The sequence below is a fragment of the Botryllus schlosseri genome, chromosome 16 (assembly GCF_051294905.1).
Source record: "Botryllus schlosseri isolate E-star chromosome 16, Bs_hap1, whole genome shotgun sequence".
Lineage (NCBI taxonomy): Eukaryota > Metazoa > Chordata > Ascidiacea > Stolidobranchia > Styelidae > Botryllus > Botryllus schlosseri.
In genome coordinates this window covers 16,241,160-16,771,948 of record NC_137251.1, presented here as the reverse complement: position 1 = coordinate 16,771,948, position 530,789 = coordinate 16,241,160, and the positions used below count along the sequence as shown (strand labels likewise).

The window sequence follows — 530,789 nt, the reverse complement described above, 5'->3', positions numbered from 1 at the left end:
TATATATAGGATACTGCTATTTTTAAGCCTAAGAGACAATGACTGCCAGTGCCAGTACGTTGATGTGTTATGAATTCATGCAATGTGCTACATACCATATATATATTAAATATCCCAAGCTATTGTATGACTTCTCAGTTAAACAATTCAAAATGTTTAGACCTCTACACCTATATTACAAGTTATTGATCATTTCTGTCATGCTGCCAAGTGCCACTACCCGAAGGAAAATGATCATCAGCTCCAATTATGGGTGAAACAAACTGTCCCGGGGCCTGGATTACTTGATTGATTGCCTGGATTGGATTACTTCACTCTATGGCACAGTGCAAATATCTTGAGTTTCAAGACATATGGCTATACCACATGCATACGGATTAATGATCTGATGGATTATCCCAAGAGAGCCGAAAATAGGCAACTAAGAAATTGATGATGCCCTCGTCAAGAATTCAGCCTGGAGCCAATTATTATCACCACATAAAATTTGGTCATGCGGTGGAAGGCAGCGTGGTTTCATGCCAACAGAAAATGTCAGCAGATGATCTGACCACTGACTAACTGTCCTGAACTTCTTTCCCGATGTTGATGTCTGCTTTGAAAATGATATTTCATTTGTGTACAGCAAGACAAGCGCTCTTCCGTGGATGCTATGAATATGTCTAGACAAGTGGCTATGGAGGTAGAGGAAAATACATAGGCATAACAGTCTCGGCAGTTATTGAACTTGATAAGGTTAACATCCATTTTTCTTCAACTATTTCTTATGCTCTGGGTATCGAATACACAATAATAATAATAAATCGAACTTTTTTCGCAAGTTTATTTGTAAATTCAATGAATCAAAGAATATCATAAGTTCAGAATATTACGGAGTCAATGCGAAAGAAACAATGTTAGTCGTCTTTAGAGGATGTTTCTGAGTTGGTTGAGCCAATACACAGAGGGGGTCAGCAACGAAGTACTATTTTACCTGAGTACTGGCGTCATTATGAGTTTAGGCAACTTCCACTTCTAATTGACACTTTATAGGTAGTAATTTTTTGTCAGGTTTGGGATTTTGTCAACTAGAAAGTAGCTTTGGCGCATGATTGCATCCCCTTCAAGCGTGAGGTTGTCATAACAACTGGGCAAAATAGCCCCAGTACTACGGTAACTAAATTAATTTTTGAAAATTGCACTTATTTGTGGTGTCATCACCCTTTTGCGTTGATCAAGAAGATGCAACATGCAATGTTTACAGTTGTCACATGGCATCAATTTCTAAAACTAAGTGACCCTCAACCAAATCTTCTTCATGTAACGAATTTCTCGACCGCTTTTCAGAAATTCATTTCTACTTCCACTTGAAGTACTTTGGACATGTCCGGGGAGTAATTAGTGCTACTGGTACTGGAGTATAAATTAAGGCATTACTTCTACTCGGTTCCCAACAATGACCACGTCTGGGTATAGGATGACCGATCTTGTCACTGCGTTTGAGCTGCTCTAAGAGTTATATGATAGTTACTTCCCTTAGTTCGCTAAATATCGCACATATGTGACATCAACTATTTATCAAAATCGAGTGTGATTTGCCAAATCCACTTCAATCGCAGTTGCGAAGTAGTGGTAATAAAATTGGCATTGTATAAGGCAACAATAAAGTGCACTGATTTGCTTAGTCTTGACGGCAGGTTCTCCCAAAAGATACTTCCGATGTGTTCAGCGACATTTGTTTTATAGCAGCACGCCAGCACCCAAACCAGCAAACAGTATATCCTGATCCTTGCGGGTCCCGGCTGCTTCAGCCATATCTTCCATCCAAAATCAGGCTCCACAACAGACAAATAGTACTGCTTGAACTAACAAATACTCTTACCAGAATATAAGCCAATCGCTTCACTTCAAATGCATAAATTTAAGTACATATGATCAGAGTTGAGTACCGTAATACTACGTTACCGATGGATTTCTGCGTAATTCTGACGATATCATTCTAAATGCTTTGTACAGGATTGACATCTAGCATAGGTGAATCTCTGATGACTTCTACAACAAATTTCCGAAACGTTTACAACCAGAAATCAACAGTACACTATGCGATATTTAGCACTGAAGCAGGTGCCCGAGAAAGTAGCTTGCTAACCAATTTGTTGTTGCTATGCGTATCTAGTCACGTGATCGAAGTCCTGCAAAAGGCCTATACGGCCGTAAACCAAACTTTACGCTGATTGGCCGAGAGACAATGGCCATGGATACGACGCAGCAACGGAGGACGCTGCATTTACCTAAACTTATAGTCGGCACTACGATGTATTCCTATAGCCGTGTAGACTGTATAAAAACGACAAGATTACAGTCAAATGTTTATTTCTTTATCCATAATAAAATTAGGAAAGGAAATAAAATATTTAATAACATATACTGAAATATAATGCCGAAATACTGCTGTGTTTATGAATGCAGTGCCACCAATGACAATGAACTGGGGAGGAACAGACAGGAAGGCTTGGGAATGCAGAGTATAAGAAGGCAGGACTATTTGTGACATACATTTGGGCCTGAATTTGATGCCAATAAGAGTGGTTTACTTGTAATTATCTAGCAGCAGTCAAATTTAAACTAATTTTCTGTGATTTCTGCTCAAGTTCAAATTTCATGAGCTCATCGCATGTGCTGTTACGAAAGTGATTTGAAAAGAGATGTTGCATATGGAGTAGGCTATCTGCTGTCTTGTTCCCCTCAAAGCACTCCAAAACCCTACCAAAACCCTAAGATTCAGGTGATGGATTTGAAGATTCCATTTCAAGACTACACGATGGCGATTCTAAATCATGATCACCCGATAACAATGTAAGATTTGCATGTGCAGCATCCGCAACATTGGAGGAAGACAGTTGACACGGCATGGAGTTCAGGGTCCGCCTCTTTGCAATGCGCATATCTTCTTCTTCACCACGGAGATTGCGACTGGGAATCGCACCTCTCTTTAGACGTGACTGTATTGGTGTATCTATAATGCACTAGCAGCAGAATCTTCCTTGCAAAAGTGGTGGGAGCAAATTATTATTATTATTATTATTATTATTATTGTACACAACAGTGGTGCTTTTAGTCTGTTTAAGGCTTTGTGCTCCACGACATGACAGTATTTGAACTGATCAATGCATTTATTCTTGTCTTTGACATTCTTTCCACTCTCTCACGCATCGGCTCGCGATTCATCGGGTCGTTAGCTGCCAACTTGTATCTTGGCTCACTGTGATTCTGGACTTTTTAAGTCACTGCAACTGCAGTGAGGTCGGCGATGAGGAACAAATGAAGCTTGTGGAAGTAGGGTTGAAATCCTGCCTTTTTACTCTGCATTCCCAAGCCTTCCTGACCTTTGCGTTGGAAGGAAATGAATGGAAAAATCTGTTCGTCCCCAGTTCATTGCCATTGGTAGCACTGCATTATATACTCAGACGTATTTCGGCATTATATTTTAGTATACGTTACTAAATTTTTAATTTTCTTTCCTAATTTTAATATTGATGACGAAATAAACATTTAACTGTAATCTTGTCGTTTTTATACAGTCTAGACGGCTATAGGAATACATCGTAGTGCCAACTAGGCTTAGGTAAATGCAGCGTCCTCCGTTGCTGCGTCGTATCCATGGCCATTGTCTCTCGACCAATCAGCGTAAAGTTTGGTTTACGGCCGTATTGCTGAGGAGTATTTACCTCCGAGCAAGCAAGCGTGACGACGGGTGTTGCGTATCTATCCGTTGGTTAGTTATCTATACTATAATTTCCGGCAACAAAGCTACACATGGCATTTTTACGATCCACCATATATTTTATTATCGATTACTAATCACGCTAACTGTTTACACCGTATCCAAAACTACTTCTCCGTATTGTTCTTCGACTAAACTACAGTCCTAGGGCGGGCGCCGTACCGTGACATGTCCTAAAACGGGTTGTTCTAGTGAACAGAGGATGAGCAGCGCATTTCCATATCAATACTATCGTTTTCATCCCATGATGCGGACGAATGCTTATGCTATCGAAAATTGGATACCTTCTGGTATGCATCAATATGAATCAAGCTTTGCACCTTTCGCATAGCTCAATTTGCAGCTTCAGTCCGTGCGAACGAGTTACGATCGTTTTCACAACCATACTTTCTTACTTGAGTAGATTTAAAGTCAGTAAATTCTACTCCTACTTCAAGTAATTTTAAGTTGCTTATGAAAGAATTACTTCTACTCGTACTTAAGTAGATTTTCTTGTCGCTACTTCTACTTCTACTTGAGTAGCTTTCTTGACTACTTTGACCACCTCTGTTGAAATCAGACACCAACCTGGTCTAGGACAGACAGACAGACATTTTATTGCTTCGTCAAACATGAAAAGTTGACTGGAGGTGACGATATGGGTCCACGCTGGAGGCGCTTAACAAGGGCCCAAAACGGATTATCTTGATGTTCTTTTGTTTCCTGTTTTCTTTTGCCCTTTTATTTAATTATTTAATTGAAAGTCGATGTATATATACTCGTCACCTCCATGGCAGTGAAGTGATCGAGTGCACTCATCCAAATAAATATAACAGTGGACATTCTGCAACGTAAGAAGAAAATAATAATCACAAATATATAACAAAGACAGTAATCATGGTAACATACTAGGTAAAGCAATATGAAATCAATAAATAGATGTATACTCTCATATCTTATTATAATTTGAAAAAATGTAATCCAGGTATTGGGTTTTGAATTCATGCTGAGGTAGATTTTTGATACTGTGGGGCACGCCATTCCAAATATTCGGGCCCATATATTCAATGGACTGTTGGGTCAGTCTGGAGTTCATGCGGTGAACATAAAGATGACCAGATTCCGATGATCTAGTAGAATACCCATGTACTGTGGAAGATTGCTCAAACAAGCTATTAAAGTAAGGGGAGGTATTTCCGTTAGTAAATTTATGCATCAGCTTGGCTATTTCATAATTATACAAATCAGGTAGCTTAAGTATCCTGAGAGCTAAATAACCAGGAGTAGCAGATGACCTAGAATCTATGGCACATATATTTCTTATGGCTCGATTTTGGATGACACAGATTCTGTTTAAATCCGTCTGATTGGCCTTCCCCCATTACACATAATCCATAAAGCAGATGAGGGTGAAATAATCTGAAATAAATGGTTCTCAAGGTCTGCCCAGGGAGAGAATGTCTCAGTCTCGCTATAATTCCGGCAGTAGCAGATAGCATTTTACATAGATTGAAAATGTGGGTCTTCCATTTAAGATTGGAGTCAATGATAATTCCAAGATATCTTGTATGGGTTGAGGGTGCAATAATGACATCAGATACACTTAGTGAAAAAGTTGAGGTAGCTTTACAATTGAAGACCAGTACCTGAGTCTTAATTGGATTGATGGTTAGTCGGTTGGTTTTCATCCAATCAGTCATCTTACAAATCTCGGAATTAGCTTTGGTTTGTAGAGAGGTCAAGTTTGTAGCAGATATAAGTACACAAGTATCATCAGCAAATAGGACCGAGGTATCTGAGATACATGAAGCAACATCATTGATATAAAGACTGAATAATAGGGGTCCTAAAACGGAGCCCTGTGGTACACCACACAATATGTCACCATTTTCAGAAGGTAGGTGATCCTTACTGTAAACATATTGACATCGATTGGTAAGATAGCTTGTAATCAAATCCAAGGCTACACCTCTGATACCATAACACGAGAGTTTACTTATAAGTATTGAATGATTGACAGTGTCGAAAGCTTTTTATTATATCAAGAAAAACAACACATGAAATCATACCAGAGTTGTGTCTCTGATAAATTTTAGAAGTAAGGGCAAGAATTGCTTGACTTGTGTCAAGATTTTGTCGGAAGCCAAACTGGTTGTCTCGTATGACAGAGTGAGCATCGAGGAAGCTGGTAAGTCGTCGATGTAGTAGCAACGTAGGCGACGTAAAAAAGAAGGCATGCACACTTGCACAGTGCACACTGAACAGCGAAACCAGTAATGAAAAGCAAAATAAGATAATATAGAACAGGGGCGGGCAACTTCTCCAGTCGGCGGTCCGGATATAGGAGAATAAAGAACTTGGTGGGCCGGATGGCGAGGTGGCGCAGTAGTAGCCTATAATCCGCGGCCGCAACACCAATGGGTGCGGGTTCAAGTCCGACCGAGTTCGACTTCCGAATTCCGATACCTAAGTGTTGGAGGTCTACCTAGGCCCCTCCTCGCCACCTCATCCGCGTAAGCGGTGTCTTACAAAAAGTCTAGAGGTGGGCCGTGCTATAAGTCGGCAGTTACGAAAAAAATAAGGAGAATATCGGCCTGGTGTAAATGACCATAGTAGTCGACAAACATCATGAATACCCCAAAAACAAAAACAAAACTTGGTGGGCCGGATGCCTGAATCGATACATTGAACTTGTATTTATCCACCGATACAAGGATTAATATTTGTGTTTCGTGTAAACTTTATGTTTTAAGTATCGAGACCAAAAACAGTATTCAACGAATTTATTAACGTAATGAGCCATCTGTGGTCGGTCACATCTGTGAACAGGTTCTTTGAACTCTGGCTGCATTTCGGACTCAAATAAAACAAAGAACTAAAATATAACTAATAATTAATCATTACCGAAAAAGTAAAAAATAACCTACAGTCACAATTATTTGATTTTGTTTCTTAACCCAAGGTTAGCAAGTAGTGGAGAATTGCGGCAAACTGTGATCGCTGGCCATTAACATGTAAGACCTAAAACTGCCTGCGGGGCACTCAAAATCCCTTTCGCCCTCCTGGTATAACGTATTGTATACGAACGAGGGGTTTGGATGTTTTTCAAATTGATCAAGATATCAATTCAGTTGGGTTGAGTGCATGCGTAAATGCCGGTAATGCGGGCCTTTTCGTGTTGAAATAAGCTAGTGGGGCTAGCCGCTAGCGTAGGTTGGCTTAACATATTTACGTGCAGTAAATTCCGGAAACTCTATAGCGCCCACTAGCGGACTTAAAATGAGGTATGCCACATTGTCTGTCAATATGACGTCACACTAGCAAAACATTGCCCATCAACTGTATACACTATACAGGAATGGAGTGGAACATAGGTCATGAATTGGGCAATCTGTAATGCGAGCTCTGGTGATTGCTGCTTGCTAGGGTCTGCAATAGATTTCTTCACGGGCGGATGAATATCGTCTGGCGGGCCGTGTCTGGCCTGTCGGAATTGTGTTTGATAGCCCTGCCGATGCGGTTATCTGGTTGTATATTTTAACCAGGCCCGAAACAAAATTTGTCAGCCCCCTTCCACCCAAAAAAGCACTGATCTTGGGCCAACCATAGGGTAATCGATGTAACTTCTTGGGCACTTACTATATATTAGGGTTGCCATACGTCCGGAATTTGCGGGACATGTCCGGAATTTCACTGTTCAAACTAGCGTCAGGGAGGAATTTCTAAAATATGCTAAATGTCCGGAATTTCAAAGACTTGACGTAGGTTCATAATTTTTTCTTAAATCAACATAAAAACAACATTTTTAGGAATATTTATGCTGATGCATGATATTTTTCTTCGCGCTACGCGCGATTTCCTATTGCATTTAATGATTTTAATATGGGGACTACCACCCTCGCAAAAACTGCAATACAATATAAATAATAACAACCTTCATTTACTGAAATAAGCCTTTTTGTAATCACAATTATATGAGAACGGTATATTCCTAGAGCTCGTTAAGGACTTACGGCCATTTAAATGCTTTATTCAAAAATAGTGGTTCCAAACGCGGGGGTCGTTTGCCTATATTCTGGGGTTCGCGAATATGTTTAACGTAATCAGCTTCCAAAATAGCCCTTGAGTATGTGTGGGCAAAGGTGCTGACTTCTTTCAAATTTTGATCTGGGCAACGGAACAATTTCAAATTGGAGATGGAGTCGCGACCATAAAAGGTTGGAAACCACAGGATGTGTGGTGATTATAAAGCTCCGTGGTGCGCAACGGCATAAAAGGCTGATAAACAATCTTATCGGTGGGACATGAACATCACTTAACGATGTACAATTACGCTCCCTGTATTTTTGAACTCATCATATCCTCCACCAGCTCTACCGCTAACTCTGATCATGTGGGCGGGGAGTAGTTACAATATGGTAATATATGGAACAACCAATATTATTGACAGAATTCATCCTAAAAATTTAACGACCAGCTGCTCATAGAAATCAGATTCATATAAAAAGCCCCACCCCCGAGAAGTTGCATCGATTACCCTATGGTGGACTCAAAATCATTGTTTATTTGGGAGGGAAGGGGCTGAAAAAATGTGGTCTCGGTCCCGGTTACACAACACATAGCCACATGCTCCTGAACCGGATCGTGACCACCTCTGGTCTATGAGCCAAGCTTTGCTAGTGTGACGTCATAACCCGTTTTGAAATCCAATAATGGGCGCTAAAGAGTGTCCGGAATTTGGGTCACAGAAATATGGTAACCCTACTATATACGCACCTGATTGTTAAATTTTATGAATGAATTTTGTCAATAATATTGATTCTTCCATATATTAGGCTACTATAAAATGAACCAGCAGGTTCCACATCTGGTGATTTTGATTTCCAAACTTTTATGGTCGCGACCTCATCTCCAACTTCAAAATGTTCCGTGGCCCAGCTCAAAACTTGATAAACTGATTACTAAAAATTTCAGCTTGCCCAAACTTACTCACAGCCTATTTTGGAAGCTGATTACGTCCATCCTCTTCGCGATCCCCAGATAATGGCAAACGACCCCAAGATTTGAAACCACTGTATGTGACTGAACCATCCAATCGGCCTTAACCAACTTTAGAAATATACCGTTAGCTTATACTTGCGATTACAATTAGATTTATTTCAGTAAATGATGGTTATTTATATTTATTTTTGATTGTATTTTTTGCGAGGGCGGTGCCTGGTGCACATACTAATATCACATACGTTGCATAACTCGCTCGCAGCACGAAGAAAAATTTCGAATAGCATAAATCTGTATGAACATATAATATTATTTATGCTGATTTAGGAAAAACTTTTGAGCCTACTTCAAGTCTTCAAAATTCCGGACATTTAGGCATATTTTAGAATTTCCTCCTGGACGCAGTTTTTTCAGTGAAATTCCGGACATGTCCTGGAAATTCTGGACGTATGGCAACCCTAGGCTAGCGGGCGACATTATCATTTAAGACCGGAAACTGCCGGCGGGCCGCTCAAAATCACGTCGCAACTTTATGCAAACTTCGATATATATAAATATGTTTTTAATTGTTCATAGGTTGGCGTCGAATGTTGATTTACAAGCAATCTGAACCCCACAAGACATATGTCATCCCGCAGGGAACAATTATTTGCCAGTGAAGTAATAACCTATTTGAAATTGTGTGCGTATTTTAGTTAAGTGCGTTTCGACGATTTCATTATCGTTTGATAACTAACCTACGGATAGATGCGCAATACGTGATTCACGGTCGATGTGATACGACAGTCGGCAGATTTTTTGTCGCTTCATATAGCATGAAACGGCAACGTAATTGCTATCCCAGAGATGACGACCCGAGCGCTCAAATGAAATAGAGTTGATCTTATTTGAAAGCTACAATCGCGCTGATTCTTATAATATACATTAAAATCTGATTAGGGCAATGGAACCCCCTCGAAATACCCCTCAAAGTCTGAAAATCTGCATTGTTCTGAACAATCGCAACCACGCAAATACCTTTGTTATGGTCATTGTGCTGTGTCATTGTGATTGTGCCGATTGTCATACTTTGATGGCTATTTCGGGGTGGTCCCATTCTATATGTCCCTGGTTTCACATAGCAGACAGGATAGGTCACGAAATAACATCATGTAACGAAGTCATTATACCAACTGGTCCATGTGAAGCTGTTTCATTATTATTTACGGCCCCTACATCTTCCAAGACACCCCACTCGTCAGCCCTTCCGGTAAATCGGATTACGTGAGCAGAAAGAGGATGAAATTTTAATAGCTATATAGGCCTACATATGCAATTCCCGATCATATTGACCGATTCAATCATGAATGATGGAAAATTTTCGTGCTTCGCGAGTCTAGACAAGACAAGGTGACTCACTAATCAGTAGCTATAACAGATCTCGCTAAGAAGTAGCGGCATGAAAGTACGGCATCAGGGGGGTCTGGGGGATGGGGGAGCTTGGGTTTATCACCCTATAGGGGCCCAAGCTTTGGAGCCGGAGCCGGAGCAAGGAGCAGGAGCAGGAGCCCCGGAGCCGTGTATTTTCAACGGAGCCGGAGCTCTAAATAAAATTCTGATGGAGCCGGATCCAGAGCTGGAGCCGGTTGTTAGAAAAGTAGCTCCGGCTCCGAGCAATTTTATAAGATGCTCTGCTAACACTTTTGGCTGAACTAACAAAATTTTACCGTAATCGTTCAAAATATTTAGAATTGTTGCCTCGTTGGCGCCACCTTTTTGAAACTAAGCATGTTCAAATACAATACAATACAATAAATTGGGTTACAATTTCCATCTGAACAAGCTACACATACAATGTACAATGCGATAAGACACAATGCAAAGTAGCGAACAGATAGGAGGATGTCGAACGTCATGCATCAGTAGCGATCCTTTACTCAAACATCCACCTCGGCCTAGAGCGCCCGAAGTCACAGTTCTTTTTCGATGTTGATCTTTTTGAAGCTGCGGCCCTTTCTACTAGTTCTTTCCATTCCTTGTGATTGCTTTCTTTCTTCGGGTCTTTTTTTCTGGCTTTTTTTGTCGCTGTAAGAACGGCGACAGCGGGGGAAGAGGAGCCCAAATGAACCTCCGACGGGAATCGAACCGGGTCCGCCTGCTTGATGGGCGCTTATCGTCACCACTACGCTACTCCCCCACAAATTGTTCATAAATAACGAGCTAAACCTGGGTATGCGAGGCATGCCATGCATTACTGTATTCTGGGACGCGGTTATTCGTCATACCAGCAATTTCGTCATTGGCACAACACTGATGCGAGCGGTTCGAAAAATATTGATCACAATATGTATTTCACAAAATAGGACGGGTGTTTATATGAGCTGAGCAAATTATTATAACGAGTAAATAGCCAGTGGTTCTTAAGTGTGGTATGCGTAACACAGTGGTACACGGGAGTGGTGCGAGATGGGAAAAAGTTTGAGAAACACTGAATTAGACGAAGCGACGCCAGAGGATAAACGTGACCTTGATTCACTTGGACATGTCAATTTGGAGTAGTGCGGCGCATGGACCGGAGCCGGATTGGATATCCGGCCGGATTTTTTAAATTTTGGCCGGACCGGATTGGAGCCGGATCTGTATTTTTTCACTACTTTTTTGATATGGCCAGAATCTTAATGGATAAGCATCACTTTTATAACTAAATAACTGGTTGCCCGACATATGAGCATGCGACACAATGGAAAACGACAGTTCAGCATGGAACACATCAGCATGCGTCACTTCAGCATGTGACTGTATAACCCTAAAACATACCCTAACCCAAAACATAGCCTAACCTAACCTAACCTAGCCTAACCTAACCTAAAACCTAACCCTAACCTAACCATAAATCCAACCCTAACCTACCCCTAACCGGTAGTTTAACCCGCATGCTCATGTGTCACATGCCAAATTGTCGCATGCTGAAGTCTCGCATGCTGTAATGTCGCATGCTCATATGTCCACGGACCAAATAACTACCGACCAACCACACACACGTAACCGCCAAGCCAGTGCGAGAATAAACGATGCATATTTATAAATTCACGGAACCCCCATACCGTGTAGGGCCGGATTTCTGGCCGGACTTTTACATTTTTGGCCGGAACCGGATTGGAACCGGATCAGATAATTGAACAACCGGATCGGAGCCGGACCAGAAAATTTGTCGATCCGCTCCGCACTAATTTGGAGGCGCGCACGAAGAGAGAGAGAGAGAGAGAGATGATATTCTTTTTCGCTTGCACCATCGAGATGCTTTGACGACGGAGTGGCGATACGGCCGTGAGGTCATCTAGTCTGCGCCCCCGATTTTTTCTACTCCATGCTATCCGTGTCTATTCGAATCTTTGGCATGACCCGGCCGGGGATCGAACCCACGATCGAGAAGCAGGACGCATAACCATTACACTACCTCGCTCGAAGAGATACCGTACAACGCCGTCTACTGTCTGTCTTCTCTGAATTAAACGAGCAGATGCCCATTCGTACTGCGAAGCTCAACAGTGTGCTATTGTTTGTGCCTGCGAATTGAAATCCAATCCTGCACATGATCGTGTATTGCTGTAAGGATCTGCGAACGTAGGTAAATAGAAACGCAGCGCAAAACGCTGATATAGTCCGCGAACAATTTTTGCCATGCGAGCTTGTCAATTCGATGCCTGAACCCCATAGTGTTGGATATAATAGAGAGAAATTTGTGATTGAATGCGCGCTTTTCCGTATGTAATCATCTGCTTTGTGCATTTATTCATGTCTGCTTGAAACAGTGGTATTCCTGAATTGTCACGCAAATTCGTTACTGACACTGCACTGCGCACAAGAGTCTCAGTGGCACTAGTTCTGCATTTATTCGGTTCCTTCGAAGGAAAACTTTCGATATTCCAGTAAACTTGATCGACATCGGACGAGCGCATCAATATCGAATTTCAAACCATTGGGTATTTGCAGAGATGGTCAGTAGCCTAACCAAGTATCATCATCATCATCATTTGTTTATTAGCAATTTGATCAGTTAAATACACCATAAAAATGTGATACAATGAAAAGACAGGAAGATGTCGAAGCGACTTGGAGTAGTCTATGGAATCTGACACCCATCTTGGCCTAGGCGATGTAAAGAGGAGGCATGCACACTGAATGAAAGTAAAGAAGATCGTATAGAAAAAAAAACTACAAGAAATCGGGCGGCATGCCATGGGAAGCGAGATCGATAGGTCAGTCGTGGTCCGATAATCTTGAGGATGGACTGTATTTGTTTAGTAGTAATTGCTTGTATTTCGACTTTAATGTGGACATGCTCGTCGACTGTCGGATGACCGGCGGGATACTGTTCCACACATCAGGTCCGGCATATTTGATCGAGCGATGATCCTTTCGGTCGATCGTATGATATTTGAACGACGTGGACGCGCGTGTGTTGTACTTGTGCGCTTTTGATTCCGAGGTAAAGAAGTCATTGCAATATTCGGGGCAACGACCGCAGTGGAACTGACACATAAACTTGGCGATTTCTAGTTTCCGCACATCTTCTATGTTTAGGACGCCGAATCTCTTCAGCAGCGACTTGTTGGATGGGCAGCCAGGCCCCTTTGAGGCCCTAGCTATGATTCGGAGTACTTTATGCTGTAGTTTTTGCTGTGGCTTGAGTGCAGTTTTACTGGCAGCCCCCCAACAGAGGATGCCATAATGCAACTTCGATTGGATCAAGGATATAAAGAGTATCAGAAGAGCCCATGCTAGCATGAAGCGCGTAAGGCCGTAGAACAGGCCGCACTTCGGTGATAATGTAGTTTCTAGGGACTGAATATGACTATTCCAGGACATGTTCGAGTCCAGTAAAACCCCGAGATATTTGGCATTATCTGTGTTGGAAACGGGCTGACCAGCGATATTAACGGTTTGTTATTTTTTGAATTTACTGTCAGCAATTGGGATTTCGAGGCGTTGGAACTAGTGAACTATACACCAACATTACCCGTTCATGGTGATCACTTTATTGACTAAGTACTTTTACACGTCACCTTTTTTTCTTTTATAATTCTCTCGAATTGATATTTCATGACTAGCCAGATTTCTCGTTACGAGGTTTCAGTTTTTCCCGTTTACGCCCATTACGTACAATACTTCACTTGATACCATGACTCTGCGTATTTCTAGTTACGAGGTTTCAGTTTTTTTCCGTTTACTCCCATTACGTAAAATACTTCATTAGATACCTATTACATACGATGCCCCGCCGGTTTATTTTTGTACGCCTTATACCTATCGCAATGTTACTTCTAAAATTACCAAATTTATCACACCACACTTCACTTCTTCCATAAAACAAACTATGAAAATCACGTATTTATCTCCAAATCTCAAACACCCATTCTTACCTTCAGATTTAGTCATTCTCCGTTGTGTTACGTATTACTCTTATCGCCATCCATTGACTTGTTCCGTTTCGTCTCCTCGTGTTCCTCATACGACTTAAGGTTCTACGTCGACGACACCTTATACAACCTACCCATAACACAATCAACAGAGCAACCAACCCTGTTCCCACCATTATTACAATCACTGGTTCCATGGTATAGGTATTAGTTTTGCACCCTCCATAATCATCCTATCAATCAAGGATAATCCTCTTACCTTATATTCACCTTCCATCATCACCAGTTCGTGCAGCCATCGAGTATAGTTGTAGTCAACGAAATCTGTGGTTGTCTTCCCCACGGTGGTTCTTGATAGTCGGGAATTCTCAGGAGCGGGTGTTCCCAACCCTAGGTTTTTCTGCCCAGGCAGCGGCGATGCGTCAGCCATCGTTGACTCCAAGGTAGTATTCATTAGTTCGACACTCTTCGAGGACGAGTCATCTTTGTCGTCTCCTGTTGAATACAAAACAGTTGTTTCGGTACTTACCTTGCGGTTGTGGTCTGGGTTTTGGTAGTCCGTTCCGATGTCGGTCCTGCCGTCTTACGTGGAGTTCTGCAGAGCCTTCGCAGTGGTGACCGGATACACTCGCGTCGTTGTAGGTGTTTCACCAACGATTTTCGTCATTCCGTAGGTTTGGTTTCACGCGCGAAGAGTTTGCAACTGTTGCTTCCCATAAGTCGCATCAGTTGGTTTGACAGTTTTATACTCCCCCTTTTTGTTAGCCATCGATTTCGATCGTCTTCCTTGAACCAGCCTCGCTTTCATCCGCCATTGTATTGTTAGGGGTGGCAGATGTTTCAGCGCTGTAGTGCTTGGATCATAGTCTTTCGCCGCTGGAGTTACCCACGTCGGACATTAGTAAGCGATCATGTACACTTCTTGGGATGGGGGTTTACCTCTGACGTCCGTCTTGCTACTATCGAGTGCGACTCGCCTTGTCTTGTAGTCTTTCATTTATTTTCTCATGAACAACAAAAATAGCCAATTTTCATTTGGCAAAACCTTGTTCAATAATACCAAAATCAGGTATTATATTTATTGCTTCCTTTAGTGCTTTCGCCTGACCCTCCCGCGTCAGGTTATAAGGGCCAGAAACGAAAGGCTTAGTCGATGGGTCCTTACGTCCGATGTCGCATTGGTATTTCATGGATTGGGGGGCGCTGAGTTGGCCCCGCAGGCTATCAAGTTCGGAAGCAAATGGATCATAAACGGCTGTCAAGACTCCTTCAGGAATGGCGATATTTTCTAGGCCAGCCAAAAGTCAGGAGGTTTGTATGACAGTTTCGCCAGTGCTACCGATTGTGCACAGAGACTTTCGAGTTCCGTCTTCACGCTGGGACTGGTGTCTTGTCGTAAGGTTACATAGTAATTGGGCCAGCTATTGGCCCAATGCGAATCTCGTGATGAACGGGGTTTTGGTGTTGGTGGAGAGAGGGCGAGGTTTTTCGTTGTCAGCGGGGATTCCCAACCTATTCAATCTGACCTCTGATCTCGGCGCGTGCCCACGCCTACCGTCACGCCGGCGGATTCGGTCGCCGCGCGGGGGCCCGTTTCTGGGGAGACGTGCATCTTAAAATCCCCAGACTCCTTGCCGGACATGACCGGGCGTGTATCCGGTTGACCGACAATAGCTGCTTCGTTTGAACCTTTTGGTAAATTACTCATAACTGTGGCTGTCGTCATGCATCTTTGGGCCGAATTGTTACAGTTATCGGACAAGTGCATCCACGAGAGCTTTCAGGACCAGTTTTCTCGTGCAGGTCCTTATTTACGTCAGCCGGGATTCCGCGCTCGACGTCTTCATTATTGGTGCCGTCAGGGATTCCTGACTCGACACATCTTTAGTTAGTGCCAGCAGTGCTAACTGACCCGACACTTTCTCGACTAGTGCCAGCAGGGGCTACCTGACCCAACACTAGGGATTTCCCATATTTTTTTTGACCTTTTGGGAAAGAAGGTAAGACAGTTGCCGTCGTAAGATCGGCGTATTTATGATTGGTGCCAGCAGGGATTCCTGACTCGACACATTTCGCGCCAGTGGTGATTACCATCTCGACACTTGCGCCAGCGGCAACGGCCTGCGGCGACACAGACAACGTGCCGGCTCGACGCTTATCTGGTTTGCAGCTTCCATCAACCCATCATCGGTTACAGTGTCGCGAAGACTGCTTCCGACTTTGGTTCCGTCCCGTTGATCACACGAGATCCCGTCATGAAGCGTTACTAAAGACAACCCTTCGTTTGCATTAGGCGGAGATTCAAATTCAGTCGCTATGTTTGGTAATTGTTGTACATGATCAATCCATTTTAGACCTACAATATCGAGAGGTCTCCTTTCTCGATCGCAAATGGAGCCGATAGTCCGTTGAAATTGATTATTACTAAGGAGTCAACGTGGGAGGAGTCACCTATATCACGTAGTTTCATGTCTATAGGTTGTCGCTCCTCCCAGCTTGGCGGGTATTAGGTTTCTACGACGTTTTTCAATTTGAGGACGCTTCCCGTGTCGGCGCAGAAAACCCCAGTTGTGATCCTTCGACGATCTTTTCTTTTCATAGATTGGCGTTCGCAGATAGTAAGGAGGTAATCGATGTGTTCGTCTTCAGACTCTCCCCCGTCCACTGAAATTGCCAAGAAATGACGCTGAGCCCCAGAAGACCAGTTGGTGCCTCCATTTGATTATAGTGTAGCTTCATGGCGCTTGCCATACAAGTATTCCACACTTGGTTCGATTTACTTCACAGAGCTCAACCCCATCTCCTGGCTTTTCCACATTTTTCCACACCCCTTATTCAACCCGGTTTTGTCGACGTTGATTGAAGCATTGGTTGTAGATTGATCGAACGAAGCAGTGACCTTGGAAGGTCCAGCGGCTCAAACTATTCATACAATAGACAAGCCCCTTGGCTTAATTCAACCAACATACTCCAATAATTATCATGCAGACAGCAATGAAGTATCTATGCAAAACTCGGTTAAGTTGGCACACGGAACATACGTCAATCACAACACGAGTCAAGATTTAACCTACCCATATTCATGCATGATTAATAACAGTTCAATACTCCAAGGTGTGTTTACACCATGAATTTGACGGTATTTCCTGCCGACAATATACATGCATATAATATACAAGAAATATGCCAATAGATGCCACAAAAAAACAATACCACACAGAGTTCAAGTTGACCAATTTGCCGACCACCTTGTTTATAAGAGTTCCCCAGTCTTCCAGATGCAGATATCAAACTGCAATTAGTCCAGGAACTGACCCCTTGTTTGAGTCGTTACTACTTAGGATCATCAAGTACTTGCGTGTCGATGCGGAGATCGGGCATTACAAGTCCAACAGAACGCTGGGTTTGTTGAGGGTTAGTCGTAACGATATTCCGAATGCAATACCTCTATGTTCTTGGCTCTTTGTATCTTTAGCTCATCGGCTTTATGGAGCGATTCCAGCAAATTTCATCGAGATTCTCCATCTCTGTATACTTTGCGATTTCGGTTAGCAGTCGCTCCCATTTCATCGCACTGCTTTATTTCTGTATACTTTGCAACTGCGGCAAGCAGCCGACCAAATCAATAGCATGTCAACATTTTTCAGAGGGACATCGGAACATCACCCTTAAATCTCAAAAGACGTCAAACCCTTCCGCAATGCCTCCGTCAATGTCCGGTTTTCTGGATATAGTCTGCTACTGGATGCTTCGTTTGGGGCTCTGTTTCAGACTGGTGGATTTACATTGGCATAGAGTCACAAGTTCGCCGAAACTAGCGGACGCACCGATGTCGTCTTTATATGCAATAATTGGATACTGCAACTGAGTGTACAATTCATGTGGACATCATACATGGCATAGATATGCATACCTATGTCAGTCATACTCCGGCTCACTGTAAAAGCTCGCATATACATGAAAAAATGGTGGCGCCATTTTTGGTAAAGCAAACTGATGGTATAGCTAACACTTAACATGCATACGACACAGTCCCAGATAAGCACAAAATGATACCATCTCACTTATAATGGTCATATGTGAACCAATATCCCAATTGTAATCATGCTATATTCCTTAATTTCCAGTATTGGTGTGCTTAAGCTTTTTTATTCATTCGTATATATCGTGCTTCATAGGCAATAGACTACGCTTATCGCGAATTTCGAACTCACATATGCTCCAATGCCTTACCCCGAGAGGTCTTTAAATACCCATGTTTCTATTGTCCTATGGTCCATTACACATCAAATTTTCAAACTTTTGTCTCGTTGGGGTGAAGGGTCCTGACACTAGTATAGGGGCGGGGTCAGTTATGACGCCTTATTAATACCTACAGTTGTAGTACTCGCTATTAAATTACTGCAGTAACAGCCAACTATTCTAATATTAAATGTTCATAACTTATACCTATATCTAAGACATGTTAGCGTCATCTTAAAGCAATATGATGGTAGATGTCAAAGATTAGGTAAATGCAGTACTTGGACAATATAAGAAAGATAGGCGTCACGTTGCAATAATACGTCATAGTAAACCCTCACATGAAAATACCCCTTTGCAGATTGATTTTTGCCAATACAGTAAACTTTCATAGTTCGTACACGTAATGATTGCAATGCGACAAAATGGCGCTCGTCAGGCGCATTCACTTCGTAAAGTGAATACGCGGACAAAGCGGGTTTTAGGCAAGTGTCATTTTCCATCATCGACACATCAGTTTCGAAAAACGAATGTGTGGATAAGTTCAATCATGGGTTACTTTTCTAAGGTCTTCATATTAGCAGTACTGGCCTGAAGTATTCCTAATGTTATAGGCCTAGTAATTCCGGTTACATTATACTTCTTTATTAATCCTAGTAAGTGACCAAGGTATCGATGTATATTAATTACAATAGTAGCCCTAAACTTTGGAATATTAGTCGGTCTTCTCCAGAGTCTACCACAAAGGTACCGATGTAGCAATTTGAAATCCGTTGACATTGTTGTTTGCGATTTGCGATTTTTGCGATAGATAGCCGGCAACTATACTGGCGCTTCAGCGCTAGGACGTAAAATCGACACAAGGCCCCGATATACATCACAACACAAAATGGACACAGTAGCCAACGAACTGGCTCGCTGCTCCGTGACCATTTACAGCGTCTCCACATGGGCATTGACGTCCTGATCAGAATGGTATTGAGTGTATTGACCTTGCCGAAATAGTAGCGCTTGTGACGTTCAGATATAGGTAAATATATTTTCATTTCGAGTCAGACCCAGACAACTAGAAAATTTTCAGCTTTTCCGAATTAGATGAGATTTAGAGCTACACAGCTTTTCCAAATTATGTTAAAATTAGAATTAGAGCTACGCAGCTTTTTTCAAATTAGATTAGAATTATATTACTGGCATTCCGTGAGATTAGACGACTAGAATTATTTAGTTGTCCAAGCCTGGTTCGAGTCGCCTGCTTGCAGTACCAATAATAAATCCAATTTGACTTTGTCCTTGTTATTACTTAATGCGACAAGTGGGTATATTTCTGAAGCTATTTTTGAGTTAGTGCGTTTCATCTTACGTCAGCGAGGTAAATTGTCCTCAAAAACACTAAACAAGAATGCTCTAAAATGCTGACAATCCCATGGAATATCTAGGTACAAAGGCACCCGCCTTATTGTCGGCATGAATATGCACAGCGAACGGCACATATTTATTGACGCACTGCGATACTACACATTTACAACGCCGCAACATACCCTACGGAAACTTTATCGCTGCTAGTGACTATTTTTCATCCTCACTAATTCTTGGTCCAAGTTCGGCCCATGTAAGCTTACACGAAATAATAGAGTGTTTTTCGGCATATTCAAATCTTGACTGGAGTCAGGCTCACTTTCAACTAGACACTTTCGTCTCGCCAAATCTGTCGCAGCCAATTACTACACGCGACAGGATAGTTAGTACGACTGCCCTGGATCGCAGTTTCGTGGTGTTTTGAAATGATGAAAATATTATTAAAACTGATTGACTAAACGCGGCATAAGCACTCGTCATTTCCTGCTTTTATATCTCCAGACATTAGTATCTCTGGACTTTAATTAAACTATACTAACTGTCCTACTCAAATTTTCGCGTAAATGAATTACATACTTTTCGTATTGATTATTCGAGCGGGTTTCTGCAGATATGGATCAATACCGTTAAGCATGATCCGTTTTGAATACTATCGATAAAATGTGTTAATATGGTGTAGCCTTCTTTGTTTCATCCATGGCGACTAGGAATATATACCGCGCATGTTTGAGAACAAACGGCAATATTTGCGAAGGATTTCATATGTCATCACCCATTCGAATTACAACAGAATATGACTGATATCCAGAGGTGGTCAGTCACGAAGTACTTCTACTTTTTGGAAGTACTCAAGTAGTTTTCCTCTACTTCTGGTACTTATTAAAGTAGATCTGATTTTCTCTACTTCTACTTCTACTTCGTAATATTTTGTGATCTACTTACTTACTTTTCGCTATTTTCAGTTTGTCAAGTAGAAGTAGTCTAATTCCCCAATACGAACGATAACTTGGGGAATTCCGCGGCTGTTTTCATGGAGTACCAACATTTAATATTCATAAGAGTCAAGTAAAGCCCAGGAATGTTATTGCGCTTCGCGCATAGTAGTAATGGAGTGACAAATGTGTTTTCATGAAAGTATCAGTGAATGTAATTTAGGTACCGGATTGCTTGGTTCCTCTCACACCGCATTGTCGTCCTTATCAAATATTTCATCACAGTAAATATGGCCCACCACAACGTTTGAAACTACTGTTTCACAATCTAGCAATTGCCTATCATATTGTAATCTAGCAGCCCCTTACGTGTCTTGATACGCAAAGTGATGTAACCGTATCCGATACATTTTCTACGTATTGCTCTTTGCCTAAACTTGTGGCCTTATAATATGGAGTAGGGCGCAATCCCATGATATTCTCTAAAAACGGGGTGTTCCAGTAAACAAAAGATAAGTATCGCATTTTCATATCAGTACTATAATTTGCATCCCATGATGCGAAACAATAGTTATTATGTCGAAAGTTGATACCTCCTGGGATGCATCAATACGAATCAAGCTCCCTGCACGGGCCGCATAGCTCAATTCGCAGCTTTTGACAGTCCATGCGAACGAATTAAGACTGTTTTCAAAACTACTTACTTACTTGAGTAGATATAAAGTCAGTTAATTCTACTTCTACTTCAAGTAGTTTTATGTGGCTTATTGAAGAAGTACTTCTACTTGTACTTGAGTAGATTTTTCCGTCGCTACTCCTACTTCTACTTGAGTAGCTTTCTTGACTACTTTGGTCACCTCTGCTGATATCATCCATAAGTCAGTTTTTCTTTTCTTTAGCAATTGTCATATATTTCGGACCCTCTCTGTCTTTTAGCGTTCCCTTTATTTGAATTCAAAACGACTATCACTTTTTATACAGTTGCACTGTGTTCAAGTATAGCTATAACCATAAACTCTTGAGAACTCAGAACAGTGTGGAGATCAAACCACTACCTTCGAGTCACGAGTCACCTTGAGACATTACACATTTCGACCCGAGCCCAGCCAAGTACCGTCAAGTCATCATTCAAGCCAAATTGAATTTTCGAAGTATGCATGATTGCATGATGATGCAAAGTCACTACACTTTGCCAACTGGGTGTAGGACAAATTAATTGGTCATTTATCTTGAATCAAATACTGAATAAACTTAAATTTACATACGCTCTGATCTTCGATGACGTAACCTCGGTGCAACAATGCCAGCCTCGTCCGTGCGTAGATGCGGTCTGTCTAAGCTTCAATTCCTCCGCTTCGTGTTGGAGTCCGAATTGGACTGGATAGATGGTGATTCGAGGCTGCTTATATGCATTTCTGTTTCAAAAACAAACAAGGACTTCCCTGCCAAGAGCTGGCTATAAGTTTCGGGCCCAGTTCGTGATGAGTTATTTTCTTTTTAATCTTTTTATGAATCACAGTTCGTGCTCCGGCCGCGGCCATTAACTAATTGTTTTCGTCTCTATCAGCTACCAAAATGGCACAGCTTCGTGTGCGAGTTAATCTCCCTCATCATTATAAATGACCCATTATAACGACTTCGTGCCCGAGCAGAAATGACTAAGTGTCACCATTCGGCCTCGGCTCCTTATTTGAATAGAAACATCGGTCGCCTTTTTTGATTTTGTGCCAACCCAATACATTGCAGTACCTCGCTCGCTGCAATCACCTTTCCCCCGCTCAGGGAAATACATTACCTTTGGGTTCTCAGTCCTTTTACAAGCTTACTCAGCAACCCACACACAACAACGTCTAACAACAAGAATTCTTCAATTCGGGTTTTCATGCGAAGCCTAGCTGGAACTCCGGGATCCTAGTATTTTTAGGCGTTAGAGGCATACCCTGTACGACCTTAGCTTGGCTGGCCCATAATTGGTCGAAGCGACGACCTAGCGCATCACAAATAGCCCCCCCTTTTTATTAAAAGGGCGACTTTTGTTCATATATTTCTTTAGGTCGCCAGCGGGCGCTGTTGTTTGATTATGCGCACACGAAATTCATTCGAGGCTCTCCTAAACTGGATTATAGCATAGAGAGTACCGCACGAATAATTTGTATCTTCTTTGTACGGGCGAAACCAGAATACATATATTCTTGCGCGCTGTGTCAAATACATGCGACATCATATGCCAACGATTGCCAGCATACTGCCCTGATCACCGGCGTAAATAACAATCCAAATTGGGTTCAAATTTAGGATCACGTACCATTGTTGGTTTTCATGCCATGAATTTATTGGAATACTTTCCGCAGCAATTCAAAAGGTCATGAATTCCTTGCATTCGCAACGTATCTCCAAGGCTACGCGTAGCTCTCATAGGTCGTGGCTATTTGATACATTCGCATTATAATTATCGTGTAACTCAACGCCTGAACTGTAATCGGCTTAGCAGCGAATCTTGGCCGGCTGGGAATTCAACGTCGAGTTAACTTTATGTTTTCTTTCGGCAAATAGTCACAAATTCGCGGAGTTTAAAAGGGTCCCAAAATTCGACTACAGGTCACATTTCTTCAGTAAATTAACAGTCGGCTGCACGCCTCATATTAACTTTGCTGCAACGAAAGTTTTTCGCATCTCGTTCTAATTACCATATGGCTTCGATTATGAAATTTGACTCCTTATAACTTCCTGAATTTGCATCGCACGCCAACAAGCTTTAACGGATATTCATTCTATCGGGCCAGATTTAAAAATGTTCGCTGATTGTAGCCGCGGCGTCGAGTTCATATTTCGACTCATTCAAAATGGCCGACGAATTATTCTTCGGTCAATTTATGGTTGTTTCTAGCAATTATCCTTGTTACACGTACACTACATTAATACCCTCAAGTTCAGATTACTCTACACCACATTTCCACCATTTTTTCTCGTTTAGACGACAACTTTTGTTTGTGTTAAATTCACCTGTTCCATATGAGTTCAAATAAACTTTAGTAAAATATATGCCTCGTCATAATACACTCCTTTTACAACCATTCTCTCGAATTACATTCAGTGTTCCTCGTGTAACCCAGGGTATTACCTGCAGCTGAACCGAGGCGTTTATGCAAAGGTTGTTCTGGGCCGTCCACTCATGGACTTTAGGCATTTGGTTTGGTCAGGGCATCCAGCTCTGCCGTCGAAGATGCAGAAGAGACGAGGTGAGTATCATCAGCGAACAGTGTGGTGTTCAAAGAGAAGGTTTCAAAAATGTCGTTGACATATAAGGTGAAGAGTACCGGTCCTGGTACTGAGATTTGGGGTACACCACAGGTCACCAGGGGAGGAGAGGACAAGGTGTTTGAGATCGCAACCATTTGTTGGCGTCCAGTGAGGTAACTTTTCATGAGCTCAAGTTGTGGGCCCCGAAGTCCGCAACGCGCCAATTTCGCGATGAGAATTTTATGATCTACGCAGTCAAACGCTTTTTTTAGATCGAGAAAAATGCTACATCCCACATTTCGCTTCTCTGAGATATCATAGTACTGTTCGGCCACTGTTGGGAGAGCATGTGCGGTTTGGTGTTTGTTTCGGAAGCCAAATTGTTGAAGGGAAATGACAGACATTTTGGGGAGGAATGTACTTCTACTTTTTGAAGTACTTGAAGTAGATTTTACCTACTCACACTACTTTTTAAGTAGTTATGATTTTAGACTACTTCTACTTCTACTTCTACTTCTACTTCTACTTCTACTTCTACTTCAGTTTTGTAGACAAAATAAGCGTAGAATACCTACTTACTTATTTACTTGTTAACCACCACTCCTACTTCTACTTGAGTTGAAATTACGGCGATACTTCTACTTCTACTTGAGTAGCGACGGTGACTACTTTGACCACCTCTGGGTATTTGGTGGAATGTTAATTGCTGCTGATATAGTTCGATATGGGCTCATGTTGCGCTTGCTGCAGTTACAATTGAACAATGCCACAATTTCAAGATTACAGTCAACTTTATGGCTTGATATGAGCTGGGGCAGAGCTGGTATTAAAACGTCGCATTCGTGATTTGATGCAGTACGCAGCAATGCCATTGAGCGAGTTCTCGTGCGATGCGAATATGACGTTTTCGACACTCGGAAAAGAGAAATTATGACGTCCCAGGACTGTGCATACCCACAGAAAATACCGGTTCGGCGCGGCGGCCCCCGGCGCAACGATAGTTATTGACTACATGACTGAATCATGAACCACTCGATAGTTTAAGGAGTTGGCGGGGGAGATAGTGTAGTGCAGTGGTTCTTAACCTTGCCTCCAGCGCCCCCCAGGGGGCGCTGGCGATTTTGAAGGGGGGCGGAAACGCTCAGGGGGCGATATGGGGGGCGCTGGGCTCAGGGGGGCGGTATGGGGGGCGCTGGAGAAAAATGGCTTCGCAGTAGATGATGTGGAAGTGGGACATATTCAGAGCGAATTAACACCGAAAACTTAGTTATTTATAGCCTACAAAAGACATATAGGTTTAATTGTCCATAGGCGCCTAAATGACTGGCACCGAATGTTCCTGTCTTGGCAATCTGAACCTCAGAAGACGAATTCCATCTGGCAGGGAAAAATAATATGCCAGTGAAGAAATACCAATTTGAAATCGTGTGCGTCTTTTAGTTTAGTACGATTGGACGACAGGGATATATATAGAACTAGATATCCCCGTTGGGCGATATCCCTGTTGGGCGATTCTATATTTTTTGATATAGCAGACAGGAGGTCACGAAATAACATCATGCTACGAAGTCATATCAACGGGTCCGCCCACCCGGCTATGTTTAATTATTACTTACGGGCCCTACAGTTTCCAAGACACCTCACAATGTTCCCTCTACGTTTTGACGAGTCTGCGCACACTCACAAACTCACTGCGCAGACCCTTGGACAACAGTGCGTAACGACTAAAAAAAGGTCATAACTTCGGATTTGTTGTGCGCAACGTAGATTTTTTGTGCGCAGAGACCGTGCCGTGTCAGCACTGCGCACGTGCGCAGCTTAGATGGAACATTGCACCTCACTCAGCTCTACCGGTAAATCTGGTAACGTGAGCAGAGAGGACAAGAAATTGATAGCAATATATATGCAATTCCCGATCTTATTGACCGATTTTATCGTGAATTATCGAAAATTTTCGCGCTTCGCACTGTCTCGCTTAAACAGTACAGCTGATTTCGTGGCAAAAGCGAATAACGTGATGGGGGGCGGTCGGTTTATCACCCTATGGAAGCCCAAGACCCAAGTTTTTTCGGCGGGCCTGACGAAGTGTCGTTTCGTTCCTGCCAACTGGTATACGCCCTAAGATGTATAATTATTATTGAGGGGTCCTACCATTTCAATCACACGTCATCACTCAGCTCTACCGGTAAATATGTTTACGTGAGCAGAGAAAGGATAAAACTTGATATTAATATATATGCACTTCCCGATCATATTGGGCAATTCAATCAATAATTATTGAAATTTTTCGCGCTTGGCGCGTCTAGGCGAGAATAGCTGGCTCAGTAAATGCACACCCAATGTAGATGACCAGTATCAACAAATAGCGGATAGCTGAAGGAGGCTCTGGGGGCGGAGCCCCCCGGAAGTTTGGTTTATCTCCCTACGGAGAACTCAAGACCAACATTTTTGGGGGGGCTGACGAAGTGCTGTTACGGCCCTGGTAACGAATTAATTGTACCTACGGGCACGCCTGAATATGTTTATTATTAATTATGTGCCGTTTATTTTTCAATACAACAGCTCAGCACTACTGGTAAATCTGATTACGTTGGCGGAGAGGATAAAAAGTTTATATATGTAATTATACCACCTATTCATTTATGCATTATAGAATATTTTGGCACCTAAAGCGACCAGGCCCAGGCCACACAAACTTTGCTGACCATCGAAATCACGCTACGGGGTTCTTGGGGCGAAGCCCTCAGAAGTTTGGTTTATCTGTTCTGTTACGGCCCTCCCTCTTACTCATTGTCTTTGGTACATTCCTTGCAATATGAGGTTGGGGGGCGCTGGAGCCCGATAATCTTTGAAAGGGGGCGCTGGAGGAAAAAAGGTTAAGAACCACTGGTGTAGTGGTTACGATAAGCGCCCACCATTCAGACGGGAATCGGAGGTTTATCTGGACTCCTCTTCCCCCACCGTTTCCGTTCATACGGCGACAAAAAAGCCCAAAAAAAGACCCGACGAAAGAAAGCACTCACAATGAATGGAAAGAAATAGTAGAAAGGGCCGCGGATTCGAAGATGACCAACATCGAAAAGAACTGACGGGCACTCCAGGCCGAGGTGGATGTGAGAGTAAAGGATCGCTACTGATGCGTGTCGTTTGATATCCTCCTGTCTGTTTATGACATCGCATTGTGTCTTATCGCATTTGTACATTGTGTGTGACTTGTTCAGATAAAAAATATAACCTACGGTGTTATGTTATGTTACGGAGCCAGAATAGGACCCACCAGTAGGCCTACTTCCTTTTCCAATATCAGACTCGGCGCTGACTGGACAAGTTGCTTGCCCGTGGTATACAGCAATATACTAAACTACATAGTCTATACAGCGCGCCTTCAATGCATTGACGTCATTCAATTTCGAAACTGAGTGTCATTCTCTCATTTTAGATATATAATGACATTATTAGTATGCATGGTTATTTTTGGCATTACGGTAACCAAATGCCAAAAATACGGCTTTTTGGGAATAATTTTTTATGAAAGTTTTTGATAAAAATGTCAAAAAGAAAATAGAGGCAAGCGTGTGAAGCGACAATCTTTTCGGGGTCCGCAGACTACCTCCCAAGGGGTCCATCGAAATGTGAATGAAAATCTTCGGCTCGAGGCCAAATATCCAGTGATTAAATCGGTATTTACGGCCAATCGATCCGACAATAAGGAACTCGATGATATCCAGCGATTAGGAAGCAGATGACATCCGGCGATAGATGATCTCTGCCAGCAAAAGTGGGGTTCAGGTAATCAGCATATTTCGGAATCTGTGTTACGTTGCCCAACAGCGACACATTTTCATCAATCAACACCAGAGCCCAGCGAGGTGGTCAAAGTAGTCAAGAAAGCTACTCAAGTAGAAGTAAAAGTAGCGACGAAAAAAATCTACTCAAGTACGAGTAGAAGTACTTCTTCTATGAGCAACCTAAAACTACTTGAAGTAGAAGTAGAATTGACTGACTTTAAATCTACTCAAGTAATTAAGTAAGTAGTTGTGAAAATGATCGTAATTCGTTCACATGGAGTGACACAAGGTGCAAATTGAGCTACGCCAAAGGTGCAGATTGATTCTTATATTGACCAGTAGGTATCCAATTTTCGACAGCATAAGCATTCGTCTGCATCATGGGATGTAAATGATAGTATTGATAAGGAAATGCGATACTAATCCTCTGTTTACGCGAACAGTACGTTTTAGAAAATATCATGGTATGGCGCCCTTCCCATATTATAAGGCCTGTAGTTTAGTCGAAGAGCAATACGGAGAATTTGTATAGGATACGGTGTAAACAATTTGCGCGATTAGTAAACATTAATAAAAAATATGGTGGACCGTAAAAAATGCCATACTGTTTATCTTTATTTCCAGAACTTAAAGGTATTACCACACTTGTTTTTATGCATCCACGTGTATGTTATCCAGACAAAAGATTTGATATTAATCAGAACTCAAAGTATATGATACTGGGAATTGAAAGTGAAATAGAATGTAAATACTATACTTCTAAAAGTGGAACATGTATTTCATGGTTTGAGTCCAGAAAGTTTTGAAGGTTGGTATGCTAGAACAGCTCCATAAGTCTGAGAAAAAGTCTGAGTCCACTTTTTCAGATTAGGACACGCCATGGACTGCTAGATTACGATATGATAAGTAAATGCTAGATTGCGAAACATCATGAGTTTCAAACGTTATGATGAGCCATAATATTATATACTGTGTGTGATGAAATATTTGATACTGCGAAGGGCGATATTGTGAAATCATACTGGTCATGCCGTATCCATTGCGCGCGAGGCGCGACGAAAATTCTGGGCTTTACTTGAATTTCATAATTTCTCAGGCTATCTACCCGATCGGAGGATTAAACTACTTCTACTTGACAAACTGAAAATAGCGATAGAAAGTAAGTAGATCACAAAATATTACGAACTAGAAGTAGCGAAAATCAGATCTACTTGGGTAAGTACCAGAAGTAGAGTGAAACTACTCAAGTACTTCGAAAAAGTAGAAGTAGGCCTACTTCTTTACTGATCACCTGTGATGAACATTGAACAGACATGGTGCGAAGGGCCTACCGATCTATACGTACCGGATATGCCTACCATACATAGGCCTACACACATTTAGTCCTTTCCCAGATTCTTTCTTTGGGGTTTTTAGAAAATATCACGGCGTGGCGCCCTACCGCATTATAAGGCCCCTAGTTTAGGCGAAGAGCAATAGGGAGAAGTTGTATCGGATATGGTTTCAACACTATGCGCGATTAGTATACGTTAATAAAAATTACGGTGGATCGTAAAATTGCCATAATTATGATGTAGCTTTATTTTCGGAATATACATTACTGCACTTGATTTTATACTTCCACATGTAGGCCTATATGTTCTCCAGACAGAAGAACTGAAAGTATGATAGTATATTTGGAATTGAAAGATAAATGATGGTCTGCTAAACAGGTGCAACGTTCAAAAAAGCTGGAGTCCACTTTCCCACATTAGGACAAGTCACGGGCTGATAGATTACGTTATGATAGGTAATTGCTGGATTGCGAAACGGTAGTTTCAAACGTTGTGGTGGGCCATATTTACTCTGATGAAATATTTGATATGGGCGACAATGCAGTGTGAGCAAAACCACGCAATCCGGCAGCTATATTATATTCACCGATACTTTCGTGAAAACATATTTGTCACTCAATAACTAGTGCGTGCGAAACGCAAGGAAAATTCTGGGCTTGACTTGACTGTTATGAAAATTAATGTTGGTACTTCGCGAAAACAGCCCCGAAGTTTCTCAGGCTGTCTTTCTTATTGGAGGATTAAACTACTTCTACTGGACAAACTGAAAATAGCAAAAAGTAAGCAATTAGATCACAAAATACTATGAAGTAGAACTAGCGAAAATTAGATTTACTAGAGTAAGCATCAGAAGTAGAGGAAAACTATTTCGGTACTTCTAAAAAGTAGTGCTTCGTTACTGACCACCTCTGTGCATGCAACCTCACAACTGTCTCTTTCATCATGACAAGCACAACTCTAGTGGCAGAATATATCTATCTGCATCTGTACTCAAACGACTGAAATACTTGATGACTTCAATTCGACTCTTAATCGGAAAAATTGGGATGACTTGACTCAAGTCACTTTGAAAATTGCAAGCCTTGAGAAAAATTTTTGAAATGACTTGATCTGAACTAGAGCAGGGTTGTAATGACTCGAGTCACGATTTTCGGATGACTCGGCTGGAGTCATTTTCTCAAAATACGGAAATGACTAGACTCGAGTCAATCTGTGTGTTGGCTCGACTTGGACTCGAGTCATTGCGCATGACTCGAAGCAAGTCATTGACTCGAGATTCAGACGGCCAAGACCGACATTTCATTGTAATTTCGAAGCCAACACACTATTGCGATTTCGTTTGTTGGTACTGGCGCTTGAAAATGGGACCAGAAACTGCTAAAAGTGAGGAAAATTGATATATTATAAATGCGAACCATTCAATATCACCATACCGAGTTATAAAAAGTGGGTTTAGGATGACTTAAACTGGAAAGTGAGCAGTCAACACAATGACTTGGACTCGATCCTCTGTTCGCTCACTTGGACTCGGGGGGAATTGAAAATGACTCGACTTGACTCGAGTCAAAAATATAAGTGAGATTGACTTGTGACTCGGAGCCTTGTGACTTGGTTACAACCCTGAAATAGAGCTACTATATTTTGGAATCGGAAAATCGGTTTTGCAAATTTTGTTGAGTTCACTAAAATGAGGTCACCGCTTGTCCTCCGAGGACATATTCAATTTCCTTAGAAAGGAGGAAACGTATGATAACCCTAATCTGAACACTAGCTTATAATGCAGACACAAAACCACAACATTCAACAATTGTCGGACAAGAAACTATCTTTATTCGGTAGTTATCAAATCGACAATCGACGCCAGAACTTTACTGGAAGCATCATTTTTAGTCAATATCGTAACATCCGGATTCCGGATTTTCCGTTTCAAAATATCGTCCAATGCTTCGCGCAAGTCCTTAACCAATTTCGCAACGTGCGGTTGAGACTTAAAGACAATCCACTTGTCGACAGCGATCACATCTCCCTTCATGTCCGAATCATAGTAGGAAGTGATGCTGCCTCCGAAAAATAGCAAAGGGTAGGCTGTGATCTCAGACGCGTCGAACACATATATCGAACTGGTCTTCATCTTCAAGTAATAACACAGCCACTGCTCAGTAAAGTCTGCACGCCGTGCGTTGTAGTTCACGGACTTCGGATGAAACTCCAACTTTCTTTCTGTTTTCGTTTGCAACTTGACCGGCACTTTTGAATTTCCCGACGGGTTAATTTTACAAATATTCGGATAGAGTCCAGCACACACGATAGCCAGCACGACCTTCCTATTTTCCGACAGTTTATTCATGACCGGATGCTTCGAATCGGCGGAAGGCACGAACCCGATGGTTTGTAGATTCTTTACAAACTGACCTTTCATGTCTTTCAACATAGACAAAGTCGATTTTGATAAAAAGTTTTCCCAACAATATTGTGACTCTTCATGGTAACCATGTCTTTTAGCATCCTCCCATCCGTAAAACGCGTTGAGGTACATGACATGGTCACTGTTATATCCGTCTGCAAGCTCCTTACGCCGTTGATCGGCCTGTCTCTCCTTTCCGAGAGGTACAATGAATGGGTCTTTAAAACTCAAGTTAGCCGCAATAGTCAGGACAGGGTCGAGGCATGAGAATATAGCCGCCATCAGTATCATTTTACCAATCTGTGGTTCAACGGGTAATTTTGACAGATGATACCCTAACGGCGTGAGGTTTTGTTCTAAATCCATTGCACTCAATCCAACCAGTTTACTTAAAGACAGATTCACAGCTTCCAAGCTTGGCGGTTCCATGACTTTCGATAGAAATTCTTCGACCTTGCCCAAGCTCATGACTCTCACTTGAAGACAAAGTTGATCTAATGGCGTACGGAGCATTTCAGGCAAGAAATAGTCGACAAATTTCTGTTCTTGATGCTTCGTGTAAAGGCGGTAGCAGTAACCTTCTTGCACTCTACCGGCGCGTCCTTTCCGTTGCTTAGCATTCGCACGGCTAACCCATTTCGTTTCCAGTGTTCCTAAGTTAGTTTTGTGATCGAATTCAGTCAATTTGATTTTACCGCTGTCAATTACATGGACAACATCATCGATCGTGATGGATGTTTCTGCAATGTTAGTGGCGATGACAATTTTAGTGACTCCCTGAGGTGGTCTATCAAACACCTGCCTTTGGTTAGTAGTCGGCATTAGAGAATGCAGAGGTATGATTAAATATTTCTGCGAAGGGAATAGCCGATCACGCAGAAGCTCGTCATTGACAGCTTTGATTTCCATCCATCCAGGCACAAATACCAGTATAGCACCATCTTTTTTTTGTTCCACAATATATTTAATAGTATCCACGATCAAACGTGAATCTATCTTATTTTGGGAATATGCATGCATGGCAAACAGTCTGTCGATTTCGGGTCTAGATTTCAAACCCTCGAGTTCATTCGAAGCATACTCGTCCCAACTTTCTAAAAAATCAGGTTCGATCACGTTGTTATTCGCAAACTTCAAGGATTTGTGACGCGGCATGCTACCGTTACAAAATCGCCTAACGCTTTCCGCATAATCCCAAGCCTCTCGACAGGGAGAATAGCCTGTCATGTCGAGGATGTCTTCGAGAAATATGCTTTCAACAGGATAGGTGAAGCCCGGAATTTGAAAAGTTGGGCAATTGTTGAAATAACTAGAGAAAAGCTGTGCGTTGAGCGTGGCACTCATCAGGATAATTTTCAGGTCTTTCCTGGATTTTATCAAGTCTTTCATGATAGCTATCAAAAAATCGGATTGGAGATCTCTTTCGTGGATTTCGTCGAGAATCAAATGGCTCACGCTGGCTAGCTCTAAGTCGGATTTTAACCTCTGTATTAAAATACCGGTTGTACAGTACAGAATGCTCGCGTGGGACCGCGGCAACTTAGCGTCCAGTCTAATCTGAAAGCCGCAGCTATTCCGTAAGCCGCACGGCTCTGCTCTTTCGGCAGAAACACGTTCCGCGACTGATATCGCAGATATTCGCCGGGGTTGAGTGCATATCACCCTGCATTGTAGTCCTTTTTTTCGAGAAATCGCATCGTCCAAAATAAATTGAGGCACTTGAGTTGTTTTGCCGCATCCGGTCTCGCCGCTGATGACAACCACTTGTTCTCTGTTGACGAGCTCTAACAATTCGTCTTTGATTTTGAAAGCGGGTAGGTTTTTCCGAGACTTCAACATTTTACGATATCTCTCGTTTTCAGATTTTCTCTCCAGTTCTGCGTATAGTTCTTTATTTAACGGGTTGTTCACGTCTTCAAACAAATCAGGATCGAGCCAAGAACTGCCACACGATACTCCCAGTGTTTCTTGCATTTCAGACAAAGATCCCTCTACTTTGAGATGTTGTTCTGGTACTGCCAACATCGGCGAACGATTAGGCGCTTGATTTCCTTGTTGTGCACCGACCAGTACCTGGTTCATTTCACCGATTTGACTTTCGTCCATGTGTATTGTTTTTCTGCTTTTAATTTCCATGTCTTTTTTCATTTTCTTCCCCCTTTGTGCATAGTACATACCGATTTGACGTCCTCGGAGACCTATGCAAAAGAAAACAAGTGATTACATATTTATAAGAATTCTATGAATAAACCTATTGAACCTTTCATTAACTTAAAACAACTGGAGCCCAACTCATATAATAAATATTTATTAATAAATTGAACTGATATTTGCACTGATAGCCTAGATCAGGGGTCACCAACACGCTGCCCGCGAGGTCATGTTTTGCGGCCCGCGACGTGAGATTTTGGAATAATGTTTGGAAATGCTGAAACTGATCTCAGTTTCGAAATATTGTTGTTGTTCAAAATCAGCTATTGTCCTGTTCTCAACATTGCTACAGTATTCCATCGAGACAGAATCACCTGATATGAATGGGGATATTGCCTTGACGCGCAATGACCCAGACACTGTCAAGACCGAGCCGCTTTGAAAACGACATGGGGCTTTCCGCAAGATCAAGCATTGCGAGATCGTCTTTCAGCTAGTGTCTCACTAGCCCCAACATAGATTCCTTGGTCACGTAAAAGCGGGGTCAGATATCGTGCGCAGCACATAGTTCCAAATAAAAGTGATGATCATGATGCTTTTCGTGGTATTTGTATTTCTTTAATAAAATATTATTTTTTGTTGTTGTATACTATACTAACTATGCCCGTCGCCCATGTTAGAAAGCATGTCGTACTAGGTACTTACGTAAGGTTTTTAAAATCTGGTTGTTAAACGGTGTGGCCTATCTCAATATTGCATTCTTGCGGCCCGCGGCGTCTACGAAATTTGAAAAGTGGCCCGCGTGCCATTTGGAGTTGGCGACCTATGGCCTAGAAGAATTCAGTTGGTATTCATAAGGTATGACATCTGGCTTATGGTGAATGTTCAAAACTTAAGAACATCTATTTGAACAGCTTTACAACCATTACTATGCTTGGTCAAGAAATAAACTGGAAAGGCTGCACCTTGACATCTGCAAGCTATAATAATCCCAATCTAGCAGTCACAGATTATATAGTTATCCACCTCCCTAGTACAATATTGTGACGTCCCGAAAATTGGCAAAATATTTTTGCATATTTCTTACAAAGTGTAATATCGACGAACCGATAATAACGGATCTGCTGCAGTAGCGACAAATACATAAAATATATTCACTAATGTAACAATGAATTCTCGAGTTTTTAAAAAGGTTAATACACAATGGATGAAACTCGCTCGTAAGGAAAGTATGAAAAAGATTGTAAAATTCTCATAGCTTCAGTCTCGGTCTGTAAGCTCAGAAAACATGATTCACAAGAGAATGGTTTTGGATTAGGTAATCTTTGCGATTGCTAAGCAAATCTAATATCTTAGACGGCAGTACCATACAAGACATTTGGTTTCCAATTCAATGGAATCAACAGATTTAGACACTACTGTAAATATTTGACCCATAGAGTGGTGGTCAGTGGGTCAATCTACTTCGAGAATGTCGGCATGTTGCTGTGCACTTACAACATAGCCTACTAACTTGTAACTTACAATAGACTTACCACTTATAATATAGGCCTACTTATACCTTACAATATACTCGACTGACAGTGGTGGAGGACAAGCAGTGTATCACCATGCTATTGTTATGCAGCAGAAGCCACTTTGCTCATAAAAGACCGAAACATACAACCTTTATATTATAGCCTAGTCAGGGACAGTCTTATGCATGTCCTGAAACGGCAGGAAACAGAAACATACAAGCTTTATATCATAGCGAGGGATAGAATCATACAGACTTATAAATTGTTGTCAAATAATATGAAGAAGCAATCAATGTACTGGCGATTATTCCATGTAATTTTTCACTATCTCAATTCTCTTCCATCTCGGGTTTGCTTAGAAGTTTTATAAGTATATCATAAGTTACAATTAGTATATTGCACGGCGACATAGTGATGACATTGCCTACCTATATTGCCGATGTTCACAAAGTAGATGGGCCGTGATCAGCTGCCTACTTGTTATTTTTCAGAATACTCAAGTAGGTTTTGCCTACGGTACTTGCACTGCTTATTCAAGATGTTGTGTTCTCAGACTACTTCCACTTCAACTTATATGTTTTTTTTAGGCTTTTACATCCTTCTCACAGTTGGTCGCGATGAGAATTCAATGACATTCCTGGAAATATTGTAATTGAATAGTATATTTAAGTTCTGTACCTCCACGGAGCTCTTCAAATATTGTAATATATATTACGGTATTCCGTGACATGTCTGGTAATTATTATATAATTATATGAGTAAGGATTTACCCCGAGGATGTCCACGATTTGAGCTGTCGTAACCACCATTGTCGTCGTGTTGCGATCCGCCGGCGTCATTGCGCGGGCGACCACGTCCTCTACCCCTACCCCTGTTACCTCTTCGATGGCCAAATCCACCACGGTCACGGTGGTAACCTCTTCGATGTTCCATACTAAAGCCACAAGACGAGGAGAGTATACAAGAAGATTCACGCGCAATGCTAGCCCCTATTCGTACTCTGATCCTGAACGGCAACAGCAGTCCACTCGACATCGAAGCGTTCAACGTCAGAAAGATTTCCGCGATAGTGGAGTGGTGAATGCTGCTATTGCCACCTATCGGCAGTTGACACTCTACCAGCGAAATGATGGTCACTTCAGTAATGGATCGTCAATCGTCATCAGCATCAGTTTTATTATAGAAAGTAAATCACGGAACAGCAACGACCGATTTTGCAGCTTCATTCCGCTTAGCTGAGGCTGGAGTGGGGAATTGTTTTGCGTAAGCGACTGTAGGATTTCTGGCAATCCAAAAGCTATCTTCCCGAGCGCAGAATTTACTGAATCTGGTCTTCATCGAAAGCTACTGTCGCACTGATTCCGGAAATATAAATAAGATATGATCATAGTGTTCTAAGAAGTGTTCTTAGAACACTATGATATGATCAGGCACTACTCCGCCTAGACTCCGCCCTCCAAGTCTGAAATATCGGCATTGTTCGAACAATCGGAGAGTCCCAACGGGTCATCGTGTCGCGGTTATCCCATAGCCTTTATAAAGGCTATGGTTATCCGATTGTTCCGAACAATGCACATTTCAGATGTTGAGGGTGGTGTTTCGTCAAAGTATAGATAACTAAGGTAAACCGGTTTACCTTAGTTATCTATAGTCAAAGACTGGAGCATGGCCATATTTTTATTCATAGTTTTGGAATCAGTGCGACAATAGCCTTCGATCATGACCAGATTCAGAAATTTCTGCGCTCCGGAAGATAACTTTTGGATTGCCAGAAATTCTGCAGTCGCTTACGCAAAACAATTCTCGACTCCAGCCTCAGCTAGGCGGAACGAAGCTGCAAAATCGGTCGTTGCTGTTCAATGTTTACTTTCTATAGTTTTATCATACTCTCTCATTCACGATAATATATGTTGTTGCTTTTCGGTATTCATAGTCATTGGTCATCTACACCAGGCCGATATTCTTCATGATCTGCCGACTTGTATGTAGCACTGCCCAGTGCACACTTCTAGTCTATCAGCTTGCGGGGATCAGATGGTGAATGTTGAGGAGGACCCAGGACAAACTTCCAACACTGACAACTAATCTCTCTCTCATTTTATTATTCATAATTAGATGTAGGCCTACGGCCTACAACACAAATAACACCGGTCAACAGCCAATTTTAAACGCATATGCGACTAAATGATTCTTGAAGGCTTTCTCCCTGCTTCCGAGTATGCCCGTAGTTTTTGCTAGTAGGATCAGGTTTTTGAGATATTCTCATTTTAAATTTTCACAGTCATGCTCTCTACCTCATAATAGGCAGATTGCGAAGTGCAATGTAATCCAATGATGACGTAATTGAGGAGACATAATATCCGCGTGCCTGACTGGTGTACGCGTATACATTCAACTTTGTCGACTAATGTAATTAACGCTCTCTGGTGTCAAGTAAAAACTGATTCGAGCCTTCGAGGTCATCTAACGTGAAGGTATTTTTGTCTGTGATGTTTTTGCGGAAATTGGAAATAGCACATAACTATCACCACAATTGACTATAGGTCGCATCTAGAACAGATAGGTAGTCAAAGTTGTCGAAAAATCTACTAAAATACGATGAGTAGCAGTAGTACGTTTAAAAACAACCAAAAACTACTTCAAATAGAAGTAGAATTGGCTGGCTTCAAATGTACTGAAGTAATTAACCAAGCAAGTAAGTAGTATAGTTGTGAAAACAGACGTGTTACTCTCGCATGGGCTGGCAAAAGCTGCAAATTGAGCTATAAGCGCGTTACTTGCAGACGATTCATATTGATGCATCCCAGGAGGTAAAAATTTTTGACAGTAAGAATATTCGCTCCGTATTATAAGGCTTAGACCAGTGGTTCGCAAATTGGGGGGCGTGGATGCATTTTCGCAATTCGTAGGCCTATACGTCAGTGTTCCTGAACCGAAATTTTCAGGGCCTATAGGGCTCTCATGTTTGAAAGGTGACGCTAAAACAGACTATATGCGTAGCGATCGAAGTCTGGTCGGCCTTGTCTCGTTTGGACTTTACTGTTGGAAATATTTGGTGCTTGAATAACGACCGACAACAACCGATAACGAAGGTGGGCACAATGGGCCAAAAACGCATCTTTAGTCATAGTTATATGATGAACTTTAGCAAATGAACCGATGAACTTTAGCAACGCGATGGATGAACATAAAACGCATATTTCAAAGGAAAAAATGATTTGGAATGCGAAATAATAGCGAAAGCACAGTCACTTGATAAACGTAGCCTACCTTTTTGTCCCATTGGGGATTGTGCCGCATATAGACGGACCACAATGGGACAAGCGGTGGGGAACATGGGGCAGTATTAAAAAAATTACCACCGCATCAATTAGCAAGAAACTGAGAACTATTGGAGAAAAGGATGGATCAGCAGGTGCCAAAGACCTATTTTAGTTTAGGCCTACATCCCGAAGTTTGGAATCGTAATGAAACTTGCATAAAGCTCGCTGCCGGCTCGTCAATCCACATCCGCATTGATTATAAGGGATGGCAAAATAACCTGAACGTCCTCCATCTCAGTGACGTGCGGTCCAATGAGGCAGGTGATGCGTTGCCTCACCTGTCGTCAGGGCGAGCAGGCCTACGTGAAAATTGTGAAAACCCTCCATGAGTCGATGAATATTGATATTTTACATCGATGTTCATAAATACCTAACTTTGAACATTTTTTTCACACAACATCATCAGTTTGCATAATTAATATTCAAAAATACAGCGCGAAAGGAGAGTCGAGGCACAGGTGAGGCACGGGCGGGTCGTGCATCACCTGCGACAAAGCATTTCATCACAAATAGCTCAGAATTCATAACAACCGGTATCAATCAAATGCTATCGTCACACTGATTCCGAAAATCCAAATATTACCAATGTCACCAGAACCCACCAGAACCCCTCAAAATCGCCAAGGAAGGTGACATTCAGCTTTATTACAGACAATGCCATCGCAGAGAAACGATTAATGGTCAGGTGAGGCACAAACGAATCTGCCTCATGCACTATTCACTAACAATTGGACAATCGCAGCACAGTGAAACGCGCTATCGATTTCGGAATACAACATTCTTGACTGTCTTGTAGGAAATATATGGTAGCGACGACCAATACGTAATGCGGAGCAAATACATTCTGTAAGATCCGTTCTAGCAGGGTGCCAGTATCTTCCCGCGCAACACTGCGCCTAACCTCATTTTCCACGACCTTAATCTCGTATCGATAAAGTAGTCTGCGAAGCACGTGCTTTGAGAGATCGCCACTTCGCCAGTGTAGCGCCGTAGCGGGCGTGCTCGCTTAAGTCACAGAGTCGTATACATAGGCAATTAGATACATCTAACTTTGTTCTTTCTATATTCGTTCATATATTGCAGTATGATTTGAACCTGGTAAATCTACAAGTTTCTGACCACTAATTACTACTATTTGGCTGTTCTGTGCTATGAAAGAAAGCTCCTTCGCAGTGGTGGCCCTACGAACGGGGGGGCCCTGGGCGAGACTTATCGGGGGCCCCCCTATAAGTATCTATCCGTAACTTCTGGGGGGCTCCGCCGCCCAGACCCCCTTCCGCATCGGTTATTATTAGCTATCTTCCACCGCCGCAAAAGGTTTTCCAGGTCCTGGATTCGGCCGTGTCTGTTTTGCATGTGTGCAAGGATAGACTACATCAAAACTAAGTAATTCTACCGCATGCAGAGACGTGATGATTATCGGGATAGGGACTTTTCTAACAAATGCAGTGATTTGATGATGACTGACACATCTGTACGGAATCATATTCTTGCTTGGTACACGGATTTCCATGCTTATTCGTCATTCTCCTTGAAAAAAGTGCAAAATCCAAATAGGGGGGGGGGGGGCGACCGCCCACCTCGCCCACCCCAAAAGCCACCACTGCTCCTTGGATCTGCGTGTGTGATCAGGATTGCCAGAGTACTCAGAGTGGTCATTAGTCAGTCGACTTAGTGCGTATAACGGGAACTGTAGCTGTAGCGTCGACTCCAATCAAGCACTATACCAGCGTGTCTTGCATCAAGTCGTTGCAGCGACCGCTACACATTCACTTACTTATGTAGGTGTTATTTATTTTCCGTAAACTGTGGTATGTGATAGCTACTTTCATAGGCTGCATTGTCGTTGCTTTATGCTTCGAATAATTTATACAGGTACTTGAAGAGATAGTAATTATTATCCGTCTAAACTTGATAATTGAGCACAATAGCGACCTGTCCTACATGTATTGTATAATGTGGAATAGCTTCAGCTATCAGTGTGCAAAGAAAATGCTCTCTATACCCGCTGCTGTTGTTATTCACATTTAAGATCTCTTTATCAGGTAGGCTACCGTACTTTATGTGCGTGCCTGTTTGTGTGTGTGTGTGTGTGTGTGTGTGGGGGGGGGGGTCCGTGCCTCACCAGCCATGAACCTCACCGCACGTCACTGCTCCATCTATTGCGTGATACTACAAGAGATGTTTTTCTAACAGAGTGTTGATGACGATCTTGCTTCTACGCACTCTTCCGTTGAATTTTATGTATTTTGTAAAATTTGCCACTGGATATCAATGGACCATTGTGCCCCAGCCAAATTGGCCCAATGTACCCCACCCATTACTCCGGTGCAAAATCCCAAAAAAACTTTAAAATGGCAATCCTGCACTTAAATTAGCATACAGGGCTAGTAGTAACGGCCTGACTAGTCTACGTACTAATTTCAAGCACAACAAACGAGATATACATACCGAAAACACGATCGAAAGGTATAGCGGTGTAAATTTACGTAGGTTAGCAAAATTAAGACACTCTTCATATTCTCACAAAGACAGCGACCCTGGCGAAATCAAATCACACCAGAGGATTACGGCTGATGTGACACTACGAAATCATCAAAGCGATGTATATTCTGCCTGTCGGGTTTTTAAAATATTCACGTACCCCTGTATCCATGATTCCCCGCCTTCCCCTAACATTTCGGGATTTGTGCGACTACTAGGCTAGCCTACAATGAAAATGTAGTACAGCCTACGCTATATGCAGGCTACACATTGAATGTACTGTGGAAGGAAGCGAAAATACCGCACCCTGTTGTCTAAACATGCATGTCCTCAAAAAAAAAAGTAACCCATACGTACATATGAGGTTGTGGACCACAGCACTAAACAGAATGATTGTTTATGGTCCCGGTACAAGAGGAAAATAGTGAAAACTTCATTTTTCTGCTCTCCAGTACAAGGATATTTAGTTAATCATTTTGGCCAGAAAGCCTCAAGCATTTCTACCGTACAAATTGTTCTCATTTACAAAGTGGGATAGAAAAACGTTTCCAGATTTCGATGCGCAGTGTGTTGGAAATACCTAGTTCGAAATATTTTGTCGGGAAAACCCTTATCTAGCGCATTGGAACTGTGTTAAGGGAGACTGTACAATTTAAAATTACGTGCATGAAACATAAACCCACATTTTACATGAATGGTTATAGCATAGAAACCGCTGCATTTGTGGACATCTTGCATACATCGGCGTATTTCGCGACAAGCGCGACGAAAAAATTGAACATTTGATGAATTTTGTCAAAAGTAAGATTGCAACGAGGTCTCAGGGATACATTGAACTAAAATTCTACTGTATAATTGTTTATCCCTATGGAAACCCCAACACACCATGTATACTGCCACCACATTTTCTTCTTTCCCCATATAGTAGCCTAGGGTTTACCATAATTTGGAATCGGGAAAGGAGGTCACTTTTTCAAGATTTTCAGCTTAGAATACTGGTGTAAAATCCGTAAGAAATGGTAAATTTTTCACGACTTTGTGGTTGGTTGACTAAAAAAATGTCGTCACTTTTGTTCGAACCACGAATTTCCAATTTAGCGTCATTTATGCCTATAGTTTCAGTCGAATCTATCCACTATCTTAGCTCTAAAAGGTGTAAAGGAGAACGAATTCCCAAAAAGGAGGACATTTAGGCGTCATCGGAGGACATTTTCAAAAACCTTAAAAAGGAGAACAAATCCTCCTAAAGAAGGACGTATGATATGATAACCCTACAATATTGCCCCGGAATGTTGTTGCCCTATTGAAATTCCGAATCGCCCCCAGGGGACGCTGGCGACAAGGCTACGAAACACTGGTACGAATGTTAATGAAAGAATATGATGATGGTGATTCGTAAAAATGCCACATGCTGTGCAGTGTGCATCTAATCTTTTTCGGAATATAAAGGCAATAGTAGCCTTGCTTTATAACGTCTACTATTTCTGAAAGCTTCAACGGTGATCTGCTAAATCAAGGTCTATCGCTCAAAAAAGTCAGAGTCCACTTTTTCGGATTAGGACGCAACACGTGCTGCTAGATTACGATATCATAGCTAGATACTAGATTACGAAACGGTAGTTTCAATCGCTTTGATGCGCCATATTTACTGTGATGAAAGATGTCACATGGGCGACAATGCGGAGTGAATGGAGCCACGCAACCCGCTACCTAAATTATATTCACCAATACCCATGAATTCATATTTGTCACTTCATGTCTACCTTGCGTGAAGGGCGACGAAAATTCCGGGCTTTACTTAACATTTATGAAAATTGCAATCTTGTTCAGGGGTGGGCAATTTTTTTCTCTGCGGACCAAATGAGAAGCAGAAAATACGTTGACGGGCCGAGTCAAAAACTTTAGCTGTATTCTACAGCTTGTTGATTTTATTTCTACATCGAAAGAAGTGATATACACTGTTAATAAATGCTGCTCAATGGATGTGTTGGTATTAGGGAATGAGAAAGTGACGGTTAATTACCAAAAATTAATATTTATTTGCTGTCATATTTCGAAACAATGTTACAAATGATACATTTTGAAATCTTTTTAAACCCATATCCCCGTTTTTCTATAAAGATATTGAAATGTATTTGGGTTACTGCAAAGCTTATTGTCTAGGTCGCTGCCTTCAGAGCAGTTGGCGAAATATAGCCTTATTGTTGAGGGAAACTTACAGTTCTTCTGAAATTAGCCCTAGCCCGTCCTTGACCGAGTGTATGTCTTCGTGCTTTTGTCAAAAGACCGACTCGGCTCGGCACTAACAACAAAAAGACGGGTGAAGGCTCGAGTAAATAAATATTTAGTGCTCATAATCTTCTCTGAATTTCAACTTTCGGCTTTTTTGGCATGCCCGTTCATCCTTTATGGGTGATCATGACTCTTAGTAATGACGGACACTGACTTGTTTTACGATTTAGGGATTTGGAACGTATCACGTAAAAATTTGAAGCTCAGATTATGTAATGCGAAATGTGACAATGATAAAAAAGATGGTCTGGTGACTTCTTATGACTTAAGTGTTACGGCATAATTTGCTATATTGACTTTATTTTGAATCCGGATTGCGCGTGCGAGGTACGTAGGCTGCGTAATCGCGATATGTTAACGAACAGGCTTGGAATCAATCGAATTTCCGGTTCAGTTAATACAGCCTATGGTTTTAGTCCACGTTTAGTAACATTAAAAAGTAGGTTTTATGTTTTGAATTCCAAGATACTTTTCGCGGGCCACTCAGAATAGCTCAGCGCGCGTTGCACAGGTCTGTTCTTGTTAGTTAAAACAGCTTCTAAATTCCTTTGACCCTCTCTCTCTCTAATTGAAGGAATACAATACTTCTACTTGACCAACTGAAAATAGCGAAAAGTAAACAAGTAGATTACAAAACATAACGAAGTAGAAGTAGTGGGAATTAGATTTACTTGAGTAAGTACCCGAAGAAGTGAAAAACTATTTGAGTAATTGGAAAAATTAGAAGTACTTCGTTACTGACCATCTCTGATAACCTGCTTGAGTGCTCCAATAGTCAGGGTTGTAATGACTAGAGTCGTGATTTTTCGGTGACTCGACTCGACTTGAGGCAATTTGTATATTGTTCTTGACTCCTAATACTATGCTTCGGACTCGACCCTCCATACCCCGACTTGGACGCGGTTGGAAACATCACCTGCATTGAAATATATCTTAAAATATAATTTTACATCACTACAATAATTTTGCGACAGCTGATCATATGTCCATTTCCCCGCCAATCCGTGGGTCACACTCATTAGCCGACAGCAGGGTGTCCATACTGTCCATTATATCAGAGATAACCAGATTCCATGTAGTTACAATGCGTGTTGTAGGCCGACATATCCTAACGTCGCTCCAAGACAAGCTACATATTCTTGAATTACAGTGATAGTTATGTCAAATAGATATTGCGTGATGATCATCCTCCCAAAGCGCAGAAAACTATTTCCAAGTTCAACAAATTGATAAAAATATTCATGTAACTTTTACATTATCAGAGTCTACGATTTTAAAACTATATTATTTGTTTCCGGAGTGGACGTTACGATAAGCGAAATGCAATTTGTAACGCGACAGCGGTCGAATATCATTCGTTTTTTATGATATTTATATTAGAATAATTATTATTAATATTATTTTCATTCATATGCGCGTTGCGCAACTTTGTTGTCTGCAAATAGATGCCGACCGGGATGGGTGAGTCATGAATCACAATTTGAGAAATTAACATAGACAGTGAGCGATTTTCTGTGGTATGCAATTAATTTGACAAATCGAAAGTAGGATCATTGGCATGGTTCTGGAAAAACTGTCAAAGTATGAAAAAGTATGGATGTATGGAAAAATCGTTCCATACTATACTTATATATTTCTCGACCTTCAATTAAATAAAAGGGCAAAAGAAAACAGGAAACAAAAGAACATCAAGATATTCAGTTTTGGGCCCTTGTTAAGCGCCTCCAGCGTGGGCGGTCGTGTGCGTCTTCGAGCGATAGCCCGCATTGCGCTAGCTCGGTCTCTATTGTCGAGCGCCATGTGGTTCTATTCCAACCCCCTCTGCGTCATGGCTCCATCCATACCATACTTAGGAAAACTCCATACCATTCCATACTTGCGCTTTTCCATATTCCATACCGAAATTTCGTTCCATACCATACCATACCATACCACCAGGACCGTAACTGCCGCACCCAAAACCCCCCAATTGGGGGGGGGCGAGCTCGAAGGGGGCCCAAAATTATTTCGTGAATTAGCATAAATCATAGAGTATTTTTTAAAAATTTATGCAATATTTTCCAAATTTTTTCGCGCTGCGCGCGAATTCAAGATGGCATTTATATTTATTATTGGGTATTGGGCCATTACCGCGCCACGACCCACCAAGACATACAATCAAGTTTTAAGCCATATAACATGCGACTCCAAGAAGTGTGCCAGAACGATCGGCAGCGAGAAAACCTTGGCCGAAAAGGACTATGCCGTTATGCTGACCGTAGACTTCGATATATATGCAAAATACACATAGGTTTAATTGTCTATAGGCGCCCAAATGACTGGCGCCGAATGTTCCTGTATTGGCAATCTGAACCTCACAACGCAAATACCATCCCGCTGAGAAAATTTTACGCCAGTGAAGAAATACCAATTTGAAATCGTGTGCGTCTTTCAGTTTAGTACGTTCATGCGTTTCTATATTTTTTGATTTAGCTGACTGGAAGTCACGAAATAACAACATGGAACGAAGTCATATCAACGGGTCCGCTCGCCCGAAGACGTTTAATTATTATTCACGGGCCCTCCCGTCTTCAAGACACTTCACTCAGCTCTACCGGTAAATTTAATTACGTGAGTAGAGAGGACAAGAAAGTGATAGCAATATATATGCAATTGTTGATCAAATTGATCGATTTTATCAAAAATTATCGAAAATTTTCGCGCTTCGCGCTGCCTCACTATACAGTACAGCTGATTGCGTGACAAACGCGAACAACGTGATGGGGGGGGGGGTCGTTTTATCATCCTATGGGAGCCATAGACCCAAGTTTTTGGGTTCCCTGACGAGGTGCTGTTTCGTTCCTGCCACGGGTATACGCCCGAAGATGTTTAATTATTATTGAGTGGTCCTACCTTTTCGAACACAAGTCACTCAGCTCTACCGGCAAATCTGATTACGTGAGCAGAGAGAAGATAAAAATTGATAACAATATACATGCAATTCCCGATCATACTGACCGATTCAATCATGAATTCCATGAATTTTTCGCGCTTCGCGCGCTTAGGCGACTAAATCTGACTCAATAAACAACCCCCCAATGTAGATGATAAGTAGCGATAAACAGTGTATAGCCTGAGGGGGTCTGGGGGCGAGAAGAGCCGACCCACTAAACGGCCCCCAATGTAGAGGCTAAGTAAGTAGTAGTAATCAGCAAAGTGTGAGGGGGTCTGGGGGGGCGAAGCCCCCCATAAGTTCGGTTTATCACCCTATGGGGGGCCCAAGACTAACGTTTTTTTTTGGGGGGGGGGAGCCTGACGAAGTGCTTTTACGGCCCTGCATACCATAGCATACCATACCACACCACACCATACCATAACATAACATAACATACCATACCATGTCCTGACAGTATATACACCCGAACAGAGCAAGTAGTTTCATGTCCAATGTCCACATTTCTCAGGTTGGCAAACCAGGATTCATTCTGTGACGCATAAAATTTGTCAATACTTCCAGAATAGAATTGTACTTTCAGGGTAGAAACTCTCCGCGGGCCGGTCAAAAATCCCTTCGTGGGCCGTATCCGGGCCCACGGGCCGTATATGTTACCCGTCCCTGGCCAAAGCAGATAGAATATTAAATTTTGTGACATCGCCAGGTATAGCCAATATATGCTGACATCGATGACATCGCTAAATTGGTGATGCACTTCGCAATGTGCATGTGTAGATTGTGTAGCCTATAATAGAGCTGCAAAGCAGTGGCGTCTTTCGGCTCGCAATCGGACCAAAAGGGACGCAATTGCAACTTTTAATTTAATCAAACAGTCTCCATGACCGAGACAAACAGTTGTATTACCAGGGAAGAGTTTTCGGTGATGCCAATACGGAATACCGAAATTCAACGAAACTGAACAATTTGCCTCGTGTCATTAATCGTTTTATTCGTTGGAGCAGTCAGTAAAGTACACTGTGCTGATCCTTTGTTGTCTGTGGCGTTGTCTCTTTTACGATTGATGTGATGCCGTAATAACTAAATGTACTGAGATGTATAATTTGAAGGTAATAAAGTAGCATAGCCAATATTGATAATGATAGTGAAATTGACATAAGCGGTGCTTATCAGCTTTGCAGTCTGGTGTGTCAAGGCTCAACGTAGCGTGGCAAATGGCAACGCAAACTTGCAGCACGTCACGCAACATGACTATCATAACATTATGATCAACACATCCGAATTCGCGGCAAGCCGTACGATAAACATTGGTACGTTATAATAGAAATAACACAATTTTTTACTGCTTTAAGTTTTTGCTGATTGATTATATATATGTGAACTACATAGATGATAAATAATGATCGGGTTATATCGATAACGATGGCATTGACTAGCCGCTAGATAACATGCATTATCGTTTGCGGTAACACATGCAGGACCCGTTGTTTCCATGTGGGTGTACGATTCATCTTTTGTACGAATCATCATGTTCGTGTTCCGTACGAGTGATTATGACTTGCAGCAAAGATAACAAAATGAGCTCCATTGTCTCTGTAAATCTATTTTTGACTGTAGGCTGATCAGCATGCGTCACTGGTTATGACGTTTGCTGTCAATCGGACTTATTAAATGTAGCGTGTCATTTCGTAAGTTGTTGTTCTTGTTGGATAAGATTTTTGGGCGACTTTAATACGATGATGTTGTTCGTATTCGCCCATAAAATGCGACCATGTGTCAAGCATGTCTGAGTTAATGATGTGCTCTATTTCTCGCTTCTCTCGTTTATTTTTTGCGAAAACTCGCAGTATCTAAATGTTTTCTTACACTAGAACAGTGGTTCTCAAATTAGGGGGCGTGAAAGCATCCGAAGGGGTGCGTGAAACCGGTCGAGAGAAAAATGATTTTTCTTGAACTAGGGATTAGTTTAAATAAATTTAAGGTTAATGAATATGATATATCCTTGGATCATATTCTCATAATGTCATGGATTTGAATCGAAGTGACTCACAACAACGTCAGAGTAGCCTCTCCGAATATACTCAATTGGGCAACGTTTTGTAGATTGCCACTACCGTGCCATTCGTTTTTGGTTTAGTTTATGGTTAGTTAAGTTTGAGTTAATATCAAGTGGGATGATAAAAGAGATGCTAAAATCGATAAAATATCTATATCTTACGTGCTACCATCGCACATGATTATTTTTGACAAAATATTCCTTAGTATTATTGCTCTGTGTAAAATTCGAATTTCATATTTGACAAGTCTCTGAACATTCTTATGCGATCAAACTATGCGTTGGGATTGCAAAAATTCAGGTCGTTCTTAAAATTATCACGATAAGGGGCTCGAAATTTTGACACTATCATCAAGACTAAAGACTAAAAAAGTTTGAGAACTACTGCACTAGAAACTATATTCATTATTACGACGGCTCTATTCCGCATGAGTATAGGTTTAATATATGTTCTACTTTTTCAGGAAATCGAAAATGCCCCCGATGACGTCTAAATGTCGTCCTTTTGGAAATTCGTCCTAATTCACTGCTTTGACAGAATGGACAGGGTCGATCAACTGAAAATCGCCATGAATGACGCGAAATACGTAATGCGGACGTTCGCGCGGGTCATTCGGTAGTCCAGTCGGAGTGATGACTTTTTGTATAGTCAACACCAGAGAAGTATCATGAAAAGTGGATAATTCTGGTGTCAAGTCGGAGTGCCAGTAAATATTTCAAAATAAGCTGTTCTCAATTTTGCTAAACAAACTTTTATGATTTGATAAAAGTGTCCTACTTTCCCAAATACAAAATATGGTAACCCTACACATGAAGAAATTTGATTGTAAGCTTATAGTGTCAATGTGTCCCGATCATATCTTCTGTGTATAGCTTTAATTTCATACGCAATTTTAAATCGACAGGTCGCTGGAGTTTGATGTCGCCACGACGAAATTGAGCATGGAATTAAATTTGTGCATATCATTAGAGACCATGCTGTTTTGTTTATACTTGCTACTGAACTATCACCGTCTTGGCTTTATCTCCACAGCTGCACGTAAAGGAGTATAATCAGATTTCCAGCCCTGTTGAGCTGGAAAGAACACTAAACCACGAATCAATCAATGGAATTATATGTTCGTTATTGTGATAATTTTTTATAGTCATTCGGAGGGAAGTGGCAAAGAAAACTAATGATCTGGTGCGCCGTAGTTTGGAATAATACACAAATCGTAAATAATCAGGAAATGGTGGACCCAGTGTATCGCCTTTATCAAGGCTTCCAAAACTAACCGTAAAGACAGCACGGAATAAAATACATGCTAAGACATGTTGCAATGAGAAACATTCCCCCGAAGATGTCGATTCGATACTTGGCAGACCCAGGACTACATCAAGCGACCTGCAAATCAAATTAATTTAAAAGTGTTCGTGTTCTATAGCAGTGGTTCTTAACCAGGGGTCCATCGACCCCTTTGGGATACGAAGCGCCAAAGTAGGAGGTACGAGATGCAGTGTGGAATTATACGCTATTTAATGAACAAAATTATTTTTCAAATCAACATTGAGTAGAATATTATTGTACCTTCTGGAACGGGACTATCACACAACTATATTTCAGCGTCGACCATTAACTCCACCCAGATCACACCAGACCTAAGACGTTCCGGGGCACCTGCATTTTCAAAGAGATCGGCAGTGACAAAAATGTTGTCTCCTGTCTCTGAAATCTACAGAAAGTGTGTTAAACACCTCAGAGGGACCCAAGACCAGAGTTCGGGAGCGGCATCACTAAGTACTGCTTCGATCCTGGATAAGGGGCAGACGAGAAACACTACTTGACAGCTCAAGGGGTATATGCGCGAGCTATAAATGATAAGAAACACTATGTTCCAGAGACAACGCCGAAAAATTCTTCGAAGTGTTTTAGTAAAGCGATGTTCTCTCGAATATACATATTTATGTGAGACATGCTATGCAGATAAACGCGGTAGGGGCATCATCATTCTAAGTTTAAACAAGTTCTCTGTCTCGTATATAGCCATTCGCGTATGGGTGGGAATTGAACTCTGCTTTATTCACCGCATGCAGTGACAACGTTCGCAAAAGAATATAAAAATTGCATCTACTGTATTTGAATAGCGGAATCTGATAGCTTAGGCTAAAGTTCATCACATATTTCTGGCCTGCAACGCTGTTTCCCAACCATTTTCGTCCAATATACCATTTGCCCGAATCTTTTTAATCAGCCATACATACGTTTATTATTGTAGATAAGACATCCGGTAGAGTGAGCTTATCACATTTAAATACTTTTCGGCTCCACCGAAACAGAAATAAGTTCACGGTAGAACACATTTATAATATATCACAAAAATATCCTCCCACACAATACATATTCATAAGCGTTTTATATTCATAGGTTTTATTAGGAATTTCACCATTTCAAAAAACCACAAGACTACGATACAATGAAAAGATAGGGAGATGTCAAAACGACTTGGAGTAGTCTTTGAAATCATAGACAGCCAGCAGTAATAATAGACCATATTAAAGAATCGCTTACAAATCTTCCTGGACCCAGTTACTGTCGTGCAATCCAATGACGACCACAAACTCGGGTATATGGTCACTTGGTCAGTGTTATGGGACGAAGGTCATCCAGGGTAGAATAAATTTCAGCCAAATCAAGTTGCGGCTAACCGAGAAGTAATCACCGACGCGGGTGTCCGGTCAATACCGAGAATGCTATTACCGAGAAGGACAATACCGCGAATGAACAATACAGAGAATGGACATTACCGAGAATGCAATATATGCAATGCAGGCATGTTATGCATATGAGCAGGTCGTGCGTGTGCATGACGGCGTTGCTACATTCGGTATCGATTCTCAGGTATAAATTTCTCGACACCGTCCGTTGCATTAAGCTAGATTCTTGGCATTGGCCATTCTCGGTAATATCAATTCTCGGTAATGTCCGTTCTCGGTAATGTCCATTCTCGGTAATGTTCGTTCTCGGTAATGTCCAGTCTCGGTAATAGCATTCTCGGTAATGTCCATCTCGGTAATAGCATTCTCGGTAACAGTATGGAACCACCGACGCGCCGTGGAAACCCTCACACGAGAGAAGCGAAAAGTCTCCGTCATTGCTGCGGTTGGCGAGAGATATCCAATCGCGAGCTGCTATAGTAAACACTCAACGCTTCGACGCCTTTAATTTCCATTTCCCTTATAATCAGAGTCGGTGGAAGCAGTCAGCGTTGCTGCCCCAGTAAAAGTAGAAGTAGAAGTATCAGAGTAAATTTTTACTCAATTACAAGTGAAGTAGCAAGTTACAAGACATGCTACAATTACTTCAAGCATAGTCGTAGTAAAATTACATAAGTATACGTATAGTCTCGAAAGTAGATTTGGTTCAGGGGTCTCATACTTTTAGCAGTTCAGTTAATATAAGGTGGGTGCTTTAAAATATGCAAGGCATGTCTTCGCGACTAACGCAAAATAACTATTAAAACTACAAATAGATAGAATATTCGAATAGATCTTCAGTTACCTTGATATACAGGGGCTATACTGCATGCGGCTGTTATGGCAATTCCACTCAAAAAAGTGATACAAACTTTATCCCCAAACTACTTTTTTATGTTTCAATATAAAAATTGTAATAAGTAGGTAGTAAAGCCTCAAAATTGTTCCGCAGGTTTGGGAAAATCGAGTTCCTGAGTGATTCGACTATGCATCGAATATTGAGTTTCGAGTCGAGTATTTGAGGATCACTGATGCTAACGTCACAATAGTGTGAATGACGTGGAAAGTTTTATGCGCATCACATTAAAGATTATTTGGTATTTCTGACCATACCTATTTCATTGAACTTTATCCTTGTTTATTGTGAAAATGCTGTGGCTGGTTGCTCACGACTTCACATATATGTCATTTGCACTAATATACGTACCTTTGCACTACATCAGGCTGGCCCGGATCCGGCCCGCGAAGGGATTTTGAGCGGTCCGCAGACAGTTTCTACCTTAAAAGTGAAATTCTGATCTGAAAGTAGTGAGAAGTTATATGCATCACAATTACAACATGAATCCAAGTTTGCCAACCCGACAAAGATGGTCATGAAACTGTACTTGTTCTGTTCGGGTTTACATACGTTTGCGAGCATACTGTAGCAGCCCAAGTGCTGCTGTTAACCTTGTTGTTATTGTGTCTGTGGTCATGAACTGTGCACGTGGTTTCTTGTAATCGTGATATTCCCTCTTTCTGGTTTGGTCGTCGAGCTGGCCGGTCGTGTGACCGACGGCGTAATGCCGTATTGTGTTATGATGTCGATACGTTGCAGTTTGCATGTGAAGCTCCGTAATAAAGCATTTCCAATCCAAAGACCGGGCCGTTACAATACATTTTCGAACATGAATATTAACAAGACAAGGCTGCGTTCCAATCTAACTGATGTCCATGCGCAGTCTTTACTAAAGGTTTCTTTCTACATCCGACACGCAACCAGAGTTCAAAGACCTTGTTGACAACTTTGATCGACCACAGATGTCTGATTGACTTCAACAGCAATTGAGGTTAGGTTAATATACTCATTAAATACTGTTTTTGGTCTGTGGTCCGGCCCGCCACATCAGGCCCGCAGACAGGAAAAGTTACCAGTCCCTGCACTACATGTTCGTATACTGCTATACGCTAGGCTTACCATATTTCGGAAATGAAAAAAGAGGACACGTTTTCAGAAATTTCAGACAAGCAAAACTGGAGAAGAATTCTCAAAAACAGGTAAATTTCACCCGCTTCATGATCGGTTGACTAAAAAAAAAAAAAAAAAAAAAAAAGGTCATCACTTCCGCTCAGAGCTCAAAATCACGTTTTTCACTCCACATTGCCAGGTGGATGACTAAAAAAAAAAAAAAAAAAAGGTCTTCTTTTCGCTCAGAGCTGAAATCACCACTTTTCCCTCCGAAATACCCGCCGGAGCTTCACTTCTGCGCTAATTTGCGGCATATCACTCGCAATTTCCTCTAAATCTGACCTAAATTTTCAAAAAAGAGGACAAGTTCTCAAAAAAGAGGACAAAAGGGCGTCCTCCGAGGACACTTTCAAAAAAGTCAAAAAAGAGGACAAATCCTCTTAAAAGAGGACGCATGGTAAGCCTACTATACGCCCAATCGATGCTTCGTGCTTACAGTCTTCCACAGTGGCACATACAGTATAGAAACTATAATTATCGTTGATAAATTTACTCTTAGGGTGGATTGCGCAGATGCCGATTGAAAAGTAATCGCCTATCGTCTTAGTCGGTGATAATTTAAGCAGCGAGCAAGGACACCTAGTGGCTGTGTTGCATAGATACGGATTCCTCAGTGAGTTATCTTGTGGCGGATTAGCGACGCAAAACGACGCAAATGACGTACGTTGGCAACTACTTTTCATAGAAAGGAAGTAGTCCAAAACTTAACCACTTGAGTATGAAGCTTAAGTAGGCCTCGCCTATACTTGATTACCCCCAAAAAATATAGAAGTACTTCGTTGTTGTTCACCTCTCCCATAACATGTTCAGCGCCAACATTCTCACAAACTACATAACGCTAGGATGCCAAGCAATCAGGCATTGCTCAGTACCGAATGGGGGATTGAAGACCAATTGTTTGGGAACCCCTGGTCTGTATGTTGTAGCCCAGGGCTCTCTCCAACTCAAAATGATTAAAGGGCCACTTTTCAGCTTGGTTCCAACTTCCAACATAAATTAGTTATATGCTGAAGCCAAGGTTCTCCTATCCTCCGTAACTAAGTCACTCAATACATCGTTTCGTTCTATTACTCGTACGCATGTACACAGTAGAATACCCTACTGAAGAAACCAAAGGATTAGAGAAAGAATAAAAATTCGAAATCAGATATTATTATGAACACTTGATTTTTTGTGTGGTCATGCTTATCAGTAGGGCAATACTTTTTGAAATGTCAAAAAAAGTCACAATTAGGTCGGAATTGTAGCGTTAAGTCAAAAATTGTCAAAACTGTTTACAAAGTCAAAATTAATTTGCAAACTGCATTTCGTTTGTATCGTAGATTTAGCACTGTCGGTGAACTTATGATTTGACATTTTACAGCTTGTAGCCTATTTTATAGGCCTACCTTTGTAGACGGCCCATTGTCTGCACATTGTGAATCATACCCGAGAATGTAGGAAAGTATCTTTCGTTTCACTACAACAAATTTTAATTATTTCTACCATAATACGTGATGTATATCTACTGGAATTCCTCATAGGTCTAGATTCCGTTAAAATAAAGTTTTTTTTCATGTAAAAATTAGTCAGTTTTTGAGGCAAAAGAGTTTTCTTTTTCGGGCCAAACTACTTCGTAAGGACAGACAGTTTCTACCAGAAATGAAGTTGAGTAGTACAATTCTAACAAAACACCTAATCTGCATACGTTAGGTCAGATTTGGTCAAGATTAAGTTTTGTAAGGTCAAAAAATGTCAAAATTTTGTGTTTTTAAGGGTCAAAATCTTCCGTTTTTTTGGTCAAAAATAAATCACCCTACTTATCAGCTATCAAAAAGTTCATATTTGGTCAAATCTGTCTTGTGGTATTGTAAGACCGTTTGCAAATGTTCGTCAGGTTGTGGCGAGCGCAAGGTAGATTTATTAGCATTCATTTTGTTACTTCGTTCAGATTCAGGAAAAAGTTGCGTTGCCTAATCAAACATATTCTGCTCTGCGTCTGTTCCTGAGTATTTTGTTGTCTCTCTTTACACAATGATGACAAAGACTGTATACTTCTTTCTAAAGACAGTAATTCCACAGCATATCAGCGATTCTGTTTGGCTACCGCACTCGGAAGCCAAATGTGACATAGGTTTCCGCAAGATAACGACGTTTTCGTCTGCACACTTGCTTTATTTGGAAATTATAATAAATCAACAGTACGGAGACACAGTGTCCTTATTTAAAGCGGGTGTGAGAAGGCTATAGCTGACATCAAAGGTCTTATCGATGACTCCTACGATACCAAATACTGTGTATGCGATTTTCCTCTGTATCATCACCATCAGTTATGCTGTCTTTGTCATGCGTTTCGGGCTGGATAAAGACCCCCCTCTCTCTCTCTCCCTACGGTATTCAATAGCAATACGCAGTGTATATTCAATAATAGCCTACTGAGCATCCGATAGGAGAACATCACACCATTCACACAGCTTTCTTATTGACGACTCGGTCATTGTTTGCGTCTGGTCCATAGTCACGTCACGTGGAGCCAAGACCCATTATATCCAGTCCGTCATCGTGGTCATGTTACTGTTACCGACAAGGTCGTATTATAAAGTGAAGACTGATTGGGATTAATGGTACTAGATGATATCATTGTGTGAAGTGAAATTAACCTATTTTTCCCAAAAAATCTCAAACCAGCCGCGGGCCACAGAGTATGACTTCGCTAGGGTTGGTGACCCGTGTAAGCTAATATGTTTCAGTATAGATAGACGGTTCGAAATTAATGAGCTGTAGAGAACGGTCATCAACTGCTACTCCTATGGGAGAACTGTCTAATCATCACACAACTAGGATCGAGCCACCAAGACTTAGATGCTAAATTTCGCAAATAACATGAAGCGTGTTTCCGCTGAAATACTGGTTGACAGAAGGTTGATTAATTCTCCCTACAAGTGTAATTGTGTTCTCTAACGTTTTTTTTGAAAACATCTATCAGCCTACGGTGGCCCACCATATAATCGGTTATTCTGAGGTATGGCTTTTGTCACTCGATTTTCACGCACATTTAACAACGTAATAATGTTACAATTTCGAGCCTACAATACCCACTCCGAAAACGCATCGACATGCAGTTGAAATATCTATAGCTCGATGATGCTAAAACTAATTGTTGTTTAAAACACTTTGCCTGAAACATGTTTTAAACCAGAGGTATCAAACTCAAATGTACTCGCGGGCCGATTTCCTGGATTGTGATGGCGCCGCTGGCCGCAGCTCCAATAATAGCGGTATTCAATGTATTTGTGAATAGGCGCTGTTTAACGGGACCTTGTAGACTGCCATTTCATGCACATCGTGAAAATGTGATTTACTATTGTGAATTCACGCCTAGCATGAAAGCATTACATTTTTTAATATATGAATAAAATTGTTGTTGTACTAGGCATAGTGTGTCAAAATAATTAGGTATAGACACCGTGTGATCGTATAAATGCATCACGACATCGAAAAATCTGTCGCGTTATAATTTTGCAGCTGGAGGACATTTGACGTGCGACAATATTAGGTAGAATTGTAGGCCTCGGTAGAATATTTTGGAATTGAACAAAGATTGATCTGATATCAGAGCATAGAAGCAGCATAGACTAATCCGGGTTTCCGGCATACTCCCGATATCTGGGCTATTGATCATGTCATTACCAAAGTGAAATCAAATCAGCACTAGATTTACATTCGAATATTGGAACAGGACCTATAGGAATACAAATGTCTAATCGCCGAAAAATTCATTGGTGTTAGAGCTGTGGAGCCACTACCTACTCGCCACCTTTGATTGGCGATCATAACATGGATAAAGAGACCCAAGATGACGCAGGATGTAACTAACTATACAGCAGTGGCAACCGAATGCCAATGGTTGCCATACCCCCCTGCTTAGCTAGCTAAATACGCTACGTAACGCATGCTACAACCTTCTGATATATTTCTATTCCCCATTACAGTCTGATAGTTTGTCACGTTCGTGGTTGTATGCCAAGTCGCTGCGTTCCCAGTCACAAGTCCTTATTTGATTGTAACGTTTGACCCGACTCAACTCAAGTCATTTTAATTTTATCACTCATTCAGTCCGTGTTCGAATAGACTAATTCTACAAAAGGTCATGCCCAAGTCCAAATCACAATTTCTAATCCCAAATCACCAGCAGGTCAAGTTGAAGTTGAGGTCATCATGAACAGGTAATGTGACGTAATAGCTGGTCTCACACTGCAGGCTAACTTTTGAAAGTGATGTGATAGTGACGTTAAATGAGTAGTTTCCGGTTTTTGGAGTGGTTTTAGAGCGAATTTGAAGTTCTCAAAACGAAAAAAAGATATGTGGCGGTTAAATATTTGAATACTTCAAAATCCAAAATGCCGACGCGGGCCGCACAAAATGAACTCGCGGGCCGCGTGTTTGAGACCTCTGTTTTAAACAGTGTATAGTTGTATAATTATGCCATAATTGTGTAAATACATTCCAAAAATATGTTGTATGAGCCTATGGACGACGATTACCTCACGATATAGCCGACTTATACGATATGGGATGGTTGGAACCCTCGAAATAGTTCGTTAAACAGCTATAGTATACGTATATATATATATCACTGGTACGGAATGAATGTTCTGATGATGATCATCGCCGACAGTAAAAATGCTGCAAGACGATGTAGTACAGGTTGCAGATATTTTTGATCCGTATATGACAGGGGTTGGAAGCCTATTTCGTCAAAGGAGCTATATTTACCCTTTAATTTCAATTGTGAATATCAATCTACTATGGCGTCACAACTGAATGTGCATGACGTCATTGCTTGGGTAAAACAAGTTTTAAATTAGTGATTTGTCTTAAACATGTTTGTTGTAAATTGATTTTTGTTTTAAACACAAGCCTAATTGTGACAGTATATTTGGACCTTACTATTCCATTAGATCAGTCACTTAGCACTAGTCACCATCGCTTTATGTTATCCCTTGTTTCTTTTCATCCAGATGCCTCTTCTTTACATCCTAGGCCAAGGTGAGTCTGTGATTTCAAAGACTACTCTCAGTCGCTCCTAATGTTTGCATTGTATCGCGGTCTTGTGTATCGCAGTCTTGAAATGATGAAATTTTTAATAAACTCATACTGGATAATATTTATTTATTTGTTATGACCATCTTCAACATACTTCAACAGTTTTCACGTCAAAATCGCTCTGCCAACTCATATAACGTGCTCTTCGCGTGGTCAATATCCTTGCACGTGGGACATGAGCATTTGGGAATTCGTTCAATACCAAGCAACGGAATCGAGACACAATGCGTCACCTGGCGAAATCTCGACAACTTTAAGAACATCATAACATGCAAACTGCATGATGCGTATAAAGTATAGAATAGAGATGAAAATCAATGCTGTAAACAATTTACATCATCCCCGTTTCTGGATAACAGTCTGACACTGTGGCGGCGAAGTCGTAAAGTCAGCATGGCTTCCGCCCGATAATGTTTATCCAATCTGAAGCATCGATCAAACCGCGACATTATGCTTCGTGCTATACATAACTGACTTAGTGAATCATCAATTAGTTATATATTATAATTCAAGTTACCATAACGTTGATTCACGAATGATATATGGTCGAATTGAAGTTACCAATATCGATGATTCACGAAGTCGATTTGGTGCATTACGGTTATCTCCATTTCACTCCCCACAATTAGTCGACAGCCGTACAATGCAGACACGTCCAATAGGGGAAAACCATCATTCTGCGAATCCCACGAACTCGTTTAATTGTCCGTAAATACAGTCTTGTATACTATGTAATCGTAAATGAAACTTGTTGCCGCAACTTATAAGACATAAATTCAATTATTGAGTATCCATGTAGTTTTTCCGTGGCCACTACGAACTATACGAAGGTATATTACATAATACTTCATCACGAAACACACTACACTTAACTTTCCAGAGTTAATCAGAAACGAAGTACTTCTATTTCTTTCGATTGCAACTATGAGTTTTGATTGTATACTTAGGTTATTTGCTTCGTTAGCTGCAAACTGCAATTTTGCGGCACATACTGACATTCGTAACTCCAAGTCAAAGCAGATTAGATTGCCGGTCTCCTATCTTGTGCATGCAGTTAATCGTAGACGGCTTCATTCGAAATTGCAAGATTAGTCTTCGCCACTGAAACAAAAAGACTAACGACACTATACTAATTGGAGAAATGTTCGAATGTGTATTCAGTTAACGTGATCCAGGAGATTATTCACGTGGTTGTTAGAACAATTTCATTTCTAAAAAAGTGATGCAAACCTTCCCCAAAACTACATTTCATACCAAAGGTGTCAAACTCAAGTTGTCCGCGGGCCGGATTCAAACCTTTTGATCTCGCGCGGGCCGGACCAATCAAATGATGCCAAAATTTTAATTTTTCACTGAAATCCTTTATTATCAAGCCTACAAACAGTACACATTATATTACATATCATCCGGCTACACTTTTATCGGCAAACAGCGGAATTGGCCAAAATTAGATGATTGGCCGATTGAATACAGTTAAAAACCACTAAAAATACATTTAACGAGTACACAAGTTTACATGTTTTATGACCCTTTGCTGTGGCATATGAATAACTGGACATGCTCAACATTTGCTGTATTGGTCGATTAATTACTGGAAAGTATTTTTATTAGAAAATCATAACTTTTGATATAAATGTGCTGGATAATACAAGTTTTGTTTTGTTTGATATTCATGATGTTTCGATTACATTAGTCATTTTACACCGGGCCGACTTTATTTCATACTTCGGAAAAGAAGAAATACACCATTACTGACCGTGGCCGCCTCTGGTATGCATGTATTCCTAAAGTGGAATGGATTTAATATTCTTCAACAGATACTTAAAGCCAAACTACTTTTGCAAGATATAAAGTAGTTTTCGCATAGATTTGCATCGCTTTTACGAGTGAAAGGGTCATTACAACGGAATACATATTAGCGCAATGGAATATCATCGCACCATTTTGTGACTATGCGTCAGTTCAATAGTTAATTTTGCTATAGTCGCCAAGATGCATCGCGCAGTCTTCAAAATAGTCATTGTGGGAAAAGTAGCTGTCCATTCTGCAATGAATTCGTATGACGCATGCAAATGCGGGCTTTACAGCTAGTTATTTACCCTGCATTATAGTCACCAGGATATACCTTGCAATTTTGGAAGCTGTCTTCGGAGATTGGACGCGGTGGGATGGATCTAATTCATATAACACAAGCGAATGCAGTTGCTCGGACTCTATAGTTTAATGGATTACAGGAGTCGAGTGCCCCATATTGTTTTGCTCCAACGATTATTTGACAGTAATTATTATTGAAGCCTACACACAGCCCGCAGAAACTCACTGTTACGTAAATTATCAACACGACGCAAGGAATACTTCCTACACTACACTGTTTTCATAGCAGTATCGGGGAATGCCCATATAGTATGACGTAACCACAAATAATGACACGCGGCATATGAATTAAGAGAGATTGTGTTTATACCATAACAAAGTACGTTGTTGTTGTTGTTGTTTTGGTATTGAATTATGGTGCTCGGCAGCAATGGCCTTGCGCATCAGTTCGATTGTATTTGCATTATTCAATTAAATGTCCCTTCCGGTCAGCAAAACAAATTCGATTGCTGGGGTGATCATGGCGGGATGGGTCAGGATGTTTTCTATGGAAAATGACACGCCATGTTACCTGAACGTGTGTTTTTCGTTGGGGGCGGTGATGTTGTGAAGAAAGTGAAGTCTTGACGCATCAGCTCGAGCGAAGCTTCAACAAAAACTGTAAAATTGAAGGAACCTACCTGAACATTTTATGCTAATTTAAGAAAGAATATTTGGCCCTTTTCGATCGCCGAACTGAGGGGTTCTTTCTCCCATACTCGGACAACTAGAAAATGTTCAGCTTTACCAAACTAGATTAGAATTAGAATGATAGCTACACATTTTTTAAAAAATTACATTATTATTGAAGTTAGTGATTGGCGAAAACTTGCAAAATTGACTTTCATTCCGAATTAGAAAGACACACAACAAAAATAAAGTTCATTTTATGTCAAATCAGAATTAATTATCATAAGCACGAAAATGCCAATGTCTGTACGGCGAGTTTGACTTGTTTCGTACTATTATAGAATGTAAACGTTTACATTCTATAGTACTATGTACACAGTTCTCATGCATGGCTGAATACTCTGTTACGTTTGGTTACTATTCGTCACAATAATAACTATGACTATATACTGGATTTTCCTATACGCGAGGAATATTCCTGTGTAATTTGCTGGAAAACGCCGCGTTCAACGTGGTATATTAAGGAAAACCGGGAATTACATTATAAATAAAATTAGAGCGATGAAACGTTTCGCAAATTCGACAATTGGATTACCAGCATTTTTCTCCAATTAGACAACTAGAATTATTTAGTTTTCCAAGTCTGCTTTCTTCCAAATTCAGTAATTCCGTCATTATCAGTAGCAATTCATTGCAGTCAATAAGTCGCACCCTGACCTAAGGCGTTTCACGTCTGGCTATTAGTCGAAACGAAAAATAGCAATCAGAGCGGTACGGCATTTAAATCGGACACGAATAATTTTGTGATTCCCGAAGAGATTGAAACGCGGCTGATAGCGGTCGGTATGTGTTCATCTCTAATTCGGGTTTTAGCGCAAGTTAACACCAACCGCAACAAAGTTGGTCATGGAGTTCACAGCGGTGTATAACCACTTAACCAGTTTCGTTCGTGATTGTCAGTATCGAGTTAGACGCCAGTCCACAAAGCGCATTTGTTATTATTATTATCATCGAAAACCAAGACAGTTTCAAGGACCTACAGCAGTGGTTCTTAGCCGGTCCTCAAACGAGCTCCAAGGGTTCGCCAAGCCAGTCTCAGAGGTTCGCTGGAGGTGAAGACACACAGCAGTCACATACCCGACTCTATGGTTCGTGATGACACGCCCGATTAAGCCATAGTTGGCTGCTAGGAATTAAGCGCGCGATCAGTGGTCGAATAGGGACTGCGGTAGATGCGTCCGTAGGGGAATGTGGGATTCTAAACTGAACCCCGTCCTTTTGAAATTACGATTCTATCTCCAATATTGATTCGCTCATTTGTAAACAAGAAATTGGTATCACGCTGTCGCGTTTCGTCCGAACAATGTGATGACAGTTTCGCATATCTGAACTAGTCTCTGAAAGAGAGCAGCACATTGATTTATAGTAAATATTTAATATAATATTTTCGTTCTGAGCAATTATATATATCATCATATACATCAATGGTCTTGCGCGAAAATAATGTCCTGTGGTTTTATTCTTTTAACACTGTCGTTGATGATGCACGGTATATCTTGTGGGGCGGCAATCTATAGTCATGTATCAGATGTGTAATGTGGGTGATTTTGTTTTTGTGATGCTGCCAAAATTTAGTGTTTCCCGAAGGATCTCAGATTTAGCGTAAGGGTTCGCCTGGTTAGTAAAGGTTGTGAAACACTGCCCTTCAGAATGCACTGAAATAACGTTCTCAACAGCATGTTCCAAGCCGCGCCAATTGCATTGCTGTGGTTTGACCGTTAAAAATCGTTGTCAAGACAACAATATTTCAATGTCTATCCTGAAAATTTAGCCAACATTTATGAATCTCTAAATATCCACGAACCCGACCCGCATATATTTTCATTTTTCAACAAGACAAGCGCAGACGGATTTTTCAATACCCCAGGCTATCAGTAACCGATGCAATGTTTTGTGATGTGGAAGTGTTACTAAGGTCATTCAACCGGCTGCATCGGGAGGATTAATGAAGCTTGCTGTTGTTACTTTTCTCCGCCCACAAAATAAAATATACTTTGCAAAACACGACTTCAAGACGACATACAATTCAAAGTATAGAAATCTAAATCTACAATCTACATCTCGTATGGCTCTATAGTAGGCTATAGTTACCGAAAATATGATATACTTGAGAAGCATTTCTGATGTCCTGTTTCGCAAAGCATTTTGTGTCTTGTGGACGGAGAAAATGTATGGGCCCACAAAAACCACTCCAATCGATAGCACCGCATTCTTTCGCAGTGTCGTGAATGATGAGCATCATGCCAGAAGTCCACAGGAATTGCGATCGTGAAGGCATATGCCGAAATCCAGGTATACACGGACGATGATGAGACCAAATGCAAAAATTCTTGTTTTATCGAGCCCATAGATATCAAGGGTTGGAACCTGTGATAAGAAGGCCTTCCACGTAAATAACCCCACGAGACAGCAAATATTGAACATGGTCATATATCACATTATAACCGTACCACGGCAATGATGCCTTTGTAACCCAGGAACAATTAGTAACTAACTATAATATAGGGATGGTGTGAACGTGAGGCTCACGTTGGAGTTCTGTGTTTGAACCTCTGGAATTTGAAGGTTCACATTCACAGACGAACCTTATTAGATTCCGCACTCTGAACCTTTTTCGTCTGATACACTTTTCCACGTCATTATAACGTCTTTGGTTAAAATTCATTGCATTTCAACTTCGGGCCAGTCTGCGCATGGCGCTGGCAGCATGAAAAGACATTCAGCACTACACGAGCAATCGAGCATGCACCTTGCCAATTTCAAAAATTGTTTGCTCGCAATATTCAGCTTTCCGATCGTGAATATTTAGTGACTCTCTGCTATTCTGCCATCTGGCGCAAGTATAGAAACCGGTGTTTCGCTTTTAACAAGATATCTGACCGGTCTAGCCGAGTCCTCGTCGAAATTCTTGGCAAAGCGATTTTGTGGAATTAATATAGCATTTGATTGTTCCAGTTGATACATTACTGGACGTTTAAAAATTCCAAACAGCTCATACGAGTCACCGCCAGTCACTACCTTCGAGTCACGAGTCATTTCGAGTCATTGCACATTTTGACTTGAGTGAAGTCAAGTCAATCGATTTTTGAAGGCTAATCGAGTAAAGTCAAGTCGAGTCACTTGTTTTTTTGAGGTGACTCGAGTCAAGTCGAGTCAAGTCAAGTCAAGTCACGAGTCAAGTCACAATTCAAGTCAAATTGAATGATTCAAAGTGATGATTCAAAGTCATAACATTTTACTAGATGTGTGAAAGACAGATGTATTGGTCATATATCTTGAATCAAATAACGAGTATATGTACATGCAATAGGGCGCTCACGCAGACGTAGAGCAGCTAATCAAATGCGTGTGCCAAAATAGAGGATCGAATACGAGACGTCGAGAAGTTGAAACAAATTGATATGATATAATACACTACCCATCTACACATTCGTGAGAAGATAAAAGCATAAACTATATTCGTTCGATTCAAATCGTAGAAGAGGGTTGGTTAAGAGGGGCAATGCGCGATGTAAGCACTGAGCCGTCTAAAAACAGAGATACGTTGCTATCAGATTATGCTACTGCTAGTGCATAAACGTAAGCTGTCATCCGTTCGTTTTCGGTCAATTTATCTGTGATATAACAAGGGGGGATCATTGAAAGGTACAATCAGTGAATGACCGGCTGCTCACACAAGTCACACCGGCGTATCGTGAATAATCCGAACATAAACAAGATACAGAGATTTAATCAACACCGTTTATTTGATGACTTGAAATTGACTGGTAAATTTTGCTCCGAGTCACGAGTCAATCCACATTTCTGAAGCACCGAGTCAAGTCAAGTCAAGTCATTTTAGCAAATAAACTCGAGTCAAGTCAAGTTATACGAAAAAGTTGACTCGAGTCTGACTCGAGTCATCCCAGCACCGGAGCATATAGAGATATGCCAGCTTGTGTGGCCGTCATCCACCGTGTGTTTGTGTTTTATAGCTGCATTCATTCAATCGATCAATCGTTGTATTGGTTCCAATTCCGTTGCTTGCGAATAAGAGTGTTTCTAAAATAGCGTAGGCCTACCTGTTTCCCGTAATTTTATGCATCATTTATAATTTGAAAACAGAGCATCCAACTCAAAAACAATGGTATGGACTTGGAGGTAACATTCTGACATCATGTGACTGGTCCGACCAACAAGCGATCAAAAGGTCTGAATTCAACCCTAAATTTAGTTTAACATCCCTGTTGTATTGTTAGAGAGATATGCATTGCTCATATCCGAGGTAAGTACTCCGTATCGTATATTGAACTTGCGTTTGGGTGGAAGTTGAACGCTAGCTGGTGTTCATGATTTTGCAAAAGAGTAAAAATTGCACTTACAGAGTAATCCTTACCGGGACTCAAATTAATAGTAAACGTGATAAGGAATCTAATAGATTAGGCTAAAAAATATCCCGTGCTTCTGCCCCAGACCGACCATACAGCCTATTTGAAAGAATAGACATAATTTCTTCCATGACATCCATGCTTCTTGCTGAATACCATTACACACTCAGGAGAAAAAAATTTCACAATGTTGTCACGCTTCAAACATCCATTGCGACGTAGTCAGAACGATTAAAATCCCAATAAAGAAGAGAAGGGTCGACTCCTGGCTACACCACTGATATAGACATAATCATATTTAACAGTTGGGCCAGGTCATTTGTTCGGTGTATAAAGGACGTAGGCAGTAAACACCAAAGGTGGTCAGTAGTCAAGAAAGCTACTCAAGTACGAGTAGAAGTACTCCATCCATAAGCCACCTAAAACAACTTGAAGTAGAAGTAGAATTGACTGACTTTAAATCTACTCAAGTAAGTAAGTAGTTTGGAAAACAGTCTTAGATCGTTCACATGGACCGTCAAAAGCTGCAAATTGAGCTATGCAGAAGGTGCAGACAGCTTGATTCGTATTGATGCATCCCAGGAGGTATCAATTTTCGACAGAATAAGCATTCTTTCGCATCATGGGATGCAAGTTATAGTATTGATATGAAAATGCGATACTAACCCTTTGTTTACTAGAAGACCCCGTTTTAGAGAATATCATGGCATGGCGCCCAACCCCATATTATAAGGGCCCAGGTTTAGGCGAAGAGCAATACGGAGAAGTTGTATCGGATACGGTTTCAACACTTTGCGCGAAGTGTATACGATTAGTAACAAATATTGTGGATCGTACAATTTCTATTTAGTGTAGCTTTATTTTCGGAAAATATAGGCATTCGCTTTTATGCTTTAACATGTATGTTCTGCAGACAAAAGAACTGAAAGTAATTAGATCTCAAAGTATGATACTCGGAATTGAAAGAGAAATACAAATACCACTCCTAAAAAGCGGGAAATATGTTTCATGTCTTTTGTCCATAAAGCTTCAAAATCTTCTAAAACAGGTTTAACGTTAAAAAAGTCGGATGTTTCCAGATTAGCAGGACACGTCGTGGGCTGCTAGATTACTATATGATAGGTAATTGCTAGATTGCGAAACGGTAGTTTCAAACGTTATGGTGGCCGCATTTGATATGGGCGACAATGCGGTGTGAGCGGAACCAAGCAATCCGGTACCTAAATTATATTCACTGATACTTCCGTGAAAACAAATTTTTTACTCCATAACTATACTGTGCGCGAAGCGCGACAAAATTTCTGGTCTTTACTTGACTTATATGAATATTAAATGTTGGTACTCCGTGAAAACAGCCCCGAAATTCCTCAGGCTATCGTTCGCATTGGGGGATTAAACTACTTCTACTTGACAAACTGAAAATAGCGAAAAGTAAGTAAGTAGATCACAAAATATTACGAAGCAGAAGTAGAAGTAGAGAAAATCAGATCTACTCGAGTAAGTACCAGAAGTGGATGAAAACTACTTGAGTACTTCCAAAAGGTAGAAGTACTTCGTTACTGACCACCTCTGGTAAACACCCGCCCTGCTACTGTAACGTGGCCAATGTGCTCGGAAAACTCAAATTGTATTGCATGGTGGTACCATGGTACGATCAAGGCAGGCTGTTACGGTATAACATTGAATAGAATAGAGAATTGGAAAGGACATTGTAAATCAGCAACCGCAACGACGGTACAGTACTAAAATATTACGTGGTACCAATTACGATAAACATCCTACCGCACCGTACCAATTAATTCCCTGCTACCGACTTATCGCAATGGTTTTTCAACACATCTTTTAGCCTGCGAGCGAGCCTTGCTCCGTGCAAAAGTTATTGCCCTACAGAGTTTCAGAGCGACGCTTCAATGATCACGCAAGCTGGGTTATTCCCCGCGATCTGAGATGATACGCAGAGCCGGCTGCGTCATTCAGGTACGTGGGCGTCGGTGCGTCTGAAATTCGAGTGAGCATCAGTATCTAAAAGAGAATTTAGGTTTTAATTCTACTTTGCGGATAAAGACAACTGCGGTCTGATTTACATCGTTTTGTCATCATCAAAACCGTCACTTGATTCAGATATCATAACGAAATAACAGTTCAAACTCCGAATTATTGATGAAACTATTGTCCTGCAACGGGTTTTCATGTTCAGGACGCTCTCGGATCATTTTCTCCCATCGCATCCCACAAAATGCACACAGTCCACGATCACGAACCCCTATAATTCATCCGAAACCAAGATTATGCAAGGAAGACACTAACAGATACCTACTTCGCGCGGAATCCGAATTGTGAAGCATGAATCGGGCCGATGATGCACGCTAAGAAAGCGAGATTCATCTTCATCGCAGTGGTAAGAAAATTTACGAATTTCCAACCACGAATTTCGTATAAATAGGCAATAAGCATGTGCACATCTCATCATTCGGGTTTCAGCCCGGTCAGTTGAGTGTGTCAACTTTTTTACATGACGATGTTGAAGATGCTCCCAATATCCATTGCGAACATGTATAATGTATATATGTCGCTAGATTGTGGCTGACAGTGGGTCATCATTTGTGGTACATCGAGGAGTGAGCCTTGATTCAGATAACAAATATAATCCGTGTTTATTTCGTACACATCTCTTTCTCTCTCTCTCTATATATATATACCTTGAGTACGGTCGAACGTGGTGTAATTTCACTTTGGCATTTTATTTGCCGTAATATACTATCCCCGTTCCAAAGTTTGCTATTTTTAAAAAATATGAATTGCGTTGATGAAATTAGATTATTCCGAGTGATGTAGGCGATTTCCATTAATCCGTGCACTAGTATTGACCAACCAGAGGTTCCGGAAAATATCGGGAAAGAAAGCTATAATTAAATGTGGAAATATATTCACATATATATTACAGAATTAATTTCGACGTGCTTTATATGGCATTTATCCCTACAAAATAAGCAACTAACTTACGCAGAAATACTGCTTACAGAAAAGTTACAATGTTTTGCTTCTTTTTAGTATCGTTTCCACCAATAAACTAGAATTTAAAATATTCTTCAGTATCATGAACGTTTTTATTCTGAGCTTATGGTCGCTGCTAGCAATGGCCCACGGACAATCGTAAGTAGTACATGGATTTACCAATTCTTTTTATTTGGTATACGTTATATGGGCTGGCTAGCATGCAGTGCCCGAGCCTGATCACCGTGCTCCCGATTTTGGACTGAATACGACATTGAATGGTATATATTCATATTGAAATGAACCCGAATATTGTCGGTTGACACTCGCCAACGGGTAATCGTCAGCAACTAGCAGAGAATTGAATATACTATTCAATCGTATATTGAAGTTCAGGGCCTAAAAAAAGCAAATTAAATGAAATTGTGCCACTATCTTGTAGATTCCGTTTCCACAACTATAAAACAGCATTCGGAATGCAGCGAAGCATATATCGTATATATTCGTTAATAGTGTATTATGGTCAGAAGCTTTAAACGCATATATTTTAATTTTGTATTTGGTGATTTTCATTAAGATATTTGTTACGAACGCAACAAGTAAACTCCAATTATTTTTTACAGCACTGTTACTCGTTCGCAAGGTATGTTTTCAATATTTTTGGCATTGTTATTATTATTAATATCATCGGATTTTCGAGTGTTGCTAATCGCCCCCACGGGACATTCGCATCGCGGACAATGAGAACATCTTTTCTGGCACGGATCGAAAATCGATTTAGTTTTAATGAGAGAATATATAAGCATAGTTATGTACAACCATAAATATACGTATGAATGTGTTATCATAAGCTGCAGTGTGAACACCATTAATAATATCTACACCGTAGACGAGGCAACCCTTTTCTGGATATTTTGGGCCGTTATCCAGATCCCTAATTGACTACAATCGCAATTCCAGATATTCCGAAAAATGGACTTGTTAAAATATGTAATAAGACAACTAATCCCTCATCGGATTGCTCTCCGCAATGCTACGGATATGACATCGGTGGAGGAAAAATTGTAACGGCAGCTCACTGTGTCTATAGTATTAGAGTAACGGGTGGTGGTTTCCGGAAGCACAAGAAGTAAGCGATGAAGAACACCGAGTCATCTGAATTCGTCTATATAAGAGTACAATGCATTTCTAGGCGCGGACCATTCTTCCTTTCTTACATCCATAAAAATGAGACAAGGCGTATAGCCACTTCACACGTCTTTGGGCACAAGCACTTCAAATTCGTCAGGTTAGTATATGTCATTGCATTACAATATCTACTCATTGACTTCTTTCAGAATGCGTAATAGCAGACTATACCCACATCAGGGATCGCCAACTCAAAACGAATCGCGGGCCACTTTTCAAAATTTGTAGAGGCCGCAGGCCGCATGACTTTTATCGAGATAAAAATAGGCAACGCAATTTAGCAACCACGATTTGATAACTCTACGTCAGTTTAACGCTGTGCTCTCTAATATATGGGTGACGGGCATAGTTACCACAAAAGAAATAAGAAATACAAATACAATGACACTATCATGGTTATCACTCTCATTCTATTTTAAACCATAAGCCGCACACGATACCTGACAACACTCTTCAGCAACTAAAGCTGCGGTGGCCAACCTTTTTACTATTCACGGCCGCATTTCAATTACTTAAGTAGCCTACGGCCGCATTCCAGTACATAGTCGTAATGAACTAACTGCATGGAAGCCAAATACCCACGGTGAACAGTCCATGTCCATTGCCGTTGAACTCCGTACTAATCTATTTACTCATATCGGCTTACTATGTGCACCGAAATCGTGAGTATAGTCATGTTATGAATATAGCCACAGGGATTCGTTCTGTAGTCGCCCGACGCGCGATTTGTTTTATATCAACGAGTAAATTTCGTCATTAATATAGGCTCACATATTACTATCAAATATTTATCCTTTCTCAGCCCATGTGATCAGATTCACCAGTAGAGTTGATGCACGGGGTGTCTTCGAATATTTAGGGAAGTTGTTAATGCTGAGCTGCATCCTTGGGAGGGCGAATTGTCATTAGTCCCCTTTGTTGCATGCTGTTATCTCTTGACCTTCCATCAGAATTGTCAGTATAATGAAAAGATATTGGATTCGCTCAAACGCAGGCCTACCAGAAATGAATAAATTTCCTTCATGAGGAGAAGAACACGATTACAATTTGGTATTTCTTCTGCCCTTCGCATCTGCATGTACTGTGGGGCTCAGCTTACGAAGCTAAGAAATTTTCAATATTAATTCAAACCTCTCATTAATTAGAGAGTCAATTCGCGTAATCACCAACATCAACAATATCTTTAAACTGAAATCGATTTCAGCATTTCAATATACTTCACTAAGCGTTCTTCCTTTCAAATGAAGACGCCGGTCGCAGAATGTGACCTCGCCGGTCGCGTGTTGGTGACCCCTGCCCTAGATGGTTTTGATGCACTTGTGCTATATAATAAGGCTCACCAAATAACATAATAATTTTGTATACATCAGTTATCGTTTTCAATACGACTACGCCATCATGCGATATGCCGGTGATAATCCAAGAACAATCAGCATCAATGGAAAATCATGTCTAAGTGCACACATAAAGGACAAATGCCATATAGTAACAGAACAAGGTAAGCTTGAACAGTATTTCAATTTGATGCTTGGAATTTTCCTAGGTACAAGAATCTTTTAGGCGCAATAAGCGTTAGCACTTATAACCAATTGACGGTAGCAAGGCTTACTTGAATAGATTATTTACGACTAAATTGATTTCTCACTCACTGTTCACATGTGAAACGGGACCACTCATAGTTGATGTCTAGAATATATATACACTCTGGAGGAACGGCTTTGTCTGAATTAAGCGGGAAATCAACAGTTCGTTTCATGTCCATTAGGGCTGTTCAAAAATAACCCTTTTTCCTGAATCTTGCTGGTCACTTGATTAAATCGTTAGGTTGCCTTAAAAAACGACGCACACCAAATTTGAATTCATTCCAACCAATATTCGCGGATTTCGTAGAGTTTGAAAATTTTGAATTTGCCTTAAAATGCAAAAAAAATTATTTTTCAAATTTTCCTTCCAACCTTGTGAAATTGTTGCGCTGTCTTCAAAAACGAAGGAAAGCAAATTTGACTCAATTCCAAGCTGCAGAAGCGGAGTTATTCAAGTTTTTGATGATAATTCTGGGATGATCCACCAATCAAGGATAATCCCAGAATTATCAAAGAAAAACTGAAATAACTCCACTTCAACGGCTTCGAATTGAGTCAAATCTGTTTTGCATCGTTTTTGAAGACAGCGCAACAATTTCGTGGGGTTGGCAGAAAAATTTGAAAAATAATTTTTTTTTGCATTTTTAGGCCAATTCAAAATTTTCAAACTCTACGAAATCCGCGAATATTGGTTGGAATGAATTCAAATTGGGTGTGCGTCGTTTTTTAAGGCAACCTAACGATTTAATCAAGTAACCAGCAAGATTCAGGAAAAAAGGTTATTATTGAACAGCCCTAATGTCCATGGGTAAAGGCGTACTGTACTGTTGAGTCATAAATGATATGCAACTGCACTGCACCGTAGTAATCGGCTCCGTTCGCATAAAACGCACTAGAGTTATACAAGCAGGTTAGCTGTATTGTACAATATTGCGATACCAAAGTACTAAATACATTCTGCATGTACTGTATTACTGTGTAACGCATACAGGTTTTTAAATAGTACCGTAATTCATCAAATACAGTGAGTACGCTAGTCGGGAACTGCTGAATGGGTATTTTCACTTGATAAAATTATACTACAAAGAAATATGAGCAAAAAGCTAACGACGGTGACTGAAGGCTAAATCCCCACAATATAATGCTTCGGCGAGCCCGTATACGCCTTATGGTCTGATTGTCGATTGCTATAGCTTGGATCGTTATTGTTTCACAATTATCACTCATCTTGTGTCAAAAAATAACGAAGTACTGCTAATTTTATCATATAGTAACTAGAGGAATTTCGAGCCTGTGTTCGAATTGAGAGTTTTTTACTAGCCGTTTTTAGTTTTGTTGCGTTCCCGAGCATTTTAGCCGAATAAAGCGACTGTCCGGGTTATCTGATGTCCGCATTAAGCGGGTTCGACTGTATTTGATTAATGATGTACACGCCCAGAGGACATAAATAATTTGTCGATCAGACGTGGACTGAAAAGTTATGTGACATTTGTAGTTTACCATCACAAGTATATACTGAACTATTTTCCGTTTACGCTTGAAAGAGAAGGAAATAATGCTACATAAATGTTTTACAGGACCGGTAGAAGTCACAATGCAGAAGTGCGGTGATTTGAGTGAAAATCTTAATCCAATGGGGAAATGGGGAATGGGATGTCCAACCAACAGAAAAGATAAAGTGTGTGTCAGTTTCGACAACAGCACTTTATTTTTACCAGTAAGTGTATGAGGCAGTGGTTCCCTAACTTTTTCGGCTTGTGGCACGCCAGAAAAATTAGAAATTTGGGCCGAGAAAAGATGCTTTAAAAATATTAATGATTTTTAATACATTACTTCTAGGGGTGGCCAACCTTTTCGGCCAAAGGGCCACATGAGATTTACGAACCATTGCGCGGGCCACTTGAATGTTGATGACCATTTTAGTCGTCCGGTAGGAGCGAATCGAATTAAGTAACGGTCAAGACAAAACTTACCTGACTACGCATCAAGAAAATCGATAACTATTGTGTCATGAAAACTCAGTGCGCAACCATATACGCGCCAAGCGCGCAAATTGTTCAAGTTAATGAATTAATTCGGTCTATGATATCGTTACTTGAATATATCGCGGGTCGCGTCTGTATACAGCTGGGCTCAATTGGCAAGGATATGATTATTCGGCGCTTGGACTTTATCAATCTCGAATATTTCGTCGAACATGCATCTATCATTTTGTGCATAGGTGTCATCGCCGACGATCTTTCTGCGAGTGCAGACGTGTAGTCGCATGTTGGACGACTGAGCTATCATATTGCGAATATACTTAGACTCAATTTTGTAAATTGGGCGTATGTTTAATTTTCACGAGGGATTACCAATACTAAAACCAAGAAATCGAGTGATAATAAATCGCGCGACGTGCTAAGAAAAATTTCAAGTCAAATAAATCTTACACTAATTTCTACATTATGGTCAATGGTCATATTCTCACATACGAAGATCTACGAGAAACACGGGTGCCCCTGGCTACGCCAATGTGTCAAAAACAATATTTCAGTCATCAACATCCCAAATTTCGCGGTCAGGCTAATCAAATTTTTGGTTGGCCTTGCATGTTTCACTCAAATAAGAAAAGTCTTGTCCATTTAGCCATGAAGATGCTAATTTTAACATAATATTGATTGATTTTGCACCAATTATGAAATGGCACTTGCTAGCAGACAGCTAAAAATCATCCAATTTCTTTTGATGGAATAGCTTCAAATTCTAAATGGGCATTTTCGTCAGCTGCCCTTCTGGGATTGCTTGATTTATTATGATGCCATACCTGATTTCATTGTCACTTGTGCTTATTTATCAGCCGCTGAGGAAATTAATACGCCTTCAAGTCGCACATGCTAGTCTTCAGACCTTTTTCAAAATATTTATACAGTTTTTTCCAAAACTTTAAAAATGTTCACGGCACACCTGAAAATCGGTTGGGGCACACTAATTGTACCGCGGCACACAGTTCGGGAATCACTGAAACGAGGCATGGCAAATATGAGGCAGCAAATGTTTTTTTATGATGTAACGTATGGGGGTGGATAATGCCATATGGGAGGGCTAAACAATTTCCTGAAACCAATTGGTGACTGGATTGTCGTTGACCAGCATAACTGAGGCCATATCGTCCTAAATACATTACAAACATTTTGTGCGGTCGATTGAGTTTTTAGAAGCTGGGTCTAACTGAACAATTAATATATTTCGCTTACTGCATTTGCTAATACTGCTTTACCGGATTTGGCATATAGTTATTCCGTATTACATTTGTACGACTGTAAATTATTTCGAATCATAATGGACCTGAGAAAATTTTACACTTTTGCAACTGTCGCTTTGCTAAAACTAATTGGGTAACCCAGCGTTAGCGCATATACTGACCTTTTTGGATAAATTGTATGCTAGCATTCAGTTAGGAATGATAGAAAACGCTCACAAGTACTGGTGAACACATCCATCCAACGGCGGGGTCTTGAAGGGGGAAGCGAAACCAACCTGAAGCTTGGTTTATCTCCCTGCTGGGATCCAGCACCAATGTTTTTTGGGAGGGCGGCTGACGAAATGCTTTTTCGGCCCTGGTTTTGTGGATGGCTGGTATAGCTGCTGTCAGGTGTTTTCGTGCGTCGCATTGTGTTGGTAGTAGCCATTGAGTAGCCTTCGTCTGGTGGTAGTGGGCGATGACTAAAGTAGCCCGACAAAGTGTCCGGTTCGTCTCCTAAACGCTCCTTATCTCGATATTGTCGAAGAGAGGAATATGATTCGAGTTGGAGTGGTCGGTTAAATCCACGGGCTTCGGCGTGAAAGACTATGAAAATCTCGGCGGTAGCATGTTTATCTGGTTGAGGCAATTTACCTTGACTTACCAGACTCACTACCATAAAATCAAATGGATGCCATCATAAACAAGCATATTTAATTACGATCAAATATCACTCTCTCGCATCATAAACTTGCAAAAAAATCTGTTGAATACTTTATACATTTTGGATTGATTTCAACTTTTGAAAGTCCATCGGTCCGCCAAATATTATTTTGAAATTTTACCGGTCCTCCGCGATGTGAAAAATGTTGAGAACCACTGATTTAGATAGTTCCAACCATTCCATATCGTATACGTCGACTATATCTAGTGCAAGTCGCCCCAAGGCTCATTCTACATGTTTTTTTGAAAGTAGCTATACACACGATTATGACACAATTGTACATGTACGTACAACCGTTAATTTTTTTCGAAATAGCATTTGTTTATAACTCTGTTCAAGACATGGTTATAATACAACCTTACATACAACTATCATAGCACTGTTCGGAGTTATCAGATGCATATTCATTTCACAGGGTGACAGCGGCAGTCCCTTATTCTGCAGTCATAAAGGCGAATACCAGCTATTCGGAGTGATATCAGAGATCCATAACATTAAACCAGATGGCCTTATCGTTGCAATCGTCCTTCGCGGTCATACAAATTCCCATACGCTGTATCGGTAGTGAAAATGGCTTATAAAGCTATACTTTCCTGCCCAAATTTCGAGAATATTTACTTCCGCAGTTACTGTGTGTAGATAGGGCTACATATCTTATATTTTACTTGCATAGCTCATATATATTCTACTTTTGTGTGAATGTTTTTGTGTACACCGCCATCGACGCTCTATAGTCCCGGCTGTAGCACGTTCGAAAGTCTGCGAGGTTTATCCGGCCAAACAGCAAAAAAAAGAACGACCGTTTGACGGACAAATACAAGCAACATAAAAGGAAAGAGCGAAGAAGCGAAAAAAGACACCCGAGAGATTACAATCGAGAGCACTGTTAATATATCCGACACTAATATAAGTATTGACTTTAGGCTAAGGAGGATGCTAAATTGAGGGCCTTCACTTGGATTGTTTCGAAGTATAAACAATGATTCAAGTTACTCATTCATTTAATATCGGTATCAAAAATTGCAAATTCAAATTGTCTTTCCAGTATTCGTATTTATGCTCATATATATGCATGTGAAACTAGTAGTGTTTTACAGTAAATTTCAAATTATTTAAACGGGAATAAATATGATTTTAATTGATTCAAATTCTAGGTTAGGCTCAGGTTAGGACTAGCTCGATTTATTTTCCATGACTTTCTATCATAATCCTAGCTATACTGATCATCTCGCTATTGTGATACTCGCTGTTTTAAAGGCTTAGTATCTTTTCAGCACGCAAAATGAGGACATTTCAGTGCCGTAAAGGCAAACAAAAATATAATAGTTACATTTGAGTTTCCTGATGTTTTACATTTCCTCGGAAGTTGCAGGTAAAAGTGACAAAAACAAAACCAAGATAAAATTACAAATGCAGACACAAAACAACAAATCATGAATACTTTGCAGTTCCCTCAACCTTGGCCAATAAGTAATGATCATTTTTAACTGGTTCGTGAAATTGTTTACAGGAAATATCATACAAATTATATACAAGCGTCAGGATTAGCGTTGGGACCCCGGGAAACCCGGGATTAATCCCAATTAAATCCCGGGATTTCTAAACAGCATCTACCAATGCTTATATGTAGCGCCATATCTCTTATTTTGGTAATAAAGCAGTGTCTGAACTCGGCCGATTGTCTAAAACAGTGGTTTCAAACACGCGACCCGCGTCGGCATTTTGAATTTTCAAGTATTCGACAGGAAAATATCGTATTTAGGATTTGAGAGCTTAAAATTCATTCTAATATCATTCCAAAAACTTGAATCGCTATCACAAGTCAAATGTCCGCTAGCTGCGAAATTATAACGCGACAGACTTAACGATGACATGATGCACTTATCGTCTAGCATGCTGTCTAACTGTCTATAACTCATTATTTCCCCAAATTATGCCAAGCACAACATTATTTTTAACAAAATATTTAAAAATATGACCTTTGCGTTGCAAACGTGAATATTACAATAGTGAATCACATTTTCACAATATGTATGGAATGCCAGTCTGCAAGGTTCGTCAAATAAGGCCTACCTGGAGATACAAATTGTAGGCTACCCCTCTTTGATGCTGCGGCCCGCCACGTCATCATAAACTACTAAATTGACCCGCGAGCAAATTTGAGTTTGAGAACCCTGGTCTAAATGATGATACTCGTGATGCTTTCATGTTTATTCGTCAATATTACAAGGAATAAATGCTGTTTGTGTATAGCTTGTCTGTGTATTTTACTACTTTCCTAATCCCGGGAAATACCAGGATCGAGGAGCCAAAATCCCAGGAAATCCCGATCCCGGGGTTACAAATTGGATCCCGAAGTCCCAACCCTAGTCAAGATACTCGATACTGATCCGATTAAAAGTTCTGTTACGTTGGAACTTGTACCAGAGAAATTGCGACAGATCCCATCTTGTACTGTACTGGTTAAAAGCCCCAGATGTTACAGAGAACGTCGAACAATGCTGAAAAGCGCGGGAAGGTGCCTGCGTAGCTCATAGTTCAGAATAAAATGAAGTTTATGATCATGATATTTCTTGTTGTACTTGTACGTCTTTAATAAAATTACTTCTTTTGTGGTAGCCATGACCATATCAGTGAGCAACTGACGTAAAGTTTGAAAAACGTGGTTGCTCAATGCTCAACTGTGTGACCAATTTTAACTCAATGTTGCGTCATTGCGGCCCGCGGCCTCTACGAAATTTGAAAAGTGACCCGCGAAGCAGCAGTCCGTTGTAGTAAATGAGCTCAACAAGCCATATACAACACTACTATACGATCATTCCCAGAGGACCACTCTAAAATTGTTTCTTCGAATTATTCAGGTAGGTCAGTTGAAGTCATTAATATCAAATAACTTTCGATATGGAGAGTGTGCAATTGCCAAGAAGTTATTGGCCAATGGGAGCAGAATGCCGTGCTCCCTTAAGATCATTTCAGTTGTGAAATGAGCAGACTTAATATATTAGAAGTTTAAAACGTTTCAAGATTGCAAGACCGGCCGCGAATAGTTTCGGCTTCCTTTAGAACTTTGGATAGTTACAACAATTCCACCGATTTCGATTTCCACGCCTTGTTTTTCAATGATAATAACCAGTAAGCCTGGTTGCGAAAACGGTGTCCGGTCAATACCGAGAAAACTATTCCCGAGAATGGACACCAACGAGAATTGACATTAAGCTACCGAGAATGGACACCACCAAGAATGGAAATTACCGACAATGCAATGCAGGCATGTTATGCCTATGTACTGTACACTGTTACACAGGACCGTAACTGCAGCACCCCACCCCGACCCCAATTCGAGGGGGTCCGAGCTGGAAGGAGGCCCCAAATTATTTCGTGAATTAGCATAAATTGTATAGTTTATATTTTGGAAAGTTGTGCAACTTTTTCAAAAAATTTTCGCGCTTCGCACGGTTTAAAGTGGTGAAATATATTTATTATTACCCAAAGAAAAAAGACGCATGATTCATCGAAATGGGGATGCGTCGGACATTACCGCGCCACGACGCATCAACAACACATATAAAGTCTTAGGCTTGGTAACATGCGACTCCAAGAAGTGTGCCAGAATGATCGGCAGCTAGAAAACCTTGGCCCTTATGCTGACAGAAAACTTCGATATATATATAATTATACATAGCCGCCTAAATCGTTGACGCCGAATATTCCTGTCCTGGCAATCTGGAAAAATTATTTGCCACTGAAGAACTACCAATTTGAAATAGAGTGCGTCTTTTAGTTTAGTACGTTTGGGCGATTTCAATATCTTTTGACATAGCAGACAGGAGGTCACGAAATAACTTAATGTACCGAAGTCTTTATATCAACGGGTCTGCCAGCCCGTAGATGCTTAATTATTATTTACGATCCCTACAGTTTCCCGGATACCTCACTCAGCTCTACCGGTAAATCTGATTACATGAGCAGTGAGGATAAAAAATTGATAGCAATATCTATGCAATTCCCAATCATCTTGACCGATTCAATCATGAATTATTGAAAAGTTTCGCGCCTCGCTGATAAGCAGCGGCAAAAACGAGCAACCAGATGTGGGGTCTTGGGAGAGGGCGAATCCCCTCTGAAGTTCGGTTTATCACCCTATGTGCGCACCGAAATCGCGAGTGATTCGTCTTTAATATTAATAGTTTCACATATTACTGTCAAACATTTATCCTTTCTCAACTCATGAGATCAGATTCACCGGTAGAGTAGATGGCGGGGTATTTTCGGAAATTTCGGGCAAGATATAAATGATAATGAATCTTCGGGTGGGCCAATTGTTATTAGTCACTGCCTCATGTTGTTATTTCTTGACCTCCCATCATGATTGTAGCTATGGTGGAAATATATTGGAATCGAGCAACCACATCAGAAGCAAATTTCGTTCGAGTGGAGGACAGCACGATCCCAACCTGGTATTTCTATATGGTGCGCATAATTTTCCTCCGCTGTTCACATCTGTAGTGTGGGGCTCGATTTGCAAAGGGCGCTACTATATTAAAATTCAAAATTAAAGTCGCATTGAATCGCGCACAGCGCGAAGAAAACTTCTAGATTAATTATCAACTCCCGAAAATTCGGGAGTCAATTAGTTAATTTAATTTGCATATCGACGGTCACCAACATATACGTGTCGGCGTGTTCTCTCAATATCACGCCAAGGCGCGCCTCGCATGAGTAAGCGGGCGCATCACAAAATAATGCGGTAAATCAGAATCGCCGCCATCGGTATAACTATTATCTCTCGAACGCTATTACCGCATAGCGCCGATCACGGTTTTTCAAAACAGTCGAAAATGCGTAACGCGTAACGACTGTTTGAACTCGCGTAAACTCTCGTAATACGCGACGTAAGCAATCTACGCCTTGTGGTTTCGCTGGTCGGGGAATGGAGAAATGAACTGTGGCCAAGGTCGCGTAAATGATCTGATGCTGTGAGGTCAACGCCTTGCTGTTGAACGTGGTCTGTTTTCTGAGTTCAAGAAACATCATCTCTGTCTGACGGCTTCGCGCCCTTGTTCAGTTACGTTGCCGAACTGCGCGCCAATCGTCGTGTTGAGGCTCGGGAATATTAAGTACATTCCTGTTAAGCCTCCGCGAAAGCGAAGACGAGCGATGCCCCGATCGAAAACTACGTCCACATGTTAATTAGGTCGACTGACCCATGTTCAACTGATATTCATATAGATCAGGGGTGGGCAAACTTTTGAGCTCGCGGGCCGCATTGAACATATATATCCATTGGCGGGCCGCACTATATAAAATTGAGATTACAAACAAAAACGCAATATTGGTATTTGATAATATAGTGAGGACATGGAGAAAATATATGTGGTTATATAAAACAAACAAAACATTGCTTTGATGATATCGTACTCGCGTCAGAAACATAGTGGCGAGATTTCAGCGGCTGGTCGTCCTCAATAACCAATTTGTCAAAACTATAGAGATGAAAGTCGGTTAGAAGCGGATTGAAATTTAAGTCTGTGAGCAGTGATCTGTTCATTGATTTACTAATTCCACTTTTGGTGCGGTTCGAGGACACACAATGCTGACAGTATCATAACCATGTTAGCTTCAAACACACTTCTACTATGTGTAGATAATATATAAATTAGGGTTGCCATACGTCCGGAATTTCCCGGACATCGACCATATTGACGGTCAATGAGTTACACCTCATTTTAAAATCCGCTAGTGGGCGCTAAAAAGTGTCCGGAATTTGCTTCACAAAAATATGGTAACCCTAATATAAATACCCCAACTCTACGCATACCGAGAACGAATATTGTCAATTTCGGTTAGGATTTCTGTGATGTTTACCAGTTGAAAACTTTCAAACTGCGTGGGCCTTGAAATCGAGCTGTCGCGCCAGAAATTAAACATAAAAAATATAATAGGAAGTATTTACCTTAGAACAGTGGTTCGCAAACTTGTTAACCCCCCTACCCTTTATGATGGTGAAACGCAAACAGGATGCAAGCAAACATAACGGATAATTTGATGGCATGGAAGGTTATGACTCTGGAGGAGAGACTTCTAACTATGAAATGAATGCTAAACACTGAGCAATGATTATGAATTGTATCACTATCGCGCGGAGCGCGAAAATTTTTTTAAGTTGAGCTCAGCTTTGCACCCCCTTTAGATGCCTTCACACCCCCAAGGAGGGCGTGTACCCCAGTTTGGGAACCATTGTCTCAAAATTATAATGGTGAAATATACTAAGAAAAAGTTTAATCAAGTCCCTACATTAATTCGATATTTAGTATATATTTTATCAATATTTTTAAAAAGTTTCTTTAGACTCTCGCGGGCCGCACAGAACGGTGTTGCGGGCCGCATGCGGCCCGCGGGCCGTAGTTTGCCCACCCCTGATATAGATAGACCCTTTCTCCACTCCGGCCTTCAAATATCTCATTAGAATATTTGGTACTGCGGCCGCGGTGACTCCTTTGGTTCTCGCAGGCGCCCGGGGCACCACGTTGGTGACCCATTTTATAATCTTCTTTTATTATTAAATAGTATATTCATATTGAAATGAACCCGAATATTTTCGGCTGACACTCGTCAGGGGTAATCGTCAGCAACTAGTAGAGAATAAGTTGTAAATATCATGTTTTCATTGGTTGGTTCTTTGTTGATGCAGTGTTCCGTATGTGCATGTGCACCAGTAATCTGCGTAGTAATGTGTCCTATTTTTGTTTATGAGACTCAGCGCCAAATACCCCCTTCTGTGGTGCTTCGTATCCCCAAGGCGTACGCCGTACATGCACCCTAGTTAGGAACTGCTGCTCTGGGCAGTGAGTAATCCGCAAATATCGATCTTTACGAGTATAGTGACGTTTGTGACGCAAACTATTCACGTTTTCTCTCTTACTTCGTTTTGAAGAGCTTCTTGGAGGTACAGAACTTCAGTGTGCAATTGAATAGTATATTAGTATATTCATATTGAAATGAAACCCGAATATTTCCGGCTGACACTCGTCAGGGGTAATCGTCAGCAACTAGTAGAGAATAAGAAATAACATTGTATATCAACAATCGTATCACAAAATATGACGTCACCAGCATGAAACTTCGAATGAGAGAGCATTCAGTGCACTATTCCCAGAGGTTATACGAACTCCTGTTGACAGAGTTTCGGTTGGTGCATTTTGTACTTCGTTTTGAGGTTTTGAACTCTCGCGAGTCTCGGCGCTCGCGTTTCTCGGTTTCTCTCGAATTGTATAGGTAGGTGAACCGCTGAACCCTGAACGTGAACGCTGATTCTGCAGTACGCTTGTCGCTCTGCAGATTACGAAATAACACCATCGGTAGTCGGTACACAGTACTAGTAGCCTACATAAATAAGTGGTAGGCATCTGTTGACCAGTCATTGATCCTTATACCCAATATTGCCGCAAGACTTAATTGCGACAAAACTAAAAGAGCTTATTGAGCGTGATCTACACAATACGCAGGATGATTCATGGTGCAATTTAGAAATTAAAATAACCTGCCTATGTTTTAAGGAATGTTTGGACAATGAATAACTAAAGTCAAGTGTATGGCAAGTGGTATTCACTACTTATATCTCCTATACAGCATACGAATTACAGAAAGTCAACATACGTATACAGGCATTTTCACTCCAAAAATCACCAAGGTAATTTGCACACCATTTTCATGCTTTATATTCGGTATAGAGAAGTAAAGGCTCACATGAATCATTTGGTTAATACGGGGATTACTCGACTTGTACGCGAGTCATTGCGCAAGTCGTATGACTTGAGAGTAGGACGGCCAAAACGGGCACTTTATTGTAACTTAAAAGAACAGTTAACTCACCACATTATTCGTACTTCGTCTATCAGTACTGGCAATCCAAAAATATGGCCAGAAACTGTTGAAAGTGAGGGAATTAGTATATTAATATTACGATTCATTCACTACCCAATCAGACTTGTAAAAATGTGGGTTGGCCATCACTCGAAAGTAAACAGTGGACTCGGACTCACCCTACGCTAGCCGACTTTGACTCGGACTTGACTCGGTGGTGAATTGAAAATGACTCGACCTGACCAGAACCCAAACAATAAAAGTAAGATTGATATGCGACTCGGAACCTTATAGCATGTGCCGGTACGATATGTCAGATTGTTGCCAGTAATCTTTAGTGCTGACTGGTACTGTATATTTATCATATATAATACTGCTAGGTCGAAACGCAATAGCGTGGGGCAGTGTTTGGATGACTCGAGTTACCTTTTTCGTATGACTTGACTTGACTCGAGTCACTTTGTAAAAATTACTTGACTTGACTTGATTCGACGTTTGAGAAATGTGGAATGACTCGTGAGTCGAAGCCAAATTTACGAGTCAATTTCAAGCCATCAATGTTCCGATTGTTCGCGAAACGCTGGTGCAACCTGTGAGAGCAACCAATTTTTCAATGATTGTGCGTTTTACTGGGCCTCCATCGTTTTATCACAAATAAATTGACCGCAAACGAAGTTATCGGAGCTTAGCCTGCGAATTCGAGCGCGAATTCGAGCACCCATTAATCTATATTATTGGGCATTGGGCCATTACCGCGCCACGACCCATCAAGACATACAATCAAGTTTTAGGCCATATAACATGCGACAATAACAATAACAATATTTGCAATTCTCGATCATACTGACCGATGAAATCATGAATTCTAGAAATTTTCCGCGCTTCGCGCGCTTGGGCGACAAAAGCTGATTCACTAAACCAACTCCCAATGAATATGATGAATAGCGACAAACAGTGTCTCGCCGAAGGGGGGTCTGGGGGGCGAAGCCCCTGCTGATACTATACAGTTACGTATAGCTTAGCAGTATACAGTTAGGTAAAGGTTAGCAGTATACAGTTACGTATAGCTTAGCAGTCTACGTATGTGTGAGCGATGAAAGGACCGTTGGCCAGTACATTCATGACTCGATATTCGTCTTCGATTCAAAAATATCGCAACACTGGCGTAAGGTAATTACGAGTTACGACCCGGGCCACGTTTCATAATGTATTGACTAACTGTATTATAGTAAAGATTTACAAATTCTCGTCCCTATGCCCTCAGCACGTCTGATTGTTTTTTTACCTTTGGTTTCGCATTTAAAACCTTTAATTTGTCACAAGCTTACGGTATTTTTGTATTCTTGGCAGAAACATACGTTCAACTTCGACAGCAAGCCGTTGACCTCACAGCATTACATCATTTACGCGACCTTGGCCACAGTTCATCTCTCTATTCCCCAACAAGCGAAACCACAAGTCGCGAAATACGAGAGTTTACGTGAGTTCAAACCAGTGGTTCCCAACCTGTTTTGATGTCGGAGCCGCATTTCAAATTTCAAAGTACGTATGGAGCTGCGCGAATACACATTAGGTATATCAAAAATTATAAAGCATTAAAGCACGTACCAACGAATAGCAACACTAACAAAAATAATCAATTTAATATCCAACTTTGCATTGGCTCTGAGCTTCAAGAAGTGTGTCAAAGCGATGCGCAATTGCAGAGAATGCAGTACGTAGTAGCTGCTTGAGGTGGTCAGCGGTCAATCGATTGCGATATTGATTTTTGATTCTGACAATTTTGCTAAAAAGTGGTTAACATACATAAGTTGATCACAAAAGAGAATCGTTTTTCTGGGCATTGGTTATCAAGTTTGGATACTTTGCCCCTTCAACTTGACTAAAAAATTCAAGTAAGTCTTCACTTTTAAAGATTGCTTGATCTCGATATCTTACTGTATGTCTTGCAACTAAGTTGAAAATTACTGGAAGCGGGTGGCCACATTATATGCAATAGGATTTGAAAACATTTTCATCATGGTCAAGAAAGCATTCATTCCGTCAATGTGGCGGTTGAACGTTGCACTCATCAATGAAGTTGCTGATAAGCCTGTTGTATGCATCAAATGATCCATTGGTTTGGTGGTAGGATACCGTTGGAAAATGTGTTGTAACACCACCTGCACTTAAGTCTGGTGGTGAGGTGACTTAAATTTGAGTGCCGATCCAAACGCATTGGAGTGTGAGTATTCTGGCGTGAGAACGAAATCGTTGCTCGCTGAGTAGAGAATCGCTACTCGATAGCAGAGGAATTGGTCTCCACCCTTAATTATAAACTCCAGACTCCAAGCCAAGCAAGGGTAATTATTTAATATGAATTTACTTTTTTTTTGTTATGTTCGTGCATTTTACGTTGGTATCGTTTGTTTCTTATTTGTCTAGGATTATTAATTACCGCCAATCATTATTTCCTCGTGTGTCGTGCTTCGTATTTATACCCTGTGTTCTGTTGTCTTCTGGTCTTTCGTTTAACTGAACTCTGGATCGTGTCGCCTGTCTTAAAGTTATTCTGCTGTATAATATACTGATTTCATATTGCAACCTCGTCGTATTCAGTTATTGTTCAAACAAGATCAAGAACATAACATTTTTATTATAAATTGATTTTCTACGTTGGATTTTCAAACGTCAATGGGAGCCGCAAGAAGGCTAGCTGGTAGCCCGCGGTTGGGAATCACTGGTTCAAACAGTCATTGCGCGTGCCGGTCGAAAATTGCTTTGAAAAACCGTGATCGGCGCTATGCGTCAATCGCGTCCGAGTTATACCGATGGCGATAGTTATACCGATGGCGGCGATTCTGGTTTATCGCATTATTTTGTAATGTCGCCCACTTGCTTCTGCGAGGCGCGCCTCGGCATGATATAGGGAGAATACGAAACCGTTGGAATTTTTGTAACTGTCTAAAGTTCTAAGCGAAACCGAATCTATTCGCGACTGGTCTTGCGAACTCGAAGCATTTTAAACTTCAAATGTATAACGTCTGCTCATTTTGCAACTGAAAATGATCACTAGGATACCCTGCGACCATTTACCATGAACTTCTTGGCAATTGCACACTCTCCGTCGAAGGTTATTCGTGAGAAAGGACTTCGACAGATCTACCTGAACAATTCGAAGAAACAATCTTAGAGTGGTCATCTGGGAATGCTCGTAGTAGTGTTGCATATGTCTTGTTGGGCTCACTGCTTTAAAGGACTGCTGCGCCGCGGTCTGTAATTACCGTATATAACAAAATACTTCGACATTAATTTAAAATAAATTGAATATTCGGAACATTGTTGAATATTTAGTATGTTGAATATTAGAATTTGATTCATTTCATGAGTTTCCGCAAAAGTCGGTATGTTCAGCCCATCATCAAGGTGTGCCTGTATTGCGGTCAATAGCACTTCATATCACGGTGACGCGAATGCACTTTCAAGCTCCGACCTTGTTGCACAGCTTTTATAAAATTAGATTATAATTAGAATGCAGCTGCACAGTTTTTTTTTACGAGTTAGATTAGAATTGAAATTACTCAATCAGTACAAGCTTGAAAATTGAAGAAAATTCGTAATAAGATAGAAATACAACAAAAATCAAGTTCAGTTCGTATCAAATCCGGAGTTCGATATCATAAGCATTAGAATGACCAATGTCTGTACACCGAGCTTGGCTCGTTTCGCGTCATTAAGATCCCTTGTATCATTTTGAGTAAATCAGAAATTAGATTAGAATTGGAATTAAAGCGTGGACACATTTCCCAAATTAAATTAGATTTTGATTACCTGCATTTCACTCTAATAAGTTTAATTAGACAGCTGGAAACATTTAGATGTCGAAGTCTGTTGCCTGTATATGCCTGCTGCAATGAGTGCTGCCACATTCTTAGTCCGGGTTCGCGGTCAATGGCGCTTCATTGCTTGGCCTGCGATTGTACTTATTGGTCAAATGATCAGTATATGTATTATAGGCTCTTGAATATCGACTGCAGTAATAGCATTAGCATGAAATAGAGTCCACAGTGAAAGTGCGATGCAACTTGGTTTCGGGTCTTTTCTACGGCAACGACAGCGTAATGGAATCCGTCGGGCCTGATTCTCAGTCAGCACCATTTTATCGTGGCTGAAAGCACGAGCATATGAAGATGCACGGCGAAATCTGATCGTCTGTCATCATTAGCAGCGCTTACGATATGTTCTCTTATTGAAGGATTTACCCTCTTTTCTCAAGAAGAGTGAATGGTCCTCCGACGACGCCCAAATATTCCCAAACGTCATATTTTTTTCGCATTATACTTTCAACAATAATTTTAAGCGATACATTGTATTTATTTCCAGAAAACTACTGTGGCCATGAAACATTTTGAATTGCTTGTTTCAGAAAGGCTTTTCAACATATTGCCACGCCAGCTGTATACCTTCTTCATTTTGATTGCAAGCATTGTTCGTCGTTCACTGTAACGTCTGGGGCTTTTAACCAGTACAATACAAGCGAGGATCTGTCGCAATTTTTCTGGCACACGTTCGAACTTAACAGACCTTTTAGTTGGATCAGTTTCGAGTATCTTGACGCTTGTATGAAACTTCGGTGATATTTCCTGTGAACAATTTCACGTACTAGTTAAAAATGATCATTCCTTTTTGGCATAAATTAAGAGAACCGCAACGTATTCATGATTTGTTGTTTTGTGTCTTGTTTTTATAACTTTATCTTAGTTGGGTTTTATCACTTTTGCCTGCAACTACCAAGGAAATGTAAAACCTCATCAAACTCAAATGTAGCTATTCTGTTTTTGTTTTACTTTACGGCACTGAAGTGGCCTCATTTTGCGTGTCAAAAAGATAGTAAGCCCTCGAAACAGGAAGTATCATAATGGTGAGATGTTCAATATAGCTAGCATTATGAAAGAAAGTCACTGAAAATAACCCGAGCTAGTCAAAACCGCAAGCTAACCTAGGCCTCTACCCTCAAACAAACCATATAATATATTCCTAGAATTTGAGTCATTGAAAATCATATATATTTCCATTTAAATCATTATAAATTCCCTTTAAAAATATCAGTACTTGCATATATAAGAGCATAAAAAGGTATACTGAATTTGCAATTTCTCGATACCGATATCAAAACACGAAGTAACTTGAATCATTGCTTAGAATTCGAAACAACCCAAGTGAAGGACCGCACGCTCCACAGCCTACTGTCGTTACTATAGCATATGAGTGTCCGACATATTAACAGTGCTTTCGATCGTAGTCTCTCGGATGTCTTTTTTCCGTTTCCTCGCTCTTTCTTTTCCCTGTATTTGTCCTTCATCTGGTCATTCTCTTTTTTTGTTCGGTCAGATAAACCACCCACACTTCGAATCGTGCTACAGACGAGACTAGGGTACCGATGGCGATGTACACAAAAATATTCACACAAAAATAGAATATATGTGCGCTATGCAAGTATAATATAAGATATGAACGCCTACACAGTAACTGTGGAAGTAAATATAATCTCAATTTGAACAGGAATGCATAGTTTGTAAGAAAGGCATTTTCACGATAGAAGCATAGCATTGAAAATTTTATCATCGAGATGCTGGACGGTTGCAACGAGAAGACCTGGTATAACTGTATGTCGTGCTGACATCACTCCGACTAGCTTGAATTCGCCTCGAGGCGAGTGTCTGCAGAATAAAGGACTGCCGCTATCGCCCTGTGAAATGAATATGCATCTGATAATTCCGTACAGTACAATGATAGCTATAGGTAGGGTTGTATTTTAAACATGTCTTGGACAGGGTTTTAAACAAATGCCATATCAAATATTTTTTCAAGGGTTGTATAATTATGTTATAATCGTGTGTACCAACTTTCGAAAAACCGTTTAAGAAATTCTCGTCGGTTGAACAGTTATAGGACGTAGTGATGCATAGAAACGGAATATATGTTCTGATGATAATGAACGCCGTCAGTAAAAATGCTGCGTGACGATGTACCCTCGATCAAGGACCAACTTCTATGTGTCGGAGGTTTCTCTGGGCTCCTCATCGCCGACCTCACTGCATAGAGCATATGCAGTGTCGTACGAAAAGCCCAGATGTTGGTGAGCCGCGCCAAAAAAAGTCGGCAGCATAGACGAAGATATACGGGCGCATGAAAATCGAGGGAGAACGATGGTGAAAGAGTGCGAGCGTGAAAAGTCGCCCGGAAGATGACGAAAAATCAAAGACAATGAAATGTTACACATGTTACTGTCGTGGCGCACATAGCCTGAAAAGGCGATAAGTGCCACTGTGTTGTGCAAATAATAATAATAATAATAATAATAACCCTCGATCAAGGATCTTTCTTGGTCCGTTTGAGACAGGGGTCAGGAACTACGTGAATGCACTGTGGCATCACAATTGAACATCCGTGACGTCATGGAAATAAAAAATAAAAAATGAAAAATAAAAAAACTTGTTTTAAACAAGGGACGTGTTTAAACATGCTTGTTTTAAATTGTTTTTTATTTATTTTAAATGCAACCCTACTTGCTGGGCTAAATGTATATTGTATATACATGTTTATCCATACTTGCTCACATACAATCCATCCAACGCGACCAACGGGATCAGTATATGCGCTAACGCTGGGTTACTCAACTAGTTTTAGCGAAGCTACAGTTGCAAAAGTGTAAAATTTGCTTCGGTCCATAATAACTAGAAATATTTTACAGTCAAGCACATATAATACGGTATAACTATATACAAAATCCGGTAAAGCGGTATTAGCAAAAGCAACAAGGGAAATATATTTATTGTTCCGTAAGTCACAGATCCAAACATCTCAATCAACGGCGCAAAATGCTTGCCGTGTATTTAGGACGTTATGGCGTCAGTTACGTTGGTCAACGACAATCCATTCACCAATTCGTTGCTTAAAATTGTTTAGCCCTTCCAGATGGCATTATCCACCCCCATACGTTACATCATAAATAAACATAAGCTGCGCTAGTCGTCCTGCCTCATACTTACTTTTTCGAATGAAGTGCTGTTGTTGTCGTATCCGACACAGACTGTATCTTTGCTGTGCATTCGACATTTTCTAAATCTTACAAATCTCCCAAATGAATTGATCGTTGTATTCAAATCATCGCAATTCATCACGCTGACTCCTACCCATCCTGTAAAACATTTATGTAGCAATATTTACTTCCGTGAACGGAAATGTTTCAGTACTTGTAATGGTAAATTGCAAATGTCACAAAACTTTTCAGTCCACATCTGATCGACAAATTACTTATGTAGTGTGGGCGCGTAAATCAATAGCTAATCAAATACAGTCGAGCCCGCTTAATTCGGACACTGCGATAATCTAGACAGCCGCTTTATTTGGTCAAAATGCTCAGCGACGGAACAAAAGTAAAGATGGCTCGTAAAAATCTCTTAATTCGAACACAGGCTCGAAATTCCTACAGTTACGATATGACAAAAATTAGCAGTACTTCATTTTTTAGCACAAAATAAGTGATAAAGGTGAAACAATAATGATCCAAGTTATAGCAATCGACAATCTGACCATAAGGCGTACGGGCCCACCGAAGCATTGTGTTCGTGGGTTTTAACCTTCAGTTAGCGTTGCTAGCTTTTGACTCATATTTATCTGTGGTGTAATTTTATTAAGAGGAAATACCCTCTCAGCCGTTTGTGACTTGCCTACTGCTGTATTTGATGAATTACTGTACTATTTAAAACCAGGGGTCGCCAACTGAAAGGTCGCGGCCACTTTACCAAATTCGTAGAGGCCGCGAGCCGCATGACTTCAATATCGAGAAAAATAGGCAACGCAGTCCAAGCGTAGGCTTACTAGAAACTATAATTCCTTCGCGATGAGGAGAACACGATTACAAATTGGTGTTTCTTTATGGGGCGCATCACTTTCCTCTTTTGTTCGCATCTATACTGTGGGGCTCAGATTATAGATAACTAACCTACGTAGGTAAGTTATCTATACTCAGATTACAAAAGACACTACTACATTAAAATCGAAAAGCAACTCGCATTGAACCGCGCGTAACGCGAAGAAAATTTCAAGATTCATTCAAACCTCTCGTTAATTAGGGAGTCAATTCGTAAATTCAATTTGCACAAGCACATTGACGGCCGCCAACACATCCCAATCGAATTTAGCGTCGACGGCCGCATAATATTCCCTCTACTGCCGCAGATTGGCCACCCATGGACAAAAGAATCGATATTGGGGTTAGCTAGTCGCGGTATACATGCTGGAAAAATAGCTTCTCTTAAAGCGTGGTCTTTTGGGAGCCCGAAGTCGTTTTCTAAACGTTTCGGACAAGGCAGTGGTGGGCCATTGCACATCAGGACAATATGCCCACGCCCATTCATATCAGCAAATTCTTACTCCATGGAATAATATTACCAGCGCCGAAGCCGTATCAGCTAGTGAGGAATAGTGATATTGGGCACAGGAGGATAGCTTACTTTGAACAACAGCAACAACAACAACAACAACAACAACAACAACAACAAAAATAACAATATGTTTAAACTGAAATCAATTTCAGCATTTTGAAATGCTTTACTATACAGGCATTCTTCCGAAATTTCAAATCAGGTCGCGGGCCGCAAAATGTGACCTAGCGGGCCGTGTGCTGGTGACCGTTTATATCTGCGTTACACCATTGGCTCCCAGCGTTTTTCGAATAATCTCTCCCTTCTCAAGCTCGACACAAATTTTCGTCTTCCCCTCAATATTTACGGATCCAATAAAGAGGACATATAAGCGAGAAATTTATTCACCTAACTCTGAAAACCGGTTTGCGCGTCCATTTTCCGTTTAGTTATGACTTGAGCGATTTTTTGTATCTAGAAAAGGGAAGCTTCTGAACAGAAAAATCATATTTTTGATGTTTTTTTTACTCAAAAACTTAATTTTGACCTCATGTATGTAAATCAGGTGTTTTGACATACAAGGTTAGGATTTTACTAGCTATCTTCCTTCCTGGTTGGGAGTGTCTATCCTCACGAAGTAGATTGGCCTGAAAAAAGTTATTTGACTTACCCACTGGCAAATTTTCACATGAAAAAACTCAATTTTAACGAAATCTGGATGTAAGAAGAATTCCAGTAGGTATATATATATATATATATATATGGTAGAAGTAATTAAGATTTGTTGCAGTACAGCGAAAGACACTTTCCTACATTCTCGGGTAAAAAGTGTCTGTCGTTACCAAGTAGCTTGCCAAGAATGGAGAGAGAACATCAACAGCAGCAGCAGCAGCAGCAGCAACAGCAACAGCAACAGCAGCAGCTGTTGACTGGCAACACTGAAGTTGTGCGTACGGTGCTGGTGAAATAGCGTGTTGCTTCATTCTGACAATGTTGTCCGCATCACAATTTTTGATCATGCGCATCAGTCTTACTTCAGATAGGATATTGCGGTACGTTCAGCACCATGTCTACCTATTTGTTTCATTTGGCTGTTTATGATTCACAATGAGCAGATTATGTGCCGTCTACAACGGTAGGTCTATAAAGTAGACTAAAAGCTTTAAAATGTAGTATGATAAGCTCACCGACAGTGCATACATTTACGATACAAACGAAATGCAGGTGGCCAAAATATTTTGACTTCGCAAACAATTTTTGACCAAAATCAACAATTATGACAAAATTTTAACTAATTTTGGCATGTCAAAAAACGCTCTATTTATGACCTATGTTTAGTTAATCTTTGTGTCATACGTAGAATAAGCCGTCTTCACGTGTATTTTTTGGCCGTGGTAATTAAATATATCTCACAGAAGCATTTTCGCCCCCATCGCCCGCCAGTCGCCCCCTTTGGCATTTTCGCGCCCTTCTTTCTCAAAATCGCCCACGTTGGGAACCACTGCGTTACACAGTGATACATTATGCAGTGTATTCAGTTCTTTGGTGTCGCAATATTGTACGATACAACTAACCTGTCGGTATAACTCTTGTGCGCTCTATGCGAACAGTGCCGATTACTACAGTAGTGCAGTTTAATACCATTTACGACTCAACATGTACAGTACACCTTTTCCCATGGCTAAGAAACAATAAATTGATTTTCCGCTTAATTCGGGCAAGGCTCCCTCCACAATTCGGACGAAGAAGGTGAGCGGAACCAAAATGTTCGAATTAAACGGAGCTGAATGTATTTATATTCTTGACGCCCTGTATGAGTTGGATGATTGGTAATGTAATTGCCCCGTTTCATATGTCAACAATGAGTGTGAAATCAACTTTGTTATAAATAATGTATTCAAGGAAACTTTCGTAACGCGTGGTGGTTATAGGCGATAACGCTGAATGCACCTAAAAGATTCTTGTACCAATGAAAATTCGAAGCACCAAATTGACATACTGTGCAAGCTTACCTCCTTCTCTCGCAATAAAGCATTCGTCGCTCATATTTAGACACCGTCTTCTCTTGATTCTGATTAGTCCTGAAGTATCACCGGCATATCGCATGATGGCGTAGTCGGTAATATAACGACTGATGCATACAAATACTTATGTTACTTGATGAGTCTTATTATAGGGCACACGTGCATCAAAACAATGAAGGGTATAGTCTGCTATTTCGCATTCTGAATTAAGTCAATAAGAAAATATTATAATGTGATGAAGCATACTAACTGGTTGTTTATGATGAAGTGCTGGTGCACAAAGACTTCTGAAGTGGCTATACGCCTCATCCCTTCTTTATGGAAGTACGAAACGAAGAATGGCCCAGCCCTAGAAATGCATTGTACGCTTATTTTTACTCATACAGATGATTCAGTGTTCTTCATTGTTTACTTCTTGTCCGTAGGCCTTCGCGGACCCTTCGACGTATTATTCGACACACTATTATAGAAACAGTGAGCTGCCGTTACAATTTTTCCTTCACCGATGTCATATCCGTAGCAATGCCGAGAGCAATCCGATTGGGGATTTGTTTTCTCAGAACATATTTTAACAAGTCCATCTTTCGGAGGATCTGGAATTGCGATTGAAGTCAATAAGGGGTTTGGATAACCGGCAAAAATATTGAGAATAGTGTTGTTTCGATCCACGCCAGAAAGGATGTTCTCATTCTCCGCGATACGAATGTCTTGTGGGGGGATTAGCTTCACTCGAAACTACGATTTTACTTTATAAATACCAATGTCATAAATATTGAAAACATACCTTGTGCACGAGTTACAATGCTGTAAAAGAAAATAAATGATTGTAAATTACTTGTTGCGTCCGTAACAAACATCTTATCTAATGAAAATTACTAAATACAGAATTAAAATGTATGCGTTTAAATATTCTGACCAAAATACGCGATCAACAAATATATACGATATATGCTTCACCGCATCCAGGATACTGTTTTATAGTTGATGAGACGGATGCTATAAGATAGTTACACAATTTCATTCAATTTGGAGTGGCAAGACGTTGATCATATGAACCTGGTAATAAAAATAAATTGATATATCGTATCCAGTCCTAAATCGGAAGCACCATTAACAGGTTCGGGCACTGCTAGCCAGTCCCTAACCTATACCAAATAAAAGAATTGGCAAATTCATTTACTACTTACGATTGTCCACGGGCCATTGCTAGCAGCGACCACAAGTTCACAATGAAAATGTGCATGATATTGAATGGTATTTCAAATTCTAGTCGATTAATAGTAACGGATACTAAAAAGAAGCAAGTATTGCTATGTTCACGCAAATTTCAATCATTATTAATATACACATATCACTGTATTTTTACGTGAGTTGACTATAGGTCTACTTAATTTCTTGGGGAAATACGATGGAGAGTGAGGATAGGCCAAAAGAGGCTAAAAATCTCTAATATATACGGGGATACATTTTTACATTTAGTCGACGTAACTATCCTTCTCCAATTTTATCCTGAACGTATGGCTAATTCGAGTTCACGAATTGATGTCATCTATGCTACGAAGAATAATCCTATTTTATGAATGCAAGTCTAAAAATCCAACAAACTTGGGAAAATGCTTCGTATATTCTGGCGAATACCTAAACCAGATTGTAACATATTCGATCCAAAGAAGGCATAGATATATAAGAAATAAATACGGGTTCCATATGTTATCTGAATCAATAACCAGTTCCGCCATATTGGTACCAGAAACGATCATTACTGTGGGTCACAATCCAGTAACATGCATAAAGCATGTACTGAATTGATGTTGGGAGCTTTCCCCACACCGCCCTGTAGAAATACTCAGTAAGCACGGGCGGCCGACTACTATACGGATCCCAGTTGCTAGGATATTGAGATATGTAGATGCTATTTGTCTATTTATACTAAATGGTTAGACATCCGTAAATTCCTTTACCATTATGTGACGAGACAGAATCTTGACTTGTTCAGATGCATCATCGGCCCGATTCAGATTCCCCACGAAGTAGGCCTCCGTTAGTTTATTCCCCGGATGCATATTCTTGTATTCTGATGTGCTCTGAAGTGCGAGTATTTTTTGGGATGATGTAAGAGAAAATGTTTCGGTACCGTGCCGAGCATGGAGCCCATCGCTGAGCGATGTTTCGTTAATAAATTCGGCGTTTGTAGTTTGAATTGTTTTTTGCTTGTGATATCGTCGTTAGGCTACAATTTTGATGATGTGAAACCGATGCATACCAGATAACAGTTGACTTTGTCCGCAACGGTGAAATGAAGGTCCGAATCCCTTTTTTTAGATACTGACGCCCACCACTATAATTACCGACGCAATGACGCCCACTTATACATGAATGACGCAACATGAGCGTTTCGTACCGGCGTGATTGAAGCTACGCTCTGGAATGCCGTGGGGCAACGCAGCAAGGTCTGCTCGCAAGCTACATTTCTTGTAGATAAAATGATTGCGATGAGTCGGTAGGAGATAATTGATAAGATACTGCGAGATATTGATCGAAGTTCGTATCAGGAATTTGTTTCCTATTACAGCAATATACGATTTCGTACCGTAATTTCCAGTCTTCATTGGGGATGCGTCGAGATAGCGTAGTGCGGGGGTCGGCAACGCCTTCATTTCTGAAACCATCCCCCCAATATATCCTACACCTTTAGCGAGAATAGTGTGTATACAACACATACCCAAAACTAAACCTATGCAGGTAGTATATGTATATATACTTCAGAATACATAAACCCACTTCTCGGGCGGTGATCGAATATTTGACTGGACTAGTTAGCGACTGAACATCATTTCCTTATTTGTGGGTTTCAAGTTGCAGCCAATTCGAGCCAGTCATAATTATTATCAATCGTGTGTTTTTCTTTCTCTCTCTCTCTCTCTAAATCAGGGGTCGCCAACTCAAATCGGGTCGCGGGCCACTTTTCAAATTTCGTAGCGGCCGCGGGCCGCATAAATTCAACACCGATATAAAGGGGGCAACCACGTTTTAAAACTCTACGTCAGTACAACGCTGTTCTACCTAACACAAGCAATGGGTATAGTGACCACAAAAAAGTAATATTTTATTAAAGGAATAGAAATACAACAAAGTATCACTGTAATCAATTTCATTTTATTTTAAACTGCGAGCTGTGCACAATACCTAGTTACGCTTTTTGGGACTAGCGAGATACGTAACTAGCTGAAAGACCATCCTCACTTGAAGCTTAATCTTGTGGGTAAGCCCTAAGCCAGTGGTTCTCAAACCTTTTTTGATATGTCCCACTATATGATACTGAAAAATTTCGCGCCCCCTTATCGTCATATCAGAAAATGCATCCATAATGCTGGCTATCCGAACGGATAGTTTGATGGTATGGAAGGTTATTGATGTTGACGAGAGAATTCTATAATATGAATTCCGGATTATACACAGAGCACTAGCTATAACTATGAATTCCAGGAAAATCGCGCCGAGCGCGAAAAGTTTTTTAGTTGAACGCAGCTCCACGGCCCCTTCAGATGCGTTCACGCCCCAATATGGGGGACGTAGCTTCAGTTTTAGAACCACTTCCCTTAGCAGTTTTCTATAGGCGTCTCGGTATTGGAAGTGTTTGGGCCATTGCACGTCAATTTCAGAATTTCAAAATGTTTTCTTAGCTTTTTTCCGAAATCTCAAATCATGTCGCGGGCCGCAAAATATGACCTGGCGGGCCGCGTGTTGGTGACCCCTGCTCTAAATATATCAATCGCTAGTTTATTTGTATTGGTTACTTCGCGGAAGAGAGGTTCTGTTTGATTCGTGGTTTTAAAGAATTGCTGTAAATGCTTCGTGTTCACCCACGTATATTCCCACGTCCCTGTACGTCCCAACGCCCCTTCACAATCCATTATCACCAGGCCGTGTTATTTTTGGCATTTCAGGAGCCAGATGCCAAAACTGCCAAAAATAAAAATTTGAAAATGCCAAAAATAAGCAATTTTTGGCATGTGCCAAAAATAACACGGCCTGCCAAATAGTGTATTTCGTTCACGGTGTTGTGTTAACCGGGCCGCGTTACAAGCGAGAAGAGCGTTTGTGAAAGGCAGGTTTCTTAATCTGGGTCCAGTCCACCCATTAGGGGTGAGAGCATGGTGTCCTAAATAGTGTGGGCACAGCGAGATTGAACGGCTGACTTCATTTGGTTTACGTCATACTTTCCATTTGTCCAAAGGCAATTTTACGACCATTTTTGACCGGCTTATCGAGCGCTAAATTTGATAAATGAGAAGCTGCCGCAGTACTGATTATTAAAATATAAATTATATTCTGCTCATGGAACTGGAACCCCCAAAATTAACCACGATTTTTGCATTGTGATCGAGTTGAACATTGTGACGCAACAAACTGTCTGGCTATTTCTGGGCTGCATAGTCTCGATTTGCCAGATAGTCTTGTTGCGTCAATGTTCTTAAACAAGCTAACCTTCCCAGGACTCTTCCATGCGAGTTGGTAATATTAAAGCCACCTGAAGTGACAAAAGTCCTCCGAAAATATGTCGGTAGACTTAAGGAGAAATGATAGTCGGGCTACTAAATAGAATGTGTTGAGAGACAACACAGGAAACTCCTGGAAAAGGATCGGGAAGAAAATTCTTTCCGCGATGAGATCGATGGCACTGGCGAAGTGATCTCTTTTCATGATGCATGGAAGCCGGTTCAGCCCTCCAAAGATTTTGAAGCTCTGAAAACCTTTTGTGGATGACTGGCAACATTCTTTCCCTCAACGGCTACTGTTGAAGCCGATATTTCCCAGATTCGCTGGGCGAGAAATGAATTTAGGAGAAACTTAGCTGACCTGAGTTTGGAAGCATTGTTACAGTGCAAACGAGTTAAGTCTACTTAACAGCTGTAACAATCAGCTGTTGAGCGTGTTTGTTAGGCTTTTCTTTTTTTTTGCTTATTGGCACCGATTCCGATGGATACTGCACATTTTGTGGTTTCGTTTGATATAATTAACCTATGAAATCGTTGAGTTTTTTCCTCTTCTTATTGTTTGTTGGCACTGATTATACGTGGATGCTGCACATTTTGTGGTGTCTTTTGACAAACTAGCCTAAATAAAACGTTTTTGTGACTAATTCGAGGCTGAAACTATCTATTTAGAGGACGATGCCAAAACTGCCAAAAATAAAAATCGAAAAATGCCAAAAATAAGTTATTTTTGGCAGTTTTGGCATATGCCAAAAATAACACGGCCTGATTATCACTCATTCCAGTTTGTCATGAATCGGGCGGATTCAAATTTCTTGTTTGATTTATAGTGCGGTATAATTCTGAGGTATGTTCTTTTTTCTTGTACGACCGTTTTCACTGTGAGTGGGGGTGTGCTTATGCATTGACATTATACGGTAAATAACCTTGATCTCGTCAAAGAAATGATGTTGATTCTCCTAAATCGGCTACAGCGTCGCTCTAACTGAGTCAGAAGCACCCGCTGAATTGTAGCCTAATTCATAAGATTCTTTATCCCGTTTAAAATCTATTTTAGTAAGTAAAATCCAGTACACGCAATTGTCTTTATTATTTTGCGAAATAGGGATACGGACACGCTGTGAATGAACCATCGTCCAACCTAGACTTTTGCACCAGTGGAATCTGCGATACAGATTACTTCATCAAATTTCGAATGAAGATGCTCTTACCATATGGTTATAAGACATATATGTACATCTCTCCACGTAAGTGGTTCTTCATCGGGGTTCACACGAACCCCAAGTAAGGGTTTGCTGAGACAGTCTTAGGGGCTCGAGTGAGGTAAGTCAATATACACATTAGACTAATACAGCAGAAATCACAGTGATTTGAAATAAATATTCATTATCATCTTTTTGTTTCGTGTGAACGTAATTGTTGTTAAATTGGATTGATTAGTAATAATGACTAATAACTAAGCTAAAGTTTGGGGCTCGCGGGGGTAAATGAATTTACATATTGACTCTTGATCGGTAGGTCGTTGGTTCGATCTTCAATCCCGGCCGGGTCAGACCAAACACTCGATATCTGGTATCCGCGGCTATCCTGCTCCAGGGATGGGTAAGCTGTTTAGCTCGCCGGCCGCATTCAACATCTTATTCCATTCGCGGGCCGCCCTGTATAAAATTGGGATTATAAACCAAAACGCATTATTGGTATTTGATTATAGTGAGGGTATGGAAATAATAACCAACCAACCATTGATATGATGATGTCGTACACGCGTCAGAAACATTGGCTGGATTTCATAAGCTGAATAGTGAATAACCATTTTCCAAAACTAGGGATAAAAAGTCGGTTGTCCCGATTCTTTGAACAAGATGGAGTGATGAATATGTGAGCAGTGATCTGTTTATAAATTTACTGATTCTACTTTTGGTTCAACTCCAGGACACGCAATGCTGACAGCATCATTAGCATGTTAGCTTCAAATACTCTCCTGCTAAAACTAGATTTTATAAATATGAAGACTTCGGCACTTACAGAAAACGGATGCCCCTAACACACGCGCACGCGCGAATCGGTTTTTTTCAAGTACAGCACTAAAAGTAATAATCTTGCTGGAGTGGCGAAAGTAAAATTACACTCGTGATCCGAAAGTCCTTCCCGTTTTGATTTTCTGTGATGTTTACCAGTTGAAGTGAATCCTGGGAAAATGAAAGTGAAAGTGAAATGCCTGGGCGTTGGGAGTCGCGTTACCGCGCCAGCAATGAAATAAAAATATACTTTATAGTAAGACTATAACATAAATTTATCGTGGTGAAATATAATATGAAAAAATTTAATCGAGTCCCTGCAGTCATTAGATTTAGACGCATTTTATTAATATTTTATGATTTTAATACTTTCTTGAGCCTTTCTTGCGTCCGCACAAACGGTGTTGCGGGCCGAAGTTTGCCCATCTCTGTGGTAGGCGCTTAGCAATCACGGATACCATGGAGGAGAAAAAATGGTGGTGCAGACTAGACGACCTTACTATAAAGGCCTTATCGCATCTCCGTCGTCAAAGCATCTCGATGGTGCAGGCGAAAAAGAATACCATCTCTCTCTAAATATCTCCCGAATTTTTGAGAGATGTTAATTATTCTTGAAATTTTCTTGGCGTTACGCGCGATTCGATGCGACTTCATGTTTCGATTTTAATAAAGCAGCGCCTTTTGCAATCTGATCCCCACAGTACGGGGATGCAAGCAGCAAGGGAAAATGATGCACCCTATATAGAGATTCGTTTGGGCGATTCCAATATCTTTCCATTATACCGACAATGCTGAGATGAGAGGTCAAGAAATATCAGCATGCAACAAAGTGACTAATAACCATTAGCCCACCCGAAGATGCATCATGATTTATAACCTGCCCTAAATCTTTGAAAACACTCTCCAGTCTTCATCAACTCTACTGGTGAATCTGATCACATGGGCTGAGAAAGCAGATATATTTGATAGTGATATGCGAAACTACTAATATTAATGACGAAATTCATTCTTGAATCTGAACAAACTTGAAAACACAGCATACATATTGTAATAATGACAAAGACATACGAGCTCACGGCCTTGTATAAAAATACTTCCGAAGGATTTTTAGGCGTTGTCGATATAGAAAATTGAAAGTCACGCATACTGCGAACAACTTCTATCGCTTTATTCAGTGGAGTATAGTCACAACTTTGTTATTCCTTTGTTGTCTGTTGCGTGGTGTCATTTGCACTATTGATGTGATGGGACGTCATGATAACTTACTACTTTATTTTGTAAAATTCCATGGTAATTGAGTGAAATAGCATTATTAATATTATTTATATTGAAATGATACTTGTTTACGTTGAAAGAACATAACTCGCGATTACCAAACAGATACCCGCTCCTGCAGCAATATGAATATATTGTCTGTGACTGTATTGAATGTCTGCACTTCCCTAACTCTCTATATATATTTTTAAAATATCATAGTGGGTATCTGTTGCGTAATACGCGAGTTATGGTCGTACAAAGTTGCGCGAATTGAAATTTGGCATCTGAGATAACGTAGCAACTATCAAACAGCTCATTTAGTTCTTGGGCGTGTGTGTTTATAATCAGTGTTACCGCACTGGAATATTTTGAAAAATCCCAGATGAGAACAGCAAAAAAACAGAACTTGTTTTGAAGTCGCGATTAATTGCACATAGCAACAATCGACTGGTTTACAAGATAATCTCATCTGTACCGATGCCCAGAGTGAACTTTTCATTTGTGACCTTCGATTCGCCCCTGCAGGAATATTTGGACACTTCAGCATTAACATCCTGTTATTATATAATCGAAACTATAGTTATATAGACATATCTTCGTTCCTGTTTGACGTAGGTTGTCATCATAGCCAACATAATTCGATAACATGAACATATATGTTTTGAGCGAATAGCATAACAGATGTAACTTGACTTTCGATAAATCCATACAATTTTTCGAATAGCTCTGTGGCCCACTGGTTCAAAAAGCCTGCCCTAGACGTTACGCTACCCACACAATGGTTATTTGGGGTATTTAAAATATGTCATTTTTATCTTAAAAAGTGGTAAAATCGCAGTCACGATACCGCGAGACGATCACAACTTTACTAAAAGAATAATATGTAAAATTGTTATGGGCAAAACGAATCACTGATTCGAAACCGATTCGAATCATTATATATGCCGTATGATTCGAATGAGGCATGCGGAATTCAGAGCTGGACAACTAGATAATTTTAAGCTCTTCCGAATTCGAATAGAATAAAAATGATGGCTACACAGTTTTTCATAATTATATTAGAATTAGAATTACATAATTCGCAAATACTTGGAAACTGAATTAAAATCTCAATTAGAAATAAATACAACAAAAATCAAGTTCAGTTCATATCAAATCGGAGCTCACTATAATGAGCATGAAAATGGCATATGTCTCTACAACAAGCTTTTCGGGAAAACCAGAAATTAGACCAGAGTTAAGATTAGGGCACAGAAGCACAGAGTCAGATTACCGGCATTTCTCTCTAATTAGTCCAAGTCTTGCGGAATGGAATTAAGAGGAAAATTAACATCATGGGGACATGACATGCTGTCGCTCGACAAAGTGGTTTTGATTGTCAGCTTCCATTTACAATACCTGTTTTCTGATCTGTGCGAAGCGATCTCGTGCTTAGAGATACTTTTCGACTTCTAATGATAACATACGCAAGCGCTTGTACTAAAAAATCGTTCTCGTTTGCTCGTTCATGGTCGTGCTGTAATATCCCATCTGCACCAGAGTTGGATCAATTACATTATTTCAGTTCAATTACAATTACAATTACAATTACTTTCATGCATGTTTCAATTACATTACAATTACAATTACTCCATGCTAAAAATATCAAATTAAATTACAATTACAATTACTCCTTGCTAAAAATATCAAATTACAATTACAATTACAATTACTTTCATGCATGTTTCAATTACATTACAATTACAATTACTCCATGCTAAAAATATCAAATTACAATTACAATTACAATTACTCCATGCTAAAAATATCAAATTACAATTACAATTACAATTACTTTCATGCATGTTTCAATTACATTACAATTACAATTACTCCATGTTAAAACTATCAAAATACAATTACAATTACAATTACTCCTTGCATGCTTCAATTACATTACAATTAGAATTACAATTGCTGCTGTTGCACATGTAATTGAATAATCAGAAATTCAACCGTGCTCCTTGACAACCGTAGCGTCGTAATTAACAACAATTCAAGTAGGCCTATTCATGTTTCATTCATGATACGCAAATACCCGTTAATTAATAAAAAGAAAAAACGTTTTCGAACTATTCCAGTATGCAGTATGTCGTTGAAAAAAGTATTATAATATATGCACGTGTTGGATTTGCGTATATAGTATATAATTAAAGAAATGATATTATTTTTATCGAGGGACGTAGGAATTAGGATGAGGAGTAAAAACAAAACCGTGCTTTGTCAGATAAGACGTTATATAATATCAAGTTGTCTGGTTAGTTAGCCAGACGAAGTAACGATGCAGCATCGTGATCTGAAATCGCATTGTAGATTGCCAACCCACGGATAGATGCGCAAGGTGTGAGTCACGGATGAATGCACCGACTAACGTACTGCAGAGCCGGCTAAAAGCAGCATAACTTTGTAGTCCTAGAGCTGGCGATCCAAGCGTCCAAATTTAATGCATTTGGTCTTTATCGTAAGCTATTGATGCACTAATTCCGAAAATACAAATTAAAATCTCGTCAGGGCAATGTAACTGCTCCAAAATAGCCGTTTAAGGCCGACTGTTCTGAAAAGTGAGAGCGCCGCAGCAGCATGACCACAACAATGACTAATTACGCCCAGCGATTGTTCAGAACAATGCCGATTCCCAGACTTTCACGACTATTTTGGGATGGTACCATTGCCTGGAAATATACTTTTATTGCGGAATCAGTGCGACACTAGCTTTCGATTAGGACCATACATATCAAATTTCGACGCTTGGATCGCCAGCTATGGGACTATCAATTCTGCTGCTTTTAGCCGGCTCAGCAGTTCGCTTCTCGGCATATTCAATCGTGAGTCGCGTGTTGCGAATCCATCCGTAAGTTAGTAATCTAATAATTGTATACAATGGCAGCCGAGGCCAGCATAGCGGTAAAAATAAAAAAACTTCGCCCGCAAGGGCGCAGTCAAGGGCTTCCGCGAATGGATCCACCAAATTCCTTGTCGACATTTAAAGAGAATGCACTATAAGTCAATTATTTTATGTTGTGCTTGTCAGGTCTCAATAGCAATTTAATGTAATTGAAATTGTAATTGAGCAAAATTTTTGTCAAATTACAATTACAATTACAATTCCACAAAATAAAAATGCTTCAATTACAATTACATTACAATTACATTGAAAAATGTAATTATTACATTCAGCTCAATTACAAATTACAATTGATCCAACTCTGATCTGCACCAAAAGTAAGTGATAGACATTGACCACGAAAGTGCCGATGCCACATATCCGATTCCAGTTAATTTCGATTTCGACCAACTGCGCAAGACGGCAGTTATGAACGACGAAGTAGCGGTATATTCCTGTGCAAAGCAATAAAGTTGATCAACGTTTTTGTTTTGTTTTATGGAACAATTTTGGCTGGCGCTTATCGCCTAGTCAGGTTATTTGCGCCATGAAAATGAAGGTATGTTCATCAGAGTCTTTGTCTTTGGTACTCTTTTACGGACGACTTCCAGTCACGCATCCATTCACCAACAGTCTCACTCGCTTTTCATGCGCCCGTATAGCTTGTTCTTTGCTACCGACTTTTTGGCACAGCTCACCCATCACTCTGGGCGTTTTTGAAACACTGGTTCGGCAGTGAGGTTAGCGATGAGGATCCCAGATAAATTTCCGACCCATAGAAGTTGGTCTGAGCCGGGATGTTGATTAACGATTCCTCGAAATAATTTTCTTGATATTCCAGCCAGGCGAATGAATATCTTAAAACGCATCTAGCCACACCTCAACGCGTTCCAAAAGCAATTCCCGCTGCTTGAAATGGAGAGAGATTTTGATACGCTGTAGTGCTATGTCATACATGTCGTTTGATTGTCACTGTCACGCCACTAAGAAAATCCCTTGTATGTTTTAACCAGAACTTTGAACTCTGAACTTTCTTTCTGCATTTCAATAGTAATTCTATTAGACATCTCGGTCTTTATCGTGGAGATAACATGTCCACATTGGATATTCGTGACGAGTGTTACTGCTCTGGCACGCGATGTGCGGCAAGTAATAAGTATAGACTTTCATAATTCATTTCTAGAGCAGATAGCCACAACTCGTGGCTTGGTTACCGGCTGGATTTCGGGAGTTATTATTCTAACTTAGTGATTTTTGAACTTTACTAACCTGGCGAACCCTTACGCTAATCGGAAAACCTTCGGCGAATCCCAAATTTCCCTAGTAACGAAAACAGAAATCTACCACCATTACTCATCTAATAAATTGACAGTGTTGCAAAACATGAATTTCATACAAAACAAACCGAATATAATGAATATTTTGAGTTAACCATTGTGACTTCTGCTGTATGAGTCGGATGTGTGTCTTGACCTCAAGCGGGCCACTGAGATTGACTCAACAAACCTGTCTTGTGTTATCGATTATCTTTGATCGATTCTATGTTATTCCCTTGAACGTCGCTGGGATAATCTCCAATACTACGTGTTTCATACGTTGAAAAGAGGTGTGATAATTATAATCTATACATCCAACAGCAAACATCATAATGCGTTGTGAAGAAAACAGCCACACCCTTCATTATCATTTCGTGAAATCTACATTATCGCGAAAAAAGACACTTCCAGATGATGACTACCACTTGAGAAACTTCGTATACTATATTTTATCCGCTTGTCAGTTTACATTCTTATAGTCCTCGCTGTCACCCATTAAAGCATTGAAAGTCTTTCATTTGCTACTTTTACCGTTATCGTTTTTCAATGAAGTAGACTAATATCCAGCTAATCAGCGTACTTTTTTTAAAAATATTTAGCAATGTCTCTAACCGAGCGCTATACCAAAGGACCAAATCAAGATGAAAACGGGTGAAAAAGCATCAATTCCGTTCAATCACGCCTGGAACACGATGTTCGGTCATGGCGAAGTGATGAACCATTTTATCAAATGCTTGAAATTTCAAATCGCTGTAATTCGTCCTGTATATGTTTGTTGGAAGTGAATCAAATTTGTGTGCAGCGTTTTTAGGCAACCTACTACTTCTATCAACTATCCAGTGAAATTTGGAAGAAAAATGTGAACAAAGCATGGAGTTTTCTGCTGCTTGTCAGGACACCAGCTTCACTGAATATCTCCACCATGAATATGCACCGCTCTGCGAATATGGTACATCGTTGATATGCTGCTACTGTTGTCGCTTCATCTAATTCGATTCATTCAATGAGACATATATACCTTGTGCTATATTTTAGTATTTCGAAATTCCTGGAACTGGAGATGTTGAACGTTTCATAAAAGATATTCGCAGGTATGAAAACCAAGGCGCTGATCTTTATCGATACTTCGAAGAGATTTCCTGAATGCTGCATAATACGCACCCCTATAAAATTCGTTACCAATTGTGATTCTTAGGAACGCGCTATGTATCATTATCGCTAGCAAATATCTACAGTAAGTGCTATTATATTATTCCCAAATCCTAACCGAAAATATTTCCACTATAGATCGACAAAATGTATAACTAGTTTATCCGAAGTATGTTCCATGGACTGGTGCATATTTGCTGAGTCAAAGCAGGTGAAAAATTCAAATATCATCGTCATGCAATCGACCTTGGTGACGGACGCATCTGAACGTCCGCTCACTGCACTAAATGGTTTATTTGAATTGAATATATAACCATCCATAACCTCGTCGCACTTAGAGTTGCATTTGAATAATATAATCATGTTGAAATGAACCAGAATATTTTCGTCAGACACTCGTCAGGGGTAATCGTCAGCAACTAGTAGAGAATTACAGAGGTGGTCAAAGTATAATAGTCACCGTCACTACTCAAGTAGAAGTAGACGTAACGCCGTAATTTCTACTCAAGTAGAAGTAGGAGTGGTGGTTCACAAGCAAGTAAGTAAGTAGGTATTCTACGCTTATTTTGCCTACATAACTGAAAACGGTCAAGTTGAAGTAGAAGTAGTCTAAAATCATACCTACTTAAAAAGTAGTGTGAGTAGGCAAAATCTGCTTCAAGTACTTCAAAAAGTAGAAGTACTTCGTTACTGACCACCTCTGGAGAATTGGAAAGAACATTGTATATCAACAATTTACATTTTAATAATATATTCAGGGCAGAAATATATTAAAACCAGAAGCTTTTCGAGCTAACACTCTTCAGGGGCAATCGTCAACTAATGGAGAATTTCAAAAACATGCATCTAGCTAATTGCATACGACCAATTATGACGTCATAAACTACATGAAATACAGGCAAGCCGCGAGCGCAGCTCGTGGTCAATTTTTAGATTGACTAAAAATTCCTTCTGCTGACACAAGCGCGGTCGGTAGATTTTATTAAAAGTCGATTCCAGTGCAGACAGATGGAAATGAGTGCGGCCTCTACCTAATATAGAGAATCTTTCATCGCGATAGTTTTTAGCGCAAGTTGCATTCTCAGCCAAATGCTTGCTGATGGCAGAGTTCATAGCCATGGCCTGATTACGTTCTAGTAATCGCAGATCAGTCACGGCTGTATCTTCGCGAGAGTCTAATGTGCGCTATGTAATAACGCTCGGAACACGTTGTTTGATGTGTTCCTGCAAGCGCTGAGTTGTACTTTCCACGTACCGACAATCACAGTGTCACTTGAAATCATAGACAATACTGCTTTGTTGAGAAGCAGGAAGAACATCTTTGCGCGTTGCAGTAAGCAACTGTTTGGTGGTAAACACAACATCAGTTTTTACGTTATCGTAACAGCGATTTACAGCAGAAATCAATTGTTCTTCAAAACGGGAAGAGATGATGCCCAGCCACGGTAAATGTATATATACATTCTCCTCAGACCGTACGTTCGTGTTTTGTGATTTGCTGGGATTGAAATTACTGAGTTTTCGGTCCACAGAACTCTTGGTCATATGTTCGAGGTACCCGTTATCGATTAGAATTTTGCGGATATATTCTAGCTCCGCGTTTAATTTTACATCCGAACATATCATCAAGGCTCTGTGCACCAACGTGCCAATCAAAGTTAGTTTACGGCGGTTCGGGCTAAACGAATGCCAGCGTAAATATTGTCCTGTAAACGTTGGCTTCCGGTAAACCGAAGTGACAAATTTAATATCCCGTTTTTTCACTAGAACGTCAAAGAATGGTAACGAGTTAGCACGCTCTTTTTCGAACGTGGATTTTAAAGACGAGTGTAGTGAATTCAAGTTATCAAGAAAGTCATCAAACTCCGTCTCGATTTGACAGATAACGAAGGTGTCATCGACATAGCAACGACACATGAATGGAGGTTTGGTTTTATCTGCGACGAAAAGTCTGTCTTCATGGAATCCCACAAATATATTAGCTAAAATCGGGCATGGAGGGGATCCCATAGCTACGTCGTCGGTTTGCCTGTACATGGTATCGTTAAAACTAAACTCAACAGACCAAGTAGCCGTATTAAGTAGTTCAACGAACACTTTATGCGAGCAGGAAGGTAGTGCTAAATCACCACCACCGTATAGCGCGTTCGCACAAATTTCACTAATCTCATTCAGCGGCACGTTCGTGAAGAGGCTAACGATATCATACGAACCGAGAAACATATTCGAGTTTGGAAGGTCAGTGGTTTTCATCTCGTGCGCTAATCTAAACGAATCAGAGACAAAATGCGAACCATACATGGAACGCACTGGTTCGAAAATACCGATAAGTCACTTCGCGAGCTTGTGTTGAGCCGATCCAATCATAGAAAGAATTGGTCGAACGGGCACGTTGATTTCATGAGTTTTGGCAGTCCGTACATTCGTGGCCTCTGTGCTCCGACCGGTCTGATGGACGCGTAGACCTCAGGTGCTATGGAGCCGTTTTTCTTGGGGTTGAATAGTCGGCGGGGTTCGGGTTTTAATATATTTCTGCCATGAATATATTATTAAAATGTATATTAAAGTTCTGTACCCAAAAGAGTCTCTATCCTTACACGGATGAGATGACGAGGAGGAGCCTATAGATAAACCTCCAACAATTAGGTAGGAATTCTGGAGTCGACCACAGTCGGACTCGAGCACGCAACCTATTAGTGTTGCAGCTGTGGATTATACCACTACGCTATCTCGCCACGCCTGGCTGGAGGTATTTTTGATTCGTACATGCAGAGGTGGTCAAAGTAGTCAATAACGCTACGCTAGAAGTAGAAGTAGCGACGAAAAAATCTACTCAAGTACGAGTAGTAGAAGTACTTCTTTCATAAGCAACCTGAAACTACTTGAAGTAGAAGTAGAATTGACTGACTTTAAATCTACTCAAGTAAGCAAGTAGTTTGAAAACCGTCGTAATTCGTTCGCATGAACTGTCAAAAGCTGCAAATTGAGCTATGTGGAGGTGCAAAGAGCTTGATTCGTATTGATGCATCCCAGGAGGTATCAATTTCGACAGAACAAGCATTCGTCCGCATCATGGGATGCAAATTATAGTATTGATATGAAAATGCGATCCTAACCCTTCGTTTACTCGAACACCCCGTTTTAGAAAATATCATGACATGGCGCCCTACCCAATATTATAAAGCCTCTATAGTTTAGGCGAAGAGCAATACGGAGAAGTTGTATCAGATACGGTTTAAACACTTTGCGCGATTAGTATACGTTAATAAAAAATATGGTGGATCGTAAAATTGTATATAGTGAAGCTTTATTTTCGGAAAATATAGGTATTGCTACACTTGCTTTTATACTTCAGCATGTACATTCTGCAGACAAAAGAATTGAAATTAATTAAAACTAAAAGTATGATACTCGGAATTGAAAGAGAGATACAAAAAAGCGAAAAATATATTTCACGTCTTTTGTCCAGAAAGGTGATCTGCTGAAAATCTGCTAGATTGCGAAATGGTAGTTTCAAGCGTTATGGTGGCCATATTTACTGTGATGAAATATTTGAAATGGGCGACAATGCGGTGTGAGCGGAACCACGCAATCCGATGCCTAAATTATAGTCACCGATACTTTCGTGAAAACATATATTTGACACTCCAATACTAATGTGCGCGAAAGGCAACAAAAGTTCTGGGCTTTACTTGACTTTTATGAAAAGTAAATGTTGGTACTCCGTGAAAACAGCCCCGAAATTAGTCAGGCTATCTTTCTTATTGGAGGATTAAACTACTTCTACTTGACAAACTGAAGATAGTGAAATGTAAGTAAGTAGATCACAACACATTACGAAGTAGAAGTAGAAAAAATCCGAGATACTTGAGTAAGCACTTGAAGTAGAGGAAACTACTTGCGTACTTCGAAAAATTAGAAGTACTTCGTTACTGACCACCTCTGCGTATATGTCAGTGGTTGGAAGCCTATTTGGTCAAAGGAGCTATACCCTATATTTTCAATTGTCAATGTCCGCCCACTATGAAGTCACAATTGAACATTCGTGGCGTCATGGCAACAAAAAAAAACAAAACAAAACAATAAAATACAGGTTTTAATAAAGGGCCTTGTTTTAAACATGTTTGTTTTGAATTGATTTTTGTTTTAAATGCAACCCTCACAAAGAAAAACATTGTTGTAATATGCGTCATCCAATCATCCAATCTGTTACTAAATATATAATGGCAACAAATAATGTTCATATTTCCAAATTTCTTTCTTCGGAAGCACCCGAAGCAACATGAATGTTGAATATATTGTCTGCGGCTGTATTAAATGTCTGTATTTCTAAAAGTCTAAATATAATTGTTTTTAAATATCATGATGGGTATCAGTGTGGTGATCCGCGAGTTATGTTCTTTCAAAGTAGCGCTAGTTGAAATTTGGGATCCGGGATAGCGTGACAATGATCATATAACTCATTTAATGCCGGCGCGTGTGTTTATGCTCAGTCTTACCACTGGAATATTTTGAAAAATCCCAGAACCGAACAACAACAAAAACATAATTTGCTTTGATCTCGTGATTAATTGCACACAGCAACGATTGATAATCTCATCTGCGCCGATGCCCATGGTGAGGTTTTCATTTGTGATCTTCGTTTCCGGGATGTAAACACATTAAAATTTTGCGGCCGAATTAATTTGAGATTTGGATATGTCAAGTGTGTCATCCCATCCATTAGCGGTTGGAACTTCTGGCAAAAACACAGTAAACTATATATATTAGTATTGCAGCAACGTACAGAATTCGTCCATAACCATTACAAAATCAGAACGGTGCAGGAAAGGAAGTACTCCTCGTACAGCGTCGATAATATACGACATTACGTAATAAGTCAATTTTCTGTGGGGTTTTCTAGGTCGCCAATAATTATTATATTCTAATAATCCTCGGGGAAAAACAATAAGAGACACACCCGCGTAAGCTATTAAACTCGAATCCGAACAACTGCATTCGCATGAGTTACACGTAGCCTATAGATCAGTGGTTCCCAACCTTTTTCGGTGGCAGGGCCAAATTTAGAATTTCAGAGTACGGTCGGGGCCGCACGAATACCAGGGCAATGAAAGGAACCCAAAATAGCCACCAAATATGAAAATTCGCATTGTTCCGATCATTCGCTTGACGCCATTGGCCATTGTGTTGCCGCGCTCCCGTTGTTCAGAACAATCAACCTTTGCTGGCTATTTCGGAGTAGTTTTATTGCCCTGGCGAGATTTCAATTCGTATTTTTGGAATCAGCGCGACACCTCCTTTCGATAAACACCGTCATATCAAATTATTCGGACGCTTCGGTCCCGAGCTATAGGACTACCAATTATGCTGTTTCTTGCCGGCTAAGCAGTACGCATCTCGGCGTATTTAATCGTGAGTCACTTGTTCCACATGTATCCGTAAATTAGTTATCAATAGCCAAGACCGTAACAGCACTTCGTCAGCCCCCCCCCCCCCAACGTTGCTCTTGGCCCCGTCAGGCTAGATGGCTGTTTACCGCTATTTATCATCTAAATCGGGTGTCCGTTTTAGGCAGCTTCTCTTGACTAATCGCGTGAAGCGCAAAAAATTTCTATAATTCATGATTGAATCGGTCAATATAATCAGGAATTGAAAATATATTGGTATCAATTTTTATCCTCTCTCTCCTCACGTAATCAGATTGACCGGTTAAACCGAGTGAGTTGTGTTTGAAAAGGTAGGACCACTCAATAATAATTAAACATCTTCGGGCGTATAGCCGTTGGCCGGAACAAAATATCACTTCGTCAGGCCCCTCAAAACACTCAGGTCTTGAGCTCCCATAGGGTGATAAACCGACCCCCCGTCCCGTTGTTCGCTTCTGCCACGAAATCAGGATCACCGTTTAGTGAGCCAGCGTGGAGCGCGAAAATTTTCGATAATTGATAATAAAATAGGTCAAAAAGATCGGGAATTGCATATATATTGCTATCAATTACTTGTCCTCTCTGCTCACGTAATTAGATTTACCGGTAGAGCTGAGTGAGGTGTCTTGGAAACTGTAGGGCCCGTAAATAATAATTAAACATATTCGGACGGGCGCACCCGTTGGTACGACTTCGTTACATGATGTTATTTCGTGACCTCCAGTCTGCTATATCAAAAAATATAGAATCGCCCAAACGAACTAAACTAAAAGATGCTCACGATTTCAAATTGGTAGTTCTTCACTGGCATATAATTCTTCCCTGCGGGATGGTAGCCTATTTGTCTCGTGAGGTTCAGATTGCCAAGACAGGAATATTCGGTGCCAGTCATTTAGGCGCCTATGGTCAATTATACCTGTAAGTATTTTGTATATACATAATGAAGTTTCCGGTAAGCGTAAGAGCAGTCCTTTTCGGCCAAGGTTTGCTCGTTGTCGATCGTTCTGGCACAATTCTTGGAGTCCCATGTTATATGGCCTAAAACTTTATATGTCTTCGTGCGTCGTGACACGGTAATGGTCAACTGTGATATGCCCACTTCTATAAATCTTGCTTATTTTATGTTGGTGGAAGAGTATCCAATAATGAAGGTACTTGGAAACATGAAATCGCGCACAGCGCGAAAAATTTTTGAAAAAGTTGCATAAAATTTCATAAAATACACTATAATTCATGCTAATTCACTAAATAATTTTGGGCCCCCTTCGAGCTCGTTCCCCCCAATTGGGGGACTTGGGGTGCGGCAGTTACGGTCGTGTCAATACCTATATCTATAGGTACTGCTCGTTCAACTGGAAAGTTAGGGCACATTGCATTGAAACAGCAGTGACGTAATCTTAGCAGTCTACTCACAACTTTCCTGCAATCCTAATTGAAAACTCCAGACTCCAAGCCAAGCAAGAGTATTTTATAAATATAATTTTTTTTTCATAAATCGATTTCTCAATATTTATGTGGGGGCCGCGGTTGGGAATCACTGCTGTAGATCATCCCATTGCATCCAATCGACAATTATAGCTTTCAAAATTGCAAGGTGTGTATCATGGTGACTATAATGCAGAATAACAAAGGAAAGCAGTCGGAAATCGACGCAATTGTATTCTGTTACCTTGTAATCAAAATTTCGCTCCTAAAGAGTCATGCAAATCTATCATTTATTCATGGCAGAAACATATTAAAACCCGAAGCTTTTCGAGCTGACACTCTTCAAGGGCAATCGTCAGCAAATGGAGAATTTCTTAAAGCATGCATCTAGCTTCATTGCATACAACCAATTATGACGTCATAGAAACAAACAACATGAAATACAGGCAAACCGCGAGCGCAGCTAGTGGCCAATTTTTAGATTGACTAAAAATTCCTCCTGCTGACACAAGCGCGGTCGGTGGATTTTAATATAAGTCGATTCCAGTGCAGACAGATGGAAATTAGTGCGGGCTCTACCTAATATAGAGAATCTTTCATCGCGATAGTTGTTAGCGCAAGTAGCATTCTCAGCCAAATGAAAGATTCTCTATATTAGGTAGAGGCCGCACTAATTTGAAAAGAAAATACAAGGTCATATTCGGAATCAGTGCCCTTCAGAACCGCCAAAACCACTCTTACGTTGTCTACCTAAAATATATGCGTTGACCAGTGTAATTCATCTACGTTTTTGAACTACTAAAGTATATGTTTTTCCTGTTTGTCACATATAGTCAAGTGGCATGGATCTCGAATACGGTACGTCACAAGTTCTGTAACCAAACCAATTAGTTTTTACACTTCCAGTTTTGTCAAGTATAAATTACTTGAGTACGGGCACCGCGTTGGTGACTCCTGATATATAGCAATGCTTTAAAACCATGAATCAATCACAACCTCTCTTCCGCGAAGTAAACAGAACAAATAAGCTAGTGATTGATATATACAGAGAAGAAAAAAGCCGATTGATAATGAAGATTGGCTCAAATTGGCAGCAAATTGAAATCTACATGTTGTTCCCCGAGAACGGAGTGTGCATTCAGAACTATATAGGTACACTGAGGGTGTCACTCTTTTCGTTCGAAGTGTATGATATATTAAAGGGGAATGGTTCCAGAAATGAAGTGACGCTGATAATCTCATTCCGGCTCTGGCTAAGTCACTCATATAGATATATTCACGGTTGTCATACTGTCCTTATTCTGAACGGCGATGTCTGATAAAATTATACATTGTACGTATATTTCTCAGATTTGTCTTTATTCATCAGATTTTGACTTGTGTCCTTATTTTGACTTGGTTAGTCCTCATTTTCGGCCTTTTTCAGTCATCAATTTTTCGCGAATTGTTTTACTGTCCGTATGGTTCCATTCATGTCGATGGCAACCCTGATATTCGTATTTAGCGGTATGCTGGCTTTCGGTCGAAAATTTGCCTGGGGAATCCCGATGTGCATTGTGTGGTATGCGATAAAGACAGGAAATTACGGTAAGATATCATAGATTGCCGTTATAGGAAACAAAAATTGTGATACTAACTACGAATAATATCTCACAGTGCCTTAGCAATTATATGCTACCGACTCATTGCCATGGTTTGTCATTTTCAATGGGCCTACTTCAATTTATCTACAGGAAATGTAGCCTGCGAGCAAGCCTTGCTCCGTTGCCCCGCGGAATTCCAGAACGACGCTTCAATTATGCCGGTACGATACGCGCAGGTTGCGTCATTCACGTATAAGTGGGCGTCATTGCGTCGGTAATTATCGTGCTGAGCGTCAGTATCTAAAAAAAGGATGTGCGCCGTAATTTCACCTTTGCGGACAAAGTCAACTTTTATCTGGTCTGCATCGGTTTGACATCGTCAAAATTGTAGTCTAATGGAGACCACGCAAGCAAAAAACAATTCAAACTACGAACGCAGAATTTATTAACGAAACATCGCTTTTCGATGGTTTCCATGTTCCACGGTACCGAAACATTTTCTCCTACATCATCCTTAAAAATGCTCGCACTCCAAAGCACCTCATTCATCAGAATACAAGATTATGCATCGGGGCGCGAACTAACAGAAGCCTACTTCGCGTGGAATCCGAATCGAGTCGATGATGCATCTGAATAAGTCAAGATTCCTCCTCATCGCATAATGGTAAGGGAATTTACGAATGGCCAATCCATTTTGTATAAAAAGAAAATTAGCAGCTGCAGATCTCACAGGGTTGGGCAAACATTTTTGCTCGCGGGCCACATTCAACATCTTGATTCATTCGCGGGCCGCACTATATAAAATTGGGATTATAAACCAAAACGCAATATTGGTATTTAATAATATAGTGAGGATATGGAATATAGTGAGGATATGGGAATAATACATATGTTTATTTGAAACGCGCGAGCAATTGATTTGTGGCATCGTGCACGCGTTAGAAACAGTCGCGAGATTTCATAAACTGGTGAACCTCGAAAACCTATTTTCAAAATTATATAGGGATGAAGATGGTTGTTCCGATTCTTAGAACAGGATGTAGATTCGAATTTGTGAGCAGTGTTCTGTTTATAGATTTGGTTATTCTACCTTTGGTTGAACTCCACAGCACACAATGTTGGTAGCGTCATCACCATATTACCTTTAAATACGCTCCCACTAATATATATATATATATTTTATAAATATAAATACTTCCGTACAGACAGAGAACGAATCCATCTAACACACGCGGGAAGGTTTTTCCAAGTACAGCGCTAAAAGTAATAAATTTGTTTTAATGGCCTATGTAAAATAACACTGATGATGATCCGAAAGTCATTCCCGCTTTGACTTTCTGTGATGTCTAACTGTTGAATCCTCTTCAAGTGCGTGGGCCATATGAGTTCGGGATATCGCGCAAGCAGTGAAACTAAAATATTCTATATAGTAAGAATATAACATATAATTATGGTGGTGAAATATAATATCAAAAGGCTTAATCAAGTCCCTGCAGTAATTACAATTTTAGTACGCATGTTATCAATATTTTAATACGTTTCTTGAGCCTTAAGCGGGCCGCATAAAATAGTGTTGCGCATCGCATGCGGCCCGCGGGCCGTAGTTTGCCCACCCCTGTAGCCAGTGGGATCCGTATAGTGGTCGGCCGTCCGGGCTAACTGAGTATTTGTACAGGGCGGTGTCGGGAATTCTCCCAACATCAATTCAGTACATGTTTCACGCATGTTACTAGATTGCGACCCACAGTAATGATCGTTTCTGGTGCCAATATGGCGGATCTGAATATCAGAGGTGGTCAAAGTAGTCAAGAACGCTACTCAAGTAGAAATAGAAGTAGCGACGAAAAAAATCCACTCAAGTTCGAGTAAAAGTACATATTTCGTAAGCAACCTAAAACTACTTGAAGTAGGAGTAGAATTGACTGACTTTAAATCTACTCAAATAAGTAAGTAGTTTTGAAAACCGTCGTCATTCGTTCGCATGGATTGTCAAAAGCTGCCAATTGAGCTATGCGGGAGGTATAGAAAGCTTGATTCGTATTAATGCATCCCAGGAAGTATCAATCATCGACAGAATAAGCATTCGTCCGCATCATGGGATGCAAATTATAGTATTGATATGAAAATGCGATACTAACGCTTTGTTTACTCGAACATCCCGTTTTCGAAAATATCATGACATGGCGCCCGACCCCATATTATAAGGCCCCAATAGTTTAGTCCAGTGGTTATTAACCTTGTCTCCAGCGCCCCCCAGGGAAGATTTCGATTTTAAATGGGCCGGAAATCCTCAGGAGGTGAAATGGGGGCGCCGGGCTCAGGGGGCGGTATTATGGGTCGCTGTAGCAAAATGGCCCCGCAGTATAGCTGGTGTACTAAGGACATATGATTATATAGTGGAACAATAGTTCTATATACCCCTGAGTTCTCATCGCAAACTAACATTCAACAAAATCTGTCGAATCGCAACGTTTTTCGTTGGGCTCATCGCGAAATATCCACCGACAATGTTTCCATGAATGCAGTGGTTTACTCATGTGAAATTCATGTAAAATAGATTTGGCGCACTTCTGGATTGCCAATTCCCCGTTAAAACACTACCGTCACGCTAAATAGTCCAAGTCGCCTCGTCACCTTCCTATCTTTTCATTGTACCGCAGTTTTGTGGTGTTTTGAAATGATGAAAATAATATTTAACTGATGCTTATACTGATACCTCGGGTTATTTCCACAAAATATGTTAAACTAGGTAATAGGTATGTTATCCTGCAGCGCACTGCATATCGAAATCCATAAGGCACTGTAGGCTACTGCACAGCTTTTGAGAGTGATGTCCACTGTACATTCAAGATGTTTGGAAGCTTTTTGGCCAAAATAATTAACTAAATATAGTTGTATTTGAAAGCTATAAAATTAAATCGTCAGAATATTTCTTCATCGTATCTTAAAGGATGACACTGCTTGGTGTTAAAGTTAAGAGCTTGTTACAGGACTAAATTTAATGTGAGCAAATCTCTACCACATTCTTAGTTGCTTTAGTAGTCACACTAAGCAATAAAAAAACAATACAATTAACTTCCCCGTATTGCCGATCGCAGAGGAGAATTCGGGGTGTGTACATCGATCTCGAACCAAATGCTATGAGTCCGTAGGCCTTACCCGATGGTTGTTATAACAACTTGGATTTGATCCCGAAAATAGCGCATACAATTATACCGGTAATTAGTCGAGTGGTCTGATAGTGAATCCCCACTCGAAGACGGACTTCGACCACTTACCCATTGTTTTTACTACAGTCCTTAAAATAGGGGGCGCCAGACTCAGGCAATTTTTGAAAGGTGGCGCTGGAGAAAAAAAGGTTAAGAACCACTGGTTTAGGCGAAGAGCAATACGGAGAAGTTGTATCGAATACGGTTTCAACACTTTGGGCGATTAGTATACGTTGATAAAAAATAAGGTGGATCGTAAAATTGTATATAGTGTAACTTCATTTTCGGAAAATAGAGGCATTACTACACTCGGTTTTATACTTCAACATGTGTGTTCTGCAGACAAAAGAACTGAAATTAATTAAAAGTCAAAGTATAATACTCGGGATTGAAAGAGAAATACAAAAAAGCGGAAAATATATTTCACGTCTCTTGTCCAGAAAGGTAGTTTGCTAAAACTGGGGTAACGTTAAAAAAAGCAGGAGTCCACTTTTCCAGATTAGATCATGTCAAAGGCTCCTAGATTACGATGTAATAGGCAATTGCTAGATTCCGAAACGGTAGTTTCAAGCGTTATGGTGGGCCATAATTACTGTGATGAAATATTTGAAATGGGCGACAATGCGCTGTGAGCGGAACCACGCAATCCGGTGCCTAAATTATATATTCACCGATACATTCGTGAAAACATATATATGACACTACAAAACTACTGTGCGCGAAGCGCGCGCAACAAAACTTCTGGGATTTACTTGACTTTTATGAAAATTAAATGTTGGTACTCCGTGAAAACAGCCCCGAAATTCGTCAGACTATCTTTCTTATTGGAGGATTAAACTACTTCTACTTGACAAACTGAAAATAGCAAAAAGCAAGTAAGTAGATCACAAGAAATTACGAAGTAGAAGTAGAAGTAGCGAAAATCCGATCTACTTGAGTAAGTACTAGAAGTAGAGGAAAAGTACTTGAGTACTTCGAAAAAGTAGAAGTGCTTCGTTACTGACCACCACTGCGGAATATTGACTCAGATAACATACAGAACCCGCATTCATTTCGTACCTGCTTTCTTTGCGATCGAATATGTCATAATCTGGTTTCAGTAATTGCCAGAATATAGGACCGAGATTCCCAAGTTTGTTTTATTTTTAGACTTGCATTGATAAAATAGGATTATTCTTCGTAGTATAGATGATATCAATTAATTTTAGCACTAGAGTATGGCAAAGGTTCCGGGTAATGTTGGATGAGGATAGTTACGTCGGCCTTTCTGCGTAAGCCGGGCCGGCACTTCGTTAGCCTACCCTCAGAACGTTGGTCTTGGGCCCCCATAGGGTGATAAACCAAACTCAGGCCGTATCCTTTTCCGTCACTTATCAGCGATATTTTTGTACTGTTTATTGATTCTGCATGTATCGTCTAACCGCGCGAAGCGTGAAAACTTTCTATTCTTCATGAATTGAATCGGTCAATGTGATCGGGAATTGCATAAATAGTGCTTTCAATATTTTATCATCTCTCTGCTCACATAATAAGATTTATCGGTAGAGATGAGTGAGGTGTCTTGGAAAATGTAGGGCTCGTAAATAATAATTAAACATCTTCGATCGGATCCTTTGGTATATAATGACTTCATTACATGATGTTATTTCATGACCTCCTGTCTGCCATGTCAAGAGATATTGAAATCGCCCAAATGTACTAAACTAAAAGACGCACACAATTTCAAATTGGTATATCCAGAGGTGGTCAGTAACGAAGTACTTCTACTTTTTGAAGTAGATTTAGCCTACTCACACTGCCTTTTAAATGGTTATGATTTTAGACTACTTCTACTTCTACTTAACAATTTTCAGTTTTGTAGGCAAAAATTAAGCGTAGAATACCTACTTACTTACTTACCTGTAAATCACCACTCCTAATTCTACTTGAGTAGAAATTCCGACGTTACTTCTACTTCTACTTGAGTAGCGACGGTGACTACTTTGACCACCTCTGGGTATATCTTCACTGGCAAATAATTTCCTCTGCCGGATGGCGTTTGTCTTGTGGGGTTCAGATTGCCAGGACAAAAACATTCGGCGCCAGCCATTTAGGCGCCTATGGACAATTAAACAAAGATGTAAATATCTCGAAGTTTTCGGTCCGCATAAGGCCAGTCCTTTTCGGCCAAGGTTTTCAGGCTGCCGATCGTTCTGGAACACTTCTCGTAGTCGCAGGTTACATGGCCGTAAACTTCATATGTCGTGACGCCTATAGTGTCGCGGTAGTGGCCGACGCCGAAATGGCCATGCCATGAGTATATTTTTGGGGGGAAGGGTACCCAATAATCAAGAAATTTGGCAACAATAAATCCCGCGTAGCGCGAATTTTTTTTGAAAAAGTTCCATAAAATTCCAATGAAATACTCGATAATTTTTGTTAATTCACGAAATAATTTTGGCCCCTCTTTGGGCTCGCCCCCCCCCCACAATTGCCGGGTTTAGGGTGCGGCAGTTAAGGTCATGTGCGTAAGTTGCTTACTTGTTTCCCCGAGAAAACAGGTAATCAACTTGCGCAGAAATACAGGGATATGTTCATATTATTAATTAATAAAATATACTTGAACATAGCAATATTTGCTTCTTTTTAGTATCCACTACTATCAATAGACAAGAATTTAAAATATCATTCCATATCCAGTTTGCAGTTCGTATTACGCGATATAGACGCCGGCAAGGTCGGACGCATTATCAGTTCTCGTGAAACGACGGCGAACGTAACAATTTAAAAACTAATTAGGAGAGGAGCAACGTCCGAATACGACGAGAAATACAAGGCGAATATGTATGAACAGCAAGAAGTCACAGGATTGCGACAGGAAAATAGCAAGAGAACGATAGATGATCGCGAAGAAGACGTTGAAAATGAACTGATGTCTGAAATACTGGCGACAGAAGACTCTTTAAACCAGAAACCGACAGAATTAGACACGTCGTCAATATCTTCGGAACGAAAAGTACAATACAATCATATCACCCGGTTCTCGTCAAAAAGTAGCTGAATACGAAGATATCCGAGTGTTGAGAAATGGACAGAGGTGGTCAAAGTAGTCAAGAAATCTACTCAAGTGGAAGTAGAAGTAGCGACGAAATAATCTACTCAAGCACGAGTAGAAGTACTTCTTCCATAAGCAACCTAAAACTACTTGAAGTAGAAGTAGAATTGACTGACTTTAAAAGTACTCAAGTAAGTAAGTAGTTATGAAAGCGATCCTAATTCGTTCACATGGATTGTAAAAAGGTGCAAATTGAGCTATGCGATAGGTGACGAGCTTGATTTATATTGATGCATACCAGCAGGTATCCAATTTTCGATAGCATAAGTATTCGTCCACATCATGGGATGAAAATGATAGTATTGATATGGAAATGCGATGCTAATCCTCTGTTTACTCGAACAGCACGTTTTAGAAAATAGCATGATATGGCGCCATTCCCCATATCATAAGGCCCGTAGTTTAGTCGAGGAGCAATACGGAGAAGTTGTATAGGATACGGTGTAAACACTTTGCGCGATTAGTAAACGTTAATAAAAAATATGGTGGACCGTAAAAATGCCACATTGTGTAGCTTTATTTCCAGAAAATAAAGGCATTACTACACTTGCTTTTATACTTCAACATGTATGTTATCTAGACAAAAGAACTGATAATAAATATAACTCAAAGTATATGATACTGGGAATTGAAAGTGAAGTATAAATACTACTTCTAAAAGCAGAACATGTATTTCATGTTCTTAGTCCATAAAGTGTCAAAGGCGGTATGCTAAAACAACTCTAAAACTAAAAAAAAGTCAGAGTTCACTTTTCCAGATTTGGACACGCCATGGACATGCTAGATTACGATATGACAATTAAATGTTAGATTGCAAAACATCAGTTTCAAACGTTATGATGAGCCATATATACTGTGATGAATTATTTGATATGGACGAAGGGCGACAATGTGGTGTGACCACGCCAACCCTCTACCTAAATTATATTCACCGATACTCTCGTGAAATCATACTGAACACTCCGTATCCAGCACTGCACGCGAAGCGCGACGAAAATTCTGGGCTTTACTAAACTTTTTTGAAAATTAAATGTTGATACTCCGCGAAAACAGCCCCGAAATTCCTCAGGCTATCTTCCTGATTGGAAGATTGAACTACTTCTACTTGACAAAGCGAAAATAGCGAAAAGTAAGTAAGTAGATCACAAAATATTAAGAAGTAGAAGTAAAAGTAGCGAAAAGTATCAGAAGTAGAGGAAAACTACTCGAGTACTTCGAAAAAGTAGAAGTAATTCGTTACTGAGCACCTCTGGTACTGTCACGGTGGTTTTGTCCGTATCAATAGTTGGTCACGCTCGAGTCACCTCGTCCAACGATAGAAGAAACTGGACAACATTTCATTTACCCACTGGAGAGCGATATATACTCACGTTTGCACGTTGAGAACCACTGTAAGTCGGCAGTTACGGAAAATAAGAAGATTATCGGCCTGGTGTAAATGACCATAGTAGTCGACAAATACCTTGAATACCCCAAAAACAAACAAAAAAAACCACTGTCATAGCTAGGGTTGCATTTAATACAAAAATCAATTTAAAACAAATATGTTTAAAACAAGGCCCTTGTTTAAAACAGGTTTTATAATTTTTTGTGTGTGTTTTTGAAGCCATGACGTCACCTATATTCAGTTGTGACGTCATAGTGGATTGACATCGACAACTGAAAATCTAGGTTAAATATAGCTTATTTGACGAAATATCCACGTACTATAGCTATTCAACTGACTATTTTGTATGTTCCAACCATCCCATATCGTATACGTCGGCTGCATCGGGTGGTAATTATCCGTAGGCTCATACAACATGTATTTGGAAAGTATTTACACAATTATAGCATGATTTTACAACTTGAAAAAAATTGTTTTTTTTTATAAAAAGTCTTTGTTCAAAGCACTGTTTAAAACGTGTTTAAAACAACCATTTGTTTTAAATGCAGCCCTAGTTATAGCCGGCCTACAGATATCATCGCATTGTACGGAATTATGAGATGCATATTCATTTCACAAACGAGCTGACAGCTACGTCGTCGTGAACCAGTAGTAAAGTAATATAATAGCAAAATATCTATCATTGTTCTATAGACTACTCAGTCCTCATTGTCCTCTGTTCTCACCTTACCTAAACAACTTGTTTTATTCAAATATAATTCGAATATAATTTATAAAAGTTTACAATACTCATCAACCATTGGAATAGGCTTGAATTGTATCTCATGGGCGTGTAGGTGGGCAGTGTAGGCATATTGCGTCATATCAATTCGTTTCTACTTTGTGAAGTCTCGTATTCTTTCTCTATTTTGGCTGATAATAATTATAGACTGAGGCTATACAGTTACTCACGCCGTTTACCAGTTATACGTTTGTGCAATGACGTAACCCCGCCTCGTACCGTGAAAAGGTAACATGACTTGAATTGTGACTTGACTCGTGACTTGACTCGTGACTTGACTTGACTTAACTCGACTTGACTTGAGTCATCTCCAAATACCGAGTCACCTTCAAAGATCGATTGACATAATCGACTCGAGTCACAATGTTCAATGGTTCGAGATGACTTGTGAGTCGAAGGTATAGTGACTAGATCCCAACACTGGCTTGTGGTGCAATACCCTTTCGTTGTTACTAGCAATATGCCATGATTTTATTTATCAATAATATGCTTATATATGCATGTAAAACTATTTGTTACATTACAGTAAATGTATAATTATTCAAATGCTAATATGTATGATTTTCAATGACTAGTATTTTGCGAATATCATGGAATTCGAAACTTGCAATGCCAATGCTATTGATATGAATGTTTCCAAATTATGATTAATAAAATTTATCGATCAGTAAGTATTAAGTGATTAGTTATTCCAGCATCTTATTAGCTAATGATTTTATGGTGTTACCTGCCTCTGCCTCCTGTGATAGAAGAGAAGTTCCCATTCGCTTTATGGAAAATATATAATCAAAATTGCGAGTATCAAAATCTCTGTGCTTGAATGGTCAGTGGTTTATAACTGTATACGATCAAAGAGACGGTTAGGAGTGCAGAACCTCATACTACATCCGCCTGATGTATATTCGTATTGAGGACCCGAAACTTTCACTTGTAGATGTTCGCAGTGTAGTATAGCTGGAGGTAACCCCTAATCAGAGGTGGTCAAAGTAGTCACCGTTGCTACTCAAGTAGAAGTAGAATTAACGACGGAATTTCTACTCTAGTAGAAGTAGGAATGGTGGTTCACAAGTAAGTAAGTAAGTAGATATTCTACGCTTATTTTTGCTTGCAAAACTGAAAACTCTCAAGTAGAAGTAGAAGTAGTCTAAAATCATAACTACTTAAAAAGTAGTGTGAGTAGGTTAAATCTACTTCAAGAACTTCAAAAAGTAGAAGTACTTCGTTACTGACCATCTCTGCCCCTAATAGGCGCCTATCGAAAAGCTTCTGGTATAGTAAATATGAATATATTATTCAAACTTTGACGATGGGCAAATCATTGAATTTACCCAATTCTATTGTTTGTGAATGTAGATATTTCAAGACGAGGTTTCAGCAAGTGAAAAGCAAAGGTTCGTATGTTGAGGTAACAGTTTGTTACCATTTGACTCATCAGGTCCGCAAGCGATCAAAATGGTTGCATGCGATCTGTTAGGGGCCTTTGCTTGATAGCTTTCTAGTTTTTTAGTAACTGAATGCTGAATAAACGCCATGACTTCTGTTTGCCTATTGACTCCGTACATTACTCGAGTTGGGCTTGCTGAATTGACGAGAAATATTACACAATTTCATCGAAATGCCTCAGGGTTTTCAAGTTACATATTCAAATGCGTCAAAATAAATCCTCAAATCTTATTCAGTGATGAGCGTGGTTTATACGTTGTTGGCATCGAATAATCGTACAAACATATATGTACTTAACCAGAGATGATACATCAAGTTCCTGGGATTGATAAAGTTCTAAAAGCAATACACCGAATCTCTGATTCCGCGGACCCGGAATTCATAACGAAAAACCCGTGGGGAAAGGCACCGTGGCGTAAAAGAGTATAGATATCTTGTCAACAATGAAATTCTGAACAAATATATTGCAGTTTTATATATAAAGTGCGATGTACAACATTCGCTTAAAGCAGTGCTGGCTCTTAACCTGGGTCACTGGAGTGTTCTGATGTAAGCTACAGAGGAATTTAGAAGAAATGTAAAGTGTAATTTAGTTTCTCTGATTATTCCAGCAAATATATACCCAGGCCAAGTCCATTGTACTGTGAGGTTTTTGACTTGGTAAACCTATAGTAAATGGCCATGAGCAGGATGGTTCTCAAATATATGAAATCTAAAGGGTTGCTGATTCAGCTAACTACTTAATACTTATCACGGTAGCCTTGCTACACATGCAGACTACGTACTAGGCGTGATGCGATGCAAGTGACGTCATATTGCTAATTCCAAACCTACATTTCCGTATGGTAATATATTTAACTTAGAGCTATTAGATTACTGGCATATCGCTCCAATTTAGTCTAATAATAGACAATCAAATTTTTTCAGTTGTCATAGTCTGGTTGACAGTGGGATCTATATAGCAGGTAATAGCAATTTGACCAAAATACTCTTTGTAACACAACTATGATGATGATAAGACACATTCTTAGTACTTTGGAAAGATGGAAATGGAACGAAAATTGTGAATAATTTCCTTGACTTTCCTACCGACCGCTACACCTCCCAAAAGCTATTTTCGCTTCAGGAAGCAATGTGACTTTGGCGCTTCAACTTGACATTTTATGATTTCGACACGCAATAGTACTACGCTTCTCTCTGTGCAACTCACTTTGAATTCCGTTTCGATTTACTATTGTGCCTCTGTAAATATCGGTCAATAAACATGTTGCAAAGTATGGTTCCGATTCGATTGAGGCAAAATTTTCAGTGTCTGATTCGAGTCAACCATGATTCGAGTTTGCCTGTCCTTAATCATGTCGTATATATGTGCTATAATTGCCATGTTACGTCGGAAAGACACGCTTATTAGTATGCTTCCTATGCTTTGAGAGGCGATTGAATTTACTCTGCGAATTCTTTCAGGTAATCATTTCGGCGAATTATTATCAATCCTAATTAATATATCATGAATATAAACTGGGTGCAGTGGATATTCGTAACCAGTTTTGCCGCTACAGCATGCGGTACACGGTAAGTAGACCGCATTAATTTATGCCTCCATAGTCCCAATCAGGATCGTAACAGACGCGCCCCGATTACCCCAATTGGTCAATCTGAAAATTATTGCAAGATTTTATGAAATTCCTCCCAGGATCCAGTGAATTAGACATCACTTTTATATTTCAGTATTTCGAAATTCCTGGGACTGGAGATATTGAAAACCCCACAAAGGAAATTCGCAGGTACCTCTATACTTTAACATATGTAAACCAAGGCGCTGAGGGTTTTCCATCTTTCGTAACGCCATTGTCACATTCGATATCTAATCATTGATGATTTCCGAAAGTGAGGTTTAGCAGCGCGGCATCCATCATATCGCTAGCAAACATTTTGATGATATTCCATACTTATTTAACCGAAAATATTAATATTATAGAGCGACGACAATGCATAACAAGCTTGCCCGAAGTTACGTTCGCTGGGCTGGTGCATATATGCAGTGTCCAAGCGGGTGGAAAATGTAAATCTCATTGTCATGGAATAGATATTGGTGACGGACACATCTTAACGTCCGCGCATTGCCTATATACACCGCGCTCGTCATATGGATATTCTGGAGCCGTCTCTGCGTAAGAATGGCTAATAATAGATAACAGTTTGAAGTTGCTGTGACCCGTTTGTATTTGCAGTAAAGGAGAAGAGTATGTAATTCGATATATGAGTGGCAATGACAAAAGAACGGAGCATGTATCAAGTTCTAACGCAAGGCGACATCGCATGTATAGCATCGGTCAACGTCGACATGGAGGACCTTACAGGTAGTCTACATAACGATGCAATATAACAGGGGCGGGCAACTTCTACAGTCGGCCGTCCGGATATAGGAAAATTAAGTAGGCCTACTTGGCGAGCGGGATTGCTGAATCGATACATTATTCGCCCATTTATCCACATATACAAGGAATAAATCGTATTAAATGAATGTATTTTAACGAGAGCAATGTCACTTCAAAGCCATTTCTCGCCGATAATGACGAGGACAATGTGGATTTCAGAACACCATTGTCATACCTGCGCCGCCATCTCTGCTTCTCTCTGATCAACCAAGGAAGGAAAGGAAAGGACGTAGTTTGTTTTTGTCCTTGATGTTTTTTGCGGCATATACACCGACTCATGATACATATACAGTTATACACACTCTCTGTGCATATGCATACCATGAGTGCATGATGTGCATATGCCGCTGGACAAGGAACAGGGTTGTAATGACTCGAGTCATGACTCGACTCGAGTCCGACTCGAGTCACGATTTTCTGATGAATCGACTTGACTCGAGTCATTTTCACAAAATACGGAAATGACTCGACTCGATTCGAGTCAATTTGTGTATTGACTCGACTTGGACTCGAGTCATTTCGCATGACTCGAACCAAGTCATATGACTCGAGACTCAGACGGCCAAGATCGACATTTCATTGTAATTTCGAGGAATATTAAAGTAACAACACTATTGGGATTTCGTCTATCGGTACTGATACTTGAAAATGCGACTAGAAACTGCTAAAAGTGATGAAAATTAGTATATCATAAATGCGAACCATTCGATATCACCCAACAGAGTTATAAAAAGTGGGTATTAAAGACTTTAACTGGAAACTGAGCAGTCAGCAGAATGACTTGGACTCGGACTTGACTCGGTGGCGAATTGAAAATGACTCGACTTGACTCGAGTCAAAACTATAAAAGTGAGATTGACTTGTGACTCGTAGCCTTGTGACTTGCTTGGTTACAACCCTGACAAGGCTTTCCAAGTCATGCACCACCCCTCCGTGCTATCCCAGTAATGCATTAGCGCCAAGCATGGAAGTCATGGATACAAGTGTTACTAATCAGGTCATTGGTCTGAAACGGTCGGGGGTCGAACCCACGACCTACAAATCAAGAATCCGGACGCTTCACCATTTCGCTGTCTTGTCGGTCAACACGCGGCGCAATCCTTAATTAAGATTTCAAAGCGTTCGAAAGCTCGGTACCCTAAATTTACCAATATATCAATTCATTAGGATTGAATAGGTGACGAGATAGCGTCGTTGTTCAACTGATGTGTTGCCTATTATATCTCGATATTGAATTCATGCGGCCCGCGGCCTCTACGACATTTGAAAAGTGGCCTGCGGCCCCTGGCATAAGCGGTGTCTTACAAAACCCTAGAAGTGTGACGTGCTACAAGTCGGTGGTTACGGAATCAAAAATAATAAATATCGGCCTGGCTCAAATGACCATTGTAGTCGACAAACACCATGATTACCACAAACGACATTAGGGTCGAGTACATCGTAAATGCCGATAATGCAAGTCTTCTCGCTTCGACGAACTTATACGCGTGAGCTCCACTCTCGTATGCTGCGCAGTGCGCTTACACGTATATAATAGCATACAATCATTAAAATTTGACGTTTAATAAGCAAGTAGTGGGGAATCTCTGCAGACTGGGGCCGCGGGCTACAGTATCATGTAAGACGGAAAACTGTCCGCGGGTCGGACAAAATCCCTTCGCGGGCCGTATGTTGCCCGCCCCCGCAATACAATCTTCTCATCGTAATCCATTCAAACGCATCATAGGTACTTTACAAGATACGTTCTCTATTCGCAGATTCGACCTAGCAATTTTGATAGTGCGCAATCACCTCAGCTGGCCTCCAGCTGTTGGGTGCTTAAAATACAAGGACTGTCCAAGCTCAGCGGAGAAGTGCTATATTATCACAGGGACAGGTAGATATAATGAAAGTATATTGGTACGCACACATTAATAGACTGTTACATAATGGACACGGAAACGTTACATACATCCAGAAATCTCACATTCTTCAATTTATGCATAAGTTATCAAGTATGGTCTCCTTCGTTAATATTTTAAATCTCCGGTTCAATAAACCAATAAACGTTTATTCCTATATCATCAGGAAACAATATAGATGACGTTCAATATTCCATACCTCACTCTCTCGCTTCATAATATACCGAAAGTTTCCCGTAATTTACCAACATCCTTCCATACCTTTTCAGTAAGGTCAAATGGAGTAGGCTACTGTGCGCTGTTGGGCGTTGACAAAGTGCTGTTACGACCCTGCTTAAAACAAACACGATGCAATTTCCTTGAATCCATCAAATATGAGCCCCTATAATTTTTCTCGATGCACCCTGTATTCGAAAAATGTCAATGACAGTTTTATTTGGAAGACCAAACCATACAATCAAAGCACAGCAACGTAATCCTTTGCAAAATGTGGCTGAGCGTCGTACTTTATTTCTGCAGGAAGAGAGCGAGTACATTTGTCACCTTGTCCGCACATCGTGGGGCCAAATATATTTTCTTCGTGTTCATACTGGGAAGACACAATGTGCATTTCAGCCCCGAGAAATTCACTCCAGCCGGTGAGAAGTTATCATAACATGTCACGAATTTTGCATGCTCAACTATTCAGCCATCCGTTTCGAAATTATGAGTTCACTAATCACCGACTCCTGCTAAATAACAATGTGAGAACGAACCCGACTGCAATTCGAAACGCAAGGTATGAGTTCCCATTCGTGTGATGAACATAAGGTCATGGACTAAAAACCACTCATTTTACAAAGCATCCATTACGAACAAGTTTACTGCATTCCTGCTATACTACGTAGGCAAATCCAAATTACAAATCCTACTATTTCTTCATTGATTTCTCATTTCTGCAATCCGCCTTTACTGTCTTTTTCTCATTAGGGTGACAGTGGAAGTCCTGTGTATTGCCAAGCTGGCGGGTTATATGTTCTACGAGGAGTTTTGTCAATGAAACATCGAAACGGAAAGCTTCATACCGTATCACGCGTACAAGGCTCCATATTAAACGGCCTAACCACAAACCGATAAGAACTGATCATCACACGTCGAGTGAAAGATTAAGAAATGTTGTGTGCCTATCTGTCCACATAGGTCTCGATTCTCCTTGCAAACGCACGGATCTTCTGCAGAACAGACATATGTATGCAGTTGAACTGCAACACGAAACGATGTTCTTTCAAGTTGTGTATTCAGTATTTTAAAACCAAATCACCTCAGAGCGCCGCAGTTTATTTCAAAAAGTAATCTCTTCGTAATCAACATGATATTTATGATTTTCGTTGTATTTTAGGAAATATTCATTAATATATAATCGTTAAATTATATATTGCTACATGTATTTAAATGCTTGTCTTATGTTCGTGTGCCAATTTTAACATCTTTAAATATGCTACTTCGCAAATCATTCTGAACCTCTCAGTTGCATCATCCCTTTTTTTACTGAATTCCATTTCCATTTTCGTTTTCGGTATAGGGTTAATTCTATCCACTGCGACATCGAAGCTAACAGCAGCTTCCTTGGCATGCCCTTAATCCTTTATTGACTTCTTTTGCCTCAACTTAATCGTGTGTCAACGAAACGTTCCAATATTTTAATTGAATAAAGACGAAAATGTTATAATGTTATAATGTGACAATCGAATTCATTCGTGAAAATCAACAAAGCAGCAGCGTACATTTAGCAAATTCTAGGGATGGTGTGAACCTCTGAAAGGTTCAGGTTCGTGTGAACGTGAACCTTTTTGAAAGGTTCTGTGTGAACACGAACGTGAACCTCATGACGTCACGTGACTTCATATTGCTAATTTACACCCCATGTTTCAATCAGGTGATTGCCTATATTAATCTAGTGTACACGATACCGATCGACGACTCAGGGCCACATAATAGCTCAGTACTTAAGTACATATTGACGTTTGAAACGTCGCCAAATGTATCAACTGGGGCAATCAAATGATAAAATAATCCCATAAAATCAGTATCTTGCGTCGCTTTGCCAACAATTTCGACCTGATCGGACAATGTATTCGGCGTCTGAGTATTGCCACATGGATATTGAGCAGAGTGTAAAATGGGTTTCTATACTTGCTACCGATTAACAAGTTATACAGCAGTACAGCCAACACCCCAGTCGCACGGATTTGGTTTTTATGATACAGTATACGTGTGTAGTCAAGATTGACCCCGTACGCCTGCTAGATTTTTACATCAGAAGACGATATCAATCTCATTGATTGGTTGAATAAGGATCATTTGCTGACAAAATACAGTGTATATTTCGCTCTTGATGTCATGTGAGTGCGGGTCAAGCTCACAGCACAGAGACACTAGCCTAAATGTGCACAAACGGAAGGCTGGATATTTCGAGCAAACTTTTGTAACAATACAAGTAAATTTTTGAGATTGTCAAGGGCATGCTCGTTTAGTGTTGAATGTTTATGCTGCCAGCCCCATGCATAGAGTGGCCCGCAGTTGAAAGTCAATAAATTTGAACCGAAGATGTTATAATGAAGTGTGAAAATTGCAATATATGAAAAAGGTTCACAGTGCAGAACCTACCAAGGTTCTGTTGTGAACGCGAACCTCAAATTTTCCGAGGTTCACACACAGAACACGAACGTGAACCTCACGTTCACACCATCCCTAGCAAATTCGACAGCTGATTGACAGCGCGGTTTTTATTATCTGCTGTTAGGTGGTTATGGAAGAGTAGGACACTAAAAATGATGTCTTGTCCGCTTCCAATTATTTTCTCTTCCGTATCAAACCATTACCAGTATTACCAGATTTTCGAAAGCTGGTGGCTCGGGATGCAATTTGACGGTATTGATGGTCTCATTATTATTTTAAATTTCCTAAATGATGCAGGTAAAACTATAGTTATTGCGAAGGGGTGCAGCGCAAGATCTACCAAGGACAAAAACAGACTGCACACCACAGCAATTGTTTGAACGAAAATTGTACAATGTCCGAGAAGTTAGCACGTAGCAGTCAAATGACCAGCACGATGTTTAATCTGAGTGGATACATAGTCGTAATTCATGTTCCGATACGATGCCTTACTGCAGTGGTTCTCAACCGAGGGTCCGCGAAGCAATTTCAGGGGGTCCGCGAGACCTCTAAATTTGCAAAATGACTGATAACATAATTTGATTTTTTTTAATTTAGGGAAAGCATGAGGCACTTTTCCTCCACAACTGCTAAAATTTTATTACTCATATCATCAGAATAATCGTATGACATGAAATATCCTACTGTGTAAATTCATTTTAATTGTCAAATTGCCAATAACCTACTGATACAAACATATTGCTCTTTAGAGAAGTTTTGTGCGAGTTTGTGGAAAAATAAAATCATGGAGATAGTAAGGTCAATCAGGGTGACTTCGTAATGTTTCAGAAACCTTTTTGATTTGAAGTTGTCAGTGTCATCAAATTAGTGAACACTGAACAGTCGTTTGAAATGAACACTCCTGAAGTATTTCCCTAATTTGTCCCAATGAAGGGATTGAAACCTCGCCAGGAAATCCATTTCGTCCTGTGATATATATAGTCACTATTCCAGAATAACTTCGAGATGAGATGCTAGATAAAAAAGACTAGGCTGGACGTGATATGTTCATTAAAAATATGTTTCTTCGTTTTGGTGCCATAAGGTGTCGTAGAAGCCTCCATCTATCTATGTGGAAATGGATTTTCGGCACTCGCTCATATCAAATCGAAGACGCGGGTTTTCAAGACCACGTACTTCAAGAAATACAGCTGAAAAAGAAGCTTTGAAATAATAAAACTCTACCCAACTCCTACATAAATCGTAAGATGTTATTTTGAAGAAAGAACATCATGTTATTGCTGTTTATCACAAGCTCAGAGCTCATATTTGCACAAGACAGAAGACACACGCACCATAATTGAGCTAATTTGAACTAAGACTTGAGGGGGTCCGGTCAAAAAGGGGTCCGCGAAGTCAAAATGGCTGAGAACCACTGCCTTACTGCAATTCCATGCGAGGTGCGATGGATTATTCGAGGTCAGCGAAACCTTAACACTAAAATTCGGTTTTCACGATGAAGGATAACCAACCAATACACCCATCGACTCGCCTCTTCGTCATTTTGAGGACCAGGGTTTAAGAATCATGCTGTCACCGCAGACTTGTTTATGAATTCCCTCGAGCTTTACCATTAAAGGATTTTTCTATCTGATAAGATGCTGAAGAGTGAAGATGCAACACAGTTCACCATAACCCCGGGCGTGACTGCGAGACAATCGCACACAAGGAGCTCATGTTGTGTGATACACTAATTAGTATACCGAAAACTTGAATTGTCACGCTACAATCTTCGGGGAACTATCAGTCATTCAGTGTTAGATAATTTCAGTGCATTGATGACACACCCAAGAAGGTCATCAATTCAGAATACATGATTTGAGTCATTGCTACCCTAAGTATGATCAGTGATCACCTTATGTCCAAATACCAGTTCACCCACAAGATAGATTTTGACAGTGTAGCCTCCCCGACCAGACCAACTAAGACTTAACGGGTGTATTCCTGCGCTCAGAATCTCGTCTCTTCGCGACTGCTACCTGCTCTCAACAATAACCATGCACAACAACACGACTCTATACCGTTATATTTAGGGCAAGTTCTTGCAACTTTTGCAACTTTTTTTTACAGCTTCCGGCAGCTTCCTAAATACTCGTAAGATATGTAGAATTCTGTTTTAAGCCCGTTGAAGAAATCTTAAAGTGCAACTTTTTGCAACTTTTGTCCATTTTTTTCGTGCAAATTTTTGCAAATTTTTGCAACTTTTTCGATTTTTCATGAAAGTATTTTCGATTTTGGTGAAATACACGGCCAAATTCGACTGAAACACCGTAAATCAGCACCGAAATAACGCTTTTACGGGTATTTCGGGAGCTGAGCCGGAAAATTGCCTTTTTTTTAGTCAACCGAGCAAAATGTGGTCAAAATGCAACTTCTGCGACTTTTGTTAAAATTAGAAAAATAAATGCAACTTTCTCAGGTTTTTAGTGCAACTAAAACTTGCCCTATAGTTATATTCCATGGCATAGTAAACTCATAACAGCGATGCTCACTGACACAGATAACGGAACCCAGAGATCTATATAACTTCTATACCGGTGGTTCTTAACCTTGGCTCCAACGCACCGCCCGCCCCCTCCCAGCGGCGATTTTGATCTTGAAGGGGGCGGAAACGCTCAGAGACGATGGGCTTATGTGGTCGGTATGGGTAGGGTTACCATATTTCGAGATGCGAAAAAGAGGATACTTCACAAAAGTTTTGAAAGCGATAATATCGGAGGAGAAAACGGGTGATTAGGAAATTTCCCGACTAATAGTAGGGTTGACAAAATAAAGATCATATTTTTCCGACTCGACTCCCGAAAGGCCCGTTTCTAACTCTTGTTAGCTGGGTGGACTAAAAAAAGGTAATTATTTCGATATCGCCCCTGAAATACCCGTCAGGAGGATTTCTTGTTAATTTATTAGCCAACCCTGGCGTTCGGTGCGCGGTAGTCCAATTTCTGCTCCCATTTTAACACTTTTCTAGAAAAAGAGGGACAAATTTCGAAAAAGGAGGACAAATCTTCTTAAAAGAGGACAAATGGTGACCCTACGTAAGAAAAATGGCGTCGTAGTAGTAGAATCATAGTTCTATATATCCCCGAGTTCTCATTCTAAATTAACATTCGAGAAAATCTGTCAAATCTCGTAACTTTTCGTCGCGCTACGCGCGAAATATATAACGACGATGTTTGAAACATGTTTCCATGAATGCAGTGGTATCATATAATTCATGTAAACTCGCCGATTCCCCGTTCCAACACTCCCATCACGCTGGTTCGGGTTAATTTGCTCAAAATGTTTCGAACTAGGTATTGCATCCTGCAGTGCACAGCGTGTTTGTTTTTGTTTGTTTGTGGTATTCATGGTGTTTGTCATGGTGTTGTTGTTTATTAACAGAAAAATTTGGCGCTTATTACCAGTTGGTCTTTTGCACCGCTGCCAATAGGCATTTTGCAGGACTTCGATCACGTGACTAGATACGCATAGCAACCACAAATTGGTTAGCAAGCTACTTTCTCGCGAACCTGCTTCAGTGCTAAATATCGCATGGTGTACTGTTGATTTCTGGTTGTAAACGTTTCTGAAATTTGTTGTAGAAGTCATCAGAGATTCACCCATGCTAGATGTCAATCCTGTAGAAAGCATTTAGAATGACATCGTCAGAATTACGCAAAAATCCATTGGTAACGTAGTCGTATTACGGTACTCAACTCTGATCATATGTTCTTAAATTTATGCATTTGAAGTAAAGCGATTGGTTTATATTCTGGTAAGAGCATTTGTTAGTTCAAGCAGTACTGTTTGTCTGTTGTGGAGCCTGATTTTGGATGGAAGATATGACTGAAGCAGCCGGGACCCGCAAGGATCAGGATATACTGTCTGCTGGTTTGGGTGCTGGCGTGCTGCTATAAAACAAATGTCGCTGAACACATCGGAAGTATCTTTTGGGAGAACCTGCCATCAAGACTAAGCAAAGCAGTGCACTTTATTGTTGCCTTATACAATGCCGATTTTATTAGCACTACTTCGCAACTGCGATTGAAGTGGATTTGGCAAATCACACGCGATTTTGATAAATAGTTGATGTCACTATCGAATGTGACTAGTCGTTCAAGCACTACATCTTCGATGGAACAAAGGGGTGGTTAGCAAAGGAATCGAAACCGCAACCGACTGTGGAATTGCAGGTATGGACTGATACTCGAGATTATGATCAATTCAATATCCCATGTCCACAAATGTCGTCTAGGGCAGTAAAAGGTGTCGCGGACAGTGGTGCCCAATCGTCTTTGATGGGCCTAACAATGTTATTAGCATGTGGGCTTACTGAGAACTGTCTATTACCCGTAACTAAACGTATGCTTGCTGCTAACGAAGAGGGCATAAATATTCTGGGTGCAGTATTCTTTCGAATGTCTGGTAAAATGCGCAACGGACATCGCATAGCAACAGCCGAGATGGTTTATGTAACAGACTCGACTGATTTGTTCTACATGAGCAGAGGTGCGATGGAGCAATTGCATATTATTGGCCCGGATTTTCCTACAGTTGGCGCTGCCGTAATAACTGCTCCGGCCTCCACAAAGGAATATTCAAACACCAATAGTAATCAACGCTCGTGTGAATGCCTAAAACGCTCGTTGCCTCCTAGTTCGCCCACGGAGCTCCCATTCACGCCATGTGTGGAAAATAACGAAAAGATGAAACAATGGCTTCTACTGCGATTTAGTTCGTCAACATTCAACAAGTGCAAACATCAAACGTTGCCTTCTATGTCTGGAACACCCATATCCATTCATGTTGATCCAGATGCAAAGCCAGCAGCAGTCCACACACACCTTCTCAAGTGCCAATTCACTGGCGTGATGCAGTTAAGAAACAATTGGATGATGACGTGCGTCTTGGTGTCATTGAAAAAGTTGAACCTAACACGCCGACAAAGTGGTGTCATCGAGCAATATGGGTTCGTAAAAGCGATGGAAGTCCTCGCAGAGTAATCGACTTCCAATCCCTCAACCGTCATTGCTCCCGGGACACGCACCACATCGTTCCACCATTTCATCAGGCCCGTTCCATCCCACCCGATACTTTCAGATCGGTTACTGACGCCTGGAATGGCTACCATTCGGTACCTGTCAGAGAAGATGATCGCCACTTACTCACGTTCATCACTGAATTTGGCAGATATAGATATCGAGTGGCCCCACAAGGTTTCATAGCAAGCGGGGATGGATACACTCATCGATATGATCGGATAATCGCTGATGTGCCTAGAAAGACAAAGTGCGTCGACGACACAGTGTTATGGGATGACAGTCTGTCTGAACATTGGTGGAGAATGATTCATTATCTCGAACTGATGGGACGCAATGGCATCATTCTTAACCCTTCAAAATTTCAATTTGCATGTAAGCATATTGAATTTGCAGGATTCGAGATTACGGCAGACGACGTACGTCCACTTCCAAAATATTTGGAATCCATCGCCTGTTTCCCAAGGCCACAGAAGCTGTCAGACATACGGTCGTGGTTTGGACTTGTGAACCAAGTCTCCCATTATGGCAAACTTACCGACATGATGGCACCTTTCAAGAGCTTACTTAGCCCAAAATCTTCTTTCACGTGGACCAATGAACTCGATAAGGCGTTTGCAGAATCAAAAGCTGAGATTATTCGAGCAATCCAAAATGGGGTGCGCATTTTTGACCCGAAGCGAAAAACTTGCTTGAATCCCGACTGGTCGAAAACAGGCATTGGGTACTGGCTGCGTCAAAAATACTGCGAGTGCGAATCTACGACGCCTGATTGCTGTCCCAATGGCTGGAAAATTACTCTGGCAGGTTCCCGATTCTTACGTGATTCAGAAAGACGATACGCTCCGATTGAAGGTGAAGCCCTTGCTGTGGCATGGTCACTGGAGGACACCAAGTTCTTTACCCTTGGCTGTGATGACCTTGTTATTGCTACCGATCACAAACCGCTGATCAAAATCTTCGGGGACAAATCGTTGGACGATATTACAAACACTAGAATATTCCGCCTGAAGCAGCGTACAATGTCCTGGCGCTTTCGTATTTTTCATGTTCCAGGTAAATCCATACCGGCATCGGATGCGTTCTCGAGGCACCCCGCATCACTGGACACGACTCACTGGTCCTCCCTGGACCCAGTCGATTGTGTGGCGGCAGGTCACGATGAAAACAACCAACTAGCGACGTCTATTATTGCAGCTACAAGGGCATCCCTGAACGCCATTAAAGTCATTTCATGGGAGGATGTGCGAAAAGCTACCCTATGCGATGATACTCTCAGTAAGCTGAAGGAATACATTGTCTCAGGATTCTCACATGGATCGGAACAGTTGCCGTTTAAGGTCCAAGCCTATTGGCGCTATCGTGGTAAGCTTTCTATTGTTGATGATGTCGTCATGTATGATGATCGAGTTGTTATACCTTCAATTCTGAGGAAACCAATATGTGACACCCTTCATTCTGCTCACCAAGGTATCAGTGCCATGTCGCAGAGAGCTCAAGCTACTGTTTTCTGGCCCGGTATGTCGGCTTGCATTGCAAGAACGCGGGCACAATGTGATGCGTGTAGCAGGTCCGCACCGAGCCAGCCGCATTTGCCCCCTTGTGATCCTTACGTACCGACATACCCCTTTCAGGCTATTGCCGCAGATTACTGCACTGTTGCAGGTCACCAGTATCTCGTAGCCATCGATCGTTTCAGCAATTGGCCTGAAATCTTTCATATCAAGCCTGGCACTCAAATGTCTGGTGCAGTTGGACTGCAAGATGCTTTACGGAACTACTTCATGACATTCGGCGTTGTAGAAGAACTGAGCAGCGATGGCGGACCTGAATTCACCGCTCATAGTACGCAAGATTTCCTACATCGATGGGGTGTTCGTCACAGACTGTCTTCTGCATACAATGCTCGGTCAAATGGCCGGGCTGAAATTGCGGTCAAGTCAATTAAACGACTTATCACTGGAAATATATCACAGGATGGTGAGCTCCGAACCGACTCATTTGTACGAGCCGTGTTACAGTTCAGAAACTGTCCTGATCCAGACAATGGCCTGTCTCCAGCTCAAATCGTTTTTGGAAGACCTTTGAAAGACGCTCTGCCATTCAAGAAAGTTGGTTCAGTCTTCAGCGGAGATATCGTAAGACCGATGTGGACACTGGACAAAGCTATGGCAAACAAGAGAACGTACGTTACGTACCAGGTTCGCTAAGCAGCTCGAATCTTTGCGGCCGCGCACTCATAATCTGGCACCCCTTGAAGTGGAGAACATATGTCGTGTACAAAATCAACATGGACGTTTCCCTCTTCGATGGGACAAGACCGGTATGATTGTTCAGTGTAACGGCAATGACCAGTATCTTGTTAAGATTGATGGGTCCGGGAGATTGACTTTGCGAAACAGAAAGTACCTTCGTAAAGTACAGCCATTCTGTCGATATACTGAAAAGCAGCATGGTACGGAAACTTTATTACCCGTGCCGACACCTGAGTCACCGCATGTTGATGGTGCGAATCCCGCGCAGAGGATTCTCAATGACGCACACGAGGAAAAAGATTGCAACGACCAGCCTGTGGATGATGTTGACGATGCGTACGTGGATGATGACTCTCCTGGTACTTCTTCATCAACCAGCGCTGATGGTGGCCGCATGTCAAACCGTGTCAAAAATCCTCCATTTTGGCACAAAGACTATGTCCTTGGCGCGGTCTATTCATATTGATGCATGTTTATTGTTGCGCCTTTTATTTTCAACTCCCCAAGTTGTGCCTTTCTCGGAGTTGTGGGGGGATGTATGGTTATGGCTCATACCGTCACGCATGACTTTAGTTCATGCTGACAAAGACTTTTGTTTCAACTCACTGGAGTTGAAGGTAGTGACAAGTGCAAGTTTCGGTTAAGTCTTTCGTTGCTTTATTTACAGCTTAATCATTTATTGGAGTATAAAACTCACTAATAAATGCATAATTGTACAGTGATAATAATTGGCTCCAGGCTGAATTCTTGACGAGGGCATCATCAATTTCTTAGTTGCCTATATGTTCGGCTCTCTTGGGATAATCCATCAGATCATGAATTCGTATACATGTGGTATAGCCATGTCTTGAAACTCAAGATATTTGCACTGTGCCATAGAGTGAAGTAATCCAATCCAGGCAATCAATCAAGTAATCCAGGCCTCAGGACAGTTTGTTGCACCCTCAATTGGAGCTGATGATCATTTTTCTTCGGGTAGTGGCACTTGGCAGCATGACAGAATGATCAATAACTTGTAATATAGGTGTATGTAGAGGTCTAAATATTTTGAATTGTTTAACTGAGAAGCCATACAATAGCATAAGATGTTTAATATATATATGGTATGTAGCACATTGCGTGAATTCATAACACATCAACGTACTGGCACTGGCAGTCATTGTCTCTAGGCTTAAAAATAGCAGTATCCTATATATATTGCAATCGATATCAATCATCAAAATGCTGCAATGATTACCAACTACCACTACAATACAACTATAGTAAAGTATACTATCCACACCTAACTTAATGCTGCAATAAATACCACGCAGTCAATGTCCTGCAATGTCGAATTTTGTGTCATAAAATCATAGTTGACTACCAAATAACGATCATTTTGACGCAAGGAGTTTACATAGTTCATGAATCAAAGACATCCAACATATTTGAATCCTTGCGCATTTCCATGACACTTGCGTTTTATATAAAACGTTTACAGCCCGAAAACGATAACATACTGTATCCGAAATACGGCTACGTTAACGACGGGTTTCTACGTCATTCTGACGATATTATTTTATGTGCTTTGTACAGGATTGACATCTAGCATAGGTAAATCTCTGATGACTTCTACAACAAATTTCCGAAACGTTTACAACCAGAAATCAACAGTACACTACGAGATATTTAGCACTGAAGCAGGTGAGCGAGAAAGTAGCTTGCTAACCGATTTGTGGTTGCTATGCGTATCTAGTCACGTGATCGAAGTCCTCCAAAAGGCCTATTATGGCGCGAGAAATAAAAAGCAGTCAATGATGGCGTTCGTATTGGATAGAAGACATAAATAATATTTAAAAATAGCATTTTAGCAAAACGAAAAAAATTTCAAGGGCCATGTTTTAAATATGTTTGTTTTAAATTGATTTTTGTTTAAAATGCAACCCTAGCTGTGACTCACAACCACACGTGAGCCCTATAGATAATATGGCCTGCTTTGTTTGGAATACATTCATGTTCCACGTACTGCCTAAAGCAGGGGTGGCCAACCTGCGGCCGTAGAAGGAAATTTGTGCGGCCGTGGACACGAATTCAATTAGTATGTGTTGGCGGCCGTCGACATGCAAATTGAATTTACGAATTTACTACTTAATTTTTGAATATTTTAAATAATCTTAGAGTTTGTGACTTATTTTTTCGATATAAATATAGAACCTCCCTCTGCAATCTGAGCCCCACAATAGAGATGTGAACGGCAAAATAAAATGATGTGCCCATATAGTAGGGTTATCATACGTCCTCCTTTAAGAGGATTCGTCCTCTTTTTTCAGGTTTTTGAAAATGTCCTCCGAGGACGCCTAAATGTTCTCCTTTTTGAGATTTTGTCCTCTTTTTAGAGAATTTTGGTTAAATATAGTGCAAAATGTGACTGAGATACAGTAAATCAGCACTGAAGTAATGCTCAGGCGGCTATTTCGGGAGCCGAGCCGGAAAGTTGACCTTTTTTTAGTCAACCAGACGATAACGTGAAAGAATAACTGTATTTTGGGAGCAGAACGAGAAAGTTGACCTTTTTTAGTCTATCAACCACGGAGTGGGAAAAATTTACCATTTTTTCAAAATTTTCCACCGGTATTCTTGATTTGAAAATTTTGAAAAAGTATTGCCCTTTTCCGATTCCAAAATATGGTAACCCTACCATATAAAAATAGTAACTTGAAATCGTGTGTTCCTAAAAAAAAATGTTTCTGGTACGTTGTTTGGGCTATTCCAATGTCTTTCCAATGTAGCGACAATTTTTATGGGAGGTCAGGAAATAACAGCATGCAACGAAGTGACTAATAACAATTGGCCCACCCGAAGATTCATCATCATTTATAACTTGCCCAAAATTTTCGAAAACACCCCCTTATCAACGCTACCGGTGAATCGTATCACATGGGCTGAGAAAGGATAAATGCTTGATAGGAAAAATTTTCGCGCTTCGCGCGACCATGATGTATTCCAGAGAAGAGACTATTCATAACATGTCTACTCGCGATTTACATGGTTATATGAACAGGATTACCATACGTCCTTTTTTAAGAGGATTTGTCCTCTTTTTTGACTTTTTTGAAAGTGTCCTCGGAGGACGCCCTTCTGTCCTCTTTTTTGAGATTTTGTCCTCTTTTCTGAAAATTTAGGTCAGATTTAGAGTAAATTGCGAGTGATATGCCGTAAATTAGCACAGAAGTGACGCTCCGGTGGGTATTTTGGAGTGAAAAACGGTGATTTTAGCTCTGGGCGGAAAGATGACCTTTTTTTTTTAGTCATCCACCTAGCAATACGGAAAGAAAAACGGTATTTTAAGTACTGAGCGGAAAAGATGACTTTTTTTTATTCAACCGATTACAAAGTGGGAAAAATTCACCGGTTTTTGAGAATTCTTCTCCGGTTTTGCAAGTCTCAAATTTCAGAAAAAGTGTTCTCTTTTTAGATTTCCAAAATATGGTAAGCCTATATATCAGAGGCATCAAACTCAGATGTGCTCGCGGGCCAATTTCCTAGTTTTGATGACGCCGCGGGCCGCAGCATCAATGATAGGGAAATTTAATGGCCTTATTTGACGGGACCTTGCAGACAGTCATTCCACAAACATCGTGGAAATGTAATTTACTATTGTACTATTAACGCTTTTTGACACGAAAAAAAGATCACATTTTCAAATATTTGAATAAAATTGTTATTGTGCCGGGCAGATTTTTTTTTTAATTAACGAGTTACAGACATCATGTGAAAGGATGCATTCATGCACATGACATCGTAAAACTGTCAGGTTATAATATTGCAACTAGTGGACCTATGACGAGCAACAACTTTATGTAGACTATTTTAAAATCTACTGAAGATTAATCTGATATCAAAGCATTTGAGCGGTGTAGCCTAATCCTATGGTTTTGATATCGTCGTGATAATTATAGGCTATTGTTATTGTCATTGCCAAACACAAATTAAACAGGCATAAGATTTTGCCTTCGATATATCAATAACAACTTAAATACACTCATTATTGAGCCATAGTAATAGCATTGCTTCTTAAACTCGTGCTTCCAATAAGATTTCTCGTAGCCCCTGTCCATTCTCAACACAATTTCTGATGGTATCTATATAAATCAGAAAGCCCATTCACAAAATCGCGTGCAGCGCGAATACTATTTTCCAGTTGAATAAATTGGCCAAGAAAATATTCCACAGCATATGGGCCTACAAATTCTACAATGCATCTCTTTCTCCCTGATGTAATACTTCGTACCCCGATGGGATCTACGGACCCTGGTTAAGAACCCCTGGAATAGAAATGTCCAATCGGCGAAGAATTCGTTGGTGTTACAGCTGTAGAGCGTACTACCACCTTACTCGCCACCGATAATAACATGGATGAAGAGAAAAAACAACATGCAGCGTTTAACCAACTATATACGTCACGTGGTTACCCATGGTTGCCATACTGACCTGATTAAATATCTATATACCCTATGCAACGCAAGCTACGACCTTTTGATGTATTACTATTCCCCATGAAAGTTGCATAGATTGATGCGTCCGTAGGATTACCAAGTCACCATTCCGAGTCGCAAGTCCTTCTCCGATTTCAGCGTTTGACCCGACTCAACTCGAGTCATTTTTATTAAATCACCCAGTCAATCCGAAATCAAGTAATTATACGAGAATGTCGCACCAAACCAAATCACAATTTTCAGTCGCGAATCATCAACGGGTCATGTTTTATCATCATGAACCAGAAATGCGACGTAATAGCTGATCTTCTACCGCATAGCTTTTAAAAGTGATGTGATAGTGATGTTTGTTGGGATTTTAGTGATTTTTATAGTAGTTTTTGCGTGAACTTTAAGTTTTTATATCTAAAAAGATATATGGCACTTACATATATTGTTGATTACTTGAAATTCCAAAATGCCGTCGCGGGCCGCACAAAATGCTCTCGCGGGCCGCGTGTTTGAGACCTCTGCTATATATGAATAAATAGCTTACAGTCCGGAGTTCATCGGAACGAGAAATGGACAGTTTAACATGGGTATTTGGCGTCCAGTTAGTTCATTACGATTATGCCTTGGAATGCGGCCGTAGGCTACAGAAGTAATCGAAATTCGACCGTGAACAGCAAAAAGGTTGGCCACCCCTGGCCTAAAGAAATGATGTGATTAGATTCTAGAACATGGAAGTCGCCTCGAGAAACTGGGCCGAGCAAGTGCAAAAATGAAGATATCCTGCCAACAATTTCGCAACGGGTTGAAAGCAGCGGAGACTCGCAGCCGCGCTACTATGGAATTTATTTCTATTCAACTGGCGTGGTATAGGGATTCTTGGATTAACTTTTAAATGCAATTCCTTTACGGTGAATTGCTGAAGAAAATGCTAGCGGCCAATATTTTTTTTCCCGATTTTATCTTCAATTTGAGACCACACACTGTTCTATACGATACATGCACAATTGCACAGTGCACACGCACAGTGCACACTGCAACCAAATTCCAAACGGCAAATACAAAACCTTCTGGAAACCACGGGTTGCCACAACAGATGATTAGGCCTGTGTGTTGCTAACCCTGTAGCATGCATCTTCATCTCCCGAGTATTCGTCGATAATTGCGCAGGGTATATCTAAATGCGTGTGCAGTAGGGTTATGACTAAAAAAAATAATTTTTGCCTGTAGCAGGAATTGATGAACATTTTGGTACAAATTAATAAAATCATAATCATTTTGTTCAAATCGAAAAAAATGTCCCGCACAAACTAACATCAATTTTCGACACTGGTCCAAATATGGAAAAAATTTAAAATTCAAAGATATTCTTTGCTACAAATTTAATCTTCAAATATATGTCCTTTTACACTTATTGTAAAGTTCATTCATCGATTTGACCTACCTTTCTGTTATTATATTAGTGCGAGGGACATCTACGACGGACATAACCGACTTCCAATGGGGTTTTGGGGCACTTTATCGCTGCAGGACATTCGACCGCAAAGATAGCAGCAAATGATCTTTGGTATATTCTAGAGCCCGACCGATATTGGATTTTTGGGTCGATACCGATAAAACCAATATCTCACACCTTAGCCGATAACCCCAATACATTCACCCGATATTCAAAAGAAGTTGGATGTATACATAAGCACATTTTCAAATCTTCAGAGGGCATTTAATTGAACATCTTTACAGCCATTGTTATACTTGAACATGAAATGAACTAGAAAGGCTGCATCTGGACCCCTGTAAAGTATAAGCTATATGAAATATATCAATATTTTCAGTCTAGCGATCAAAGATTATAGTTTTCTGGCTTCCTTCCGCCATGTTGTGACGTCACACGCAAATTGCCGTTAATTTTTCAACTCCAATGGCCGATACCGATAATTCTTTCAAAGTGTGATATCGTCTCGATATTATCGACGAACCGAAAATCGGTCGGGCTCTAGGATATTCCATCCTTAGACATTTGGTTAGAATACCAGTCTTCCTGACACGCATTTGCGATAAATAAGCATCACCAGAGTTATTTTCTATCTGGGGAAGTGGAAGTACGCAACGCAACTCTTGAGCACCCTCTCTCATTGCTTAGAGATGGAAGTTTATGCCATTTGATCAGTGGTAATCTATACTATTTTCTTTGAAAGAACGGTATGTTCTGCACATGCCATAGATAAACTTAAAATCGTCCCTACATCCTCGGTTTTCTAATATTTTCATCTGAAATTCGTGCTTGGTGGATTGCACCTAGTTTTCGTAGTGTTTTACCACATCATCTCCAAATTTGTAGCTGAGAGTTGGATTTCTTGAAGACGTTGGATCAAAGAACTCTAATATATGCTTTAAGAATCGATAATATGATGTTGGCAAGGGATATGAAAACCCATGCTCATCATTGCATTTCGCAGTTTCGAAGCAACGCCAATCTGCCGTCCAGTATCAACAGATGCTACGGTGTCACATATGATATATGAGATTGTCAAATTTTCCTGTACATCATATTCTTCTAAGCGGTTTTCTAGACCGCTGAAAATACCTGGAGTTGTTCTACTTTCGCCTTTTCGAACACCCAGTTTGATTTGTGCAAGACAAATTGAAATTATACGATATATAGTATACAGTCTACATCTAAAATCGGAATTAATAATTATTTATTAATTATTTAATATTGACTGTAAACAAGAACACGATAGGAATAATTCAATCTGGGCGATCAAAATGTACCAAAATACTATTTTAAATCTTCGCAATTGGAATTGGGTCAGTTAAATTCAAATCAGTCGATAAATAAATTATACAGTCTGTATCTACAAAAGAAAGCCTATCCTCCATACAGTGAAAACTGGAAAAATTTTGTGCGGGAGGTTTTTGTTCAAACAGTCTTAACTTTTGTGAGTTTTGAAATCAGGACACAAAAGCTCATCATTTGTAACTATAGGACACACAAAATTTTGAATTTTTTTTCTAGTCATAACCCTAGTGTGCAGTGCATGTGTAACTGTGCACGGTGCAGGGTATATTGATTTTTCAACAGGTTCTTTCATTTATAATAGGCCTATATGTGCACTTTGTGCAGTGTGCACTGTGCAGTAGGGTTGTTAAAAAAATTGAGGTTTTCGCGACTATTAGGTAAAGTTGTCAAGTTTGCTAACCTAAAATAACGTTGCACACCAAATTTGAGTCAATTCTGACTAATAGAAGTGAAGCTATTAGAATTGGAATTTAGCATAAAAAGGATTTTTTTCTTCTTTAAATTTTGCTGTCCATATCCTAGGGGTGGACAATTATTTTTCTCCGCGGGACAAATGAGAAGTAGATAATAAGTTGGCGGGCCAAGTCAACGATTTTAGCTATATTCTGCACCCTACTATTATGTTTCTAAATTGAAAGCAGTGAATTACATTGTTAATATATGCTGCTCAGTGGATGTGTTGGTGTCAGGTAATGGGAAAAATAATGTTTTTCCCTGTCGTAATTCGAAGCAATACACTTTAAACTTTGTAAACCCGTATCCACGTTTTTCCATCCAGACATTAAAATGTATTTGGAATACTACAAAGAATATTATCTTGATCGCTGCCTTCCGAGCAGTGTGCACTGCGCAGCCTGGTAAAATAGCCTTGTTGTTGAGCGAAGCTGAACCGAAGGCGGCGGTCATTTTGGTAACACACTTCACGTTTGGTTCTGCTTAATTAGGGTTTCCATGCTTTGGAATCGGGAAAGGAGAAGGAGTCTATTGCCAAATCGTAAAAGTTAATCGATCGGAACTGAAAACAGCTGATTTTGCAATATTTACTGGAACTTTTGTTGAATTGACTAAAAAAGGTTATCACTTTTTTGTTGCATGAAAAAAAGTAGTCGGTTTCGTTCGAAACACGAATGGCCCGCTCGAACTTCCATATATTACCTATTTCCCGTCATTTATACCGATTTTCAGTTGAACCTGTCCATTATCTTGGCTGTAAAAGAGGACGAATTGCCAAAAAGGATAACATTTTGAAATACCTGGAAAAAAGGAGGACAAGTCCTAAACGAGGACGTATGGTATGATAACCCTAGCTTAACTTCGTAGATTTCTCCCCATGGATAAATGTGAAAGCGTGAATTTTCGTATTACCGACTTGCTTAGACGTAAGACCTTGGTAGCTTTCACACCCTATTTAAAGTCCACTCCACTTGCGAATGAATATAACTTTATTATAGTTACAGGAGCTTTCGGAGCGCCGCTCCTTCATCAGGTGTTAAAACTTAGAGACTCTCGTGCTTTGCTGATTTCGCACTTACTGCGAAACCGAGATTTTTGATAGGACAGATCGTTTCTGAAATTTGATCGTTATTTCATACGACCTCCTTTCATGAGTATGCTTTTCATTGACCGCGGTACAAAAGGCCGTCAGGCGATACAACAGCAACAAGTTCGCAGAGCCGCATGTTGACTGGAATGTCAAATTTCTTCATCTGTGGTGGAGCGGTAATGGCCAGCGTCGAAATAAATATTTTTTGGGGGGAAGGGGGTCCTTGGAAGGGTGCCCGACACCCGTATCAAGATCTATACATCCAATTCCATGAAATCGCGCCGGGCGCGAAGAAAATTTCGATATTGAATAAATCCTTCGCGAAATACTCTTTAATGTAGGCCGTGTTGATTTTCAAAACAATTTTGGGCCCCTTTGATCTCGACCCCCCGCGCCATTGGGGGGCGGCAGTTAGGCCTACCGTCCTGCGTGGTATATTTATGGACAGGCCTGACAGTAACCGAATTTCTGGTTCACGGTAAACAGCCTATGGTTTCAGTCAGGGAGGGAACATTGGTCACAAATTGAATTTTTCATGAGCCTATGTAGTCACTCACTGGAAGTGTTGGCCTAAATTACTTGATGAGAAGTAAAAGTAGCGATTTTGAAGACTGTCAAATCCATTACAAGATCAAGTAGAAAATTAGGGTTTGAAAAGTACTTAAGCTGTACTCGAACTTATAGCGGTAGATCAGAGGCAGGCTACTTCCAAAATTGCAGGGTGTCTCCTCTCAACTACCACAGAATGATTAGTGACAGTGTGACATCATAGATAGGCACAATTTCCGGAAATATATACATTTTCCGTGATACATGGGCTTTTTCACCCAGCTGCTACAATTTCAGTAATAAAAGTCATCCAAAGGCATAATAACCTCTTCAATATACAATTGAATATTATATCCATTTGGTAAAAAACCTTATATTTTTGCCTTAAACCTTAATATCTGGCATCCGTTCTGAACTTCCTTGAATCACTTCACATGAGTAAGTTACTAAGAGTAGGAAAAATAGACTTGGGATTATTCCAATGAAGAAGAAGTACTTTATTACTGCCCACTTCTGATGAACTCACAGAGAACCCAACATAGGCATAGCGCGTAGGCAACAATTTCATTCACAGACCATACAATATTTCCCATAGTAGCCTACACCCATTGCAGTTTTACCCGTTATTCAACATATTCCAATCATTCCATCACCGAACCGATTCATCCACACTACTGACATGCACCTGCAAAGCCGGAGTGATCCATCGGCCGCAAGAGCATCTGGCCCCGGCCCAGTTAAACCTACCGAGTTTAAAACTGCAGGAAGGGCAGTCTAACTTCCCAGTCATGTTGTCGATTATCGAACTCGCCATCCACTGGATAGGCTCCAAAAAGTATGAGCTACATTTAGTTCGACCTCTGCTTTCGAGCGGATTTTTGGAACGAAACATCTTGGATTCGTCAACATCGTGGGGGTTGATGTTGCAACGGCTAAATAACGGCCTGCGACATTTTTTACACTTATAAACACAGTCTTGGTTAATTGACCCAGTTATTTTTGATGGATTAGCAGATAGTACTTCAGGAGAAAGCCTATCACCACTCTCGGCTAAAGCTCGCAATTTACGGAATTTGTGAACTTGATATCCGGGATGGTCGCGATCAACTTTACATCCCATTGTTTCGTAGATCAATAATTGACGTATAAATCCTTGATTAATTGCAACATCTGGCTTTTGTTTCGTGACCAATTCTTCTGCTTCGAGCAAACATATGCCCTTTTTCTTCATTAGCCACGCACACACAAACGACGCGCTTCGAGAAACTCCTGCATTGCAATGCACCAGCACTCTCCCTTCATTATTGGCTTCATCGATGAAATTCACACCGGTGTCCAACAAATCCAACAAATTTGCTTCCAGAGTGTCCTCAAGATCAACAAACTTTGTGCAATACTTCGACGCGATTTCAGCTGGCAATTCTTCAACATCTATCGTCAATAGATAAGTGATACCGATATCTTGAAGCAATGGTGCATTTCTTGCGTCTTGGATATCCCCCAAATAAACATTTTCATCGATCAAATGCATACTGTTACTTCTGTCATGATTAATACATAAATTGGAATCATTGTCACATGCAAAATTCCTATAGCAATACAGCATTAAAAATGTGTCTGTGGTCAACGGAATGTCATAACATTAAAAGTCAATAGAAACTGACTCAAGGATATAGACCAGATGGTGTTTTCACTCTGGCAATACACCAAGTCCATCTTGACTCTTTAAATTGCTGTGCATCATTACCAGAGCCAGATGATTCAATGGTAATGCGATACAAGATTGCATCTGGTTTACTTTCAATAATTTCTTAATTTCAAGGTGGCAACTAATTGTTACAGCACACGCAAATCAATGCTCACACAGCAATTGAAGGTAATCAGTGTTTACATTTACACATTCGAGAATTTTACCCACACATATTCAAAATTTGGGTAGCCACAATGCAATCAGACTAGAATAATCAGTAGTTTCAAGATGTACTTTTGCTATAAGTAAAAAAAAACTACAGAATAACATACCAAACAAATTCACCATCTTCTACAAGTTATCGATTCCGCGATTGAAGAATTGATCATCTTTATTCAATGATGACACCTCATAAACAAGAAGAATGTTTCCATATGGACAAGTAGAATCAATCGACACAATATTGTTGAGATGATCGAATGCAAATTACATGCAGAGTAATACATACGAACTAGCAAAAATTTCATTGGGCTGCATCTGGATGCATAGCATGGTTAAGTTTTGGAGACCACAAGTCCTGTTAAGATATCAGCCACATCCAGTCGAGCAGACTACACTTTAGTGAATAGTCATTAAGAATTATTTTTCTTTGAATCTGACTTCTTAGATTCTTCATTTGACTTCTTGGTTTGGACATTGACACCACCGAGAATTGGATTACCCGAGTCTATAAGCATCTTTGGAATGTCCGGACCGTAGTAAACTTTGGATATAGAAGATAGAGCAAGAGTCTTCTGATATTCAAGAAATTCGTGAGTCAGTCGGACTTTATTGGCTTCTGCCTCCAATTTAGCAGTATACAATTCAGCGTCGGCTCTGGCTTTCATTCGCGCTACGTGCGATTCGTCCTCAATCTCGGAAATTCGTTTTTGTGTTTCTTTTTCTCGAAGCATTTGTTCGTGCTGAATCTTTGCCACAGCGGCTACCTTTTCGGCTTCTATGAGCGACTTTTTCCTGTCAGTCTCCGCCTCTTTTTCGATGACCTTCTGTTTCTGCATGGCGATAAGTAGTTTCGTTTTTTCTCCCTCCATTAGTTCGTAATTTTTACGGATAGTTTCAGGAATTTTAGGCTTTGTGACTCTCACAGCTTGCACGCGCAGGCCCGGAGCCATTTCGACTAAATCTTGCTGTAACGCTTTCTTCAAATTCTCATCTATCGTATCGAACATTTCAATGTAGACCTCTTGCAAAGTGTGCGAGGAACAGAACTGATTGAGTTCGTGGTGAATTTTGTTGAAGATAAGGACTCTGTCGTAATCCGCGGTGTAGTTTTTAACAATATCGTGCACCGCCGAGCGTTGTAAGATATTAACGACTTCGATTTGATCGAAATATATCATGACACCTCCAGCAGTACCGCACGGAACATTCTTTATTTGGTCGGTCTGTAGAGTAGTTTGAACCGATCGAAATGTTGTGAAAAACGGAAGCATGACATGAAATCCAGGTGGAGAAGTACTCTGAAGAAGCGCCCCGCCTCTGTAGTACACAGCAACGTGACCCTCCTCTACTTTGTGCAAGGCAAAGTTGATAGCGACGATTAGAAGTAGACCGCCGATGGCAACAGTCAATATTGAGTTCGTCATACTGCAGTAATACCTATTATTTAATAAATAACTGCCAGCATATAAAATAACAACCATAGGTATTTAGTCAAGCGACTATGTACCGGAATCAGTATTATGACATGGATACGGTGCTGGTAGTCCCAGGTCTAGCATATCCGGTTCTTTTTTCATCCTCAAGATAACAACATTATTCCATGACCATCACCAATCAGTGTTCCCCATGAATATCAGAAAATTTCTCGTGCTACTTGTTTCACATGTTCATCAACCAAGTCCTCCAGGCTCCATGAAACTCGATATTTTCACAATTATGTGTTACAGGTTAGGTTTAGGTTGGAATATCATAAAATCAGGGTGGCGTTTGGGGGTTAGGCCGTTAGGGTACTTGATGAAGGCAGAATGCTCCTATGCTAATTAATTATGAACACATGGATCTCCGATGTCACAATGTGCATACATAGATTTTCGGAAGAACGCAGTTGATAATCACGCAAAACACTATAAATTAGGGTTCGTGGTCGTCACGTATTAGCGGGTGAGAGAGTACACTAGCTAGACCCAATTCAACACTGTCACCAGTGACTTCTGACATGTACCTGTCCCTCTCCCGCCTATACTATTACAAACTACTCACGCGTTGCTTATGATGCTCAAGCACTGAAGTCCCACCGTATGTACATTTTACGATTGATCTCTGCCGCACAGTCCACAGTAATTATAATTGATACGATAATTGGTTGCACGAAGCGATTCACTAGAAAAGTGATCGTCATCCATCGATTTCTACTAAACTCAAAACGAAATGGTTTCTCGTCTCCGCATTGATAGATTGAAGTAATTTTCCTTTGCGGGCTTTGCCTACCTTTTGTTTATAGATAAATTACTAACCTACGGCAGTAACGCAGGCAGCTCTGCGACTATAGATAACTAACCTAACCTACATAGGTTAGTTATCTATACTGCGACCGCCTGCCCGTCCATTACCGAATACCTATCTGAAAAGTCGAGTTACTGATCTAGTGCCGACGCCAACACTGCCGACCGGCGACTGCCGTTGTGGGAGCAACGAACAATGACCAGGCCGTGTTATTTTTGGCATTTCAGGAGCCAGATGCCAAAACTGCCAAAAATAAAAATTTGAAAATGCCAAAAATAAGCAATTTTTGGCATATGCCAAAAAGAACACGGCCTGCCAAATAGTGTATTTCGTTCATGGTGTTGTGTTAACAGGACCGCGTTACAAGCGAGAAGAGCGTTCGTTAAGGGCAGGTTTCTTAATCTGGGCTCAGCCCACCCATTAGGGGTGAAAGCATGGTGTCCTAAATGGTGTGGGCACAGCGACATTGAACGGCTGACTGCATTTGGTTTACGTCATACTTTCTGTTTGTCTAAAGGCAATTTTACGACCATTTTTGACCGGCTTGTCGAGCGCTAAATTTGAAATAACGGGTATCAATGAGAAGCTGGCGCAGTACTGATTATTAAAATATAAATTATATTCTGCTCATGGAACTGGAACCCCCAAAATCAACCACGATTTTTGCATTGTGATCGAGTTGAACATTGTGACGCAGCAAACTGTCTGGCTATTTCTGAGCTCGTTTTGCCAGACAGTCTTGATGCGTCAACCTTCCCAGGACTCTTCCATGCGAGTTGGTAATATTAAAGCCACCGGAAGTGACAAAAGTCCTCCGAAAATATATCGGTAGACTGAAGGAGAAATGATAGTCGGGCTACTAAATAGAATGTGTTGAGATAGACAACACAGGAAACTCCTGGAAAAGGATCGGGAAGAAAATTCTTTCCGCGATGAGATCGGTGGCACTGGCGAAGTGATCTCTTTTCATGATGCATGGAAGCCGGTTCGGCCCTCCAAAGATTTTGAAGCTCTGAAAACCTTTTGTGGATGACTGGCAACATTCTTTCCCTCAATGGCTACTGTTGTAGCCGATATTTCCCAGATTCGCTGGGCGAGAAATGAATTTAGGAGAAACTTAGCTGACCTGAGTTTGGAAGCACTGCTACAGTGCAAACGATTTAAGTCTATTCAACAGCTGTAACAATCAGCTTTTGAGCGTGTTTGTTAGGCTTTTCTTTCTTTTTTGTTGCTTATTGGCACCGATTACGATGGATACTGCACATTTTGTGGTTTCGTTTGATATTATTAACCTATGAAATCGTTAGGTTTTTTCTTCTTATTATTGTTTGTTGGCACTGATTATACGTGGATGCTGCACATTATGTGGTGTCTTTTGACAAACTAGCCCAAATAAAGCGTTTTTGTGACTAATTCGAGGCTGAAACTATCTATTTAGAGGACAGTGCCAAAACTGCCAAAAATAAAAATCGAAAAATGCTAAAAATAAGTTATTTTTGGCATATGCCAAAAATAACACGGCCTGACAATGACCATGGATCCGGAGTCGGGCCCGGTGTGGAATCAGCATAAAAATAACGTTGCACGCCAAATTTGACTCAATTCCAACTAGAAGAAGCCGCCGCAGACCAATATGAAATGTCGGCCATTTTTAGAAATAATGGTATACAGTGGCAAATTTCGTCACTACGATAGGACCAAAATCCCTAACCCAACTTGACAAGGGTCTGTAGGATCTGTGATAGAGTTTGGATAAAGACGTCGTCATTCAATGGAAAATATTTATCACACTGATATGCTGTAAATTAGTTAACTTCACCGAAATATCCACATTAAAATGATCGTGCCATGATTCGCAAACAAAATACTTTCCTCCTTGCAATCAACAACCACGAAAAGAAAATCAACTGACAAGCATGTAAAATACAGGTTTATATATATCAGGTGATACAGATATATTTTGGAAAAACCCAGATGTGGACGCTAAATAAACCCAAAAAACCCCAGATCCTATATTACACTCAAATTGCTATGAAATAGCCGTGAAACTGGAAACTGGCAGTCACTATTACTGTCATGCAGTAATAGAAGTAAGTTTTAGCTGTTGATATTGAAATTACAACAGTTTATACTGTATGCTCGGTTAACACAGCAAATCCCACCAATATATGTTGCTTTTCTCTCAAGTCATTGCCATGAAACAATTGGTGCGCAGTGACAATACTCAATAGTGTATATTTACTGTAATATGTTACGGGGCCGCGAATGTTCAAAACAATGCCATTCATTCCCATCTCTGAGGGTCGTGAAATTCAGGGTTATTGTTGTTGTTTTTATTAACGCATATAATTGGCGCTTGCAACTCGTGGTTATTTGCGTATCTTGATCTAGCAGTCCATGGCGTGTCCTAATCTGGAAAAGTGGACTCTAACTTATTTTAGATTTAGACCTGTTTTAGCATACTACCTTTGAAACTTTCTGGACTAAAGACATGAAATACATTTTCCGCTTCTAGAAGTAGTAGCCTATTTATATTTCACTTTCAATTCCCAGAATCATACTTCGAGTTCTAATTAGTATTAGTTCTTTTGTCAGGAGAACATACATGTTGAAGGATACAAGCAAGTGTGTAGTAGGCCTAATGTCTTGAATTTCCGGAAATAAAGCTAACAATATGGCATTTTTACGATCCAGCATATTTTTTATTAACGTTTACTAATCGCGCAAAGTGTGTGCACCATATCCGATACAACTCTGTATTGCTCTTCGATTAAACCACGGGCCTTATAAGATGAGGGAGGGCGCCATATCATGATATTTTCTTAACGGGCTGTTCGAGTAAACAGAGGATTAATATCACATTTCCATACCAATACTATCTACTACTAATGTCGCTAAAGTGTACTGCTGCATTTCCTCGAAATATCTTCTTAGAACCTTATAGCTCTCACTTATTTCTGGTAGGCCTACTAAACGAGTTGTATGCTACTTTTAAACAATTTGGTTCAACGCTTGCAGCATGGTGGGCGAGATAGCGTAGTGGTATAATCCACAGCTACAACACCAATGGGTTGTGCATGGGCTCGATTCCGACCGAGATCGACTCTAGAATTTCTACCTAAGTGCTGGAGGTTTATTTCGGCTCCTCCTCGCCATATCATCCGCGTAAGCGGTGTCTTACAAAAAGCCTATAAGTGGGCCGTGCTATACAAGTCGGCAGTTACGGAATAAAAAAATAACGACACACCATGGTTTAAATGACCACTGTAGTCGACAAACACCATGAATATCACAAACAACAACAATAACTATCATATTCATCCCATGATGCGGATGAATGGATACCTCCTGGTATGCATCAATATGAATCAAGCTGTGCACCTTTCGCATAGCTCAATTTGCAGCTTTTGACAATCCATGCGAACGAATCACAATCGTTTTCACAACTACCTACTTACTTGAGTAGATTTAAAGTCAGTCAATTCTACTTCTACTTCAAGAAGTTTTAGGTTGCTTATGGAAAAAGTACTTCTACTCGTACTTGAGTAGCTTTCTTGACTACTTTGACCACCTCTGCTGATACTAGCGTTCAACTCTTAAATCGTATCAAATTGTCAGAAAACCGTTCCAATGATTTGCCCCAACATGATTTTCAGCGACCTGGAAGTTAGTATTTAATGAAGCTTCATCGCATTACACCGAGGCCTCTCATTTTACGAGTGAAACAGTGTCTCAGGACTCGTTACAAGAACATCATTAAGCCGTCACAATAACAACGAAATCCATCGACAATTCTTGACATGCATGCAATGAGTGACAAACGGAAGTGTGTGCGTCTTGCGACATTATGATCTTACTAATCTAATAATTAATTTTCGAGTGCAAACTTGACCTGACGAACATGATGTTGAAAAAAAAACAGATTTCAAGGACAAAAACCCAGAAACCCAGGTGATGCTCGAAAAACCCAGATCTGGGTAGAAAAACCCAGGAGCGGCATGTCTGAGGTGATAATCAATTTTTGCATGGAAGCATCGTATGGCTCACGAATGGAGGTTCCACAAACTCTGAACGATTTCATATCGAGCGAGATAGTGTAATGGTTATGCGTCTGGCTTCTCGATCGGTAGGTCGTGGGTTCGATCCCCGGCCGGGTCAGACCAAAAACTCGAAAACTGGTATCCGCGGCTATCCCGCTAGGCGCTCAGCTGTCACGGATAGCATGGGGGAGAAAAAACCGGGGGTGCAGACTAGATGACCGTACTATAAAGGCCGTATCGCGTCTCCGTCGTCAAAGCATCTCGATGGTGCAGGCGAAAAAGAATACCATCTCTCTCTCTCTCATGTCATATCTTGCCTTCAGAACTCACCCTAGCAGAACGCTAAAGATTTTCAATAGACTATTTATTGAATATAGAGAGATAACTAATAACCTACGTAGGTTAGTTATCTTAGGTTTACCATATTTTGGAATCGGGGAAGGAAGACACTTTCTCAAAATATTTTCAAACTTAGAATACCGGAGGAAAATCTCGAAAAATGGTAAATTTTTCCCACTTCGTGGTCGGTCGAAAAAGAAAGGTAAACTTCCCGGCTCAGCTCCCGAAATAACCGTCGGACCGTTTACTTCAGTGCTGATTTACCGTATCTCAGTCGAATTTTGCCCAATATTTAACAAAAATTCTCGGAAAAGAGGACAAAATCTCAAAAAGGAGGACATTTAAGCAACCTCGGAGGACATTTTCAAAAACCTGAAAAAGGAGGACAAATCCTCCTAAAGGAGGACTTTGGTAACCCTAGTTATCTGTAGTCAGATGGTGTCCGGTATACTCGAGCTTGATTATTTTTGGTGAGGCGTTCACATGATGTGACATTGTAGGAAAATGCACGAGCGGTGACGATAGGAAAATGCCTATTCATTGTACTCATTCACGGATTCCAAGATTGAATAGTATACTATTGAAGTTCTGTACCTCCAAGAGGCTCTTTAGGGATTCCAAGACACGCCGATTAGCCTACTAATGAAAACCCCGCTGTTCTGGGCAAGGATCATCTATTTCCTAATTTCATTACGCCACTTTTTCGCCTCGGCCTCAAGACTTTCATCTGTCGTTCATGGACCCTCGGAAGGTAGGTATTTCGTTCCCGATATGACAAAATAGTTATGCATGGGAATACCCGATCGCTGATTAGGCTTGTATTTAGGATTTCCTTTACCTTGCAGCTTTATGCGTTATTCATCCTTACATCGATTAGGCTTACTGCGGACTCGGTGTATTGTGTATACTGGGTGTACAAGTTTTTTTGGGGTTCAATTTTGAGTAGACGGTAAAAAGTTTTACCACGACGAAAAAGGTTGAAGATATCTAGAATTGGACTTCTCGGTGATTTATTTCTTCAGTTTAAGACGATTCGCTACACAATACAAGACAATCTGACATACATCTTGAATTCGTGAGCTGCCCTACACTATCTAGCATAGTACTAAGAATGCCCAACAGAGTAGCGTATTTGATATACCTCGTACTCATTACTCCTTAGTTACTACTCCATGTCGTGTCGACAGTTTCCTGTCTGCTTCAAAATCCTGTTCCATGATCGATGCAAAAACAATCAAAATTATGTTAACATTTGCATGCTCATTGCTCATGATTATGTGAACATGGCTAATCAAGGTGGCAGAAATGCAAGGATCAAGTCCACAAGAAATCACCCTTTCCTTTTATTTTCCCAAACTTTTTACAATTCAAAACTGCGCTAATAAATAACATTAGAAAACAATAGATTTCGAAAAGAAACACTAAAAATAAAATTCCTCAACAGCTGAAAACGGAACAACGAATATAAACGAACTGGAACATGCAGTCGCGTCATAATTCAGTACAAATCAGTAAGTAACTAACATACAAGCTGATCTTACAGTCTCACATGTCCATACGTCGGACCTACAACTACATTGACTAGATACTAGTGTGACACTGCAAGCTACCGTAAAATGGTGTTCTGTGGACATCGACATGATTGTTGAGACAGGTTCAAAACGGGTTAGTATACAAATACCATTTAAATATCATTCCCACTACTGAATGCATATTGCCTTTTGAAACCAAGGATCATGATGTGCTCTTAGAAACAGGAAAGAGGCCGGCGTAAATATAATAAGAATCCCATTGGCATTTAGTAACAAAAAACTATTCGAATTGCAGAGAGTACTTACCACTATACGACAGTTAATATTTTAATATAGTTAATTTAAAGTACGGGTTTTAGTGACATTCCATATCGGAGCGACCGTGTAGGTTAGCCTTCCGAAGATGACGTCAGTATCATACGACATAATACCCACGTCAAAACGGACAGCAGTCTCTGACATTGTGAGTTTGACTGGAATCAATCATCGATTAGTTATACCGTTATAGACTTGTCGTGTATCAAGCTCCATTAAGGAAATATTTGCGTGTTTCGCAGTACACGGGCAAAAATATTTTGTGCACACACAGCAACGAGATTTCCGATCACCACGCAAAACCGTGTTCACATAGCGATATCAGCGAATCGAGAAGAATACTATCAGCTCCATCAATGTACGTATACTTCAAGGTATACATTAATATATATAATACTTTAAATGTACAGATTAATGTACGGGGGTATGTTTTCAATCTTGCTTTCGGGAACACATTCATCCGCTGCAAACAGCACTGTGCGTATTCCAATCTTGCAGCTGTGAAAAATAAATCGAGGATAAGTTTTTTTAAACGGTCTACAGAATTGTAATTAAAACCCAACCGATTATATTGGTTCGGAAGTAAAAAATTAGCGGAATTTTTCGTGACGTCAAAACAGGGAAATAGGGAGTCAGCGAATTATAATCTGCCACTGCTACACTGGTAATATATGCCAGCTTACAGGAAAATACTAGTGAGTACTCAGAAAATTGCTGACGAGTTTTGGAGCCATTGAACATATCAGGTAAGGTGTTTGTTATCGGTTTTTATTGACATCGGTAATGATTATACAATGACAATTCAATGCCGCGAGTAGGAGTAAATTACCTGACAACTTTTGTTACAATACCATATCTTCCTGCAGCCGGAGCAGAGGAAGAACGCTTTACCGCGGCATCTCGCGCATGATTCAGTGCTCGGATCCGGAGCATTTTTACCTGGAACACATATCAGTGAGCGGACTCGACATGGATTTATTTTTATATGGTTTCGATTTCGACGGTTTGGATTTGATGCGACATCGACTATCAGCAACGTGATAATGAACCAGAACATGTAAAACGACGGATATCAACGCACATTTTCGTGAAAGCAGTTTGATCCGAGTGATGTTGATATTTTTGATATTGAAAATATACACGCAGGCACTGAGATGAATTTCGTTTGGGAAACCATTATGATATCTAATGATTTGCAAAATCGACATATCAACAGAGGAGACCAAAGAAGTCTGCATTACAACTCAAGCAAAATTACAACCGTAAATATCTAATGATTCTACTCAATTACACTATAAGAAATAGCGACTTTTAAGACATGCTAAAACCACACTCTTAGCCTAAAGACTGCATTTCCACCCGTGTACCCTGATATACTGGTGTGAATATACACCAATGACACACAAAACCAGAACTTACTTCAGACATATACCGCGGTATAACTTGAGTATAGCATTCTAGTTCAAATGTAGTAGGAATGTACGACCATTTTTCCATATAAATTGACAGGGAAACGGTACTCACCTTGTACAGCAGCAGGTTGCCTCGGTCCGACCGGGTGATGGTTCTTAGACAGAGGCGGGTGGTAACTGTGCGCTCGCCTGATCTTCAACGAATGCGTGGAGTTAGGCTGCAAAGCCGCGCGCTGCTGCATCTGCCCGTTAGCCACCTGCGCTATATCATCTTCAATCACGACGGGTTCGTTTAATTTGGTACGCATCGAAGCGTCTATCGTCAGACCACCGTTGCGGTAAACAGGCGCGGTGGCGGAAGCCGCGACCAACCGCGGGGTCGGAGTGTGTTTCAGTTCAGTGCCGGGGATGCCTTGCGAATACGCGCGAGGCACGGATATCTGCCGCGGAACACCAGCAGTAACCACGGGCGCGCGGTACGAAACAGGAATAACAGCTCTTTGCGGCCCTGTCTCCAACGCAAGGCTTCCACTAGGCCTAGACCCGAAGGAGGGCCTCTCCTGACAGTTTACAGCACGCCATCGCGGCACAACATGTCTTTGTTGCACGCGTGGGGAGTGCAACGTATTGGGCGCCGGTAGTCTTTGGTGCATCGGCGTCATGCCGCGCGAGGCACGGATTTGATTAAGATGCGTTATATTTTGCCCAGGTTGAATAGGTGATGGTGTCATTAGTTTGTGAGACACAGACATTGTAGGTTGAGACAGTTGTTCGTGTCTTATCTGTTTAGCTGGTCGAGGATACGACGGTCCTAACATCATAGATTGGGATAGTCCGACGCTTTTATCTGCAAGCTGTCGCTTTATAGCTTCTAGCTCTTTGATTTTCTCGTCGACGGCCCTTTGCTGGGCTTTGATGTAAGGTTCAAGGCTGCTAGCTTCAGGCTGGTAGGCTTGCGCCACCATTTGGGCGCGGATATTATTGCTTTGCACGCTTTTTATGTTAGGCAATCTGGTTTTCGCGGTCTGGTCACTTGCTAACACGTACCGCGGCGGGCGTAAAACTCCAACGGTCATCATCGTGGACGGGACCATGGAAGAATTGACGACTTGATAAGCCTGCGGTTGTGAAATTCGGGGGTAATTCGTGGGGGTCTGAGCGCGGTAATTTACCGTGGGGGTGCGCGGTTCTGAATTTCGGCGGTGAACCACAGTGTGGTATCGCATCGGTTGCGGTTCGGAATTCGCGCGCAAAGGCGCGGTTTTACGCAGCGCGTGATGCGGTTGGCTCGCCGCGCGAACCACGCTAATTTGAGGCCGCGCGAATTGCGGACTTACAGAGTTAGCCGAGTATGGCGGTAATTTCGTGCCTTGTGCGCGCTGTTGATATTCAAGTGGTATCACAAATGGTTGTTCTGGAATCGGAGTAGAACGCTGGTTTGTTGTGATTCTAGATGCGTCTTTGATCATTCTTTGCGTCATGTCTTTCGTGGTCGTTTTGTTGATCTCCATGCGCGGTCCTGGGGGTTGCGGGGGCGCGGACACCATTCGTGTTGGATTGTGGATAGGTGGGCGCAAGTCGGAAATTCGGGAATCGTCCAGCGAAAATCGGCCGCATTTCGCTTGGCTTGGTATCAGGGAGAACTGAATGCAACGACAAAATGCGTAAGTAGCTTCCTTGAAAGTAGTTATTTCATTCATTCATTCATTCATTCATTCATTCATTCATTCATTCATTCATTCATCGATTCATTCAAGTCTGCTACAACTGAAAGTAGTTATTGAAAGTAGAAAGTAGTATTTCATTCAATCATTCATTCATTCATTCATTCATTCATTAAAGTCTGCTAAAACTGCGGTTTCGGTAAAATACGATATCAACTCACGTCTGTAGATGTCGCGTCCAGAGAAGCGCATCTCTTCATAGGGTTGCTTTTAGCGCTGTCAAACTCAGCGTAGGCTTGCGACGCTAATATCCGCGGCGATCCACTTGGCGAGATCATACGCGGCCGTGAAACGGTTTTAGGCGTTTCCAACCTCGTGACAGAAGCATCTTCAGCAACAACATTCGAGATTCGCTGTTTATCAGAGTCATTTATCTTCACCCCAACCGAAGGACTGTTCACGATAGGGATGTGTGTTACTGTAGCGGTGCTTGCGTCTGGGTTGCTAGATTGTAACGGTGATTCGTGCTTCTCTACAGCAATTACAGTTTTCTCACGCGCGGAAATCGTCTGTACCGTGATCGCAACAGCAGGCGAACTAACTGACTTCGTTTTAGGCGAGCCCGTATGCTTTTTAATGGACAAGTCCAATATTTTGGGAGATATCTCCCCGGATTTTGACTTCATACTCAAATCTAAAGGTTGGTCGGCGTCTTGCGGTAAATCGCTGTCTGTTGATTTACTAGTTTTAGCCTTTGTAGTAAGATCAAGGGCTAGAGACACGCATTTTTCAATCCTAATCTCAGATTCAGGCTCATCCAAACTGTCTATCGACACGTCATTATTGGCTGGGGCGGTTGAAGCCGGTTTAGAATCATCGCTGTTGTCTGTGAGATTACTTGTATTCTGTGTGTCACTCTCGACTGTATTTTGCTCGTTAGATTCTTTATCTGGTGGGCTGTTGACTACCGTATCTATTAGAGTGGGCGTGTTGGGTGGGAGCGTCGTGTCGCTAGAAGTGGGCATGTTGAGTGAGAATGTTTTATCCGCAGAAGTCGGCGTAGTAGAATCTGTATCGCTTGTAGATTGCATTGTTTTCTCGCTTGAACCAACGCTATTATTAGACACAAGCGACACTGCGACTTGTATCTGGCCTGAATTCGAGAGCGACTCTGAACTCGTTGCAGCGATATCCAGATTCGCGCGCTTTGCGTATGAAGCGCGCGCTTCTACGCCGTCGGTTGTTTGGTCCTGCTGTACGCTGTCGTCTACTATGCAGAGAGGAGGCGGGCTTGCGTTGCCGTCTTTGGCCTTGACCGGCGACATCTTGAGGTGCTGGAACGGTTTCACTATTCCCACCATGGATGATCCTGCATATACATGAAATGGATTTACAAGTCAGACTTGGACTTGCTGTTACATTTGACTGATTAGAGTGAAATGCCGGTAATTAAATGCTTCAGGAGAACTGTATAGTGCGAAAAGTGCCAAACTTGGTGTACAGACAATTGCCATTCTCTTGCTTTTGAGAACGAATTCTGATTTCACACGAACTGAGCTTGATTTGTGTTTTATTTTTTCCTAATTCGGAATTCAATTCAATTGCCAAGTTTTTGCGATTAAGTCTTTTTAATTCTAATCAAATTTGGAAAAGCTGAAAATATTCTAGTCGTCCAACACCGTTACGGATTAGCGGTCTAATCCTTTGAGTTTCACTACAAGAATAATTTGATCTTTCCAGCATTAGATCAAAACTATAATGATAGCAGCAGTTTTCTCAGAGTTCGTTTCCATAAGCACGAGAATGGCAGATGTCTGCAATCCGAGCTTGGCTCGTTTCGCGCTGTGCATGTGCACTGTGCAGTTCTGCGGTAGCATTTTCAGGAAAATTACATTAGAATTAGGAGTATAGAAATATTTCACAAATGAGAATTGGATTACCGGCAATCGCTCTTATTGGTCTGATTAGAGAACTAGAATTACATAGCTGCACAAGTCTGCTCGCGACTACGGAATAGAGTCGACAGACAGACGCTTACTGGCACCTGGCAATAAACTAACCCAACGCGCTAAATCTCAGACGGGAAGCCACGGCAATCACTTTAACGAGCATCCGAATCAACGTTCAGGATACTCATTGCAGTGAATCACAGATGCACGTTTCCAAGGAATCGCGCGCTCCGCCGCCGTGAATGAGAAGCACCGAAAGCAATATCGTGAAGTTCGCAACATAAAACGCGACGCTGCCGGAAATGATACGCTGTCAGGCCTCGTTACTTAACTCAAGTAGCAACTTTTGGCGAAAATATTCTTACAAAAGCTAAGGGAAACGGCAGTATGAACGATATTCCGGCTGGATCCATTTAGGGAATTTATTGCCGAAGCTATTGCACGAAATATCAGCGGTAGTTGAGAAGCAGTGCACAATAATTTCATCAAAGTAACGACTCGGTCATTGGACTTGAAATCATTAAATTATACCAAACACCACATTGCGCGTTTCATGCAGTCCTCAATATTAGGGCGTAGCTATTCGAGTGGTCGATTCCGAATTGAGTCTCGATTTCCGTGATTCGAGTGGAGCAGTCAGATTTAATGTATTCGGACGCCGAAATTTCGGCCACTAATAGACATTTTCTCAACGAGGACCGGCCTGTCGTTTTGGAGCTTTGAAACCTCAATTTCCCGTCAATACATGGAGCACAAGACAACGCAGGGCACGAAAGTCTGTGATAGAACAGCAGTATTGATTTACCGTGTAACCAATTTGATAACCACTTTTGATTAAAGCGCTAGGTACTGCTGGACTCGACAAATTTTCCAATGTTTTTTCATTGCAGAATCCTAAAGTATGAAGCTAGTTCTTTTCAAAAATGTATTGCTCTTGGCTGATTCCTAATTAGAAGTATGTTAAAATACTATTTGAAATCTTCCATTTTCGTAGAAAGTATCCCCCACAAAAACGTCTATAATCACTCTGCCATGCTACTATTATAAATTAAATAAAAGAGCCATATCTAAAATCGATGAAGCGTGACTCACAAAACATTCAGCAAAAGTCACTCTACTCATATAGTTGAGCAACTTTGCATTCAGCGGGCCAGCATCCGTTCGCTCACAGGGGTGGTTTGCATAAAACGCGCATATTCTTGTTAAGACTTCATAGTCGGTGGTAATCGAATTCTCTAATTGGAATCGAAAGACTTGGGTACTAGATTTTGCCCGGCCCTACTAACTATGATTGCAAATTATCGCTGCCCTTTAGAATCGGACTGCAAATATTGCAGTATTTTAATCTGAATCGGACTATATATATACTTTAATGATTGGAGTCGATCAGTGGGAGATGAGTTTTCGAGTTCTTAGCTTATACTCTCCTTGTCCCTAACAGATAATATACCAACGAGAATAATAGTTTCGATACTATTTTTTAGAGTGGAAGACTAGAAACCTCGATGGGTCGGGATATGCGAAGCATGCAGTGCTAAAGCTACGCACGTCACTGGAAATCACATATCTGTGGAGTCGTTCACGACCCACAGTATTGTTTCAAAGTGTACTGAAATGCGTGTGGCGAACTTGCAAACTTGTACAGACCTTTCAAGTGGTTTGCTTGGTTATTTTTTGGATCCTCTGAATTGGCCGCGTCCTCGGGTCGAAGATTTGGAGCCTTCGTACCGGATACGTCGGGGCTGACTGCGGATTTCTCGGATTGTAAGCCGAGCTGCGTAGAGTCCTGCATATTTTCGGCGTTGACAATATTGAACGTGTCGTTAAACACTAGTACCTCGGCGAGTACTTATGGTATGTGATGATAGGCCAGTGGTTCGTAACCTTCTGCTAACCTGGGGAACCGTTATATTAATCTGTAAGCATTTGACGAACCCCACATTTTCGCCTATAGCAACAAAAACAAACATCTCTAGACCACATAACGCACCTAATACATTACTATAATAGACAAGTGGAGCACGAAATGAACTGTGCATGAGCAAGTGTTAGAAGAAAAAAAACCATTAAATCACGGTTTCCACATAAAACAAAATGATTATAATGAATACATTACTGGAAATCACCATGACGTCTACTGCATGAGTCGGGTGTGTGTCTTGACATTCAGCGAACCCCAGTGAAGAATCATTATGCTAGGCTTATTGAATGACTTGATAATCTTATATTGCAAAGGGGGTCTGTACATGCAAAACACAATTTCACATCATTTCGGAAGAGGAAGGGTTTTATTCAATTCCAGCATCGAAAATACGAACAGCTTAATCACCTGAGTTGTGAAAGGGATGTCGCTAGTCGACGTTCGTCTAGCGAGAATCCGGCTCGAGTCAACCGGTTGGCCGTTGGCACCGTCGGAACCTTGCTGTCTATTCAAAGGTTTGTCGTCTTCAGCCTGTTACAATATAGTTTTCAAATAATGAAAAGCGAGGAAGGCCACTGTGACGCCTTCACCGGGCACTGTATTGTTATGTAGGAGCCTTCACTGTGGATACGGCTATATACTAGCGCTGTAACTCTATTCTTGTGATTATCAAATGGTCAGGGCTTCTGACGATATCGATTCTCTTACCCGATAAACTAACATTACATCCGTGCCATATGGACATTGGCAGCCTGATCCCGACTTGGACAGGCGGATAATTCTAGCTATCTACTTCTACCAGGGGCGGGCAACATACGGCCCGCGGACAGTTTACCGTCTTATATGATAATGTGGCCCGCGGCTACAGTCTGCCGAGATACCCCGCTACTTGCTTACTTCCTCAAATTTTAGTGACTGTATGTTATTTGTATGCGCAGCGTGCGAGTGGAGCTTGCACGTAAGTTCGTCGAAGCGAGAAGACTTGCATTATCGGCATTTACGATGTACTCAACCCTAATATCGTTTGTGGTAATCATGGTGTTGGTAGACAACAATGGTCGTTTACACAAGACCGATATTTATAATTTTTGATTCCGTAACCGCCGACTTGTAGCACGGCACACTTGTAGGCTTTTGTAAGACACCGCTGATGCCAGGGGACGCCAACTCAAAACGGGTCGCCGGCCACTTTTCAAATTTCGTAGATGCCGCGGTCCGCATAAATTTATTATCGAGATAAAATAGGCCACACGGATGAACAACGACGCTATCTCATTACCTACTCAGCCCTAATGAATTGATATATTGGTAAATGCGGGATACCGGGCTTATCGAACACCTTGAAATATTAATTATGGATTGCGCCGTGAGTTGATTGAGCACAGCATATTGTCCTATAAGGTGTGTACACAAGCAAATCTCACGGCTCAGTGAAATAGGTCTACGTCACACTTTCCCTTTGGTCAAAGGCAATTTGGCGGTAATTTTTGATCGGCTTGCCAAGCATTAAAATTGATAAAACGGGTATTAATCGAAAGCTATCGCGGTACTAATTGCGAAAATATAAATTCTATTCTGATCGTGGTCCTGGAACCCCCAAAATCAGCTTCGAATGTTGCATTGTAACGGAGTTTGGCATTTTGAGCAACCATGCCGCCTGGGAGCAGGTGAGGAGCAGAGTAAACCGCAAGCGTATTGGCCATTGTTGCGCAACCGATTGAGCATTCACACTCTTACTCTCGTGCGCGCTTACTCCAGAGCTGCTCAGACGGCATGGCTGCGTCACAATACCAAACTCCGTTACAATGCAACATTCAAGGCTGATTTTGGGGGTCCCAGAACCTCGAGCAGAATAGAATATATATTTTCGCAACCAGCACCGCGGTAGCTTTCGATTGATACCCGTTTTATCAAATTTAATGCTCGGCAAGTCGGTCAAAAACTACCTTAGACCAAATGGAAAGTGTGACGCAGACCAATTTCACTGATCCGTGAGATTTGCTTGTGTCCACACCATATAGGACACTATGATCAGAGAGAAGCAGACATGGCGGCGCCTGTATGACAATGCTGTTCTCAAATCCACATTATATCCTCGTCATTATCGGCGAGAAATGGCTTTGAAGTGACATTACTGTCGTTAAAATACATTCATTAAATACGATTTATTCCTTGTGTATTTGGATAAATGGGCGAATAATGCGTCGATTCAGCAATCCGGCCCGCCAAGTACTCAATTTTCCTATATCCGGCCCGCCGACTGGAGAAGTTGCCCGCCCCTGACTAATTTTGACGTTGTTGAGGACACCCATCATATAAGATCTTGTCAATATTTCTGGCGCGTATATTCAGTTTGTTTTAAATATACATTTATATTATCTCCATATTTCCTTGGTCACTTATCATTAAATGAAAATATTGCGTTTTGGGTCATAATCTCTATATACGACAGTACGACCCGCGAATGGGTTGAAATGTTGAATGCGGCCCCACGAGCCAAAAAGTTTGCCCTCCCCCGACTTGGACTAGTCAGAGTGAAATGCCGGTAATCAAATTCTAATCTCATTTGAGAATGTTTTGTTTCCATGCTCTAATTTTAATTCTAATGTAATTAGATTACACACATTCCAAGTTTTCGCGAATTCAGTAATTCTAGTACTAGTCTAATTTGCAAAATCTGAAAATCTTCTAGCTGTGAAACTCTGCTTAATGCACAGGGGGTTCAGTCTGACTTTGATGCCTCTTAAATAGTTTAGAGCAATGTTGGTTCTTACATAGCACAATATATGATACTCACATGTATGGAAAATTACACGGATAGACTGAATTACGAAGGGATGAACAATGAGCACTGAGCATTGCTGACAGTTAAGCGCGTGACACTTGAGCATAAGATGTTAGAGTATCAAAACTGACACTGACCCCAACCCCAGCTCCAGTCTCGAAGTTAACCAGTATTCAAACGCTAACCCAGACTCAAATAAACTATAACCCTAATTTAAATGACATGCTCAAGTGTCGCACGCTATTATGCCGCGCTCATATGTCTACGGACCAACGACAGTATGTCAAAGGCAACTGTCATTTATGACCGGGAAGTCATCTCATATGCACTTCCCAATTACCGTGCATATAACATAAACATATCACATCACACGCATATTACATAGGGCCTATATTACGAACTTACGTTGAGTTTTTTCTCTTTTATCAGATGCTTTACGAGCCAGTTGTGTCTGGGTAGTTCCATGGCCAATCTCATCGCCGTATATTCTGCGTTGCAGGCCTCTTCCGTGCCAGCAGTACTAGCAGATCGTCCCCGTTCTATGACACGGACGCATATCAGTATGGCTTGCCTAGACTCAACTCGATATGCTAGGTACGGAGAGTGATACCACCGGATAAAACATCGTAACGTGAGATGCGCGCGACAATCTTGAAAATCGGAACGAGGTTGCAATTATAGACTGCAGTCGAGCAAAATACCACATTGCATCGCCCGGGTATCCATCAATGCGCAGTATATATCATATTTCATATAGTCATCATTTCATAATTCATAATCTAGTAGAATTTCCCTACCAGAAACCAATTCCGGATTGAAAGACGCTTCAGCTTTCAAAGCGTACGTTGCACAATGTATACCAGACTTGGCAAAGTTATTCTAGCTGTCTTATTAGACTGGTTGGAGCGAAATGCCGGTGATCTAACTCAAATCTGATTTGTGAAAGGTTTCAATGCTTCTAATCTAATTCTGGTTTTCTGAAAATGCTGCAGGAGAACTGTAGAGTGCGAAACGAGCCAAGCTTGGTGTACAGATATTTGCCATGCTTAATTATGCTTACGAGACTGAACTCTGATTTGGTATGAGCTGAACTTCTATTTTTTCTAATCACGAAGTTAATTTAATTTCCAAGATTTTGCGAATTCCGCCATTCCAATTCTAATCTAATTTGGAAAAGCTGAAAATTCTCTAGTCATACAACTCTGGCACGTACTCCCTGTACCACGACACGGCGCAATTATTTTGCAGTGAGATACTGCGAAACAACGCTTCAGACAAATCAAACAGTTCTTGGAATGGTAAAGGGTGGCGCCCCAGTTCGTTATGTGCAATTAATAATGCCATTCAATTCAACGATGTCCAAAACCAGCACCAAGCATCGCCCCATCAAGTTATCCCCTGTTCACTGTATAATGTACAATACATGTACAATTGTGTAAATTCAACCACCAAAACTAGCCACATAATGCATTGTGACTTCAAGCCATTTACTACAATTGACTATACTTCATTAATATGTGCGATTATACGTGCAGGCGTATACACTCATCCCCTGCGCTCCTACAGCCTCACAACCCTTCGTTTCGTAACTCGACAATAGCAGCGTAGCTTACGCAATGAAATAACCGGCATAGTTACACTTTGAAGCACCGTCTAGCTAGATCGCTCGAAATGACCAGGCATGTATACATTGTTATTAGAACGGATTGATGGCGCTAAGGTAAGTATTCCCATAGTCTGAATAAACACTGGCATTGCGAACTGCAACGATTCCGTACCTTTTTCGCATAGCTGTTACATCAATCCATTTGATCAATGATGCCGGCACAAGTGGCCTAGACCGATGAATGCAGCTGAAATCTGCACCTTATACACTACATTTATCATACATGCTAACTACGCTTCCAAGTTTATGCATTTGTTATGTCGTGCACTGCCGCTGTACTCGCACGAACTGTATTAAAGCACGAAGCAAAGTTTATGGTGTACATAGGATGCTCAATTGCTCATCAATACTATTGATACGGAATGACCTCTTCTGCCCGGTGATTGCGAGTACAGCAACCGTGCTAAAAACGAGAAAGGTATCATTCATGTCCTGCTTAACGTTTCGATTTTTACCACCGGAAGAACTTATAAGAAAATACTGGCGTGAAGATCAGTGCGTCGAACCATCTCAATTTTGCGGCAATGCCTGTAACGATCGATGACTGTTGTCTGTACGGAAGCTATTGTCTCGCAGCGATAACATCAACAATTATTTGCCAGTTACATCTCTCAAAGGAAGAGCTCACAACAAATTAAATCGTTTTTCTCAGCTCCAAGTACCGGACGCGCTGCTCGTGAAATGAACGAGCAACGCGTCTCCTCTTGTCGTAGACGTTTGGCAAAATTAATGAGCCAACGAGCGTCCCGCTAATGTGACATTATTGCATTATTATTACACACAAACTTCGACACAACTGTCACATCTTTCCTTGCACACCTCAAAATTTGATAGGTGCGGGTAATACGTGTGAATAAACTGGTGACACAAATGTGATTCTTTGATTTAAGGTTCTGATTGCCCGCGAGATATTGCGAACATGTATGTAACTAGCCGATTGCAACGAAGGATTCTGGCGATTCGGCCGTATATGCTCATATTTTGGTACCATTCGGTGCCATCAAGAATTAATATTTATTTATTTCTGAGTGGTCTTATTATCTAACGATCTCGGTGTGATAATAAGATGCCAGTACACTTTAGGAGCAGAACAATCGACCAGTCGAGTACCCATCAATCAAAGAAATCAAAGAAAGCGCATCCTGTTGCCACTAGGGTTGGGACTTCGGGATCAAATTTCAAATCCCGGGATCGGGATTTCCCGGGATTTTCGCTCCTCAATCCCGGGATTTCCCGGGATTGGCAAAGTAGCAAAATGCACATACAAGCTACACAGACAACATTTATTCCCTGTAATATTGACGCAAAAACATGCTCCCGTGAATACGAATGAAACGCAGCGATCGAAAGCCACCCGGATAATGAGCGTTTAAATTCATGTACCGCCTGCTTCGTGTAGGAGTTGGTTTGTCCAACGTGATCGAAAAACGTCCATCATTCCGTTACATTGCCATAAGCTCTTCTTCCACACACTTGCGGATTTTTTTTGTGCTCGATCACGAAGTTCCGAACCCGTTTGTGACATCTTGGCAAGGTATAGCCGTCAGCCTTGAAGGCCCAACGAATTTGCTCACTTTGGAGCAATTTGTTTAAATGCTAGCCCGTCCACATCAGTTAACTGGCTAGGAAGTTCATCGAACCGAGGATTATGCGATTTATAAAAGGAGTGATATTTTTTTGACTTGCCCGATTGAGTGATGCGGGTTGATTTAATTACTATCATGTGTACGGACCTTAAATGCGTTACCAGTCCCTTTGTGCTATACCAGTGGTTCCCAACCTTTTTCGTCTCATCGCCCCCTTATCAACCTCGACACACATTTTCGCCCCCCATCCCCTATCGCCCCCATATTTACGGATCCGAAGAAGAGAACATATAAACGGGAAAATCGTTCACCTGACTACTTTGATCGCCAAAGAATTGAGTAAATAAAAAGGTAATTTTTCCGAGTAGGTGCTCCAAAAACCGGTTTCCGCCGTTAAGTTGACCATTTTTCAGTCAACTTTGGCGTCGTATGCAGAATAAGCCACTGCTACGATCCGTAGACTACGGCGGAAATGATTGTGCTGTTCATTTTATGCCATAGTTGGTTTTATTATCGTATAATTGTGAATTGTTTTAGACAATCAGCCGAGTTTGCAACACTGCTTTATTACCAAAATAAGAGACATGACGCTACGTAAGCCTTGGTAAATACTGTTTACAAATCCCGGAATTTCATTGCGATTAATCCCGGGATCGGGATTGCTTCAAATCCCGGGATCCCGGGATCGGGATTGCTTCAAATCCCGGGATCCCGGGATCGGGATTTCCCGGGGTCCCAACGCTAGTTGCCACTGAAATAACCTGATAAGGCGTAGAGCCCTAAATAAGGGCGCGGAAATCAGTTGATTCAATACACTGTGAATCTATGGGTGGACAATAGGTGTATTTATCAGATTTCCGCACTAGCGTGACATAGTAATCAGAAAAACGTCATTTTCAGGTACCGAATTGTGCTTTCGCACTCAACGTGAAATTCAATGGATGAAAACTAAGTAAACACACAAATACCTATTGAGATTCATCTCGGGGGTGTCGTGGGTTCTGTTCGTGTACCTCCTTCTTGGGATTCCTCGGTGTGTTTCACGAAAACAGAACCCGCTACACCGACGGGGTTTGTCTCCATAAGAATCGGTGTAATTTATTCACCCACTGGCAAGGTGCGAAAGCATAATTTGTTACCACATGGCGCCGTTTACCTGATCCAAACAGTGCGCCAGAGTGCAAATCGGCAAAATACTCGATTATCGTTTTTAGTGTATCGTATTCGAGAATTCGTGAGAATTCGAGAATTCGCGTGGTGAAATCCCCATCCAGTAACGCTTATGACACGTGAACACTTGTTCTGCAAAAGCATACTTTGGGTGTTTAGTTAACCGCACGCTTTAACAAACGTCCTACCACTCGACAGCTGTGGGTGTGGCGAATTCCGAGACAGAAGCGAGCGGCGTAGTTGATGAAGTAAATATTAGGCGGTAGGACGAATAAAACGACACTAAATAGCACGGCCGCGCTTGGATCACTTCAGTCAAAAACTCCACTTTGATACGAGTGCCGAGATCGTTCCAATATGTACCTTTTACGCGACCACAAAGCAGATAACACCAGTTCTGCATCACATTGAAGATGGTGAATTGGTATTTTTTCGACCATACCTATGTCATTGCACTTTGCGACAATGCTGTATGTTAATCACTGCTTCGCAGACAAGATGCTGCGATATGACTAATCGAGGTTTCAAAATATCTCTACAGAGTTGAAACAACTAGTCCTGAACTTGCGTAGCTTTGTTCTACACGTTTCGTGTACTGCAATACGACCAATCGATGTTTACGGTCTTCCTCAACGGTAAACAGTATCGAGACTATATGATCCCCGTTGATGAATAAGCTCTTAGCGGCGTGGAGGGTATCGTTTCAGAACTGGAAAAATTTGTCTCTTAACAACTAAAATCGAATCATTAGAAATAATACTCAAGTATTCAGATTCGAGGACTCGATCCATTGCACCCATTCCTGTGGCTTATGGTTAATTGGTTATAAACCGTAAAGCTTATGGAATTGACGAGTGGTGATCCTCTCTTGTAGTCAAGTTCAAGTTATTCTTCGATACATTGGAACATTCTCAACAATACATGGGCGGTTCTACCGCCAACAGAGACTGACTGACTGTAGTATTAAACGACCCACGTCTGCATTTGTAAGGGAATCTTAGAAAACGCAAAATATAACCTAGCCCATCATATATCATCACAATTCACTATTACGCACTTTGTTCTGCCGCCTGCAGGAAGGCAGCTCTGACTGATGCTCTCTCTCTCTCCCTATCCCTCTCTCTCTCTCTCTCCCGGTAAATCATACGCGCCAGCATAAGACGGCGCGTGCTTGGGTGAGGATCTGTACTGTAGATATGGTACGACTTGGAACCGGAAACGCAAGCTATTTGTGTAATGAGTAATTATCCGGAAAGACAGTGTGGGCGCTGCTCACAAAGAGTAATATGTCGTTGACGTAATGAATACAGATGAAAGATGTTCATGTAATCTAAAGCAGTGGTCCTCAACCTTTTTGACCTTGCGGGCTGGTACGTCAACACAATAAATGGTGCGGACCGGCCAACATTCATTAGTAAAATTTAATTCAGCTTCCTTTTGTTATTGAAGGTGTTACACGTCAGGAATACCATATGTCCTCTTTTTCAAGAAAACCTAAATGTCCTCCGAGGACGCCTAAAGGACCTCTGTTTTCGCAATCCGTCCCCTCGTTTTCTTCTGAGTGCTAGGCGACTACATAAACACGACTACAAAGGTCAATTCGCCCCAAAGTATACGCGAAAACCGGCTGTTTCGAGAACCCAAAGGTCAACCCAACGAAAACTGTCCGTGAAAAGCCAGATTGAAGGTACCGACGCGATAAGTTGACATTTCGATTTTTATATCTCACTTTACAACTTGAAATAGTGTCTGCGAGGCAAAGTGCCACTAAAACCACCAACTTGAGTTTGAGTATTCGGATTCATTTGAAAGAAGTGCGAGTTTGATGGTTGCAGCTTCTATTTTACTGCCAAATGGTACTAAATTGCACTGTTTAAATTCAACGAAATTTATTATAAACGTCTTCCTGTGGCTTTCCTATACGACTGTCCCTAAACGAGTTGTGGGCTACTTTTATACAGTCTTGCACAGCACTTCCAGCATTGTGACGTAAGCCAAGTCCATAGCAGACCGTAGAATCTATATAACGACACCATGCAGAAAAATACGTTTCATATTTCGACATCATTTTCAATTTTGACATTTCTTTTCTCTAATTAAGCGGACAAGCGGCCAAATTCGTGCATTGTGAAATCGAGCAATCAAAGTCTAATATATTTAGCGGGCCGGCTTGAAACTTGCCACGGACCGGCGGACTGGTGGAGGATAATGGTACGATGCACTACCACAAGACCACAGGCATAGATCGTGGTCGAATGCAGAATCCCAGCTCAAGTGTTGACGGTTTATTAGACTTGTATATTCGTCAGTCAATATGCGTAGTAAGACCATTATCTTCGAATTACTACTAAGAATATATTCTCTGAAATGAGTTGTTGTTATCAATTGTATACGGACGAACTCGTGGCAAAGCTGCGTCTCCCGCAGCGAACGTAAGCACTAAGCAAAACAAGATACCTTGTTGAAAGCACCAAACTGCTAAATATCCGGGACGAAAGGGCTGATTTGCATATTTTATTTCAATCGCGAATCGCTGAAAAGGCTTCGGATCGCATTTCGCATTAGATGGCAAATAAGCGCGGAAAGGATTGCCAAATTATGAAATTAGATCCGGCGTCGACTAGGCCGAGTAGGTTAATTCCAGCACACACCCGCCAGTATCGTGCCCATGAGTATTGAGTCACGTGAAATGGAGTAAAAAATAATATGAACAGCATCGAGTTGTTTAGACTTGAAAACTAAACCCAATTTAAGCAATATCTCACAATAAATCTGGTTTTCGATCGTTACTTCATTTCCTGTACTCCTTACAGCACATGCATGCAATTAACAATATAATGAATCAATTACCCAGCTCTCTCTAACCTGGAATCCACTGAATAACTGATAACCACGCAACTATACAAACTAAAATACACCAAAACGGGTGACGCACATCAAGCAGCACGTACGCTACGATTCTTACATTCCGACTATAACTAAGGACAGCGAGCTGGATGCATAAGCGGGGCTTAGATACAGCACAGCTATATATGCACCAACCGAATTCGCTAAGGTTAAGAAAGGAAAGTGCACTGATTGTTAAGACTTAATGTTTAAGATGCAGCATGAATACACTGATTCCAGTAGTCGTATACTGCAACTCAAGCCTCTCCAGTCACGTATTTATTGACTCTATATTCCATGAACTACCGGCTCATGAGGACTAGCTGCGTCACCTCGTTGAAATATGAAAGGAAGAGATTCGAATTAGCGAAGTTTGACGAAGTACACGTTTTGTCGCCGAAAGGATATTAGCAACAGAATCAAACTGCACTGTGCTTCGTATATCGTGATGACTTTTCTGGAGTCAATATCAAACGGCGGACATCCCGACCGGATGAGTTGCGCGACTGATTAGCAACTGATTGAAGATGTGAGGCGTAATTGGATATATTTCTGTCCTTCGTGCGGGGCGGGGGAAGGAAAGCAATCATTGTCGTTTCCGCGCGACTTGCGAACGTGCAGAATCGAACGCTGCGCGAAGAAATGATTTGCGAGCGTCGGGTTGACGAAATCATTGCTGCTCCAGCAGACTTTTACAATGTACATTGTACTGTACACGCTACCAATCTATTTAGTTGACAGTCGACTAACTACCGTTATTTAGTAGTTCTAGTTCGAATTCTAGTTGCGGATTTCAAAAAGTGAGTAGGTCTAGTCGTTTATTTAGAATATAACTAGAAAACACGTGTTTTCGTTTGGCGTGAATCGTGATACCTCGGTGTTCTGTTGTGTGATGTTCTTGCATCCATTGTCAGCTCACAGTCATCGCCACAAACAGTGGCATAGCCAGCTGCCCGCCCCATTTCAAAGTCGAAGATATTGTATAATACATATCCATTTAGTACGCAATTCGGGCCCTATCTGCGCCTTACCGGCTCACATTTCAACTTAGTCATGACGTGTCGAAAAGGAAGAGCCTTTTAATCCGCATCATCCATTTATATATGTTAAATGTAAATGTCACCCCTATATGTTGAATGTATTTTTGGATATGGCGAACAAAACCACTTCCGTTATAATCGCCAATCAAATAATAATCAACAACCCATTTATAGCGGCGCTGAGCCTCAAATATGGTGTGGTCTGAATTTGAAGTTGGAAATGTGAATAATACTTTGGAAGCAGCCATTTTCCCCAGAAAGCCACCATATTAAAACTGAAGTCACAGATATTCACGACTGGTCTAATTACACTTCTCCAATCTCTGTGGTATCGTGGTCACACGTAAACGCTTCTAAAAACCCTTTAATACGGTGGCTTTCTTAGGGAAATGGAGGCTGCTAACATTCTGTTCACACTTTCAGCTTAGTTCAACACCATCAACAGTACACTACATCGTATGGAATGTTCTTTGCATGTCCCTACTACAGTTGCTGACGACTATACCCCTTACAATTTTTTGGTTCATTTCAATATGAATATACTTTTCAAACGTATATTGAAGTATTTAGAGCGCATTGTCACTTCAGACGGTTACTAGTTCTTGCAAAACGCCAGGCATCTAACGCGCGACATACTTGATACTGATAATATCCAGTATCCACTAAAGTATCGACACAGAAAATAGCTCAAGAATAAATCACGCAATAACATCCCTTGGTGTAGCAAAATGTCGATTAGTTCTTTTTCATAACGTTGCAACTGCAAAGCAGCCAAAGCTGGATCTATACATCCACAACGACAGGCGTGTGGGGTGGGCCCACATCATGTCCGAAAATGGCGAAGAAACCCCCATCAGCATACAGTTCCTGACTGACTACGCTATCCTTACGTTCTCAAGCCTGCAGCAGATGCAGAGATGATGATCCCTCCTACGGGTGAAATGTGACCAGATGACGGCTGGCAGGCTGGATTATGGTCGTATGCTTTGTGAGAGTAATCATTCTTTAGCGAAATGTCATTTTCAGCAGGAATGCTAATAACAAGACTCGAGAATTCGTAATCCATGATTAGATTCCACGGTATTTGGTGATCAACGTACGTCGTACACTATAGACAGTGATTCAACATAATTGCAGATTCGAAGCCTCTCGTCGGGGTGATTGTGAACAACACATGTTCGGATTCGGTAGTGTTCGACTCGAAACGAACCAAGAGAACAAATTGCAACCGGGTCGGTTGCTGTCGAAAATATCATCACTTGCAAAACATACAGAAACATATTGACCACCTGTAGTTTTGACAGACAGTAGCAATGTTTGCACAAGCAGCAACGAGCACCCTTTATTGCAATCGACTGTGTCCACATGCTCTTTCAGGAGGAGCATTATGTGGCGCTAACTGATTGGCCGGCGCTGTTTCTACAAACTTCAGAACTGCACTCGAAAAACCTGAATCGTGCTATGGATACAAAGTAACATTGATCTTTACGCACCAAGGACGCATTTGTTACTGAGAAGACTTGGACATCTAGAATCTAGATGAATCTAGTAGTAAAAGTAGAATGATTAGAGCGAAATGCCAAATCCAATTTGTGGATTGTTTCTATTTTCTCTCTCTCTCTCTCTGATTTCTGATTTTCCTGAAAATACTGTAGGAGAACTGTATAGTGCGAAACGAAACAGGATTGGTATTGAAAAATTTGCCATTCTCACAACTGATTTGATATGAATGAACTTGATTTTATGGTGAGTTGCTTTTCAATTTTAGAATGGAATTAAATTCGTAGGTTTTTGCGAATTCAATGATCTTAATTATAATACAATTTGGAAAAATCTGTGTAGCTATAATTCTAATTCTAATCTAATTCGTATAAGCTGAAAATGTTCCAGTTGCCCGCCTCTGCTAGACCGAGCATCTCCGCGCCTGCATAAATTTGAATAATAATTCCAACTACTATATGTCTCGAGGCCGAATAATGTTGTGGGATATTTGTACGCCAGAAATGAGAATTGTGACTTGAGCGCGCGTAGAGTCCATGACCCGCGGCATAACGGAGTGTGTCAATGGAAAATAATTCAAATTCGACGAATGCCCACGGGCAAGTCTTAGTATTATTCCTACACGCTTCACTCGAAATTGGGAGTACCGTAATATTGTTATGAAGGAAAGAATGGGCTGTTTGTATTTGCATTGGCCAGTGAGAAAAGTCTTTTACGACATCGAGTTACACTATAGACTTACGCAGGCCACGTGGCGATAAGCCAAGACCGTAATACTGCCATATAAGCAGGCACTGCGCTGGACTCCCAAGTCGAAGTCACATCGCCCACTAGCGACTGGATCAACACATTGCTTACCGGCTACCAAGCCTGCTGTTGCCATTCCAGACTTAATATACCTCTCTTTTTCAATTAAAGTAAAATGTCCTCCAAGAACGCTCAGATGTCCTCTTTTTTCGCTTTGAGTTTTAGGCGAATAAACAGCGAAGACTGAAAAAGGTCAACCCGAACTGCCGACAAGAAACATCAACTGACCTAGAATCACAGTTATATGTATAATAATAATACCCCGTTTTTATGTCTGTTATTGAAACTTGGGAAATGTGTCCTAATTTTCCGATCTTAAATTATGGTAACCCCAGAAAACGAGATATAATTCTAGTTCTTGAACAATTAAACTAATTAAAGCGAAACGCCGGTATTCTGATATGCTAATCTAATTCGCCAAATGTTTCTATGATCTAGTTTAATTCTGATCCGATTTCTGTTTTTTTTCGAAAATGCCACAGAAGAACTGTATAGCTCGACACGAGCTAAGCTTGGTGTACAGACATTTACGATTTGATATTAGCTGAACATTATGTCGTTGTATTTCCTTCTAATCTTGTATATAATTACCTGTCCAAGTTTTTGCGAATTCATTAATTCGAATTTGAATCTATTTCCGAAAAGAACTGCGAAAGAATACTATCTAATTCCGACTTATTTTGAAAAAGCTGAAAACTTTCTAATTGACCAACTCTGCTTCCAACATCTGGAATAAGATACCCGATATAATTCGAAAACGAAAGTTGAACAGATTTAAGTATTCTTTGTTGGACTATTTGACAATTACTAATCAACTGCTCTGTGATTGGTATGTGTTGCTGTTACAGCGCAGTGATTGTACTAGCTGTATGCCGTGTGTATGCTGATCATTGCTTTGTGTTCTTACACTGACAAATTCAATAAAGCATCCATCAGCCTTTGGCGCTGTCAGGTATCGTCAATCGCGGGTGCGCGAAAATTACAGCAACTTGGCGCTAAAAACTCCAAGCTCGTATCATGCGAGAAATGGGCCAGAGCTTAAAATAACAAACTGAGCTGTATGGATGCTGCATTTGTGATTCCCGTAGTACCAACTGATAACAACATCTTTCAACACGCGACACGCAGGCCATTTGAGCAACCATAGACAATTAGACATCACAAAACAGGGTTGCCCGACACATGAGTAATGAGCATGCGACACAATGAAAAACGACAGAACAGCATGCGACACTTTGGCATACGTCACTTTGACATGTGGTTTCACAACCACAGAACTTACCCTAACCAACACCCTAACGCCGGAATCAAAACTTATATCCTAACCCAAAATTTAACCCTAATTCAATCTTAAATCTCAACCGTACCTGTCCCTAACCCCGATTTTACTCACATGCTGAAGTGTCGCATGCTACTATGTCGCATGCGATTATGTCCGCGGACCATTTGTGAATCCTGAAGTTCCAGCTAATAACAATATCTTTTAGTACGCCCCACGCGGGCTATTTGAGCAGCAATAGAAATCAAAAAACAGATCGCTGATTAACCAAAATGCAATCTACGGATCAATTGCATACGCACACGCAGTGGGCTATTACAACGTCAAACTCAGTCTATAACAGCTGCGCACTTCGCGGTATGGTATAAGCTTCACCTGCATCCACTAATGCTTTCTACGGGCAAACGAGGATTAAATGTGATCCAGGCGGAAATTACCTATTCATGATCAGCGCTAATAACCAAGTGAACGTGACTAATGAGGAACTAAGGGATCGCGCAAATTAAGGAATACAAAGTCATAAGATATTTACTGCACCACCTAGGCTAGAACCTCATCTCTCAATGGATTACAATGGGCACGGGTGGGGGGGGGGTGGACGGGTGGACTAAAGTCGTCGCCCACAATCACCTAGGCACGTAAAATCACACGTATCGGCGTGGATCTATATCTTACATTACATTACACATATGATACATTATATATTATATCTAAATACAAGATTGGGAGAATAAATCTTTCTCGCGAATACAGGACCACGGTTAGACATCTATTCGCCTTCCAACACATGCCACTTCTTTTTCATCGATGTCCCTTTCATTAATCTTTCATTTCTTATTATCGAGTGTACATGGTACAACTGCACGATGTCTCATATGCGCACGTTTTAGGCCAAGATGGGTGTTTGATTGAAATACTACAAGTCGTTTCGACTCCATTTCATTTTATCACAAACACATTGGTCATCCATTTTATGTTCTCTACCGTTACTTTGAATTCAATTTACAATGTACAACTGCACAACAGTTCTAGGCCATTGGTTCTTTAACCAGGTGTTTCACGGAACACCAGGGGATCTGCGAGACAGTCTCAGGGGTCTTATAGGAGGTTCAGACACATAGAAATACTTATGCTTTGTGATGACACGCCATTATTGGTTGCGGGTAAGGCGCGATCAGTGGCGTAATTGTATATGGCGTTGATTCAGGTCGTGTACTGTACAGTGTAGTACGCAGAGGGGAGTAGGTTCCAAACCGAAACCCCGTCCTTGAATTGGTGATTGTATCTCAGATATTTATTGCTGTGGATCTTAACCGCATGGAACACTGGGGGTTTCCTGAGTTAGTCTCACGGATTTGGTTTTATGTAGAAATCATATTTGAATGGTTTTGTTCGTTTACCAGTCGATTGATGCACAGTTCATTTTACGCACCAGACCAGCAATCTACAGTAATGTATTAGATGTGTAATGTTGAGGATTTTTGTTTTTATGACATGCCGAAAATTTGGGGTTCCGCGGAGCCTTGCGGATTAGCGTAAGTGTTCCGCGGGTTCCTAGAGGTTTTTTCTTAAAAGACTGCCCATGTCGTTCATATCCTTTCATTTAGCGGTGATTTGAACTGATGACAATGTCGACTGAACTCAACAATTTCACAATTCTATAATGACGTTTGAAGAAGGACAATGTCACAATTTCTAACCCAAAACACTAAACTGCAACCAGCTACGTAACTTCGTAATAGACAATGGATACTGTGATTTCGGATTTTTGAGGAATGCGAGCGATAAACTTTTCAACTAACAGTGAGGAATGGGAGATATACGCTAACGGCCTTCCATACGATAACGACCTTCTATACGCTAACGACCTTCTACTAAGGAAAAGTAAAGGGCATCCTCGATCAGTTTGCAATAAACAGATAATTATACAACTGTTGCAAGACGCGTAGATCTGTAATACCTCTGCGACGCTTTTTCTTGGCTTTCTTCTTTTTCGACTGATCGTCGTCTGCGTAGATTTTATGCTGCGTGTCCGTGGCGATAGACGCCTGTACCGGGGGACTGTCTTGCGCGTCATTCGGAGTGCTCTGGCCTGTAAGGAAATATTTCGGTGTGTTTATGAATGGGAATGGTGTTATTGATACCAGAAAATCAGGACTTATATAAGTTACAACTCTATACTATTGTATATTATATAACAACTACGGTGTCTAGAATTGTTATTGAAGCACACATTTTTGCATTGGGTATAATACAGTAGTTCATTCCGCCCGATTGCAAAACATGCAACGTAGAAAAGGTAATATTTTCTATCATTATAAAAATACAGCATCAACGATACGCATCGAAGTGACGATATTGGCGGCTGGTTGCCCGGCATTTTAGCACGCGACTCAATGAAAAACGGCGATTTAGCATGCGTCACTTGAGCATTTGACTTTATAACCCCAAACTAAACACGGACCATATCGGCTGTCGAATTGTCATGCACCCGGAAGGCGGTGGCATTTTCAGCAGTGACTCAGTGATAAATGAGCGTAACGTGGCAAATAATTTCATTCGCCCGCTGGCACTTTCAAGCTTAGCTCGACATGCCCGCCGGGCGCACCGGATTTTGTGACAAAATATTTACACAGACATATACAAGAATCCTAAATTTTACTTTACCGAGACAGCTGAATTCATTATACATACAGTAACGGCTTGCGGCGTTGTGAGAGTAAAGTGATATTACATTGAGACACTTCAAAGGCTTGGCGCGGGTGGCATACTGAAAACACGGCACATCTACCATATCTGTATGAAATAACCTTATTAGAAAACCTTGGACTGTGTTTGGTTCTCGTTAAACCCTACGCCTTCCCAATATGGTTCGTGTATTTTGGGTTGTATTAGTGTCCGATCTCGTTAGATGTATTTTACCGATAGTCGGACCGAGGTCGACTTGCAAATCCTAGATCGCGCTTTGAAGGATTGTCCTACGTCAAACTTGAACAAACTGACAATCTGGTTATAGTTGACGGTCCCCTGGCTACTAGTTTTTAGGAGTTCCAGTTCTAGTTCTGGTCGCGGAGTCTACAAGTAATTCAGTTGCGGATTTTACAAATAATTTATTCGGATTTTACAAATAATTTATTCGTAAAACAACTGGAAACACACATGTCGCCTTTTGGCGTGAATCGTGATAACGATGTTCTGTTAAGCGATGTTCTTGCAGTCGTTACTAGCTCAGAGTATAGTCACTACTAATAGTGGCGTAGCCAGGGACTGGATTTGGGGGGGTCGGAACCCATTTCATTTTGAACTCGAAACCCTGTCCTTTGAAAATGCCGATTCTAACACCAATATTTCGTAGCTCATTTGTAATTCAGCAATTCGCATCATCAGTAGGGCAAGTTTTTGCAACTTTTGCAACAACTTTCGGCGGCTTCCTAAATGCTCAGAAATTATGTAGTGTGGTTTCTAGGTTGTTTGTAGGAATCTTATAATGCAACATTTTGCAACTTTCCTTCATTTTTTCATGCAATTTTTGCAGCTCTTTCGATTTTTCATGCAACTAACCTTTTACTAGAAATATTTGATACTATATGTAAATAGATCGCTTTATTATCTCACTGTCGTTCAAATTTGATGTCCTTTCTGATTTGACGTACATTCAGGCTAGACCACCGAAAATTATATTGTCACTGGGTCAATTTTTTCAGGCTATTAATTTGACTACAACAAAAAACTTGCCCTAATTATCAGTTATTATAGTTGTGTTTTAGCGAGTCGGTTGCGGAATTTCTAAGGTCGTTAGTTCTAGTTCTAGTTGGGAATTTTGAAAAGGGAGTAGAGTTGTAGTTTTAGTTGCCCGCTTGGAAAATCCACTCGTTTGTACAAGTCTAGTGTATGTTAGTCATCGTTGGTTTTGGCTGCACAGAATAATGAACGTATGTGCCCAGGTACTGTTACAGTAGCACAACTGAACAGTCCCAATTCCCGAACGATATACAACTCAGTTCTCACTCCAACATGGAATGAAGTATGAGGCCGTTTCCGTTAGAATACCCAGATACATCATTTAGGATTGGCCACCACCAACAAGGCATTAGGATTTCTGCTGCGGACGCTGTACGCATGCCGAATTTAAACATGAGAGCTTCCTTGCTACGAGCAGAAATAACTGTTTTGGTTATGCCATACGCGTGAACCTCGTAGTGTTGAAGTAAAAATGCACAAGTTTCCAACACTTCCTGTCGTGAAGGAAGCTCGTGGAAAAATAAAATACGTTATATATGTTAAAAGGGGAGTGACGGGAGCGGGAGAGAAATCGTAGGAAATTCGGACGAATTTGTCACAAACTCTGAGAAAAATTACTACACACCACCTGCTAGATCTCGGGGTATATTAGTTTTCCAATACAACGCGATTTCTCCTGGGACATCCTTGAATTTCTCAAATTGGAAATGATATAATTGTTGACGATAAATACTTATGATACTCATGGAATTGGTGTCGTTTAGGATACAATAGACCGTTTCTCCATCGTGGCCCCTTTGAAAATTTAGAAGTATCAATGCCCCCCATGAACTTTTTGAGGATATTAAGAAGGGTTATTATTATTAAAAAACTGGTGTTGAAAACAGTAGCCAGTAATCAGAATAATAAAATAACATAAATACAACACACAGCAAACATGACAGTGAATTAGTTATTGCATCGTCAGTATAACGTGGTGGTTGAGCCCGTTTTTGTTCTAAAAATGTCTAATTGCTGGTTTGGTGATGAAAAGGGCCAGTCATACGTCACATTGAATATCCAAGACACTGCGCTGCTTTGTCATCAGAAGTAAAGGCGTGGAATTTCTTTTGTTATAGTAAAGTAGACAACGAGATCATGCTTTCTCAATTTTTCCATGCCCCCCCCCCCTCCCTGTAAAAGGCTCATGGCCCTTACGTTGGGAACCCGTTGGGTGTCGCATGCTAAATAGTGACTTATCGAAGTGTGCATGGGGTTGTCCAAAACCAACTTTTTTATCCAATTCGTACTGGCTATTCGATAAAAATTTTAGGCTGACTATAAGAGACGTCGCGCAGCAAATTTGGCTCAATTCCCACCAAGCGAAGTTAAGTTATTGGTGTTCTGTGATGAATAAATAATAATTGAAGAATTTCCCACCGTAAATACTAGTTTTTCAAATTCAAAATTTTGAACATCAATAACTTCACCTCTATTAGTTGGAATTGAGCCAGATGTGCCATGCATTGGTATTTTAGAAAACTTAACAATATCACGAGGATGGGGTTGCCAATAAAATTTGGATTTTGTTTTTAGTAAATTTATATTTTTAGCTTCAATAGCTTCGCTTCTGCGGGTTGGATTTGAGCCAAGTTTGCTATGCACTGATTTTGTTAGAACACTTAACGATATCGCGTGGTTACCAGTAAAATTAGAATTATTTTTTAATGAATTTATAATCTTTTAATCCCAATAGCTTCGCTCCTACTGGTTGGAATCGAGTCAAATTTGCTCTGCATCGGTTTTTTAGACAACCTAACCATCTTATCGTATATCTAGTAAAATTGGAAGGAAAACAACTCTTGTGTAGTCACATACTGAACTGTCGCGTGCAGTGTGTTCATCAGTCAATTGTCTATAGCAGTTTTCATTGTGTCGAATGCACAAATGTCGAACAACCGAATCCGCATTGACAGATGCTAATTTTTATCCAAGACGCGACATAACGTAATCATAGTGTGCATATGCACTAATCCTGTGTATGTTTAATTGTATATCATGAGTCGGTGTATATGCCGCAAAAACATCAAGGACAAAAATGTACTACGTCCTGTTCCTATTCCGATAGTAAACCCACCGTCTTTACTATTCGCATCGCTCCCCGCTTGTATTGGTGAGCAATCGTTTCCCCGATCTTCCTCTGCGTTAACAGTCTCAGCAACAACATCATTCTCCGTTTTTTTCTGCTCATTTTTCGCAGAATTATCATTTTCACCAAGGCCCTGGGCATCACCAGCCTGCAATCCGTTTAACGCACCCATGCCGTTAGCAGAGTCGTCCTTACTGTCGCCATTTTCCGGCTCCAAGTCAACAGTCTTGTGAGAAATTGCTGACCCAGTGCTCTGGCGGCGAATGACCATTTTCAGACCCTTCCCGGACGTAATCGAAGCCGTGCTTTCAACTGATAGCTCCCCTTTATCAGCATGCACGTCTGTGCACGGCAGTGTGGGTTCAGTAGTGGGCTTGTCCTTGCTTTGTACATTTCGGGAGAGCTTTTTAGCGCTCCGCGTAGTCATTGATAAAGGGGTATCTTCGTCACTGGATGAAGAGCTTTTACCGAACGGGGTCGATAGGGACTGCACAGATTGTCGTAACTGTCGACGCCGAATGTGACGCATTTCCGGTTCTGTCGCAGTGGTTGCGTTGTACCCGAATCGGATTTTGTTTGGGTTTAATTTGGGAATGCCTGACAGCGGCGATTTTCTGTCTTTGATTAACAGTTTGTGGTCGGATTTACACAGCCTTTTTACAGCACCCTTTGTGATTAAAGGCGCTTTGTTGGCGACAGGCCGGTGTGTTTTGGATGATGTAGATTTCACTTTGGGGAGTTGTTTGTTGTTGGGGATTATTCCAGGTGTTTTTTTGTAGTACGCCCTGTTAGACTTGAAGGTTGAGTTTGCCAGTGGAGCAGATTTAGCGGACTGTGACGCTTTCTGCGTTTGGGAGGTCTTGGTGCTTTTGGGGTTGCTATCGCTGGGTTTCTTTTTGGAGCCACGGACCACGCTCCAGTTGTCAAAGGCTACGTCGTAGGTCTCGTCAGCGGAAGACTTCGCCTCGTCGACGTCTTCAGCGCAAGATTCGTCGCTAGAGCTCTCGCATATAGAAGTGTCGAATCTAACAAGCGATGTACGTATGTGGTCAAAGTATATAGTCAGCATAGCGAGTATGGGTAGAGCTGATACCGTAAATTTCTACGTAGAGTAGCCATTCCCAAAACAATACAAGAGTAATTCAAGTGGACACTGAATGACTCGGAGTAGGTCAAAGTCGTCAAGTTGACGTGTAATAAACTTCGTAAATCTCAATTAGGAGCAGCGATTTCCAAGTAAAGAATGTAAGTCTGCTAGGCCTAGTTTCGACCACAATACTGAAAACATTCAAGTATTGGTGGGACATCAAAGTACTTCAGCAATTAGGGCCAGTAGGCAAAACATACTTGGGTGTTCCGAAAAAGTAGAAGCACTTCGTTACTGACCTATTTTGGTAGCCATGCTCGGATTTCACGAGATTAGGTCAATATATTTTTACACTGAACGTGTTACATGATATTTATAGTAGATAAGTCCCAGAGCAATGTAGAGGTCGTCGGTAACGAATTATTCTATTTTTCGGAGTACAAAGTAGCTTTTGCCTATACAGGTAATACTTTTCAAGTACACTACGTCTACTAAACAGTTTTCTATTTTCTAAGTAAAACTATCTCTAGAATACATAATTTTTACTTATTCGGAGATCGCTACTTCTACGTGTACTATAGAGTAACAATTCGCGACATGGCATCTACTTCTAATCGGTACCAGCTTTTGGCTACCTCTGTAGCACTGAAACATCAAATCCCATCGTAGGTAAAGGCTCGTAGCCACGGACTCATCGAGTCCGCATTGAGTCCGCACAAAGCAAGTGGTCGAAACATGTTTGCACCATTCCCAACGTGTGATTACGCCTTGCAATTTTATTTTTCGTTGTTAATGCATCCGTATGGCGTATATTTCAATTATCTCAAATTCGGAATCAAAGTATAATCTGAGCAATATCGAATCCTCTTATCCAATGACGCGATGGTCATTAAATTTGTATTTACTCAGCAAATTTATTCGCTAGGACATCAGCAGTTTGCACAATCAGCACGGACGACGCGTGACAGATGACATGCCACCAATAATGCGCAATAAGCAAAATCTACACACACATGATTCGGACCCATCGCTATGGTGGATAATCTGGTCAATACGCCTGTTTCCCACCCATCATGTATTTGCAGTGTACAACACGCTTTGAGGTGGGCAAAAATGTTGCTTTCACACTTACTCTAATGAGCTACACTCATTCCAGAAGCGAAATTCTATACCATAAAATGTAGTTTACCTGATTTGCATTCTACGCCTTGGTGGAAATAACGAAGTACTCGATTTTAGTTTATGGCGAAATCAGTAAGTCTACTGCACGGCTACTCAACTGGCGGACGAAAGTGTCTCTTTCCAGCGTTGAATCCGGACCTTATTCTGTATCGTTTCTTGCTAAGTTATTTTTGAAAGTCATAAGTCATAATGGACGTAAGCAAATTTTAAACTTTTGTAGCTGGACATTTGCGAATAATCACAAACTTTTTGCATGAATAACGGCAAAACTCACTCATCGTCTCTGCGAGTCTTCAGTCGCCGGACGCGAAATCCGTATCTCTTACTGTCCTGGACTGCCGATGCGTCGCTAGCAGTGGACACCGCGTCTCCACCCACTTCCTTTTTAACGGGACTGACATTATCAACGGGCTCGCACTCGGCCTTGACCGTGTCCTGGAATTTTTCTCTTTTCACGTCTGCAACCCTGATATTGCCTTTGCTGTCGGAGCTTCCGTAGATCTGAAAATCAGTTGTTCTTAACCTTTACTCACCCGCGGAACAATTACGCTAAGCTACAAGCAATAGCAGATACTCAAGTCATAAATACAAAAATCTACCACAGCACAAATATGATATATTACTGGTGCACAATATGTACCGTGCATCTACTGAGTGTTCAAAGAATAACCTATTATAATACAATTTTCGCACAAAACGAAAATATTATATTGAATACTTATTTATCGCAAATTAATGAGACTTCTGCTCCCTTCAGATACCAGTTCATAAATGTAAGACTTCACTTGCAAAGTCCATCGGATTGTTCGGCCGAAACGCAACAGCGAGATAGCAATAGCTTAATTGGAAATGAGCTTATAAATATTGGAGATAGAATTGGCATTTCCGAAGGATGGAGGCGCCACTGCGCCATTGCGCACCATAGCCGTAACAGTTACAATTTGACTAATGATCTGGCTTAATTAATTGCAACGAATGATGGCAAAGACGGGCGTATATGATCAGATTGATACGTAAATTCATATATATTTGTTGAGTGTGAGTCTTAACCTCCAGTGAACCCCTGAGACTGCAACAGGGAATCCCTAATGTTACATGGAACACCGGTTAAGAACCCACCGTTGAAAATAATGATTGACGCCCAGATCACCAAACACGCGCTTATCTTGTAGAGTTGTACGACACGAGCTGAGTAAATTTGCAGTGCAAGCAATCTCGCCGTTTTGATATACGCGTGGGATCGCACAAAAAAAATAAACGTATTTGCACTTCAGTGCGGAAACACAAGCCGATATGGTTGCGCCAGTGCCGGCGTTGCGACTGTAAGTAAAATTTGGCATCGCGCGCTGCCTTTAAATCAGCGGTTCTTACCCAGGGGTCCACGAACCCCTTGGGGTAAGAAGCATCGAAGTTGGAGTACGAGATGCAGTTGTTAAATATACGCTATGTATGGCTCAAAATTATATCGCAAACCAACATAAAGTAAAATATTTTTGGGCGGGTGCCGGGTATATTCATCTTCATCAGTCTAGCCTTCTTCGTAGTGATGGGAGAATGTTGGTTTGAGACCGTTGGATGCTGTAGTCTACCACTAGAACATATAAACTCGCAGAAGTTGTTTTGAAAACCCTACAGCAGTGGTTCTCAACCAGCGGTCGGCGAAGCATTTTCGGTATAGGGTCCCGAAACCTCTAAATGTGCAACATGGATGATACCCTAATACGTAATTTTCTAAGCTGTGACTAGGGAAATCATAAGGCATTTCCGCTTCAAAGCTGCTAAAATTTCAGGATTCACATCAACAGAATTACCGTCCGAGATGAAATATCCTCCATATACTGTGCTCTTTGCAAAATCATTTTAATTGCCAACGGTTAGGCCTACTGATACAAACAGAGATGATTTGTTAGGGTTTTTCCTAATGTGCACCAAAGAGATGGATTGACACTCGCCATTTTCCTCTACCTGTCTTTATGAAAATGGATTTTCAGCTCTCGTTCATAACTAGGATTATCTATAAGTCGTCCAAGTCTGCTCTATGCCATTTGTTTTGTACTTCCAGTTGAAATAGTTTTGACATGTTTTCCAAATCACACCCTCCACTTTAGTACCACAACACGGCGAAGTCTACTTGAGTAGGGGGCAGATTAGACCACCTCTGGACATGTCTTGACATCGTTAATTCTACTTTTAACTGAGTCGAAATTTAGTGCTTCTACACTTCTGAGTAGTAACAATGACTACTCAGACCCCTCCGGTGCCCAAACATGAAGCCATTAGAGCATGACGAATGTTCAGAGGAGGAATGCAGTCAGCAATAAGAAAAATTACACTAATATAGCACCGAGAATATGATTCGCGTTGCAGACTTTACCAGACCAGACATTGTGCAAATCACCAATCTAGTTAGATGACAGTCAACTAACTACTGCGTTCTACTATGGTTCTCTATCTGCGGATTTTTAGAAAGTGAGTAGTTCTAGTTCTAATTGCGCATTAGAAAAAATAGTTGCCTAACAACTAGAAAACACGTGTCGTCGTTTGGCATGAATCATGATACGGTTGTTCTGTTGTGTGGAGTTCTTGCAGTCATCGCTAGCTCAGAGTCATCGCTACACGCTACTAACATGGCGTGGCCAGGGGTTGGTTTGGGAACCGAAACCCGTCCAATCTCAAACTCGAAAACCCGTACCTTTGAAATGTAGATCCAATATACAAATTGCTTAGCTAATTTGCAATCCGGTAATTCGTATTTGTTGCTTCAGAATTGCTTCTAGTTGTGTTCTGGTTAGTTAGTGGCCGGTTTTATAGGTTAGTAGTTCTAGTTCTAGTTCTAGCTCTAGTTCTATTTGCGCAGTTCGAAAATCCAGTACTTAGTACAAAGTCTGATACTCACGGCATAATAGAATAGGTCGTTCGGCAATCGGTTGCAAAATTGCTGGAATATCCCCTCTCTTTCGCAAGAGCTGTCCGTTCTAAAAAACAGGGCACGAGATGAAAATGGTACAAACCATTGTCGTTTCATATTATCGAAAGGAGCCGGTAAGGTATCTCTTGTCCCGGTTCTAGATTTTTCTACCGATAAGTCAAGATTTGAAGCTTGTCCATAAACCATCATATTTGTGTATCGGAATCGTTTGTGATGTAAATTCCGATTTGGCATAATTTTATGAAACAAATATTGAATGAGATGCAGTTTGCTTGCGTATCTACGCTATCAATTCTAAGCTGGTATCTGCTACTCCCCGTTCACGCGGAACAACGAAAGACGAGTGCAGTGGGTTTGATTCGAACGGAGCTCATCAAATTCATCTTGAAATATTTTTAAACGCGAGGCCATTTTCATTGTATTGTGGAGCTTCTTGGAAGGACAGAACTTCAATATAAAATTGAACAATATATTCACATTGAAATGAACCCGGGTATTTTCGGGTGACAATCGCCAGGGGTAGCCTAATTGTCAGCGGCTAGTCTAATTCGCCACAAGTTGCTGACGATTACCCCAGACGAGTGTCAGCCGAAAATATCCTGGTTTATTTCAATAGGAACATACTATTCAATCATTGTATCGTAGTCAAAATTTTCACCAAATCCCTCATAATATGTTTTACAAGTCGCGACGGCACCAGAGGTAGCCTATATGTATCACTGTGTTAGGTATGCTGTGCGAGCCCACCTTTGTATTACACAAATCGGTTTAAATTCATGATAAATTTGTTCGACATTGGTCTCTCTGGACAAAACCGTCGAGACCGATGGGATGATTTAGTGTGTGGTGCGCAACGAGCGGGTGCGGGAATATGATAATGATACACAGGTATTTCGAGGGCAACACCTTCCGCGCCGGGACACATGAAGACATGAAGTTTGGGCTGGGCAAAGTGCGGTGCCAAAAAGATCGGCGGCGATAAAACCTTGACCCAAATTGACCAGCGCTGGTTGGCCAAAACCTTCGACATTGATGTGAGATCGTCGAAATGGTCGGCGTCGAATAGTCCAGTCCTTTCAATCTGAGTGGGCAGTAGTACAAATGCAGTACAGATGCGACTCCATGAGAAAACAATGGACCCCTATTTGAAATAGTGTGATTCAGACCTGTCTCATAGAGCTGATTTGCGTAAACTGCCGTCTCCGCGTCCTCTATACCCATAAAAACGTAGCATTCTAACATTGAAGATGTGCTCATTTTGATGTGTTTTTTTTCATGTATTTTTGATTTGCGAGGCTTGGATCGAGAGAAGCCATTAAAATTAGATTCAGGTCGCGGTCTAAAAAGTTCAAGAACCACCGGGGTCCCGAGACCACTATGTTATACAAAGCCTACATATGCTTTATTGCTTAGTATCTGACATATTCGGTGTATTCATCATTAATTATATACACATAAACCTATACCGTACTTGATTGATTTTCAACTAATTAACTAATTTCAAAGTCATGAAATGCGTTCGTGTTAATAGTATGAATCTAATTATTTAGCAACATTTTGATGGCGAGCAACGTGAATTATAAAGTCCCACCCGACGGCAAATCATCGATTTGTGCCTTTGGCATATTCATCGTACGACAGGCACCAAGTTTACACTGCGCAAAGTTTTAAACGGCGAACCGTTCAGGCTATCAGCAATCGGTGCAAACGAAAGCCGATGCCCGCGAGCGTAGTGTCGAAAATTGGTCCTGCATTTCCCGCACTTTAGACGGACTTAAAGCACGGAAACGTTCGCCTCAATATGGCGTTTTCCCATTTTCAATTAAACAATTGTTTTTAACGCCTTCGTGTCAATATAATCTGCACAACTATACGACGGCACCGGCTGGTACCGCCAGGAAACCACTAGTGAAGAAATGTTCAGACGTTTTCTCGACTTCGGTTGGTCATATCGCACGACCTGCTTGCGAAGTCGGGATCAACCGCTGCATTGTCACAAAGTGCAATGAAATTGGCATGGTCGGATGTATACCGAACAATCTTTAATGCAATGTAACACAGCCAAATTAGATTGACGTATGTGCGGAGATCCATCATATACTTCCATACCTCCAGATTTCAATGATGGATTTAAATTATTGTCGAAATGTAACGATTATTCTGGAGTCCATTGATGTAGGCTATGCTTGGTAGAAAAAATACGCTATGCGATGTAAGATTATAGTAAACCACTTACCTGGCATATTCTTCTTTAACGTCCGTTGCTTTCTTGTTCATCTTTCATTTTATGTCCTGGAGTAATTTGGCGACATGTTCCAATAACTATCTAAACCTGGGACAGAATAGTCGTCGGTATCAGATTAGTCCAACTAGATAATTCTTGTTGTCTAATTAGTCGAACTAGAGCGAAAAATCAGTAATATAATTCTATTCTAATCTATGAAATATTTCTATGCTCTGATTTTAATTCTAATCTAATTGGTTTTCATGAAAATGTTGCAGGAGACCTGTAATGCGAAACGAGCTAAGCTTGCTGTATAGAGATTCGCCTTTCTCTTGTTGATGAGCATGAACTCTGATTTGTTACGAACTGAACTTGATTCTATTTCCTGGTTTTCGCGAATTCAGTAATTCCAATTCTAATCTAATTTGGAAACAACTGTGTACTTATAATTCTAATATAATATAATTTGAAAAAATCTGAAACGCAATTTGGAGCGGCGAACTTCTGTCAGCATTTTTCGGGATGCGTTAAAAGAGCTTGCAGACTGTGGTGACGCCGGGATTCCGAGGTGAAACGGTAACGATCTGAAATGGCGTCATACGGATGGGATTGTGGGTACATGCCATGTATGTGACGCAAATAACCAGGTTTTGATTATTGCAAGTGGTTTTGACAACAGGGGAACACGAATTTAGCGCTTCGTCAACGTGGGACGCCGACTTGATTCAAGTCAATAAAAAATGGGAGAACCGCTGCACTAAAACGCCACCGGCCCAATAGAATATTTCAGCGGCCAAGTGTTTTCCCAAAACATATTTCAGGCCAGAGTTGGATATCCGGGAAATTTTCATTTTATCAACTAGATTAGAACATAAATTATGGCTACACAGTTATGTTTCAAATAAGATTAGAATTAGGATTAATGAAATCGCAAAAACTTGAAAATTATATTAAATTCCTATCTAGAGAGAAATACAACAAAAATGGAGTCCAGCTCATATCAAATGTAGAGCGGGGCATGGACCGAAGCCGGATTGGATATCCTGCCGGATTTTCTCATTTTTGGCTGGAGTCGGATTGGAGCCTGATGATCAGTACTTTTTCATAAAGAAAACGGCAGCCTTGTCCTCATCCACCCTGACGTCAATAGTTACATCGAACATTTCATGGAAATAAACCGCATGTAAGTCCAAATTGACACAATAACTTTAGAATAGGGTTGGGGCTGATCTTTGAGTTTTTAACCTGTTAGTTTTGTTTCAATCAATATTCAATAATAACCTATGACTAGATTAGTGGTTCCCAAAGTGGGCGTAGATGAGCGTGAAGGGGACGCTGAGAGCAGATGGAGGAGGTGAAGGTTTAAAGGGCAACTGATGCGTAGTGGTGAAACGATTGATGAATAAAGCAGCAAAATACGCGGTAAAAACTGCAAAATCGGTTATGGCAAGGCAATTTATGGTCAATCCAGGCGTCGGTCTGTCTAAGCTGCTGTACCGGAAAAGTCCATTGTTACTTAACCATGTATATCCTGCCCGTCAATGAACTGATTCAGCATGCGGTCGGCAGAATCACCGGAAAGCGCGCTATATTGTGTACGGTAAGAACTACGATGTATTTGTATTTGTACACATGTATTGCTGCACAGTTAGGCGCGACGGCTTTAAGGAAAACTGCCGTCCACGATTCTACTCTCTGTTTCCAACGGTCGTGAAGTTTTCACACTGATGCGACCCTGTCCCTCAATAGTTCTGGGTGCGAGAAAATACATCGCTTATAATTGACGGACACATTCATCAAGTTTTATGAGTCGAATTGTTAATGATGGTGAAATCCGATCAAGGTGAAAATGGAACTGCCTGGATTCAGTAGCCTAATAAGCCCGTGATAGATCAGATAGATTTACCAAGACGTGAACTTTTCCAATTCTCAAGCTTGCCTGGGCTTGATCACGGTCCAGCTCGCATAGGCCCATCAAATTTTGACGTAGAAGCATACAGTAATCATCTCGAAAAACTGAACAATTTGATTTGAAGATAAATTTCAATCGAAAATTCGTTACTGGATAATCAGTCCATTCCGTGAAATTTACGAGCACGAAATTGTAGAACAAAGTTCAACATCTCATACTATCAATCGTTCTGGACACATAATTGAATCTTGAAACTTATAGAAATACTCTCTCAGAGTCGAGATACATTTTTCCTCATTGCCCCTCCCGGCTTATATTTATTATAACTTGCTCTCAGTGCCGTGACAAATCTTCTGACTCACAGCAGAAAACTACTTCACATAGACGGAGGTGGAGAATTCAGATTATTCTTATAAAATATCAAACCAATATAATAAAGAGTATGATGACATATACAACAGCTTCACGTGTCTTATTGCTAATCCTAATTTATCCAAAACAACTTTCGCTTTATAGTTTAGATGTGGGGGGTCGGGGGACGCTGGTACTTTATTCGTTGTCCAGTGGGGCGGTAGCTCAAAAAAGTTTGGGATCCACTGGTCTAGATGATTATTATCGGTTTTTTTCGGACCGGATCACGGTCTTTCTAGAATCCGGCTTAAGAGTCGGACCGGAGTCGGGCCAGAGAATGAAAAAAACAGGAACGAAGTCAGATCAGAGAATTTGTCGATCCGTCCCGCACTAGTCAAATGTCTATACACGAAGCTTGGCACGTTTCACACTATACAGTTCTACTGCAGCATTTTCAAGAAAACCGTAAATTAGATTAGAATGAAAAGCATTGCATAGAAACATTTCACTCATTGGATCAGCATTAGATTATATCGGTAATTTGCTCGAACAAGACAAGTAGAAGTCTGCATACAGCAAGCGCTAGCTAGAAATATGATCCGCTAGATGTCGCAGACAGCATGTCAAGTAATTGCGGGGATCACCCGATCGCAGAGCGCAGCCCAATTTTGCATCAAGCGTGAGTGACAGATCGTGTAATACTTTCATCGTTGAAATGAATCCGCGGCCACATAGATAAACTGTTGGCACTCGGAATCGCAGTCACATGATCTTGCGTCAAATTGCGTCATTGCATGCACACTGAGTTACACTAACAACGGAAATGATTCTGACGTGCTTTCCTATCTTCAACAAGTATCGCTTGTTATCCTTGTCAGTTGACATCAACCGACTCAACAACAGCTGAATACTTGTTTTTAAAGTCCGCACTTTTATATGAACTTCATCACTGTATCAATGTTATGAAGTCCAGGATTTAAGAATTCGGGCAACTGGGGCGTAATACTCCCTGTGTATTCGGCGTTCTTATTTATCATGTCATGGAAGTGTGATCTGCGCCTGTCACCCAGTCTCGACTCTTTGACGGATTACCTCTTTCCTTGACACATGTTATTTCGCGTACGTTATTTTGTAGTATACGCCTATTTTCGAGCATAGCACCTTCGCCCCACGTGGGGAACACAATTGAAATCCCTTTTACATCGATTGTTGTCCGTATATTCGATAATGCAGCTGTGTGATAGATACGTGACTGTTCAATAATCGTGCACGCGTGACCTTCGGACAATACCTTTGCTAAAATGACCGCCGCTTCGGTAATGTACCGTACGTTCGTGGTTGCGCTGATATCAATCATTGTGTTGTTGATTTGCTATTATCACCCGACGAATTAGCGTTTTGTTTGTCCACTAGAAATGACTGCACCGTGTCAATTCTTGAACTTGTGCGGTAAGCTGTGGCTAACTCGTCAGTTAGTATAAAACAGCTCGTTTGACGATATTTGTACCAACACCGACGGCGTTATATTAGTAAGCGGTCATTGAGTACACAAGGCTGTTGCACAGAGCCATCGAAATGTCCAAATGCTTGTCAAGACTCAAGAGCCTCACTCATGAACAGTGAACACGAATAACCGCAGCAGCGTTACACGACAGCTAATCTTAGTTTGGCCACAGTTGCAAATTATTTCCGCTATAAGCCCATCGATTCGTGAGCGTAACCTGTAATTTCGGGGCGAACCGAATTTCGTAATTTGTCATTTCGCAGTCATTCGCGATTTGAACAGCGAGAATACAACTATGGGCTAGTCGCACGAAATTCAGAAGCTACGTTTGATGTTAGCAAACGTAGCCTAATCCCAATGCATATAAAACTTTGAGTGCATTCATGAATTGAACCGGCACGTTATTTCCGCGAGTTTAGCTGCCCTTCCCGTCGCTAAAGGAAATAGTCAGCGAATGGCCATCACGCATTGTGCTAATCACACAGCGAAAACAGTTACATAACTTGTGTCCTGCGGCCCTTCACATTTTATCAATGCAGGCTCCTCAATCCTGGAACCCTGACTAGAAATCTAAAATTATTGCCGTCACGGTTAAGCTTAATATACAAAATTCACGTGGCCGGCACTACGTTACAACTGTTCGAAAACCAAACGTACAAGCTAGTAGCGATGAAGCGCGATTGCGAGTTGATATTTATATGAACGGGTGTGTGCCGTACGTTAGCGCACGCTCGGAGCAACGAAATCTTCATTGTTTGGTATCCGCGACGCGAACTGCCGTCAGTTGCGATGCGGTACCGGTGTATCGTTAGCTGAATTTGGTGCTATGCCTTGAAAGTTTTCCTAACCGACTTCGAAATTCACTTGCCAATTCACTCAAAGCTGAATCGCACCGCCGCAAGGCCTTCCAAGCCTCGCATTTCAGAGTCTTATTATATTCTATATTCAGTCTTGATATGTAACGGATGCTTCAGAAGTGGGTTCATTTTCGGGTTCATTTCAATATGAATATACTATTCAATTGTATACAGAAGTGGGTTAGAAAAACACACCAGAGAAATTTATCAAGCGATTTCCACCAATCATCTGCACTTCCTGACATTATGCTGATGGGAAGTACATGAGTGCTTTACTTTAGCCATGGCAGTTCGAGCGATGAATGCTATGCCATCCATACATTTATTCATTCATTCATAGGCGTTAATTGATGCGTCAAAAACGCGATCTGAAACAACTCAGGCAAGAACTTGATCATTGCCTAATTACATATATTGATGAAGTTTTCAAATCCGATCATTTGGAATCAGTGTTTGCGTTGCGTTGAATAAGTAGATGTAGGTAGATTTTTGGTGAATGAGCTGGTAGCATGGTGGCATGGTAGCATGGTAGCATGGTAGCATGGTAGCATAGCTGGTAGCTGGTGGCCGGGGGTGTTCAGCACTAATAGAGACTTCCTTTGGCTTCCCTGAATGTAAGGTAGCCACATTGGAACAATGACGCCATTTACCAGAGATTGGGATTTTATTTTGCTGGATAGTGGCTGGGGTCAGATTATAGATTACTAACCTACGGAGGTTAGTAATCTACCGTAGGTTAGTAATCTATAATAGTCAGATCGAACCGCGCATATTTAACAACGCTGTCACTGTTATCGATAATGATAACGTAATATACTAATCTGATCGATGATTCCTTGGATTCCTTCGACATTTTAAACGTAAGATTTGTGGGCGAGCTCATCAACACTCTATTCCTATCAAAGTTACAATACGGAATTCTTTGTTGGAGTGCTGCCTGTAAGAATACGATTGACCCACTGCAAAAACTACAACATCGGATCATCCGCATCATTGCCAAAGCCCCACGGGGGCCTGGATGTGCAACTGATAAGTCGCTACTCAAAAGATTTGTTCAAAACATAGAAGATATGAGGAAGCTAGAAATTGCCAAGTTTATGAATTAGTTCCATTGCGGTCAATGTCCTTCAAATTTCAACGACTACTTCACCTCGGAGTCAAAAGCGCACTAGTAGGCTACGGCACACGCGCGTTAACGAAGAACAACTACCATATGATCAGGCCGGAATACAAGAAAACGCATTGCTGTATCAAGTATGCCGGACCCCAATTGTGGAGCAGCATATCGCCGGCTGACCGACAGTCGTCGAGCATGCCCGCATTCAAGTCGAAATACCAGCAATTTCTTATAAACCAGTCGTTCCCAACCTTTTTGTCCTCATTTTCCACTTCATATTTATTTCGAGCCTTCATTCCCCAGAATCCCCACTACCCAAAACTCCTATATAGCCAGGGTTGCATTTAAAGCAAATGGTTGTTTAAAACACTTTGTTTAAGACATGTTTTAAACAGTATTTTCAACAAACGCCTTTTTTTAATGTCTTTTTTAAGTTGTTTAATAATGCCATAATTGTGTAAATACTATCAAAACATATGTCGTATGAGCCTACAGACGACGATTATCACCCGATAGAGCCGACGTATACGATATGGGATGGCTGGAACCCCCAAAATAGTCGGCTCAACAGCTATAGTACAAATATTTCGTCAAAGGAGCTATCTTAATACTATATTTTCAATTGTCAATGGCAATCCACTATGGCGTAACAATTGAATATTTGTGACGTTGTGGCTTTAAAAAAGACAAGGGCCTTGTTTCAAACATGTTTGTTTTAAATTGATCTTTCTTTTAAATGCAACCCAATAATCCCTTTAAGAATGCGCCTCCATAACATTTGGCCAGACGTTTAGCAGTGAGTTGCTATGGGAAAACCACACCAGTACGCAAGACAATCGTATATAACTGCAACATAAAACGTATTGGGAACCGATACCAGTAACCCTCAAAATTTACCGAAAGCGTTATTTCAAGTCGTACTGGTCGTGCTGAATGCGTTTGTGACGCCATCATTGGTTGTTCAGTGTTAAAAAATGAGTTTTTGTGAACAACACGCAATATACTTTTCGATACATACATTACAGAGCAGTTAACTGGTAACTGTAATCGCGCATGTTTGTCCGTAAATATGTAGAATATCATGTATATAATGTTTAACGAATGCGTCTATTCCCCACCAGAAACCATTGAATTCCCCACCGGTTGGGAACCAATGTTCTAAATGAATACTATTCAGCCTTTAGGATTACCGGACCACGACCTAACAAAGGGCTGTTCAAAAATAACTTTTTCTCCCGGATTCCAGCCATTCACTGATTAAATTGTCAGGTTACCCTAAGAAACGCTGCACACCAAATTTGGTTCAAGTCCGACAAGTATAGTACTCCGCAGATCCAAATAAAAATTTTAATTTATTAGGGAAAATTGAAAAAAAAAATTCGAATTTTTCTGACAACCCCGTGAAATTGTTGAGCTGTCTTCAAAGACCATGCAAAACAAATTTGACTCTCAATTCCGACCAGTAGAAGCGGAGTTATGTGAGTTTTTCGTTGATAATTCTCGGACTATCCTAGATCGGTTGATAATCCGAGAATTATCAACGAAAAACTCACATAACGCCGCTTCTACTGGTCGGAATTGAGAGTCAAATTTGTTTTGCATGGTCTTTGAAGAAAGCTCAACAATTTCATGGAGTTGGCAGAAAATTTGAAATTTTTTTTTCAATTTTCCCTAATAAATTGAAAATTTTAATTGGATCTGCGGAGCCCTATACTTGTCGGAATTGCACCAAATTTGGTGTGCAGCGATTTTTAGGGTAACCTGACAATTTAATCAGTGAATGGCTGGAATCCGAAAAAAAAGAAGTTATTTTTGAACAGCCCTACAACATCGATCCCACCTTCCACCACATGCCACATCATTTTGTCGCTGGCCTTTTATATCCTCTGCTTTACTTTTCATTCAGTGTGCTTGCCTCTTCTCTACTTCGCCTATAGGCCAGTGGTTCCCAACCTTTTTCCACCCGAGTACCATTTCGAGGTTTTATGCAGTGCTCGCGTATACCACCTACATAAGTTACGCGCGCCGAAGGCGATCAAGAAATGTTTCCACCGTGTTGAATTTCCGAAGGCAGCAAAAAAGAGAATGAACTGCTCATTTCTGTATGGTGGATCCATTTGGAATTCTTGTGGTCAAATATATTAAAACGGAATTTGGTTAGGTAAAAATCCCAATGCTTTACGAGTAGGTCTCTTCTCGTAGGCCGCCATTGGTGGGATTGCCCCTACCCACGACGACGACCTTACCATGACGACGACGACTTAAAAAAACTCAAAATCAACTCCACCTTCCTTCGGTCGTAAAAAGACAGAATCTACTCGCGTACCACCTGGAAGACCTTCGCGTACCACAGGTTGGAAACCACTGGCTTAGGCCAATGTGGGTGTCTGATCTCAAAGACTACTCCAAGTCGTTTCGACACCTTCCGATCTGTACATTGTGTCGCAGTTTTGTGGTATTTTGAAATGATAAAAATATGAATAACCTGATACTGATACTGAGCTGTTTTTGATCCCACAGTTACAAGATACAATTAGCAAACTTACTAGTGAACACTGCACAGCGGATCGGTTAACTTTCTCGTAAACTAAACAAAATTGTATAAATTGGGCGAAATAGTGTGTTAAACTCGCGGGAAGGAAATAATTTTTCTGCGAGGCCATTCACTATAACGTCCGATGGTCACTGTACTGCACAATTAATTGCTCATTCAAAGCGTCATTCCGGTCATGATCCGACTCCTGCCATGACACCAACACTACGACTTCTGGTCCGGCCAAGATGCACTCTGGCTTCTGATCGGTTCTCCAAGCAACTTTACTGACATGTTGTACGAATTTCATACGTGGTCAAAATGGGAAGCGAGTGGCGCAGTGTGCTGAGCGACACCGTCACGACACCAATGGTAGGCCAATGGTTCGAGTCTCGGCTCTACCCAGTTTCTATGTGTCGGAGGTTTATCTGCGCTCCTCATCGCCGACCTCATCACTGCGATTGCAGTGACTTAAAAATCCCAGAAAGTACAGCAAGCCGAGCTGGATCCGATGAATGAATGAATGAGTGTGGAAGAGAGAGAGACTGGATCATGGTAGCAAGAGAAGTCGCCAAGAAGAAAAAATGCATTGAACTGTTGAAATTGCCATTGTGCCATTGTCGTGGAGCACAAAGCCTCATAACGCCATAAGCAGTAAGCACCACTGTCTTATCTAATCAATTCAATACCATATGTGGTCAAAATCACGGCGATAAATCGAACAATGTCCAATTGTCCATGTCCAGTATGCTACCGAGAAAACATGTGCAATTTTACGTATATACACTCAAAACAGTACAGTGTACACAACACCATTAGCGCATATGGCTGCACCACTGTGTTCGCAGATCCTAGCTACATCAAAGATCTTATGGGCATTTCACAAAATGACATAGCAGTAGGACTTCTCAAAGAGAAACATATCCATCCCAATAATCGTCATTCATCCAGTATACTAACTAGAGACGTCTTCGCTACTGACGGGCTACTGATGTGAAGGGGCGAGAACAGGGAAAAGGTTGAGAACCACGGATATATAGCGTGGGCTAATGTTAAAGTATCGTTTTACGATCTATTGAAATTCCCCATCTGTGTTAAGCATATCTATATTTCTTTTCCTGGGAATCGACATGAAAAAACTATATACTATTATAAACTATATATGCATACAATCCCGCAATGCGATTCCTTATCAGTTGACCCAGATTACAACCGTTTTCTGCGTTGCCCAAAACATCGTAAGCATGCTGTTCCTGGTTACATTCCATCATGTCTAGGAACAATTTTATTTCGCTGCAGGCATCATGTTATCAGGAAAATTGCACTTTATTAGTTTACCATTGCCGTTGTCCAGTCGCCGTTTTGTCAAATATAGTCCTTATATTAGTAACCAAGTCTATTGCGACCATAATACCAGACGAATATGCTATATATGCCTCCGTGCTATGAACAATATCTTAGATGCAATGAAGTATAGTATACTGCGAAGCTCTAGCGCATGTAACCTAACCAGCATACTTTCTCGAATTGATTTGGCGTTTCAGGCAGTACACTTGACCCATGTGTTATGCAGTGTGTCATTAGCAATCAATTACCGCGGCCATCATACGCGGCTTGAAACGTATTGGGCAGCAGCACAAGTCAATATCACCTGATTCCATCTATGACATATCGATTCATGGCTGTAAATGGCTGGTACCAACAGGTACTCTTTACCTTTCACTTTGTCGCCGTATATGTCATCTTCTCTTTCAGGATAACGCCCTCTTTTCAACTTCGTTACATGACTACTTTGTTACGATTGTAGGATGAGGTGAAGCTTTAATTTTATTGGACATTCGACGCCGCCCCTTCTTTTCATCACATCGCAAGTTTGCCTTGCAGTAACTATCTTTTTAATATCTCGAATAGACATGAATTTTTCACGCACTCGCAGCGAAGTTGACGCGCACTTGATGGGGGAAACATAAATAGAATAGATAGGTGTAACCGATTGGTAAATATTAACTGAAACCAGGCGAAATGAACTCGAGGAGAGTTATGTATACAACAGGATTGCGCAAGACCTACGCCATTCGCGCCCGGCAGATCGATTTCTAGCGAGCCTATCAATGGAAATTAATTTTACAACAAGCAGTAAGTCTAGTAATACGCGATTGCCACAAGTGTAATGAAAACGATCCCTGCCTTTCGGGGTATTTACAGAGGATTACTGGTTTCTATTATTTGTTTTAAAAACTCTATGAGACATGAAGATTTGCCCGATCAAAAACTGCGAATCTGCGATAAAGATCATGAATTGCTGTCGTGCTGTCAGTTTACACGTTACAAAATCTTGATTACGCGAAACGGCGAGGAAAAGGAACGCCCATGAAATCGTGGCATACCTAACCGCGAATATTTTACATGGTATGCGGTCACCGCCCAAAATTAGGAACAGTCGGGATAGCACACATCAAACAAGAAATATTACTGCGAAGTGGTAACAATGGTTATTCTTAAAAGTCTCTGCAAACCATGATTGCTTTACAGAGACCTAATCAGTCATCTATAAACTATATGAAGAAGAACCAAGTTAACGACATATCAAATCATACAACCTGTAGTGAATGGTTGGATTTAAAACAAATGGTTGTTTAAAACACTTTGTTTAAAACATGTTTTAAACAGTGTTTTAAACAAATGCCCTTTGAAAACAAAACAAAATAGTGTTTTTTTTTCAAGTTTTTCAAGTAAAATCATGCCATAACTGTGTAAATACTTTCCAAAACACATGTTGTATGAGCCTACGGACAATTACCACCCGAATAGCCGACGTATACGATATGGGATGGTTTGAGCCCTCAAAATAGTCGGTTCAACAGCTATGGTTCGTAGATATTTCGCCAAAGGAGCTATATTTACCCTACATTTTTCATTGTCAATGTCAATCCATCATGGCGTCACAATTGAATATTCGTGACGTCATGGCTTTTTAAAAAACAATAAAAACATGTTTTAAACAAGGGCCTTATTTTAAACATGTTTGTTTTAAATTGATTTTTGTTTTAAATGCAACCCTGGAATACTCAATACAATTGTGTCGTGACACACTCCTTGCATGCCATGTCTTTGGATGTAATAGCTTGAAAATGTACCAAACGCTTACTCGGGATGCTCAATCCTGCAACTTAGGCAGCAGTAATGCAAACTATCGTAATTATTGTGCATCCGGAAGTTCAAAGCTGCATGTCTACAATTGATCTCGTGCAACACTCAAAGCTTCGCTCATGTCCCATGACCTGGTTTGTGTTATGTCATTTTCTTATGATGCTTCGTGCCACCAATTGCTGCCGAATCTCGTAAAACAAGGATTGATTTCGACGTATTCAACTGATTCCGAATTATCGATCCCAAATTGTATTTAATCCCCTTGTAAGCCTTAGCGTGAATGGAGGGATGTCGTGCACGTATAATGCAGAGACAGGGCGTTATTTGCTGCACATCATAGCTTGTACATCACCCGGGCATGAAAATAGGATTCGCCTAATGCAATGATGTAAATATTGCATGAAATGCATACTGGATCGTGTATGCAGCAATAAATAGTAGGTTAATTTTGCAACTGGTTATGGGATGTCCGTCCAGTTTAGTCCAAATTCACTACGTAACTCATGTTCAGAGCTACGAAATCTGCTGCTGTTTTCGTCATCTTATTAGGTATGCTTTTACTTAATTTGTCAACTCTGTCACCCTGGGATGATGGATGTACTGAAAGCTAGCCCCAGCTTTTGTGATCTGATCACAGATTCAGGTTCATATACACGAGGATTAAGCAGTAGTCATTAGGCCAAGTTTTTGTAGCGCTAAAATCGCGAGAAAGGAGCACTTAATTTTAACAAAAGTTGCAGTAAAAAGTTTGTGATTTTTGCTAGATTATCATGGTATGGGTTTCGAAAAGTTTCGTTGTATAACCTAGTTCCTGCAGAGCTGTCAAATTTGTTACTTTCTCGTTTCACGGACAGTTTGGCGAAACCGTCAAAAATTACATTTTTCCCAGGTACACAGCAAGAAGATGACGCAATGCGGAATAATTTCCCCCAAAAAAATCCACACAGCATAACGATAATCCACCGCTCCCCACCCCCTAAAACAAGTCAAATACCACACCCCAAATACCCTAGGTCTGCAAACTTGACCAAAGGCATTGCAGAAAAACTCTGGGCGATTTTAACAAAATCCTTAGCCTGTAAAAGGTTACCAAGGGAAAATCTTATTTTCGGTGCTCTCGCCTGAGCGTTCGTGAAATGGGAAATTATTTCAAATTTAAACGACAGAATTACAAAAGCGAATAAATACATACTGTTTGGGCACGGTGGTGCTTGGCAGGGGTATTTTAACTTGTTGCTCGCAAGCCATTGTGTCACAGATAACATTGAGATGCAGCTAACTCATCATAGAGCTATTTCTTATGCAAATCAAATAGAATAGAATCAAACTAGAAATAGTTTATAGCATGTTCTTTAAATCACTCCTTCTCATTTTTGCGCAATATTTGATAAAAGTTAGAGTAAAAATCGGCATAAAAAAAATTGAGAAAAGTTGTAAAAACTTGCCCCAGTAATCATTCGAAACCATTAACTCGAAACAGCCTTGTGAATATGTCGAGATGGTACAGGTGACTGTACGGTACGTGTACTGTACAGTGTAAAACGCTGACGCAGTTGCAGTGCCTGATGGCCCTAATCGAATCCGATCATAACCAAAGGAAATATTATCCATGTTCGACAATAAGCAGTCAATCGTTTATATGCGCGAGTGGTTATAACAAAGGCGATGAATGATATACTATACAATACGAATAAATACTCTGTTCTATCACTATCATTACAACAGCGGAATGAAGCGTCACATGATGAGAGCGTTTCAGAAGTCATCAGAGCGTGTTGTCGCGCAAGCACACCCACGCTAGTATATAAGTAAACGCGTTCTTGTCCGGTATTCTCCTACCGCTACATCGGCGCACCTTTTTCGGCAGTGCATCGACCTTTATCAAAAACAGATTACATCTTATCGGACTGCAGCGACTGTCCTTGAAATAGCCCGACGATGTTTCTAAGTTAGCAGTACTACATTTGAAATCCACATGGTTTCTACACACAGCACATAACCACCTGGAGATATGTTGAACGCGTCCGATGCGTGTTCACTGTTCAGTGTTCATTGTTCAGTGTTCACTTGGAATGAAGCCGAAGGATTGTATCTTGTTTGAGTCTGACGCTCATTAATGCATGCCAATTGCCAATAAACGTCACGGAGAAAGGTTTTTCTATTATCTATGCTAACAACTGACGACGCATTGACATTTTGGAACCGCCTTTTAAGCCAGCGACGAAGCGATCAGCGCCGAGTATTCACTGTTCAGTGTTCACTGTTCATGCATAACTGATATATCGGTTTTATGCAGACCCTGAGGCATTTGTAGCCTAGTTCATACCTTTTGTAAACGGGACGAATATAAATTACTATGGTTTAGTGATAATGTACTCTGTCACAGTGCATTTGCACATTGTACAATGCATAGCATTATTTGGAGACGAATCGAAATCCCTCAAAATTGACAGATGCACGAAATCATCTCTTCAAATTGGTGAAGCACAAGCTTTACCTTGTCATTGTCAATAAGCGCGCTTTTAATGGCGGTAAGTCACGAAGACTGGCGAAACTAGACAGCCCTCAAGTTTACCAGACCATACGACCTGATATATCGATCTCGCCTTCCGTCACATGTCCCCTCATTTTGTCGCTTATCTTCTTGTATTATCTTCGTTTGCTTTTTATTCAGTGTGCAATGCGCAAGTGCATGCCTTCTCTTTACATCGCCTAGGCCCGGGTGCGTATCTGATTCCAAGTCGTTTCGCCACCTTCCTATATTTTCATTGTATCGCAGTCTTGTGGTGTTTTGAATTGATGAAAATTCTTAATAAACTAAACTGAACCGAAAGTGAATGGGGAAAACCGCCCTTCAGAGTCGCGAGGAGTCAGTATGATAGCATGAAAATAACTGCAATGAACTTTGCAAACAGCTGCCGCTGACTTCCGTTATACACCATAGTGATACATCAATGCTACGAGCACTGCCGACTCGATGGATCCTATGAAAGGCCTCGCCACCGACTCCGACTGTAGCTGATGAGTAGTATTGCCGAGTAAATGCTTAAAAACATCATATTGCCATCAATAGAAGTCATTACCGAATAACACGTATCAAATATCCTCTCCGAACAATATTCCACGAGCTATCAGGATACATTATCACTAGAGCGGTTTTTTTTTGACATGTCAAAATTTGTCAAAATTTTGTCAAAATTGTAGCGTTAGGTCAAAATTTGTCAAAATTTTTCATGAAGTCAAAAAATTTTTGACGTCTGCATTTTGTTTGTATCGTAGATTTTGCACTGTTGGTGAACTTATAATTTGATATTTTACCGCTGTTAGCCTATTTTATAGGCCTACCGTGGTAAACGGCTAATCGTCTGCTCATTGTGAATCATAAACGGTCAAATAAAACAAATATTAGGTAGACATGGTGTTATGGTCAACGTACCGCAATATCCTAACTGAAGAAAGACTTCTTGTGCATTGCATCATTCTTATATTAAGAAGCGCATGATGAAAATTTGTGATGTAGACAACATTGTCAGAGTGAAGCAACACGGTGTGTCACCAGCACCAGCAGTGTACGCACAACTTGAGTGTTGTCAGCCAACAACTGCTGATGTTGAACTTTCTTGGCAAGCTTCTTAGTAAGGACGTGCATTTTCTACCCAAGAATGTAGGAAAGTATCTCTCGTTGTACTACAAAATATTTTAATTATTTCTACCATAATACATATTGTAACCACTGGAATTCTTCATAGGGCCAGATTTCGTTAAAATATTGTTTTTTTCATGTAAAAAGTTGCCTGTTTCTAAGCCAAAAACGCTTTTTCAGGCCAAACTACTTCGTTAGGACAGTCAGATCCAACCAGATATGAAGATAAGGGGTACAATTTTAACATTATGTGGGAAAACACCTAATTTGCATACGTTAGGTCAAAATTTGGTCAAAAATCAGTTTTTTTAGGTCAAAAAAAGTCAAAATTTAGATTTTTTAGGTCAAAATTTTCTTTTTTTAGGTAAAAAAAAAACCGCCCTAATGATCACTGATCAGAGGTAGCCTAGACGTCGGCGATTAGTGCGTGCCTTCAACACAGTACACCAGTGGTTCTTAACCTTTTTTCCTCCAGCGCCCCCTTTCAAAAATTATCGTTCTCCAGCGCACCCCTCCTCATATTGTAAGAACTGTAATAAGGATAATGGGTAAGAGGGAGGGCCGTAACAGCACTTCGTCAGCCCCACAAAAAGCGATTGTCTTGCACACCCATACCGTGATAAACCAACTTCTGAGCGCTACGCCCCCAAGAACCCAGAATCGTGATTTCGATGGTCAGCAAAGTTTGGTGGCCCGGGCGCGCTGGGCGCCAATTTTTTTATAATGCATGACTGAATAGGTGGTAATTGCATATATATGTCGCTATAAACTTTTTATCTTCTCAGCCCACGCAATCAGATTTACCAGTAGCGCTGAGTGAGATGTTGTATTGGAAAATGAAGGCCACGTATTTAATAAGTGAAAATTAGGGTTGTCCATAATTTGGAAAATCTTAAAAATGCTCGGTTGTAATGTCTTATTCTATAGATTATTGATAAAAAACAACAATGGGCCAAAAAGAAGCTCACAGGAAAGCCGTTAAGATTTCGTGCAAAGCGTTTGAAAGTTGCTGCCGAAGAATGGGCGTGCCACCGACCATAGAACGGCGAGAAAGCTAGTAATCACGAAACTACGGCTCTTGATTGGATAATAGGCTATGCTTCAACGATCACGACCGCAGCAGATTGCTGATTAGGGGATCAAGGAGTCTGGTACCGGCAGCGATTGTGAAAGCGCACTGTCGGTAGGTTGGCAGATAATGATTTAGGAATACTTGAGCATCTTGAGGTACGAAATACATGATGAACAAACAACAGCTGATTCTCAAAAACGTCTAAAGCATGACCGCTTTATTGTGAAGGAAAGCGGTGTAGCCTACATGCCTTGTTTTCATCGAGGGAAAGCAGAGGCGCTTCTGCAAGTGGCGAACGATTTCATTATTTCAGAGGGGATCTATTATCAATGAATACAAAGATAGAGCTTAACAATGACACTACACTTTATGTGATCTGCAGTGGGCTTGAACTGTAGTATATAGGTGACGTTTTGAAGGCTCTGGGGATCGACTGAATCAGCCGGTTATGCTTGACACTTTTCCGATGCTTACAGCAAATTCAATTCACTTGTAAGTGTTGTCTAAGTCCTTAATGATGCTGCATAAACGAGGTGTGAATGTAAGCACATACTATGCTGGATATGATATGTCAAAGTCCTTAGCCTAATGACCGCGCACCAAAGAGGAGTAAAGGTTTAAGCACAGACTATGCTGCATAATATCCAGCATAGTTTGGATATCATATTCAGCATAGTCTGTGCTTACATTCACACCTCGTTTCTGCAGCGTCATTAAGGACTTTGACAACACTTACAAGTGAATTGAATTTGCTGCAAGCATCGGAGAAGTGTCAAGCATAACCGGCTGATTCAGTCGATCCCTAGAGCCTTCAAAACGTCACCTATATACTACAGTTCAAGCCCACTGCAGATCACACAAAGTGTAGTGTCATTGTTAAGCTCTATATTTGTATTCATTGATAATAGATCCCCTCTGAAATAATGAAATCGTTCGCCATTTGCATAAGCGCCTCTGCTTTCCCTCGATGAAAACAAGGCATGTAGGCTACAGCGCTTTCCTTCACAACAAAGCGGTCATGCTTTAGACGTTTTTGTGAATCAGCTGTTGTTTGTTCATCATGTATTTCGTACCTCAAGATGTTCTGAAGTAATCCTAAATCATTATCTGCCAACCTACCGACAGTGCGCTTTCACAATCGCCGCCGGTACCAGACTCCTTGATCCCGTAATCAGCAAGTTGCTGCTGTCGTGATCATTGAAGCATAGCCTATGAGCCAATCAAGAGCCGTAGTTTCGTGATTACCAGTCTTCTCGCCGTTCTATGGTCGGTGGCACGCCCATTCTTCGGCAGCAACTTTCAAACGCTTTGCACGAAATCTTGACGGCTTTCCTGTGAGCTCTTTTTTGGCCCATTGTTGTTTTTTATCAATAATCTATAGAATAAGACATTACAACCGAGCATTTTTAAGATTTTCCAAATTATGGACAACCCTAGTGAACATATTCGGGCGTGCCCGCTGGTACAATTAATTCGTTACATGTTGTTATTTTGTTACCTATTGTCCGTTATATACCGTAATTTTCCGAATATAGTGCGCCCCCGTGTATAATACGCACCCTTGAAATGACGTGTAAATTCTGAGGAAAAGCCTGTACCCATGTATAGTACGCACCCTGCATTCGCAGTACATGAATAGTTATGTTTTAGTATTCGATGTCATTCTGTTTTGCGATGTCATTGTTGAACAATCATGACATAACCAATAACCATCGCTAGTCATTATCCACTTAACGGCATTGTCTCAAAACAATAGTAGATAACAGCCAAAGCCTGCGAGGTCCGCGACGCGAGAGTTCAGGTCAGCGACGATATCTTACGCACGAGGCCTATTATAGATGCGATTGCCCAGGCAAACGATTATGTCGTGCGCACCAGGCCTGTTGGGGATGCGACTATAGTGTTTAGGCTAGCGATTACATCTTGCGCACATGGCGTGTTGCTAATGCGATTGTTCAGGCCTATCGTTGACGCGATAAATTAGCGAGCATTGCCGCGTGCGGGTGCAGCAATCCAATGACCTAATTTCGCTCGTGTACAAACGGCAAACTAACTTAGCTGGAGATCGCTTGCTGTTGTGCGGCGCAGACGCTAATTGGCAACACGCTTTACGCTAATTGTCAGCGCCTAACACTGATAATACGAATTACGAGGCACGATGGCTGAATGTGATGCGCGATTAAAACAAACATGAAGAAAGGGTGATTTCAAGTTATGTTTCGAGTGACATTTTTTTTCAAGGCTTGTTGTAGGCTACCCATGCATAATACGCACCCTCGATTTTAAGCGAAAAAATCGGGAGAATTTTGCACATTATACATGGAAAATTACGGTCAAAAGATATTGAAACTCATAAACGTATTAAACTAAAGTAAGCAAACGATTCAAAATTGGTATTTCTTCACTGGCAAATAATTTTCACTGATGGATATTATTTGTTCTGTGGGGTGCAGATTACGACGACATGATAATTCGGCACGAGCGATTCAAGCACCTATGGACAATTAGACTTATATTCATCGAAGTTTACTGTCGACATAAGGGCAATCCTCATGAGCTAAGATTTCTCAAAACATGATGTGTAATTTATGTTCATTCAATGAAATAATTTAGGGCACTCTTCGAGCTCACCGATTGGGGGTTTGGGTTGCAGCAGTATCGGTCCTGGTAAGAGGTCAAACTCCAGTCGGTCTTTTCGGGACTTTGGTATTGGAAATATTTCGCGCTTTAATCACGCTCGAGGACCATTCGACTATAATAAACCATATAATAATTGTATGTGGTTTATTCAGGGTCAAATCAAGGTTGCTAACATCAATCGATCACGGTCTCATACCCTGTGGTTCGAACCATCCCAAATTCACATCTGCTATTGGCAATACGGGGAAATTAATGGTATTGGATTTTGTCTTAGTGCTTTGTGTAACTACAAGTAAGTCAACTGAGAATGGGACGCATATATCTGCAATCTGCTCACTCAATTTAGTACTGTACCCAGTTATTAACTTTAACATGAATGTATTCCAAACAAAGCAACTCATATTATTTATTATAACGTTCATGTGAGGTTGTGAACCACAACACCAGATAGTATTATGCTTTATGATACGATGAAGAAATATCCTGACGATTTAATTTTGTAGCTCTCCAATATAAGTATATTTAGTTATTCACTTCGTGCACAAAGCGTCAAAACTTATTTTATTTACATGGGGGGGGGGGGGGCTCTCACTCTCAAAAGTGATATACAGTGCCTCCTTCTTCGATTTTCACAAGCTGTGCGCTGTGGGATATAATACCTAATTCGAAACATTTTGTTGAAAATAACCCTAGCAAGCGTGACGGCAGTGTTTTAACGGAAAATCGGCGATCTAAAAGTACGCGCAATTCCTTTTATATGAATTATAATAAGCCACTTCATTTATGAAAAAATATGCAGCAAACATCGCCGGGTAGCGCGAGCGAAAATTCCGGGATTTGACATGTTCTGTGGAATCTTAATTTGCTCTGAATACTCACTAAGGATATGTCATACTACCTCATCATCTAATGCGAAGCCATTGGTCTTTTAAATCAATTTCAATCCAAACTGAGAAGCATTTGTCGAATCGTCAAGTAGTCAAGATGTGATGAAAGTATATAACTTCTGGTGCTAGGAGCTATTAGGACCTAATATGATTATTGACTATTCTTGAATTCTGAAGTGTATATACTTACAGTCTTACAGAGCACGAAAGCTAATGAAACGAACGTATAGCACGAGCCTATCAGTGTCAGCAACTGTTTCCATGCAATTCAACAGGAAGTGCACAATCACATGCACAATGCACATCCATCAGTCTGTGGTCGTCTGAATCCTGTCTAGAGAGGTTGAATACGGATAAAATATATGATAGGATATCATGCGAGTCGCGAAGAAATTGCATATTAAACGATCGCCCTGGTGCGATCGTGACCCGACTTTAGACTCTTCGCGACTTATACTTTAAGAACCTGGCTTACACGGATCGGAACGCGATGACAAGCCTTGAGGTTCGGTATCGTGTTTGGTGTCAGCCATAGAAACTGCTGTGTTTGAACTTGAATGTGCAGTGTGCACTATAACATAAAGTTCGTCTTATTATTGAGATGTGGGTAAACAGGGGCATAGTTAGGGTTGCATTTAAAACAAATGGTTTTTTAGAACACTTTGTTTAAAACATGTTTTAAACAAAAGCCTTTTAAGAAATATGTTTTTTAGTTGTGAAATCATGCCATAGTTGTGTAAATACTCCCCAAAAACATATTATATGAGCCTACGGACAATTTACCACCCGATATAGCCGACGGATACGATATGGATGGTTGGAACCCTCAGAATAATCGGTTCAACAGCTATAGTACGTAGATATTTCGTCAAAGGAGCAATATTTACCCTATATTTTCAATTGTCAATGTCAATCCACAATTGATAATTCGTGACTTCATGGCTCTAAAAACCATGTTTTAAACAAGTACCTTGTTTCAAATATGTTTGTTTTAAATTGATTTTTGTTTGAAACGCAGCCCTTGGTGTAGTCAGACTAGATGACGTCACGTAATATCACGAAGATCCAAAGTGGATGGCATCACGTTTGCTATATATATAGTTGTAGTTTGTAGATGTCTACCGTTGGGAAACGATTTCATCGTTTCGTCACATCTATTCCATTCATGTGTCGCAGAGATTAAAACAAAACGATCTACCGGTTCATCCAGTTTCTTGGTCTTATCACACTTCCAATCACTTCGAAATGTCGCAAGATACCGATGCCATGAAAAGATAACAGATAATCGAAAATGGAGACAAGTCTCTTTCGAGCACTCGACACCAACCTAAAAATAGTTATACAAATGTCATCATGTCCTGGCATAATATAACTGGAAATAGAATAGGGGTTTCCAACCTAGGATCCATGAGCCTTTTTCAGGAAGACCATGAAAAAATTATCATCTGCAAGTTTACTACACTATAACAAAGGGAATGAATTACAACTCGATGAAAATAGAAGTACAGCGGTAAGCTATTATTTTTTATTTTGAGTTTAATCGCTATGTTTTGCAAGGCTAAGCAAGACTAAGCAAATCGTACCCCTAAGCTTAATGAAGTTGTCATGTCAGGCCTCTTCCCTGTCCCATCAACAATTGTTGTCAATGTGGGATTTCAGCAATGTTACTTCTGTGGAAATGTGAGATTTCAATAATGTTACTTCTGTGGACAAAGCAACGTAGTGTTTTTGATATTCAATATGACATGTGACTAACTCGTTCCATCACCAGAGCAAAAACAAGCTCAACCATCACATGAACTGAATGTGTAATAACTATAAACTAGACCAGTGGTTCCCAACGTGGGCGATATCGTCCCCCAGGGGGCGATTTGGCGGTTTAGGGGGGCAAAAGTAACGAAGGGGAGATAGGGGGCGAAAACGGACGAAGGGGGCGAAAATAACGAAGAAGGCGATAGGGGGACGATGGCGCGTTAAAACGGCTAAATTGAAGTCAAGTCGGAGATATGACCTTTTCTAGTCAACTCTCGTGAATTTAGCTGTAAAAGTGTAATTTCGAGGTCAAGCCGGAAAGTTGAACTTTTTTATTTTTTAGTCAATTCGCCGGTGATTACAATTTGTATGCCCATTTTTATGCCCATTTTTCAGTTCCCAATATTTGGGGGGCGATGATCGGTGTGGAGCTTGAAAAGGGGGTGATGGGTCGAAAAAGGTTGGGAACCACTGAACTAGACCCTTCAACCCCATGCCCTAATCTCGATTTTGTTCATACGGCAGGTACAATAAATGCATTCGTAACGCAGCAGTAATTATACAACTTCTTTCGTCACAGTGCACAGTAAAATGGAATATATATACCTCAACGATGGCTACCTTCATGAGAATGTCTTCAACACAAGTTTTGCTTGTTTCAAGCGAACTGTATTATTTGTCAATAGAATTGTTTCGTAATAATGATAATTGGCTCCCCGTTAACCTAGGCGCAAGCAATCCTGCTATTTGGGTAATTTGCGTGTCTGGGCAATTTGCCGAGCGAACAACATAACAGGCTAAGAGTTATCATCGCCTCAGGCGACAGAATTAGAAACAAACTGAGCCTATACTAGAATATGGGATGAGGCCGCATATGTATTGAGTCGTTTACAAAATGTGATCCGTGGAATGAAGGCCTGTATTAATTTCAAAGCTCCCGAAGTGTCAATACCCGCTTTTGTTTATGATACTTTCACTGATCGCGGTGATTCGGCACTTGATGACAATAATAAATTTTTAAAGTCGGATTCAATACAAATTCCTTCAGCCGTGAAACTATTTTCGCTATTATATACTACGGTTACATTCGCAATTTTCGTACGTCAAATACGACGCAATTGCTGATAGCGAAACGCGGCAAAAGGTCAAAACAGAAGAAATATAGATGAAGCAATCGAGTTATATTCAACAAACTTAACGCTTGCCACCTCAGCCCGATACCCAACGTGTCCGAGATATGATATGGCCTGAGTCAGTACTGTCTTGTACTTGGTGTGAACCCCTGAAAGGTTCTGGTACGTGTGAACACGAACCTTTTTCAAAGGTTCTGTGTGAACGCGAACGTGAACCTGTGACGTCTTATTGCTCACTCCAACCCTACATTTCCGTAAAGTTATATATTAATACATGCACATTGCACAGTATGATAACGAGCGATGACTCCTACCAGTGGTGGTTTTTGGGGTGGGCGAGGTGGGCGGTCGCCCGGGGCCCCCCCTATTTGGATTTTGCACTTTTTTCAAGGAGAATGACGAATAAACATGGAAATCCGTGTACCAAGCAAGAATATGATTCCGTACAGATGTGCCAATCATCATCAAATCACTGCATTTGTCAGAAAAGTCCGTATCCCGATAATCATCACGTCTCTGCATGCGGTAGAATTACTTAGTTTTGATGTAGTCTATCCTTGCACACATGCAAAACAGACATGGCCGAATCCAGGACCTGGCAAGCCTTTTGCGGCGGTGAAAGATAGCTAATAATAACCGATGCGGAAGGGGGGTCTGACTCCTACCATATTCTGCCACAATGCTGAAGTACATGCTAATTTTTTAAACGTCGCCCAATGAACCAACTGAAACAACCAAATGCTATAATAATTCGATAAAGTCGCTTTGCCAATAAGCTCGACGAGGACTCGGCGAGACCGGACAAATGTATTCATAGAGTAAAACACCTGTTTCTATACTTGCGCCAGATATTATCTTAAAAAACAAGTTATACTGTAGCCAACATCCCAATCGGATGGATTTGGTTTTAAGACACAATAACAATATCAAATGGAGATAGATTCCGTACGCCTGATTGATTTTTACAGTAGACATCGATTCATTCTTTAAGTCAATTTGTTGATGTAAATAACTCATTGGTTGACTAAGCACAATTCACTGACTTCCTACATGTAGTGTGTTTTGTTCTTGCTATTGTGTGTTTGCGGGCTAAGCTCACATGGCAGCAGAGAGTAACTAAATATTCACAAACGGAAAGCTGAATATTCCGACCAAACTTTCGAACAAATAGTTTTTAAAAATGACAAGGTCCATGCTCGTGTAGTGCTGGATTTTTTTCGTGCTGCCAGCTGCATGCGGAAAGTGGCCCGAAGTTGAAATGCAAAGAATTTCGACCGAATACGTTATAATTACGTGAAAAAATGTATCACATGAAAAAGGTACACAGCAGGTTCACACCTACCCAGGCTCCCTAATCGAGTTGATATATGAATTGAGTCAGTCTGGTCTTGTACTTGATATATTTACACTCGTCTCCATATCTCGTGACACCTATATCAAATTCAAAACTCGCATTCTGGTCGACTATGCAAAACTAGAAAAGGCATTGTTGTTGATCCGCCATACTTTCCCGAGACATATCCGTATACCATCAAAAAGGAGTGGGAGGGGAAGCAGACTGCATTACACTTGGGAATATGTTATTTCACATACTTTCCAAGAATATATGGAGTGACTGCAGTAATGCCGTTCATACCGGATGGAACCCCTTCTTTCGCTACAAGGCGCATCCAATTTCTGTCGTTGTCGGTTAATAATATTCGCGGGAAGCAATTGCATCGAGTCAAACCGCTGAAGTAGTAAACCGAGGAATGGTGCCAATTTAAAAACCGCGATCGTGTCTTTTTTGTTTGTTTGATTTTTAAAGGGTATACACATTCATAAATAACCGTGCTTGGTCACTTCAAAGCTTCTCCAAAATAATAGAGAAAATTCATAGTAAATGCCCTGTTTTATGCGTTTGAACTTCGCATTGCCCGCAGCGTTATTTCGAGATCACGAAGATATAGTCTCCAATCATATCCAACGCTTCCCGCCTTATGAGACCTGAGACGTAAACAAGGCGGTGCTCTTAGTACGTACATACTCTATGGTTTGAATTACTAACCGGATGGCTGATGTCATTAGAGTTAGTTCCTGCGCAGTCTGGTTCAGCCTGCTGTCAGATTACCAGAGAGACATTTGAACGATGCTAGGCTGCATATCCAACGATGCTAGGCTGTATATTATTCATACGACACGTCTGTCCACATTCAAGTCGAAATAGAAGCAGATTCTATCGAATGAATGCTTGTCTGATGCGCTCGAGATCACAGAATCCGGCATAACCACTTCATCTAATCGACACATGCCACTTCATTTTCATCGCTTGCCATTCTTACGTCATTCGATTTTACAATTGTACATGTATATTATTTGCAAGTTCTATCCGGAAGGTGGGTGTATATGATTGACACACAGCCACAATTCGTTTCGACTCCTTCCTGTCTCTTCATTTTATCGCAATCCTGCGGGGTTTTGACTTATTTAATAGGCTGAACTATAATGAACTGCAGTGAACTAGTGAAATGTACTCTATACTATCTTGGATGAATTGAGTTGGCAACTGGCAACAGAGAGTTAGCAAGTTATATTGACATGTGTGATATTGATATTCGTGTTCAGGATAGACCTCCCTCTTTGCGAAATGTGTGTCAATCCACACCCAAAGGGCAGAAAAAGGGTGGTATACACGAAAATACAACCTAACTAAGAATTATATCGCGGTCATAAATCCACCTACGTTCCATACGTGCATGCACAATTTGGATTAAATTGTTGTACTCGATTTATACCGCGTTATAATTCTGAGGTAGGTCCTGGTGTTGTGTGCCTTGGGTGTACATCAGGGTTGTTCAAATTAATGTTTCTTCAAATTTTCGCATCTATTTGATACAATTGTTAGGTTGGCAAAATCACTGCTGTACACCAAATTTGGCTCAATTCCAACCAGTCGATGGGAAGTTATAGGAGTTTGAAATCTTTTAATTTATTATAAAAAAAATCAAATTTTACTGTTAACCCTATGAAATTGTCCAGTTGTCTACAAAAACGATGTAAAGTAAATTTGATGCAATTCCAACCCGTAAAAGCGTTTCATTAATTCTATGATGATATTTTTTCGAATCCAAAATTTTCTACTTCAATAACTTGACTTCTAACGGCTGGAATTAAGCAAAAAATGTTATGCATAGGTTTTCTTAGGGTTGACGGTTAAAATTGAAAAAATAAATTTTTAATTTTTTATATTAAATCCAACATAAGTCCTATTGCTTCACATCTATAGTTGGAATTGAGCCACATTTGACGTGCAACGTTTTTAGCGAACCTAACATTTTTATCAAATAGCCGCAAAAAATATCTTTGAACAACTCTCGGGTAGGTTCACACCCGTATATCAGGGGTGGTACACGGGTGGAAATATACAGTCTTTTCGCTAAGAATGCGGGGCCTACACGTAGACCCCTGATGGAGTTTGTTATAACAATTCTATAGCTCACATGAGGTCGGAAAATTCCTTGCTGTTTGGTCATAGCTATAACCATTGTGACGTCATTGGAGGTGGTCAAAATACTTATCATAGGTACTCAAGTAGAAGTAGAAGTAACGGCATCAAGTTCTACTCAAGTAGAAGTTAAAGTAACTTTTTATAAGTATGTAAAAGTCATTATCTTGGCCTAGTTTTTGATATCAGTATCAATTTATTAATATTTTCTTCCTTTCAAAACTTCACAAGACTGCGATACAATGAAAAGATAGGAAGGCGTCGAAACGACTTGGAGTAGTCTTTGAAATCAGACAGCAGAAAACTGAAATCAGACCTGGGCCTATAGGCGATGTAAAGAAGAGGTATGCACAGCACAATGAATGAATAATAAACCGACATTGAGGCTGTGAAGCATTTGAAAACAAAAATATTTACCATTTTGTGTGCCAATTTGGTTTGGAGAGAGCCACATGGACGTGGAAAAGATTGTTACTTTTGCGCACTTGAGTTTGTTTTTCTGGGTATTCATGGTGTTTGTCGACTACTATCGTCATTTACACCAGGCCGATATTCTTCTTATTTTCCGTAACTGCCGACTTATAGCACGGCCCACCTCTAGGCTTTTGTAAGACACCGCTGACGCGGATGAGGAGGCGAGGAGGAGTCTAGATAAACCTCCAACTTGAGTTAATACAATAGAGGGTGTATATTTGCTGGACCTCAAATCAGAACACTCACCAAAAACCCCTATTTCTTATTAGGAAGGAGGATTTGGAAAAAATACAACAAAAGTTGCATCTAAATTTCTTGGAAATACTAAGGATCCTGATGAGCTGGAGGGTTTTAGTTCAAGATAATCAAGCCTCAAATCCAATAAAGTAAGCGAAGATCTTTGTAGGATGTGTTTCGCGTCATATGCGGACCTAAACGGGCATAAACGCCCTTAATACAGCTGTATTTTAGTCAAATTTTTTTTCGATTTTTGCGAAAAATTGTGACGTGATGAGTGAATTCTGACGGCAAATTCGGAATCAGCATGGTCAAATTAGGTAAACTCAATTAATCGATCTAAAAAACAAACAAAAAATGTTGAAAAATGTCGACCAGTGTATGCGGAAACTAGAAATTGCCAAGTTTATGTATCAGTTCGACACTGCGGCACTGTCCCGAAAACCTCAATAACTTCTTTACCTCGGTATCAAAAGTCCACGAGTCCGTCGTCCAACTACCATATGGTAGGTAGACATAACGATCATCGCTCTATCAAATATGTCGGACTTGATTTGTGGAACAGTATTTCGTCGGCTATCCGACAGTCATCGAGCATGTCCACACACAAATCGAAATACAAACAATTTATACTAAATCAATACTAGTTAGCCTAGTTTAGCAGACCACGACTTGCCATATCGATCACGCCTTCCGACACACACCTCACTTTAATTGTCACCTGTCTTTTTATATCATCTTCTTTTACTTTTCATTCAGTGTGCATGCCTCCTCTTTACATCGTCTAGGCCAGGTGAGTGTCTGATTTCGAAGACTACTCCAAGTTGTTTCGATACCTTCCCATCTTTCCTTGAATCGCAGTCTTGTTGTGTATTGAAATGATGAAAATTTTATCAATAAATTGAATTGAATCGGATGTTAGGCTTCGAGCCGAATCGGGTATTCGAGTACCACCCATTATGGCATCACAACAATATGAATTATGCGGGAAGATAAAATGTGTACCTTTCATTCAACCCCAAAGCATATCATGCCAGTTCTACATCACCCTAAAGATTTTTCGACCATACCTATTTCATTGCACTTTGTGACAATGCTATGGATTAATCATAACTTCACAGTTATGTCATTTCTACTAACGTGCATAGCTTTGTACTACATGTTTCGTGTGTTGTGATAGGACTATAATCGAAGTATAAAATCCTCCGCAGTGGCAAAAAATATCGAGCCTGACCGGGGCGGCAATCACTTATCGCCACCATGCACTACACTCTCTACACTATCTCCCCTGAGTATAGTATATTCATATTGAAATGAATCCAGATATTATCGACTGACTCTTGTCAGGGGTAATCGTCAGCAACTATAGTAGAGAATTGGAAAGAACGTTGTATATCAGGGGTGGGCATCTGGGCAATTATTTTTCCCTGCGGGTCAAATTAAAAGCAGAAAATTCGTTGGCGGGCATAGTCAAAAATTCACGTATAATCTGCAGCGTATTAGGTTTATTTCTAAATTGAAAGAAGTGAGTCAGTGAGTGGGTGGGAATGAGTCAAGGGTGAGGTTTTCTGCGAGTGTGATGCGTGCGTTCTGATAAGTCTAGGGACATCATGTTGTTTCATGCAGTCCTGTAAACGCTGTGTAGTTCTTCCCACGTAGACACAATCACAGTGGCCCATATATTCATGAACTACATTACTTTGTTAAAGTGCGGGAGGAAGAACATCTTTACGACCTGCTACATTTCGGCCAATGCGTATATATAATTACATTTACTTTCATCTTGTTAATGAAAATGTCAGCATATATGGTGCAATCACTGATAGACTGTGTCCCGTTGGACAATAGGGATATAGTTTCATCAATAAAAAATTGAACCTACACTTACACAGCGCAAAATTCCTCAGTCGCCAAGAAGTAACGCCCATCGATGTTTGATAACACAAAGTGGATACTGCACGTTTTGTGGCTTTCATTTCATGTGAAAGATAAAACTACGCAGTGTTTTACATCGTTAATTTTAGTATACAAATACTAATTATTGGTAATGCCAAAAATAACACGGCCTGGATTGGGCAATTGTCGTAACACTTACTGACCGGAGAAATCATCAAGAGTTTTTTAAAGCGGGTGTTAGAAAATATAGGGTCAAGTTACTAATCCGCCGAGTTTGATACGAAGTTTGTATAATTTGTTTTTAAACCCTGATTGCCTTCCTGATCATTGGCGACAAATGACCTCCATTGAAAGTGACATTCCAAATTCAAATAACATAACATAGGCTAGTCATCTACATTGTCGATTGTTGTAAAACTGGCTTGCGCAGCCGAAAAAATGTCACGTTGCCGCCGATACGCAACAACGATCACGAGCGATGCACCCACCTAACCCCAACACAAGAAACACAAGAACATCATTTTCCTTGACACTGCACCTCACCAGCGCTTTTTCATGTCGTACAACACAAGCTTCTGACAGCCTAGCAAGGCTCGCTAGCGATTATAAAAAGCGACGAGGACAGCGTAACGGCAGCGATATATATATAAATTGGTGATAAATACTGCAGAAAAATCCGGATAAATTACAAAAATTATTCAAATCTACTATAGTTTACGACGTCACTTTGGAACCCAGGTATATGCGACAATTGAAAACAGTAAAATAACGAAAGAGGTCACTCGGCACAATTTTTGTATTGATCGATAAAACTGAAGGAGCATCGTGGGTCGAAAACGAAGTTACTTGGGTTGATTAGGTTGCGGTTTTGGTCTCCCCAAATCGAGAGGACGATACAGTGAAATCACGTCGAAAATAACTTTAACGCGATCAAATGGTCAAGGTATGGCACCAGGAAAGACTTCATAAATATGAATTCACTCTAACAATACGTTAGGGTTGGATGATCAACATCAAAATGAATTATGTGATTTCATGTTATCGTTTTAAATTCAGAACATCGCTTAATTTTAGCGTGAAATTGGGTTTGCTTGCCTTGTTGAATTTACATGAGATTTCTCATGAGTTATGCGGTTCTGGGACCTGCCATTGAGATATCTGTCACACTAAATATATATTGACCGTAATCCGTAAGACTAGGAAATTGGATCACGTCCCGTTTTAGACTATTACTGTGAACAAGCCCCATAGGTTATTGATTATGACACGCATACGTGAAACGTTCGTACATTGTTCTGAATATACCTATAGCTCAGATATACCGCACACCAATCGTGAACAGGTCTGGTATAGGGACGTACCTGAAAGACATTTCAAGGACATTAGACGTGGTGATGACGAGTGTCTGATTTGAAAGACGTTTCGATACCTTCCTGTCTTTTCATTGTATCGCAGTCCTGTGGTATTTTGAAACGATGAAATTATTTATAAACTGATACGTTTGTTTCATACACCTTGGTTTTACCGCGATATCGCCAACGCGATATTCGAAATCTTTAACCCGGCGGGCCAAATCAGCCGTTTTCCCGACAATACCTAACATGATCCGCAGTACAGTAAACACAGTAAATCACATCCAAAACAGACACAAATTGATGAATCATGAAAGAAATGACTTCAAATATGCTGCTAAAGTGAACAACGGTTTGTTGATTTCCAAAACGGGGAAAACGTGATCACGAAACACAATTCCCACGTTTGTATATTCTGGTAAGGACGCATGTTTCAATACATCGTTTTTGTTCGGACACATGCTCTCGCCATTACAAAGGGGAATTCGATACGCACGCTGCTCCGCATTAAATATCCGCGTGTGACTATAATTTACAACGCGGCTATTTTGTAAGAGTAGTGACCAATTGCCACTAATAAGAATTCATTGTAACCATATCTACTGTTGCTTTTCATTGTTCGCCCGATAGAATTACAATAGGTATCCCGGAAACGACCAGAAGGCTAAAACAGGGGGGAACGCTGTGGGAATCACAGTATTCTCAGAGACTGTGTGTGTTAGCAGCATACTGTATTGGCGATACAGCAATTCTGATGGACAGACATGACAATTAGGAATTCCACAAGTTCACGATACCATCTTGAAAACCACGTAGGATTAAGACATAGAGGTATATGTGATACTAATCAGAAATGAAGTAACTGGCAACAACACCGGAACGACTTTGGTTTTGCGACGTTACACGTCATATTTTGACCACGTTTTTTACTTACTAAGAGCAAAACAAGTATAATTTAACATTTTCGAATATTGGAAACTGTCGAACATGATATGTATATACCAGAGGGCGTGTATATGAACTTTCGCTAGTTCGTGTTGTAAGCATCAAAATAGCACCTTTCCATACACTGCTGCATGCTGAAATAATTGGATCGTGTCGGACTGGGAGGGTGTATTTGGTATTGAAGCGTGTAATTGAATTTAAACGCCGCTTAAAGGTAGTAGAATAAATAATGGAACATATTCTCTCATGTGCTGAAGAAATTACTCTGCATGTACATCAAGCTATCTATCGGATTCGAGCCGCCCGCGGTAACAGTGCCGCCTAGCGATCGTTCATTCGAAATGTTGATAACCTCCTGCTGATGCTGCGTCACGAACTGGTCGTGCATGTTTTCGTTGTAATGATGAGTTCCATTCAGTTCGTTCCGGTGGATGATCACGTCGCGCGCTCCGGGATGCAAGTCTTGCATTGTAGGTCCGATTCGTTCGTGAAGCATTTTGTGGATTTCCAGCTCTGAGGGCGAGTGAGATCCGGGGTCGGGAAGTGGAGGGTAAGCGGATTCCATGATAGAATGGGATAGACGTGGGTACTCGTCGTAAGGATTCTCCACATGATTGAAACCTGCAACAAGATTCATAGATGTATAACGATAGTCACGTCTGACGGACTTGAGGTTTCAAACAGGTGAAGATGTACGGTAAGATATTGAAGAAACGATATACTAAGTAAGTGTGTGCACTAGGGCTGTTCAAAATAAAACTTTTTTTTCAGATTTCACTGGCTATGTGATAAAATTCTTAGGTAGGTGAAAACAACGCTGCGCACCAACTTTGCCTCAATTCCAACCAACCTAGCAATTTTATCACATCGACAGTGAAATCTTCAAAAAAGTTATTTTTTGAACAGTTCTAGTGCAGACTGTACGACTGTACACAATGTACAATGTACGATGTACATGCTGTCATATTGTGTGAAATGTTAGTCTTGTATCACCACAGCTCAAGGTGAGCTCGTAGTCTTCGCAAGGACAGGGCTGGACTTAAATTTATCTTCAACTCGTCTTGTCATAGTATGGCATTCGTTTGAAGTCTTGATATGGCAGAATGAAGAAACAAATGGTCTATTGGTTGGTTGGTTGGGTAATTGATAAATCAATTGAATGTCACGTCCTGTTGCTATATACAGAGAGTCACACTAACGGACATAACAAATTGATCCAAATTGGGAAATGTGGTGTTTTTGAAGGCGATAAAATAATAAATAGGGCTGGGCAAAATGATTCGAGTACTCGAATCTGAATCGAGTAGTAATTTTAATGATTCGAGTCGAGTAGTAAAAGACGCTTTTTTCGAGTACTGAAATTATACGGTCCTCGCAACTGAAAGTTAATTTACCAACGAGAATTATAGTTTTGATATTATTTTCCACTGAGGAAGCCGTGAAATCTTGATTGGCCGTATTACAGCACACCGGGCACAGTTTAAAGCTACGAACGTTACTGGAAATAACACATTTCCGAAGTCATTATCATCCACCAAAATTGTTAAGAAGTGCAATGAAATCGGTATGGTCGAAAAAAATACCAAAGTATCTTTAATGTGATGGATAACAGGCATTACGTTCTTTGTGGTGGCATAAAAGGTTCATATTTGGACTTCGACATAGTACATCCTGTTGTGACGTCATAATGAGTGATACTCGATTACTCGACTCGACTCGAAGCATATTACGTGATTCAGAATCGAATCACTCAGGTACTCGATTTTGCCCAGCCCTAATCATAAACAATATACTCAACTCCACCTATTCACCAGGCTACTGATACATAACATAGACAGGTCTATATATTTAACAGAATTGGGTTTGATAACGTTAAATCATCTCTTCAGGTGTTATGTTTTAGCGCAACGTAACGTAAAGTAAATGCCGACCTACCATGGTGATACGTGGGTGAAAAAACTCTCTGTCCATTATCATCTTGCGTTGGAGTTGACTGGACGCTTCGTGGCGATTGATATTCTCCATAATACTGAGATTGATGAGGCGTAGGAGCTGAGGTATATGAACCAGGGCTGGAAGGGAGTTCATCTAAAACAAGGTGGAACGATCGGTATATGTCATAAGCGATGCATTTAAAACGGATTGGCGGTACTATTGCATCCCAATTATGTACATAATTCTATCAAACTGAAGCTAGTCAAATATTTTAATTGTCCAAATTATTACAACGCGATACACATACTATGAATCCTAAATGTAGTATACAATATACATACAAGCTCTAAAAACAAGGGCATATTACATTATGTTTGTATTTAGGAAAACTGTAACGTAATGACTGTGACTGCAGGTCTGCCCAGATTGTACTCCTGTGTATTGAAAGGGACTGCTGTAAATATTGAAGATGTCTTCATACTTTCCGAATCGGATTCAATATCCTTTTTCTTCTTTCGCCTAGTGCCGCCTTCTCCCTGCGTTTGTCGTCGAGCAATCTTTTTCATCTGAATGGGTGCCGCGTTAGGTTTTTACCCGCTACGTAACATAATTATCTCGGCAAACCTTAGCCCTTTGATTCTGAAACCAGACTTGAACGACTCTGGGGGTTAAACCAGTTTCATTCGCGAGTGTCTCGCGAACCTGTAATAGGATCGAGGTTTAGTGATGGCGATCGTTGTATGATCTCAGGTGTAGTAGGAAATCTCTGAGTATCTGGAATTCACCAGAAACTGAATCGCTATGTCTAAATCGTCAAATTTCCGGATCAAAAGAATTTACAAGGTTCCGAGTCACAAGTCAATTTTACGTTTGTAGTTTTGACTCGAGTCGAGTCAAGTCGAGTCCGTTTCACTTCTCCACCGAGTCAAATCCTAGTCCAATTAAGGGAGCACCGGTTCGAGTCTAGGTTATAGTCAGGACCGTAACTGCCATACGCTAAACACCCCAATTGGGGAGGGTGTGAGCTCGAAGGGGGCCCAAATATTTTATGAATGAACGTAGATTATTCAATATCTTTTTGAAAATTTATGCAACTTTACACAAAAAATTTCGCGCCACGCGGGAATTCATGTTGTCAAATGTTTAATTGTCCAATGTCCATAGGCGCCCATAAATGGCTGGCGCCAAATGTTCCTGTCCTGACAATCTGAACCCCACAAGTCAAATGCCATCCAGCAGAGAAAAATCATTTGCCAGTGAAGAAATTCCAATTTGAAATCGTGTGCGTCTTTTAGTGTAGTGCGTTTGGACGATTTTAATAACATTTGACATAGCAGACAGGAGGTCACGAAATAACACCACGTAACGAAGTCATACCAACGGGCCCACCCGAATATGTATGATTATTATTTGCGGGCCCTACATTTTCAAGACAGCACTTCACTGGCTCACTCAACTGTACCGGTAAACCTGATTACGTTGGCGGAAAGAGGATTAAAAAGTTTAAATTAATATACATGCAATTCCCGAGAATATAGACCAATTCAATAATGAATTATAGAAAATTTTCGCGCTTTGCGCGATTAGGCGATTTAGAGTGACTCAGTACAAACTCTCGCCCACAAGTAGCGGTAAATCCTGATGGGGTCGGGGGCCAGAAGTTTGGTTTATCACCAAATGTTGGACCAAGACCAACGTTTTTTTTGGGGGGGGCGGCTGACGAAGTGCTGTCATAGTGTTGAGACTGGAGTCCGAGTCCAAGTCACAGTGTTCACTATTCTTAATTCAGTTCAAGTCAGGTTCAAACTCACTCCTCTAAACTCTTCGGTGATGGCGAAAGCTCTCGACATAATATACTTACTTTTCTCTTTCTTTACGCAATTTTATAATTATTCAAACACATAAAAAGCAGCTTCCGGGCATATTTTCGAATTATAGCTCATGATGCACAAGACATCTAGATTCTATAATGTCTTGGGTCATATGGCTTGGTCGAGTCATACGCAATGACTCGAGTACAAGTCGGGTCAATACGCAAGTTAACTCGAGTCGAGTCCAGTCATTTCCATTTTCAAGAAAATGACCCGAGTCAACGAAAGATTGCGACTCGAGTCATTACAAGTTACAACCTTATGATTGCGGCATTAATTTTGCGACGAGTGCAGTCTTAAATCTCAACCCTATTAACGACACAGAAAGCAGCATATATTACAAGGATATCCGGATGATCAGACGTGAACTAATTGGAAATGTGAAGAGTGTGAAGACGCTATTGAATATATGAATCGCCATGATTCTCGATGGCTAGCATTAATACATAGGTTGCGATTTGATCCGCGAGGTGACGCTGTATAATCGTGACGAAGCTACGGTAGTGCTGATGGTGGTCATTTCATAACCTGGGCTCAATGCCCATTTCCTAAGTCATGTTGTGTGCGACCCTTTTCATACGCGGGATAGAATTAAATAACGAGGTGAAATCGCAGACCACACATATGCTTTCTAGTAGTTGCTAGGGCCAACATCTCAAGAGGAATTGGTAACGGTGCGGACGAGATTATTCATAAAATTCGATATCGCGGCACTACACATTGTTGAAATAATTTTGCAAAATTGTCCATGCAGAAAGTCCGCACATTCATATTTTACTGGATTTGGTGTTTTTTTTCACTATTCATAGCCCGCAACACCTCAGGTCGAACGTACCGGAAGCAAATTAGGACCGCATGAAATAGCCTCTGTATCACGCTAGCTAGGTAAAGATATTTTCGAAATTCTACCCATACGTAGTGCCATTAGTCATTTTGCGTTAGTCGCGGATATCCATCTCGAAATTTCGAAAGTATAGGCACCTTCGGTTACCCGCTAAAAGTATGCAATTCCTCGATCAAACCTACTTTTCGGTACTACTTGTATTTTCAGAATTTTTTCTCCGTCTTGGTAATTGCTACTTCTATTTGTAATTGAGTGTAAATTTACACCATTGCTTTTAGTTGTAGCTGAGTAACAACGCTGACTACTTTGACCAGATCTGTACTTTATGCAGTGTCCAAACTGACTGCATCACGTGTACGCCTTAATGTCCGAGTGCAGACTTGGACAACTAGATCATTCCGATTGTTCAATCGGACTGATTATAGCGAAATGCCGGTAATATAATTTGTGAAATGTTTCTATGCTATAATTTTAATTCTAATCTAATTTCTCGTTTTCCTGAAAACGCTACATGATAACTGTATAGTGCGCAACGAGCCAAGTTTGGTGTACAGGCATTTGTCGTACTCATGCTTTTGCGTATAAAATTTGATTTGATATGAACTGAATTAGATTCATGTCGTATTTAGCTCTAATTAGGAATTTCATCAATTTCTGAGTTTAAGTTTTGGCGAATTCAATAATATTGTATTTAATTTGGATAAAACTGTAAAGCTATAATTCTAACCTAATTTGGAAAAGCTAAAAATGTTCGAGTTGTCCAACTCTGCCCGAGTATGCCAATGGCGGGTAATAAAGTTTTCTCACCTTCCGGCAAGGTTTTTGTGATATCTCGAACGAAGCCTTAAATTTTCGTCTTTGCGCTGTCGTCAGAATTGTCCTAGGTCTCTTCGTTCGCTTGGAGTCGCCCGTCGACATGATGCCAGGCGTGGTGGGGCTCTTGCCGTTTTTGGCGCACTGCATTCCGACTCCTTGCAAATGCGGCGCGCCGGGAGTAGGATAGTAGTCTGTCAACGAACCGACGTCAGCGTATGCCGCGTAAATATGTCAACGTAGCAGTGAAAAGTTGAGAGTCAAACTATGACGCGTTGAACGCATGTCTACTGTCTTTATAGTTTGAAGTATGTGTGGTATCCTGAATAGGGCTGGGCATAATGATTCGAGTACTGGAATCTGAATCGAGTATTAATTTTAATGATTCGAGTCGAGTAGTAAAATACGATTTTTTCGAGTACTGAAATTATACGCTCCTCGCCGCTGAAAGTTAATTTATCAACAAGAATTATAGTTTCGATACTCATTTTCACAGACGAAGCCTTGAAGCCTTGACTGGTCGTACCGTGGCATCCAATACATTTAGTACAAAGCTACAAACGTTGCTGGGAATAACGCATTTCTGAAGTCATGATCATTCCATAACATTGCCACCCAGTGAAATGAAATCATTAGTGTGGTCCAAAAAATACCTAGCTATCTTTAATATGATGGATAACGGTGTGGTGGCATAAAAGGTACATATTTGTACTTTGAAATACTATATTCGGTTATGACGTCATAATAAGTGATACTCGATTACTCGACTCGAAGCAGAATACGTGATTCAGAATCGAATCACCCGGGTACTCGATTTTGCCCGGCCCTAAGTAGAGCCCGGCGGATTTGTCGGTTTGAAGATAGTATCGCGTCGATATGACGGAAGTAAATAATCGGCAATTTTCGTGGTGTCTCATCATGGTCAGAAAACTATAATCTGCGACTGTTATTCGAGTGCAGCGCCATAGTTTATTTCATGTCCAAGCATAGCAATGATTGTACAATGTACAGCTGCGTTCATAAAAATGGCCTGAAGGTGGTGTTTCTGACTATACTATACCGCTTCTATTTGGACCGCTTACTTTTTCCCCTTCATACTTTTAAACGCAGAAATGCGATCTCGGACAAGTTTGCATAACCTTTGTGAGTGAAACAGCAGCTCCTGTATCGCGGTAAAAACATATATAAATCTGGAGTTTGCTTGTACTTGCAGTTTCTGTGTTCGTTTTGTTTTAGTAGCGATGATACATCTTCCTATTTCAACAGCTAGAAGCTCGTGAACCTTCGACCAAATCGACTTTTTAACTACTTACTTGAGGATACTTTTCGGACCTTGCATTTTAAACTTCCAGTTGCAGTAGTTTTGACATGTCTTAGAAATCGCTACTTCTACTTATATATTTGAGTATAAATTGGAGTTGCTTCTACTAATACTTGGGTAGCAATGCTGACTACTTTAACCACCTGTCATTATTTCTGAGCAACACAAGTAGACCATCCACTGTACCTGACATTTGTCTTCCGTAGGAATGCGTCGGCGACCCGATAAAAGAAGGTATTCCCGGTGAGAACACGTCATTTCCGCTCACTGCCGAAATGATGAGGGTGGTGTTTTCATTCTCTATACCTACCAGCACTTCGCCAAATGTGAAGGCCTACTTACTCGATTCGTCTGAATCGGAAGCTGTCATTTTCAGATTGCTGACGTCGTCAATGTCGTAGCACGTCTTACAGCAGATTTTTCTCTTGGCGGAGTCGTGTAGCGAATGAAATTCGTCGCCTCTCTGCAGGAAGAAATATTTTGACTGATTCTCTGATATCGTCACTAAAACACGTGGTTTACCGATACATTACATCGTTATTTCGCAGTATTACGAATTTACCCTGCAGCGCAGTGGTTTTAACAGGGTTCATATGGACCCCGGGGGCTTGCTAGAAGCCAACACACACAACCGACTCATACAGTAGGAGTCAGGCTGATTTGCTGTAAATATTATATATATATTTTTTTATTTGTGTGACATTGATCTTTTATGGTATTGTTCCTAACACTGTTGTTGATGCTCAGTTCATTTCACGTACCAGTGTTCTATGGTAATGTAATTGCCGTATAATGTGGTAGATCTTTGTGTCTGTGACTAGGCGAAAAATTGTGGTTCGCCTAAGGCTTGCAGATTACCGTATTGGTTCGCCAGGTTGAGAACCACAGATGAAGCGCTAAGAAAGTGTTAGGTAAGATGTGAACGTGAGGAAAGTAGTGACTGTTAGGTTTATTCACGTTACTGGGTTTCAATGCAATAAGGTATGGATGGGTATACGTACATGTGGCCGGTGAAGGGCCGATATTGCCTTACCTGCAAAGGTTGATTACAGTAGTCGCAGAGAAAGCAGTTGACGTGATACGAGTCCTTCCCGACACGCATGACGTATTCATCACCCGATATCGTCTGCTGACATCGGTAACAGCAAAACTGAATTCTGCGGGTAAAACACAACTCATTAATAAGTGAAACCTCGTATATACCACTGGGAAAAGCGGAAAATATCACCCGGAATGCAATAGCCTGATTAGGTGTTGGGTAAAATGAAATACATTAAAACCACAAATGTTTAAGACAGGGGTCTTGTTTAAAACGTATTCTACTGGGTACGTGTTTCATAACGTTTACCACTATCATATCTAGGCCTATAGTACGAGTAAGCGTCACGATCATGATACATGGCTTTCGAAAATAATAGGGCATTACGATATAATTACGCAATATATTTAAAAAGCATTCAATGTATTTGAAGGCCTTTGTTTAAAACATTGCTTGAAGCATGTCTGAAACAGGTGTATTTTAAAACGCGATTCGTTTTAAACGCAACCTCAACAACACAATCGATAACTTGAAAACGCGATAGAATATATCAATAGAGAAGACAGAACATACCGCGAAGACCTAAATCTCAGCAGTCGAATTTATATTGAATTTCATAGTTTAAATTGATGGGCTGACACGGTTTCGAAATCCGAACTAAAGCGAATTAACGCACCGGTTGAAACGGGGCCAAACGGCTGGAATAGTCACCGGGATAAATATGTCCGAGAACGAATGATCAATGTCGGCCCGTTTCAACTTATACCAAGCCTTCTTAGCACCTTCGTTAGTTCAACAGTACAGCCAACGAATACGCCGTCCGGTGATGTTAAGTAGACATATCGATTCGTAGCATCTTATGCACGATAGTGTCTACATTCTGATACTTCAGCCAAGATGGCACTGTTTAAACTTGCGACTGTTTTTATCCTCATGTTTTCATAGACACGATACACGAACAGTTGAACACCTGGCATCCGTGACGTCACAAACTTTAACGTTATACTGTAACAGATGGTAAACCACGGGAATTTTCAACCCGTCACGTTTCCGCGCGATATTTTCTTATTGTTAGTTAATCGTATGCAAACAACGGCTTTTTACGAGAAATATATTGATAAGGATGCCGGCGTATCCTGGAAGAACAGGTAGATTAATTACATCAAGAATAAATTGTTACTGGAATTTGAATTCGTTTCAATTGACAATTACGAGCCCAACAAAAATATACCAAAGAATTACAACAGTATACCTTTAATGGAAAAGTATATTCATATCTAATAAATCCTAATATTTTCGGCTGATATTACTCAGGGTTAATCGTCAGCTAGTAGATAATTGGAAGGAACATTGTATATCAATAATATATTTACGCCACAGTTTTACCATGGCCGCAGCAACTTAGACCTATATATCGTCAGGCTGCGTAGATTGTGCCGACACTTTATAATCTATATGACCTATATCCACCATACCGCAATCCAGTTCAACCAGAAACCAGCAAAAGTTGGTGAATTCACTATCGCAGTATTGAGTAATATAGTTTATTTTGTAGTTATTTCTTGATTTTTACTTTTTCATTTTTTCGTCACTGTATATTGTGGGTAGGTAAAATTGAAACCCAGTTTTTTCGCACTTCATCAAATCTACTCGTTCCTTTGCTCATTCTATTATGTTCCGTCGGAATCGCTACAGCAAAGTTTGCACAAGAAAGTAAATACAATAACTGCGTGAGTGCGCAGCAGTAAAATACATGTCCTTCGTTTACCCTGCAGTTAAAATGGAAAGGAAAACATTGTAAAGTGCAGCCGTAACCCGTTTGCGCATATATTTATGTTAGGCATAATTTTATGTCCATTATACAATCAGGCATCCCCGCTATTCGAATAGAGTGTCGTGCCACTATACTTTCTTTCGGACGCGTTCAAACAGTCTGGCGATAGCAGTGAGGTACATGTGTTACTATTCGCCATCAACCAACAAGACACTGCATTGACATTATCATAGAATCTAACCCAGGTGGTAATATTTACGGTACGTGAATGGAGTACATTTTACCTGATGGTTTTCTGTAATAGTCGTCTGTGGCTACGTAAAACAAAGCGTTGATGCAGTTACGGCCATTTCGGAAATCCTATATGCATCAATCGCGAGTCATTTCTTGTCCACCTATTCAGTGCCAACTCTCCACTATAATGAATGTCATACCACCCTCAATGCAACGTTACGGGATGATTGGATAGAGCACAGGTCGCGTTATGCGAAGCGTCACTTTTGCTAGCAATTTATTCGAAACCGTGCAAAATACTTCCTTCTTAGGTGCGGTTGAAACGGATGCCGATATGTAAGCTACCACAAAAGAACCAGATAATTCCGTAATGAGAACATAAGATACATACTTGACAAATTATGTGACCTATATGTCAATTCGCGGATTGCAATGATACAGGAATGCTAGACCAAGTATTCAGTACGCATCAACTTCCATCTGCAATGTCGGAAACCGATTAATGATCCGCAAAGACCACTCATCATATATACAGGACACCGAATTCGAAACCTCTGAATTCCAAAGTGACAGATATGTCGTCAGAGAAGGCGAGAAAACCTGTTATCTTGCGCATCCTATATTCCAATGATATGCAAATTGCAAATCGAGCACAGAGCTATAGTAAAAATGTACGATGATGGTCAGTCGTAAAATGTTTTAACACCATTGACAAACGCATTGAACGTGTTTCAGAAGTGGCAGTTTACTCCGATAAAACCAGCAGTAATGCAGTGGCCGTCTATCAAACGCAGTGTGTGTTCTGTGCGAGGAAGGACGGCAATAAAAATTTCAACATTGTAAAATTTTACGGTTTTCCCATTAAATGCTTCGCCATTTACGAGTTAGTGAGCAAATCCCGGCAGACATTCCGGGATTTAAGTGTTTGCTAACTTTATTTGCAGCGCTGTGCTAATTGAACGTCAGCCACGGTATCATAAGAAGGTAAGCGAAAGGACACATTATCTCCTGGAACAGGCTGCGCGTCGACACCCATTTTGCTTTCTAGTAACGCCCACCACGTGTATGTGTTGGGCGGACATTTCTAATCCATTGGAAATCGAAAGATAAATATAGAGAATGCGAACTGAAATTTGACCGCATACATCAAATCCACGCTGTGGGTAGTCGTTAACTTTTATTTCGGGCAAAAATTTGTTTCCACGAATCGCTAATTGTTCACGACCGTACATTCCAGATGAAGGCATAATTTTAGGATCTTTTCACGGCGAATTTATTATAGATCTGAACAGACACGCCATGATATTCAACTGACGGAAAAGAATAGAAAGCAGCAAATGCAACAGAATGGCATACGCCAGAAGTAGATATCATGCATACACGCACAACAGGGCTATATTCTCTGAATGTGTGGTGTATGTCTGAAAATTCCCATATGATTTGGGGCACCGTACCCACACTCTCACGAATCGAATGACATATCCCAAAAATCAATGACATCTATTTTTATGTCCTGCACATCGCGAAATGCAGATTACGCATCACACGGCTGCCTGCTGATCGGAAACGAGCACTTTGAAACTGATACTACAAAGCCTGTTCGGCAGATCCGCATACCGATAGCATGCAGTAAGATTGACAAAACCAGAATACATGGCGCACAATGCAAGCAGTGGATTCACTTAAATTTCAAAATTCTGAACTTTCTCACTGGATAGACTTCGAGCGGAGCGAAAGAATAGGTTATATACACCTATTTCCTGTTTCGCTTCTCATGGAGGTGTTGGCAAAAGTGTATTGATGTTCAGATTCTCACACTTCGGCCGCATTTTATTTTTTCGCATGTATGCAGATCCGTACAACTCCATACAACAATATAGCATTCCGTTGCACAACTTGTCACTACAGAATTTAAATGGTTCACAGTGAATCTATGGGTGAAAATAATAGGTGTATATATCATATTTCCACCATAGCGTGGTGCTTGAACAGTGAACACCCTTCCTATGAGTTGAAATAAGTCAAATGGACCAAGCCTTTTGGCGATATATCACAGAGTGTAGTGGGTTCTGGCTATACGTGTACGGCATTTCTGGGATTTCTTGGGACGGTAAACGGAAACACAACCCTTACTACAGCCCTGGGATATATCTCCATAACAGTTGACGTATTTTACTAATTTTCACCAGTTGGACGGGTCTGAAAGCACAATTGTGTACCTGAAAATGTAGTTAGCGCGATTTACCCTACTCTAGGGTGAAAATCGGCAAAATACTCGATTTTCGTTTACAGTATAAGACCATTCGCATGTTTTATTCGGCATCAGAAACATAATCCGGTTTCCTGTCATAGTAGGATTTTAACAATGCAACTGCATCAACCAACGCCCAGCCATGGTGCCACTAGAAACCCACTACAGTGTCTATCAACAAGTGCTAATGCGGCGATGCAAGTTATAAACTTGGAACCCACGCACCCCACATTTTGACTATAACTTACACTCCCAGTAAAATGGCGATCGCTGTAGCGGCGTATCCGTCCCAGATTCGACAGGAGAATGTAGAGTTGTGTCTATACGTGACTCGCGTCAATAATAATGAACGGTTGATCACTCCGGATAATGGAAATTCAGCCAGCGCAAGTTATAATTAACACCCGGTGTGTGGATGCAATGGTATATTATAGCACAATGTGCGCACTGTGCAGTGTGCATCAACGACCTGTGATCACTGATCGTTGTTCTACTTGATGTTGTTTGTTTCCAGAGGGTATTTATGGTGTTTCGACTATACAATGTAGTATACATTGGTCACCAAGCCGATATTCGGTATTCTATTTCCGTATCTACTGACTTGTAGCACGGTCCGCTTCTAGACTTTTCTAAGACGCCGGCCCGGCAGCAATAGGTTGAGCGTTCGAGTCTGATCGAGGTCGACTCCAGAATCCATTCCCGAGAGTTGTAGGTTTATCTGTCCTCTTCCACGCCATCTGATCCGCGTAAGTGGTGTCATAAAAAGCCTAGAAGTGGGCCGTGCTACAAGCCGGCAGCTACGGAATCATAATAAAGAATATCGGCTTGGTGTAAATGACCATTGCTCTCGATGAACATCATGAATACCACAAACAACAACCCGACGACGTTGGTGCTGAAAAATGAAATATAATCTGACCGACATACAACATTATATCGATCAACCTCAAATGCTGTTTACTGTTGAAATTCATCCTGTGGGAATTGGTCTTTTGTACCGCCGCGTTAAATCGCATCCATTAGTGGCGAAGAGCACCATGTATAGATGATCCTATTTTGACGTGAGTGCCATATACGAATACATGATGGCTTCAAATCGCGCAAGAATTCAAACTATACCTTCAACAGTTTAACCGTTGTAATGTTCTCTTGATCAAAGCAGCTGGCCGCTAGCTCTAGGCAGTACAGGCCGAGCTTACATCCTGTAATTGGGCGGTATAAGCTGGCAAAAGAAACAATTTGTATATGACTGCATACTACACCCTATTTGGGCCAATTTGGCTTCAGAACATATTATTTATATTCAACCGCCCGCAGTTAAAGTCTTACGAGAAAACCGCTTGAAATCCGTCTAAATCCTGTAACTAAGGCCGAGTCTTTTGTATAGTTTCTAGTCCATGTCGACTGGATATAAGGTAATGCCTTGTAGTCTCAAAAGATTTGTGTCAGGCAAATGTGTCATCTTTCGTTTGAACTCGATTTATGATGTCCTCAAACTATCCATACGAAAATGTTGGCATCATGACAGTCGTCTTTGAAGTAAGTGTTAACGGCTCCCATATTTTACCACGTCAATTACAACACAAAATCTGGTAAATGAGATCTTAAGGATATCACATATCAAACTGAGAGGTAGTATTGGTTGACTTGTTATGCAAAACGACTATTAAATGCCTAACATCAATAGCAGGTGCAATCGAGTCGCTCTTTGTGAAGGGCTACGATGTTCTGTGTTATCTTCGAGTTCAACAGAGCGTTACCGATGACGTTTAATGATGTCGATAAGCTGATATGTTGAAGCGAGGGCGTTACCAGCCACAAAACTCTCTGAACAGAGGCGTATGAGAGTGGTATCTATCGTATAAACAGCCTGGACTATTATAGCAAGAGGTTATGACAACCATCACGGATTTTCCTCAGTACATGACACCTCACGCCATTGCGAGAAGAATTTACCTTCACTTTTAACCATAGAGAACGGTGTCTACACTATTACCAGTAGTGACATACAGACTGTGCGAACATTCAAAATCATTACTTAATCGATAAGAGGCTTGAAAGAATAATCTGGTCAATACACACTTTAGGATCATTTTGTGTACAAATATAGTTGCTATTTACACACTTGATATGCGCAACAACAATGCATTTTTGTCGAGACCACCAACTCCTCAACAAGGTATTATCCCGCCTTTTTTCCTTTCGGTATATGAATATTTTTGAAATTATATACTGAACACAGAGTCAATATGAAAGGAACACAAAATAGCAATCATTATCGTCATTACCCGCAACCGTTGCTTCGGAATCCTATTAGAAACCCCCACGGAGAATTATAGGCGAAAAGCGTACGGGCAATGAGTGGCGTCTTTTGATCTTCCAAAAAGTAGGGTTTTCAGAAGGCGGTTCGTACGCTGAGGTCCGTTGCCATCGGCGCGTGTATGATGCAATATAATGATGGGATCATACCCAATTTAACACGTGATTATCCATGGGCGATGGATACCACCGGGACTGCCGCGTGTTGAGTTGATAAAAGGATGAATAGAATCCGATATGCATAAATGACGCTCAAGCTCATTCGAACTTGTTTAGTCAATTCTCATTTCCATTGCTTCTTTAGCTACACAGGGCCTGAGCAACAGGCTACGACTTCGGCGTAGTATAAATTCATATTCAAGGCCTCATATGCGATGATATACTGCACTATATAGCGCTAGTGCAAACTTGGATAAATATAATTAGAATAATAGAGCGAAATGACGGTAATATAGTTCCAATCTAATTTGTGAATTTTTTTAAAGCTCTGTCACGAGTTTAGTAATTTTAATCCGAGACTAATTGAGAAACAAAAATAGTATAGCTATAATTCTAATTCTATTCTAAGTTAGAAAAGCTGAAAATTGTCTGCTCACGTAGGCCTATAACACTGCTATTCATATGTACGGAGCTATGAATCAATTTATAACGTTTTCGTTTACTTGAATCAAGTGCGATTTCAACAGAATCGAAGGGGGAGTCCGATGAACTTGTTAGAGCATATGGCTTTGTAAAAGCTCATTGGAATGGTGCTGACCCCAAAATCACTGCTGCTATATTCTATTTCTTTCGAATTGGTCGCGGAAGGTCACAAGTTCACTTTACTTCAACGCACAGCCATTCCAAGCATGTATGGGAATGCCGCGCGCTGTATATAGTCCTTTGACTTCGCTTCGACGATATATTTCTGTTTCAATCATTCATGAACTAACGTTTCCGACGCGCAAATTGATATTTGCGCATTTAGTTTATGTTCTCCAATTTGTTTAAATGTGCCCGGATACATAATACATGATATCACTAAACGAAATGCTTTTTGTAATGCTTTTAGACATGAGATGTCAACATAAAATCGCCAGGAACGACCGACCGCACGACGGAGTGTCATGGGAAAGATCTTTTGTACTTCCGAAGATTAGAGATCGCACGCTCAAAAGCGTACGCGCACATGTCGAAAAACTGATACGTATCTAGACTCTGCGGTCGCGCGTATACTTAATGCATTAGCAGACTCATAAATGATAATAGCGATAGGTCATGCCTAATATTTTTTCACCTCCTTTTTATTATGTTAACAACGAGGCAGGTAAATGCGTGCATTTTAAGTAAGGCATATAGATGATACAATAATTTCCTTGAGAGTGAGACACAGGTACATCCGCAGAGGTTCACAATCATTTCAAATCGCATGTGCTGCGTCCGCAGTGAGGTGTCGAACTTATGTATGTACACTGTACAGTGGCAAACTTTGTGTAGAACCAAACATGATAACACCTACAAACTTCGTCGTTAGAAGCAGTCATGCATGCGGATATCCAGAGACGTATGGGAAAATCGTCTGCTGCCATCCGACACCGGGATCTCTATTTAGAAATCGAATAGCCCTGATCACGTTGAAGAGTAAACGTGCCTCGCCGAACACTCAACTTCTTACTGCCTAAGTCAGGATAATCCTTACTCTTTGACGTCGCAGCAATAAAGATCGATTTGTTTGACTCGCGCTCGACCTTGGGATAGCAAACTTTCACTGTCGATTGTCGGAGAAGGGATTTAACGTGAAGTGGATTATATGCAGGACGTGTTGTTCTTGCTGTGACACGGCAGACAAATACAAGGAGCCATAACGCTCAAGTCTGTGGAAGTAAACATTTCACCTCATTCACATATCAGGCGTGGTCTGATCGTACCACCCATTTTTCAAATTTTTTGAGATATGACTGAAATTCGCGAAACTGAATCACCAGAATCTGTACCACCTAACTATACATATACAACATTGTTGGAAGTTTCAATTTGTACATAAGATTGTGCAGCAAGAGCATTATATATGTGTGTGAAAATAATAATATATCATGAATAGTCATCAGAGTAAGCCGCACGTCCATCTAAAAGATCAGAAGACGCAACGTGACAGAAGTGACTCAAATTAATAGTTCGAGCTTCAATCTGCTGTTTCGGGTTTTAGTTGGAATCCATTGACATACTATATGAGCAATCAACCAACCTGATAATAACATTGACTGGACAACTTCAACATTCGCAGGTTCGGAATCTACTTACAGTACAGTTTGGGCATATATTTCATAGCTGTTGATGCCGCAGAAGAGACGTTAAATTGTGGAACCTCCGAGCGGAATACATGTGATATTTCTGCTGCTTAAAATGGCATCCAAAGGATGATATAGTTTTGAACTACTGCTTTCCAACTATGCAGTGTTCGGGAACCTATCGCTCGCGAGCCATATATGGCTCTTTTGGGTGCAAGATATGGCTCTTTGCCAAATATTTATTTTTGTACAGAATTGATAAACATTGCAGCAACTTGTTATTAAATTTTCATCACATTTCTCGAGGCAGTACAAACATGTCTTTGAGAGGTAAACACAATGCCAATGCCGTTCTCAGGTTTCCTGGTTTAGGGGCTCGGACCCCCTCCTTTCAAAATCCTCAAATTTAAGTTACTGTCGCGCCGTCGACCTATATCCCTCGCGAATTTGATGTACCCGACTCGAAATCTTGGATTGCACGATACGTTGATTGATCAAAGAGAATAGCAGACATGGCGACGACCATGTGACAACGAAGTTATCAAATACACACTGTCTTCCTGATCTGCGTACGCTGCAAAATGAACTGCCGTGGACGTTACAAACGAAGTCATAACTATCCACGTTCTTGATTGGTAAATAGCTCTGTAGTTCTGGCGATATAATGTAGGCGTGTAGCGCAACGTTATATGTTATACCGCCGAATACTTTGAGAATTGAGAAGTCGATCAGTATTTAGATTTTCGGAATCGTTACAGTAACATTCGATTAATATCAGATAGTCTACATTAAATTCCAAGCTATTTACGATGAATTACGTTATCGATGATGACGCTTGGTCCATCTGTGCTTCACCTCTCGATTCGCGCTTCATTTTCGAAACATAAATATGTAAATTGTGTGATTTGAGGGGGAAATGTACAATATCTTGTCATTCATGAACATCGATAAAAAATACCAATTGTGATTGAAGGTTTCACAATTTTCATTCACTCATCCTGACGACAGACGAGGTACCGCCACACTTGCCTCCACTGACCCGACGTCACTGATATATCACAGCCTAGAGTGGGTAGGGACTTATTCTGCTGTATTGACCATGTTTGGCTCCACCTACGCATGTGATCATGGGTTCTCGGCTTCTCGCAGGAGCATCACGACAAACCTTCGTTCTCGTAAATCAAGTTTCGCATACTTAGATAAGCCAACCAGCGTGAATGGTAGGAGTTTTTACAGAGAAAATGTGATTCCGTACGACGAATCCCATGTAGTGAGTTCGAATAGGTGTGAATTTTCAATTGTGACGTAACAGTTGATTGACATGTATGGCTCTTTGGGAGTTAAAATGTAAAAATAGGACCAATATGGCTCCTCGAACAAAAAAAGGTTTCCGACCCCTGAACCATAGGCAAATATCGATTTGGAAATATTTCGAAATGAATAAACTAAAGACTCACGTTTCCATCCACTCTTTCGTGAAACGAGGAGTGTACACGTACACTCGACACATGATGTCGTACGTTATGCTACTAAATTTCACTACGCGCTATTTCAATTATTTCCAGAGTCAGTACTGTTGTAATATCACTATGACTTTGATACCCGTCCGCACTTCTCATCGGCACTACTCAAATTCGACATCGAAATCGAATTTCGTTGTGACGCCTTAATCTGTTTACACGTTATAATCACCTTTGCAAGTTCGTTAGGTGGCGACCGGAAAATTGGGTTTTCCAAGTTTTATCGGTCGGAAATCGCGACACGGTGTTGAATTTGATGGAAAACAGCGGGGAAATATTTGCTAAAACTGAAACCAATCTAATTGCACCTATATAATGAAGAAATATTGCGCTGCAAAACCGACGAAAATCCGAAACCTCCATGGTCCTAATTTGCTTGTCTGAAGTATTGACTCTCGGGTTCAACAAGTTTGACCCGGCAACAACGTCATATTAGTTTTGGTTTGATCACAGTCAATAATACAATATTACTACTACTGCGGGACTTGTCCATGGAATGAATGTTACTAAACGAAAATTATTTTTATTCAGGAGCACATGGCTACGCTATGGCGTTCAATCATATGTGATAAATAGGGCGATTTGTTCTTGACCTAAAAAAAGGAAAGTTTTGACCTTCAAAATCAAAATCTTGACTTTTATGACCTTACAAAACTTAATTTTGACCAAATTTTGACCTCATGTATATCAATTATGTGTTTCCCACTTAATGTCAGAATTGTACTAGTTATCTTCATTTCTGGTTGAAACTGTTTGTCCTTACGAAGTAGTTTAGCCTAACAAAACTAGTTTGGCTGAAAAACTCACAAATTTTTACATGAAAAAAACTTTATTTTAACGAAATCTGGACCTATGAAGAATTCCAGTAGTTACATCACGCATTGTGATAGAAATAATTAGAATTTGTTGTAGTACAACGAATGATTCTTTCCTACATTTTCGGGTAGAAAGTGTCTGTCCTTACTAAGTACCTTGACAAGAATGGAGAAAGAATGTTCTATAGCAGCAGTTGTTGGCTGGCAACACTGAAGTTGTGCGTACACTGCTGGTGACACACCGTGTTGCTTCATTCTGACAATGTTGTCTACATCATGATTTTTCATCATGATATAAGAACCAATGCCCACGCAGTCTTGCTTCAGTTAGGATATTGCGGTACGTTGCTCATAACACCATGTCAGCATGTTTCATTTGACCGTGAGCAGATAACGGGCAGTCTACAACGGTAGGCCTGTAAAGTAGGCTTAAAGATGCTGTCACGTGTCAAATGACAAGTTCACCACCAGTGTAAACATTTACGATACAAACGAAATGCAGGTTGCAAATAAATTTTGACTTTGTAAACTATCTTGACAATTTGCTGACCTAACGCTACAATTTTGACTTATTTTGACATATCAGAAAATATCGCCCTAATGATAAGCATTGGGTATTTCAGCAGGTAGCTAGATTTCCAATGTTTGCAAACTACAAATTTTCATGATGACATAGGCTAGTTGGGAAGTAATGTTTTCTGCAATATGATTTTCCAGGTTTGAGAGCCCAATCCTACGATTAGATAGTTGTTTGCAGGACACTGCGTATATGTGTGACTTAATATTTCACACACAAAGTATCCTACTATAAGTGTTATCACATAGCACACCTTGTGGAATGCGAATATCTTTTTGTACTCTGGTATCGTCAATTTCCAAGATACTTGAAGGTACTTTTGACTTTAGTTCATAGTCAACACACTACAACTACGCAGTCTAACCGATACAAACGCGATGTTCCATGCACCGCGGTTACAAGTGATTTGATATCTCACGAGACAGGAATGGCAATGAGCCACGTCACGTCATAAACGACATCGCAAGAAGGCGATGATCAAGCTATTCAGCATCTTATCGATACCGGTCTCTAGTGGCTCGGACGGATGGAGAAGGTCCCGCGGGGTGAGAATCAGAGAGAAAATATAATCTTTCCATATTCTGCAGTTTATGTTGCTGAATTGCCCGTTTCGACACCTGCTAAGCTCTGACACCGTGTTAATTGCTGTATAAATGCGCATTTGTTGAAAAGCATACCAAAAGCAAGTTAAAAATATAGCAATGAAATACTTGATGAATTAATTCTATCCAAGTCTTACGCTTCCGTAACAAATGATCTCCAAAATCGAAATAGTGACAAGCCTCTGATTTCATTATATGCTATACAATTATTACGCAGCGGACCGTATAATTACATCAATGCTTTGTGGTATAAAATAGAAGCGTATAATCATATCGCAATTTAATGCGTATGTGAGACCGGGGCGAATGTCAGAGGCATGCTATTACGCATATTTCGGTATAGCTTGGCAGGAAACGAAGCTGAGAAGCGGTCACGTTGGTAGAACTATTCGTTTATATTGTACTAATGTAGTGTACTCGGTCAATTATATCACATTCGTTTAATATGTAGTATATTAATGTATGCATTTTTGCATAATATTTTGCAGTCCGAACAGATTTGTTTGCAATTCATATATCGCATTTCATTCCTATGGTTCCACGTGGTATCTATAGTAAGCTCTGAGTTAACAACCCAAGCCACAAAAATACCCTGTGGGAAAGTCAGGTTTAGACTACGCATACAGGGTAAACATGACCTTGACATTACCTGTGTGGGTAGCGATTAATCTCGGCATGCTTGGAGCATGCACTATTTTGAGGAAATTCGCGGATCGTGTATCTTACAGCACGCTACACGTTACGGCGCTATCAAACAATAGCGACGGCGACCTGCAACCGAAAACTTTCTCAAAGTATTCAACTGCTCGCGATACCACAGAGGTCAATTTCAAGGCCAGAAATTCGAAAAAACTAAAACCAAATCGACCCTACGACCAGGGTGGTATGGTGTTTCTTGATCACCATAGTGGATTATATTTCACCGAGTGCATCGTCACGCACTTCGGTTGCGGTTTGTTCTGATTGTAGGTAAACAAAACAGGGATTACTATAATAAAATGCCAAGGTCATAGGGAAAGTATTCCAGATGTAGCAGGGATGAAGATTCTTTAAATCGACTTTACATAGATATATACTTATATAGCTTAAAGCATTGTGGGAAAGCCTATAGACCATTTACACTATTACCCACAGGGAATGTGTGTTCGTCTACCATTTATAATGCCTTCAGGTACGCAATCTGTTTACAGTGATTCGGAAATATCTTCGTACTGTATACCCGAGAATACTTGACATCAGACTCCATTTGTTGAGGTGGGCGCTTTCCAATACACATATAGGACATTACACGTAATACTACTGAAGTTCAGAACCATTCCGGTACATTTATACGTGATAACGACGATGACGCGATGCTATTGTTATTGTTAGTACACCGAGAGAAATAAATTGGATATCCCTCATCAATACATGTCGCGAAAATCTACTCAAATGTCCCGAAGGTGTAATAAGCCGAACAATAGTACTGTCATGTCTTGACTCACTAAATCAGCTTACAAAATAAGGCTTGATTATTATTCAACATTTACCAGAGCTCCCAGCGACTGTACCATTTTACTTGGAAAAGGTTTGATGATGTGGACGCACTAGATAGGACGATAACTCATGCCAAGACAATTGTAGGCAACAAAGTCTCGATATAATCCTACGAATAAATCAAGTACCCGAAATAGAAAAGCGTAGCGGAATCACACAGCGCAAATACCGAATTCCTCGCGGTATTTGTTCGAGTTAATATGTAAATACTAGAAATGCACAACGGCAATGAATTATTTTGCCTGGCAACCAATTCATTTGTGACTCCTCTTTGATGTCAAGTATATATCGCTTCCGCGAAACATTCGAATGAAGAAATACATTGGCGGAAGCACGTAGCTTGTCTCGCTAAAATACGGCTGTAGGAGGATCGGAGAATTCCATTACAACCGTCAGACATGAACGGTAAGTTCACCGGTAGAATATTCTGCCTTTAAACTTTATAAGGAAGTAAAATCATTTTACGCTGTGGTATGCAGCATTACCAATTGGAAATTCCAAACATACTAAAAAACTAAGGGTGCAAACTATATGCGATCCGAAACATCAATTGTGGTTCATATACTACAAGAAAAGTAACACATACGCAAGCATGCAATCTTCGCCTCTCGGCGACGACTATTGGTCGAGAATATTGGATCGAAATGTCGAAAACTCACCGTTGATAGCATTCTTTGCAGTACAGTTTTGAGTTTTTGGAGAAACAAGATTCTTTGAAGGTCTGTTCACAACCGGTACAATGAACGCATTCTAAATACACATCGTGTAATATCAGGCATAATTAGAAATTTATATAGACAAAGGCCTAACAAATGGCAGGCGTGCAAGTATCACAAATTCACAACCCACAGTAGATTGTAAATTTCAAGTCAGAGCCAAGAGCTGAAATAGGCATATCGATTCTTCGATTACAATTATACGACGGAAAAATGAAAAAAGAGCAAGGCCGATATCATAGGTACATTTGGCGCCACGTAACTACATGGGAGGTTTAGAGAAACATATCCATAACTCAGTTCAAGAACTATTGTTCAATATTTTATGCTTACTTTCGTGCCAGCAACGGCCGTCGACTTTCATGTAGTATTTATCGAGAATTTCTTCGTTGCACGCCGTGCAGATTGATGGTGGGATCAATTCTTTCTTGATATGTAGTGTGTTTCTTTCTGGGAAAGTTGCCTCACTGCTTCCATCATCCGCCACGTTGATACCAGGGACGGCGACTTTGGATTCTGAAGGCGAATTTATTTTGTTCAATCCATCCTTCAACTATTCGCCGTATTCGTGGGATTGTAAGGACTGGAACGTACAAGTTTAAAACTAAGCATATAATGAAGCGACTGGGACCCTGCGCGATGGATGGGAGCGGATTATTTTAATTTCTGGGAGCATCATAGTCTACAATACTTGTGATTTAGTTTATATCACATATATATATTCAACATTTTCGTAATATTTTATCTTCTGGTGGGAAAGTATAATGTTAGGAAATTGGACCATTCAACTTAACGGGACTCTTGAAATTCGGACAAAAACTATGGTTTCAGACACGAATTCCCATTATTTTGTGATCAATTCATACAAACACATACAAACACATACTATAACACTTTATGGTATCAATATATGCAATGCCTAGCATTTCAAAACGGCGGGGAGCTCGCTATAAGTATGAATCTCCTATGACAATGACCAGAGGATTATGCACCGCTATCCTCATATTGTAGATAAACGTCAGCCTGTCACCCATTCCATCATATACTGATGTAAGGTTCCAGCTTGACAGATGGAAATTTGGAAGCGTGCTCGAGGGATCAGTAGCTACGGTCCGAATATTCACCTGGCTCATTCAATCCAATGGATGCCACCAGGGTACACTTATGGAAAATTACAATAATACATGTTGTAATGCCAGATAACATGTACTCATAGAGTTAACTGCATTGGTAGTGCGATTTATTTTTTGACATGTCAAAATAAGTCAAAATTTTGTCAAAATTGTAGCGTCAGGTCAAAAAATTGTCAAAATTGTTTACAAAGTCAAAAAGTTTTTGTAACCTGCTTTTCGTTTGTATTGCAGATGTTTGCACTGTCGGGGAACTTATCATTTGATATTTTACAGCTTGTTACCTACTTTATAGGCCTACTGTTGTAGACGGCCCATTGTCTGTTCATTATGAATCATAAACGGTCAAATGAAACAAATATGCTGACATCGTGTTATGCTCAACGTACCGCAATATCCTAACTGAAGCAAGACGGCGTGGGAATTGGTCTTTATATCAAGAAGCACATGACAAAAAATTGTGATGTATATAGGTAGACAACATTGTCAGAATGAAGCAACACGTTGTGTCTCCAGCGGTCTACGCACAACTTAAGTGTTCCCAACCAACAACTGCTGCACTGCTGCTGTTGAACATTCCTTCTCCATACTTGGCAAGTTACTTAGCAGTGACGTGCGGTCCAATGAGGCAGGTGAGGCAGTGCCTCACCTGTCGTCAGAGTGAGTAGGTGAAAATTGTGAAAACCCTCCATCGGCTCCATGCGTCGATGATTATTGATATTTTACATCGATGTTCATAAATAACTAAATTTGAACATTTTTTCACCCAATATCATCAATTTGCATCACTATTATTCAAAAATACAGCGCGAAACGAGAATTAAGGCACAGGTGAGGCACGGGCGGGTCGTGCGGGTCTCATCATAAATAGCTCGGAATTCATAACAACTGTTATCAATCAAATGCTATCGTCACACTGATTCCGAAAATCCAAATATTAACAGTGCCAGAGCACCAGAACCCCCCCTCCCCCCTAAAAAAATCACCAAGGAAGGTGACATTCGGCTTTATTACAGACAATGTCATCGCATAAAAACAATAGCCAGGTGAGGCACAAACAAATCTGCCTCATGCACTATTCGCTAACAATTGGACAATCGCAGCACAGTGGAACGCGCTATCGATTTCGGAATACAACAGTCATGTAGGAATTATATAATGGCGACGGTCAATACGTAATGCGGAGCAAATACATTCCCTTACCGGGGCCTACGTATCGTAGGCCCCGCCCTTACTTATGTAGTTGTTATATATTTTCCGTTAAATTGTGGTACGTATGCGATAGCTATACTTGCATAGGCTGCATTGTCGCTGTTTGTGGCCTTTATGCTGCGTTCAACTGCAATATCTATAACCCTTAATTGTGGTATGCGATAGCTACACTTACATAGCCTGCATTGTCATTGCTTGTGGTCAGTGGTGTCACTCCTAGTGTTTTACACTAGATTTAGTGTATTTTGACTTGACCTAGTGTCCTAGTGTCATTTCTTTCGAAATTCGGCAAATCTAGTGTTTTTTACTGAAAAAATATTTGTAAATGAGGATACTACTTTCATGAGCTTCGAATAATTTATAACGGTACTTGAAGAGATAGTGATTATTATCCGTCTAAACTTGCCCATTTAGCACAATAGCGACTAGTCCTACATGTATTGTAGAATGTGGCATTGCAACGGCTATCAGTGTGCAAAGAAAATGCTCTTTATTCCCGCTGCTGTTGTTATTCACATTTTGGGTCTCTTTATCAGGTACTTTACGTGCGTGCGTGGTTGTGTGTGTGTGTGTGTGTAGGGGGGGGGGGGGTTCGTGCCTCACCGCCATGAACCTCACCGCACGTCACTGATACTTAGTAAGGACAGACTCTTTCTACCCGAGAATGTAGGTAAGTATCTTTCGTTGTACTACAACAAACTCTAATTATTTCTACCATGATACGTGATGTAACTACTGGAATTCTTCATATAGGTCCGGATTTCGTTAAAATAAAGTTTTTTTCATGTAAAAATTTGTCAGCTTTTAAGTCAAAAAAGTTTTTTCAGGACCAACTACATTGTAAAAACAGACAGTTCAAACCAGAAATGAAGATAAGTAGTACAATTATAGCATTATGTGTGAGAACATCTTTACATACATGAGGGGAAAAATTTCTCAAAATGAAGTTTTTTAAGGTAAAAAAAAGTCAAAATTTTGCTTTTTTAGGTAAAAATCTTCCGTGTTTTACATCAAAAAAAATCTCCGAAGTCATATGTAGTTCGCGTAATTTAGCGGATCAGCACACCAAATTAAGCTGGTTACGTTTCAAAATGGCTACTACATATACGTGTCACGAATGAAACATTGTTGACGCTCAATGAAGAGTACATAGAACTATAGTGACATCATACACATTCACCGCCGCTGATCAAAGTGTTATCTGTTGCTGAAGAACAGTGAAACAGCTCGTAGTATTTATTCAGATGTTGCGAAGTGTTGCCATAGCACCACCGCGATTGCTACTTGTGAAGATCTTAGGAAAAGAATGAAATCGTGAGTGGATTTTCATAAATCGTAGATGCGCCTAATAGTGTAACTATATGAAGAGAAAGTAATGGTAGGCTTCGACATTTCTCTTTCCAAGAGCTGTGATATATTGTGTGATACTAAAGTCCTGTTTGTCGGTCGACATGTCTACATGCGATAGTTGAGCATGTGGGCTAAGCTTGGACTAGAATTGTGATAGGGTTAGGGTCACAGTCGGGGTTATGGTTAAGCTTGGCGTTAGTTTTGGGATTATAGAGTCACATGCCCAAATGTCGCATGTACAAGTACAACTACCGTATTTTAGTGTGTCACATTTTCAAATATCGGGCAACTTTCATGCATAGGCAATAGGAATGCACGCATAGCATGGAAATGCATTGGTAATATCTGGATAACCAATACCACAACAATTTTGCTGTGAGAATAAAGATGGTCTTACATAAACTTCAGGAGCTGCCCTGTACCGTAAACAGAGGGGTATAGCACTCATACCCGACTCCGAATTTTGATTTTAACACCGTGATATTGTGGTCGTTTGCTACGTCTCACTATGTCCCTTTCTTTTTCGAAAATTCTCTCCCCATCCAAACACTTTTCATTCACAACGCCAGTCTTGATCTTACATTATGCCGTGTATCCGCCTAACGCGGATCATCATTAAATCTGGTCTCGATATATGTGTGTACAGTACATCTACATTATACAATGATCGTGTCCATCATGCCGAATGATATTTCATTATAGAGGGAGAGAGATAACCTGTAATTTGTCAATCGTGCAAATTAATACATCACAAATCTGCAGTGGAAGGGAATGTTGTACAAATTTAAGAAACCACCGTATAGACGGGTGACTCGATATATCAGCCCCATCAAAGCCAAGCCAACCACGCCAGGAGCATCTAACTATACCCTGAAGTCGTTACAGTCAAAAATAATAACTGAACAAATAAATGTAAATTAACTGTACGACCGATGACAGTGCTCGAGACTACTAGACCTTTATCTGATATATATGGAAACATCCCACAACAGTTTCGTCTCTTGTCCTTTTATATTATCTCTGTTACATTTCATTCAGTGTGCATTGTGTGCAATGTGCATGTGCAATTTTGCATGTATCTTATTCACATGTTGTAGGAAGCGGTTTGTGACCAATGACCATATCAGACTCCGTCACTATAGGCCTACGTGTCGTTCCAATGAATATTGGTACCCTGATGCAAAATGTTTTTCGATGGTGATACTCGACCAAACGAGGTTCCGAGACTAATACATACAGCGGTGAAAATGAAATAATTTTCGTGTAGAGACATATATATATATATTAGTTAGTTCGACAAAATCACCCAAACACATCTGTTTATTGAGTGGGTTGGCTAATCTAACTAGAACGAGGGCTTGCATGGCAAACATGGGCCCTCTAAAGTCCGAATTGCTGCGTTTTCGCTACGGAGTCGATCAGAAATCGCAACCGTCTGTGCTTCCGTCGGACATGACGGGATCCTTGATGTATTAAGATAGTCGAGTACAAAGGCACGCATGCATGAAACAACTTTGGACCTTTCCTTTCCGGGGTGTCCAAGTAATGCCAATGAACTCCCCGTGACTCATCCTAGGTCGTGAACTAATCTTTGAAATCCACACTAACCCAGCTTAGAGGTCGATTGACAGTGATCCAACACGGCGATTAAAATAGCCACGTTACTTGAAGTTAGCCTACGGTCAAATCCCTTGGCGGGAGGCCGACCAGTAGCATGATTGAAAACAATTAATATCAATATCGCTGTATGTTGCACAACCTTTCCACGGGACAGTACACAGGAACAAAATATCATCACCAAAACACAAAAATGAAGGATTTCGATACCGGGGTATTATCAGGCTGCCGTGTTGGTCACTCGACATCAGAACCAAATCACGGCATATTGGCATACACAAATATATCTTATCCAGTTACCCCACAGTTTTGACGAAATTTGGTCGTGAGTGCAGTAGCTTTGTATACCCTATCGTATGTTGCTATTGGATACGTCCCAATGAATTGTCATAACATGGATGACAGGAGACACACTCGAACATTCATAGCATTTTATTATGACTTTTATTATAGGTAAAAACTTGATAGTGACGATTAGGATGTTCCTGTAACTTGTATTATTGTTGATGACCTGATGAATAACCCATACCACAAGCGGCCAGATGAGCATGTTGTAATATTCCCTTATCTGATATTTGAGCTTGATTTTACATTTTGATAACAGATGAGATGACGTTTTTGAGCTATGCGATCATTCTGCCTTATCTCTACTCAAGTGAATTCGTTACTTAAGGTTATTTCAAACTTGATACACACCGTGACCAATCAGGTGGTCACGCACCACTAGGCCAGCGGACCAATCGTGTAATCCAGTGGTTTCCATACCTTTTTCAGCTAGTGACACAGTAGAAAAGTTATAGAACTGTTGCAGCACACTTACCAGATGAGAAAAAAAATCATCTGTTATGGCGATGAATGTGCTTATTTATGAGAACATATATACTAATGGTACAAGGTTACATAGTATAAAATAAACCGGCCTTTTCTTGTCAATTTCAAGTTGTCCCTCGTTTACAGATTTTTTTTAAATTTCATTTAAAACATAATAGTCATGCTCAGTGTTCACATATCCATGAATATGCAAATCGAGTTAAAATTTTGATTGCTTCTGCACCGATCATGATATAGGCTGAAACAGTGCTTTAAAATCGGATCGTTCCATAAATCAATGAGCTTTTCTTATTCTTCTGCAGAAAGATTTCTTGATTAATTGCTTCCAATCGGATAAACTACCCAGCTAAAATTGTTATCAGCGAATTTTGAGAAGTAACGCTACACTATGCTCTATCGCAAATGCCATAGTCGGTTCTATCGTCGTATGTGCTTGTTTAAGATCTATTGCAGCTGTTAAAGTATTTTTAAGTCGCACATGCTTGTCTGAATGCCCGATTTTAAGTATTTATACAGTTCTTTTCCAAAATTCCAAACGATTTGTCGCGTACCTGAGAATCTGTGTAATATGGAGAATTTCAACGACGCATTTGTAAGCAAGGAAAAGATACCACCAATATATAGTAAATATTAGCAAAACCCTGTCTAATTTTATATTTTGTACATTGTGACTATTTATGACTCTACTTCATTGCTAAGAACTTTGCATTGTGTCTGCAGCTAACCGCCCATGGCGATTATTGCAATTAACGAGTCCCGTGACAGTCCATTTCTGGTTTGTGTGTTTTTCTGCAGCTATTGATTCCCAACAACACAACACACATAACATTCTTGAACGCCATATTTACGGTTGCAGCGTCCTCCGTTAAACTTCGACGTGGCAAACTGCATACGAGTATTCGGCCTTACCTTCCCCTGAGATTGCTTCGTCCTCCATTTTTGTCATTTCGATTTCCCATGCGGGCCTGTCTCTGCTCTCGTGTTTCAGAATGTTGCCTTTCTTCGTATACAGCGATCGGCGTCTTCTACCAGGAATTCAGGTAAAAATTATGCTTGAAAATCCCATAATCATAGCCTAAATCTTACAGTTGTTTGGCTGAAATATCACGAACGTGCGATTAATTAGTTTCCCGAGTACTTAGATTGGAAATTCTCATTTTGATTGCCGTGGAAGTTTGCTGCGTACCTCACGTTTACTACGAGCATGTAATCAGTAGATGCTAGAAACCCTACAAGTTTAATTGATGTCAATTCCTAACCCAGCATTCATTAGCACGTATTTTTGCTTAATATTCACCGTATGTTGTCGATATGCGTATTAGACAATGCGTAATCTGCTGGACTGTTGCTGGTGGACATACGGTATATTCGCGTCGCTCTGAGCGTCAATCGCTGCTCTGAATTCTCGCTGCCGGTTTGCAGCAGTAGCAGCAATATATCGTGTTTTCCTTCCTTGCATTATGATTGTGTAGAATTGTACATGGCATAACTGATGTAAAGTCCCATCATTACTGTATCGAAGTGCTCTTTAGGCACAATCGCAGAGCTCAGCAACATATTCGATTGTGGAATTCTGATAGCAGAGCCTCTAAAGAAATGTTCATTCTTCATGGTGGCGTGGTATTGGTTTGTTCGGGCTTATTTTTAGAACAAAATAAAAGAGCACGAGAAAGGCACCTTGAAATGATAGCATTTTGACGTAATTACTGGTTTCTAATAGTATCATCTAGTTTGATTCCGTGATACTTCCTCGGTATTTATCTACAAGCCACAATTCAATGGCTCTTTATTTTACCGATTAATCCTGTTCGAAGATTTCATTTATTTGCGACAAGATATAGGATACAAGTTTCTCGGACATACAAGTTGTCATACCCAATGTACCCAAGTTTACACACGGATAGTGTACATTACCAGTTGGAATATTGACAGCTCTGCAATACCTGGCATCAAGCTGATTTACAGTTGCTATATTTATTGTGCTAGAAAGTTACAAATGCTTTCGTCTATTATAGTGTTAACTTGTTTGAAAATAAATAGTTTCACGCATCAGCGAAGTCTCAACTTTTCTGCCTCTTTCCTTTGCCGAATATGTTATTCTCGACCAATTTGACATTCAAATTCTCTCCCTTTGAATTATATTCAGGCATTTAAGAATGCACAATTCGGTATTCAAAACCACGCAAACGAAAACATCAGCAATTGTTCAAATTTGGCAAAACTATATCTCAATATTTCGTGAAAGCTTAGTTAAATTACCGCGCTCCTTGCGACACTTGATAAGTAATTCTCGCATCTTCATTCTTCATGCGCGTCTGGTATAGTAGATAGTATCAACATGCTTTCCTGCTGTGACCATGTTCTTGTAATTTAGATGACTGACCAATGCGTATCTCGTCCCAGCAGTTAAAGGGACTCACAAAATTATCGAAGTATGTCGAAATATTTAGTGATTACCGTAGGATAACGTGACAGTTGAATACGAATGCTTGCTGCGCGTGTACATTACACACCGAATGCGCGCCATTTTGTGCAAATTGTGAACTTGCCTACGAGCATGGTACTCGCGCTTAAAAGCTCTAACAGTATTGCTAACGACAGAAAAATCGATTTTGTCGTTAAGTCTGCTTCAGATTACGTATAGTGCACAATATGATGTTCTAATTCTCATTCTCAAACCCACAGACAAGCAAAAAGTCATGGGTGTTAGCGATCTAATTTGCGTATACCAGCACATAGATCAATATACTATGGTCAGCAGACCAGATTATATTTCAAAGTGAGTCTTTTTATACGAAAATAGTAATCAAAAATGCGCATTTTAGATTTCCCACCAAGCATGAGATGTCTGGAGGCGACTGGGAGCATGATTGAGGAGTGTAAAATTAGGATTGAGACGCAAAGGCTATAAATCTAAATTAAACAAGCATAGGTATCAGACATTTGCAGACACAGACATTAATATAACGAACACTGTGATTTGATCAAACACTGTTTGCCATGCCGCACGACACTGGAAGGTCATGAATTATAAATATCATACCACAGGAATAAAATATCTTGATCTCGATCGCTACACGATATCACTTGTATGAAACAACCATTTGTCAACGCTGAACACTTGTTCCGTTATTTTCAGCATTAAGATCAGTATCTCCGACACATTAGATATTGGATTTCAACAATTCCCTTTATACTCTTCTTCCTTTTGCATTGTATAAAAGCAGCTGGGAACAACCCTATCATTAAAGTGTAATCGAATTGATATTTGACTTTGATTCTTATGGAGGGTATCATGATAATCACGATTACATTGCAATCAGTCGCGGGATGGCCGATGTGAAAACCACAATTTCCTCATAATCACTGTCAACCAGCGACGAATCTTATGTTATAAAACACCATTACGACTACTTTCTTTGCTGTAATTTCACTATCTGATATCACAAGGAGCAACTGATCGAAAACTTCTGGGATCTCTTAGTCCGAGCAACGTGAGATCCACATATTCTTAAAATCTTATCTTGAGTCTGATTTATACGATTTTGTACGTATATATATGACACACGGACGATGTATATAAATAGGCTGATCTGATATCTCAAAATGTCGATTAAAATAGGTGTCCCTCGAATATCACTGATTTATATTTAAAATGATTACTATTATCGACGGTCCGCTAAGAAGCATTTTCTCGTCTAAATAGCTTACCAATATCATATTATACAAATGCAGTGTGTAAAGAACCTCTCTCCGATATACCTGCAGGTCGCGCGACAAAATGGTCTACCTGCCACCGAGAGTAAATAGCATGTCATCGTCACGTATGGCTACTAAGTTGTCGATCCATACACGCAGTTTCGTGACTGCTGTCTGAGAATTGAACATTGGTGTTGAACACACCAGTCAAGTAGTTATAATGCCTTATTATGATTACTTTTGTTATTTATTCGCAGCTCTGTGAGACACACCACGTTATGGCGTGCAAGTATTTGTATCGATAAATAATTAAAATTTTGTTGAGCATTTCATGAAGCAAGGATATTCAAGTATACACAGTATACCCACTCATTCCCGTCTTCGTTTCACTAGAATTAGACAAACATAAAGTGTTCGCGACTTGCTAGTCTCATTACATTTACCAGTAGCAACTGACTTAAAATATACGACTCAAGAATGCACAGAACGAAACGGGAATAATTCATTATGAGAGTCGAACAAAAATATATAAGAACAGACTATTCGTCTATGGAAACAATTCGAACGATAGGACTATGATATATCATATTCGCAAATGACATTGATACGCACAAGAACGCCTTATTAATTATGCCATATCTCTAAACATTCAGAATATTGTCCCATGTCTCTGATCACTATAGCATATATTAACTTCAGCACAATCGCATGCAGGAAAGCTGAGATAAGCATGTTGCCTAAATGCGGTAAATATATTTACTGTTGTTTCAATATTCGATTTAATTCGAAACCTGCATGCAAGAAACTTTCTATGGGATTTCAGCGCAGGACTTCCTATAAATATCTACAATGAAGATGCACTTATTTGTAACGCAACACCTGGGGGTCAGCCGTCTTTGCTGAACTTCTTATCTCTCAATTGCATTTTCTCAACGCGCATTGCAAGAACGACTTTTTGGCAATCTGTTTTGGCGATCGTAATCAATGCAACAGCGCAAGGTGCTCCCACGCGTAATCTGCATCAGTTGTCAACATTCGTTGTGGATATGTAAACCCGGCGTGCTTGATATTGTAGGTAAGAATATAATAACTAGAAATGAATATTCTCGCAACCACTATAAGTTTAGACATACATATCTTAAGAGTAGTTTTAGATGTTATATCCGTGTGAAACACCGATTCTCTGAGTAACTAATCCACGGAATGAAACATAACGGCGGCAGCGATTCCATAGTATATCGTGCTCTTGGGCATGGGCGATCGTATTAAACAAAACAATATGTTCGTATTGTTAATTTATTCACTGCAAGCTTTTCGGCTGTCTCTCATCAGTAGTCGACAGTGATTTCCGATGAAATACAGAAAAATCAGATGAGATCACACCTTTAGATTCACATACAGTCTTAAGTTCCATCAGTTTGTTTCACTCGCATACCAACAGCTCAAAATATCTAACATAAACGAAACCCGAGAATTTGTCTTTAAATAGAGTTTTTTGTCTCTCATTATGCACGCACGCTGAAAGGAGTTGCAGCTATTTGTTAAACTAATCATCTGCTAATTGAAAACATTCTGCTTATCCTTACGCTATAATGTCAATCTAACTCCTCTACCAGCTATCATCCACAGTAATGTTAAACAGGTTTAGGCGGCGCTCTAATAGAAATATGAAGCCCTAACGAATATAAATTTCCCGCTATACCAAATGTGTAATTTGACTGCTATGATTTCGGAAGTATTCACCAACGAAGTCGCATATATTTTGCGGTTGCAAACAAGGAAATAACACAGATCATCTATTTGACCGCAGCGTCACAAATGCTTGACGGAAATCTTATCGCCATCGCACAGAGATCGAAAACTGATATGGCCGAGATCTTATCATTCACAGGAAACCTCTCGAAATGGCATTAATAGTTAAAATGTATGTAAATTATACTGACAAATTCTTGCTATGTGTATATATTCGTGGCTCATCATGGCTAGGGTTGACACAAGTATTCGGGTACTGAAATCGGCCGTTGCCAGTGCAAGTTATAGATCAACGGGAATTTTATCGTCGACACTTGCTTCCCTCCGTGGAAACCGTTAAATCTAAATCGGTTGTAAAGCAGCATCTGGGACAGACAACACAAAGGAACGCATGTGAGTGGAAACGAAATTTCTGTGAAGCAGTGATCAACCCAGGACATCATCACAAAGTGCGATGAAATGGGTATGGTCGTAAAACATCGAATTAAGTTAATGTAATGCATAAATGGGATTATTTTCTGTGTTCGCTAAAGGATACATATTTTAATTTTTCCACAGCATCCATACTGTTACGCCGTCATTCCTCGCTGTGGACTCAAAGTATAGCTTATATCCACTTTGGACATTTTTGTACGTTTTGGACATTTTGGCTATAATTAGATTTGAAACAATGTGATCAACGTAAATATGACCAAGAAATTTCAGAGAAATAATGAAAGCCGCGACGTATAATCAAATGCTCGACTATAGAAGCCTATTCCTCGAATCCTAATCGAATCACTCTGCTACTTCGATTTTCAAATATAAAAGTCGGTATATGCACTCAACTACATTGCTACATCCGTGTTCAGAACTTTCTTCAAATATTATACAATAACTGACTCGTCTGCTATAAGCGAATATTCAAAATAATAATGTTGTAATATTTCGCTATTTCGTTTGTTGTGGGACAAGGGTTTGACATATCCAGCCACGCGATAGCATTATGACTTGACTACTCGCTTCACTGGAGGGCAGCAAGAATATGGGTCGATGGTAAACCAAAGTTTTATCAAATCTCTTCGAACCACTGATTCTGACACAAGTGTCTACAAATCGACATTAAAAAATCATGAGTTTCTACCAAATAACATTTTACATTGTGAAACATTGTGATCGCTGCATGCAAAGTGTCTTATTGAGGACAAATACACAGCCTTAACAGCGAAAAGCATCCTTGCGCCTATGTCACGTTCATTTGACGTATTAAATAATATATTCATCCTCGATCGCTCTGGGTACATTGTACTGCCTCCCTGTTCAAATGTTTGGCAGGGCGCCAGACGGCAACATGCCGAAGATTTGAATGTTTCTTCAGACAAACGTTTAAGCGACCTGCCCCTTAAATAAGATACTGAAGTTTTCATAGATCCCTATGATTTATCAAGATAGGGTTTGCAACTTTGGCGGATCCTGGAACACGCGTGATTGTACCATAGATACTTGGGATATGCGAAGATCTTGACTTCAACGTCCGAAACAGATGCTAACAAATGTATTTAACTAAGCAATTACGTCTCAGAAGACGACTCGATTTCCTCACCGCAAAAGAATTATTTCCATTACCCTCAACATGTATGGCTAGGGATCTGCTTGGGCTATTGCAGTTGTCTATACCGGAGAAAATAAAGGATATCATATTTCGATCAGTCCCTCATCATTGCCCTTGCGGAGAGGGAATAAAATAAAATAAATGTAATCTCGCCGCGATCATTCTTGTAACTCACGGAAACTACGGTTGACCTGAAGATAACTCTGACGTGAGAAACTCAAACCTATGCATTCAGTAATTTTGGTAGATTCATATCAATGCAACCCTCGAATTAACAAATAACTTTCAGTCTCTGGTAAATTTCTAAGTGCCTGGAATGCCTCGATACGTATAACCGTTGCTAAAATATCATCTGAGACACCGGCGACCGCGATTATAGTATGAACGAATTTTTAGGAAATTCACCCGAATCGTTATAACACATTTACAGAAAAACAACTTGCGGTTGATTGCAATTTTTCAGAGGAAAGTCCGGAAGTCTGTGACTTGAATAAAGAATTATCTTCGCAATACGTACACTAAGCCATTCACATTTTACAACAACTATAGCCCTACGCGTAACCAAGTTTAAGCGAGTCAGCATTTCACAGTAATGCTCCCTCAAAACGCGACAACTGTATGATGCCGTATTCCAAATGTTGCTAATATTATATCCTAGTTCGGAAATCACCAGAAGTATATTGATCAAATGTCATGTGTCACTACCAGAGTCACTCTCGAATAACATCGGCGATATCAAACTAACGCGGCCCGTCTATGGCGCGTGGTCATCCGGCAGCTTACATCCATCACATCGATACACTACGGCGAAAGCATGCCTCTGTGTCTGTATCCCTAGCTCGAAGCAGACGACGTTTTTTTTTTCTTTTCGATGGGTCCTGGATATCACCAAAACAATAGCAATCACAATACAAGAAATTTTTGGAGCATGCATTTTACTGTAACAGACTTTCCACCTATAATTTGACCAACACCTGCTGCTTTCAAATATCTAAAAACGAACAGCACCCGACACAACGGATGGCCATTTCCTGGAGAACTTTCTGTATAACGCTTCGGAGTTTTCAAACTCGCATAACGCTCACACGCCCCTGTTATATACATACATGGCTTCTGTGGAAGAGATAAAATGTTTGGAAAATAAGTAGGGGTCACTGTCACTTTCTCTCTCACTTGTGCCTCATACAAAATGGACGATAGAGAAGTAACCTCCAAGCAGCGTGTACTTGATGTGCAGCATGTACTGAGCGTCTTACTTATAGACTGCGCCATTGCGATCCAAATGAGCGACTAAAAATGAAATGGAAGGAAGATAATGTTTGCCGTAACACATAACTCATGTTGGCCCGGTTACCTTGATAAATTCCGTGAAATTTATCAATGATATCAAAATCCGCTTGTCTTTTTCTGAAAGATACAGCCATTTCTGCATATTCTATTATCTTTGCAACACAGCATTATTATTCGATGTTCCTAGCTACCTTTACTCCGAATGTGAAATAAAAAGGTAACCTTACATACCATCTAACGCTCCTACGAGCATATAAGCATTCATCCAATAACCGAATGGGTTTCTACGATTCTGAAAAATGTAACAGACCCCCTGTGCTCCAGGAAAGATACGTTTGCTTCCCGTTCGTTAGAATTATTTACAACAAATTGTCAAGTACCTTGGCGTCACCCTTGACGCCGATTTCTAGTGCCCCTATATCATGATTCGTGAGTTATATAACCTGCATTTATATCTGTAGAACTCTGTATATGTCAACTTGACTTTCGGCAAATGTGGTGGCATTTGTATCGAAGTGCAAACTGCACAGCTCTTACGAATTGTGTTTAAACGTATATCCATATTTTGATTGTATTCCCGGAACGCTGCGCCATATTTCCCAATATATGAAACATCGGAATGACCCCAGCTATCGAAACTTCCTCACTGTCAAATGCTAGCGCTGCAACATGCTATACAAGATCAGACTTTCTCATTGGTATGTTCAAGACAGCTGGATCGAGCTCTTTTCGTCACATCTCTTGTATCGTCACACTAGGGTGAATGTTATAGCGCAAACCCTTGTTCTTACAACAGTCCACTTCCGCAGACTCGATCCAAAAGTAACGCGAGAGTGTCATCGTGTATTTTTCAAACATTGTCATTGTGTCGTCTCACACGTGCACACGACTGGAACAAGCCAGCGGCACAAAGCCTAACTGAGATTATTCCATTGTTTATTTGCTAACCCACGAAAATCCTCCAACACCTGGTATCGTGTTCTCATAGAACTAACCCATGGCGTTCGTGAAGTCAGGGAGATGGGCTTATCGCGCGGGGTCGCCCCACATTCTTTTGTTGAAACATCAATGACATTTGGCAAACTGCCACGGGGTGGAGTTCTTGAAATAGTGGTTGATTTGCAAGTTTCAATTCGGTTCCAAAAGTCAAATTCAAACATCAACGCTTTGTGTGGTTGGGAACCGACGGTCCGAAGAGTAGCAGTAGCTAAAGTTGATTTCAAAACCTGTAGATATATATTAATATACATGCTTTGTTAGTCTTGCATCTCAAAGTATGCTGAAAAAAGTGATGGTAAGGTATGGGCGGCTTTGGTTGCCCGCAGGAGTATTAACTGCCATTGAAAATACCGTGTAAATATAGGAGCATCAATTCTAGCTAACGTAAGTTGATTCTAAATTTATCAACGACTTTTATACAGCTTAGCCCTCAGACATTTGGACAACCCTATTAACTTGTTGATAGCGATATGCTTGCAAAACACGCTCTCGTCAGCAGGGCATCGCCAACCAAAATATATTAAGCGAGACTGCCGTATAATGACATTAGCACATGAAATATACGAATAGATAAATATACATGCTGTCACACCGCCTGTTTCCAGGGACTTGCTGGTTCTGTACAGCGGCCTATGTTTGCACTTGAGCACGAAGACATACACTAGTTCATAAGATGGCATCAACATTTCTGCTTCTGCTCGCGCGTTGCCAGCTGTAGGGCCTGTTTAAACCACTTCAGGAGCGCGTGACCATATTTCGATTATGTGAAATGAAATAATAGTTGAAGAGAAAGCTTATCTCAAGTATCATTGTTGATAGCGAATTGATGAAATGGGCATCTGTATTCGAGCAGCGTGAAATCGAGTGCTGCGACTAAACACAAATTTGCCTTGCAAACGAAGGGGGTTTGAGTTTGCCAGACACATACGTAATTGTGGGATGTATAGGGGCAAACGGTCACTTTGAATTGAACCAGCTTTCGATTCTCTCTCATACTATCCTGTTAATATCTGGATGATATAAAAGGCAATGCATATGTCGAGGGTCAAATAGAAATTTTTGGCAAGCTATTGACAAGAATAATTCGACTGATCTCTGCGCAGCAGTGACTACAGGGTAACAATACTTTTGCTAATCAGAGTATCAGTTGATTAATAATTTCATCATACCAAAACACCACAAGACTGCGATACAACGAAAAGGGTCTGTCAAAAAATATCGTATTGGTGGTACCCTGCTCAGATATAGTCTCATCTTCACGTGCTACGACATATTATCGTTGTTTTACGTATAGCCAATTCGAGTTGACACCTGTATCTTTTTCACGTTTGCTGCGTTATCAAAGCTGTGTCTGGGAGCGATTGTTTCGGTTTCGCGAGCCTGTGATGGAACATATTAGTGATCCTTGACTAAACACATTCTTTTACATTTATTCGAGTGGATTCATCTGAACTGGGTAAATCCGACTTCTCGTTTGTTGTCCAGATTTTGTTTTGAATTTTTCCCTACGACAGCAAACTAAACAGTGGGTTGTCTTGTTAAAATTGACAAGGTGCTCGCACTTCAGACAAGCAAGAAGGGTCGATCTGGTTGAATGAATTACTGAAGTCGTCAACGACGCCGGGATAAAATATAGTTTTCAAACTATGTATAATCTCAACGTATATACTGTACAGAAAGCTCTCCTCAATCTTTGGCATTTCATGGGGATATGGATTGTCGTTGAGACGTCAAGTTCAAATGGTAGAAGAGGCAAATTGTCTCGGTAAATTTATGATTCGAATAGTTGGTCGACGATAAGCTTCTCGAGGATTCATTGCTCGCGTGTCATGAGACCCCGAATTCTGCAACCATATGTCTTGTTTTGGTTTTGGGGATACGGATAAGTGTGGCAACAGCTACTTATTTTTTTCTACATCTATTGCTGCAACTTGACCAGCAGAGGTTCGGATATAGCACTTGAGTAAGCAAGTTTTCTTACATTGAAATATATATTTTCATCCATGCAGTAGAGCTATTGCAAATATGTGTTTAATATTGCGGCAAAGGGTCGTGTGATGAATATTATGAATGCTTCGATAGTACTTTCCTGTGGGAGTCAACGTTTTAGTGTATGTAACTGTGTAGGCCTATACTGCATAAAGCTACATGAGCTGTCTCGAACAGCACACTGTTACAATCCGATTTCTTGTCTTGGTTTCGATTCATCCCTGACTATCAACATATATAATGCTTTGAGGTCGTATTGACACATACCGACAGAAGGCATTTTGACGCGTGGATAAAATATGACATGGGACATGTTTGTTTGGAAACTTGTAACAGTACGCCTTCGCAGATCTGTTGATCCAGGCACGATGTCAAACAAGGCACTTCACTACTTTGGGTAATAGATTACTGATATCAAAGACCATTTGCACAAGTTGCAAATGTAACCTACAAAAAGATGCTGCCAAATGCAAACACTGTGATGAGAAAAATAAACATCATAATCTGCTCCCGTGTTGGAAGACTTGTTTGAAGTAAGACTTGGTAAATCCCTTTGTAGTTGGTAGCGATTTTAATTTGTAACGAGGTTCGTCGATTGGTGCTGCGATTCGTCTTAATTTGTAAAGTGAGTTTATATCTTATAATTCGGCTCATAAGTCAAAGTACGAGAATTATTTCGAGATTTGAGCACATGTTGTACTATACGAATTAGTAATTCCTAAATAATTTTTGCCACTCACCCCTTATCATCATGTAATAACAACAACAAAACAGTACAAAAATAAATAATTGCCATTGGTGATCACTCCGACGTTTGAGCACAACTCAAAACCCAAAAAACTAAATTGAAATTCTTGAAGTCGGAATGTATCAGAAGGCTTTGCGTCACCTTATTTTTCCACGCCTTTTGTTTAGGAACCATTGATCTAGCTAGATCGTGTGAATTACACTCGTATATGCATATGTGTTGGGCATACAGTAGGCACAGTGGAATTGTTGAATTGTTGTAATTGTCAAGATATTCCGACTGCTAGTATGTGGCCCCAGAGCTCCTCTTTTGCGCATATACCTCTTATAAAAGTATTATCGCGCAGTGCGTCGGCATATGGAATACACTACTTTTTCTCTTATTTCATCAAAAGAATGCAGCATTAACTGTACAGTGTACATCCACTCGTGTATAGCATCATTGACTTACTTCTGCCACATTTGTATTCAATGCACAAAAATGTGTACGGAATATAAGATATATCATCGCTACCTCAGCGATAAGCTTGTGATAGGAGCAAATGGATTTTAAACTTATCCTTTTCTCTGCGGCCAATCAACAACTGCACTGGGAAGCGAGTGGCGCGGTTGGTTAAACACTAGCGTGACGACGCCAACGGCAGTTGTTCCAATCCCGGCTCGGACTTACTTCTATGTGTCGGTAGTTTATCGAGGCTCCTCATCGCTGACCTCACTGCATAGGCGGCTGTCATACGAAAAGCCCAGATGAATCAAGTAACAGACGATCTTACAAAATCGGCTGCAACAGACTCGGGCGAGGACGTGTGGGAGAGAGAGAGGGGAAGATGTTAATGATTTCGTGACTGGAAGTCGTACGCAAAGCGTACCGAACGCAAAGACATACGCGCATTACAATATTCCTGATCGGGCACAAATGCCCGCGTCGGCGATAAGCGCCAAAATTGTTCAATAAATACAAAAAACAGAGCTGCGCTGAACAAGCTATTTTATTGTCCTATGTTTTATATATAGGTCTGCATCGGTTTACCACGAGTTGTATAAAGAAAAGCAGGCTATGAATCTATCACAGATAATTACATTTTTTTCTGTGAACAATATAGGAAATGTTTTCGAGGTAGCTGACAGAAAGCGTGAAAATGAGAGAAAATGGGATATTTGATCATATACCCCATTATTGCATGGCAAATTTAAAACGGCATATTTGATCATACACCCACCCCATTATTGCATGGCAAATTTTTTTACCTAAAAAACGAAATATTTTGACCTTAAAAATTGGAATTTTAACATTTTTTTACCTTAAAATACTCAATTTTGACCTCGTGTATGTAAATTATGTGTTTTCGCACATAATGTTAGAATTGTACTATTTATCTTCATTTTTGGTTGGAACTGTTTGTCCTTACTAGTGCGGAGCGGATCGACAAATTCTCTGGTCCGACTCCGATTCGGCTCCGGCCGTATCAGGAAAAAGTACTGATTCGGCTCCGATCCGGCTTCGGCCAAAAATGAAAAAGTCTGGGCGGAAATCCGGCCCTACACGGTACGGTGGTTCCGTGAATTTATAAATATGGCTCGTTTATTTTCGCACTGGCTTGGTGGTTACTTGCGAGTGGTTGGTTGGTTGGTTGGTTGGTTGGTTGGTAGTTATTTAGTAACAAAAGTCATGCTTATCCATAGAGATTCTGGCCTTATCAAAAAAGTACTGATCCGGCTCCGGCCGTATCAGAAAAAGTACTGATCCGGATCCAATCCGGCTCCGGCCAAAATTGGAAAAATCCGGCCGGATGTCCAATCCGGCTCCGGTCCATGCTCCGCACTTGTCCTTACGAAGTAGTTTGGCCTGAAAAAACTTTTTTGACTTTAAAACTGACAGATTTTTACATGAAAAAACTTTACTTTAACGAAATTTTGGACCTATGAAGAATTCCCGTAGTTACATCACGCATTATGGTAGAAATAATTAAAATTGGTTGTAGTACAACGAAAAATACTTTCCTACATCCTCGGGTAGAAAGTGTCTGTCCTTACTAAGTAGCTGGCCAAGAATGGAGAAAGAACGTTCAACAGAAGCAGTTTTTGGCTGGCAACACTGAAGTTGTGGATACACTGCCCGTGACTCACCGTGTTGCTTCATTCTGACAATGGTGTGTACATCACAATTTTTCATTATGCGCTTCTTGATATAATAACCAATGCCCAAGCAGTCTTGCTTCAGTAAGAAATTGCGGTAAGTTGAGCGTAACACCATGTCAACCTATTTGTTTCATTTGACCGTTTATGATTCACAATGAGCAGACAATGGGCCGTCTACAACGGTAGGCATATAAAATAGGCTACAAGCTGTAAAATGTCAAATGTTAAGTTCACCGACAGTGCAAAATCTACGATACAAACAAAATGCAGAGGTCAAAATTTTTTTAAATTTGTAAACATTTTGACCTAACGCTACAATTTTGGCAAAATTTTGACATGTCAAAAAAATCGCTCCGCGACGGCATTCCTGCCAGTCCGCCAGGAATATTACAATTTGGTACTTTAATTTCAAGATGCACTGTTGAAGGCTTGTCCATTGATAAAATATATAAAACATCAAACTTTAAAGTGCTTCATAACTTCGTGAGGTAAAATTAGGGCTGGAAACATGTTCGATTTGACTTAAAGTTCAAGACGTTTCAGTTGACGAAATGCGAGCGACAAGTAGGCCTACAGAACAGATACGAGCTCCCTCATCGCTAAGCGCAGTTTGATCATTGGTTTTCGATTCATTCATTTTGTGCAGGACCGTAACTGGGGCACCCCACTCCGCCCAATTGGAGAGGGGCCCGAGCTTGAAAAGGGCCGAAACTATTTCGCAAATGAACATAAATCATAGCGTATTTATTTGAAACTTTTTCCAACATTTTTCATTTTCTTTTCGCGCTTTGCACGATTTAGTGTCCCTAAATGTCTTGCTTATTAGGTGCCCTTCTCCGAGAAATACGCATGATTTATAGGCATTTCGGCGTCCGCCATTACCGCGCCACGACGTACCAACACATAATGAAGTTTAGGTTAACATGGGACTCCGAAATGTGGGCCAAAAATTCGGCCGCGAGAAAACCGCTTCAGTCGTGAATGATCGAAAATTTTCGCTATTGGCGCGATAAGCTGCGTAAACTCTCTGCTTACGCTGAGTAGAATGGATGTGATCACAAGTACAGGTGAAAACATCCACCCAACTGTGGGGTCTGGGGGCGAAGCCCCCGGAGGTTTGGCTTATCCCCATGTGGGGGCTCCAAGATCAACGTTTTTGGGGGTGGGCTGACGAAGTGCTTTTTCGGTCCGGATTTGCGGATGGCCGGTATAGCTGCTGCAATGTGTTTTCTTGCGGCACGCATTGTATGCGTAGTTGCCAGAGTAGCCTGCGTCTCGTGGCAGTGGGCAATGAGCAAGGTAGCACGACAAGGTGCTTGGTTCGGCTGCGATACGCTGCATCTTTCGATATTGTCAAAGAGAAAAATATTTTTGTAGTTGGCGTGGTCGGTTAAACCCACAGCCTTCGGCGCGAAAGACTGTAAACGACTCTCGGCGGTAGCACGTTTATGTGGACAATGCAATTTTACCTCGACTCGGCAGACTCACTACTATAAAATCACATGGATACCATCATGAATATAATTAAATACGACCAAAACCCTCTAAATGTCACTCTCTAGCACAGTGGTTCTCAACCGGGGGTCCGCGGACCCCTGGGGGTCCGCGAAGCATTTTCAGGGGGTCCGCGAAGCCTCAAGATAGTTGATAAGATGATTTTTATTGTTTTTAAATTTGGAAAATCACGAGTCAGTTACGCTTCATTACTATTAATACTGCATAGCTCACTTCAACCGAATGGCAGCCTGAGATGAAATATCCTACCACGCAGACTCATTTTGATTGCTAAATTGCCACCAGCCTACGGACGCAACATTTTCCTGTTTAGAGATGTTTTGTTGCGGGGATTGTGGAAAAAAGTTGGATGAGTAAGGTGTTGAGGAAATGTTTACAAAGATCCATTTTCCCCTGCGACATATAAAACCATTTTTCCGAAATAACGTCAAAATAAGCTACTTAGATCGGTGGTTTTCAAACTAAAAGGAGCACCCCTCTTGGGGGGCGTGAAAGCATCTGAAAGGGGCGCGAAGCTGCGGCCAACTGAAAGTTGTTTCTCGCTCCACGCGGTTTACCTCCAATTCATGGTTGTTGCCCGGTGTATAGTCCAAATTTCGTATTTGAGAACACTCTCATCAACAGTCACAACCTTCCATGCCATCAAACTGTAAGTTGCGATTTCTAGCACTCTGGTTTCATTTTGTGATATGACGATAAGTGGCCGCGAAATTTTTCACGATCATAAGGGGGGCTTGTCTAAAAAAGCTTGAGAACCACTGTGCTAGATAGAAATGACTATACGCTTGACATTATCTGTTCATTAAAAAAATGTCTGACAATGTTGGTTGCCATATTTGTTGCGATTATGTGTCGTCTGAAGCGTAACGCGTTATCATTACATCCGCCACCACCTATTGTTGAAATGGATTTTCGGCACTCGCTAATATCCTATCGAAGGCGCGGATTCCCAAGACGAGACCACGTATTTCAAGAAATGCAATTGCAGAATTCGCTTTGAAATAATAAAAGTCAGTTGACACAATCTCTACATGGATTATTTGGAAGAAAAGTCATTTTGATGCTGTTTATCACTGAGCCTACAGTCATGAGATCAGATGACGAATGCGCGATAATTGAGCTAAATCTGAACTAAAACTTTCTGGGGGTCCGCGGGGGTCGTAACGGTCCGAAAGGGGTCCGCGAAGACAAAAAGGTTGAGAACCACTGCTCTAGCACCATATATTTGCAAAAAACGGTTGCATACTTTACATTTTGGCTTCATTAAAATTTTGAAAGTTCACCGGTCCGCCAGACATTTTTTGAAATTTTACCGGTCCGCGAGGCGAAAAAGGTTGAGAACCACTGATGTATACAATCACTTTGCAGGTAAAATCGTTAGATGTCACAATTATTAACAATTTTTACAATTTTTTGACCTAACCACAATTTCGGCAAAAGTTCTTCCAAATATACTACATATTTAATAGACACGCGTCTATTCATATATCCGAAAACGTATGATTGGCTAAGAGGACGAAATCTCGTTCAGTGGACGATTAATGGTTTTAGGAACAAAGGGGTTAAGCATATTCCCTGTAAACGTAACCATTTTACGCTATTGTGTTGACAGTTAATTGTCCAAATTATCTATGAGACCTCCCATATGAATAGCGGGCCCGCTGGTGAATAATGACTCTTGTCACTCTTTTGTCTGATCATAATAGGAACAAGCTATTTACAACTGAGTTACAACGCTGCGGAATGCGTACAAAATAGGTAATCGGAAGCCTACTAGTTGTCAAAAATCGTATGTCTCGGACGCGAAAGCATCGCATCCCTTGATCATACAGAGAATCTCGGGAAATTCACACACGCCACCTATGTACCGTTGTTATGTTTGTTAGCTCATCCAACCCTGTTCCATGTCGTGTTCATGTCATTCAAATAAAAGAAATGTGGACGGCATGTGGTAGTGCGATGGAGAGCCATTTTTGTTTGTGGGTTGTGTTGGTTCTTTTGTAGGGTACGAAAGATACCTTTACGAGATACTCCTCACATGCTTATTCGGAAGACTTCAAAAAGAATAATATTCGCGCACCAAACAGTCAACAAAAATTCCCTACGAATCTACCACTCACGGTCCCAGCCCAAAGCAAATATGTCCAATCTAAAACACACCATCCTAAATCTTGTCTACGTGATCCCAAGCAATACCGATGCTCCGAAACATCTGTTTAAACAGTTCCCGGATAATGAATACCATACTTTACAAAGTGCTATACAAAAAAAAACGATGTCAAAGCAAAGTTTATATAGAAAAGAAAGTTATCTGTTGCCAAGTTTCATGTCATACGTCATGATCCAGATATGGTTCTGTACAAAATTTGCTACTTACGTTGAGATCCAACTGTTGTATCTTATTGTTTGCTGTCATGAGTCTCACGTCACGCGCACGAATTACGCGGTGATCTCATAGCGTTTGAGCCTTGGATTTTGTGACATCTAACGATTTTACCTGCAAAGTGATTGTATCATCATGTGCGTAACGAGGACCAAAATCGAACTCAAAACGCAGCATTGGAGTTGGGTCAGGTTTAAATTTGTGAAATGGCTTGTACTGACAGGTCGTGCCAGCATTGTGCCGAAAACCTGCTTGTTTCAATGATTTCATCGAACTAAACACCTCCACCATAAACACAACCTTCACCATTTCTCCATTGTGGCCGCCCATAGTCCTCAATCCTCGTTGTCGAGATCACTATCTGTGCATTCTTTGGAGCGTTACAACCACCTATATACCAGTCCGAGACGAATAGATGGTGACGACGCATTGGCCCAAATGCCAGTCGAAACTGGCAGGCGATTAGCGTCGTAATCTAAGTGTAATGCGATAACTCCCACATATTTGTCAGAGAATGTGGTTATGGAAAACGCGCAATCGACGTCAACAAATAGCTAAAATGTATTCGGGAAGTATAGGTGTTTTTGTGGGATTGAGTTTCATTTTCAATTTACTGGAAGTGCATTCGTTATTATCCTTGTCAGGTGCATCCTATTCTTCGAATACTTTGAGTTGAGCAGGGCTACAAGTCACATGTCCGGCGGATCACTTCCAAATCCCTATGTTCAGACAAGCAGATGATTCTACCTGTCTAATTAGACTAATTGGAGGGGAATGCTGGTCATCGAATTCTATTCTAATTTGTGAAACGATCCTGTGTTCTAATTTTAGTTCTTATCTAGTTTCTGGTTTTCGAGCAAATGCTGCAGGAGAACTGTATAGAGCGAAACGGGCTAAGCTTGCTGTACAGACATTTGTAATGCTCGTGCTTATGAGAACGACCCGCGATTTAATATGAACTGAACTTGATTGAATTTCCATGTTTTCGCGAATTCGGTTATTGTAATTCTAATCTTATTTCGAAAAAAAAAATGCGTAGCTATAACTCTACTCTAATTTGGAAACACTTGTGTAGCTATCATTCTAATTATATTCTAATTTGGAAAAGCTGAAAATTTTCTAGTTGTCTAGCTCTGACCACGAAAAGGGGGTGTTGGGGTGATAAATGTACAAGTGTACATATATATATCCATCCTGTGCCATTGTGGGACCAAGGGCGTAGCCAGAAAAAAAGTGACGAGGCAAAAATTTGATGAGATAAAATACCCCTAATAAAGATATGGGAAAATGGCGTTAAAATGATGGTCTTGGGCCCGTCTTGAGTCATCAACACAATTTCTGAGGGGATCTTTTACATCGCTTTCACCCACAGATATAATATGAATGTTATGAAAAATCAGCATGCCATTACTTCCGCGTCGGGAGCGAAATTTTTTTAAAGTTTATAGATCAACTTGGTCAATTATATTGTTACTTGCATATTGGCTATACGTTAGAATTTCCAGACTTGCCGATATACCTGATAGAAGCGGTGTCTTCAAAGATTTAGAAGGCACGTACAACTACATAGTACATATACATATTAAGCAGGGGCGGTCAACGTTTTTGCTATTCACAGCCGCATTTCGACTACAACATTGTACGGTCACATTCCAGCAGACAGTCGTAATAACCACCTCGGCGCCAAATATTCATGGTAATTTGGCTACTGGGGGATTTCGCATCGCGGACAGCACTTTTAGCGTCTGTGCCACCACTTTTTTCTCGCAAAATACGTTGCTCAGGAAATTTTCTACTTGTAGAAGCGGAACGCCCCCACAAGCTTACTATACCCCCGAAAAAGCGAGTACTAACGTTATGGAAAGATATTGGGATCCATTGTCTAGTCTCGACGTGCGCAAACATTTTTTCAACGTCATGAATGAATTTCGTCCATAATATAGGTATTTGCACATATTACTATCAAATATTCATTCTTTCTCAACGCGTAAAATTGAGGGGGCATGGCTCCTTTGCCCTCATGGCTACGCCGATGCGTGGGACTCATGGTTGATGGCTTTGACGAATGGGAGAGAGCGTGGTGCAATGAGGGATTAAGAACAATACCAACATCTCGTCTCTGTCTTTGACACTGATTATGACAGGAAAATGACTATGCAATTATTTCTTTAATTTGATTCGACATGATTTTAAGTTTTTTGACGGACCAAGACACGTATCAAACGCCTAATCGGTTATTAAACTTGGAAAGTCGCCGGATTTTCTGCTACTTAAACGATGCGACTTTAAAAACCTGTCAATAAAATATACCGGAATTCGTGCGAAACAGCGTAATCTACCAGGAAAACTGCGTAACATTCGCAAACATGTGACATAAGAAGCTGACGGGATTATGTGTTTTACATTTGTAATTAAGTCCCGCTTCTGTAGTATTTTAACTGTTGACTGGCATAAGCTTAAAATGTAGCCTTGTATATCTTCTCTACGGACGACATGAAGGCGCGGTACACGAACCTGGAGACCGGTAATCAATCCTGATGTGATCACGAAATGTCGGGGAAATATTTATCATTTCTGTAATCGCTTTCAGATTATCAAATGTGTGTGGTTTTGTTTCAATACCGAAAGGTCACGAGAATAGCTCTGCGATGCCAATCGACGTCTACATAATTATAAGGTCGGTGGCGGTTTATCTTGGTCGGACCACATAACATTGCCTGGTGCCTGCAGTAGCATCTGACCCATTCAATTTGTACGGTAAAATTATAAACCAGACATTTAAAATCAATCTAATTGTTTCTACACGCAATTAAGCAAACCAAAATAGAGGCATACTCGCTGCCACAGCCAGACGTGTATAGTTGAAAACATTTTCGAGATAATGTACAGTTATCTTTAAACGAACTATATCTATGTATAGAATCTGTATAGACGACGGATCCAAACCTCCGAAACCTATAACACAAACCTGTATCCCCCTACCGTTGTAAATAAAAAGAACACCCCATGTCTCTTATCTTTTAAAATCCTTATGAATATCATTAGCCCAGCTAAGATTCGTCAATAAATATTTCGCGTGGATTAGTCAGACTGGGTGTCCTTTCATGTTACAAAATACAATTCGTTTACATTCAATGTGTTTTCGGTGAATGATCCAGATGCGATTATCATTATATTACAGAAACTGGCTCTGATGGCATTGACTGGTTGCTAGGTGTACTGGAAATCCGATCTGACGGCCGTAAAATCCGGAAATACCAGTTAGTGCTCAAAGCAAATCTGCAGACTACGGGGTAGGGATGGTGTGAACCTCTGAAAGGTTCAGGTTCGTGTAAACGCGAACCTTTTTAAAAGGTTCTGTGTGAACACGAACGTGAACCTCGTGACGTCATATTGCTAATTCCAACCCTATCTTCCAATAAAGTGATAGCCTAAACTAATGTAGACGATACCTAGCGACGACTCGGGCCACATAATGCCATAATCCCGAAGTACATATTGGCGTTTTAAACGTCGCTAAATGTATCAACTGAGGCAATCAAAGGATATAATGCTCCCATAAAATCAATATCTTTCATCGCTTTGCCAAATATTTCGACTTACCAGGGAATATAAGCTTACGCCTTAACGGTCTAGACCAGACCGGACAATGTTCATTGATAATGAGCAGAGTGTAAAACGGGTTGATACTTACTACCAATAATACCCCCATTAACAAGTTATACAGCAGTAGCCAACACCTCAATCGCACGGATTTGGTTTTAATGATGCAGTAAGGATATGTAGTCAAGATTGACCCCGTACGCCTGCTAGATTTTTTGCATCAGAAAACGATATCAATTTCCTTGATTGGTTGAATAAGCATCATTCGCTGACTATGTATTTCGCTCGTGGCGTTGTGTGATTGCGGGTAAACTCGCAGAACAGATGTCATTAAATATTCACAAACGGAAGGCTGGATATTTCGTGCAGACTTTTGTAAGAAAGCAAGTATAACTTTTGAGATTGTCAAGGTGCATGCTCGTTTAGTGTTGATTTTTAATGCTGCCAGCGCCATGCATAGAGTGGCCCGCAGTTGAAATGCAATAAATCTGAACCAAAGATGCTATAATGAAGTGGAAATTCTAATATATGAAAAAGGTTCACAGTGCAGAACCTACCAAGGTTCTGCTGTGAACGCGAACCTCTAAATTTCCGAGGTTCACACACAGAACGCGAACGTGAACCTGGCGTTCACACCATCCCTACTACGGCATGGATTGGTACACAAGACAAACGGAATTGAGTCACATCTCAAGTTCTTTAGCAAACAGTCTTCTGAAAAATCGCTTAATCAGTGAGAATTCGAGTGGAGAAATACATACATTCTGCGACTCAAGCTATTCGAACGATATCTGGGAATTTCTACCTTCACAAAATATATTAATCAATAGTTAGGAAAATGGTGACTGAAATGTCCGTTTGGTCTTTGCTTACAGTAAAAACTGGAATGTACGGTACATGGCATTGGCAATCTTGGTGAATTCCAAGACTGTGTTGAAAACCCGAAATGCTTCAAAATTTTCAGTTCTAGTTTGGATCGGTAGAATGATCGGTATTCCATTTTCTATCGATGCTACGCACCATCAATTCGGACTTCAGTAAAAGTCACGTTGCGAAGATTTAGCGTGCAAACGAAAGATTAAAACGGTTCGAATCGCGAATTCCAGTGAGAGTATTAATCACTTGAAATTAATCGCAATGTAAAACGGGCACCTTTATAAACTCGCTTTTTCCGCGATATTTAAAACGTCGTGATTGCAATAATTGCAAAGCGCTTCGAATAAATCATCAACGAACAATGGTCGAATTTCATTTGTACGCACCGCCTGGCACAGAGACAGACATATATTAATTGTTCGTGGGTAATGTAAACTGTTAATAACATAACGCGAAAGTGAAAGAGATCATCATGATATTTTGTATACGGGACAAGCAACATTCACTACCAGCAAATACTAGGTAGCGATCCGACACCGACACTTGTCACAAATGTCGGCGTGTGTCCGATTATCATCTGCACAATTGATGAGACAGTAGAAGACAACCCAAGGCATACTCGACATCAGATGGTGTGCTTTGACTGCTATCGAATCCTTCAAATTTATAGCACGTGTATAGAGGGGCATTCACTCTGTAAATTTGCCTAATGATTACATTTTCGTAAGGGATATCGAGTTTTCTTACGAAAAGGGGGTCTGACAATCTCTGCAATCCCTGAATATACAATATGCATATGCATGACCCACCAGTCATTAGTACTACCCTTACCAATTGAAATTGTTCAGTTTACATGCTCTGCAATTCAATGTTTGGAGGATACTGAAAATATATTATAATGACGCGTATAATCCATCTTGATGCCCAAACAATTAAATCATGCTTTATGCCGGAAAAGACTCATATAATTGGAATAATGCACATTGTTAGTAATCAACTGATCATAGATTCAGAGCATAATCGAACAGTCGGAATGCAACAGTTCTATGTAACGAACGATCACCAAGTGATCTGCGACCTTCCTTGGCCATCTTCACTATATGGTATTCTCTCCACTTGAAAATTCTGTGTGGGCCTTAGCAAAACATTTTCCAGACGAACGATACCACTTTTCCGAATCGTGAATCGTCGACTGCTTCTCTGTTATTTGATTGTGGGTATGAACGACGGAGTATATAGACAATAAAAAGCAGATGTTTCGCTAGGGCGCATTTTTTTATATTAAGATTCAACTCCAGAAATAATTTCTCAGCTGCCATCCACCCTATCGACCACAGTGATATAATAATACCTTAATAATCCCACTGGTCACATTAGTGGCAGTTGATACGGTTAGAATACTCGTCCGCCAATTGCGACGTCGACAGTCGACACGCGATCGAAATATCTTATTCATGTGGCAGTGCCATTTTGGGGAGCGCCACGCCATTTTACTTACAGATTCCGACGTATTATTAGCGGTTATTTCAACACTGGCATTTATTGTGCTAACTTGAATCTGTCTTAGTGACAAGTGATTGGAAAAGACGTGTCAAGAATATGGAGCAGCAAGGAAATCTATTGCCTGTGGTTCCTTTTTACTAAAAAAATGATTGTTGCATTCTGCTAGATTCTGGAATCTACAATATAGATTTCAGATAAACATGAAGCAATGTGTGACGTGTCTTCTTCTAAGAATTACAAAGCTTGAGAAGGCAGCGTAAATATTGCAATCCTATCAAGGCAAGAGGGAGAGAGAGAGTGGTAAAATACCAAGTTTATAGATTGCCGTATATCTTAAACGTGTACTGTACATTATATTGTTAGACCAACAGGCTCTGTCAATACCCATGAACTCAGCCCTGCAGGTGATGCATGTTTTTCGATCGCCGGAGTAATAAGTTTAAATATTTGGTTTAACTGTATTGCCATGCGTGCATTGCCGCTAACAAATCGGTCACCACATTTGGCGGTACCTTCCGCCGGCTTAAAAGGTATTATGGTCTGCAAGTATCAAGTGTCCGGTTCGACCGCAACTTCTCTCTGTACACATGTACATAGGATTGTGAGGCTGAAGGCAATCATTAGTGGGCTTCCGACAAGAAATCGAAAGTTATTGTACCGATTTGATACGACGGTGAGATCAAGTAATCACTACATAAAATCCGGATGCCGTCACGAACCTTGAAAATGTGCAAATCGAACCTTAAGAGAAAGGGGACTCAGTATAAATTTCACCAATCTCACTCCTATTAAATCTGGTACTTTGGCAACATTTTATATTATTTGGTGGTATAATCAGATGCAGCTGGCCAAAAAATCTGTAGCTTTTGCTTAATCATATCAGCATAAACCGTCATCTGCTGTCTTTGATTCTGCTACTGGCGTGTGCATTGTGCAACATGAACTCCAGTTAAAATTTGAATTTTATCCTCCCGACTGCTGTGGTTGAGGTATGCAAATCTTTACAGACAGCCCTTTGTAGTGCCGACGCCGAACTACCGATCAGCGTAACCGCGCAAACGTGAGTGGAAATATATTCAATTTCTATTTCGGTTCGAACAGGATTCTATCATCTCACCCGCTTGCTGTATGATCAAATGGTTTATATAACCTGCTTTGAAACCAACAGTCCCTCGTTTAGATCTGTCCGTATGTAATCTAATACATAAGTAGTTTTGTGGTCAATGTACTTTTTCAGTCCGTACTCGTGCTGGATTGTCGAGTAGAAGTGGTTCATACCGTTATATTTACACTTTACATGATACGTATGAGTGTATGGTCATGGTCATAGTCTAGAGCAGGGGTTCTCAACCTGGGGGGCGCGGGAGGCTCTCAGGGGGGGCGCGAGAAATTTTTGTCAATTTTGTCAATGTCTGTATAAATTGTGACTAAACATGTGTTTCACAACCATTCTGAAGAGACGATTATTGAAGATTTGACTTAATTCGTATTCTAGAAAGCTTGCCAAGCTCAAACTCCAACAGTCGCGCTCAACGGAGTATAGGCTGACTTCAATTTCATTTGAGCAAATTTTTGATATTCTTTGAAGATTTAGAGAAATTACTACGTGCAAGTCATTCATTACTTTATAGCTTTGGCAGTAGCCAAAATCTCTGTGCGCTAGGTAGCTGTTGTTGATAGCTGGCGAACTATGCACTGCCTAAGACAGACTTAGATGCGATATAGGTTGCCCGGTTTCGCCCTCAATTTGGCTATAAATCAACACAATTTAATTCATTTCCAAAACTGATCAAATTTACCATGGCAGGACAGAACGACGCCGTGCTCTCTGTAGTCACTACCAGCATCAGGATTAGTCTCAGTGCAACCTAACTTGAAATTAATTGATGTCCTTTTCAATGTTTTTTTGTTATTTTCCAACAAGTTTGGGGAAGTTTGTCAGCAATGTAAAAGACCATACAACTGGAATGCGGATTCAAAATTGGCGTAAGATATACCTTATGTATACTATCAGATCAGGGGTGGGCAGCCGGTATACGGCCGCATGCGGCCGTAGAAGGGAATTTGTGCGGCCGTCGACGCCTAATTCAATCAGTATGTGTTGGCAGCCGTAGACATGCAAATTGTAATTACGAATTCACTCCCGAATTTTCGCGAGATTTTAATTAATCTTGAAATTTTCTTCGCGCTCCGCGCAATCCAACAAGACTTCATTTTTCGATTTTAATGCAGTAGGGCCCTTCTTAATTGGAGCAGGAATGGAAATCCTCAAGAAATAACAATTTATTCGCGGCTCTGAAAATTTTTCGCGCCCAGCGCGACAATATGCACTCCCAGCAACTATTCATAACATTGCCACTCACGATTTCGGTGCGTACAATAGGCCGTTGTGAAAAGTAGAATGGTCCGGAGTTCACCGGGAATGGATATAGACAGTTTACCACAGGTATTTTGCGTCCAGATCGTTCATTGCAGCTATGCCCTGGAATGCGGCCTTAGGCTACATAAGTAATCGAAATGCGGCCATGATTAGCAAGAAGGTTGCCCACCTCTGTATTAGATGATGTGCTCTTTTTGACATGACGATAAATGTAAGGGGGGTCAGGGGGCGCGAATTTTTTGACCATCGCCAAGGGGGGTGCGTGTCAAAAAAGGTTGAGAACCGCTGGTCTAGAGGCTAGGCCTAGGCCAATGGCGCACACAATTCAAATTCAAGGAGAACGTTTTGCACCAAATATCTGGCGTCAGGTGTTTATAATGGTGATGCGCTCGCACTTATAATTTATACTCATTTCACGATATAAAAACATGGGAGCCACAAATTCGCCTTCGGTCTCCTTCCCGCTGGCTACATCGGGATCACAGTGTCAGCTCAGGGTGAAAGAATTTGATCAACGAATACCCGTAAAACGTTAAGCTGCGCGAAGCCGGGTTTATGTACCTACAAGTTGTCTTGATGCATGAATTTGAAACTTGTACCTGCGAGAAAAACGGCTGGTCTGTTGCTGTGCGGCTTTTTGCAAAAGACCTATCGAAAAGGCGTTGTTAGAATCTCTTTCACGGCGTGTGTGGGATTAGTGACGGCTTGAAACAGTGGCAAGAATTATGAAGTGCAACAAACAAATATCTTAAGTCTGTATATTCCCAGCGGATAACATCAGCAGTGATGGCAAAGTGTAGCAACCGTCCACATTACTTCCCGTCGCACACATGCTGTGTCGACTAGATTGTTTAACTAACGATACTGTCTTCTTTTCATTCGACCTTCCTGTGGATTGGGAACAACCATTGTTAAAAGCGATTGACACAGATGTGTAGGCTGTAGATGGGTTCTTAAACCAAGCTTAGGTAGCAGTTTCGGGCCCATAATTTTGTATAATTTCCTCGACTGTGCCAACAAAAATGATATCCACTCGCATGGGACACACACAGATGGTTGTTGTAAACAATAGAAAAACTTTTCAACCCACCTATCGATAGCTGCACAATTGTATGCGGGGATTAGCGCTTGTACCGCACAATGAAATAGGAATGTCACGAAAAGACGTGAGGCCAGAGTTTGATTCAGTTCTTTGACGTAAAAGCGACCAAACAGATTCGAACCCCCGGCATGTCAGTCAATATACATGGCTGTGAGTTTGTTTGAGTCGGGATTGTTAGTTAGACTTGTTATTGTGCAATCCGCCAGATGGCATCTTTGTAGCGGGAATTTGATAGAAACAGTCGTACAATCGCGTCGCCATCGGTAATCAACGAATCATTCCGATTAAGGCATCTACTAGGGATGATGTAAACGTGAGGTTCACGTTCGCGACTTCGCGTTCTGTGTGTGAACCTCGGAAATTTAGAGGTTCGCGTTCACAAACGAACCTTGGTAGGTTCTGCACTGCGAGCCTTATTCATATATTACAGTTTTTACATCCTTATTACATATTTGATTGAGATTTAATGCATTTCAACTGCGGGCTACTCTATGCATCGCGCTGGCAGCTTAAAAAATCAACACTAAACGAGCATGCACCTTGAGAATCTCAAAAATTTGACTTACTTTGTTACAAAAGTTTGCTCGAAATATCCAGCTTTCCGTTTGTGAATATTTAGCGACTCTCTTCTATGAGCTTGACCCGCAAGCGCACAACATCAAGAGCGAAATAACCTACATGTAGGTAGTGAGCGAATGATGCTTTTTCAACCAACCAATGAAATTGATATCGTTGTCTGATGTACGGGGTCAATCTTGATTACATATGTTTATTCTATCAAAAAACCAAATCCGTGCGATTGGAATATTGGCTATAGTTCTATAGAATTTTTGGTCAACCTAGAAAAATTCTTATAAGGACGTATTATATACTGTTGGAAAGATAATTTTATCGGCTTTTCAATGATGGGTTTTGTCATTTTTTTTACCTTGGGGAAAAAAGTTATGACCAAAAAGCAAAAACGTGCTAGGGGGTAAAACACTATTTTAACATTCTAACATTATAGTACAATTATTAGCTAAAATACGATACCTTCGTAACAGAATACAACTCCATGAATTGGAATATCACTATCAGCAAAGCAAACTAGCAATCGAACAGCAAAAAAATGAAACATAACTTTATTAAGAGGTATTTATCATATTTTTAAGGGGAGGGAAGTTGACCGAGACGGAGATAACACTGGTCTACAAATTTCGAAAAAAGAAATTGCGTCAAAAATTTCAATGATTGATTTAGGCTAATTTATGGTTGCTGAATCCGATTCTGTGCTAATAATTTCTCTATCACGTCAGATTTTTTCCGTATTAATTTTTCTCATTTTCATAAATTAATCAAATTTCAGCTTTCGTTAGTGACATCGCGGTTAGCATACAACAGCAACAGATCAATGAAATCATTTATCATGAAACCTGGGTTTTTGTAATACAGAATGAGTGAGTTTTCGGTGAACTTGAATACAGTGATTCTCTATCATCGTTCAATCAGAAGCTCTTTTCGACCCATAAAATTACACTGGTCGACAAATTCAAAAAACCACACCAAATACCATACTGGAACAGAGGCTGAGATGAGCACTGGTTACTTTGTAGTGATGTTTTTAAGTGGTATCGAGGCTTTTTGTTTGTGTTTTGCAATATTAAACAGCAGTTCTAAGTACAAAAAGGAAAAAGCTCTATATTTTTGGCGGTTTTTGATTTGCCTTAATATTTCACTATGAACTAGAGTTTGTAGAAGTGATCGGCGTTGCTACTCAAGTAGCACATGTAACTCCTTATATTTTCTACTCAATTAACAGTATAAGTAGTAATTTCTAAGATACGTGAAAACTACTTCAAGTGGCAGAAATATCTAAGTATATTTGGTCGGGGGGAGGGCGGTCGCATACTTTCGACAGTTAGTAGGAGGTGGCTACATACGAAATCGCAAGATGTATCTTCTCGGCTAACCCAAGATGTTTATAATGACACAATACCCATTGGTAGAATATTTGAAAATATATCTAGTTACCGTGTTTTAGTGGCTGTTTAGGCTACTACATTTATGAAATCATAAGTAGCCTACCCAACATCGTCGCGAAGCGGAGCTTTGTTTGGAATACATTCGTGTTAAAATTAATAACTGTGGGTACAGTACCAAATTCAATATGAGCAGATATCTCCATGACATTCCCAGTTGATTTAAGTCACACAAAGCACTAAAACAAAACCCAATACAATTAATTTACCCGTATTGTCAATCACAGATGGGAATTCGGATTGCGTACATCTGGTTCGAAGCACGTGACATGAGCCCTTCCCCCGATTGCTGTTATAACAACCTTGATTTGACCCCGAATATACCACATGCGATTGAAGCGCAAAATATTTCCAACAGTAAAATCTCAACCAGAAAACAGCGACCGGACTTTGACCTCTTACCAGGACCGCAACTGCCGCACCCCAAACCGTCCAATGAGGGAGTTCCGAGCTCGAAGTATGCCGGTGAATGAGCATGAATTATTTATACATCACTTTTTGACAATTTATGCAACCCTTTTCATTTTTTTAGCGCTGGGTGCGATTTCATGCTACCAAATTTTTGATTATTGAGTACCCTTCCCCCACGAAAAAGCATGATTTATAGAAACTAGAAATAGGTATTTCGGCGTCGACCATTACCACGCCCCGATGCACGAAAACATACGAAGTATTGGCAAATATGGGACACCGAAAAGTGTGCCAAAAGATTGCCTGCGAGAAAATCTTAGTCGAATAGGATTTCCCTTATGTTGACCGTAAACTTCGATATAAATATAGGCCTATCTAATTGTCCATATAGTTGCTTGAATGGCTCGTGTCTAATTATTCTATCGTGGCAATCTGAACCCCACAGGCCAAATAACATTTCTCAGAGAAAAATTATTTGCCAATTTTTAATCAGGTGTTTCTTTTAGTTTAGTACGCTTATGCGATTTCAATATCTTTCGACTATATAGCGGACAGGAGGTCACAAAATAACCACATGTAGCGGAGTAACTGTACCAACGTGCCAGCCCGAACATGTTTAATTATTATTAAGTAGCCTACGTGCTCTACATTTTCCAGGACAACACCTCACTCAGCGCTATTACCGGCAAATCTGATTACGTGGGCTGTATAACTTTTTAAAGGGTTAATATCGGTAGCAAGAACAGAAACCCGTTTTATACACTGCTTAATATCAACGTAGCAATACTCCGACGCTGAATACATTGTCCGGTCTGGCCTGGACCGTTAAGGCGTAAGCTTGTATTCCCTTCCAAGTCCTCGTCGAAATTGTAGGCAAATCGACGGAAGATAATGATTTTATTGGATTACTATATGATTCGATTGTCCCTGTAGATACATTTGGCGATGTTTAAAACGTCAATATGTAATTCAGTATTGTGGCATTATGTGGTCCGAGTCGTCGTTAGGTATCGTGTAGGCCTACATTAATAGGCTATCACTTCACTGAAATGCAGGGTTGAAATTTGCAATATGACGTCACGTGACGTCATGTGGTTCACGTTCGCATTCACACAAAACCTTTCAAAAAGGTTCGCGTTCACACGAACCTGAACCTTTCAGAGGTTCACACCATCCGTACTATATCTACTAATAATTCCATTAATGTAACCTTGAGCGAGCCACACGCCTAGGCCCTAGGATACATTTTATTCGGCAGCGTTACTAAATAGCAGAAAATTATTCCCCCTAGCTAGATGATAGCCGAATATATTTATCGTCTTAGAAACTGATCGTATAATTCATACGGATTCCTTCATCGGCTTATTTTGATCGCCCCACATTTGCTGTATTATAATATTGATCAAAGTAGTGTGTATTCACATCCGTGACATACGGGTGTGAATATACACGAGGGGTACACCAAACCAGAACCTACCTCTGAGTTACACCACGGCTAAATCAAACACAATATTTTAATCCAAATGATGGGTGCACCTAGGGCGTTAGGAAGGTATGCACGTAGACATATCGGAATTATAAGCGCGCCGCGACCGCAGGCGTCAATATTAATCAATGCCAAAGAGATATGCGCTAAGGTTAATTCCATACACTGGAGTTATCGGTACTAAATAGTCGATTGAGACTATAGTCGCATTTGTGAACCCACGAAGTTTGTCAGGTAAAGATTTTGTAGCATCAGCGAAAATGGCTTACAAAAATTTCACGCAATGATACTGGGTTTTCTAACACAACCTTTTGATATGGAACCGCTGATACGCAGCATCAGGGTTCCATATTATACAACCAGTATTTCCAGTGCACGTTCACGTCACGTCTAGGGCTGGGTAAAATCGAGTACTTGAGTGATTCGATTCTGAATCACGTAATATGCTTCGAGTCGAGTCGAGTAATCGAGTATCACCCATAGTGACGTCATAACAGAATGTAATATGTCAAAGTCCAAATATGTATCGTTAATGCCACCACAAAGAATATAATGCCTGTTATCCACCTCATAACTGATACTTTGGGGTATTTTTGTGACCATATTGATTTCATTCCACTTGGTGACAATGTTGTGGGATAATCATGACTCCGGAAATGTACTATACGTCAAGTAACCTCGTAGCTTTGTACCATATGTTTTGTATGCTACGATACCACCAAACAAGGTTTCAAGGCTTCAACAGTGAAAATTAGTATTGAAACTATAATGCTCGTTGACAAATTAACCTTCAGTGGCGAGAAGCGCATAATTCCACTACTCGAAAAAATCGTCTTTTACTACTCGACTCGAATCATTAAAATTAATACTCGATTCAGATTCGAGTACTCGAATCATTGTGCCCAGCCCTAGTCACGTCATGCTATACAATGTAATTGTATAGTATACAATTCATGGTCTTTTTACCAAGCTGTACACTGCTCGGAAGGCAGCAACCAAGAAAATAAGCTTTGCAGCATACCAAATACATTTCGATTTATTGATAGAAAAACGCGCATATGGGTTTAAAGAGAGTTCAAAATGTATCATGTTTAACATTGTTTTGAAATATGACGACAAATAAATAAATTTTTTGGTATTTAACCGTCACTTTCTCATTCTCAATATCAACAACACATCCACTGAGCTGCATTTATTAACAGTGTAATTAACTGCTTTCAGTTTGGAAATGAAATTAATACGGTGGAGTGGAGAACATAGCTAAACTTTTTTACTCGGCCCGCTAACGTATTTTCTGCTTCTCATTTGGTCCGCGGAGAAAAATGATTGCCCACCCCTGGTATAAAACATGAGTGAAACGTATGATGTTAACATATGATGTTACCAGGAAAGTCCGTTGATGTGCATAAAATGCGCCCCGGGCGGGAGATATTCTAGTCTAGTCTAACATGTCTGACTAATGGCAAAACTGTAATCGAGGCTCTCATTGTTCCAAAATACATTTGGGTACAAAACGGGCCTCTTGCGGATCAGTTTTTACTTCATTTCGAAATGCACTTGGCCTGTGTCATTCATCGGCCACAACAGCGCGAAGATGGGCACCCTAACCGTCAAGTGCCCACGAACACCCTACTTTCGCATTCTTGAAAATCTCAATGGGTAATAAACATGTCAAATACGCCTACTTTTGATAGTAAGGAAGCTTATTCAAACGCTCCTCGATTCTTGATAGGTCTTGCGTCTACTTTGGGATAACTTCAAAGGAACGTTCAACTTGTACTGCTTTTAATTAAAGTTTACTTCGCCAAAAATTGACGCTTCGTGGTTTTTGAAATTGAGATGCACCAGAACTTATCAAAAAAAATGTACACAACTCGATGATAAATTCATGGCGCTAATTATATCTTATTCCAACTTTTATGACGTGAATATCCAAGGGCGTCGACGTCATAATTATGGTAGCGAAGAAGCCAATGCCGTCATTGTGTGACATGAGCTGCCTATGAGCACATCCGGATTGCCGAACACGAAGATATATGATGCTTGAAACTTGTTTTACGAATTCACCGTTATGACAACAGGCCTGCATAAGAGAAGCGATAACGGTAGAGGCTTAGTTATTGAATCATAAATTCAATAGAACATAGACATAGCATGACTTTACTGTCACTTAATCGAGTCGTAATCAGCGGTTCTACGGTTTTCAAGTTTCAGCTTTCAAGTTGCAACGCACGGATAGATTCGCGGATGGGTCGAGTGATATCGTGATTGACGACCATCTGAAGGAAGATCTCCTCGCAAGCATTTTCAGATTTACCGGCGTCAAAGGCGTTAAGCCTAAAGTAAATTTGTTCAAAAATTCCAAGTGTGAATCTCCCGACTTATGTCACAGTGCTATGCCGGCGTATATGGAGAGACAAAATTTCACGTTTCACTTCGAGAAATCTGCGATTAAAACGAAGCTGATAGCAGCAGCAACTCAACGTATCGCGAGATCTCAACATGATTCATTTATCATGAGTAGAGGCGTTTCAGCGCATCTGTGTAAATACTAGACGTTGTATTCGTACTTCTAAAGTTCACAGTTCTGTCATGATGTCACGTAGTTGAGAACGGTACAATGGAATACGCTCATTGCTAGCGGTTCAAGTAAATATGTCCAGGCTATGTTATATTTGTGTGCCTAGTATCGGTACGTTTCACTTGGCTTTACCGTTGATGTCTGAACGAGAGTGTGGAAAGACGAGGAAGCCTTGTGTCGATTACCCTGCTTCCAACTCGAAAACATGTCGTTTAACATTACAATCACTCCGTAAACAAGCGTGCTGACCTACTTTGAGGTTTGTTTCAATTGTAAGCCAAACTACACAATTTCTGTTGCACGTCGCGAAACAAAATATGTCGAGTGAGCATATGACCTTAGTAGAAAACAATTCTATATATTGCTTATATGTTCATCGTATGGCATATTGGGATCCATCACCCAATATATTCAGCATTCACTCATTGTAACCAACTGGTAATTATTTGTTACATCGAGTGGACCTAAAACGTTTAACCAAATGTAATCGGATCACTTTGATTCTCGAGTTCGCAATCAGAATGTCACCAATTTAATTTCCTCCGTTCAGAACTATGTTGCGCTAGCATGCCATGCAGGTAGAGTATTGCGGCACATGAATGCTGTGTACAGAAAAAAGAACTATAAGGACATGGCGCTCATACACTTCGTGACTTGTTAGATTAGTTAATTTCTTGCAACGAGTGTGATTAATATATAAAAACAAAAACCGGTACATTATATTTCCTGTTTGGACGAAAGTTACTGTTGATTTGTACTCGAGTGAAACCGTGCAGTTTTACTGATTTCGAGATATAAGATATGTTATTCAGTAACTTTAACCAATATACAACACACCACTATCGACTATTTTGCTAATACAATCACTAGTAAATTCAACCAGGGTATATGACGTGAGACTGGGGCTGTTGAGAAGGAAGCACATTTCTTCAAAATGGCGACGCTAGGAGCGGTCTTGAATTCGTCAGTGATGGATTGCGGAGTGATTGACAAGCAAAAGTACTCGTGAGAAGGTTTAACATGGTTTGTCATCTATCTTCGAGGGAAGGGGTGAGTGGATAAAGAAAATAACAGCGATCGGAAGTCCCTATAGAAGAGCGTTTCAAAGATAAATCGCACATTGTACGCGATTACATGAATGTTGTTTGCTTTTCTTGATATGTCCTTGTGGTAAAGTGCAGATTTTCACACCTCGTTAGCATGGATACAATTCATTAATCATGAGAAGGCAAGATTTAAAAGTTCGCGTTACCTGCTTCCGTTGAGCACTTCCTCTGTCAAAGGGTGTGATGCCGCCCGAGGAAAGTTGAAAAGATGTAATTTTTATTCTTCTCGTGGGTATGGATATAGGTATTGTGAAGAGTATATGGTGGCTAGCGCAAACAGTGCATATTGTTTTCCTGCATTTTCTGATTGCCAAACATTTCCCAGCAACAGCAATAAATATCTGCTTTGTTGCGGAAGGTGAGTAGCAACAGTTGTTTAAACATCGTCAAGACATCAATGGAAGTGGGTACGAACTAGGGATGATGCTGTGAACGTGCGGTTCACGTTCGCGTTCTCTCTGTGAACCTCTGAAACTTTGGGGTTCGCGTTCACAAACGAACATTGGTAGGTTCTGCACTGTAAACCTTTTTCATATATTACAATGCTTCACGTCATTATAACGTCTATGGTTGAAATTCGTCGCATTTCAACTTCGGACCACTCTTCGCGTGGCGCCGGGGCATGAAAAGAAATTCAGCTCTAAACGAGCATGCAACTTGACAATTTCAAAAATTATTTGCTCGAAAGTTTGCCCGGAATATTCAGCTTTCTGTTTGTGAAGCTTTAGTGACTCTCTGCTAAGAGATTTGCCCGCAATCACACGATAGCAAGAATGAAACAAATTACATGTAAGAAAATAGCGAATAGTGCCTATAGTCAACCAATCAATTATTTACATCAACTGAATTGATATAAAGAATGCATCGATGTCTAACGTAAAAAATCTATCAGACGTACAGGATCTATCTTGCTTTGATAATCTTATTGTATCATAAAAACCAAATCCGTCCGTGCGTGTTGGCTACTATAACTTGTTTTTGAGATACTATCTGGCGCAAGTATGTAGAAGCCGGTGTTTCACTCTTCAGAATACATCTGTCCGGTCTAGCCGAGGCCTCGTCGAAATTGCTGGCAATGTGACGGAGGATATTCATTTTGTGGAATTATTATATCATTTTGTTGTTCCAGTTATAGGTGACATTTAAACAGTCAGCATTTGTAATTTATCATTGTGGCATAATATGGCCTGAGTCGTCGCTGGTTATCGAGTACATCAATATTTTACTTTACGGAAATGTGCGGTTGGAATTAGCACGTGACGTCATAGGTTCAGGTTCACGCTCGCGTTCACTCAGAACCTTTCACAAAGGTTCGTACGATCCCTAGTACGAACCTATTACAGGATGGGTGCGAACGTTCGTCTTCGGAGGTTCAATTTCGCAAGCGAATCTTGTGAACATTTTAGTGAAATACTACTATTTTCAAGTAATCTTATTATCAAGGATAAAAATACTTTATACGATGAAATTCAACACAAAGTACAGAGCAACCAGGGATATCTAGACATCCCTGAGAGCATCCTTATGAAGCAAAATATTACACTGCTTTGAGAATGTCGCTTAACACATTACGATATTTTACTTTTCATCGTTATACCAAAATGGCTTGCCTGCGTCACTGCTACACACTTGGCCTAAGCTCGTGCAGTGGCAGAGTTATCTGTGTCTTATGAGGCAGAAATGGTATGATTGCTCGTTATCATGTTCGCGTTCAAAGAGAACCTTTGGTCAAAGTTCGTGTTTACGCGATTCAGAACCTTTCAGGAGTTCGTGTTAGTCCTAAAACCGGATTCCGTTTTGAGAGAGTTGGAGTCGAACTAGGGAATTTGTCGATCCACCCGGCTATTATATATAAAATGAGCAATAAATAATATACAAGTACATCCATCGCATTAACCTATGAAAAAAATGAAGCAAGTTTTCTTCTCTTGGAAGTGAGCCATGAGCGTGTCGCACAAGATAAAAAAGTTTCGGAAAAACTTATCTAAATTATAGTGGTGCAATAGCGTCACCACACGGTCATAGCTTCAGCCCAGTTGATAACACTGGTCAACACATATTTTTAGGCAGACAAAGTAAGAGTTGTTTTGGGGGTTCTGAAGGGCACTGATTCCGAATATGACCTTAGTTTTTTCAAATTGGCTCTTGCTGTGGAGATAATCCATGGGACTATTTTGACCAAAATCTCTCATTTTCGCGGTAATGACTAGATATAAAATCGGGTCAGTCTTAATATAAAGTTTAGAAATTCAATCTACTTGTTATTTTGACACACCGAATACTCTTTTAAATCAAAATATAGTAACACCACTATGTTTAGGGGTAATATATTTATCATAGTTACAGATTTTCGCGGATATCATGTACATCAATAAACTCCAGTCATGTATATAAGTTTTTACCTAGATACTCAAATAACGTGACATTAATTCAATCGGTTTTCCGTCAACCACCTGTTGTGAATTTGAAATAATCAGTTGAAATATAATATTATTAATTTATTTTAAAGCACAATTATTTTTCGTACGATTTTCGCCTGTAAGCTATTTAGGGCAGTTTCACGAAAGGTTCCGGCAATGGTCTGCCATAATATGTTCAATTTTTCATCTCACCTATACCCTGATATCTTTCTTTTGTTGTTCTGATGTTTTGGTAGAACCTCTCCCCTTGCTAATCCACAAGATGATCAGTAAATATATCGAGATGACTCAACAGGAAGTGAACTTTTATGCTCATGTTTGTGCTCAAGTTTTCGATATGCAGATACGAATTTTCGGACCAACTGTTTGTAGTTTGGTGCTTTGCGATCATCTAAAAAGTTTTATTTACTACATCTTAGGAGAAATTACATGCAATGAACTTCTTACTAATGTGAAATTGGAATCTTTCATCAGTATTCGAATATACCGGATACCATATTTAAGCTTCTCGTTTAAAAGAGTTACTAGGTATACCACTTTGTTGACTCCGCGGAAAATTATCCATTTACCAGTCAAAAGAAATGAGACGAATATGAGTATTGTAATTAAGCTTTTCAAGAACAAATTTTATAGTTTTATACTCCTCTTTAAACATGGTAGAATGACCAATTGAAACAGGAGAATGTGTATTTCCGTTGTGCAAAAGTACAATTTTTAGGCTTCACAAACTGCTTTTTTGACAGACCAATATTTCGCTTAATATCATGTTAACATTTTTAAAATGACTGAGAACGACATGAGGGTTCTTCCTGGTCAATTATCTATTTATGCACAGGATAAAATTAGACAAAACTACGATTTTCTTCCTACCAAGTGAAATATTTAAGGGTAAATACAGTAATTTTGGGCTTTTTTAGGGGTATAAATATCTCCTGACAAAGAGCCAATCTGACAAAACTAATGTGATATTCGTAATCAGCAACCTCAAAAACCCCAGAAACGGCTCTCAGATGTTCTGCCTAAAAAATTTTTTTCATTTTGTTGACCAGTGTCAGACATGGGGTAATCGTGATTAGTAATCGTAATCGATTACGGCGATTACAGCGTTTTCAAGTAATCGTAATCGCAATCGATTACATTCGAAAAAAATCCGAAGTAATCGTAATCGATTATTTCGCATATCTAATCGATTTCTTTGTGAAAGAACGATTACTTTTCACTTGTACAAGGACTCTGACAACTGAACATTCGTAAACAAGGAAGGGTGCGTTATCACGTTATTGATCGCAGAAACGTACGACATTCAAACGCTACTGCTCATTATCACGTTACTAGTATTACATTAGCTCGTCATTGCGTAACGAATTATCCACAAGCAGTAAATTCGATGTGTGATGTAGTAGTGTGATGTAAGAATGACCGTCATGTCGTATATCAGGTTATCAATACACTCCTAACGCAATTACCTGGCATCAGGATAATAATAACCACTCTGCCTAGTTTCAAATACTAACATATGTATTGATGTTTGGTTAGGCTTAGTTAAAGGCTTATGGAGATTGAACTTGAACACTGAACAGCGAGGAGTAGGCCCATGTACGTAGTACACCGGAAAAGATTTGAAATTTTGTACTCGTCAAATTAAACATTACGATTTCCTCATCGAAGCATTACCAATCAACGGTGCCGATATATATCATAACAGACTTCTTCTTTGCGGTTACTTGTAACGGCAGACCGCAATATCCGTATTAAGTGGATTGCCGGCATGCGTGGCTATGTTCTTTCTTCAACTGAGACAAACGCCTTACTTGAAACGAGCACCATGGCTATTTCGTAATTCTTTACTCAATATTTGGATATGCCAATACAGCCATCTACACCAGATTAGCGTGGGTGTAGCCAGAATTAGGACTGAAACAGCACTCCGTCTGCCCTTCCCTCCAAATGTTGGTATTGTACCCACTTCCATACCGTGGTCAATCAAGCTTCTGATATATGACTGAATTTTGTTAATAACATTGGTTATTGAATAAATACTATCCATTTTTGATTATCTCTCAGCCCACTTGGTCAAATTTATCAGTAGAGCTGATGGAGGAGAGGCGGGTGCCTTTATTTTGTACATGCAAGCTAATGAAAAGCTAATGCAGCTAATTAAGCTAAGGAAAAGCTAATTAAGCTAATGAAAGGCTAATTAAGCTAATGAAAAGCTAAGTAAGCTAATGAAAAGCTAATGAAAAGCTAATTAAGCTAATGAAAAGCTAATGAAGCTAATTAAGCTAATGAAAAGCTAAGTAAGCTAATGAAAAGCTAATGAAAAGCTAAGTAAGCTAATGAAAAAGTAAGCTAATGAAAAGTAAGCTAATGAAAAGCTAATGAAGCTAATTAAGCTAATGAAAAGCTAAGTAAGCTAATGAAAAGCTAATGAAAAGCTAATGAAAAGCTAAGTAAGCTAATGAAAAGCTAATGAAAAGCTAATAAAAAGCCAATTAAGCTAATGAAAAAGTAAGATAATGAAAAGTAAGCTAATGAAAAGCTAATGAAGCTAATTAAGCTAATGAAAAGCTAAGTAAGCTAATGAAAAGCTAATGAAAAGCTAATGAAAAGCCACCTATATGTGAATTACAAAATTAATGTTAGAGACAGTTAGTCACACTTATCAGTGGTCACACTAACGTAGTAGGTTGGTATTAATGGTGTTTCTATTACTATAGGATGGTCATTGGTCATTTTACACCAGGCTGGTATTCGTTATTACGGTTCCTGATCCACCGACTATTATGGGTCGGGGCCTTTGCAAGACACCGTCTACGCGGATCGTACGAGCAGTACAAGCCCACACCCTACATAAACCAGAAACACTTGGGTAGGAATACTGGAACCGACTTGGGCCTGATTCGAACTCCCAACCAATTCGTTTTGCAGCTGCGGAGCTGTGAATACATTCAAGCGAACTAAAGCGGAACTAGTCAAGTATATTCCGCGCTAAGCATTATTCTTGTCGGATATTATAATAAAAGATCACGAGCGTCAATGCGTTACGACTCGCTAGTCGATAGGCTATACCTTGCCCCTCCCTGTGAAATATTATAAAGCAGAAATGATACGTGAATATCCCAATTCAGCGCAGCAAATATATGCAATTACAAAGTAGTACATATCCGGACGTTTTAAACGTTAGTTTACTCATTGCTCATTATCAGGATGACAATTGTGCCGATGTCTCACTAGTACGTGATTTAGGTTTCGCAAAGGTAACGAAAAAGAAGTCTTCCCAATTTTGAAATTATGCGCAGAATGATTCAGTTCTAAAAAAAAAACGATCAATAATCTAAATTATAATCTGTCGATCATGATGTGAAGTTTATTTGTAAAATAAAAATTACTGTCAAGCCCACAACCAATATCCACGCGAATTCGGTTTACCAGACATATCGCGTGCCGAAACGGGTTAATCCAGTTTTGTATGATGCGTTGATTGATAGCAGGCATGCTGGAGCTTGTGAGACAATGCTGTTTTCAAATCCTCCTTGCCTTCCTAACTAATTACCATCAAGAAATGAACTCCCTTTGAAATGTCGTTGATGTTCATGTTCGTTCACGCTATCAAATTCAGTTTGCAAACATAACCGGCCACATTATCATGTTAGGCGTGCTGGCACTTTAGCACCGAGTAGGCAGAAAAACTTCGTCAGAGATCACCGCTGTATGTAGTGCCGAGATAACGTAGTGGTATAATCCACAGCTGCAACACCAATGGGTTGTGGGTTCGAGTCCGACCGAGGTCGACTCCAAAATTCCTACCTAGGTGCCATCTCATCCGTGTAAGCGGTGTCTTATAAAAGCCAAGAATGTGGGCCGTTGTACAAGTCGGCCGCTACGGAATAGAAATGTAGAAAATTGCCTGGTGTAAATGACCATGACCATGACCATATTAGTCGAGACCAGGGCCGTAACAGCACTTCGTCAGGCCCCCCAAAAAACTTTGGTCTTGGGCCCCCCATAGGGTTATAGACCGAACTTCTGGGGGGCGAACGGCGATACACTTTTACCGCTATTCATCATATTCATTGCGAGTTTGTTTAGTGAATCAGCTTCTGTCGCCTAAGCGCGCGAAGCGCGGAAAATTTCTAGAATTCATGATTTCATGGGGCAGTATGATCGGGAATTGCATATATTGTTATCAATTTTTATCTTCTCCCTGCTCACGTAATCAGATTTGCCGGTAGAGCTGAGTGAGGTGTGTTTGAAAAGGTAGGACCACTCAATAATAATTAAACATCTTCGGGGGTATACCCGTTGGCAGGAACGAAACAGCACCTCGTCAGGCCCCCAAAAACGTGGGTCTTGGGCTCCCATAGGGTGATAAAACGACCCCCCCCATCACGTTGTTCGCGTTTGTCACGAAATTATCTGTACCGCATTGTGAGCCAGCGCGAAGCGCGAAAATTTTCGATGATTTATGATAAAATCGGTCAATCAGATCGGCGATTGCATATATATTATGCTATCAATTTATTGTCCTCTCTACTCACGTAATTAGATGTACCGGTGGAGCTGGCTGAAGTGTCTTGAAAACGGGAGGGTCCGTAAATAATGATTAAACATCTTCGGGCGGGCGGACCCGTTGATATGATCTCGTTACATGATATTATTTCGTGACTTCCAGTCTGGTATATCAAAAAGTATAGAATCGTCCGAACGTAGGCTTCTAAACTAAGAGACGCACACGATTTCAAATTGGTATTTCTTCACTGGCATAAAACTTTTCCCAGCGGGATGATATGTGTCTTGTGAGGTTCAGATTGCAAAGACAGGAACATTCGGCGCCAGTCATTTAGGAGCCTATGGACAATTAAACCTATATGTATTTTGTATATATAATGAAGTCTTCGGTCTGCATAAGGGCGTAGACCTTTTCGGCCAAGCTTTTCTCGCTGCCGATCGTTCTGGCACACTTCTTGGAGTCTCATGTCTTGATTGTATGTATTGGTGGGTGGTGGCGCGGTAATGGCCAATACCCAATAATATAGATAAAAGGCTACTTGAATTCGCGCGCAGCGCGAAAAAATTTTGAAAAAATTGCATAAATTTTCAAAAAATATTCTATGATTTATGCTAATTCACGAAATAATTTTGGGCCCCCTTCGAGCTCGCCCCCCCCCAATTGGGGGTTTGGGGTGCGGCAGTTACGGTGCTGGTCGAGACACACCATGAACACCTCAAAACAAACCTGGCGGTGCCGTCAAATCTTCCGGTTTGCAGGGTGCAGTTAAGTCTGAATTGGCACTATTGCAATCATAATTCAAAAATCCCTATTGAGAATCGAATATCCAGATTCTAAACTTGGATTTAAAATTTCGGATTTGATACATCCAGAATCATATGAGCGAAATACTAACCTGGACTTACTTCCTTGCTTCATTGGCTTCATTTTTACATTCGCTGGTTTCATTAGCTTTTCATTAGCTTAATTAGCTTTTCATTAGCTTACTTTTCATTAGCTTACTTTTTCATTAGCGTAATTAGCTTTTCATTAGCTTAATTAGCTTCATTAGCTTTTCATTAGCTTACTTTTCATTAGCTTACTTTTTCATTAGCTTACTTAGCTTTTCATTAGCTTACTTAGCTTTTCATTAGCTTAATTAGCTTCATTAGCTTTTCATTAGCTTACTCTTCATTAGCTTACTTTTTCATTAGCTTAATTAGCTTTTCATTAGCTTTTCATTAGCTTACTTAGCTTTTCATTAGCTTAATTAGCCTTTCATTAGCTTAATTAGCTTTTCCTTAGCTTAATTAGCTGCATTAGCTTTTCATTAGCTTGCATGTACAAAATAAAGGCACCCGGAGAGGCCTGCGAAAATTTAGGTGACCAAATTAATAATTAACATCTTCGGGCGGGCCCGTTGCTATTTTTTCCTTTGCTTTTTGTTATTAATTCGGGAAATGTCTCTGCAGCTTTATAGTCAAAGGTATTGGAGTCGGCCAAACGTGTAGCAGACCAAGCTAAAGAAAAACTTCTTTCATGAGACGCACGCATGAGTTATCATTTCGTCATGGGCGCATCATTTTTCTCTATGGGTGCTTCGGGTGGCATTTGTACTGCGGGGCTAAAATTGGGAAGACAGGACTATTCCTCGCGCCCATTCAATGCAGTCATGAACAATGAAAAACCGATATAGAAAGTTTCGGCAAAAATCTTTCTGTGACAGCATACTTCGTGGAGTATCATGTTGGCCGAAAGTGCATAAGTCGTGATCAATGTTCCCTCTCATTTTTGACGAGTCTGCGCGCACTCACCGACACACTACGCGGTCCCTTGGACAACAGTGCGTAACGACTAAAAAAAGGACATCACTTCGGATTTTATGTGTGCAACTTAGATTTTCTGTACGCAGAGACCGTGTCAGCATTACGCAATAGCGCACGTGCGCAGCTTAGAAGGAACATTAGTCGTGATATGTTGTTGCGCGGTAACGGCCGGTACCGAAATGCCTAATTCTATGAATTATGCGTATTTTTTCTTGGGGGAGGGGGAGGGGTATACGTATTAGAATCAAGATATTTAGCGATATTAAATCTAGAAGAATATATTCCAGTAAAATAAATCTCGCCAAAGCACTCTATAATTTATGTTGATCTACGAAATATGCAACTATTAGGTAATTTCGAGCGGCACCTCTTCGAGCCCACCCCACCCAATTGGCGGGTTGGGAGAGCGGCAGTTACGGTCCTGACTAGAATACAAATAGTTTGGTGCGTGAAATCGTCAGCTATGACGTTTAGCAATGGGTATATTGTGACGCAACAAGCATATGACGTCACATTTAAAAGGAATATTATTCCCACATTAGGCCTTCTCATCGCAATCGTTATATTGCCTTCCAGGATAAGTTCTAAGTCTTCAAGGATAAGTTCTAAGCAAAATAAATGTAATCGTGAGTAATCATGATTACTTTTTCAATGTAATCGTAATCGTAACCGACTACTTCGTGATTTTGCTGTAATCGTAATCGTAATCGTAATCGCGTCATTCAGAAGCAATCGTAATCGCAATCGATTACATTCCTAAAGTAATCACCCCATGTCTGACCAGTGTAATAGTTCAAAACAACGCGAGATTGCAATAAAATGAAAAGATAGGAAGGACTCCAAACGACTTGCATCAGTAACCTCTTTTAACCTAGATTCTATAACTTGTAAATAAGAGGCATACACGCTTGAACTTACAGAAGATAATATACAAAAGGACCAGAGATAAAAATAAAGTGGCAGATCCCAGATGCGTCGCACAACTACAACACATGCGCGTCCGCGAAGAGCAACTACCACATGATCAGGGCGGAATACAAGAAAACGCATCGCTTTATCAAGTATGCCGGGCCTGTAGTGTGGAACAGCATCTCGTCGAATATTTGGCAGTCGTCGGGCATGTCCACAATTTATCAAATCGACTATTGTCGTATTGCCGGCCAAATGCTGTTCCACAGTCGGGGTCCGTCATCCTAAACTTGAATATAACGACGCGCGTCGCCAGTGCGCAGAGCCATTGCCATCATCACTCGTTTATTTTGTTTCATTAGATGACAGGTCAACGACGACAGCTACGAAAAAAATTTCCAGGGTTGTAACCATAAGTTCCATTAAGGCTCCGAGTCACAAGTCAATCTCACTTTTATTGTTTTGACTCGACTCAAGTCGAGTCATTTTCAAGTGATCACTGAGTCAAGTCCTAGTCCAATTCATTGAGCAGAGGGTGGAGTCCGAGTCATGGTATTATGACTCGAGTCCGAGTCATTATGTGTGGACTGCTCAGTTTCCAGTTACAGTCTTGTTAAACCCACTTTTTATAACTCTATTTGGTGATATCGAATGATTCGCATTTATAATACACTAATTTTCCTCACTTTTAGCAGTTTCTGGTCGCATTTTCGAGTATCAGTACCGATAGACGAAATCCCAATAGTGTGGTTACTTTACGATTCTTCGAAATTACATAATGAAATAATCGTTGAGTTATATTTTTCATCTGAACAAGTCCCACACAATGTACAATGCGATAAGACACAATGCGATGTCATGATCAGATGTCGAACGACATGCATCAGTAGCGATCCTTGTAATCTAACATCGACCTCGACCTAGACTAGTGTCCGATGTCACAGTTCTTTTCGATGTTGATCTTTTTGAAGTCGCGGCCCTTTCTACTAGTTCTTTTCATTCCTGGTGAGTGCTTTCTTTCGTCGGGTCTTTTTTGTCGCCGTAAGAACGGCAACGGCGGGGGAAGAGGAGCTCAGATAAACCTCCGACGGGAATCGAACTGCATCCGCCAGATTTGTAGGCGCTTATCGTCACCACTACGCTATGTCGCCCGCTATGTCGTTCTTGGCCGTCTGAGTCTCGAGTCATATGACTTGGTTCGAGTCCTGCGCAATGACTCGAGTACAAGTTGAGACAATACACAGACACTTTTGCGTCAAATCACTATAGAATTGAAGGTAGTGACAAGTGCACGTTTCGGTGAAGTCTTTCGTTCATTTATTTGAGTATATGACTCACTAATAAATGCATAATTGTACGTACAGAGTCGAGTCATTTCCGTATTTTAAGAAAATGACTCGAGTCATCAGAAAATCGTGACCCGAGTCATTACAACCCTGCAAATTTCCTACATTTACGCTACTAAATGACTGGATTCCGTTTCGTTAACGTGTGGACAAAGGGTTCAGCTACATGGCTGGTAGTGCACCAACTTTGATACAATTCGGTCATCAGCTATTTGAACTTTTGTCATACATGTTTGTTTTATTGACAGAATTGGCGCTTGTAAACACTTGGGTCATTTGCGCCCGCACAGTAAATTTCATAAGGTATTTTTTCGCTTCTTTCTTGCGTCTTTTTTCTGGACTTTGGCTGCCTTCTTTCAAGATGTCATACATGTGTAATTGTGTATCTGTACACATGCACACTGTCTGTCTACATCAATTTTATTGAATAAAATCACTAAAAATTAGTAAATTTGCTGCAAATGATTCCACCGAAGGAAGATCTCTAAATATTGAAGATAATAAACCACCTCTCTGAAATAACTGGCGTGTCATCAATTCAATATCTGCAAGTCTTCCACAACATCCTGACGCGCTCAGCTGTTTTCAGAGCTTTGACCACGGGTGGGCTGTCACACTGCGCGTCGTAATTGTTGTATACATCGCCGCCATGATCAAAAACAACGATGGGCGAGAGCACAGGTTGTCCCCCTCTATAGCTACGTCACTGCCCCGCCTACTCACTTCGCTGATGTCGAAAATATACCAAGACATGATGCGAATCCATTCCGCGCTAGTTCCCTTATGTCGTTTTCATGTGCAACAAGTCGAAACGGAAACAAGTACGAATACAAATTACCGCGAAACAGTCTCAAGCGACTGCGAGCGGTTTGTTTGCTATAACCCTAAAACAGCACAATCCGAGCAAACCATGATCAAGGAAAATTCCAAGCGGCAGAAAATCACTGTTCACTTCCAACATCACTGTCGGTTAGATGCCGAAGGCCAAACAACGCACCAGACGAACTTACAAATACTGATTTTATAGTGAAATTTGCATGTAACGGACATACGCCATATTATAAGTTGATCATCAGCAACATATTCAACAAGCATGGGCAGTTGAGCACGACCGAATGAGCAACCTTTAATTCAAGGCACAACAATCTAGCAGCAAAATTCAGCCCATGCCAAAGAGCATGACATACACACACAGGCGTAAACCCCGCAAATTACTGTTTCACTTCTAGCAAGTATGGACCATCGAACATATACGCGGAAGGCTTGGATATAGAAATAATAGAGAATTGCATAGAAGCCACCAATCACGTTTTCAGAAATATCTTCAATCACATCGTCCCCAGGGATACCTAGATATTCCCGATTGTCACAAAATGATAATTAAATGATGATACAAATGCAACACATTAAGACAAGACAACACTTATTACGACCAACAAAAATTATTACACGCGAGTACAACGAACTAGGCACTCTCAACTTCGGTACCATTACATATTATCATATCATGGGTAAGGCTGGACGCAATCGTGTATCATGTCTAATGAACAAAGTAGTGAGAGACAATTTTTTCCAGTATAGAAATTATTTGCTCCCCGTCACTAAGATCTCATTGATCAAATCATAGTTCGCATACTACTTAACACTGGGGATGACTGTAAACCTTCCTTGGTCGTGTCGCGTACGAAACACGCAGTATAAACCTACACACGTTGAGGGAAATGACAGGTCTGTGGAGTAGGGACCATCCGACAGTATTGGTCGCAAAACGCAATGGCTTAAAAAATGCCTAATCAAGTTCAATGTGAAGCAGAATTGGCTACATCAGTGGTTCTCAACAGGGGGCCCGCAAAGCATTTACAAATTTGCAAAATGTTTGATGAACTAATTTGTTTTTTAAATTAGAGAAACCACAAGACAGTTTCGTTAAAACTTCATAACTCACATAAACAGAATGACCGTCCGAGATGAAATATTCTACTGTGCAAACTCATTTTAATTACCAAATTGTTAATTGCCTACTGATACAAACACGTTGCTGTTAAGAGATGTTTTGGGAAAAATCAGATTTTCTCCATACACAACCGCTATTCCAGAATTACTTCAAGGTAATGCTACATAGAAATAAATAACTATATGTTGGACGTTATATGTTCAATAAAAATCAGTTTCTCAATTTTGGTGTCATGTCTGTTGCGATCATACTCAAAGGTGTCGTCGGAAGAGAGTCGCGTTATTATTACATTCACCACCCCCCTACCGTTGTGGAAATGGATTTAGGTACAGAATTCACTTTCAAATAATAAAAATCTTCCCTATTTCTACAGAAATAGTAGACTGTTATTATCAGGAATGCTCCTGCTAATTCTGTCGTTTATCACTAGCCTACGGTTCATATTTTCACAGGACAGATGACAGTTTCACGATAATAGAGCTAAATTTGAATTAAAAGTTAGGGGGTCCGCAGTGGTCCACGAAGACAAAAAGGTACAGAGTCAATATCATTGGTGGTTGCGTAAATGTTACATATTTAGAAACTTTCAAGTCATTCATACTGTTGCGACGTCATAATGAGTGATACTCAAACACTCGACATCACTGGAGACCGATTACTCAATTCTACATCAAAACACTCAGGCACTTGATTTTGCCCAGCCTTAGTCATGGGATTTTGCCAAGCATGAACAATGAGCTGGCAAAAATCTTGGGCATATTGTGATACCACTTACAGTGCAAGCAAAGTTGGACTCAGGTTTTAAAACTAGCATCCCTTCGAGGAACGCATTAAAATATGCCGTACATCAGCCGATAAAACATTGTCAAATATTGAACTTCTGTGTCGCAGAAAAATCCCTCTGCTTTCAATCAAGTTTCCCTTTCATGCAATCAGCGGCGTCCTCTCCTCCGGCCGTACCTCGACTGTGTGAACACTACTCATATCATCGTGGTGCAGAGTTTCTGCATGTAAAGTTGGCTCGATGTCCAGCGTGATAACTTGAAACTCTCGAATGAACGTGTAAAAAAATGCCAGGAAAGCCCCGGCCAGGCACCATTCCGATATAGTGCTGGTAAGGTGAGCAGCATACCTGAACCAGCAAGCAGATTGTAATGATATAAGTCAGTGAACAATAATTCTGGACTTACCCTACATCTCCGGGTCCCCAATGGAATTTAATTGGCACTTTAGCGAAATGAGTAGCGATTACAGTTGCCAGAAGAAAAATCAGACTGACAATCGACAATACAAACCGAATATGACAAACTCTCTTGCCGTTCACTTCCGGGTGCATTTTGTACGAGATGTAAGTCTGCATGAATTCATAAGCGGTGCCAATGCCAAACGTAAGCAGTGCACCGACTATATGGACACCTAGTACACTGGTTTCCTGCAAAAATGAAATGCTTTAGTATTTTTGTATGCGCGTAAATCAGGGTTTATATTTGATCCTATATCAGTGGTTCCCAAGCTTTTTCTTACCTTAAAGTTTCATCATTTTGTTGTGTACCAACAAATTAACGAAAAACTTAACTCCAACTGAATATAGGATTATTAACATGGGCGAATTAGCATATAAGTCGGCCCGGAAATTTTGAAACAAATGTGGCCCATGGGATAACCCGCTCCAGATTAATAATAAGTACACAGTGGTAAGGTTAAGTAAACCGCATCAGGATGAATGCACCTTTTTAGCCAACGTCTACCGTACCATGCATTACAATTCTTGTAAATCAAATTATGAGATTGTATCAGGTACATTTTAGACTTAAAATGAATTGATCCAATTTTATAGCACTTCCGAGTCGCAATGCACGCTACTGTGTTCACAATATTCTACTCTTATTGCAGGTTTTAAAACTATTCTTCTTTATTTTAATTGGAATCTAAAATTGATTGCTTCAGCGCTTCTATACATCGTCGCGATGGAATATAAGTAGCTTATGTCCAGTTTTCAAATTTTGAAGATCAAAGTTTTTAAAATCTTTTTTTCCGGCCATTTATCGGCCATGATTATGGTTATGCTTGTCTCATTGGTTCAAATTTAATCATCACCAAGATATAACTGAAATGGGATGAGAACTTTACATGAAGTTAATTTTCTCAAAATATGTAAAATGGATATAAGCTAATTTGATTCCACGACGATGACATAATAGTTATGAGAATCTAAATTTCAAACACTATACTACTACGTTAGGGTTGCTATATTTTGGCGGATCAAATTTCGGAAACTCTTTAGTGCCCACTAGTGGATTTTACAATGAGGTATGAACACTTTGTCAGTGCGTGTCACTGTTAATTTCACTTCGTAAGAAAGCGAGTAAAATATGATACATATCATGCAATGTAATTCAGCCTACATTTACAACTTCTATTAATGATTGATGGATGTCTTATACAGATGAATTGACTTCACAATTGACAATCATTGCCACTCACCTGAAAGTTGGCCACCAATGACATCCCGAGGGATATCAAAATGGCACAAATGAACGAAAATTTATTGACTCGGTGGACTCTTGACAGTTTCTCATCGGGAAGCTTGATGAGAAAGCCCTGAACTTGCTTGTATCGAACATAGAGGGTCGCAAGAGCTGTAAAGTAATTATGTCAGGAATGTAACTTCTAGAAGAATTCTAGGCTCCGGGAAAAGATAAGCGAATATTTGCACTAGAGGTGGTCCCAGATGAGGCGTTAACGCATCAGTAATGAACATCTAATCTATGAAGGCAATTGAGCTGCTAGATATTGCATAATAAACTCATGGTATGCATATGCATGCACAGATCATGTGTATGTATCAGAGTTGGATCAATTACATTATTTCAGTTCAATTACAATTACAATTACTTTCATGAATGTTTCAATTACATTACAATTACTCCATGCTAAAAATATCAAATTACAATTACAATTACAATTACTCCTTGCATGCTTCAATTACATTACAATTACAATTACAATTGCTGCTGTTGAACATGTAATTGAATAATCATAAATTCAACCGTGCTCCTTGACAACCGTAGCGTCGTATTTAACAACAATTCAAGTCTAGTTCAGATTGTGTAGTAATAAATGCGTTTATGTGCGCACATAGTATGCTATGTAAGATGTCATTGTGGCGTAATACAAGCGTGTTTTGAATGCTCGGTAATTATGGCTCACGTAATTGGAAATGTAAAATGTTATTTACCTAATTTCCCATGGGTTAGGATTAAGGATAGGGTGCAGTATGTCGTTGAAAAAGTATTATAATATATGCACGTGTTGGATTTGCGTCTATAGTATATGATTAAAGAAATAATATTATTTTTATCGAGGGACGTAGGAATTAGGATGAGGAGTGAAAACAAAACCGTGCTTTGTCAGATAAGACGTTATATAATATCCAGTGGTCTGGTTAGTTAGCCAGACAAAATAACGATGCAGCATCGTGATCTGAAATCGTATTGTAGATTGCCAAACCATTGATAGATGCGCAAAATGTGAGTCACGGATGAATGCACCGACAAACATACTGCAGAGCCGGCAGCAAACTTTGTAGTCCTAGAGCTGGCGATCCATGCGTCCAAATTTGATGCATCTGGTCTTTATCGTAAGCTATTGATGTACTAATTCCGAAAATACAAAATAAAATCTCGTCAGGGCAATGCAACTGCTCCAAAATAGCCGTTTAATGCCGACTGTTCTGAAAAGTGAGAGCGCTGCAGCTGCATGACCACAACAATTACCAATTACGCCCAGCGATTGTTCAGAACAATGCCGATTCCCAGACTTTCACGACTATTTTGGGATGGTACCATTGCATGGAAATATACTTTTATTGCGGAATCAGTGCGACACAAGCTTTCGATTAGGACCATACATATCAAATTTCGACGCTTGGATCGCCAGCTATGGGAATATCAATTCTGCTGCTTTTAGCCGGCTCAGCAGTTCGCTTCTCGGCGTATTCAATCGTGAGTCACGTGTTGCGAATCCATCCGTTGGTTAGTAATCTAAAAATTGTATACAATGGCAGCCCGCAACTTCGCCCGCAAGGGCGCAGTCAAGGGCTTCCGCGAATGGATCCACCAAATTCCTTGTCGACATTTAAAGAGAATGCATTAGAAGTCAATTGTTTTATGTTGTGCTTGTCAGGTCTCAATAGCAATTTAATGTAATTGAAATTGTAATTGAGCAAAATTTTTGTCAAATTACAATTACACAAAATAAAAATGCTTCAATTACAATTACATTACAATTACATTGAAAAATGTAATTAAGTACATTCAATTACAATTACAAATTACAATTGATCCAACTCTGGTATGTATATCATGATTCATGAGTCGGAGTATATGCCGCAAAAAATAAACTATGTCCTTTCCTTAAATAACACAGGCTAGTGGCAGATAGATCATAGTACGCAGATAAAACTATAATAAACATGATGATATGATTATAAATGACTATATCCTCAGTAAATCCATACCACATTGAATCGAATCTTGGTCAATACCAGTGTGGGTATTTAAAAGATGAGTAGGCTATTGTATCTGTATCGAGAAAAACTGATTTGTGGAATGAACAATTTGATATGTGTGGATCCCATATGTGTAGCCTATATCTTGAGCTTCATGTGGAACGCGATTGGTGTTCACATGAAATGCCTTAAATTTTGACGTGTTCATGGAGAGCACTGGTTTGATGTATCGAACAAGTGTTTTCCATGGATATTAATTGTCATTTTCTAAATCTGGTGATAGGCTATATCACAATTGGAAACAATTGAAGAGTGATTCATTTCTACTGTTAATGAAGACTTGTGAATTCTATGGTAACTGACAAAGATGATACTATGACTATTACAACCATTTAAAAGTTGATCATTATCATTAGGAAGTGTTATAGCTCTTACAATGTAGCCTAATTCGAGTCATGATTGAATTAATTAAAATTTGCGATATCGGCCTATATTTCATTATAGTGTAATCGTCTAATTTGATGAGGGCTAAGTTTGGGGAGTTGTTAAGATTCTACACACGCTATCCCATATAGGCTCAATCACACGACCGGCTTAATGATCTAAACCAGTCAACGTGGTGCAATCAGTATACAGACTAGAGACATAGTACCACATGGTCACAGACCACGGCCATCTAACACAAAGACAATTATTTCAATATCCATACCTACAGCTGCTGTAATATTCAGCATCTGCCCGAAGATCGAGCTTTCGGGTCGTCTCGCTCCAGTGTCGGATATGTAAGGAAATCCAGGGTCAACGTCTCCGCGGGCGACGGCTATGATGTAGGATATTCCGAAGGTCAGATATGTCCACACAATCACAAATATAGGCAGGAAAGAAAGCCCACGGGTAAACCAAAACTCCATGATTGCGCACAAATTGCGTGGAAAGCCAGCCACTAACCTAGCGAGACAGGAGTCTCAATCCAACTCAATTATAATACTAGCAACTTCAACCACAACAAAACGAACGCATTGAATTGGAACGCTGTCTGGTGCTGCCGTTGCAGTTGATCACATGAGCGGAATCATGTGATGCTTTCGATGAGGATATCGCATTGAATATATAGAATAGCTCGCTAAGTTCATACCAGAAACCACCGAAACCATGTCAAGGGAGTTTTAGTAATGGAACAATACGGTACATCATCGAAAACGTTAAGACCACCAAAGGAGTCATCGGTGACACTTGATTCATTCCTTACTCGTTCAAGTAAATTTTCAATGGTTTCTAACTGAAGAACTGCAGTTTCTTTCCAGATTGCATTTTCACCGAAGATTAACTGCATGTTCGGTAACATACCGTAATTACTCGTCAAAACATCTTTTCTGAGGTATATGAACAACGATAAAACATGCGCACCAGATTTCGCCCCGACCACGAAAATTAAATCGTCCCAATACCAATAAGAAGCAATTGACTGTGTGATTTCGATATTTCACCGCATATGTATATTTTAATGATGATGAAATAGTTATTTGTTGTGTTTCAAACACGCAGAGGCCGTCGAAGAAGTGCGTACGGTACGCACATCATCGAAGACTTGGGAGCGAATTTGTCCCTTTGATAAATACACCAGTTTTCCGTTTTGCAAGCATATCCTGCATTTTACGCGTCCTTGAGGCTCGTGAAGCTTGTACCACACTGCCTACTTCACAAATGTACAACGGCAAACCAAACTTTTATAGAAAAATGTATATTGTGAAAGTAATTCTACCAACAAACAAAAAGTAAAGCCTACTGTCCAATATGTAAATTGTACAATACACAATCGGCAGCTATCTTTTCATAGCGACAAGAGCTCCATTCGCATCAAATGCACGAACAAAATGAAGGCAACCCTTGAGATGGCCTGAAATTCCTCATAGGAAATTTACTTCAGTTGGCCTAAAGCAACATGTCACCAGATGATAAGCTTTGGCACAGGCATAAACAGAATACACCAAGGAATGCGATAGGAGTTCACATATATTCCGTGTTCGCAACAAAAACGCCAGGATTTGTTGCTGTGGCTTTAGTCTGAAAGCACCCAACGATGACATCCACCTTCCGAATTGAACTTGGATCGCAATTGGAAAATACCGCGTGTGTCAGGTCCTTACTTTTCCTGATCATCACCCCACGACAGGTAATTGGGTGTTGCGGCCGCTTGGTATTCGTCAACCAATTGCTGTACAACTTCTCTAGAGTTGTCCATCTCGTCCAAATTTTCTTTAAACATATCCTCCTGATAAGATAAAAGAGCCGTTTTGTAGAACAGGATGGTAACATCATTACTATATATATCTATGAGCATTGAGCATACCCTCCTGATAAGATAAAAGAGCTGTTTTGTAGAACAGGATGATAATATCATTATTAGATATATGTCTATGAAGTCTATCTAATGGGAAATTTCCTTCATAGAGTCTGTGGCCGGACAAAGGTTGAGAACTACCGTTGTAAGTAAGTACCCATTGCGGACATCAAATGGTTATAAATTCAAGATTTGGGTTTCCACTTAAAAAGTTTGGAAACCACCCACTCATCATATTACTTTTTTTATGAGAATATGAAGGGAAAAGTGTAATATGTGGTAACCGAAATACATCATTACAAACAAAATGGACCCGGCAAAAAAACTTACCTTTTTGAACTGTTCCAAGAAAGCTTCCCTTTTCCTAAGCTTATCAAACTGTCGAGCTGAACGCGCAAACAGTAAGCCAATGCTGGTATGATTGGCGAGCATAAGCCCGCTGACACGGTGCGCAGATGACACATACGGAGATTTTCGTGAGAGAGCCACCTGTAAATGAAGCGGATCAGAAAAGGTGATCTTGATAGCAACGCAAACGCAGCAATCAACACTGAAACTGTGGAAACTGTCACTTTGCCGTTTTCAATATATTCTACAAGTAAAGCTCAGGTAAAGAAGATATCAGGTAAGCAATCTAGCACCAGTTCTTGGATTTGGTGTGAGTGTCATGTTGACAGCTTGAGTTTCGGGGCATAATATGCTGATTGGAATGACTTGGACTACTAGAAATTTTGAGCTTTTTCAAATTAGATTAGAATTATAGTGAGGCAGTTCTTTCCAAATTAGAATTACCGTACTGAATTGACAAGAACTTAAAAACTCAATTCAATTCTGAATTGTGAAGTGATACAACAAGTTCAAGTTCAAGTTCAGTTCATATCAAACCAAGTCCATTCTCATTAACAAGACAATGACAAATGTCCGTAGAGTAAGCTTAGCTTGTTTCGCACTATATGGGTCTCTGTGGTATTTTCAGGAAAACTGTAAATTATATTAGAATTGAAATTAGAGTGTAGAAACATTTCATAAATTTGATTAGAATTAGATTAACGGCATTTTGCTCAAATTAGTCTAATTAGACACTACAAGTCTACAATTATCTAGTTGTCCAAGTCTCACAAGAGCAGACAGGAGCAATAAACTCAGCACTACCTGAATACTTGCAGGTCCCCAAGGTATGAACTGCGCCAGTTTTCTCTCCCGAATCCTCTGCAGGCTCTTATGGACCTGAGTGGGATCGATCTCTCCTTGGATGATGTTCAGGATGGATATGTAGCAATGTTTGGGATCTCGATCCCGTCCCGTGTACACCATCATGTTTTTAGGCTGCAGCAGCCTGCGCATCACGTCCAGCACCGTGGTCTTGCGGACGGACGTTGTGGATTTGTCGGTGGTGAGAGGCGTGTAACCCGTCATCAAGAAATGAAGTCTGAACATGAGAGATTAAATGCAAACTATAGTACATTATGCTCCTGAGCAGATTTGCACTAGATAAATCTAGTTGTCTAATTAGAGTTATATTGGCAGTAATCTAATTCTAATCTAAAATTTGTGAAATGTTTCTACGCTCTAAACTTCAATTCTAATCTGGTTTCTGGTTTTCCTGAAAATGCTATAGGAGAACTGTATATTGCAAAACGAGCCAAGCTTGGAGTACAAACATTCCAATAGTCATAATCATAACTCGACTAAACTAGAAGTAGAAGTAACACACGCCTAGGCTACTTTTAAAATTGCAGTTTAAACCTTCGCCGCTAACTTCTAATATCAAAAGACGCTATAACTAGTTAGAATCTTCCTATGGGGGCTATTTCACGCGGTTCCCACAAAAATTTCACTCAAGAACGTGACGCAAACTTATCCCGAAACTGCATTTTACTTTTCAAAATCCAAATAGCAATAAGTAACTCTCGCTCATCACTCAAAAAAGTGATACAAACTTAGCACAAAAGTGCTTACTACTTTTCAAATTGTAAAAAGTCAGCAGTTTTGCCTGAAGACTGTAGAAGTGGAAGGCTTTAAGACACAACCACTTGAGTAAGTAGCACAAGTACTCAAAACATGCTTTGAGTGCTCCGAAAAAGTGCAAGTACTTCGTTACTGACCACCTCTGCACCCAATACACTTCTCTTCTCTTACCTTGGAGTTGGGATGAGCGAAGCAGTGAGTCCAATCAAGTCATTGTTCATATAGCCCGGGTAGCGTAGCGTGGCGGTGCTTGCAGACATAATAGTCGACACGAGCTTATTGATTTGCTGAAATGTCGGGTTCTGGATATGCAGACGATCAGCGGCGATGCTGTTCAACGCGGTGTTGTCGAGGACGACCGTCACATCAGCATGCAAAGCCAACCTAAAAAAGTCACTTTTGTATTCGAGATCAAGGATTTTCGGGAGCTATTTTAGAATTTACTCATTGCTACATTACCTATTGCTTTACATAGTTTAGTGATAATCAAGGCCGCACAAAATCGATTACTCAAGTGATTCGATTCTGAATCGAGTGACAGGCTACGAGTCGAGTCAATATATTAGAGTATCATACATTATGAAGTGCTGTGACTGATGTGGAAAAGTTCAATGACGTACATTTTTGAGACCGAAAAGAATGTAATGCCAATCACACCTTTTTCATTGCATTTTGTGACAATGCGACAAACAACTTCACAAAAACGTAATTTCCACTGACATCAGTAGATTAGATACGATTGATCAAGGTTTACAGGCCTCCATATTGTAAGACAGTATCGAAACTTTTAGTGGCAAGGAGCGCATAATATCAGTACTCGAAACCAATTATCTCTCACTACTCAAATTTATACACGAATCATTGTGCCCAGCCCCAATTATGATACCTCATGTCATATACCTACCAAGTCACAACATACAAAGTAGTCAGATTACAACTGTGTAATAGTACAAAATCGCTGTAATGATTTTCTATACCCTACCTTTTCAGCGTCAGCAATGTGTTGTAGGGTTGAACGACCACATCAGATATTTCATCTTGGTTTGGGAACACACTGTACGTTTGAATCAGTTTCTTTGGATACCTATCGCTGAGATGCTCCAAAATATACGAACCCATGCCAGATCCGGTACCCCCAGCCGTGGAATGACATAGCATGAATCCTGCAAAACAACACGACTGATGTGAAAGAGGAAGCCCTAAAAACAATACTTTACCATGGAGAAAATTTATCCATCATCAGAAAAGTACCAGATACACGATTCAAACTACAAATGACACAGAAAAGATTGACCAGTCGCAGTAAGGGAATTGTAGTTAAGAAAAAAGGATTATGATATGGAATCTACAATGGTAGATGTATGTATATGCACTACGCACTACGCAGTTACATTGTTTAAATGTATAGTAATTGCGATATAATTCTGCATAATCTGGTGATCATCGAGTCCACCACAGCAAACTTATCATAGTAAGGAAGTAAGTGCACAGGATGAGTCTAATATTTAAGGAAAATAAGAAACATATTTTGATAAAAAAATAAGTTGGTTGCAGCACATATTGGTAATAGTTCATAATAGGAATACATGAAACTAAAGGGCTTCTTGCAGGTAGAACTTCAATATACAGTTGCATGACATTTTCATATTGAAACAAACCCTAATATTTTCAGTTGACACTCGTCAGGGGTAATTGTCAGCAACTAGTAGAGAATTTGAACAAGTTCCTTGTGGTACAAAATTTGAATATTGTAACGATTAACGAACAACACACTCAAGTTCGTAATTTATTCATTCCAAGCTTTTAAACTGACACTCATTGGCCGTCAGTGAATACAGAGATTGCAATTCGAAATTTATAGATGAAATAGATAGTGTGACCGTAACGTAAGAATAGTATGAAAACAACAATAAGTGAATTCGCAAAATGAGAGGATTAAGCCACCATGCAATCCATGCAATAAGTACAATACAAGTTGGCCATAATAGCTATATTATATAGCAAGAGACGCAACACTAATGAACTACACATGGAGAATTGTGTTCTTAATGTTCTTTCCAATTCTCTATAGTTGCCGACGATTACCCCCTGACGAGTGTCAGCCACAAATATTCAGGTTTATATCAATATAAATATATTATTCAACTTAGGTATTGTAGGCTTTCAAAGTTTGTGGGATTGAACAAGATAGTTGTCGCACTTGGATTAAATACATATAAGGAATTGTTCCTAATATGGGTTGGAGTGGTGTTTCATATTAGAGGGCCTTGATAGACACCCGAGCTTTGAAAATACCTTCCAAGTTATCAGATCCATCAGCCTCCCGATCGATGATATCAAACACTTCTTCATGAATGCTTGATGCTTGTTGATATCCAACGGCCCAATTATTTCCAGCACCACCACCTTGCTCCGATAAGTACACATTTTCCGGGTTATATAAGTTGGCGTACTCGGAATTCTTGATTGAGTTCACAACTCTTGGTTCAAGATCTATCAGCACTGCCCTGGAAACATAGAATGTAAAATTTCGGATATTGAAGAGAATAGTGTCACGTGCTTCCGCAGGACCTGCGGCGCAGGTCAAAACATGGCTTCGAGCCAATGAATGAATTGATTTTCGGTGGAATTATTCTATAATGAGAGACCATTTCATTCATATGCTTAATAATGCAAATTTACAATTGAATGATATATATTCATATTGCAATAGACCTGAATATTTTCGGCTGACACTCGTCAGGGGCAATTAACAGTAACTAGTAGTGGGAGAGTCAGCCAAAAATATTTAGGTTTATTGCAATATGATTATCCCTGCAGAAAATATTTGGGCTTATAGCAAATTTAATATATTATTTAATTGTATATTGAATTTCTGTACCTACAAACAAGAGCTTCTTCAAACGAAAATTTACTGAAGTATATTCAAAGATAATAAGACGAATATATCAGTTCAGTTCATTAGTAATTTTATCTACCGTAATCAATACACCACAAGATTGCAATACAATGAAAAGGTAGGAAGGTCGAAATGACTTGAAGTAGTCTTTGAAATTACAGCCCGCCCCTGGCTAACCCGTGGCTTTCAACTCAAGACATCAAGGGTTTGATTTTAATTTATTGACTCTGATTTGTTAGAAATAGTCTCTATCACGTATCTTATAATCTTAATAGGTTAAGTCAATTGACAGAGACAGAGCTTTCTTACAGCGATCGATGCCTTTATTTATTGTAATTGAACAACAATCACTTCATACCAACATAACGGAAAGACATAATTAATACCTGGGGATGTAGTGTTCGTCATCGGCTTGGTAGAAAAACACATCTTTTCTGTCTGTTCCATCGGTTGCAAAATCTTCCAATATTCCGTCCGGTCTTATGCCATGTTCGCCGCAGAGTTGCTTCCAGAATTCAAAGCCAACTTGATTACCACACTGTCCGACTTGTAAAGTTATAATTTCCCGCGGCATTGCTATTTTTCAGCGACGCAGTTTGAATGATATCGGTTGACCGCCGTACGCAGACTCAATGCATTCAGCGATTTCTTTACTTATGCAACAAGTGATCCGTGAAAATTTGAGTCCATTTACGACTACTCGGCGTACACGAGATAAATTACTATAACTGAAAGGTTTAGTAATTTTAACCTTTGAAAACATCACAAGATTGCAATATTATAAAAGTAGGGATGTATCGAAACGACTTGGAGTAGTCTGGAGTAGTGACCAGACACTCACCTGAGAATCTGGAGACGATGTAAAGAAGAAGCATGCATACAGAATGCAAAGTATCGGAAGATGTTATAAAGAGGCAAGTGATAAAGATGGAGCGGCATAGATCGATATATCAGATCGAGGTCCGATGATCTGCTTGAATGTGGACATGCTCGACGACTGTCGGCTTGCCGTTCCACAGTGGTGGTCCGGTCATAGCCCATAAAATTGTTAATAATATACTGAAGTGAATATATTCAGCCCCACTGGCCATCGTCAGGCACAGTGCGTGTACTGAAAGTCTGTAACTTGTAACGGCTATGCTAATTGCTCAAAGCTCGCGCTGGCGATTAGAGAGAGATGTTTGACAGGAGGTAGGTAGATCACCGCGTCGATTAACCATGATCCTTTCACTCTCCTGCAGCGCCTTCAACCAATTAAAGTTTGCTGATAGTGTGCAAGGAATTAGGAAAGACGATGCAAGATCGAATGCATTTTCATTTCGGCATCTCTTCTATCAAACTTTTGAGCGAGACAGGACAAGTAATATTAGCAAACACTTTCTGTCTCCCGTGCATATTAATATTTCCTTTCCTCGCACCATTTTCGCCATCACTTGCTTTCCAGTAGGCCTACGTAAGATCCGTAAAAACGCAACTCGCGAAGCTTGAAACTGTTCTTTTTTTTAGCAACAGTCGTTTGATATCAAATATAATTTCTGGCAGCGGAGTTGAGTTAAATATGTAACTACAATTACAGCAGCCCCTCATAATAAGAAACACGAAAGTATCGCGATAACACATATTACGTTAATAAATATGCAACCAGGTAGCAATGCAGTTATGCCCGCTTGAAAAGAACTCACCTTGTGATAGAGGACAGACCACAGATGTACCAAAAGACGAATATGATACCAAAACACTAATCCTACAATCGTTTGATCATCATAAAACAAAATAGAGCAGCGAGCCTCAATGAGATCATAAGCACATCAAATTTGGCAATATTCAGAAATATATCAAGAAATCAAAACATATTGAATTGAACATATGAAGAAGCTTTAGAACAGACAGACACAATACATAAAATAGTACTAATACACAGTAACTAGGTGTACTGTTGAATGAATAAAGACTGAGGGGATGACATTTCAATGGGAAGTTCTAGACAAAAGTTCAACATGTAAAGTATATCCCTGTCCAACTATTAGCACATTATGGTATTTCGCATGTAAAATCTGAAATACTGCAGTTTTATACCACTAAGACATGCCATATAAATCATAAATCGATATCGGCCTAACACATGTTGTGCAGATTGGGCTCATATCATCACTGTGGTTCAGAGAAGCTTACGTCCGTTTTCACTTTTTTGAAAAAATTAAGTCATCAAATCAATTTTCAATTTCTTTCGACCATATCTTGGCCATGGTTACTTGCAAACAATGTGACAAACATAACTATGGCTGAAAAATTGAAAACTTTACAGGAACCTGATTTTCTCCATTTGAACAATGGACATAATTCCACAGCAACGATATATACATACATACATACATGAAAATATTTGAAAATTGCACTAGAAGTATGTATTGCTACTACGACCATTTCTCGTCGTACCCTTTCCAGTTTTCAGGTGGGCTTATAAATACCCTTCTGCCTTTATAGAGGGTTGTGACAATACCCATATACGCAGTTCTCGGCACGCCGGCTTTAAAATCAGTCATGAGATGTAGTTTTTTCGCAACATCTTTGAAAGTCTGCGCCGTTGCATACTCGATACGAACTTCGCGGGCGTCAGGCATTTTGTTCTCAATTATTTCACCGATGGTTAATAAAGGAAGACCATATACACGCTCCTTGAATGTTCTAAATGAAAAATAGGAAAGATAATTAACCAGATTGCTTATAGCAGTTCCGTTTCTGCTACGTCACAGCAATACAAAGATGCGTGAACAAGAACATAACTGAGAAACAGGCAGTGACAATGGATTTGATTGTTGCGTGCATTCAAACCTGTCAAGGAAATTGATGTCTGAAGGTGCATAACATTCAAGAGGTCACTGGCTTTACAATTTCAAATAGATACTGGCATATATACTGTGATACAGAAATAAACATAAACATAATTATAGAATATAGATCTTTCATAGACATAGATATTAGGGTTGTTCAGATTTGAAAAATTGTCAGGAAACTTCGATGCTTGTGACCCAAATGATGGTTTAGTACATAAAAACACTTTTATGAGCAATTTTGGTCATCTTCATCGTGATCTTCTATCCCCGAAAACTCCCCAAAGATCCACGGGGCAATTCTCCTTACTACTGGATATGTAATGTTGACCACGACACTGGTTTCTAGCTTTTGTGACGTTATCAGTTGAAAAGGGCCGTGTAGAGATAATATATTGCAATAAAATAGCCATGTTTTCAAAATTGTACTTGAATGCAGTCCTATTAAGGCCACATGCATATCGATTTCACTCTGCACAACCTGTCTATCACGCTCATGGGAATCATGTATTGGTTGCACCATTGACATCGGCTTGATTTGGATCGTACATTGAAGAAGCGCCGTTGGGTTGCAATACGTGAACAAATACTGATATTCCCAGCTTGTTTTCAGCCATAAGGTATTATTCAAAGGTATGTAATGTCAGTTATACTTTTCTCAACTTCAAATCATCTGTAAAATACCGAGTTATCTTATTTTATGGTAGACTGCAATTTAGTTGCAGAAGAATGTCTGAAACAAAGCGGATATGGGTTTTGCAGACCAACCATGAACAAGATTCAGGTCTGCCCACTATTTGGTCTGATATTCTGGTCACTATTCGGTCGGATATTTATCTGAGTGTAATAATCACTCCAAGTTACCGACTCTAGATGAGGTTCTACTACATCCGCCATATCTGAAAGAAAATTGCTCCGAAACTACCACAACGCAGGACTGTGTACTTCAAACTGTTGAAAAGGTTGCCAACGTATGGAATATGACAAGAATACCTATAAGGCAAGCGCTGGATATTGTGCTGATGCATTGTTTCAGGCATTTTTCTTTAACTAAATTGCAGTCTACCATAAAATAAGATAACTCTGTATTTTACAGATGTTTTGAAGTTGAGAAAAGTATAACTGACATTACATTCCTTTGAATAATACCTTATGGCTGAAAACTAGCTGGGAATATCAGTATTTGTTAACGGATTGCAACCCAACGGCGCTTCTTCAATGTACGACCCAAATCAAGCCGATGTCAATGGTGCAACTAATACATGATTCCCATGAGTATGACAGACAGGTTTTGCTGAGTAAAAGTGAGATGCATGTGGCCTTTACAGGACTGCATTTAAATACCATTTTGAAAACATATCTATTTTATTGCAATATATCGTCTCTACACGGCCGTTTTCGAATGATAACGTCACAAAAGCTATAAACCGGTGACATGGTCAACACTACAGATCAAGCAGTAAGGAGAATCGCCCCGTGCATCTTTGGGGGCTTTTCGGGGATAGAAGATCACGACGAAGATGACCAAAATTGCTCATATAAGTGTTTTTATGTACTAAACCATCATTTGGGTCACAAGCATCGAAATTTCCTGACAATTTTTCAAATCTGAACGACCCTAATAGATATCTATATTCAGGAAATATTGAAAAACAAAAAATAATTCAATGCAATTATATATATATAAATCCATTATAAAACACTTTATGAATCGATCGTGCTTCACTTCTCAATTCTCATGTAAGAAGTCTAGAAGTGAAACAGCTCAAATTAATCATCTAAACAGGAGTTGTTGCTATGACATGGGTGCGTCAACAAGATCGGTTACTCCATGAATTCTGGACAGCCTTTGATGATAGAACTGGTATTGATGCAAAACAGTATATATAATTGATAAAATTGGACACGGATGTTTGTCTGATCACGAAGCGCCTTTGAAGTTGCCACAAACAAATGTAACATCAAAGGATAAGGTCGGTGAGGCATCAAATTGTGGAGATTGCGTTGAATAGCATACGCCCTATGTCCGTCTTGGCCGCCACGCTTTCAACCATGAATATCAAATTCCGCCATCCTGTGCAACTATTTACTATGATAACACGGAGTTACTATTCCGTTATAGAGATGAGTTACATCTGTCATAGAGAGTAAGGGAGGCATAGATATCCCAGGTTGAAGTGGTAAAAATATAGAACAAGAAAAATTCCATGTCCCACTCGATTAGCTTATGTGTTGATTGAAGATTTATAACTGCAAAACACAGCAAATTGTAGGAAGAAAAACTTAAATATGCTCATCTTACCGATCGTAATTATCTTTGGTAAGGTATGATAGATCTTTTGAAGACCAATCGACCGAATAATCATTCAATTTGATGAACTTCAAGTGACTGTCAAAGAATTGTCCACCGCTCACCTACAACAGCGAGAAATGAAAGAGTCACAATTACCTAGATGAAAATTGAAAGAGGTTTCCTTTAACAATTAACCAATAGGGTAAACCAGGGTTCCCAACATGGAGCACGAGGCTTTTTGAGGAAAGCCATGGAAATATTTGAAAATTATCATCTCTAAAAGAAATAAATTAAAATTTAATAGAAGTAGTAGTACAGCAATAAGTTTAGTTTACAATCAGTTTACTTCCTTCCCCTCACCACCAAACCCAGACATTATTAGAACAAAACAAGCTCAACCATCATCATCAGCTACATATGCAATAACTAATTAATGTAATATTGTGTTTATTATGACGTGTATTTACTTAATTTTATCATCCAACTATAGGTTACTGTATAAACCATTTTTTTATAATTAGAATAATGTTTAGAACTCAATTTTTTATAGGGGCCATTGATTTTTCAACATATTTAAAGGGGGATACATACCCCTGTCTTGCCAAACGTCGAGGTCCTCGAAACCTCTGGTCTTATACAGGCTCTTTCTTTCCTCTGGGCTGGATCCCTCATCCAGTCATCCCAGAATCCAGGAGGCCATTTCGATGACAACTCCTTCTCCCAAATTGATCTCTGAACAAAGAATTTCATCAGATACGAAAAAAGTCATTAGGAGTGAGTACAGGGTTAAAACTTGCAATCTACTTAAATGACTGTCAACTCATTACTGTTTTATTTACTAGTTCTAGTTCTGGTAGCAGACTTTGAACTGTGAGTACTTCTAGTTCTTATTGTGTATTTAAATAAGTTTAGTTGCAAGAAAACTAGAAAACATGTGTCGCTGTTCGGGGTGGATTGTGATGCCGGTGTGATGTTCGTGCCGCCATTACTAGTTCAGTGACATCATGTGACATGTTGAGCTGATGCTCTTCTGTAGAGTCATTACAATTCCAATAAAATACAAATCAATGACTTGCTTCAGAATTCAATCTGGTCAGTTGTGTTTTAATTAGTTCGTTGTGGATTTCTAAAGACCATTAGTTCTAGTTCTAATCGAGCATTTTCAAAATACAATAGTTTGTACTTGTACAAGTCGGAACGAATCATACCAAGGATGGGACCTACAAAAGAACAACCAAACTATCATCAAACATATCATATTTTGGAGTCTAGGCAAGGAAGGAAATGAACACTTCGCATACTGTCTACTGTAAACGCAGAAAATTGATGACAGGAAGCCGGCAATGATTTCCCTGTAAGTTCCAAGAAATGACTGAAATAATTTGAAATCACAGCTGGGGATATTGGTTCCTTCATTTCAAGCATACACTTCTATACTTTTACAGTGAGGAGCAATGGCAGACAATGTAGATAAGTAGTAAGTACTAATATCTAAAACGACATTGTTAAATCATGTGGAGTCAAATCTCAAGCAACATTATCAAATCGTGTAGGAATCTACCTGAAAAGGATTTAATAAGAGTGGATCTACAGATATAAAACTTCTTTAACCAACATTTAGAAAGACGCCAAGATGAAACAGAAAGGAAAGTCGCTAAATAGTACTTCCAATTTCGAATAGTCTCTCTAAAATACAGTAAAATCAGAAAAAGACTTCTAACGAAACTCATCTCTGGTATTACGAATATAAAATATAATAATGCACTACAATGTTGGCCATAAGCACTATCACCAGGAGCATAGGAATGTAAATGAGTTATCTCCAAGTAGAACAACATCAATCGGGATATATTTGCATGCTAAGCAACAAAGACTAGGGCTGTGCAGAATCGAGTACCGGTATCTAAGAGATTCGATTGCATGTATGCTGTGGAAAGTTAAAATATTTATGTACCTTATTTGACCACAAAGAAAATATTGCCAGTTCTGAACCAAATTTATGATAATTCGGTAATTTTAAACCATATTGACAGCATTGCAATTTGTGACAATGCCCTTGGGTTGATCATGACTTCACAGAAATTTCATTCCCACAAACTTGCGTAGATTTGTAATATGTTTTGGATGCTGTGATATGACCAATTGAGGCTAAGGCTTCCACTTTGAGAAAAAACATCGAACTATAATTCACATTGATATTATAACTATTACGGTAGTGTAAAGGTCAGGGTTGTAGCCAAGTCACAAGTCAATCTCACTTTTATAGCTTTGACTCGAGTCATTTTCAATTCGCCACCGAGTCAAGTCCGAGTCCAAGTCATAATGTTGTGACTCGAGTCCGAGTGCAAGCGATTATGTTCACTGTTCAGTTTTGAGTTTAATCCGGTTCAACCCACCTTTTTCAATTCTGCTCGAGTGATATATAGAATGACTCACATTCATAATTTCTAAATAGGTTCCTTGTGGTACAGAATTTGAATATTGCGACGAACAACACATTCATACTCGCGATTTATTCACGCTAAGCTTTTCAACTGACCAGACCATGGCATGTAACTCTGCAATAGGTCAGCACCTTCTTACGCATCCAGAGTGTGCAAAATCGTATAACGATAGCAGATTTTCAATTCTTGCTCGCGGACGTAGTCTGTTCCATTTAAAGGTTCTAGAATCGACTATAATATAACTCGAGCAACCGATTCTTTGTTGGCAAAAAGACCCACTCTCCGTGTATTTCATTAGCGTTGCGTCTCGGGCTATATATTATAGCCAAGCAATTTGTATTACACTAATTGCATTTTTGCTTAACGCTCGCGTTTTGTGAATTCTCTCGTTGTTGTTATACCATTCTTACTTCACACTACCTATTTCATCTTTATATTTCGAATTGCTATCTCCGTATTTACTGACGGCCACTCCCAACGAGGGTCAGTTGAAAAGCTTAGAGTGAATAAATTGCGCATATGAATGTGTTGTCCGTTGCAATATTCATAATATCGTAATTTTCCTCCGTCCTAACAGTTTCTGGTCCTATTTCACACCTTATCAGAACTGATATCGACACAGCTTGGAACAGTCGTAATAAAACCCACGTCTCACCTTCAACAACCAACCCAGTCCTGGGAAGAAATCGCTCCGATACAGCAACTCAGCTCCCTTCTCAGTACCGTCCACAATATCAGTAAGGCCATTGTCATTCCACGCAGACGCGCACCATAAACTGTCGTCTTCATTCAACAGCTTATACATGGCTAGAAAGTAAGAGAGAAAGTCCGGCGAGACTTCTATATCGTCCTCCAAGATAATGATCGCATCTGCCTTGGGAAAGTGCTCGAAAGCCTGTAAAATATATCATCCTTAGAAAATACTTTTGTTACCACAGTTGGATAGCTATAAAATCTTCAGCTTTTACAAGTTGGATTCGAATTCGAATTGTTAAATTCACAAAAATTGGAAACAACAAAAAATCAAGCTCAGTTCAGTTCATATCAGATCATAATTCACTCTAATAAGCATGAAAGTGGGGAATGTCTGTACACCAATCTTGGCTCGTTTCGCACTGTACAGTTCTCCTGTAGCATTTTCAGCAAAACCAGAAATTACATTAGAAATAAAACTAGATAGAAACATTTCCCAAATTAAATTTAGATTACAAGAATTTCGCTCTAATTCCAATTCCAATTAGACAACTAGAATGATCTGGCTCGCACTAACCTGAGTCAGAGCAAATTTGTAGTGGCTCGAGATTTTGTAATATCCCACCATATGACTGCTGACTCCGCCCGGAACCGGTTCAGGGTCGTGCTTCACATATGTTATCTGAAATAATATATTATATTTATTTTATTTTAAATGGCGATACTATCTATTATGCTACTAAAAATCTGTACATTGAATAGATTTCTCATCCTGATAGACTGCATGGGTCCCTAAATTGGGGTCCACAGACTAGTTTTAAGGGTTAGTGCAAGGTCAAATGAAAATCTTAGTGTTTTTGATTCAAGGTCAATAATTTTCTATATAAAAATTTTGCCTATATTTAATCAATTAATCATCCCATATCAAGATATGTTAAAGAATTGAAAGTACAGACGTTTTACTTTCATTAATCAAAAACAGTCTATCCCGACAATTCATTTGACAATCCCAGAAATCTGGAACTGTACTCAAGCAAGGGTTTATCACAAAGCAAATACCTTATCTCGAAGCATCGTATAAGGTTACTTATCGCATCGCCAAGCAAACATCACACAAAACTGAAGGAACTTTAATAATTCATTTTAATGTTATTGCATCATGTCCATTGTCCAATTAATGTCGTTAAAAAAATAAGGCCACAAATGGGGGATCAGGCAAACGCTCCACAATATGTAGGTCTGTACTAGACTACTAACGCAACGAGGATAGACTTTACTTGTGTCATTTAAAATATAGGCCTACTTCCAATGAAACACGCCTTCTGAATTTTGACGACCAGCGATCAGGCCTACCGTGTCTGAGTTGTCTACGCAGCCATAGACTAAGTTTGCATCAGGTTTGAACTGCTGTTAACTAATCTGTTGGCTACTGGCAAGAGCACAATTCGCTTCAGCGTTGGTCTTAAATAACGAATATATCACGGGCAACAGTATAGATTCCTAAACCAGAATATTGGATTTGATAACTAACCACAAACTTACTTTATCTCCATAACCACGAAGAACGGTCTCAGTGTCTTTATGACCGCAATCTTGACTGACGATAACCGGGAACTGATCGACCTTGTCGTCCCGTACCTCAAAGAGCCGATCTAAGCATCGCGACACTGAGGGCCTATTGCACGCCGTGATCACAATCGGAATCACAGTCTGAAAGTCAGAATTAGCCAGCATTACATATTTTGACTAATCAGTTCAAAAGGTGGCCAAGGTTGCTATTGCAGGAACAATATAGAAGAGACTCTTGGAGGTACAGAACTTTAGTTTACAATTGATACATACGGTATATGAATATATTATAAGAATATAATATTCAACAATACGGAAGATTCTTCACTCGAGTTACTTAAGTAGGAGTAGCCTATAATAATGACATAAATTCACAATGTGTCAGCAAAAGCAATATGAATTACGAGGCATCCTCTACTTTAATTCGACGAAAGATGCTAAAACTTGTTGTTCTGATACGTTGATTGCAGTCATTACAGATTTCTTAGGAATTACTGTATATTTCTAAGGGATAATAAAAAGTGATTTGCAACGTTGAACGGTTTATTTTTAGAAATGCGGATGCCAATAAATCAGGAGAAATGGATGGGCAGAAAAATACTCACTTCGTCTTCTGCAACGTGTGGAGATTCCGTTTCCACCACTTTCTCGATCACTTCTTCCTTGACCACCTTTTCCATTTGCTGTGGTGCAGCTGGCTCTTTTGCAATCATCGGAACTTCTGCAAACACAGCGGACTGAAAGATTAATACTGTCACAGCTCGTATCGGAACACAATTATGGCACAGGATAAAATAGCAGTGCTAGTGCTATTGTTACACAAGTACAGGGGTGTTCAACCTTTTTACTATTCACGGCCGCATTTAGATTACATATATGGCATATGGCCGACCTAGACGTTAAATATCCATGTTAAATTGGCTACTGGCGGACTTCACATCGGGGACAGTCCATGTGCTGGTGCCATAACTGCATGTCTGCTTGTTAAATGCTCGTGGCAGTTTCTAATCGTAGGCTGCAGAAATTCCTACATTCTCAAATCAAGAACAGGATAATTATGTTACCTGTAGCTTTCAATTGTGATGAAATCTCGGATCGTAACTTATTAAGTAGGTTGCCACGGTAATCCATGATGTCCGACTTCAACTTTTCTAACGATCTATGATTATCCTTGAGCATCATTGTTACCTAAAGGAAAATAATGACAGAAAATTAAAATTTCGTGGGACTGTAGTGTGAAATCAAAGCAGCTAGGGACCACAACTATACATTAACAAATCAAAATGTTATAGAACAAGATAGTATTCTGTATCATATTGCACAGAGCCCATATTGACACTGGCACGTCATCATTCCAGGGATTATTATTTGCAGATACCATGGGTGGACCCATACAGGACAAGCAAATATTGTATATTGAGTGTGCATCAAAATCCAAAGTAAAATTGGTTTCAAATTTTTGATACACATTGAGGCGTGTGTAACTCAAAAAACCCGGCATTTTCACAGTGAGTCGATCACAGTTATAATTATCGACTGACGTGAGCATTCCATTAGAAGACTTCAAGGGGCTGTTTCAACATTTAGCTGTATTCTAGCGATAACATGCTCTATAATGTAAAGAAAAGGCACAAGAGAGGAAAATTTTTAGCCTAATGTCAATCACATTCATTTCAGGCGAATATATCTACAATTCATTAGATAATTCATGTGAATAGAAATTAATCAATGGTAGCATGATAGGCTATGCAAACTCAAAATATATTTTACATTCTCCAGTATATGAGTATATTGCAGTCCCGACATCTCCATATTTATATTGAGCACCGCTACATTTGCCTACCTTTTGAAGCCTCTCTTGGAGTTGCTCCTGTTGCCTTACCTCTCGAGTGTCAGTAGAAGTGATCCCAGTTCCATAAGCCACATAATACATAAAAATCCATATTGCCGATAAGCATAAGGCCAATACCACCAAATGGTTCACTCTCCAACCACGTCCGTACGACATAACTGCAATTCCAGTAAGAAGTAGTTCACAGACTTTCAATCCCTATCGACTATACATTGGTAGAAATGATGAATATGCCTGTTAAAGATGATATAAGTAACACTCAACACAGGAACCGGTGCTGCATGAATCGGTTGCCGGTGAACCCAGCCCTCGGTGAACCCAGCCTCACAAACCCAGCCTTCGGTGAACCCAGCCCTCGGTGAACTCGGCCCTCGGGAACTTTTGTATTCACAAGCGTGCGGGGGAGATAACGCGACGCTCACATACTCTACTTGTTCTCGAATACTATGGACCTCGGTGAATTCCGCCCCCGAACAATTTTGAATTAAAGCTGGGAGCTGGGATATTAGGGTTGGCGGAGGTAGGATATTAGGGTTGCTGGAGGTGGGATATTAGGGTTGGTGGAGGTGGGATATTAGGGTTGGGGGAGGGGGTATATTAGGGTTGGTGGAGGTGGGATATTAGGGTTGCCGGAGGTGGGATATTAGGGTTGGGGGAGGGGGTATATTAGGGTTGGTGGAGGTGGGATATTAGGGTTGCCGGAGGTGGGATATTAGGGTTGCCGGAGGTGGGATATTAGGGTTGCCGGAGGTGAGATATTAGGGTTGCCGGAGGGGGGATATTAGGGTTGGGGGAGGGGGGATATTAGGGTTGCCGGAGGTGGGATATTAGGGTTGGTGGAGGTGGGATATTAGGGTTGCGGGAGGTGGGATATTAGGGTTGGGGGAGGGGGATATTAGGGTTGCCGGGGGTGGGATATTAGGGGAGGGGGAGGGGGGATATTAGGGTTGCCGGTGAATACAAAATTTCCCGAGGGCGGAATTCACAGAGGGCCGGGTTCACCGAGGTCCGAGTTCACCGAGGGCCGAGTTTGTAAGGCCGCGCTTGGTGCTTGCGCAATCCGTGATCTGATCACGCCATGACTGCGTGATCTACGCATGCCCTGACCTCCTTACAAGATCGACAAATCAGTTGATAATAACATTATCAGTTTAATAATTCATAATAATACTTGTTAATACACTTAATTACAAAAGTTCCCGAGGGCCGAGTTCACCGAGGGCTGGGTTCACCGAGGGCTGGGTTCACCGAGGGCTGGGTTCACCGAGGGCTGGGTTTGTGAGGCTGGGTTCACCGAGGGCTGGGTTCACTGGTAATCCATGAATCATCCAGCACCAGCATAATATCATCGATAGAAATATTTCGTCTGGGGGATAATTTTAAATTTAGAAGGCTATGGAAGTGAAAGCATGTAAATTATCTGCGTATTCTTATTAATCAGGCACCGTTTCTACTACGTGAAGCCTGAGCCTAATCTCCTCCGCTGACCAACACACTATGCAGAGAAGTACGACTTAAGCGAGAACCACTCAGCCCCCCAAGTTGAAATTTGCAACTACTGCGGCATAAAGCACCACCACTGTGATGTATCGTAGTGTCCTATATGGTGTCGAGTGTCGACACAGGCAAATCTCACGCCTCAGTGAAATTGTATCACGTCACAATTTCCATTTGGCTACAGGCAATTTGACGGTCATTTTTGACCGGCTTGCCGAGCATTAAATTTGGTAAAACAGGTATCAATCGAAAGCTGACTCTGCACTGATTACGAAAATATAAATTTTATTCCGCTCGTGGCCCTGGAACTCCCACAATCAGCCTCGAATTTTTCATTGTTAGGAGATTGGCATTGGGACGCAACAATGCTGTCTGGCGAAACGAGAGAGTAGCTCAAGAGAAAAAGAGCCAAACAGCATTGTTGCGTCCCAATGCCAATCTCCATAACAATAAAAAATTCGAGGCTGATTGCGGGGGTTCCAGGGCCACGAGCGGAATAAAATTTATATTTTCGTAATCAGTGCAGAGTCAGCTTTCGATTGATATCCGTTTTACCAAATTTAATGCTCGGCAAGCCGGTCAAAAATGACCGTCAAATTGCCTGTAGCCAAATGGAAATTGTGACGTGATACAATTTCACTGAGGCGTGAGATTCGCCTGTGTCGACACCAGACATGGGGTAATCGCGATTAGTAATCGTAATCGATTACGACGATTACAGCATTTTCAAGTAATCGTAATCGCAATCGATTACATTCGAAAAAATTCCGAAGTAATCGTAATCGTAATCGACTACTTCCCATATCTAATCGATTTCTTTGTGAAATGCCGATTACTTTTTATTTGTACAAGGACTATGAAATGAACTGAATATTCGTGAACAAGGAAGAGAAGTTATACCAGTTACGTGATAGCACTAACGTCTGATTTTCAAATGCCATTGCTCATTATTACGTCAGAAGTAGCCTATAGCTTTGCTAGTCATTGCGTAAGAAGTATCCACAGTAAATAGATATTCGATGTACGACTGTACGTTAGGGTTGTTCAGAATTGACCGACTTTCAAAAAGTCTAGGTTTTCAGTCCGTTTCCCATGCCTTATACCTTAAAAACAAATTCTGGCTACTTTTTTTTGTAATTCATCCCCTGCATCCGTGTGCACATTGCCGTTTTTTCATGCACCAAAAAAATTCTTCGGAATTAGGGGATTCCCCCGTTGTGAGTGACTCGACAGGAACTGCAGGTGTTCTCATTGACGTGAAGCGTATGTGCTAGGGTTGTTGACGCGCTAGGCACGGCAGTGAAATGGGAATCATTGATTAGTCAGGTGTTTTGCTGCTTTGTTGTTAAAGAACTGTGTTTACGATTGAAGTGCAGGACTTGCCCGGTGGCTTTTTGACGTACGCTGTCAGCGAGTCTAGCGCAGGATTAGTGATTATAGTATTGTAGCAGTATTGCATTATTCGATCTAATGGACCAGATACTCTTTCCTGTCTACTGGAATAGAAAACAAAGCTTGTAAATGTCTTTTCCAGTGACTGTGCAAAACAGCCAATCGGTTGCTCAGATTTTGATGTTAGTTCCTAAGAAAGCAATGTACTGGTAGGAGTATTTCTAATTTAGGAATATTTATCTTCCAGAATCAATAACTGGATCTAATCCGGCTATTCTTGCACAAGTTGTGCAGTACGGTATGTGTTTGACCTGAGAGAACTGAAATGTTTCCAACTAATCTTTGTTGCTTGACTGAGTTGATGTGTATTTATTTTTCTAGGATTAGCTCTAGTGCGAAATGTCTGAAAAAAAATTGTCATCTAGTGCAATAGTATCAAAGAAAACTAGAAGATCACGGTCGCAGACACAACGTTTCGTAGTTGGGCCATCTGAGGAAACATTACGGGATCGAAGCTGCCCACTGTTAGGAAAGTTATGCAGTATGTGTTACACCTAAGAGAGCATTCATATGCGAAAAATGAACCAGTAAAGTTACACATCCAGGACGTAGGAGATGAAGTAATACGTTTTTGGTTCCTGACTGCCACAAAGACCATCACGCAAGTCAATGCCAATGAAAGATTAGAGACAGAAAACAGAAAACAAATGGCTGTCACTAAAGGAATCTGCAGGCCAGCAATATGTATCAAGAAAACAGAGCGACTTTGAAGCCAAGCCGAGTAAGCTATAGGCATAGGAGCCCCTGACGCGATGGCGACAATTGAAGCAAGTACACTTCTTTCCCGCGAATACATAACATTTTATCAGGATCAAAGGGGTCCGTGATTAGCAACGATTGGTGGCAAAGATACCGTGTTGAAAGTGAAAATCACGTAACAAAAAAGACGGACCATGAGTGTGAGAGAGTGCACCAGAATCAAGTAGCGAAGGTGAATTTACAGAGAGCTCATCTATATCTTCGCAGATAGCTGACACTTCCCACAGCAGTGATTTTGAAGTGGCACAGACGACATCTGGTCATTCCTTTAAATTTGTGACTCTAAAAGCGCCTGTAAACCTATACAACGAAAAAGACCTATGCCAGGTTTTTGATCGCTTGAAAGTCAGCGATAATGCTGCTACCATGATAACTGCAGCACTGATTAAAGCTTGCGATGGTGAATCTAATGACTTTTATCTTTCAAGATCTGGAACCTATCAACAACGCATTGCAAATCGTTTTAAAATTTTTAAGTCTATTTTTGAAAAAATAGCAAACGATCCACCAAAGCACATTGCATTGCACTAGGATACAAAGCTCACTAGAAGTCGTTTCGGAGGGAAATTTGAGGCCTTGGCAGTGCTGGCATAGTCTGCGTATTCCAACGCATTTGAGAAAGGCAAACTTCTTGGCAATCGAACTCTGGAGAGTGCTACAGGAAAAGCACAGGCTGATCTGTCATTTGAACTGCTTTAACTTTATAATTTAACAAATAATGTCAGAGCTCTTGTGTTTGACACAACACCCTCAAACAATGGAAAAAAAAGGGTGCGGTTCTGTTACTTGAAGAATTGATAAACAGGAAAGTTTTCTACTTCTGCTTGTCGCCATCATATTCATGAACTAGTCATCCGGGGAGGTCTGGAAGTGAAGTGTGTTTGGATCTGCGACCACAGGCCCTGAAAACACGGATTTTAATACCTTCCAAGAAGTGGAAAGATATTGATCAATTAAGAAGCTCTAAAACATTTCAGTTTGATGAATGCAGCTGGTTGGCGATCACAGCTGATGAAGCTAAGCAAGAAATAATTCCACTGACGAAGCCATATAATGGAAAGCAGAAAGAAGTCTTGATAAGAAATGACTACAGAGAATGTGCAACAGGCACCTTGGCGATTGTAGCTGCCCAATATATTGATAATCGTTTTCGCAAGCCTGGTGCTACTAATAGCACTGGATGGATGAGTCAAGTGCTGTACTGTCAAAAAATGTTCATGTGGAGAGAGCAAATGGGCTATTCTGAAGAGTTCATTAGAAAGTTGCCCTGTTTTATGTCCCAGCTTGGTTGAAAACTGGTAATGCATGTGACGCACAGTATATTGATCTCAAATTCCTTCATGGCATGACAGACTTTTCATTGTGCGATTTCACAGTTGCTGATGTGGCATATAAAAAGATGCGAGAACATCATTGGCATCTCACCGAGGAAGCGGTGGTATCAACAATGTTCTCGGCTAAACCAAAGATTTCTGACAAAGTGAAGGAAGCGATGGCTACTAAATTGCTGTAATGCCAATCCTTGAACAATTTCGCAGCGGTAGGCTATACCTCTGAGTCTAATCTCTGACTCTGTCTCTGAGTCAATGAGTATGGTTGCTTTAATTGAACCGGAATCATGGTTTCTATTCAATGCTATACATGTCGAACATGATTGGTTTAGTCTTCCAGTTTCGGAATGGCATACTGATTCGCATTTCGTGACTGCTCAAGAATTTGTGAGTAGCGTTGAAATAGTTAACGGCGCAGCAGAGCGTTTGGTGAAATTGAATACCGACTTTGATGCTTTCAAAACAGATGACAAAGAACAGCGAGCGAGCCTCTTACAAGCCGTGGAAGATCACGGGAACAGATATGCCGATTTCTCTAAAGCAACCATTTCATCCGGACCTGATTTAAGTAGTATTTGCCAAGTTGATCTGTCTTTTTGCCTTTTTGTTTCGTTTCCTTTGAACAATGTGATGTTTATAATGTGGCTGTGAGTGAATGATACATTTACAGTTGTATTCTTGCACGTGGTGATCCCGGCAATTGATGAACAATCTCGGGTAGGGTTGAGGAGTGTAGGATAGGTGATCCAACAAAATGACTATCAGTTTTAGGCAGTTTTGAGGAGTTCTAAGGCAGTGTGGGACATGAAAATGGTGTCCTGAACTGACAATACTTTCTATAGTGAGGTTATGTAGCACTCCAACCGCAATAGCTACATAAAACCAGCTTATATATGACGTTTTACTAGCCTAGTCCGAATTGCGACACTCAAATTTTAGGGGAATCCCCTATTTTTAGCCGATATTCTTCCAGCTCAATGTGCACACGGATGCAAGGGATGAATTACGAAAAAAAGTACCTAGAATATGTTTTTATGGTATAAGGCATGGGAATCGGACTGAAAACCACGACATTTTGAAAGTCGATCAATTCTGAACAACCCTACTGTACGTACATAAGTGTGATTGTAAGAACACCCGCTATGCTGTTTATCAGCTTATGAACACGTTCCACGCGCCATAGTACCTCGCAGCAGGATAATTAATCACCACTTTGCGATTTGATGTTTGGTTATGCTTAGTTAAACGCAGTTTGACCGTTGCTGATTGGCGAGCAGTAGGCCTATGTAGTACGTACGTACACCGGACAAAGATTTGAAATTTTGTACTCGTCAAATAAAACGAAGCATTAAACATCAACAGCTGCTGATATATATGATAACCAAGGCGTTTTTGCCGTTTCTCGTAACGGCATCTTGCAGTACATTATCTGTCTTTAGTTGAAGACAGAGTTGTATGTTCTCTTCATGTTATTCTCATATGACTTTACCTGAAACGGGCGCCAATCGTTATTTCACTATTCTTTACTCAACATAGGGACCTGCCGCCATAGCCACGGGCATCTATATCATGTTAGCGTGGGATATAGCTAGAATCAGAACCAAAACAGCAATTTGTCCCCCAGTCCAAACCTTGGTATTTGGTCATCATAGGGTGATTTTTTTCAAGTTGAAGACTTGACGTCGTCAATAACATTGATAATTGCATTATATTATTATTAATTTTTAATCCTCTCTCTGCCCCCCGATGGTCAGATTTACGTCTGGTATCTTGTTATAATCACTTCAGGGTATGTTGTTAATTCATGGCCTCCGGTCTGTTATATAATCAAAAGATATTGTTGTATCCCAAACGTAGCAGACTACAAGAAAAAACTTTCGTGAGACGCACACACAAATTGTCATGTCTTGAATGCTCCGTGGGTGTCCGGGAGTGGCATTTGCATTGTGGGCTCAGATTGGAAGGACCATACTATTAGTCACACCCACCCAGCGCGGCTATTGACAATGGGCACATACATTAAGTTTCGGCTAAGGTCTTTCTTTTAGTAGCACACTTCGTGAAGTCGCGAGTTGGTCGAAACTGCATATGCCTTTTGGTGTGTCGTGGCACGGTATTGACTGGAACCTAAATGCATATTACTATAAATCAGGGTTGCTTTTAAAACAAAGATCAATTTAAAGCAGACATTTAAAAGAAGGCCCTTGTTTAGAACATGTTTTTTATAGCTTTTTTTTTAAGCAATGACGTCACCAATGTGGTTTGACATTGACAATTGAAAATATAGGGTAAATATAGCTCCATTGACGAAATATCTTTAATATAACTGTTGAACCGACTATTTTGAGGGGTTCCAGCCCTCCTATATCGATGTATGTCGGCTAAATCGGGTGGCAATTGTCCGTACTCTCATACAACATGTTTTTTCGAAAGTATTTACACAAATATGGCATAATTTTACAACTTGAAAAAACATAATTTTTAAGGTAATTAAATCTCTCGAAAATACTCTATAATTTATGTTGGCTTACGAAATACTTTTGAGTCCCACTCGAGCTCGCTCCCCACCCAATTGGGAAATTTGGGGTGCGGCAGTCATGGACCTGGCAAGAATGCAAATCGTTGGGTGCGATATATCGTCTACTATAAAAATGGGCAATATGTACACATTATGACGTAACAAGCAAATGACGCATCTTTTAAAAGGAAGTTTGTTATCTCATTAGGCCTTTTCAGCCCAATCCATATATTGTCTTCCAATATAACTTCTAAGATGCAATATAAATGTAATCGTGAGTAATCGTGATTACTTTTCCAATGTAATCGTAATCGTAATCGACTACTTCCTGATTTTGCTGTAATCGTAATCGTAATCGTAATCGCGTCATTCAGAAGTAATCGTAATCGCAATCGATTACATTCATGAAGTAATCACCCCATGTCTGGTCGACACCATATAGGACACTATGATATTATGGATGTATCAACAAGTTTGAGCTATCGGTCATGGCCGCTATATTTCAAATGTCACACGTAGTATTTTCGTGAAAGCAGATCACAGCCTAGATTCCTAGAAGACTGCATCATCATTTTATCATTTTACATGTGATTTTGGTCACATACCACGGAATTTCAACATTGACTTATGTACAGTGGGATAAAGAATGAGCGTCGCATCTTGAAATCTGAACGAATAAAACAGGCCTACTTGACACGCATATTGACACACCAAGCGTAGCAATTTACAACGTAAAGTTGTTGTAAATTGCTATGCACCGAGTGTCAACTTTATCGCAGGTCGCGAATAGGGCCAAGATTCGACGATGGAGATTCTCGCTAAGCCAAAATAGCAGGATCGACTCAAATGCAGTGGAACAAATAGTGTGCGTCTCATCTTGAAATCTGAACGAATAAAACAAATATCTGACAGCAATGTTCTCAACCGAGGGTCCGCGAACAATTTTCAGGGGGTCCACGAAAGCCTCTAAATTTGCAAAATGGTTAAACCTAATTTGTATTTCTTTAAATTAGGCCACTCACGCGGCAGTTTCACTTCATCGCTGTTAAAACTTCAGGACTGGCATCAACAGAAGCAACGACGTTTTGTTTTGGTTTGTGGTAAAATATAAAAGTCGCATGTAGTGCAGATCAATCAGGGTGACTTCGAAATGTTTGCAAAACCCATTTTCTCCTGTGATATATATACATAACCAGTAATTCCGGAATAACTTATAAGAAGAGGTGCTTGATAGAAACGACTATATAGGCTGGACGTTATATATGTTCATTAAAAAATAAGTTTCTCAATTTTGGTGCCATATATACTGCGATCATACCCAATTACAGTGGCGGCTCGTGACAATATCGGGTGGTGGGGCAAGGGATGCACGCGATTTTAATTGTATAAATGACGCCACAATAGTGTATTCCTACGTGAAAATGTGACTTCGTGGTGGTCACACACGGTTTGTATGGGGTATAGACATTAGGCATGGTTAATATAGCTTACGTATTTCAAATTATTCGAAAGAAAATATTAAGTACAGTAGTTGATACCTGCATATTGTAACATTGTATTAGTAGGCCTATTGCGCGCGGCGTGATTTCATAGTTGTTTGTTTGTTTTATTACATCATTGGCGCTTATCGCTATTATAGTCGGTTGCGCCCAGTACATCAATTTCATAAATGTGCTTTTTGCTCCTGGAACGCGATCTTTAGCTGCTATCTTTCAAGAGTTCGGCTCTCTCTTCGTCTGGGCTTTTCAATGCGCTGTATTACAGCGGGATCGGCGATGAGGAGCCCAGATAAACCTCCGACACATAGAAACATGGCAGAGCCGTGACTCGAACCACCAACCATTGGTGTCGTGACTGCAGTGTTTTAACCAACTGCGCCACTCGCTTCATAGTTGCAAAACGTTTAATGACGAGCTCATTGAAATCTGGAATACCCAGAATGAGAGCGTTGAGAATCATGAGCACATCTAACGCATCGAGCCTAATTACTTCAGCAAAGTTGAAAGAAAGCGATTCTTCAACTATAGGAATTGAGGAATAGGCTGATCTAGTCATCAGCTGTTAGCCGTCATCGAAAACGAACTAGCTATCCCGCTTGACAGGGGGTTGTAAGCAAATGGCTTGAAGGCCACAATTTCACGGTGAAATTGATATTGGAGAATATAAAATAAAGTAAATATTTTAATGTAAACCGAGAATCTTAGTAAACTGTTCCATGAGATCATCATCTCATCCCCTATCTCAGTATGAAACTCAGTTAAAATTAGCACATACCAACACTGGCTTTTGCGTGAAATCCGCAATGCGGTAGTTAGGCCTATCTGTCAGATATCTCTACCATACTCGACCTCGATAACGAAATTACAGCCCTAATCATTGAGCGTCAACCTCGGGACTTGGCACAGCTTCGTTACTAAAATCAAGACATACTGTCCAAAAGCTCATCACCGATCTAGATACGGAGTATGCCTATCGTTAAAATCAATAAAGACCAATACCGGTTTTGCGTAAAATCTGTTAGCGATAAATGACGAGTCAGCTCTCACTCGACTTAGAAATGAAATTACCACCACATAGTTCGGTGATAAACTTAAAACTTGGTACAGCGTTCGTTATAATATTAAGACTTACTATGCCAAATGTCATCACCGATATCGGTATGGAACATCGTCAAAATCAATGGAGACCAATACCCGCTTTTGAGTAAAATCTGTTTGCGATACAAGACGGATCAGCACACAGTCAACTTTGGAAACGAAATTACTACCCTAAACTTTAAGTAGCAACCCTGAAACTTGGAGCAGTGTTAAATACGACCATCACGACATAACATACCAAGTTTCAAGAATTATAATGTTGCGAAACACCGTCAAAATCGCCTTATACCAGCAAAGGTCGACCCAACGCATAGGACGGTAACATAGTTCAGGTTTATATACCATTGTTACATCACACTGGCAGGGCGACTTGTCAAGTTGCCCCGGTTGCTCGGTAATTAGATGAATAAGAGAGAGTAGTTCACCGTTTCTTTATTATGAGCGGCTTTGAGAGAACAGACAGTGAAAGCTTATTATGAGCGCTACCGGGGCAAGCCCCGGTTAAGCATTTACAAAGCGAAAACACAGAAGATAATTCGATTTTCGTAGAGACTTCGCTATATATGGGCATTTACAAGCGAAAGCACAAAAAGAATGCGATTTTTGCCGTGATTTCGCTATATATTGATTGCTGAGCGTATATAAATAGTAAATCATTGTTATTGAACAGAATTTTAGGTGGGGCAATGCCCCAGTTGCCCTATAGGACGAGCCGCCACTGCCCAATTACCCAAATGTCTCATCGGAAGCGTTACGCGATTCGCCATCACCTATATTGGCGGAAGTGGATATTCGGGCCTCGTTCATACCATATCCAAAACGCGGATTTTCGAGACACGATCACATATTTCAAGAAATCCAGCTACGCTGCTTGTCCGAGGGACCTCGCACAGTTAGTTGGTGAGTGAGCGCAGACTCGTGAAAACTTAGAGGGAGCATTAATTGCTTCACAAGGGTTGTGTTTAAAACAAAAATCAATTAAAAACAAACATGTTTAAAACAAGGCCAATTGTTTAAAACATGTTTCTTTTTTAAGCCATGACGCCACGCATATTCCGTGAGGTCATAGTGACCCAAATATCTTTAACCAGGACTACATCCTCTTACAGCATTTTTATGGTCGGCGGTCATCATCATCAGAACATTCATTCCGAACCAAAGATCTATATGTACGTACTATAGCTCTGGAACCGACTATTTCGAGGGTTCAAATCACCCCATGTTGTAGCCTATAAGTCGGCTATATCGAGTGGTAATCGTCGTCCGTAGGCTCATACACAACGTGTTTTTGGAAAGTATTTATAAAATTATGGCATAATTAAACAATTTAAATAAGCGCAATTTTTTTTTAAATGCCTTTGTTTAAAACATGTTTTAAACAAAGTGTTTTAAACAACCATATTGTATTTAGGGTTACCATATTTTGGGAATCTGAAAAGAGAACGCTGTCGAGAAAATGTCAGACTTCTCGCTAAACTCCCGAAATACCCGTGCGAGAACCGTTACTTCGGTACTGATTTGCTATATCTCAGTCGAATTTTCACATACATTTAACCTACATTTTCAAAAAAGAGGACAAATTCTCAAAAAAAGAGCTGGACATTTGGGCGTCCTCCGAGGGGACTTTCAACAAAGTCAAAAAAGTGGGACAAATCTTCTTAAAATAGGACGTATGGCAACCCTATTTAAACGCAACCCAACCTCACATACTCTTCACGCCCCGAGTCTAGCCTTCTCATAAGACGCGAAAAGAACAATATTTATACCGAGAGCAATTGACAGCGAGTATGAACTAATGAATCTCATTCTTTTCATATGGAGCAGTACTAATGACGTATTCGCCGAGACAGGTCAATACCGAGATCAGTGGCGTAGCAGCCACTTGGCGGTTCTGGCTCTGCGCCAGGGGCGGCAAAATGAGGCTGCACAGTTAGAGAGAGAGACAGACAGAGAAATATGTTATTCTTTTTTCGCCTGCACCATCGAGATGCTTTGACGACGGAGATGCGATACGGACTTTATAGTAAGGTGATCTAGTCTGCACTGCACCCCCGTTTTTTTCTCCTCCGTGATTGCTGAGCGCCTAGCGGGATAACCACGGATACCAGTTTTCGAGTATTCGGTCGGACCCGGCCGGGGATCGACCCCACGTTCTCGATCAAGAAGCCGGACGCATCACCATTACACTCTCTCGCTCGGCACAGTGTACAGTGTACACAGCTGGCTAAAAGAAGCGTAGTTGGTAGTCCTATAGCTGGCGTCTCGTGAGCTAAAATTTAATCAAACTGGTCTTCATCGAAAACTATAGTGTCGCGCTGTTTCCGAAAACACGAATTAATATGTTAATATGGCGATGGAACCACTCCGAAATAGCCATCAAGGCCGATTGTTCGGAGAGTTCGCAGAAAAAGGAGAATGCTTGGCGAACAATCAGAAGATACTGGCCTCAGTGTTGTTGAAGAAGTTAGACGATGCATGTTTCAAGCTTTGGACAGATTTACAAATATACTTGAAGCTGAAGCTAGGTTTACTGGCATACACCACTTAAATGATATGTTTGGATTTTTGAATTCCCACGCGCTGCTGCAAAGCGAAAGTCTCAATTTATTCACCAACGCTTTTGGAAGCAGTTATGACGACGAGGTGGACTTTTTGGAGTTACCTGCGAAAATTGTCATGTCTTATACCTTCGAATTAGGGATCATATAAATCAGAAGATTGCTAGCTTTTCGTACAAACCAATATGAGGCCTCTAGGACGAACACAAATTAAGATATGATCATATGAAGTTGTTCAACTTGAGATATTAAAAGGGTTTAGAGCAGAGGTCTCAAACTCAAATGTGCTCGCGGACCATTTCCCAGTGTTTGTTGACGCCGCGGGCCGCAGCACCAATCTTAGCGATATTCAATGTATAATTTCAAAGTAGTCCTTATTTGAAGGGACCTTGCAGACAGGCATTCCACAAACATCGTGGCAATGTAATTTACTATTGCATTATTCACTCTTGACACGAAAAAATAACACATTTTCAAATATTTCAATAAAATTGATTTTGTGCCGCGCATAATTTTTTTAATTAATGAGGTATAGACATCATTCGAGAGCATGCCTCATGACATCGTAAAACTGTCGGGTTATAATATTGCAGCTAGTGGACATTTAACAGCCACAATTCTACGTAAAATATTTTAAAATCTACTGAAGATTGATCTGATATCAGAGCATTTGAGCGGTGTAGCCTAATCCTAGTTTTGATACAGTCGTGATAAGTATCGGCTGTTGTTACTGTCATTGCCAAAGTCAAACTAAATCAGCGTTAGATTTTGCCTTCGAATAATATTGGAATATATCAATAACCAATAACAACTTGAATATAATCATTATTGAGCCATAGTAATAGCATTGCTTCTTAACCTTTTTAGCGATCGTACCCCTTGTGCCTCCGATAAGATTTCTCGGCGCCCCTGTCCATTTACACCACAGTTTCTGATGGTACCGATATTAAAATCAGAAAGCCCATACTCATGAAATCGCGCGTAGCGCGGGGACTATTTTCCAGTTGAATCATTTGGCCAAGACAATATTCCCCAGCATATGGGCCTAATTCCACAATACATCTCGTACACCCTGATGTGGTGCTCCGTACCCCGATGCAGTCTACGGACCCTGATTAAGAACCCCTGGAATTGAAATGTCCAATCGGCGAAGAATTCATTGATGTTGCACACTGTAAAAAATAAAAACCTCGATTTACCGCGAAATGTTTGGAAGCACGGTAGCCAGACATTTCGTGGTAATATAACATTACCGTTAGTCAACGTAAATTTAACTTACATTCGTCTGGTAATCTGACTTTACACACCAGACTGTAATGTTACAGTCCCCCGCGGTATATCCAATCTACATGTTCTCCTGTACATTTACGACCGAGACTGTAATTTTACCGCCTACCTACCTACATGCTGTCCGTGTAAATCTGGACTACATACCAGCTTGTAAATTCTCGTACATCCATACCTATCGCAAAGCAACGCGATGCTAAAATATCGGAAAAGTTTCTTCACACTCCCAAAACGACATTGGTACAGACTGTATATTCATTCATGATTCACGATGAAATGGTTATCGATGGAAAAGTATTGCTGCTGGAGGTCTAATTCTTCTTTAGGAGACACGCAGTAACACGAGTGGTCTCAAGAGAAGGGGAATTAATTCCACCACCGGCCAAACTTCCAGTTGTTTCTTTTTCTCGTCCTCATTCCTTCTGTGTAACATGCAGTTCCACTGAAAAGAATTCATGCATAAGTCGCTATATTAAGCAAAGTTGCTAACCTAGACATGACATTAAAAAGACTAAGACAAATGGGCTAACAAAAATATAACATGTTTCGAAGTACCGGTACTGGTACATTGTGTGATGACGGCTCCGCATTTTACATGATATAGCAGAGATTCAAGACATACTTTATCTAATGTATTGAAGCAAAAGGTTCCTCATTTGAGGTGGCGTTTGTGCCGAACAAATCCAGCAGTGAATGAAAACATATCTATGGTATGGCCCGAAAATGACAGTAAGAAACCAACAGTTTCAACTCCTCCGCGGCGGAGTATGTGGTGGAACAGGTCACTATATAAGTCGACTAATATCCCAAAATAGAACAGAAAATGCGGCGAATGAAATATTTCAATCATGAAATCAAAGTCATCCCGGTGGTGTGCACAGTCGTAGATATTCACGGTAACAAATGCTATGTAGTACTGTACCTTTTACGATGCGTATACCCCATTCAGCATTCCTAGCAATCTTCAACGATCGTGTCCACTTTCTTCAAGCACAACAAGCTTCGCGTCACCCTTTGCTCAAATCTCAATGGTTGCCAGTAAACTCGCCCCAAAGTAAATTCGGCCCATCGAATTCGGCCCTCGGTCACTTCGGCTGTCGGTGAATTCGGCCCTCGGTAAATTCGGCCAGGGCCAGAGTAACAACAACAGTTACAATACCATTATCTAACCTGAACCCTAACCCTAATCCTAACCTAACCTAACCCTAACCTAACCCTAATCCTAACCGTAATCCTAACCTAACCCTAATCCTAGCCCTAACCTTAATCCTAACCCTAACGCTAATCCTAACCCTAAACCTAACCCCTAACCTCCAAATCACTTGATAATATTATAATTATGTAATATACTACACATTATTAGTTAGTAGTTATTAGTAGGTTTAGGGTTAGGATTAGCGTTAGGGTTAGGATTAGCGTTAGGGTTAGGATTAGGATTAGGGTTAGGATTAGGTTAGGATTAGGGTTAGGTTAGGTTTAGGATTAGGCTAGAATTAGGGTTAGGATTAATGTTAGGGTTCAGGTTAGATAATATTATAATTATGTATTATAATACACATTATTAGTTCGTAATAAAATTTCACACAATGTTCTCCGAGGGCCGAATATACCGATTGAATTCGGCTGACGGTAAATTCGGCCCCGTAAACATCGGCATATATATATACATATATATATTTATACGCATACCCTGTTCTCCAAATCACTTGATAATAATATAATTATGAAATTAATTCACATTAATAGTTGGTAATACATTTTTATAAAAAATTCTCCGAGGGCAGAATTGACCGAGTAACCAGTGAATTGACCGGTGAATTCGGCCGTCGGTAAATTCGGTCCCCGTGAATATCCGCGCTATCTCCCGTGATTACGCGATCTACGCATACCCTGACATCCAAATCACTTAATAATAGTATAATTATGTAATTAATTCATGTTAACGGTTGGTAATACGTTTTAATACAATATTCTCGGTGGGCCGAATTTACTGATGTAATGGCCGAATTTGCCTGGGCCGAATTTACTTTGGGGCGAGTTTACTGGCAACCATCTCAATAACGGCCACTGGCCAGACGACACTCAGGCGATTTCGAAATAAGTGATATATTCATCCGCTCACATATGCCACCAATAATATTTACTGGCCACGTTATAATGTTTGATCTAGGTCGTGTTTTCCATGGTTGCCAGTAAACTCGCCCCAAAGTAAATTCGGCCCAGGCAAATTCGGCCATTACATCAGTAAATTCGGCCCACCTAGAATATTGTATTAAGATGTATTACCAACCGTTAACATGAATTAATTACATAATTATACTATTATTAAGTGATTTGGATGTCAGGGTATGCGTAGATCGCGTAATCACGGGAGATAGCGCGGATATTCACGGGGACCGAATTTACCGACGGCCGAATTCACCGGTCAATTCACTGGTTACTTGGTCAATTCTGCCCTCGGAGAATTTTTTATAAAAATGTATTACCAACTATTAATGTGAATTAATTTCATAATTATATTATTATCAAGTGATTTGGGGAACAGGGTATGCGTATAAATATATATATGTATATATATATGCCGATGTTTACGGGGCCGAATTTACCGACAGCCGAATTCAATCGGTATATTCGGCCCTCGGAGAACATTGTGTGAAATTGTATTACGAACTAATAATATGTATTATATTACATAATTATAATATTATCTAACCTGAACCCTAACACTAATCCTAACCCTAATTCTAACCTAACCCTAACCCTAATCCTAACCTAACCCTAATCCTAACCTAACCCTGATCCTAACCTGACCTAACCCAAACGCTAATCCTAACCCTAAACCTAATAACTAATAATGTGTATTATATTACATAATTATAATATTATCAAGTGATTTGGAGGTTAGGGGTTACGTTTAGGGTTAGGATTAGCGTTAGGGTTAGGATTATGTTAGGGTTAGGATTAGGGTTAGGTTAGGTTTAGGGTTAGGTTAGGATTAGGGTTAGGTTAGGATTAGGGTTAGGATTAGGGTTAGGTTAAGAGTAGGGTTAGGTTAGGATTAGGGTTAGGTTAGGATTAGAGTTAGGTTAGGATTAGGGTTAGGGTTCAGGTCAGGTAATGGTATTGTAACTGTTATTGTTACTCTGGCCCTGGCCGAATTTACCGAGGGCCGAATTTACCGACGGCCAAAGTGACCGAGGGCCGAATTCGACGGGCCGAATTTACTTTGGGGCGAGTTTACTGGCAACCGTTTTCCACACAGAAACATTTATTATTACATATAGTCCCTTTCTTTTTCATCTAATCTCGTATAAATTGATATTTATTCCAAGTGTTGTTCACTACTTACTGTACTTACTTAACGAGACGCTGCTTGTGATGTCACAGTTGTGCGTTGGTTGTTTACAACGAATCTGAGAAACCCAGTAACGCGTAACGGTAACCTAATGTAACCCATTACTGGTCGCCTTGTCCGCCATTAACAAATGATCAAATGAGCATGCGGTGCTGATATTTCTAGTTTCCCAAACAATATTATACATCCTAAACTGATTTTCTAACTTATCAGTTCTATCCGTGACGACGAATGTAACCGGCGACACCGGCCGTATAGCCATAGCCTTATAATATAATATAATGGCCATGGTGTAAAACCACATTAGCTACGATTGCCAGTTGTTTCTTGTACCCTACTATATACTGTACTGCAGTGGCGGCTCGTCCTATAGGGCAACTGGGGCATTGCCCCACCTAAAATTCTGTTCAATAACAATTCTTTACCATTTATAGACGCACAACAATCTATATATACCGAAATCACAGCGAAAATCGTATTCTTCTTGTCCTTTCGCTTGTAAATGCCCATATATAGCGAAGTCTCTGCGAAAATCGAATCCTCTTCTGTGTTTTCGCTTTGCGAATGCCTAGCCGGGGCTTGCCCCGGTTGCGCTCATAACAAGCTTTGACTGTCTATTCTCTCAAAGCCGCGCACAATAAAGAAACGGTGATTTACTCTCTCCTATTCATAAAATTACCGAGCAACCGGGGCTCAATAGGTCTGTGCCCCTAAGGTGTGATGTAACAATCGTATCTATATCTGAACTCGGTTACCGTCATATGCGTTTAGTCGACCTTTGCTGGTATAGGTCGATTTTGATGGTGTTTCACACCATGAAAACTCTTGAAACTTGGTATGTCATGTCGTGATGGTGGTATTTAACATTGCCCCAAGTTTCAGGGTTTCTACTTAAAGTTTAGGGTAGTAAATCCGTTTCCGAAGTTGAGTGTGTGCTGATCCGTCATGTATCGCAAACAGATTTTACTCGAAAGCCGGTATTGGTATCCATTGATTTTGACGATGTTCAATACTGAGATCGGTTATGACATTTGGCACAGTAAGTCTTAATGTTAATATCGAACGCTGTACCAAGTTTTAAGTTTGTCACTGAACTATGTTAGTGGTAATTTCGTTTCCTAAGTCGAGTGAGAGCTGACTCGTCATTTATCGCTAACAGATTTTACGCAAAGCCGGTATTGGTCTCTATTGATTTTAACGATGCTCCTTACCTAGATCTGTCATGAGATTTTGCACGGTGTGTTTTGATTTTAGTATCGAACGCTGTGCCAAGTCTCAAGGTTGACACTCAATGATTAGGGCAGTAATTTCGTTATCAAGGTCGAATATGGTAGAGATGTGCTCAGATCTGACACTTTAGCCTACAACGCATTGCGGATTTCACGCAAAAGCCGGTGTATCTGTGGTAACGTTAACTGTGTTCCATACTGAGATAGGTGACGAGATGATGATATCATTCTCATTTGCATTCAAATATTTACTTTGATATTATATTCTCCAATGTCAATTTCACCGTGAAATTGTGGCCTTCAAGCCATTTGCTTACAACCCCCTGTCAAGCGCGATAGCTATTTCGTTTTCGATGTCGGCTAACAGCTGATCACTTGATCAGCCTATTCCTCAGTAAATTTTACGCAAAATTCGGTCTGTTTGCATTATTTTGACAGTGTACCATACCGAAAAGGGCCATGAGGCTACTTCTCGATGATGTCATGTAACAGTGTACGGCTTTCACCCACGTATATATTCGGTAATATATTTTCCAAAGGCGATTTCGCAGCAGACCTATAGACAGTAATAAAACCATATGTGTCGTGTTACAGTCTCCAGTTTCAAGGCCAAAATCTCCTATGCTGTACCGAGACCGAGTTTCCGAGACTGCTATTCTTGGTTCTTCAGAATGATGTTTTGGATTCAATATGACAGACCCAATGTATGAGATAACAATTGGGTATGTGTCCGAACTCGTTGACCTTTCCAATTAGGCTTACGCAATCTCTCGAGTTATAGTCATTTCCATTTCTGCAGATAATTAGTCAGGTCTAGTGCGAACATGAACCGCGTTGAATCTTTGTTCCGTACGCCGTTTACGCAGTTACCACACTTCAAGTCACAGCTCACCGGCAGACCTCTCGTGGCACATACGTTAAAATCACTGTTGTCGGGAAATTCATGTTACCGTAACATCATTAAGTTACTTGTTTACGTTGGAAAACGTCATTGTGACGTCATCTTGATAAAAAGTCGCTTGCGGCCCTTGCCCCACCACCCGATATTGTCACGAGCCGCCACTGCTGTACTGAAATTGGTACTAGGGCCACCAATTTCCGTATGACAGACCCCAGTTTCGCGAACGAGGTTGAATCAGGACAAATCACCACGAGAATGATATATCAGTAACATTCAGTTCCCCGTATACATTGGCTGCAGCGATTTTGAAGCTAATCAATTTTGCCAATAGCCTGGTAAACTGCAGTAACGAGTAACTGTCAGTAATTTTGCGAAGAAATTCTGGTAACTTGACTTCACAGCTAAATTAAGGTAATATTACATATCAAAATGTAAAATTACAAGCTACGTTCAGTAATTGGCTGCGACCGGTAATTCGTTGTAAAATTTACAGAGATTTCCCAGTAAATCTACCAGATTTTTTACAGTGCAGCTGTAGAGCGTATCTGCCTTACTCGCCAACGATAATAACATGAATAAAGAGAACAAACAACACCTAGCATATATTCAACTATACGTCACGGGGGTCACAGAATACCATTGGCTGCCATATTGACCTGATTAGATAGCTATACCCCACGCAACGCAAGCTACAACCTTTTGAAATATTACTATTCCCCATGACAGTTTCATAGATTGTTGCGACCGTAAGATTACCAACCAAGTCACCGTTCCGAGTCGCAAATCCTTCTCTGATTTTAACGTTTGACCCGACTCAACTCGAGTCATTTTAATTTAATCACCCAGTCAATCCGAAATCTAGTAACGAAAAGGTCTCATCAAACCAAATCACAAATTTCAGTCACGAATTATCAACGGGTCATGTCTTATCATTATAAACTAGAAATGATACGTAATAGCCAATCTTCCACAGCATGGTATCTTCTACAAGTATGATGTGATAGTGAAGTTTGTTGAGATTTCGGTTGTTTTATAGTAGTTTTAGCGTGAACTTTAAGTTATTAGATCTAAAAAATATATACGGCACTTGAATATATTGGTGAATACTTGAAATTCCAAAATGCCGTCGCGGGCCGCACAAAATGGTCTCGCGGGCCGCGTGTTTGAGACCTCTGGTTTAGAGGCTGGTGCGGAGCAGCGAAACCACGTTTGATCGTAGTGCAACAGCGTCGGATGTTTTACAGTGGTTAGTTAATGCAGAGCAACTTGATTCGACACCATATTTATGCTCGTGTCTGAAACTTATCAGAACATTGGTGTTTCAACTGCGAGTTGTGTGAGGAGCTTCTCAAAGCTCAAACTGATTAAGTCTTATTTACGTTCTACGATGAGTGATGATCGGCTATCAGCTCTATCCATTCTGTCTGTAGAAAGAGACTATACGTTCAAAAACTTGAATTTGAGGATATTATCGCTGATTTTGCTTTGAGGCGGCTATTGATTTTCTATTTGCACAATATACATTCGTTCGCTATTTCTTGTCTATATTATTTTTGGCCTTATTAACGTTGAGACCGTGACAAGATTGCTTGAACATGAATCTATGTCAAAATTTGCTGCGGTCTACTTAGGGGGGCGGCATTTTAAGCGAGAACCAGGGGCGGCAGCACATGCTGCTACGCCAGTGACCGAGATTGGACATTATTAGGCCTACCCGTGGATCTAGGACTCTAGTTCTAGATATCCCTGACATTACCGAATGGTCATCACATTACTCGTCGAGAGTAGGGCTGGTCGCAATGATTCGAGTACTCGAATCTGAATCGAGTAGGCCTATTAATTTTAATGATTCGAGTCGAGTAGTAAAAGGCGATTTTTTGAGCTCTGAAATTATACGCTCCTCGCCACTGAAAGTTAATTTATCAACGAGAATTGTAGTTTCGATACTAATTTTCACTGTTGAAGCCTTGAAACCTTGATCGGCCGTATCGTAGCATACGAAACATAAAGTACGGTACTGGAAATAACATATTTCCGAAGTCATATCCGACAACATTGTCACCTAGTGCAATGAAATCGGTAAGGTCGAGAATATACCAAAATATCTTTAATGTGATATAGATAGCCTAATTGGCATTATATTCTTTGTGGTCGTTTAAAAGGTACATATTTGAACATTGATATATTACATTCTGCTATGACGTCATAATGAGTGATACTCGATTACTGGACTCGACTCGAAGCATATTACGTGATTCAGAATCGAATCACTCGGGTGCTCGATTTTGCACAGCCCTATAGTCGAGAGTAATCTGCTTGTCCCAAATGTATTGATCCATCGCACTCCCATCAGTCGCATTTGAAACGGTTAAATTCGGATCACTCGCTCGCGATACGCGACGTGTATGCGACGAGCTGTAACGTCGAGTATTGTTTCTTCGCGCCATTGTTGCGCTAAAATGACGAAGGCATAGTTATTTTTCCGGTTATGAACAAAGACGAGCTATCAGACTTATGTGTCCGAAATGAAATAGATTATAGCGTCGGCGGACTCTTCCAAGCGAACTGAATCATGTCAAAATTTATCAGGATATAACAGATTCCCGCCTTGGACATTATATATAGTTCTTGAAACTTGGTTACGGTATGATATATCGAGCTGATGTCGATGAAATCTCCTGCTTCGCTGTAATTATAGTGTAACACAAGGGTCGGCAACCTACGGCCCGCGGGCCGGATCCGGCCCGCCAAGCGAAATCGTCCGGCCCGCGACGAAATGATTAGTTACCACAAGAATACGGCCCGCCGTTTCGTAATGAGTTCCAATCTGCAGTGCAGCACTGCTTCGAAAAATGTCAAAATTTATAATGTTTTCTTCCACTTACGGATGATGATTCCGGAACATGTAATTCACGAACCTACGGGGCTCGTTCACTTTCGGGCCAAACTCAGTACAGCGTTACGGAGAAAAAGGGTTTTTGGTCCGAAAGTGAACGAGCCCCGTCCGGGTTCGTCATATTCCGATTTTAGAATCAGGCTGCTGCGTGAGTCGCAGAATACCACTTTTTAAATGTTAATCACCTTAATAGCTCTCAGAGAAGCGCAGAGATACCTCAAATGTTACTGGCGGTACTGAACTTGAATATTGCTCTCAGAACCACATTCACCACAGCAGAATCCATCACCTCAAAGATCCCCCGTGTGCCCCCATCAAAGAGTTAACGGCACAATAACAAGCACAAAGAGTAGGCCTATCTATGCAATCCTAAAATATTAAATAAAATACCGCTAATTGTCTGTGTTTTGTATGATTTGATTTTCTCTTGTCACTTTGTTATGACTACCGGAGTACCGGTACAGCTGTTAGCGATCCTTTTTATTATTGCATTGTTACGGCATATTTTGCCAATTTGGTTTTCGTATGTCTATATTTCAGTAAGCTCTTCTTGTGTCGCTAACTCCTGACAAGGCGCACGCGAAAAGCCTTTGAGTCAATATGTTCCACTGTAATGAATGCAGACCCAAAAGCAATAGTAAAGATAGGCCTACCCCAATAAGCATTGCTTTGTCACGTATATTTCAAACACAAGAACAACGAAACATATAGCACTTCAACTACAAGAAGCTGTTCGGCATTCCAAGCAATATGCGTTCTTCTGAAGTTTTCTGTGTCTTGGGCAAACCCGTCGGTTGCAAGTGTCACTGGCAAAACGGGTACATGCTTTGTTACGTCGAGATGCTTGCACGAGTGTATGAACTGAGAAATGAAATATCAATTTTCCTTGAAAATACAAACATCGCCGACTCATAATCTTGTCATCGAAAATGGGTATCTAATCTTGCTTTCGTTGAACATTTAACGTCACATCTAAACAAATTGAATTTGCAACTTCAGGAGGAAACAACTAAATAAGCTCACTTTCCTATACTGGAGGAGAGTAAACCTAGTACCAGCACTATACATTTGTAACTGTGATATACCAAATTTAATTAATGAATTTCCATCCGCTTTTCCGACATTCGTTCTGTACAAAATAAATTCTGACTATACCCAGTACTCCGGTTAATGTGGGCGCCAATACCATTGCCAGAAAATTTCAAATGGGCCCATTTGAAATGCCATGCAGTTGAATTGAATGACAAATTTCATACAAAGAGCATATCGCTGATTGACTTTGACAAAGAGTACGTTCTTGAAATGGGTCTTCATCCCAGCTTGACCAACAATGCAAAAGAAATAGCATCGACTTTTGGTAGCACGTGCGCATGTGAACAATAGTTTTCAACAATGAAATTCACGAAGAGCAAGCTAAGATCACGTATCCCAACGCACATTCTGAATATGGCCTGATTCTAGCTTCATCTGACTTGTTGCCAGAAGTTGAAAATCTAACACAAAGCAAGCTGCGCCAAGTGTCACATTTATCCTGCGTTGTTGAAGTGTAAATACATGTGTTTTGCTCTTTTTGTGATTTGTATGATTGAGATTGCAGCATTGTAGGGTAATATACCGACGTGACTGTTAACTATAGTTTTAAGAAAAATTCCGGTCCGGCCCGCCAAAATGTTGTGCACCTGAAATTTGGCCCGCGACTAGCAAAAGGTTGCCGACCCCTGGTGTAACATAATACGCGCGTGTTGTCGTCTGGTTTTCAGTAATTAGCGGTACACACCAGGAAGTTATACGTAGCCTACGAGAGTGGCGGGCCTATGTCTTTTTTTAATATAACAGGGTTATGCATAATTGTAGCATATGTATGTGTTACACATTTGCTATTTCACCTAGTTAGAGTTTATATATGTTTTTTTCAGCTATAGGCTACTACAGGGTTGTAACCAAGTCACATGGTTCCGAGTCACGAGTCAATCTGACTTTTGTGGTTTTGACTCGAGTCGAGTCGAGTCATTTTCAATTCATCACCGACTCGAGTCCGAGTCCAAGTCACCGTTTTAAGGGTCAAGTCCGAGTCATAGTGTTATGACTCGAGTCGAGTCCAAGTCACAGTATTGAAGTCATGTTCAACTTATGTTTTCAATCCTGCTTGGGTGATATCGAATTCCTTGCTTGCCAAACATGCTTATTTTGTCCCTAACATAGTCTTGGCACAAGTTTATTTAGTTAGAGTTAGGCAGATAACAGACAGCTCCTGGCCTCATATACCGATGCTACAGATAGACGAGACAGGCCGCCAATACGATAACGTTACTAATCTTAGAACTATAAATCAAATATCTGTCTTGTCAGTCTGATATATCACAAATAAAAGCATTCAGTTTTTATTACGAGCACATCGACGACCGCTCACAAATAGCTTATAGAGAATTAACGAATTCACGTCTACATACTATCTGATAGAGGACCTACGAATTCACGTCTAGCTAGATGCAAGCTGGTAATGAATCAACAGATAAACGCTTATGTAGAGGTACAGTTTTGCTTTCACATCATATCAGGTGGTTGACCAGAAAAAAGGTCAACTTTTCTGCTCAGCTGCCGAAATAGTCGCCGGATCGTTACTTTAGTGCTGATTTACTGTTTTCTAATTTGCCCTACATTTACCAAAAAATTCTCAAAAATGAGGACAGAATCTCAAAAAAGAGGCTACTTCTTAAAATTGTTAGAATATCTAAAAGAACTTAAATTTGGCTTAATTCCAACCAGTAGAAAGCAATGCTAAGAGAAAATATTTTGGATTAATTACAAATAGAGACTTTCGAAATATACCGGCTACCTCATGATATTTTTAGATTGTGTAAAAATATGATTCATAGAAAATTTGGCTCAATTCCAACTAGAAGAAGCGAAGTTATTAGAATGGAATATTTTGGATATGAAAAAATAGTCGACTTACTGCTAGTATGTAATTATATTATATGAAATCATTCCTCACTAAAAATACTCCATGTATTTTCAAATCCAAAATTTTCTCCTCTCATTTCATTGATTGCACTTTTTCAAATTAGGCCAGATTCAGTGTTCTTTTTATGCAACGTAGCAATTTTATCAAGTAGCCACCCAGTAGAATAAAAAAGAAGGTATTTTTGATCGGCCCTATTGTACAAATATCACACAACATTAGCCATTCATTATTATCACGTGCACAATGCACATACCTAACAAAACGTCAAACGGACGGAGGGTATTGTGTGTTTTCACAGACAGCAGATCAAATCAATGAGTTACACTTGAAAAATGCTAAAGTGGAAAGGAGATTCTCATATATGTTGAGGCGGCATGGCCTTAGAATAATCCACATCCACTGGATACACGTTCCTCTGGTGCATTAGATGCAGGAATTGAAAAGTAATTTTGAACCACACTGAAGAGCATTAGATACTCATCCCTTCTGGTCGGCCAAAAATGCAAATAATCATCGCCTTCAAATCTACACACGAGCTTATCAGTCTCTTCCAAGTAGGCTACTTGACCATCTGAGTCATTTCTTTGGCTCTAATTGAACTTCGATTGTTTGCTTGTATAATTGAAAAGTCTTGAGTACTTTGATTGCGGAGGATCTATTACCTCTTCATCACTGGATTATTTTGTACAATGCATTGCTCTTTGCTACTATATGTACCATTGTCTTTTGTTTTTACGGCGGCGCATATCTGATATCAGACGAGTGCAACGAAAGCAGTGGTGATAAATAGCGATGTCGACAGAATTCGTCACATGCGTTGATCTAACCATTGTGATTCGCAACTTTCTTCATCTTCAAGTCACATAAAATAAGCCGAGTCAATGACTTGAGTCGAGTCATGCGTAATGACTCGAGTACAAGTCGAGTCAATCCAAATATTGACTCGAGTCGAGTCATTTTCCCATTTCAAGAAAATGACTCGAGTCAAGTCGAGTCACAAAAAAATCGTGACTCGAGTCTGACTCGAGTCATGACTCGAGTCATTACAACCCTGGGCTACTAGCGTTGTTGGGGTATCAAATGTATTGACGGAAGTATACCATTTATAGTGTAGTTGACTCTGTCACCTTGAATTGGACTTCGGAGGTGAATGATCACAAGATATCTGCAATAGCGATCGAAGTTTGTGATGAAGTTAAATGTAGGCAATTTTGCTGAAGCAATGCATGCGTATGGCGTGAGAGATGCCAAGGTTCCTGGATTCTGGAATTTCCACGTATACTACCTCCTACGGTCATCGTCATTTCAACAGAAAAGTTAAGCGAAATGTAATTAGAAAAGGACTGAAGTTTTGGAGGAAACACGAAACTGATATTTTGGCGAGGTTTGACCGAGATTGACTCGCGATCAGATAATGTCGAGTCAATCAGTAATATTGATTCCGCAGGTCCGGGCGATACCGAGCAGGTGGATTTCAAATGTAGGCCTACACCCGACAGCGAAACTTGTGTCGCGCTGGTCGATATTGCGGTTGGATCACCAATGAAAACAGTGGGGACCGACGAAAATGCTGCTGGTATGAGCATACCGGATAGTTGTTCGCAGCTATCGCATGATAAGAGCTCTGATCACAACATCTCGTCAGATCGTGAGGGATGTGCAAGTGCATCTACTACGGAAGTGAATTCTCCCGGTGATTCATCTTCTTCCGAGCATCACTCTCGACCACGTGAAAGTGATGAAGCTAGCACATGTTTGAATATTACCCGCTCTGTTAGTACTCTAACTGCTAATCGAAGAGGCTCGCCGCTCAAGTTGAACATTCATGGGTTGGAAATTCCTTCTGAGCTACAGCCTAATCTAGATCGAGCCCCGACTGATCCGTTTCGAAAGAGGTCAAAGGTGCATCGATCTGGCACATTTTCACCAGTCCAGACCAATGATATTATACCATTATGTATATATATCATTGGTCTGGACTGGTGAAAATGTGCCAGATCGATGCACCTTTGAAATATCTCAGGACGACTGGAAATCTATTTCCGATTCCGTGGTCGGACGGACCATAACGCTGAATACTTGGACCGATATTATGCGGGCTGGGTTGAAGGGGTCAAATCCTCATTGTAGCTACGCTTTTAAACGACACAATTTCAATGGATTTCTCTACAAGCATGTCATGGTCTGCTACGGCATATGCACGGTCAAATCATGCCTCGGCAAAGTTAAAATTATATGCCATCGGGGGGGGGGAAGCGAGTGGCGCAGTTGGTTAAGCGCCAGCGTCACGACACCAATGGTTGTGGTTCGAATCCCGATTCGGACCAACTTCTATGTGTCGGAGGTTTCTCTGGGCTCCTCATCGCCGACCTCACTGCAGTTGCAGTGTATTGAAAAGCCCAGACTGAAAGTGAGCCGTGCTACAAGTCGGCAGCAAAGACCACGAAGGGGACGCATGGGTGCGAGAGAGACTGACATCTGAATGAGCGAAAGAGTGAAGAAGTCGTCCCCAAGATTACCAAAGACGAAGATATATGAACATTACAAAAATTACTGTCGTGGTGCACATAGCCTGGAAAAGGCGAGAAGCACCACTGTAAAATGCCAATAATAATAATAATAATAATATGCCATCGGGCAGAGTCGCGAAAATTTCAAGCTTTATTTACTGGGAAGATCAAACATGTTAGTAAGTTCACGAGGGTCTCCCGAAATCGAAGATTAGAATTCAAAATGCCGTCATAATTCGTCACCCCCAAAGCGTCCCGAGAAGATTGTGCTTGCATGATCGAATAAAATTGACGTTCCTAATGCCGACCGATCAATGGAAAGCTCGGAAGTCGGGACCATGGTAAAAGTATCAGGATGGTGTGAATGTGAACGCGAGGTTCGCGTCGGCGTTCTGCGTGTGAACCTCCAAAATGTAGAGGTTCACGTTCACAAATGAACGCTGGTAGGTTCTGCACTGTGAACCTTTTTCATATATTACAATTTTCACTTCATTACAACATCTTTGGCGGAAATTTATTGCATTTCAACTGCGGGCCACTATATGCATGGCGCTCGCAGCATATAAAAGATCAACTCTAAACGAGCATGCACCATGACAACCACAAAAATTTTACTTGCTTTGTTTATAGTTTGGTCGAATATTTAGTGACTCTCTGCTGGGAGCTTGAACCGCAATCACACAACATCAAGAGTGAAATACACTAGATGTAGCTAGTCAGCGAATGATGCTTATTCATTATATTCAACAAGGGCTGGGCATAATGATTCGAGTACTCGAATCTGAATCGAGTATTAATTGTGATGATTCGAGCCGAGTAATAAAAGACGATTTTTTCGAGTACTGGAATTATACGCTCCTCGCCACCGGAAGTTAATTTATCAACGAGAATTATAGTTTCGACAGCAATTTTCACTGTTGAAGCCTTGAAACCTTGATTGGCCGTATATCGTAGCAGACGAAACATATAATACAAAGCTACAAAGTTGCTGGAACGAACAGATTTCCGAAATCAGGATCGTTCCGCAACATTGTCACCAAGTGCAATAAAATCGGTGTTGTCGAAAAAATAATAAAATATCTTTAATGTGATGGATAACAGGCAATATATTCTTCGTGGTGGCATAAAGGTACACATTTAAACTGTCACAAATCACGGTCTGTTATGACGCCATAGTGAGTGATACTCGATTACTCGACTCGACTCGAAGCATGTTACGTGATTCAGAATCGAATCACTCAGGTACTCGATTTTGCCCAGCCCTATATTCAACCAATCAATGAACTCGATATCGTTTTCTGATGAAAAAAATTTAGCAGGCGTACGGGGTCAATCTTGATTTCATATGTTTATTGTATCAAAATAACAAATCCTTGCGTGGCTGTATAACTGGGGTAATATCGGTAACAAGTATAGAAAGTAGAAACCAGTTTTAAACTCTGCTCAATATCAGCGTAGCAATACTCAGACGTCGAATACATTGTCTGGTCTGGTACGCAGGGTTGTAAAGACTCGAGTCATGAATCGACTCGAGTCACGATTTTCTGATGACTCGCCTTGACTCGAGTCATTTTTGCAAAATGCGGAAATGACTCGACTCGACTTGAGTCAATCTGTCTATTGACTCGACTTGGACTCGAGTCATTGCGCATGACTCGAACCAAGTCATTGACTCGAGACTCAGACGACCAAGACCGACATTTCATTGTAATTCTGAAGCCAACACACTATTGGGATTTCATCTGTTGGTACTGGTACTTGAAAATGCGACCAGAAACTGCTAAAAGTGAGGAAAATTGATATATTATAAATGCGAACCATTCGATATCACCAGACAGAGTTATAAAGAGTGGGTTTACCAAGAATTTAACTGGAAACTGAGCAGTCAACACAATGACTTGGACTCGAGTCATAATTCCATGACTCGGACTCGACCCTTTGCTCGCTGACTTGGACTCGGACTTGACTCGGTGGTGAATTGAAATGACTCGACTTGACTCGAGTCACAACTATAAAAGTGAGATTGACTTGTGACTCGGAGCCCTGCTGGACCGTTAAGGCGTCAGCTTATTATGTTCCCTTGCAAGTCCTCGTCGAAAATGTTGGCAATTAACGCGACGGAAGTTATTGATTTTATGGGATTATTATATCATTTGATTGCCCCAGTTGATTCATTTGACGTTTAAAACGCCAATATGTACTTCAGCATTGTGTCATTATGTGGCCCGAGTCGTCGCTATAGGTATCTTGTACAAAGTACATTAAGTCGACACGAATTCACGAAAACATTTCCTGCGGCCTTTGAAATATCAAGGCCGGCCATGGTCTATATCTCATATGGCGACATATTGGATAGGGATGGTGTGAACTTGAGGTTCACGTTCGCGTTCTGTGTGTGAACCTCGGAAATTTAGAGGTTCGCGTTCACAACAGAACCTTGGTAGGTTCTGCACTGTGAACCTTTTTCATGTATTACAATTATAATATTATAACATCTTTGGTTCAAATTTATTGCATTTCAACTGCGGGCCACTCTATGCATGGCGCTGGCAGCATTAAAAATCAACACTAAACGAGCATGCACCTTGACAATCTCAAAAGTTTTACTTGCTTTGTTACAAAAGTTTGCTCGAAATATCCAGCTTTCCGTTTGTGAATATTTAGTGACTCTCTGCTGTGAACTTGACCCGCGATCACAAAACATCACGAGCGAAATACGTAGTCAGCGAATGATGCTTATTCAACCCATCAATAAGATTGATATCGTTGTCTGATGTAAAAAATCGAGAAGGCGTACGGGGTCAATCATGACTCAATATCTTTACTACATCATTAAAACCAAATCCGTGCGATTGAGGGGTTGACTACTGCTGTATAACTTATTAATGGGGTGATATCGGTAGCAAGTATAGAAACCCATTATACACTCTGCTCAATATCAATGTAGCAATACCCAGACGCCAAATATATTGTCCGGTCTGGCCTAGACCGTAAGGGGTAAGTGTATATTCCCTGATAAGTCCTTGTCGAAATTGTTGGCAAAGCGACGGAAGATATTGATTTTATGAGAGTATTATATACTTTGATTGCCTCAGTTGATACATTTAGCGACATTTAAAACGCATCAGCATTGTTGCATTGTGTGACCCGAGTCGTCGCTAGGTATCCTGTACAACTGTACATTAATATAGGCTATCACTTCATTGAAAGATAGGGTTGGAATTACCAATATGATGTCACGTGACGTCATCAGGTTCACGTTCGCGTTCACACAGAACCTTTCAAAAAGGTTCACGTTCACACAAACCTGAACCTTTCAGAGGTTCACACCATCCCTAATATTGGATCCATGCTTTACTGAAGAACCCGAATATTTTCGGCGGACATTCGCCGGGGCTGTCTTCAGCAAGTAATAGAGAATTGGAAAGAACATTGTATATCAACAATCGTATCACAAAACATGTCCTGAATGTATTTAAAAAGCCTCCATACGTTACCATCAGTCAATGCTGGATTATCCGGCAAATTGCTGAAAATTTTAATAAACGAATGCACGTTCGATCAATTGTTGACGTATTCTAGGCATTATGTAAGAAATATTCAACGGTTTGCCGACTTTGTTTACCCACCGCCGTAGTCAGTTTCAATCAATAATTTTGATATTCAATGCGCAGCGTCGCGCCTCCTACTTCTGAAATGACATGTTTAGATGACATTTTATCATGAACATATAACACGCTTACTTTGAACGCCTCATAACATCAGTATACAAGTTTTATCTCCAGTCAATCGCAAAGAAGAATCATGACACTCAAAATGTATTAATGTATTAGTGTGCCTATTACTTCAGATATGTCCAACATTAACAGTCTCCAATGCAACACAACAAAACAATGTGAATTTGATGTCCCAATGCTAACAGCGGAAGTGACTTCTGGTCCTGACCTTTGCTATGAGCTTCACCAATGCATGGCTTGCCTATTTCCATACTATCTTCTGCATTCTCAACACAAACATAATGACAATGCAGTTTAATATTCATCACAAAGGAATACTTATCTAGCAAACTTCTTCAAGTACAAAGCCTCTGGCAGTTGGCTGGAAATATCTTCCCACTGCCTCTCAACAGAGATAATGGAAGAATCATTTCGAAAAAATTCAAACAATAAGTTATGTCGAAACGCAGAATATTTTTTGACACTGTGAACTGGAGACTTCCTCTTTCGGTCTTTGCCGTGGGACGATTCTGCTGTGCGAAACACATCCGTGGAATACGGCATGAAATAAACTTCTTCATGAGATATGAAGACGACTTTCTGCAATTCCGCATTCGCGAAAGAAATCCGTGTGATGGGGGAAGTTTTCCAGCTATGCAGCGCTTTAGCCTTAGCTGAAAACTGTCCAGAATAAAGAGCTAAATTAAATCCGGCTTTCACGGCCTGTTTGCACCACTCGGTGTATGATTCCTTCTCCACGTTATACTCAATAACGGAGTGATCATGGTAGGCTACGAATAAGCAATTGGAAGAAGGCTTGAACGCAAATGCAGTAGGATAACAAGTGTTATTTGGAAGAGTACATTTCAAGTCGGGTTCGTCCAGTGAATAAACCTTGATTCTATCCGTCAGGTCCAATGTGGCAGTGTATGAGCTATTACAAGTGATTTTAACAGCTGGGTTGGGAGGTCCTTCTGGTTTAATCACATGCTTCAAATGTACACGACCGGAGCTATGTAGATTCAGGACATAGATAAAACTGCTCTGTGCCGAAACGACAACATGCTTCGAGCCAGGGCAGAAAGAGACAGCAATCAGCGAATTCACCCACGGAGTAGGAATCTTGGTAATGGCAATGTCCTCAGACTCCTCATCTTTGCAGTTCAACCACAGCAGCTTGAAGGTGCTGCACGTTCCGTACGCAACCCATTTGCCATTGATTGAAATTGCTGAACATGAAATATCGTCATGATTACGGGACTGCAACTTAATCTGACAAATCTTTACCGGCGGTTCATCAAGTGGAACTCTGTCACCATCGACAATAGTGCCCGGAGTATTTCCTGTAGCGCCTAGTCTCCATATATCCAAATATCTCGGGTATTGCAACAGCACAAGTTCAGCATCCGAGGCGAAATGACACCTGTTATCGTGTGGGAAAGGCGCTATGCTTTTCGTCTTCACACGCCTTAAATTAGTTGTGTCTTGAACAAAAATTCTTGTATCAACACCACCAGAAGTTAGATATTTGCCTACAATCGTCAACGCACGGACATCATGACTGTGGTCGTGTCTCGTGATACCTTTCACCCAGGTCACTTCAGGATCGGGAGACGGTTCCATACCTAATGGTGTGGGTGTGTCAGAGGTTTTCTCAGCAGTGCGATTCAGAGAGACCAATCTTGGATCGATACCAGCTGCATATACAGTAGATTCGTCTTGCGAAACACACAACGCCAACACGCCACTTTTGTGAATACGGAACGATTGGGACTGTGTTTCATTTTTCATATCCCAAAAACAAATGTTTCCCTTAGAATCACCACTGATCACAGTACTATCGCTAAGCATTTTAACTCGCCATATCAAGTTTTCTTTCATGCCCTCGTCTAATCGGATTCTGTGGACGGAGTGGCCTTTTTCGCAATGCCAAATTCTTATCACATTTATAGAGCCGGAGGCAATGTATTTATTGTTGGGATGAAAGGAACAACATAATATTCTTTCCTCTTGTCCTAACATGTTTTTTTCGAATTCCAGTCTTTCCCCAGAACATCCAAATAGCTTCAAACTTCCATCTTCACATCCAGTAGCTAGCTTTCCAATTCCATTTGCCACAGCCAAACACCAGACAGCACCACCATAGCTTTCTTCGAAATATAATCTCGATCCACTCGTCAAGCTATACTCGCATATCACCCCTTCCAATTGGGCAGAAAAGAGTCTTCCATTATAAAAACACAAATCTTGCAAATGTATATCTGAAGATCCTGGAATTTTGAGGTAACAATGGAATCCGCCTTCTGTGTGCCGATAAACTTCGATAGATCCGTTCTCTCTGCCCACAGCTAAGAGCCCTATGCACTTTTCTGACGCTTTTGGGAACTCATACGCGGCCATGCACTGTATGGCCGCAGGCGTGAATTCGAAAAGTTCGCATTTATGAACATCATAATCACCCATCTGCGTTGGTTCTGAAATAATGAAAAGTTGATTGAGACTTGAGACTAATACGTTTCTAATTGTCAGCCTAGTATTAGCTCATTGCTGAATTCAACTACTGCTTCACTTCAGAATCTAATGCATACGACGAGTACAATACACATTCGTCCTCACCGCCAAATTTACCTTATAAAGTTAGCGTGCCATTATTGCGAAAAAAACATACAATCGACCGGGTCGGTGGAATAGGGAATAGCTTCCTCCAGTATTATGACGTTAAAGTCTTACAAATGTTTACGGCATATGTTATAGAATACATGCAATGATGCATGAGATTGACGGACAGACATTGTTTGTTTCCAGAGATGTTTCATGCCTATTATTCGTTTCCTGCCTATTTCAGATAAATGTATATAGGCTACTATTTGTGATGTGCATGCTTCTCTTCACAATTTCTTCAATATTTCGTGTAATCCAGGTATACATTATTGAATTGAGTGACGGACTGAAGTAAAGTCATCTTAATGACTATTGGAATCACTGATAAGCCGTGTATCTTAGCCACGAGGCGACAATCGTTGACAAGGAGAGCGCAACAATTGCATAGTACAGATACAACTCGGCTCTGGTGACTCTGTCATCTTATACAGCCTCCTGTCTATATCCTTGATTATCTGCGTTATTGTACTGTTTATCATATTTACGTTATGATTTGGACGGTTAAGAAATATACATTCTCTCTTGCGATGTAAACACAAGGCAAAGGATTATAACAGTAACTTAGGCTGAAACAAGATAGCCTGACATTCTGATAAATCAACAGTACGAAGTTTTTGTTTAGCGTTATTCTGAAGTTCTATCCCAAATGCACGTGCATCACTGCTGCTTAGTTCTGTCAGCCGGGCTTCATGGGATTTCCTAAGCGGAAAATATACATAATAATCACCAGATTATATTTTTATCTGAGCAAGACACACAGAATGCACAATGTGACCTACTATTCAATGAATACATCGAGTTCAGTTCAGCTTTCAGTTTAGTACTATTAATAATTTTATCAGATGGATACACTCCACAAGATTGCGATGTTATGAAAAGATAGGAGGGTGTCGGCACGGCCGAAGGGCCATGTCGCATGCGTTGTACATGTCGGCCGTGTTTCCATGACCAGTAGGGTTGTCAAAAATTTGTAAAATCTCAAAAAAGATGCGTATCCATGTCTCATTCTGTAGATTATTGATAAAAAACGTCAATGAGCCTGCAATAAGCTCACAGGAAAGTCTTTAACATTTGTCTAAATGCGTTTGAAAGTAGCTGCCATGGAGTGGGCGACTGGGCGTGTTAGCGACCATAGAACGGCGAGGAGACTAGTAACCAGAGATGAGCATGGATTAGGATTAGGTTTTGAAAAAACAGGATTTGTGAAATTTTGTCGGATTTGGATCATCATCATCATCATCATTGGTTTATTAGCAATTTTATCAGTTCAATACACCACAAAAATGCGATACAATGAAAAGACAGGAAGATGTCGAAGCGACTAGGAGTAGTCTATGGAATCTGACACCCACCTTGGCCTAGGCGATGTAAAGAGGAGGCATGCATGCACACTGAATGAAAGTAAAGAAGATAGTATAGAAGAAGAATGCGACAAGAAATAGGGCGGCATGTCATGGGAAGCGAGATCGATAGGTCAGTCGTGGTCCTGTAATCTTGAGTATGGACTGTATTTATTTAGTAGTAATTGCTTGTATTTCGACTTGAATGTGGACATGCTCGTCGACTGTCGGATGGCCGGCGGGATACTGTTCCACACATCAGGTCCGGCATATTTGATGGATTGGATTTGGATTAGACATTTTTTTCAGAACGGATTAGGATTTGGATTGGATTTACCTATTTTCTGGGAGATTGAAATGTCGTGTGGCGGATGGCGACAAACTTTATTCAGATCAGTTATTAATGTACTTATGAGAGAGAGAGAGAGAGAGAGAGAGTCTTTATTTTCATCCAACCAAAATACATAACAGACGGCAGTGATGGTGGTACAGAAAATATGCTTGCACAGTATTCAGTATTAGATAGGAATGATCGATAAGACCGTGAAGGTCATCTAGTCTGATCACACCAGCATCAAACAGGTACACTTGACTCTAAGCAGTCTGGCTGTAAAAAAGGTTACAGTAGTTAAAAAAATAAAATAGAAGACAAATTAAACGATGGTAGCAAATGATCAATGAAGCAATGTCTGGGCGAGGTAGGGCAACAGTGTTAGTGTAACGACAAGAGGTGATCAAGTAGGGCTTTTTTGAATCTATTATAAGGCAATTCACGGATGTGTGGTGGTAATGCATTCCAGATGATAGGTCCCGAGTAGTCGATAGATCTCTTAGTTAGGTTGCTATTGGGTGGGGGTAAGTAGATGTTTCCTTTAGACGAGGATCTCGTGTAGTGGGAGTGGACATTTTTGGCAGGTATGAAAAAGTCATCAAACACAGGAGGCAAACTATTGGAAAAATATTTGTGAATGACTTTTGATACTTCGAAGCGGTATAGTTTGTCAACTTGCAAAATTCGGTGCTTACGGTAGTAAGGCGATAGTTTAGTACGTAAAGGTACAGATGAGATCAGCCGTATCGCACGGTTTTGCAGGGTTCGAATTCTGCACAAAAATGTTGTGCATGCACTTCCCCATACTACGATTCCATATTGCAGGTGAGAGTGGAAAAGAGAGAAATAGATGGTTCGTAGTACTGATCTGGAAACAAAAGATTGCAGACGGGTCATTATTCCCACACACCGAGCTAGTTTTGATATTGTGCATTCAATATGCTGCTTCCAGGACATTTTGGCATCAATGGTGACGCCAAGATATTTTGCTGAGTCACATATGGAGATTTGTTTAAGATTGATGTCCACTAGGGTTGTCCAAAATTTGGAAAATCTTACAAATCCTACGTTGTAATGTCTTATTCTATAGATTATTGATAAAAAACGACAATGGGCCTAAAAGAAGCTCACAGGAAGGCCGTTAAGATTTCGTGCAAAGCGTTTGAAAGTTGCTGCCGAAGAATGGGCGTGCCGCCGACCATAGAACGGTGAGAAGACTAGTAACCACGAAAGCACGGCTCTTGATTAGCTAATCGGCTATGCCTCAATGACCACGACAGCAGCAGCTTGTTGATTAGGTGATCAAAGAGTCTGCTACCGGCGGCGATTCTGAAAGCGCATTGTGTGTAGGCTGATAGATAAGGATTTAGGATTGATTGAGGGTATGTTGAGGTACGAAATACATGATGAACAAACAACAGCTGCTTCACAAAAACGTCTAAAGCTTGATCGCTTTATTGTGAAGGAAACCGCCGTAGCCTATATGTCTTGTTTTCAACGAGGGAAAGCATAGACGCTGATGCAAGTGGCGACGGATTTCTAGTTTCAGAAAGGATATATCATTATTGAATGCAAATATAAAACTTAACAATGACACTATAATTTGTGCGATCTTATTGGGCTCAGGTTGTAGTACATAGTTGAAGTTTTGAATGCTCTAGGGATCGGCTGAATCAGCGGGTTATGCTTGGCACTTATCAGATGCTTACATCAAATTGCATTCACTTGCAAGTGTTGTAAAAGTCCCACATTGTCCACAGTGAAACTATGACTAGCGTTATTTAAAAGGAGCATCTCGGTCTTATCTGCATTCAAACTTACTAAGTTATCTTGAATCAAGTGAATCGTTGGTTGTGAAAGAAAATTTTCGAATCCCTCCATTGCATAAATTAGTATTTATTCTGAATTTCCAGTTGGAATCGGATTAGGATTGGACATGGATTTGAATATGAAAAAGTTATGGATTAGGATTAGGATTTGGATTTGAATGTTTGGATTTGGATTGGATTAGGACATAGAAATTTCAAATCCGCTCATCTCTGCTAGTAATCACGAAATCACGTCTCTTGATCACTGAGCTATATTGATTGGCTATATTGATTGCTATCTTGATTGGTTAATCAGCTATGCTTCAATGATCACGACCACGGCGGTTTGCTGATTATGTGCTTCTACTAGTTCAAGAAGTACGCTAACGGCAATGATGATTCTGCAAGCGCATTGTACTAAAATGAGACACTTGGTCATTGAATTTTTAGTGTTAAAACTAGATAACGATAGGTTCAGAACAACAATACCCTCCTTCAGGCATGACAGAGGTGAAACAGCGAATGCTTGTGAACTTATAGATCCCAGAAATACCTATCTGATATGATTGAGATTACGCCAAGTGGTCCTGCCTTTCTGGGTGCAGTGCAGGTAAAGTATATTAGTTATCACCAAACTGGTGCAGCACACCATGTGGTATGGATTCTGGACACAATCCCGTATGCTCAGAGGATATATGGGCCGACCAGGTATAGCTTACATTGGGACTCTAAAGAAATGTAACTACCGCACCGCTTCAATACATTCTTTTTTACGTCCATGTTTGGTTTGATTCAAGCATTAGTCGTGATGCAGCCGGTAATGATCTAAGATTCATTATGGACATTGGAAAAGTTATCTCCCAGAGCGCGGAATTTACTGAATATGATCTTGATCGATAGCTACTGTTGCATACTGATTTCAAGAATATAAATAAAAATATGGTCAGGCTCCAGACTTTGACGAAAAATTGCCATCAACATCTGAAATGTGCATTGTTCAGAACAATAGGATAACCGCAAAACAATGACCCGTTGCGGCTCTCCGATTGTTGGGACAATGACGATATTTCAGACTTTGGTGGGCGGATTATAGGAGGATCAGTGCCCGATCATATTTAAATTTATATTTTCGAAATCGGAAAAACAGTAGCTTACGATCAAGACCAGATTCAGTAAATTCTGCGCTCTGAAAGATAACTTTTGGATTGCCAGAAATCCTACAGTCGCTTACGCAAAAACGATCCTGAATACAGCCTCAGCGAAGCGGAACGAAGCTTCAAAATCGGTCGTTGTCATTCCATGTTTACATTATAGACCTCTGATCGCTGACTTGGACTCAGACTGGACTCGGTGGTGAATTGAAAATGACTCGACTTGACTCGAGTCAAAACTATAAAAGTGAGATTGACTTGTGACTTGGTTACAACCCTGGAATAAGCAGTCGTCCACATCATGGGATGTAAATGATAGCATTTGATATGGAAATGCGATACTAATCCTTTGTTTACTCGAACACCCCGTTTTAGAGAATATCATGGCATGGCGCCCTCGCCCATATTAGGTACCTAGTTCAGTCGAAGAGCATTACTGATAAGTTGTGTCGGATACGGCTTTAACACTTTACGCGATTAGTATACGTTAATTAAAAATATGGCAGATCGTAAAAATGCCATACAGTATATAGCTTTATTTTTGGAATGCATTAGTATACTTGCTTTTATACTTCAACATGTATGTTCTCCAGACAAAAGAACTGAAACTATAATTAGAACTCAACGTATAATACTCGGAATTGAAAGAAAAATACAAATACTACTTTTAAAAAGCGGATAATATATTTCATGTCTTTTATCTAGAACAGAGGTCTCAAACTCAAATGTGCTCGCGGGCCATTTCCCAGTTTTTGATGACGCCGCGGGCCGCAGCATCAATCTTAGGGATAGGCCTATTCAATTCAAAGTAGGCCTTATTTGACGGGACCTTGCAGACAGGCATTCCACAAACATCGTGGCAATGTAATTTACTATTGCATTATTCACTCTTGGCACGAAAAAAAAAACACTTTCAAATATTTCAATGAAATTGATTTTGTGCCGGGCATAATTTTTTCAATTAATGAGTGCCTTGGAATCAACTTTTATCAAAATACACCAACCAAAACTCTGTCAACAAAAGGAGTTCGTGTACCACCTAAAAATAGTACATTTAACGCTCTCTCATTCGAAATTTCATGCTGGTGACGTCATATTTTGTGATACGATTGTTGATATACAATGTTCTTTCCAATTCTCTACTAGTTGCTGACGATTACCCCTGACGAGTGTCAGCCGAAAATATTCGGGTTCATTTCAATATGAATATACTATTTAAATACTATTTAAATATGAATATACTATTTAAATACTATTTAATTTAACTACTTTGGCTAACATTTTCGTAGGATTTTATGAGGTCGAGCTTCTCACCCAGCGTGTGTCCGTCAAACCGGTGTTGTACCGACGTTATGTAGACGATACTTTTGTCATTTTCAGAAATGAGATAGACTGTGATCAATTTCTCATTCACTTAAACTCGCTTCACCCGGCTCTGTTATTCACAATTGAAAAAGAACGAAATAACTCATTGTCATTTTTGGACGTTTTAGTCGAAAAACATGATACCAATAAATTTGAAACATCAATCTTCCGGAAACCGACATTCACTGGCCAATACCTTCGTTGGAACTCATTTAGTCCTAGCCGCAGAAAAATCAACCTCATAGGCACCCTCGTGCATAGAGCGTTGATGATATGTTCGGGTAATAAACTGAACTCATTACTTGACAATATCCGGAAAATCTTACTTGATAACGGTTACCCTGAACATGTCATCAACCGTGGCATAGAGAGGAAAGTAACGCATTTCAATGCAGAAAAGTCAACAGAGCCTACCGAACGAACAACCAAAGATGTTTACATCCATCTACCTTGGATAGGGCCTATTTCCACCCGCTTTGAAAAGCAATTGATTTCAGCGGTCAATAAGTGTTACGACACAGTGAAGACCAACGTGATTTTCACGACAACGCAACTGCTCCCCGCAACACGTAAAGACGTGCTACCCGCACTTCAGCAAAGCAATGTAGTTTACGAATTTAAGTGCCACTGTGATTGTGGCTACGTGGGAAGAACGTCAAAGCGCTTGCAGGAACGCATAAATCAGCATGTCCCTATAGATTCATTAGAACACGCTCGATGAAAAGCTCACCCTTAACTCACCCGCTCAAGATTGATGCGGACCAATCAGGGATATATCCCTGGGACCAATCAAAGGCCATAAATTCTGCAATTGGCAAACACTTGTTGGATAATCCCGCCTGTGCGAAAAATTATCGAGACGACAGATTTCGCATACTCGGAAAGGGTCGCTCACACTTTCATTTGTGCGCCTTGGAGTCGACTTTTATCAAAATACACCAGCCAAGGCTGTGTCAACAAAAAGAGTTCGTGTATCAGTGTTGGGATCAAGTCACTACCTTCGAGTCACGAGTCATTTCGAGTCATTGCACATTTTGACTCGAGTCAAGTCAAGTCAATCGATTTTCGAAGGTGACTCGAGTCAAGTCAAGTCAGTCGATTTTTGGAGGTGACTCGAGTCAAGTCGAGTCAAGTCAAGTCAAGTCACGAGTCAAGTCACAATTCAAGTCAAATTGCCTTTTCGAGGTATGAGGCGTGATTACGTCATTGTATTTTGCTAGCTGTCTGAAATACAGATTGAGTGGTCATTGATTTTGAACCGATGAACGAATATAGAGTTAAATATACACCCAAGTAAGGCGCTGTATCGCTCAGATACAAGTAGAACTAATATACTACGTTAGTAATTGCACAGCCTCAGTTTATAGTTACCAGCCAAAATAGAGAAACGAATTGAGAAGATGCAATACATTACCCTTTTGCATATTGATATGATACAATTCGACCCTGCGCCAAGAATTCAATTTCAACAAAACAAGAGGTTTGGTCAAGTTAAGAACGCAGAACAGAATTAGTCATTTTGCTATTAAATTACCTTACTATACTATAGTTTACGACAGCGTAGGCTGTAAGCTTCGATCACTTCGTTTGCGATTAATATATTTGTGAGAGAACAATGGAGGCTCAGTAAAACGCACGGTCATTGAATGATGGGTGGCTCTCACGGGTTACACCAGCGTTGCGCGAACAATCCGAACATATGCAAGATACAGTGATTTTTATCGATACTGATTACTTGATGACTTGAAATTGACTCGTGAATTTTGCTCCGAGTCACGAGTCAGTCCACATTTCTGATACGCCGAGTCAAGTCAAGTCAAGTCATTTTAGCAAAGTGACTCGAGTCAAGTCAAGTCATACGAAGAAGTGACTCGAGTCTGACTCGAGTCAAGTCATGACTCGAGTCATCCCAACACTGTCGTGTATCATCTAAAAATAGTACATTGAACGCTCTCGTATTCGACATTTCGTGCTGGTGACGTCATATTTTGTGTTACGATTGTTGATATACGCTGTTCTTTCGAATTCTCTACTAGTTGCTGACGATTACCCCTGACGAGTGTCAGCCGAAAATATTCGGGTTCATTTTAATATGAATATACTATTCAATACTATTTAATTAATGAGTTATAGACATCATACTAGAGCATGCCTCATGACATCGTAAAACTATCGGGTTATAATATTGCAGCTAGTGGGCATTTAACGTGCCACAATTCTATGACCATTTACACCACAGTTTCTGATGGTACCTATATTGAAATCAGAAAGCCCATTCACATGAAATCGCGCGTAACGCGGGGACTATTTTCCAGTTGAATCAATTGGCGGGAAAATATTCCACAGCATATAGGCCTAATTCCACAATGCGCCCTGATGTGGTGCTTCGTACTCCGATGGAGTCTATACGGACCCTGGGTTGAGAACCCATGAAATTGACATGTCCAATCGGCGAAGAATTCATTGTTACAGCTGTAGAGCGTACTACTATCTTACTCGCCAACGATAATAACATGGATAAAGAGAACAAACAACACCTAGCATATATTCAACTATAGGCCTACGTCACTGGGGTCACAGAATACCAATGGCTGCCATACTGACCTGATTACATAGCTATAGCCTACCCCACGCAACGCAAGCTACAACCTTTTTATATAGGCTATATTACTATTCCCCATGACAGTATCATAGATTGTTGCGTCCGTAGGATTACCAACCAAGCCACCGTTCCGAGTCGCAAGTCCTTTCTCTGATTTTGACGTTTGAGCCGACTCAACTCGAGTCATATTAATTTAATCACCCAGTCAATCCGAAATCGAGTAACGAAAACGTCGCATCAACCCGAATCACAATTTTCAGTCACGAATCATCAACGGGTCATGTCTTATCATTATATAAACTAGAAATGAGACGTAATAGTCGATCTTCCACAGCATGGTAGCTTTTAAAAGTGATGTGATAGTGAAGTTTGTTGAGATTTCGGTTATTTTATAGTAGTTTTAGCGTGAACTTCATAGTTCATATATCTTAGTTCATATATCTAAAAAAGATATACGACACTTGAATATAATGGTGAAGGTGAATACTTGAAATTCCAACATGCCGTCGCGGGCCGCACAAAATGGTCTCGCGGCCCGCGGGCCGCGTGTTTGAGACCTCTGGTCTAGAAAGTTTCAACGGTGGTCTGCTAAAACAGGTCTAACGTTAAAAAAGTCAAAGTCCACTTTTCCAGATTAGGACACGTCATGGGCTGCTAGATTGATAGATTGCGAAGCGGTAGTTTTAACTACTGTGGTAGTGTACTACTGCGGTAGTTTCATACTTACTGTGATGAAATATTTAATATAGGCGACAATGCGGTGTGAACGGACCCACGCAACCCGGTATCTAAAATATTCAGCGATACTTTCGTTAAAACATATTTGTCACTCCATATCTACTGTGCGCGAAGCGCAACGAAAATTATGGGCAATACATGACTTTTATGAAAATTAAATGTTGGTACTACGTTAAAACAGCCCCGGAATTCTTTGGGCTATCTTTCTTATTGGGGATTAAACTATACTTCTACTTGACAAACTGAAAATAGCGAAAGTAGTTCACAAAATATTACGAAGTATAACTATAGAGAAAAAAAAGATCTACTTGAGTAAGTATCAGAAGTAAAGGAAACTACTTGAGTACTTCGAAAAAGTAGAAGTACTTCGTTACTGACCACATCTGCATTGAACCCACTGATTTAAACACCCTAAGCGGGATAGTAGCATTTCTATACGCAACTAGACTGCGAAATTTTGATACATTCATTAGTTACGGTATCGTTTAAGTAGGCCTATATTCACATCAAATATTGATGAATACACCTACCCTTATGAGTCCAATGTTCCCTCTAAGCAGCGCACGTGCGCAAATGCGCAGTGCTGAAACGGTCTCTGCGCACAGAAAATCTAAGCTGCGCACAAAAAATCTGAAGTGATGATTTTTTTTACTCGAAGCGCACTGTTCTACAAAGGACCGGGCAAGCGTGCAGACTCGTGAAAAATTTGAGGGAACATTGCCAGGGGCAAATAGTGTTATCGCTGAAGTCTGAAACCGAGGTACAAGTGCGGCCCATAAAGGTAAATAATGCGCTCTGCGAAGAAATGATAATTTGCAATTACGGGCGCCTCACGAAAGAGAATTTTCTTTTAGTGTGATGGTCTCGTACGCGTGAGCGATACTGATATCATTTCAATAGCGCAATCTTTTCTGAGAATGGCGAAATAACATGGTTTGTCAAAGTTATAAATAACAATGGGTTAGCTCGAAGTTAGTCTGCGAGAAACTTACGAATAATATTCTCCGCGTGGCATGAACATTGCATAAGATTTACTGTACAATTACATGCCGTGAATTTTCGAAGTCATCACTTACATCATGCAAATCTGATCAAGTATGGTGAGACAGGATAATATGCAGAATATGCAAGTACAAGCACCAATATTGTTGAAAGAATCCCTCCCCTTACAAACGTTGATCGGGAAATGCTTCAACTGCGCACTGTAGGGCGTTGAATTACATCAGCTTCTCAGCAGCACAAATTTTGATTTTATTCGAATCGTTTGAACGGGAATCTTCTGTCGATAAGGTCATACGCTAATATATTGTTCTTGCTTCAGTCAGACTTCACTTGAATATTCGTATCATTTTGTCCTGATAGTAATGAGTGCATTACCGGTATTAAGACGTCACATCAGCGTTTTAACGCGGTAGGCCTTATACATCGATCGCATGTATTGATTTGAAGGGCGTCCTCGTGCGTGTACGTACCAGAGGTGGTCAAAGTAGTCACCGTCGCTACTTGAATAGAAGTAGAAGTAACGCCGGAATTTCTAATCAAGTAGAAGTAGGAGAGGCGGTTCGCAAGTAAGTAAGTAGGTAGGCTATTCCACGCCTATTTTTGCCCGAAAAACTGAAAACTGTCAAGTAGAAGTAGAAGTAGTATAAAATTATAACTACTTAATTGGTAGTGCGAGTAGGCAAAATCTACTTGAAGTACTTCAAAAAGTAGAAGTACTTCGTTACTGACCACCTCTGGTACGTACGTCTACTAGTAATCTATATGTCACCATCTCCATGCTCACGGATTCATTGTGACGTCACAGATGGTCGCACAAAATTACGATTCGGCGTCTATAGTACTTGCGGTTACAAGCGTCCATTTGTGTCGCTTCATGTGTTTGGCTAGCAGCTTGCCTGTGTGGCCAACGTTGAAAGAATACTCGCTAGTTCTGCTTGTCACTGTTTATACTGATCGCTTTTAATGAAGACAAAACCAATGGGTAGTTTCTGATGCTCATACCCTCACCAAGCCAAATTATTAAGAAGTGCGATCCGTTTAACATGGAATGGTCGTCGGAGCATGTGAAAACGGAAGACAAAACTAGGTACGCCCGAAGACGGTCAATTATTATTTAGGGGTCCTACATTTTCCAACGCACCTGACTCGATCAGCTCAACCGGTAAATCTGATTACGTGAGCAGATAGAGCATAAAAATTGATAGTAATATACCGACTCTATCATGAATTATAAAAATTATCGCGCCGGGCGCGATCAGGCGACACACCCACTAAACGGACCCCAATTTAGATGATGCACATCGGCAAAAAGCGTCAAGCCCAAGGGGGTCTGGGGGGCGAGAGAGAGAGAGAGAGAGATATGATATTCTTTTTCGCCTGCACCATCGAGATGCTTTGGCGACGGAGTTGCGATACGGCCCCATGAGGTCATCTAGTCTGCGCCCCCGTTTTTTTTCTCCTCCATGCTATCCGTGATTGCTGAGCGCCTAGCAGGATAGCTGCGGATACCATTTTTCGAGTCTTTGGTATGACCCGGCCGGGGATCGAACCCACGACCTACCGCTCGAGAAGCCGGACGCATAACCATTACACTATCTCGCTCGGCGAAGCCCCCCAGAAGCTTGATTTATCACCCTATGGGGGCCTGGTTGCACAGTGCTGTCCAAGGGCCTGCGCAGTGAGTTGGCGTGTTTGCGCAGACTCGTGATAAATTAGAGGGAACATATTGCTTATGACTAGGGCGATTTTTTTTTGACCTAAAAACGAAAGATTTTGACCTAAAAAATCTAAATTTTGATATTTTTTTACTTTAAAAAACTAAATTTTGACCAAATTTTGACCTAACGTATGCAAATTAGGTGTTTTCCTAAAAAATGTTAGAATTTTACTACTTATCCTCATTTCTGGTTTGAATTGTCTGTCCTTACGAAGTAGTTTTCCCTGAAAAACTTGTTTGACTCAAAAACTGACAAATTTTTACATGACGAAATATTATTTTAACAAAATTTGGCCCTATGATGAATTCCAGCTACTTTCCTGCATTCTCGGCAGGGATATCTAGTTCTAGGTATCCCTGATTCTCGGGTGAAAAGTGTCTGTCTTTACTAAATAGCTTGCCAGGGATGAAGATGTGGCGAGATAGCGCAGTGGGATAATCCACAGCTACAACACCAATGAATGGGCTTTAGGTTCTAGTCCGACCGAGGTCGACTCCAGAATTCCTACCCAAGTGTTGAAGGTTTGTCTAGGTTCCTCCATCTCATCCGCATAAGCGGTGTCTTACAAAAAGCATAGAAGTGGGCCGTGCTACAAGTCGGCAGAGTCTCGGCGGATACGGAATCGAAAATAAGGAATATCGGCCTGGTGTAAATGACCATTTTAGTCGACAAACACCATGAATATACAAACAACAACAGCAAGAAGAATGGAGAAAGAACGTTCAACTGTAACAGCTATTGGCTGGCAACACTGAAGTTGTGCGTGCGTACACTGCTGGTGACACACCGTGTTGCTTCATTCTGACAATGGTGTACATCTCAATTTTTGTAAGAACCATGCAATGCCCATGTAGTCTTGCTTCACTTAGAATATTGCGGTACATTGAGCATAACACCGTGTCAACCTATTTGTTTCATTTGACTGTTTATGATTCACAATGAGCAGACAATGCGCCGTCTTCCACGGTAGGCCTATAAAGTAGGCTACAAACTGTAAAATGTCAAACGATAAGTTCACAGATTGCGCAAAATCTACGATACAAATATAATGCAGGTTGCGAAAAATTTTGTCAATTTTGACATTTTTTGACCTAACCCTAAAATTTTGACCTTATTTTGACTTTTTTTGACATCTCAAAAAAAAAATCGCCCTACTTATGACCTTTGATTAGTAATCTATTTTCTGAATTTTCATCCGCATATCGATTATTGAAATTCAATTCAATTTATAAGTCTTTACGGTTTGAGTTTGAGATTTGGATTCGTCAACCGACCCGTTCAAGCAATATAGAAAGAAACTTGTTTCACATTTTCCGTAGTCGTCGTCGCGTCGTTTATGCTTCCCCCGCTGTGGCCGTAGTGACTGCAGCTTAGGTAAACCGGTGATCAGCCGCCCGCAAGTTTGCAATGTGCGCGTATTCCATAGGCAATCGCGTATATCGTGACTTTGATACATAATGTGATGTCGTCATGTCGTTAGCTCGTTGTGGTCGGCCTTAATGGAAGTCGGAAGTCGCCGTGTATTTTCTGTATTTATCGGCACCGTTTGGAATCGGTGGCAGGTGCTCACCTGACGGCTTGCCGGGTGCCTTGCTCACTGCTCACAATGTTCCTCATGAATTGGCGCCCCGTGCTCACCTGACAGGGAGGCTCTTGCTCACTGCTCACTGCTTGTCTTACCCACGCTATTCTCTCTATAGTTTTTCTTGAAGATCACTCTCGACAAAAAGTGATAGGGAGGATTTTCGGCGCTTCTTCGTTTTACGATCGGAGAGAACCAGTGTTCCCCATGATACCGATCAACAATGTTCCCATTGAACATGTCACTATGTAACGTGTTTCACATGATATCAAGCTGCGCTTCCCCTAAACCTAATATTTTTTGTGCGCTGGAGACCCAGGTTCGATTCTCGCCAGTACCCTCTTTCTGTGAGTCGCTGTCGGGAGATCCGGTGATGGGCATGGAGATTCAAGCGAACGTAAAGTCTGAATGACGATAGCCAAGAGAATTTGTTTTATATTCACTGCGTGAAAGTGGTTTTTACTCGTATTTTGCATAGTCATTATTCAATTGAATGGTATATTCATCATCATTGGTTTATTAGCAATTTTATCAGTTCAATACACCACAAAAATGCGATACAATGAAAAGAAAGGAAGATGTCGAAGCGACTAGGAGTTGTCTATGGAATCAGACACCCACCATGGCCTAGCTAGGCGATGTAAAGAGGAGGCATGCACACTGAATGAAAGTAAAGAAGATAGTATATAAAAAGGAAGCGACAAGAAATAGGGCGCAATGTCATGGGAAGCGAGATCGATAGGTCAGTCGTGGTCCGGTAATCTTGAGGATGGACTGTATTTATTTAGTAGTAATTGCTTGTATTTCGACTTGAATGTGGACATGCTCGTCGACTGCCTGATGGCCGGCGGGATACTGTTCCACACATCAGGTCCGGCATATTTGATAGAGCGATGATCTTTTCGGTCGATCATATGATATTTGGACGACGTGGACGCGCGTGTGTTGTATTTGTGCGCTTTTGATTCAGAGGTAAATAAGTCATTGAAATATTCGGGGCAACGACCGCAGTGAAACTGATACATAAACTAGGCGATTTCTAGTTTCCGCATATCTTCTATGTTTAGGACGCCGAATCTCTTCAGCAGCGACTTGCATTTATATGTTTTTTTAATTAGAAGGGTTTGAGATACTCGAAAGGTTCCGTTGTAGTTCCTGCAGAGCTGTCAAATTCGTTACTTTACCATTTCACGGACATTCTGACAAGCGAGACCGCCAACAATTACATATTTTTGTGGTATATAGCAACGAAATTGCGCAATGCGGAGATAATTTTCCCCAAAGAAAGTCAAACATCATAGCGATAACTCCTTCCCCTAAAACAAGTCAAATAACACACCCCAAACCCCCTAGGTCTGCAAACTTGACTCAAGGCGTTGTCACCATTGGCGACTGTAACAAAATCAGTAGCTTGAAAAAGGTGACCCAGAGAAAATGTAATTTTCGGCGGTCTCGGCTGGGCGTTCGTGAAACGGGGAACCATCTCAAATTTAAACGACAGAATTATTAAAGCGAGCTATTTACATATTGTTCGGGCACGGTCGCGCTTGGCAGGGATAGTTTAACTTCTTGCTTGCAAGCCACTGTCTCATAGCTAACAGTGAGATGCAGCTAACCCATATCACATAGCTCTTTGTTATGAAAATAAAAGAGAATAGAACCATACTTCGTGACTCGAAGGTAGTGACTTGATCCCAACACTGCCCTTTAGTCCAAAAGGTTGCGCCCTTTCCCCCTGTGTAAAAAAATTCCTCGATGCACAGCAGCTTCTTCAATCGGCTCATGCAGGGTTCAGGTACATCAAAAATTATTCTGAACTGTGGTGTAGTCTAAGAAGGAGAAAGAGAATAAGTAACGTTTATATCGTGCTCATCGCTATTGTAAGAGACCTTGTTATGTACCTGATGACTTGCGATACAACAACTGCTGCAGAGACTTTACAGTTGAAATGTATCATGTTTAAGTTTAGCATTCTTTCGAATCATGACGGCAAATAGATATTTTTTAATTAACTGTCATTTTGTCATTACCTAACTTCAACACATTCACTTAGCAGCATTTAGTAACAATGTAATTTAGAAACCTATCCTATCTAATACCGAATACTGTGCATGTTTTCTGTACCACCATCACTGCCGTTTGTTATGTATTTTGGTTGGATGAAAATAAAGACTCTCTCTCTCTCTCTCTCTATGCCTAGTTTCAAATAGTAACTTATGTATTGATGTTTGGTTATGCTTAGTTAAACGCAATTTTGCCGCTGCTGCTTGGCGAGCAGTAGGCCTGTGTAGTCAGGGCCGTAACAGCACTTCGTCAGGCCCCCCCAAAACTTTGGTCTTGGGCCCACCATAGAGTTATAGACCTAACTTCTGGGGAGCTTCGCCCCCCCTCCGGTAATACACTGTTTACCACTATTCATCATATTCATTGGGAGTATGTTTAGTGAATCAGCTTTTGCCGCCTGAGCGCGCGAAGCGCGGAAAATTTCTAGAATTCATGATTTCATCGGTCAGTATGATCGGGAATTGCATATATTGGTATCAATTTTTATCTTCTCTCTGCTCACGTTATCAGATTTGCCGGTAGAGCTGATTGAGGTGTGTTTGAAAAGGTAGGACCACTCAATAATAATTAAACATCTTCGGGCGTATACCCGTTGGCAGGAACGAAACAGCACCTCGTCAGGCCCCCAAAAACGTGGGTCTTGGGCTCTCATAGGGTGATAAAACGACCACCCCCCTCACGTTGTTCGCGTTTGTCACGAAATTATCTGTACTGCATTGTGAGCCAGCGCGATACGCGAAAATTTTCGATAATTTATGATGAAACCGGTCAATCAGATCGGCGATTGCATATATATTATGCTATCAATTTATTGTCCTCTCTACTCACGTAATTAGATTTACCGGTAGAGCTGAGTGAAGTGTCATGAAAACGGGAGGGCCCGTAAATAATGATTAAACATCTTCGGGCGGACGGACCCGTTGATATGACTTCGTTACATGATTTTATTTCGTGACTTCCAGTCTGCTATATCAAAAAATATAGAATCGCCCAAACGTAGGCTTCTAAACTAAGAGACGCACACGATTTCAAATTGGTATATCTTCACTGGAATAAAATTTTTCCCAGCGGGATGGTATTTGTCTTATGAGGTTCAGATTGCAAAGACAAAGGGCCACCCACAAAGGCCCTTTTCAGGGCCACCAAAAATTGTGTTTTGAGAGTGGTGCGGATTCCATATTCCGAGTATTCATTACGCTAAACATTTTTTGTGGGTCTTCGTCTCGGAAGGATTGGGCGACACGCGAACATCAATAGTTGGTTAGTCACTAATTTTTAAGTAGCGAAATGCACAATACCTAGGGACACATTGCACTAAAAGCTACAGGGAGATCGAAAAGGTTTAAAAGCACTTACTGCACTACCTCATCTACCAAGTCAGAAGATTCCGAGTTACAGGCAGGGTATGGAATGCCTATGTCTATTCTTTTATCAGAGATAACCAAATTTCATAAAGTTTTAATGGGTATTGGAGGCCGCCATATTGTAATGTCACTCTAAGACAAAGTTTCATACCATACCATACTTCCATACCTTACCGTACCATACCATGCCCTGGTCACAGGTCAATCTCTCAAGAATTCACCAGCGGCTCAAGTCCGAGTCACAGGCACTGGCGTAGCAGCATGTTCTGCCACCCCTGGATCTCGCCTAAAATGCCGCCCCTCCCTTAAGCAGACCGCTGAAAATTTCGACATAGATTCATGTTCAAGCAACCTTGTCAATAAGAGAGTGAAAGATGGTGAATGCGTGCGAGGCTGGAAGTCGTCCGCGAAGCGTACAAAAGACCAACGAACTTTACAACATTCATGTTCTGGGCACAAATGACCAACTAGGCGATAAGTGCCAAATACTGTTCAATAAACAAACAAACAAACGTGGTTTCACTGCTCCGCACCAGCCTCTTAACCCTTTTAAAATCTCAAATTGAACAACTTCATATGATCATATCTTAATTTGTGTCCGTTCTAGAGGCCTCATATTGGTTTGTACAAAAAGCTACCAATCTTCTGATTTATATGATTCAGAGGTATAACGCATGACAGTTATCGCAGCTAACTCCAAAAAGTCCACCTCGTTGTCATAAGTGATTCTAAAAGCGCTGGTGAATAAATTGTGACTTTCGCTTTGCAGCAGCGCGTGGGAATTCAAAAATCCAAACATAACACTGAGGCCAGCATCATCTTCTGATTGTTCGCCTGGCATTCTTCTTTTTTCTGCGAACTCTCCGAACAATCGGCATTGACACCTGTTTCGGAGTGGTTCCATCGCCATGTTAACATATCAATTCGTGTTTTCGGAATCAGTGCGACGCTAGCTTTCGATTGATACCTGCTTGTTCAAATTTTAGCTCACGGGACGCCAGCTATAGCACTACCAATTAACGCTTCTTTTAGCCGTGTGCTGAGCGAGATAGTGTATAATGGTGATGCGTCCGGCTTCTCGATCGGTAGGTCGTGGGGTCGATCCCCGGCCGGACCAGACCAAAGACTCGATAACTGGTATCCGCGGTTATCCCGCTAGGCGTTCAGCAATCACTGAGGGAAAAACGGGGGTGCAGACTAGATGACACTATTATTAAAAAAAGTCCGTACCGCACCTCCGTCGTCAAAGCATCTCGATGGTGCAGGTGAAAAAGAATACCATAACCATTTCTCTCTCTCTCACACACACACTGTGCAGCCACATTTTGCCGCCCCTGGCGCAGAGCCAGAACCGCCAAGTGACTGCTACGCCACTGATCACAGGTCACTCTATCTGTCACACTATTGTTGCACATATACTTCCTTCTATCTTCTCTACAACTTTTAATCGAAATGTGTCTTTGAACTGCATATATTGTGTGATTGAACCGCTGAATTTAATTAGTTTAATTAATCAGCCGACATGACTAGCGATCGTGTGAGCAAGGCCGAACTTCCAATACGACGCTAATGTATCTTTACAGCATAATGACCATGCGAAATACGACTAAAAACCACCTTCACACAGTGTTCAGTGAATATAAAACAAATTCTCTTGACCATCGTCATTCAGACTCTGATCCATGCTGCTTTACGTTCGCTTAAATCTCCTTGCCCATCACCGGATCTTCCGACAGCGACTCACAGAAAGAGGGTACTGGCGAGAATCGAACCTGGGTCTCCTGCGCACAAAAAATATTAGGTTTAGGGGAAGCGCAGCTTGATATCATGTGAAACACGTTACATAGTGACATGTTCAATGGGAACATTGTTGATCGGTATCATGGGGAACACTGGTTCTCTCCGATCGTAAAACGAAGAAGCGCCGAATCTTCAACGCTCCCCTGATATATCAGGCAAAATGTACTGAGATTCCAATCAGGCGAGTGCTGACGGCAGTTAGGGTCGGTTGTCGCTGACCCTGACAGTGACATTAAATGGAATGACTTGGGACAGAACACTGCTGCGTTGCAGTTGAAACATAACTGGCTATTGTGTGTGTGTGTGGTGAGGAGGGTTGGTTCGACTTGTTTGAAATAACGTCAGTTGTGTTTGAAATAAGGTCTGTCTCATGTTTGAAATGAGGATAGTCATGTTAGAAATAAGGTCAGTCTCATGTTCGAAACAAGGTCAGTCGCTATATTGTATATGTAGTTGCGGTATCAAAATCATATGTCATATCAAAGGCAAGATCAGTGTTGCCAATTTAGCGATTTTGACGCTAGATCTAGCGATTTTTCATCCGGTTTAGTGCTAAAAAATATGGATCTAGCGATAAATCTAGCGATTTTTGAAAAGGTATTTAGCGCTTTTTTACCGAAAATAACCAATAAAGATTGGTTCTGGCCGACGACTGGCAACTCATCTGCCACCAGAGTGCGGACTCCGATGATACATAATGAAATTAGGGATAGATTATCAACCTACGGATAGATACGCAACTCCTATCGGTTACGCATGGGCAAACAGTGTCTCTTTTGCTGAGCAATCTAAAAGTAGCATAATTGACAGTGCTACATCTGGCGACCTGAGCGCTGAAATTTAATATGATTGGCCTTGATCGAGAGCTTGTGTCGCAGTGATTTCGAAAATACAAAATAAAATCTCGTCAGGATAATGGAACCATGCACCCCGAAACAGCCCTCGAAGTCTGAAAACCAGCATTGCTCCAACAATGGCACCGCCGCAACACAATGAACATAACAATGACCAATTTCGTCCAGCGATTGTTCTGATCAATGCCCATTTTCACACTTTGGATTTTGTTTTGAGGTCGTTCCATTGTCTTTACAAGAATTCAATTCGTATTGTCGGAATCAGTGTGACACTAGCTTTCGTTCAAGACTAGATTCATTAAATTTCATACTCCGGGTTGGTCCTCTACTTTTAGTGGCTGGCAAACCAGGTTCAAGTCGTGTTGTGTCGGGTCGAGTCGCATGTAGTGTTCAAGTCACTCCAACTCAGTTTAGAGAAGTTTAGCGCATTTCCACGGTACATCGCATCACGTATTCACGGACGCATGGAGCAAGGCACGCTTATATAGTGAGCGGCATAGCGATCATTGCGCAAAGCGATCTGCTCTACCGAAATGCACTACACGTTTTGTTCCGCTTAGAGATGACTATTACGTATTATGAACTAGAAATATGATAAGTGACTTCGGCCCCAGACGAGTAAAATACAGCTGAGAAGAGTGTACCGGTATTGATATTATGGTTCAATTTAACGCCTTTAGCAGATTTAGCGCTTTTTTCTCAATATTTAGCGACATCTAGCAATTTTTTGACACCAGTTTTAGCGATTTTCTTCCATCCGGAGTTGGCAACACTGGGCAAGATATCACAGTGGTAGCCACTAGCCCAGTCCGAACACTTGAGTCAAATTAGCCAAATCGACTTGCTTGGTTTCTAAGGAAATAGACTACTGTGGTCCCACTCGTCAATGACTCCAATGAATGGGTATGAAAAAATTATCGTATCCTTTATCCTATAGGCCTAATTCTTTTCTGGTTATAGATTACTGGTATATTGATTAGATAATATATTAAGTAGTCAAGTCTCCTACTTCACACATTCTGCAATCTTTCACCATGGCTGGTGTACAAGGGATGGGACAACTAGTCGGTTTGGACCAGATGAAGCAAATCAAAGAATTTTTGAATACCTACAATAAAATAACGGAACAATGTTTTGGAGACTGCGTCAATGATTTCGGTAGTCGAAACGTCATTTCAAAAGAGAACAATTGCGTATCGAATTGCGTTCAAAAGTATTTGAAATCGACGTCAAGAATTGGTCAGAGATTTGAGGAATATCATATTCAACAAAACGAAGCCCTCGCAGCCCAGGCTGGGATATTGAAGAGACCAGGCTCATAGTCCCGTGATTTTGCAGTATTATCTGCAACATGGAAAACAGCGGATATACAAGATTTTTCAATTTTAGACTGTTTGTTTTGGTATATTTTCTGAAGTTTTGGCATGTGTGAATGATATTCGCCAAATGACGTAGTCGTGCAAATATGCATGTTTTTTGGGCGACCGTGTTACCTTGTGGTAATTATTGTCTATGTCCTGCGAGAGAATGACATTTTTATGTGGCGATTGAGCTTTTCGTTGTACACTGTACAGTCTTTCAAAAGAATTTTTGATGCGCCATGTCTAAATGTTTTGTATAAATTGCACCCAGGTTCACTTACAAATGAACTACCCATTATTTGTGGCACGACTAGCCTGTTTTAAATGCATTCGTCGATCCCTGATATTTCGTACATATTCCCAGACGAAAAGAGTCAGAGTGCGATTTGCTCCATCGCCTACAGGTTGGACTTGATTTTGCCCTGCCATTATGTCTTCTAAAACTTGCCATGTTTCAGGTTTCTTGCACATTGGCGGATTGCGGACAGCACTGATAAATTTCTTGTTTGCAAAGTCAAAAGGTATGCCTAACCGTGTTGAGTTTAAAATGGAGGTATCGGAAGTTAATATCAGGATCAATTATCCTGGTAAGCGCTAATCAAGACCTAAGTGACTGAACATGTTGAATCTACCCAGGGTTGTAATGACTTGAGCCCCAACACCATGACTCGAGCTTGACACTTTGTTTACTGACTTGGACTCGGACTCAACCGTGTGATGAATTTAAAATGACTCCACTTACTCGAAATTATAAAAATAAGATTCGTTGCAACTATGAATGTACCTTTACTCTTGATTTGAAATTTGGAATAGTTTTGACAAGAATCTATATTTTACAGGGGGTGAGTTCGTTCTCAGAGTTGAAGATACTGATCAGAGCAGAGTAGTTCCGGGAGCAATAAACCATCTTGTTGAGCAATTAGCATGGGTTGGCATAATCCCAGATGAGGGTCCCATGCACGGAGATTTCGGTCCATACGTTCAAAGTGAAAGGTTGCACTTGTATGAAAAGTAAGTTGTTGGATATTATACCAGTATCAACATTCAATACCGTAATAGTTTCACGCCAATACTATTCCATGACGTTTGCTAACTAGGCTGGCTGTTTTTTTTTTTCGAAACAGATGTGTTGATCAGCTCCTTCATTCTGGTTCTGCGTACCGTTGCTTCTGTAGCGAGAGAAGGCTGGAAATTATGAGGAGAGACCAACTCATGAGAAATGAAGCATCCAGGTAATGGGGGAGATATTTGCAAAATTCGCTCTTTTGATTATGGCTGAACTCTGTGGTACTTTTTTAGTTTTCTATAGAGTGTGTGGTTGGTTGAAGTCCTCTTCAATGGTCTTCGAGTAAATGTAGTAATGATGCTTGTGTTCGAGGGGAGTTAACAATCTCCGAGACAGACCGAAGCTACCCCAAAGTAGGCATAGAATATGAAGAGTTTCAAAAGTACTCAAATCTTCGTCTCTCATTTATCAATCATGTCACCGCAACTTTCCAAAATTGCAGTAGGCATCACCGTGGACAACACAAGATCGGTAACGCTGTCAGCCTAACAGCGCTACAAACAGTAGCTGAATATAAAATATGCGATGTGATTATCATATGGCAGATATGGTGACAGTGTTCTCAGTCTGACCTAAACAAATATCTGAATTTATTCAAAAACTACTGGTTGTTCCTCAATAATTTACAATTTGAAGAGCAAATTTGAGTTGATTTTTTTCGAACTCTTATGAAGTGGTTGTATGAGTAGTCTGAAGGTAAAGCAATTTTATTAAGAAATGCGATTGGAGGAAGTTGCCGCCTGTGGTATTGCTATGAACTTGTATTAGCAGGAGATGGCAAATCTTGCCTTGGTGTATCTCAGAGATGAATATTGAAACAGTGTAATTCTTCACTAGATACGACAACCGATGCCGTTACCTGACAGCCGATCAAATCCAGCAGAAGCTAAAAGCAGATGAGCCGTTTGTGATTCGGTTCAAGCTGCAAGATGAAGCGGAATCATTTCAAGACATGTTCAGTGGAACTATAACGATAAACGTTTCTGGTATTGAAGGGGATCCGGTCATATTTAAATCTGATGGGTGAGAGAGATATTTTTGTGCTTAGTACATCAACTGTTTGGTATGTGAAGAGCTTCTTGGAGGTACTGAACTTCAATATGCAATTGAAAAGTATATTCATATTGAAATGAACCAAGATATTTTCGGCTGATACGCGTGAGGTGTAATCGTCAGCAACTAGTAGAGAATTGGAAAGAGCATTGTATATCAACAATCGTATCACAAAATATGACGTTACCAGCATGAAATTTCGAATAATAGGGGCGAAGAGATCGCTTAAGCTAAATGTACTATATTTAGATGGTACACAACTCCATCTGTTGGCACAAATTAGTATGTATGCTCTTCAAGGCGGTAAGCAATGTAAATACAGGACTGTTGCTGTCGATTTTTGTCCTAAAAGTCGCCGATTTGACTATGTAAGTGTTCACAATATCCAGTGCACATCTAAAGTACTTGAGGGAAAAGTGTACATAGTAACAGGTATTGGATTTTGATGTAAAATAATGGTGATGCTCTAATGACTTTTAAATGCGCTTGTTAATTGCTCAATTGTGTTGACCCGTACGGCATGAGTAGCTTATGCTGTTTTTACCAGGAATAGTGTGATTAATAAACAATTTACGTAACCTTTTATGGTTATTCTGGCTTTGCAATGGCCTTTTCGCTTGAAAATCTCCAGACCTTGTCGGTGAGCTGGAGGACTCATTTTCATCCTGTTATATCTAGATACCCCACTTATCATTTGGCCAATGTCGTCGACGATCATTTGATGAAGATCACGCACGTACTACGGGGTAAAGAGTGGATCAACTCGACACCGAAACATTTGATGTTGTATGCGGCGCTCGGCTGGTCTCCTCCAGAGTTTGGCCATCTCCCACTGTTCTTAAATGAAGACAAAAAGAAATTGTCCAAACGACAGGTGCGACTACTTTGCATGACAGTTCTCACTTGAAGTAATATACATTTGTTAGGATCGTAGACGGGTAGAATGGAAGGCAACTCTGCCGCCTTTTCAAGCTCCACGCCCTTCTAAAAAACGTATTGTTCTCTCCGAGATAGTAATCTGCATTTCCCTTTTCAACGACCGTCGACCCCAGGGATATTAATGTTAAACTCAACTTGTGTCGGTGACCAGATTCAAAGCTTCAGATTGCTCGTGTGCCGGACCAGCCAAATGATTCTAAAATGTTACCTTAAAGTCCATGCCCTTGTTCTTCACTTAAATACTTTATCAAGCCTGTACACATGATATTATATTATGAATCAATCATATTATGTTTATTTGTAGCGGCACCTTTATTAGCAAACGATGGAATCGGCAAAAGTGTGATGCTAGGCCGGTTCAATACAGTTATACACTGCTAAAACAGCAACTATATAAGTTTGCATATTTCTATGCTTCCTTTGTCTTAGTCGTAACCTGGTGTTAGCCCTCGGCATGCGTTGTTAGGAATACAGGATATTTTACTGTAAACACGGACGTAGTAATTTGGTTCATCAGAACCCAAGAAGTAGCTCTTGGTTTCAAAAAGGACTGTGATCCCTGAAGTAGTGGGGAAATAGGCGAAACCTACTTGAGTTCTATTTGAGAAAAGTAGAAGTAGTTCGTTACTTGGCAAGTCTCTGTCCAAACTTGACATCAATCAAGGACTCAAAGTGGATGAGACTAGCTAACCAATTTGTGTAATTTGTGAAAGATTTTCTATAATGAAAAGATGGCGCTTCTTTGTATTGTCAATTTGTCATAGCACCAATAAGAAAGTATCCATTGTCACAATGTTGTTTGCAATTCTATACTAGTTGATGACGATTACCCCTTGCGAGTGTGAGGCGAAAATATCCGGGTTTATTTTGATATATATGCACTATTCAATTGAATGCTGAAGTTCTATACTTCCAAGAATCTCTCGAAAGTTGCCATGCTGAGTGTGCCTGGCCGTTTTTACTGTGCCCTCATTTTTCTGCTTTCGACCGGCCATTTTGTGTTGTAGGGCGATGTATTTGTGGAGCAGTACAGAGAGAAAGGTTACCACCCGTCTGCGCTTCTGAATTTCATGATGACGTGTGGCATGGGGTATTCAGACGGGCCAGTTATGTTTGGTGATGACTTGTGTTCTCCAAAGACTGTGTTGAAGGAAATGGTTCCGTCCTGTGACTTGAGCAAGGTAAGCACGTTTCCAGCATTTACTTACCTATTGTATATATAATGCGCACTAGGTTCAGTGTGTGCTTATGAGTAGGGTTGGGCACAGTGATTTGAACCAAGTAGTTAAGATAATTCTTTAAAGTACTGAAATTATGAGCTCCTTGCCACTAACATTCAATTTATTAATGGGGAATACAGTTTTGATAGTAATTTAAACTGTGAAAGCCTTGAAACCTCAGTTGGTGGTAACGCAGCACAGGAAACCTGTGGTACCTTACAGAGCTTTGCACGTAACTGGAAATGACGTGGCTGTGACGTCGTGATCAACTCACAGCAGTTAAATAGCCACGGTCGGTAAAATACCCAATTATATTTAATGTGATATAGAAGTGACATTATATTCTTTGTGGTTGCATAAAAGGTATACATTTTAGTTTTCCACATCTTTTATACTAATATGATGGCGTAATGCGTGACACTCAAACCCTGGTGCTTGATTCAGAATTGCGTCACTTACGTAGTTGAGATTGTTTCTGGTGATGTAGTTTGTTCCTTTGTATTTATAATGGTATCTGCATCAAGACCAGGGCTTTGGAGCAGCCGTGAATTTAAACTGCTCCAGCTCCGGCTCCGGAGCTCTTTTCTATCATACATTAGCTCCGGCTCCAGCTCCGGAGCCGCATTATTACCACTGCTCCGGCTCCGACTCTGAAATTATCGAATGGGCCTGTCTATATCAGGGGTGGCCAACCCGCGGGCCAAATGTGGCCCGCGAGAGGGTTTTGCGTGACCCATGAGGTAATTTCCTATTATATTATCGAAAATGAATTGCTCAGATTGTGAACTTGCAATGCCAACAAAAAATTACAATTCTGGCTGCGACACTTGGGATGTTGATGACTAAAATATCAGTTCCGACGCATTGGCAGATCCAGGGTCCAGTCACATTTTCAGTAATTCGTCGAACATTACAATAAACTAAAATAGTAGCGAAATTTTTCTTCACGCTTCGTGTGTTTAATTGTCACACGATTTCTTGCTTGGTAGCCTACCCCCTACTGAAACTGAAAAAAAAAAACGCCTAATTGATCCGATTGAGTCTAACTGTATTTGCAATTACGGGAGAAAGTCTTTTCGCGTTTGCGCTCGCATAAAGATCGTCGACGGTGAAATGTAGGCACAAAATGATTGTCGCATATTATCGGAGACCTTCGATATCGATGTGGCCGGACGCCTAATAGTCGTGTCCTTGCAAACTGAGCCTAGCGGGCGGTATACATTAGACCCGCAATACTCAAGTAATAATATTATTGACCTAGTTTATTTATAAACTTAGAAAATTTTACCCCTTGGCGCGGCTAGTGGACCGCGCACTCGTACGTCAATTGCATGTGCCTCTTTAGCCGAAAAGGTTGGCCATTCCTGGTCTATATAGATTACTAATCTACCCATAGGTTAGTTATCTATAGTAATCTAGAGTCTGTCAGCCGTCGGTAACATCCGATGTAGCAACGAAGACATATAGGTGCCGCCGTGCCGGCTTGTGACGTCATACTGAATACTTGTCAATTGTCGACAACATCACAGCTGCACTAGAACGCACTTTACTCTACGCCATTGCTGTGCACAGCATTAAAATTCAGGCCTGCTGGTCAATTATGATAAATTAGCAGATGTGGTTGTTGCATATATAATAGCATCTTATGAAACAGATCGGAGCCGGAGCTACTCCTCAAATAACGGACTCCGGCTCCGACTCCGGCTGAATTTTATGTAGAGCTTCGGATCCAGCTCCGGTGAAAATGCACGGCTCCGGGGCTCCGGCTCCAAAGCCCTGATCAACACTGCATATATTCACTAGATTGGAACCACGGACTCTGTGATTCAATTTTGGAAGCTTGACGAAATCAATTCTAAAATATTGAAACACTTGGCACGAACCGACGCCGGACTGGAAAGTTTGACGCAAGAATTGAAGTAGACTGACTTTACTTGATGGGTTGTTTGTCGTCACTATTCCTTCATGTATTTTATTCCAGTGACCTTCTGATCAGTCGATATGGTGAAAGAAATCCGCTAACTGGAAGGTTTACTAAGACCGATGCCAATAAATATATATCAAGTGTATTACGTTTACGAGCGGTAAGATCGATTTGTATAGTATCAACGTTGTATTGCATGTAAATTGTATTGTATATTGCATTGCATCAAAGTTGGGTGTTTTAGATGTGTTTCATTGATAGCTTTTTCTTGAGTGGTGCAGAATATTAAGCAATTTATGTCTTATATTCAGCCAGGCCCACATCAAGACATTGAAATGTCTCCTATCTGATGATTATGAATATGTGTGGCGAAAACCCGTCCCTGAAATAGCTGATCACGATCGCAACATGCGCGGTTTCACGAATAATGTGTCCAAGTAAGTAGTTACTGTGTCATTACCGTGTAGTTTGCACCGAATGTATGTCAATCATATGCCGCAACCTGCTTATGGCTAACTGTATATAAAATAAATACGAGGTTTAGTTTATCAATTACGCTGATATTAGCCTTGTTGTTGTGTGCCCTTGTAAAGGTTTGCTGAGCTTGGTTAGTTTGATGACATACATTACTCGAAGAAAGACACCATAAGCTTCTTACACGTTAATCACAAAAGTATTAATCTACCACATTATGCATCTAATACCTAATGATAGAAGACTGGTTAACAGCATGACCATCAACAACAGTGCTACAAGAGCATTCAAATATGATTCTCACACAAAATAGAAAGATGGTAATGATTATTTACTGCGAATCACTGTGACTTCTGCCATATGAGTTAGGTGTGTGGTGTGACCAGGGCTGGGCAAAATCGAGTACCTCAGTGATTCGATTCTGAATCATGTGATTTGCTTCGAGTCGAGTAATCGAGTATCACTCAATATGAAGTCGTAAAAGAATGTAATACGTCAGAGTTCAAATATGTACCGTTCATGCCACCACAATAATATAATGCCTGTTATCTATCACATAAAAGACACTTTGGTATATTTTCGGTGGTACCGATTTCATACCACTTGATGCCAATGATGTGGGGTAATTAATTTCAGTGGTGAGAAGCGGATAATTTCAGTACTCGAAAAAATCGTCGTTTAGTACTCAACTCGAATCGTTGGAATTAATACTCGATCCAGATTCGAGTACTCAAATCATCATGCCCAGCCCTAGTTGTGACCTCTGTCGACCCCCTGAACCCTAGTTGACCCTGAAACCCTAGTTGAGATCCACTAGCTGTAGATGGATAGATGGTACCATAACAACAATATCAATATTTGCTTCAGAATGCTATCACAGCTCGAAAGTCTCCCTGACACAAAGGTTATTACCAACAAAATTAGAAGCATTGCCAAGGATGTTGGATTGAAGATGCCTGCAGCAATGACTTTGTTGCGATTGTTGCTGACTGGCCGTAAGGTAGGATTTCACTACGCATCTAAAATTATTGTTTTACATCGAGGATACCTGCTGGTTTTCGGATGGTCAAGTCTGAATTTCTTGAAAAAAGCAGTCCTTTGCATATCAAATTCACGCCAGCCCCCTAAATGCTGTTTAGTCCTCTTTTTTCTATTATCTATTATCAGAGGTGTTCACTGTTCAGTAACGAGGCACTTCTATTTTTTCACCTACGCTCACTACTTATTCAACTTGAATATTTCCACTCTACGTGGCAGTGGAGTATCAATCGTAATATTGAAATCCGATAATCATTGCAACTTACTGTACTGGATTAAGTTTCACCAGACGAGTTGGGATAATCCTCAATCTTGTCCACGATTAACAGTTTTAATCAGAAGATTAGCATTCTCTAAGATAAGCCAACTTAAGGATCTGCGCCGTTAGTATTGGTGAATATCTCGTTGTGTGTTGTATTTGACAGGACGGGCCTGCTGTTGCCGAGATTATTACGATCATTGGAATCGAGGAAGCCATCCAAAGAATCCATTTTATAAATTCCGATACTCCTACTTGACACTAGTCAGATCAGACAGAGTCCTTCTTTCGTCTTTTGCTGTGTGTGTCACAGCAGATATTACTGTTTATCATTCAACACTGGTATCTGGCTGGTGGCCAGTCGGAATAGATCATACACGCTCTGGTCTATGAAATCGCCGGTATAACCGCTGTCAGTCACGCACTTTTCGATATTATCAAATAAATATTCTTCGAAAAACCGTCTCTATGTAAGAGCAGCAAATTTTATTGAAACATGATATAGATCAAAGGATTTCATAATATAATATATGATTTATGGCTCATGTAACAGTACAGATTCAATGATTTATAACATACAACGCAAGAAAAAATATCGTGTCCTGTGATCATGAAATGTTGCTAGCTGGCACCAGCACCAAAAGGTTCGGCATAACTATAGCCCAATTTGGAGTACGTTAACATGGATCAGGCACTTATCTTAAACAGTGACGGTAAGTTCAACAAGACATTTGGAAATCCACTGAAAATAAATTGCTCAAGGCGTTGAGGGAGCCATAATATGGAACATCAGCACCAGTCTCAGAAACACTCTTCTTATATAACTGTAGATAAATAATGTGGCTGCATACATTTCAAGGTAACAAATATGATATAGCGCTGATGACTAAGGAAAAATCTATCCAAACATCTGCAAGGTGCGACTTGGGAAATTCTCAAAAATCATTACTCCCTCCATGATTGCTGTAACACAAATTGCTGATAAAAACAACACTAAAGTAATATAACGAAAATCTTTTCATGGAGCTCGTCAAGCAGAATATGTGCTGTACAATGGTTGCTTTTGTGAATATTATTTCTCAATCAGGCTATGCGGAGTAGATAGCAGTTTGCAATACTACAGAGTTTCATCTGGGGGAACAACACATGTGATATCTATCGTGCTACAGATTGAGATAATAATCAGTGGTACAATTATCCGCTCAAGACACACAATACATCAAAAAATCGTTTATAACAGCTGGTTTTATGCCGGTCAAACCTTAACCAGATCATTTCACTGACCTGATGACCCTGCAGCTTCATTGCACTGACTAGTCATTGGGGAAGAATTTAGCTGATTATCATTTGTGGATTCCTGCTCTACGGATTCGGATTTTGGCTGTTCGCCTTCCGCTGGAGTTTCATTGCTCTTCGAGTCTGCTGGCAGAGAATCTGGCTTGGGCGACTCATTGGGAAATTCCGGTAATTTTGCTTCCTCCTCAGCTGCCTCCGATTCCTCGAGTTCCAACTTTTGCATCAACTCTTCCAATTTGTTTGCCTATAATTGTGAAATTACAAGATCAGGATAATTCAACAACCATAACCAATCGTGATCATAAATTAGGGTTACCATATTTTTGGGACTCTAATTCCGGACACTCGTTATCGCCCACTAACGGATTCCTGAATGAGGTATGAGCACATTGTCTGTCAATATGACGTCACACTAGCAAAGCTTTGGCTATCGACTAGGGGTAGTGACGATCCCGTTCAGGAGTATGTGGTAGTGTGTTGTAACCATTAACGAGGACCGAAACCATATTTTCAGCCCCCTCCCGCCTGAGTAAACACTGGTCTTGGGCCCACCATAGGGTAACCGATGCAGCTTCTAGGAGGCTTGTTATTAATATGCATGTGTTCGTTAAATTTTTTGAATGAATTCTGTCAATGATATTGGTTCTTCCATATATTACTTTATAGTTTTGATCCTCTCTCCGCCCACATGATCCGAGTTAGCGGTAGAGCTGGTGGAGGATGATGATGACTTCGAAAATGCAAGGAGCATAATAATTATACATCGTTAAGTCATGTTCATGTCACACCGATAATATTCTTTATCAGCCTAATGCCTGTGCGCACGGCGCACCACTGAGCTATATAAATACCGTACATACTGGTGGTTTCCAACCTTTTATTGTCGCGACTCCGTTTCCAATTTGAAAATGTTCCGTGGCCCAGCTCAAAATCTGATAAGCTAATTACGTATAAAAGGTCGACGCCTTGGCCCGAACTTACTCACGGCCTGTTTTGGAAGCTGATTACGTTCAACATCTTTGCGAAACCCAGAATAAAGGCAAACGATCCCCCGGTTTAGAACCACTATCTTTGAATATAAGCATCTAAAACGGCCCAAACATACTCCAGGAATATACCATTCTCCTATAATTGCGATTACAATTAGACTTATTTCTGTAAATAAAGGATATTTTTATTTGTGTTGGATCGCAGTTTTTGCGAGGGTGGTAGTCCCCATGTTAAAACCACTATATGTGATCTAAATCGCACGAAGCACGAAGAAAAATTTCATGTAGCATAAATCTACGAAAAAAATAATATTGTTTGAAACGTTGTATTACGAAAAAATTGTGAGCTCACTTCAAGCCTTCAAAATTCCGGACATTTAGGCATATTTCAGAAATTCCACCCGGACGCAGTTTTAACAGTGAAATTCCGTACATGTCCGGGAAATTCCGGACGTATGGCAACCCTATTATAAATCCAGTGCGTACAATTCAAAATTGACTGCTGTTAGACCTGACAGTTTCGTAATTTCAGATTGGGTGAACAGGTGACTACCAACTCAGCGGGTACAAAAATATATGTAAATCTGCAAATATATTACGTCGAATTCCCTAATTGCCTTCAAGAGTTGCCACAACTTGACAATTTTCGGCTCATTTACATTTACTCTGGAAATTATGCAATTTAATTACATGTCAATTGTGCTTATGAATCCCGATATCCCTGTAAACCTATGGGTTGGATTTAATCAATTAAATCTATATAATAGATATAGGGAAGGTTATGGCAAGCGTCTGTCCAAGGAAAGTCGCAAATCAACCAAGAATTTTCTTATAAGATAAACTTGTATTCACACGATACAAGTACAAACCTTTCTCTCTTCATTCAGCTGGATTAGTTGGTACAAATGTTCCGTTAAGTCTTCTTTCATTTCAGTCGCTTTGTGAAGATTCATTTTTGATGTGATATACTCGGCTTCTGCCTTCTCGAACCGTTTTCTAAACAAATTTAGATCGTGACACCAACTCATTATTGCCACTGCAGGTGACATTACAACATAAGTCTGTTTACAGGCAGACTTGGAGTCAGATAACTAGATACGGTAATTCTAGTTGTGTAATTAAAGCGAAATGCCGGTAGTCTAATTTGTGAAATGTTTCTATGAGCATTGAGCAATCTCATTTTAACTCTGATCTAATTTCTGGTGTTCCTGAAAACGCTAACTGCATAGTAAAATAAGCTTGGCGTGCAGAAAATTTCCATTTTCGTGCTTATAAGAATGAACTGTAATTTGATATAAATTGAACTTTTGTCGTAGTTCATTGGGATTTAATTGAATTTCTAAGTATTTGTGAATTCTAATTGTAATCTAATTTGGGAAAGCTGAAAACTTTCTAGTTGTGCATTGCACAAAAGATAACATTTGTAACACATACTGGGCGGCATTGTATTCCTGGCAAGCCTCGTCGATTTTATCTCGCAACACCGAAACATCGTAATTGAGCATGACGTCCAGCTTTGACAATTCAGACTGAATCTGTATAAGCTTTGTTGATTCGGCGAATGCCTTCTTCTTCCTGCAAGTGCAAAAGTTGACGTATGATTGTTAATTTACAATGTCCTTACCAATTCTCTACTAGTTGCTGACGATTGCCTCTGACGAGTGTCAGCCAAAAATATTCAGGTCGATTTCAATACGAATATATTACACGATTGTATACGACGCAGTTTTTTCGCTAAACAGAATATGCAAACTTTTTCTTGAAAATCTACATAGTTATTATGGGATTGTACACAAAAGTTGAAAGATCTTGTGACACAATTTTTTCATTAAAGAGAATACCGATATGCAAACTTTTCTACATCTACATAGTTAAATTAAACTGGCTCTATAGCTATGTGATGGGCCTCGCCTTTACCAGTTGTGTTCAATTCACAGGCTGTTCATGCTTGAGTTGGCCATCTCTTACAGAGACCAGGCAGCACTGTAGGCCTACCCACCAGTTCAAATTTAGTACACGGTTGTAATGACTCGACTTGGGTAATATTCTTGAATATGGAAAATAACTCAACTTCAGTAACTTTATGGATTGACTTGACTCGATTGAGTCATATCACTTGAGATATTCACAATGACTTGATTTAAACATCCATACTAATAGCCTTTGTTGAATGTCTTGTATATTGCCACATATCTTCTCACACATCATCTTAGCGATGTGATAATTCCCAGTCTCTTTTTTTATAACCAAGTAAGGAATGAATAGGCCTGATGGTGACCGTGGTAGGACCTGCTGATGAATTGTTACTGAAAACTGGGACTTGGACTCGACCTTTTGTATCATGACTCGGACTTGACTGGATGATAAAAAAAAATTATGCCAGTGATGTCATATTTACTGATACGGCTGTTGATATACAGAGTTTATTTGAAATCTCTACTAGTTAATGACGATTACCCCTTGGTGAATGTCAGCCAAAAATATTCGGGTGTATTTCGATATGAATATAATTATACAATTGTATTGGACTTCTCTACCTCCGAGAGTCTCTATGAAAACACTTGGAGAACATGAAATATGACCGACCTCTCCGCTATTGCTTTGGAAAGCATCGTCTTTTTTCTTTTGTTCTTTTCCTCCATTTCCTTTTGTCTTTGGTGCACGTCTTCAAGCTTCAACTTTTCCTTCCTGTGTAGTTATCAACCCCATAATTTGAATCTGGATCATGCACATGAAAAAAAAATTCAAACTTACTTTTTGATGGCTTCCGGATCTTCTAAAATTTCCAGTTCAACCGTCTCAGCTTTGGGGCTTGGCGTTTCTTCCGCGTCTTGAAAAATAAGCAAGCCCAATCGCTTGTATTTCTCAACTAGAAATTCGTTTCGTGGACAGTAAAATTTAAATACTTAGCAGTATAACCCATAATGATATGACAGGTACGCTTACATGTAATGGTTCCGCTCAATTTTTATCCATAATTGTAATCAGACATTCACACATATTCAAATATCAGCGGTGGTCAATAAGAAAGTGTCCTACTGTAGGCTACTAGAGTAGATCACATCTACATGCACATCATACTCAAATAGTTATGATTTTAGACTAACGCACCTCACAATTTTCAGTTCGTTAGACAAAATTGGGCCTAGAATTTTTACATATATACTTGTAAATCACTACTTCTAGCCTACTTGTGATTGAGTAGAAATTTAGGAAATCATCTTATACAATATTAATGCAACCTACCCGGAGATGGAAACGACTTGCCATGCAGAGGAATTTGATCAGTCGGTGTCGTCGCGGGCGCAGGCTCTATTTTCTTCGCAGTTGCACGTGCAGTAGCTGCTTTCGATAGCATAGCGCTCCGCGGTACATCCCCATTCTCTTTAGAATTCGATCGTTTCGCCATTCTCACATTTCCTCTTTTTTGCGACTTCTGTCCGAGAGCAGAAACTGGTTTAGAACGGCCGCCAAGCACCGGTTTCACAATTCTCGGCCCAGCAGAATTCGGACTACCGTCCGCCGTTTGCCGCATCTTTTTCAAATCTGCATCCGTAAATCCCGACCAATCGCTCATCGTAATTGATGGCCAGTTAGCTACAATAAGTAGAAAACTACCGACTTCAAAAATACGAGTGTGTAACAATAATTGTGCGGTGTGAAATATGCATTGGATGGATAAATATGTTGGATAACAAATACAGTGTTTCTCAGTGCACCACAGCCTATCTTATCTGTTGAAAACATATGGGTGTACCTACTAATTGTGAGTGCGAGTCAAAGTTACCTCATATCAACACGAAAAAATTGAAAGGAAAAATCTGAAGAAACACACGACGAACACAATGTACTATAATACACAGAACTTTTCAAAAGACATGTAGAACTGAGACGCACAGTGAAAAGATCTGTCTCATACAACATTATGTGCATGTGCATAATTGACCTACTATATATTACAAAAGAAAATGGCACATATTTAAATTGATTCAATTAAATACAGCAACATGTGGCGACATTTTGCTAGCATTTATGGACAACACTGGTGTGAATGTACCATATTTTTTAATGTATCATAGTCACTGACACAACAGAAAAGCAATTAAGCATTTATAATTAGTTGTAGAAAACTTGGTGATCGCCTCACATGTAGGCTAAATATTCAAGTGTGCCAACAGTCCCTTGACAAAAGTTGATCAAACTTAAAAATACTTTAATGAACTACAAAATAGCTATCAAAATGCTGAAATACAGCAAGGGACCATAGGTGGGAACCACGGCTCCTGTTAAGATAGCATAATTCAATGCACCGAAATAGATGCACTCCTTATATCAATTGAATGTCATCATGTCTGCAGATGTAAATTTGTGTTCATATGACAGTGCGATATCACAACACAATATTTGACACCAATCGGAACATTACAAGTGCGTGTTTTTCAAAATCACATCGCATAAAATCAACAAAAACAGATTGACTTTATAGGATTATATCACGTTATGTGTCTTTATGTCTTCGCACGTAAATTTGTGTTTATCCGAGAGACACAATATTTGACATAAATAGAGACATTAGTCCAGCCCGTCTTTTCAAATCGCAGCACATTAAAAGCAACAAAATCAGATTGAATTACCAAACACAGAGATATCAACTATATCACCACTAGCTGATATGCTTTATTACACTTTCAACAAAGCAAAATTGGAATCCCCCGCATGTGGAAGGTCTCACACCTCATCACCAATATACTCATCATTCAAATCATCCATAACCATATGTTCCATGTTGTGAAAATCATACTGCATTTGAGCCTCATTCTCTTCGGCCATACTTAATCTCGATTGCCGATTGGAGTTTACATCAGGTGTGGTCAAACCAGACCCAGATCCAGAATCATCTATAATATCCAAGTCTCTTTCCTCTGGCCAATCGTCAATCAATCTCGATATTCGACCGTCTGACGTAATATTCCCCATCTGTGATGCTAATTCCCACTCCAAATCATCAAGAGCCCTTTCATCAGCGCTATCATCGCTGTCAGAAGTAACATCGCAAGAACCATTCTTTGTAAACAGGTGTCTCTCATAACTGGTACCATCTGAATCAACATAATGGTGCTTCTCACGTTGTTCGGAATCATTACTTTCGGGCGTGCTTTGTTGGTGGTTATTAAGGTCATTGTCACCCTCAGGCACGCTCGTTAACGGATTCCAATTCTCAGAAACTTTAGTCACCGTGAAGTCGCCTTCAAAGTTTTGAAATTGGCTTTCAAACGACGATTTATCAGCTTGATTGTTTTCAACGAAAAAAACATCCAACCCTTTATTATAGAACGCGTCTGGATTGATCGGTATTTTACTGATTTCGCGCACAAAATCTGATGCTTCATACGTTTTTTGATTCTCATCTTGCAAATGTTCACTCAAAAGTGATTTGTTGGCCAAATTTTGATCGTGAAACGACATTGCATTTATCAACGATTCTCTGACAGATGAGGCAGATCGTAGTTCCGCACTCTCGTTGATGGTAGTATCGCTGATGTAGACTACTTCTTCAATTCTGACTGTGACGTCAGATCTGGTCACAGACGGTGGGGGAGTCGTAGGTGGACTTACTACTATCGTAAAATCATCACTACCATCAATATCATCATGAGAATCAACCTCTTCAAATATAACTCCACCGATTACTTGATCATGGTCTTGAGTTTGAGATGGATCGAACAACTGCCTGTACCGTTCCCTCTCTTTTTGTTCGTCCGCTGTAAGCGCGGTTTCATCGTTTCGTCCTTGTTTATCAAAGTCTGGATCTAGATAATCATTGACAGTGTCTGACAGACTACGGGGCAGGGGTGGCACTTCAGACTGTCTGTGTCGCTGTAAAAGAACTTTTTCCATGTACGATAATGTTGAGGTTTCTGAAAATTTGACCTCAAAAGGTTCCGGTGTACATTGTGCGACATGTTCTGACATTTCAGGCGGTACCTTTATACTGTTTTGTGTATACTCTTTACCTCTAATGTCTTTCTCTGGACTATTATCGTTGCTTGAATTTCCGTTGCGCCAATCTTTGAGAGCTTTTTGGAATAATGCTGCATTTTCTGTTTCGTTGAAGCTACCTCGCAATAACTGTCCGCCTTTATGTGGACTTTTCGGAGGTTGTGGTGATGTGATAAACGGTTTGTTTGATATATTCTTCAATGGAGGCTCTGGTCGCATTGGCATATCTAATTGTGACTTTACAGTGTACGGATAATAGATTTCGTCACCCCAACCCGTCTTTGGCTTTCTAATTACCCCTTCAGATGCGATAAGCAAACGTTTTCTACCCCATTTCATAAAATACACACCGACGGCTGCAGGGTTGATAGCTTTCACGGTTGATAACGCTAGATTGCCTTGAGAATTACTTTGCAAATCGATAATGTCTGGGTCGTCTTTGTCGAGGGCAAATTTAATCCAATGCTCAAGGCGTCCGGCTGATTCTAAAACTCTGCGTGGTTCTTCCGCTGGTGGAGCGACGCTATTCAGTTTTCTGATAAGATCTTTCGCGGCTGAATCTCTCTGCGGGAGATTTAAGGGTTCGTCTTTTAAGATTCTGACTTTTGTCGGTGATTTGGGGGATGTTTTCGACAGAGATTTTGGAGATTTTTTCTGTTTGTTACTCGCGGACGATGCCCCAGATATCGTACGTCCGAGTATATTCCGGGAATGCGACTCGATCCTGGCATTTCCGGACTTCCAAATACTGCCTTGTCTGCCTCGGTCTTCCTTCTCCTTGCTCATAGCCTGCCGCAATTGCACCAATTTCCATTCCAGTTGTTTGTTATCGAAATCCAGTTGCTCCATTTCTCGTCGCTTTGCGGAACTTGATTTTTCGTTGTTTCTTTGTAGCTTCTTTGACACCGGTTCTTTGCCGGTTGGCGACACGGTAAACTCAGGTGCGAAATGATGACTCATGTTCAAGTGTAGAAGGAAAGTATCAAGGATAAGCCTGAATTCACTAATTATTGTATGTAAATAGTATAGTAACCACTGCGAATAGAATAACATGAAAGATATTGGTGACGTCATATTTTGTGATACGATTGTTGATATACAATGTCCTTTCCAATTCTCTACTAGATGCTGACAATTACCCCTGACGAGTGTCAGCAAAAAATATTCGGGTTATTTTCAATATGAATATACTATTTTATTGTGAATTGAAGTTCTGTACCTCCAGGAAGCTCTTGAAAGATATTTAGAACGACTCGACATCAAAATGTACAGTAGCCCACATACCACTATACACACGGAATTGACTAAGAATATTTCAGCTTTTCCAAATTAAATTAGAATTAGAATATAGGCAGCTACACCATTCATAGATCAGAATTAGTATAACTGAATTTGCAAAAACTTGGAAATTGAATAAATTCCGAATTAGAATGAAACCGGAATACAGCAAAAATCAAGTGCAATTCATACAGTGTATGAGTACAGTGTACAGTGAACACATAGCTTGGCTCTTTTCGCTCCATACAAGCTCTCCTGTAGTAATTTCAAGAAAACCATAAATTAATTGAAAAGTACCGTACGGTATATAGAGCACAGAAACATTTCACAAATAAGATTATAATTAGATTACCGCCAGCATTTCGCTTCAGTTAGTAAAATTATACAACTTAAATTATCTAGTTTCCAAGTCCGTATACAGGCCTACAGGCTACAGGTTACGGCTACAGGTTCCTTTTAATTATAGGAACAATCACACGAATTCTGCGTTTGGTATTTTTTTGAACTAATGCCACCGACTAAAACACAATTAAGGTATTCTAAAATTATCGTAAGGTGCGGTACTCATCGACGAACTCATCCTGTTATCTCAGCACACCCAGGAAAGATTTTAGAAAATAACCAGGGTGACCCATCATTCACTGAATATTGGTCAAAATACCCGTTATGGTCAGTAACCGAGGTAACGCAAAGAAACAAAATTCGGGACTTTTATTAGCTCGCCACGCCTCATTGGGCTCGAAAGTCACGTGACTTCTGGTTCGCTGGGGCCAAACAACTATCTGAGATAGCCGCTGCCTGTGTTAATTTGCGATATTGGTCTGTTTTTAAATCGTATTTTCTGTCTCAGTGAGGTTGTTTGAAGTACAGTTCTGGGTTTTATGTTATCTTCTATGACTTATTAGCTAGTTTCAGGACTTTTAGATACTAACTAGGTAGGATTATGTTGTTTTGCAGCTGCGCAAAATGCCAGGGTATAACGTGCCAATTTGTTATAATGGATGAGAAAACAATCCGGAGTAGTCTTTCCATCGACTTCTGAATTGCCAGAAAACGACAGGAAAGTGACTGAAATTAATAAAGCTAGTGAGAATGATAAATATAATTAACATTTGAACTATGTTGACTTGTTTGTTTGGTGGTATCAAATGTCATACCGGTATCTCGTGTGCCCCAAGACAGCGTAATCGAGTCAGCTTCAATAGCAAATGATTTAAGATAAGCCACAATTATTAGATTTTTTTTTAAAGTGTTTATATAGTGAAAGTGGCCTAAGAATAGATGCATCAACTGCAGGCATCGGTTAGCTTTTAAGATATCTGTGCCATTTATCGAAAAAGATAATCAAGAATTTCGGTCAGCCAAATTTAAATTTAACCATGCCAATCAGAAGGAAGTTATTGATTGTTTCAAGGATAGTGCTGAGAAGACTGCTATTGCCGGACAAGGACAAGAGTACCGTACTTTCGACTTTTTTTTTTATGATGCAGCAATTTACAATTTGGTATCATTCTAACTGGAATGTAACCAGGTCTTGCTGTTACTCATGACACTACTTCCTATAATTTAGTACTGGCACTGTTGCCAATGTTTTTCTAAATTTTGGTCAAGTTTCTATACATCAGTGTTGTTCAAAAATACCTTTTTTTTCAAATTTCACTGGCTCATGAACAAAATTGTTAGGTGGCTTGAAAAAAGGTTGCACACTAGATTTGACTCAATTCCAACATGCAGAAGTGAAGCTATCAGATTTTCAAAAAAAATTGAATTTATTGAAAAAATATAATAGTTTTATTAAATTTTACTGGCTATGCCATGAAATTGTTGAGTTTTCAAAAAATGTATAGCAAATTTGGCTAGTTGAGCCAAATTAAAAATTTTCTACTTTTAGTAGCTTTTGCATTGCTCTATACAAAATTTACACAAATTTCTTGAACAAAAATCAGAGGGTAATTCATAACTATTTTATTTTCTTTATAGATACTTTTAGATGTTTAACAAATCAATGCAAACATTGATGCTAGCCTCACTAATCTGTACCTGATTGCTGTGCTAGTGAAGTTGCACTGTGCGCTATATGTAAACCATATCCGGGGCATCTCTGATCCCGGCATCTTGCATGATGCAATTGGTATCTCAGCCAAAAACTGCTCTCCAGAAGACACCATCTCCTTTATCGCAAGAACGAGAAGCACACGCACGCTATCTACCCCTTGAACTGTGAGAAAATGCAGCTCAACTGTCTATGGAATGACGTCACCGTAGGGAGGTGGAGCGACACACTTCAAGACGCTACCGGCCTTAAAAGTCGGGACCACATATACTTCCTGAACTTGTAGAAATCCACGCAAAACGCTTGGAAGGAACTGACATTGTTGTCGACATATGGTACATCAATGCCACCAGTAGGTCATTTGTGTGAGACCAGCCTCGTAACCATACGGACCCAACAAACCTGGTATCCCTTACCGTCGTTCTCAGGGCTAGAGCACCGTAAATTTACACAACCGCCGTTCAGGATCTTGGCTTGTCAATGGAAGATACTTACGTCGATTCGATGCAGAAACGCAATAACTACACATTGCCATGGAGTACTCACAGTTACACTGCTTGCTGTTATTCTCGTCAATTTCGATATACCAACACAGTCCTATCGATTGTATTGCTTATGGCTGCCCATTTTCAAGCCAACTCTGTGTGTTTAAGTGAGTCGTCAGTTTAAGACTACCTCCACAGTAGCAGTGTATAGCTTAAGTCAAAACTGCATCCGTTTATGGCAAGTTGGCAACATTAATCAGGAATACCTAATCTGTGACCAATACCTACATTCTATTTGTTTCATTCTCGGTACAAAGGAAATACATTCTCAAGTTGTGAATTTGTCGAATTTATTGGCCAGTTATTGATTTTGTCAGCACTCTTAGAATTTTGTAAAATCAAGCGAGAGTATGCAACTATGCAAGATTAGGAAAGTATTGTTGTGGAAATATTATTATATCAGAATTAGGTAGTTCTTCTATTCAGAATCTTGAGGGAATCGTCGGGTCAAAAACGAAGAAATGGCATAAGTTTTGAGTATGCAATGCACAAGCTGCCCTGCACTTGTCAAAGTACTTGTGATGCTGGGCAAGTACTATAGTATCACCGACTCATTTCAAAATGAAGACTTTCTTCTAAACGCTCAAGTCTATTAATGATCTTGATTTGGTAGAATAGGGACACTTGATATCTATCAATACACACATCACAAAAGTGTCTCAAACATGTCCTAAAACTACTTTAAAAAATATAACACTCCGGCAAGTATGCAATAGTACATAGTACTCTGAAAAGGTGGAAATACTATCTTCTTTACTTTCATTCAGTGTGCATGCCTCCTCTTTACATCGCCTAGGTCAAGATGGGTGTCTAATTCCATAGACTACTCCAAGTCGCTTCGACATCTTCCTGTCTTTTCATTGTATCGCATTTTGTGGTGTATTGAACTGATAAAATTGCTAATAAACCAATGATGATGATGATGATGATCGTCTGTTTGCACCACAACATAAATGCTTTAAAGTTCAAGGGTCTCTTTGCTTTTTGATAAGCTTTTTCTTTCTTTCTTCTCTTGCTTGCTTCCATACGTCCTCGTAAGTGGTGCCGATTTTTTGAGCCTCATCGGCTTTACTTAGCCATCTGGGCTTGATTACATGACGCTGCTCATGTAGTTAGGTAAGCAGTGGGGAGTCCAGATAAGCCTCCGACCCACTTGCGTCAAGTGGGATTCGAACTCAATTCCAACGCTTCCCCAATCTTTCAGGTAATTTTGCAGTTACCAACCTCTACGTCATAAACTTTCATTATACTCATGGCTGAACTGAATATTTCCCAATTCTCTGCCATCACCACCATACATTGCTGATATTGGATGGTCGTTGTCTAAATCATTTTGACTTCTTTTGACTAGATTCGGATTATTTTTGAAGAACTCGCAAATCGTAAAAGTAGCTTAACCCAATCCATCTGAAATCAAATTTAACACGGTTTGGTAATGTTACAATATTAATAATCTCCGATGTTGACTGATCACTGTCTCCGTGTCGATAAGTATACACTTGAAGCATAATAATGCTGCAGCCATACGATGAATAGTTAGTAGGTCCAGATGAAAGTACTAAACCTTGGAATTACTTGTTTGACATAGGCTATCTTAAACTGCTCTATACTCCATCATGTTAATTGAATACTATACATTGTCATCTATCTGCACGAAAAAAAATCAATCCTGTAACACAAACACATAATGTGACAGCAAAGACCAGCGCAGTAGCAGAAATTGCGACATACAAATGCATTACTGTCGCAGAGAAGATGATACCAGAAACGCGCTTGGCCCCAGACGGTGGTTGCTATGCTGAAAAGTCACGTGACTTTCGAGCCCAATTGAGTTGGAAGCAACGTAAAAGTTCGGCTACTGGCTGCGCTAGAGAGACATAACAAAGCAACATTCATAAACAACACATGAATCATGCAGAACAGTGGTTCTCAACCTGGGGGCGTGAAAGCATCGAAGGGGGGCGCGAAGAAGCGGTCAACTGAAAAATATTTTCGCGCTCCGCGCGATTTACCTCCAGTTCACGCGTGTTTCTCTATATACAGACCGAATTTCAATAATTCTCTCATCAACACTCATAAACTTCCATGCCATCAAACAATCTGTTGGGGTTGCTAGCATCCCGGTTGGATTTTGTGATATGACGATAAGGGGGGCGCGAAATTTTTCACTATCAAAAAGGGGGGCGTGTCTAAAAAAAAGGTTGAGAACCACTGATGTAGAAAAATCAAATCGTGGCATACTTTCGGCATGGGGCGTTTGCATGTGAATATTTCCAAATGAATCTGCCACTTCTCGCCTTGTCGATAAACTGAACGCTGAATGTCATAATTGTATGGCCTTTAAAGGCTATGCCATAACTATCGAATGTGACATTCGACACCATAACAAAACAACATTCATAACCTTTACACAGGCTATGGTTAAAACCAGTCAGCAGTAACTCATCAAATGTTCCCATCAGCCGTAGGCTAATTCAAGTAAAATCTAGTCGCGAATCATTATTATTAAATAGTATATTCATATTGAAATGAACCCGAATATTTTCGGCTGACACTCGTCAGGGGTAATCGTCAGCAACTAGTAGAGAATTGGAAGAGAATTGGACTTTCTTTCCAATTCTCTACTAGTTGCTGACGATTACCCCTGACGAGTGTCAGCCGAAAATATTCGGGTTCATTTCAATATGAATATACTATTTAATTGTATATTGAAGTTCTGTACCTCCAAGAAGCTCTTCAATCATTATTACTGTTATTTCCACTGAAACCTGAATTTGCAGTTCGGTTGAGTTCAGCTGAATGTGGACTTGGACACTGGACATTTGGGCAAGCATTGGACATGATCGACGACTGTTCAGCAGTGTTATATAGCTCAGTGCGACTGCCTGATGGCGGTGTACCACTGAGTCAGAATGTTCCAGAACTGTACTGAAATAGTCTGATAAAGAAGCCACGTGCTCGTGTGTAAGGCATTTACCCAGTGGTGGCCCTACGAACGGGGGGGGGGGGGCTGGGCGAGACTTACCGGGGGGGCTCCCTATAAGTATCTATCCGTAACTTCTGGGGGGCTCCGCCCCCCGGACCCCCCTTTCGCATCGGTTATTATTATCTATCTTTCACCACCGCAAAGGTTTGGCCAGGTGCTGGATTCGCCCATGTCTATTTTGCATGTGTGCAAGGATAGACTATATCAAAACTAAGTAATTCTACCGCATGCAGAGACGTGTTGATTATCGGGATACGGGACTTTTCTAACAAATGCAGTGATTTGATGATGATTGACACATCTGTACGGAATCATATTCTTGCTCGGTACACGGATTTCCGTGTTTATTCGTCATTATCCTTGAAAAAAGCGCAAAATCCAAATAGGGGGGGGGGCTTGACCAGGGGGGGGGCCCGGGCGACCGCCCACCTCGCCCATACCCCAAAAGCCACCACTGCATTTACCTAAAGGAGGTCAAACTAAACTACTCAATTTCAAGTAGAAAGTATATCAGAGCTTCTACAAGTAGAAAAAGGAATGAAATGTACTCAACATCCGAAGTGTGAAAATAAATAAGTCGTTTTGCCTTAAAAACGTAGCTTCTTAAGTAGTAAAAGTAGGCAAAATCTATTCGGAAGTGTACTTCGCAACTTACAATTTCTGATTTCAAGGATGAGCTATATAAGCATCTTCATCAATCCCATTTTGTCGCTTGCTTTTTTCCATACCAGTGGTTCTCAACCGGGGACCGCGAAGCATTTCCAGGAGGTCCGCGAAGCCTCTAAATTTGCAAAATGGTCGATAACCTAATTTTCATTTTTTTTAGCGGAATCACGAAGCGGCTTGTGCTTCGGATTACAGCTAAAACTTCATGACTCACATCAACACAATGGCCGTCTTAGATGAAAATGAAATACTCAGCAGTGAAAACTCATTCAATTTCTAATAGCCTACTGATACAAAAATATTGATGTTTATAGCGATGTTTTGTCGGGGTATGTGGAAAAATAGATGGAGTTGGAGTAGTAAGGTCGAGGTGACATCGAAATGTTTTTAAGAATCCATTTCACCTGTGATATACATAACTGCTATTCCAGAATAACTTCAAGCTGAGCTGCTAGATAGGAATGAATAGGCTAAACGTTAAATGTTCATTAAAATATATGTTTCCCTGTTTTGGTGCTATCACCATATCGTCGCAGTGGAATCAAAGTATCTTATGTCCAGTTTTCAAATTTTGAAGCTCCCTTTTTTAAACTTTAAAAAAATCGACTTTTCGAAAATGTTTGTATTTCTTTCGGTCATATCTTAGCCATGGTTATATCTATCTCAGTGTATCAAAGTTAATCGGGGCCAATATATGACTGAAAGAAGATGAAAACTTCACTCAAAGTTAATTTTCCCAAAATGTGTAAAATGGACATAAGATACTTTGGTTCCACTGCGACGATATGTTGTGATCATACTTAAAGGTGTTATTGGGAGCGTACACCCGTTATCATTACATTCGCCACCACCTATCTTAGTGGAAATGGATTTTCGGCTTTCGTTCGTATCAAATCGAAGGCGCGAATTTCAAGACACGACCACGTATTAAAGAAATGCAGCGGCAGAATTCGCTTTGAAATAATATAAGTCTACCCAATTTCAACATAAATATGATGATGTTATTATCAAGAAAAAACATTTTGTTGCCGTTTATAACTAGCATACAGGTATCTTTGCACAAGAGCGATGGCGGTTGCATGATATTAGCGCTGAATTTGCAGAAGAAAAACCATGGGGGTCCGTGATGGTACACAGGGGGTCCGTGGAGACAAAAAGGTTGAGAACCACTGTTCTATACTATCTTCTTTTATTTTTCATTCAGTGTGCATGCCTCCTCTTACATTGCCTAGGTCAAGTTGGGTGTCTGATTCCTAAGACTACTCCAAGTCGTTTCGACACCTTCCGATCTTTTCATTGTTTCGCATTTTTGTGCTGTATTGAAGTGATAAAATTGCAAATAAACCGAACCGATCTGATGACAAGGCATGATGTTTTTATTTTACATCACGTAGCGGTGGTACATGCCACCTCATTTTGTCGCTTGCGTCTTATATTCTCTGCATTACTTTTCATTCAGTGTGCATGCCTCTTATTTACTTCGCCTAGGCTAAGGTGGGTGTCTGATCTTAAAGGCTATACTACAAGTTGTTTCGACACCTTCCGATCTTTTCATTGTATCGCTGTCTTGTGATGTTTTGAAACGACGAAAATATGAATAAACCTGATTGATTGATTACATAATCACAAGTTGTTTTCTATGACGGCACAGAACTCCGCACGAATAGCAACTGCTTCCGCACCGGTGGTTTCCATACTCATGACTTGACTCATACCCCCCCTCCATCATACTTTATTGCCTCCTAAAGCTAGAGCTGTGACTAGTAACAAAGTATTTCTAGTTCTCTGTAGTACTCAAGTATGTCTTCGACTTTTTACATTCACTCTAGTTTGGATTGTATGCTACGACTTCTGCTTCATTTTTTATGTTGAAACACAAATTTTTGCACTTATTACTGATAAGCGTGAAGTAGTTTTACGATGCACTTCAACTCGTCCAGATGAAGTTAGAGAATTAATTTGATGTGGCGCTAATTACCCCTTCCCCCATTTGAAGACAGACAGCCGCTTTTGAGCATCCATCCGTTGTCAGCATGAAACCCAACAGGTTATCAATTACAATAGACTGAACTGAACAGTCAAATATTTTTGCCACCTCTCAAAATCACCTCCAGGGCGTCACAGCTTCACGCAAACCTCGATTTCTCATCCCGTCTCTCAAACATTTGCCGTCTGGCGTCAAGTGATTCTGGCACTACAGCCCATGTTCTCATTCTGCCACAATACAGAGGAATACCAAGTTCTGTCAATAAACATTTAATAGATCGTGCGAACAAGTTCAAAAAAGCAGAAGTGGTGGTACTCGAGAAGAACTGCATGTTAATTTTATAATCAAGCACAAATAGCAATTTCCATGCAAGTAAAGGAGTATTCTAGACCTATATAAACTGAAAATCATTCAAATCTCGTGCAAACCTACTGGAGTACTCAAGAAGTAGTGGCATTTTGTTACTGACCCTACCTGCACCAAACCTGTCTATGGACTAGTTTTGCTGAAACCAACAGTGGCTGTCGATAATGGCAATGCAGTGAATGCATTTGGCTAGTACCTATTTACCATTTTCAAAGATGTAAAATGCCGTTAGAGCGGGCAAGCAGTAGGCTACGTTCATTAGTGGTGATTGAAATTCACCATCGTTCATTGAAATTATGACCATAATCTTTGCGAAAACTCAGAAATCATAATTTCATGCAGGATGCCATATTTCTATATCGGACAAGCGCACCAACTGTTGTGTAATGTACTGGATTACTTGAATAGGGACAACTGACAGTGGTAACCTTTGTCCGGGTTTAGGGTCGGATATAAACTAGTGTCTGAGTGATACGATTATTAGGCTCAAGTATCATTTGTTAACTACTTAGTAATAGCATGAAAAATGTACCTTTTGTGTTACCACAAAGAATATTTTGACAGTCCCACATCACATTAAACATTATTTGGTATTTTCCGATTTTTCAATTTCCTTTATTTCAATTTCCAATATCCACCAACGTGTGTAGCCTTTTTAGTGCATATTTTGTATGCTGCAGTATGACCGATCATGGTTTCACAGTAGAAAAGAATAATGAAACTATAATTCGTTGACAATAAATTAGTGGCAAGGAGTGCATAATCCCACTACTCGAAAGAATCCTCTTTCCCGACTCAACTCAATGCTTAATTTAGATTCGAATTATTGTGCCCAGCACTAACTGGGACATGATTTCCGAACGAATGGCGCATTGCAATACGTCACCAACTTTTTCACGTCTTAGCTCTTTTAGAACTCGAGTTACCGCTTTGCTTCGATTTTTGAGTCGAACGTTTGATATAAGGGGTAGTTCCCTCTAATTCGTAAGCGTCAATAATATCGCGCCATTCCTCCATCGATAACGAAACCATAACCTGGCTGCATTTCTTATTCATTTGGGATTGGCGGTCTTCAGGACGCTCAATCGGTTCTACAACGGGTATGCTATTTTCGTCATCGAGGAAAATACGAACAAAACCATCTTTCACTAGGAAAGCCAAGTGAAACGCGTTCTCTATAGTCCGTCCAAATGATTCAGGGTCGACAACAAGCTCAAAATAGTCGATCGGATACGGTTGGTTTTTGTACAAGTCCCGAATTACTCGGAGAACGTTTTCGATTTCTTCAGGAGTCGCCTCTTTTTTATCTCCATCAAAACGAGTTAAATGCTGTGGATCAGCCCTACCGTCGGCGGCCATTTCAGTTGCTTTTACAGCCGTAGGCCTAATTGGTTTTGGAACAAAATCAAAAGTGCCAGACATGACTGTTAACACTGGATTTACACTCGTGTAAAACTTTGAGACATATTCCCCCATAGATTTCCAAGAGTCTGACGAAATATCAACTTTATCTTCATCCTCGGTAATGAATCTGCCTTCCATTTTTGTCACCAGTTTCTCCATGAATTCATCAGGTTCGAACGCGACTAGATCAGTTTGTAAAAGATTAGTTTTTTGACCCGCAAGTGTCACAGACAAGGCCATGAACTTCGAGTCTAGCACGCCTTCCCGAGTGGTTGTTACGCGCTTGAATAACGTGTTGGCGACATTGACATGGTCGAGTAGTTGGCCACATTCTGGCTTTATAAGCTCTTCTTTGTTGTCTTGAACCTCTTTGATTAACTTGCGGTATTCTTTACGGAGTAACATTCTCTCATTATCTGTTTGCCGATACGGCATAAGCGGGATGCCCGTCTGTTCTTCGTTACTTTCCATAGTTTAAACAAAGAAGTTCTATTATTTGAGGAAAGCTATATCCTGAAAATGGGTACAAATAACATTTAGTGACTCTGACTGACGATTTAGTCATGGAAATTTATTCTGACAATGCGGTGCAGCAGACATGTTGTCATATGTTCGAGCCAGCAAACGTGATTTCGTACTCGTAACTTTGCTCCCGCTGCCTGTAATCTCAATATAGTCAATGTGGCTTGGAAATGCCAAAACTTTGTTAAAATCGAAACTTCAGAAATAATCGCAATTTGATACCAAATAGATGTTCATGAATGCTAGTAGAATAACAAATCAAGCCTCCAAAATCCACATTTATTGTTCATTCAAATTTATAGAAGAAAATATATGAGTATTTTGTACCTCGAAATTAATTTTTGACCAGCAAACAGCAAGCATCCACACTGGCAGTCAGAATTTTTCCTGAGTGGTTACATTTGAAAGCCATAAGTTTTATCAGGCGATAGTTATGAATTATGATACACCAACACACACACACATTGTGGTGTTCATTACAAGCTCAGCAGGTACAGAGACCTCAACAAACCTCAAAATGGTGCTCACCTTAGCATGCTCCGTACCATCTGTTCTTGAACTTTTTTAGACACACCCCTCCTTATGATCGTAAAAATTTTCGCGCCCTCCTTGTCGCCATATCACAAAATACAACTGGAATGCTGGCAATCCCAACATATATTTTGATCCATGGAAGGTTATGATTGCTGACGAGAGAATTCTCAAATATCGAAATATGGAATTAGGACTATACACAGGGCAAAAACTAAGAATTGGAGGTAAATCGTGCATAACGCGAAACATTTTTTTTAGCCTATTCAACCGCAGCTTCGTGCCCCTTCAGAGGCTTTCACACCCCCTCCCCCCAGTTTGAGAACCACTGCTCTGTCTGTACCAACTTGATTTGAACACTTGAATGGGTAAGGTGCAGAGCAAACTGAGACCTATAGCGGCCCTGTGGATATAAAGCTGTATCACACAGTTCTATCAGCTGTATCACTCTACCTGTATGGAATCGGTGTCTTGTGTTCAAAAAATTCTCGATTTTTTTATTATTTTTTTTTAATACTTTGAGAATCATCGCTGCTCCCATGTTATATAAGACAAACCGTACCGAGATTCACCCGGGTATCACTCTGCAATAAGTATCACGTCTATACTATGTCTGAGATGCGCGAAGTAGTCTAGTAGGCTATCACTCAAGTATCAACCATGTCACTCAGGTATGAACTGTATCACTCAATTATCAGCTTTATCATCCAGGTTTCTCTCTACATAAAAAGTATCACACCAACACCACGTCTGGGATGCAATATAGTCAGGTATCGGAACACAAAGGTATCGTCCCCTACAGCGATTATGCAAACACGCAATGTCAGACGTAAACCAGATCATCATCATTGGTTTATTAGCATTATCAGGATGATGATAGCCAGGGCCGTGTAACAGCACTTCGTCAGCACCCCCCCCCAAAAAAAACATTGGTCTTGGGCCCTACTATAGGGTGATAAACCGCCCCCCCCTCAGGCTATATACGCTGTTTATCGCTACATATCATCTACATTGGGTGTCCATTTAGTGAGTCAGCTCTTCTCGCCTAAACGTGCAAAGCAAGAGAAATTTCTATATTTCATAATTGAGTCGGTCAATATATGATCAAGAATTGCATATAGATTGGTATCAACTTTTTTCCTCTCTCTGCTCATGCTACCGACCGGTAGAGCTGAATGAGGTGTGTTTGAAAAGGTAGGACCCCTCGAATAATAATTAATTACACATCTCCGGGTGTATACCCGTTGGCAGTATTGGGCTCCTATAGGGTGATAAACCGTCCCCCATCACATTGTTTGCTTTTGCCATGAAATTATTGTTATACTGTTTAGTGAGCCAGCGTGAAGCGCGAAAATTTTCGATAATTCATGCTACAGCTGATATATGAGTGATACAGCTGCGATACAACTGATACAGCTTTATATCCACAGGGTGGTACAGCTGATACAGCTTTATATCCACAGGGTGATACAGCTTTATATCCACAGGGCCCCTGTAGCCATGTACACAACTAATGCAATATTGATAAAAATCCCAAGTGTTGTGGCAGTTCCTCATGAGCATTGGAATAATCGCAATTCATTATACACATCATACCACAGGCATATGGGAGAATGTCCTTAGGGTGTGGTGGAGCAAATTCACAGAGCTCCTCACTTATTCGAGTCACACACTAGACTTGGACAACTAGCATATTTCCAGCTTTTCCAAATTAGATTACAATTACAGCTACAAAGTTTTAGAAATTGAGTGGAATCAGAACTAGAGCTTCAGTTATTTCCAAATAAGAAATACGGCTAATCTTATCCAAATGAAATCAGATAAGAATTACTGAATTAGCGAAAACTGGACATTGAATCAAGTTCCACTAATATCAAACCATAATTCATTCCTGTGAGCATTAGAATAGCAAATATTTGTACAGCAAGTTTGGCTCGTTTTGCACTGTTCAGTTCTCCTGTATCATTTACAGGTAAACCAGAAATTAAATTAGATTTAAAATTAGAGCATAGAAACATTTCACAATTTGGATAATTAAAAAATTGCCATTTTGCAGTAATTATACTAGAACGAACTGGTCTCCAAGTCTGCATACTAGGTTGATCAGAAGCGGGGTAATATGGGCCACATGTAGGCTACAGGCAACTGAGTCAAACGAGTCAGCTATGTGACCTGTCCAAATGCGATGGCGAACACTGTTGATCGGTGTTGATATTAGCTGAGTTTGTTTATATATCAATTTTATCCTTATAACACCACAAGATTGCGATACAATGATGAGATAGGAAGGTGAAATCAGACACCCACCTGGGCAATATAAAGAGGCACGCACAATAATGAAAAGTTATAGACGACATAAGCGGACAAAAATGAGGTGGCATTATTCAATATCATGCATGTATATTAAGAGTTGCTGGTATATATAGATTATTATAATTATGTACAGTTTAGGCTAGTTAAGATCCTTTAACATGCCTCAACCGTAGCTTTGTGAATATTTCCTGCATGAGTCACGGGTATAAATGGTTTTGTCCTTCAATTGCCATGATCATTGGTCACTGAACGGTAGGACAGGACCAGCACGTTTCCGTCACAGTAAATTGGTAACTGTTGAGAGCGATTAGCCACCAAATTTCACTTACGAGGGAAATATCAAAAAGTCAGTATTACGTAAGAACCAGAGAGTCAACAGAAACGACACCAAACAATTTGAAAAGTACGCAGCACCAGCCAATTCCCGCTCAGTATGGTCGAATGCACAACAACACGAGGAGCCGCTTTTTTCTTATTTTGTCACGAGACTTTTTCCCTCGATGTCGTTATCACGGCTACGTCACTGTCACGTGGTCAGCAACAACCAATCACAGTCCGAGTTTCAATGAAAGCTAACAACGGAATCGCCCTTATTTCAAAGTCGTACTCCTGATGAAGGTTGTTCTACGCAGGGCACATTACGCTTAGGCGGCGTTACCACCTCTATGTCGAGAACAAAGTTGATCAAGTTAGGTCCCGTCAGATCTCGCGACTGCTGTAGAGATCGCGGGAAGTTATCCGCTAAAAAGTCGAGTTCTTTAGTTAAAAACTCACCTGCTTTTGATGTATTGCGAAAGGCGACTCTGAATCCTCCAAAAGGATCGATGCTACCTCTCACGCGAAAAGACATACTTAAATTGGGTAAAAATGGATACGATTATGATTAATTTCATTATTTTCTTTATTTCAGTGGGCATTGTAAGTTGCCCAAACCCTCCCATGGTGTGACTAGATTCGGTGCTGTACCTTACACTGGAACACTCGTGACCTTTGATATATCTGTAAACGTGTCAAGTACTTATTTATATGTAGGTTATAACTGAAGTTCCATAAGTTGACTGATGTTGTCAAGTGAAGACTTGATGATTAATACACTTCGAACAATGAGAAACTGAATATTGAATTAGTTCTCTCAACGAGTTGTAAGAATGATGGAAATATACTCCTTGACTTGCATAACTAATTATTTCCTTCACTTCATTCTACAGTTAAGTATAGTACGGAACCACATTTTGAACTTGCTAACTACCATGCAAAACTTGTACATGACGGAGTACAGGTCACTTTGCCCATGCTCCACAAGAGATGGGTGGAGCTCCACAGAACCTGGGGTCTTCCAATGAACGAAGGCAAGCGCAGACAGCACTATGTGACCAGGTTCTTGGGAAAGTGCCGGCTGCTTCGTTTTGCAAAATGCCAGGGGCTCGACACAGACCGAAAAACCCTGCTAGAAGTTCGTCCGATTTTGGATGAAATTATGAAAAATGAAGAGCCCATAAGTACGAGAGCAATCAACTTCATGGAAGACCCGCAATGCACTTGCCCACCTCACGTAAAGGTAAGTAATTATGTGATGCCTTGTGATGAAAATTATTCACGATTTCAATCATCTTTGTAGATTATGAGTGACCGTGTACTGACTGAAGAAAGCAACTCTTCACCAAAACAACCCGAGGTATGCAATAAAATTTCCAATTATATCCACATTTAAGTAGACCCGCATATTTTCAACATATACTCGCGAGGGTTTATAGTCAGCAAGTACCGGACCACGACTGACCTATCGATCTCGCTTCCCATGACATGCGGCCCTATTTCTTGTCGCTTTCTTTTTCTATACTATCTTCTTCACTTACATTCAGTGTGCATGCCTCCTCTTTACATCGCCTAGGCCAAGGTGGGTGTCAGATTCCATAGACTACTCCTTGTCGCTTCGACATCTTCCTGTCTTTTCATTGTATCGCATTTTTTGTGGTGTATTGAACTGATAAAATTGCTAATAATAAACCAATGATACAATTGTTGATTTCAGCCGGTCGTGCCAGACCTTGCGGACCTCTTCAATGTGCCAAAAGCCACAAATTCATCCGCCATATCTTCACCTACAATCAACAGTCAAGAATCAATGATGCAAAATAACAGTACCTCGAAAAGAAAGTCGAAAATTCCTCTGACCGATAAGGAAAGAAGACAATTGTGCGCTTATTGTCGCCACAGATATCGTCGACGCTATGTACCTCATGTGAACTGTGAAAAAAATTTCCGACGGAGCGGATATGATTACTTGTTGCCTGAACTGTTGCTTAACGTGCGGATGTCTCTGAAACCTGACTTGGATCAGTCGATTTTGGGTCGTGATATTCATGACCAAAGTTCTATACAGTGTGTTGCAGAATTTGATGATAGTGTCTATTCTGCCTTGTTTATTAAATATAGTAACTTTAGAAGCTGACGTTACGTGCATAATTTGTGTCGTTACCTTTCCTTATTCCTTTATCACTCAAAATAAAACTGGTTCCAGTCAAGTGTTCTGGTACAAGTCACTTATAGATCGCAGGTTTCCACTAGGGATGGTTATAATGCTACGTTCGCGTTCTGTGCGTGAACCTCGGGTGTTTGAAGCAGACATGCTTCACATGGGTCTTTGTCCTTGAAATCTGGGATAATTTTATGTTAGAAAATCAATTATATTAGATGAGCAAGATCATGATGTCGATTGCTTTATTTTTTAGGAATTTTGTCATGTTACGGCAGAGTTTTGAGAAACGGGTTCACCACTAAAATGAAAGGCTGTGATGTGATGGAGCATTGGAGCTCTATTGTATACCAACTTCCGGCTCGCAGAAAGTCATGTTCATAGGGCAACTCATTGAAATTCGGAACGTTTTCTCACAATTTGGCGATTCAAGACTTGACTGCTAGTATCAATAAATAAATAAGATGTGGGTTGCTTTCACAGCTGATTTAACGTCGACTTGCAAAGTGATAATTTTATCACTCGAGCTTTCGGTGCAACGCGGACCAATTATTTTCGCAGCAATGTGTCAAAAGGAAAACAACATAATTTTTATATTTGCTTTGTTAACCGAGCAGAACGTATAGTATGAACTGTTGCAGTTTAAATATCAAGGGCTAAAACTTGGTTCTATGTCAATATGACTGCAATTATTGACAGTATTTCCATTTTCAGCTTCCTTATAGGAATTAGAGGGAAATATAGGATCTGGGTTTTTCCGAAATATCCCAGTGGCATCTCTGATTTAAATGTTCACGTTCACAGACGAACCTTGGTAGGTTCTGCATTGTGAACCTTTTCATATATTACATTTTTCACGTTGTTATAGCATCTTTGGTGATTGAAATTGATTGCATTTCAACTGCGGGCCACTAAATTCGTGGCGCTGGCAGCATAAAGAATCAACATGTACGAGCATGCACCTTGACAATCTCAAAAATGTTACCTGCTTAGTTACAAAAGTTTGCTCGAAATATCCAGTTTCCATCTCGATTTCATATGTTAATTGTATCATCAAATCCGTGCGATTGGGATGTTGGCTACTGCGTAGTTTGTTAATGGGGCAAAATCCGTTTTACATTCTGCTTGATATCGACGCAGCAACACTCAGACGCCGAATACTTCGTCCGGTCTAACCTACACTGCTAAGGCGTGAGCAGGGCCGTAACAGCACTTCGCCAGCCCCCCCCCCCCCCCCCCAAAAAAAAAAAACTTTGGTCGTGGGCCCCCCATAGGGTTATAGACCGAACTCCAGCGATACCCTCTTTACCGCTATTTATGGTATGCCTTGGGAGTTTCTTTAGTGAATCAGCTTTTGTCGCCTAAACGCGCGAAACGCGGGAAATTTCTAGAATTAATGACTGAATAGGTTAGTATGATCGGAAATTGCATATATATTGTTATCAATTTTTATCTTCTCTCTGCTCACGTAATCAGATTTGCCGGTAGAGCTGAGTGAGGTGTGTTTGAAAAGGTAGGACCACTCAATATAATTAAACATCTTTGGGCGTATACCCGTTGTTAGGGACGAAACAGCACCTCGTCAGGCCCCCAAAAACGTGGGTCTTGGACTCCCATAGGGTGACGAAACGACCCCTCCATGCTCCATCACGTTGTTCGCGTTTGTCACGAAATCATCTGTACTGTATTGTGAGCCAGCGCGAAGAGCGAAAATTTTCTATAATTTATGATAAAATCGGTCAATCAGATCGGCGATTGCATATATATTATGCTATCAATTTATTGCCCTCTCTACTCACGTAATTAGATTTACCGGTAGAGCTGAGTGAAGTGTCTTGAAAACGGGAGGGCCCGTAAATAATAATTAAACATCTTCGGGCGGGCGGACCCGTTGATATGACTTCGTTACATGATGTTATTTCGTGACTTCCAGTCTGTTATATCAAAAAATATAGAATCGCCCAAACGTAGGCTTCTAAACTAAGAGATGCACACGATTTCAAATTGGTATTTCTTCACTGGCATAAAATTTTTCCCAGCGGGATGGTATTTGTCTTGTGAGGTTCAGATTGCAAAGACAGGAACATTCGGCGCCATTCATTTAGGCGCCTATGGACAATTAAACCTATATGTATTTTGTATATATAACGAAGTCTTTGGTCAGCATAAGGGCATAGACGCTTTCGGCCAAGGTTTTCTCGCTGCCGATGACTCATAGTTAAGTGACTTTGGTATGAGCCTACGGACAATTACCACCCGATGTAGTCGACGCATATCGATATGGGATGGTTGGAACCCTCAAAATAGTCTGTTCATCAGCAATAGTACATATATTTCCTCAAAGGAGCTATTTTTACCCTATATTTTCAATTGCCAATCCAGTATGATGTCGCAATTGAATATCCGTGACGTCATGGGTTAAAAATAAATAAAAAAATAAAAACATGTTTTAAATGATAGGGCCTTGTTGTTTGTTTTAAATTGATTTTTGTTTTAAATTCAACCCTATCTGCATTCGTAATAATGTTGAGGAGTCGGTGTTAATGGATTTTCTACAACATAGGCTATACCAGAGGTCTCAAACTCAAATGTGCTCGCGGGCCATTTTTCTAGTTTTGACGACGCCGCGGGCCGCAGCATTTATAGGGGTATTCCATTTGTTTCCAAGTAGGCCTTATTTGGCGGGAGTGAATTGTCCTACTGCAAGTGAGCCGATCCAGCAGACTGACAGTAAACACATATCGTCAAAATTTGATTTACTCTTGTATCAATTTAGGCCTGGCACGAAAAGAATCATCGCATTTATAACTATTTGAATAGAAGTGTTTTTGTACTTGATATATATTAATTATAAGACATAGACACCATATGGGCGGACTAACGTATGATGCCATCATAAAAGCTATCGGGTTATAATTTTTCAGCTAATATGAATATTTTGAATATAACAGATTGATTGTAGAGACTGATCTGATATCAAAACATTTTTAGGTTGAGCATTGTAATTCCAATCGAGGATACGGGTATACTTCTGATATAAGCTATTAATCCCATGGCCAAATATCTTCTAATAGAAGCAGAAAAAAATATAAATATAATATAAATATATTAATGAATGTGTCCTAGGGATTGAAATGTCGGAACGCCGAACGGCCAATTGTTGTTACATCGTTGGAGCGCTCCACTACGGTACTCGGTACCTTAAAGTGACTTTAATAGCATGGTTTAGCGACCAAAGATGTAACTAACAGATTGCCAATGGTTGTCATAAGTACTTGTGTAGTTAGCGAAATACCAAGCTGCGACTTTCTGATCTATTTACTATTCCCCTGATACGCGTTTAGTATGTTGCGTTCATGGTTCTAACAAATCCACGGTATTCCGAGTCTCTCCGAGTCCACTCTAGTCATTTTCATTTTGCCAACGAGTTAGCCCGAGTCTGAGTAATTCTAAGAAAGGTCGCATCCAAGTCCAACTCACAAATATCAGACACGAATCGTCTAAGGGTCAGGTTTTGTCATCATGATGTGGAAATGTTGCGAAATAGTGCAATTGGTGTGATAGTGAAGTTTGATGAATAGCTTCAAGCTTTAGGAGCAATTTAAGAGGGAATTTCCACTTTATAACCTGAAAAGATATATGTGACACTTATATATTGTCAAATTAATAAAAATCTAAAATGTCGTCGCGGGCCGCACAAAATACCCTGGCGGGCCGCATGCGGCCCGCGGGCCGCGTGTTTGAGACCTCTGGGCTATACCATTGCCATCTATATGTTCCACTACATCCTATATCGTAGCATCATTCGAAATCAGATCTGGTAGGGACGTAAAGCTGCAACTGGAATTTCAGGGGAGTGCGGGTAGCCTAATTCGCTGTAAAGCAGAGTCAATCTTGAGGAAATGCTATGACTGGGTGCCTTTATTTTGTGCTAGGAAACGTATGACACTTGTGGAAACTTATGAAACTTATGAAAACTTATGAAAACTTATGAAAGTTATGAAACTTATGGAAACTTATGAAATTTATGAAACTTATGAAAACTTATGAAACTTATGAAAACTTATGAAAACTTATGAAACTTATGAAACTTATGGAAACTATGACTTCTTGTTTTTGTTCCAATCTTACATCTCATTCATGTAAAAATATCAACCATCATGGTGGTTCTTTGGATCGCCCAAACTGCAGATTACAAATTTGGACTTTACCTTGAGTCCATAAGCGTGTTCTCGTAACATATGTAACAAAACAAATCTAGGTCATTACGACACTTTTTCTGTCCAGCTATCACTCAATTTTTAACATACTTATTGAAACGCCCATGAATTGAAATTTCCGAAAATGATAGCAAGGGACTAATATTAAAAATAGTGGGAAAGCGTGTTAAATTTGAGCCCACTAATCATCGGTGATGAAATATGCGTCATTTGACTCTTTCTGGAGCCTAAATGAGGGGGGTGTTAATTGTCGTAATCTGTTGGGAAAAATACTCTCTAAATGATAATTTTCAAGATGAAACTAACTATTGCTTCATCAGTGCACTACAACGCACATGTTAGTACTCCGTATGAGATGATATAAACTAATCTAAGCCCATTCACCTCCTCAAGCACGAGTTGACCTATTACTCACAGACATAGCCTACTTACTTTTCATGGCATATGTAGGAAGAGGCAATATCTCAAAAATAGAGCCAATTCGGCAAATGTAATGCCGTTTTTGGACTCAGCGCCCCTGATTTACGCCTAAATTGATATCACGTTTCATGATTTTTGAAAAACATATTTTTCTTGCCCTGTGTTATCAAGGCTAATATTGCAATAGTAGGCCTATACAATATAGTACATTCAGATTATACCACCACATGCTAACAATGCCGTTATTCCAAACAATCGAATTCGCAAAACTAGACGATGATTTGTCGATTGAATGCAGTTGCAAACCAATAGCTCTCACACAATATAAGTTGCTATGTCTTGATGTGGCGTAGTCGGACGATGGAATTTGATTCATCATTTTAAAATCATCATTTGGCTTTCTCTGAAGACCGGGGTTGGGGTAGGTCTGCGGCCATTTGGTCAGCATAAGGTATAGACTACAACGGTGCGACCAAAGATATTTTGAATTTTATTCTTGTACCTTATTCATGTACCGTACATACAGCGGTTTCGAATTTGTATTTTCACTCTCTCTCTCTCTCTCTGCGAATACAACTTTTGTTTCATTTTTTTCAAAAAAATCTAAATTTGGTGTGTGCCTTTTTTGCTTTCCCGGATGTGGTGTCAATCTCACCTAATGGTAACTAAAGTGAATACTCAACACTGCCATCGGATGGTTATAATGTGGCCTATAAACATATGTTCAGCATTGGCTGGCTTGAGGGATTATTTACGTCAAACTATTTCTTACTTAAAATCTCAACTTTTGTTAGAAATACAATACAAACATTGCATTTGCTCAGAATTACTTCGCGGGCCGGATTAAATCGGCTGGCCAGCCGGTCGAGTGGTCGGATGGTAACCAAGTCACTCCGAGTCACAAGTCAATTTCACTTTTATAGTTTTGACTCGAGTTAAGTCGAGTTATTTTCAATTCACCACCGAGTCAGTGAGAAGAGGGCCGAGTCCAAGTCATTGGCTCATTGCGTGTGTTCACTGTTCAGTTTTGAGCTCAATTCAGTTCAACCCACTTTTTCAATTTCAACTTTGCTCTGGTGATAGAATGACTCGCATTCGTAATATCGTAATTTTCCTCAGTCCTAGCAGTTTGGGCCCTATTTTCCAAGAATCAGGACTCATAGACCAAATACCAATATGGTATAGATGACTTGACTATTCTTCGAAGTTGCAATGATAGGCCCTATGTCTGTCTTGGCTGTCCTAGTCTCGAGTAATATGACTTGGCTCGAGTCATGCACAATGACTCGAGTACAAGTCGAGTCAATACACAAAAAAATGACCTGAGTCCAGTCGAGTCACAAAAAAATCGTGACTCGATTCATCACAACCCAGTCCAAATATAGCAAAGTATGCCGTATACCAATTAAAGAGAGAGAGAGAGAGAGTCTTTATTTTTCATCAAACCAAAATACATAACACACGGCAGTGGTGGTGGTACAGAAAATATGCATGCACAGTATTCGGTATTAGATAGGAATGATCGATAAGACCGTGAGGGTCATCTAGTCTGATCACACCAGCATCAAACAGGTACACTTGACTCTAAACAGTCTGGCTGTAAAAAAAGTTACAGTAGTTAAAAAAAATAAAATAGAAGAAAAATTAAACGATGGTAGCAAATGATCAATGAAGCAATGTCTGGGCGAGGTAGGGCGACAGTGTTAGTGTAACGATAAGAGGTGATCAAGTAGGGCTTTTTTGAATCTATCATAAGGCAATTCACGGATATGTGGCGGTAATGCATTCCAAATGATAGGTCCCGAGTAGTCGATAGATCTCTTAGTTAGGTTGCTATTGGGTGGGGGTAAGTAGATATTCCCCTTTGACGAGGATCTCGTGTAATGGGAATGGACATTTTTAGCAGGTATGAAAAAGTCATCAAACACAGGAGGCAGACTATTGGAGAAATATTTGTGAACAACTTTTGATACTTCGAAGCGATACAGCTCATCAACTCGCAAAATTCGATGCTTACGGTAGTAAGGCGATAGATTGGTACGTAAAGGTACAGATGAGATCAGCCGTATCGCACGGTTTTGCAGGGTTCGAATTCTGCACAGAAATGTTTTGTATGCACTTCCCCATACTACGATTCCATATTGCAGGTGAGAGTGGAAAAGAGAAAAAATATATGGTTCGTAGTATTGATCTGGAAACCAAAGATTGCAGACGGGTCAAAAGTCAAAAGTGTATCGGTCTCTTCCAGAGTTGGATCAATTGTAATTTGTAATTGTAATTGAATGTAATTAATTACATTTTTCAATGTAATTGTAATGTAATTGTAATTGAAGCATTTTTATTTTGTGTAATTGTAATTGTAATTGTAATTTGACAAAAATTTTGCTCAATTACAATTTCAATTACATTAAATTGCTATTGAGACCTGACAAGCACAACATAAAACAATTGACTTATAATGCATTCTCTTTAAATGTCGACAAGGAATTTGGTGGATCCATTCGCGGAAGCCCTTGACTGCGCCCTTGCGGGCGAAGTTTTTTTTATTTTTACCGCTATGCTGGCCTCGGCTGCCATTGTATACAATTTTTAGATTAAATAGTATATTCATATTGAAATGAACCCGAATATTTTCGGCTGACACTCGTCAGGGGTAATCGTCAGCAACTAGTAGAGAATTGGAAAGAACATTGTATATCAACAATCGTATCACAAAATATGACGTCACCAGCATGAAATTTCGAATGAGAGAGCGTTCAATGTACTATTTTTAGGTGATACACGAACTCCTTTTGTTGACAGAGTTTTGGTTGGTGTATTTTGATAAAAGTTGATTCCAAGGCACACAAATGGAATTGTGAACGGCCTCGACCTACGATTCGAAATCGGTCGTCTCGATAATTATTCGCACAAATCGGATTATCCAACAGATGTTTGCCGATGGCAGAATTAATTGCCTTTGATCGATCAGCATCAATCTTAAGTGGATGAGTTAAGGGTGAGCTTTTCACATCGCGTGACGCACGTGTTCTGATAAATCTGGGGACATGTTGGTTTATGCGGTCCTGCAGACGTCTTGACGTTCTTCCCACGTAGCCACAATCACAGTGGCACCTATATTCGTACACTACATTACTTTGTTGAAGTGCAGGAAGCACGTCTTTGCGTGTTGAAGGGAGCAGTTGTGTTGTTGTAAAAATCACATTGGTTTTGACTGTATCGTAACATTTACCGACAGCAGAAATCAATTGTTTTTCAAAGCGGGTGGAAATGGGGCCAATCCAAGGTAGATGGATATAAACATCTTTTATTGTTCGTGCGGTGGGCTCTGTTCGTTTTCTGCGTTGAATTGCGTTAATTTCCTCTCCATGCCGCGGCTGATGACGTGTTCAGGGTAACCGTTATCAAGTAAGATTTTTCGGATGTAGTCAAGTTCTAAACTCAGTTTGTTACCCGAACATATCATCAACGCTCTATGCACGAGTGTGCCTATGAGGTTAATTTTTCTGCGCCGAGGACTAAATGAATTCCAGCGAAGGTATTGGCCTGTGAATGTCGGTTTTCTGAAAACAGACGTTTCAAATTTGTTGGTATTGCGCTTTTCAACTAATACGTCCAGAAATGATAATGAGTTATTGCGTTCTTTTTCTATTGTGAATTGCAAGGCCGGGTGAAGCGAGTTTAAGCGAATGAGAAATTGGTCACACTCCGATTCATTCCTGAAAATGACAAATGTATCATCTACGTATCGGCGGTACAATAGTGGTTTGGATTTTTAGATTACTAACCAACGGATGGATTCGCAACACGTGACTCACGATTGAATACGCCGACAAGCGAACTGCTGAGCCGGCTAAAAGCAGCAGAATTGATATTCCCATAGCTGGTGATCCAAGCGTCGAAATTTGATATGTATGGTCCTAATCGAAAGCTAGTGTCGCACTGATTCCGCAATAAAAGTATATTTCCAGGCAATGGTACCATCCCAAAATAGTCGTGAAAGTCTGGGAATCGGCATTGTTCTGAACAATCGCTGGGCGTAATTGGTAATTGTTGTGGTCATGCTGCTGCAGCGCTCTCACTTTTCAGAACAGTCGGCCTTAAACGGCTATTTTTGAGCAGTTACATTGCCCTGGTGAGATTTTATTTTGTATTTTCGGAATTAGTACATCAATAGCTTACGATAAAGACCAGATGCATCAAATTTGGACGCATGGATCGCCAGCTCTAGGACTACAAAGTTTGCTGATTTTAGCCGGCTCTGCAGTACGTTTGTCGGTGCATTCATCCGTGACTCACATCTTGCGCATCCATCAGTGGGTTGGCAATCTACAATACGATTTCATATCACGATGCTGCATCGTTGTTTCGTCTGGCTAACTAACCAGACCACTGGATATTATATAACGTCTTATCTGACAAAGCACGGTTTTGTTTTTACTCCTCATCCTAATTCCTACGTCCCTCGATAAAAATAATATTATTTCTTTAATTATATACTATAGACGCAAATCCAACACGTGCATATATTATAATACCTTTTCAACGACATACTGCACCCTATCCTTAATCCTAACCCATAGGAAATTAGGTAAATAACATTTTACATTTCCAATTACGTGAGCCATAATTACCGAGCATTCAAAACACGGTTATATTTCGCCACAATGACATCTCACATAGCATACTATGTACGCACAGAAACGCATTTATTACTACACAATCTGAACTAGACTTGAATTGTTGTTGAATACGACGCTACGGTTGTCAAGGAGCACGATTGAATTTATGATTATTAAATTACATGTTCAACAGCAGCAATTGTAATTGTAATTGTAATGTAATTGAAGCATGCAAGGAGTAATTGTAATTGTAATTGTAATTTGATATTTTTAGCATGGAGTAATTGTAATTGTAATGTAATTGAAACATTCATGAAAGTAATTATAATTGTAATTGTAATTGAACTGAAATAATGTAATTGATCCAACTCTGGTCTCTTCTAGATAGTTCAAAACTTGTTTGTTTGCATTGTTACAGTGCTAATTACTCGGCCTGTGCTTTAAATTGTCATATATACGTTTCCAATCCATCATCCGTGATACAAGTCTATCAGGGCGGGTGGGTAGCGGTCACTCAAAAACGATGAACAGGCATGTTAAAAATAGAAGTGGAGGCTGAAGGCAGACATTTAAATAAGATTTGGAGCACCAGAGGGGACCCCGTCCTTTTAGTTTATGGTTAGCAGGTCACCGTGTTTGTAGGTAGGTATATTTTGATCGGCTTTATGAGGAAAACGGAGTAAAATATATAGACGCTCGTCGGCTGGCTGAGGCCGGGAATGCGCGGATTTCAGGGCATTTGCCATCAGCGAAAATTTCAAAACAACTGGGCTGAATATTAAGATTACACACAGCCCCGGGCCACGACCAGCTTTGTAATACCCCAAATATATTTCGTCATCTCAATAGAAGAAGGGGCCCGGGGTTAATGCGATTTAAACGACTTAAGAATGTTTCATTTTTCGCATTGTTTTGAATGATGACACTGAGTGAATAATATAATAATTCACTGTTATCTATTTAAAAATAAAATACGCCACGGAATATAGTTTAAGCTTTAGATTCGACCCGCCAACCTATTTGTTTCTTCTCATTTGGCCAGCCAGTAGAAAGGCAGGCACCTGCAGACTCGGTTATATGGTGGATGAGTGGCGTATAGTCTGAGTGGTGCGTATATAAATTTAGCGCTGAAATGCGATGATGGACATGCGCTGTAGGCTACTTCACATGTCATTTGTAGGGCCGGGCACAGTGATTCTAGTACAGGATTATTGAAATTATAGGGCTCCCTTTCCATTGAGAAATATATTTATACTCAGTGTTATAACACTGTCACTGTCTCGTTGTTTTTCCTAACATGGTAGATTTGAAATCCCAGTTAGTCATATCACCCAGGATCCAAAACATGTAGCACGGAGATAACACACGATAACGGAATGACATTTCTGTAACAGAGATGAACGGATTAGATATCGCATTATCTTAATATCCTGGTTTAATACTTGCAATAATTTCTTTGTGGTAACATTAAAAAGTAGGGGAGATGTGGGCCGATGAAACACTGGGACCAAAAATACTTCAAAAATTCTCCGTGATAATCCCATGATTACACTGCGCGAATTTGTCTACAAGTGCATGCTGGCAGAATCTTTCCTCACATGGGAATCAAGCAAAATACTTTGACTAACTAATCATGCAACATCATAAACAAGCCTACATATCGACACCATATCTGTAATAATTACCTGTGGTGTTTTATCGCTATGCCGAGCTGTTTCGAAGTCAAAATGTCGATCTAGCGACAATAGGTATATGTAATGTACCCTCAAATTTGTAAGTTTGAGGCGATATAGAAACAGGAATTTATGACAACATTTGAGTTATTATATATTCTATTATTGACGGTTACGACCAAGCATTTTCCTTTGACTTGCTATAGCTTAGAATATTAAATTACAAAGCTAGAAAAGTTGGAGCATTGGAGTTCTCGAATGCCTGTCTCATAGGTACCCGAGTCCCGAGTATGGTGCCTTTTCAACCACCGGTGGGGACCGATGATAAATTCGAGCAACAAATTTTGAGCATTCATAATTATTTCTTGTAAGGGCGGATATTCACGTATATAGTGGTAGTAGATCTTGCATCAAAGTGCTAAGTCAACAAAAGATCTGCTGCTTGTTATCGATTTAAGATTTTGGGGCTAGAGATCATTTGCGATTTTTGATTCATCGTTGTTGATGAAGTGCTTGGGTGCCGCTTATCCCGCTGCCGTTTATCCCTTTGATACGGGCCACAGTGCCAAAAAGAAGATTGAGAACAGGTGAATTATAATAGTCTGGTGTGATGTAAAACGCCAACCTGACGAGTATCATCACTCAAAACTACAATCACAACAATGACAATATTCGATGTTATTGCGAGCCGATAAAAACATTCAAACGTTTGCTGCAATGTTTGCATTGCGCACGTAATTGCCACGAGCGAACAGCTTGGGCCAATCTTATACTTGAAGGCACTGAAACCCATGTAATGAATGTCCCGCGCGCGTGGCTTCATGCGTGCTTTGATGCCAACGGAATACTCCGGAACAGTGGCGCTTCCTGCAGTATTTTTATAATAAATTCGCGGGTAACTTTACTTATATAAATAGACATGCTGGCCTATACTTTGCATCTGTATTTGCGAATTTCAATACGCTGAATAGTCAGAAGTCCGTCATACCCTATATCTATATGATGAGCCATAAAGGTGATATTGTTTTCAATTTGTTTATTCTCATTATAGATTACTAACCTACGTAACTTAGTCTTTATCAATCTACCGATCTACCAATCTATAGTCTCAAACAAACTCCTGATCCCGTCCATATAGCAGCAGCTTAATAAGTAGGCTACATTTAGTGGTGAAGGCACAATCGTCAGTATCAGTTTATTAATAATTTTCATCACTAACACCACAAGGCTGCGATACAATACAAAAGATCGAAAGGTGTCGAATCGACTTGTAGTAGTCTTTGAAATCAGACAGGCGATTTAAAGAAGGGGCTACTGCACACCGGATGGAAAGAAATAAGGTATCACAGAAAACGCATTGGCAGACACTGACTGATCTCTGCATATTGCCGCATACAGTAGGCCTACGAGCAGGCCGAATTCCGTTGGTATAAGAATCGTCCATTGCTGCAACTACAGCAAGTAGCCTATAGGCCTACTTTTAGGATTGCCACAACCTAGTTTTAGAAATTTGCAGCATCAGACGACAGGCTACATATAATTTGTTATTGTAGCAAAGTATGAATGTGTACTGCGTATGTAGGGTATTCAATTGGTAATGTGTATCAGCAAAATGCCGCGACGGTAGTAATAATAAGCGCCAGCTGTGTATGGACTATTTCACATTGTACAGTGTCTCTGTTAGTTCGCATTTGAACGGTGAGAAGAGTTGATTGGCGCTGTAATTTCACTCGCACCTGATATATCTGGTGACCGGAAATGGCGAAGTCCGTTTCCAGTGGTCATGAGAATAAAGCAATCGCCTCGATTTATGTGTGGGCAGAAGAGTAGCGTCGTGAGCGGGAAGTGCCCTTGATATGCTTTAGGGTTAGAGGACCTTTCATAGATTTGCGGCATGAATAAGAAGAATAGCTCATTGCTGGTTAATTCTCTCGGATAAAGATCCTCATTCGTACTAACTATTTTCCATGCTTCAGTGGAAAATAGTTGTGTTTTATATAACTCATTATTTTTCTAAATAGTTTTATTACGAATTATGCCTGTTTCATGTTGGTCTGAGGGCAGTTGTTCTACCATTAACGTTTTCAGGACTGTACAGTGTACGTACTACACTTAGGGATGTCTCATTTATTTAACGAAATCCGCGATTGATATTATGAATTATAGTATGCACTCGGTGATAAGATTCAATATATTATAGTTTGGAAAACTATCATGCATAAGCACTTTAAATACACGACCGCTATTACGCGAGGAATCGCCAAATCGTTGCCTGCGGAAGCTCAGCGCATGGATCACACCGTGGAACCTGTTTCCTACGAAAAGGCTAAATCACAAAAACAATCGTACGTGGACATTTTGCGGTAAGAAATTACATATAAGACCTATATATGTGTGATTGATTTAGAAACTTGTGAGATTTTCGGTGTAGGCCTAATTGCCTGGATTACACGTATGGCACCCATGTAAAAATGATTGAATATCACGTGTTGAATGTATATATGTATAATTGTATATACATAATTGTATATATGTTGTATATGTGTCGGAGGTTTATCTAGGCTCCTCCTCGCCATCTGATCCGCGTAAGCGGTGTCTGCAAAAGGCCTGGAAGTGGCCCGTGCTACAAATCGGCAGATACGGAACATAATAAATAATATCGGGCAGGTATAAATAAACGATCGGACATTGTAATCAGAAAAAAAAGCCATGAATACTACAGACAACGACAATGCTTGAATATTACGATGAATGGAATTCAACAGGAGTCGATTTGGGGCGGCCCAAGACTGGCCTGTTGGTTTGATTCTTTCGCAATTTCTTATTGTATAATACAGTTTTTTTTTCTGCATAATCGATCCTTGGTACCAACAAGTTTATACTACTCTATCGAATAAAATGAAATTTGAATGTTGCTAGACTGTTCTAGAGAACGGGACGTCTGGCAATGTCCATATTTGACGTCAGTGTCGGCATAACGTCATAGATGGGATGGGCAATGACAAGATGTGCTCTTAGTTAGACTCTGCGTTGTGGGTGGTTTAGGGAAGGGGCGGGCAACTTCTGCAGTCGGCGGGACGGATATAGGAAAATTAAGTACTTGGCGGGCCGGATTGCTGAATCGATACATTTGCCCATTTATTCACATATACATTATACATGGAATAAATCGTATTCAATGATAGTATTTTAACGAAGCAATGTTATTTCAAAGCAATTTCTCGCCGATAATGACGAAGAGAATATAGATTTGAGAACAGCATTGTCATGTGGTCAAGCTTTTTTGAACACGCCCCTTTTTTGATAGTGAGAAATTCCGCGCCATCCATGCTAGCCATCCCAACGGATAGTTTATTGACATTAAAAGTTATAGCTATTGATGAGAGAATTCTCAATTATGAAATTCAGACAATAGATACAGTAAACACCATGAGCTTGTGGTATATCGCGCGAAGCGCGAAAATTTTTTCAGGCAACTGTGACTTCGCGCTCCCTTCAGATGCTTTCACGCCCCCTGCTTGAGAACCACTGTCATACATGCACCGCTATGCCTGCTTCTCTCTGATCAATCAACACAAGGTGCAATCCTTAATTAAGATTTCAAGTTGTTCGATAAGCAGTGTTGGGATCAAGTCACTACCTTCGATGGTCACGAGTCATTTCGAGTCATTGCACATTTTGACTCGAGTCAAGTCAAGTCAATCGATTTTAGAAGGTGACTCGAGTCAAGTCGAGTCAAGTCAAGTCAAGTCACGAGTCAATTCACGATTCAAGTCAAGTTACCTTTTCGAATTATGAGGCATGATTACGTCATTGCATTTTGCTAGCTGTCTGATATACAGATTGAGTGGTCATTGATTTTGTACCGATGAACGAATATAGAGTTTAATATACACGCTGTATCGCTCACATATACATAGAACAGCTGAACTACCGAAGTAATTGCATAGCCCAAGTTTATAGTTACCGGCCAAAATAGAGAATAGAGAAACGAATTGATAAGATGCAATACATTACCCATTTTTAAATTGATATGGTATAATTCGAGCCTGCGCCAATGACGCTATTGTCGTACTCTATCAACTATATTCTAATTCAATTTCAATAAAGCAAGAGGTTTGGTTAAGGTACGAACAGAGAACAGAAATAGACATTTTGCTATTAAATTACTTTACTACACTAGTTTACGACAACGTAAGCTGTAAGCTTCGATCACTTCGCTTGCGGTCAATTTATTTGTGAGAGAACAATGGAGGCTCAGTAAAACGCACGATCATTGTATGATTGGTCGCTCTCACGGGTTACACCTGCGTTTCGCGAACAATCCGCACATATGCAAGATACAGTGATTTTTATCGAAACTGATGACTTGAAATTGACTCGTGAATTTTGCTCCGAGTCACGAGTCAATCCACATTTCTGATACGCCGAGTCAAGTCAAGTCAAGTCATTTTAGCAAAGTGACTCGAGTCAAGTCAAGTCATACGAAAAAGGTGACTCGAGTCAAGTCATGACTCGAGTCATCCCAACACTGTCGATAAGCCCGGTACCCCAAATTTACCAAGATATCAATTCATTAGGCTTATTGGGTGCTGAGTGGCGAGATAGTGCAGTGATATAATCCACAGCTACAATACCCAATGTGTTGTGGGTTCGAGTCTGACTCTAGGATTGCTACCTAAGTGTTGGAGGTTTATCTAGGCTCCTCCTCGCCATCTCATCGGCATAACTATTAAGCGGTGTCTCACAAAAGCCTGGACGTGTGCCGTGCTACCAGTTGGCTGTTACGGAATCAAAAATAGGAAATATCGGCCTAGTGTAAATGACCATTGCAGTCGACAAACACCATGATTACCAGAAACAACGTTGGGTTTAAGTACATAGTAAATGCTGACAATGCAAGTCTTCTCGCTTCGACGAACTTACCCGTAAGCTCCACTCTGTGCGCACACACGAATATATTAACATATAGTCACTAAAATTTGACGTAGTAAGCAAGTAGTGGGTAATCTCGGCAGACTGACCGGCCGCTGGCCACATTATCATGTAATACGGGAAGCTGCCCGCGAGCCAGAAAAAATGCCGTCGCGGGCCGGATCCGACCCGTGGGCCGTATGTTGCCGGGCCCTGGTTTAGGGCTATTATTTTGGTGGCTCTATTTTGGATGTCAGATCAAACTTTTAACTTATCTTTTCACAGCGATAACTGGTGAAGTAAACCACGAGCAGCGGACACAGAGCGATAGTTTGAGCATAACAATAGTGCACCAAGGCATGGGTTACCAAAACACGCGGACCGCGAACTGATTTGAAATTTTGGAAGAATGCTTAGTAAAGCATTTTGAAAAGCTAAAATTGATTTCAGCTTAAAGATAATGTTGTTGTTGTTCAAAGTAAGCTATTCTCCGGTGCACAATATCACTATTCCTCACTAGCTGATACTATGGTTACCATATTTTGGAAATCTAAAAAGAGGACACTTTTTCAGAAATTTGAGACTTGCAAAACGGGAAAAGAATTCTCAAAAATCGGTGAATTTTTCCCACTTTGTTATTATTATTATTATTATTATTATCACACACATGAGTGGTGCTTTTCGCCATTTATGGCCTTGTGCGCCACGGTCTTCAGGAAATTCAAATCAAGCAGTAACTAAATGAACTTATTACAACTTATCACGAACTCAGCGACGGCGGTGGACAATTGCGATGACGAGAGTAGGTTGCGTATGGTGAACGGTACATTTAACTGATTGCAAGAGGTTATTAAAAATGATCGATGAAAGTCGTATTTATTGCACGATATCAAAAAGTGTTCGACTGTTTCGATGACATCGCATTCTTCGCACATCGGAGAGTCCGAGCAGCCGATTCTGAATAAATGGGATGCTACTCCACAGTGTCCTGACCGTAGTCGAAATATCAGGCGTTCGATATGGCGACTGCCGTTTTTCTCGGGTCCTGTGGTGAGTGTGCTGTGGAATTGCTTGTATTGGGATCCCCGTTCATCGGCAGAGTATTCGCATTGCCAGATCTCCTGGGTAACTCTCTTCATCGCGGCTTTGGCGTCTGGCACGGTAATGATTGGAGTTTGGCTCGATTGATCTTGCGTTGACGAGCCTACTCCGTCTAGTTCGTCTGCTTTTTCGTTACCTGAAATTCCTGCGTGTCCTGGAACCCAAGAAAATTCAACAGCGATACCGTTATCATGTATACGTTTAAATATTTCCAATATGGATACAATCACGTTATTTGATGGCCGGTTCAGAGGTCTAGAAACCGTTTTCCCACTTTGTGATCGGTTGACCAAAAAAAAAAGGCAACTTTCCGCTCAGAGCTCAAAATACCGTTTTTCTCTTCACATTGCTAGGTGGTTGGCCCAGCCGGGGCGTCACTTCTGTGCTAATTTACGGCATATCACTCGCATTTTGCTCTCAATATGACCTAAATTTTCAAAAAAGTCAAAAAAGAGGACAAATCCTCTTAAAAGAGGACGTATGGTAACCCTCGCTGATACGGCTTCGGCGATGGTAGCCTCTAATATCATTCCATGGAGGAAGAATTGGCTGATATGAATAATGGGAATATTGTCTTGACGTACAAATGGACCCCCACTGCCAAGACCGAGATGCTTGGAAAACGACTTCGGGCTCCCCATCCATTTTTCCAGCAAGTATTGTGTCTGGATAATCCCTATATCGATTCTTCAGTCCAGGGTTGGCCAATCTGCGGCAGTCCAAGGAAAATTATGTAACCGTCAACACTTAATTCGATTAGAATGTGTTGGCGGCCGCCAATATGCCGACAATACCACAATACCGACAATCCTGGTGGGAGGTCAAGAAATAACAACATGCAACAAAGGGGACTAACAACAATTGACCCATCCAAAGATGCAGTGCAGCATTAATAACTTCCCTAAACTTTCGACGACACCCCCTGCATCGACTCTACCGGCGAATCTGATCACATGGGCTGAGAAAGGATAAATAATTGATAGGAATGTGTGTAACTAAACCATATTATCAATGACGAAATTCACTCATGAAAATCACAAAACTGTCGCGCTTCGCGCGACTGAGTCCCAGTGGCTATTCGTAACAAGACTACTCACGATTTCGGTGCGCATAATAGGCCGATATGAGTAGTATATATGATCGGTGGCACATGGGCCCGCCGGTGATTCGTACTTTTAGACCCCCATCGCTGGTGATTCGTAATGGTTTCTTATGGGCGCGTCGGTGTGTCGTACTTTCATGTATAGGACGCCTGCGTTGGTGTGTCGTATTAAAAACTCACGTCGGTGAGTCGTACTATAGAAATTAAACATGGAACGGCAACGACCGATTTTGCAGCTTCGTTCCGCTTCGCTGAGGCTGGAGTGGAGAATTGTTTTGCGTAAGCGACTGTAGGATTTCTGGCAATCCAAAAGCTATCTTTCCGAGCGCAGAAATGACCGAATCTGGTCTTGATGAAAAGCTACTTAGTTGGTAAGCATATTATACCGTTCTGTATTACATACAGGGGTGAGTAATGGATTACTCCCAATCAAGAATATTTCATAACGAACCTGGATTTTCAACTAGGTGGTATTGGTTTATGTAAAAGATTCCTAAACACCCTAAACGGAATTCGAACACACGCGTGATTTTACATTGACACCTCTTACGCGTTTATTACACTGTACGAATCATCAGCACGAGTTTTCAATACGAATCACCAGAGGGCCCATAAGAGACAATGGCGATGTGCCGCCGATCACATATACTACTGACAGCAGCAAATAGATTAGTCCGGAGTTCACCGGCAATGGACATGGGGAGTTTAACGTGGGTATTTGGCCTCCAGTTAGTTAATTACGGCTATGCAGTGGAATGCGGCCGTAGACTACATAGTAGTGCGGAGCATGGACTGGAGCCGGATTGGATATCCGGCCGGATTTTTACAATTTTGACCGGACCGGATCGGAGCCGGATCAGTACGTTTTCTGTTACGGCCGGAGCCGGATCACTACTTTTTTGATCCGGCCAGAATCTTTATGGATAAGCATGACTTTTATAACTATATAACTACCAACCAACCACATGTAAGTAACCTCCAAGCCAGTGTGAACATAAACGAGGCATATTTATCAATTCACGGAACCTCCGTACCGAGTAGGGCCGGATTTCTGGCCGGAATTTTGCATTTTTGGCCGGACCGGATTGGAGCCGGATCAGTACTTTTCCTGATACGGCCGGAGCCGGATTGGAGCCGGACCAGACAATTGAACAATCGGATCGGAGCCGGACCAGAGAATTTGTCGATCCGCTCCGCACTACTACATAGTAATTGAATTGCGGTCGTGAATAGCAAAAACTTGGTCGCCGCTGCTTGAGTTGCTGAAGAGCGTTGTCAAGTATCGTGCGCGGCTCATAGTTCAACAGAATGAAAGCGATGATCGTGAAATATTTTGTTGTATTTGTATTTATCCAATAAGGATACATCCGCCGCCATGTTAGAAACGCATCGTTGTAGTGACGTAGAGTTATCAAACCGTGGTTGTTAAACGGCGTTGCCTATTTCTATCTCGATAAAGAAGTCATGCGGCCCGCGGCCTCTACAACTTTTGAAAAGTTGCTCGCGACCCGTTTTGAGTTGGCGACTCCTGCATTAAGGCCTATGCAGTATGCATATTATTATTGGCTGGTAACTTATTTAGGGTTACCATACGTGCTCTTTTAAGAGGATTTGTCCTATTTTTTGACTTTTTTGAAAGTGTCCTCGGAGGACGCCCCTTTTTTCTCTTTTTTGAGATTTTGTCCTCTTTTTTGAAAATTTATGTCAGATTTAGAGCAAATTGCGAGTGATATGCCGTAAATTAGCACAGAAGTGACGCCCCGGCGGGTATTTCGGAGTGAAAAACGGTGATTTTAGCTCTGGGCGAAAAGTTGACCTTTTTTCATCCACCCAGCAACGTGGAGAGAAAAACGGTATTTTGAGCTCTGAGCGGAAAGATGACCTTTTTTTTATTTTTTAGTCAACCGATCATAAAGTGGGGCATCTACAACATAGTATCAACGAATTTGCCAATATGAAGATAAAATTAAAGGAAGCTTGAATCGGTCATTCATCTTGAACGTGAATGGTCTTGAGATTTCCCGAACTTCCGAATTTAAATCCAAGTCACGTCGCCCTAGCTCAAGTTCCACTATAACAGTGGTTCTCAACCGGGGGTCCGCGGACCCCTAGGGGTCCGCGAAGCAATTTCATGGGGTCCGCGAGACCTCTAAATTTTCAAAATGATTAGTAACCTAATTTTAACTTTTTATAGCTTGAGAAAGCATGAGGTAGTTTCGCACCACAACTGCTAAAACTTCATGACTCACATCATCATAATAATCGCCTCACATGAAATATCCTACTGTGCAAATTTATTTTAATTGCCAAATCGCCAATAACCTACTGATACAAACATATTGCTGTTTAGGGGCGTTTTGGTTGGGTTTGTGGGAAAAAATGAAAATATGGAGATAGTAAGGTCAAATAGGGGACTTCGTTAATGTTTGCAAACCCTTTTCGATTTGAAGTTGTCAAGTCTCATCTATTAAATGAACAGTCGTTTGAAATAAAAATTTCTGAAGTATTTCCTCTTATTTGTCCCGATGAAGGGATTGGAACCTCGCCACGAAATTGATTTTTATCCTGTGATTTACATAACCACTATTCCAGAATAACTTCAAGATGAGATGCTACATAACAATGACTAGGCTGGACGTAATATGTTCATTAATAATATTTTTTGTTCATTTTGGTGCCATAAATGTTGCGATCACACCAAAAGTAGCCTATCGTCGGAAGCGTTCCGCGTTAATATTGCAGTATAGCCTCCATCCAACGTTCCCTATAATTTTTGACGAGTCATGCGCACATTCACCAAGTCACTGCGCAGACCCTTGCACAGCAGTGTGTAACGACTAAAAAAAAGGTCATCTTTTCGGATTTTTTTGTGCGCAAGTTAGATTTTCTGTTGACAGAGACCATGTCAACACTGCGCACGTGCGCAGCTTAGAGGGAACATTGTCTCTATCTTTTTTTAAATGGATTTTTGGCACTCATCGCTCATATCAAATCGAAGACGCGGATCTTCAAGACACGACCACGTACTTCAAGAAATACAGCTGTAAAATTAGCTTTGAAATAATAAAAGTCGACCCAATTTCTACATAAATAGTATGTTAATTTCAAAATAAGTCATTTTGTTGCAGTTTATCACAAGCCTACAGTTCATATTTGCACAAGAGAGATGACGGTTGCACCATAATCGAGCTAAATTTGAACTAATACTTGAGGGGGTCCGCGAGGGTTCGTGACGGCCAAAAGGGGTCCGCGAAGCCAAAAAGGTTGAGAACCACTGCACTATAAGGTTTCGTGAGACATTTCAATTGCCGTCAACTGATGCAATCCTTGAATTCGTAAAACAAACTTCTTCGAATGAAATATGTCGCCGATCAAGCTACTCTCCGACCTGTACTTGCATTTAGAAACAAACTTGGACTGAAAGTTATTGAATTGCCGACTGACGAGACGCTGCCGGACTGTGTGTTTGTTGAAGACGTGGTTGTTATAATTGATAATACAGCTCTGATAACAAAGCCTGGTCACGTTACAAGGATCGGTGAGGTATGCGAACTTGGACAGAATTACTAATATCTGCACAAGCAGATTATCTGTACGAGAAATATTACGAAATGCACCGGATCCGATATCTTACGAATCAGAAAAAAAACTTGATCACGCCGTTCAATACCGCATTATTATTGATATTGACACGGACTTTGACAACTAGAAAATATTCAGCTTATCTAACTTAGATTAGAATTATATCTACGTAGTTTTTTTCAAATTAAATTACAATTAGAATTACTGAATTCGCGAAAATTTGAAACATTGAATGAAGTTCAACTCATATGCACTCAGAGCTCATTCTCATGAGTATGGGAATAGCAAATGTTTGTAGGTACTGTAATCTTAATTGTTGGCTCGTTTCGCACTATACAGTTCTCCTGTATCAATTTCAGGAAGACCAGAAAGTAGATTAGCCTACAATTAAAAATTAAGCTTAGGAATATTTCACATATTGGATTAGAATTAGACCTAGAGTATACAGAAACATAGAATTGAACAGCTTCTTTGAGGTACAGAACTTCAATATACAATTGAATAGCATATTCATATTAAAATGAACCCGAATATTTTCGGCTGACACTCGTCAGGGGTAATCGTCAGCAACTAGTAGAGAATTCGAAAGAACAGCGTATATCAACAATCGTAACACAAAATATGACGTCACCAGCACGAAATGTCGAATACGAGAGCGTTCAATGTACTATTTTTAGATGATACACGAACTCTTTTTGTTGACACAGCCTTGGCTGGTGTATTTTGATAAAAGTCGACTCCAAGGCGCACAAATGAAAGTGTGAGCGACCCTTTCCGAGTATGCGAAATCTGTCGTCTCGATAATTTTTCGCACAGGCGGGATTATCCAACAAGTGTTTGCCAATTGCAGAATTTATGGCCTTTGATTGGTCCGCATCAATCTTAACTCACCCGCTCAAGATTGATGCGGACCAATCAAAGGCCATAAATTCTGCAATTGGCAAACACTTGTTGGATAATCCCGCCTGTGCGAAAAATTATCGAGACGACAGATTTCGCATACTCGGAAAGGGTCGCTCACACTTTCATTTGTGCGCCTTGGAGTCGACTTTTATCAAAATACACCAGCCAAGGCTGTGTCAACAAAAAGAGTTCGTGTATCATCTAAAAATAGTACATTGAACGCTCTCGTATTCGACATTTTGTGCTGGTGACGTCATATTTTGTGTTACGATTGTTGATATACGCTGTTCTTTCGAATTCTCTACTAGTTGCTGACGATTACCCCTGACGAGTGTCAGCCGAAAATATTCGGGTTCATTTTAATATTAATATGCTATTCAAACATAGAATTAGATTACCGGCATTTCTCTATAATTAGTTTAATCATACAACTAGAATTATATAGTTGTCCAAGTCTGCATTGACATCTCTTGAATACATTTGTTTAATGGTGAAAGAATTGTCTGCTTGTTGGCTCTTGACAATTCATGGTCCTGGCTACCCAACACATAAAATGATGATGCTTAATATATGTCCTCCTACCGAGCTATAGAAATGGTATTGGTAGATCTTCTCGTTGATTTAATGCTAAAATTTCGGTTTTCTGAACATGCGTTGAACGCTAATGACTGAAACCATGTGCCAAACAGATTTATGTGCAACGATTTTATATGTTTCAGGGGACAGAGATGGAATGTTGTCTGAAAACATTGGGGATGAATGTGGTGAATATGGCCGAAATCGATCCTCTTGCAGCAGTCGACGGTGGTGATGTTTTGTTTACAGGTCACTTTTACGACTCCTAGAGGTTATCACCCAGTCTACTCTATTACAAGTAGTAGTAGCACAACGACGACCGCAACGCCGCACCCAAAAGCCCTCAGTTAGGGATGGGGAAAGCTCGACGGGAAGCACTCAACTACTCCGTAAATCAACATAATTAGGGTAGATTATTTCGGGCAGTAATAATTTTTCCCGATATGTAGTTCAAATTGCGTTGACCACACTATAGGGAGCCGAGCGTTTTATTATGTTGGAGGGGGTGGTTCTGTACTGCATAAAAGTACTGTCATAATTTACTATATGCAGTTACAAGCTGTAGTGATTTCCAAGCCATGCCATTACCATTTGATGTAAAAATGCCAGGTTTGAAAAGTACTGAAGCAAGTGCTTCAAAAAACTATATGGCATTGGGCGAGACAGGCGTTCATTGATTAATAACTGAGGCAGTCAAAGTACTCTCACCGTTGGTACTCTAGTAGAAGTCGAAATGTACATGTAAGTAGAAAAGTAAGTATTCTATGCCTAGATATGTCTAGAAAACTGACAACTGTCAAGTAGAAGTAGAATTAGTCTAAAATCATAACGACTGAGGAAGTAGTGCAAGCAGGCAAAATCTACTTGAACTTCTTCGAAAAGTAGAAGTATTTCGTTGCTGGCAGCCTCTGGTCAATGAACGGCGATATCTTATACAAAAACGAAATAGGTTCATGGTGATGTCAACACAAATGACGTATAAATGTCCGCAGAATACGCCCGCCTTGAAGGAGAGCCAAGAGTCAGTGTGTAGGCTACTGTAAAACACAACAATTTGCATTCCGATTCACAGTGCTATATTGTAGGGATGGTGTGAACGCGAGGTTCACGTTCGCGTTCTGTGTGCGAACCTCGGAAATTTAGAGGTTCACGTTCACAACAGAACCTCGGTAGGTTCTGCACTGTGAACCTTTTTCATAGATTACAATTTTCACTTCATTGTAACATCTTTGGTTCAAATTTATTATATTTCAACTGCGGGCCACTCTATGTATGGCGCTGGCAGCATTAAAAATCAACACCAAACGAACATGCACCTTGACAATCTCGAAAGTTTTACTTGCTTTGTTACAAAAGTTTGCTCGAAATATACAGCTCTCCGTTTGTGGATATTTAGTGACACTATGCTGTGAGCTTGAGCCGCAATCACACAACATCACGAGCCGAATACGTGGTCAGCGAATGATGCTTATTCAACAAATCAATGAGATTGATATCGTTTTCTGATGCAAAAAATCTAGCAGGCGTACGGGGTCAATCTTGAATTCATATCTTTACTGTATCATTAAAACCAAATCCATGCGATTGAGGTGTTGGCTACTGCTGTCGAACTTGTTAATGGGGTAATAGCTGTAGCAAGTATAGAAACCCGTTTTACACTCTGCTCAATATCAATGTAGCAATACCCAGACGCCGAATACATTGTCCGGTCTGGCCTAGACCTTCAAGGCGTAGGCTTATATTTCTTCGTAAGTTCTCGTCGAAATTGTTGGCAAAGCGACGGAAGATATTGATTTATGGGAGTATTATATCCTTTGATTGCCTCAGTTGATGCATTTAGCGGCGTTTAAAACACCAATATGTACTTCAGCATTGTGGCCTTATGTGGCCCAAGTCGTCGCTAGGTATCGTGTACATTAATATAGGTTATCGCTTCATTGAAAGATGGAGATGAAATTAGCAAAATGACGTCACGTGACGTCACGAGGTTCACGTTCGTATTCACACAGAACCTTTCAAAAAGGTTCACGTTCACACGAACCCGAACCTTTCAGAGGTTCACACCATCCCTACGTATATTGATGTATCAGAATATTGCGTTGACAATGCATTGATGAAATTCTTTATTTCTGTATTCAGGCGAGGAAATATTCGTTGGTGTCGGTAACCGCTCTAACTTGGCTGGATACAAAGTGATCTGCGACACCTTTCCTTCATATGCGGTTAATGCTATTGTAGTGGAAGATGCGCTTCATTTAAAGACTTCCTGCTCGTTAGCGAAACCAGGAGTCATCATGGTATCGGAAGAGAATCCACGAATACAAAAAATGATGAAAGTAACTAACGTTTCGCATGCCTTAATTAGCTATACCACCCGAAGTCATGGCGTGTCACCAGCGTTTGTGATGATTTCTGCGGTTGTTTTCGGTCCGATTACACTGCGCAAAAATAGCCTGTGAAACAGACCGATTTTACCAGCAACCCATCATTTCTGAAATGCGAACCAGACGAAATATAATTTGCTGTGACAACTGTGTTCCTTGATTAAGAGCTTGCAAGATGTTGCCACGAAGAACTATCGCTATATCTCGGTTGACGGCAACGCAATCGGATCTAACTGTCTCTTCGTCGATTCTGAGAAGCTCGGGCCTGTTACGATTCATCCATCCTTGAAGGCGTATCCTTTAATCAAAAGCGTAAGATATTTGATTTTGCATCAACTGAATCACTACCAATACAAGCAATGTGAGCGACGTTTGGTATTGACAAGGCCAACGAATATCCTGTTGTATGTCAAGGTTGCACAATGCACATGTACTGCACACATTTGGCTACTTTCCCCATGCAGACTATTCTGCTATCAGTGCATGTTATCGCTGAAAGCTTATTCCTTTCGCTGTGCCCTAATTACGGCTTCATTGACTGATATATAGTTCGCACATCATATCACCCGTTTCGCCTATTATGAGACGAAATGATCTCGCGTTCCAACTAGAAAGCCTCGCGACAGACTTCTACAAACCAGGGATATCCCTGATACAGCCTACCAATCTAGTTCGTTGATGGTCAGAAAACTACTGGTTTTTATTTGTTCTAGGTCTAGTTGCGAATTCTTAAAAGTGAGAGTTCTAGTTCTAGTTGCGCATATAAATATATTAGATTCTTAGAAATTGAATCTAGTTGGTTATTGTGTTTCAGTTGGTTAGTTGCGGATTTTACATGGTCGTTAATTCTAGTCCTAGTTGTGCATTTTGAAAATCAAATAGTATATGCTACTTTGTACAAGCCTGCCTGTGAAGGAACTTTCATGGAATTCCCCGGAAAACATTGTTGACATCATCAGGTTCTCTTGGGCATAAGATGTTTGTCAGTCGTAAAACTTGATGACGTATGTCATTCGACCTGTCTATGAATATTGCGCAATATGCTTATTGTAGTCATAGGTAGTATATCTTATCAAGTTGGAACTATCTCTTTCAGGCCTACGATGCAATTGGTGGAGTTACCTTGATAGAATGCGACATGAGCGAATTGAGCAAAGTTGACGGTGCATTGACCTGTTGCTCCGTATTCATTTCGATATGACGTATGGATGCATAATAACAGCATGTTGGTTTCATGCTAGATACCATCGAATATACCACTGATATTATAACTAAGTGGTGTGTTCATTTATTAGCAGCAAGAGCCTGTAAATTATTTAGCACCATGACCACTGACCAGCTACAATGTAGGTGTCGCCGACTGCTTCATGCTACTATATTCTTCAACGATAAAATGTGATGCCTAAATCATAGAGCTGAATTCAATTCAAGTGCCCTTCAATTCCGTGTATACTGTATATTCTCACCTCATATCCTAAGTTTCATACTAAGTATATCCTAATATACTGGGAGGGACATAACAACTAAATGCAGTAATTCAGAATCTCGCTGCAATCAGTTTTGCGTCTACAGCTCACGCACGGTTGTTTTGACCTGGCGTAAACTATCGTAATTCGAAACGCAGCACAATCAACGCTCCTTGTGACTTGGCCACGTCGGATATCCTAGAATTGAGCGACATGCCGTCAGAGTTCGATTCCTTCATCACTTCCCTAAAATAGTGATGTAGAATATTGAGAATTTGTAGTAGGTAAATCTGCATATTAAAGAGCTGGAATTAAACCATCGCAATAAGGATGCGTGAATTAGTTTTCTAATACGGAACTTCGCGGAGTGACGTTCGCAACTAGGACTGTTCATTTTTTCTCTTATCTGAGCAAGACGCACACAATGTACAATGTGATAACACAGAATGCAATGCGATGTAATAAACAGATATGAGGACGCCGAACGACCAGTTGCGCGAGGTTGCAGTTGCGGTCTCTTAAACTGGCATCCACCTCGGCCTAGTGCCCGATGTCGCAGTTCTTTCTTTGATGTTTGTCTGTAGTCAGTCAGTATGCTTTTATTCATCTCACCAACAAACACAACATGTAAATTGGTATGGATTGGGAGACGACGGGGAACCGGAAGGTCTTAGATTCAGTCGCCACCCAGTAAGATTCATGCACAATACACATCTAATATACTTTACTATGCGTTAGTGGTACACAAATTTGGGTTACCATATACGTCCTCTTACAAGAGGATTTGTCCTCTTTTTTTCACAAAATTGAAAGTGTCCTCGGAGGACGAATACATGTCCTCTTTCTAGGGAATTTGACCTCTTTTTGCAGAAAAAGTATTGAAATGTCATGAAAAAGTCGACCTCTAGGCAAAATTGGTAAGCAGGATTGTAGAAAAGTGGGTAATGCGGGATTCTATCAAAATGAAGACCTTTTTTAGTCAACACAGAAGTTTTCGTAGAAAAAAATTCAAATTCATCAGTTTTCTCAGGCGGTACTGGAGCTTTCAGATTTTTGAAAAGTGTCCTCTTTTCGTATCTCAATATATGGTATATGGTAGCAAAGCTGCAACGTATAGGAAGTCCTAAATACTAATCGAGGCTCGAGGTTATCGAACCACGATCAAGCATAGTGATTCTCAAATCGACCCCCATGCAGGACTCCCAGAATGCGCCTCCGCAATTATGTAGTATGCGCTATTTGTAAGCATCTTGCAAGAAGGACCAATACAAAGTATCTGAGCTATCGCGGTGGTTTCCTCGAGAATCATTATAGTCAAATATCGCAAGCTGAACAATGAACATCCACCCTGTTCTACTGCAAAAGGAACCAATACGTGTAATGATGAGAAGCACCTGCTTATTATGACATCACAAGAGGGATGCAATTTACAAGTCGCGTACAGCTGATATCAACAACCTGTTCTGAATAATAAACTTGCCTATCTACTGTGATAGCTATAGTCATCGGTCCATTTTAAAGCGTATCTGGTACACCCCAGTGCACCCCACCCGACAGGTACACCCTTTTCTAGTTATGGTACACCCTGGGGTGTACGATACACCCGGTTGAAGAGCCCTGCTCTAGTGTTCCATAGAACGAATTATACTGCTGTAGAATTTTCAACATTAGTCATTCACAAAGAATAGTGAACAATTATATATATTTTAAGATTAACATGAGAACAGATTAGGTTGCACGTACTTTCCTACTGTGACAGAACGTTTTTTGAGTTGAACGAAAGTTTTAGAGCGTATCAGGTTTCGGATACTATCTTCTTTACCTTCATTCAGTGTGCATGCCTCCTCTTTACATCGCCTAGGCCAAGGTGGGTGTCAGATTCCATAGACTACTCCTTGTCGCTTCGACATCTTCCTGTCTTTTCATTGTATCGCATTTTTGTGGTGTATTGAACTGATAAAATTGCTAATAAACCAATGATGATGATGATGATATCGCAATTGAAGAGAAGTTATTTTCTGCAGCCTATCAGTATCAGCGAAGTACCACGCTCGGCAGAAAAGGGTTTTGCAATAAGAGCTTTTCTTCCGATGAGTTAAGGACATTATTATTGCTACATTACCAATATAAGATATAATTTGCACAAATGTTACTAGGTAAATAAACGATTAATTCGGCATTATTTATGCCGTTCTTTCAAAGGCAGAAAATGCATTAAGTCGATCCAGTGTCGGGGTTTCGAAAGCTATTTATCCCTTTGATAGGGAACGCAAATTCACAAAGGTTGAGAACTACTGGTATAGCTAGATTCTATTACAACGTGTAAAGGGACATACACACTGAATGAAAAGTGACATAAGATAACATGACAAGCGATGAAAATGAATTCTCGTATGTCGGTAGCCGAAGTCGATGTCATAGTCCGTTCATCACGAGTGCTGAAGGCTGACCTATGTGTTGCTTGAAGTGGCCGCCTAAGAAGTGGTGCTACTTTTAGCGGGGCCAAAATAAAGTAACGCTATATAAGAAGATGGGTAAATATTCTACTAGCGGCAAATTAAATTTAGTAGTTATGCTAGATCAGGGGCAATGTATGGCTCTCGTGCGATACAGGCCAATAAGTTGTACAATGTACGTACGTACATGTACGTAAGTCACTTACAACCGTACCTAGCGAAATATTGTACTTAGATATTACAGTGTTCGCGGCAGTTAGCATCTTATAGGAGCTGTGAGACGCGTTGATCGGAGCTGCAATTCTCGCACTTTATCTGGTGACAGGAAATTTCGAAACACGTTTTCTGTTGGTATGACAATAAAGCAATCGATGAGATTGATATACGAAAGAAGAGCGATGCCGCGAACCACATTCATTGCCCTTACAGCTTGATATGCTCTGGTACGGGCTCATTAGACTTGTAGGGCATGAATAGGCAAAAATCAGGGTAATCTGGTCGTTCCTGCTTCAGCGTCTTACGTAGTTTAATATTTCGACTTCTAATTGCGCAATTATGCATTTATTCAGGTGTATAAAGCTTAATCAGGTACAACTGTGTATTTTTTAGTTTATTTTTTAGTTGTTGAACGCTCTTTCCTTCATGCTGGTGACGTCGTATTTTGTGATAGGATTGTTGATATACAATGTTCTTTCCAATTCTCTACTAGTTGCTGACGATTACCCCTGACGAGTGTCAGCCGAAAATATTCGTGTTCATTTCAATATGAATATCCTATTCAATGGTATATTGAAGTTCTGTACCTCCAAGAAGTTCAGTTCATATCAAATCACAGTGCATTCCCATCACCATGAGAACGGTTAACGTTCACACACCAAGCTTGGCTCGCTGTGCAGTGCGCAGTCACCATTCGTCACCAAGACGGGGGCCACAGGCGGCCGGCGATCTGCTTTGTGATTTTGCAAGAACGCGAAGTAAAGCCTTTTGAAAGGCTGAAATTGATTTCAGTTTCAAATTATTATTGTTGTTGTTGTTTCAAAATACGCTATTCGTCTGTGCCCAACAACCTATTCCGCACTAGCCGAAACGACTTCGGCGTTGTACTAACACGTGGCTACCATATTCGTCACAATACCTACTTTGAGTGTGACTGTACGGTGTATGTAATACGATGGCGGCTTGGCACTGTAATTCCATGCGCGAGAGGGATACATTCTTGTTAACTAGGGTTACCATACGTCCTTCTTTTCGGCTTTTTAAAAATGTCCTCCGATAACGCCTAAATGTCCTTCTTTTTGGCAACTCGTCCTTCTTTAAAGATTCTAGAGCTGAGATATGGTGGGTAGATTCGAGTGAAAATGAGCACAAATTACGCTAAATATGAAATTTGTGGTTCCAACGAAAGTGACGACCTTTTTTAGTCAACCAACGTAAAGTGTGAAAAAAAAAAACTGAATTTTTGGAGTTGAGCCGGAAAGGTTAGCTCGCTGCAAAATGCCGCGGACAACAAGGCATTTTCAGGAAAACCATGATTTAGATTAGAATTAGAATCGAAGCATAGGAACATTTCACAAATTAGATAAGAATTAGAATTAGAGCATAAGAATTAGATTACTTGCATTTCTCTCTAATTTAGTGTCTTGTTGGTATAGGAATGAATTATTGTGTCAGTTGTTCTATCATGTATATTTTTGTTTTTGTGCTATATTGTGACTTTTCACAAATATGCAACGCTGCTGTAAGTATAAATTTTACTACGCACTCGACAATATGATTCAAGTTTAATGTATTTTAGTTGTGGATTAATTTGGAGGCATAACATGCATAATAAATTCAAATACACGACCGCTATTGCGCGAGGAATCGCCAAGTCGTTGCCTGCAGAAGCTCAACGAATGGATCACACTGCGGAGTTCGTTTCATATGAAAAGGCTAAATCGCAACTACAATCATACGTGGACATTTTGCAGTAAGACATTGCATAAACACTGTAAATAAATTAACCTCGATTTACATAGATGCGTGACTTTTTGCACGTTTTAATACCTAGAGTCGTCACTGAAGAGTCGCAAATGGAATATGTCGTTCCATTGGTTACATGATACGTCATCATTTATCAGTGAAAAGTCACAACTGAATTCCCGACTACCCATATGCCTGAAAGCAATAGAACAGGGGTGACCAACCTGCGGCCGTAGAGGGAAATTTGTGCGGCCGTGGACACGTAATTAAACTAGTATGTGTTGGCGGACGTCAACATGCAATTTGAATTTAACGAATTGACTCTCGATTTCTTGAAAGAATTTAATTAATCTTGAAATTTTCTTCGCGCTGCGTGCGATTCCACGTGACATCATTGTTTGATTTTAATATAGTAGCTCCTGTTGCTGGGAGCCCCATAATATAGATGGGAACAGCAGAGGAAATGATGCGCCTCGTATGGAAACACCATCTCGGAAGCGTGTGCTATTCACTATACCGACAATCCCGATTGGAGGTCAAGAAATAACAGCATGTAACGAAGTAACTTGTAACTTGCCCTGAATTTTCGAAAACAACCCCTGCGTCAACTCCATACTGGTGAATCTGAGTATACATCGGCTGAGAAAGGGCAGATGTTTGATAGTAAAAACTACTAATAATACTGACGAAATTCAATAGGGAATCTGAACTTTTTTTCGCGCCTCGCGCGACTATAAACAATCCCATAACGTTACCAGAGACCATACGAAATTTTGGTGCGTTGTAAGCCTATTTCATTAAATAGATTAGTCCGGAGTTCACCGGAAAGGGACATAGACACTTTAACATGGGTATTGGGCGTCCAGCTCGTTCATTACGACTATGCCCTGGAAAGCGGCCGTAGAGGCTACATGAGTAGTCGAAATGCGGTCGTGAATGGTAAAAGGGTTGGCCACCCCTGCAATAGAACGTTCCTTCATTTAATATTATTTAAGGTCCTTCAATCATTGGCGGTTAAAAAACGAACTGCAGGCTATTATTTCGTAGTCTATCACTGAGTTTCATATTTATTAGAAATGTTGACGTTTCGAATAACGCGGTTAGGCCATGCAGTGAAAGCTTACGGTGAAGTAAATTCGGTCCGGCGGTAAAAAAAGTTTGGGCACCTCTAACCTAAACAATATGAATATGCCATATGATTTTATTACTCAACTGTAGCTATGCGGCTCTTGGTTAGAATATTTGGGGATAATGCTAATAGTCGAATCAGCTACTCAACGTTTTGAGCGTGTGACACAATGAAAATCGAGCGTTTGAGCATGGCAATAGGGCATTAGTATAAAATAGGGTCGTGTGGCATTACCAATATAGCAATACCAACTTTACCAATGTAAAGATAAGCTATCAATGGTCATGAATTTTCCCCAAAGGTCTGGGTCACGGTCATTCCTGCTCCGGTGCCATGGAAGTTTCATGAAACGTTCCAACTACATTCGCCTGATTCAATCTCTGAATTCACGAAACAAACTTCTCCGAATGAAACGTTTCGTCGAGCAATTCAATGTCCGATCTCTTTTTGCTTTTAGAGAGAAACTCGGACTGAAAGTCATTCAATTGCCTGCCGACGACGCGTTACCAGACTGTGCGTTTGTGGAAGACGTGGCAGTTGTAATTGATGATACAGCTCTCATAACGAAACCTGGTCATGTTAATAGGATCGGGGAAGTATGCTAACGTGACAAAAGTGATAATCCCGGCATTAACAGAGATAATTATCATGAAATACATGGCAACTGATATCTTGCTGATCAGATAGCCCATGGCCAATAGGCCATAAATGATTATGGAAGAAATCACCCGTCGATACAGCATTAATATTGATAAGGGACAGGCTATAGTCTAGATGTCCCTGATATTGACATTAACATCTCCCGAATACACTATAGTTGATCAACAAAACGATTTTCCGTGTGCCGAGTCTCGACAATTTGTTATATGACACCGTCGGGCGGAATTCGATTAAACTATTCCATTGATGAATGTTTGCTTTTCTGCTTTCCGAACTCATAAAATCATAATAAAAGGACATTTAAAATACAGCTATAGAATTAGTATTGATAGATCTTATCGTTGATTCAATGATAAAATTGATGTTTTATAACCGTGAAACCGCAAACCAATGTATTTATATTCAACGATTTCACTTGTTTCAGATGAAAGAGATGGAATCTTGTCTGAAATCATTGCGAATGAATGTCGTGAATATGGCCGAAATCGATCCATTTGCAACAGTCGATGGTGGCGATGTTTTGTTCACAGGTTACATTTACGTTATTTATCGCGACTGCCAGATGTTATCACCGAGTCTACTCTGACATAACTATGTAACAAATTAGAAGTAGAGATGGTGTGAACGTGACGTTCACGTTCGCGTTCTGTGTGTGAACCTTGAGAATTTGGAGGTTCACGTTCACAAACGAACCTTGGTAGGTTCTATACTGTGAACGTTTTTCATCTATTACATTTTTCACGTTATTGTAGCATCTTTGGCTGGAATTGATTGCATTTCAGCTGCGGGCTACTCTATTCATGGCGCTGGCAGCATAACAAATCAACATATACGAGCATACACCTTGACAATCTCAATAATTTTACCTGCTTTGTTACAAAAGTTTGCTCGAAATATCCATCTTTCTGTTTGTGAATATTTGGTGACTCTTTGCTGTGAGCTTGACTCGCAATCACACAACATCAAGAGAGAAATACGCTACATGTAGGTAGTCAGCGAATGATGCTTGTTCAAACAATCAATGAAATTGATATCATTAATTGATGCATAAAATCTAGCAAGCGTACAGGGTCTCGATTTCATATGTTTCTTGTATCATAAAAACTTGTCTCTGTCTGTGCAACACCACTCTACCAGTCTAGTACAAAATTCGATCAGTTTTATTGGTGTCAATGTTTGGAACAAGCTGCCACCTAATCTCCGCAATTTAGACTCTTGTGCATTTAAAAAACAATGTTTTCATTCCCTTATCTCTAACTACGGCTAAATTGTATTTGCATTGTATTTCGAATTGGTCCATGATACTGTGTCTTATTTTTCTTTTCGTTCGTTAGTTAATTTTTTTGTTTTTGTTTTGTTTTTGTTTATTAGTTATCAACTGTGAAAATTGCTCCTGTCCTGGGTGGCTCGGCTCTGAAGACTTTGTCATATCGAGCCTCCCGTCTACCTTGCATGTCGCATTTCACTGTTACATTTTTGTAGTGTAATGTTGATGTGTAATGTATACGAATAAAGATACTCTCTCTCTTTTATATTCCCTTGCAAGTCCTCGTCGAAATTGTGGGCAAAGCGACGGACGATATTGAGTTTATTTGAATATTATTATATCATTTGATTACTCCAGTTCATACATTTGGCGACGTTTAAAAAGTCAGTATGTACTTCGGCATTGTGTCATTATTTGTCCCGAGTCGCCACTGGGTATCGTGTACATTAATACACATCACTTCACTGAAATGTAGGGCTGATATTAGCAATATGACGTCATGAGGTTCACGTTCGTGTTCACACAGAACCTTTCCAAAATGTTCGCGTTCACACGAACCTGAACCTTTCAGAGGTTCACACCATCCCTAATTCGAAGGCAATTAGTGTCGCGGGATAGTGATTTTCGAGACACACCATCCCAAATCGAACTAAAAAATGTAAGGCTTCAAAGTACTCTATTAGTAGTCGGACTTGGACAACTAGATACTTCTAGTTGCCTAATTATAGATTAATTAGGGCTAAATACCGGTAATCAAGTTCTAATCTAATTTGTGAATTGTTTCTGTGCTCTAATTTTAATTATAACCCAATTTCTAGTTTTCCTGAAAATGCTACAGGACAGCTGTATAGCCTGCAGTGCGAAACGCGCCAAGCTTGCTGTACAGTCATATTTGCCATTATTAGTATTATGAAAATGCACTGCGATTTCATAGGAACTGAAGTTGATTCAAAGTCCAACTTTTCGCGAATTCAGTCATACTAATTCTAAACTAATGAGGAAGAATTTTGTAGCTATATTTCTAATCTAATTTGGTTAAACAACAGAGTCACGGCGCCAACGGATAGTGCTTTAGCATCTCGGCTTTGACCAACTTGTAGATGTGTATTGTGTGGGGCTCCTCGTCGCTGACCTCACTGCAACTGCAGTACATTGAAAAGACTAGACGTAAAGCGTGCCGAGTTTACAAGTCGACAGTAAGGACTACGTCACTACGGGACGCATGGGATGAGAGATGTCGAAGAACGACTGCGATAATGATTGAGAGACGTCCACGATATTACGGAAGCAAAGACCCCATGAACATCTCGCCATATCATCCGTGCAAGCGGTGTCTTATAAAAGCCTAGAAGTGGGCCGTGCTACAAGTCGGCAGCTGCGGAATAAAATTGAAGAAATTGGCCTGGTGTAAATGACCATATAGTAGTCGACAGACACCGTGAATACCTCAAACAAACAAACAAACAAACCCATGAACATTATGAAATTCGTGTCGTGGTGCACAAGGCCTAAGAATAAGGCGATAACCACCACTGTGTTGTGACGACAAATCCATATACAGTACAATAATTTGGCTGAGAATTATTTAGTTGTACAATTCTTACTCCAGCAAGCAGTCTAAAAACTATATATACATTAGACGAGGTAGGCTTTTATTGGCTAATCACCGGTGACAACTTTCAAAGATGCATCTCAACGGCGAAAACAAAATGACATGTCAGTGCTACAGATAGGGGCATACCCAGGGTCAAGATATCGGAATAGGTTTTTAGGTGGAGCAGAAAATCGTATTGGATTCATGGCGTTGATGTAGAGACTGGAGAGCACAAATGACGTAACGTCCAAATTTGGCGGAGGGGCCCAACGCACAAACGCACCAATTTGGAATTTTGACCTCAGCGCGCTATCGACGAATTAGAAAAAAACATTACAATACATTTATGAACGTCTCTATCTCTCTATTCAGGCGAGGAAATATTTGTTGGTGTCGGTAACCGCTCGAACATGGCTGGATACAAAGTGATCTGCGACACCTTTCCTTCATATGCGGTCCACGCCGTTGAAGTGGAAGATGCACTTCATTTAAAAACTGCCTGCTCATTGGCGAAACCGGGAGTCATCATGATATCGGATGAGACTCCAGAAATACAAAAAATGATAAAAGTAAGATGAACATTACCCAGGGATATCTAGAATAGATATCCCTGATATGTCCTTGCCTTAAACTTCAAGCGTTGTCGTCCATAGCATACATCGTCATCACCCGCCATGAAGTTTTGAAAACAATATGGACGGGGAACGAAGTTACTCTTCAAGTGTTGTCTTTCACCATACGCCCATTTTCTATGAGTTCCCACAATTTCCATTGGTTTTTGAGGGCGCTTATACAGATGTCGTTGCGTATACGGTACCCTCGATTATTTCATCACGAATCATGACATCTATGACGTTGCATGTGTCACTAGCACAGCTAAATTTGCATGACATCGCCTCTTTGTGTATTCGATGGACAAAATTGTCAAAGCTCTCACCTTGTACCTGGTTAAGTCGATGAAACTGATAGTTTGCTAAGGTATAGTTGCGAATTTGTCTCATGCCTTTCTTGCATATTTATTGCAATAAAGTCCGTGAATTGTAGATCGGCCCGTTCATTTGCAGAGACCGTGGATTCATGATCTTTTTGAAAGTTTCGAGATGAGAATTTGCCAAGAAAAAGCTTGCGCATGCGCATGTTGATTTCAACCCATTTAACCTTGTGACCCGAATTCCGAAATGAAAATTTGCCGCAACCCACCTCTAAATTTGGTAACCTGATTAAAAGGTCAAGCTCATACGCCCAGGCTTACTTATACGGCCTATTTCGGTAGTTGACGATAGTGACATAGCCTCGGCATACTTAGTAATCTGGTTACTAAGAATAATATATAGACGAACACGTTCGAGATCCACATAGTAAATAGGCAAAATAAATTGGAAAAAAGATAGCATGGCTTTTGCACGCACACAAAGATCTTCTTTTATTAAGAGTTTGCAAGCTGTTGCCACGAGCAACTATCGCTATATACATGTTCAAGGCAACGCAATCGGATCCAACTGTCTCTTCATCGATTCTGAGAAGCTTGGGCCTGTTACAGTTCATCCATCCTCGAAAGCCTTCCCATCGATCAAAAGTGTAAGCTATCTGATTTTGCATCAGCTAAATCATGACCTATGCAATGTGAGCGTTACATTTATTGTCATCTCAATTTCATTTCAGTCTGTGAACCTTTTCTACGTTCTACTCTGATTTTCCAAACATAATGCTACAGGAGAACTGTATAGTAGGGCTCTTCAAAAATGACTTTTCCCCCTCAAATCGTACTGGCTACTAGATAAAATTGTTTGGTTATCTAATTTAAGCCTACACACCAAATTTGGTTCAATTCCAACCAGTAGCCGCATTGCTACAGGAGAAGAAAGTTTCTATTTATTATATAAAAATAAATAACCTCATGAAAGTGTTGGATTGTCGACTTTTTAGCGGATGACTTCCGTTGGGTTGCGAGATCTGACGGTACCTAACTTGATCAACTTTGTTTTCGACATAGAGGTGGTAATGCCGCCTAAGCGTAAGCTACCCTGAGTAGAACAACCTTCGTCAGGAGTACCCCAAAATTTGGTGAACATCGTTTCTATAAACAACCTAACATGGGGTGAACAGAAAATTTTCAAATTTTTTGTTATTTATTTTTTTTATAATAAATAGAAACTTTCTTCTCCTGTAGCAATGCGGCTATTGGTTGGAATTGAACCAAATTTGGTGTGTAGGCTTAAATTAGGTAACCTAACAATTTTATCAAGTAGCCAGTGCGATTTGAAAAAAAAAGTCATTTTTAAAGAGCCCTACTGTATAGTGCGAAACGAGCCAAGCTTGGTGTACCGCGCGTTTCAATATGGTATTGAGATTCGTAACGACTAACGAGCATCCCTCGTATACATAACATGTTATCCGCGGTCATGGACTTAACTGTCATAACTTCGTTGACATCAGGGATATGAACAAGCCATTTGGGGTACAGAACTTCAGAATAACGCGAAACAATATAACTTCATATTGTTAATTTATTCGCTAAAAGCTTTTCGACTGACTCTCATCAGTAGCGAATGTCAGTGATAGGGTGAATAAAGTTCGAAATGTAGGAACGATTTTGTCTGTATGTTTCGCGTTATTCATCAGGGATATGTAGAATATCATATATATATATGGTTGACATAGGCTAAAATATTGCATCCAGCCCGTCTCTGAGTGTGCAAAGCACATTCTTGGTATCATACTATCGTAGTAAGTTGGAATTATTTCTTTCAGTCCTACGATGCTATCGGCGGAGTTACCTTGATAGAATGCGACATCAGCGAATTGAGCAAAGTCGACGGGGCATTGAGCTGTTGCTTCGTATTGCTTTCCATATGATACACAGTAAAAGCATGTTGGTTTGACGCTCGTTTCTATCCAATATCGCTACCCAGTTTTATATTAGCACCGTGACCACCTGCAATTTTGGCTGCTTCATGCTATTATACTTCAACAATAAAATTCCGTTTCTGAATCGAAAAGCTTTATTAAAGTGCCGTTCAAAATGTCCTTGGACAGATCACAAATAGGCGAGTGAACAAATCAGATCGGATCACACAAAACAGATCATCCAACTAAATACGAAACCAACTTCTAGATATCCATGAGCATAACACCACAGGTTCGGAAATACAGTGCCTTCAGACCACTGAGCTATATAAACAGATCGACTTCAGACCGACTTGAGGTGTTGTTCTTTAAGTCACTGTTCACCAGCGTTGATAGTGGATTTTGTAAAGTAGTTCTTATCACCCTTACGACTATTACGAGTGAAATTGTGAGGAGCGAATGAACTAACACCTCTGATCAAATGCTCAAGTATGCGACTCCTCGACCAAATCTACCTTTTAAAACTACTTACACAAGTACATTTCATATTCAATTCTCACTTCAAGTAGTTTAAAAATATCTTCGATAATACTACTTCGAATAGAAGAAATTTACGATGTTACTTCTACATCTTCTCGAGTAGCAATGCAAACTACTTTGGCTACTTACTCGGGGGTGTCAAACTGAAGTTGCGTCGTGGGCCGGATTTAAACCTTCAGATCGCTAGCGTGCCGGATCAGTCAAATTATTTCAAAATGTTCTAGCCTACCTCTGTGAATAACTACATTTCACCCATTCTTTTTATTAACCTATGACCTCAGTGTGCACTTTTTGCCTTTGCCTTGTCAATGTCGGCGATTTGGTTCCTGATGGTGATTGGAGTGAGACCATAACACCGCTGTCGGATATCTATAATATGGCCTGTGAACATCTGTATCTTGACGGATTATACAATGAAAGTAATATTTACTAAAAGTCTAAACATTTGTTAGAAATGTGGTTGATAATACAAGCACTTTCCCAGTCTACACACTTCGCAGGCCGGATGCGGTCCGCATGTTTGACACCCCTGACCAGTGACGTGCGGTGAGGTTCATGGCTGTGGTGAGGCACGATGAACCCCCACCCCCCAAACGTGAATAACAGCAGCACCGGGTATAGAGAGCATTTTCTTTGCACATTGATAGCCGTTGCAATTCCACATTCTACAATACAGGTAGGACCGGTCGCTATTGTGCTAAAGGGGCAAGTTTAGGCGGATAATAATTGCTATCTTTTCAAGTACAGTATAAATTGTTCGAAGCTCATGAAAGTATAGCATCCTCATTTACAAATATTTTTTTCAGTGAAAAACACTAGATTTGCCGAATTTCGAAAGAAAATACACAGGACACTAGGTCAAGTCAAAATACACTAGATCTAGATCTAGTATAACAACACTAAAAGTGGCATCACTGACCACAAACAACGACAACGCAGGCTATGTAAGTGTAGCTATCAAATACAACAATTAAGGGTTATAGGCAGGGCTGTGGAGTCGGTAAATTCTACCACCGACTCCGGCTCCAACTCCACACATTTTCAATATACCGACTCCGACTCCTGAGTCTAGAAACGTACCGACTCCGACTTCTGGGTCTTTAAACGTACCGACTCCGACTCCAACTCCCGACTCCGACTCCAGCATTATTACCAATTTACTTCGAAAATTATATGCCACATTGTCGGTTGAATGACTATCAACCAGTAAACATATGCAAACATATGATTAACGGTGGCATGCTAAATTGTTTCATTGTGGCACAGCTCGAATTATCCACTATGCAATTAACGTGAAAGAAAGATTTGCTAAATATCCTTCCTTTTTCAATTTTTTATAACATGGACTCTCTAATATCCAGAAATGTATGAATCATTCAAATATGGCAGATATCCAATCCTGTACAATAAAAATGTAGATGAAAATCCAAGTGTAGAGAGAGAGAGAGAGAGTCTTTATTTTTCATCAAACCAAAATACATAACACTCGGCAGTGGTGGTGGTACAGAAAATATGCATGCACAGTATTCGGTATTAGATAGGAATGATCGATAAGACCGTGAGGGTCATCTAGTCTGATCACACCAGCATCAAACAGGTACACTTGACTCTAAACAGTCTGGCTGTAAAAAAAAGTTACAGTAGTTAAAAAAAAAATAAAAGAAAAATTAAACGATGGTAGCTCTTGTGTATGAGTCAGCAACTAATAAAGAGATTGAACTTACTAATTTTGTCATTTCACACTATACTGATTACAAGCACACACACTCTTACTACTAATAGACATATTGGTCATAAATGGAATTTAGTTAAGTAGTCAAAGACCATAGCCTATGTCTAGTCTACACGTAGCCTACTTATGCACCGAGAGAGTTGAACCTTGACAATGATCAAAATCGCCTGATCGGCTTGCACCATTGTCTTACGAGAGGTAAACAAAGTTCAAGTTCTCTCGTTTTTGGGTGATATTTGAACCGCCACAGTCGGTGGTTCAAACCAAGGTCAACGCGAAAAATTGTTAAAATGTCGCATATGCTCGCGGTGGAAATGGTCAGGCCGACAAGTAATTGATGTATAAAACGATTTAATGCGTTCTGGTGAAGAATATGATATAGGTATGTGTAATTCGAAAGCGGTGTAATGCCGAATGTGATTCAAATATGTCGGCATAATATATGCATTGACTACCGGTAGGGTACAACAGAACCGATGATTTATATATCCCTAATCCTTTCAGTTAGCAGGTTTAGGATATATATTCAATATAGCCCGATATGACAGGATCGAACAACTTTCGTCCAATGGAAAAATATATATTGGCGTCTCTTGTTGATAGCTTTGGCATAGTATTAAGGAGCGGAGAAAGAGTAAATGCACGGAAAGACGGCATTATACCAAGCTCTATTTGGAGGCAGCAGACCGACATCTTCAGAGGAGCCTTTGACAAGACTTATGGAATAATGCAGTCTGAAATTGAACAGAACGACAACCCATTCGACGATGATGACATTTTGGACAAGTCGTGCAATTCTAGTGTATCGGTTGAGATTGAAAGTACTGATAAATTATAGATTACTAACCTATGGGGTTAGTAATCTATTGATAAATTCTCCCCGATCCAGACATCGAAATATATGTTTGCGCAAGTCGTCGCGACATCTTCGACTATGGATAAATCGAGGTGTGGTAGGTTTTTCTAGTTGGCACAAAGCCGTACCAACTAACTATAACTAGCTGAAGTCTTGCTGTCCAGCAAAGCATAAACTTTTGCGATTTTGTTTTTAATATAGCAGCCCACAGCCTGTGTGTCGTAATCATGCTAGCCATTGTCTTTAACCTTCGTAACAATCAGAAATTAGTTGAGAGTAGGGCTGGGCAGAATGATTCGAGTACTCGAATCTGAATCGAGTATTAATTTTAATGATTCGAGTCGAGTAGTAAATGACGATTTTTTCGAGTACTGAAATTATACGCTCCTCACCACTGAAAGTTGATTTATCAACCAGGAGTTTATCAACGATCAACGAGTTTATGCTAATTTCACTGTTAAAGCCTTGAAACCTTGATTGGCCGTATCGTAGCATACGAAACATGAAGTACAAAGCTACGAACGTTACTGGAAATAGCACATTTCCGAAGTCATGATCATCCCACGATATTGTCACCAAGTGCAATGAAATCGGTATGGTCGAAAAAAATAACAAAGTATTCCTAATATGATGGATAGCAGGCATTATATTCTTTGTGGTCGCTTTAAAGGTACATATTTGAACTTTGACAAATAATATTCTGCTATGGCGTCATAATGAGTGATACTCGATTACTCGACTCGACTCTAAGCATTTTACGTGATTCAGAATCGAATCACTCAGGTACTCGATTTTGCCCAGCCCTAGTTGAGAGTTGCGATGCAGGGTTAAAATTGAGCAGATGAACTTTCGGAGCGAGATCATTTGAACATTTCATGCGCGACAATGGTGCAAAGCGATCAACAATGATCTTGATCATTGATCACGGTAACGCAGGTCACGATCAACTCTGGGCTGACAATGGTGCATAAGGCCCTTAATCAAGTATTCAAGGATTGGGACTTGGAGTCTTTCTTAATCATTTGTTCGACCCAAACAGCTAAGCTACACTACGAATATTTTTAATTTTGTCAAGTGGGAAGCATCGTTTGGTCATATTTACATCATTTTTACAATTTTACAAAACCAGCCGATGCATTTGCTCTGTCACAGTATCATGGTATAATTCCAAAAATTGCATCCATTTTGACTGCATCGCGGAAACGCATATTGCGATTTTCTTCCCCTGTACAGCTGAGTTGTAATTTGCATTTCTTGTCGCATTATTTTTCTATACTATCTTCTTTACTTTTATTTAGTGTGCATGCCTCCTCTTTACATCGCCTAGGCCAAGGTGGGTGTCAGATTCCATAGACTACTCCTTGTCGCTTCGACATCTTCCTGTCTTTTCATTGTAGGCTATCGCATTTTTTGTGGTGTATTGAACTGATAAAATTGCTAATAAACCAATGATGATGATGATGTAATGTCTAATTTTATCTATATCATGGGTGGGCAACTTTTTCGGCCAAAGGGACACATGAGATTTACGACCCATTGCGCGGGCAACTGGAATGTTGATAACCTTTTTTTAGTCGTCCGATAGGAGCGAACCGAATTAGGTAACATACAAACAAGACTTATATTAATAGGGCATACGCTCTAAAATTGATAACAATATGCAACTGTGCAGCGCGCGACCAGGCCCTGGTCGCGCGAAGCGCGAAATTTTTTTGCAAGATAATGACTGAATTATATCAATAAATATGTTGTTAGCATACATGGGGGGTCGCATCTGTATACCACTGGACTCATTTGCCAACGACAGGATTATTCGATGTTTAGATATAGCAAAATCGACGGTATCAGTGAACTGCCTCTATCATTTTGTGCAAATGTTTAGTCGACGATCTTGCTGCGAGTGCACAAGCGAAACCGCATGTTGGACGACACGTTATCACCTAATTGCGAATATAGTTAGATTCAATTCTGTGAATAATGTGTATTTATAATTTTCAGAAGGGGGCTCAAATACTGAATGCAAGAAATCTAGTGACAATGAATCATGCGAAGTACCGAGAAAAATTTCAAGTCAAATAAATCTGCTATGAAATATGCTACTTTATGGTCATATACGAAGATCTTGTATAAATGTGGCTGGCCCCTGGATACGTCAATGCGTCAGAACTGTTGTATTGGTCATCATCAAATTTCGCGGTCATGCTGATCAAATTTTGGTTGGCCTTGCAATTTTACCCGATGTCATAAATAATTTCGAGAATTATTACCTCTCAGGCCACACCTAACCTTCTCGTCTGCCAAATTTGGCCTGCGTGCCACGGGCTGGCCGCACCTGATCTGTATGGTTATTAATAACAGTGATTGATGGTACATAAAAATTCTATTGAAAATTATTTGAAAGCAAATGTTTTCATAATAGAGAAGTTGGAGTCGAAGTCAGGGTCATTCTCACAAACTCCGACTCCGACTCCAGTCAGTATTTTCTCCACGACTCCGACTCCAGCTGTTATAGCAGTGATTCCCAACCTTTTTCGTCTCGTGGCCCCCTTGGCCTATATTTGAGCTGAAATCCCCCCCTACGAAAAAGTAGCCTGGGACTAAAAAAGGTGCTTTTTAGCGCTCAACCATTTGTTGACTGAGCAATTACTGGCCAAACATATTCAGATATGTCCGAACTATATGTCGAATGCGGACCGCACTACACGTACTTTGGTAAAAAAATACAGCTAAATTTGACTTGTTCATTTTTACCGGTCGGGTAGCCGCGGACGAAAAACAAATCACCAAGTCCGCTTGCTATGGCCTTGAATCGTGTCGATGAATTTGATTTTTTTCACGTTAGCTCATATGTTGGCTTGAAAAGGTAGCGGCCTTGCGCTGAATTCGGCAGGACTTTTTCCTGCTTAGTAGCAATTTGGTCGAGAGGCTGTCGCGGGCCCAACGAAATCGTCTCGCGGGCTTCACTTTACCAAGGGGTGTAATATCCACGGAAGGCATTTAAACATACACCCAGCTTAAAATCCGTTAAAGAAACATACAATTGTAAAGAACTAGTTTCTACTTAAGAGTTCTGCCATAAAAATCTAAAAACCTTATGAACCCAGTATGTTTGTTTTGAGGTGTTCACTGTTCATGGTGTGCGTTTACTATGGGCATTTACACTATTCCAATTTCCTTCATTTTTTTTACCTTAGCTGCCGACTTATAGCACGGCCCTATTCTAGGCTTTCATGTGACACCGCTTACACGGATGAGATGGCAAGGAAGAGCCTAGATAAACCCCAAACACTTATGCAGGAATTCTGGAGTCGACCTCGGTCGGACTCGAACCCACAACCTATTGGTGCTGCAGCTGTGGATTATAGCACAACGCTATCTCACCACACAATGTGAATCCAGAGTATATTCCGATACAACGCCAAAGCCAGATTCCCCCCTAAAAAGTTCAAAATTCCCCGCAAGGGGAGAATTCCCCCCCGGCTGGGAACCACTGTATTATAGTTTTCACTCCATCAAGCGAAAATTACCGAGACTCCGACTCCACAGCCCTGGTTATAGGTACTGCAGTTGAACACAGCATAAAGGCCACAAACAACGACATTGCAGCCTATGCAAGTAGCTATCACATACCGCAATTTAACGGAAAATAAATAACAGCTACATAAGTAAGGGAATGTATTTGCTCCGCATTACGTATTGGCCGTCGCTACTATATAATTCCTACAGGACTGTTGTATTCCGAAATCGATAGCACGGTTCACTGTGCTGCGATTGTCCAACTGTTAGCGAATAGTGCATGAGGCAGATTCGTTGGTGCCTCACCTGGCTATTATTTCTCTGCGATGGCATTGTCTGTAATGAAGCCGAATATCACCTTCCTTGTCGATTTTTTTTGGGGGATGGGGGGGGGGGGGTTTCCGGTGTTCGGAATCAGTGTGATGATAGCATTTGATTGATACCAGTTGTTATGAATTCCGAGCTATTTAGGATGAATTGCATTGTCGCGGGTGCCCGCACGTGCCTGACCTGTGCCTCAATTCTCCTTTCGCGCTGCATTTTTGAACAATAATTATGCAAATTGATGATATTGGGTGAAAAAATGTTCAAATTTAGTTATTTATGAACATCGATGTAAAATATCGATAATCATTGACTCATGGAGGGTTTTCACAATTTTCACATACTCACCCTGATGAAAGGTGAGGCACTGCCTCACTGGACCGCATGTCACTGCCCCTGACCTACAGTTTGCTGTAAATCCAAACGAATTCAGCACAGCAGACGTGTAATGGAAGGCATCCACTTAGACTAAACGGAATCAGGTGATAGGTGATACCAAGACAATTGAAATACCGATAGGCGAATGCAGACAGGATCGATGCATTACAGCAAAGAGAAATTCAAATAAGCAATAGGCTGAACTTGATTGAAACTAATAAACACACAGGATCTTATTCGTCTTTCGATTGAAACGTTACCAACGCCGAATTCCGCTCGGCAGTGTCACCTTCCTTGAAAAGCACAGATTGAATAATTCCGTCTCTTGGCGCGCGTATCGTGTGCTCCATTTTCATCGCCAGCATAACCACGAGAGCCTGCCCCGCCGCGACTTCATCCCCAGCTTGAACCAGAACCTTTTCAATAGTCCCAGCCATGGGCGCGATAGTACCTCCAACACCACCATGCGAACCTTGGCCTGCGGACTCGTGAAATTTCGGCAACGGAAACACTATATCACACGAACCGTCATGGAGGAACAACGTTAATAAATCAGGATCACACACTTTATTATCGCGACCGCTAAGGTCGAGGAAGACTTTAGTTTTTGTCTTTACATCGCCGATAGTCGTCATGAGCCATGTAGCATTATTGACTTGTTCGAATTTCCCAGAAACGACCATTTCCGGCCCTTCTCCGACTTTCATCAAATATTCAGTGCTGTGCGATAATTTTTTAGGGGGTTTTGTAGTTACTGTCACTTCATACTCATGTTCATCGATTTTAACTTTGACTTTCCTAGTGGCAGGCAAGTTCACACGAAAACCTGACGCAAGTTCAAAAGGCGAGATAGCATCGGGCTTGCGTTCGTTCAACAAAACGGATAATGCGGCTTTAAATAATGTGGCGTCCTCGACTTGTGGTTTCGAAGGAAATAAATCCGATTCGTGCTGTTCTATAAAGCCAGTGTGCACTTCGCCTTTCAAGAACTCAGGATGAGAAGCCAGTTTCATCAAAAACCGTATGTTCGTAGGCAAGCCGACGGCATTATACTCCCTCAGACATTGCGTCATTTTCTGCAAAGCGCTTTTACGATCGGAACCCCACACCACTAACTTAGCGATCATAGGATCATAATATGGCGAAATCTCGTCACCTTGACGCACGCCTGTTTCAACACGGACCGTATCTCCCACTGAAGGCACTGACAAATGACTCAAATGCCCGGCGCCCGGCATAAAGTTATTCTCAGGATCTTCCGCGTAAATCCTAGCTTCAAACGCCCAACCTTTGTGCGTGATTTCTTCTTGGGACAAGGGTATTTTTTCACCTTGTGCCACACGCAATTGCCATTCTACTAGATCGGTACATGTAATCATTTCAGTGACAGGGTGTTCCACTTGTAACCTAGTGTTCATTTCCATGAAGTAAAAATTTTGTTTCGCGTCCATTATGAATTCGACAGTGCCAGCGCCAACATAACCTACAGCTAACGCAGCACGGACAGCTGCCTCACCAATACTTCGGCGTGTATCTTCTGTAATATTAGGAGCTGGGGCTTCCTCCAAAATCTTCTGATGACGTCTTTGAACACTGCAATCCCTCTCGTAAAGGTACACAGCGTTACCGTGGTGATCACCGAAAACTTGTACTTCGACGTGACGAGGCGTTTCGATGTATTTTTCTATCAACACTATCTTATCGTTGAAAGATTTCTCAGCTTCACTCCTCGCCGATGATAGTTGCTCCATAAAAACGTCTTCCGTGAGTGCGATACGCATTCCTTTACCGCCTCCACCTCTAACGGCTTTAATCATGACAGGAAATCCTATTTCTCGTGCTTTCTCTAATAAAAAACTGTCATCTTGGTTTTCTCCATGGTAACCTCCGATAATCGGCACACCCGCTGATGACATGATATGTTTTGATGTGCTTTTAATCCCCATATCGCGAATCGCAGATGCAGGCGGTCCGATAAAAGTGACGCCCTTCTCTTCGCACGCTTCTGCGAATTCTGTATTTTCCGATAAGAAACCGTATCCTGGATGAACAGCCTCTGATCCAGTTGTGCGTATTACGTCGAATATCTTGTCGGCGTTGAGGTAGCTTTGCTGTGCAGCCGCTGGACCAATGCAGTATGCTTCGTCTGCCATTTCAACATGAAGTTGATTACGATCTGGTTCGCTGTACACAGCTACAGTCGATACTCCCAAGCGTTTTGCTGTCTTTATAACTCGACATGCTATTTCGCCACGATTTGCGATTAACAGTTTTCGGATAATCGGTTTCTGCTGCGTCGCGTTAGCTGAGGTAGCGTGATCTTGTTGCGATACACAGAGACATCTCCGTGCGTAAGGATTTAGAAGCGTCTCTCTGCGGAGTATGTGACTCTGCCAGGCTTTGTAAGCCAGTAATTGACGCATGCTCGTAGATTTACACAGACTCCGAGAGTGATAGGTGCGAAGTGATTTGAAAAATATAGACTACCTATATTAAGGTGGGACCTGTGATACATATAAATATTAATATAATAATTTACAGAGCGTCACAGACAGCAATAAATAATCCGATGTAGACAAAGGCGATAAAATAGGGAAAGTAGCCTATAATGAGATCTATAGAAAAAGTACTAGGCCACAGTCCTACTGCAAGAATAAACACTATTACATTACAAGTATTATTGATGAAACTTCATTGACCGGAAAATGGTGACGAAATAGGGGTTCCTAGTCTGGTTCTGAGATATGGAAAGATTATATATAGAAAACGGAAATTGCAGGAAACTAAACATACACACCATGGGGATTCATTTCACTCCAACCTTTTCACTAGGAAAAATGAATATTTTTGAATACAAATATTCTTCATGTTGAATTGTCAATTTCAACGCAAGCTTATTCTGCTGCTTGTTAAAGCCTGCTGAGGATAGGCCTATATCTATTTTGTCAATGTCCCCGACTATTACTTTCTTTGTCAACATTGATACTACTCAAGTAGAATACCGTAGTTTGCGACATTGACAAAATGCTTAGAGTATCAGTATAGGACCTAGGACCATTATACTTACACACATTTATGGAATATCTCCAAACTATGCAGTGGGGAGTGAGAATAACAACATCCGGTGAACTTGAAGCTTTTGAAAGATGTGAAATGCGAAATAAACAGAGAAAAAAGCAAAATCCATCGATTCGGGACTAGGGATTCCCCACCACAACCACTGTCTGTCTGGTTGACGAGATCCTTTTCTTACCTGTTAGCGCCGCCTAACTATGATGTTGCGAAAGGTATTTGTGTCTTGATCCCAATCAACATTGCTAGTGTAACAATGTGTCTTGATCCCAATCAACATTGCTAGTGTAACAATAACATGATGTAGGGTTAACTAAATAATGCCAACAAGTAACATTCAGTCGCTGCTGAAGAGATTCGGCGTCCTAAACATAGAAGATATGCGGAAACTAGAAATCGCCAAGTTTATGTATCAGTTTCACTGCGGTCGTTGCCCCGAATATTTCAATGACTTCTTTACCTCTGAATCAAAAGCGCACAAGTACAACACACGCGCGTCCACGTCGTCCAAATATCATATGATCGACCGAAAAGATCATCGCTCCATCAAATATGCCGGACCTGATGTGTGGAACAGTATCCCGCCGGCCATCCGACAGTCGACGAGCATGTCCACATTCAAGTCGAAATACAAGCAATTACTACTAAATAAATACAGTCCATCCTCAAGATTACCGGACCACGACTGACCTATCGATCTCGCTTCCCATGACATGCCGCCCTATTTCTTGTCGCTTTCTTTTTCTATACTGTATTCTTTACTTTCATTCAGTGTGCATGCCTCCTCTTTACTACGCCTAGGCCAAGGTGGGTGTCCGATTCCATTGACAAATCCAAGTCGCTTCGACATCTTCCTGTCTATTCAGTGTATCGCATTTTTTGTGGTGTATTGAAGTGATAAAATTGCTAATAAACCGATGATGATGATGAGATGCACCAGAAGCCACAACTGTGAGAACACTAAACGGCGGACCGCGACAAAATCACTTCAAGGTAAACGACGGAACCGGAGCTAGCAATTCCGCGTCAGCTTATAGATAACTAACCTACCGTAGGTTAGTTATCTATAGTCAGCTATGTGACGTCCGTTAGCCGATCGGGGATTGGGAGTAATGCAGATCATAATCATTGGTTTATTAGCAATTAGCAGACGAGGCCTTACACGTGGGGGCAAATCGTACATGTCATGCAGGGCTGGGCAAAATCGAGTACCTGAGTGATTCGATTCTCAATCGAGTATTTTGCTTCGAGTCGAGTAATCGAGTATCACTTATTATGACGTCAAATCAGTATGGGAGATCACAAAATTCAAATATAAATTTTATCCTACCGCAAATAATATAAAGCCATGTAAAGGTAATTTGTAGCTTTGCAATACGTGTTACGTATGCTGTCATTCAACCAATCGAAGTTTCAAGGCTTCCTGAGTGGAAAATGGTATCGAATTATACGATTTCAGTACTCGAAAAAAATCACCTCTTACTACTCGACTCGAATCAATAGGATTAATACTAGATTCAGATTCGAGTACTCGAATCATTGTGCCCATAGGCCCTAGGTATGTGTCACAAATTGTACAAGTTCCACTGCGGTCATTGCCCCGAATATTTCACTGAATTCTTCATCTCGGAATCGAAAGCGCGGCACACGCGCGTCCACGTCGTCCAAATATCATATGATCGACCGAAAAGATCATCGCTCAATCAAATATGGCGGACCTGACGCGTGGAACCTGGAACAGTATACCGCCGGCCATCCGACAGTCGACGAGCATGTCCAGTTGTCCACATTCAAGTCAAAAGACAAGCAATTTCTACTAAATGAATACTAGTCCGCCCTCATGATTACCGGACCACGACCTGACCTATCGATCTCGCCTTCCGTGACATGCCACCCCATTTTTGTCGCTTGCTTTTCTATAATATCTTCTTTTACTTTTCATTCAGTGTGCATATCTCCTCTTTACATCGCCTTGGCCAAGGTAGAGGTGTCTGATTCCAAAGACTACTCCAAGTCGTTTTGACACCGTCCTATCTTTTCATTGTATCGCAATTTTTGCTATGTATTGAGCTGATAAAAATTGCCAGTAAACCGATGTTAGAGTAAAGGATCGCTACTGATGCGTTTCGTCCGACATCCTCCTACCTGTTCATGACATCGCATTGTACATTGTGTATAACTTGTTCAGATGAAAAATATAACCCAATGATATTACAAAAAAAAAAACGAACCGAAGACACCCCGAGGGTCCAACAGACGTAATCACACCCTAATCATGATACCAGACTATCAAATAGACTTGAAAGCATCCCATGAAGTTCCAAATTAGTCAAGGCATGTCCATTGTCCAACAGGCTACGAACACACTACAGATATACCCCTAAATAAACGAGAAAATCAGGGATATATCCCAGGAAAAAAACCTTTCCATACCTAATATCCACGTGACAAATAGCCATGAATACAGTTCAGAGGGATATATGAGCGTCAAACAGGTGTGCACGCAGTCAAGAGCTGCCAAACTCACTGCGGAATAAATCAACACTACCTACCTACTCCACAATCTTGATGAATCATGCTTGGCGTGAAGATCTCGTCTCAACTTTCAAACTCGTCCTTATGAATTCACTCACGCAATCTCAATATGTAAGTTGACGTGGAATCTGCATCTGCTGAAACATTCTCAGCAGTAGGAAAACTATACCGTCTTGGTTCAATTATTCCCAATTTGTTTCATTCGATCTGTCCTATCATTACACCTGTCAAATTTATTTTAACAACTTCTTACCATTTGTCGTGGTATAAACGAGTAATGTATTTATTGGCAGGAAAAATAACACTGAAATAAGGGATAAGTGCAAAAATCATTATGAAAAAATGTTGCTTCAATAGATTCCGGTTATTCAGAAAAACATCGTCGGAGACCAGGAGCAAACTATGAGTTATAGCTAGCTAGTAACCACGTAACGAAATTGAAAGCAGCCCTGTTGATGAACAGTGAACGCACAATGTCATAATGACAATACAGCCAGCTTGGCGCCATGGTATGAGCTTCGAATTGCAACTTGTAGCTCATCGCATACTCTTGTGTACACGTTACGCCAAATGTCGGTAGAAACATTACCAGTGGGGAGCTTCAGCAGAGCACGTCGAAAGCTACACAAGGTCAAATGTACTTTTTCCAAGTCCCGCAATTCGACTGCAGTTTTGATGAGAAAACTGAAATAGCATCAGTAAAATAGCATAATTAAATACAATACGCAGCTGCTGAACACAATATATATAGACGATCAATATATTGATTAATCTTTAGTTGTTATGAGTGAGTGACATACTTTTCAATATGTCTTAGCGAAAAGCGGCCCTCATAGGATAGAGATATGCAGCAACATAGCTAGCCGTACATATTAGATTATCAAGTCACATTTTGAGCCTATGATGAAGTAGATAGTTGAAACTGAATGAGTGCTGTGTAAATTGAAAGTGAATGAAGGACCCTTCTTTTAATAATGTGAATTTATGCTATGTAGGAAATCTTTCTAATGCAACCTACGTATTCCTGGCTGGGGTTCTAACGCTTGAGTCGATCTGATAATCTCAGGACACAACCCATTATTAAGAGATTTAACATTAATGTGTGTCTTTCCAGGAGCAATTGTTAATACTAATGAATATGTATTGTATAACATATTGAACTGTTGATTCATGATTCGGCTGAATATTCATCGTTAAAATCAAACATTTTGAAAATGTTCAGCTGCTTAGTGCCTGCATTCCATGTCTGAGAGGTTTTCACATTTTACGTGATTAAATAGTCATGAGTTTGATGCGAGCAAAAGCTAAAAAACCGAATCGAGTCTCCTGACCTGATAAAATCCTCAACATCACAGTCCAAAGGGCCTTCCGCTGTATAGTTGCCGATCCATTCGCCGAGTGCCTGTCTGATTTCTCGTATTTCAAAGGCACCACCGAGCGATGGTATCCGACTGTGTTCAGCATTTCGATTCGTACACTCTGCAATATACGAAACAATCATAATATGGGTTATACTGAAGATAGCTGACATTCGGAGTATACATTCTCAAAGTTTCCAGTTAAAATATAAATTTAAAATCAGCGATGTCAAGGTTGTCGAAGTAGTCAGTGTCGGTACTCAAGTAGAAGTAGAAGTAGAAGTAACACAAAAAAATTCTTAATAATTAGAAGTAGCTATAGCGATTTCCATTCAGTTACCTTGATACAGGGGACAGGGGTATTTTCCTTGGTTGTTATGGGTGATGCACACATCTCTCACCTAGTTTATACTTTATAAAAGACAATGTGCAAAAAGCAAGCAGTGTTGCCTAGAACAGTGGTTCTCAACCGCTTCTCCATGGCAAGTTTCCAGGAGGTCCGCCAAATATATTAGAATTCTCTATTTCAATTCTAAAATAAAAACATCAAATCGCAAATTGATTTGGAAGTCGGAACGTCAGTCAGTCAGGTTTATTAATATTTTCATCGTTTCAAAACATCACAAGACTGCGATACAATGAAAAGATAGGAGGGTGTCGAAACAACTTGGAGTAGCCATTAAGATCAGACACCCACCTTAGCCTAGGCAAAGTAAATAAGAGGCATGCACACTGAATGAAAAGTAATGCAGAGAATATAAGACGCAAGCGAAGTAATTTCTGCATGGTGTCGTAATAGACAGTTCATGGTATACCGTACTTTCAGTGTACGTCAAAATGCTACAAACGTTGTACAAAACCGTTAAAAGTAGCCTACAACTTGTTTCGGACTATGTGAATTGAAAAAAAAACTTTGTTAAATTCCGACAGTGCGATTAAGCCGACACTATAGGCAGACTAATAGAGGCTATAGCCAACGGCAAAGTCGGATTTCTTTTAAAAAAATCGAACAATCACAATTTAGTGGTTTTTAACATCTGACTACGGGAGCTATCTAATATTTTATAGGCAGCATTAAAGGAAGATTCCAATATTACTGTTGAGTTGCATACATTTGCCACAGATAAATTTACGGCTATTTTTGAAGTTTCACTGGTCCGCGAGGTCAAAAAGGTTGAGAACCACTGGTGTGGAAAACTGTCCAAGTAGAAGTGGAAGTAGTCTTAAAATACAACCGCTCGAGTAAGCTGTATATGTATTATGTAGGCAAAATATATTTACGACAGAATGTATAAGACATGTATAATTGCATACCTGGGATTGGTTCAGGAACATCCCTCTCTGTGATCGATAGAATCTGTTTCCGAGCCTTCTCGACGGGAGCCGATGTTGAACTTTTCCTTGATGACGGAATTGTGAGTTGCTTGCCCGGAGAAATAATTGATTTTCGTGGGCTGTACGTCACCGGGAACATATCGGTGATTAGTTTATTAGGGCTGGCCTCCGTGCCACGAGTACGTTTTGTAGATTTAGAAGATCCCGCTTTGCTTTTTGATACTGCAACACACTTAATGAATTTGGCGCGAAATCTCTTTAGAAAGACTTTCACAACCTTTGGTTTTTTTAGTCTTTTTCGTAGCCTTCTTCGTGAAGTTGGACGATTTTCCAGTTTCGGAAAACAAATTTGCGGAAGATGTTGATCCTCTTGAACTTTCATCGATGTAGATTACCGAAGAGGCATGGCTATCGTTGGAATTTTCATTCTGCGAATTCGAGAGATTGATTACATTTACTCTGAACCAGTGATCCTTAACCAGGGTCCACGCGAGCCAATCTCAGTCGTTTTGCAGAGGTCAACACCAACAGACGCACTCCCGACTTATACAGCAAAAGTCATACTGATTTGCAGTGAAATTTAATTGCAATATTTTTGTTTTGTATGAAAAACATGTTTTTGCTCTCATAACCTTGTTGTTGATGCACAGTTCATAATGTGCACCAGTATTATATAGTAATGTATTAGATTTGTCATGAGGTAAATTATTATTGTTCTTGTGACTTCCCGAAGGCTTGCAGTTTAGCACAAGTGTTCCCCACGTTGATAAAGGTTAAGAAACACTGCGCTGCATGTTACAATACTGACACTTTGATACCGACAGAATGAAATGGTGATTGCTTGTGTCTCACTCATTACTGTCATACTTTTTCACTTTTCCTACGTACTGACTTGCAGGAAATTTTGTTCCAGCGCTTGTCGCTGCTGAGTCATATTCTCTGCAACTTCTTTCCGTAAATCTGGCGGTAGAGCTTCCAAAAAGCTTTCATCCAAGTATTCTGATGGCTCAGATATGGCAGGGTCTATGAATAATCAAAGGAGAGGCTTACAATAAAGACATCTTAGAGTAACGTGATAGTACTTTGAATGCTGGAAGCAGCCTCTTCTGATGTGCTGGCCTGTTCGATGTCAGGTGACGCATCATGAGGTTTATTTGTTGCTCTAAACATATCATATTAAAAGGAATGTTACACTGTGATAACATGAGTTCCAAGGAAAATTGAGGCCGCAGACAACTTTGCAAATCAGTGGATTCAATCACTGTACCAAATGGAAGGCACGAGTTTTCTTATCTGAGTTCACCAACAATTCCTTCACAGACTTACATAGACTTGGTCAAATGCATGATCGTTGATGGCTTCCATCATATCAGAAAAGATGATTGTATTAGAGTCATTTTCAATTCACGGCCGAGTCAAGTCAGAGTTCAAGTCATGGTTCAAAAGTTTGAGTCTGAGTCCAGGTCGTTGTGTTCACTGGTCAGTTTAGATGTCAAATCGTGTTCGAACCACTTTTTACAACTCTGCCAGGTGGTATCGAATCCCTCGTATACATAACATACTAATTCTACTCAATCTTGACGCTTCTGGCCCCAATTTCTCAAGTAAAAGTACTGATCGACGAAATTCCAATGATGTGTTAAATGGACTATTCTCCGAAGTTGCAATGAAATGCCTGTCTTGAGGGTCCGAGTCTCGAGTCATATGATTTTGTCTGGAGGTCGAGTTAATACACAAATTGTCTCAAGTTGAGTCGTATCATTTCCCATATTTCATGACTCGACTCATTAGTCATTACAACCCTGTTTGTTACTTAAATGTTGAGAGCTATCATGTGGAAAAGTATACAGATGTAAACTCTGTATATGCACCAGCAGACAGCTAAGGTGCACAGTAGGGTTGTTCAAAAAAAACTTTTTTTTCCAAATCTCACTCGCCTAGTGACTAAATCGTCAGGTTGTCCAAGAAAACGATGCACACCAAATTTGACTCAATTCCAACCAGTAACGGCCGTGCAATCTTGAATTGAAATTTTTAAATTATTATTAAAAATAAAAAAAATAAAAATTCTCAAATTTTTCTGTCAACCCCATGAAATTGTTGAGCTGTCTTCAAAGACGATGCAAAACAAATTTGAGTCAATTCCGACTTGTAGAAGCGGAGTTATTAGAGTTTTTCGTTGCTAATTCTCGGATTATCCTTGATTGGTGGATAATCCGCGTTTTATCAACGAAAAACTCACATAACTCCGCTTCTACTGGTCGGAATTGACTCAAATTTGTTTTGCATCGTCTTTGAAGACAGCTCAACAATTTCATGGGGTTGACAGAAAAATTTGAGAATTTTTATTTTTTTTATTTTTAATAATAATTTAAAAATTTCAATTCAAGATTGCACGGCCGTTACTGGTTGGAATTGAGTCAAATTTGGTGTGCATCGTTTTCTAGGACAACCTGACGATTTAGTCAATAGGCGAGTGAGATTTGGAAAAAATTTTTTTTTTTGAACAACCCTAGTGCACAGTTGCAATGGTGAAATGCATGTTGTAACGAACTGCAGTTTTCTGCTGTCAGACTAAATCTCGAAGATATAGAAATTGCTGACTTTTTCGTCATGAACTTTTTCAAAAATGCAGCAGTCGTCGATTCTTTCACGTCTGCGAGCGGCTGGAGATGAGTCACTTGTATTCCGATTCCACGCAAGTCTACGACTTTGAGCTGGGAATAAATTGCAATTGTGGTCCAAGATGCATGTGGTTTTGCAATAAAACGAAAAATGTAAATGAACAGTCGGATGTTTTATTCTCAAAGAATATAATATAGATATGTGACAGTATAACGTGCGAATAAACATAAATAACGTGGTGTCACATATAAACAACTCTAACATACATATGCATGATGTTGAGGCCATGATCCTTATATAGAGTGCTTGGTAAATCAGGATGTTACGCTAAAAATGTGCTAGATATGCAGAAAATACATACGTGCATTGACGATAAAATAGACCACGCACATTCGTATATTGCGGATGAGTCCTCTTCATAAACATCCCCTGAATCGGAATATATCGTTAATATTCTCGGAAACACGCAATATCAAATTTTCAAACAATCCTATTGTTTTTAATCTTTTTCGCTATAACTCACCACGCATGAAAATAAATAATGAAACCATCCAAATTTCAGCAAATCGCGATTAAAACGAAAGAAACAAGTCACCTGACCTTTATTTTTTATCGTGATCAAGGAAGTTTTCGATATAGAATCGCATATTCCATGACCTCCATATTTCACCGATTCTTGCGGAGCATCGGATCTGCGTACCATAATTTTTAGAGTCACCTTTCTACCTCTCATCTCGATAGCTTTGAGTCTGTTCACAACCTAAAGGAAGACAAACCAAAATAGCAGAAAGTGGACACGGCAGTCTACACCCGGAGAAAGGACTTTTACGTTCACGACAAGCACCGAAAAATGTAGACATTGAAATGTTGACGCGTATGTTGGAACTTCACATTTTTTCACGCTTATCTCACTTCCGCGAAAGAGCAGAAGTCATTTGGCCACCGTGGCATGAGTAAATATGGATTCGTGAGCTCTACTTCTTTCATCCAACACAAAAATTTTTCACACGGCAAACCTTCATAAATGCAGAGGATAGCATTGCGACTCGGGTAGAATTACAAAGGAAAGATCTGAAAACTTGTCAAGCAGTTTGGCAAAGGTAGATTTTGTGTCGCATGTCCAAAGGTGGGTTTCTTTTGAGATCGCAAAAAGTATCTTTGGACAGTGCAAAATGACAAATGACTAGGGCCATTTAAAGTCATTAAGGTCATAGTTTTTTCTATGCATCAGTAAGTCAAGAAATCAATTTTAACGCAAAAACCGTATCCCTATAAGGTATATGAAGAAAGCTATGAAGTCATATTTTCCTGGTTAGGTCATAAATCAGCTTTTTAAGTTACATAGTCAGAGTCACACATAAAAGCACACTGTCCAACTTTGCGCTCCAATCAAACTAACTATCGCGAAACGCTGGCTCATGAATTATTGTGAGCCCGTGAACGTGGCTTGCGGCAGTTACGGACGCAAAAATAGTAGAGGAAGAGATTGGGTATTGGTCCGCTTAATCTTGAGAAGATAAGGTGTTTGGCATATTTGGCAACTTGGATAGAAAGTAACATTTAGATTTTAGGTTGGGAAGCACTGGTTTAGATAATATGATAATTTTGCCTTACAAAAGTGATACAAACGAAATCCAAAAGCCGAGTGGCAAAAAGTTAGTAATTTAGCACTCAGAACAGTTAAAGTAGGTAAAAGCTAAACCTAAAGTAGAGATCCTTCTTTACGGACCACCGCTAGATAAATATCGCAAATTCGAACTAATACAACTTCACTTAGGAAACCTACTTCTTGAGACAGATTTCTAAGAAACGTCTTGGCTTCTTCATCATTACCGAGGCGTATTCCGTAGTTTACTTCTGCGGAAACAGATTTGCGCTCTTTCTCTACCTCAACCTTATCGAAAAAGGCAAAATTAGTAATCAAGAAAATGTACGTTTACCGTCAACCATGTTCCACCTCGCGACAGTCGACCCCACAGCTCATATCGTGCAATTTCTGCCCGGTCTTGGCACCGAATTCGTTTTTTAACGTTGACAATGGAAATTTTTGCAAGTGACCACAGTCGGAGACTCCCATTTCCTGAAGACGATGAGCTGAAATAGCGAAATTATGCCATTGAATAGTATATAAATGTACATATTTTATGCGGTCCTTCAGCATCCCATAGATTAATTAGAACACACGCTCGGAGAAATGCTCGTCCTTGATAATCCGGACAGCAGAAGTAGTTCAGGGATAATCTAAAAATAGTATATTGAGCTTAAGCAGTCTATCTGCCTCGGTTATTCGAATTTTCATGCCAGTGACGGCATATTTCGGGATACAATCGGTGGTATACAATGTTCTTTTCAATACTCTACGAGTGGCTGATGATCTCCCCAGACGAGTGTCAGCCCAATAAAGATTTGGGTTTATTTCAACATGAATATATTATTCGATTGTATAGGCCGATTGAAAAAATTATCTTAGTTCCTGAAATTGGCCAGAGAGAACCTGTGGAGCGCCCGACTCCAGGCAGATCCTTAACAGGCAAATTCTTCATGAATTCTTTTGCTTCGTCCTGCTGCACCATGAATTCACCATCCGGTTTGGCCCGTTTAGTTGCCATTCTCGCTAATGCGATATTGGGTCCGACGCCTGCAAATAAAAAGACAATTTGAAAAAACACAGGAGTTGATGCGAAAAAACATAAATCACAAAAACATAATATACGAGACTTTTGGAGGTACGGATCTTTAATAGGCTATACAATGAATATGTTCAGCCGCCATTCCTAAGTGTAATCGTCAGCAACTATAGATTTCAGAACAACTTTGTATATCAACATTTCGTCGCAGTGGAATCACAATAGCTTATGCCCACTGTTCAAATTTTGAGATCTCTCAAACTGATTTTCATTTTCTCCGGCCATATATGTATCACACTGTTTCAAAGTTAACCATGTCCAAAATATCAACAACGAAAATTTTACATAATGTTAATTTTCTAAAATTGTTTAAAATGGTCATTGGTCATAAGCTACTTTGTGATGATATATTCATATTGAAATAAAACCGAATATTTTTGCCCGTTATTCCAATATGAATTATTAGATTGTACCGAATAGCAAGTCAAACTATTCAAATTCCTTGCATCTAATACTGTACACCACCTGCGGAGGCGTTGCAGCCCGTGGCTTCTTTAACCGCGGCTCTTATCCGCGCGGCAATCCGAATCGGAGACAGCCCTGTTTCGCGAACTAGTTTCGTGATGTCGACTAAGGCTTCGTCGCAGCTCACGGCTTCGATGTGACGCGTAAACGACGCGAGAGTGTCATAAAGGAGATCGGAAGTCTGGCGGTACGCTTCGAAATCGTACGGTATCACTCTGTGAAAGTATATACATTCACTAGAGCTGGGCACAATGAGTCCAGAACAAATTGTATATTAATTGCAAGGGTTCGAGTTGAGTAGTGAGAGATGTTTTTTTGAGCAGTGAAATTATAGCGTTCATACCTATTCGCGTCGTGTAAGCTGTGAAACCTCGATCGGTCAAATCACAGCGTACAAAAGGTGTAACACAAATCTACACACGTTAGTAGAAACAACTGATCAGTCAAATAGTGATCAAACCGCAGCCTTGTCGCAGAAGGTAACGAAATTGGTATGGTCGAAAAAATGTCAAATTACCTTTGATGTGCATCATTGGCATTGTGTTTGAGGTCTCATAAGAGGTACATATTTGAACTTCCCAAACCATCCATAATGATTATGAAAATAGTGTAAGGCTGATTTCCACAACAAAAACACAAGTCTCCATTTTGTATGTATGCTACATTGAATCTGGGACAGGGGTGTCAAACATCCTGCCCGCCAGACGATTTCATCCGGCCCGCAAAACAATTCTGAGTAAATTGAAAAATGCCTGCATTACCAAGTACATTTCTAACAAATGTTGATAAATTTTGTGTGAAATACTTCCATTGAATAATCCCTTAAGACAGCAACTGTTCATAGGTCATATTATAACAATCCGACTAGTTTCACCCTATTCAACATCAGGAAAAAGTCGGTGATATTGACGAAAACGCATGATTGCGCACTGAGCTCAGAGTTTTACGGAAAAAAAATCACAGAAAAGTAGTTATGCAAAGAAGCGAAAACGCCAGTGCAAAACCGTTCTATGCAGGTTACATGGAGATGGAGAATATTATTATTAGTTTCACAAAAATATAATTCAAATAATAGTGGTCGCAGTGGTGTATCACCCCGGCCTCCAGAGAAACCAGTATCTCAATTTAAAATGATAGTGAACCAAACCAACTTTCACATTTATGGCTACTCTCTTGTATTCCTCACAACGCGTACGCAGCACGCAGAGGGAGCGAAAAAGTATGCCAATTTATATCACCGTTACAGCCACAGTTTTAGCCACTGTACTCAAATGCAAAACATCGTATTTTTGCCAATTTCGTTGTTTGCGAATAACAGTGTTGCTAGAATATAACCACTATTGATCGGTGATATAATGTAATGCCAGATGAAGAAGTATTTAAGAGAAAAACAAGGTCATGGATTTGAAGGTAACATTTTGGGATCATTTGACTGGTGCGGCCCGCGAGCGACATGAAGATGTGAGTCCGGCCCGCGACACAAGTTCAGTTTGACACCCCTGATCTAGGAGATCCCACCTCATACCAAATATTACTGAAATTTCAAAAGCCGACACTGTTGGCTTGCAAAGGTTGTGAAACAATGCGCAATTGCTCGGGTACCTTAAATCAGGACAGAGCTGTTTGGCTTTACCCATGAACATTCCATTCTTGACTCCCGCCGACCGAGCCTCGTAGCTGCAACTTGCGATCTCAGACGCTGAGAAACCGGGCCCAAAAATGGACGGGTTATAAGAAGTCCTGTGAAGTAAATTGACACTGCATGACAATGAGCGGTTGCTTGACTGTACCACAGTTGCATACATTTGACGTAATTACATTTTTCAAGGTTAACCAGTCTGCAAAATTTGTTCCTCAAGCTAAAAAGGTTTGGAACCACTGGCTTCAAGTATACTATTTTTTCAGAAATAAAATTCGGAGACCAACAGGGCTGTAATGACTCGCCACAAGTCCACCTCGAGTCATGATGATTTGACTCAACTTGGGTCAAACTCAAAATCAATTCCTATGACTATAGACTCAAAAGTCAAAGCCAGCCATATGCATGTCATTGTTGACTTCGAAGAATAGTAAAGTTCCTCATTGTTGGTTTTTAGTCTATGAGTATTCGCACATGAAAATTAGGGTCAGAAAATGTTAATGAGGAAAATTCGCATATCATGAATGCGAGGTATTCGATATGACCCAAGCAGTCTTGTAAAAAAGTGGGTGGGACATTACTTGCACTCGAAAACTAACAGTAAACGCAATGACTTGGACCTGACTCGTTGATGAATGTGAATGACTCGACTTGATTCGAGTCTAAACTATTAAATCAAGATTGACTTGCAACTTGGTTACAACCCTGGAGCCCAACCTTTGAACTAATGTTTTTCAGGAACTAAAATTATTTATTATCATTTGGACCGCTCTTTTCGGTCAATCTCGAATACGTTTGACCCGATGCAGCTGTTTATCAGCGGTCAGCTTTGTTTTTGAGTCTCACCGGCCAATAAATCGAGACACTAATACACGTTCATTGGAAATTTTGGTGTTTGGAATTATCATTTTATTTCGTGATACCATTCTTAATGCGAGTAATTGTACACTATGACAAGAATATAATGGTAGCATGACTGTAATGATTTTTTCTTCGATAACTATCTTATCTTACCTTGATGATGATGAGAAATCACTGATCTTTGATGAATCACCGTACTTCTTTTGGTAATAATTTCTCTCATACTCGAAATCAGACTTTGGCCTGTCACTGTTGAGATACAAAAGCATGTAGCACACAACGGTGTTAACTATCGGAAAAATATCAAGCTAAATAAGTACCTGGACCCTGTATAATAAGCGGATGTCCATAAATGTGGAAAGGCTAGTGTATGGGTAAAAAATGATTGGGTATGATGAACAAACGAAGCTATGTCTTTTCTCAACAGTGTTGGGATGACATTAGCCATGACTCGAGTCCCTTTTTTGAGTGACTTGATTTGACTGTCCTAAAATGACTTGACAAACTGGTATAAGAGACGTGGGGAATGATTCGTGACTCATACTCGTAATATGGTCTTAGTAGTTTGGAAATGAATATACGATATACATCTGCCTCTGCACATTGAATAAAACAACACAAACTTAAAACATTTCACAACTTGAGATGACTTCACCCAACTCGAGTCACATTGAAAATACGCACGACTCGACAAGTAACTTGCCTTGAAAATTTGTGAAACGAATTGACTCATGTCAAAATGTGCTGTGACTCAAAATGACTTCTGACACGAAGGTATTGATTTGATACAGCCATAGAAGAGTTTATATCCATGCCTCATTATCCTGAATTCATATATTAATGTGATGATTGATGCAGAAGAAGAAAAACCAAGTGACGAAATAGGTTATGGCCAACCTTGATGTTCCTTCTCCGCTTGAGTGAGTAACAGCAACGGGTAGTCCTTTCAGTTCCGGATGTGATTTCAGTCCAACGGATACAAAAAAGCAGTCCATATCGATATGCATGATTGAACGTCCATAAGCATTATCTTGACAGGTAACTGTGTGAGAAACCAGATTACATCATAACATCGACCTCCAACTTCAATTTATATTTTATTCAACCGGATGGTGACACTGGTATGTTCTAAGACAAATAAAATAATATTTAATAAAGAAACTTAGGTCAAGCTGGTAAATAGGATAGAGAGAGCAAAACGAAAACCTTCACTCTTGGCAAAGTCGAGAAGATCTTTGTATCCCGACAATGGAATTCTTTCCAGCGATTCCGTGCTCTGTAGAGATCTGCCAAGCACATATTAAAAAAATCGATCACATAAACATTGCATTTTGAGCATGACTTTCGAGTTCGCAATCTCTGAGATTCTGAAGTGACCTACTTCAAGAATCAGATACCGTATATAGACAAATTAGAAGAGCTTCTTGGAGGTACAGAACTTCAATACGGTATATTGAAATGAGCCCAAATATTTTCGGCTGACACTCGTCAGGGGAAATTATCAGCAACTAGTAGATAATTGTATACGAACATTGTGATACGATTGTTGATATACAATGTATTTTTCTAATTCTCTACTAGTGTCAGCTGAAAATATTTCAGTTCATTTCAATATGGATATAGTATTCAATTGCATAGAGAACTTACTTTAGTATTTTCTGTATCAAGTGATTACTCCTAAACAGTTGAGTTATTAATTTTACAGGAATTAACAACAAGTAGATTAACTATGTATATTTCTGCTCACATCATTGGCGGTTGACTAAATTTAAAACTTATATAATTCACATTATCATTTACAAGATGCAGGTCGAAACCATTACAACTGATAACAAACACACATACCGTACGTATTCTTTCAGTTCCATCTTCCACGTCGAAAGAAAATGAAGACGTGAATGGGCATAAAACTCGGACAAAAAATTGGAGTCCGCGGTTGAGCAGATTGTGTGACTGAATAACATAAACGCCATGGTTAAGTGACCTAATAAACAATACAATAGTCAGTCATGTAAAACCACACTGTGACACTCCCTTTAATAAGGATTCCTGAAAATATTGGACAATGCTAATAATATATCCATGAAATCATCTCTGTTGAAGGAATTACCTGGTATTTGCAGATGAATTGGAATTTTGACAATCATTCTTGGTATTAAGATTTTTCTGAATGACTGATGCACTTGGTTCATCGAGAATTGATGAAACTGAAAGAAAGGACAATTATAGTAGATCCCCCAAATTATATCAAGCTCAATGATATGGGTTCTTGTAATTGTCAAAAGTAATAACATTACTGATATTTACCTTACGAATATTGATTTTGATTTGAAAAATGCGAAATCTACACAAGAGATTGCTTTGATGTTTTACACTGATTCTAAGGTAACCAACAAAGTATTAAGCTTTGAAATTCTACTCAAGTGCAAATGGACACAACTGTCTCGTGCAGAGCACAAGCTAAGAATCATCTATTGAACTAGGTTCCACTAAGGTCAGGAAGAAGGGTAAGGACGTTGAAAATATAATTACTCACGGGAAAACAGCGTACTTTAAAATCTCAAAAAGCACTTTCTTACTGACAAGTGACTACACAGTACACTATACATACAATACACTGCCTCAAAACATTTCATTGAACTTCTCAACTATTGTGAGGGATGATTACGGTGTCTACCTGATGAACGATTCTTTTCGAACATACTCGTAATTCGATTTTGTGCGCCTTCTTCGACCGGTACAACGAAATAGTCATCAATGGGCAGTAGTTGTTTAGCTTTTAGAGAATCTGTGATCCATTGCGGCTTCACGATCTTCTGACCAGGTTGGAGTTCTTTTCGTTTTGCGTGAGGCAGATTCGAAGCAATGACATGGGTAGTTTTCCTCCTAGAAACATCACACATTATTTTGGTTATATTCATGGTACTGGTAGCAACATTTCAGCAGTTTAGATCAGGTTTCAGGTGTCTGATTTCAAAGACTACTTCAAGTCGTTTTGACACCTTCCTACCTTTTCACTGTATCGCAGTTTTGTGGTGCTTTGAAATGATGAAAATATTAATAAACTGATACTGATAACAATCAGCATATGGATTAAAATCATATTGGCGAATGTCACGCTAAAATCCAACCACTGGCAAGCAAAATCCATTCCAGTGCCTGTTGCCGACCCGGGGAAATAGGTAGGGTTGGCACAGGAAGGGCACCCTGTATAAGAACTTCAAATAAACTATAATGCAGATTACTTATCCAGTGTATGGTTGCATGACATATAAATTGGTATGAGTTAAATAAGTGAAATGAGTAGCAATCTTTTATTTACTCATAAATTTCATCAAAAATATCACAAGACTAGAAACACTGTTTAGAGACTGGAAGGTTGCAAAATGTGAAATTCCATGGAAGGTAACGTAGGCTACTGTTACATCATCTGTTAAGCTGCACGATTTCACGTGATCAGATCAGATAATCGTCAGATTATATTTTTATCTGAACAAGACACACACAATGTACAACGCGATGTAATAAACAGATAGGAGGATGCCGAACGACAAGTTGCGGTCGCAGTCTCTTAAACTGGCATCCACCTCGGACTAGTGCCCAATGTCAGTTTTTTTTCCGATGGTGGTCTCCATTCCGCGACTCTTTTCATTCTTTGTGAGTGCGCTCTTTTTTGTCGCCGTAAGAACAGCAACAGGGGGGGGGGGGGGGGAGCCCAGAATAACCTCCGACGAGGAATCAAACACGAGTAGCCTGGGCGGTAGGCGCTTATCGTCACCACTAAGCTATCTCCCCCGCCAGAATCCAGCAATAGATGAAATGGCTATTTTCCTTTATATATGTGCAGAGGGGGTCAGTAATCTCAAGTGGTTATAATTATATACTACTCCCACTTCTGCTGAACAAGGCCTAGAATACTCCCTTTTTTACTTACCAGACTTAGAAACCGCTACTTCTACTTGACTAAAAATTCATGCTTCTTCGACTTGAGTACCAATTTGACCTTTGCATATGCGCCACGGATAGTCATTTATGTTACATATGTGCACTTGTGCAGATGTGCTCAATTATACTTTTTCGAGGTTTTGCCTTCTTTCTCAGGCGGTTACAATGTTAGACTACTCTGATTTCTATCCAAGTTTTCGGTTTTTATGGAAGACTAGGGCAAGAACAGTGGTCTTCAACCTTTTTGACCTCACGGACCGGTAGAACTTCAAAACGAATCTCACGGACCCGTGAACCTTCAAGATCTAAAATTCCCCCTAAATTTAATAACGAGAACTTGAATGAAATATTGACAACTCTGTTTAATGCCTTTTTGATACTAGATATTGAAGTTTCTAAAAGGTGGAGTTCTGTTTAAAACCACCAACTTGATTGTGATTGTTCAGTGTCCTTCGATTAAAATGCGAATTTGCTGTAGGCTTTATTTTACTGCCAAGAGTTGCTTAATTGAAGTTTGTAGATGCGGGCTCAGTACATATTGGTCGATATTTATCATCGGGGCAAGCTATCGATTCGATACGCTGCATTACCAACCATTTTCAAGTATGCTACCAACCTGGAATAATACATATGATATTTCCCGCCGTTCTTTGCCATTATCACTTTCAACTCATCATGGCTTGGGTCAGTCCATCCATTCACATATATCGCGACGCCTTGGAAAATCGCGGAGCTTTGCGTTTTAGAAACCGCATCCTGATCAAACTGCTCTTCTAGCTTTCTGGCTTTTGCGAGCATATAACCGCCGTGACCTTCCCATCCTGTGTTCTCTGCGTTAACACGGAATTCACCACGACCAGACATGATACTGCAATCTATTTTTATTTCAATTCCATTGCAACTTTCTAATTTATCTAAAAGACGAGGACAGTGTACCGGTTATTCCAAAGATATCAAATTCATGATAATATATTGAACTGGTGTTGAATTGGCCTTCAAAGACTTGTCTGTGTATGTTCAGTGAAGTGGACCAACATATTGAACATTATGAAACAATCTGAAACATTAGAATGATGTTTCAGATGGCACCACATGAGATGATAAATGACAATCACATGTTAACGATGTCATTAATTCTGAATATAACGGATATTTCATTGACATGCCAAAACCTCGGCACTACACGGTAAGACGCTGTTATAACTCATAATATTAACACAATGCAATATCAATAAATTAAGACCAAGTTATCAAGTACTTTGAAAATATTGTACATACCACAAACACTAACCATGAATTTGGATGGGGTAGAGTACAATCATCAGGTAGTTGACAAAAATAATGAAGTGTGTATTCGAAGTAATGATTTGATCACACTATTCCAAGCACAGGTACTTAATGCAGTGATATTGACAGAATGGGATAAAGAGGAAGCGTAAAACAGGATCAGACACAAAGCAGTATGAAATGTTTTTGATCATACCAAATTAGGAACTGAAATTGGAGCATATTGAACTGGAGTGCCTTATTTCTCGAGGCGATTTCAAACTATTTATGTTGTTTCTATGAACTGGTTTACAGAATGATTCAGAAGACTGTATTTTATACACAACCAAGCAAAACCCAGCACATAAAAAGCGGACCGTTGTTAACGCAATCACCGGCACATAAATTACGTTAAGGTGAGTATGGTGTTATTAACAGTGATATTTTCAACCTTTCAGATTTATAAATTGCTTATTCGTCACACGGAACACTAAATAATGGCAATTCACAAACGAGCGATGGATAAATTGTCATAAATAAGCGAGATATACAGGTAAAATGCAGTTCTATACTTCCTCCTTCTTCTCGATACTTCTTTGATATTGTAACACTCTGTAAACTTGGAAAGCACCAGTTATACCAAGCGCAATGTTCACGGAAAACAATACCCAATTTTTGGGAATAATAACAAGTGAATATCGCGACCATATAAGTCCAGTTGCCGCTAAAGATACGGATTGATTCAGACTAAGTTTATCCGGTGGACGAAAGTAATCGGACAGTCCCGCGATAACCAAAGACCATTTGAAAGCAGGTGCCCAGAAATGTATAGTCTTCAATCCGGCTGGATGATTCCAACGTTCAATCATTTTGGGCGACAACCGACTTTGAATTCTGGAATCCAAGCGCATCAATGCTTGACGGAGACTCATAGTCGGAGTATTCTGTATTCACCGAGTTACGGCACTCGTTTAATTAATCTGAAATCATACAATGCAATGATAATACAATAATTTTACGTCATTTGAAATGGTGAAAGGAAGATAACTCAAATACGAAATCCTATTAGCCTGCTCCGAAATTTGTTTCGTTGGAACAGACACAAAATCAGCACACAGATTCAACGGCATTATATTGGTCAGTCAGACTGTAATAACATGAGCAATTGAGCATAAATGCGAACTAGAAGACAACAATAACTTTGATGAACCATCCGTCAAATTATTGTAGTGATAATTTGCGGAGATCCTACTGGCCAATATTGCACAATGTCAAAAAGATCGCCAAGAATTCAAATTCCTCAGTTGATCAGCAAACTTGCTAAGATGATGTAATCAGAAGGTCAACTTCGCATTATATGTGGTAGTTGGTCCCTGAAATCGAACCCGATGTTGCTAATCTCATAATATAAGACATCAATAATCCAAATGCGAATGAGATATGCTTATGCAACATAGCGCAGTATAAATATACTGACATTACGCAATCACCAACCTCATATGAGATTGAAAGAAAAATTCCAATGTTGAATAGTTTCAATGCATGAATCACAAACGTCAAATATTCCTATGTCTCGAATATACCAGTGTGAGAAAACAAGTCATAAAGCTCAAGTAATGGGCATTATGTATCGATATCATGAAACGTTCTTTCCCCATTTAATCACTGTGGGCTATCCTTATTTTGCAAACATAATGATTCAATTGATATTCAAACTGGATCTGTCCACAACGTAAATCTGTTGGCTATTGCAAATGACCATGTCTTTTGCTGAAGCGTATGCTTAGATCATAATGCATTTCATAATACAAATAGATATCACTGTATTTGCTCAAGTTTCTGTGATTCAGTACTGGTAGCTACCAAAAATCAATTTGATAGCAAATGTAAAGGTTGACACAACTAACCAAGATCTTTCAAATTATACTACAACCAATGTGATCCTAATAGAGATCTAGATATAGATCCAGCAGCATCATCTTCTATGGACATTGGACAATGAAGGTTAAGTTTAAAAAATCAAATAATAGGCAATCCTGAAAAAAAAAACATTTTGTAAACCGTCAAAATTAAATGTGACATATTTTTCTGGGTACTAAGGATCAACGTCAACTAGTTCTGGAACCTTTTTGATATAATATGAGCATTCATGTAGATATACTTTTGGATACAGTATACTTATGAAAAGTTTGACGAATATGTGACGCGATCCATCAATGGGAATCATGGCGAATAGGTGATTATTCATTCGGTACTCTGTTCAACTGTTCCATTATAGTTTGACACTTGAAATTGCGTTTCCATGTCATGTAGCAATTGCGAATAACTGTTGATCAAGGCCACTTTTCATAATCAGTTGGTGTTGCGAACTTTTCCAGGAGTGTAATTCTTATCAATGGACTCGTGTTGTAGAAACATGTGCAGACAATTCTCGTTTTGAGCTAGAGGATGGCCGGCGACTTTGTTGATAAACGTTTCCAATCCTTTTCTTCTCTCTTCGATGAAATCATCTTCAAATATCCCTTCGTCACTACGGAATGGTAACATTCGTTTCAGAGCTTTTCCTGGCAATGCCGGCACTACAATCTTGCTGTCTCTTTCTAGCTCGCCGCGCAACCATTCGAAATCACTGTATCGCCGTCTGACAGATGATTCTTTTGACTTGAATACGGGTAAATTAGTCTTCAATTTGACTTCATAGTCGGTGTATTTCTTCCCTCGCCCGATTCCGTGCGTCTCGGGATTTACGACTTCGATTTCAAGGAAGTTTGCCGGCAGGCTATACGCATCGTTTAGATCTTGTCTAGGGGCGTCGAGCCTTCTCGTGAAGGGTTCATCTGCAGCCATAATGTCACTAATTTTCCAAAAAAGGCAACGAAACTAATCACTGATGCTGTAACGGAAGCTTGACTGTGGCGAAGCAATACCCTTCTGAAATGCAGTGCGATGTATTACTCCATCTAGTGTAGATATTACGCCAGTTGAGGAATCGGTTGAGCGAATATGATTGACATATCTATCCACCCCATTGAGCTCCACCCACGTAGTTGTCTTGGTTACCAGAAACGCTCACGATTCTGGCGTTGTAATGGGGATGTCGCACGCAGTTCTCGATAAAGGTTCCAATCGTTCTTAAAATAGCTTGTACAATGTAAGTTAGCGACAGGTTATTTAGTTGCACTAATGGAGAAGACAAAAGTTGATAAGATAATTTCGCACAGAACTCAATCATGATTAAAATAGCTTGAGAATAGAGGTGTTGATAAGACATTTTGGTTCATGCTGAAAAGGTCAATACGTATGTGCTGCGGTACGATACTGCAATACCGTTTCCTACCTACAGGTTCATAATGTTTAAAATAAAGCGCCAATACAAATTATCAAATTTATGCCAACTTAGACGGACTTTGTGTATTATCAAAAAAGAGTTTATGGAGCTTGACCCATTATTCAAATATTCATGCCGTTGGTGTCATATTTGGTGACATGATTGTTGATATACAATTTTCTTATAAATTCTCTGCTGACGATTACCCCTGACGAGTGTCAGCCATAAATATTCAAGTTTATTTCAATATGCATATAAGGCATATTGAAATTCTGTAGGCTACCTCTAAGAGTCTCTTCAAATCTATTACAGTTGCTTGGCCTATCTTGGTACAGGCATACCCTGGAATTGTAGCAATAATAAAAAGTTCACTGTTATCTTATACTTCAGTCTCCCGTGCTAAATGTATCAAACATGACTGAGATTCTGTGTAACTGGTTAAATAATGACTTGAAGCTCTCGAAAGCCGTGGACAAGTCCCACGTGGCTCGCGACTTTTCAACGGGATATCTATTCGGAGAAATATTCCACCATTTCCAACTGCAAAATGACTTCGATTCGTTCTCCGCCGGACAGTCGTCGAACACAAAGATGCAAAATTTCATGCGCCTCGAACCGACTTTCCACTTGCTGGAAATTCCGTTTGACGCAAACATCGCTTACGATGTTATGTCGCAAAAATACGGAGTCGCCACAAGATTGTTGTACCAAATGTATATCAGCCTGCAGAGGAAAGTGAAAAATAACTTGACAGGGGTTGCGATGCAAACTATGAGACCAGCAGCACCTGTTAAACTAGAAAAAATCGAGAGCGGGCTTTACAAAGAACGTCTAAAGACATTGATACCTCGCGAGAGCGACTTGACGATGGATCAAGTGACTGAGAAATTTGTCCAAAAGCGCGAGGAAATTCAGAAAAAGGCGTTGTCGAAACAATATAAGGAATACATGCAGTACGCCGCGATTAAGGAAGAACAGAGGAAGAAAGCTTTAGAAAAGGCAAGAGACAATCGTTTGGAACAAACCAAGTTGCTTGCGAAAATTCAAGCAGCCGTGGTGCACATTCCAAAACCGCCTCCGTCAAAAACGCTACAAGCGATTAAAAGCAGGAGAGATTTCAGAAGTAAACAAGAAGCCGAGTCTACGCGGCGTGGAATCAAGAATTTTGAAGAAAACCTCAAAAAACTAGTAGCTCCCACTGCAATTCAGAGCAGTCAAGAAGAAGACGAAATGGTCGGCGGGTCGGATTATCTCGATCGAATCAAAACTAGGCTTTCCGAAGAAAGAGTAGCCAGAGAAGAGCGTGCAAAACGACGCAGAAAAGTCCTAGTCGACCAAATGAAAGCGCATCACGCGCAGGAAGAGGCGCATCGTCAAGAACAAATCGTGCAGCGTTTAATGAGACAATCTCAAATGGAACGGAGGGTCGCGGTGCAGCTGATGCAGATTCGGTCGGAAAAAGATAACATCCGTAGAAATCGCATATTCAGAGAGAAGCAATTTGAAGAGAGAAGGCTAAAAGATTTCCAAGACGCTCTTGATTTGGAAGAGAAACTTGCGAAACTAGCAAGACAAGAATACGAGGAAAATGCGGCAGAAGAGAGAGAACGTCATAACCGCAACATGGCTCGGAAGAGACAGGAGAAATATCGGAAGCACTACAAAATTTGTGGCGATATCTTGTCCAGCATTATGGATTTTGCGTCGAAAATCGTAGAGTATCGCGAACTGACTGAGCGAAAGGTACCGGAGAAACTAATCCGGGAATGGAAGAATCTGTATCGTGAAGGCCAACCGATTTACGAAGACCGCGTAATTGATGAGGAAGGAGAAATCGCGTCAAAAAGATCCGAGATACTTAACTCGCAGGATTTTGCAGAGTACAGAAACATGCTAGGAGAATGGAAGCCGGACGACTCGGCCGAATTCAAAAAACCTCCGGCCGGAAATATTTTGGGGCACATCCTCCATCGTATGTTCGACATGGTGCACCCGCCTGAAAATGCCCCGGAAAGCCCGACGTTTCCGGATTTTCCAATACGCGCTGCCATTGCCGGTAAAATGTTCTCCGGGAAGAGCACCGTTTTGGATAGGCTAGCCAAGAATCACAACATCGCTCATCTTAAAATCGAGAAGTTAGTTAACGAAGCCATTGATGCTTTCAAAGCAAAAGAACCGGCTTTGAAAACACCACAAGCTGTGGAGATCGCAAGCGTTAATATCGTAGCCCCTACTCCAGCCACTGCGGAATCAGGACACCGTCACTTGAGTTCGGATGAAGAAAATGAAAAAGATAACGAAGCAGAGAAAGCGCAGCTGAGCAAAAGAGCTGAACTCGGAGAGCAAGCTATAGGCTACTTAGAATCAGGAGTTGAAATACCGGATGCTATCCTAGTGGAGATTATCGCAGAAGAAATACATCACATACCAGAAGGCCGAGGTTGGATATTAGATGGATTTCCTGTCACAGTCCAACAAGGAGTGTTACTGGAAAAAGCAATCACAGGCAATGACGTGTCTTTAACAGCAGCTCCTGTGAAACGTAAAGCTTCAAAGACATCGTCACTTGTAGCAGATCCGAATCCACCTAAACCGCCTGTTATTGGTACAACCGCTCTTGATATTGTTCTAGTTCTTGACGTTAGTGATGAGCTTGTATTGAAACGATCACTCGGTAGAACGCAAGAGAGTAAGGAAGACACCGTTTTCCATGAGGAATTCTCCCCTGCGCCGCACGGATCTCGTACCGGACTCGGCAAAGCAGAGAAGATATACGACGTAGAAGATTCCGCTTACGACAGAGACCAGGTTCAGAACCGCGTGGCAAAGTTTCACGATGATTGGAAAAAGTTAGAGGCTTTTTACGGAAAGCTATCCTGCGTACAGCGGGTTGATGCGGAGCAAGATAGGGACAGTGTATTTCACGAGGCGGAAAGTATCTTGTTTCAGGCATTGGAGAAAGTCAAAGGCACGGACTCTACAGATATCGATACCAAGTCAGAAGAACAAGAAGAAGAAGTCAAGGATGAGCCACAACCTCAGGCTACACCTAAACCACCGTCGGATGCGTCCCGGGCGTCATCGCCTAAAAGCAAAGGGTCAAAAGCGCCTAGCCCGTCCGGGTCTCGGAAAGGAAAATCGCCTAAAGGCCGAGATAAGAGCGCAGAAAAAGGTAAAAAATCAAGGAGCCCGTCAGGATCGAGAAAAGGTAGCGGGAAAAACAAAAAATCAAGATCACCAACGCCAACTGAGATCCCACCGCCCGAAGAAGTACAAGGACCGCCTCCCCCAAAACCTGGAGACTCCAATTGGGTGTATGTGGATCAGCCTCTCCCGATGGAGGTAGCGCAGTTTGCAGTGCCAATATGGGATAATGTCGAAGAAACGTACAAAGACTCGTGCATGCACATTTTCGCGAACATCCGTCAAGAACGAGAGATAGTAGTCCGGTATATTTACCAGTCGAGAAACGATTTCCGGTCTCACCTCCATCGTCCTGATCAGAAGCAAGCGTTCGTTGATGGCTGGCAGAAAGATTTCAACGAAGTAGCCGATGATTTAAGGGAGGATGAAGAAACAAAAGCGGAGCTACATCAAAGGTTGTTTGATTTGAAGGAAAGACTTTGGGACGTTTGTGACACTAAAAAAGAAGAGGCGGAATCGGAAAGAAAGGAATTGATGAGCGATGGATGGTTGGAAGATCACCTAGGTCTTTTGATCAATCAGTACCTCTCTCTCATGCAAGTCGAGGTCGACCGTTTTCAGTCTACGACTAAGATTTTAAAAGATTACTATTCCGGAATGCAGAATAAGATCCCGGCCGAAGACAACCCGCCTAATTCGCGTTTGCCTTTAGTAGAACTTGACGTTGAGGATACAGCTCACGCAGCCGCTAGCAATGAGACTGTAGCTAGTGAGGTAGCCCGTGAGTCATCGTCTGATACTAAGAAGAAGAGAGGTAAAGATGAAGACGCTGAGCCCGCTGTAGAATCAGACGGGCGTATTAAGATACCTTTGATTCAACGCGGAGCCACATTTACGTTAGTATCGGAAGAAACAGGTAAAGGCAAAAAGGGAAAAGCACCAGACACGACTAACGATACGCAGTTCGGTGAAGGTGAACTGGAAGAAAAAACTATAGTAGATGCGTACAGTACATCCGCCGGGTATATCACCAACTTGGTTCAGAACGATATAGCGGCGAAAGAAGCGGAAGTAGAAGAAGAACGTAGATTGAGGGAGGAGGAAGACAAAGCGAAAATGGCGGCGTCCGCGCCGGTAGCCGATAAAAAAGGTGGAGGCAAAAAGAAGAGCGCGAAAGGTAAAAAAGGCGGGAAAAGCAAAACGCCGACGCCGGTTCCTCCGTCCCCGGTTGACGAAATCAGCGAGGAAGACAAAAAGAAAATGGAGGACGCAAAAAAGATGAGGGAGGAATACTACTGCGCTTTGCAAGAAGAGGAAACTAGAGCTAAATGTAATTTAGCGTTGATACGCTACAGAGGCGTGCTGACTTTGTCCGACTTGAAAGAGGCCATGAATACGTCCTACGCTGAGATGTTAGACTGGTTAGGTGCCCGATATTTGTCTGAAATGAAGGCTATCGAACAGTTGACTGATGCGGGACAGCATGCGATTGAAAGCGGAATCAAATTGAAGCATCAGTTGTGTTTAAAACAAGACGAATTTGTTGTGAATATGGACTTGAAAGTCGCGCGTACACCGAGCCCTCCACCGCCCGAGCCCGCTGTCGAAGTTTCCTTGCCTGAAGTATTTACAGTCGTGCAACTTGGACACTTGCTGCACCAATTTCAGAAAGTATCACCTTCCGGTACGATTGCCAGCAAGTCATTTACAGAGTTATTAGCCGATTCTGCCTTGCTCACTTATGGAGAAGACGCGCTACCCGAGGCTTGGATGACCGTGAGTTACGCGCAACTGGCAGAACTGTGTAATCTTTTGTCGCAAGAATCCGAGTATATCGATTGGAGGAAGTTTCTGCTGGCGCTTTCGAAACCGTGGGCTTGCCCGACCGTAGAGCAGCTTATTCAGGCTAGGAATGCTTTCCAGGAAATCGATGTGGCTCAAAATGGGTGGATAACAGAAGACCAGTACGCTAAAGTTGATATTTGGCTGTGCGAAACGATTCCAAACGAAGAAACCGACGCAAATACATATCCGAGAATGAAAAATCTGCACATATTCTTCTTCCACTTGTTCTCAGATTGGGAACAAAAACCCCCGAGACTTGATTACGTAAATATGTTGATGTATTTTGCAATGGATATGGATACTCTGCAAGGCTACGTCAAAGCGTTAAGTGTTGCTGTAGGTGAGCCGTGTCCACGGATGTACAAGAGCGTTCCGACTTCATCGTCTACGTCTAAAATGATGGAAATCGAAGATATGGCTGTCGACGCATTGAATAACGTATCAGTCAAAGTAGATCCGTCCCCCAAACCATTAATATCTGTAGAAGCTTGGTGGTTGGTCATGCATCACGGATCAGCAAGGCTTGCAGACTCTCATCGCTTTTCAGTCACCGACGATCCGGACGATAAATATTCTCTTCAACGCATCAGAGAGATTTACGAAGCGTTGGAGTCACAAAACTTTGCGCCTCAGCCTCTCCAACTTCTTTTGCAACATCCTATGATCCAGGATGCTGTGGCGATGACGAAACAGTTCCATCTTCCCGACGTGAGCGTGATATTTGACAAAGCCGCTGTTCCCACAGTTGACATTGATGACTCGCAATCCATTCAAGCCACTTTCAATTAAATGTATTCATTCACGTTAATTTGTACTTTTCAGCGAACTTTTGGAGTAAAATTTGGTCTGATAGCCCTTGAATTTATGCGATGATTCTTGATCTTGATCATTATATTGCATGTGCTGTATCTCCAGACTAGTTGAAGGAACAGAGGCGGTCAGTACTTCTACTTTTCCAATGTATTCAAGTAGTTTGCCTCTACTTGCAGTACTTACTCAAGTAAATTTGATTTTCCTATACCCCTACTTCGTCATATTTTGTGACTTAACTCTTGCTATTCACTGGGGTGAAGAAAAGGTATAGCACCACTGTTCTATAACAAAGCTATAATTATCACGTGATGTGGACGAGTCCTTATGCTCTTTCTCCTACATGGAATCTAAGAACACCGACCCTGATCTCTGCTCCGTCCGCAAAAGTCAGTTTCCATGATTTGACGTCCAGAGCGTATTTATGACTGCTTTTCAAAACTACTTACAGTAAATCCTACTTCTTGACTAGTTTGACCATGTCTGTGAATGAACAACATTAGGGGCAGCTCTAGATGGTCATGCAAATGTTTAGGAGAAAGGTATGCCAAGATGATTTAATGTAGTCAGTATTGGTACTCAAGTACAGACATTTCTACTCAATTACAGACGGAAGCAGCGATTTTTAAGACAACAGAACTACTTCAAGTCAGAAATGAAGGTCAGAGAAGTACATTTCAACAAGGGGTCCTAGACCTCAACAATTGATCAAAGATGACTTGGCGATATTCGAAATTGCAAGATTCGTCATTGTAACAAAAGGCACTACAATTAGGTGTAATTTTTGAAAATATACGCAGTTACCGTCACACATGGGTTAGACCACCAAGGGGATTTCACTCATTGAGCGACACAAACCTATCTCAAAACTATGTTCTGCTACAGATGCTAGGTGTAAAATCAAGTGATATCGGCTAAAAACTCCACAAGTGAGAGTACCCTAAATCATAATCTCATGAGCAGACCAGGCCAGACCTACAAAAGTCCTGTTATTAACCACCTCTGGCCATCCTTACCTAAATAGCTGTATCAGTGCCTAGTTAGTAAGCGACATCTTGAGAGTGATATCATTCAGCAAATAATCTCAAAACCACTGACGTACTACTGAAAGTGGCAATTGCATCTACGCTCAAATAGCCACTAACAAGTCCTGTATCTAATTCTGGTATATAACTTTACACAGTTGTGCAGGACAACACATATCACCACCGATCCTCTGTAACCAAACTAACCCAGTCCCACATTGCATTCCTCAACCAGAAAAAATCAGATCAGCTCAAATCTTGAATGTTGCAATCACGACGTATTCAACTCTACAAAATAACCGACACAGATACAAAGTAACCACAAGTCCAACGCCCCCCCCCCCCCCTTGTGAGCCATCAACGCAGAGATGATTGAAAAGAGAAAATCAAAGATAACAACAAGAGAAATCTCCCCGTTACAGGGTCATGGCTGTCCACCGCCCGACAGCAAAGGCCTGGGAGATTGGCGGGAGTAACAATACAAAAAGAACGATGCAGTGTTCATAGCGCGACCTTTTTTCTTGCCGATTCACGAGCGCGAGTTCTCATCACCAGATTTCATCAATGCTCACGCCTCGTCTTCCTCCTAGACAAAAACGACTCAGTTTACATCAGAGTTTGCCAACTAGAAAATTGGCAGCTCCTACAAAACATGAGAATTATAGCTACGCAGTTTTTCCTAATTAGACTATTATAAAAATTACTGAATTTGCTAAAACTCTAAAATTCAATTAACTTCAGGATAGCAAGTAATACAGCAAGTTCACTTCACATCATTTCCAGAAATTAATAAGTTTGACTAGAATTAGACCACAGCAACATTTCACAAACATGGCTAGAATTAGATTACTGGCATTTAGCCCTAAATAGACAACTACAATATGTAGTTCTTCAATCGCGGCCGGGCGTTTTGGCCCTTCGAAGTAGGTCACTAATTCCTACTCAAGGTCGGCTTACCCATATCTTGAGGTGATTAAAGTAGCGAGTTTGCTGCTCAACCAGTAGTAACGTCGTAAATCTAAGGTCTGAAAACTACTTAGTAGTATCACCGGTACACCTCATGAACACGATTTTGAATTTTCCGACCATACCTACTTTATCAGAAAATGCGTCCGTTACAGTCATAACGATGCTTTGATACCATAAATTGAGGTTTCAAGGTTTTTGTGTTGGCAGAAAACACTGAAACAATACCCCTTGTTGAAAATACAACTCTTAGCGCAGTGCTACCCAACCAGTGGGTCACGAAGCATTTCCAAATGTTACGCTAGTTTTCTACACAATATGCCATAGGGTGGCTTCTGGTTGTTACGGAACGACAGCAATCTTGTAATTGATACGAAAGCAACTTTATAGGCATAATTGAAACGCTTTCGCAAAACCGACGGTCTCGCATGTGGAGGTTGGTCGAAGATAGATGTACCTCAATTCTCAGCACTTCTGGATAGGTCAGTAAATCTAACCCAGACTTGATGTGATAATAGCTAATATGCAAGCTCAACTTATGCTTTAACAGTAGATTGCATGTGTATGCAATACATTGTTTCTTTTCTTATCAATTCGTTTTGTGATATCTCATTATGGGCCGCGCGTAAAACTGAAACTGGTTGGGAAGCACCGTCTCCGTGGAAAGGAGCAGTTCATTTCAGTAACCGAAAATCCATCTTTCACTTCTCGACTCGAGACATTGCGCCCACACTAGTCACGGCAACAAGCGGACCGCGGTTCACACTGCCTCACCTCCTCCACGTCGTCATCATCATCTTCATCAAACCCATCCTCTTCCTCATCTTCCTCCTCGATGTCATCCAGACCGTCGACGTCATCTTCATCGTCGTCATCATCGCCTACTGTTAATCAAATCACAGTTGATACGACGGTCTACGTTTGCAGGGAGTGAATACTGACCGTCTGGCGACAAGTAGTAGTGAAGCGGGTTGGGCCAAATGTCGTCCTTGATCACTTCACCGAGTTCGTCGGCGCCGCCTTCGGCGTAATCAGTAAACCAACTGGCAACAAAATTCAAAATTACAGCTTCTCGATACGTCGAACAACTCCCAAACAGACATGTCTGCGCGTGGCCAAAATGGCGTTAACAATCATTTCCTACATAGATTGATTTCAAGGCAGTTGCCCGACAGCAGAACAGTTACCAGTGAATTCGGCACTTGGTGAAATTGGTATCACAAATATATTATTACAACATTATTATAAAAGCGAGCCATCAATATCGTACCAACAAATTGGCGAATTTGCCACTTTGGAATTAGTCACTAGAAGTTCAACAACTAGTAATATGAAAGCAATGCATCAATATCGTATTGCAAATTCAAAGACGAACGTTTCACCGAATATGAGAGTGAATTATGGCATTCGGTACTTGGCTAATTTGGCATTAGAAATTAAATAAGGCCACCTACTATTACTATGAAAGCAATGCATCATCATTGCATTACTGGATTCGAAAATGAATGTTTCATCGAATGCGAATGTGAATACACCATTTGGTAAATACAGCACTTCGTATGTAAGTTATTAAGGTTAGGTTACGATTGGGCATTAGTTTCAGGATAGGAGCAGCTAAGCGCAGAATTCCACATGCCGAAATCACTGGTAACCATAGGGTTACTTGCGAGGTTGCAAAGTCCCAATCTCTAGTGTTGGGCAACAAGTCTTTTTCGACACAGATGACCCAAGGGAAAATCCGCGTTTTAAGGATGATTTCATAACTTTTGCCAGACGTTCGAACAAAACCGCAAAACTGGCCCAACCACATGATCAAGCATCGCATGTTTATTTGAATACATACCACTTCAGCCTCGATGGTCTTACCCGACGCGACATATTTTATGAATTGACCGGCTAAATTTCACAAATTCGGTCAAGAGTCGAAGAAACTCTCCAGTCGACTCACCAGAAAAAACTGTCAAGACCAAGTTCATCATGTTTCCTCTTGCCTTTCGACGTGTTTTCCACCTTTTCCGTTACATTCTAAAAATGAAAACCAAAATCCCTAACCCACGTGTGACGTGTTACTTATAGCCCTAATCCAACAAGTGTTCTATATATTATACATCGATACAATATATTGATGAGATTTTGGCATACCTTTCCCGGTTTCCAATTGATCGTGGTCGCGCTAGAAGACGGCTCTCCAGAGTCGGCCAATTTGAATTCTTTTGTTATTACATCGTTGTCAAAGTATGGATTTTCGGAGAAATACTGTCAAGATCAATGGATCGATTAAACTCACAGATGTCGCAGGGCTGGAGCTAGCTGTGAAGCAAAATACTAGATGGGTGCGAATAGTATCAATCTACCGACACTTGAAGTATATTTGGGCAAAATGAAGTGCCTGAGTGATTTAAATCAAGTATTACGATGATTGTCAAGCATTCCAGCATCATTCATAATGACATCACAGCAGTATAGATGATGTGGTCCGTTTAAATAAGTACCTTTCAAACAACCACAAAGAATACCGTATAACGCCAGTTCGACATCACATTAAGGATTATTCCTATTTCATTGCATTCTGATAAAATTATGTCGGTTGGTCACGACTTCACAGATGTCATTTCCACTAACGTACACAGCCTTGTACGACAGGTTTGGTATTATGCAATACGACCAATCAGGGTTTACAGCGTTTCAATGTGGAAAATAGCAATGAAACTTCAATTATTGTTGATGAAATAACTGTGACCAAAAAAGCATAATTTTGGTACCGGTACTCGTAAAGATCGTCTTTCACTGCTAGACGTGAAACATTACAAATAATAATCAATACAAATTAGAACACTCGATCATTGTTCCCAGCCCTTGTAATTAGTTATCTACAGGCGGCTCGTATATGCGTAAATACGTCAGTCGTAAAATCATCTTACGAAGGAAATTGTGTAGCCCGTCTTTCCTTCGCTGCACTCTTGTACTTCCAGCTTTGTCAAGTACTGTAGAACCTCCTCGTCCTCTTCGTTCATCAAGGCCGAGATCTGGGGATGATTGATGAAGCTTGTGATCCAAAATTGAGGAATGGACGCGATCAGCTCCGATCGTTTTTGATAATGCGGCCATCTGCAAAAGGTACAACACAAACGTTAAGACACGGTTGTAATGACTAGTCGCGATTTTCTGGTGACTCGACTTGACTCATTTTTTCAAGTGCGTGAAATGACTCGACCCGAGTCAATTTTTGTCTAGACTCGACTTGTACTCGAGCCATTCCACACGACTCGAACTGAGTCATATTACTCCAGACTAGGACAGCCAAGACAGACATTTCATTGTAACTGAGAAGAATAGTTAACTCACCACATTATGGTATTTCGTCTATCAGTCGCGATACTTGGAAAGTAGGGCCAGAAACTGGTAAAACTGAGGAAAATTACTATATTATGAATCGAGCCATTCTAGAGTAGAGTTAAAAAACATGGATGGAACTGAAAACCGAACATAATGACTTGAACTCAGACTAAAGTCAATCACTATGGCTCGGAATCAACCCTTTACTCGCCGACTTGGACTTGACTCGGCGGTGAATTGAAAATGACTCGACTTGACTCTCGAGTCAAAACTATAAGTGACATTCACTTGCAGCTCAGAACCTTGTGACCTGGCTACAACCCTGGTAATTCGTTGCTTTGTAGCCTGCTACACGTTTGGTATGCTGTGACATGGCCAATTGCGGTTTGAAGGTTTCCACAGTGGGAAATACTATCGAGACTAAAATTTTGATAAATTTACTCTGTGTGGCGGGAGTGTATCATAGCAGTATATTATTAAGATGGCCTTTAGATTCAATGCAGTATTTTGAGGTTTCTCAAGTCACCAATTTCGAATTAAAGGAGTCGTTCGTTAATCCAATTCTTGGAGAGTTGGAAATTATAATCACTCCCGTTTTATCGAAATACATATAGCTATCGCTATATAGAGAGTAAGTTTCGAGTTGGCGGTCGGAGTGAAAATATAAATTCACCAAAGTTAGCAGTACCGGCATACAATACTTACTTCAATTTATTATATTTCCTTTCGACTTGCAAAATTTCTTCGCTGGCCTGTTCATTTAACCTGTCTACTTCATTTTGCACTTCATCGATTTTTTCTATTGCCTCTTGGACTTTTTTGTCTGTGAAACAATACAAGAATATCGTTAACGGTATCATACAAGGAGGTAAACTCATCAAATTTTCAAAATATTCCTTTCTACATGTGCTTGAGAAATGGTAAATAGAGTTGTCACACACAATAACCACAATATTGCTATTAAATCATGTGAAATCTGATTATTGAAGACATGTCCTAATTTAAAAGCTTACTTTAAAATTACGTCCATAAGTTGGCGTTAGAGATCAACAAGGGTCACACGTGATAGCCGCCATCGGTTTCAACCTTACATCTGTGCAGTTCGTAATCAAATCAATCGCACACTGCATCACTAGTATAATTGCAGTTTATCCCCGTTTTGATTTAATACGGTCTCAAGATATTTGCAGCACGTGAAAAGTTTTAAATTACATAAAACTTTGGTATTACGAGCATAATCATGAATGGAAATAGCATAGCGAATAGGAGGCTAAAAGAACACTACGTTGCCGCTAAAATGGCATAGTTAGGAAGAACGTAACCCCACCTGAACCGAGCTCTGGTTCTTTGCCGTTTTCCCCTTCCATTTTCGGCTTCTTGGCTTGTACCTTGGCCGACATCTTGAGAGTTGGCAGTGAAAATTCGACTAACGCGGTTTACAAACTCTACTAACTGACAAAGCGCAGTACCAGACAGACGAGAGACGCACGCGCTTACACTCGCGCATAGAAAGACAGCATGAATGAAAATAAAGATACAGCCGGCCTTTTACGCGCGATATATACACGCTCGCTTTTATCGGAAAGCCGCTCACACAAACTATACCAGTAGGATACTCGACAGAGCGACGCAATCTCTCATTTAGAACACGGTCATTTCCTCACGCAACGTGGATTGGTTGAAATAATTACAAAAGCTACCGCCGTTGGTTTAAAACGCGTCAATCAATCCGTTCAACTACCACGCCTACGCGAAGTAACACTGAGAATTTTAATATTTTTGAATTCGCTGTGAGTGTGTGCGCACGTATTTTGAAAATCGAGCAGAAGGTCGGTGAGCTTGGACTTATATGAGTATAATGTTTTCCGATGACTACAAGTCTGGTGCTACTATCAAATCGACTTGGAAGCATAGCAGGAAGCAACGTGAGAGCAGTTCGCAAACTAGGTGAGAAAAATCGGCCCGTGTCTTGGCGTAATGCATGGTCGGGTTTCGGTACGTCATGTTGCCTAGCGATAACGTACGCAACTACGCATGTTACATTTCTCTATCCCTAATTATAGTAGATGTATTGTGGGTTTCAATTTATGAGCTGAATATTGAAAATATCCGTATGGCGAATCACATATTATTACCAGTACCTTGAACCTGTACCTGACACACTTGTACAAACTACTGTATTTTCAAAATGTGCTAAGAGCTTCTTGGAGGTACAGAACTAGAACTTCAATATACAATTGAATTGTATATTCATATTGAAATGAACCCCAATATTTTCGGCTGACACTCTGCTAACTAGAACTAGTCACTTTTCAAAACTGGCAATTGTAACTAGAACTAACGACCTTTAAAAACCCGCAAGTAGCTGAAACACAACAACCCTAACATCGGTACAGCAAATTTACTGGAGAATCAGACATATAGAATGACCAGAATCAGAATGCAAGGTAGACTAAACTAAACCCCTGGCTATTCCACTGTTAGTCGGAATCACTCTGAGCTAGCAATGGCAGCAAGAACATCACACAACGGAATGCCAGTATCCTATGGAATCTCGGTTCATTTTTTGAAATAAATCTTGCGTGATGGGAACTTTGCTGCGTAGAATAGTTAAGTAATTAAACAGAAAGTTCTGCGTAACGTTGCCACCAATTCCACTCTGGGGTATCATGATTCACACCAAACTACGACTAGCTAGTTGGTAGTTGTAGTTGGTACTCAAGTCTGTATGCTTACAATTGTGCGCTATGCTTTCAGTGAAATACCCACCTACGAAGTTCAAAGTCAAACATTCCCACCAAAAGATGTCGAATGCCAAACAACCGACCTCACAAAGCTTCTGCAAGCATCCATGAAATCAAGCAGCGCAAAGTATGACGAATCAAGTCTATCGAAATTTCTGGCCGAGGTTGAGCCGATGGTTACCAGGTGAAAAATATTTATCGAAGTTTATTTATTCACTGCAGTAATAATGGTATGCTTTAGGCAACTGAAAAAGAATGCTGCGCTAAATATATTTGAAGAGATGGGATGGGGAAATGATGCAGAGTCCAGCGATGTATCAATCACTTGTGATTACTGTTTGCAAGAGGCTACTTTAAAAAAGGAATCTAAAAAAGGTGAGGCTAGAAATGAAATCCGGCTGGTCTCATGTATAACTAGGGCTGGCCGAAATCAAGTAGCTGACTGATTTAAATCCAAATTGATCATTTGCTTCAACAATCATTTTTATGTGATAACAGTTTGTATTATTTGCTAAGTTCAAGTGTTCTTTTTTAGGGACCATAAAAATATTACCAGTTGCAAAGTACAGCAATTTGATATCTTTTTAAACCATACCTATTTGAATTGCGCTTTGTGAGAATGTTACAGATTGATAACCAATTGACAGAAATGTTGTTTCCACTAACGTACGGTACTTTGTGCTACGTATTTTCGATGCTGTGTTACAAGCGATCTAAATTTATCATCTTCCGTTGAGGGAAGGAAGGAAGTATTGAAATTAAAATTCTCTTGAAAAACTCTTAATGGTAAGGGCCGTGATATTTAAGTACACATTTGATGAAAAAAATTTAAAAAATAGTCTCTCCTACTCGCTTTAAATTCCGATACTATAAATATTGCGTCCAGCATGGTTGTGTAGCCAAAAATTATAAACTGCTGACTGAAAAATCTCACCATATTCGTCCGTTATTAAACACTCGTTCGAGGCCTGTTTGGGAAGCTGATGACAAGAAAAGTCGTCTATTTCAACTGTAACTATCCTGACTACAGTGAGCACTGAAAATAAGACAAGCCAAAGACAAAAATCAAAATAAGGACAAATCCTATAAATAAGGGCAATACAGTTTTATTAGACATTACTATTCGAAATAAGGACAAATCTTATATAAAAAGGAAGATATTGCAATCCTTTCTATATAATAGACTATGTCATACCAGATACATGTAGGCTATCTATAGTTGTTTTTATCTCTCTCTCTCTGGTTGGTAGAATAACTGTCTGATGATGTGCATCAATTACAACCAACCATCACAATCAAATTCTTCCACCAGATCAAAATGCGATGGAAGTGACTTGTATGTCGTGGAACAACACTGGCGGAAGTATTGCGATTGCCTATGGAAGTGTTAAACACATGGCTTGGGGAGAGGCTAAGTATGGTTATTTATTATCACCATGCCTATAGAATGTTGTATATTAACACGTCATTTCAACAGATCACATCTATGCGTCTGGAATGTGGATCGGTCTCACGTCAATGTTCATAAATGTGATCATAAGTTGGAGGTAGAGAGCAGCATCCAAACCGTATCATTTCATCCTCAACATACATCGCTTATAGCTGGTAGGTTTGTTTGAAGTTTTAAAGAGACTCTTAGGGGTACAGAACTTCAAGACACAATTGAACAAAATATTCATATTGTTGAATAGTGTATTCATATTGAAATAAAGCCGGATATTTTTAGCCGACACTCGTCGGGGGGTAATCGTCAGCAACTAGTAGAAAATTGGAGAGACCATTGTATATCAACAATCGTATCACCATATATGACGTCACCGTATTGAAATAAACTTGAATATTTTCGGCTGACACTCGTCAGGAGTAATCGTCAACAACTAGTAGAGATTTCAAAAGTTTTATACAGTTGTATCACCAAATATGATGTCACTCGGATCAAAAATTCGAATAATCCAGATTATGCACGTATCTAAAAATAATACATTGAGCCCAAGTCATCTATTTGCCTCAAATTTTTTTACCAGATACGTCATATTTGGCGATGCGATTGTTAATACACAAATTTCTCTGAAATCTCTACTAGTTGCCGACATCTAACGGTTACACCTGACGATTGTTAGCTGAATATATTCGGGTTCATTTCAAAATGGATACATTATTCGATTGATAACATTTTACCAAAATCTACGAATGCTAGAAATAATATGTTGGTAGGAGACGGTATCTTCAATTTTTATGACCGTTTCAGCTGGCTTATTCTCCGGGGCTGTCATTATTTGGGACATCAATAAAGATGAAGCTATGTACACTAAAGAGCGCCACGATGATCCTGTTACGTCAGTGTGCTGGTTGGAGTCTCGATCACGCAAGTCGGTCCCATACTTTGAATCTCTAGTCTTGTAACATCACGCTTATTCTAAATTCTTGCCACTGTATTCCTAGCAGACTTGGACAACTAGAGTCTATGACAGTGGTTCTCAACCGGGGGTCCGCGAAGCATTTTCAGGGGGTCCGCAAAGCCTCAAAATTGTTGATAAGCTAATTTGTATTGTATTTAAATTTGGAAAATCACGAGTCAGTTACGCTTCATTACTAGTAAGACTACAGAGCTCACATCAACAAAATGGCAGTCTGAGATGAAATATCCTACCGTGCAGACTCATTTCAATTGCTTAATTGCTATCAGCCTACGGACACAACATTTTCCTGTTTAGAGATGTTTTGTTGGGGATTGTGGAAAAAAAGTTGGATGAGTAAGGTGTTTAGAAAATGTTTACAAAAATCCATTTTCCCCCTGCGACGTATAAAACCATTTTTCCAGAATAACTTCAGGATAAGCTGCTAGATCAGTGGTTCTCAAACTGAAGGGCGCATCCCCCGTGGGGGCGTGAAAGCATCTGAAGGGGGCGCGAAGCTGCGGCCAACTGAAAGTTGTTTCACGCTCCACGCGGTTTACCTCCAATTCATGGTTGTTGCCCTCCCTGTGTATAGTCCGAATTTCGTACTTGAGAACTCTCTCATCAACAGTCATAACCTTCCACGCCATCAAACTATCCTTTGGGATTGCTAGCACTCCGGTTTCATTTTGTGATATGACGATATGGGGGCGCAAAATTTCACTATCATGAAGGGGGGCGTGTCTAAAAAAAGTTTGAGAACCACTGTGCTAGATAGAAATGACTAGGCTTGACATTATATGTTCATTAAAAAAGGTTTGTCAATGTTGGTGCCATATTTGTTGCGATTATGTGTCGTCGGAAGCGTAACGCGTTATTATTACATTCGCCACCACGTATATTGTGGAAATGGATTTTCGACACTCGCTAATATTCTATCGTAGGCTCGGATTTCCAAGACACGACCATGTATTTCAAGAAATGCAATTGCAGAATTCGCTTTGAAATAATAGAAGTCAGTTGACACAATCTCTACATGGATAATATGATCTTATTTGCAAGAAAAGCCATTTTGTTGCTGTTTAGCACTGAGCCTACAGCAGAGGTCTCAAACACGCGGCCCGCGACGGCATTTTGGATTTCGAAGTATTCGACAATATTTTACTACCAATTTTTGATAACTTGAAATTCGCTCTAAAACTACTCATCAAACTTCACTAATACATCACTTTCAAAAGTTACCACTCAGTGGAACATCAACTATTACGTGACATTACTTGTTTATTATTGTAAAACATGACCCGTTGATGATTGGTGACTGAAAATTGTGATTCGGACTTGGGCGCGACCCTCTGTAGAATTGCTCGTACTCATACTCGTACTCGTCACGTCAAACGTTACAATCAGAGAAGGACTTTTGTGACTCGGAATGCCGTGACTTGGTACAACCACGCACGCAACAAACCATGGTGTCTTATATGGTGAGGACACAAGCAAATCTCACGGCTCAGTGAAATTGGTGTACGTCACACTTTCCATTTGGTCGACGGCAATTTGACGGTAATTTTTGTCCGGCTTGTCCTGCATTAGCCTAAATTTTATAACACGGGTATCAATCGAAAGCTACCGCGGTACTGATTGCGAAAATATAAATTTATTCTGTTGGTGGTCCTGGAACTCCCCAAAATAAGCCTCGAATGTTGCATTGTATGTGAGTTTGGTACTGTGATGCAGCAATGACGTCTGGGAGCAGGCGAGGAGCACTACAAGCTGCAAGCGTATTGGCCATTGTTGCGCAACCGATTGACCAGTCTCACTCTCGTGCGCATTTGCTCCTGAGCTGCTCAGACGACATGGTTGCGTAACAATACCAAACTCACTTACAATGCAACATTTGAGGCTTATTTTGGCGAGTTCCAGGGCCACGAACAGAATATAATTTATATTTTCGCGATCAGTACCGTGGTAGCTTTCCATTGATACCCGTCTTATCAAATGTAGGCTAATGCAGTACAAGCCGGTAAAAAATTACCGTCAAATTGCCTTTGACCAAATGGAAAGTGTGACAAAGACCAATTTCACTGAGCTGTGAGAATTGATTGTGTCCACACCATATAGGACACTATGAACAGACTATCAAACTGGTATGAGGAATAGTAAAATATCAAAAGGTCGTAGCTCGCGTTGCGTAGCTTATTTAGATATCTAAGCATGTTGGGTAGGTATGGCAACCGACATTGGCATTATGTTGCCCCTTTGATGTATAGTTGGTTACATCCCGTGTCATCTTGGGTATCTTTATATATGTTATTATCGCCAATTTAATGTGGCGAGTATTAACTAGTCGTAGCCCACGCTTCACAGCTGTAACGAACGGATACTTCGGCGATTGCACATTTCTATCGTTATTGCACAGATTCATTATGCTCAAGTTGTTATTGATCTGTTCCAACATTCGAAGGTAAAATCAAACGCTGATTCTATTTGACTTCCGTAATGACATGCCAATATAGCCTAGTTATCAGGAGTAGACCTATGCTCGAAAAGCGGAAATAAGGCCTACTTTGAAATACATTGAATTCCCCTATTATTGGTGGTGCGGCCCGCGGCGCCATCAAAAATAGGAAATTGGCCCGCGAGCACATTTGAGTTTGAGACCTCTGGCCTACAGTCATGAGGTCAGATGACGATTGCACGATAATTGAGCTAAATCTGAACTAAAACTTTCTGGGGGTCGTCAAGGTCCGAAAGGGGTCCGCGAAGACAAAAAGGTTGAGAACCACTGGTCTATGATGTCTAATTACGCGAATTAGAGCGTAGCGTTGGTATTCCAATTCATGGAATCTAAATAGTGAAATGCTTCTTTGTTCGAATTTTGATTCTAATCTAACTTTTGATTTTCCTGAAAACGCTACAGGGGAACTGTATCATGCGAAACGAGCCAAGCTTGCTGTAAAGACTTTTGCTATATTATTCTCTATGAACTCTGGTTTAATATGAACTTAACTTGATTTTATTGAATTAATTCTCTCCGATTCAGAACTTGAAGCAGTTTCAAAATTTTTGCAAATTCAGTAATTCCAATTCTAATCTAATTTGCAAAAAAACTGTAGCTGTATGTAATTCTAATCTAATTTGGGTAAGCTGAAAATTTTCTAGCTGTATAACTCTGATTTTTAAAACATATCAGTGCTACGCCAATAATACTTTATTCATCCTTTGTGTGATGAGATTTAGGTGCCTTACTACCGAATAGGTCTGATGCTACATATTTGTTCTGCTCCAGGTATCTCAACTTGCTTTCTGCTAGCACTGACGGGAAGCTTATTGTATGGCAGCGGAAACTAAGCAAGAGCAATCAAGACAAAGAAGAATTGGAGTTGGCGAAATCCTTCAAAATTCGAGCCAGCAGCATCAGAAGGTAGATGGTAGAACTTTTGAGGTTATATAGAACTTAGTTTAACATTCAGCCTTGCAATCTCACATCTGGTATAACTTGAAACTCGACCTAAAGTACGGGTATACTTATTTGTTGGACACAATTTCTATGTAGAGAGTTCTATCACCAACATGTCATACACCAACAGTATATTTTTTAAACTTACTCCTTCCTTCTATCAAATGTAAAGCTTCTTGGAGGTACATAATTTTAATATACCATTGAATACCGTAATATATTCACATTGAAATAAACCCGAATATTTTCGGCTGACAATCGAGACATATTAGATGAATTGATTCAAGTCTAGTGTGTCAGTACTGATAAAAAAAATGAAAAGTAGATGGCGAAACCCAATTTTATTTGTTTGAATAAACACGTTAAGAGTGAGGAAAAAGGAGGATACCGGTATTGTGAATGTGAGACCTTCGATTTAACCCAAGAGTTTCAGAGAAGTGAGTTGAAGCCGTCTTGATCTCGATAAATAACAATAAACTCTATGACTCGAACTCGACTCGCTGCTCCTTGACTCGGACTTGGTGAATTGAAAATGACTCAACTTGACTCAAAACTATAAAAGTCAAATTGACTTGTAACTTGGAACCTTGTGACGTGACGTAACTCTCGAATCAGTTCAGGCGCGAAAGGGGGAGGCTCGGTAGGGATCACGTGCTGCGCCGTAGCCATCGTGGTCAAGGACGGAATTGAGTTTACGACGGGCAACGAAAGGACACTCATAGCGGGATGCGAGAACGGTGCGATTGTGAAATGCGACGTCAACGAACAAAGTACTGAAGATGATCCTGTGACCTTCTTATATAAGGTACCAAATCAAAAAGAAATATTGGTAAAGTAAGACCTGTGTTATGAGGACTTTTGGGCCAGAATTTCTTGAAACTTCGTATGTCTTGGTTTGTCGCGGCACAGAAATGGCAAGTGCGGAAATGATGCCAGTGCCTTATAGCAAACTGCACACCCGTAAACTAAAGCATCCCAGCCACCTCGAGCGTTATTAGGAACCATTCTCTCGTAATCGCGAATACAGCTGGACTGATTACGGTAACTTGTACACTGTACAGCGTACATTTTCTTTTGAAGAAGGGTCATCTAATATCTTTAACAAAATCATGAAACGCAGGGACAAGAAATCACGCGATGAAAATTTAGAAGTTAAATAAACCTACCCAAATATCATTCCAGTATATTTCTCTATTATCGAATTACTAGTGCATGTGTAGATAAACTATATTATTGAATAGCTACTGACCTTCCGTGATCGGGACAAAGGAAAGTTCGGTGTTTTGAGGAAATAACAAGCTGGATGGTTTGATTATTGTGAACTCTACAAAACCAGTTGATTTGCCAATAATCTCTCGTGCCCACAAAGTTTATTTCGGTAACAAATACCAAGTGGTAAAACAAACTGCTCCGAAGAAGCAAATAGCACTGACAAGTTTTCCGTATTTCACAGGGACACCTGGGGCCAGTGTATTCCGTAGACTGGTCACCGTTTCACAGAAATGTATTCCTGACATGCTCCACGGATCAGAGATGCCGGTGAGTTCCACTTCTACTTAACCATTTTTCAAAAAAGACTTATTTTTTACGGTTTTGTAAAGAAAAACATAGTTTTTTAAAGGCTTGCGTTGCTTATACGAATGAAATTGTCGTTACTTCTGGAATAGTCCCTCGTCCGGTTATCGGAATATATGCACCTTAGGGTTATGACTAAAAAAAAAATTTTTTGCCTGTAGCAGGAATTGATGAGCATTTTGGTATAAATTATTAAAATTATAATCATTTTGTGCAAATCGAAAAAAATGTCCCGCACAAACTAACATCGATTTTTGACACTGGTCCAAATATGGAAAAAATTTAAAATTCAAAGATATTCTTTGCTACAAATTTAATCTTCAAATATATGTCCTTTCGCACTTCTTGTAAAGTTCATCCATCAATTTGACTTCCCTTTCTGTTATTATGTTAGTGCCAGGGACATCTACGACGGACATATCCGACTTCCAATGGGGTTTTGGAGCAACTTTATCGCTGCAGGACATTCGACCGCAAAGATAGCAGCAAATAATCTTTGGTATATTCTAGAGCCCGACCGATATTGGATTTTGGGTCGATACCGATAAAACCAATATCTGACACCTTAGCCCAGGGGTGGGCAAACTACGGCCCGCGGGCTGCATGCGGCCCGCAACACCGTTCTGTCCGGCCCGCGAGAGTCTAGAGAAACTTTTTTTTTAATATTGATAAAATGCGTACTAAAAATCGAATTAATGCAGGGACTTGATTAACTATTTCTTAGTATATTTCACCATGATGATTCTAAGACAGTGGTTCTCAAACTGGTAGGCTCGCTCCCCTTGGGGGCGTGAAAGCATCTGAAGGGGGACGCGAAGCTGAGCCCGACTGAAAAATTTTCGCGCTCCGCGCAATTTACATAGAATTCAAAGTCTTTGCTCTGTATTTAGTCTGAATTATATATTTAAAAATCTCTCATCCACAGTCGTAACCTTCCATGCCATCAAACTATCCGTTAGGTTTGCTAGCATCCTGGTTGCGTTTTGTGATATGACGATAAGGCGGCGCGAAATATTTTACCATCATAACATGGGGGGGGGGGGGGGGCGGGCGTGTCTTAAAAAGTTTGAGAATCACTGGTCTAAGGTAAATACTTAATATCACAGCGGGATAGCTGCAACGAGATTGACATAATTTGGATCACGAGTGGGATTTCAGATTGACCACTCCATAGAATTGGGGTATTTATATTTTATCTACACATAGTAGAAGCGTGTTTGAAGCCAACATGGTTATGATGCTGTCAGCATTGTGTGTCCTGGAACTGAACCAAAAGTGGAATTAGTAAATCTATGTATACAGATCGCTGCTCACAGATTTAAATTTAAATCTTGTTCTGCGAATCGGGCCAACCGACTTTCATCTCTATAGTTTTGACAAGTTGGTTATTGAGGTCCGCCAGCCTATATGAAATCTTGCCACTATATGTTTCTGACGCGTGTACGATATCATCAAAGCCATGTTTGGCTTGTTTTAAATAAGCACTTACGTATATTATCTCCATGTCCTCACTATATAGTCAAATATCAATATTGCGTTTTGGTTAATAATACCAATTTTATATGGTGCGGCCCGCGAATGGATTCAGATGTTGAATGCGGCCCGCGAGCTCAAAAGTTTGCCCACCCCTGCCTTAGCCGATAACCCCAATACATTCAGCCGATATTCAAAAGAAGTTGGATGTATACATAAGCACATTTTCAAATCTTCAGAGGGCATTTATTTGAACATCTTTACAGCCATTGTTATACTTGAATATGAAATGAACTAGAAAGGCTGCATCTGGACACCTGTAAAGTGTAAGCTGTATGAAATATATCAATATTCTCAGTCTAGCGATCAAAGATTATAGTTTTCTGGCTTCCTTCCGCCATGTTGTGACGTCACACGCCAATTGCCGTTAATTTTTCAACTCCAATGGCCGATACCAATAATTCTTTCAAAGTGTGATATCGTCTCGATATTATCGACGAACCGATAATCCGTCGGGCTCTAGTATATTCCATCTTTAGACATCTGGTTAGAATACCAGTCTTCCTGACATGCATTTGTGATAAATAAGCATCTCCAGAGTTATTCTCTGTCTGGGGAAGTGGAAGTACGCAATAATGGCCCTTAAGCACCCTCTCGCATTGCGTAGAGATGGAATTGCGTAGAGATGGAAGTTTGTTCCATTTGATCAGTGTTAATCTATACTATTTTCTTTGAAAGAACGGCATGTTCTGCACATGCCATAGATAAACTTAAAATCATCCCTACATCCTCGGTTTTCTAATATTTTTATCTGAAATTCGTGCTTGGTGGATTGCACCTAGTTTTCGTAGTGTTTTACCGCATCATCTCCAAATTTGTAGCTGAGAGTTGGATTTCTTGAAGACGTTGGATCGAAGAACTCTAATATATGCTTTAAGAATCGATAATATGATGTTGGCAAGGGATATGAAAACCCATGCTCATCATTGCATTTCGCAGTTTCGAAACAACGCCATTCTGCCGTCCAGTATTAACAGATGCTACGGTGTCACTTCTGATATATGTGATTTTCAAATTTTACTGTACATCATATTCTTCTAAGCGGTTTTCTAGACCGCTGAAAATACCCAGAGTTGTTCTACTTACGCCTTTTCGAACACCCAGTTTGATTTGTGCCAGACAAATTGAAATTATACGATATATACAGTCTACATCTAAAATAGGAATTAATAATTATTTATTAATTATTTAATATTGACTGTAAACAAGAACACGATAGGAATAATTCAATCTGGGCGATCAAAATGTACCAAAATACTATTTTAAATCTTCGCAATTGGAATTGGATCAGTTAAATTCAAATCAGTCGATATATAAATTATATAGTCTGTATCTACAGAAGAAAGCCTATCCTCCATACAGTGAAAACTGGAAAATTTTTGTGCGGGAGGTTTTTGTTCAAACAGTCTTAACTTTTGTGAGTTTTGAAATCAGGACACAAAAGCTCATCATTTGTTACTACAGGACAGACAAAATTTTGAAATTTTTTTTCTAGTCATAACCCTAATGCACCTGTTTGCATTGCCACTAGCCGTTTTGTGTTAGTGACAATGATGCACGCATCTTTCAATTTCAAAAATTGTCACCTCTGATTGGCTGCTAAACGTATGCAGCACTTTGAGTACTTTCAGAACTTTCATATTCAACTACCACTCGTAGAAATTTTGACATGTGTCTAAAATTGCAACTGTGACTTGTACTAAAGAAAGTTGCAGCGAGTGCCAAAAATTACTTAGAACACCTCTACATGGTTAATAAAGCTTTTGATTTACTACTTGCTTGAGAACTTTTCAGAGCTCTCATATCTACTTTTAGCTGTAGTAATTTCGACTTGTAAGCGAGTAGAAATATACGGTGCTACTTATGTTTGAGTAGCGATGCCGACAATTTTGATCTCGCCCGAATATTAACGATGGCTGCATTCTTCGTGCTAGTTTGTTGCATTTAGATTCTACCACGCGCTGCACGCTTCCCCGTTGCGTGAATTTACTCCGTACTCTGGGACAGATCAATACCTGTATTCAGCTCGTTGGTCCCCGATGAAGGCAATGACTATATTTTCCGCTGGAGGGTCGGGAGTTCTTACGGCTTACGACGCAAGGGAGAAATATGTGATCAACTCGGCAAATTCAGAAACGTGAGTTGTAGTTGTTTATTCTAGAATAGAGCGAAATGCAGGTAATCTAATTTGTGAAATGTTTCTATGATCTCATTATAATTCTAATGCAATTTCTGATTTTCCTGAAAATGCTACAGAACTGTATCGTGCGAAACAAGCCAAGCTTGGTGTAGAGATATTTGCCATTCTCACGCTAATGAGAATGAGCTATGGTTTGATATGAACTAGCCGTCCAACTCTGCTCTTAACGCATTTTAGGTCCGACGGCAAGAAGTCCCGGATTAATTGCATAGAAGTGAATAATCATCGGTTCCAGTATATCGCGACTGGTAACAAGGACGGCGTTGTCCACGTTTGGAGCGTTGGCTCCAAGCTGACTTCCGACGACCCGGAAGCAAGCGCCGCTTTGAAGGACATGGTGGAAAAGGCAATGATTGAGGATTGATGGGGAATTCGTGTATTTTACGATGAAGCGATATTCTTGAATTTACCTTTGTGTTTTGTTGGTTTACTGTGCAAATATATATAATACATATGCTTATGATCGTAGTTGCTGACAGTACTGAACAAAGACTACCTTGATACAAGCATGAGAGCGGAGGTGGTCAATATCGAAGTACCTGTACTTTTTCAGAGAAGATTTTGCTTACTTCAGAGGCTATGTTTATCAACTCACCAACTCTGGTCCAGTACAACTCGCATGTTGCCCTGCCCTGTTGATAGTAAACTGTAACTGAACCAGCAAGTTTATTCAGCACCAACATTGTGTACAAAGCGACAATGACACGCGCTTAGTATACTTGCCTTCGAGGGAGGCACTCAAAGAAGAGATGTTAAGAAAATGCTACAAAGACACAAAATCTCAATGCATAAAAATGTTTAGATTCATAAACTTCAGTTCAACATCACTTCAATACAAATCCGTTTCATTTGTTAAAATTGCTTCAAGCTATACCCAAAAGGGAAAGACATTTACATGAATGAAACTGCAGCATATGGTTATCAGAGATGAGCATGGATTAGGATTAGGTTTTGAAAAAACAGGATTTGTGAAATTTTGTCGGATTTGGATTGGATTTGGACTAGACATTTTTTTCAGAACGGATTAGGATTTGGATTGGATTGACCTATTTTCTGGGAGATTGAAATGTCGTGTGGCGAATGGCGACAAATTTTATTCAGATCATTTATTAATGTACTTATGGTTAATAAGTTATCTTGAATCAAGTGAATCGTTGTTTGTGAAAGAAAATTTTCGAATCCCTCCATTGCATAAATTAGTATTTTTTCTGAATTTCCAGTTGGAATCGGATTAGGATTGGACAAAATGAATATGTGAAAGTTATGGATTAGGATTTGGATTTGAAGGTTCGGATTTGGATTGGATTAGGACATAGAAATTTCAAATCCGCTCATCTCTGATGGTTATATGCCTTGAAAATTTTCTGTTCAAAACACAGGTGAAGCAAAGATTTGAGATTGTTGTCGGCAAATAATCTCCATGATTACATCATGAAAAAAAGTGTTTCGAACCAACTATGCCTTATTATACTATCTCCAGTAATTCAAATTTATAAGATTCGAGTTCTCATCTGCCGGCCAAGTATTACACTCACGAATGCCATAGAGGCGTGCAAACGAACAACGGTCAAAATAAATATACATCAACTTATCCGGCATGACCCAACCAGAAAGAGACATTTCAAAGCGCTTCGCACACTGCCTACAAAATTTCACAAATACGGGGCAAGAAAATCTAAGCATACCAATTTTACTATCTTTATCACAGCAGCATGTATTTCTGAAAGTATACCGGACATCGCTCACCGCTGCAATATATTACACGGGCTCGCAGTTGAACAAAAAGCGGCAAGCCCAACCATTCAAAATATTAATAATTCCGATTGCACATAAATACGTAATTCAGGTATCCTCGATTGCTGTAGAGTTCAAATAATATCCCATAAAATCTGTGGGAAATACGGTCGGAAACCTACCCTTGAAAATAAAGATAGGCGAAGGATAGATCAATATAATTGGATAATATATTCATATTGAAATAACCTGAATATTTTCGGCCGACCTTCATTTCAATATGAAAATATTATATTATACAATTGTATATAGAGCGTCAGATTTTGGTAAAATGATATCAATTAAATAATATATTCCTATTGAAATAAACCTGACTACCGCTGGCTAACACTCGTCAGGGGTGATCGTCAGCAAATAGTACAGAGTAAAACTTTGTATATCAACAGTCGTATCACCATATACGACGTCACTGGCATAAAAAAATCCGAGTAATCAGGCAAACAGATGGCTTAGGCTCAATGTAACATCTTTAGATTCAGTTGAAAATATTCGGGTTTATTTCAATATCACTATATTATTCAATTGTGTACTGAAGTTCTGTACCTGCAAGAGCTTCTTCAGTTCAACAGAAGTAACTGATATAGATTGTGTGTTTCATGTGCGCTTTTCGTTACAGGCTTATGATTTCCGTATGTGCGAAGGTCAACACTTCTTATAAATTTTGCATCTTTTAAGATAGAGGTACATCATAATGACCAATGCTAATGAAGAAACCCACAACACGTAGCATAAATTTGTTTCGAAACTCGACAATCCTTCCACACGCTGTCGCTGTTCAAGTCGATTTTCGACTAGCTTTGACAGTCTTCTGTCGGCCATTTGCTTTATGACGTGTAACGAGTGTTGCTTCTTGCGATTTCGAAAAGCTTCCAACTTTATTTTGGGGTTGCCCTGAACGTCCGAGTCGTCGACCTGTAATAGTGTTGAAAATGTACTTTGAGATATGCAGAAAATAGAAAGCAGTTTTGGAATGTATTTACATCACTTTTCAGGGGTGAAATTGTCATAAGAACAGCAACGAATAGCCCATGCATTATGGTGACTGAATATATTTTCGTAAGTTGCCTGTAGACCTACTCTAAGTGTCATAAGTCTTTTTTGTCATCTGCAAAGATGCATCTTGCCATAACTCCTACATATGTACTAAAGATGATAATGCCACTTTTCAACCCGACATATTTCATTACACTTTGAGACACTGCTGTCGGTTGATCACGGCTTTACAGAAACGTAGGGTTACCATATTTTGGGATCTGGAAAGGGGGACACTTTCTAAAAATACCGAAATTTAGATTATCAGACCAGAAAACAACTGATTCTAAAATTTTTGAGCAAAATCTTGTGGCCCAAGCTAACTTACCTCGTTCGCGCCGCCTTGGTCTTCGTCAAAGGCGACAATCAACCTGTCTTCTATTCTGACAGGATTTCCCAGTAAATCTCTCATGCGATCCAAATCCACGTCGGAGTCGCCCTGAATGAAACCAAATTCGACACAAAACGACTTGATGAAATTAATCGACGCAATGCCAACCCTGGTTGACAATTAACGGAGCAAATGACAATGAGAAAAAGCTTGCACGCCCTACACCAGGGGTGTCAAACATTTTGTGCGGCCCGCAAGCAAGTGCACAAACAGTTTTATTCCAATATTCAAAAATGTGATTTTTTTGTGCCAGGCGTGAATTGCTACATCAGTGGTTCCCAAACTTTTTCAGACATGATAGTGAAAACTTTCGCGTCATCTTATCGTCACATCACAAAATAATAAAAGTTGGTAGCATGACTAGCATCCACTCCCCACCCTATTTAACTGTAGATTACTAACCTACGGATAGATGCGCACTGCAGAGCCGGCAAAAAGAAGCATATTTGGTAGTCCTATAGCTGGCGATCCAAGCGTCCAAATTTGATATGTCTGGTCTTAATCGAAAGCTAGTGTCGCACAGATTCCGAAAATACAAATTAAAATCTCGTCAGGGCAATGTAACCACTTCTAAATTGCCGTCAAAGGCCGATCGTTCTGGACAATGAGAGCACCGCATCAAAATGACCATAGCAATGGCCGATTGCGTCGAGCGATTGTTCAGAACAATGCCAATTTTTAGACTTTGACGACTAGTTTCGATGTTTCATTGCCCTAGCAATATTTTATTTTCGGAATCAGTGAGACACGAGCTTTCGATTAAGACCAGACATATCAAATTTGAACGTTCCGATTGCCAGCAATAGAACTACCTATTTACGCTGCTTTTAGCCTGCTCAGCAGTACGCCTCTCTGCGCATTCAACCGTATCCGTACGTTAGTAATCTATAATTTAAAGTCCACTTGCATGAATATAACTTTGTTAGTTACACGACCTTTCAGAGCTCTGCTCCTCCATCAGGTGTTTAAGCGGAAGTGACGCAAAAAGATTTTGAATTGGAAAATATACATGTTATGATATCATAGCGGGTGAGAACTTTCCAGTTTACAGAATCGTGTACTTTATGACGTCATAGGCACTAGGATCTAGTTTACATTTGAAACGCATACAGTAAGCTGCGCTCCTAAAAATTGTCCCGTCAAATAAGGGCCTACTTGCCTACTTGGAAAGATATTGAATAACCCTATTATTGATGCTACGGGCCGGGCTGTCACCAAAAACTAAGAAATTGACCCGTGAGCAAATTCGAGTTTGAGACCTTGCCCTACAAAATAATAAAACAAATGGGCAAGTGATGAAGAGGCGTGATACAGCACAGGGTACTTATGGTTGCAGGCAAAGTCGGTGTGAACCATTTATCAACAGGACAGATGCACCACATGACGCTACGTATTATTCAATCAATAAGATTTCACAAGCTACCTGTCTTTGAATGATTTTCTTGTAACTTTCAATAGCTGTAAAGTCTTCCGACACGGCGTCTGCGCTGTATACTTGAACAAGATAACGCGTCACTTCTTCCTTATCCCATTCCCCGTCCTTGTGCCTGCACGTCCGACACAATTCCACAGGAGGATATTGCACTTTGGGGATGTTGGGGTCCTCGGATTCAGCGCCGTGAAGCCTTTAACACAATCACACGGTTACATCATTGATTTTCAATGCGGTACGCACGGCCCGCCACATTCTCTCGTGCCTGAAGCTCATTCATATTGTTCACGGTTGAAGAGACTTTTGGAGTTACTGAACTGCAGTATACAATTGAATAATATATTCATATTGAAATGAACCCGAATATACTCGGCTCACACCCGTCAGGGTAATCGTCAGCAACTAGTGGAGAATTTAAAAGAAAAATGCATGTCAACAGTCCTATGGGATGAAAATTCAAGTGATTGAGGTGAACAGATGGCTTAATCTCAATGTATTACATTAGATTAAACATGAAGTCCTTTTGTTGACACAAAAGAGGTTGGCAGACTTTGATAAAACTTGACTCCTTTATTACTGGAATTTTTGTATCGGTGGCGTCATATTTGGTGATACGATTGTCGACAATCGCCAGCATTGTTGTGTATCAACAAACGCATCACCAAATATGACATCACCAGCACGAAATTTCGTTTGGTAATGCGATTGTTGATAAAACGTTCTTTCCAATTTACTGCTAGTTACCGACAATTACCCTGACGAGTGTTAGCCGAAAATATTCTAGTGTATTTCAATATTAAAATACTATCCAACCGTATTGTCCACGGTAGTCCGAATCCTGTTTAAATTTATTACATTCCCTTCCACTTAACATACCTGCCAAGTCCAAACACCAAGCAACACCGCAGCCCCTCACCTATCCACACAGCCGCAAGTTAAAATGACAGGGTTGTAAGCACCAGATACAGCCATAACAAACTAAAGTCTACATTGCAATTAGAAGCTTCGCCAAACAAAACACATCTCGCAAATAGGCAAGTGGAGTACTGGCAAATAAAATCCAGAGCTGGTCTGTAACGCAGTACTTCTGCTCTTTCAGAGTACACAAATAGTTTTAGCCCACAGCCTCAAGGCAGGAGCTTCAAAAAAATTCACCTTTTATTGACTTTGTTATGAAGCATCCACAGCCATAAGATCGCGTCCTGGTTCGTAGCAATCCGGTCTTCGTACGGATTTTGCATCAATTCATTGTCGAAATTCGTGCGGCACTCGAGACAAGAGAAAAAGCTTGTGATGTACGCCTCCATGGCGCGAGGCACGGCCATCACATCTGAAATATATCACGAGTTATGCATTAGAGAGGCCTACTTGCGCTTAGCCGCGATGGGAATTTGACAGTAATTGTTGACGGATGAACTGTTAGGCCTACCACACATCTTCTTTACTCCAGAAAAGTGAATGGTCCTCCGTGGACGCTCAATAATGCCAAAATGCCCACTTTTTTAGCATTCCGAGATGGTTGCTTACACTTTCAGCAGCATTTTCAGGCGATTTATTTTCAACAAAATACTGTAGTCCTGAAACATGCTGAATTGCTGGTTTAAGAAGGTTTTTAATCAAACTACCCCACCAGCTCTACCGTCTTGATCGTTATTGCAAAGATTGTTTGAGGTTCTCTCTGACATCTGGACCTTTTTATATACCACGATCAGGCGCAACTTAACGCAACTTAACAAACCAATTAGTAGGATCAGTTTCGAGCGTGTTGATGATTGGATATTATTTCAATGATATCTTGTGTAAACAATTTCACGAACTAGTTAAAACTTTTGTAATTTGCTTCGCTGTGCTCTTGTAACTTTTGCCTGCTGCTACCAGGAAAATGTAAACCATCCTTAAACTCTAACATAACAATTCTATTTTCATTTTATTTGCCAGAAAAAATGTCCTTGTTTTGGGGGCTGAAAATCGGGCAGTTAACACCAACGGCGCCACAATGTCAAGATGGGATGGAAAGGCCACTATTCCCCCCTAGCTAACCCTAGGCGGGCTAGGTAAGTATTCACAGGGGAAGCTAGGGGTTCCAATAATGCAATGCAAATGCTATTTGATTGAGCTTGTGGTTACAGGTGAATTCGGCACTTTGCGTAAGCAACCTTGAAAATGTAAGAAATATTTTTATTATGAAATTGATACATCAAGATTGTGTAAATAAATTGGAAAATGAATATTTCACCGAACATGTGCTTGCAGCATGATATAAGTTACTTGGTGAATTCGGCACTTGGTATGTATGTATTAATGTATTTGGGTTAGGGTTTAGCTTGGGGTTAAAGTTTGGGTATTGCTGGGTTACGGATTAGCGACCGCCTAGTGCCAAATTCACTGGTAACTGGGCAGTGGGCATGCAATTAGCTACCGGTATTGAGCTTGTGAAAGATATTTGACAGTTAGATATTCACGACTGGGCAGTGAAATCTGTCCCCAGATTAAGATAAAATCGAATCAAATTTTGTTGGTAGAGCGGTCATGATTAGAGAATGGTGTTACATCATGTAAGTCAAGCTGATATAGTTGTAAACCAGCCATTTGCAGAACAGAAAAGTACCAAGTTCAAAAAAGCTATCACATTCCTGAAATAACAATAAAATAATTGTAACCTTCTGTATCGCTGTTATGCGCAGCTACAGTCATGGCATGGAAAAGGGTCCACAATGAACAAGGGTATCCGCGTAGATTCGCTTTACTGGGAGCACACCCAACCCATTTTTGGTCCAATTCTGGAAGAAAGCTTGCATCCTGCAAAAAATGAATATATTATATTCAACACTGGATAGAGAAGAATGAAATTCCATTGGTCACAAATAAAAATTACGTAATAAGGAATACAGTTTTGATGTGTGCTAGATTTCATTACACTGTCAAATTGTACTAACAAACTTTGCCAAGTTTAGTCTAAAAATCGCCTTGACCTTCTTAGAATTAAGTTCTGAATTTCTGAATCAGTGTTTCGTATCTTCAGTTAATAGACAGGTGTTCAAGCTCTTACATTTTGCAATGGAGAATAAAATTGGAATATCTTTGAGAGCGACTGACACTGTCAGTTTGGCATTAACTACCCCAATATACAGACATACTGTGTCTACAGCGTTTAAGGCGGGAAATTCTTTCATTATTAATACAGAATTACCCACCGAAAACACTATATTTTAGATCCAAAATTTTCTACTCCAACAACTCATTTCCACTGGTTGAAATTGACCCAAATCTTATGTATATCGTTTTTAGGCAGCCTTACAATTTCATCAAGTAGCTAGTAAAATTTGAAAAAAATAAGTTAATGTACATTATAATTTCGCTATAACCATCCAATCAACAAGAAAAGACGATTCCTAACCAAATAACTCATGGATTGCTTACTCTATGATTCCTAATGATACCATGTGCACCTGTCGCATGTTTTCACGTAATTTATCTTGTTAAATTTTGGGATAATGCTATCGGAGTATGCAGGACATAATGGGTGACTCACATTATCTGTGTTTACGCTTGTAATAAATGAAATTTGACACCGGGCAGCTCTGATTGTCCCAAAATGGCCTACCACAGAGCGGTAATGGTGTCCTAATCCGGTATTTCAACAGTACGCATGTTTTTGGTCTTAACATTACAATGTTATCGTCCCGTTACCAGTCTGGATTAGCCTTGTGTCTGTAAATTGAAATGTCAGACTGTTTCATCGGCGTGTATATATTTGTGTTTTGCATCAAAATGGCCTCTGTTTGTGTAAGGTGTATACATCTCGGAAATGACCTGATACGGGGATTAACTGTGTGACGAAATGTTGTTATCTGCTCTTTCCGATTGGATTACTTTGTTAGTCTGGTAGCAATCAGTAGGGATTGTATCTAGCCTCAAACCTTTCTTTTTCTCTCTTCTTTTTTTCCTGTACCAATATGTATATCTCTCCTATGTAGAAAGTATCAGGAAAAGTAAAACTATCAGAAGCAGCAAGGAGTAACACAATCTTACAACGCCTCCCATGTTTACCAACAATCTGTCAAGCCACTATAGTCAAATGACACCAACTGTTGACAGATACGCGAAGCCGATCACCCGCGGAATGACCGATGGCCTGACAACGGGGATACGGCTGTGATGTAAACAAAACAACACAAAGGTTACAGACCTCTTTAGATTGGATTCGCTTCAACCACTCGCTGCGGTTTATTTCCGACTGACCGGCCAGCCACCCAGTCAGCGCGACGAGAAAATTCTTGGTCGTCTCACTCACCGGCAGTTGCTCAGACACCTGGACAAAGGCAAATATTTAGGGCTGTGCAAAACTGAGTACCTGAGTGACTCGATTCTGAACTGAGTATTAGACTATATTTAACTAGGACGATTTTTTTTTACCCACAAAAAAGTAAGATTTTTACCTAAAAAATAAAAATTTTGACATTTTTGACGTTAAAGAACTTAATTTTGACAATATTTACCCTCATATATGTAAATTAGATGTTTTCGCACATACTGTTAAAATTGTACTACTTGACTTCATTTCTCGTTGGAACTGTCTGTGTGTGGCGTGAAAAAACTTTTCGACTTGAAAACTGACAAATTTTTACGTGAAAAAACTCTTATTTTAACGAAATCTGGAGCTATGAAGAATTCCAGTAGTTACATCACGCATTATGGTAGAAATAATTAAAATTTGTTGTATTACAACGAAAGATACTTTCCTACATTCTCGGGTGGAAAGTGTCTGTCTTTAATAAGTAGCTTGCCAAGAATGAAGCATTTGTTGGCTGGCAACACTGAAGTTGTGCGTACACCGCTGGTGACCCACCGTGTTGCTTCATTCTGACAATGGTGTCTACATCACAATTTTTCATCGTGCGCTTCTTGACATGAGAACCAATGCCCACGCAGTCTTGCTTCAGTTAGGATACTGCGGTACGTTGCACATAACATCATATCTAGTTATTTGTTTCATTTCACCGTTTATGATTGACAATAAGCAGGCAATGGGTCGTCTTCAACGGTAGGCTACAAGATGTCAAATGATAAGTTCACCGACAGTGCAAACATCTACGGTACAAACAAAATGCAGATTGCTAAGAGTTAGGCAAATCAATCTTCCGGTGAAATGTCCTCTTTTTCAGACCCGAAGATATCGGGTGCGAAAATTTTTGCTGGTGAGTCGAGAAAGGTTGGGAACCACTGATCTATATCAAAGTATTGCGCTCTATACTTATAGCACTGTAATGATGATATCAAACTCATTTCAACATGCGTTTTATATTATATTGCGAATGTTGCAGGCTATCATGTATTAGTCGCGTATATCGTGTGTTGTAGCCAAAGTGAACAATTTTTTTCCATATATAACGTGCAGTATAGTCTTTCCGTGAATCTATCAATCTATCGATGAGACTTTTTGATGACACCACCTACCAAAGCTAAAGTGCCAACAAATGTATTTAAGGCATCCAACGCTTCGTCTTCCAGTGATCCCGACGGGGTGACTTCAATCGCCAGAGCGTACCGGATTCCCGACTCCAGATCTGCCATGTAGACTTTGCTCCTGTTACAATTCAATCGTAATCGTGAGAGGATGTTCAATCACTGCAAATTTTCAGCTACAATATTCAATACAAGCCGAGGCATTCACGGGGCCAATTCACCAGCATAGTAGGATGTAGCAAATAGCAAAGGCCTTTGCCCTGCAGAAACTCGAATAGAATCACACATAGCAGGCAACAAGACAGAAGCAGATTATTCATTACATTATTCAAGTTCCAATTCTTTGTTTAAAGTACTTTTGTTGGGAGTTACATTCTGGGTTGATCTCGATTTTTTAAAGTTCACCTCTACGCCAACTAAAAAGGTTGAGTAGCACTGATTTCGAGCATCATAAATAAGGGGTAGAGATACCTGTCCACTTTTCTCCAATCTACGTAAGTGCTCTTGCGTTTATGGGACACGGACTGGTTGACGCTGGGGATAGAGATGGGATTTCCGACGCCAGGCAGTCTCTGCAGCTTGTACGTGTAGAAGTGCCTTCTCTTGAAATCACTGCAAAGAGTAAAAATGCTTGTCTCCTACCGTTTCAGTGAAACTTATTCCTTACCGAGAGCTCCAAATCAACCCATAACCCCGGTTGCAACCAAGCCACAAGGTTCCAAGACACATGTCAATTTTACTTGTATAGTTTAGACTCGAGTCAAGCCGAGTCATTTTCAATTAACCAACGAGTTGAGATCGAATCATAGTGTTAAGGCTCGAGTCTGAGTCCAAGTCATAGTGTTCACTGCTCATTATCGAGTACAAGTCCAGTTCAACTCATTTTTGTGAACCCTTGGGTTATATCGAAGGCCTCGCATTCATAATAATACTCAGTTTTCTCACTAGGGTTGTCCAAAATTTGGAAAATCTCAAGAAGTCTCCGTGATTGCGTCTCATTCTATAGATTATTGATGAAAAACAACAATTAGCCTGAAAGAAGCTTACAGGAAAGCCGTTAAGATTTCGGTCAAAGCGTTTGAAAGTAGCTGCTCAAGAATGGGCGTGCCACCAACCATAGAACGGCGAGAAGACTAGTAATCAAATAACCACGGGTCTTGATTGACTAATCGGCTATGCTCCAATGATCACGGCAGCAGCAGCTTGCTGATTAGGTGTTCTAGAAGTCTGCTACCGGCGGGGATTCTGAGTGCGCATTGTTAGTATTTTGGCAGGTGATGATTTAAGATTAATTCAGGACATGTTGAGTTACGAAATACATGATGAACAAACAACACCTGCTTCACAAAACCTTTTACAGCATGACTGCTTTATTGTGAACGAAGCGGCTGTAGCCTACATGCCGTGCTTTCATCGAGGAAAAGCAAAGGCGCTTATGCAAGTGGTGAACGAATTCCCGGTTTAAGAAGGGATACATCATCAGTGAATACAAATATAAAGCTTGACTATGACACTATACTTTGTGTGATCCTATTGGACCCAAGTTGTAGAATAAAGCTGAAGTTTTGAAGGTTCTAGGGGGATCGACTGAATCAACCGGTTATGCTTGGCAGTTATACTTACAGCAAATTGAATTCACTTATAAGAGTTGTCAAAGTCCCTAATGATGCTGCAGAAAATAGGTGTAAGGTAAGCACGGGCTATGCTGGATATGATATCCAAACTATGCTGGATACTATATGCAGCATAGTCTGTGCTTTTCTTCACACCTCAGCGGGATCAATAAGGACGTTGGCATACCATATCCAGCATAGCCAGTGCGAGTATACGTACATTACCACCTCTTTTCTGCATTATCATTAGTAACTTTAACAACGCCTACAAGTGCATTCAATTTGCTTTAAGCATCTGATAAGTGTCAAGCATAACCGGCTGATTCCGCCGATTCCTAGAGCATTCAAAACGTCACCTATATATACTACAGCTTCAGCCCAATAACATCACACAAAGTATAGTGTCATTGTTAAGCTTTATATATTTGTATTCACTGATGATGGATCCGTACTGAAACGGTGAATTCGCTCAATACTTGCATAAGCACCTTTGCTTTATCTCGATGAAAACACGGCATGTAGGTTTCAGCCGTTTCCTGCACAATAAAGCAGTCATGCTGTAAAAGCTTCTGTGAAGCAGGTGTTGTTTGTTCATCACGTATTTCGTAACTCAGCTTGTCCTGAATTAATCTTAAATCATCACCTGCCAAAATACTAACAATGCGCACTCAGAATCCCCGCCGGTAGCAGATTTCTTGAACACCTAATCACCAAGCTGCTGCTGCCGTGATCATTGGAGCATAGCCGATTAGCCAATCAAGACCCGTTGTATTTTGATTACTAGTCTTCTCGCCGTTCTATGGTCGGTGGCACGCCCATTCTTGAGCAGCTACTTTCAAACGCTTTGACCGAAATCTTAACGGCATTTCTGTAAGCTTCTTTCAGGCTAATTATTGTTTTTATCAGTAATCTATAGAATGAGACACAATCACGGAGACTTTTTAAGATTTTCCAAATTTTGGACAACCCTATTTTCTCACTCTTGACATGTTCATTCAAACAGATAAAAGACAGTTTCTGGGCCTACTCTCATAGAGAATGTTTCGAGTTATATGACTTGGTCGAAACATGTGCAAGGAATCAGGTTAAATATATTCCGGCCAAGATGAGTCATTTTCTGTTTTCAAGACAATGAGTCGCGTCAAGTCGAGTCCATGAAAAATTGTGACTCAATCCCGACTCAGGGCTCGATAGCAGGGACACACGGAATACGCAAAATGACGTAATCGTTATTTGACAACTCACCACGCAGCACATTATAGTCGAGAAATCAAACTCACACTTCAACCTCTTTGGACGACCCATCTTTAGAAAGAACAACGACAGTTGGAAAATCCCGAAAAGTAACGCCAACGAGCATTTCCAGTTTCTTAATAGCAGACGGGTCGTAGTCGAATATTCGCACCGTCATATTACGGCACGATGAAGTGTCGAGAATGACCTGAAGCATAACGTTCAATTTCAATAACAGGATGTGCTTTTATTGTGCATTAGAATTAAAATTGAAGCAGGGAAGCATTTCACAAATTAGATTAGAATTAGATAACATCCGTTTTGCTATAATTTGTCTAATTAGAAAGCTAGAATTAACGTGTTGTCCAAGACCGGCGTGTAGAACTTTATCAGTATTCTTTGAACTACGTCACCAACAATCCAGTTGTAGATATACAAGAATAAATGACGAGACGCACCTCTTGACCAATGTTGAAAGGATCGTCGCCGACAACCAACACGAGATGAAACGAATTTCCAGCGTTTTTATGATAAGTTCGGACTTCTTCGTACCTGAAAATGAGGAATTCCACAAATATAAATCATGGACACATATAGTGTACAATACAATAGGGTACAAAGGGTACTTTAATCCAAGGCATTTACATATAATCATTGAAAATATCTTCAAAATATAGCCTACAAGTATCCATAAAGTCCAACATATTACGTTAACACCAATCATTTTGAATCCTTGTCTGACAAGCCAAATAGCAGTAAAGGTCCATTAACCAATATTGACTTAGATATCATTTGTGTCCTTCAAGATAAGACTAATTGACGTAATTACAGTTGCGTCAAGTGGTATTAACTGATGTGACATGAATTTATCTTTCTCCAAGCATGTTTATAAATTCAAAATCTCTTTATCCCAGGGATTGTCACAAGACTTATAATCAACTGATTGGACATAAATCACTTGATTCAACCTCAAATTACCATGCGATATGTGTTAATAGGGTTCACCTTAACTGAAATATTACGACAGCCGACAATCAGAGCACATCAAGAAATTGTGTTTTAAAGATTGCAACTTCAAAAATTAGTGTAAAGAACATCGGAAATGATTTTCATCACAGTTTCGGTGGTGACTTCAATGGTATCAGATACTAATGCAACATGGACAACAGCCTCAGGGCCCTCAGGCGATAGCGATATATTACAGAATTGCAGCATAATATATCATGAAGCTAATACCTTAAACCTTACGAGGTGGGCGTATCATATATGATATGGCATGTCTCCGAGACCGATTTCTCCATGTTCACACGACCTAGACATCGGGTACTACGTTTTTTGAAAAGCTGAGACTTTTCCGATGCATTTGGTACCTTACTCAAAAACTTTGGTTTGCAAAAATAAATAAACAATTGAAATAAAATGAAAAAATCGTAATGACCTAAAATTTCCAGATCTTTTCCGAGTGGAAAATATTGTCGGAAAATCTGCCAGAACATCAGAAGTCGACATGTACGGTATTCTGTGTAAATGTTCACCGTTTCAAACATCAAAACGTGTTCTGGAGAGTTTTCTGAGGGGGATTTGTTAATTTGGTCACGCTTCAGTGATTTTCAAGATAAAGTTCAAGTTCAAGTGCAAATTCAGATGGCATATGAGTCATAAACTGGTTAACTGTGCCTGCAAATGGTTGGATATGACAAAAGAAAGCATACTGCATTGTTTTATCCCATAAACCAGACGGTGGGGTCCGTTTGAGTCTTGATCATGAACTTGACCTTGACGAACACTCACTGACCACGCCCATTATCTAAATTTTATATGTATTTTCCATTTTCGATATCTGACGAACTGCGCGGTTTACAACCATGGTTGGCGGCTTGTTTGAAACCAAGCAACCGTGGCTACGCACTGAAGCATCATACATCTCTCTCTGACGCCATCCCGAGGGTCAGCCTTGATAATTGAGAGAGATTTTTTTGGAGAAAAATTTTGTTCATTTAAACACATTAAAAAACCCTAGACATGTCATGGGGTGTCGATGAAGGGTGGAATCGGTAGAGGGCTATACTCCGCCCACTTTTAAACTGGAACGGCCAAGAATCAAGTCTTGTTGGGGTCACGGTGTGAATTTGAAAAGTGAAGGTCAATTCTGCAAAATATGGCCCCACCTCGTAAGGGTTAAAAGCTCAAAAATACAACATTACACATTACACAGATCATATAAATAAAGGGAATGTAGAAGTAGCACTAGAGTTGTAGTTTCAACATTGCCGTATCACAGATATATTAAAGCTAACACCAGTTTAAGAACACGGCTGGCTTGAACAGATCGGACAGACATGAGGAATCAAGATAAAGCGCCACAATAGTGACCAGCTTCATTCAGTAGGAGTTATCACCACCGAAATATACCACACATCAAGGTAATACAAACAGCGTGAAAATGTCCAAATGCACAACAAATCCCTCAAACTTACGACATAGGAAGAAAAGTAGGTTTTGAGATTCCAGGCAAAGACCATCCAATCTTGTCAATATGCTCGGCGATTAGCACGCGGGAAGCATTACGCAGTTCCACCACAGTGTGAGCTGAAAAAATGCGATTACTTTCACACCAAATACACCTCAAATAGATCAATAACAGGATACAGAGATAATGAGAGATTAATGAAATCCTTTGATTTCACAACTGATGTGGTAGAAATATCAACAATATTATCAATATGAGACTTGCATTTGACAAACTCTGATATGTGTATAGTGTATCTCTAAATATCAAGTCAATGTTGCAATGAAGTTGCCTCATTTGTCAGCATAGAGACACTACCCTATGATATATCTAGCATATTCCATTACTACATGGATTGCATTAAGCATGTTTTTATTACGACCTTACCTTTAATAGATTTGTATTCTGATTCCGATGTGGAATAAGGTAGAAAGATCTAGGAATAAGTATAAAAATGGTTTGGTCAATAACATTGTAATTATAACAACAACATAATGGCAGTTCTACAATGTCAGACACCGTGACACAAAACAAAATTAGGTTGCAGCTGCTCTGCTGGTCATAATGACACGACACATAGAAAGGGATTCAGTTTGAAGAGCTTTTTGGAGGTACAGAACTACAATATACAATTGAATAGTATATTCATATTGAAAGATACCCAAATGCGACAGCCGAAAATTTTAGGATTCTTTTCAATATGACTCCAACTCAATTCAATTTGCTTGTCAACCATTCATTTGAGCGCTGTAAAAAGCATTATAATTACAAACATTAGTTGAGGCACTGCGGAAATGGATCAGTTCATTTCAACAGGATTTCCTTACTCAAACAGAACATGTGATCTTTGAGCCATGCCAAAAAGTACACAGGATATTAAACACCCATGCATCAGTCAGAGTACAATTATGAATAGTCGAAGCAATCAAAATGTAGTAATAAGTTTTGTGATTTAATTCTGATAGTAGTAAACCGCAGAGATACAACTAATGAAAGAAAATTTGACAATGTCATGCACTTGTCAAAATTAACTACCATCGAAATTTTTGTCTACAAATTTGCGTACTCAAATCTTGAGCTATTGAGCACATCCCTATTGCACTGGCAGTAGAGATTTTTGCACACTACTACAATACCAAAGTTTGAGGGTAATCGTCAGCCCAAAGTGGGGGCCCCTTGCACTGCATTGTTTCGTCTCCTCGATAGATATCGGTTGTGTCTTGATCGCATTCCCATGCAGCAGTTTTAAAGATGGCATTCCACGCTATAGATACCAAAGATTCAACAGAAGGCATACAAAGCGAATTCACAGTCAAATACTTTATTTATGGCTTGTACCAGTTTGATACAATGGGAAATGCATGTTCTTCAATGTTATTTTTCATTGAGAATAGCGTCTCGTCGCAAGTATTCTAAATACGACTTGAATCGAGTAAGACAATATTGATTTAATTGATTAATTAATTGATTGCCAAGTGCCACACTGCACACCGCTCATCACAGTTGGACAATTACACCATGCCTTGAAATACAATTCTGAATATTTTATTTATGAATAGCAATCGAACATTTCATTTTGGTTAGTTGGCAATTAGCGAAATTGATTGAAACACGTTGCTATGAATAATATATTCATACTGAAATAAACTTGAATATTTTTGGCGCACAAATGAAGTTATTGAAATGCAGAGGAGAGAGTCACAACGACACGACTGAAAATTGTCATTCCAGAATCGGATCAGAACCCCAAATCAGAGACAGTAAACGCATCAAAAATTGTAACGCGGCATTGTGAACATTCGTGAAACAACGCATGCATAATTCAACACGCCATGCGGTTACTTACTCTTAGTTCTGGGTACCCATTCACGTTCATGGTTGAACATAGATCAACATTTGGTTTATCAGGGCAATTTATAACAGCCAACTGATAGACGGAGTGCCAATCTAGAAGAGAAGTGATCCATATAGCAGTAAGACTTTGAGACACAATGAGATGGAGAAAGTACTGCAATGTCAATACGGGTTCTCTATGCATACCATTAACTTTCAACTTGTTATGTTACCTGCAATATCTTTGGCAAATGCTTTGAAAATAGGAGCATATTCTTGGCAGTGTCCACACCATGATGCATAAAACTCCACCATCCATATATGTGGACTAGAAAGGAAGAATTGACACATTTCAAAATTATGCAGTAATTACAAATCTATTAAATCTAGCAAATTGTGAAATGAAAGTTCCATCCTAGCTAATACTATATCTGACTGAAATAGTCAGTAGCCTAGGAAAAATATTATTGGGGACAATTACAATTTACTGCAGGGGTCGACTGCATTCTGAGGGGGAAAATGGTGGTGTATTGGAGTCTAGATGTTTAGCTACACCTTGACCTTGGACACACCTCATTTACCTCTTACCACGGACATCACACCCTCTATCTCTCTACTAATTGGAGAACGGCATATGTGTTACCCCAGAAACCTAATCCCTATCAGATTCACTAAATACAGCATCGATTGAAAGCCACGGCGAGCAATAGGCGACCGTACCCAATATACCGTAGTGATTGCATTGAAGAAGCACTGCCGCCTGTACTGGCTATATCGTAATAGTCGTACTTGTAGTTGTAGGCGTTGTTTTCATTTACTCAAGACAAGCAATATACATTACAATATACAAAACAGAATGTGATGTAATGAATAGATAGGAAGATGTTGACATGACTAAGGACGGTTCCTCAATCCCCTATCCACCACACCACCGATATACCTAGCATTTCAAATAACTGTAAATTGCAATTGGCACATAGTTGATATATCACGCATAGCGAACTATTCATCACACTTTAACCCAATACACATTAATATTTCGAGTCAACGTCAAGTTTTAATGAATGTAGGCTATTATTCACGAATTGAATTATGTGACTTGACAGCGTTATCATTATCAAATCTGATCAACACACTACCATGCCAACCGTGAATATGTGGTTATTGCTTTATTCTTTTTTCAATACACACAATACACTGTGCGCATCAATTTGAACATGATCGAAAAATAAGATTCCTTTACCTCTTAAAAATTGTTTGTCGGAATGTCTCTCCAGTCAATACAGTGACATTGTCGTTGTTACCATAAAGACCTTCCAGCTCTGATTCTATGGGCTTGGCGATCACGACAGCGATCGGCACAAATATCAAGAAGAAGCTGAATGCCTTCATTGTGGTAGGAACTGTTCACGCTTTTCAGATACTGAATACATTATGCCATTGTGATTTTGACACAAGTTGCAGAGCAGTCTGCCAATGACTCAACGATTATCTCCGTCACAGGCAACGGGACCGCTGATGTGTATCAAAACAAATGTGTCGCAAACAATCACAGAGCTCTCAGGTTATCCGCCGATCGGTTTGCGCCACTGGGGTTGGGTTAGTGGTTATTTCCAGTGCCACCGTTGCCGGAGGTACCCGGATCGATTAGACATCGAAGGTTAATTGGGCTTCTCCTCCCGTGAAAGTTCAAAAAAGACACGTACAGTGTACGCATTGTGTCTTATCGCATTGTACATTGTGTGTGTCTTGTTCAGATGAAAATATAATCTGACGATTACACAGGTCAACACACATTTTGGTGCCAAGAGAGTTTCAAAGGTTTTAGGGTATTTTTAGGTCGATGAATCCAAAAATGACATTAGTTCTTCTGAATTGGTTCGATTTTTTAAAATTTTCCATATTTTTGGTTCGAAAAGTGCTAAAAATACGCAAATTGAGACACAGATAAAATACTACGGATCGTTGTATCATAGCAATTTACAACGTTGTGAATTGCTATGGTTGTATACTACGGTTTAGGGTATTCTGATGTCGCTGAATCCAAAAATGGCATATTCTTTGAGATATTCCATATTTTTGTTTGCAAAAGTTCTCAAAATACGCAAATTTTGACATAGGTAAAATTCTCTTTGTATAGCCTACTGCAACTTCGATGAGTTCACATCCGTCTTTTCAAGTGTGTGCATTGTGCATACAGTATTCTTCTATTTCTGGTGCGATATCGTTAAAGACGCCATCGTTAACACAGAGAGACTTCTGTACGCGAGTCCTGTTTCATATGAAAATAAAGCAAAAATTATAAAAATTAGGCGATATTAGCAGTGAACAACATATTTTTGTAATGCAAAAACAGGTGACGTCAAAGCACAAACACTACTTTCAGTAATGCTCAAAGTTCAGTAAGCTGTCAAAGCACGCTAATCAATCATACCTGAAGTGTAGCACAAAAAAATTAGTCGATGTTTATAAATTTTCTCTCGTACGACTTTCTGGAATGTGGCGCAGGCAAGCAGTCACGTTGGCGACTCCAACACTAGATGGCCATCATGTGTGCATCTCACCTGCTCTGACACCTCTCTTCCCTGATCTTCAGTTAGGCCACGAAGGTTTCCAGGAAAACTATTTAAGTGACTGAAGAGATATAGTGAACCTTGATGCTCATATCCCCACCTGAATCTTTCGACCAATCTTCGACCAATTGCACTGGTCAACAAAATGATTTTTTTTTAGGCAGAACATCTGATAGCCGTTTCTGGGGTTTTTGAGATTGATGATTACGAAGATCACATTAGTTTTGTCAGATTGGTTATTTGTCAGAAGATATTTAGACCCCTAAAAAATCCCAAAATTACTGTATTTACCCTTAAATATTTCACTTGCTAGGAAGATAATCGTCGTTTTTTCTAATTTTATACTGCGCATAAATAGATAATTGACTATGAAGAACCCTCATGTCGTTCTCACTCATTCTATCAATATCAACATGATATGATGCGAAATATTTGTTTGTCAAAAAAGTAGTTTGTGAAGCCTAAAAATTGTACTTTTGCACAACGGAAATACATATTCTTCTGTATCAATTGGTCATTCTACCAAGATTAAAGAGAAGTATAAAACTATAAAATTTGTCCTATAGTATACCTATAGTAGCCTAACCGTATCAAACGAGAAGCTTAAATATATGGTATCTGGTATATTCGAATTGGAAAGAAAGATTGCAATTTCACATTAGGAAGGAGTTCACTGCATGTAATTTCTCCTAAGATGTAGTAAATAAAACTTTTTAGATGATCACAAAGCACCCAACTACAAACAGTTGGTCCGAAAATTCGTAGCTGAATATCGAAATCTTTAGCACAAACATGAGCATAAACATTCACTTCCTGTTCAGTCATCTTCATATATTTCTTGATCATCTTGTTGATTAGCAAGAGGAGAGGTTCTAACAAGACATCAGAACAACAACAACAAAAAATATCAGGACAGATGAGATGAACAATTCAATATATTATGGGAGACTATTGCCGGAACCTTTCGAGAAACTGCACTAAATAGTTTACAGGCGAAAATCGTACAAAAAACAATTGTGCTTTAAAATAAACTGATAATATTATATTCCAAGGT

The 530,789-nt window shown here is 40.4% G+C and overlaps 24 protein-coding genes and 2 long non-coding RNA genes across 32 annotated transcripts; 7 read left to right on the top strand and 19 right to left on the bottom strand.

The window, feature by feature from the left end:
• Positions 1–30,841: 30,841 nt before the first annotated feature.
• LOC145459027 (ATP-dependent DNA/RNA helicase DHX36-like) lies at positions 30,842–36,216 on the bottom strand. Of its 2 annotated transcripts, XM_080337606.1 has the most exons (3): positions 35,877–36,216; positions 34,295–34,419; positions 30,842–33,636 (listed from the first exon to the last, which is right to left on the bottom strand). In XM_080337606.1, the coding sequence occupies exon 3, from the start codon at positions 33,611–33,613 to the stop codon at positions 30,863–30,865; it is 2,751 nt and encodes a 916-aa protein (XP_080193732.1). In that variant the 5' UTR covers positions 33,614–33,636; positions 34,295–34,419; positions 35,877–36,216; the 3' UTR covers positions 30,842–30,862. The 2 variants fall into 2 exon arrangements, with proteins under 2 accessions (XP_080193732.1, XP_080193731.1); XM_080337605.1 differs by lacking the exon at positions 34,295–34,419 and having other exon boundaries at positions 35,877–36,214.
• An 89,885-nt stretch (positions 36,217–126,101) lies between these two features.
• On the top strand, positions 126,102–130,770 carry LOC145458339 (uncharacterized). The gene is made up of 6 exons (XM_080336675.1): positions 126,102–126,295; positions 126,452–126,507; positions 126,702–127,083; positions 128,919–129,037; positions 129,582–129,700; positions 130,032–130,770. Exons 3-6 carry the CDS (start codon positions 126,983–126,985, stop codon positions 130,176–130,178), a joined length of 486 nt encoding a protein of 161 aa, XP_080192801.1. The 5' UTR covers positions 126,102–126,295; positions 126,452–126,507; positions 126,702–126,982; the 3' UTR covers positions 130,179–130,770.
• Positions 130,771–148,860: 18,090 nt separating this feature from the next.
• LOC145458971 (dual specificity protein phosphatase 12-like) lies at positions 148,861–150,044 on the bottom strand. Its single transcript, XM_080337484.1, has one exon. It carries the CDS (start codon positions 149,991–149,993, stop codon positions 149,037–149,039), a length of 957 nt encoding a protein of 318 aa, XP_080193610.1. The 5' UTR covers positions 149,994–150,044; the 3' UTR covers positions 148,861–149,036.
• Positions 150,045–150,180: 136 nt separating this feature from the next.
• LOC145458970 (erlin-2-B-like) lies at positions 150,181–151,753 on the bottom strand. Its single transcript, XM_080337483.1, has one exon. It carries the CDS (start codon positions 151,721–151,723, stop codon positions 150,710–150,712), a length of 1,014 nt encoding a protein of 337 aa, XP_080193609.1. The 5' UTR covers positions 151,724–151,753; the 3' UTR covers positions 150,181–150,709.
• A 6,538-nt stretch (positions 151,754–158,291) lies between these two features.
• Positions 158,292–198,158, bottom strand: LOC145458559 (uncharacterized). The gene is made up of 12 exons (XM_080336963.1): positions 193,777–198,158; positions 191,508–191,586; positions 188,886–189,112; positions 186,331–187,367; positions 182,434–182,565; positions 168,945–169,078; positions 166,163–166,285; positions 165,481–165,619; positions 162,106–163,253; positions 160,333–161,863; positions 159,638–159,747; positions 158,292–159,306 (listed from the first exon to the last, which is right to left on the bottom strand). The coding sequence occupies exons 1-12, from the start codon at positions 193,815–193,817 to the stop codon at positions 159,265–159,267; spliced, it is 4,743 nt and encodes a 1,580-aa protein (XP_080193089.1). The 5' UTR covers positions 193,818–198,158; the 3' UTR covers positions 158,292–159,264.
• On the top strand, positions 183,364–388,545 carry LOC145458561 (nondiscriminating glutamyl-tRNA synthetase EARS2, mitochondrial-like). 4 transcript variants are annotated; one of them, XM_080336967.1, is made up of 13 exons: positions 183,364–183,369; positions 380,375–380,507; positions 380,562–380,624; positions 380,943–381,114; positions 381,228–381,335; positions 382,007–382,192; positions 382,901–383,096; positions 384,169–384,342; positions 386,185–386,300; positions 386,363–386,465; positions 386,621–386,742; positions 387,647–387,779; positions 388,243–388,545. In XM_080336967.1, the coding sequence occupies exons 2-13, from the start codon at positions 380,387–380,389 to the stop codon at positions 388,333–388,335; spliced, it is 1,587 nt and encodes a 528-aa protein (XP_080193093.1). In that variant the 5' UTR covers positions 183,364–183,369; positions 380,375–380,386; the 3' UTR covers positions 388,336–388,545. The 4 variants fall into 4 exon arrangements, 3 of the variants coding, with proteins under 3 accessions (XP_080193093.1, XP_080193094.1, XP_080193092.1); XM_080336968.1 differs by lacking the exon at positions 183,364–183,369 and adding an exon at positions 369,801–370,447; XM_080336966.1 differs by lacking the exon at positions 183,364–183,369 and having other exon boundaries at positions 380,061–380,507.
• On the bottom strand, positions 222,927–258,912 carry LOC145458562 (LIM/homeobox protein Lhx9-like). Its single transcript, XM_080336969.1, has 11 exons — positions 254,187–258,912; positions 247,471–247,653; positions 247,081–247,171; positions 232,521–232,644; positions 231,830–231,950; positions 231,674–231,754; positions 230,161–230,360; positions 227,263–227,340; positions 227,120–227,204; positions 226,639–226,791; positions 222,927–225,324 (listed from the first exon to the last, which is right to left on the bottom strand). Exons 1-11 carry the CDS (start codon positions 254,221–254,223, stop codon positions 224,948–224,950), a joined length of 1,530 nt encoding a protein of 509 aa, XP_080193095.1. The 5' UTR covers positions 254,224–258,912; the 3' UTR covers positions 222,927–224,947.
• Positions 300,444–307,008, bottom strand: LOC145458569 (DNA damage-regulated autophagy modulator protein 2-like). The gene is made up of 4 exons (XM_080336978.1): positions 306,611–307,008; positions 303,876–304,030; positions 302,582–302,823; positions 300,444–302,523 (listed from the first exon to the last, which is right to left on the bottom strand). Exons 1-4 carry the CDS (start codon positions 306,810–306,812, stop codon positions 302,316–302,318), a joined length of 807 nt encoding a protein of 268 aa, XP_080193104.1. The 5' UTR covers positions 306,813–307,008; the 3' UTR covers positions 300,444–302,315.
• LOC145458565 (tubulin gamma-1 chain-like) lies at positions 307,627–313,765 on the bottom strand. Its single transcript, XM_080336973.1, has 7 exons — positions 313,496–313,765; positions 312,506–312,717; positions 311,193–311,373; positions 310,382–310,594; positions 309,395–309,671; positions 308,573–308,731; positions 307,627–308,173 (listed from the first exon to the last, which is right to left on the bottom strand). Exons 1-7 carry the CDS (start codon positions 313,681–313,683, stop codon positions 308,045–308,047), a joined length of 1,359 nt encoding a protein of 452 aa, XP_080193099.1. The 5' UTR covers positions 313,684–313,765; the 3' UTR covers positions 307,627–308,044.
• Positions 314,589–325,053, bottom strand: LOC145458563 (alpha-1,3-mannosyl-glycoprotein 2-beta-N-acetylglucosaminyltransferase-like). Of its 2 annotated transcripts, none has more exons than XM_080336970.1 (9): positions 324,783–325,053; positions 324,004–324,127; positions 323,545–323,660; positions 322,913–323,080; positions 321,948–322,052; positions 321,333–321,572; positions 318,825–318,965; positions 318,243–318,355; positions 314,589–315,794 (listed from the first exon to the last, which is right to left on the bottom strand). In XM_080336970.1, exons 1-9 carry the CDS (start codon positions 324,945–324,947, stop codon positions 315,524–315,526), a joined length of 1,443 nt encoding a protein of 480 aa, XP_080193096.1. In that variant the 5' UTR covers positions 324,948–325,053; the 3' UTR covers positions 314,589–315,523. The 2 variants fall into 2 exon arrangements, with proteins under 2 accessions (XP_080193096.1, XP_080193097.1); XM_080336971.1 differs by having other exon boundaries at positions 324,822–325,053.
• On the bottom strand, positions 339,024–340,840 carry LOC145458950 (uncharacterized). Its single transcript, XR_013921238.1, has 2 exons — positions 339,731–340,840; positions 339,024–339,232 (listed from the first exon to the last, which is right to left on the bottom strand). It is a non-coding gene; the product is annotated as an uncharacterized LOC145458950 (long non-coding RNA).
• Positions 356,458–359,603, bottom strand: LOC145458902 (U3 small nucleolar RNA-associated protein 4 homolog). The gene has a single exon (XM_080337410.1). The coding sequence runs from the start codon at positions 358,823–358,825 to the stop codon at positions 356,702–356,704; it is 2,124 nt and encodes a 707-aa protein (XP_080193536.1). The 5' UTR covers positions 358,826–359,603; the 3' UTR covers positions 356,458–356,701.
• Positions 377,544–378,017, bottom strand: LOC145458570 (uncharacterized). Its single transcript, XR_013921161.1, has 2 exons — positions 377,932–378,017; positions 377,544–377,869 (listed from the first exon to the last, which is right to left on the bottom strand). It is a non-coding gene; the product is annotated as an uncharacterized LOC145458570 (long non-coding RNA).
• On the bottom strand, positions 388,542–393,938 carry LOC145458566 (RAB6-interacting golgin-like). The gene is made up of 6 exons (XM_080336974.1): positions 393,608–393,938; positions 393,116–393,191; positions 392,948–393,049; positions 391,796–391,936; positions 391,231–391,357; positions 388,542–389,616 (listed from the first exon to the last, which is right to left on the bottom strand). Exons 1-6 carry the CDS (start codon positions 393,936–393,938, stop codon positions 389,353–389,355), a joined length of 1,041 nt encoding a protein of 346 aa, XP_080193100.1. The 3' UTR covers positions 388,542–389,352.
• A 44-nt stretch (positions 393,939–393,982) lies between these two features.
• Positions 393,983–397,639, bottom strand: LOC145458560 (uncharacterized). The gene has a single exon (XM_080336965.1). The coding sequence runs from the start codon at positions 397,433–397,435 to the stop codon at positions 395,090–395,092; it is 2,346 nt and encodes a 781-aa protein (XP_080193091.1). The 5' UTR covers positions 397,436–397,639; the 3' UTR covers positions 393,983–395,089.
• Positions 397,640–406,127: 8,488 nt separating this feature from the next.
• On the bottom strand, positions 406,128–408,519 carry LOC145458568 (non-structural maintenance of chromosomes element 4 homolog A-like). Its single transcript, XM_080336977.1, has one exon. The coding sequence runs from the start codon at positions 408,115–408,117 to the stop codon at positions 407,137–407,139; it is 981 nt and encodes a 326-aa protein (XP_080193103.1). The 5' UTR covers positions 408,118–408,519; the 3' UTR covers positions 406,128–407,136.
• Positions 408,520–411,598: 3,079 nt separating this feature from the next.
• On the top strand, positions 411,599–413,537 carry LOC145458567 (uncharacterized). The gene is made up of 4 exons (XM_080336975.1): positions 411,599–411,873; positions 412,221–412,570; positions 412,631–412,687; positions 413,045–413,537. The coding sequence occupies exons 1-4, from the start codon at positions 411,678–411,680 to the stop codon at positions 413,462–413,464; spliced, it is 1,023 nt and encodes a 340-aa protein (XP_080193101.1). The 5' UTR covers positions 411,599–411,677; the 3' UTR covers positions 413,465–413,537.
• Positions 413,538–426,575: 13,038 nt separating this feature from the next.
• LOC145458933 (N(G),N(G)-dimethylarginine dimethylaminohydrolase 1-like) lies at positions 426,576–440,260 on the top strand. The gene is made up of 6 exons (XM_080337446.1): positions 426,576–426,786; positions 434,945–435,083; positions 436,745–436,850; positions 438,741–438,937; positions 439,151–439,297; positions 440,082–440,260. The coding sequence occupies exons 1-6, from the start codon at positions 426,638–426,640 to the stop codon at positions 440,184–440,186; spliced, it is 843 nt and encodes a 280-aa protein (XP_080193572.1). The 5' UTR covers positions 426,576–426,637; the 3' UTR covers positions 440,187–440,260.
• A 4,418-nt stretch (positions 440,261–444,678) lies between these two features.
• On the top strand, positions 444,679–452,995 carry LOC145459086 (N(G),N(G)-dimethylarginine dimethylaminohydrolase 1-like). The gene is made up of 6 exons (XM_080337682.1): positions 444,679–444,876; positions 446,456–446,594; positions 447,083–447,188; positions 449,892–450,088; positions 450,951–451,097; positions 452,271–452,995. The coding sequence occupies exons 1-6, from the start codon at positions 444,692–444,694 to the stop codon at positions 452,373–452,375; spliced, it is 879 nt and encodes a 292-aa protein (XP_080193808.1). The 5' UTR covers positions 444,679–444,691; the 3' UTR covers positions 452,376–452,995.
• A 6,767-nt stretch (positions 452,996–459,762) lies between these two features.
• Positions 459,763–462,988, bottom strand: LOC145459031 (methylcrotonoyl-CoA carboxylase subunit alpha, mitochondrial-like). The gene is made up of 2 exons (XM_080337609.1): positions 462,966–462,988; positions 459,763–462,216 (listed from the first exon to the last, which is right to left on the bottom strand). Exon 2 carries the CDS (start codon positions 462,133–462,135, stop codon positions 459,946–459,948), a length of 2,190 nt encoding a protein of 729 aa, XP_080193735.1. The 5' UTR covers positions 462,136–462,216; positions 462,966–462,988; the 3' UTR covers positions 459,763–459,945.
• A 2,596-nt stretch (positions 462,989–465,584) lies between these two features.
• On the bottom strand, positions 465,585–482,063 carry LOC145458857 (translesion synthesis protein REV1-like). The gene is made up of 21 exons (XM_080337359.1): positions 480,851–482,063; positions 478,967–479,175; positions 478,400–478,496; positions 478,135–478,242; positions 477,496–477,575; positions 477,187–477,331; positions 476,443–476,538; positions 475,392–475,529; positions 473,790–474,004; positions 473,132–473,275; positions 472,595–472,731; positions 472,424–472,531; positions 471,238–471,397; positions 470,999–471,066; positions 470,617–470,729; positions 469,095–469,174; positions 468,905–469,035; positions 468,290–468,440; positions 467,992–468,234; positions 466,651–466,798; positions 465,585–466,003 (listed from the first exon to the last, which is right to left on the bottom strand). The coding sequence occupies exons 1-21, from the start codon at positions 481,096–481,098 to the stop codon at positions 465,796–465,798; spliced, it is 3,027 nt and encodes a 1,008-aa protein (XP_080193485.1). The 5' UTR covers positions 481,099–482,063; the 3' UTR covers positions 465,585–465,795.
• Positions 482,064–482,479: 416 nt separating this feature from the next.
• On the bottom strand, positions 482,480–484,454 carry LOC145458866 (sorting nexin-12-like). The gene has a single exon (XM_080337369.1). It carries the CDS (start codon positions 484,345–484,347, stop codon positions 483,853–483,855), a length of 495 nt encoding a protein of 164 aa, XP_080193495.1. The 5' UTR covers positions 484,348–484,454; the 3' UTR covers positions 482,480–483,852.
• Positions 484,455–484,655: 201 nt separating this feature from the next.
• LOC145458856 (sperm flagellar protein 2-like) lies at positions 484,656–490,843 on the top strand. The gene has a single exon (XM_080337358.1). It carries the CDS (start codon positions 485,243–485,245, stop codon positions 490,604–490,606), a length of 5,364 nt encoding a protein of 1,787 aa, XP_080193484.1. The 5' UTR covers positions 484,656–485,242; the 3' UTR covers positions 490,607–490,843.
• A 1,050-nt stretch (positions 490,844–491,893) lies between these two features.
• On the bottom strand, positions 491,894–497,540 carry LOC145458863 (protein SET-like). 2 transcript variants are annotated; one of them, XM_080337365.1, is made up of 8 exons: positions 497,282–497,540; positions 496,660–496,777; positions 495,540–495,726; positions 494,761–494,874; positions 494,567–494,643; positions 493,561–493,661; positions 493,393–493,502; positions 491,894–492,238 (listed from the first exon to the last, which is right to left on the bottom strand). In XM_080337365.1, exons 1-8 carry the CDS (start codon positions 497,352–497,354, stop codon positions 492,221–492,223), a joined length of 798 nt encoding a protein of 265 aa, XP_080193491.1. In that variant the 5' UTR covers positions 497,355–497,540; the 3' UTR covers positions 491,894–492,220. The 2 variants fall into 2 exon arrangements, with proteins under 2 accessions (XP_080193491.1, XP_080193492.1); XM_080337366.1 differs by having other exon boundaries at positions 493,393–493,499.
• A 103-nt stretch (positions 497,541–497,643) lies between these two features.
• On the top strand, positions 497,644–510,319 carry LOC145458859 (cytoplasmic dynein 2 intermediate chain 2-like). Its single transcript, XM_080337362.1, has 11 exons — positions 497,644–497,901; positions 498,712–498,882; positions 498,940–499,073; positions 500,011–500,113; positions 500,176–500,303; positions 500,947–501,067; positions 504,381–504,515; positions 505,167–505,356; positions 506,005–506,090; positions 509,608–509,796; positions 510,037–510,319. Exons 1-11 carry the CDS (start codon positions 497,804–497,806, stop codon positions 510,221–510,223), a joined length of 1,542 nt encoding a protein of 513 aa, XP_080193488.1. The 5' UTR covers positions 497,644–497,803; the 3' UTR covers positions 510,224–510,319.
• Positions 510,320–510,511: 192 nt separating this feature from the next.
• On the bottom strand, positions 510,512–528,703 carry LOC145458751 (sulfhydryl oxidase 1-like). Its single transcript, XM_080337219.1, has 15 exons — positions 528,406–528,703; positions 527,396–527,490; positions 527,176–527,276; positions 525,717–525,765; positions 525,298–525,409; positions 523,279–523,372; positions 522,868–523,028; positions 520,446–520,586; positions 519,966–520,095; positions 518,698–518,820; positions 517,169–517,307; positions 515,664–515,838; positions 514,500–514,701; positions 513,014–513,124; positions 510,512–512,565 (listed from the first exon to the last, which is right to left on the bottom strand). The coding sequence occupies exons 1-15, from the start codon at positions 528,552–528,554 to the stop codon at positions 512,296–512,298; spliced, it is 2,052 nt and encodes a 683-aa protein (XP_080193345.1). The 5' UTR covers positions 528,555–528,703; the 3' UTR covers positions 510,512–512,295.
• Between the last annotated feature and the right edge of the window lie 2,086 nt (positions 528,704–530,789).

Bases quoted from the DNA above. Each gene is read 5' to 3' on its own strand.
- LOC145459027 (XM_080337605.1), bottom strand. From the start codon at position 36,141: ATGTCGAGTGGACTGCTGTTGCCGTTCAGGATCAGAGTACGAATAGGG. The intron at 33,637-35,876 runs GTAAATCCTTAC...TCTTTTGCATAG, and splicing joins AAATCGTGGACATCCTCGGG to GTCTCCGAGGACGTCAAATC.
- LOC145458339 (XM_080336675.1), top strand. From the start codon at position 126,983: ATGAGTGGCAATGACAAAAGAACGGAGCATGTATCAAGTTCTAACGCA. The intron at 127,084-128,918 runs GTAGTCTACATA...CTCTATTCGCAG, and splicing joins CGACATGGAGGACCTTACAG to ATTCGACCTAGCAATTTTGA. The intron at 129,038-129,581 runs GTAGATATAATG...TTATTTCTGCAG, and splicing joins CTATATTATCACAGGGACAG to GAAGAGAGCGAGTACATTTG.
- LOC145458971 (XM_080337484.1), bottom strand. From the start codon at position 149,993: ATGCTGTATTGCTATAGGAATTTTGCATGTGACAATGATTCCAATTTA.
- LOC145458970 (XM_080337483.1), bottom strand. From the start codon at position 151,723: ATGACGAACTCAATATTGACTGTTGCCATCGGCGGTCTACTTCTAATC.
- LOC145458559 (XM_080336963.1), bottom strand. From the start codon at position 193,817: ATGAACAAGAAAGCAACGGACGTTAAAGAAGAATATGCCAG. The intron at 182,566-186,330 runs GTGGGTTTACTA...ATTTCCTTACAG, and splicing joins CGATGCGAATAGTAAAGACG to GCCAGAGCACTCCGAATGAC. The intron at 166,286-168,944 runs GTAAGTTCGTAA...ATATTGTAACAG, and splicing joins TAAAAGAGAAAAAACTCAAC to GCTGAAGACGACAAACCTTT.
- LOC145458562 (XM_080336969.1), bottom strand. From the start codon at position 254,223: ATGACAAAAATGGAGGACGAAGCAATCTCAGGGGAAG. The intron at 227,341-230,160 runs GTGAGAAAACTT...ATCCTATTACAG, and splicing joins CACAAAAACCTTGCCGGAAG to GTTCGCGAGACACTCGCGAA. The intron at 225,325-226,638 runs GTAGGTCGGCAT...ATCTTGTTGCAG, and splicing joins TTCACCCACGTATCACCATG to GTTTCAATCATGTGGAGAAT.
- LOC145458569 (XM_080336978.1), bottom strand. From the start codon at position 306,812: ATGGAGTTTTGGTTTACCCGTGGGCTTTCTTTCCTGCCTATATTTGTG. The intron at 304,031-306,610 runs GTATGGATATTG...ATTACTTTACAG, and splicing joins GAATATTACAGCAGCTGTAG to CTCTTGCGACCCTCTATGTT. The intron at 302,824-303,875 runs GTGAGTGGCAAT...TCATTTTTGCAG, and splicing joins CATTGGTGGCCAACTTTCAG to GAAACCAGTGTACTAGGTGT.
- LOC145458565 (XM_080336973.1), bottom strand. From the start codon at position 313,683: ATGCCGCGGGAAATTATAACTTTACAAGTCGGACAGTGTGGTAATCAA. The intron at 311,374-312,505 runs GTATTTTCAAAG...GTTGTTTTGCAG, and splicing joins TGGATCTGATAACTTGGAAG to GATTCATGCTATGTCATTCC. The intron at 308,732-309,394 runs GTAGTGCTGAGT...CTTCATTTACAG, and splicing joins GGGGACCTGCAAGTATTCAG to GTGGCTCTCTCACGAAAATC.
- LOC145458563 (XM_080336970.1), bottom strand. From the start codon at position 324,947: ATGTCGTACGGACGTGGTTGGAGAGTGAACCATTTGGTGGTATTGGCC. The intron at 323,081-323,544 runs GTGAGTATTTTT...TCTGACTTTCAG, and splicing joins CACACGTTGCAGAAGACGAA to ACTGTGATTCCGATTGTGAT. The intron at 315,795-318,242 runs GTAAGATGAGCA...TTTTTCATTTAG, and splicing joins ACCAAAGATAATTACGATCG to AACATTCAAGGAGCGTGTAT.
- LOC145458902 (XM_080337410.1), bottom strand. From the start codon at position 358,825: ATGGGTGATTATGATGTTCATAAATGCGAACTTTTCGAATTCACGCCT.
- LOC145458561 (XM_080336966.1), top strand. From the start codon at position 380,351: ATGTTTTGTATAAATTGCACCCAGGTTCACTTACAAATGAACTACCCA. The intron at 381,336-382,006 runs GTAATGGGGGAG...ATTCTTCACTAG, and splicing joins ATGAGAAATGAAGCATCCAG to ATACGACAACCGATGCCGTT. The intron at 387,780-388,242 runs GTAGGATTTCAC...TGTATTTGACAG, and splicing joins TGTTGCTGACTGGCCGTAAG to GACGGGCCTGCTGTTGCCGA.
- LOC145458566 (XM_080336974.1), bottom strand. From the start codon at position 393,938: ATGAGCGATTGGTCGGGATTTACGGATGCAGATTTGAAAAAGATGCGG. The intron at 393,192-393,607 runs GTAGGTTGCATT...TTATTTTTCAAG, and splicing joins CAAGTCGTTTCCATCTCCGG to ACGCGGAAGAAACGCCAAGC. The intron at 391,358-391,795 runs GTATGTGTTACA...AAATTTGTTTAG, and splicing joins CAGGAATACAATGCCGCCCA to AAAACGGTTCGAGAAGGCAG.
- LOC145458560 (XM_080336965.1), bottom strand. From the start codon at position 397,435: ATGACGTCACCAATATCTTTCATGTTATTCTATTCGCAGTGGTTACTA.
- LOC145458568 (XM_080336977.1), bottom strand. From the start codon at position 408,117: ATGGAAAGTAACGAAGAACAGACGGGCATCCCGCTTATGCCGTATCGG.
- LOC145458567 (XM_080336975.1), top strand. From the start codon at position 411,678: ATGTCGAGAACAAAGTTGATCAAGTTAGGTCCCGTCAGATCTCGCGAC. The intron at 411,874-412,220 runs GTAAAAATGGAT...TTCATTCTACAG, and splicing joins AAAAGACATACTTAAATTGG to TTAAGTATAGTACGGAACCA. The intron at 412,571-412,630 runs GTAAGTAATTAT...TCATCTTTGTAG, and splicing joins CTTGCCCACCTCACGTAAAG to ATTATGAGTGACCGTGTACT.
- LOC145458933 (XM_080337446.1), top strand. From the start codon at position 426,638: ATGCATAAGCACTTTAAATACACGACCGCTATTACGCGAGGAATCGCC. The intron at 436,851-438,740 runs GTCACTTTTACG...TTCTGTATTCAG, and splicing joins TGGTGATGTTTTGTTTACAG to GCGAGGAAATATTCGTTGGT. The intron at 439,298-440,081 runs GTAAGATATTTG...TATCTCTTTCAG, and splicing joins CGTATCCTTTAATCAAAAGC to GCCTACGATGCAATTGGTGG.
- LOC145459086 (XM_080337682.1), top strand. From the start codon at position 444,692: ATGTATTTTAGTTGTGGATTAATTTGGAGGCATAACATGCATAATAAA. The intron at 446,595-447,082 runs GTATGCTAACGT...CACTTGTTTCAG, and splicing joins ATGTTAATAGGATCGGGGAA to ATGAAAGAGATGGAATCTTG. The intron at 447,189-449,891 runs GTTACATTTACG...CTCTCTATTCAG, and splicing joins TGGCGATGTTTTGTTCACAG to GCGAGGAAATATTTGTTGGT.
- LOC145459031 (XM_080337609.1), bottom strand. From the start codon at position 462,135: ATGCGTCAATTACTGGCTTACAAAGCCTGGCAGAGTCACATACTCCGC.
- LOC145458857 (XM_080337359.1), bottom strand. From the start codon at position 481,098: ATGTCTGGTCGTGGTGAATTCCGTGTTAACGCAGAGAACACAGGATGG. The intron at 478,497-478,966 runs GTAGACACCGTA...CCTTTCTTTCAG, and splicing joins CGAAAAGAATCGTTCATCAG to TTTCATCAATTCTCGATGAA. The intron at 474,005-475,391 runs GTACCCGAGCAA...ATACTTTCACAG, and splicing joins CAGCTCTGTCCTGATTTAAG to AGTGATACCGTACGATTTCG.
- LOC145458866 (XM_080337369.1), bottom strand. From the start codon at position 484,347: ATGGCTGCAGATGAACCCTTCACGAGAAGGCTCGACGCCCCTAGACAA.
- LOC145458856 (XM_080337358.1), top strand. From the start codon at position 485,243: ATGACTGAGATTCTGTGTAACTGGTTAAATAATGACTTGAAGCTCTCG.
- LOC145458863 (XM_080337365.1), bottom strand. From the start codon at position 497,354: ATGTCGGCCAAGGTACAAGCCAAGAAGCCGAAAATGGAAGGGGAAAAC. The intron at 495,727-496,659 runs GTAAGTATTGTA...TACCTTTTGCAG, and splicing joins AGGAAATATAATAAATTGAA to ATGGCCGCATTATCAAAAAC. The intron at 494,644-494,760 runs GTATGCCAAAAT...TTTCATTTTTAG, and splicing joins TCAATTGGAAACCGGGAAAG to AATGTAACGGAAAAGGTGGA.
- LOC145458859 (XM_080337362.1), top strand. From the start codon at position 497,804: ATGAGTATAATGTTTTCCGATGACTACAAGTCTGGTGCTACTATCAAA. The intron at 499,074-500,010 runs GTGAGGCTAGAA...TTCTTCCACCAG, and splicing joins AAAAAAGGAATCTAAAAAAG to ATCAAAATGCGATGGAAGTG. The intron at 500,114-500,175 runs GTATGGTTATTT...TCATTTCAACAG, and splicing joins ATGGCTTGGGGAGAGGCTAA to ATCACATCTATGCGTCTGGA.
- LOC145458751 (XM_080337219.1), bottom strand. From the start codon at position 528,554: ATGAAGGCATTCAGCTTCTTCTTGATATTTGTGCCGATCGCTGTCGTG. The intron at 525,766-527,175 runs GTAAGTAACCGC...ACTTATTCCTAG, and splicing joins ATGGGTACCCAGAACTAAGA to ATCTTTCTACCTTATTCCAC. The intron at 514,702-515,663 runs GTGAATTTTTTT...ATTGTGTTAAAG, and splicing joins CATAACAAAGTCAATAAAAG to GCTTCACGGCGCTGAATCCG.